At 37.3% G+C, this 576716-nt stretch overlaps 2 protein-coding genes and 1 long non-coding RNA gene across 7 annotated transcripts; 1 reads left to right on the forward strand and 2 right to left on the reverse strand.

Moving 5' to 3' along the window:
• Window positions 1-107421: 107421 nt before the first annotated feature.
• Window positions 107422-159381, reverse strand: SIM1 (SIM bHLH transcription factor 1). The gene is made up of 11 exons (XM_005510562.3): window positions 158512-159381; window positions 147865-147947; window positions 146722-146811; window positions 146464-146572; window positions 146267-146352; window positions 144937-145136; window positions 144718-144824; window positions 143688-143835; window positions 123500-123665; window positions 116040-116445; window positions 107422-114379 (listed from the first exon to the last, which is right to left on the reverse strand). Exons 1-11 carry the CDS (start codon window positions 158684-158686, stop codon window positions 113649-113651), a joined length of 2301 nt encoding a protein of 766 aa, XP_005510619.1. The 5' UTR covers window positions 158687-159381; the 3' UTR covers window positions 107422-113648.
• Window positions 159382-184433: 25052 nt separating this feature from the next.
• Window positions 184434-450728, reverse strand: ASCC3 (activating signal cointegrator 1 complex subunit 3). Of its 4 annotated transcripts, none has more exons than XM_065056591.1 (42): window positions 450400-450728; window positions 436020-436163; window positions 435056-435206; window positions 431625-432208; window positions 407822-407942; window positions 404981-405188; window positions 404085-404226; window positions 403391-403516; window positions 381008-381208; window positions 380408-380548; window positions 349372-349536; window positions 337320-337496; window positions 334179-334250; window positions 319813-319947; window positions 287367-287558; window positions 286823-287047; window positions 278086-278205; window positions 273773-273937; window positions 272817-272903; window positions 270425-270601; window positions 267926-268151; window positions 263988-264142; window positions 259880-259978; window positions 259226-259394; window positions 257088-257308; window positions 255611-255696; window positions 254047-254213; window positions 253763-253908; window positions 253534-253654; window positions 251369-251511; window positions 241508-241645; window positions 241286-241406; window positions 237710-237842; window positions 235009-235134; window positions 225628-225739; window positions 225205-225339; window positions 206646-206870; window positions 193940-194091; window positions 193278-193428; window positions 187286-187492; window positions 185142-185317; window positions 184434-185043 (listed from the first exon to the last, which is right to left on the reverse strand). In XM_065056591.1, exons 2-42 carry the CDS (start codon window positions 436107-436109, stop codon window positions 184896-184898), a joined length of 6636 nt encoding a protein of 2211 aa, XP_064912663.1. In that variant the 5' UTR covers window positions 436110-436163; window positions 450400-450728; the 3' UTR covers window positions 184434-184895. The 4 variants fall into 4 exon arrangements, with proteins under 4 accessions (XP_064912663.1, XP_064912661.1, XP_064912662.1 ...); XM_065056589.1 differs by lacking the exon at window positions 450400-450728 and adding an exon at window positions 450032-450247; XM_065056590.1 differs by lacking the exon at window positions 450400-450728 and adding an exon at window positions 450036-450236.
• Window positions 450729-476291: 25563 nt separating this feature from the next.
• LOC110356012 (uncharacterized) lies at window positions 476292-486415 on the forward strand. 2 transcript variants are annotated; one of them, XR_010471266.1, is made up of 4 exons: window positions 476292-478209; window positions 482984-483050; window positions 484555-484752; window positions 485117-486415. It is a non-coding gene; the product is annotated as an uncharacterized LOC110356012 (long non-coding RNA). The 2 variants fall into 2 exon arrangements; XR_010471267.1 differs by lacking the exon at window positions 482984-483050 and having other exon boundaries at window positions 476303-478209.
• Window positions 486416-576716: the final 90301 nt, after the last annotated feature.

Raw genomic sequence — 576716 nt, forward strand, 5'->3', positions numbered from 1 at the left:
CTGTTTTAACTTCTCCATTTAGTGCTGCTGTTGAAATGGCCTAGCAGAGTACTATTATTCTTCCCAGCCTGTTATACAGCACTCCCAGTATGGCCTGCGGTTAAGAAACTATCAAATTCTGGTTTTTTGCTCTCTCTCCCTCTCTTTCTTATAGTCAGCTGCCCACTCTTCTCTATCCCATCTCAGACTCACCAACCAGCCATCACAAGGAACAGCAGAGGAGAGGCACTTTTTCACTAAAGATTTCATCAGATGGCCCTCACTGGAGAAGGAGGGGTTCATTCACCCTGTGCATCTTGTTCTTCTTGGAAGGAACATCTGTAGCAGTTATTCCTAGAAGCACAAATAACTACATAATGTGTGCAATGGAGAGCAGTATTAACTTACAGCTTCACAAGAGCTAATAGCTTTATGGAACTTTGCTAAGACGTAGGATTTTCTCTAACTGCTCATTTTAAGCATTTGATAAACCTGTGGATGAGTTACGGAAGCTTAAGAATTAAATAGGATTTTACTGTTTAGTAAAGAAGTATTATTCTCCACTGAAGACATAACAATTAACTCCACTTTGTGGGCTTGTTTTACGTTGCAGATTGTGACATAACAGTATTGGTCTACTGTTGGCAATGATTTATAAATTGTCTTTAAAAATACTCTCAATCCAATCTTGGCAAACCTTTTTTTAGTCAGGAGATACAATTTTCCTTATCACTGTTATTACTGGAGGGGAATTGGTTGCCTGGGAAGATCAGGAGAGGAGATTTGCTAGAGGGAAAAAAGTTAATATTTATTTTAAGCTGCTAGGATGTGTTCAAGCTACATGAAGTCAACAGCATTCCCAACTATCAGACTTTGTAATCTATAATAACCTGACAAAACTCTCGGTGGAAAACTCAAAACTGGAGAAATAATAGATTTTATCAAGTGTAGTTATCAGAATGCCTGTGAGAAAATACGCACACAAAACAAAACAAAACAAAGGCGTATATCTGTTCTTTAACAAGAAAAAATCTGCCAAGGACTTTTAGACCCTAAGTTTGGAATGGGCAGGTACTAGCTAAACTACAAGGTATATGTGAAAACTTGCTTTCACTCACACTGCAGGTGATAAGAAGTGTGAATGTGTTTTTGACATGGAGTGATAACCAACTGGAGTAAAATGATAGCTGACAGTGGCTCAAATAATGCCCTTTCTTTAACTTTTTTGCTACCCACAGCCACAAACTGAAACCTAAAATTGGAAAGCAAGATTTTGGATGTGTTTGCTGAGGGGGATGGATGTCAAAATGTCCTTTGAGTAATTTCCTTATGGAGGTATGAATTATAATGTATATGCTGAAATTATGCCAAGAGACCTCATGACTTAAAGACCCATTGACTCTTTTGTCACAGGCAACTAGTTTTATTGTATTGTCTGGGGCCTATACATTTTTCAGGTAAATAAGACCTGTAGCTGAAATAAGACGACACATATATAATTTTTAATTTTTCTAAACCTGCTTCAAAATAATGACTGCAGATATGTTTTCAAGTCCTAACATGTGGCTTTGGAAAGGAAATGGATTACTTTGAAGTCGTTTGTAAAGGTGTTGGTTGCTGTGAAAACATTCACTTTCAGACAGTCACTTTGGAATTCTTAAACAGGAAAGAAAAAAATGAGAGGTCAAATGAATCGCACATGGTTTGAAGCCATCATTGTCAGAGATCCCCGTTTTATCATCTGACAGCTGTAGGAAGCTCCTTCTGTAAAATAAATAAATTTTTTAAAAAGACACTGAGTGAAATGAAATGGCAAACAAGCTCCTTTTATCTGCACACAGAGAAACAGCCCATGCTGATGCTGCAGGTAACCTGCCTGGCCACATCCACGCCAGACAAAACACGTTTACTGGTCTGAGAAATCAGAAACCACTGACAAGCACCCATCAAAATCTGAAGAGGCTCCATCAGCGATCATGTTCCCCCCTGTACACGTGTGTGCATTGATTGACAGAGTTTCCTGTTCTGCTGAGTGGAACCCCAAGGGTAGCAGCCTGGCAGCTTGTTTTGTCAGCTGCAGACGGCCACTGTCTGCCTGGGCAGGGACCCCAGGCACCACAGGGAGCCTGGCCCAGGCCTTGCCCCTCTCTGGCCGCTGCAGCCAGTGCACCCCTTGGCCTCCGTGCTGCGGCAGAGCGCCTGCCTGCCCCCCAATAACATCTTGCTGCCATTGTCTCAGCTTCCCCTAGGAAGGGAGGAAAGGCAAAGGAGAAGGGGGAGGGCAATGGCAGAGACTTGAAAAGTTGAAATTGCAGCTAAAACATATATCCAGCTACTTATGAAGTCTAGGACTTCACGACTGCTTATTTTTTTGAACACTTGTGTGCTTACCTGCCTTGAAGTTTTTTTTCAATAATTTTTCCTAATTACATTTAACCATGAGGACAAAATTCAGAAGACAAGATTGTCCCCTTGTCTCATGAACCACATTGATCTTGCTTTAAAACACGCTTATCTGTTCTTTACAGAAATATGAAAGATAGAGTTCATGTGCTGAGAACCCAGGCAATATAACTCCAAGCATCAGATACCTTATTCTGGGCTCGTGGTAGACAAATTAAATCAACACAGACTCTACAGAAAATGTGAGATTTCTGTTTTTACAATGCCTTACATCTTATTTCTAAATTTCATACAGAATTTTAAGATTTAATTTTAAGTACTTGCACAGCCATATCTGCAGGCTTAGGTGCCTTCAAGCAGTTCCTTCAGCTGCATGGCAGCCTTCCCACTCAGTCTCTGGTGCTGCTTCCTAATGTTCTTCTGTCCTCCCAGGAGCCACTTTCTTTCCCACTCTCACCTCCAGTTACTCCCCAGTTCTTGTGGAATTGTTGCCACCTTTAGTTTCCCACTGAAATATTGTCACTCACTCTCCCCTTTCTATCCCACCAGCATGGCTGAAACTGGTCTGAAACTTTTGGAAGGACACAAAATACACATACCTATTTTAACCACTATTGAATGCTAGCCAATTGAGGGAAATGTTTTGTTTCTGAAATAATGCAACATCACTCAAAGTACTTTTAGGCCTTCTGACTGTATAAATAACCTTTTGCACTTCAAGGGTCATTAGATCACGATAGTTTGTAATACAATTATAGTCAGCACTCTGCTCTTATGGGCTGCCTGGTAATTTGCTTGTTAATATATTAGCACAAAGCATTGATCAAGTAGCTAATCCAATCACACGCTTGTTATTGATCTCTTATTGAGCATCCTGCCAGTGATCACTTTTTGCTCAGGCCTGATCAATAGCAAATGCCAAATAGGTTCTCCCACACCTAATGAGCTTACAAAATAAACCAAACATTTGCCTTTGCCCTCAAGGCTAAGATCAATTGAGAGCTTTTAGAGTAGAATTCAGATGATTTTTTCATCAGCTTTTCCCCTTTCTTTCTGCAAGCATGCAGGTTTGCATTAAGACCTCTATCTAAGACTTTCATTCTAATTCGAGGACATCTGAAAAGCAGCTGCCATGTCTGAAATACTCTAACAGCTGTAAACAATAAATCATGCGGGTGAGGAATTCTGGGCTGCACGTTGGCATGTGGTCTGTCAAACCAAAAAAATAGAGACATACAAAAGATCAAGAGGTCGGGGGTACCTGAAGTCTACAAAAAAATGAACTTGTCCTATATTTCATCTCAAAGAGATGCACTCTGGAGGAAGACCTATGCAGCATTCTTTTACAGAAGGATCATGCCTTCCTACATTGGGGTGGGGGGAGGCTTAGGGGTACTGCGATGAATTAGACGTGAGCCTTTTCATATTGCTGCTATTGCATTATGGAGATTCCAGTATCAGCTAATGGAATTTCACACTACAGACGCAGATTCTTGCTGATGAAAAGCACACCCAAATTATGCAGGAAGAAACAGTATTTTAGTTACATGCATAAGTGCCAAATACTAGTTCTTTAACTTATAACAGTTTCCAGTTGCTTACCATGCAGTACATGAATGTGACCATCATGGATTTACAGCTACTCAGGACAGAAAAGAGTGAGAGAGAAAGGAGTAGAGATTTTTAGAAGAGGTAACTTTTACTTATCGCAAGAATTTGGTAACTTTTATCAGATGTCTTTTCAGTTAAAACAGCTTATTAAGTGTCTGAGGAAAGTTCTTTGGAAAGAACATTTTTCCATTTAGTCAGAGGCCTTATAGCAAAACAATAGTGCTGTAATAGTAGCTTCTATTAGATCATAAAAAAAGAATGTAAGATCCTTAGATCTTAAGTATCCTTGCTTCAGCTATTACTATTAGCACTATTTTATATAGCTAGGTTGCATTTTCACTTTAATCACTTTTATTCCATGATCTTGTTTTGATTATTGTGCTTACTATTTTCCTCATTACTGTACCAGATTTAAATTACAGAGAGACACAATCTGAATATAAACCAGGTACGGATTTAAAATCTTTAAAGGCATTTGTGACATGTAGGCATGCAATTTAAAACCATTACCAAAATCTGATTACTTGCCTGAGGGAAAAAACAGTTCAGCTAGAAACACTGGCATATCTATTCAGAATTTTTCTTTTGCATTTCTCACAACTATGCATTGCAAAAATATTTGTTTGGCAGACTTTTTTGATGTCAAATGAAAATGAGTACCCCTTGTGACTGTATTTTGCAAGTTTTCACCATCTATTTCTGCAATCCTCTTGATACCCAGCTGTACAAATCCATACTGATGAGAGTGGACCTCATGTAAGAGGACTTGCCATTTGCATTATAATCTTGCTCTTGCCATTAGTAAGTCTTATGGGGTCAGCCTCCACTTACAAATACTTTATCTCTGTGGTTTGCCTCTATGTTTCACTGTCTGATTGTCTCACTGTCTATATTTTTTCTCAGGCTGTCTTTTGGAGTGATCCAGACAACTCCCACAGGATGAAGCTGCACATGCTTCCTGGGATGGTTTAATCCTGACAACATTCCTGAAAAGACGGTGAGAAGACTGAACTGAGTATGGGCAGCATCCACCTTCAACCTGGACAGAGCTCATCTTCTCAAGCACTTACCTACAACTTCATGTGGCACAAACACTGGTCTGGCGGCTGTGGCACTCCTCATATTGTGTATGACTTTTATAATGGAAAAGAAACGCACTCCAATAATAGCATCTGAAACCAGAGGACCATCGCAGCATCCTGGAGAACAGTGTAGTTCATGTGCTCAGTGTGTTATTCACTCTCCTCAAGAAAAGACTAAGTGTGCACAATTAAGAGCCACCTTACACCACTTGGTTTAGAGGCAAGGGATTGCTCCCTGGATAGGATGCCCTTGGCTGCACAGGCAGAGCCATCTGGCTGATTTGCATCTTTCTTGTGCCACCATAAACCAGGAGGAACTCCACTAAGTCAATGGGCTTAGAGCAGTATACATGCTATTTGAACTCAGCTCAAGTGTGTAAGAACTCCTCAAATGAGTCAGGAGTCAAGCCAGTAGCCTGCAAAATTGAGGATTTAACTCTTTATGACAAAGTTCCTAAAAGTATCCTATTTTCTAATGCAAAAAGTAATCTAGTATTGCAACTCTACCTTCAGCTAAATCACTTACTGATCATCTGCCTTGCATAACCAATTCAATTTATACAAACACCGTGATTTTGCAAGTAACTAAAAGTAGCTGGCAAAGTCAGACAGATATGAAACTAAATATGAGCACACATCCTATTGAACTTAAAATGTAATTGAAAAACTGGCCTCTAACATACAATTGGACTACTCAGCTTGGTTTGTTGTTTAAATGGTTATTTAAACTTTTCTGGAAATGTAAAATTTTTCTTCTTTTTAAAAATGTTTTCTAATAGACACTTCTCATAGAAAGGAGGCAATGCCCAGTTATGTATAACATTATGTCCTTGCATGATTGCACCTCTCAAGTCAGTAACTATTTAGGTTTTCAGAACTATATATTTATTCTTTAGATAAGCCTGGAGGTGTAATCAGGCCATTCTGACTAACTGCAAAAAAAAAAAAAAAAAAAAAAGACTTCACATTCTTTGTATTTATAAGATTTATTGTGAAAAATGCAGAACACGATCTACATGGTGGGGGTAAAAAGTGGGAGAGATTTAGTATTCTAGAGAGTAGAGCTTCTAAGACCTGATTCCACATTTTTCTTAAAATCTAAAAAGAAAGACTTTAAGTCTTTTTCTCAATGTAATTCTTTCATCGATCACCAGAATATCTTGATCAAAACCTAACCCAGTTGTTACACTTTTTGTTAACCACATTTTCCTGCTGTACAGCTTTCTGAAACAAGGATCAAAAAGTGGGAAGTGACCGTTAATATTTTTCACTTTGAGATGAAACTATTGTAGGCATCTGGCAAAAATACTGTGAATTAACCATAGGAGTGTGCTTATGGCAGTAGTAGCTCTCCATCTTTTTCTCCTCAGCCGGTCATATCCCAAAGAGTTATTGGAATTAGCCATATGAAATTGTTACTAAGGCATCGCGAAAGAAAGGTTTCATTCTTCTTGTTTTGTTTTGTTTCTCTTCTCTTTGTTTTTCCAAATTATGCTTCATACCCCCATGCTTAGCAGCTTAATTTGGACAGCATTTTATGCTCTTATGAGCCCTTCTGTGCCTCTTGGGGAAAGAATTTTTTAGAAGCGTATATTTCATATTGGATCTCTTTACAGAAATTATACAGGCATGAATAACAAATAATAGCCAGTTTCCTGTAGCTGAGGTAAGAGACATAAATCAGTTTGGTTTTGTCTTCTTATGACCTATGGTGAACAGCTGCTTTGCTCTCTATCTAGGTCTGCACTTTTAGGTGCACCCCACTAGGCTATATACTATATATAATTAGACTTTTTAAGTTAGAGAAGATGAAACTAAAATATTAGAAATATGGCCTTCTACCAGAATAATTTCCAAGAAAGAGACTGAATTGATATAAGCAAAGATCCAACCTTTAAAGATGGTGCTTTTCATATATATTGATCCAACACACTCCTTTAACAAAGCCTGACCGGGAAAGGGTTTTCTTGGCTTCCTGGCAATTACCTGGCACTACTTTCTCTGAATACTGAAAGCTTTATGATGAAAAAGAAATCCATTTTAAGATAGCTGGAATAAGCTTTTAAGATAATATATTTAGCCATATTTTTTTTTTCATGACTTGAATTTCCATTGTTCCTGGTTATTTCTTCAGCATTGATGCAAGCCATTCAGAAGTTCTATAGTGGTAATAAAGTAGCTTATCTCTATAAATACAAAGACTAATTAGCTACATATTGCAAGGTGAAGCATTGTGAAACAATGCAGAAAAAAAAATCAATATGTTAACATTTTTGTGGTGGAATGACACTGATAATGAGACTGGAATGACAAATTTAATTAAATAATATAAATATTATCTTAGAAGCATAAGCGTAAGTGGAAATATTTATTTTTCTCATTCACCTATGAAAACTGACAACAATGTTAAGCTTGGTCAAATACAACAAGGCATGCACATACAGCAAGAAGCTATGAAAATGCCTTTTTTCCCCAAGACATTTAGATGAGTGTTTTTCTAAAGTGGTGGATAAGAAAGCAATTCTCTTATTTGACCTGTGTAGCCACCAATGTTCGGTATAGAACACTGCATGTGATCATTACCTATTTCTTTATACTATTTCAAGAACAAAAAAATCACAAAGCCATGCTCAGCTCAGTTCCCTTGTGAAACAAAGGCATTAGATGGACTATTAGAGACGTACTCCAGGGAAGGCTGATGCCTCTAGAATGTCAAGGAGGTTCAGAGAAATGATGATTCCAAACACAAAGCCTTCCTTTTGTGTGATCTGATAGAGGTAAAAATTAAAGATGTGGAAATGTTAGTATGAAATTTTGTTTTACATGTTCTGCTTTTGAAATGCATACTTGAAAACACTTTCAGTAAGAAAGAACTTCCTAAAAAGAATTCTGTGCTTTACCAGCTAAAAATTGCAATTTAAATAGCTACAAAAACCTCTATCTTTTCAATAACATTATGAAAGAAATCAGTAAAATGTGCAGAAATAGCCCCTTCTTATTCACAGTATTTTAAAAGCATTAATGTCCTTGAAAAAAAAATTTAAAACATTATTTTGTAATTATAAATAGTAGTCAGTTTACAAAATAACACCCTGTTTTAAATCTATCATCCAAAGAAATTAAATCAACTACCAGAACTCTCTAATTAACAGCATCAGCAGACTGAAGGAAATGAACAGGACATCTTCAGAAAACAGATTAACTAAATGTCACAGAAAAGTAAAAAATGTCCACATTAGACACACAACTTAGATTTTAAGACATTTGCATAGACCGGCTTCAGACTTTCTGGACTGAGTTAGGTGCTACTGTGGTGCCTAATCCAAGAAAAACAGCTCAAGAAACCTGAAGGTATATAAAGTGATTTCACCACCTTCTTAAGAGCTATGACAAAGAAGACATTTTAAAAACCTTCTGATGTGCGTTCCTTCACCTTTGCTTCTGGACCTGTGCAGAAGTGCTCTTCCCTCAAAATCTAGAGCTGTACTCACTATACAGAACTAATTCAAACTTAAGTGGAATTTATATTTTAATCAATTGCTTCCTACAGAAACAGCGCTCAGACCACAAGGCAGCACTAAGACATCTTCTGGCCAGTCTGAATATCCCAGCCATCATACCGCCAACAGTTACAAGTCTTGTCCCTCCTGACTTATTCTTCTTCTAACTCCATGACTGGTGCACTACACGGTGGCCAGTGTCAATCAGACAAGAGAAAAATGTCTCTGAACCACTGACTGGATTGAGTGCAGCACATACTTGTCAAGTGGAGGATGTAAGAAATTTTTATGTTCTCAGGCTATAAAGGGAACTGACTCCCAGTTTCTGACTTCCTAGGCAGGTGCCCAAACCACTAGGTCATTATATAAAAACAGATGCATACTTTAATCTTCTCCTTTTGTCCTCCAGCAGTGTTCTCTTTCTTAGTCTTTTGTAACTGAAATGGGGTTACTGTACTAGACCCAGTGTTACCAGTGTAGAGTCTAGAGTCTCTGAGGGATAAAGTACTAATGTGATTTTCTGCTTTCCAGCTGGATCATGATTAAATTAAAGGGGAATTTGGTCACCTAGTTGCTCAAATCAAAGCATTCATGCATATGTACAAGACGTGAACTTAGGACACCTAACAATATTTCAAGACCACCAGCAAGATATCTAGAAAGCTGTAGGTGCGTCTAGAGGTATATAAAGTTGGTGATCATCTCTCTAAATAATTTTAGTGGTTTACATGTCAACATTATACAAAAGCCTAAGTTGATTTTTAAAATTGTATCTCACTTTTAAGTATGTTTAAAGCCTAATCTGCAGGGCTTTATTTTTGGGTCGGAAGATACAGACTTTTTTCATGTTGAAAAATTAATTACCCTATAACTAATTGTATTCTCATCAGTGAAGTAAGTCTTGAAGAAAGCTGACTCTGACATTCAATAAAAGGATAAATGGCTGTGTCTATCCAAAATGTTTTGTTCACTTCTAATGATGCAAACTCCCACAAAAGTCAACGGGAGCAAGCAAGCCAAAACTTTAGAATTCATTCTGTACTTAAATTTAAGGTCGGGGGGGGTGGGGGGAAGAAAATTAAAAACAAACAAACAGGCAAACAAAAAACGAACGGACAAAGAAAAAGCCATCACACAAGCATAGCTCTTTCATTAGGTCTTTAATGTGGTCTCAAACTTCCCTGTAAACTCTTAATAAACATTCTCTTATTTCTATTCATACATTTATTTTATGTAAGAACCATTAGATTATTGCAATGACAAGGGCTAAGTAAATTTCAAGTTGTTGCTTCTCTTTAGATGAAATCTATAAACATATACATCTTCTTGAAGACTTTGAGCTCAAACTTGAAAGCATTAAAAAGCTATCTGAAAAATTAATTTCAGTATTATAAGTTTGCATGTTCTGTGTCCATAATAGCGATCTACTGCATAGTAGTTTTAAAGTGTGCATTTTCTAAATTAAAACCATTTGTGATTACATACACAAAGGAGCTTGTAATCACACACTGATGCACAAATTTATGCCCTTATATGATTGAGATTAATAACAATTTAAGAATTAGAAGAAACATCAAAAAGCTCTGTCAGTCATTAGCACAGGAGAGCTATTATCCTTCTTTGGATATCTTCTTATTACTCTAAAATCAGCATACAGATACAGAAGCTAGACTACTGAGCAGTTTCACCACAGGGCCATACAGCTCTCTGTGGATCTAATATCACCACATTTCCCACATCTCAACTTCATGGTCATCTTATGCAGTGCAGTCCCATGGATTTTCTTTGTCTTAAATATGTCCACACTTTTTCTGTCTTGGGAGCATATGCGGTATATCACATAAATCACAGTTACAGTAAAAAATACATCTCCTCTGAACATAGCAACAAAATAATAACTCCTGCCAAAATAAAAAGTGGGGGGGGAATCCCCAAACAGTCCTTTGGTCCTTAGCCCTACTTAAGAATGACTAATCAGAAAACCCAGAGGCTTTGAATCATGTCCATTTTACGCACTGAACCAAGCAGGAATGGAAATTCCAGAGTCAAACATTTCACTGAAACTGCCTTGTGCTAAAATTCCCTGTTGAACTCTACCAACATGGCATCATCTGAAGAAAAATGTCAGGACCTAGAAACACAGTTAGCAAAATGCATATTTTCCAAAATAAATTCATGGCTGATAAAGGCTACAAATCACAGCTCTAATGTGCTCACTGAAAGAAGTTCTGTTTTGTGAATTCTCACCACAGTCTGCACCACTCAAATGTCTAGTCATCCATGAAGCAGAAACCCCAGAAACTCACATTAGTGTAGGCTTGTCTCATAGGGTCCTCTGTAGGAAGATTAATATCTAATATTTTCAAATATATCTTGGCAAGAACAGATACATATTAAGACTCCAGCAACATTTTCCAAATGTGGCTCCAGACAGCAGAAAAGCAGAACTTCTGCACACCTCTATGTTAGCAGCTCCACAGATAACATCCACAGTATTGATTACCTTTGACACAGTCACAACGAATCTTTTATTTAAGAAGGAGATATTCTTCAGTGAATCCCTGCAATAAGCAATAACAAATACTGCATGTTCTTGGTTTCCTGCTGGAGTGGTAATGGGCAGAAACTCAGAACATTATTGTTGCCATATGTCTCGACATTCATATTGATTTAATTGGTTGTCATAAAAAATCTGACAAGTCAGTTCATAGCTGGGTATGGGCCAGAGAGTACTGGTGAATGGACTACATAGATCTCTCAAGAGCCTCTTTGTCTTCTACCAGTGTCATTGAACCGGTTGTCTTGTCCGTAATGTAGAAACAATCCATTTTATGGATGGAAATGCAGGCCATTTACTTTTAGATCCAATTTGTCTTACAGAATTGCAGAAAATCTTATCCTGTATGGAAACTATCTGTATTAAAATATAAATTCCCTGAAACAGAAAATGTTTTCACTGCAGGCACAGATGGACTGCGTCACCATTTGTCTCCATATCACCCATCCATAAATCTGTGCTGTATTTAAACTACTTCAGTCTTTCCTTAACATCAAAAGACAACCACATGCAAGAACATCCATATTACATAACAGAATATATAGCACTTGCATGAGAACTGTCATACAAGAAGCTTAATGCACTCTTACATATCTGTGGTTTACTGTAGGCTGGTGTTGCTATCCACATTTTATGGAAAGGAAAGAAAAACAGAGATGCTGGAGAAATGATGTGACTTGGCTATGGTGTGAGGTAAAACCAGGCGTGGAGCACAGGGTCTCTGCTTTTGGGCTATGTGCTTTACTAACAGAACAGTCCTCTTACTTTTTTCCTGCCACCCTGGCTTTGGAGTGGTGTGAAAACATACACCCTGTTTGGAAGAAGAAAATAAAACTACGGTTACCTTCCCTCTGTATTGAAAAAAAAACAACCAACAGATACTCTTGTGTGTGTGTGTTTGTGTGTGTGTGTGTGTGTGTGTGTGCATTTTATGGCATGTAGCTCATATCACTTTGGTTCACCCAGGAGGAAGTTAGGTGCCTAGTCTGTGTGAACCACCTAGGCTGCCTCTGTGTTCAGCATCTTCTTTAGCACGTCTTTCCTCTGTAAGATAAACATGTCTAATAGGCAGAAAGAATCATCATTATGCATTCAGAACATATAGTCATCACCTAAGAAAGGATTTTGAACAATTTTGAAGCAGTCCAATGTATTGACCTAGTATCCTACAGCATCACAAACACTTTCGGATGTATCAGAACTACTGTAGATTCAAGGCAGACTTTTTTTAGTGCAAATGCAACTTTAAAGTTTCGGTAGGTGATATTATATTAAATACATTAGTCTATGAAAAGGAGACACACTAAAGGCAAAGTTCAACTTAGTTTTTTATTATCAAAGCTTCCTAATGATTGCTACTTTTTCTGAAACTGAACTAAAAATGAACATAACAGTGATGTGACAGCGCTACACTAAACTATGCTAGGTTTTTGTTGTTGTTGTTCTTGGGTTTTTTTCTCCAGTAAAATATTCACCAGACTATATCCAACAAGGCTGACTATCCAAAATATTTACTGGTTAGGTTTTTTTTTTTGCTCAAAGATCTATCAGTGTAGGTAATTTGTAAATTTAGATATTTGTGCCCATAAAATTGTACTATGCAACAAACAGATTTGACAAGCTCATCTGAAAAAACTTCAAATTAAAGTCTTCATTTTCATGCCCTAGTAAAGGGTCAGCTAGTTATGAATGAATTTAAATATATAAATTAGCATCAACCTACTCCTGAGAGATTATTATTGAAAACAGCTTACCACCATGTCGAGAACTGTATAGCAGAGGAACATTTCCATGCAGCGATTAAGCTGATAGCCAATAGCTAAGAACAATGTATCCAAGCCATGAAATTGATTGAATAGATCCTGCACAATAACTGACTCCTATTTCAAAATGCTTAAGTTAACAATCCGCTGTCCAAATACAACATCATCAAATTGAAGAGACCATAGCTGATTTTGGCTACTGTGACATAAACCTTGAGACAAATCCATGCTACTAATAAATTTAGTCAGTTTTCAACACTAAACAAGACATTAAGCGATTTGCCCTGAGGAGTGTATTTGATGTGATAGGAAAAGCAAACCAGTCAGACCACACTCTTTGGTGAGTTACACCTATGCAGTCCTACTTAGTTATGTTGGTTTATTTCAGATGAAAACTGGTAGAAAGCTGAGTGTTGAACATTTGTATGTTAAAAGCCTGATGCATTTTACATTCTTAAGAGCTTACCACGCTCTATCACAAAAATCAATTGCATTAAAGCAATCCTAAGCAGTTTATTGAAAACCCTGTTTTTTCCTTGTGAAAGGCTTATCTGAAGTTCTTTCAGATGGTGTCAACAAATTATTTGGAAAAAAAATAAAGCTTTTCCATGAATCCAGATGAACTTCAGATCACAGCTATTTTATCCAATAACCAAGGTAGTGCATACATCTTTTGCTGTCCTATGTAGAAACAGAAATTTATTTATATTTGCTAAATAGAAAATAAAAGTTTGAGATATTCAAGCAGAAAAAAACTAAGATGCTTTTTCACCTTGAAGATATGGAATGAAATGCTGGTTTTGGATGCATCAATTTCTAGCACCTCCAAAGAAGCAGATAAAGTTATTTACTTCAACCAAACACGACAGCAAATTTTGGCCTTTCCTCTTCCAACCTTACACTTCTCTAGGTGTTAACCTGATCTCATATGCACTCAAGCATACTTTTCTGCTTTATCAGCTATTAAACTAAACACATGGAGTTGAGAACATACATGAAACTTTACGGATTCAAGTTCATTGCTAAATAACAATGAAGCATTCAAAAGCAGCAAATAACTGCTTCCTAGTACACCATATGCCTGTGTTTTCCCTTTAAAGTTAGAGCTGGTGAGAATTTTCCTTTTGCAACCCATAAGCTCTTCAACATCTCCAAAGATCTTCGGGGATTTAGGCTCATTTAGCCCACTGGTATCACAAGAAGCTGATTCAAACCTGTCTGCACCTGGTGTTTAGTGCTCAGGGATAGTAAAATAACATGGTCGAAATATTAGCAGGAGCTAGGAGACCTTGCTGGAGAGCATTGGCTACAACATGTGCAAGGCAGTAGTAGATGCCAGTGCCTGCTAACCTCAGGAATAAAGATTAAAGTCAGCTGTTCCCAGCTTCACAAGCTCCCTCAGCTCCTGGTGAGTTCCTCTAGCCCCTGTGATGTCCCTCTCTACAACTACTGGAAAGGAGATTGTAGCATGGAGTGTGTTGGTCTCTTCTCCCAAGTAACAAGTGATAGGATGAGAGGAAATGGCCTCAAGTTGTGACGGGGAGGTTTAAACTGGATATGAGGAAAAATTTCTCATATCACCACATTTGTTTTCCTGTTTGTATTTTATGCTTTCTACAAACAGAAGCAAGACATGTGAACAGAAAAAGAAAAAAAAATATCAATCATTGTCAATCAGAGTAGCCTTAGAGAGAATAGCAATTAAACTTCTGCAGAACTTCATCTCCTCTCTCTGTTACATTCTTTCTACTTGTCCTTCTCAGCTGCTTTATGCTGACCATGCTAACAGCATTGCTCATCTGCACTGCTAATTGCATTACTGCTCTGCAAAATTAAATCAGGAACCATGAAACTGTGTTTGGTCAAAACATTGTATGAATACTTAAATTCTTAATGTATTTTGACTTTTGTAGGTTTTACTCCTCTTCCTATATTCTCCTTTACTTTTCTACTTTAAAAAGGCATAAATCATGCCAGCAATCAAATAAAAACCCCCAAAAGTCATATTTTGCATTTTTGAGGCAAATCTAAAAGGACACAATAAATAATTTTGTGGTGTCTGGATTGGTTTCAAGCCAATCATTTTAAAAGGGAAAAAAGTCACTGAAAAATGTCAAGTGCCTTTCCAATTTACCAGGATTCATAATTTGATCGCGACTAATGCTCAACTTAACAATTCCACCAACGTTTGAATTCAGGTCATCAGCATTAAATCTTACAAAAGGACATGCTACATCCAGCTCCAAAGTGCATATAGTAATTAATAGCTCATAGCAAGAAACTGTATCACTCTAAAAGAAGAAGATAAGCAGGGTATCATCACTCTATGTCAGAAATAGCCATCCTCATCACTCTTAGTCTTGTACCAAAGCACTCATATTGCTAGCAGCCACATAGGTCGGAGAGCTAGGGAAAAGGAAAGTTTTGAAAAGTGTCCCATAGGCAAAAAAACCCAGTTACTTCCGAAGATTTCACATTTTTTTTCTGCCTAGAGGGGGCTGCGGTGAGCCAAAGCAGGGCAAGGCAGAAGCCTCCATGGGTTTGCTTGCTCACGTAACCAGGAGTCCATAGTATGTGGCCCCTGTCCTCCATTTTACAGGTAGCATGAAGTCTGGAAGCCTCACCTCAATAAAGAAAGAGCTACATCTGACTAAAAGTCATGAGCAGGTCACTCCTGCTTTATATAGTATAACTGTTTGGAGAATTTAATTTGGAACAATACAGTTACTTGGATGGCACAATGGCCAGTATCTTTAGACTAACACAGAAAGTGCTACAGGCTCTTTAGTTTGCATCAGTGGTTAGTTCTTTATTTCAGCTGGAAGATGGCACTTCCAACAGTAAAGAGCCCTCTAACTTCACAATGAACCATTGATTCAGTGAGATACAAAGCTTAAGTGCCACCTATCAAATGACCAGAACCACTTCCAGGTCCTTCTACATCCTTCCCTCAGGTCCAGCATCCAGGCATTGATCCTGTTTGCTGCTAATTTGGAATCAAATTCAAGAGCCATAAAATACAGCAGTCCAGAGAGGTAGACTTGAAAAAAAAACACTTTAGAATTAAGTTAAAGAAAATAAAATTTGCTTGATTGGTTTTGTTTTTCAAAATTCAAGTAGTTCTTTCTTTTAAATATCACAAATATGTATTTTAAATCCCTCCACGGTTAATAAACTATATTTCTGGCACACAAAAATTATTTCTATGTTAACTCTTTGTTACAATGTTGGTCTTTGGGACATCTAACTAAAGGTCTTGTCTACATCACTCAAATTCAGAAGCAATTAGCAAATGTCTCAAGTATGTTGACAAGTGAGTCGGTCATGTGAGTAATGGGCAACACTGGACAAAGAAAACAGGAGTTGTGCTTGTCAGCATGAGGGATTTCACTGCAGGAGAGTTGCTGTGGCTTTCATTATTTCAGTGGTCAATGGATGTTGCTATAGAAACTACATAGTTAGCAAGCCATGTAAGAAAAGAAGTATGATAAAAACAAAACTAGAACAATGAAAGGATAAAAATCTGAGGATCTCATATCTGTCCAACAACTTTAATTCATTTGTTGGCTTTATCTTTCAATAATATGAGCAATTGATGAGATTCCTAGAAACAATATCATCCATACACATAGCACTTTTAGGTAAGTCACATCATGTATTTTAACACTTAATAATCTAAATCAGCATCAAACCAAAACCCTTCAATATCAATTAAAAAATGAAATAACACCAATTTATTTTAATATATAAAAATATTATTTGGCTTCATGACAATGTATTAGTCCCCCATAAACAGTAATGAGTAGTTATATCTCTTGTATGATGTACTTGCTTTGTTCAGAGGAAAAATAACGTTTTAATATTTAAACTATCTTTTATATGTGCCAGAAAATACTTGCAAATAAATCTACCTGCCTGAATTTTGCAGGCACGGATGATCACCTGCATAACAGGTTGTCTTCTATTCAGTGCATGTCACACAGCTTATGCTTATTTGAATATTTGCACTTAACGAATGAAGTCTGAGTCTCTTCTTATTTCCATCAAGTAAACAGCCCATCTGAGATTTTTAAAACAAGAAGATTAAAGAGTTTTCAAGATCTTATAATAAAAAGAACAATGTGTATGACAGGTGATCATATATCACTTTGAGTTTATACTGAATCCATGGGCTGTGATCTGCGAATACTTTTTTTGATGATTTTTTCATAACCACATTTCCCTCTAAGTTAATTTCTGTTGTGTACCCTTTCAGTAACATTTTTTTTTTTTTTCTTTTAGATGTGAATACAGTAAATATATACAGAAAAAGAACCTGAAATTCCTATTATTTCCCTTCCCAGTCCTGTGATCATGGTTGAGTGGCAGGGCCCTGAAATTTTCATTTCAACTGTTGCCTGGCTGGAGGATTTTTTTATAGAGGAGTTCCACAGCATTAATCAACAAAAGAGATGTATTATATAGGCAAAAAACAAGAGAATGTGAAAATCGGGTGTATCAAGATGTGCCAAGTAATGAAAACCAACACAAACGTTAGTGCCTTCAGACAGAGAAAAGCAATTTGAGGAACATAGCTAAACGACAAAACATTTGCCCTCTATTCAACTGCAGCTTGTTCATCTAGCTATCAGAAATAAACCTTTCATTATCACATTGCTTTCCAGGTCTATAGAGGAAAAAAATGCCAACATATAGAAATGATTGCTTGCATTTCCACTGAAAACCTTTGCAGTTTTAACTCCAAAGTCTCTTGAGAAATGTTGATAAGCTCTCACCACTAGGTCACATTAGAAAAGAGAAAATCAAGTGTTTAATAAACATTTGCATGGGAGCTGTAGAAAAACATGCAAGGATGATTAAACTGGAAGAGAACATTCAAAAACATTTTTTTTCTTTTTAAGGGAAAAAGCAAAACCCAAGAAATAACAATTTAAATAGGACACTTCTGTTTTGCACTGGTCTATGATTTGGTCAGTTTGGCCATTTTAGCTGGAATATTAAAAGTAATTCCTAGAAAAGACACTGAGTCTTCAAGGGTCTCATTCCCTTGTCATCCCAGAGGGCTGAGATTAATGTCTACTATGGGACTGTGCCAGGGACATGGTCTTTCCTTGTTAACGTTGCACCTGGAAAAAAAGATAACTGCTGTAAACCTCTTAGCACACTTTCCTCTTGCCGTGTCTCTCAACCCCGTCACACAATTTGAAAGGATATTAGAACAGACAGAGAGTGCAGAGTTGAAATAAAGCATAAGTCCTTATTCCACAAAAGCTTTGCATATCACAGGGTCTGTATTATGAAATGGTCAACCATTTGCCCCTGAGTCCTCATCCATTACATCCACATAAAAAAGACCATCTCACAGTCGGAGCCGTGCAAACTGCTGGATGCTGCCTCAATCTGGCATGAGGGAGGAAGTTCTTTGCCCAGACCCGGCAGCTCAACATACCCCAGGGGACCCAAGCTGAGCCAAGGCAGGCGAAGGACAGACATAAACTCAATCTGTTTCTTCGCAAAAGAAAATATCTGAGGCTGCTATTGGTATGCCTAACCTTTGTATTATGAGTCTCTCTGGTAGAGAGAGCTTAGAGCTATACCAGTGATTGGGGCAGGGCACACTACTGCGGCTGGCAATAAAGCTCACTTGCCAAGACAGAAATTCCTTAGAAAGAGAGTGGATTTGACAGAATTTCTGTAAAAGAAAACTATCTTTACGTGCTTTAAGCACATTTGCTTGGTGTTAAAACTGTCTACACTCTATTAAGTATATTAATTTAGTCAGAAAATAATTTCAATAATTGACTGAAATCTATTGATACAAAATTGTTCTGCTGCAAAACCACAAAGCACACTACCACCATCTAGAAAATAACAAACAATCAGCAACTGTACATTTGTTCATAGAAGATTCTCAGTAACTAATTTTTCTCATCACCTCAGGAAGTTAACTCAATGTCTTTTTTATGGATAAGCAACCTAAGGCACAAAGGTCTGGATCCATCCCACTCAGTTCATATCCTTCAGTGAAGAACCTCACCCAGGTTTGCTGTGCAGCCGCTAGAGGAACAGGATCATCCTGAGGAGAGTCAGCATACCCCACATCTCAATCAGGTAGGGAGAATCTGGTGAAACAGCATAATCCAGTAGCCCAAAGCCACACACCAGGTTAATGACAAACCTCGGAGCAGAACACCATCCTTAACCATTTTGTTGGTGGTGTCAGAGAGCCATGAGGACAAGTGGGTTCTAAGTACTGGGCAATTGATAGTGAACAGGGAAAAAAATAAACGGAAGTTAATTTTATGTGACAACACTGACTACTTCTGTCCCAGTAAACTTAACCAGCTCTGGAGTCTTCCATATTGTTCAGTTGTTATTGTGGTCCTCGGCACAGCCTCAGTCAGTGCCCCATAGATCCAAGCACCGTCCTGGCATATTCAGGAGGGGACACAAAGGGTGGTCTGCTCCCAATAGGCTTAACAGAGACTTGTGGAGATTAGTCCTGGCCACGTCCGACCTCCAGATAAAGTTGTAGTTGTTATGTTTGCCCCTACATCAAAGACAACATTTCAAGTCATGTTAAAGTATTTTCAATTTGCTGTTTTTGAGGGAATGTGTGACATCAGAAAAAAGTGCTAGATTAACCAGCTATCCAATCTCAGAATGTCTTCCTGTAGAAGCTGAATATGTTTTATCTATCCAAGGAAAGCTTAAGAAATGGCTTAACCATATTGGTAATGTTTCAGACCTCCAATAATTCTGGTGTCATTTCTAAAATCTCTGTAGTTTTACAGTTTGCTTTTTGTACAGTGTATCATAGGACTTTAAACAATGCTGCCTGTTGTTCTCTCTTCTAACCTCAAGCTGATATTACTTATGCATACCTAGCTGATTTGTTACTGTGCCTCTGGATTCTTTTTCATATCATCAAATTCCAGATCAATGCTGCCTATCTGGTAGGCACAACCTGCTTTGTAGTCCTGCATTAGCAGGACTAACTGGATAAACAATTATAGACTCATATTCCATCCAAATATACACTTCTATCAGAATCATAAAGGTTTCCCTGCAGCTATATTCTAGAAGAAAAGTGTTAGAGGCAATGCTGAGATTTACAATTTGAGAGCAGGATACTTGCTTTTCTGATTTTTTTGAGTTAAAAGAAGAAGCTAATGTTAAAATGAGATATTAAATCAAAGTAAACAGTCAAATAGAGATGAAGTTCATGAAGGCAAACTCTGAGATCTTAGCTTGTTGCACACCCATGAGAAGGAAGTTTATTGCCAGGCAGTCTTTTCCTCATAGTTTTATTGTCATTTTTTTTTTCTTTTTGTATCATCTTCATTATTTTCTAAGCAAGGATTTTACACTTTTTTCTAGATCACAATAGAAAATGGGTATAGATTATTCACTAATATGACCTGTCAGGACCTAACTAGACTTTTTGCCCCTGTTTCAATATAGATTTTCCTTTTGAAAGTAGTGATTGCAGACTATTTTAATTTCTTTCACATGGGCTCCATGATATTTTTTATTAAACTATTTTTAACCAGAATGTAATGTGGTACAGAGCTCTTACACTGTATATGATGTCAATACAGTTAACTTCATCAGCTGGCATTGATTATGTAGACATGTTTTAATTCATTATTTGACCATGCATGATATGAGTTTTTCCATGGCTTTGATCAGAAGTGTAGCCAGCTTGAATACCTAAAATATACTGTTTATCTTTTTGCACATTGGGACAGTATACCTATGTTTCTTACAAATCAAGAATAGTGACTGAGAAACTCATGAGATAACTTTTAGGTATGGTGGATGTGAGTTTTCCAGTCATGTTGATTCAAATAGTCTTATTATACTAGACTGGGTTTAATGTTCTTGTGAGTTGATGGTACCTTTTGCACTGTATTTGACAGCCGTTCAACCGCCATCTTTTACTGAAACTATATGAACAACGTATTTTGTAAGCATTAGTTCTTAATTACCTGATAGCTTCCCTTGTCTATTATCTGTTGCTGATGACATTTATTGTTAATGAAGCACTCATACATCTATATATGCATGAATACATGTTTCTATGCTTGTCTACATATACATTATACACAACATTCCTGTGTCTTTTTCTAACTAGGATGACTTTCTAAAACCAGAAAATATTTTGTTTTCTTTTGGAATTGCTACTAATTCCTCCAGAAAACACTTTTCAACAATTCTTAGCTAACAAGTTTAATCCAGTCCTACTGCAATGGATATGTAAAGCAAAATACTGAAAATACTTAAGAGAGAGTCAGGAGTCTGCAGACCACCAATTTTCAGTGTTTAGCTTGCAACACCTGGGGCTTGAATTTCATCTGGTGATTTACAGTGACTTTAGGAGGAGTAGTAGTTCTGCATTTTTTTCTTATTAAATATTAACACACTCACACATGAGAAACCACAAGGGTAGTCTAATATGTTGTATATTTGTCAAATATTAAACATTCATTGTTTGGATGTGTAAGAAATGGAACCACAGAAGTATGTTTAGCTTCTTTCCACTTCTGTTATAGCAAGCGAGGTTCAAAATAGTTCAGAGTAATATTTACATTACTGATGGTTTAGTAACACCATGCCATGTTCCCTAGTTGAAAAATAGGATGTTAACAGAATGAACAAATCTTAAAGGGCAAAAATCTCTTCAGCTATCACGCACTCAAAGAGTTGCCGTTAGAGGAAGCTGCATTAAGAGTAGATGTTAAGTGTCCGTAGGAGCCGCTGCATGAAACCATCAGGCTATTCAGCTCTTTCCAGGGCTCGCTGCCTGAAACCTACATGCCAGTCAGACTGAATATCCCCTGTGAAAGGGACATTTGCATGGAGTTCTGACTCCATCAATACCTTACACACTCAGATCTTATTATTTTAACAAGGCTCCTTACTGTTCCAGTCCCAAATGGGCATTAAGGCTGAACACCAGAGTAAACAGTGTGGGCAATGAACTTCATCACCACAAACACCTGATGACTACTTCCACCAGCCCTTTCTTTTCTCTTGCTCTTCCAGGCTGCCCATTATTTTGCCCCTCCTGGAAGCAATTAGCTGTCATCAGGCTCTCTCTCTCTCAGGCACCCTTTCTGCTAGACACTAATCCCCGTCAACACAGTCCATTCTTCTGTCTGTTGCCACTCTTTGGTGCTTACACCGTGTGCACAAATTAATTAGGGCTCAATTTAAGGGCTGACTCAGCTGGTTCATAGCACAATGAGTGCACGTAAGTGCAGCTGGTTTTCCACACAAGGTTTTTGGCTTCTTTTTTTTTTTTTTTTTTTCCCCTTTTTTCTCTTGGTTTGGAAATATACTCTGTGTGTGTGTGTGCAAATTAAACATGAGATTTTTGGCAGATGCAATTGGCTAAGGAAGTTGACAACATGGATCTGTTTAGCCCATCTCCCCCTGAGGATCCAACTCAATTTCTCGCAGAGCTATAGGGTTAGGACTACTGAGTTTCCAGTGTCAAAGGGTGGCTTCTCTACTTCAGACATGCTGGCATTCTGTTCCTGGGAGGTCGCCTGCCCCCAAAAACCAGAAACATCTGGAATCACATGGGCAGCTTGTCTGCTGGGTTCAGCAACAGGGATCCCTGTAGCTACAGCTCCACCCTGCTGTTAGGGGACCTAGAAGGCACTTAACAATTACTGTCTTTACTATAGGATTACAAGAGCATTTGATATCATATGTATAATACGATCCTTCAGATTTTACACAAAAATATTCTTGGGGTATAGTTCACGCTGAAATATATCCTCAGAGAGATAAGCATCATGATGTTTTAATTTAATTTAGTGAATATTCCTGAAATAGAAGGATATTTTACTTAAGTAACCATGTTATGTTTATCTCTTGTTACATATGCTGGAATTTTAAAATTCTGAGTCATGATTCGACACCAGGGCAATAAAGTACCTCAAGTGATTGGGAAAAATACATTCTGAACATGCAGATATTATTCCTCACTGTTCTTTTCAACTTGAAGAATTTAGTCTCTGAGCATGAAACTAGAGTGTTTGCTTCTGTTCTCACTGAAGTCAAATGAGAGTGTTGCTGTTAACTTCTGTGGCTGCCTGTAAACTGTTGAGATATATATGTTTTTGAGATTTCAACCAAAATATTAAGACTTTGGGCTCAGTTTCACTAAACTTTAAAGATGACAACAATACATAAATGCTGCTGTAATTACCTGGTTGTTGGACAAAAGATACTCTCATTGACTTAATGGAGTTTTGCATTCCTAGAGGTCAGCCGAGATTTTATTTTGTTGGTATATATAATTAATTTACAGTTTAATTGTGTAAATATTGCTGAAAAACAACCAAGTACAGGCATAAACCTCAGAGTCTCCAAAATTTTCCACAAGCTGGAATAATTAGTTTCTATTTTATATCTATATACACCTGCCTGTATATATACATGTATATAAACACACTTTCTTTTTCTTTCCACAAGATTTGTAAACTCCTTGGGGTAAGCATTGCACCTGAAATTGTACACACTGTTCAACAAGGACATAAGATAAGTTCAGTCTCTTCATACCACCGCAGTCCAAATAGTGGTAAAGGTAATTTGATGTTTGGAATCAGAGGACTATTTGCATGCTTACAATTAAACAACTGGTGAAGTGCTTTATTAGACTGGGTTAGTAAGCTCCTCTCCAGAACACATCTTTATTTCAATAAATTATGTTCTGTACTCAGATCTACTGAAGCGAAAGCCTTCGAGTTTTTTCCTGTTTTAGACAGGAAGAGAATAAATACATATTATTTAGACTCTTCTATCTTCCTTCTTGTAAAAAAGTAGCTACTGAGTTGTCATCAGTTCAGATGTGAACTACCACCTTGAATGTCGAATACAAATATTGCATAAATTATATGTTTGAATCACTCATGGAATAGATATGGAATTATTAGACATACAGTATGTAAACACTAGGGCAAAAGTCTCTGAATTGACCTTTGAAGGAGAGTTATTTAAATCAGTAGAGTGAAAACAAGAGGTAAAAAAGATACAATGCAGAAGAGAAACCAGATTTATAATTTCCTAGAACAAACATGCAAATATAAATTCAGTTGTGCTAAAATATATATATATATGTGAGCAGAATCTTCCCCAGCCCAGTCCCAACAGTTGTACCTCAAATGTATAGTTGTGCTTCAAATGACATTCCTCGACCAAGAAATGTCCTGTATTTGCAGAGCTTGTCCACTACCACATAATTGTTATGTGCCATAAGAAAACCTTGCCAGTCTGAAGAAAATACTTTGATGATCCTAAATAAACATTTTTTTGATAGAAAATAATTACATTTACTGTAGACTTTGCTACTAATAGCCACTGATTTTTAGGCCATACCTCATTAAGAGCTTCTGTACCAATGAAACTGCTTTCTAGATTGACAGGTGGCTGATTTAAAAGCAAAAAAAAAATCTTATTTTGAAGGTTTTTATCGTGAAAAACCCTCTCAAACGGCCCAGTGCATTGTGATTTCCGTGGTTCTTTTTCTTCTGAGCTGTTCAATTAGTTGGAAATCTCTCTCTGATGGACTGAAGCAGCTTGAGTGAACGCCTGAGCGCACAACCAATTAGGCTCATTTGAAGTTGCAGAATTGCCTTCTTTGGTGTTAAAACCCCATGTCAAACACTGGGTCTAAGATCATTTGTACTACAAAATGAGATTGACAGAGCAGCTGCAACAGGGGGCATGCCTGCTGGACGACTTAATTGTGGAGACTGAAGGGCCATCATGAACTGGCCGTGTGGAGATTGTATCACCACTGCTGCATTACAAATGCTCTTTATTAACAGTGATCTGTAATCAATGAGCTCAGGCTTTTTGCCAGGGCTCCAAATTCAGGTAGGCAGCTCTCCTCCCAAGGAATAGGAGGAGCTACCAGAGCAGAGTGTTGTGCTGAGAAAGGGACCAGGGATGCGCCTTGGCTCCCTGGCAGCTCGTTGAGGTTGGGGAGCTGCAGAGACAGAAATAACCATCCAATGACACACAGCTTTCCTCATTTAGTAGAATATGCATTAGCTGGGTTGAGCATACAGCAATGTACAGGCAATTGCACTTACATTGGCATGAATGAAATATGGTTACTGCAACAAAGAGATATTTTATTAGCCAAAGAGGCTCCACCAACTCGCACTGGTCTGAATAAATAGTTTTGATGATGGCATAATGCCTGTAGCTTCATGGTCATCTCATGATACAAATGACCTGAAGTAAATCCAATAGGCTGAGTTTCAGCAAGTTAATGAAAAAAACCCAGTATATTTTAATCTATTGAATATAATACCTTTAGCTTTCGTTAATAAGAACTATTGCTTTTGGAAAGAGTAATTGCTTTTCACTGACACTTATAAGCCAACAATTCTGTTTATTTCTTTGCTATTGAAAACAATGTCCTCTTACTGTAACTGTCTGGGTCAGTTTCCTGGAAAGAAATCAATATTTCTGCACAAGTATTCAAAGATTATTTTCTGATGAAACAGATGTAAAACCAATGTAAAACTCAACATTAAAGTTAGCCAAAATCATCAATAGCAGACTGTAATTACCTACCCAATGCCTTTGCTACAAGAATAACTTTAGCGCTTTTATTTTCAAAGGCATTTTACTCTTGCCAACTTCACTCTCTGAAAGAATCCCAGAGAAATAAATAAGAAACTTGAGTGAACAATACAGAAACAGCTCAACTGGTGTGGCAAATCACATGCAGATGAGCTCTAATACAACATAGTTCCTCAAGTTTGTGCTACTCAATTATATGAGCAATTCACGTTTGGTTGCACAGTCTAAAATTCTTGCTCCTCCTATGAGACAGAGTGGTAGGATTTACTTTTAATTACAGTTGTGTGTTTTTTTTTTTTTTTAATTTATACCACAAAGTATTATTATCTGTTCAGGTGTCAGGGTTTTTTTTGTTTGTTTTTTTTTGCTATTACCAGTAATTCCCATGTGTTTATAAAGTCTGTTCAAATTAAACAGATCCGAATTGTCTCATTCTGCATCAATTGCAACATAAGCAGCTGAAATCAAATTATTTTAGGAAAAAACTTCTGAAGTAAATACCCGCACATGTAATTATGTTTTAAATTATCTTTAGGAACTCTCTTTTACCACAGTACATACAGGAAACTTAACAACAAACTTGACATTGTTTAGGCTGCAGATTGTCTCACTGCTGTCTTGTGGTGCCTGTATGACTCGATCTATCTGCTCTGTTTCCTTACAACTAGAGAATGAGTTCTGAATTGGGAATTGTATTTTTGTTCTTTGTACAGTGTCTAGCTCAACACCACCATTGTCTGTACCTAGTGCCCCAGGAAGCTACAGTGGAATTGCCGCTACTGTTATAATGATAAGAAAAATCCAAGTATCTCGCTAGCTTAATCCCAGAAACAAAATGTCATAGTATTCTATTGTTTATGCTGTGTTTATTTACCTGTTACCAGATCTGTGAAATGTTCATCCTGTGTCAGCAATTCCTGATAGTAGAATGATGAAAAGTGCAGAAGGTGGATATGCAGGTAAGAAACAATTTTAGTATAATCAAGATACTAAAAAAAAATAACAAAAAGCAGAATCCTTTGTTAAGTAAATGAGGTCATATTCAGTGAATCCATCAGCTACACTTGACCATCCCATTGCATATTTACTGTTATTTTTGCAGTGGTGTGTCTAAACACCACTAGGCCCATTCGTTCCAACAAAAACAAGTGTCTAAACTGATGTGCTACCTTAGTGTAAGATAATCAATAAATATGTGACTGAAATTAAGTGGCTGGGTGTTTGCTCATATTAATGGTATTGCAACTAAACTAATAGCTCATCCAGAAAATAAAAATATAAAATGTCAGTTCCTTTTTCCCCTCTCACAGTTTCTGCATATCCACTTACCATCTTTCCCACATGTCTCAGAGCACACCCTTACATAAACTGATTGTTGGGCCACTGAAAACAGAACGAATCGACTCACTGTTACTTTTTCTCTTCCACAATTTCCGACTCTTGTCTTATTCCCTATTTCTTACACAACTTTACTGCCAGCAAAGAACTGAAATTTAACACACTTTGGCTGTGGGAAGGACTGTATGATTCAACCCAGGTACAATTATTCTGCAAATTTGCAAGCTACCAGCAGCCTGTGAAAATCTCTAGCTATGCTGGTGAATAGGTCCAGATCACGCTGTCAGCATTGAGAAGAACTCTGTGGTTCCAAATATTAATGTTTGGAGATTTTACAATGCTGGAAGAAGACCACAGCCTCCCTAAAGGTAGGCTGTCCTACCTCTTGAAAGACGATCTAATAATAAAGATTGTTTCCCTTCTGTTTCCCAGTTATTGTGGGAAACCAGAGAGAGAGTATGGTAGAAAGCTATGTGTGAGAATATATATATATATATATATATATATATATATATATATATATTCTAAAACCCATCACTACATTTTTATATTAGGAGCTAGAATTTCACTTAAAACATACATGGAAACTGTTGTGTGTTTTTTTTTTTTGTCCTGCTTTGCAGAAGTCACAGCACTTTCCCCTTTTCCCACTCACTGCTGTGAGAAATGGAGCCATGAACTTATCGTCATCTCGTTGCTTTGTTTAACACAGAGATGTTCCATGAATACATGGCAAAGCAACAAATTCAGCATGCACATAATTAAAACAGCTTTGAATTCTAAAATAAATGGAATATGACAAAATGAGAGGAACAAACCCAAAAATGTTCACTATCGAATCTGGAAAGTTATTGTGAGTTTTAATATAATCCATTTTTATTTAAATGATCTATATGAAGATCCACAAAAGCAAAAATACAGAATACAGAATTAAAAAAAAATCACCATACAGTTCTTAAAGAAAAAATAAAAATAGGTAACTGATAGATTTATTTATAAAAACTTTAAACAACTCACATTGAGTTGTACAGGACTGAATAATCACAATATGTCAATATCCAAAAAGTATAGCAGGGTATCTTCTGCACCCAAAGACTCCATAGCATAATTTCTGACTATCTTCCATGGAAGTGTCAAGACCCAGCTCCTCAACGTTTTTCTTTTAATTGAACTAGATTCATCTGAAAACAGTATTCGATTATATTTTCTTCAAAAATCTATCCTGTAAAGTCAGAAGTTATCATTAAAAAGTTATTCAAGCATTACAGTCAACAAATAACAGGTTCTAAAATAAATCATGCCATTAGAATACGCTTTGAAAATATACCACTTACATTCCACCTTCTGAAGACAACTGCATCCACTGTAGTCTAGAGTATATGGGGAAAAACCTGTCACTCTAAAACACTTTTTAAAAGTACATCTTGCTTCTTTAAATCTATGCAAATTCTTCAGTGATTATTGTCTTTAAACAATGTCACAGATATAAAAGGAATTAGTGTTGATGCTTCCAAACTTTCATGCTCATTTGCACGCTAGAGATTTTTGTACAGAGAGCTCACATTGCTCACATCTGTGGAAATGCCACATATTATACTTATTTGGACTTCCATTTAGGGAAGTCAAAGTGTTTTCTGCAAGCCATGATTAAAAACAAACAAACAAACAAAAAAACACACAGAAAAACCCCACAAACAAACGAACAAAACACAACAGAAAGAAAATTAAAAACAGTCTATGAAATGTATTTGCATTGCTAACGAATAATCTGTGACTTCATACATGGTTATCAAAAGGAAGTTTCATGAAACCAGGAACTAAAGGACAGAATGCTGTCACTGGTGTTCCCAAGAAAAATCTTTTAAAGAGGAGTCAAGTATTACAAGATAACAAGAGTATAGAGCACCACACTACCGACAAGCTGGGACTTACAAACATATCATTGAGATTTTAAAACATTTCTAATCAGTAAGTGAATACAAGACTTCTTAGAAGAGGACTTATTTATCTGGTGGCCATGGGTATTTTGTACCTTTCTCTATAGTGGCACTGTTAAGCAAGCTTTAACTAAACAGATTGTGTTTAATTCTGTCATGTGCAGAACAGCAATAATTTCTATTATTCAAAGACTAAGAACAAGCTTCAATGTAGTTTTGAAATATTTATTACATTTCTTATCTCTGTCATCGTTTGTTAGCTATCAGTATGTAAGGAAAGTCTTAAAAATATTCTGCTTCTGAAGTCATGTATGAAAATTCTAAACATGCAATATAAAAATAATACGATCCTATTTTTAAATTCTGTTCAAGGATCATTTTTCCCTCCCACCAAACAAAACAGGGAAATAAAGCTGACAGATTCAAATATCAATTGTAGCAATATACCCAGATATTGATCTGTCTTCTGTAAGCTACGATTCCTCATTTTAATAGCCCAAGTAACCCCGGTCTCCTTTGTAGTCAACAGAAGAAATCACCTAACTTCAGAAAATAATTCATGTTGCCTATCTTAATACAACCAGTTCAAGATGAAATGACTTGCTTGTTTCTCTCACTGGCAACACATGGTGCCTGGGGAGACTAACCTGAATTTAAACAACTAATTTTTAACACTCAAATTAGGAAAGATGAATTTTCTCTCAATCTGTAAAACTGCTTAATTTACAAGCCAGGAAATCAGCTACTATAGCAGCACGGGACAATACCCAGGCTGCCATGGTGACTCCAAAAGTTTTTACCATTTTAGTTTTGCTCCATGCATTCTAAGTCATTAACTTCTCCTTGATTCTCAGTTGTTAATTTCTTCTCTGATTTATTACACTTTTCCACATGTAAGGAAATGCTGAACTGCTTTTCTGAATCACATTTAACATTACCAACAACTATTGTCTCTTTTTGTGACCAAGCAGGCTTTAAAACTTTAAAAAAAATCCTTTCTCATTTATGGTTTAGCAACCCTTTTTTCAATAGCCAACCTGCTCTTCATATAAAAAAAAAATATAAAATGAAGAATGTAAACTAGGAATAAACATCATGAAAGCAGTAGAATCTCAACAGAGAAAATATGCAGAATCTGAACAGACTACAGATAACCTTCAAAGTAGCATTGTCCGAGCCTGTTTTGTTCATTTTACAGTTCTATTATCAAACCTATTTATATATATTTGCAATGATAAAAGAGCCAAAAATAATACAAAGTCATACTGTGTCTTTGTGAGAGAGCATGAAAGAACAGTAAGAGTACATGTATTTTATGGCTGGTCTCTAAATTAGGCTGTTTTCAGCTTTGGTCTGGTTACTTGCAAATGACTATCCGTTCTACCTAAACATGAAAATGATTTGGTATTGTTCTTAAGTGAAAACTAATCAGCTGCCAAAGATTTTGTTGCTTACATTTAGATAAAAATAGAGCATTTCCTCCAAAAGGAAAAATATCTAACTCAAGAATAATTCAGTTTATTGCTCCTATCAGGTTCTATACTTGCTTTTTGGTCATTTAATCTGTAAAAAAATCAGATTTATTTTTTTTACCCAAGTGGAAGCCTGATCTGTGCATATTATGTATCACTCACCTATGTTTTGTCACATATGAGAATAAAAGCCTCTATGATATTACAAATATATGTGCTGGTCTTCTGTTTCTTACCCAAACTTCTAGTCATGCATAAATACTCTGTGTCAAATTCCAAATGCTTCTGAAGAGATTCTTCAACATCATTACACAAATTATCATAGTATATAATGGGCTAATATAGTAGCAGATAAACTTCTGCTACAGTTTGGGAGCATTCAAACAATTATGACTCTACAGTGTCAATGAGTCTTATCTCATTTCAGTCATCAATGCATATTTCCAGAGATTGTTCTTCACCACAGACTTAGGTGATAATGCATTTAATGACTCAAACAATGACCTGCATACTTACAGACACTTCTCCAGAGGCCTTTTCCTGATAAATATATTGGAAAAATTAGCTGCCAGGGAATGCATCTGGGTCTTTGCAGATGCTGAATCTGTAGGCTTCTGAACGTACCCTGCAGAAATATCAGCTAGGTTTTGTTTGTTTGATTGCTTGTTTGTTTTAATGTGACTAACAATTCTATTTTTCATATGTTCTTTATAAATTTTTAATCTCTTATACTTCTTCCTCCTGCTTTGTTCTTTTTTTTTTCCCCATCAACTTAATTCACACTACATTATTTTCATTTCTGCTGCTTTTTTTCCCTATATTTTCAATACCCCTTTTCCTTTCGAATTTTGCTCACCGTACTGAGTGTATTCGTCCCAGCTAACTACAGCCATAGAAATGCTAGGTATTTCATCCAAGACAGATATCTCAACTCCCTTTATAGTCAACAGAATAGGTATATTGACCAAAGTTATTTATACTGTGTACTTTACACATGAAACTCAGATAGAGTCATGCAACGCCTCTTAGCAACCTCCACAGATAGAGACTGGATAACTAGTTTAGACTGGAAGCTGAACTTCAGGATTGTTCTAGTCTGGCAGCATAAGTTCCAACTCTTATAACTATCTCATCATCTTCTTCTGCCCTAAACTTTAAAATTATTATTTTCATTTCACTAACCCTAGCTATTGGTACAGGCCCACTCAAACATCCCTTTGTCTTCTGCTCCTTCTGCAACTTTAAAAGAAAAAACAGTGACTAACCTTATTACCGTTGCCTTCCATTATCCTTTTTTGCTTTTCCCCTTCCACAAGCGTGTTCTTAGTGTGTGAGTTTAGACTGTAAATTCAGCAAGTATAATATATAGGGATTGTACGTTTCTTCTTCTATAGGTCAGGTAGTACATTTTAGATACTCTCTCTTTTTAAGAGGCATCCTCCCAGGTGTTGATGGGATGGAGTATAGATTTGTGACACAGATTTTCACCTGAAGCAGAAGACGGCCAGCTTTTCCTACGATGGCTGAGGAACGATCCATGGGTACCTTGCCAGGTTCTGTAAATGTTCATTCTGATGGTGGAAATATGGGATAACCTTCTAAGGGAATGCTGAGGACATTTCTTCTACCTGTGATTCTTTCACAGTTTAGGGTTTTTGTTTGTTTGTTTCTTTTTCTCAAAAGAAAAAAGAATTAATTTGATCAAACATGCATTGTTTAATTGGGAAAAAGCAAGGAAAAAAATCTTCATTATAGCTTTATCTTACACCTTTTTAATAGATTTCCTACACAGATGATTTGTAAGTTAAATTCATTTTAGTCAACTACAAAGTGATCAGTAATTATAAACAATGCTTTATTTTAGAAGCAACATAAATATTTTTGACAAATCATACAGCTTTTCTAACCAATTTTAATCTGACACACAAACCTGCTTATTTTTTACATCACTTAAAATATAACCTAAATACTTCCAAGAACCTTGTAACTGCTTTTTCCAGGATGAAAGAGAAAAATAGTCATTCATATTAAGCACCCTTAATTCAGTATTTCTCAGACACTTCAAAACATTGAGGTTCCAAGAGCACAGTGAGATAAGTGTATTACTTCACTCACTATTAAACACTGCAGAAAGGGCTGTTAAACATCACAGAATCACACGTTAAACAATCCGTTTTCAAGTAGGTCTTCTTCCCTCACCTGAATCAGAAAAAGAATCCAAAACTAGGTTGAGAAGTTCAAGAATCGTTTCCCATGCAGAGGTTAAAGAAAGGAGAAGCAGAACATGCTGCCTGGGAGAGGTGAGGGAGGACAGCAGATAAGCAGAAAACCCTCATTCAAAGTAGCTGGGACACCCTAACTTAAAGCCTTGCAGCTGTGAAAAGTCTTGTGAGGTTTTACTGACATTAAGAGCTTTAGTCTCAGTTTTGAAGGAGACATTTCCTATGTTTTCTGTCCTTAATTATACTGTCACAGCTGCTTTGACAATTCGTGAATATATTTTTTTCTAAAAATAAAATCATGACAAAAGACATCTTGTTCATTATGTTTGAAGTACTTTCTATGAGTGTTCCTCCAACCAGGCAAAAGTTATTTCAGAATTTTACACCATCTTGCAATGCAAGTTTTAAAAAGTATGAAAGCACCCCTCCTGACTTTTCTATATCACTCCACTTCCTCAAAAAAAAAAAATGAAACCAGATGGCATTTTGGTTTATTTATTATTAGGAGGAGCGGGAAGAATCTAATGTTGTATACATCCCTAGTCCATTATTTCTGTGCCAGCTTGAGTTTTATAATTTAATTCAATTCCAGTAGGGCAGAGCACAGCAATACATTTCATAAAACAGTAAACTATGCAAACATGGCATCAAAGTTATAATGCAGTATTCATGTGCATGCTGAGTTGTCACTTTTATAACACAGCATTTTCACCAGAGGGACACTTAATCAAAAACAGATCCTTTGTATCTGGTATCAAACTAGTACCAATAATTAATTCATTCTAATGCCATTTTTCTATCAGGAGCTAGTCTTTAATTGTGTTGAAAAATGCAGCGTGCACATTTGATTTGAATTAAAGAAACCATACTAAGGCTCAGCAAGAAGCAAAAAGTGGATAACCATTTTTTAACAGGGAAGAAAAAAAACCAAACTTGTACAAACTACAGGAGACCATTGTTTTTTTGAAAAGAATGGTGTTGTCAACATTGTATGGTACAGAAGATGGACAAGTGTAAAAGTGATCTCTTAACATTATTGTCTGTAAGTTACTTATTATAATACTAACAGAATCCTTACCTAATACAATACACTGCCCCTACTCTGACTCTCATACACAGGAGATTAGACCCAGTAGAAAACACAAAGGCTAGCAATGTCGGCTTTGAGTGTTTTCTCTTAAATTCCCTTCTGTGTGTTTAAAGAGAAACAGTGCTTTTAGAAAGCATTTGAATGAGTATAAGGTGATGGGTTTGTAAATAAAGCTGGTAAAAATTATCCATGCACTGCAGGAAATGTGGGAAAATACACACAGAATATATATGGCTGCTACTGGTGACAAGACTGGGATGAGTTAAGGTAGGGACTGGATGTTTTTAGACAAGAAGACAAGTTTCAGTGGCCTCAGTAAGGTTTTTGACAAGAGATTTCTATGAACATCTGCCAACACATATAATTCAGGATTCCATGAGCATTTTCCCAAACATGAGCCAGAGCTTTTTACCTGAGAAAGACTCTCTCCTACTGTGGATGCCTCTTGCCTCAGTGCCCTACATCACATCCCTGGAGCAAGGCACAGAGAAACAAATGTTGCTCCCAGACTCGGGGAACTGTTCTTCCAGAACCTGAACATGGGCAGACATATTCCATCTCACCTGCCTTTTATTTCATTATGAAAGTTCTTAGGACATTTTAAAATGGCTTGATTGTGCCTCCTTTGCCTGTACATAGCTCTTGTTTGAGTCAAAGGAAGACTAACAATGAAGCCGGCCCCATCAGCTTTTCCCACAATCAATGACATGGTCATTCTTTACCAGTCTGTGGCATGGTGTGTCTTCTCTCTCTTAATCTCTTCTGTGAACTGCTATTTTCTTCTACAGTATCCTGTTTAAGATTTACTTGCTTTATGACTTGTTATTGTTACAGTTTCTCAAATATGTTGTCATTGTGTTCCTACTTTGAACTAATTGGAAAATGACAAGTTATCTTTTTCTGCCAAGAAGCAGAATAGGTTCATGGGTCAAATGTTTTTGCTACATCTTACCTCTGAAATAATTTTCTCAGCTGAGAAACCTGTACTTTTGACAAACACCACGAAGAATGTCAGGCTGAGAGTCAGGCTACACAGTCTGTGTATGGCTGTTTGTATTATATGGCCCTCATTTTGTAAGTTACTTGTTCTTTATCTCAAAGGTGGAAGTACTGCAATCAGGGTAAAAACCGCAATGCTAATTTAGCGAGAGGAACAAAGACAGATAAATGAAGGCAGAATTTAAGTACCTGTGTTAAAGAGTATGGTCTGAATCTGCCTGCCCTTTTCTGTCATCTCATCTAGGCCCCAAGTTGCCTGGCATCTGGGTTTTTGGCAAGAAAGTTACATTGCTAAATAACAAACTTTCCAGTTTTGCTGACCTTGGTGTAAGCCTGCTTACATGCCAATAAACCCAACCTTGGATTTTTCTTTCCAAGGTCTGTTCTGAGCATGCCCAAAATAAAAAGAATCGAGTTCAGTGGGAAGTGTAGGAGCTACGGTGCTACCACACTCTTTATTTTAGTCAGAAGTGCTTTAAATACTACAAATCTGAGTGAAGCCTGTTAACAGTAACTATCAGACTGCCCTTACATGGGACCAAACTAACAGTTCCTTTTGGCCATTATGAGTGTCCAGTTGGCGAAGGCTATAAAGAAAATATATCCACCTCAAGGGTGTAAATTTTACTCCAGTGTTTGAAGTGGGATCTGTTTATAAATATGAACATTACCAAATGTATACATTTACATCGGTGGAAATAAAATATTATTTTCTTTAAGCCAGAAAATAAACTAGTCATTTTCTAATACTGACCTCAAGACTTCTAAGTGGACATCTCAGTTTTATTATTATCTATTTTATTCAAGAAGACATTAAACAGTGGCAGTCAAACTCCTTTCACTGATTATAAAGGGACCCTGGGGTGCATGTGTCCAATCTCTTGTGAAGACAGACAAGATGAACCTCTTAATTTCTGAGACTCAGGAATAGCACTACTAATAGCTGTTGTGTGCAATTTCTGGTTATTAATCAGAACCCATTAGAAAAAGAATATTTTTCTGCCCTAAAGAAGAAAATAAGAGATACATCATTTTTTTTTTATCACAAACCTTTTTGACAACCCAGCTTCAAATGAATTTTGTAGGTTACATATGAAGAAGATACATGAGGCCAATAGTTTGGGGGCTGTTTTTGTTGTTTGTTTCTTTCTTTGTTTCTTTGTTTTTAATAGACATGGTTTACTTCAGCAGTTCTTTTGATTTAGTTTTTTTTCATTTTCATATAGTTTCATTTTCAGTTTGCCCATAGCAGTTTATTTGTGCCCATGGTAAGTTCTGATCAATGCATTTGGACAGAAAGACATCTCAGGATAACATTTCCAAATCTGCTATAGGTTGAATAGTCAATTAAAACATTTAATTGTAAACACTAGTGGCTAACCATCTTGGAAAGAGCTCTGCAGAGGACCTGGAGATCTAATTCTGAGCTCCTTGGTGCAAGACAGTCATGAACTTACTGGAGGGCAAAAAAGATGATGAAAGGATGGAGCATCTGTCATATGAGAAAAGGCTGAGAGAGATGGGGTTGTTCAGCCTGGAGTATAGAAAGCTCATGGGGATCTGACCAATGTGTGCAAATACCTGATTGGGATCAGAGGATGAGAAACACAGAGACAGACTCTTTCCCAGAGAAAGAAGAGTCAATGGGCATGAACAAAAATTCCATCTAAGCATGTGAAAAAGCTTTTCTACAGTGAAGGTGACCAAGCACTGGCACAGGTTAACCACAGAGGTTAATATCTCCATCCTTGGAGATATTCAAATGCCATTTGGACATAACTTTGGGCAACCTGGTATAATTGTCCCTACTTTGAGCAGGGTCTCGGAGTAGAGATCTCCAGAGATCTCCAGAGACTCCTCCCAACCTCAGCCCTTCTGTGATTCTATGATTCTGAAATTTATTTCTTCCATGAAAAAGAAACATTTTTATAAGAGCCAAAATTTTCAGTAAAAATTATACGAAAAATAGGCAACTTCGCATTAAAGTTCAGACAGAAATTTCCAGTGCCTGGTTTTCAAGAAGACATCTAAAACTAATCTATTTTTGTTATCCAGAGAACTTAATAAAACAAGGTTGAATTTATTATAAGGGAAGGCAGAGTAGATTTACTGTCTGTGTAGGCAAACATGCACAAAAGAGCATAAGCAAGTAATTATGTAATGCTCTGATTTGACATGCAAGTAAGTATAAACTAGTACTGACTTGAGCCTCCTAATCATGTTCACACCAATTCAAATGAAAACGTGTGTTTTCTATTACAACAATTTTACCACTGATTTAATGGAATTTCTCTCCAGCTAAGAGTGATTATTAGTCACAGAAGTGTGGTAATGCTGTGACCCTTTCAAACTTTTGCTATGGGACGGTTGTTATTGCATTTCCAATGTCCAAACAGTTTCAGTTGGATTCACATAATTTGACAATTTTCTTGCAGCAGAATGTCCATATGCAACTTAGAGCTTCCTTACGATGTTCATTTTCAGAAATAAAACAGATAGCACCTAGGCTATTGACTAGAGTAAGCATTACTATTTTAGAAATATTCATGTTCACAGATATGACAGAATCATTTGCAATAATACTCAACAATACAACAATACAAAACAAAGTTCATTTAAAGGCTGACATTTTCTATCATTCATCCAACTGTAACACTGAGGTTATATTTTTGAACAGATGATACTGTATAAATGTTTCTTGACTTCCTATTCTCTTATATATAACTAGTCTTGTTGTTTCAGGTTGTTTTGTACCTTATGCTTTTTACCTAGGTAAAGCTCTAGGGAAAACTCATGTTAGGATGCCCTTATATGATCTCTACTGTTATGTATCTTTATCAATATCAATGACAAAGGTCAGGTGCAAACACATAATACGTATTCTACTATTATATCTGAAATGAAGTGGGAGAGTTTATTGAGAAGTAAGCTAATAAATTTGCCTGAATTATCTTCCTTATATTCACAAAGAAATATTGCTTGTAGAAGGAACAATATATGTTCTGAAGGATGGCAATATATAGTCCTAACTGACCTTCCTATTCCTACTGCTTGAAAACATACTATTGCACATATTTAGATGTGTGTGTCCAAAAAAATTCTGCAGATACTATTTCATTCACAAGACTTTGCTTTACTGTAATTTTCTTCATCTTCCTCCTTTTTCAGACTCATCCTAACTGTAATATTTTAATTAAAATAGTATTAATAATATAATAACATTATGTAATATAAGATAATACTAATAAATAATATTTATGAATTCTAAGGAGAGGTGAACAGAGAGAAATGTGCATTAAATACACATTTTCGGTCAGGTGAGCATTCACTGATGACTGAAACTAGTGGCAACGAGTTGTATAGGGTTGGATACAGTGGTCTACGAGTTATTTTGTTGCTTTGGACATGCTGGAGACCAAATACCAGTAGTGAAGAAATGGAAGTCAAAAATGTGCCACCACGTATCCCTGTGTTCCCAGTGACAAAAGGTTTCTCCACATTTCTGTGGACTTATGTTGTTAACAGAGTTTGCATGGGTAGCTTTGCCACATTCAGTACAATGATGATGAAATGTGGAGGTAGACTTGGACTCTGAAGTGAGATAAGCGTATTAATATTGTATGTCCAGCAATAGCTGCTCTGGCACTTCAGCTTTTTTATTACTTAGCAAATAATAATATTTTAATTCCTTGGACATGATGAAGATAAGTCTTCTTTTTTTTTTTTTTTTTTTTTGGGGGGGTGGTGGGGAGGGGTGGGAGTGGGGTGCTGGTACAAAGACGTGTTTATGGAGGTTGGTCAACTGCCAGTTCAAGAGAAATACTGAATGTGAGAAGCACTTCAGACATGCATTAGCTAGATAGATAGCTTGAAATCTCCTTTCCTCACTGTAGGATAATCAAGGAACTTGGTCAACCTCCAATTCAAGATATTTATTTGACTTGCTGCAAGCTGCAAAGGGATGTAAAATACCCGATAGCATTTGGGAATACAACCAAGCCTGAAGGAAAAATACAGTCATAAATAGCAGCAGTCAGGAGCCATCCATCACTGATGCAGAACCCCAGAATTCTGACAGCCTGAATGGATTTGGTTTGATATTTGTAGTCAGACCTTGCTCCTGAAGTCAGTGAAGCAGTTCTCTGTGATGCTACAGTTGTGATAACAGACCAAATGACTTCATCTTCCAGAGATGAGATTCTAACAGACTTGCCAAGTCCTGTAAATACCCCTAAAATGTGTTTATTTAAACCACGAAGAGGGTCTAAAATTCACTTAGACAAATATATGCAGGACTATGCTTCCAGAATTTTGCATACTTTATCATAAGGGTTCCCATAATCATCGTTTCAGTTCTACACTGAGGCATTTGAGAGCAGACTGCCGAAGGACTGCAAATGTCCTGCCTATTACCCACACACAGGGCTGTAAAAAACATGACCTTGGAAGAACAGTTGGTGCTAGTCTTCAGTTTTCCCATTCATTTTTTGTGTCCATTGTCTTCACCAAACTTTATTTTCTGAGTCACAACACATATAATGCCTAGAAAGCCTTTTAAGCCTTAAGACATGTTGGTTTGCAGATTTTATTAACTTGGTTCTAGATTAAATTTTATATGTTATAATAAAAGACACATGTCTAGTTGTAGGTTCACCAAACTATATTTTCCCTCTTTCAGTATCCTGACATGGTCTAAGAGAATCAGGAGAACGTCCTGGCCTTTGCTCCCAGTGCTTTTCCTCTTGCTGAGAGGGAGACCCAAAGATGCAGCATCTCTCCCTCAGTTTCCCTGGGAAGGGGCCACAAGGTGAACCACCACTTTCTTCTTCTAGCAGAACATCCAAGGAACCGGGAGGGCACTCTACACCACTGAATGCACCTGCTACACTGTCTGGACATCCAGCCACTCTTCTACTGAAAATGTCTTTGGCTTAAGGGGAAGCACTCAGTATGAGATTGAACTCAGTCCAAGTGTTATAGGACTTGCTCTATGTAATGTTTAATTTTCTCTCTGTGGTCAGAAACAGTCAAGATATTTCATGGTATCTGCATAATAACTTTCCATGGTTTCTCTATAGATATTTTCTGCTTTAAAATCTTAGCTGAATTATGTAGTTGTAGGTTTTGTAACTCAAAAGGGTCTGACATGTAGGTGAATAAGGAGGCTAATCATTTTGCTGTAAAGAAGAAAAATATGTCTGTTTTATCATGCTTAGTAGAGTGCAATAGATATCCTAGATGGTAATGACTCACAATCATAGAGTAGTTAAACAAGGGCTGGTCAGTTTAAATGAATTAAAACCCTTTTAATTCCTCTGAGGCCTCTCAATTTCTGTTCAGATTTAAACTGTAGTCACAACCTCCTGTTAAGTAATACTCATGCTGTGGATTTTCCATCCTGTTCATCACAAATTCCTGCAGTAGTGGGAATGGGGGGTGGGGGGAGAAAGGACTTCAACTCAGTTATAAATTGCTGAGAAATGACTGACAAATACCAATGCGGACCTTTGCACAGTGCTGTGCTGGAGATGGCACATTGCCAAGCAGGCTGCAGATATACATGGTGTTATATCTGAGCAATTTTAGGGAAATTATATCTTTGCTCTAAAGTAAGGGAGGCAATTAAAATGGAGCTTTTGCGGTTTCAGTTTCAAGACCATCAAAAACTGTTTGAATTGCCTTTTCCTGATTTATTTCATATGCAAATAAGGGAAAGGAAAAAAAAATAAAAAAGAAAACTAAGTATCATACACTGTGAAAAATAAAAAAGGTAATGAAATTTATTTACTTTTTTCTAAATGTGTTGTGCATTTAGTGTTTCTTCTCCAGTCTTTGGTCATATTTTGAAATTTTTGTCTGTAATATATTCGAATTCCAGAGTGCTTTGTACTTCTCAAGGAAGCATTCTTGCTTGAAGAAAAAAAAGTGATTACCAAACCACTTACATCTAAGTCATGATATATGTTGTATTTTTATTTAATAAGGTCTCCGTAAATTCACTCATTTATCTGATTTATGTACACAGCTGTCTGATCACAGTTTGGTACTTACCATCTAGCTACAACTATGCAACATGAAACTTAAATTCTAATTCTTCAAGCCTGTGTCATTTTTTTTTTTGATAGTTACAAGAGGACAGGATGATAATACTTTAACATAGACACTAATTTACGCAGTCAATGTGTGTACTTTGTGTTGATTTGCTTAGTTGGCTACAGTAATATATAAAATCTCAATTCAGAAGGGAAGAATTAAAAAAAAAAAAAATTCAAGAAGAATTTAGCTCTTCACATTGCTCTCCTAAGACACATATGTAACGTTATGGCTCGTAGGATATGCATCCCACATTTATACACTGTCAAAAGTGACATTCCTATTACACTTCCATCAAAATTTAAATAATACTTTCTCCTGTGAATCAGTGTCAATTTTTTCAAAATCACTAAAACAGTGATCAGTTTTTTGGAAGACAAATGCCATTTATTCCAATCAGTTTTATTTATGCTGATAGTAGAAAAATGAATGAATGAGTGAGTGAATGAATGAATGAATGAATGAATGAAAAAGAATACAGAACTATTTTCAGGGTTCCAAAAAAATACAGAAAGGAAGCATTCAAGTCACAATCCCTTTCATCTCTTGCAGTGTACTGATCACAGACAGAAGGGAAAAATGTGGAACATATTCCAGATTTCCTCCTTGACTCTGTTGTTTCAGTGCCAAGAGGAAAATAAGTAATATATTATGTAAAATATTAAACATTATGAGCCAAATATTCTTTAGGGGGGCTGAAGGAAAGACAGCCAAAATAAAATGCTTTTCAATAGCAGTAATGATATTAACTTCCTTTCCAAAACACTTTGGAACACATAGCTAGAAAGTTAAAATTATCTTTAACAATAATATATATATATATATATATTAAAAAAAAAAGCACCACTCAGCATTCTTACAAAACTGACTATTCAGCATAAATTATAAACATAGAGGAAGCCAATTTCAGTCAAATTTCAAAAGGATTAAACACACTGAGTTTCAGAGATGATGAATGTGAAGTGTTAATTACTAACCAGATTGCTTAGTGTTCCTCCTCTTCATATCACAAATATGGCTATTGGAGTTATACAAGCACATGCTGTCACTGGAGTTCAGAATAAGCCAAGCATAGGGACCCTGGTGGTACCTTTAGTTAAGCCAATGTCACCTCATTAGTTTTCCTTGTCCCTGTGAACAGACATTGGACAAGGATAGAAAACTATCACTGGGACGAAAATGTCTTGGATTTTAAGAGTGAACAACAAATATAAGAACTGAAATATAAGAAGTCAACAGGCAAAGCAAACCACAACTTAATATCAGTTTTATTTATACAGTTGGTTAAGGTGATTCTTTTTTTTTTATCTCTTAAAAATCAAATTCAAAATAGACATTATAAGTCCATTTTACTTAATGCCAGGAAAACTACAGGTTCAAGAAAAGAGATAAAAAGAAGTATGAGTAATTATTTTCCTTTTAATTTAATATTTTCTTTTTGGAAGTGAACAATCCAGAACTGCAGTTCTGCCTGCCTGTAATTCCTGGTTGACTACTTATGACATCCAGCAGAGATCATCAGAAAGGAATTTGGATTAATGGAGGTTAGCAGATTTGCAGATTTATTTGTGGAAAAAAAACCTGTATGGCCAACATCATGATATCAGCCACAGAGATGATCAAAAGCAGAAGCGGATAAACTGTTCTTCAATATTAGGAAGACTGGTGAACAGATACATTAAAACCCAACATTGGGTAAGTGGTTTTGAAGACGGATGCGTAAAGGTTGGACTGCATACAATGGAAACCGCTAGAGAGTTTCTAAGACAAGTATGGTCTCCTCAGTGAAAGGGACAAGAAAAATCACTTTACATATTAAGGTGTACATGGATTATTTGGGTATGAGAGGAAGAGTGGCAGAAGAAAAGATCGGCATCTCTGCAGGACAGGTCAGAATAAGACAGTGCTCATGACATTAAAATCCAACCTCCAACAACCATCAAGAGAAACTGACTTTGTCATCTCCTTGAATATCCAGACAGATCCTTTTTTGTTTATTCCTTTTAGTCATGAACAGATGTGCAGATGCATCAGGCTGTAAAACTGAGGTGTGGTTGAAACCATACATACTGTTCAACACATTCATATCACACAGATCTGCTAAAGAGTTTAATATAATGTGGAAGGAGTCAAATTTTTAATACACATTATCATGAATCATGCTTGATCTTGGCAAGAAAAGTCCACTCTTTCTAAGGACTATTGAATTCTTTGGATATTTTGACTGTGTATATTTTATTGAAATCGACAAGTTCAAAAAGTGAGAGCAGTGTAGCTGCAGTCATTACACAGCAGAGCCAGGCGTGATGCACGTTGGCAACATGAGAGCTCCCCATGTGTCCCTGCCAATGTCTCCTAGGCTGAGCAGAGACAACAAGCTGTAAGGAGATTCTGTAAAGTGGAAAAGTCCTTGGCCTTCAAGATCAAGTGAGCAAATGTATTGTTGCTTGTTGATGAACAACGAGCTTAGTTTTTGAGTCAGATCTCTTGAAACTGAAGCCTATGCAACACAACATATTTATTCACCCAAGCTAACCCAGAAAGCACAGCCTTAAAGATTTATTTCACTTTATGTTTAATTTACATTCAAAAAATATATCACAGTCAGTTGCTACTTGTCTTTTCATCAGTGGAGGGACCTAAACCAGCAGAATTTTATTCATAAGTTACTTTTATTTATACTCGTTTGGGAAAAGAGGCTGATATATCTTAACAATTTGTCAACTGGACAATTTCTACTCAGGCTAATAAATATTTCTGAAGAAGCAACCTGATCATCCCTGTGGTCTATTGACTACTTCTAAGAGATGTGAGAAAAGAAACTAAAAAAAAGACTGACTAGCCACAGTCAGCTTCATTATTCACATTGAAAAAAAAAAAAAAAAGTGAATCCAGACATATCATTTTGTCAAGGTGTCTCCAGATGAAAAATGTTTGAAAACCACTGTTCTGTAGTAATTTACAGTCACATTTCTGGCTGCATTCTTTCCAGAAAAAATTATAAAATCTTGCACATTTAACAGTGGGGAACTGAAAAGGCAATCATTCCATGGAAGTCTCATTCTCTGTTTTTTTAGTTTCTAAAAATGGCATTTTAATTCAGCATATTAAAAATGTATACATTTGAAAACAAATATTTGGACAATAAAATAGGAGACAGTACTTTTTAATTTATTTCTTTTTTTTTCTGAAAAAATGTAGCTTTTTAAGTGTTTATTTTTAAAAAATAAAGCAGATTATTTCATGAATACAATATTTTTGTACAAGCTATTAAATATGACTGGGTTTAAGTAGGTTTAAATGCACTCACAGAAAGACTCCTTTCTTCTCAGTTTTATAGTAGCTGGGCAGATAAGTAGTTGATAGATAGATAGATAGATAGATAGATAGTAAGACAGATGCATTCTGCTTGTCAGTGAGTAGAGCTTTTTCAAAAGAACTGCAAAAAAAATCTTGAGGTGTAAGACATTGTGTTTTAACAAAGGAAGGACAATCAGGAGGTATAAACATTATCAACTAGCAAAGCAGGATATCATTACTCATTTCCTCCAGAGTGCATACAGCATACATATGTAACCCTAACTTGTTCATCTTTAGGGTTTGAGGTTCTAACCTCTGCTTTTAACTTCACGAATGTTGTCTGGTTGCATCACAGCATGTTTGCTAATATGCCAGTTCATCTTAGTTTCATAAGATAAGCAGTATAATTTCATATACAATGTCTTGGGATCCTTCACAACCCAACCAAATTTTGATGGGCTGGGAAGAAATTATTTTCTCTCTGTTGTGCCACTTGTTCATTTGAACCATAATTACATTCTCAAAAATCTAAAATGCCCATACAAATTAAAAAATAAAAAGTGTCTACAATACTTTTTGATCCAACTACATTAAACCAAACACAGCACCAGAAATGTAGCAGCAAGATTTATTGAAGAGACTGTTAACACACCTGGAGACTCATAAAGAAAATGAGTAAATAGTGAACAGCAACAAAATCATAGAATCATAGAATGTCCTGAGCTGGAAGGGACCCACAAGGATCATCAAGTCCAACTCCTGTCCCTGCATATGACAACCCCACAGTTCACACCATGTGTCTGAGGGCATTTTTCAGTCTACTTGAACACTGTCAGGCTTGGGACCATGACACCTCCCTGGGGAGCCTGTTCCAAATGAGCCGTCATGACACCACATCCTAACTACACTTGAGGTAATGCTCAGAATGCACAACACGGTTGTGCATTTGCTACTGGCTCAACCAAGAATTTGGTCTTGTTCAGGTAAGTGACAGATAAAGTCTCCATAATATGGAAAGCATTCTAATAGCACAGCCTTGGTGATACAACAAAAATGACCATGCCAGCCAGTAGCCTCCCCATGAACTTCTCACCACAGCAGCACAAAGCAGCTAAAGAGGAACAAAGTGGAAAAGGTGTATTTCCGAAATATATATGATGATTTATTTGCCACCAATAGCAAGCATCCCTCCAAAAGTGTTGACGATCTCTGGATCTTTTTACTAATTTTGGAGTGATGCCATAGACAGTTTATATGAAGTCCTATTACAGAACTTCGCAATGTAAACATATGCAAAATCTGTAGATATGCCCAATGTCTTTACTTCCTTTATTTTAATGTTGCCTTGGTGAATCATGGAATATTCTCTTAGAAAAATGTCATCAATATGAAGAGAGAAAAATGATAACATACAGGTAACTATACTGATTTACTGGTTGCTTTTCTTGCCTCCTAGTTCATGTTTTGGAAGCTAAATATGTAACTAATATTTCTGTCCTGCATTTGCACTAAAATTACAGCACTGGGACAATTAAGGTTTTGTTTGGTTTGGTTTGGTTTGGTTTGTTTTTTTGTTGGTTTTTTTTTCCCCTTTAGCAAATCAAAACCTTTTGTTTTAATCACAAGAAATAGCAGTGTCATACAGCAGGTAATAATTTAACATGGGGGAAAATCAGATATTTAAAATTATGCAGGCAGCATTAAGTATTTTCTCTAAATTAAGAGTGGAACATTTAAAAAAAAAAAAAGTCCCTGTTTTTCATTAGTTTTGTTCTCATCTTCTGTTGAACTTCTAGTCAAAAAAGCCAAAAGAGACTGAGGCACTGAAGAAGGGCCAATAGCTCACTCTGGCTTCTTGCTTCTGGACTTCATGTAGAAATTTGAGAGAACTTTGGAGCCAGCTTTGCTCAGATGATGGAAAGACTGACAGCAGCTCCTTTCCCCTGTAAAAACCCTCAGCCAGCATGAAGCCTACTTAGTACAATAAACAACACAGTATGAACTATTTTTGCAGGTGAGATATCCTGCTGGTGGCCCACCCATAAATCAAGGACACTGCCTAACAGCAAGGGAAACAGTCAGAGCTAAAAGAAGGGGAAATGAAGTGTTGCACATAACCCCCTACTGATAGAAGGTCACAGACCCGTTGAGACTGACAATTTATTATAATTTATTAGTGTTGCATTTCTTCTTTAAACCAGCAGGAGCATCATAATCCAAGCATAAGAATTCTGAAAACCTGAGCAAGAATAAAAGGTGTTTAGACGATGTGTAGTGCGTGTATTAAGTAAAGGGAAATAAGGTAAAGGTAGCTGATTCAGCCAATTTGCTTTTGAGAAAAGTCTGAATGATGGGTGAAAAGCAGTTTTGAGATGGAAACAAAATATGCCAGAAATTATTAATCATGTGGTCATTGGTAGAGGTGTGCCAAAATTTGACTTTCCCCAACACCTGGTACTTAATATTTAGACCTGACATGAAAGACCTCCTGGAATTGTTACTTTGAATAGTAATTAGATGAACCCAATTTTTGGTTGTTTTTTTGAAGTATCTCCATATTTGTGGGTTCGTAAATTTAGATCTTTACCAATACACTAGTGAATATTTTTAATTTAATCATAACTGTTGTAATTTTTGAGAGACTGTTTCGACTCAATTTTGAAGTCCTTCATCTAGAAAGGACTTCAAGTCCAGAAATTATTGAACTTATCTGACCACATCTTAACAGATTTCAGCTAATGCAGACTTGCATAGCTTCACAGAAACTATTCATCTGTCAGGTAAAGAGACAACTCATGAATGACAGAACATCAGCATTGTCTCTTTAACAAATGAGTGGGGAAATTGCACTAGATCTTATACACTTCAAAATAAATTTTTTTAAAAGCTCCTAACAACGGGGAAACTATTTTTCTACCTTTCTTAGATTTTTCCCAAATTTGGATATTACATTAGCTAGTAAGTACTGGTGCTCATAAAGTATTTAAGAATGGGAATCTCCACGTTTCTTACCCCAAAACTGAGATTTTTGGAGTTAAGGCAGACTCTGTGTAGCCACAGAATCATTCAAAATAAAATAACAAAGCTAACCAAGTGAAAATTCACTAGCTTCACACGGCTGGACTGATAAATCCTGAAGATTTCCTGGGAATGAAACATGAATATCAAAGTCATGTGTTGGGGAACATTTTTTCAATCAGTCATACCATTTAAAAAACTCCTAAACCAGAACAATACAATGCCCCTCAGGAAAAGGAATGATCAAAAGAACAAACCCCTCTGGCAGATATAAATCACCCCACTTAATGCATTACTGCAGGGTTCTTATATTCAGGCGATGAGGGCAGCTTAAAAATACAGTTTGAACATATGGTACAACGTCTCATAATTTGGATAGTAAGATGCCAGCTTCGTCTCTTTGGCTCCAGATCCTGAATTCAGCTTGTTCCCACTTCCACCAAGGTTCAAATGACCTTTTGTTTTAACTTAAATGCTTTGATAGTGAATTACCACTTTCTCTGTCTTACTGAAATTTGAATCTGTAACAGCTATTTCCCTGCTACATGCTTACTCATCAAGTGCTCTCTTACCCTACTTTTTTCCCACTTAAAGTGATCAGTCCTGAACTTGAAAATGCCACTTCTTTCGGCACACAGGTGAAAGCATGCTCCTTTAAGAAGCAGGTACAGATGGCAAGTCCATCAGCTAAGTTCAAACTGGAGGTCAAGAGAGGAAAAGGAAATTACCCCTAGCACTCATTTCAAACTCTGCCCTCTTCCACTGTCTTCTCTGACTGCTGGTAAATTTAGCTCATCATTTCCCCAACCAGCACCTAGCTTAGCCAGTGACAGTGGGAAATCAATATATCTGCCACATTTGACCTTATCACCTTTAAACCAGTATCTTACAAATCACTCAGGATAAACAGTCATGATCACAGAGTTAGTAGGGAGGTCAACTAGTCTGAAGGCAGAATCAACTATACCCAAACCATTCCTGGCAGATGTTTGTCTAATGTTTTCTTAAAAATTACAGCAATTGAGACTCCTTAGCTCCCCTCAGGAATCTCTTCCACTGTGTAATTATCCTTACTGATAGAAAATCTTTCCTCATGTCTAACCTAAATCTTCCTAGCTGCATTTTAGCTTGCTATTTCTCACCTAAAGATCAATGGATCAATGTCCTAAATAATGCCTGGAGAACACTTTGTAAATCTCACCTTTGCAGCAGCCTTTTACATGTTTGAAGGCTTACATCTACCCCTCAGTTTTCTGTTCCTCATACTCCACCATCCCAGTTCTTTCTTTAAAGCTACGTTTTCTAGGTTTCTGATCAATCTTTTTGCTTTGCTTTGCCCTCCTCTTCTTTTGGTCCACAAACTTCTGGAAATATGGTGCCTCTAATTGAATGCAGTAATGCTCCAGCTGAGGCCAGTATTCAGCAGAGCAGCTGGTTTACATATAATACTCATGTTTATACATCCCGATACAGTGTTTGCTTTTTTAAAAATATTTTTGTCAGAAGTTTAACATTGAGAATACGTGCTCGGTTTGGGGTGCCTTCTAGTTCCTCGGCTCATTTCTGCAGAACTGCCAGACAGGTGGAGATCCATCTTTGTGAAGAAACACAAAACCAAAGGAGCACTCCCTTCTATGTCGATTCTCTGGTGTGAGGTAATACTGAGCTGGTTTGACAAATTATGTCTGTTGTTACTTAACAGTTTATTGTCTTCATTGTGCTTACAGGTAATATGTTTGATTATTTCTTCCCTTTTTTCTCTGGGACTGCAGTTATGCCAGCTCTTCAGTAACTCCTTCCTCTAGGACAGGAGTGTCAATCCCATTTTTACCAGGGGCCACATCAGCCTCGCAGTTGCCTTCAAAAGGCCGAATGTAATTTTAGGGTTCGGTCTGTGGGCCTTGTGTTTGCTACTGGGTTATGTGCATTGTACTCCTTTATCACCGATACCATCTCATAACACAAAAGACTTACTGTTTTTTCTCCTTGAAACACAAACGTGTTCGCTTTCCCATCTATCATTAAATTGCCTTCCTTCTGCATCAATCTTTCTCTTACTGGACATTTCTGAATTCTTGAGTGGGACCCTGGTTGCTGGTTACAAAATATCTTTTTACAGGTATTTTTAAAAAATAACATGTAATTGCTAAAGTTCATGTATCTAGCTAATTTATTTAAAAATTAAATGAAATATTTGCCCAGTTGAGAGTACCCCTTTAAGCACCTCCCCCTTTCCCACTACCCCCCTCCCCACAAAATTCTTGTCTGTCTTGTCTTTCAGTGTCCCAAGGCAGTGTCCACACATCAGTTTCACCTATTACTCTTCTTACACAGGCTCACTGCTCTCCTGTAACTATGACTAGCGCTGGCAGGAGTCTAGGGGCAAAGAGCTTGGCACTGCCACCAGGTAGAAACAAAGTTCTGGGCCCAATAAAACAAGGTGGAAGACCCAATTTAGCTCACAGGCTGTGTGTTTGACATGTGTGCTCTAGGAAAAAAAAAAGACAGAATTAGCTTCCTCACCAGTCTTAGGCCATGACTGATGTTTGCCTTATACAGCATGTGTCTTCAGAAAAAAAAAAAATGTCTTATGGATAGAAGATGATTACCTCTCTCTTGTAACTAAAGACAAAGCAAGGTCTTTTCTAAAAGCAGTCTAGGTGGCCTAGGAATTCAGGTCCTATTCATTATGCCTCAAGGCTCAGTAGTAAGTTCAAGTAACCCCAATGATTTAAAACATTTGTGGTATAGAATTGAAGGAAGAGTCCCAGAAACTCCTTATGTGCAAATAATACAGTCTGCAGTGGTAGTCCAAAACCAAAACCAAAAGAATTTACTCAAGAGATGTTTCCGAGTATTAAAAGAATGCTATTTGATTGCTTTTATTTTCTAGGCTATTGCTTTTATTTTTAAGGTTATGCTACCTTCTAGCAGTAGTCAGATCACCGGGAGCAATAACAAACCCTCCACAGCATGCACAGTACAGCAAACAAAGGAAAAATGTTTCACAGTTCAGCCAAGATGCACCTGCAATTGCAGAGCACTCTGCTTTCAAACACTTTTCTACTTCACATTCTGAATCCTGCCCAGGGGTCAACTAGTCTGGGGTCAGTTAAGAAAGAGCAAAAGAATTATTCAAAGTCTCTGAGATCTAAATAATGACCCAGAGATATTACTCTCTATTAATTATGCATCTATATTACAAATTAGTAGTCTTTATGCTCAAAATCCCCCTGATCTGTTGATATTGGTTTTCTTACTTCTTAGGGACCTCAGCTGTAGATAGCTGGTAAATGTCAAAATGACATAAAACATGGGGGGAAAATCTTACTGTGAATGAAAAAACAAAGAACTTTTTTTTCCCCCAAATTTGACCCCATCAGCTAAATCTATATCCCCACCAGAGCTGTGCTTTATAGCAGAAAAGGATATCATCTAGCTACCTGATTTTAACAGGCACTGCATTCTCCAGGTGACACACAACTACTAACCTGTGACACGGAGCTGTGTCAATAGAGCTGGTTGCTTATAGATCTCATGCTAGAATGACTAATAAAGGTAAGGAGCTCTGTCCCAGCACATCCTGCTTCTGTGTCACCTGGTCAGGAATGTTATGACAACATAACATTTTGGGGGAAGAAGGGGCAATTCTTTTGAACACACTAGCTTGCAAAATAAAGAAGGATTCAGAGTTGCCTAGAAGTTTCTTTTTACAAAACGTAAAAATAAAATATTAGCTTTTCACATTAATATACCTCTCACGTTGAAGTACCAAAATACTTTTAAATTATTAAAATTATTACATTGATTGTATTTGATTTCCCTTTTTCTAATTGGTTCACAGAGGTTCAAAGGCTGATATTTCATCAAGAGTCAAAGGCAGAAAAGTTTCACTGTTGCTGTAAGGATCAGAAAAATCCCCAGTTGACCCAGACCTGCTTTTTAGCACTTCTGATTACTTTATTTGGTTGTCTTTTGTCCATATTTTTTCCTGATGCCAACCTATTTTTACAGGACTTATTTCTGTTACTTCAACATGTGCTTTCATCATTCAATCAGCTATAAATATCCTCACTCCCCTCAATCCCAAACTACTGCTTTGAAAGAACCATTAATTCATGCAAGTGGCTTAATTTGCAACTGGGGACATAATTCTTAGTGCAGCCTGGACCACTAATCAGTGTTTAACACCTAGTGAACTCTTAGAATAAACTTTTGAAGTATTATGTATTGGTCTGCTTTCCTACCACTAATTCAAAGATAGCCAGCACAACACAGAGCGATTTTCAGAATTACTCTCACCAAAGGTTTTTCCAGTAAAATACGTCAAACTCTGAAGTCTCACAGAGCCACTGGAAATGGAAACGTTTGCATTTTTGCCTGGCTTTTTCTCAGGGAAGGGCAGTTATGATTAAATTCCCCATATCCCCTAGTGTATTGGTGAAGATCTAAACTTATGAACCCACAAATATGGAGATACTTCCAAACAAATTCAACCTTCCTGAAAATGCTATTCAGAAATATGAACAAGCCTATTCAACTCCATGTTTGAAAATCCAACCACCAAACATTCTGCACTGTAAACTTAGTTTTCATTCGTATAACAGCAAACAAAGCATGTATTGTAATGACTTTGGGTCCTACAATCCACAGCAGAGCTCAGAGGTGAGCTAGCAATTTGCAGAGCTTTCTCTTCGAGCCTTGCTGCCACTTTTCCACTATTCAAGTACACACTGTCCTGGTGGCTGAACCAAATTGTAGATATGGTAGAAAGCAAAGGATGTAACAGAGCATATTCTGAAAACTTCAATTGCCAACACTTTTTACAAATTTTATTAACTTTTTTTTTTTTTTTCTCCTAAGGAACATTTCTCATCTTACTTTTAAAATTGTCATGTAATTCAACATAACATTATGCCTGGCAATATTTCAGCATGAAAGTGGAACAGCAATGAAAAAACACCTTCTTCATATGCATTTTTACTTTATTTCACACACACACAAAAAATAGTTTATTGTTAGAATTTTGAATTCCCTAAATCTCAGAATGTCAGAAAACAAAATAAACTCTTAAATTGCAGTGGATTTCAACTTGTGAGCTACTGTGCAAACTTATTTGCAGGCATTTCACTGCAATATTCGTTAAAAACTTGTGTAAAGTCTGATTTTCATAATTTACAGAGATTAAGTTGAGTACAATGAGAATACATGTCTTATGGGAGCTTTGATATCAAAGAGGGCATTTTGATCTGGTTGACTTCCTGGCTGTATTACCAACTAAATCCCTAAAAAGTTAATTCAGATTTGGAAGAATGTTCTGTCAAAAATGTGCTGATGCCAAAAGGGAAGCATCGTCAATTAGAGAGGATTAGAAAAACTTCTTATTTGGATTATCCAGAGCTACTGAAAAGAAAAACAAAAAGCACTGGGAACTGGGAGGGTGGGGCGGGGTGGGGAGGGGTGTTCAAATAATCCAGATTAGTTAGCAAACAATTCTGTTGCATTTAAAGGCCAAACCAGAGCTACCTGCAGACCAGGCTAAACCTACCCAAGATAGAGTAGCAGAGGAGAAAGCAGATTTCTGCTCAGTCACAGAGTTCCCAGATAAAACAAGTAACTTGCTTTTAATCCCAGCCCCTCATTAGTGGGAGAGAACAGCCACTGCTCTCTGTGCCATTTATGCTTGTGCATTTTTTCCGTGCTGTGTGTCTTTTATTCTCCACAGTTCAGACATGTATGGAGACTCCTCAAAATGTATCAAGGTTAATAATGTATCAAGGTTAATAATGGGAGATAAGACCTCTTAACATTTTAGGACGTAATTGACTTTCATTCTGATACAGAATCTTCACACTTGATCTTATCCTCTTTTGTTTAATTCTATTTCTTATAGTCCAAATAAATACAAATCTTTTAAAATTATGGTGAGATTTTGCAAGCAACAGTACTTTGTAGCCATTAATTCCAGAAAAAAATTACACGTTGTATAATGTTTTTATTTTCTTTTGAAATTTTTCATCTTCTAAATGATTTAAACAACCCTTTCTTTCATACTCAGAAGTGTGTTAACTTGTACTGTCTTTTATTTCTCATTCTTCTTTTCACCAGCCTCTTTAAAGTCTCACTATTCCTATAGTATATTTTATATGTATCAGAAGCATTTTTAATAGGATGTCATATCCAAAATAGAACACAAATGAGGACATACTGCCAGCTGTTATTATTGTCACTGCAATAACACTGAGATGTTTTCCTCTATTTTTTGCAACATTTTCTTCACTTGTTTCACTGTAGCAGCAGACTGAATGCAGTGTCATTGAGGTAAACTCAGTGATACCAAGGTTTACTTTCCTTAATGCCAGCACTGAACTTAAATTTGGCAGAATGATTCATTCAGACTGTTCCATCTCAGCACTTAGGAGCACTTAAACTGATACTATGCTTACTTTTCCCTATAGTTCTAATGACTCATAAAATCTTGATTAGTCCCAGTACTACTAAACTAATTCAGCTTTTGGTATTTGCCACTTCTCTAGTTGTGCCTTTTTTATAGATTGTTAATAAATAAAAAGCAATGTCTTTGGATATTCTACTCATAAAAGTGGTTACACAAAGCCAGCAACATAGTCTCACAAGTGCAATGATTGTGAGCACAACAGTATAGCTGCTTATCTGGTATCTTCTGTCACATGGGTCCTAATATTACATGCATGAAGGAACAACTTCAATGCTATACATATCTAAACAGTTTACCTGAACTAGCATCTTGCTCTGGAATCTTTGCCAGTGTCAGAGATAGAGACCAGTGGTAACCCAGTTTGATATATGTGTGAACACTTTGCCCCTCACTGAGCGAGTGAATTAATTATATTAATAAGCCTACTGCAGAACTTTGAAAGTCAATTAAGAGTGTCTTCGGGTATTTATTAGAGCAAAGACTCCTCCAGAAAGCTGTCCTAACAACTACCACAAGACAGGAGGGATTTGTCAACCAAAGCCTATATTTACTACCACTGATCAGAAGACCAGGTATGATGACATCCTTTATCTTTGATTAGCATATTATCATTGTCCTAGATAAAACACCCTGCTATTCTCACTCACACTGGAAAAGAACAGGAAAAATTCCTGTGATGTAAATGTACTACAATCCTCTAGCAGCTACAGAAGGTGTTGGAAAAGAGGGATACTCTCTCCTGATGTGCTTGAAAATACGCACTAAAACAGCTCCACACTGTTAGGGCTCAGAGATGTGAAAAAGAGATTGCACTGAGATGAGTGGCTTTGAATGGTGGATCCCCAGTTCAATATATCCCCCCACCAACAGTTTTGGCCTGAACCCACAATGAATCTCCAAGAGATACACAATCCACTTTGTCCTTTCACCCTAACTGAAGGAGTCTCTGCTCAGACACCTCAGTTCAATGCTACCCCAACAGCCTCATCCTTCCTCAGTCTGGACCCCAGTGGACTGTGCTACATGCAAAAGCCACAAGTGGGAGAAAATAATGAATGAAGGCAACAAATACTTCAGCATGGTGGGGCCCACCAACATGAGTAAACCGTCAAGGAAAGGGAGAATTATTAGTTTCCTGTGGGCTTACTATTCCTAAGAAACAGCAATGGCTTGCTAGAATAACCCCACTGACCCAAAGTCGTTCACGGTGTGCATTTCCAGACTAAACTACATGAACCCTGTACATCTCTGATATCAAGTTAGCTTTCCTCTCTGCCTCATTGCCTGCATTACAACTTCAGAGCATGGGATGGGGAAATGAGCAAGCTGAAAGAGATTCTTTAGAGCAAACACTTCTTTTTCTTGTTTGTTTGTTTTTAAAAAGGGGGACAAATAATGTTTATATCTCTTTTCCTGCCTGACTGCACACACTGGAGATAGGATATGCTTGGACGTGCTGAAAACGGCTTTGCTGGGAGCAGGCAACAAAGCAGTGACCAGGACTGTTTACAGGAAGTGGTCAAGGCCTATAGTTGTCATTAAGTTGTGATTAGCTCATGTCATACAGTTGTGATTAGCTCACATCATCCAAATATATGATGCAGTAGACAGATTTGGAAGGTATAAGCAATACAGACCAACTCTTCAGGTAGCAGTGGAGGCTTTCAGAAGATCTGACAGTGTGAGCATTCTTGTGTGTCCTCAGCAGTGAGCCCAGATTTCTCATTCCTCAAATGGGAAATCTGGGGACGAAGGGGATTTCCTCATGCAGCATAAAGCTGCATGTAGGAGGGTGCTGCATGGCCAGATCCGAGGTCTCCACCTCCCCAGGATTCCCACCATCCCACTAGTAATACACATGGGTCAAGGCCACAACAGAAGGCCAGGGAACCTACCCCTGAGGGGACCATGTGGGGCTTGTTAATTAGACAGTGTAGATGCTATCTAGAAGAAAAGAGCAAGAGGCAGTCCTATTGCAGTACTTTTGAGTGTTGGCAGGGAGCACGCAAAACATATTGATCCCTTATGGATGGTTTAGGAACACTTAGCTGACAAGCCACTCAGGAATTAATCTTCTGAGTCACAGTGGGGTTTGGCTAGGAATTAGGCTCCAAGCTGCTCAGTGCTACTGACACTAAGATGCTCACAGATCCACAGAGAAACAAAATGTGAGGGCCTGTAAAACTCCAAAAGCACAGTCTCCTCTCAGTTTAATGCTGCCTCCCACCTTAGGCAGCAGCTGAATAGGAATTTTTCAGCTTTCCACAGTTGCAAGGAAGCAGTTAAACCTTACCTCCTTTTGTAGGATTTTTTAGTGTCATTTGCATAACATAATGTGGTTCTGGTAGTTTGCTGGTTCACGAAGCATCAGAATGTTCTAGCACCTTTTTCATGTTTTCAGCTGATAAAAGTCTCTGCTTTCCTTTTATTATTATTAAAAAGGTCATCTGATGTTCTTTGCACTGTGAGTGCCCTCTTGGTACTTGTAAGTCTACTCCTGTCTTCAGTGAGAGTAACCAGTAATCAGAAGAACCTGGAAGATAAAAAAAGGCCTTAAAACAAGTTTCTGAACAATGACATAAGAAGCCAGTAACTCCCTGGAGCCAATTTTAATTCTGAGCACTAAACATTTTGTTTTGCTACTCACACATCCTTTAAACTAGAGCAAGCAGTTTGCAGACTCTACAAGCATATTCCATAAAGCCAAACTTCTTAACCCATCTTATGTGGGTGAAATACTGCTCTGTTAGCTAGAAACTCTGATTCTGCTCATCAGACCTACTGCTGCGTCATCAATAATTGCGCTACTTATTTTGCTAGAGATGGTATCTTCAGAAAGATATATGAGGATTCTTTAAAAAACAATAAAGTATTTGATCTGAATTTCTGAACTTTGAATGTTGTATCTTACAGTTATATTTTGTATTTCTGGCTTGTGTTGTTAACTTGCTGATTTCATTCCTAATACTAATTACTTATTATTTTATTTAAAATATAATTTGTAGCATCCTTTTTAACTTTTGAATCAAATTTTCCTGGTAGTTTCATTGACTGGGATTTAGTTGAAATTCCTCAAATCTTTAATTTAGTCTACTACCTTAGCAATTCACAGTATCACAGTATCACAGTATGTTTGGGATTGGAAGGGACCTCAAAAGATCATCTAGTCCAATCCCCCTGCTGGAGCAGGAACACCTAGGTGAGGTCGCACAGGAACATGTCCAGGCAGGTTTTGAATGTCTCCAGAGAAGGAGACTCCACAACCTCCCTGGGCAGCCTGTTCCAGTGCTCTGTCACCCTCACTGAGAAGAAGTTTTTTCTCAAATTTAAGCGGAACCTCTTGTGTTCCAGCTTGATCCCATTGCCCCTTGTCCTATCATTGTTTGCCACTGAGAAGAGCCTGGTTCCATCCTCATGCCACTCACCCTTCATATATTTATAAACATTAAAGAGGTCCCCCCTTAGTCTCCTCTTCTCCAAACTAAAGAGACCCAGCTCCCTCAGCCTTTCTTCATAAGGGAGGTGCTCCACTCCCTTAATCATCTTCGTTGCCTTCATTCATAAAGTCCCGTTTTTTTCTTTTATTGAGGGCACAGGATAAGTAGTGGTTTTAGTCACTAGTGGATTTATATGTTGCGTATGCATCATACTTCCTATCTTAACAATTCCAGATGAAGTATTATAAAACTGATTCTGGTAACTGACATTTTCCTAATCTTCTGTTGCTTTTTAAATGAAAAAGAAAAAAAAAAAAAAGAAGGTGTGAATAAATTAATATTGAAAATATTCAGTAATTGATGAATAAAGTATAAATATATGTAACTTATTTTTCACACTAGATTTGCACTATTGCAAATGGCAGCAGCATGCTCCAATAAATTGTTATTCCAGTCAGGTCTTTCATAATATTAATTGGTTACTTTTGTATAGCTTTGAATCAATAAACTGATTAAAGTCAGCTGCTTTAGCTTTCAAACTTTTATTCAGCCATTAAGTTCCACTCAACAGTATCGCAGCTGACAGTATCAGTAAAGCTTTTAACAGAGACAAAACCCAACTACAGAATGCTGAAGAAATTTAGATTGGAATGCCACAACTGGACTCCCTTAAACCAAAGCTGCCTTAGAATAATTATCATCATTTTTAACCTAAATTTCAGACAACTTTGGTTCTTCAGACCTTGAAGCAAATAAAATTCTCACTTAATGCTGGAGCGGTATAAAATTTTTGAGCAGGACTGAGAGTCAGGTCCTTAGCTACTTCTGTGTTTGCTCTCTTATAGCTATAATTTCTTTAAAGTAAGGTAAACTACAAAATCAACTTGCTAGTTTGGACTGTGAGGTTTTTTTCCCATACCAAAGTGTTTATACTCATCCTGTAAAAATCATAAACTCAAAGCATTAGCCCAGATAGCTCTAGTTAAACTCTGAAAAGAAATAAATATTTTCGTATTTTCTCAGGAAAAAAAAAAAAAGCATTTTCTGTTAACATACCACTGCTATAATAAATCATACATTTTTTTTGTATTAAAAGTATCTTGGTACTTGCGTATTAAGAGTATTTAATGTATTAAAAGTATCTCTATTGAAAAAACTCGGTGCTTTGTGTAATATTAAACCAGTGAGAATCATATTAGTTTTCATATTTTTCTGCCACTCCCATTGTTCCTTGCAGTATTCTTACAGCAGAAAATATCCAAGAAGTGTTGCATAGCTGTGCTGAATCCATTTGTCTTAAGTACACCAGCAACTACTGATATTGCTCTTGTGTTTCTTTACTAAAGCTGCCGTATCTATCACTACTTATATCAGAGACAACATTCACTTAAGACAGCAGGAGAGGAAGCGGAAATCCTCTACCACAAACTAGATCTGTGCTCTACAAGTTTAAAAAGATAAGTGATGTCACTCTGAAATGGGCATTACATATAGGTTAGAGCCTTTTTTCTGTTTAAATACTTTGCAAACTTTACCAATTAACCTGAGAGCGACAGTTATTCTAATGAAGATAGGGTTTGCGTCTGACCCCTGCTAACACACATTAGAAGACTTCTTGATGTGCCAGAATATATGGAGGTCAAACAATGGTTGCACAATGTTCAATTTATTGTCCACTCTTGCATACTTACTCTCATCCTAAAGGAGCTCACAAGTGAAATAAGCTTTGCTGCTTGCAGTTCTACAGCCATTGAATTATTAATGCTTGGGCCACTGCTCAGAAAGGTTCGTTTCCACAGTTCACAAGATCACCACCTGGTGAAATTGCTCTTTGCTGTGCTACACCAATAGCTCACACACTGGCCCTAATGGGACAAAGTTTAAAAGTTGTACAAGGCTTCCCCTTGTAAACACTTGTGTGTGGGGATGTGAAGATGTGCAGGAGAGAGCAGTAGGGAGGGAGGGAGGGAGAGTCATTCTGATTCTGACATACCAACATCTGTCTGCAAGGTGTGCAATTCCTCAGGGCGGAAAACCTGAGCCTGGCAATTGGTAAAAGCTAAAGAAGCCACCCTAACTGCTAGGAAAAAATAGCTAGCAACAAAACAGATGGTTATACATGTGGGATTTCTCCCAGAAGTTCTACTTAAGGCTCTTTTGTTTTGTTTTCACAGCAAAATGGAAAAATGCAAATGTATACAGAAAAAGACACAGATTTATTTTCTCATTTTGGTCACGGTATTCTTATAAAAATGAAAAACTTACAGATCCAGAAATAATCTTGCTGTGACACAACTAATTTCAAAAAAAGATTGTGGACTGTAAAATGAGCATGCATTTTCCCACAAATGCTTTCATGTGCACAAACAGAAAGACTTTATGAGAACTGTACATGTGCAAAATTATGTGTTTGCCTAATTATGCAAATTTGTAGGCAAAAAAACAAAATCACAACTTCTGCACATAGGCAGAAGACACAGAAAACCCCATGTAGACTGAAGCTACTGCATGACATGCAGCTTCTAAACCAGCTCAAGAATAAAAATAATTATTATCTTATTATATTTTTTAATCAAGTTAGTGGTAAAGATGACTCAGTCCTTATTCACTGATATGTAACAGTTTGTCTTACTGACCATGAGCCATACAGAGTGTGTAGTTCAGCTGAATTGCTTAATATATTAATTCTGTATTGGTCTGTCTGTCTTCATTCCAACATCCTTGTGCTGACATAAGGCAAACATGACATGTGACAACTTGACCGAACAGTGGGAAGGGAGCAAGAAGGGAGCATAAAACTGCCATGATTAATAGAGCTGCCACAATTTGTTTACCAGGATGACTTTGATGAACATGTACTTTTTTCAAGACTCTTAGTTCACTGCCATTTGTCTGTTGATTCACATTAAGGGTAAAGTCAGCCCATCAAACTGTCTGGAAAAAAATATCCCACCCTAGCAAACCAGCTGATGCAGCTGAAGGTATTACAGGAATGTTCAAATGCTCAGTGATCAACATACAATGCATTTGAATCATCTTCATATGCATTAATATAGACTAAGGACAATGTGGGACACTTGACCTTCTATAAAATTCCCTGTACATTCACAAATAATATTATTCATTCATAAAAATTGAGTGAAATTAGTTGTTTGAATAAAGCAGAAACTGCCATGTTCCAGTAATTAAAAACATTAACAGTAAAGTAAGTTTAACCAAGCATTTCAGTTTTAGTACTCTAATCTTATGTACAGGTTAGAAAAAAAAAAAAAAATCAAAATTAAGATTATTTCCCAGTTATAGCTATATTGTTACCTTTCTTTGATGTGAACAATTAACCAAATTTAACAGATTGGCACCTTGCTGTGGTGGGAGACACTGATTCCATCAAGGTGTTTCTTAGATAAAATCCTGTTTGCTTGCAGAACATGTCTGAAGTCACAGAAGAATTCAGATATGAGACTGTTGATTTGCCCACAGATACAAGCTTTTTTTTCAGGCAACACTTGACCCAAAAATCACATCTCAAGTTTTCTCAAGGTCACACTGCCAGAGCATCTCTGTTCTTTCCTTATGTATAGCCACCCTGCTCCATCCGTAACCTCTTTAGTCAGTCAATTTATCTTACTGAGGAGTTTTACACACAAGCCAGGTTTCAGATGAAGCTACAGACCAACCAACTAGCACCACAGAGAGATTAGTTTCTTCCACCTGAATAAAAAAAAAACCCTGAATATTATTCCAAGGACATTTCTCCCACAACAATGCATTACATGGGCTTTTTACTCATTTAAAGCCTCCCATGTAACTAAAGTTATAGTAAGGAGGAGGGAGGGACTGTTAGAGTTAATGGCTCAGTAAGGTGAATTTGTAAATCCCACTGTCTTCCAGGTAGCAGATGCTTGGGTTTTTCATGAAATCATGGAGCAAGGGAAAAACAGCTAAGTGACCAAGCTTTTTCAGTTTTCTCTTGTGGGCTTTTCTTCAACACCTCTCAAAAAATCTGTGAACTTCATGGTAATCAAAATGGTCCTTGTGTGGCCCACAGGTTTTGTCTTTCAAACTGCGAATTTTAGTGCCCACGATAAGGCATCTCAATTGGGGAAGTTCTGGTCACACGTTTGAAATATGAGATTTCTGGTTCTCTTTATAACATTGTTGACCAGGTTCTCAACACCTGTAAATGTGCAAGTAAAGAAAAAATTAAGCACAGCCCCATAAACTGTCAAATAGAAAAGAGACAGAAAATCTGAATCAGTTATGTTAAAGATCAAAGTGGTCAGTGTCTCTTAAAATGTTTAGAGATTTAAATTCTCAGTTTATGGATTCAGTCTTACAGCTCTCTCAGGTGTTATATCCACCTAAGCTCATGGAGCATTAGTGAATCTTGCAGTCACTAAGTGCTGTCACCCAGGCAAGGCAAAACATGTAAGCATTTCAATAGATTAATTCTTCATAAGCAATACTCTGAGAGTGAATCTTCATACTAACTACTAAAATATGGCCCATGGAATATTTTTAATTTATTGTAGCCATTTTGTTATTATAATTAGATTCCAAATTCACATTGTATTAAAACATTTTTTTAATCAATCTAGTATTCTGCTTTTTAGAAGGCAATTTATTCAGAGAGGGACATGCTACACTCTTAAATAAAATAAAACTTTAAGAAAAGTAAGCGTAAGAACTCAAGCCACAGTATAAATAGTAGAAGTAGTAAAATAATCAGACAAACTGGGCTTGTTCATTAAAAGTTATTTTGACAAGTTTAATTAAATTAATAACATATTAAGGGACAGAGATTATAATTCGTATCATGCTCCTCCTCCTCCTTATTGTATAAGTCAACAATCTCAAGGTATTGTATCTCTCTAACAAAATGACAGTGTTCATTTTCTAATGTTTAATGTTTCATTTCAGGTAGCAAATAGGAAAATTGTTTCTAACTTTATAGAGAATTATTTTTAAAAGTACTTTTTTGGTAGTGGAGTTCAACAAGTTAAAATCTTTCTCCTCTCACAAGCCGTGAAATGTAATCAACATTGAAAGGTTTCCTTTACAATACGGTTGAACTGAAGTGATATCTAACCTTCTTTTACATGACCAAAGTTAACATGGATGAATATGGAACTAAGTACTCCAGTTAGAAATTGGCATGAGGCAGACTTGTAGAGTACTTGAAAGTGAGTTGGGGAGAGTGGACATTCGTTTTTCTCCTTCAAGAAAAAGGAATTCTGATGTGATGTTGATTTGCCCTTTTTTTAACTGAGTGTTGTTTGTCACAGGAATATACAGGTACGTCTGAAAACAGAAAAAGTATAAGCCTTTTCTCAAACTGTAGCATCATAGTGCCAGATCACCATATCACAGTGATTTCAACAGTTAGCTAGCTTTTTTTTCTGCTGTGCAATAATAGGCAGTGGTATATAAACCATTCTTCTACAGAATCTTCACAAAAAGTCTATGGCATCAAAAAGTCTAGACATAATGGCAGTAAATATTTGAGATAAAGGAACAATCTGATAGCCACAGAAGAAATCTCACACTACAAATACGTATTTTGTAGTGAGAAACTTATGCCCAAAATATTATTTTGGGAAAAATTGAAAGTCCTCAAGGAGAATCACACTTTCAGGAACAACTACAGACCTAAAAGAAACAAACTGGTGTTTTTCAGTATAAATTTATTAAGTATATTGTACATTTAATAAGGTATATTAAATATAAATGTATTAAATACAATCCTTACAAACAATCAGAGTATTTATATGCACAGAAACATATCAAACTGTGTATTAAATACCACAAGGTGAAAATCCAGTAGAGCAATATGTGAAATCCAAGATTTTAAAATCCAATCCAACTCAATCCATATTTTAAAATAGGATAGCTAAAGTAAGCCATCAAAATGTAATTTAGTTGAAAGTAAATAGTATGTTAAAACTCAAAATAATTGTACATGAAGACTTCACAAAATACTGTCTAAAGCAAAGGGGGTCTGCTTTAATTCTTTGTCTGCTTTTTAAATTAAATCATAATGACCCTCTAAAAATAAGGTTAAAAGCCACATATAACATATAATGAACTTACAGACATACCACAGGAAGGCCACTTGCATTTGGACTTTATTCTTTTCAACCCCTGTATAAAATGCAGAACCTTCCATCACTGAACCAGATGAAGACACATTTTCTTATTGTAAATGCTAATACGTATTGTATCATCTTCAATTCAGATCTGAAAGATAATTTTGTACTTATGAATTTTAATAAGATTTAATATGATAATTAGGTTAAGATCAGATATCTTGTCAGAGATGATACGAGCATAGTCACAGGTGGTATCTCATTTGGGATCATCACACTGAGACTTTCCTATGTTATTTAGTCAGGGCAGCAGGGGTTAATATACATTTTGTGGCAGTGTATGTTGATCCCACACGGAGTAAAGATCTGCTACTAGAGAGGTATGAATAAATAGAGCAGCCTGTTCAAGTCTGTTGTTTGTTTTGTTTTATTTTGTTCTGTTTTTTTAATATTCCTACTTTTCAATCTGAAAAAGATAAACAACTAGATGATATAAAACTAAAAACAAAGAAAAACAACAAAAAGAAAGCTGCTTATTGTAGCTAATGATCTAATTGTTCTAATATTCCACGTCTCTCAAAAATTCTTGTAGCCAATGGAAGAGAAGCCCAAATGAAGCACATCTGCAGAACAGAGACACTGTTACCCACATCCTTCTTTTCCATGCGGCAGAACTGTAGTAGTTTTATTGCTTACAAAGTCTTCCAGAAACAGTAAGTCTGAGTAACTTCTCCATTTTAACATTTTGTTTCAGAGCAGAGGGCTGAAGGTCAAGTCAGGAGCCATTTTCAAGCCATAATACTTGAAAATCTTAGAGGCAGGTGAGAAACACAAAATCCTCTTACAAAATATTTATTCAAACTAGTTGTGCTGGTTTTGTTTTAATTTTCATGTCTTCATCAATGCATGTCTCAAGAAAATAATCTGTTTTAAAGAATGTTCACAAGAGTAATTTCAGACAAGAGGAATAAAATTGTTCAATAGTGTTTTGGACCATTTTTCTGACAACAAGAGGAAGAGAAATGGTATTATGCCACTGAGAAGATCAGGCATACAGATCGACTAGTGTGACTAGTTTAACCCTGTGTATCAAGTAACTAAAGTAATGCTCATATTTTGCATTGACAATACAAAAAAACTAATACAAATAAAGTAGCATTCTACCAAATTATGATTAAACTATTTGCATTCTGTCCTACATTGGAAAGCACTTCACCCAGAAATGGCCAAAGTTAATCAAGGAAAACTGTTCGCACCGAGGAGATAAATTGCTCCATACTGTATTAATTAGCAGAGTATTGTCTTTGAACTTATTTCCTTACACCTGAATAAAAGCATTAAGAACCCAGACTTTTGTCTCAAAAACTCTAGTTTAAAACACACTTAAGTGCCAAGTTTTAGATTTCTGTTAGGATCTTACACATGCAATTTTTTGCATGCAATCCTATGTGTACAACGATATCGCAGAAAGTGTACGGGAGATATTAAAAAGATTTCATGCTAAACTTTCATGAACAGCACCCTTAATTCAGAGCATTTGAGACCAACACCACAAGAAGATCATTTTTTCCCTTCCTGGACCTTCTACGGCAAGTTTCTGTTATTGCAAGATGAGTTATCAAAGACCGTTTATGTTAAATGTAATTGATTAATAAATTGAAAGAAAGGACAATACTCTCTTTTCAAAAATACCTTTAGGTGAGTTCAGCTAGAACTTCACATGCTCAAGAAAGGTCATAATTTTGTTCCAAAAGAAAGAATTAAAAACACAACACTTCTATCTGCCTCATGATTAGACCTAAGTATACTTGAAGCAAATTCCTTGTTAAGCTTCTCCTCACCAGCTTTTCATAAATCTACTTTTCTCTCTCTGGTCAACCACCAGTATTATATTCAGTTTAATTATGCTCAGAGTTGCTTCTGACTTTGTATCCAATTTAAGAAGTTCATTGATTAGTGAAAGACCCCGTTTTTTTTCAGCAATATACCCAACAAAAATATTCACATTTTTATTCATCAGGAGATATCAAAATGCCAAAAATTTCTTCTGCAATGCCACATCCTAAAAATTTCAAGTTTTGTTTGCTAGTATGACTGCTTTCCCAGAATTTGCACCTATCCAATTTTACCCTGGATAAATCAAAGCCTTTTAATACATAGCACAAAGAGCAGCTTGTGAATCTGTGGAAAAAGAGAAATTTCTTTTCCTTAATGATCAAGATTTGTGTATCATATTTTTAGTTTTTTAAAGGTACAAAACCTGTTAAACAAGATAGCATGTAGCATACAGATTGCTTCTGTTTCTTCCCCATCTATTTTCTATTTCAGTTTTTAAAGTTTCAGATGCGATATTCAAGCTACCAAAGGATTTTGTGTTCATCTTCACAATAACTCTATGCTGTATCAAAATTGTAAGTCATGTTGCTTTTAAGAATTCTAATAGCATGATGCATACTTCATACATTACCTCTATTTTCCTCTTGCCCTTTCAACCTTGTTTATAGTTTTGCATAATTTGTGATCTGCTCAGGAGGATAAGATAATTGCCTGGTTAAAGTGGGGAATATTAAGGCAGGGCTTGAGCCTGAAAATCCTTTCTTGGATAAGCAGTCCTTACTCAAATAGGTATTAAGCAACAAATTCAAGAGAGTTTACATAAATGCAGTTCGTAAGTGTCTAGTCTAGGAGGATATTGAATACTGTGTCTGTAGTTTCCCTCCAGAAATGAATATCAGCTATGCTTTCATTTTCAGTACAACTGGAAAAGAATTAGTTCATCAGACCATGATGCATCACCCTCTACTTAGCTTTCTAAGTTACTATAAATTTTTAAGGCTCGATAAAACCAGTGCATCTCCAGAGACTTAGGCAGAATTCTACTGTTACTCATGAACAAACTCCCACTCCCATTTTACAATAAATCTTGTTGTAATTTCCAATTAATATTGTACTCCACAGAGAAGACGGAAACAGAAAGAAACATAATACAGTTTTATAAAACCCTGCAAAGACCCAAGAGTTCAAAAAGAAGGTATAGAATAATAAACCATAATAATACTTATTAAACTTTATTTATTGGATGAATCAGGAAAATATAAATATATAGACAATAAATACATGTTAAATTCTGATTAGTGTCATCCAGTCTTAAAAATGGAAACAGGCAAGGAAAAGAGGGTGTCTAGCACATTATCATGTGAATAAGATAAATCAGCTCCATGCCACTTATTTTTCTTTGAGTCAATGGAAAAGGTTTCCATTTCATTTCCAAAGAGAAAGCGGTAAAGAGGCTTTAATTAGTATTCCATAAACAACTCCAATACTTCCATTAAAGGACAATAAACAAATGACAAAGAATGAAGATCGCGAAAAGTGGCAAAGTGTTTGGAGAAAATCTGTGAAAACAGTGGAAACAAAAATAAAGAGCCTAATAGATAAGGTATAATCTCTGTAAAAACGACAAGATGCACAGAGGACAGGCAAGAACATAGGTTAGTTGGAGTTGTTGGAACTGACACATCTAATCTAAAAAATAAACTAAACACAGAACCTTTGTATTTCGAAACCATCTTAGGTAGCAGACTTTTGTGTGCCTTCTACCTTTTTAGTTTAGAAAAGAAAGTTAAAAAAACCCACAAACCTTTTGATGGAGTGTAAATGGCATACTTTAGAATCTCACTAAATCACAATTCCTTTTCTGTTTGATTAGGAATGCATTTGAGAGTCTGGACACTTTCTTTCAAACTTGTTTGCTTTTCTTCCTTCCCGCTTCTCTTCACTCAACATTGTCTGTCTGTGGTGCCGAGATTTTAGAACTCTCTTTACCCTTTAAACTGTTGCTGTCAAAGACTACAATAAAATGGAGATTCATAATAAGAAGTGCATTCTGCCAAGATGCTTCTCCAATATATATTGCCATTACGTATCTTGACAGACTCTTGTGATTAATATTGTCATTCTAAGTTAATGAAACTGATCCTGTCATCACCTCTAGAAGAGAAGACAACAAAAAGAAAAAGTTCGTTTACACAGGAGATTAAAAAAAAAATAAAAGAACACACACACCAAAAAAAAAACTAAAAAACTTTTAAATGGTTAATGTGCAAGGGCAAATTCATTCCTTGTATGTGTTTGCCACCAACTGCTGCCGACCATGCTGTACACAACAAAACACCTTGGACTTTATCACTATCTAAATCTACTGTCCCTGATACACTTTCATTAGTTGCATTCTCTGGCAGCACAGAGAGTATTTTCACACAACTTGAATGAACCATATGTTGCTAGCAATTTATCACTCTTGTCTTAAATTCTTCTGCTCCTATAGACACACAGTAAAACTCTCAGGCCAAGTAAAAACTGTCAGAGAACAACAGAAATTAATCTTACAAACAGGTAATGGAACAATTTCATTGTTCAAAAAGCATTTACAATAAAAGGAATAAAGACATAAACCCTGCACCTTTATCAAATTCCTATTCTCTTTCACTCACCTTTTTATTTTCCTTCCTCCTGCTGACAGTACATAAATGTCCAGAGAAACTATATCTTCTTTGGATATGGGCAATTTTTTTGATAATAACTTGCTGCTTCCTTCCTTTTCTTTTTTTACTGCTTGAATGACAAATTCCTCCGCAAAACTGCATTTTTGGCTGAATTGATTGCCTGAACCTTTAATTCTAATGTTTCAATACATTGACTCCTGGAGATTATATATGTGTCTTGTATTTCATAGACCTTTAGTTGCAACAATTTAGGCTTAGATTGCTGATAATGTTAGACCATTAGAGAATATATAGTCTGACAGCAGTCATAAAACAGGCATTTGTTACTGCATTGTGTTTTATGTTGGTTAATGGTGTGTCCACAAATGTTTGCAAAACATAAACGATACCAATACTTTAATGATGCAATAAGACTGAATCAAATAAAAAGCCATATCTTTGTGACAAGAAAATTTATTCCAAAACAATGACACCAGAATTTAAATGAAAAGTTTTATAGAAAAAAATAGTATGCTTGTCAGAGTTTATATATGTATGTATTTATTGGTGTGCTAAATTGATTATATACAGTAAATGGCATTGCTGCTATTACACCATATTCTGATCATTTCCATATGCTCTAGGCTTTTATTTTGACTTTGCAATTATGAATGTATAATCACAGTTATCTGAGTAGGTTACATTCTTCAGGGAAATAAAGTGATTGATTGAATAACAAAATAACACATGAACATAGGAAAGCTTAGGCACCATACTGGTCAGACAGAAAACAAAAGTGCTGACTGCTTGCAGGCTTCAGAATATATGCTGCAAGTTTGTTGACTTGAATTTTACCAGGAGTCAAGGCTGGATAAATAGCCTACAGTATCAAATGTGAAGCTGCTCAGATTTGAAAGTAGCATACCTATACTGTCTGCAATCTTTTTTTGCTTTTCTTTTTGCGATATCAATGTTTTACAGGTAAGAAGCTGAGACAGGCGAGGGATTAAGCCACTTGGCCAGATCAGAATTTCATACTTAAATTCTGCATACCTCAAATGGTCTTTGCAGTGACAGAAATACTGCTCTTTTCTGTCCTAAACTGACGTAGAGAAGCAGACAGATGTAGAGGAGCTGAGGTCTGCCGTAGAACCATTTGCCAGTCTGTGCTGCATAAAGTTATATCCTTTTCTCCTTGTGTGAGCCCTGGGGCTGTAGCTCTGTAGCAGAAAGCTCACCAACCTCACCACAGGGTGCCACCAAGCAGCAGAATGGCTCACAGGGGAGATCAGGGGCCCCAAACCAAGTGTGGAGGTGGAGATATGGACCATGCAAGCAAGGGAAATTACTCTGAGTTATATAATATAACAGGGGGGTATCATGCTGGTGAAAATGCAGCTGCGCTGCCACAGAGGGTAATGGAATCCCCCACAAAGGCAGAAAGGCCTGAAGTGAAGCACCACCCTCACCATTTTTTATGTCTCTTTCAAGTTCGGATATAAAACAAGAAGCAACAGCACAGAGAGGCGAAGCGATGATGAGAGAGACAGAAAAATGGCTCCCATTTCACAGAAAGGTATTGTCCTAAATAACCCCCATTCTGTTCCAAAGGTACACAAAGCAGAGAAGCCAATCCAGCATGGGTAACAAACACCAGTGAAGCCCCTTGTCTTCTCACTCAACCCAGAGCAGGAGAAGTATCAGCATCCCGTCCTCACTTTCAAGAATGACTGCTGCAATGAAGCTAGATAATTTGGCCCAGTGACGTCTCATGCACAGCATACAAAGGAAGTCAGCAGGAATCTTCTGCAAGCAGAGGAGGACCTGAAGGACTATTCCTGATCCCTCTACTGTGAGGCAGTAACCTCTGGCTGAAGAAGTCAGTGAGGTGAGACACAGGTGGTATCAGAGCTGTAACGCAAGATCAAAGAAGGAAGATTGATGGAGATGCACAAGGCATACCAATGAGCAAGGCAGCATAAGATAAAATTACATAAGAGATAGGGCTGCTTATTTTCTACCAAAATCATATTCTCCAGATGCTTTTTTCCTACATCAGCCTACACTTTTGCCTCCTTTGGGGCAAGTGCCTCCATAGAATACCAGCATTTACCATTTATGCCAGTACTTTAGTCACTAATAAATTTGGCTTAGCATTTTATAAAATAATTGCATGACTTTTAGAACAATAATTCTCCCAGCATTTTACTATCCTTTGAAATAATTTTTTTGCAATATCAGCTCTACAATTCCTCAGAGTATCTTAATTTGTAATTAAAAATTTCTTGAGGATTTTGGCTGAGATGTACAACCCACATTTTCATTTTCACATCAAAGTGCGAGTAACAAATAAATGCGTACTGCCTTCAAAGAGTGGAGCCATTTCTCATAGGCTCTTAAAAAAAAAAGAAAAGAAAACTTCATGGACAGTTGTCACTTGTTATTTACTGATCGTTTTCAGTGGCAAATTCCAAGCAAGATTTCTTTGATTTGCAGACTATTTTCCCAAAATTACAACTGGTTTCAGTGCACATTGTATATTGGTTCTAGCAGGTAAGCAAGGTCACAAGGAGGAGTTTGGTTCACGAAATCTTTCAAGCAGAAAGGGGGAGTCCAGTCCCAGTAAGTTCATGACAGCAGAGAGAGAAGAAGCTCTGAGACTCTATTTTACACCTATATGTGCCTCATAACTAATGGATGTCAAACAGAGCAATTCAAGCAATTCACAGGTTTTATTTTGTATTATGAGTCCAGCCTTATGATTTTAAAACATAAGGAAATTTTGGTGTGACTGTAGGGTGAGTTCAGAAATGGGTATGGTTTACATCATATCTTAGAGAAAACTTTTGAAGGGAACAAAGACCTGCTTTGCCTACTTCAGAGATCTAGGAATCTGACAGAAAATTACTCTTTGGTTTAGTAACTATACAACATAACAATGGGCATGGAACAAACATTTCAAGATCAAAATGTTGTAGATTAGAAATGCCTTATATAGAAGAAACATCTCAGAAATATACTTATATATAACTGTTAATAAAGCATACCCGATCTGCCTACAGCCAAACTAAAACATAAAAAACCCCATATGTTTTTAGCCAAGAATCCATGGTCTTTATTTTGTTACAGCTATCTGCAACTTGTTTTCCAGTCTGTGATTGTCAGGAGTGAAATGTTGGTAAATACCAGTTTAATGAATATTATCAAATAAAGGAGGTATAATTTTTTTCCTGTGAATTTGCATTACATTTATCTCTATGTAGGGAAATAGTGCAGTATAGAACAGGGACCTCAGGTTCAGCAAAGCAGCTGCGTAGGTCTAATAAAGCAGCATCCATCAGACACCCCACTCGTGCTTGTAACACTGCTACACACGTAGCCAGCTTGGCTGTAGACAACAACACCTCTGAGGACAACAACCCCCGCAAAAGCATAGCTACAGTTCCACAGCTACTTGCAAAAACGTACAGTTCAATTTTAACATCATCTTCTCTATTCGACAGCAGTTCTCCCCTCCCCAGTTTGAAAAAGCAGCTGTGGTGTCAACAGGCACATTATGTTAAAATAAACCATTTGATAAGTGGATGGAGAAGAAAGCTCTTTGATCAGCAGAATATACAGACGTCCACGAGTGCAAGGGGCACTGTAGGAATTCCTAAGAAGTAAGTTCCAGCAAGGGTGAATTTGCTGGAAGGGTAATTGTGTGAGAATCTGTCAGGCAGCAAGAAAGAGCTGTAAGCTTCCAAACCATATGATACAAACCAAGAAAGGGGAAAAAAAAAAAAAAGAAAAAGAAAAAAAGAAGCAGCACTTTTGCTTTCAAAAGTCTCCCAAAAGTCTAAAAATAGATCATGGAGAGATGAGAGATGAACCATATAATAATTTATTCAGAAAACTAACTTGAAGACAGAATATACAACCCTTTGATGTTTGAAAACTATTGAAGAAGGTCAGTGTATATCAAAATGGCACTGTTTAAAAGTTTTCTTTTTTCCCTCTTACTCCAATGAAGTTTGCAATGTGAGTAAACTTTGGTATTGCTACTATATTTTCAGGCAACAAAAAAAGTAGAGGTCTATAGTTCTGAGTAGATAATAAATTTCTGTCTGCTACAAAACCAACAGTAAGTTCCACTCCAGCAGAATACACACAAGGTAAAACACCCTTGTCTAGGATTCTCCAAGATTACGTTTTATTCAATGTCTAGGTAAAGGTCATCTCTCATAAGTAACTAATTTTTTTTCCTTGGGTCATCAACTTACAAGTTCCCATGTGCACTCCAGAAAAACAAATATGTGACATTTCATTCTGCATGATGTCCTACTTGTAATGAAAAGTGAAGGCTTTAAAATGCCTTCCCTTACCTAAACTATTCATATTGAGGAGCCAGACTATTTTTAGAGTGATGAAACCTGATGATCTATATTTTCTATAGTAATTTGAAGACAGAACCTTGGGCGTTTGAATTGTACTGGCTGGCAAAAACCTGGCAACTGACAGCATATTTAATACTCAAGTTGCCATATGGATTATTTCCTTTTGTATTTTGGGATTTCAAATGTGTGGTTGATTTAATCAATCAACCAGCAAAAAATTTAGTGAGCTATTTTTCCCCTCTTATTGTTTGCATATATTTTCATTGTTTAGCAAGAAAACAAACAGTTTATCAGGAGGTAAACTTTCTGGGAAAAACCCAGATTGCTGGTTTTAAAGTCTATCAGCAATTACTGAGGATACCAAACTTCACTGAGACTGGCAAATCCAACACCTGCAGAAAGATAACAGAGAACCCCAGTGCCGTTTCAGAAACACCAGCAGTATCACAGTCACAGCTAGATAAATATCACATGACAAGAAGCGATAACAAACATACTGCCATAACCTCAGGAAGATCTAAGTTTACAAAGATTAAGGGGGAAAACACTAGGAAATACAGTTAAACAAAGAGCCTAAAAGATACTTCTATTTCACATCAGCTGTGGAAAAATCAATAGAAAAATACAAAGAATTAACTCAGTGTGTTGAGATACTTATAAAAATAACTCAGAGCAAATGCAAGCAAGCTGGAAAATCAGACCCACACTGGTGGTTGTTAAAGTGCTACCAGGAGGATTTAAGCCCTGCACTGCATTGGCTTTCAGATGGACACAATTTGCTTTACAAAGAGGGTGTGTGTTTCAACTGAACATGTTATCTTCTATTAACTGGTGACAAAATGTGAGGCACACAAGGAGCTGCTCAGGTCAGCATGACGGACTCTGTTTCATATGACAGAAAATTACATCACCCATCCCCTGCCCCTCATTTCACAACCAGTGCAGAGGTAAATGAGGTTTCCTGTGCTGAAACGTGTTGCCTTGGCTGTTTTGGTGCCTTATGAAACCCTGCGTTAATATTGACACCGTCACTTCCACCCAAACTGTATACAACACATATTCAGAAAGAGAATTGATGGGGAAAAGCGTCGTATATTTTTCAGTGACTTGCTCCATATTTTGTATTCTCAGTATATTAACTTCATACTATTCTGCTGGTGCTTGTGTGAAAGAAATTAGAGACTAAAACATATTTCTTAATTTGTTGGGTATATGATTAGAAAAACTTAAAAATAATAAAACTTTTGAAGTCTTTGAATTAATTAGTATAATTTACTTCACTATTTATGCAGACCTTCTATCTGAGTTGGGGTTTTATATTATGTTTTAAGGCTTAGATATACTTTGTTCCGCCAAAAAATAATTCCATCTTAGATGTCATAATCCTTGCTGTCACTACTGGATGAAAAAGTTATGATTTATTTGTTACATACAATTGAAAAGTTCTACAGACAGATTATTTTCCTTCTCAAAATAATGGAATTTTAATTTAGACTGCATGCTACAAAGATGGGGGAAAAAACATAGTAATAGCCACTGGTTTATTTTGCTTAACAAAGCCTGTAAAGCACTGTCCATATACATTCATTTGTCTGAAACAACAGGATGCTTTGCAGATCCTGACAGGTGTCAACATGTAAGCAGCCTCAAAGTTCATTAAGGTCTTTCTTCATTTCTTCCGAAACAAATTAAATAAAATCAGACTTTTGAATGAAGTTTCTTTCACAGCTACCTTCAATCACAGGCAAATTGCACAGCAGAAACAAATGTTTCCTTCTCATCTATGGTTGACAGATTAGATGTGGGATTTCCTGCCTGACTTTATCCCAAAAGGAAAGTCCTTTAGTGCTACTGACTGGACCTCAGCCTTAACATAAAGCTGAATGCATGTCCTCAGCATTTCTTGTTCTCCCTCTTCAGACCAGGGATGCCCTTTACAGGCCGAAGAAAGATCGTTATGGACCTGTTCAGGCAGATGAGACTTCAAAGGGCTACTAAATATGGTCACATATCTTGTACATGGCATTTCCCTTTCTCTTGTGTTTCAAAGGTCAGCCGAGAAGTAAAAAGAATTTTTATTATACTAACACTTTTCAAGTTAGTTATAGCTTCTAGGTAGAAACCATAACCTCTGGGACCACTTACTGCCAAACAGGGTTAGTGAAAGAGTTGTAAAGGTTTCTTTTAACAATGTTTTCAGTTGGGTGAATTAACTGATAAGTGATAAACACCTGCCCACAACCCCAGTCAAGACAGAGAAGACATTGTATACCATTCTACTAGAGTGATGTTTGGTTTATAAGGTATCTGCTTCTGATGATTACTGTCAACAGACTCAGATGTCACTGAGACTGCAACCTGGTTGACAAAAGCGCCAAGAACTGCTGGAGTAAACAGCATATTCAAGTACTTTTATTGTTTTACTGACAAAGCTGTTTTGAATGTTTTTCTTATGTCTTCACAAAGAATGTACCTCCTAACGCTCAGTGGTCCATTGCCCCCAAAGTCATTGAAGTACTCAGAAGTTTTATGACCAGTCTTCCGGCAGGAAGCTACACACTAAGTGAGCTTCAGGCATGTGAACCATCCCATTGAAGTTAGCTGCAGACTTCAAGCTTATACCCATGTGTCTGTAGGATAACAGTACCTCAGCATCTTCATGCCTCTTGATTAAAGGCTGGTAATTGGACCCAGCTTCTGGCAGTATGGGCAACATTTCCTTCTGCAGCTCTGAGGACTCAGGATAGGGCTGCTTCTGTAATAAAAAGGCTTTTTTTAAAAAAAGGAAAAAAAAATGTCCTGGGGAGGCAGACTTGCTGTTTCTGGAAGGGGTTATCTCCTTCACTTGAAATGACAGTGGCTTCTCCAGGACTTCAGCTCAGGCAAAGTGATGGCTGCAATCACAGTCATTTTCAACATTGTCATAGGGATGTTACGAGCCCAGAGATACAAACAGGGAGACAAAAGATAACTTGACACCCTGAACAATAAAAGGAGCCCAGATGTACCCAGCCTCCCACTGAAGAAATAGACATTTCTCTCTTTTCTCCTGGAGCCAAAGGTTGTTTAACATCTTCAAGGCTTCTTGAGAGTCCACTTTTAGGGGCTTCTTCCACACATCTGTTTATGAGCCATAACTTCTAGGATATTTTCATCTCAGTTCAAACACTGAAAAACCAGCAGAAGAGAACACCAAAAGAGGAAAAAAAAAAAAAAAAAGAAACTCCTGACTGCTTGGAAGACAAAATTAGAGAAGTTCCAGGTATTTGTCATAAATGAGCTTTGGGACTGCCAGCTACCTCTATGAAGAGAAATGTTGTCTCTGCTCTGTCCTCAGTAATGAAGACATTTGGACGGCATTAAACTGCAGAGTGGGAGGGGATTTAAAACGAAATTTCACCTGCCAAAGATTGCATGTAAGGCTGCTCTAAGAAAAAGAGAGCTTTATGTTACAGTGTTTTCAATTAGTTTAAAATATTTTTTAAAAAAATTTTGTATTATTCAGTTATTTTGTAACTTTTATTTGGAATAAGTCTCAGTTTACTTGAAACATTTCTAAAAACTACTTTTTTTTCAAGCATTATCAAGTGTGAGTACTTTGCAAGGCCAGGTTAGTGTACCTACTTTTCATCTGTTAGTGACTATTTTTGATTTAATCTTTCAAAAAGTTCATATTGTGTTTGGTTTTCATCTACTGATTTGATTTTGCAAAGCTTTGTGTGAGGCTTACCTTTGATTCATTTGAGGTGCTAAGCTCCTTGCAGAATTTTAGCTATTGTGTTCTAACTGAAATTCAACAAATTCAGGTACTGATGATTTGTATACAAGTCAAATGTGATATGGAGATTTCTTTCATGAATAGGTTAGTTCACATTACTATATTGTAATTATATTACTATATTGTGACTTTTCTAACTTATACAGTGCATTCTTTTTTCTTTCTAATTAACTATTTCAGTTTTGGTTAGATGTTTTTTGTTCTGTCTTGAATCTAGGTTCTGGTCGTTTTGTAAATTCCAAATTAAAGGTTTTAAAATTCTGAAAATCAACTTATATGTCAATAAGCTCAGCAACACTCGGATAATATCCATGCCACATACACGTTTAATACACAAGAACAACAGATAAGTTCCAGTGCAAGATCTATGTTGAAGATTTGCTGTTACTGAAGATTTAGTGTTAATTGAATTCAAACTGCTATAACAGAATTACCCTGAGTAAGTACTTTCAGCTATTAAATATAAGTAACTTGATCTATTTCTAAACCAATTATAAGCTGCAGGGAGTTTGGGGGAGAGGGAGGAGATGGTGAAGGATAACTGCAGAAGGAGAAGGAAATGGAGAAAACGATTAATTGGACATGAGCAGATGGTTTGTGTGAAGGGAAACATATCTATAATGTTACCTATCAGGCCTAAAGAACACATGACAGCCTACCTGCTATTTTTGCTTGTAATTTACAGACTTAAGACTACTTGTAAAGCTTGCCACACCATACACGTAAGAAAAATGTAAGCAACGGAAGAAGTTCCTTCAGTGATTCTGAATGTCTGTGCTTCACAAAAGAGATGGGAAGAGATAACAACTAGATCAATGGGATAGTTCATTCCTAAAGCTGATAGCATGGTTATTTTTTTCCCTTCTGCCACAGCACTTGTCCACCTGCATAACCATCCCTGAACAGCAAGTGACATACCTGACAGCTATAAACAAGGACCACACCATAGTAGAAATATAGAACAGGATCACAGGGCAACTTCATCACACAGTGGGTTTTATTAGGTTGTCCTTAGTCAATCTAGCAGAGAGGAGACACCATGAAGCTGAGATCAGTTTATGCAGGTGTTCAATAATTTGGCAAAATTCCATGACTTTTCCCCTATAAAGGCTTTTTTCTTTTTCTTTTTTTTTATTTTTTTTTCCCCCATCTTCCTTATTCCCCAACCCTGTCTGATTTTGGCTTCTTAATGCTATTCTTGCTCAGAATGTTTTGACAGATGGCAAGCCTAGGGCGTATTCCCCTTTCCACACAAAATTCAGGGGAAATAAAGAAATGAAAAAACTTGTCAATGTTTCGGATAGCCTTTCTGAACAAATAGACTCATCTCAAATCACTACAAAAGCAGAAGAAGAGAAACAGGACTGTGACAGGAAATGAGAGTCAGCTATTTTAAGCTTGTTTTAAACTACAAAAGTGGCAGTTTTACTCTGAAGTTGTTGCAGAATCCAACATAGAAGCAGGAGTGGAAGGAGGCTGAAATGACAAAAGGTGAACCGCCTGTGCCCATTTTTTGGCACCATTTGTTAATGTGGAAAATTTCTCACTAAGCAAAATGTTTGAAGACCTACACATGCAAGAGACTTACTTGAAACTTTTTCAAAATGCTTCCCACAACTCAGTGATTCTTTGTATGCAGGATAAAAAAGTGGAAATGCAATTCCATATGCGTAGGCTTGGCTTAAAGATACAAGTTTGCCACAACTGAAAGATGAAGATTTCAGCAGCACTCAATGTGAAGCAAGAAAACTAAGCCTTTAACTTCAGACAGTTCCCCATTTCTGATTCAATTCTTTAGCACTCTGATTTCCTTTCCCATAATAAGAAATCAGATCACAGAAAGGGAAAAAAAGATCCCAGAGAGGAGACCATTACTGACGGAAGCCATGTGTCATTAATTCAGTTATAAATTATTAGCTGAAAGCAGCCTCTCAGCATTTGTATTTGATGAACAAAAATTGATTGCTTCAAGGGCATTTCAATCCTTTTGATGTTACCATCTTTTAGTCCACCACAAATCTGAATCCTTAACGGAATGATTATAGCATTATAGTAATCCTAAGAGCCAATACTAAAGGATTTGGAAGAGCAACAGAGATCAATAGTTTGAAAAAAGCATGTCTTTTTGAGTTGACAGAGCTGTCTAGCCTGATGGTGAACCTGAAAAAAATAAGTGGGGACTAAGTAAACAAGCAATCGTGCAGACTGAGCTAAACTGAGATGATGAGCCATTTTTCTGAATTGTTGAATACACCAGGAAGGCCTGAATATTTCCACAGGATTTAAGCAAAACTAATGGCAACCAAGGGATATTTTGCCCACAATAAAAAGAAAAAGAAGTTTCATAAATATGTTTGCAAGTGTTTTCAGAGCTTTGTGAACTATTCTGGAGGTTGGGAAGTTCTCTGAGGTCAACATTTGTGTTATGCATAGACTTTGAGATTATTCGAACTGGGATTTGACAGAACGTTGTCTTAATGATTGTCTTCCTTTTAGTTGCTTTGAAATCAAGAATCTGGGCCATATTCCAACATAGAGATGAAAGTCTGCTCCTCTCAACAATTGGATTTTGAGATCTACAGTAGACAGGAGGACCATGCATCCTTATCATATAATCTCTACCAAATTAAAAAAAAAAAAAAAAAAAAAAAAAAAAAGAAGAAAAGTTTAAACTAAAGAAGCAATAGGTAATGTTTATGGAAAGTTCAGGTTTTCAGGTTGTGCCAGGTTGTAAGTAACAAAGTTTCCCCAGCACAACAAATCAGAAAATGAGCTGAAAGCTAATGCCCTCTTCAACAGCTCAAGGATTAGCATAAAATTATACTTTGAAGGAGGAAAAGAACAGCATTGCAACAGTGGGGTATTGTTAAAGATCACTGGAATGGAGAGAGGGAAAGAAAGAAAAGAAAAAAAAAAAGAAAAGAAAAATATCCTTACACCAGAACACTGCAAACTGGTATAATGTTTAGCAGACATTTAATGATTCTTTTGGTGTGCTAAACAACAGATTAACTTCGTAGTACTCAAGTGAAAATTCAGAGAAATTCAGATGTGACACATCTGGAGAGCATCCCGTGGCAAATGGTTAATGGCTGAGTAATCTAGTTCAATAGCAAGACATATAGTGAAAATTTATTGTTTATAACAAGGGCTGTGAGCTTACCATTAATTCTAATGCAAAAACTTCCAAAATTATTTGAAGGATAAATAGGTCTTCCAACAATTACATTTCTTTAGTGAGATGTATGTCACTGATACATATTATTATTTAAGGTCATAAAAGTAAAAGGGGGTGTGTTTTTCAATTCTGTATGACTTTGCATATGAAGATCAGCAAGAAAAAAAATGCATATGTACCTTTTATGCTATGGCAGATGAATTTCCTTATGGTCCGTAGCTTTTTAGTTTGGTTCATGTTTACGCATTTCTTACATCTGAAAGAGTGACACAAATTAAATGCACATTAAATACATTGTTTTGGAACATTGTTTTGAAGCAGGTTTATCCCATTATTTTGAAGCTTTGCGTTATAGCACGTGATCTTTAAGCTTAACCTTTATCTCAAGCTGTTTAAAATGTTTTGTAGCTGTTCTTGTCTAAATGAATAAAGAGGATGATAAGCAGGGACTGGCATAAATAATAGCTGCTTGAAAATGGGCAAAGAAATTGATAGCTCTACAAATGGCAGCCACCTGTATCAGGAAACCAAAGAGAGAGGGAGTATTCAGTGGAGAAGAATGAATGCAAACCTGACAAGCAAAGGACAGAAATGGCAAGTGGAAAGAGGTCTTTTTAAAGTGCTCTGTTCTCTAATCACGCAGTGCCATCTTCAAGCAATTAATATAGGTTATAAGATCTCTGGTGGTCTGCTGACTTTAAACATCCACTCCTAACCTCAGTGGGTTACAAGATTTCACCAGTGTCAGAAGCTCGCTTGTCTGATGAACACACCAATCTTCATTTTTCCTTTTTTATGAGACTGTAGTTTGGACCATGGTCTGTACTCCTTCCACCACATCACACACTCCCTTGGGCAGAACTGGAGATTACAAGCATTAAACAAGACAAGACTCTGCCTGTGCCCTGGTAAGATCTCATGGAAAACTCGCAAATATTGATGACTTTCTATAGAGGTTCACAGAAGTAGAGGTGATTAGTAAGGTACAGCTGGTTGACAAATGACAAGGACACAGCTCATGAATGACAGCAGATGAGCAGACCAAAGGAGACAACAGCATATCTGCTGCAAATCACGGGGTGTTGTGACATTCAGGCAGTCTCACACCAGAAAAAAAAAAAAAAAAAAAAAAAAAAAAGTGAATTTTTGAGGCCTGAGACAAAATCTGAACCAGTGCTTCCAATAGTGAGAGGCAAAAAGACAAAGATATATTTTGTGCCATTTTACAGTTTCTGGAAGACCATAACATCCTACATGCAAGGCTAAGTCCTTGAAAATGGTTACATCTTTTTCCTTCTGTGACCCACATTCAAACAGACACAAGAGCAGGGCTGCAACAGGACAGGGGATTCAGTTGTCCTGAAAAGCCAGAACATCTCTGTCTCTGGCTGCATGGCACAAACCCCATACTTAGCTCGCAGGTGGGAAAAAATCTTCCTCAATAAAGCTTTTCTTTGTCTTGACCCATAAAATTTTCTGCTTTTCTACAATTTAGAAAGAGTAGTAGTTCTTTGAGCATTAAACTACTGTGGAACTGCTTACTCCTAACCAGTTGGTTTTGCATTTCCACCCTGCATCAATCTGGACAGGCAGAAAATGAGAGTTACTAACTTTACCCTAATCTTTAGGAAAAAAAGAGGCACAGGTCTGTACATCTCCTTGTTAAGGTCTGATACATTTATCTCACCCTACACTTCCATATGAAATGTGTGGAGATATTTCTATAGATTATTGCTGGGGTGGATTTGAAATTTGCATGCATGCTCCTCAAGTTACTAATATAATTCTTGGCAGCTGGTTTGTTAAACTGGTGTTCCAGCCAAAGTACCTTTATTCCTAAAAAAACATAATTAACAAAAATCTGTATATACTTTCTATCTATCTACACAATATTCCCCACAAATGTAAATCTCTGTACAGACTGAAGTTTCTGAAGGTCCTATTGACGTTAGTGTCAGTTTACACATGTACAGTTTGTTCTACATCTCAGCAAAAATTAACTAGAAATAAGACTTTTTTTTTTCAAATATCAAAAGTTTTGGCAAAGTTTGAAAAAAATTGAAAATAATTGAGAAAATATTTAGACCTTGCACAGGTCTATATCATATCATGTAAACAGAAAGTGTCTTATTATACAATCACAGACTTTAAAATATTTCAGCTGGAAAAGACCTCAGGAGGTGATCTGGTCCAAACCTATCTATGCTTATCCAAGACAATGTTACCTTTCATCGAAACCAACTTGATTCTATAATACCATGCTAACCAATGAATAACTCATCCAAGCTAATGTTCTTCACCTGTGATAAGAGAACGCTCAGAAACACAGTATGTGAACCATAAAAGGTGTTACTCCTTGAAGTGTCTGAAGGATTAACCTCCTCAGGATTACTCTCCTTCTTGAAGTTGCCACATCACCTTCTCAGTCCTTCAGAACTCACTACAACTCTCTTCTGAAGTTACAAGCTTTTACTAGTTGCCTACTTAACACAAAGTCTTATTCAGAGTACATAACTTATTCCTTGTGGTCATACAACCAGATAACCACTCTCCTACAGATTAGGTTTGCTCTGTAATACTTGCATGTACTTCTTACAGGTATTTTAGAGGTGTCATGTGCACATTAATCTATTTATTAATGAGGAGTGCAAGACAAAGAGATCAGAATTCATGTTGAAAAGTGTTAAAAATTATTATAAGATTTTCATTCCACAGCAACTGAAGTTGTATAACATGGACACTAAAAAGAGTGTCTTATTTTAAGAACTATGCCTCAGGTCTCCTGAGGGCTTTCCATATGCCTTTGGTGAACTGAAAGATAATCACAAGTATATATTTAGGATTAGAAGGATGTTTAGCTATTAAATTTGTGATTAACAGGGGTGAAAAATATCCAGTGAAGTTCACTTAAAATATAGGGACTGATGCACCAACAAGCAAACCAAAAATTTTCAGTAAGATGGTAAAAATTTTGAAGTCTGAAAGGGAAACAAATAATCACTACGAAAAATAAAATGTTTCATCTGTGTGATACTGAGAAAACATAGGGAGATGACTGGGGTGTATTAGAAGGGGGGTGGTTAGTAGATCGAGAGAGGTCCTCCTTCCCCTCTACTCCGCCCTGGTCAGACCACATCTGGAATATTGTGTCCAGTTCTGGGCCCCTCAGTTCAAGAAGGACAGGGAACTGCTGGAGAGGGTCCAGCGCAGGGCAACAAAGATGATTAAGGGAGTGGAGCACCTCCCTTATGAAGAAAGGCTGAGGGAGCTGGGTCTCTTTAGTTTGGAGAAGAGGAGACTAAGGGGGGACCTTATTAATACTTATAAATATATAAAGGGTGAGTGCCATGAGGATGGAGCCAGGCTCTTCTCAGTGGCAAACAATGATAGGACAAGGGGCAATGGGATCAAGCTGGAACACAAGAGGTTCCGCTTAAATTTGAGAAAAAACTTCTTCTCAGTGAGGGTGACAGAGCACTGGAACAGGCTGCCCAGGGAGGTTGTGGGTCTCCTTCTCTGGAGACATTCAAAACCCACCTGGACATGTTCCTGTGCGACCTCACCTAGGTGTTCCTGCTCCAGCAGGGGGATTGGACTAGATGATCTTTTGAGGTCCCTTCCAATCCCAAACATACTGTGATACTGTGATACTGTGACTCGAGGTTTAAAAACAAAATAGAATACTTCTGTGTCACTTTCCTTTTTAGTAATTTTTGACATGTTTCTAATGTGAGGTCAACTGAAGGATTTTAGAGAATCTCTTCTGGCATTGTTTTATTGTTTCAAATAAAGGCAAACTTCTGATCATAAGAGGCTGAACAATTGCAGCATATGTCTATCACTATTTTTATTTTAGCAATGCTGCAGCGCTTGTATCTGTTATTCAAGGAAAACTGAATCAATACCATAAGCATTTCATGACTACATGTTGCATATACAAACTACATTAAGAGGAGTATAGGACTGGAAAATATCTCAATCACTCCGTTATGATTGCAGGCAATCATAACTACTCACAAGTTGCCACATCTTTTTTTTTTTTTTTTTTTTTTTGGTCTTAATTTTCTTTGTTCTAAAACATTGCTGGGTTCTACACTCAAAATTGTCCTTAGTTTTCACCCTATATTTTTTTCAAGAGCATCACCTACACATTTATTCTTGGATCAAGATTGTTCTTTAGCTTAAATAATGCTTTTCTCTCTTTAGGGCTTGTTTCCATCTTACAATTTGAGACAGCAGTAAAATTTCTTCCAGCTTATGTTTTACTGTGCTACATAAAGCCAGCTCTTCTAGTTTGTTCTCAAATGTTAGTTCTGCATCTTTTGATCATTCTATTCTCCTTTGAATTTTCAGTTGAATTGTAGGTTTCTAGAACATGGATAACCAGATCCATGCACAATATTCTGGAAGAGTACCCTGGGTAAGGGTAAAATTAATGCCTCATCTCTATTGAAAAAGCTTTGCATAATAATTCTAGTCACTGAATTTGCCTCTCCTGCAGTTGGATCCCACCTCTGGATTACAGCCATTTTATGATTAACTAATGCAAAATCTTTTTCTTCCTCTAACAATGACCTTTTAATTTTATTATTAACCCCCAAAGACATGAATTTTTAAATCTTTCTGTTTAGTATCATTTCAGTGCATTTATACTCCAGGCTGATTATTTAAGATATTTATATTTTAATGTATTTAATTCATATCTTCAGGACTAGCACTAGCAGCTTCCTTACACCTCAACACCTCTCTTTCAGTACTCCCTCAACATAGTCTCCAGTCAAAGCAGTTCTTCTGCCTACACTAATTTCTCGTAGAGCACAATATTAGTTTGCTCAGGTTGAGATATCTTACATCTACTACATGTAACTTGTAAACAAAAAAAGGTAAGGCTACTGCATAAATTCCTCAAACATTTTAAAAAACACTGCATAGCTTTTATCGTTTATAAAAATGCAACTTATATTTCTTATTCTATGGTCATATGGTGACAGTGGCTAAATTCATTTTTAAATATCTTGCCACCAATCTTGCAATTTCATATACTAATCATCTCGAAACTCTGGAAAGGACATGAAATTCAGAGTTTATTCCCCCATAAACACAGTAACTTCAATCTTTTTATTCCCTGTAGCTAGCTGTCTTCACATGCATTTCATATCGCTTATTAGCAAAGTATTATTTTAGTGGTGGGACAACCTTCCATCCATTCCTACTCCTTCCAAATGCAAAGTAGCCTCCCTTCTTCCCTCACCCTCATTTTATTTGTAAGACTAAATAAACTTTTGTTCTTCATTTTGAATTTCTTTCTGATGCCTAACTTGGCTTGGCTTCTACTATTTTACAAGTTTTAACTGCACTCTCTGTATCTCATGAACTCTAGGATGTCATTTCTTTTGCTTAACAATCTTTCTTTCCACCCATATTCTCTTATGTGAACCTTGAATCCAATACTTTTTCCTACATTTTGCCCTTATTTTGACAATGGTTATTTTTCAGCCAGGATGAGAATGTAAGTCACAACTTTGGACAGAGTTCCAATGATTTTTTGCTCCTTTAACTTATAGTAAATGCAAGTCTTGACTATATTATGCTGTCCTAGTTCCTCAGTCCGAACAACAGCACTACCTGAATTCACTTAGTTTAGCAAGCACATTAATGTTTCTAAGTTAAGCAATTAGAATTCAGGAGATATCAGTTGTGTGTGCAATTTTAGTTCAAAATCTTCATGCGCACACAGTATCAGAGAGTCTTTATGAACTACATTGTTATTTTGTTCAGCCTCATGCAACATACAGCATGGACAACATTTATTTGGTACATATTTATTCACAGCCTTCTTTTAACCAATTGTACATTGGATTGCTCCCATCATTACTTGGTGTTCATCATTCAAATCCATCACAGAATACGCACATATTTACTTGCATCTTTGTTTTTCTGCTGTGCTTATCACCTCATTTAGTGGAGATATCCACTGCCTCAATTTTCAGTAATAAGTGACACATCCTTTAGTAACTCAAATTCCAAGTTCTTAAGTGAGGACTGCAAAAGTTGGGGTTTTTTTTAAGGTCGTTTGTAATCAAACATGCTAAATGGGTTTAAGTGATTGTTTAAGAAATTGGTCATGGGAGTTCTCTAATGAGAGCATGGATAGGAAAGAGTTTTCTAAGATAGCATTTAGCTCATATAATTGCATAACACTACATGTCCTTCTACATCTTTTTCCCTGTTCTGTGCACAAGAAATTTGGCTTCTGTGGCCAGCTCCAGGAAGAAGATGGCTGCATTGGGGAAGGAATCCCAGATTAAAAAATAAAATAATAAAATAAAATAAAATAAAATAAAATAAAATAAAATAAAATAAAATAAAATAAAATAAAATAAAATAAAATAAAATAAAATAAAATAAAATAAAATAAAAAGGTTAGTTGCTAGAAACACTTGATTTTAAAGTAATGATTTGGCCTTTCCATTTTGGAATGAGAAGATTCCTTATTGGTTCACTTGGTCCTGTCCCCAGGCACCTGATTTCAGATTGCCCCTGGATGACAGAGTACCCAGGAGTTAGACTAAGCTGTGCTGAAGGGGAAGGCCCCATACTGCTCTATTTCCCACCTTTGTAAGCAAAGAACATCAGTTCATTCCAATGTGAGAGAAACAGAAATGTGGATTTACTTGTCCAAAATTTACTCTAATTTAAGCAGAGCTGTGAGTTACACAGGAATTCACGGCCAGCCTGAACTTGCTTACTTTTAAGTGGTAAAATCTGCAAGTTTGCAATTGCAACATTTGCAACAAATCATGCTATTGTGAGGACTAACAGGACCCAACAGCAGTACAGGACAAAACAGTATGATTAAGTATTCCCAGAGGGAACACAAGAAAGCTATGGAATATATAGAAGCATAATATAGCCCTGCAGCTCCTCAGGCAGCTGGAAACTGACACCTATGCAATTAATGTCTGGCTTTGCGGACGGTATGACAACAGTTACCATCACAGAGAAAATCTATGGAGAAACAGAAACATGGAAGACACAGGAAACTGCAAAAGGTTAAACATTTTAAGTATTAATCTGAAAAAAAAACTTAAGCTGACATTTTTTAATGCTTCATGCTAAAAAACAACAAGCACAACTGCACAGAAGGAAGACAGCATGTCCCATTTGCTCTCTGCTCCCATTCAGCTACCCCTTAACTAACTTTGATGTGGGAGGGACTGTAATACACAGGTTCCTTGCTCTGAACATGGCATATTTTTATACCTTGAATCAAAAACAAGAGAGCATAATTTATTTATAAGACATATAAAACATTAGTAGACATCTCAATGAAACATTACAAAACTGAGATCAAAACTATATGTACACTGAGCTTCTGTGTTAACTGATGGGCCTGTATTATCTTCAAAAGATGAAAAAACAGATAATCTTTCTTGAATTTTCTTGTTGGTGTTTCCCTTTCCCTTAGGGAGAGTGGGACTAGTTTCAGTAAATCCATCTAGTTACCACCGGAAAAGAGGATCCACTTGGGGCAGCTTTTTGGTGTGTTTGAGATTACTCCTTGCTGACTTCTGTAACAAAGTCATCAGCTGGTTTGTTTGTTTGTTTGTTTTACTTTAGTTGATCCAACTTTATTTCCATTTTGAAGGATTATTATCTCACTAGAAAAGTATGAAGATCTGACAAGAATTGAGCCCATTACAGCCAGCCAGTTCCATGTAATTCTAGGGCAGTATGCCATACTTTTTTTCATTGGAAACTGGCTCAGTTCCACAATTGGGAGGCAGGTCAGGCGGAAAGATGCCAATGCAGAAATGTAAGATCTTAGAAATACTGCCCATGGACTATGACTAAAATTGCTGTATGAAACATCATAGTGTTTTAGGGGACACTTTTAAAAAACAGCTTAAATGCAGAAGAGCACCTCCAGTAGGAACAAGAGAGGACCACCTTAGACTATCAATACTTGCTCTATTACTTGCTATACCCCACGGGGTGTTGGCCTTTTGCCACACTATTCAGGAGGATAAAATCCACTTTCTGCTTACCACTCAGTGGAAGCATCCTGACAAGTTTCCTATAGGGAACATATATGTGAACCTCCCCACTTTCTCACTTTACATGGAGTAAAGAGTTCTCAAGATAGAACAATTTGCTCTCCAGGCTGGTGGTTAAGAAAATTCTTTCAGAACCCTACAGCCTGCTGATTTCAGTATTCCCTTTGTTCGTTGCAGTTCTCAGAGAGATGGGGGATCAAGAACATGAAGTCTGAACCTGGGTTTTCTGCCCTTTTTTGAGTACTCTCTTAATCCACATATATGTGCTGAGAACTAATAGAACTCAAAGAACTAGGTCCTGTTAAAGAAAGGAGGTTTTTAAAACACTTTACTGAAATACTTACAAAATTCATCAAATTAAATAATAATACAAAAATTCTGCTAAAATATGTTTACTAATTAAAATTAAAAATAAAATAAAAAATGTAGGTTTTAAGATGTTAGAAAACACTAACAGGTGGCCAGTCTGTTAGGGATAAATCTTGCCTAAGCCTTAGATGTAATAGAGGTCTCATTGCATTTGCAGATGGGAACTTTGGCATGAATACGAGTTCAATGCCAGATGAAGGTTGCCTCATGGAAGAGTCCTTTTTTATGACATAATCACCAACATTAAGCTGCACTAGTACAAATATGGCAAATGAATGCACTTAATGTCTCTGGGTGGACTAGATCTGACTTTCGTCCTAATGCATATACTTCATTGTTACCTAAATGAGTCTGATATTATTCTGTGGTCACTTTTGGCTCTGTGAATGAGAAGAATTAATTCAGTGACCATGCCTTTTGATTCTTGTTCCCTGAAATCTCTTTGTGACCCAAAGGTCAGTCACAGTTTGACTAGAGGTCTTAACTTATAAATCTTAGACCTTTGGTATTCTAGGTGTACCCTTCCTGCTTATTCCTGGTAACAGCCTTTTCACTCTATTTGCACCACTCATACCCTTGGTCCTACAGCTGTTAAAAGGTTTAGAGCAGAAAAAAAAAATTCCCAGGAGGATTTCTGAATCTAGTTCCCTGTTTTCTTACTCTAAGCACCTGAACTTATATTGTTTTTGTTTTACACCAAATGACAGCAGTATCAAACAATTCACTTTAGCAAGAAAAGATTTTGTGTCCCCACAGTATTTTTTTTTATCTCCACTACTGAAAAGAGAAGAAATATTAACATCTAACGGTGAGGATTCATAACATATACACACAGAAACCTTATATTCGACGTGTTTTAAAGTAGGGAATATTGGTAAAGGTCCTATATTTTCTGATTTCAGGTGGGTAATCTGAGGAAGTGGACAGAATTTGGGGACTGTTTTCTCCATCAAAGAATGTGAAGAAACAATTAACCAAACCTGTGGGCTCACAGGAAGTGTTTGCCAAAAATTATCTGAGATTCCAGATGCTGATGACATATTCCCATAGATGATATTACTGTTCCCACATGAGAAGCAATATCTACATTACATTAAAAAAAAAATTGTAATATGTACTTTCAAAGCTTACAGCCTTTGGGACTGCTCAAGCTCAGAATTCATAGTGGATCAAATACTGACTTTCTTTTTTTCATATTTCTGATGATACTAAGGCCAAAGACACTGCGTTAGGTATAGTAACATCTGTAATACCCACCACTAATTTAAGCCACTAGGAAATCACAAATTACTGCAGAATCATCCCACCACATTATACATACTACTAGTAGATGTGGAAGAAAAAAAAAGAGGGCAATTTTCACGGATATCATTATTTTATAACCATATTTCAATAAAATTTTTTGTTACGAATTCTCAGAATTTATCCTTGAAAGAACTGGAGTGCTCAGAAAGTGACTGTTCAAAAATTGATACTTAACAAACTGTTCCTTATACAAGTCCAGTCTGAAATTCATTCTTCATTCTACTAAAAAACTCAGAGGCTAGCTGAGCAGAACTAAGAGGTGAAAGAAAGGGTAATCTGTCCTTACTCAAATGTACTAAAAAAAACGTTTAGGTTATAGATGTAAAATCATTACTGCTTAACATAACCATGGTGATTTTATGATTTAATTAAAAGCTATTCCTTTCTACCAGCATACTTTTAAGAGGATTACCATGGAAAAGAACTTAACTTTTCATCAGTTCTTTGTGGCTGGAAACAATTTGACTTCTTCAAACCATCTTTATGTTTCCTTCAAAGGAATTATCTGGAGAACAACTTCATTGAAATTGAAGGCTCTGCCAGCTGAGTCAGTTCACTCCAAACTCATTGTTCTCACAAATAATTCTTTGTCTCATATAAAATCTAGAAGCACCTGCAGTTATCACAGTGTTGCTACAAGGGTGGCCATTGTTTGTGAGTGTATGAAGAGGTTTCATCCTGAAGCTGTGATTCATAAAGTGATTCATACAGAAATGCACACCTCTTCAACAGCATTATGGGTCTAATAACACCGTGCACGGGGGCAACCTCTGTCCAAGGTGCTCACTTCTTCACCACCGGCCTCCCTCCCCTCTGGCAGCTGCTCAGTGAACCCGATCGAGGAACTGACCCAGCAGAAATACAATTTTCTCAGGTAGTTTTCCAGCCATAGCACACCTCTGACTCAGTTCACTTCATGGTTATGCCACAGAGGGTTATCTATCAAAGGATGGGAACCTCTGAAGCTGGTCTAAGCATTGCTGTTGCCAAATGCTAGACTGATTTTTTTAATTAAGTCTTTATCAGGGAAGCTAAAGCCTTTTCTTTCAGTATAGGTTAATGCTTCACTAAAAGCTTGGCCAAAACTCAGTGGTGTAGTGAGCTGTTTATCCTCTGGAGACGTGACAACTGCATGGGGTTACTCCTAGGGACATCAGCAATATGACTGGTTGAGAAGGAAAATGGTCAGGAAAAAAAGGGGAAAGCCCCTTCCTTGTTAACTCAACTACTGAATTTTGGGGTTGGAGAAAGAGGAAAGGGAAAAATGAGGACTTTGTTTAAATGGCCTTCCAAGGGAAGCTTGGACTATAAAAGCAGGACTCCAGACTATATCCTTCTTCATAAGTGCAATAGAAGCATATGAAGTAGAAATAAAAGGAGGGGCTCTCATTAAAGAGGCTGTAGCTGCCTAACATTTTGTTAGCAAGAGTGTGAAGGGTGAAAGGAACCTTTGGTGATATGCTGCTAAATAAAACTACCAATGGCCTTCTTTGCACATTTATTCACCTGTTTCCATATTCACTACAGTAATAAAGAGGATTAAAATAATCTCTGTATTTGTTTTATGAAAACATTATGCTATCCACTACCAATATCTTCAGTGAGCTCAGTATTGAGTTCCTGAAGCAAAGCAAAGCACATTTTAAGGAAAATGTGTAATTTAAATTTAGATATTCCAGCTCCTTTTGTGTGAGGAGCTTTTAGAACTGAAGTTAAATATCTCCTATATAAGAAGTGCTGAAGACATACACAAATCATGGTATGAACAAATTGTTAACATTTTTAACAGCAAGTATAGGCAGAATATATAAAGCACTATATTGAGATGTAAAAGAATAATTGATCTCCATAAGGACACTATGGAAAGAAACATATGTTCAGTCAATGAAACAGTATTGAGTCATTCTGCACGAAAAGTATACTGTCAAAACAAAACACACAGTTAAATATTTGTTTTGCTTGAAGATCTAAAGGCTCTGAAATAGTCGTGTCATGCAGACCAAGTTACTTTGGCTTTTAAAAAAAGTTTACATGCAGCTATGAAAGGCATCTGATAATTACAGACCCACCAAAAGGCCCAGTTTTTAGACTTTTTAGAGCTTTTCTCACCGTGATTTTTCAGAAGCACTTTATCAGATTATCTGTTGCTTAGTATTAGCACTGTACTTAGAGAGTACACAGTGACAAGAAGCTGTGGAACCATGGTGAGGTTTATGGCCTTACAGAGAAAGCTGGACTAGATCATTACATGGTCTTGGCCTTACAAGGGGGAAAAAAAAAAAAGTGTTAGAATCTCATCCAAGCTGTTGGAATTTGCTTTTACACAGATGAGTTTAATACCCATGCACTGGTTCTCAAAACTATTATCTCTTACTTCAAGGAGACAGAGAAATTTGAAACAAATGTAGAAACAACAATTACAAAAAATATATACTAGCCAGCTGGAAAGGAAATGTGAAGCACTCTTATACGCAGAACATGCTACTACTACTTCTTTCCAGGAATTAAACACAAAACAAAAAGAAAGAAGCATATTAGCAAAGTCAAATCTGTATTATCAAGCCCATCAGTGAGAAAGGAAAAGAGATTCTGGCAAGCAGGGTCAAAAAAAAAAAAAAAGAAAATCTGAAGAAGAAACAGAAGAAAAACATGGTTTATTACAAACTCCTGTTTATTTATTTAGCCATCTTTTCCTGTCTACCCACATCAATATGTTTTCTGGAAATAAATTTAAACAGACTAAAAACCATTTCTTTGGAAATGTGAAGTATCATTAACATTATTAGTATGCATAATAAAGATTCAGTAGAATTTTTAAAACACATATACACTATCCTGAAACAACTAGATGGGAACTATTTGACTTTTCTGTTTAGCTAAATGGAACTTCCTCTTGTACATGTCAGATGTTGACACCACGCATTTCAGAAGACACATTACAGCATTCACAATCTCTCATCAGCATCCTTACCTGCAGTTAGAGAACTTCATAGTTCAACAACATGAGAGATATTTAACTTTCCTTTCAGTAGACTTAAGTTTAACCTGAATGTAATTGCTAACCCTATGAGAACAGTCACTCTTTCCACCTTGCCTAATGGTTGTTCTCTACCGCTTTTTGAGCACAAGTCTCTGTACTTCTACCTCAGCTCTAGGTTCTCTGACAGTTACTCAACTATGTTTCCCACAGAGGGACACAAGTTTCCTGAAACAGGAGCTAGACCACCTCATTGTCAAAGAAATACAGAAGTCTGCACAGCTATTTGGAAGTATGTGATACTTATCTCACGTATCCACTAATGTATTTCATCCTGGTTTGATAAGAAAGCAATGGAGGAAGTTCTTCACTGGACATAAACTAAAGTTATTTTATTTAGGAACATGAACAAAGTACCCTAAGATAAGGCAGTTTGCAAACTTACAGTGCCCTCAGCCTACAAAAAATGCTCATCAAGAGGTCATTCAAAATGGCCCATCCATTGCTGAACTCAAGACCCTATTCACAGACAGTAAGCCCTATGTAACTGGCTCTTAACACAGTTTAGCTAACCCAGGCAGCTGGTTCAAGGATCCAGCCTCATGAGGCCCCCTGCACAACTGCAATGGTTTATCACAGCTGAAGAATCAGTTCTCAAGGTGTAGGTTTTTTGTTTTTCCTTTGTAACAAAGGAGAAAAAAATCTTTGGACTCTGCAAGTGGAAAGAATACATTGCACAGAGTTTCGAGAAAAAAACTTGTGGTTTAAAACATGAAGAAAGGATGCCAGCTCAAAAACAGGAAACATACACTTTGTTCTGGCCTTTAGCCTGAGCTCCACAGAGTTTACAGTTGCTAAGAACATTTTACACTAAGAGCTGTCAAGAGAGGATACTCTAATTGCTAGCCACCTTTGGGGAAAAATCAAACCAGTGCTGTCCTAAATTTTCCTTACATAGTAAGCTTTAAAAAGGGGGTTTTCTCCTGCCTTTAGACAGTGAGAGTTCTCGTTTTCATAAGGGACATCAGGCCTGTTGGTGTGGAGAATCAGTCTGGGGAGTCTGAATGCTGCTGTTGCCAGCAGTCCATGGTGCTGATGGAGAGATTTATATTTGAATATGGTCAGTGTCCTCAGTCTGCAGCTGGAAGGGATTATTTCCAACATTTTTCGAAAGGTCAGTTGGTGCGTTTCTGTGTCAGCATTGTCAAGGATTTATGGACAGCAAGAAAAGGTCAATAATGCACACGAAATGGCCTGCCAAAGTGAGTTGTGATCTACTAGTGGGTTGTTGCCCTACAAAGTTCCACTAGACTGGAGATAACATAGAGAAAACCCACTTGTTAGTTTGCCATGCCATTTGGCAATTGCTCAGCATAGCTCAGATCTCCTGCTGAGCTATGAAAAAAAGTGGTACTAAAAGTCACAATAGGAAAAATTTTAGTATATATCATCTTCATGGTCCATTTTTCTTTCATGTGCTTCCTCATAACAATGTAGTGTTCACTGGATTTTCATGGGTGTCTAGGGTATGCATGTTAAAAAGAGCTGATCGTACCCAGAGATATATTTGCCATTTTACATTGTTGTGTTACAGGATCCTTAACTGTACAATTTTTTCATTTAAAAGATGATGCTACCTATATTTTATTAAATTAAAAAAAAATAAAAAAGGAAGAAATGTGGCAGGTTGATATTATGAGGGGTTTTTTTTTTAATGACTATCAAAAAAGTCTGGACTGTGTTGTCACATTTTACAACAGTAACCGACAATGGCTGCACATGAGAAACAGAGCACATAGATAACCTTCCCTCCCATCCTCACCATCCAGATTGTGTCCAGACCATCACATGTACTAGCAACAGACTGACCTATCCTTCATCAGTTTGGAACCGTTTAGCTTTTGGCTCATAGTCAAAATCTATAGCTCTAGCAAATACAGAAGAGGAGGACTGTCTAAGTTGCCTGTCAACACCCACAGTAAGACACTGAGCTCAGACCCAGCCCCGCAGCCTTCGTCACACACTGCTCATTCTGCCATGCTAGTGGTAGCACCATTCTCACAAGTACTGCTAAAAACATCAGCCCCCAAAGAAAAGATATGTGATGAGCACTGAGCTACTCCCAGGACAGGGACTCACCAAGTCTCAGTGCAATTACCTCCTCCCGAGTTGTCACTTCCCCTTGTGCAGAGAGACAAAACCCAGACTTCTCTTCTGTAACCCAGCCAAAAGATCCTGCAGAAAACAGCAAAATATTATTCCTCCTAAAATCCTTCATTATTTCCATAGGTATTTGACTGTCTTCCCCTTCAGATTTTTCCTGCTTCTCTCTGAGCTACAAGAAAGGGTACCCTGCTCTGACACCTCCTTTTGGCCTTGGCTGAGATGGCTGGGTGTCTGTTTCTGCTTGGTGACTTGATCACAGCTGCAAAAAGACACAGGTCCCCAACTAGAAAACACTTCTGGAACACACCGAGTTGGGTGTCTGTGCCCTCTCCCCCAAACAAATATGCACAAGTGAGCATAGCTATGTTGTTTTGCATCAGATGAAGGTAAAGCTATTTCTATTTTATTGCTGTTTCTAGATAAATGACAGAATTACATCAAAGAAGAAATGAAAACAGAAATCGCTATTTTTCTTCTCTATCAATCATTTACTGTTACACACTTCTATGTCCTATAGCCTTTCCAAGGAAATCAGATAAGCAATCAGAAATCTCCTCTTATGCTTTCATACTTCAGCTATTGTTTGTACTGTCCTTCTAGTGTGCCCTAGCATGACAAACTGCTGTCCAATAACTAATTTTTCTTACCTCATGGCAGAACTGTTGCAAGCAGGCTCGCTGTGGTGTCCTCGCCATGGGCTTACATCAAGCAACAGAAAAATTGAGAGAATAAACATGGAGAGAAATCTCAAAATAGTACTTAGTTTTTAGTTTTGTTCATTGCTGGGATTCATTCCAATTTTAATGAAACAGAATTTCTCGGTCATATTTCCACATTACGTTTCCATCTTTCATTAAAGTAGAGCCAGAAAAGCACTTAAGCACATGCTTAAAACTTCAAAATGCATTCTGAACATATTGCCTAATTCCTGTGATATTTTTGTTCACTGGGGGTCTTCACAAGTTCAGACTAATACTAGAAATTGGCTTTGATTTAGATAAAAGCATTCTTGTCCTAAATGAGGTCAAACACAACAGGGCCAAAACCTGAAACCTTCACATATGCTGGAGGAGACAGACACTATCATTCTTCCCTATGCTCATGCAGTTAAAATATTGGCCAGTTAGATGCAATATGAAGAGAAACAACTAACTCCCCTAGCTCCCTTGCTGCAGGCAGCTGTCCCACTTGCTTGTCCATGGGCTAAATTGGCTCAGCTGCTAACACCAAGAGCAACGACTACTTGCTAAGTACAGTGCTGTCCAAAATGGGCTTTAAAAGACTGTAAAAGTGGCAGCATAGCAGTTCTCCTATTCAGTTTTTTAAGACAGCCCTGAGTCTTTGTTGTTATTACAGTCTTCCCTTTGTCAAAGAGAGAGCATTTTGTGCTGGAGGATGTTCTCTCAGTCATTTCCCCCTTGAGGGACTCCATGTCTTCACATAAAAGTGCAGGATTTCCTAAGCGGTTCATGAACAACAGGCCAGATTCTCAATCCAGTTTTAAAATAGTATTTTCTTCAGTAGGCTTCATGAGGAAGGTTCAGCTCCCAGAGAGCAGAAGCAGGCTATTTTAATACAAAGGAACTCAGACCTTTAAAGGGATTCAAGCTGCTGTTTATATCTTCCAGAAAGCCTTGCTCTGAATCACATGCTCCCAGCGTCTGCTCCCTATTCTCACCTATTCTCCTTCTTTCACCTGGGGAGTTAGGTAATGTCTGGCCCAAGTACAATAAGGCCCCCACCCCCTTTAAAGGCCATCTTATTCTAGAACAACATTGTTTATGGATTCCATATGGTCTATCATTAGTGTTATCCTTGATTCCCTGTCTCTCACTTTCCTCTTGTGCAATAAAAGAGATGAAGTAACACATTGTAAAAGAATGTGTTTGCAAGACAGAATAGACATCTGCCTCTCTCTTTTGGAGGCTGCTGTGAGAATACAGTTGCTACCTATTTTGCCAATTTGACCCCAGCATGCCTAGGGCCTCTAAGAGCAATTGTGCGTGAACACATCAATCTGTTCATGAGCAACAACTCTGGGTCTGAGATGGCCATTGATTTTATTTTTTTGCCCTGTTACTGGCACATTTTGTCCAAAAATTACAAACAAGTTATTCTTGGTACTGTTTCAGAATATGTTAAAGATCTTTCAGGGAAGATGTGACCTGATCTTTCAGGAACATTTTAAAAAAAGTTGTCTTCCTTTTTTTACAGCAAATATCATTCTTCCTGTGAGGCAGCAAGAACGGTATGCCCAGGCAAGGCCAGGAAGAAGTCATGTTTCCACTTTCAGAATTGAAGACAGAAGGCTTTGTACATCTCTAAGAAAAAAAGCCACTCCAACTTGACCACATAACTTGGTTTAGATCTGTCTGTGACAGCTTGAAAATTAGTAAGAATAATTTCATCAATGAAAACCGCCTGCTGTTTGATTTATGACAACTGTACAACATCTAAGAATCTATGAGCACAGTGGATATTGTTGTGAAAAAGGCTCATATTAGCCTCTCTCTTTTACACCATCTTAAGTCAGGAATACCTCTGGTCCATTTACTGCAATTAGTCTGCTGTAAAGCTGGACAAAAGTGGATGGATTCTGACAGCTGGAGGTGGCCTCACCCCACCTTACACTGGTGCAGCTGAGATGGGAATCAGGCACAAAGGCTTCAAAACTGGTCTTTAACCACACATGTGGTGCCCTGTCAAGCTTAACAGCATTTGGAAGTCTGTTCATGTGGCTCATTTCATTTTCTGCAAGCCATAAGGCCATTGTTGTTTTGTTTTGTTTTGTTTTGTTTTGTTTTGTTCTTAAAAAAAGACAGTATGTCTTCTCTTATAATAACATGGAACATGGAAAAGGATAAAAAAATATAAATAACCTGAAGGCATCTGTCTTTCTGGATTATTTGAGAATAACCTCATCTTAATGAAGCTATAAACAATATGCTTTAACAGAACCAGCAGCATAGACTTTGATTGAAAGGGAAATTATTATTTTTTTTCTCTTTCCTAAGTAATCTTGAAGACAGATCTCCTCATATTACTTCCCAGACATAAGACAAAGACTATTTTAAAAGCATTGAACCTATACTTTCTTCTTCACTGAAGATTAGTGTTTCACTGGTTACTCTGGGAAAACTATTGCTGGAGTTGGTGAAATATTTTTGTAGTGAGGTATGTAGAGTTGGGCATACTTGTTATGGTGCTAAAACTATTTTTCTCTTGCAAAAGATAATGAATCAACCAACACAAATTAACAAAGGCATACTAGTTGCCAGCAAGTCCACTGAACCTTTCTTTTTAAGTTACAGGGAGCTTAAGGATCTGCCTTCCTGCCAACTTCATTTCATGGTCTTGTGTCTGTCCTCCTACATACATCCCTCAGTTTTGAGACAGAATTATAATTATTATAATTATTCTGTTTACCACTTTTTTGCTTTTTTGAATGACTCTTGCCTTAGTAATTTTTTTTTCTCTGCCTTCTGAAATATCTGTAGTCTAAATTTATCTACAAGGTCAGAAATCTATGGGGGAACCAAGAAAAGTTCCCTCAGATTGTCTTGCAATTTTAGGAGTAAGGCTAGCCAAGACAGTGACTAGATCCTTCACACTTGCAGCAGCCAAGCAACAGATACCCACTTCCCAGGGGGTGGTGGTGCACAACCAGCAGAGCGTTCTCCATTCACCAGAAGAGGAAGACCTTAAGAAGGACAATAGACTCCATGTGGAATATAGTACAGTGGGAGAGACACTAAAGATCTTAACCTGGATGCAATCATAGAAACATGGCAAAACCTGAGGTCACCTCAGGTGCTTATTATTTTAATATTGTTGCCTCAGACTGATGGTAGAAGAGAGAGGAGAGAGTGCATTTGAAAACCCATATATACTGGCACAAAAATGTAGTTGAACCTCTGCACTTGTAAGGGTCTTCTCATAATTAGCCTGGGACTGATTTTTGGACACAGCTTTTTAACTAGATACTGGTAAAGTCTTTTTTTCTGTAGCATACTCATTTCATTTGAACTAGATACTGGTAAAGTCTTTTTTTCTGTAGCATACTCAGTGCAGTGTAATTTATAGTGTTATGCAGATGCTGGATCATTTGAATCTCCATTCTATTGCACATAATTTACATTGTCTGTGGCAAATAAAAAGATAAGTGCAATCCATATTGCAAATGCATCGTACCATTGTGAATTTGCATGCTTTGTCCTTGTTCTTCTTCACCTCAAGGAATTTATGTGATCATTGTAGCAGTGTCTAATATCACAGCAAATAACCACTTAACAGTTATGTTTGGATTTTTAAACTAGCTGGTTTTACACATTTCCATAGCAATCTTCACTATCACCCAAAATTATTCCCAAGTTATGACTAAAAAATCTGCTGAACTGAAATATTACAATAAAAGTAAGGACACTGCTTGAAAATACACATATATTTTCCCTTATTTAAGTAATAATTGAGCAAGCAGCCCTAAATCAGGATTTTTTTTTTTCTTTTTAAATTAAATCATTTTACAGATTTAAATCCACTTGTGTTGGGACATTTTTCCTCTCAGTGAAAGTTTTATGTGGACTATATAGTTCTTTTGAAATAATTTTCACCTGAGCATCAGTGTTTTACCATATCAACAAATATTTCCCTGATGCAAGAGAACATCTAGCCTTTTCAAGGCTCAGATACATAAAGTGATCTTCCAGCTGAAGGGATACTATGAAAGTAATTTCAAACAGAATAAAACACACAGTTCTGTGAGAGGACAACCCACTGAACCTCACTCCCTAAGGTCTGCTGTCTTGTGTCTGAGTTTCCATGTTCAGATGTTGCGTAAGAGGAAAGTTTGTGTTTCACTTTACTTAAGCTGCAGCACTGAAGGTCTCTTGCCTCTCAGTAGCATCCTACATTTACAAAAGTTGCAAGAGTTTAGACTGTCGCTTCTTTTAAAAACATAGTTCAATTAGGCTAAGGAGTTGCAGAGATATTAGGGATGAAGGGACTTAACAGATGGCCAAACAGACAATATGGTCACATGAGCTTCATTCTCATAGGAAACCATGACAACTAGAAAGCGAGATTTGGAAATCTTTAACTGGAACAAGTCAGTACAGCTTCATTTACCTTCGTGAGCTGGAGTGACCTGCTGAAAATCTGAGTGCTAAAATTAGATAGTAATTAAAATGGAAACACTCGACTGGGCAAACTCTACCAGAATGCTCCCTCCTCTCTGCACCTCCTTGTAATATAAATACAGTGCAATTGAATTTGAATGAATTCTACATGTATTCATAAATTAGTATGTTTTTAAGTGAGCATTAAAACTAGCACTTTAAAATAGCCATTGTAAAAGTACCCTGTAATTAAAATACAGTACATTCTTTCTGGCATACATGAAAAGTTCAATACTTACTCTTGACTTTTTTATTTTATTTTTATAACACTGCAATTCCAGTGCAGGAAAAGCAATGTCATGTAAAAAATGAAAATGAAGTTTCCCTGTTTGCTTATTTTTTATTTATTTATGAGGAAATATTTACAGTAACTTCTAGTGTTATAACAGATCCCTGTGAAGCCATTACCTAATCAAGTGCTGCATAATAAAACAAATACCAAAATATTATTCATCTCTATGGTGTGAAAAATAAAAATAATAACCAAGGTCTTTTTTTAAGAGTTCTATGTGATAAATCACAACTTCTTAAAAAAGTCAAACGAATAGATGTTTCTTAAAGAGTAGAAGTAGAAAACAGAGAACTTCAATCCCTTTTAATTTCTCTCAGGAAAAAATAACCTCTTTGATAAATTTGATGTAGTACATTAATCAAACATTACTGATTAATACACAGAATTTTTGGTGTGCTAATGTGGAAGTTAAGGGAGCTTTTTAAACTACAGAAGTCTTTAAAAACGTCCCTTCCCCCAGCTGGATGATCTCAGGTGGGAGGTTAAATGTATGCTCAGCCACCAGCTGCAAGAAGTCACTAAAGCAAACACTGGAGTACCTTGGTGAAGGCCATACTATCAACCAACACTTCTGCTCAGTGACCCTCTCATGTCTTGGAAATGGTCTTTTTGGATTCTGGGTCTTGCTGTATTGATTTCAATCAGCAGCTTTTCCTAAGAGCGCCACTTTGAAATAGCCCTGTCAGAATTTCTACTCTCTAGCCCAAGGTTTATTGGAGGGTTTTTATTCACATTTGACATCATTCAGCTAAATGACAAGAAAGGATTTTGTGTGTGCACTTGTTTCCCTACGCACATTTTTTTTTAATTATGTTTGTTTCAAACACAAGTAAATCTCTCTGTTTACTTACACTTTCACTCACTGCATTGAGGGAGGCACACTGAGCTTGCCTCAAATGTTGTTTACAAAATGTTTTTACATTTTTGGCCATGCTTCAGTGGGGCCAAAGTATTTCTGTCAATGACTTAATTGATGCCAGGATTTAGGATTTCACCCCTGGCTTTTGAATACTGGAGGCACCCCTCAGCAGGCTCTCTCACTGCTCAGATCCTTGTGCTTTCCTCTTACCCTTGCCTGAGGAGCAGAAGCTTTGACAGCCCACGTACCCCCGTGGCACAAGCTGGTGAGGGACTGGGCAGCTGCTGCTCCACACAGGGGCACAGGAGCGAGGGCAGAAAGGTGAAGAGTGAACAGCTGCCACAACCCACATCACTCCTCTTCAAGAGGCTGCACCCGCTGTGCTGCATCACTGAAGGCACAAAGCAAACTGGGGGGAGGCAATCACTTAAGTCATGTTTGCACCTCCTAACTTCTATAGCTCTTGGCATATATTAGAGCCACCTAAATGGCTTTTTCATGGTCAGGATTTGGGAGAGGGGAAAAGGGTATTTCAGACAGTAAAAAAGTTTCAAAGTTTTTATCTTTTTCTGTTGTTTTATTTTTGTTGTTGTTGTTTCTTTTTTTAAATGAAGAAAGCTATCAGGAAATCCTTAGTAGAAACTGAGAATGGGTTCCTGATGGCTGGATGGATTTTGCCAAAATCCATTTAAAGGTTTACTTTGAGTAAGCCCAAATCAGGTTGCCATATGGAATTACTCCATGCAGCAGCCTGACCTAGAGCAAAACCGAACAAAGCTGAGATTATTTACTAAACTCCTAAAACACTGACTGTTTTGCATCTCTCCCACACTGGAACTAATTCCCTAAGTAAATAAGCACATACTAAGTTAAAACCCCATGTTAATGAATAGGCCAAAGAGTTGTACACAAGGTAGGCTATTTGATGACACACAAAACAAAACCATGGGTCAGCATTCATGCCTCAGACTGTCTCAAAGCTTACTGGCACCTGCAGTCTAGCGTAATTTCTGTTATAGCCAGGAAGATTGATCACAGGAAGCCAAGGCTGTTCAGTTAAAAGAAAAAAAGCAAATCAGGTGTTTTCTATGAACAGTCTGTCAGATAACCAGCCTAATGAAACTGTGGGCATTTCTCCTGAGCTCAAGAAACATTCATGCTGGAAAGGATACTGGAGTCATTCTAATACTTTGCAGTTGTTTTGGAGGTTAAATAGAAAGTGACACAGAAGGAAGGTTCTGCCTCTGTGATTAAAGAAACACAACATCAAAATGCACAGTTGTGCCCTCAACTAAAATAGACATAACACCAATGCTGTATTTTTCACCTCACTGATGCACTCCAAATTGAAAACACAAAGGATGTCTTTCATTGTTATTCTTAAAAAAAAAAAAAAAAAAAAAGATACAACTGTGCCACAGAGAAACCAGACAGACAAGATACCATCCTGATTTTGTAAATATAATTCATAACCTGATGAAATGTCTTGTGTCAGAATCAAAACCAAAAAGCTTCAGATGAAAAATAGATCTGACTCCTGTTAGAACTCGCTAAGCTGCTCTGCAGTCTCGGCTCTACACATCCTGGGCTCCAAATGGTTGCAAAGGTAAAAGGAAAGCAGCAAAAGGCTCAGCACAGAGCAAGTCTAGTGTTCTTTGACAGGACACATGACCAACATGGAAAACACTGACACTCATGCATGGGCTTTTGGCTGCCTTGTGCATACAAACATGGTTTTGCCAGCCACCCCACTTACTACCTGTCAAGCTAACAGCACAAGAGAAAGGGGCAGCCTAACTGCTTTACCTCACAAAGCAGATAATACTAATGTGAAAAAGTGTTTTTAAATAGTGGTGAGACAATCACACCTGTTTCAGCCTTCTTCATTTGTAAACTCTCTGCAAGCCAGAGGAACATTGTTTTTCATATGTGACAGGCATGTAGGCAATCATGGTAGGTGGCACAAATCAGTGTAGCCTCAAGGCTGCTTCAGCTGATCCAGAGTCTGATCAGTTCAGAACTACCTCAAGCTTCAAGGAAGACAGAAGGAACCATAGAAAGATTCTAGTCTGCTCTTTGAAACTAAATCAAGAGATCTCTGGTACAACATCTTAAGGTGAAATTTAAAGTGTCCAGCTTAAAAAAGAACCTTAAGCTTTCTTCACCCTTCTGTCAGGTTTCTCCTTAAAAAAATTAAAGTTAATGTAGCACATTTCATAACGTACAAGTTTATCTCTTTGCAACACAGATTTAGTATAATTTCAAAATATGTCAAACAAACAATTCCTATGAATACTGCTGGAGGTGAAAGATGGCTCCCATATGACATTTACCACCTGATACATTGGATACTACGTAGCAGAGCTTGTAGTCAGTAGAAAGCTTGGAATATCATGATGCTTAGTGGGTTTTATTTCCCAGGCCTCTGCTTATGCTCTGCATTTTATATTAATATTATTTTTATTATAGAGTATTTTTATTTATAGATGAAAAAAAGAGTATAGATAACAGGTGACAAATATAGATAAAAAGATAAAAAGGACAAAGCTAATGACACCTCATGGTAATAATAAACAAATGGATAATAATGATGAGATGAACAGTAACAACAAACATTTAATTATTTTCATGTAATTTAATGCATTCTTAGACAAAAGCCCAGTTTTCAAGTTTTCCTCTCAGGTGCATCTAGTAGCAGCTTTTGTTGTTATTTTCCAATACAGGCATATGTCCTCTGGTTTCAGTTTTCATTTTTATGTTCTATTTGCAGACCAAGAGAGTGACAGCATTTTGCAATGCACCTAAAGTAGTATGTGTATTTAGTATGCTGAAGGCATCTATCATCTTTTGTCTGTAGATTTTCTGAAAAGTTCATCACCTCCATTCCCCCAACCAATAGCTTTCTTGTAGCAGAACAGATGCCAGCGATAAAAAGATTGCAGGGTTCTCAGTACAACATCTACACCAGCTGAACAAAAAAAAGGAAAGGGGAGTGCAAGTGATGGAAACTGTTGCCAGATAGCCATTTTTCCTCATGAAAAGGAAAACACAATTTTCAGGATCAACAGAGGACACTTGCTAGATCGCAGGATTTGTGAAATCACAAGCCAGGGCTTGGTGCAGAAGGGAGGAAAGGGAAAAGGAAGGAATAATGCCTGAGGGAGCTGAAAATGAGAGGACTGTGGGAGAAAGGCAGTGACAGACTGAGGGCAGAGAAAGATGTCTGAGAGGCTGAGCAGACTTGATGATGTTGAGGCCCAGTTTTTTCTGTGTATACCTAGCCTTGCACCTGGCGTCTGCACCACAGTCCAGGGGTGTTGTGTCCTTGCCTAGTGAGGCTCCTGTTAGCATCCATGAAGAAACCATGTAACCTGTCAGGCTTTGCGCTGTGTTGTATAGCCCTTTGTATTCACACAGACATTCTGGGCTGCATAGCGGCAGGCTACTTGTGACTTTCTGACAGTCAGAGAAGCTGTATCAAATGAAATTGCTCATGCTGAAGCCTCTGATGGCCACCATATGGGGATAGAGGAAGTTGCCGGTAGTATTGCACACGTTCGCTACAGTGGCCATGACAGCAGACTTCCTCAGTGCAGAACAATTCCCAATGAGCATAGGAGCCAAGAGTGAACAGAGACCAATGGGCAATGCATACTCATTATGCACTAGAAGAGAAACTGGAGAGCAGGCATGGATGTGGCAAGACTTTCAGCACACAGCATCCAGGATGACAGTCAGATTTTTTGCAGAGCTAAACATGGAGAAATTAGAACTACAACTGTCCTATGGAGGACGATACAGTCCCATGAGTGCCTGTTAGTCTCAGTGTCTCTTTTTCGGAATAGGTTTCAAAGGCAAAGAGGTGTGTCAGTAACGGACATTTCTGAAACCCCTCACGCATGCATTGAAAATAAAAAAAAAAAAGACACCAAACACTTGTTTTACACAGCTAAACAGCATCACTTGGGGAAAAGATTACATCATTTCCTGCCTGCATGGAGAACAAGGTACAAATTCAAGCCAAGGAGAGGGGAACTGCCTAAACTACCCCATAGGAAATGTTAAAAGCATGAACATGGTTTAAACATCTAACTCAATGATGCAGAATATTCTTTAATCCCAGGAGCATCTCTGAGAACTGAGTGCCTATGTTCATGCAAGAGCAAAGGGCCATGACACAATTGTATCTCCATACTATGGAATTAATTTACCAGAGACTCAAAAGTGACTCTTCCATGCTTCTTGCTCCCATCCCGACTGCTTCTGTATTTTTCTCTGAATCTTGCGAATGGAAAATATGTCAGCAACCACTTTCTCTCCTGAGAAAGCTGCTTTCTCACCCAACCGCACCATCAGTCTTGCATTTGTTCACCTGCAGGGAAGAGCCTCAGTGAGAATGACTGAGGATGGTTTTTGGTGGCTCAGAGACTAGTCTACAAAGTGAGAGCTCTGACCCTGAATGCCTGAGCTCAGAAGGACCCCAGAGCAGAGAAGAGTTGTGGTGGTTAAGCTGTTGCACAGTGGCTCATGGTGTTATGGTTCAATTTAAGTTAGAGAAGTGGTCCCATGTGAACCTCATGAAGTTCAACAAGGACAAGTGCAAGGACCTGCACCTGGGTCGGTATCAATACAGGCTGAGGGATGAAGTGACTGACAGCAGCCCTGCTGAGAAGGACTTGGGAGTCCTGGTAGATGAAAGATTGGACATGAGGTGGCAATGTGCACTTGCAGCCCAGAAGGCAAATTGTATCTTGGGCTGTATCAAAAGGAGTGTGGACAGTAAGTCGAGGGAGGTGACTCTGCCCCTCTGCTCTGCCCTGGTGAGACCCCACCTGGAGTTCTGCATCCAGCTCTGGAGACCTCAGTACAGGAAAGACATGGACCTGTTGGAGAGGAGCCAGAGGAAGCCACAAAAATTATTGGAGAAATGGAACACCCATCCTATGAGGACAGACTGACACAGTTGGGGTTGTTCAGCCTGGAGAAGAATAGGCTCTGAGGAGACCTTACCCTACTAACTAAAAGGGGCCTATGAGAAAGATGGGGACAGACTTTCCAGCAGGGCCTGTTGCAACAGGACACGGGGTAATGGTTTTAAACTATGGGAGGGGAGAGTCAAGCTAGACGTGAGGAAGAAATTTTTTACAATGAGGGTGGTAAAATACTGAAACAGGTTTCCCAGAGAGGTGGTAGATGCCCCATCCCTGGAGATGTTTTAGGCCAGGCTGGATGGGGCTCTGAGCAACCTGATTGAGTTGAAGATGTCCCTGCTCATTGCAGGGGAACAGGACTAGATGGCCTTTGAAGGCCCCTTCCAACCCAAATTGTTCTATGATTCTGTGGCTGAACTGTACAAGAACACAAGCCCAAGTAATAGCCATCTCTGACATTTGAATGCAGTTTAGCATAACTTATCACTATATTCCTTTGTCATAACATTGCTCTTTGAATATGGTATTTTAAGCACCTAAGGGGAATCGTGTGCCATCCAAGTCAGCAAGCTGGTTTAGCTGAGGCACAGGGGTGCTGTATGCCTTCAGAAAACATGGCAGAGTATTTACAAAGTGGACAACTACTCTTAATTTAAGCCCCTGTGAGTCAGCTCTTCCTGACAGAATAGCGTTTGAGCAGATTCAGGTGTCTTTCTTAGACGCGGTAGCAGTATGTTATCAGTGTCCCTTCATATTTCACAGTATCACAGTATCACAGTATGTTTGGGATTGGAAGGGACCTCAAAAGATCATCTAGTCCAATCCCCCTGCTGGAGCAGGAACGCCTAGGTGAGGTCGCACAGGAACATGTCCAGGTGGGTTTTGAATGTCTCCAGAGAAGGAGACTTCACAACCTCCCTAGGCAGCCTGTTCCAGTGTTCTGTCACCCTCACTGAGAAGAAGTTTTTTCTCAAATTTAAGCGGAACCTCTTGTGTTCCAGCTTGATCCCATTGCCCCTTGTCCTATCATTGTTTGCCACTGAGAAGAGCCTGGCTCCATCCTCATGGCACTCACCCTTTATATATTTATAAGCATTAATAAGGTCCCCCCTTAGTCTCCTCTTCTCCAAACTAAAGAGACCCAGCTCCCTCAGCCTTTCTTCATAAGGGAGGTGCTCCACTCCCTTAGTCATCTTCGTTGCCCTATGCTGGACCCTCTCCAGCAGTTCCCTGTCCTTCTTGAACTGAGGGGCCCAGAACTGGACACAATATTCCAGATGTGGTCTGACCAGGGCGGAGTAGAGGGGAAGGAGGACCTCTCTCGGTCTACTAGCCACCCCCCTTCTAATACACCCCAGGATGCCATTGGCCTTCCTGGCCACAAGGGCACGGTGCTGGCTCATGGTCATCCTGTTGTCCACCAGGACCCCCAGGTCCCTTTCCTCTACACTGCTCTCTAATATGTAATTTCCCAACCTATACTGGAACCCGGGGTTGTTCCTGCCCAGATGCAGGACTCTACACTTTCCCTTGTTAAATTTCATCAGGTTATTCCCTGCCCAACTCTCCAGCCTGTCCAGGTCCCGCTGGATGGCAGCACAGCCTTCTGGTGTGTCAGCCACACCTCCCAGCTTAGTGTCATCAGCAAACTTGCTGATAGTACACTCTATTCCCTCATCTAAATCGTTAATGAATATATTTAATAATATTGGCCCCAGTACTGACCCCTGAGGCACTCCACTAGATACTGGCCTTCAACTAGACTCTGCACCATTGACTACCACTCTCTGGCTTCTCTCCTTAAGCCAGTTTGCAACCCACCACACTAGTCTATTGTCTAGACCACACCTCCTCAACTTAGCTGTGAGGATGCTGTGGGAGACTGTGTCAAAGGCTTTACTGAAGTCAAGGTAGACCACATCCACCGCTCTGCCATCATCCATCCACCTTGTTACATTCTCATAAAAGGCTATGAGGTTGGTCAAGCATGACTTACCCTTGGTAAAGCCATGCTGACTGCCCCTAATAACCCTCTTATCCTTGATATGCCTTGAGATGGCACCAAGGATAAGCTGTTCCATTACTTTCCCAGGGACAGAGGTGAGGCTGACCGGTCTATAATTACCCGGGTCCTCCTTCTTGCCCTTTTTGAAGACTGGAGTGACATTTGCTTTCCTCCAATCCTCGGGGACCTCCCCCGTTTCCCAAGACTTGGCAAAGATGATGGAGAGCGGTCCAGCAATGACTTCAGCCAGCTCCCTCAGCACCCGCGGATGCATCCCATCTGAACCCTTGGATTTATGGATGTCCAGACTATTTAATTGCTCCCTAACCCAGTCCTCATCGACTAAAGCAAACTCTTCCATTGACCTGGCTTCATCCGGGGTCTCAGGGGTACAGGGCTCCCCAGGACAGCCTCTGACAGAGTAGACAGAGACAAAGAAGGCATTCAGTAATTCTGCCTTCTCTGTATCTTCTGCCACCAGGGCACCCACCCCGTTCATCAGTGGGCCTACATTGCCTCTGGTATTAGTTTTATCTGCTATGTATTTGAAAAAGTTCTTTTTGCTGGCATTTGCTGGCATTTTGCTGGCATTTCATAAACTTGACTCAGGATTCAGAGAGAACTTAGGATTCACAGGAATCAAAATAAATGAATTTTACCATGTTTCCTCTCAGTTCTGAGAAATACGCTCATTAGTGAATTCCTGAAAATGTATGCTGTAGAAAACAATCCTTTGTTTTTAAAATGCAGAAAGCCAGACAAAAATTGCATATTGGTAGCTATATTTTAAACAAAAAATCTTCACATAATAAATACATCTTATGCACATTAACTTCAAATTATTTCAGAAAGCTATTTACAATATAAATAATTATAAATGGGAACACTCTGCAAGATATTGTTGACATAGCTAAATTGTGTTTCCTACATTACATTCCAAAGGAAAACTTTTAATTACAGATGTTATGCTACAATGTCACTAGACCCTATACATTGCAAGGCATGGTATTTGAGATGCTGGCAATTTGTGCCTTTTTTTTCCATAAATATAACCCATTGGTTTAAAGCAAACACAAAATGCTTCATTATGTCTCAAGTGCTTTTTTTTTTTTTTTCCTAGATTAGTATGTTTTTAATGCATTGAAATATTTACCTTGAGAAAAAGTTGCAGTGCCTTAAAAGTACTTTTCCTAATAGATGTTATTTCCTTAGAAATGTAAAGGTGCCAATGTCTTATAATGTGTGAGCAAGATTATCTCTTGCATTTCTAAACTTCCCCCTGTATTGGTAGCTGAAAAGAAAAAAAAATAGACGCAGTCCAAATTGCAATAAATAAAAATGTTCAAAAACTGCATTTTAAATCCTAGAACAACAGCAAATCTTGAGAATTCTGGGTGAGAGAGGAATTCAGTTGTGAATACAACCAAACAAAAAGCTTTGTTTCTTCCTGTATTTGATCTTTCCTTTCAAATACAGCTTCATAGATAGTCATAAATTACCTCTTTTCAAAAAGGGATGTATTCCTAGCAACTTAGAGCCAGATTTATCCACAGAATTCTCATATACATAAGCTGAATGCCACAGTGAGGTTTAACCTCCCATAATTTCTTTTCAATTAATAAACATTTTAAGGAAATGTGAAATGGAGTCACTGTTCTGAACAGAAGACTTTTTTTTTTTTGCCTTCACAATAACAGCTAAACCCTCAGCTACACCTCTAGCAGGCTTTACTAATATGAAACCGAAGGTTTAGAGAAAACAAAACAAAACAGCAACAACAACAACAAAAAACCTGTGGGTTTTGTTTTGTTTATTCTGTTGTTGGCTTTTAGGGTGTTTTTTTTCTTCTCAGTGAATACAGCTGGAATATTTAACCATCAATACAAATTGCAAATAAAATAGGCTCTCCTCCACACTGTGGAGGTATCTGGAGCTAATCCAGTATACCTACAGGAAAGCATGTTCATCCACCATTGTTCCTGATAACAAAGCCTGTATTGCCTTTAGACCCTTAGGTGTTTTAAGTAAACTTGCAACTCATGCAGAGCCTGAATCCATTTGCTGCCAGACATTAACTACAGCCACCTTAAAATAGACATAGCTAGGTCTAATCCTGGAACTGTGTGCTATAATCCCCATTATATACAGCTTTGTATGCAGAAGGTCTGAAACCAATGCGTATGCCTCAGCTTTGTTCCTTGACTGAAAGGTTAACTGACCTTTGCGACAGCCAGTCTGATCTGCTGGGGTGGCTGCGCCTTTTCCAGAAATAATATGCAACCTTTTATTTTTTTCCAGCTCACTCAGGATGTTCACATAAATGAACATATGGTGGTTAACATACTTAGGGACATTAATGAATAAATGCTGCATGTCCAGAGATATAAATAAGATCCAGATAAGAATGATTAAAAAGCGTTTAAAATAGCAGAATTTCACTGTATAACCTGTGTCAGTGTTGCAGACACATCAACAAAAGCCGTTTAAATCTTAACAAATACTTCTGGGGCTCTTTAGTGCAGAGAGATGCACTCATTTTAGCAAAGTGTATATAAATAATCTCCATTATAGAGACACGGCCGTTAGAGCTATTACCTTCCATAGTTTCCATACTCACATCCTGAGATTAAAAAAAAAAAAAAAATTGCAAACAAACCCCAAACTTATTGCCATTTCACAACAAATCATCTTTCTTTCCCCTTACATTTATTAAGTAGTACCTTACTCCACAACTATTCCCATTTGAGTCAATGGGACAAATTGCTGAGTAAGGTTCTTCTAATTTAAAAATTGCTTTTCAAATTTGTTCAAAATTATAAACTCCATGCCCCTGGGATGTAATTTTGTCTAAAGAAGAGGGTTCTCTTTTGCTTCTTTAGACAAAAGAGATATATAAAAATCATTATGCACCAAAATCGTAATGCAGCGTTCACTAATATCAGTAAGAAATGCTTTGAAAGAGCTGTGGCCACTCTCTGTATTTGGAGTAGCTACAAAATACTGATTTGGTATCAATAGCAAAACACTATTTTGTTAGAGAAATAATGCAACACAACAATTTATATTGTTTCTGTTCCAAAACACAAACTACATATCTTCTTTAAAGTTATAACCTTTAGCTAATGTGGTACATTTGAAATGTATTTGGTACAAATGCCTTGCATTTTTCAATTTTGCAAAATATCTCATCTCATCTGATTTAGAAAAAGAAGAAACAAAAAAAAAGAATATATCCTTGAAGGATATTAAATGAAAAATTTAATTAAATAAATATGTAATTGAAAGAATAAGCTTTATACCATATTGAAAAGTACGTTATATGAGCTGCAGTGATATTATATGCTATAATTAAGGTTGAAAACTTGCTTGCATGTAGCATGTAGCATGCAGAGAAGTATGTTTACAACTTTCAATGCTTTCTGTCAATTAAGAAGAAATTCCTGGCTGTCTAAAGAAGCAGGATGGCGAATTAGCTGACAAAAGGCATCTGTCTCTAGCAGACTGTGCTGAAGTGCTAAGGAGTGCAGGTTGCTGGAATCCCACGAGTGGAGTGAGCATCAGCCTTTGCTTGTAGCAGAAGATGGCTACACGTGCAGACCTCTCTACTAAGATATTAGTTATTCCATTAATTACAGTGCATTTTGCTGCATTTGTCATTGTGACTAGGACTATTGAAAAGAGGATAAATAACTACAGTTTGGGAAGTTTTATTTTGGGATCACAGTAAATAAGAATGAGGAATTTTTATTGTCTAGCACACCGGCTTTTTTCCTAGGTGAAACCATATAGAGTACAAGCACCTTATATTGTACCTGTTTGTTTTATAGGTCTTCTATTTTTCAAAAGTGCCTGTCAGAATGCAAATACAACAGTGCCCAAACTGTGGTTTTCTGACTGCTTGTGGCCATTACACCATAGACAGTGAACTGCAGCTGGTCTATAGCACTCTATTGCCTTCCAATTAAAAGCTTGATAACAAGAGTGCTTGGTGACCCCAAGAAACTTGGATGCTAAAAAAATCCCATTCATCCAAACGGTTTAGGAAACTCTTCTGTAGTACAAAATAATATTGACACTTAGACTTATTTTTATATGTACTAGTAGGGATAGTATGATACCAGGTGCCTCTACTCTAATTCGCTTGGCAAATTGTATTTTAATACTGTACAATGAGACTCCAAATACAAGTTTATTCATATTATTCATAGGAATAAGTGAAATAAATATGTGTCCAGAACTAGATTTATCAAAAATACTTTTTTATCCCTATGCTTTAGGAATATATACAATTGTTGGGCTGAAATAAGTCCATTTTGGTCCATTCCGTCCTCTGAGTTAACAGTTATTGAAGGTTTTCTTTCCATCAATTATTTGCCTTGTTTTTATCTCAAAAGAAACAAACAAACAAAAATCTCTAACTGCTTCTCTTTATGACCTTTGTTATTTATTTGGCAGTTAGTCAAATAATCTTCTAGCCAAATCATTTTGTTCTCATTTTGCCTTGGCTAACATTCAATGCCCTGTCTCTCATTTCTGCCGCTAGTTCAAATAGTTTTAGACCATTATTTATCTCTCGTCTCTGAAGAGCTTGGTGCATACACCAGTGGCATTCCCCCTTAGTCTTTTCCTTTACAAAGATGACGGACCCAGTTTATTTAAAGTTTTTATTAGATCTTTCAGTCTCTTTATCTTTTGCTGAGCTCTGCTCCACCTTTTCTATTATGAGCTTTAGATAATAAAGACCAGACTGTGTTGCTCTTCCTTTTGTTCAACGTACATTTCAGCAGGAGTGATCGCACTGCAGTCAACAGAGATTGCTTATGGAGTAAGGTACTACTCAATTCAAGATTCACAATCTGCCTTGGAGTGATCAGGACTATACACAATATTCCAAGTTCAGAGAGGTAATTTCCTCTGCTTTCAAGTAGATCTCTACCTACGTACGTGGCTTATAATGTTATTATTTAGCTTTTGCTTCTGATTAGTTTTATTTGAAAATAGATATTTTTAACCCACCCATAGCATGCTGGTTTATATTTATTTCCATTGATGACTCAGTCCCATATGTCAAACTTCTTAATGTTACAAATGAAGCAAGGCTTAGTGCTAATCTCATTTTAGTAACCACCTCAAGTTCTCTCACCTTCACATTGGTATAATAGGGAGGGGCAGTCCTGCTCCCATTTCAGTCAACTTTGAGACTTTGTATAAATGCCATACAAAGAAGGACAGGCTTAGTAATTGTGCCTACAAATGCCCTATTTTACCTTTTTTTTTTTAGCATATGCTTTTTATTTACTGTTTTCCAGTCAATTAGTATCTCTTTGTTCATGAGATTATTAAAAATTGCAAAAAGTTTCCCTGTCTCTTTTGATGTCTTCTATAACTCTAGGACAGGCCTTGATAATATCAACATTCTTAATACAATTGAAGTTCTTGGAATCCTGATTTCCCTCTATATTTTTTATGTACATGACTGATTTTGATATCCCTAATATGTTCTGGCATTCATTAAATTTTCTGCTGCAAGCTAGAAAAGAATGCATATCCCTTTTTCAAAGTCATACCTATTATTTTACTATATCTCAGAGAGGGCAGTTACAATTTTCTATACTTTCTTAATTTACTCCAAAACTGCATGCAGAAGTAGCACAAATCACCATACATTTTTTTGTATATTCTCACCTCTCATGTTTTTACACTTACATAATTGCCTTTTTTTTTAACCGCAAAATTTCTATGAATCTATTGAGTTCCTTTTGTGTTTCAAATTAATTCTTAATTATTCAGCCACGTAGAACCACTTTTCCTTATTTTATAATTATTAATAAATGGCATACATAGCCATAGGGCTAAATGCATTTATCTTGCACCACTCTTCATTCCAGCCCGTTCTCCCTGTTTCTGCTGACAATTTTCTTCCATTTCGCTCCACTACCCACCTTGTGTGACCTTTCCAAAATGTGAGCACAGTCTCTCATCTCTACATCAAGACAACCAAACCCTATGTATTTCTCAAAACTACACTGAGAAAGGCCCTTTTTCTTTTAAATACAGTAGAAGTAAATATTGATTGTACTAATCATAAGGATACTGCTAATTTGACTCCTTTCAGATCAAGCGTATGTAAATAGCTATGCATGTGAGTACACAAGGAAATTACAATTCTGAGGTGTTCTTTTTTCTTTCTCCCCTTTTTGATTTTGTATTTGTTAGCCATGGATGCCTTATTCCATGAAGCAGAGTAACACACGTGGCCATTAGGGAATAAACAGATCACCAGAAGCACACATTTTGATGTGTATTTTGAAGGAACACATTCCAACTTTCTGCATAAAAAGAGTGCATAGCAGTTTTGTTGGCTGGAACATGTGGGGCACACAGAGTTCAGAAGACCTGCCCTTGGCAGCATTTCCAAAAACCACCTCTTACACAATGAGCATAAATTGCTCTGCTGGCCTGCCCCAAGCACTCCCTGCCTAGACCTCTTCCATTCTTCTGACCTTGCATGGCACTAGCTTTGAGTTTAGTTCCATTCACTCTAACCCTGCATGCCAGTGCATTTTTATTTTTCAAAAGTAATGTGTGTCAACTAACTCTTCCCCCCAAACCTTAGATTATTCTTTCTAGTGCACTGTGGTATATCAAATGCTGGTAACGACAAGGGCATGAAAACATATAATATCTTCCAATTCGATCTCAAAGGTTATTTTTTAAAGCACAAAAGTTTTTAGAAAAAAAATGTCAGCTTCCATTGGTTATTATAACAGATGTCCCCTTGTGTCCTTGTGCTGGATCTTGCTGCATCCTTAAGTGAGAAGTCACATCAAAGTGTGATCCATTACAGCCTAGTGAATAGTTTCTAATGGTTTCAGTGTCATATAAATGCTCCAGGGCATACCCAGTTAATGTGTAAGCGTGTTTATCAAAGTACTGCCTGTGGGAGCTGTAATAACTTGGAGAGGCTGCTGGGTGGTCCCCTGGGGTTTGATGAGGGGACATGTCTGAATGCAGGTAGTCTTTAGCTAGCACCAAGCTAGATTTTGATATCCTGTCAGAATTGGGGCTGCTTATCCTAGACAGTGCTGTGGGGCTGTTGTCATAGTCATTTTCATGTGGGCTCATAATCTTTCCGTCCCGTTGCTGGATGTGTTCACAGGGAGGAGTGTTGGCAACCATTGGGACACGGCAGACATCCCCTGCCAACTGCTGCTGAGGGTAGTTGGCAAAACAGATAGCATGCTTCTTCCCCGTGCCATTAATGGACACCAGTGGATCAGGGGTTGTTTTCCGCAGCTGTAGTCTGTTTTCTTCCTCTTTAATCATTTGCTGGGTGGCTCTTATTAGAGTTTCAATTTTACTGGGCTCATGTGGGCTGCTCTGATATTGCTCAGCACGGTATCGGTCACCTGATTCACTGGCAGAGCCAGGATCAGGAGAGCTAACAACACTGTCCTCATCCCAGTGTCCTCTCCCTAGGAAAGAGAGAAAGGGGAGAAGCATTGAGGTTGAAGGAGGCAAGCAATCTTGAAGAACAAGTACTCCAAATGTTATTTTACAAACAGAAAACAAAGACAGAGGCAAGTGACTCTTAACAAAGTAATGAAAAATGACCATGGTAGACCCCTTGTTTTTCAGTGACAAAGTCGAGTTTCCAGTGTCTACGTGTGGAAGAAATAATGCAGCTGAAAATATACAAAGAAGAGATCTAAGCACCTCAACGCAGACATTCAGTGCCATCTAAGATGGTCTAGGCTAACCAAGCATATGCATGAGCCCAGCAGATACAGCACCAACTCTACAGGAATTCTGTGTCTCATGGAGCAGCTAGAGGCCAAGGCAGGGTACCCTAGGACACATCAAAGTGCCCTTAATACAGATGCTCAGGCCCCTGATCCCGCACTATCTCTTTGCACCAGCAAAGTTTGAGTGAATTTGGACTGTGGTGAAAACAAAAATCTCAAGAAATTAAAAGTGTACGTGACTCTGCTGTGTCTTCTTAGCCCTTTTCAAGAGCTAAAACACAGACAAATACAGTATTGTGGAATAGTTTGTGGCCCCATTGTGACTTGATGCAGGTTATACCACAATAAATAGAAGTAATGATGCAGTTATTCTTCTTTAGAAGCGTAAGAACCCATAGCTGGTAGACAGGATTACTGGGAAAACATTATATCACACACAAATATTTACTGTAAAAATTTTAAGAATGGGAAACCTATATTTTGATGGATTATTTTAGTAGAAAATATTTTGTGAGGTTTTTTTGTGTTTTGTTTTGTTTTGTTTGTTTTTTGGTTTTTGGTTTTTGGTTTTGTTTTTTTTTTTAATGCTGGAATCTATCCTTAAAACCTTATACTCTGATTTTTGGGTCAGTTGCAATCTTTCAACTCTCAGCCTACCCTTTAGACTCAAGGACCTTTGAATCTATCCAAATCCAAGATCAGCCTTTTTCTGTGAATTTTTGCTCAGCTTCAGCCTCTGAAGACATGCTAATGCACTGAGGTTGCAACCTGCCAGACACCAAGCAAGGCTTCAGGTTTTGTGCTGAAAGGATGGAGAGACTCAAATTGACTAAAAGTTATAGCTGGGGAGAAATGTCTGAAACCAAAAGTAATGTTTATTTGAATTACCAATTTTAAATAAAAGTAAACAGCAAAACTTACAGAATCTGATGATAACCAGGACAGAGCAAAGAAGTCATTTGGAGAAAAATTTCTCCAAATACTTTAAAGGTTTTTTTAATATCTAGCTTGGGTTTAGTTCTAACTAATTTTGTGCTAGATATATTCTATCCAAAGTACTTTGATATTAAGTCAAATAAATAACAGATTTCTATCGAGTGTATAAAATTGTTCCTATTTTTAAGATTATCCTTAAGATCCACCAATCAGATGTTCCCACCTTAATTTTACAGGCTAAAAAATATACAACAAAATTATATTTTGCTGCATATAAGCCAGACTGTCAAACTCAAATTGAACTGCAAGTATTTCTCATCTCCATAGGTGCAATGTCTGAGACAAGGACATGCATCGAGAGTCTCATTTGCTGCCTCTCACATAAACAGCTGCATGCTTATGTCATGTTGCTTTATCTGACATGGTGCCACTTCTGAAAAACCTTGTCTCTTACCATGAATCCTGTGCACTGACGTTATGTGGGGCATGCTGTTTTCATATGCTTCTCTGCTCTCAGGGGACGACTTAGTCAGGGGCAATGCTGAACGAGAACCCCACCAGCTCTCCCTTCCCGGCTGTGGGGTGCCAAGGAAATACCGACCAGCTTCACATCTGCCTCCTTCACAGGCCTGAGTATGGAAGTGTCTGTCATCAGCCAGCCTGGAGTGATCAAGTGCAAAACCATAGCAGAGAGCACTGCGGTCTGAGTACTGTCTGTAGGCGCAGGAAACATCGTGGTGCTGGGAGCTCGGTCTGTCCGCAGGCTCCAGTAGCTGAGGAGAAGCTGTGTCTGTCAGGGGGCTCCCGCCCCACTGGCTCTCGTGGTCAGACTCAGATCTCTCAGTGTGAAATCCAGAATACTGCAAAACAGGAGAAGCAGCATGGAAATTACTGCGCCTGAGTGAAATCTGTGAGTAACTGCACTGAAAAGGCAGAGTATGTGTGTTATGGGGTGTTTTCTGTGAGCAAGCTCACACATCTGCACCTTCTGATTGGACTTCTAGTCCTTTCCTGTACAACACTGTAATGAGCCCGCAGATGACAGGACAGACCTCATGAAAGTCTAAAACATCCCATGTCAACCCTTAATAACCATCTCCTTTATGATGTGTAATATTAGGCTCTGCAACATCAATGTTGCGATTCAATATTTTTTTAATATGTCCAGGTTTTTCTTATTGCTTTGAAAGCCGGTGCTTTTGCTCAGCAATAGTGCTCCAGTGCTCCCTGGCAAAACGCTTCCAAAAGGGACTGAAATAACACCACTCCTGGAGCACCTTAACATATTAAACTGAAACTGAAGGTATTCAAAGTTCTTTTTCTAAGGGTTCCCTCTCTTTTCCTCATATTTTGTTGCTGATGTGTTTTTTTTTTCTTACAAAGAGTTGTATCTTGGAACTCTACCCTCCTAATATTAGGGAAAAGAAAGCTTCCTGTAGATTCTAGGACTACCAACACTACCACAGAGTAAAGCTCCAAAGTGATGGTAGATGAGTAAGAAGCCAAAAATGACAGCTCTGTTACAATGTGGGAACAAGGAAAATCCAGAAACTGTTTGCCAGAAAAGGCAATCTCTAGCCAAAGCAGGCAGAGTGGGCATTTTGGCAGCCCTGTTTAAGCAGGGCCTTCCCTACACAGAAGATGAAGTCAGCAGGTGGTTGGAAAAGCAGACAGAGTAGGAGCATGAGCGTTTGGTTAGAGAGAAGTAAGGGTTAAGTTAAATGTCACAAATTGCTAGATATTCATAACGAATGTTTCAAACTTGCAGATACTTTCTGGGGAAAAAGAAAAAAATGAAAAAAAAAAAAAAGGAAAGAAAGAAAGAAAGAAAGAAAGAAAGAAGGTTATTAAACCTCCTAGGATTTAGCTATCTCATTTTAAAATCTTTTTATTTATTGGAACTGTCCAACTCCATGGAATATCTTTAAATCAATTTCACCCACGATTATAGATTGGGATGAGACCAAAGCTGTACATGCTCACCTCTTCAGTACTGAACACTTGTGTCACAAATCAATGTATTACAATATGAAACCCTGGAATTCTCCCCTTCCATCACTCACCTTCCAGATGCCCACTCTGTCTTTTCTTTTAATAGGCATTAGGCCTCTGTCTCCTGAAAACATAAGTTTACCTTCCTTTTCATTAGATTGAGTTGCTATGAAACTCCTCATTATCAGCCTAGATCAAGGTTTTGTGCACTTACCAATTGAAAGTACTGACCAGATGTTTGACTTACAGAAACTTAAACCATCTGTGCAACATCAGTAGTGGAACTACTTCAGTTTTGGCATTTAATTGGGTATTTTTTCAGTATCCCAGTTCATATTTATGAACACTGTTTGTTAACGCAAGGGGTTATTTAAAGGTAAAAAGAAAGGGTCATGGCTTTGAGGAGCTCGATTATATTTTGTTATATAGTTGTCAGAAGAATACCCACAGGCAAAAAGCCTACCAAGTAGATATGGAGGAGGCCAGAAAGTTAGTACCACCATATTCAGCACAAAGTCTCAGAGATGAAAGGATAAATATGATTTTGCTTGGAGGTAAGATAGCTACAGAGCAACAAAAGAATTATATTAAATGTCAGTAACCCACTGTAAGTTAACTAGGAACTTTGTTCAGCCATCATAGTGTTATGTGACCAACTGTAAAGTCTGATTCTTCTATTATAATTTCAAATCTAATGCTTAGATCTGCTTAATCACGAAGATATCTTCGTAAGTATAAAGTGAATTATTGTAAACTTTTGACAAATATATTTAGATGAAATTAAGATTTCAATTAAAACTTTAAAATTATTAATAAAATTCTGACTCTTAAATTTTAGTTAAAAAGGAAATTCACAAAAAGAAAACTACTTCTGTACCTATTCTTAATTTCAGAATTATTTTAAGTGCTCTTTTTGAGTTTGATTTTTATAAACTAGATTTCCTCTTTTTTTTTTCAATCTTGAACCTGACCACAAGGATTCAATTGCACAGGCCTTCATGCACTTTTCTTAAAGAAAGGGAAAACATTTCAAAGGATACACGTTCAGTATATCAGAAATGCACCATGTAATGTCATATAACCGTTTAGCTAAGACCAACAATACTTCATGCATATTTGTACTTGATGTAAATGATGATTATTTGAGATTTGACCCGTAGCAGCTACGAGGCTATAGACAGAACTAAATTAACACAGTGAATTGCTTGTGGACCACTTTGTCTACTGTGGTTTGATATGGCTGCTTATTCTTAAGGTACAACATAAGCAAACATAGGCCAAGAATATGTCTAATTCCCTTTAAAGCTAATCACATCTCTATTTGGCATCACCAGGCCGCCTCTACCACTGCAGTCCTACCGCTGCCTCTTCTGGGAGTCTGATGTTGACAGGTGGAGACTCCAAATACGGGCATGCGTGACATGTTGACGGGGAGAAATGAAAGGATGATCAAAGATACTGCTTTGCTGAAACAGGAGTTGGAAACACTATCTCTCAAGTCAGAATTAGGCTCCCACATGTCAAGTGATGAAAGACCATAGAAAATGGAATCAGATTTAATGAAAATTATGATCAATTAAAATTAATGAAAATACATACATCTTTTTAATCCAAATCCTTCCTCACCAGAAGTGTTTTCCTTGCTGCTAATTTTTGCCTTCTGACTCCTATCAGGCAGAAATTATTATTTTTGCATTTTTTTGACAAAGTTCAACCAGCAGACAGAAGTTAAACATGATAAAGAACTTCAGACAGGCAACATCTGAAATCACTTCAGGTGATTTCTGAATTGTCTTCTGGCATAAACAACAACAATAAATGAGTTAAATTGTCCTCCAGCTGGTTTATGGAAACAGAATTGCCACCTCCAGATGCAGAAATGTCTTCCAGGCTGCTAATCCAGTGTACCATCGCAGTGAGAGTACAAGAGCAGGATTAGCACTGACAGAGAAAAGGGTTATAGGCCATCATTGATGCTCTTTTCACTCGAAACAAAACAAAACAAAACAAAATCCACAAAACAAACAAAAACTTCAGGAGAGCTGAATTGGCAGGGAAATAGGAAAATATCAATTCCACACCTAAGAAAAGCTTATTTTATGAAAGCCCATGGACAGCTGACAGTGGTAGTATTTTGGGGGTGATTTTCTTTTTCCTGACCTTTCATTCCTGCAGGTGTCCCGCTGGCTTGAGCTCTCATCCTGTCGTATGCAGCAACATCAGTCTGCTCTACACACCATGCCAGATGCTCAAACAATAGATGTTATAGAGATCTGATTTTTCTGGCAGCCTACTCAGGTTTTTATCATTATAAACATTAAATATATGGTGAAACCCTCTCAGAGCCCTCTTTTCCATGAAAAACTTTCACTACATCAGCATCAGCAGCTTTCCTCTTGATTTGTGTCTTAGCCATGAGAAAAAACATCACAGATGCAGGCTGCATTGTACTAAGAACATATGCATGCTTTTAAATCACTTTTATCTTACTTTTTACTAATGTAATCCTGAAATGTAAAATATGTTCTTTTTGCATTCACTGTTATAGGCAGAACAGATGGTGAAAGGCTTAGATTAAAGTAATACAGCATGTCCATTAAAATAACCCCCACTGCTGGTGACTCTTCACTAGATCAGGAGTTATGTTTACTATAAAAAGAGGGGTTTGCTTTGCTTTTGAATACACTGGAAGTTGCCAAAGCTTTAGCCTACGGGAAGAAATAAATGAAAACAGTAATAATAATAATACTAAAAAGTTGACTAGAATTCAGCCTGATTCTGTGATCTTTACCCCATTGTGTGATATTGCAGAATTAATCCAGATTATCTGTTTAGAGGAGCTGTAAAATCTATTTACCTCCAAAACCAGGTGGATTAATATATACCTACTAGAGAAGGGTCTTAATTCCAAAAATTCATGCATGCTGTAACACACACCAAAGCTCTTGTGTACATCCTTACTTGTATGCATGTGTTCATTTTATATACACATAACCTTTATTCAAGAACAAGGTGAGATATGAAGCAATAAACATTTACCCAGATCTGACCATAAAATGTTTCCATTAGAGGCAGACTATAGACAATTTAAAATATTTTTTTAAACAATTGTAATTAATGAGAGATTAAACTCCAAAGTAGTTCAGATGATCACAATTAAAACGTTTTTCCAGTCTTGTTATTATTTCCTGTGTATAGAATAAATGAGGTCCAGGGCTAGCTTTTGGGAACACAAAATAAATTAGGTCCAGGGATAGATGCTGAGAGCCCCTCACAGTGATTATTATTACGGAGGAAGACTACAGGCATCTTTTAAACCAACTCAGAACTTTCGTTTTATGCAAATCTCTCTTAAGTCTTCATTTTTCTCATTTTTTCACCTCCTCTTTCAGCTCTCCACCTCTCTGGTGTCTCTTCAGAACTAGAAGATCACTGTTCAATGTGTTTGGGCAGGTCCTATAGCTTCCTCATGAATTTTGGGTTGCCCTCCTCTCTGTTTGACCTTCCCTTGGCCTGGGACTGGCTTCACAAAACTCACCAGCACTTTAGTACAGCCCACTGTACTAAAGTCATTCTGTTAATCAGATGTGGACCAACACCGCCAATTTAACAAACTCAGTTTTTCCTTGAACAATCTACAAGTGCTGTACTACATTATGTCTGCTTTTTCATAAGATTTGAGAAAAAAAAAAAAAGCATTAACACTGTCTTTGACCAAAACATCCATTTTTTTTTGCCCTAGTATTAAACAAACAGCTGAAACTTATTATCATGGTTTTCTTACAATTCACATCTCATGTATCTATCCTAGGGGCACAGAGCTGGCAAGGGAGAGGGTTCTCAGTCAACACCCAATAAAGCACATGATTCCCTTTTCTCTTCAAGAGTGAAACAAAGTAAATACTAAGGAGAAAGAAATTCAAAAGAAAGTAGATATATTTTAAATCTCCTACGTGCCCTTAACTTTAAGAAATACTTTGCCCACTGCCATTATTTTACTGACAAACTTCCTGCTTCCTTCCTCCACCAAAACCCAGGCTCACTTGTAAGCCAAAATCCATGCCTCCACTTTTCTACTGTGGCTTTTGAGTCACACTCTAATTCTCAGGAACTGACTAGCAAATTACATGGACTGGAGACTGAGGGACACAGGCCATACCACCTGCTGCATGTTCTTCAAAACAGCTTTTCTCAGTCTTTCAACAGTTTATTCAGTGGTGGAGAAGGATGAGAGGGATGCAAAGCCAAGCTGCCAGCGTTGCTTGTGGTGATGTGCTACAATGAATGGAATGACCATTTTTCAAGATACTGGCAACTAGCACGGCTGCTTCTTTTTGAATGATGAAATCTTTGACTTTACTACCAGGCAGCTGGTAATGACGATGCAAAATGAAACTGGAGACTAAACATCCCGAGCCTTCAGACAACAATCCCTGATAAACCAACAGTCTCAACACTGCACTAGGTCAGGTTTTTTTCCTGGTTGTGAAGAGATTAAGGAGGTACTGATGAAGGTCATACTTTCAGAAAGTGAATTGATGTGGGAGAATAACAGGTCTTCATTTGGGATTGTCCTGCTAGCAAATGAGGACTTCTGAAAGGACTGTATAAGGTGAGATTAAGAGAAATTTCAGTAAATCAAAGATGGCCACCTCAAAAGTCTGATTTAGAATTAATTAGAGATGTCTTTCCCAATGCTTTGAAGCAGTTTCATTACAATTGCTTGGTGTACTGTGTTCAAAAGAAAAACTCTTCTTTAACAACCCACAGAAAAGTATGTGAACAAATTATTAAACAGCAAGAGGCATAACAACCTCTGGCAAAGTTAGATTCTTAAAATGAAGAATCCAAGTTCATATCTATGCACTTGGTTATTATTCCCTGTGTCAATAGCAGATGTCATTTAACTGAAAGTCTTAGCCTTGGTACTTTTGAGGGGAAAAAGAAAGAAAACAAGGGAGTGATGTAGACGGTTGGGATCATATTATACACTCTTAGTGGTCACTTTAGAAAACATTGTGCCTGCAGAGAAACTGTAGTCATCAAGGTCATTATTAGTTAAATATTGACCTGGACTCTTTAAAAATACATAGCTCTCCAATATTACATCATGAATGCACACATTTATATCCACTGTGTGGTGGCATAAGGTCAGTAAGACTTGCATCATTATTCACTAAACATAATGGTTATTTTGACAAAGAGAATTTATTTGAGCCAAAGGGCTGACAAAGTAAGCATGCACATTGTTTGCAGAAATCAGTTGCATAAACATATTAGGTAAGCTCCAGTTCAGAGAACAAATCAAGTCTGGTCCATTTGCCAAGCAGGGACATATTCCTTTCACATTAGGCCTGAAAATGAAATCTGGGAAATTAAAGTCTGCAGATGCCAATGGCCACCTTTTAATGCTTTCTCCCTTTCAAAGCTTTGTACATAGAAAAGCTTTCTTGTTCCAGTCCAGCAAGTTAGCTTATTGCTTTCCCTTCTCAAAACTCACTCTTCCTGACTAAGATTTCAGTACTAAACTGCTGTCAAACATCTGGCAGCTTTCTAGATATGTTGGAAATATTAAGGAGTAAGTAAGAAAAACCAAGCTTTCTCAAATGGCAAAACTCACAGTCCTCTCAAACCAAAGTATTTCAAAACCAACATTTTTGCTTGTCCTTTTGTCCACTCCTCATTAGCTCTGAGCCATGTGCTGTTGTTGATAAGTATTTATTATACATGCTGAAACATAAATGTTTCTAGCTTTTTAGAAACAGTTTAAAGAAACATATTCCTCTCTCAAGATCTTTAACCTTTCATCCTTTATTCCATTTGAGTAACGTGTTCTTTAGCCCATTTTAATTATTTGGGTAAAATAGCAGTCAAAATCAAGATATTAAAAAAGATTTAATTTTGTTTTTCAAAGACAACTACCTGTGGGTATGGTGATGTCCTTGATTTTGACTTTGTGCTCGAGAGGCGAGATTTGCTTCCCTTTCTATTATCCGTTATGGTCGGAGTTGAATTTGCGTATGAGAATGCCGGCTTGGTAGCAGTGACCTGATCCAGGGAGAGCTGTAGTCCTTTATATTCAGTATCCCTATATAAAAGGCAAAAGTGAAAAACAAACTCACTTTGTATCTTAATGGGAAACATTCCTTCCTTCTTAGTGGGGGGTGGAAACAAAAGATATTTTTAAGGAAAAATAATAAAACCATCCAGGGCAAGCCAGAATATCCCCCTATTACCTTTAAGTAGTATAGCTTACTAAAGAATAGCACTATTTTTATACTGAAAACATGATTGCTTTTTGCATCCAACTGTTATCATCCTGATCTACTTTCTTCAGTAATAAAAAACAATGGGATGGAAATTTCTGAGATTTATATTACAGTTCTGCTTTGGTCACATAGCTAAGCAGTATATAGGATACATTTTCCTCAAAACTCTTCTAACTGTACAACTACAAGCTTACCACATGTGTATATGTATGTGTGTGTGTTCATGCATATATGGGCATGCACATAACAGGCTACATAGATGACTAAATAAACTGAACAAATAATTTTTTAATGGAAAACACTTCATATTTAAAGTTGTATTTTTCTTTATTTACAAGGCTTGAGGCAAAATTTTTCAGGTGCAAATTTTTGAATTTTTCTTCTTCTATGCATTTTGTGTTTATTCCTCTATTTGGAGTTTCTTATAAGGAAAAAATTTTCCAGTCAGAGAAAACAAATAAATACAAATCTTGCAATTTAAATGGTCTGTCCCCCACTTGCAAAATACTAGAGGTTTTCTATGGGAAGCTAGATATAACAGCAGTTTGTGAAGTTGAGTGTTAGTTTCTTCAAATTGTCTAATAAATACATAAAAGTGAGGAAAAGTGGCATCATTCACAAAGCCTTGCTAAGCATAACAAGAGTCTGTGCATGAGACTGCACCCCTCTGCACACATCTGCATGTCTGCTGGTACTCAGGGGAGTAAGGAATGAGCTCTCCAGCTTTCATGTAGGCATACGGAACCTATTCTGACAATGATTTATTGAAAGAGAGCGAAGCAAGAGTTTCTTCCTGACCTGCCTACCTGGAGCAAAAGAGGAAGGATTCATGGCTTTTCTCTTCCTTTGTGTTAATCACCAAAGTAGGAAAGCATGGGAAGAATGTTTCTCTTATGCAGTCAAGGAGGCAAACATATTCATTCACACATTACCCCATACTCCATTCAAAATCTAAAGACTCATCCTTAATGAATTATATTAATAATAAATTGTTCACTCAACTTTAGCAACAATATCTTGCTGTATATTCACACATATATTGATGTAAGCCATGACAGTCTAACATTTTTTTAGAATGTGACTGCACCATAACCTGAGCATATCACAGCTTAGTACACTGAAATAATTTCAGATAAAAGTCAGAGGCAGAGGATAAACTTGATAAATCACTGAAACAAATTAAATATGATTAATCTTTGAACAGACACAGACAAACCTGCAGAACAGACAAATTAATTTATGCCAGTTCTACACATTTTTTTTCACCTGACAAACAATTAAGTTGTTGATTGAAGAGGCTGAAGATTTTTTTGCAATGCAGACAATGTGTATGTATCCATGTATACATAACACATGAAAACAAATCACTGACTTCACAAATGCTGACTACACTGCTTCCAGTCCATAGCAGAGAGAGATTGGCCAAGTATCATCAATGTTTTGTAATACAAAATTACTTCTTAGTGAAGTCATTTCTTCAAATTTTGGCTTTAATAGAGACAGGCCTCTGCTATAATATTTGCATTTCAAATATTCTGCCTGCAGTGAAAGCATCTGAGTATTGGGATTTGCTTTGACCTATTTGACAGGTAAGGCCCATCCACATATTTTGCAAACATCAATCTTTCCTGTGGTTATCCTCAGAATTTCCATCCAGACACCTTGATTTGACATGTGAAGTATCTGTCTCCATAATTGAGTCTTACAAAATTACCTTGATGTTATGCAAAACATCAGAAACAAAGGATGTCAAGAAATCTTCATATTTAATTACTACAGTAGCATGAGATATTATCAATAGTCCTGAAAAAAAACTATCAGTCTCATCCTGATATATACATTTCTCCTTATCATTTGATTGTAAGAAAAGGAAAGGTCCTCTGGCTCCAGTGTCAGATGCAGAAAGTGTTGCCTCCAGAAAATAAAATTAATCAAAACTAAGTAGATAAGTTGTTCACAGCCGTAGAAAAATGAGGAGGTTCTGTTTTGGTTTGGAATGTCCCAATTATTTTGACTCCCTGTTTGCTAGAGAACCCAAAGCTCAGTGCTCCTGCCATTACCTCACCATCTCTGGTGTATGCCACCCTATAACACTCTTCTGCTTTCTCATGGCACTGGAAGCATTTTAAAAAATTGGATGAAACAGCATCCCAGTATTCAGACCATCACTCCAACACTACTTAACTGTGTAAGCCAGGCATTCAAACCCTACAGACTACACTGTACAATGCCTGTAGGTCATGGGAATCTGGAAAAACTCAGGCAAACCAGGCTATCCAAAAGCTTACCTGCCATTATGTGCCACTTTTCTGAGTACTTGCTGAGGAGTCATCCTTCCAGGACACCACACATTAAAATAAATACCACAAGCTGGTATTTGCAGCCAATTGCTTATACAATAACATCATTAAGGAAAGGGTAAGAAAAACATTATCTGAAGTTCCTGTTGCTGAATGCAAAGTTCTCATTTAGAAAAAGAGCATATCTGCACTCTCCTTGAAGATGAAACACCTGGACTTTTCTGCATCACTAAGGCATGATTCAACACCATCTCAACCCTACCCTAGCACATCTACACTTCAGAAGAGCCAATAGTAACAGACCAAAATAAATACCAGAAGTTAAAAAAAAAAGGGGGGAGGAGAGAAGGAGGGTGGGGGCAAAGAAAACATGGAGGAAGGGTCTTGTGGTCTCAATGTCAGATGCAGAAGATGTTCCACCAAGAAATGAAGATGTTTGAGTATAACCATACGCACTGTGAGGCAAAGAAGGAAGCAGGGCTCCTAGTGGTACACAAACTACAGATGGAAATTCTCACAACTTCTTGGAGTAATTTATAAAACTTCCATCAACCATGGAAGTGCAATCTCCAGATTCCTGTCTCAGACAACTGAATCTTCTATTACACAGTCCCAGCAACATGGTAGTACTTCATTTTTTGTTCCACATGTAATTCAAAAAAAGGTGGTGGATATGAACCTCTTCCTCTAAGGTCCTCATCTTCAGGATCCCACAGGGATCCCTGCAGTCTACATCCATCTACATGAGACTGCTGAGAGAGAGAGAGTGATATGGCATGTCTTCAATTGCTAACAGTATGTTACTGACAATCTACTATTTATCTCATTTTCTGATGCAACTATCATCACTATAAAACATCAGAATAACTACAGGAAATTAGCTCTTAAATGAAGAACAGATGGATCAAACTGAATCCAGACAAGACCAAAGTGATGCTTCTTTCCAAAGGGAAACACATTGAAGACCTCCACCTTTTCATGATGGGAAACAGCCATTCTTTCCACAGTTGGATGAAAATTCTGGGTCCTCTTTGACTCCTCAAAAACCTTGAATGCATATGCTTTTGGTAGCATATGCTTCCAAAAATGTATTCTTTCTCCTCTATCTTGTCCCTCTCCCTCATATGAGAATCTGGCCTGTATGGTTAATGTATCAGGCACCTACAGACTGGGTTACCATGCTTTACTCTAAGTGAAATCAGAAGACAAAGCATAAAATCCTCTTGCTACAACATGCTGCTTCCCATTTTCTTCTCAGATCTAACTCCCAGAAGCATTTCCACTCTGTCCCATGTCTCTGGTTCTTCCAGTGACCACTATAAAGCCTGAGTCTAATTTTGGAAGCACTTATGGATGTACTAGAGCTAGCATCACGAAAAAAAACAAGGATTGATAGCTGTACCAACTGCACTTGTCTGCAATAAAGCAATTGAAAGTTGAGTACAAAGCATTCTTTACTAAAGGGATCTAGCTATAGAAAGCTGCATAGACTAAGGATAAACTTTGAAGCAGAAGAACACTTGGAAGAGGAAGCCAATCTGTTTATACATGACTCAGATGCCAGCTGGATCTGCAACACTTGTGTGAAGAGTTCTCACAATTCAGCCTTAGGAGACATTTTCTGCCTACTACTATTGCCAAAATTTACAACATGAAACATGGTGGCAACAGCCTGTCTAACGAAATGACTCATTAGCAGATAGACCCAAAAAAGAACAGTTAGGGTAGTATCAAAGCACCACAAAGCCTAAATTCTCAGCAAACAGCAGAGCCAAATATGGCACTGAGCCTGTGGATAGAGCTCACCATGAAACAGAAAAAAAAAAAAAAAAAAGATTTTATACAGCCTTTTTGAAGGAAAAAACATGAGGAAAGGGTGAGTCAGCATTACTACAAATAATGTTGGGAAGACTGGAATTAGTGACAGACACCCAGTGGGCACAGGGTGGCCCAAGACAAACTAAAACTGTACACACAAGCTGGTCTTTTTTGTAGTTGCGTTTTTTCAAGTAATAGGCTGAAGTTAATGAAAATCAGAAAACTAGAGTGAGGCTAGACATTAATATTAGACAGCTAAAAGCACAAATACTACTGAAGATATTAAGATTCCCTACTTAAAGACAGTTTTGGCTATGGAACGGAAGAGAACTTAAGCCCTGAAAAATGCTTTCAAACAGAAAGAGCAGCTCAACAGGATGTATTCAGAGGAAGCAGTAAAGTAATGACATCCATTAGTGAAGAATAAATATCCAGATTCAACCAACAGAACTTAAGAAGGACAATCAGGCTCATGAATAGAGATTTACAGCCATACAGCCATCTACAGCCATAAGCAGGATAACGTTCAAAACAAGAAAACCTTTAGAAAAGAAGAAGAAGTTCTCAGTCCATAGAAACCTCTGAAAAAGCCATAAGAAAGAGCATCTTTTTACACTAATGCCACAACATACCAGAAGGGAAGAAAAAGCTATACATGCAGTGACTGAGAATACATGGATGACCAACAGAGAGGCAAATGTTTACAGTGTATTTATTTCCATCAAAAGACACTAAATTTAGACACCTTAAAGAAGTTTCACAGAAATTAAATTTTTGTATGTGGAGTTACAGCATTGGATTAGAAATGCATTTCAGTTCATTCTCTCCAGCAGCAACCAAAATATCAGTATACAACTGGAAACAGATCTTACACTTTTTCTTAGGTATTTTTCAACTGATAGTCTGATCAATATGCAATGATCACACTGTCACTGGAAATTGCAGTAAATAAAGAATAAAGAGGCATCATGTGACCACCTAAACCTGACAAACACTTGATAACCTACAGCCACGTCATTCCTTACACAAAGTAATTAACAAGCTGAAAGTAAAAGCATTAGGTGACCTTAATGCAGCAGGTTCTTACATAATAGGTAAAACCATTCACACAACTGAAGCAAAATGAGAAGCATTGTTCATGCAAAAGAAAACATAGTGTAATTTTAATCAGTTGCACTATTATTTCTATTGAACCAAACTGACGGGAGTATATGGTCATCATTTCCTCTAGTTTTACATGCAAAATATATGAAAAGGGTAATATGCACTCTGCATTTCTTTTAGCTAAAAATCAGAAAAATTATATTTGTCAGATTTTCTGCTGGTCTAACAGAACATAGAATAGAAATTATGAGATTAAACTAAAGGTGTTAATGTCATTAATGTTGAGTCTATTTTGCTGAGCTGTTGCAATTCAGTTAAAATCATCCATGAAGGTGGTAGAAGTCTGGCACATGCTCATGCATGTCTAACCACAATACTGTAATATATAATTCTTCTACTTTTAAACAATGCCTGCAAGTTTTAACATTTCCACACTCCAGCTCATGCAATGCTAACAGAGCGCCATTTAGCAAATTAGTGAAAAGAGAACAGATTCTGGTTGTTTGTCATCTTCATGGCTTTCTAAATCAGCAGATGGTACAACAAAACAGACAATTTCCTCATCTGCTCTGTCCTCTGTTCATGTACAATGTGTCTCAGAAATGTTTACAAAGGCCTCAGTCTGCTCACGAGACTTGTCAGGAGGAGCGTATGCAATCCCTTTCACATCTTCCAGAACCAGTCAAAATAAGGAAGTTTCACTCAGCTCATACAGGAAACCAAGTTTCAGGACAAAGTGAGAAAAAAGTTGTCGAACCTTGCTGCTTGTTATGAAACTACACTGATGTTCAGTTGTGTGACCTCAGAGATACTCCCCGTTTTCCCATTAGTTCTTGGAATGATGTTGGTAATCCTCCTTTCTAAAACTTCTGGAGTCCCATATAGGCCTGACCTACTGCTCACCGAAGTAATTGGAAAGACCCTCCAGAAACCTTTCAAGTGGTTGTTTATCATTAGTACACTTGATGGGTAAGCAATGCATCTACTTGGAGAAGTATGAGATCTGTATATTGGATCCCTTCACTAAGTTCCAGGCACTCATTTATCTCCACAAATAGCATCAGCAACAGTAGCTGTTTACATCTTGTTGAGTCAAATTTTACAGCCATGAGATCCGCATACATGCTATCAGGTTTCTGTAGTTTCTTTTTAAGACAGAGCAATCCAAATGAGAAAGTTTAGTTAAATGATTTGATACATTCAGGAAAATTTAAGCACAAAGTTTTCTAGATGAACTATTTAACACAAACATCTGGTGATATCCTCTAGACAACTACGGTAAGAGAAATTTTATCATCTGTTCACTGATAGGTTTCTCATCTCAGAATGCAGTCATGTAACTATCAGTTGGAGCTAAATAAAACATCCTGGCCTCTAGATAATCACAGTGTGGCAGAGTTTTCAGCAATCTGAAAGTACAGTTTGTCATTCCCAATGACATGTCTAGCCATTTCTGGCTCCAAAATGAGCCCTTTGTACACTGTATTTGTCTTTATTTACTAGATCTGCTAGATGAAAATATGTACTGGGGATTTATTGTTGTTCATGAATAAAATGCCTAAGATATTCTAGGTTGACTATACATAAATATAATTACCACATTTAGTTACAGATAGCAATGAAAAAAAATCTTTAAATAAAGCAAATATTATTACCTGAGTTCAATTATGTAACATTTATTTATACTGGGAGTGCTTTCCTTCAAATGCAAGGTGCCTAGGAGCACAATTCTCTAGAACTCATGTTCGATGTATATTCAGTGCTTGCCAAGTTAAATGGAGAAATATATTTGAAAGGAGTTCATAAATGTTTGTTTTTGTTAGATTCTGCCTGGTAATGAGAAATGTGGGTTATAGAAACATGGCTGCAATGCTTTTTTTCTTTTTTTTCAATTGTCACCAAATAGTTAAGAATACTTTATCTGAAGGCATCCTAAATCATATAGAACTTCATGACTCACATCCATTCCATCAGCCTTTATTAAATCATTATGTGACTTCTTTTTACGCATTTGGGGTTTTCCATTACTTTAAATTCACCTGCACATTCAAAATAATATTTCTGAATAAACCACAGGTCTGTTAAATGAGACTTTAAAAGTCTAATTTTTTTCTTCCACCTACTCCTTTTCAACCACTCCATAAAAACCCATGTCACCTCAGTGCATCAGCAATTACATGTACACAGCAACCCTTTAGGAATTAATGTCATATAAACATGAGTTCTCACATGTCCATGTAAGATAGTTTCTGTTTCCCAAAAAGCCTGACTGACAGCAGTGCAACAGATTGCTGTTATACAGGGCATATTTTCCCATCTCAGACTACTTAATATTTTTACATGTTAAAAATATACCTTGAATATCACTGACATCTTTGAGACATCGATCTAGTAACCAAGTGGTCTGGATTCAATTCTCAGCCCTCCCACAGACTACTGGTGCCACACTGGACAAATCATGTATCACAGGATTTCAGCAAGCACTTGGCACTCGCTTGAGCTTAACCTCAATGCAGCCAGTGTGACTTCTAGTTTTGGTAGGGTCAAATTTACCCCAGCATGGATCACCCCTAACTTAGCTTTGCTGAATATTAGCTCTGAAAGGGAGGAGAACAATATATCCTTGCAAGAAACACTTCTTTTGTGAAATATCTTTGTCTATCTCGCCTATTAAATCTTTTTGTTGGAAGGAACAATCTCCCGCTATCCACGCATATGATAGCTGATGTTACTAAGCTAACAGTCCCTGGCTGCACATCTGCCACAGATAAAAAAATACATTTCCCAGGACCAGTGCTCATGTCACTATTGGTGCGAAGCATGTTTTTATTATTTCAGGATCTTAATGTATTCAACGCAAATGTTTTTAACTATGTCCCATACAATTTATCCTTGATTAAACCTCTTCTGGATAGTTAATCATTAATGAGTTCTTTACAGTTGCTGTGCAAACAGTTCATTCATGCCTATGAGATATCAAATTTCACAGACGTGTTCTTTAATTGGATTCATTTATTTCTAATCTGCTTAAGCCCTCACTACTGTAATGCTTGACTAAATATACATTAAACTCACTTATTTAAACTGCTAAAATAAATTTGAGATGTATTCTATGAATAAAAATACTTGATTGAATACATGTAATATCGTTGTTATTGTGTACCTAACCAAGCTGAAATTATTAGAAATAGCACACTAGATAGCTATATGATATGCTTGAATAAAAGCATTTGAGACATTGCTGCTGAATTTTTAGCAGCTATTAAAAAATAACAGGTTTCTAAAGGATTCCTATAGCACATTAAGGTAGGTAATAAGGAGAACCAAAAGGAGGTCTTCATGGTTTACATGAAGGATGTTGGGTATTTTCATTTTAAAATCTGTGCACTTTTTTAGACATTAGATTCTCATACCAGTTCTGTCCCCTCGTGGCAAGGAAAAGGGCTAAAACAGCTGCCAAGATACTTCAAAGATTTTACTGTTCTATGTTTTGTAAGTAACAGTAACTGAAGAGTTGGCACAAAATTGGATATAAGTCCTGTTTCTGGGTATTTAAAAGCCACAAAAGACAGTTACGTAGCTACGGACACCAAGTTATTAGGCGCATTTACAACACTCACCTCTACGGGGTTTAAGTATGACCTTTAAAACCTAGTTCCAGGTTATTCTCTCTGAAATTTGTAGCCTTAAACACCATCTTGGTGAAGAACCCTTTAATTTCTATGTCTCACTGCTTACACTAAGTTTCACAAAAGAATAACGCATTACATTGCTGTGTTATAACTGATAACACAGACTACTCTGAGTGTAAGAAAATGCACATCATTGCATACTTATGCAGCAAATTAGGATTATACCTTATGCTGCATACAAACCCCTCATGCACTGACACCTCAAATATCATGTATTCTGACAACTCATTCTGAAAATGTGAATAAGCTCAGAGTGGGACAGCAAGGATGGTGGATTTGGAATGTCTTCTCTATGAGGAATAATTAAGGAGACTCCTCAGGATAAAAAATAGGTGACTGGGAGAATAAAATAAGATCTGCAACTTATGAGCAACACAGAGAAAATGAGTAGGAAGGAGTTGTTCACTTTTTCTTCTAACACAGAAAGTATGGTCTGTGAAAGGAATGAAAAGGTGATACTTTCACAACAAAAAGAGGCCTTTCTTACCGCATTTACTTAGGCTTGGCAAAAGCTCACATAGTTTCAAAAAGTAAACAGATGAATTTGTGGAGAAAAATAAACCACAAAATATTGACATGAATACATTCAAAGATCTCCTCTCTTCTTAGGGAGTCATTTGAACTTCTTGAAGACTGAGAGAAAGTGCTGGGGAAGCATTACTGCATGCTTGTCCTATTTTTAAACTCTTTCCAAAGTATTCGCTATGGTCACTACTAGTATGCGTCTGATCCTGTATAGCTGTTCTAATATTACACTCTACACCAGAGTAGTTAAGCAATTTCATACTTCAGTTCCTTTGAAACTGTGCAGTGAAGAGTGATCCTGACAATTTGCTGTTATTTCTTTTAATAATTTACTGTAAAAGTTAATTTATTGATATTTCAGATTTTATCAACTCATCCATGTTCCGCATAATTAAAGCTTTTCTAGTGACAATCTTCCTAAGATCATAAGGTGAACACTTCAAAAAATTAGTTAGCTTTTCTGTGATGACTTTCTGGATAAGCTTCTGTGATCTGGTAATAGTTCATTTGAGAAAAACAATTATGTGCTTCAAAAATGGTTTATTGTTTGTTCTGTTTGTTCCTCTATGGGAAATTTCCTATGTGCATGCCTCATAACATACTTGTCCATCATTCCAGCTTGTTTTTTCTGATCAGCTGTGCCCCATGGTGAAGAGACACATTGAGTCCAAAAGGATTCATGGCCTTTCTCTGGTGAGGATGTCTCACTACAATAGATCACTTTCTCTTTCATTAGATTAGTCCTTTCTACTTGTAAGACTTTCACCTTCTTCAGAAGAAGCAATTTTTTTCTACACAATTCCATTGTCTAAAGTTCCTCAACTTTGGCCAAGGGGCAGCATTTTGTCTCAAAGAGCCATCATGTGCCATTATCTGCCACAAAGCAAACAACCACTGTGATACTTAATAAATGCTTTTTGACTGACACTTGTCTTACTTGATTTTTAGAGGAAGTAAGAGAAGGAAGAAGGACAAAGACTTGTATGTGGTTTTGGTATTGGGAAGAATGTCTTTTGGGTTTTTTTTACAAATCAATATATCTACCTTCTCATTTCTTTGTTTGTACTTGAGTTATACTGCCTTTTAGCTCCTTCCCACCTACAGCCAAACATCCACTGCAGCCATGTCCCACTCACATTACTTGCCAGCTGGATCTAAGGCTCTGTTCTTATCACACTCAGGCTTGGCCATCCAGCTTTGATAGACGTACAATGTATAAAGTGCTTATGTTGATAAACCAAGAGACAAATAGCAAGAAAAAACAATGTCATAAGGCTATTAGATAACACATAATACTCCATTTTATTTGATATTTTCCTGCTAAACACTGATTCTGTCTCCTCAAAGTATACATTATATGCTGTTATATTTCTTAAGTGGGTCCATTAAATGTTAAAATTGATATAAGACAACCTGCTTGGCTGCCTGGACCCTGTGGGCCACAGAGTGAGTTAAACTACTACACAATGCACAACTACTGTTGACCCCACACCTTCTAGCAAATTCAGAAGAGAGAATTTTTTAATGGTAGTTAATGCTTTTTGATAATACTCCTAACAACATTTCTTGATTAATGTAGAGTTCCAGAAACACATGCCCATGTCAAAATACAGCTTATGAAACTGAAGAATAAACATCCAGTGGGTTGAATGGTTATAAGTAGCTAAATCCTTACTAGGCATATCTAAAATTTCTCCACAAATAAATAAAAATAATCAAATATAACACAATAACACCTACTAAAATCTTATTTAGAAATGTCTGGCTAGTACCTTTGCCCTCTTGGACCTTGCTTGGATCAGGGCAGGAAGGGGCCTTCGCTGGCTTTAGCCAGTCTGTTGTCACTGCTTCATGTGCACATTTACCAAGGGTTTCCAGATGCCTGGAAGTGTCTCTGATCAGACTGCACTATGTTCCCATAAAAATGTCCATGGTACTCATGCAGATCAATTCCACCGCAAACCTTGGACTATCTAAGGACCAGCTGTCCTTGGATTGACACTACAGCTAATCTGCAGCTGAGCATTTGATTCGGTTTGTGCAATGTCTAGTATATCATAATGCATGAGATTTACTGTGCTTGTGGTGAATTCTGTAGCATGTACACAGCAACTCCAGGGTATCACACCTGTGCAAATGCTACTGTACACCTTCTCTCATACTGATTTCTTGAACTCACTAGATGTGATCATGGAAGACCTAATTGCATAGTCTCAAGTTAAGTTACACAGTCACACAGATAAGCAGTTTTCTTTGGACCGAAGCCATGTTCCCACCCCCATTGCTCCTTTCACGGACTAGAAAGCACTAAGGAGGCTGATCATCTTTCAGAAGATTACACTTTAACTCTCCTACTAGCAGTTTAGGACCAACAGAACTATTTGGGGGAAGCACTGTTTAGCAGTTTGGTTGCAAATGGGAGGATGCTATCAAGCTATTTGTCCCCAAATCCAGCCTTAATTTGAGCAAATACTCTACCGGGATATACCTCATGAAGCAGTCATTAAAGGTTATTATGTTGTTCTGTGTACAAAACAGTCTTCAGAAACAGCAAGAGAAAAAATAGTATGCAATTGCTTTGGGCGGATTTCAGTTAACTGAGGCCTAAGTCAGAGGGAGAGAGTTTCCTATAGCACCAGCCCAGTCTACCAGCTGCCAAACAGAGTACAGAAATTATAGAAAGCCACAGGCTACTTGGGAACCAGCTGCCTTCAGGACAGACTGTGCATGCTTGCTTCCTACCGACAGCCCAGATATAAGAATGCCGAACACTGGATGGGTTTAAAGATCTTCACTCTAGGTTATGTCAAAATATCCACACAATGCTAGGGATATAGCCAAACTTTAGTTAGCCAGGCATTTGAGTTTCCATAGTTGCACTGAAATAGCTGTGGATATAGTGGATAATAGCTGTTATTTTCAACATTGCTGCCCCAAGATTTATACACAGTGGTTTGTAGCTGAAAAACTACGGCTGTTCTTTATTAGGTCCCAATTCAACACAGTAACAAATGCATCCTTCAAGCCATCTCTGCTTGGCAAAGTGAAGGAATAGTCTTATTTATAAGTGTATGCCTAAGGGTAGGTTTTGTTTTGTTTTGTTTTTTCAAAACTGAATTCACTAGGATATAATCATGTACTGAAAGTTATGTCTGAGTACTTTTAGAGCCTGCCATGTGCTCAAGTGCTTTAGTAAATCAGGACTTCTGCGATTTAATTGCACTAAGTGGATGATAACAAAAGACAACAACAGGAATAAATCGTCTAACTGTGCTAAAGATCCTGTGATTGACTCCAGACTTCAGCCATCCCAAGCCTTCAGAAGGGTCAGACGTTCTACCCTTGTTCACACAGAGCCATGCCTGCCTCCATAAATAGTGTCATCAAAGTGGAAGGGGCTGCCTCTGAAGTAACCTACTGAGTACGAACATGTGTGCTGGAGCCTGGCCCACGCTGTAAAGTACAAAAGAGAGGTGAGGGAAGGAGGATTAGATTTTAAACAGATACTTGCCACTGTCGAATGGACAAAGGAGATGTATTTGTTAACACTTAATTTAGGTCATGTCTAAATGCCACGTTTGTGTGTGTATGAATATAAACTGGCAAGAACACCATAAAGTAGAGGGAAGAGATTACTTCAGAAGCAGTTTAGTAACTTATCACACCTGTTGTATCTCATGATAATTGCAGTGAAACAGCATGGGAATCCCAGCAGTCCTCAGACAAATCACAGAGCAATGAGAGCAAACATGAAACAGATTAAGGAAACAGAAGCAGAGCTAGTAAAATTGTAAACCTGCTTAAGGAACACACTGTTGCTGTTATGAGAGCAGGAGCCAGTTCAGCATCCAGTTTTGTATGGAGCATTGAGAGGGTGACAGCATAGAGGGTAGTCCTTTGGTAGCAGTTCAACTACTTGGCCTGCTTCTTCTGCACAGGATGGACAAGTTAAAAATGTCATGTGGTAAAACCAGCAGACACTCTCCCAACTGCCTTGCTTGTCTTCAGCATTCTGAACTACCACAGAGCAGTGAACATAACCCTGAACTCCATGACCTATGGTCTCACCACCTCTGTCATGTAGGAGGACCACTGAGGCTGGTCCCCAAAGGGATTGAAGCACCAAGCTGCTCTAGTGGTGTTCACAAGCCTCATTTGCGCCATTCCAAATGCTGAAAGGCAGAGTAAGGATAAAGTGTGAACAACCTCTCCAGGAGGAACAGCTGTGCTACAGTGCACAGCCCAGTGCTTCCACGGAAAGTGCAACCTGTGGCAGTTTACTTTAAAGTGTAAACTGTGTTATTCTAGGAGTAAGAGTCCCTGCAGTAGGCCATGTACCTTCCTTCCATGGAGTGAAGCAGACAGCTGGAGATAGCCATTGCTGCTACTGAGTGTGCCTCAACCCCAGACAATAATTTTACAAGATTCTAACTTGGTGTTGAGGAGAAGGGAGTTTCCAAAGACCTTGAACAACCAGCACACTGAATGGGAAAAGGAAGAAGTGGAAAGCATTTGAAGTCACTGTTCTTTCTTGGCGTAGAGACACTTATTTGCAATCCTGATTTTCACGCCATGCGAAACTATCAATATGCATGCATTTAAACTCATGACTTTTTTTTTTTTCTGTGGATCTGAGCTGCAGTCCTTTAACCCTTACTCTAGCAAATAAAACTTTCTTCATGTGCACAGTGACCACAGATTCTGGCTCTCAGTTTTAGTGCCTTGGCCATTACAGTCACCTGGTTTAAATACAAGCATAGAAATTTGCAGTGAATTAAACAAATGGTAGCTAAGAAATACCCTACATGAACAAAGAAGAACTGCAGAAACGTATTGTCGACACCTGGAAAGTCCTGTCTTGTATTTGCAAGAAATATATAAACAATGTTCCAGGGACACAAGTCTGTAATAAAAACTTATGACTAACAAACAGAATACCACACTAAATAGTTCAAGAGGAATCCTTTTATAATTTTTTTCTTTAAGGAATATGCTTCCCAAGCATTTTTATTGATTAAAACTATTCCTTCGTATATTTACATTGCAGATTACAATAGGCTTTCCAGTCTTAGATCAAACATATTAAGTAGGACCCAGTTCTGTGCACACTTATGCAAGTGCCAAAATTCCCATTCATACAGAAAAATAAATGAAAAGCAGCAGGTCAATTCTGATTCTACTGCTTACAACTATTCAAGGAAAAGTATATTATCCAGTTAAAGTCACTAAGCCTTGTCCTGAGTATTAAAGTTAGATGGCTAAGCTTACTCATACAACTAGTTCCAGTAAATATGTGAGTAATGGTGTTCAGGATTTCTTCTGCAAACAATAAGTCTCCCAGCATATTCACTATTCTACATGCTCAGTCACACACTTGAGAGATACAAAAGAACATGTATCTACTTCTGACTGAGAAGAGGATTCTGTGGCAGTTCAAAATAAGTTGATTTGAAAGAAATGCTTAGGAAAGGTGGGGCTGTAGATAAGGAAATACAGTTTGTGAATTCTTCCATTGACTAGGAAGAAAAAGAGATGAGACCTGATGGCCCTGAGACAGGCCAAAAAGAGGATGCTTATGAAAAGCTATGAACAGTAACAATGAAATTTTTTCAAATATATGGACAGAGCTTTGTTTCCACATGAAACACAAATTCTCCTAAAGCCCACTTAATATGCCAGGGAGGAATGTTTTTAAAGTCTGAGACATCACACAGAATGATATCACATTGCTTTGTACAATCCCTTTAAATCTGCTTGTACACAAAACTCTAAGTACTAACAATAATCTAATGATGAAGTGTGTAGATACAATTAACAGTTAATTTATTCTAAAGTGCATTTACCACATCATTAAGTAAAACATTCATCAATATGGCAGTTATTTTTAAAATAATCTTTCAAACAAATTGCATTCAATTTGTGCTTCTAATCAGCCAGTTACAAAGTGCAATGTGAAGAGATCAACTGGAACTATATCATACATGTATTATATCATCAGAACAGAGATTAGTCACAATTAGGTACCTAATCCAGGTTATCTGTATAAATTACCACTATTGCTGTTCTTTTAAATGGTAAAGGACAATGAAATGTATGTAGGAAAGCTTCCTTAGCTTTCTCTGGGGACAAATTATTATAATATTTGCTCGTGTTCAAAAAGTCAAAGGATTTGCACTTTGCATTATCCATTTGTTCAAAGGGAGGTTGTTTGCAATCTAAATATAAACTTCGGCAGTTGCATTCTCTATTAATTGACTCATACTTGAGTCCCTTTATGTGATAGACATGCACAGCTAATAATCAATGATGTGGCAAAACTGTGTGTACAGAACAAATAAGAAAAGAAACAAATATTCTGTGTCTGTACTCACATATGCCAGGCAAAATAAAAAGAAGAGCAAATATGTGTGCTTTAAAGCTGAAGACCTTAAAGGTCATTTATATTAATTTTGACAAGCTGCTATTTCACCAAAAAAAAAAAAACAAAACAAAACAAAAACAAAACAACAACAACAAAAAAACCCAACCTTTCATCTTGTCATCTTGTTCCTGAAATGCCCTTGCCACCATGCCTATTTACTTCAGTATATATACTTATTAAAATCATTTGTTCTCCATCCTAGAATTCACTTTGTCAAAGCCTGGGATTTACGGAAGATTAACATGACGTGTTTTTATTTTCCTAACTGGAAGGTGGGGGTCCTTTCTGCATAAAACCCCTTGTCATTCTTTCCATTTTCATCATCCATATCATCCCAGGGGAGATGGGAAGCTACAAGGTAAGAGAGTCTCACTCTTCCTGTTCAGCCTGCACTGAAAATGGTCATCCAGACCAGTTGGGCACTTGTGCCACTCGATACCTGTTCATTTCCAAAACATCAGAGCACTCAGGATTCTCTCAACAGTGAGAAAAATCTCCTTATCCCACAAACAAACAAAAAAAGCTCCCGGGAATTTTCCTGAATGAAGTGCTGTGAGAGGGGGCCAAGGACACAGCAGGTAAAAATCCTGCACCATATCTTCCAAAGCTTGTGCTATTTTCACTCCAACTCAGTGAAAAAGATGAACATTCCCTATACTCAAAGGAAAAGTGACAGGTATCCCACCTTTCAAGCTCCACCCTGCAATCCCAAACGTGACTCTTCATTATTTCAAAACACAAAACCACTAGTTTGCATCTTCTTTGCTTTCTCCTTGGTTTCCATGCACAAAAGTTGATGTGCCAAGGTTTGGCTTTGTCTCCCCTAAGCGTATTTTTCATAGCTGTGTTTATATCATGAGGAGGCTGCAGCAGGCAAATCAGTCCCTCTACCAGGAACAGCATCTGCCCGAGTGGCTCTGCCACGCACCCGATGTCAGGTGGGTGAAGCGTGGGAGGAACCTACAGCACACAGACATATCTCATCTGTTCCTGGTTTACTGGAGTAATCCAATGTCACCCTTAAGGAATTGCAGTAGCTATAGGATGTATACCGGAATAATATATCAAACACTTGCAATTTTTGACTGCTACAGGACCTTTATTCATCCCTCCTGGAGGAGAACCTACCTTGCATCAGCAGAAAACAGCAAGTCCTCATAACCTCTCATTTTCCCCTGTATTTTTACCACCTACCTTCCTCATTTGAGCAATAACGTGTTGACTTTGATTAGCTCATTAAGACAATTAAGCAGATTCTAGGTACGAGGAGTTCAACATCCTCTGCCGCAACTCGCCCACCACGCACTTTTCCCTAACAGCTCCCCTCCACCCCAGGTTACCCATTTCAGAGGCTGACCACAGCCAGCCGTTTAAAAGCCAGCCGTTTCTCTGCTTGCAAGCCCCTGGCACACAGCAAGGCCTATTCTTCCCATTTCTATTTCGGAACGCCAGGCTAGCCATAGGATGATAAAAATAAAAATTAAAATAAAAACGCAGTGGAAGCCACGCCCGTCCCCTGAACCCAGGGCAACAATTGTAGCAGTGGCAGCCCTGCAGCAGAAGCAAGCGGAACACGATCTCTTCTGCAACGCCCTAATGAAGAGCCAGGCAGGCTTAACGAGACCTCGAGGACTTGAGCATACCAAAACTAGGTTTTAATGCCGTGGCGGTGTCTGCATTGCAGCCGCCGGCAGCACATGACAGTTGCCGCAGCCAATGACGGACCTCCCAGCATTTAGCATCCGCATTTTAGCTGACCCGCCTCCCCGCCTCCCGGCCCGCTCGCCGCACTCGGGACATTATCGCAAAGAGCGCAAGGGGAGCCTTATACTGAGGCGTAACGAAGTCGCGCCGTGGTGTAACCTCATTCTCCAAGGGAAACCTTGAAAGAACTATAGTCCTACAGGCCAGCCTAGATGAAAACAGGTCCAAATATAACCTTGTTCTTAAAATCTATATAGGTGCACGAAAACATAAAGGCAAGTGCCTCCAGCGAAAAATCAGCTGACGCGGAGGAGCCGCGCTGTTTCGGCGGGGGGTGACAGGCGCCGGGGCTCCCCGAACCCTAATCCAGGTGGTGGGGAAACCCTGCCAGGGCGCAGAGCCTCGCTCGGTGGTGCGCGTAGGAGCTGGCCGCCCCCGCGGGAGGGCGCGAAAGGCGGATCTGGGCGCAGCTGGCTGTGGCCGTGCAAACGGACTGCGAACAAGCTGAGGCTGGTGTTCCCGGCCCCTCCGAGCCGCTGGTGGCCACCCCGGGCTGGGTTACACCCCGGCAAGTAGGGGACAGATCGAGCTGGGTCCCCAGCTGTCTTTAAGCACATCCGCTAGGAAGTTTCATTTCCAGTCAGGTCATTTGAGGTAGAGTTCCGGGACTGAAGTTCATTCTCTAAAGGAGAGGGAAAAAGCCGCTAATGTCAGGTGCTCGTAGAAAAACGGGTTCCTGGAGCAAAACCACTCTAGAATGCTAGTTGCCTTTGAGTTCCCTGTTAAGACACACTGACTTCTGTCTTTGCAGTTCCCTGTTCACCTAAGGCAAGTGCCTAGACTTCACTGAGAAGTACAAAAAGCGAAAAATAACAGAGAGGGAAAATGGACATACATATGTATGGAACGCATAAAATAGAGATGATGATGACTCTGCTAATCCGCATTCTGGCTGGGGAGAGCCAGATTATTTTCCCGCCGCGCCCCTTTTTAAAGGGATTTTCTTTAAAGAGGAATGACAGTGTAATCCCTACACCAAAGTGATGACACAAATACATGCTTTTTCCTGAAGGCTAAGAGCACGGTGCCCATTATCACCTTACAGTGCAGGCGCTATGATCTGCCATCCCTTTCCCATCCCACGAGCCGCGCCTGCACACCCGACCGGAGCCTTTGCCTCCGTAACGAGCCATTTGATTTTGGGAGGCACGTCTTAAACTCGGCTACAAAACCACTCACCACCTGTACATGCATGAAACCGGCAACGGCAAGACTGTGGTGCTGCCGTCGCCGCAGCTTTGGGAGAGGGCTGGGTTGTGTCCCTCAGATGCCTCAAACACCTACATTTGCCTCCAGAACAAAAAATGAGCAGCTGAACAGGGAGTATCCAGCCCCTAGCACCAACGAGGTACCGTCCATCTGACCAGCCAAACCATCCTAACGAAGCATCAGTACTGCCGCCAGCAGCTACTGCCAGGTCCAGCGGAAATGCTAACAATCACGATGATAAACACTTCAAGATAGTCCGGCCGAGCTTTCCCTCCTTCATTGGGCCTCTGTGTTTCAGTTCAAGCAGTGTAACCAGAGCACAACCTAGCAACCCCCAATTACAAGAAGGTGACTTGAGATAGACGGTATGTCAGCAGTCATTGCGATTAAAAAAAAAGAAATCTATTTTGTTTTATTTTTTCTAAAGTTTAACTGACCCCTCTGGTCACCAACTTTCTTTGTGGTTCACTGTAAGGATCGTTCTCCAAGAACAAAAAAGAAATCTCCGAGCTTTGATAGAGACTCTGGATGAAATTAAGAACTTCAAACCCCAGATTTTTGAAAAGAAAAACAGATGTCCTGTTTGTTGAGTATAAATAACTCCGTACGTGGTAACCTTTTTTTTTTTTTTTTTTTACGCTGCATTAAATTTTATTTAATGCTGTGTGCATTTAAACTGGAAAAAAATTGGGAGGCGGGGGAGCAGCTAAATGTGTGGGTGACAAACCTCTAAATCTTTTCCCCTCTCGAGAGAGAAAAAAACAGGCAGACGGGAAACCCTTCATCTAGATGAAAGTGTTCAGTGTGTTTCCTGGCAGACCTGGCGAGCCTTGCCCTGGTCAGTGGGGCAACGAGGGGCCTTAGCAGCCGTGCCTGGGGGAGAGGAGGGTGGAGGGAGCGGCCGCTAGGCCCGGCCCGCAGTGCGGGGCGCACAGGCAGGTGCTCACCGGGCTCCACTCGGCTCCGCTCGGCCCCGCGCAACTTGGAGCGGTCCCAGGACTGACTTACGTGAGGACATAGTTGACGCTGACGATGCAGTGCGGGCGGGAGGAGCGGCTGTTGTGCACGATGGTGGCGTAGCTCTGCACCCACACCCAGCCGCCGTGCTTGGCCAGGAAGCGGTAGTACTTGGTGGTCACTTGCCCTTTCACCAGCACTGCGGGGAGAAAGCGGGGAGAGGCCTCAGCGCAGCTGCTGCGTGCGGTGTGATGGGCCCTGGGAAGTGGGCGCACACCCTCCAGACCCCCCTGGGCGAGGAGAGGGACTGGGAACCCCTTAGCTTGACATCGGGAAGCAGCATGGGCCTGAACCCCCGTGGGCAAGGGTGGTGGGCACCCCAGGCACGGCCGATCTCATTCCGTGAGAGTCGCACCACTGGTTATCCCAGCCTGTTCGGGGAGGCAGGCTGAGTACACCAGAGGGTTGAATTCCCCCTCCCCCTCCCCAGCATATCGTCACGATATTTAATTCTACGAATCTGGCTTTGAGTTTTAGCTCTTCTCGCTACATTCTCTGTAAGGAAACTTACCGGAAATTAATATTCTTTTTATTCATCTATCCATGTATTAATGTCATCATGATATCAAAATAGAATAAAGAACAGCTCTCAAAATCGGGCTCACTAGATACACAGATAAGGTTTGTGAGACTTGGTGGAAATGTAACAAAAGTATTTGAATTTCGCTGGCATGTGTTTTTGGAGCAAGAAAAAAGGGTTTTTCCTAACCGGAATTTGAAGTGAACTGAGTGCCTGAGGTTTGTGCAGGGGAGTTCTTGTCCTACAACCAGAAGCTGAGGAGGGAAAAATAGCCTTTCACTGCTGCTCCCCTCCACCTCCCTCCTGCCTCCAGCTCGTAGTTCAGTCTCTAACGAACTGTTTCATTAAAATCTGATGTAGATTTTGTCTATTCTCCCCTCCAACGAGCTGGCTTTTCCCGTTCCGAGCTAACAAACCCAAAGTCCATCTGCAGAGGGAGAAGGCGGAGGGGGACTGGGGGGAAGGAGGGCCAGGGTCTCTACAAGAACAGCATTTCCTTACACAAGTGATGTGCGCATCGCAGGTGGAAAGTGTCGCAGCCGTGGACGTGGTGATAAAGAGTCTTCTCTATCAAGTCCTGGGGCTCGTAACCTGTTAGCTCAGCTACCCTGCAAGAGACACAAGTAGTAACTATCAACGGGTGAGAGGACAGGAGAAGAGGCCTGGGGGAGAAGAAGAGAGAGGCTAGGGGAATAGATTTGAAAACAACACCGGTTCTACCTGGAATCTAAGAATATGAGCTTCATGTCTAGGCTGGCCCGAAACATGAACATATTGCTGTGCAGCTTGATCTCCGTCACAGCGCTGGGTGGCAGCGAGTGGCCCACGGCGACCAAGCCAACGTTTTGGTAGCAGCCGTCGAAGGGGGACATGTCCAGGCTGTACTGGCGGATCTTCAGGTACCCGCTGCAGTGAATGACCTGCCGGAGACACGGGAAAGTCGGGGGCTGCCTAGTGGGGGGACGAGTGAGCAGTGACAGGCGTCCTTCCCGACCGAGGGGCCGCCGGGTGCCCTGAAACCGCTGCCCTGCACCACCGCTCCGGCAAAGCGGCGGCGACTGCAGGTTTTCTGCTTTTCTCTTTGGGTTGGGGTTGGTTTTGTTTTTTCCATGCAAGAGTTCAGCCCTCATCTAAGGCCCATTAAAGTCAATGAGACTTTTTTTTTTCCCACTGACTTAAGTGGTTTTTGGACCACCTCCTAACTACGCTGTTATTATTATTCTAAAAAGGAAAGAGGCGGAAGTGCCAACCCAGTTACAACTTTGTAATGAAGAGTGTATGCGTGTGAAAGAGTTTACATGTGTGCATGTCACATGTGTAAGATAGTCTATTATACAGATAGAGCAGGCACGATCCGCAGCCAGAAAGACGGAAATTTAGGTGTGTCTACTAAACGTATCTTTGCAGATGACTGATGTGTACTTCCACTCTTACTTCTCTATTATTAGCGTATTTCTTCCTGGAATAGTTTCAACAGATGTCCTTGTTCTACGGTACATCGTGGCACAACGCCTCCTTGGGTTATAGGTACCCACCACTCTCCGGCGCTGTGCAGCTGACACAAAAGCAAGGAGAAGGTAGGAGAGCAGGGGCTGTCTCCACCGAGAAGCTCTGAACAGTACCATGTGAAACAGGCGGACAAAGCCTTTAACTTGGAAAGCTGCCCCTGAAGCTGACGAGTTCCCCAATAAAGGAATAAATTAACCCAGGACTCCCATTGTGTCACCTAACAGCTTCCCAGACAGCCGGGGAACGTCAGTGGTTGTGCGACGTTCAGTTTAAAAAGCAAAATAACACAAAAGAAAACCCCACGGGGAGCTCGATTGCTTGGGTTTGTGGTTTGAGCTCTTTAACCTGAAACTCCGAGAGAAATTCTGGCTCTGGACCACATGAAAGACCACCGGACTGGGACAGCCCACGCGGGAAAAGGGCTTATCCCCACTCTTGTCCTCGTTTTCACCGCCCGCCGTTTTCACTGCTCCGCGTTGCCGGAGCAGGGGCGCAGGAAGGTGTAGCGGGGGGCGAGTGGGTCCTGTCTGTGGCCACGAACCTTGTAGCCCCCGCAGGTCAGGCCCGCGTTCCTCTTGGCCAGGACGCACTTCATCCTCAGGAAGAAGGACCTCTCGATCTCGTACTCTGGGAAGGGGAGAAAAGCAGAGGCGGGGTGAGCCGCGGGCTCCACCGCGCCTGCGCAGTCCATTCCGCGTCCGCACAGGTCACGCGTGGACGGAGGGCTCTATACTTTACCCTGCACGAAGTGCGAGTGATAAGGCTGGTGGGCTGTGAGCACGGCCGTCATCTCATCGTGGTCGGCGGGGTGGATGTACTCGTAAATGCTATTGCCGGTCAGCTCTACCTGCGAGAGATGAGGAGGAGGAGGAGGGGAAGGAAAGGGTTCAGCGCCGGCATTGCTCACTCTCCCCACACGCACCTCCACTGCCAGCCTGGGGGGGGAGGTGGGGCGGGGGAGCAGGCACAGTAGCTAGCGAGCCCCCCGCAGCGTACCTGTGACAAGCCCAGGTGCACCGAGGCGGTCTCCGAGATGTACATAATCTTGCCATCTGGAGCCACGACGAATATGAAACCGTCCAACGTCTGCAGGAAAGGTTTGGGGAGTGGGAAGTGTATATATATAAATAGACAGACAGATAGATCCACCCATGAAGACAGATCAATGAAATATCTGTCTCTTGGGTTTCTGTTAGCAAACAGTCATCCCTGTTCAGGCTGTGATCATTTAAAAAGTTGGGAAGAAAGGGACAAGTCCTGAACAAGAATCCCTCTAAAGGTTCTAGACACCTGGGATACAACCCGATTCTCAGATGGGCCGAGCTCAAAAGTAGTGCGAAGTGCCTGGGAAGTATTTAAGAAGAGCTACTGGGTACCCAATGATGAGTAGGGCCGTCCCAGAATTCCTGAATATTTCTGTCCCATTTCAAACGTCACTGGGGCTTTAGCACTTGGATACTTGCTAAGGAGACTTCAAGCTAGCAAGTATGATTTAAAACTCTCCCTAATGTAAACAAGGGACAAGATCAGGTATATTTCAGCAGATATAGATGGGACTTCTGGGTGTGCCGAGAGCAGAATAGACTCTCCAGAGGCCACACAAGCCCTCCAAATAATGCGTGGTGACGGTAACAGCTAATAATTCCTTAATATTTCAGCCAGGAGTGAGTTTTCAAATGTGTCCTACCTGGTTTGTGTCTATGCTCATTTCTGTGCCTGCTGAGCCCAGGACAGCCTCCTCCAACTTGTCCTTAAAGCCTCTCCCTGTCTCTACACCACCCTGAACTTCAGCATTTTGTCGAGACTTGTCACCTTGTTAAAAAGCCACGCTCCTGTTCTCTGGTCCCAGAAGACACACCGAGATATGGCGTGAACCCCTCGGTGCGGACCCTGTGTTGGCCAGCACTGGGGCTAAGGACCCGGAGGGACCAAACCACAGGCCCGTTAAAAGTCACAGCCCACAGCCTCATGACATTCTATCGCGACAGTTCGAATATCTGAAGTTTCCCCCTCTTTTTCTTTTTTTTCCTGAAACACTTGTACAGTTAAAAATTAGTCAAGGTGGCAATTAAAAGCTCAGAAGTGGGAATTATTTCTTTAATCATTAATACCATATGGCTGTCGTTTCCAGACCAGTACCTGCAAAAGATGGGATCCCAGTTCCCGTCCAACATTATCCAGCGGGCTAGTTCGGCTAGAGTGGCCCCAGGCTTCTCCAAGTCCTGTTTATTTAAGACACAGAAGAAAAGTAAGGTGAGATGAAAAAATGGCTAGTGTTATACTGGAGAGGAACTATTTTTTTCTTTTTTTTTTTTTTTTTGCTTGTGTTCTCTCTAAAACATGCATACTTATAACCTTTGGAAAACTAGATATTATTTCGTTGCACAGAGAAGCCTCTTTTGTGGATTTTTTTTTCAAAGACCTAACTCCCGTGAGAGAAAAATACCTATTTTGAGTTAACGGTGAAGTTAATCCCTAAGATCTAAGTGAAATAGCGTTCCAGATAAAAGGGATTTTTAATGCTGCCTTCGGCTACTGGGAACTGGCTCCTTGAACTTCAGGGAAAGCGTCTTTCTCCTTAACGTCACCAAAGGGATCCCGGACAACACTGGGAGCTATTTAAAATAAAAGAAAGGGGTGTGCTGGGGGAAGCCTTTGATGTCGAGAGAAGGATGCGGTGGCACGACAGTGTCTGGGAAGAGAAACCTTTTGGCAGCGGCCAGGTCAGCCCTGCGGGCCGATCCTGCCGGCACCTGGGCTCTGCCTGCGGGTGGTTCCTCCCTCTGCAGAACGCAGAGCTCAGCCACAACCTGACGGGCAATTAGCCAGCAGGCTTGTGATAAGGACTGGCTTAGACCCCCCTGCTCGCCAGAGGTAACTTCCCAGTTTGGTTTGTGACCTCCCGTCTCTCTCTTCGGGGCCACCGCCCTCTCACCTGGAAGTTTTGTAATTGCATGTTTGGGGAAGGAGAGAGGAGCGAGCAGATGCGACTCATCCAGCTCTCCCCGAGCCTCGTGTTAAAACACTTTCCCTTTTAGTGATCCTCACTCAGGCCCACGAAAAGCAAACTACCTGTCTCTAAGCCGAGCTCAGTTTCACGGCTGCAGTATGGCCCTTTGGGGCGGCCTAGACAAGGCGCTGTCTGACGGCAGGGACTGTCCTCTCTCCTGCCCCACGAAGCCGGGTCTCCGGGATTCACCTTCCTCCCCACTATCCCTCACCTCCGCTGCTCTGGCAGGCGGGGTGGGTGTCTCTGCAGAAGGGCCTTCAAACAGCCCTCTCCAGAAATCAATCTCTCCGGACCTGTTTAATGTTTCAGAAGTGAGGAGAATAAAAGCTACATTGAAATTACTCTGCCAGAGTAAAACTAGTTGTGAGCCATGCCTTTTCACAGTGCTGTTGCTAAAATAATTTAAACGGGGCAATGAAAATCTTTTACGCTTGTGCCATGAAGTAAGATTCAGCCTTACACGCACAGACACTAAGATACAGTAAAGGGGAGGAAAAAAAATACAAATCCTGATTGATGGCCGGAGTGCGGGTCCCCCGGGGAAGGCGAGAGCCGAGCCGGCGAGATCTCCCTCCCGCAGGGCGGGCTCGGGGAAGGCAAGACCCCCTTTTCCGGCTATTTCGAACCAAACAGGCGAGGTGGCGACAGCAGGCAGCCGCGGGCATCCCTCGCTATTGACCGACTTCGTCTAGGTGTTTGCCGGTCTAAACAAAGCTAACGATTTCCTCAACGCTATTTGAAGAGGGCATCCCACGGCGGCCCTTGCCCTCCCTCCCTATCGCCGAAGGGGCACAGCAATGCGCCTCTCCCGCCCCTGCCTTTCCCTCTGTCCTCCCCGCTTGCTCGTCCCACTTCTTAAGCGCCAGCTTGTCTCTCCAGCGCTCCTACACTTCTCCCTCCTTAACTTCACAGCGAGGGCATCTCACTGGCAGCCCCAAAGTGTAGCCAGCGCCAGGCGCCTGCCAAAACCAGGGCTCCTTCCCATTATTTCCTCCACGCCAATTAACGAGGATTCAGTGACTTTTCCCTGAGTCCCTGGGCTTCAGTCCGCCCTGGGCTCTCCGGAGCGGGTAGACCCGAGGGGGATGCACTGGAGGCTTCGGGGTCACCTTTGCTCACTCCACCTTCCACCCCGCCCCCAGGAGCCAGGCGCCAGGATGGAGGGTCACCTCCAGCCTCTAAAAACAGCAAGGAACTGAAAAATCTTGCGCAGCTTCCAGGGAGAGAGAGGAAAACTCTCTTTATGCTTGTTTTTCCCAAGCTCCTGGCTGGATTCTCTTCTGAGGGGTCAGGACGGCCCACTAAAGCAGAGGCGGCCAAAGCGGCTCCTTGCGACATCACCCCACCTGCAGGGAAATCTGAGTGACAGGGTTTTGTATTCAGGACTACATATGCGCTCCCCGCCTACGATTTCAGTTGTTTATTAATTAATGTAAGTTTACGGCTGTAATTATTCTTCTTCTCAAAGGGAAAATTACCCGACCGGGCGGGTTAATCAACAGCCCATGGGCAGTGCAGGTTACCCCCCCAGCCCGGGAAGGCGGTTCTTCACGGGGCGCTGAACTCCTCGCTGTGTTTCAGGTGGAAACCCCGTGCTGCTGGGCTGTGTCTGTTAATGGTTTATAATTAAACGTCTTCACTCGTCTACCTGAACCAGCTTTTTGAAATCCTATCGCAAGAGATGGTTCTTTGTGTACTTCCCAGATGTTTCAGCACTTTCAATTCGAAGACTATTTCTGTTCACTGCCAAGCTCAGCCTTTCGCAAATCGACTGGCTCTCCTGATGCCCCTTAAATACTGTTTTTAAAGATTATGCGATAAATCCTCTCCATTAATATTCTCTTTTATTCCCTCCCCCCGTCTATTCGCTTTAACATCCAATTTCCTTTTATCAAGGGGCAAACTTGCGCACTTGACCTACCGCAGAATATTCTGCAAATCCTTTGATTGTCTATTTAAAACAAAACAAGGAAAACAGCTCTCCCTTTTGCTTCAGGATTACGCTTGGAAACAAGATCTAAAGATTCTCTTGTAATTTGGAGAGGCAACAGCATAATAGGTTTGGAATAGAAACAAGCAGCTTTGTGAAGGGAAGGATAACTAAATCGTTTTTAGGCAACGGATTTTCCCAGCTAAAGTGGCCGAAGACAAAGCAAAACATAATCTATTTTGGAAGATTTCCAAGATATGCCACATTAACCTTAGCAGTTAAAATCTGCTTTCTTCCTTGCATCCCCTCCCCCACAAAGGTCTGGTTTATCATATTTACATAAGTAGCCTTAGAAAGGATGTATCTATTATGGATCTAAGGAGCTAGGGAGCTCACATTTCATTTGAAAATAGAGGAGAAGTTTTACTGTTGGTTAATACTTGATGCATTGTAGAACCATTTCCATTTAAATGCCCCGACCCACGGATTACCTCAATGGACTGGCTGCATGGGTTTTATAATTTCCTGAAAATGAGATTTCGATTTATAAAACAAGAAACCAATTAGTAACCAAATGAGGCGAAGTATATCCACTAAAATTGACCTAATCCCACAGGCACCATTTAGGCCAGTTCTTGGCGAATGAATGATGAGCCACCATCTAGTGTAAGCTCAAGGCATCATGCAGCTGTGTTATTCAAGCAGCAAAAATAAATGGATCGAGCTTTTGTTTCGGAATGAATTTGATACTCTTGACAAAACAGAGATTATAGGGTCCTACCTAACAATCTCCTCCACTCAAGGATTTTTTTTTTTCCTAAGACAATAAACAATTTGGGCCACAAGAAATTGTCCATCGTCAGGGAAAAAAAAAAAAAAAAAAAAAAAAAAGCAATGCATTTTGGCCAGGGTCTTGCTTAATTTGCGAACAGTCTTGTTGCCTAACCGTGTGCGCCAATACTGCGCCGAGACTGCGGGAATCCTGCACAGAGCCGGGGTGCTGACTCATCATTTTTCTCAGCACTTGCCGACAGAACCGCCCGGTCCTTTCCACATCAAAAAGCTATTTAATCGGGACAACTACACTGGCGAGTCCGTGTGAAATGCCTTCTCCCCAGCCGTGCCCACCCCTGGCACTAGGCAAGCCGGTCCCCACCGATAGCCTGTCCCCCAAGCCGGGCTCAAGGCCAGCGTCGTAGGGCTCAGCTGCTTTTGCCCTGTCCTTCCCCTCGTCGTTTGATTGATGCAAGCCTTGATGCCAGCAGCCAATGGAGGGATTGTGTGAATATCGTCCCTACCCAGTGGCGATATTGTCGCAAGAAGCGATTCTGGCCCACGGAAGGGAGAAGAGATTCCTCAATCATTTCTCATTTGATCGAAGCAAAGACAGAGCGAGGCAGGCGCAGGGAAATGAGACTCTAGGAGGCCCGGGCAGGTCCTTGGCACCGGCTGATCTCCTGGTTACTTGTCCCTCTGTGAGCATCTGCAGCGCAGAACTCACCTCGACTCCCTCCTTTGTCTGATAATAGCAAAGGGAGAGGGGGCGGACGGTGGGAGAGGGGTGGCCAGAAGATGCAAGCCCTTATCTACTTTGTGTTACTACGATTTCCTCAACGGACTATCCATCATGAAATCTTAGAGCACTTCGGATTCACGGTAGTGAAATAACGGCAGAGCGGGCGCTTTGGGGTACCCGCTTGAAAGTCACTCAGTGGAGAGCCCAGCCTGAGCTCCAGACCCTCTTATTTGGGAAGGCGGGCTTAAACGGCCAGCTATCTCCAGCCCCTGGGGTCGACCCCGGGGACTTGGCCTTGCTCCCTGCCTGCTCGCAGGGCCGTCGAGGCCCACGGGCACAAGTAAGGGTGCGAGACCCACAGAAGCCGTGTATGCCGGGTAGGTGAAGATAGGGGCCTATCGGCAGAGAGTTTTCTCATGTTGCTGAGGATGGAAAGAAGGAGAAGCGCAGGGGGCTCGCCCGGAGGCAGACGACTGCTGGGGGGCAGCGCCGGCGGGAAGGAAAAGCGGCGGGGACTCTCTCCTAAGCCAGGTCCAAGGAGCTCCACCGCGCGTGTCGCTTCCAGGCGCTTCTTAAAACTCCCTTTCCGGGCGGCGGCCCCCGCCTCGCTGTCTCCCTCCCGGGGGCCGCGGCCCGGCGACGCCTTCGCTCGCTTTTGTTTCGGTGCGTTTGTTTTGGCCTTTTAACAGCCGCTATCTGCTTACGAGAGATGGAAGGGTGGCAGCTCGACCGCCGCCAGCTCGCCGGGGATGCTCACCCCGAGGAGAGAGAGGGATGCGGGACCCCCGGCCACCTCTGCCCTGGGGCTTGCACCGAGGCAGGCTGGGCCCCGCTAGCCTCCCCCCCGCCGCTGGGGAGGCCGAGGAGGGACGGCCAGAGCCACTTTCCCCTCCCGTCCCTGCACGGCGGCTTCGTGCAACCTGCTCGGCGAAGCCGCTCATAAAGCTTTACAGCGGGCACGGGCATTTCACCTCCGCGGGCAGCTCGTAAAGCAGCACCTTCGTTACCTCACATCGACCCTCGCTGGCACTGCTGCTGCATTATATACCACTCCCTGCAGCTACTATGTGGAGAACAGGGGCACCAATGGTCTTTTGGGGAGAGGGAGGCAGGACAGCTCGGTCCCCATCTTAAAGGCGCTCATTTTCCCTCGCTACCCAGGGAAAAAAAAAAAAAAAAAAGAAAAAAATCGCAACACCGGGAGCCGCAAGGACAGAAGCTGTACGTCCTAGCCACCGGGAAGGGAAAAGCCAACTGGATGTTGTATCGAGGAATTAGCTTGATTCGATTAACCATTTAATTAAATAGTCTCGGTTTTGCCATCGCCCAGCGCCCGACAGGGTTGATTTCTCAGTTAATTTAACAAGCAGCGGTTAATGATAACTCAAAATTTCGGCCAAATGAGGCTTCTGTGAAGGATTGGTTGGCAGTCAGAGTTTTCAGATGAAATGGAATAAGCTGTGTTTTAAAAAAAACGCTGCTCATTTCCAACTGCCTGCGGATGCCATTAGCAAGGTTTTGTAAAGATTTATTATCTCGGTAAATCACATGTGTTCGTTTGAAGCAGAGATAAGTTAGCATCCCGCTTTCTTTATAAAAATAATATTAGAGGGAGAAAAAGTCCTGTTACCTAAACAAACAACCCTATTTAGAAAACGGTGGTGGAAATAACGCTGAGACTGATCCACTCTAGAAAGAAATACCAGCATTTTGGCACACAAGGGGTAACGGGATTGCGCTCTGAAATGCAAACAAACGGAACCATGCCCAAATTGGAGAGAGGGAAAAATAAGTCAGGGAAATTTTAGAGCACAAACTATTTATTCATTTCTACAGGAGATGTAAATTCAAATATCCGAAGAGATTGGGAAGGGAAGGTATTGCACTAAGGCACTTGCGAATCCACGTTACTCATATGCAAGTTGAAAAATATCCTCAAATATTAAAACGGTGCTATGTTATTAAGAAGGGACAGCATTTTTCTAAAGAAAATAGGGTTTTATGCACTCGCGTCAGTTGGTATTTTTTCAAACACATAAATCTGCTTTTTCAACGATCAAGCTGGTAGTTTAGTTCTGCACTTCACATTCTAAGTTCACATCAAAACTGGAATTAAACAGGGAGGTAGCGTGGAGAGTAAACTGCAGCTTAAATGAGAAAAACTTCTGTAAGAAAATAAACACTGAAACCTAATGCTCAATCATTTCCCTTAGCAGTAAGAAAAACAGCATTAAATCACCTATCCACGTGGGAAAGGGATTTTTTTTTTTTTTCTGCTGATCTCTTCCTCTTTTAAAATAAAACAAGATTAAGGGTTTCAATATTGAAATGTTAACCATCCTGATTCGGCGAAAGTTTATGTAAACGGAGCCTCTGCTTTTGTCTCGAAAATGAAAAACCCCTCTGCGCCGAAACGACCCGTCTGCGCTAGGACTGAGATTTCGAACCCTCCTTTTCCCTCTCTGTTCGCGTAAGGAAAATAGGACCTTTGAATTATTCCCAACTAGGGAAAAAAAAAAAAAAAAAAAAAAAGAAAGAAAAAAAGAAAAACAACAAAAACCTATTTATTGTGCTTTTTTTTTTTTTTTTTTAGCTTTTTTCCCCTGCCTTTTCTTTGGATATTTGTGAAGGTCCGTGAAGAATTACCCCGCTAGTTTTAGTGACGGGATCTTTTTTAAAGGAAAACTCTTGTAGTCCTTTGACACCCTGGAGATTTCTTTCCAGATATTTTGCGAAATTACTTTATTTGCCATTAGCTGTTTAATGTTATTTTGCTATTCTAGGATTTTCTTTTTAATAAAAATTTTAAAAATTAACGCTAACTCACGAGTGAATATATCAGGAAGTTCTGCTTAAAATAAAATAAAAAATCTTACTTGCTGTCCTCAGCGATCTAGCAGATCTTCATGCTTTCCAAAAGCTATATCTGGCCACCGAAAACTATTAAAACCCTTATAGGCTTTCTCCTCCTGAAAGTTTTAACATTGAAATGATGCAAGCTACCTAAGCTGCTGAACGCTTTTCGCCCTTTAGAGTTTTAATCTGCTGGAGAACTAGTAAAGTGAAATCAGGGGTAGTGAGAACAAGCCAGTCATTTTAACAGCTTGTGAGAATTGCACAGCCATTATGAGACGGAGCTCGTTGGAAGATTTCTGTTTGGTTTATCAACTTTGTTCGGGATGCCACCGATATGTGTTTAGATTTCTGGCAGTGAGAGGGAAACCGCACCGTGACCGTTCTGTATGACTCCCTTGGTATTTTCCTCCAAGAAAACTCTCTTGTTCCCGAAATGAACCCGAAATCTACACACCTTCTTTCCCTCTAGCAACCTTTGAGACGTAAAAATATGCAGACAAATGCACACCGATTCTTTCCGCCTGTTCCAGCCCTGCGTGTGCGCGGCGGTGAGGAGTATATATCTTTCTGTACGTGATTATTTACAACCAGACCCTATGCACACACTCTCCAGGCAGATGGAAATTCGCTCTTGTACCGGGGAGAGGGTGCGTGAGTTACACTGGAAAGTGCAGCTCGCTCTTACGGACACAACACTTCTCTATCCTGACTCCTACAAGACCACTTTAAACGTAGGACATGACACTTCGCCCTTTGGCCAACTCATCGGGTCTGTCCCGGTGCTTGTATCGCTTTCCTTTCCAGGGAAAAACAAGCAAACGGACCCCCCATTGAATCCATCCAACATTCCTACCCTGCCTCTTTCTTTCCGAAAGTCTTCTCCTTTGGATGCCTAATTTCCCTGGCTACCACTACCTGTCCTCCTTTCCCAGTGAAACAATGACTTCTTTTCCTGGCTGGGGGTACAGGGAGACCAGCATCCCCCTCCTTTTTCCTTGCCTACACCTCACTGCTGCCGGAGGAGCCGGGGCACAAGTACAGCCGAGCCGGTAGCCCCACGCCCGCTCCTGCTGCCCCCGTCGCACTCCGAGGTCTCGGGGAACATGACCCGGCGCGGGGCTCGGTCCCCGCTCCGTCACACACGGGCGCAGCGCCGGGAGGCCACTCGTGGGCGAGTCGCTCGTGATTAATCCCAGCACCGGCGAGTGCAGGGAAACACGGCGGCTCCGGTGCCGGGTCAGGCTGCGCTCCCCGCTCACCCGCCTCCTCGGAAGTGCGTGGGAGGGAGAGATAACCCGCGTGGGGCCGCGGCCCCCGCTTTCGGGCCTTTGTACCCAGCCCGTAGTGCCCCCCCGCCCCGTCCCTGCGGCCCTGCCAGGGATGCGCGGCTCTGTGGGTGGGTGAGGAGGCGAGGCGGTTCCGCGTGGATCTGCCGCCCGCTCGGCGCCGGGCCTGCCGCGGCAGCGCGCCTCGGAGGAGCCAGCCCTTTCGTGCCTACTCTCTGCCTTTCTTTTTAATTCGCAGCTCGCCTTTAATTAGGCTGCGAAGGCTCTGCTCCCTCCAGAGCCCCACTTCGCCGCCCCCTCTGTCTCCGCGCTCAAATTAGCATCTGCCGCGGCCGGCAGCGGCCCCGGGCCCGGCGCACTTCGCCACACGGTTCCCCAGGGCATTCAAACATCCTGCGCTGCCACCGAGGGACGGGGATCAGCTATTCTTCTCTTCCCATGATTACTCACAGCCTACAAGCAACACCATATGCTTCTGCTGATCAAACAACCCGCTACATAGGCACCATTAATTGACGAGACCTGCTCGAAATCACGCAGAAAGGTAGCCTACTGAGACCGCAGGAGTTGACAAATCATTGCTAATAATCCTTTTAGGAACATCATGGGCATCAGAGTTTGCAATAGCTTTATATTTATAAAGTATGCACTGACTCGGTCTCTTTTGAAACAGAGGACTGCCCGGCATAATGATCTTCAAGGTGGCAGATCACAGAGAAGAGGAAAGTGGCTTGATGAAGGCTTTAATTGTCATTATTTTTAAAAGGTTTCATTTATCCGCTTCTTTGGTTCTAAGTGACTCAGAGCTACAGTGGAGTGTATAAAGAAACTATTGCAAGATGCACTGAATTGGAAATTACTGCTGTGGACTCCAGGTATAAGCGTTCATACGTAGCTGCGGGGGACCTCCTCCAGTCCAAAAGACTACCCCATTGCATGTCTACTTTTAAATAGTAGAATTAAGTCAAATAGTTCACAGATAAAGAAAAAGACAAAACAAACAAACCAACGAAACAGGCCGTATACACCCACTCTTGATTTGTAAAACATGATAGACAGCCAGACCGATCGACCGACTCTATGTATAGCTCTAGAAAACACAAAGGGACATGCCTATATCAGGCTGTTTCTTACGTATACGCACTTCTCAACGAAAGATGTAGTAATTTTTGCTATTAGGTAGGAAGAAAAGCTCTCAGTTCCTTTTATTTCAGGTAGACAATATCTCAACTGATTTATCTGAATAAAAGATTACTGAAATATTTTTGATTTTTGCTTCCTACTTCCTATAAAAACAAAAGAGTGAGAACAGAGTAGAACTTTATTTCGACCTTCTAAACTTTCTGTGTTGTTTGTTTTTCTTGGCAGCCCATCTAGAAGCCCCAAAAAGGTCGTTTTAAATGCTAATTCTACTCAAAAGCAAGACATGCTTTAGGATGCGTGTCTGCTTTTGCTAGTCAGGCGGGACGTGTTGCTGCTGCCGTCAACGTGAAGTTTGGTGTTGCCTGACGGTGGGGGAGAATCAGGCCCAGGCTCGGATACTGGGCTTGCAGCACCGAGTGGGCGGGCGGATGGAATATATCTGAGTACAAAACTGCTGTTAAAAATTTCCGAGGTCTATTAACGCCTTCAGATGGCCCTAATGATCCTCAGAGCGAGACACATCACATTCCTGATGCGATTCGGTGTAGCTGGCTTATTTATTTAGGCTGTGTGTGTGTGAGCACGCAAGTACGTGTGTGCTGTACCTGTAAACCGCACCTTTGCTCGATACTTGAACTAAGGCTTTAGGACTTTGCATAGACTTATGTAAATATTTACCCATATATTAACTCCCCCCATAGTATGGCTATAAATAGGGGTGAATCGTCCCCTATTTCGCCACGCACGTGCTTGGCGGGGGATGCACAACTTACTGGGAGACCGGGCGAAAAGAAAACCCGTGTTTGCTTTAGCAAAACACGCAGAACTCAGCGCCTTCAAGTGTTGACAAAAGCCCTGTAAGTCCCCAACTAAACCTGTCATAGGAACTGAAGGGAAAGTATTTACGACAGAGAAAAGTGACAGCGGATAGCACCCTGCCTCCGATCATACGACTATGCGCTATTTACTTTTTTTTTTTTTTTTTGAAGTAAAAATGACACCTGGATCAGAATAGAAATAAAGGAGAATAGGCATTTCCACCTACCTTCTGGAAAAACCACCCTCATTTTTAAATAGCTGGTGGTGAGCCTGATTATGGATGCTTTGTCCAGCTGAGAGGTGATAGCGGAGGGCAGGGGTAGTAATTTAGCCAGTTCATAAAATTCACTGTTTTCTTTCTCCCGTCTAGTCCGGGCAGCATTTTTGGACTTCTCTTTCATCGTGTTTTTTTCCCCCTTCCTTCCTACAATTTAAACTCCAGAGATTCATCCAAAGATGGAAGGGAAACTTTCAGTTGCAATTCATCTCTTCGGGACATCAGGCAGTTATTCTGAGCGCGGCCATTACTCTGAGAAATCGTTCAGTTGCATAAAATGCAAACAAATATTGAAGACCAGAGAGGTGTTCTTTAAAAAAAAAAAAAATATATATATATATATATATACATATAATCTGAAAAAGAGAGTTAATCGGATGGGAAAGGCATTTATCCAATGCAGGTCTGAGACTCCAAAAAACTGTAGGGAAAAAAAAAAGGCTAGAAACTTGCGGCACCACACAACAACCAAACGAGGTATTTCTGGCCTTTTTTCCTACTCATGGCGGGCAGCATAGCTCCTCGGAAGAAGGTATAATAATCCCGTTTCTTCCCGTGATCCGTTGTCAATCCGAGGCCCGAACTGCTCGGCCGTGGGCCGCCTCCCAGGGCGCTGAGTGCCTTCCCGGGAACCTCTGTGAAGAGAACAGCAGCCCTGGGGTGAGAGATCCGCTGCACAACGCGGCAGCGGAACCGCGAGAAATAATAATCAACAAGCAGCCTCCGGCGGGTGTCGTGTTTTCTCCCACCAGAGGGGGGGGAAAAAAAGTATATATTCCCATCTAGCACGCCCGTAGGGGAGCCTGCCCCACACTCTCCTCCCACAGCCCTCGCACTCCCAGCCCAGGTGTGCACGGCATGACCAGAACGAAATCAAGGCAGAAAACAGCTCCCGGCGAAGTCGGAGGAGTTACCGGCTGGTGTCGGTGCTGACGGGGCTGCGCCGGCACCTCTGCGCTTCCCCGGGCTGGCACTGCGGATGCGGCCAGACCACCCCGCGCACCGTGCTGCCAGCCCCACAGCGGGGCAAGAGTTTCCGGTCCCGGAGTATTCATGCCTTTTTATTTTTCAAATTTTCCCCCTCGTCTCTGGCGTTCCCCTTGCTCCCCGGCTGGGGTCGGGGTGTGTGTGTGGGTTGTCTCCCCCAGCTGCACCCCAGCCAGGGGAGGCACGCGTTTCCCAGCCCTGTCCCGAGTCAGAATTTTCCCAAACATCACATTTATCCAACAAATTTGGGTTTTTTTCCTTCTTTTTCCACCGGGGGAAAGAGACCGCCAGCCTAACCCTGCACACATCGCTGCGGCTCCTTGCTGAGGCTGGCAGCTTGTGGTGGGTTGTGATCTTCTTTTTACCTACCTTGAGTCCCTGAGCCCGGCAGCCTGCAGAGAGCTCTCCCGGGGTGAGGAGCCCAACTCTTTAATTGGCTCATTAATGGCACGGGAAAAGTTTGCGCCTGTCACTGCTCCTCACACCGATGGGCAGACAGACATTGCCACCTCCCCATCCCCTTTATCGGCTCCCAGGCTCTCCCTCTCACACAACGGGGGGGGGAAGAGGGGTAGGGTGGGGAGGGGGGGCGAGGTTAGTATTAATGAAGAATCTCTAATTTGCGGCTGAGAAATGCCTAATAACTTCTTGATGGCTAAAAGCCTTTTAGCACAACTTCATTTCTCTCCCAGCCCCCCCTTCCCCTGGCCGAGCCCTCCCTTAATGCCACTCACGGACCCACCTCGCTTCCCATTGGTCGCCTCTGCCCCGCGCCCGACCTCCCATTGGCGGAGAGGACGGTGACGTCACCGCGACCCGGGCACACCCCCCTCCCCTTTCTGCTTGCGTCCGCCCTCTGACCCGGCGGCGCCGCGGGGGGGGACTCACGGGGACGCTCACAGGGGGTGTGTGTGTATCCTGCGCGCGTCCCCGCGCAGCACCCCCTCCCCTCCCCTCCCATGCCCTCCCCTCCGCCCCCCCCCCCCCGCGTATCTGCCCGCTCCGCTCTTCTTTTTTTTTTTTTTTGGAGGGGGGTGTTAAATGTTTGATTATTTTTTGACATGGCGATCCAGGCGACGCTCCGTTTTCCCCGCTGGGAACTGGAGAGAAGCGTCCGAGATCCCTCGGGACTGTGGGCTCTGAGGATCGGCAGTTTTACCCCCCGCCCAGTTCCCCACGCCACCCCCCCACCCCCGGCAAGTAGTCGTGCCTGGGAGAAATAAGCTGTAGCCACGTCCCCTATACCCCCGCTTTTAACGGGATACGGTTCAGCCCCGGGTTGATGCGCTGTGGGACAGCGTGAACGGAGTGGGAGGGATGGAGAAAGCTGATACACGCTGAAGAAAGCAAACAATCCCACAAACGCGGGGGGGGGGGGGGGCGGACGGGAAAGAAAGAGCGAAAAAACTCCCCAATCCTCCAGCATCAGAAGACCGAGGCACTTTATAACTGCACGTAAAGTGGATGTGAAACGAAGGGGTTTCTTTTTTTCCCAGGGAGCAGGATCGTTCCTAATCTCTCTAGTCTCCTGAAAAAAAAATAATTAAAAAATAAATTGGAAAAAACAAACAAACAAAAACAAAACCAAACAGACGCGGCTCCTAAAACTACTGGCTCCTAAAAAGAGTAGATAGAGCAGAAAGAGAGAGCCTGGGGCGGGGGAGAAGGGTTGCAGAGTCTTTCCTAAAACCATAAGGGACGCTCAAAACCCTGAAATAATTGCCAAACCAGTGGGTGCGAGAGTTCAGTTAAAATAGTTGTTTAAATGCAATCGCACTGGCAAGGCAACCGTCGGAATATTTCGAGGAAGAAGAAACGACCTCGGTTTGGGAAAGAAGAAAAAAAAATCCTTTGAAGCAACCCATCCCTTTTGCTCTACAGAGGGCTGCAGCTCGAAGCGCAGGATTGCAGTGGCGACCGTCTGTTCGCTGCTTATCACCTTAAATCTCCCTTCGGTTAAAAGCTTTCCCTGTGTTCATTTGGGTAAATAGAAGAAAGATGGAAGGAGAGGCATTCAACAACTCCTCTGGGTGTCCAGGCGTCTACGAGCAGCAGAGAAATGTATCCACGTAGTCTCAAATGTTCTTTTGATTGTCTTGTTTGCCGAAGCGACCCGTTGTTAAACAAACATGAACGCAAGTCATTTAGTGAAGGTATGGATTAGAAAAAAAAAAAAAAAAAAGGAAAAAATAAGAAAGGGGGAAAAAACCCCCCACCCTTCCCTCCCCCGTCATGTTGTAAAGCGATCGCTGCTATGGGGGAAGGTGGCACTAAATTTTCAAAAATCTTCCCTGTATGTTACTGCCATCAGGTGTAAAGGGGTTTTGGGGAAGAAAAAAAAAACAGAACCAAAACCAAACACATCTTCCTTCTGTTTTTCATTTGAGTTTATACTCTTGCTGAACGGCACTGACGTCTCTTGGACGGTATATAGACATATGGACAACAACTGGACTAACAATGTCAGGTAGCTCACGAGTTATTTGTCAACATGAGCCGCAGAGAATGTCTTTTATAACACCCTTGGTTTGGGAAAAATAAATAAATCAGTAGGATACACTTCGGCTAATTTGTACCAGGGAACACGAGCATCCACCTTACCAACCCCACACAGCCCCAGCGAGGACAGCGGCTCACCGAGGATCCGCTTTCCCGCTGTACCGGCACTCGGTTTCTTCCCCGCAGCGGCAGCCCGGGTCGGTGTCACCCACCACTCCGGTTCACATCGTGGCGGGAGACCCGTGGGCTAGGACCCGATTAGCCCATATGTCGATTTTTAATGTATTAATGTTACAGTAGATAAAAGTACAAGATGTGAAAGGACCAGCGTACGAAAGGTGATTATTGCGCTTTCCAAGTTACACCAACCGCGGACAAAGTCACCACGACACCGAATTGCTAGCGCGGGGATCAGTGCGCTGGGGACATTTCCCAGCAGATTTCCAGAGGCAGTTCCCGACTGATGGCAAAATTTGGCCGTTTCAGAGACATCAGCCTTGTTTTTCTTCGTGAAAATGCGAGGCTTCTGACAACGGAGATGAGAGCTAGCACTGCCCTTTTCCAGCTATACAGAGAAAACCAGCTCATGGCAGCTAAATTCGTGGTCTTCGGACCAGCCGTGAGCCCGATGTCACTCGCGGTGGGCTCAGAGATTCTATCCCCGAGCCCCGATGCAGCTCCTCAGTCCCAGAGGGAAGTACACGGTGGTGTTAGATAAGTAAAATGAACGCACCACCACGGGATGACCCTACCTCGGCGTACCAGCCGTCGGAGCGGAGTTTAGAGCAACGAGCTCCCTGACGGCGCGGAGGGGACACCTGCGAGTGGAGGGGCTGAGCCCCGGGGGGTGAGGTGGTCGCACGACGGCTCCGGCCCCCGCCGTCCTGGCCCCCTCCCCGCCGCGTCCCGCTGCCCGGAGCGGCTCGGCGGCGGGGTCCTGCTGCCGGTACCGCGGGTCGGGGCACCGAGGGAAGGGGCCGATAAAGACCTCCGGCTGCCTGAAGCACGTAGATAGATGTGCTCAGTTCAGATGCATTTATTCTCGGGCGAGAATATTCTGGAAAACAGATAATAGTGGAAAATTGAATAAATAGGTACTGCAGCGCAATCTGATTTTAAAAGAAGCATAATAAATTGGGATATACGAAGAAACGCTGGGTGAAAACAAAGCGTTTCACAGACAGGTTGCCAAGTGAAAAACTTGTGAAGCCAGGTATATATTGCAGCACGTGTATGTGCGTGCGGGGAAAGAGGGAGAGAGGGGTGAGAGAACAGTACAAATCAAAGCACGGGGGGGAAGAAAGAAAAATCCTACTGGGTCACTTTCCTATAGGACACGTCTGATCCCGTTCCTTCTCCAGCACATTCTGGCGTATTCTGATATATTTGCTGGTTTATGAATTTGGATGTGTTTACTACCCCTCCCTCTCCCCCCTGAAGTATAAGGTGACCATTTCTCATGCAGACAGAAAAATCTTTCCAAGCGTATGACATCGTTTATATACTGCTTTCCTGATAGCGTTTTAAAAAGTATTAGCGAATTAACCATGCGGCTCACTCTCACGACTGCGTAAAAAAACCCAACCCAACAAAAAACCCCATCGGCCTGGTATGAGTAATGACCAGATTCTGACACACCAAATCTCCCTCCGCCTTATACCGGCGAGAAGGCAGGATCAGACCTGCCCCGGCCCCGCGGGGCTGAGTGACACCCACCACCACCCATCGCGGAGCCTGCGTGTCCCCCGCCCCAGGTGCGCGGCCCCGGGGCCGCCTGCGCGATTTTTTTGAAGAGATCGGTGACTTCAGACACACGCACTTGGGTACCCTGGTGAATTGGAGTGTGATGTGAATTTCCATCCGTGCCCTAATCAAGGCTTTATTGACATAAATATACACGGCAAATGCTCTTTGAGACCATTCAGAAGCAATTAATAGGTTTTAACTGATCTAGATCTTAACCTCCAAGATTCAAGCCATGCTCTAGGTACTTTATTCCTGCTCTTTTGCTAATGTTATTAGGATGTTCAGGGGAGCAGGACAACGAGAAAGCCGATTCTCTGAGAAAACACACGCAATAGTTAACAGATCCTTGGATACCAGCTCTCAGATACAAGCAGTTCCGAAAGCATCTCGTAAGAATAATGATAGAAACACTACAAAAATTAGAGAACCCGACCACCGGCAAGACTGTTAGTTATTTTCGGTGACTCTTTTAAACAATTTTTGGAGATACGGCCGTAGTTTCTTTTAAGCGATGCTTTGCGGGCCACTTCTATTGATCAGGCGTTACTTTCAATTTTATTGTTTTTGGCATAAATGTAAAGAGATTATTTATATTCATTTTTCCAGTGGAGTCAAAGGATGCTCCTTTTAACTCTTATCGTACTCAATACACTCTTGCTAACGATCGGAAGCCAAGCTATCTTATTGTTACGTGGAGCAACAAAAGAAAACATAAACTGAATAAAAAGAAACAGGGGAAGAAAAGAAGTCTACTTTATGGTCAGTAACAGCCCTGGGCACATGTTTCTTGCCTTCTGCATTTCCAAAGCAGCCTGGTATACTGAACGTCTGAACCGAGCTGAACTACCCTTTTAAGGGATGAGAAGTTCGGGAAGGACACGGGACTGGAAACGAACTTTGAAGAAATTACAAACTTTTAAAAGTGTTTCCCTCCCTCCCTATGTCTTCACAGGCATCTTGCTGTGCTCCGATTCTCCCTTCTGCGCAATTATTTCTCCCTCCTGCCTCCGGACGGTACCAGCGGCGCGGTCCCCGTGAGTGCTCCGCTCCCAGCTCCCCCCTCACCTGCGCCGGTCTCCCCCAGCCACAGGCCTGCCCGGCGGCGGGGAGACGGCTCCGAGATCCACGCCCGGCGCCCTCGCTGCCTCCCCCGGGAGCTGCCGCACCCAACCCCGCCGTGCGGCGCCCACCCCCGCGCGGGGCGCGCTCCCCTGATGTTGGTCGCGGAGGCGCTATTTCCCTCTCCCTCCTCCTGGCGAAGGACCCTAGCGCCGATGGCGGCAGCGGCTCCCGGGGTCGCAGCCAGCCGGGAGCCCCGGGGCTCTGCCGCCTCACCCTCACTGCTCTACTCCGTGGGAGGCCAGAGCTGGGCTGCCGCTGCGGCCCCGCCCGCCCCGCCGAGACCCCGGAGCGTTTCGGGGAAGGCTTCCTAGAGGCCGCGGACTTTGCTCGGCTGCGGGGTTTCTGCCGGGCGCTGCGGTGCCCCGGCAGCAGCGAGCCGCGCACCGCCTCCCGCAGCCGACGCCAACGGCCGCTGGAACCGCAGCGCCCCACGCGCCGCGCCGGTCCCTGGCATGAGCGCGCCTCTGCGCGCCAGCGCGGGAAACGGCGCCTGACAGCGCGCCCCGCCCCCACCCCCGCCCCGCAGCACCGCCCCCCCGGACAGGCGGACACGGGCGGACACACGTCGCGCGGTCCCACTGTCCCGATTAGCCGCCCTTCACCTGCAGCGCGGCCCCGTGCGGGGTAACGAAGCGGCGAGAGTGATCCCCACGACGCCGGCCGCTGGTGCTCGGCCCCTGCGCCCCATGCACTTTCGTGCCGGGGATCGGACCTGCACTCGTCGCCCCTAAGCATGAGGTGGGGGCTGAGGTTTGCGAGAGGTGATGGGGAGGAAATGTCCCCTTTTTGTTACTTTATTTGCTTCGGCTCGCGAGGTTGGGTTTTGCTGTCCCTGTGCCAAACCGAGGGGAGCACGAGTGTCCATGTGGGGCCTTTGCCCCGGGACAGGCTGGCTGCAGGGAAACGAGGCAAGGCACCTCATGGTGGGGGGAACCTTTTCGGGAAGGTGGTGTCCTCCGGACCTCAGGTACAGCGTGCGATCTGCACTGCATCAGGCTTCCTCCAGCCCCTCGGTATCACTTAAAATCTCCTTTCCCAAGGCCTGGCTTTCATTAGCAAAGAAGTTATTTCATTAGTTGGGGGAAAATCTGTCAGCAGAAGCCTGTTTAAATTTCAGCACCCCAAAGAATAATGCTTAAAATAGTGGGATCCGTTCCACACTCTGTTCTTACTATCAACCTGATAATTAAGAGGTCACAAATAAATGTATCACTGCTTTGTTTCAGTGTAGGAAAGCAGCTTAACCCATCTCGAGGATACACCTTGCTTTGAAATCACACATGCCATTTCAACTGAAATGCATAGCAAGAGCAACCACCCCTCTCTGCTGCACTGAAACTCAGCCTTCAGCCTCCCATCACCTCAGAATCGGCTTGATCAGACCAAGAAGGAGGGACACAGGGTGTGAGGCTGCCTGACAGCTCTGGAGCTGGTGCCTGTTGCACTTAGTGTGTATCATAATCATCACGATGCCCCTAGTTTTGTTGTAAGACAAGGTGGGAAGCATTCCCTGTGTGGACTTTACTTGTTTTAGTCTCATACCTGTTTGTGGTTACAAGTCTAATTAAGTTTATGAGCATTGCTCCCCAAACATTGCACATTAAGCTGAGATCAACCCTGCTGTCACTTAAGAGTTTCTGAATTATGTGGGTGCTCTGCAAGCCTGTTGCTACTCTCCTCTGCACTCCCTACGAGGCCTTACTGTGTTCTTATAGAGGTCGTATTGCAACTGCAGTACGAACCGAGTTTGTAACTGTTTTCTTCAGAAATGATGCAGAGGAGATGATGTCTCCTAGGGAAACACCATGGGATCAATTGCTTACATTGGAAGGGGGCACAGGAAAACAGCATCAGACTTGTAAGCCTGAATCCAGCTTTAACCTGTTTCAGACTATGCTAAATCTGTTGCTGAGGGGTGAGGGTGTTTCCCAAGGCTTGGCATATGCCAGCGATTAGGTTTTTTTTATTTAGGTTTTGCCTCACTTTTGAAATGTTTTGTCTAAACCCTGGATTCTATTATTCACTGATGGTGGGACTCCCTTTACATAATGCAATGGCTGGATGTAACCAGCTGAAGCCAGAGCCTATTAAAAGGACAGTTTCCCTGCAGTGCCTCTCCTGAGGAGTGTCCACTACTTGCAGCTGGAGGGAGGAAGCTCCAGGGCTTGCTTGCTCTGTGTAATTCCTCTCAGATTTAGCTGGTAGACGATCAAGGAATTGTAATTTCTTTGGTCTGGCAATAGCCTGGTGATGTTAATGCCACATTTTTGAAATGTGCTAAAAACTTAGGATGTAGTAGAGTCTGGTTTTAATTTTGGCTTTAGCACAAAATGCTCCTGGTGCATGGCTCATCCCAATCACTTGTCAGAGCCACCATACTGGGGAGAGAGGAGAAGACTGTGGGTGTCAGGTTCTTGTGTGCACTAATAAGCCTTAATTGCCCTGACCAGCCTCACCTGTCAGCTCCTCCACACCATTTGCCCTCAGTGCTTACCTGCACCAGGCTGGAGGGGCTCCTGGCTGCAGCAGTTATGTCTGTATCTGGCAAGAGACCCTGGTGATCTGGACCCTGACCTACAGACTGACTTCTCAGCTTAACCTCAGGCTTGCCTAGCCACTATGAGCATGCCTGATGACCTGGGCTCTGGTCTGAGCCTGGCTGCCATCCTCACACCAGCACTGCTCTCTTTGCTCAGGTAATTTGGGGTGGGCCCTGGCTAGTGAGGCCCCTGCCCTGCCGGCCTTGCTGTTACGCTTGGCTTGTGGCTCCCTGTCCTATCCCAACAGCCCAGCCGTTGTCGTTTGTTGATGCTGGGCTGCTTCTGTTCGTTGTAGGGCTCCAATGACCCTTCTGCTTTCACTCCAAGGCAAAAGGACTTTCTCTCTCTGGCCTGCTTGTCTATGTGCTTTTGCTTTTTGCTTTGTCCCAGAAGCTGTTGTGCTCTGGGGGGCTTTCTGAGAGGTACCATGAACCTCTGCTTGGGTGCAGGGGTCTACCTGCAGTTACGGGACCTTAGAAAACACAGGACTGGAGAGGGAAGGGTGTTGTGTGGCATAGAACTTCCTCTGATTTCCTGGCAGGAGGAAAACCTTTGAGTTCAAGAGACATATATCGGTCAGAAGTTTGATAAGCTTAGGTGAGCCCACCATCTTGTGTGTACTACAACTGCTAAAGGGTGGGAGAGGAATGAATTAGAAAGCCTCAGATTCCCTGCACCCAAATCTTGCTTGCTGCTTCTCCACATAGGAGGCTTGGGCAGGAAGCTCTGGCTGCCTTGGAGGGCTGGGGGACTCTGCAGGGGCGCAAGAATCTATCTACCCAGATCAGTTTACAAGGCAGGACCATACAATACAAGCTCTTGGAGGCAAGGGCTGTGTTTATCTCCATACAGTGTTGATCACAATAGGGTCCTATTTCTGTTTAGGGCTTCCAGATGCAATGCTAGTCAATGTCTATAATAAACAATAATATTAATAATAAGTATTAACATGCCAAGCTGCAAATCACTGACATAGTTTTCTAATATTGCTGGTTACTTTCCAGTATTGTCCTCCAGTCTTACTGCAGTACATTGTATACAAAAGAATTGAAACCCAATAATTGGTGTGTCAAGAGTTTGAAGGCATGATCGCATTTTTTCTTCTGAAATCCTTCTATTGAAACTGACATCACAACAAGTGAGTTCATTTGCGTAATAAACCCAGTGTCCGGCATGTACACACTGTTCTATATACCAGGACATTAGTAATTAGGCTGGTAACCAGGCTGCTATTGCATAGAATAACTTGGGTGAAAATATTAAAAGTTAAGCATAATAGGAGAATAATGTAGCCAAAATGTAAATAGGAGACATCACGTATGACATTTATTTTTACTCACGGGAAGACAGAGGAAAAGAAAACTTTATCTATAATTTGCTTTTCCTGCTTTACTGAATCTGTAAAAAGTATTCTATAAATTCATTTTTCTGACCACAGTAATGTAGCTTTACATTTGAAAAGAAATACAGCTTTAAATTTAGATTTTAATTTCATGTGTGATTGTAGACATAGTACAAACTTTATCCTAAAATAATATTTCTTTTATAGCCAGCTCCTTTTGTGCTACTGAAAGAAATAATAATGAGAAAGTATTCCAGCAGGAGGAGCTGGTTTAGAAGCAAATGGATTCCATGGCAACTCCTGACTCTACATGACACCTGATAACTAGCATTTATGTTGGAAATTGTCTGTGTTATCTTGTACCCCAGACCTGGTCTTTTTATAGGGTTTCCCCTCATTTTAAGCTTTTTTTTTTTTTTTTTTTTTTAATAAATGTAGATCCAAGAATTAGCATAAAGTGAAATGAGTTTGTCTTAAATTCAGGAATGAAATATTTGTTGAGAAATGTATTGATCTGTCAAGGAAAGAGTTCCATAGGATCAGAACATTGAAACAGCGTAACTTTTAACGTCATGAGATATCCATATTCAACAGTTGGAAACATAACACAAGAATATCCAACTGAATCAGACCGGTATCTTGGTTCTCACAGTGCTGAATGCACCAGGGAATCTTGTAATGGGCAGCTGGAGAATAACCCCGTGCTATGGGTGTCCTGTCTGCAGTCAGTCAGTTTGACTGATTTATGATCTGAAGAATGTGGATTTATACCCTTCTGCACCATGATCCAATCTAGTGCATGTGTGGGGCCTGACAACTGTTGCTGTTTGAGTGTGGAATATTTAAACTTGCTGTTTTATACCTAAATAGAAAGGAATCTGTTCTTAAACTGTCATGTGGCACGCAACCTTTGCCCAAGACACAGAATCACAGACTGTTAGGGATTGGAAGGGACCTCAAAAGATCATCTAGTCCAATCCCCTTGCTGGAGCAGGAACACCAAGATGAGGCTACACAGGAATGTGTCCAGGCGGGTTTTGAATGTCTCCAGTGTAGGAGACTCCACAGCCCCCACTGGGCAGCCTGTTCCAGTGCTCTGTCACCCTCACTGAGAAGAAATTTTTTCTCAAATTTAAGTGGAACCTCTTGTTTTCCAGTTTGAACCCATTACCCCTTGTCCTATCATTGGTTGTCACCAAGAAGAGTCTGGCTCCATCCTCATGACACTCACCCTTTATATATTTGTAAACATTCATAAGGTCACCCCTCAGTCTCCTCTTCTCCAGGCTAAAGAGACCCAGCTCCTTCAGCCTTTCGTCATAAGGGAGATGTTCCACTCCGTTCATCATATTTGTTGCCCTATGCTGGACTCTCTCCAGCAGTTCCCTGTCCTTCTTGAACTGAGGGGCCCAGAACTGGACACAATATTCCAGGTGTGGTCTCACCAGGGCAGAGTAGAGGGGAAGGAGAACATCTCTGGACCTACTAACCACCCCCCTTCTAGTACACCCAGGATGCCATTGGCCTTCTTGGCCACAGGGGCATGGTGCTGTCTCATGGTCATGCTGCTGTCCACCAGGACTCCCAGGTCCCTTTCCCCTACACTGCTCTCTAATAGGTCGTTCCCCAATTTATTCTGGAATTTATTACTGGAAACTGGGGTTGTTCCTACCCAGATGCAAGACTCTACACTTGCCCTTGTTATATTTAATTAAATTTTTCCGTGCCCAAATCTCCAGCCTGTCCAGGTCTTGCTGGATGGCAGCACAGCCTTCTGGTGGCAGCACAGCCGCTCCTCCCAGCTTGGTGTCATCAGCAAACTTGCTGATAGTACACTCTATTCCCTCATCCAAATCACTGATGAATATATTGAATAATACCGGCCCCAGTACTGCCCCTTGAGGCACTAGATACAGGCCTCCAACTGGACTCCACGCCATTGACCACAACTCTCTGGCTTCTCTCTTTCAGCCAGTTCACAGTCCACCTCACTACCCAATCGTCCAGACCACTCTTCCTCAGTTTAGCTGTAAGGATGCTATGGGAGACTGTGTCAAATGCTTTACTGAGGTCAAGGTAGACCACATCCACTGCTCTGCCATCATCTATCCGCCTTGTTATGTCCTCATAAAAGGTTATGAGGTTGGTCAAGCATGATTTCCCCTTGGTGAAGCCATGTTGACTGCCCCTAATGACCCTCTTATCCTTGATATACCTTGAGATGGCGCCAAGGATAAGTTGTTCCACCACCTTTCCAGGGATGGAGGTGAGGCTGACCGCTCTGTCGTTACCCAGGTCCTCCTTCTTGCCCTTTTTGAAGACTGGAGTGACATTTGCTTTCCTCCAGTCCTCAGGCACCTCTCCCATTTCCCAAGACTTGGAAAAGATGATGGAGAGTGGTCTAGCAATGACCTCAGCCAGCTCCCTCAGCACCCACCGGTGCATTCCATCCAGACCCATGGATTTATAGGTGTTCAGATTGATTAATGGCTCCCTAACCCAGTCCTCATCAACTGAGGCAAACTCCGCCATTGTCCTGACTTTCTCTGGGGCCTCAGCAGTACGGGGCTCCCCAGGACAGCCTCCGGCAGAGTAGACAGAGACAAAGAAGGCATTCAGTAATTTTGCCTTCTCTGTATCTTCTGTCACCAGGGCACCCACCTTGTTCATCAGTGGGCCTACATTGCCTCTGGTGTTAGTGTTATCTGCCATGTATTTGAAAAAGCTCTTTCTGTTGTCTTTGACCCCTCTTGCCAGGTTTAATTCTAAGGAGGCCTTAGCTTTCCTAGTTGCCTCCTTACATCCTCAGACAACAGCCTTATATTCTTCCCAAGGGTCCAGCCCGTCCTTCCACAATCTATAAACTCTCCTCTTCCACTTGAGACAGTTTCAGTAGTACTTCGTGAACAGGAGAGCATTAGCTGAAATCAACCTTAGAGATGAAGGTTTCTGTAGACACTTTGTGATCTGTCTGGTTTCTCAGTCAGGTGGTGTTTACTTGGTTGCTTGAGGGACTCAGACTGTAGAAGAGCATACCCTGGACTAGGAAAAAAACCCAAACAAATGTGTTTCCTGTGGTCAAATGAAAGCTGATTTAGGTTTGTGTTGCTCATCTCTCTTCAGTATGAGTGGAACAATGAAGAAGGTGTGGCTGAAGAAAGCTCCTGCTTTTGTGATTGTTTGGCTGGGAGAAGTGCAATCGCAGACAGTGTTATAAGGTGCAAGTGAATGGCGGCCAAAATGAGAAGATGGAAGAATCTAGAGCAGTGTAATCTTAGCGCTAGGTGTTACCAATAGCAAAATACATATTGCTACCTCTTGAAGATGCCTCCATTTAACTTTTTGCTCAAGGGAAGAAGTGTTTTTTTTCCTTTTCCTGTCCATGCTGACAAGATAGGCCTTGTTTATTATCTGCCATTCAAAACCTGGAGTAATCCTGAGCAAAGACACAAAATGGGTGGGTAGAAAATGTGAAAATGAAGTTTAGTTTAGCTGACCTCTTGCTGTAGCTCACAATTAGATGCTGATGTGGAGTTCCTGCAGTGGAGTGCCTGATCTGCCACGTAGGTGTTTGTGACTACTGCTTGGGATCAAAACCAAACTTCTGTAAGAAAGATTATAACAAATCACATAACAATGGTGATGGGGGAAATCAGACTTCGGAACAGTTTGAAGATAATGGCATAGAAATGGAAAAGGCAATAGAAAATACAGAAAGCCCAGAGAAAGGTGCTCTGGGTAGTAGCAGTAGTAAGAAAATACTTTTTAAACTCTTTTAGGTGTATGTGTTTGTTTTTATCTATAAGAGAAAAGAAGGTACAAAACAGAAAAGAGAAAGAAGGGCATAAATAAAATAGAAGCAGTGCTAGACAGACTGGGAAATTGAAATGGAGATGAGTTGAGGGCTAAAATGGAAGAGCAAACGTTATTACGGGAAAGGAAGAAGAACTGAGGAAAACAGAAGGTTCAGACAGGGAATTACTTGATTTATCCTTATTCCTGTATCTTATTATAGTGCTATTTCTCATAGCCTGAAATTTTGTTATTTGGAGAAGAGATGGCAGAATAGTGTTGCTTTTGTGATCTGAGCTGGACAGGGAATCTTGCATGAAAAGTGGCAGATAAAAGAATGAAATAGTGGTTGTGGACAAAGTGGTGGTGGTGTCTGTGGTTTTGTTGTTGTTTTTCTTCTTCCTTTTTAATTGCAGGAAAATGAAGAGGTGTAAGTAAAGGAATGGAGCAGTGAAAGTTAATTTTAAAGGAGATTGTCTTCTTCAGTTACACATAAACCTAACACACAGGCAGGGTTCTGATTCCAATCAGTAATCTCTTTGCTTTTCCAAAAGATTAAAGAGACATTTTTCCTCTGAATGTTAGTTTTGGTGAGCTCTTGCCTTCCTTCAGTAATGGTGGCAACAGTAACTGCTAACTTCAATGGCTTGTTATGTTCATGTTAATAAGTAACATGTTTATGTTACTATAATATTTATATATATATAATTATATATATGCACATAACATTCTACCATGAATGTACTTATTCTTCCTTCCCTGAGAAATGTTGGCATAACTGACTGTATTTTATTAATATCACATGCTATACTTCCAAATGTAAGGATACAGGCCAGTTTTTAAGGTAGGCTGCTTGTTCTTAACATCAAATTGGTATGATGTAACAGGAGAGCTGCATAGGTGTGTAAAATGCAAAGAAGAGCATATATAGCTTATAACATGAAGAGTATGCACTATAGGGATAGAGTATGCTATAGGGATATAGCTAAGAAAGGATTTTTAAATAGCAAGAATCTCACCCCCAAATGCACCCAGAGTAGAATTCAAGATGTGAGGTGCTGGAATTCCCCTATCTGTTGAATAAAGAAAATCAGGTATCTCAAATGAGACTGGATAACTGCACAGGAAGAGGGAAGCTTAGCACAAAGATGGAACACAGAAATGTAACTTATATTTGGTACCTTGCCTGAGGCTACAGGAGAGGTGCTTGTTTGTTCAGGACGCATTACTTGGAACCTTCCCCTGAAAACAGAGGCTTGCTGTGTTTCAGAATGAGATATAACACTCATGCTCTCTCATTTAAAAATTATCAATCCCGTCTATTCCCATACAAAATTCCCTCCTTCAGTTCTTTCTTCCATTTTCTGACCACATTTTCCCTTAATGTGCCCTAATCACCAGGTAACTGGAAGAGGTATGCTTTTGTGGAAGCTGTGCCATCATACCCAAATAATTTGGTGTAATGGAAGTAGATGACATTGTATAGTAAAAAATAAACAGGACTGTTGCCTCACAGCAGCCCTGTCTGTGTGTTTCAAAGCTCTGTCCCTCCTTGGAGATGGGATTCTTATCCTGTTTTTCTCGTTGGGGATATTTTTTCATCTAATTTAATCCGATTAGCAATTTTTCATGGTCACAAGTTCTTAGTCTGTTCCTGTAAAGTCAGCGGTTCCTAAGAGTTAAATAACTTTAGGACATTACCCACCCATTCAGCTCAAGAAAAGAAAATTTATCCCTGAAATAGAAATGTTATAAAATCTGCAGCTCTTAATCTTTGAGTCCTAGGTCTGAATGATGGATTAGATAAGACTAATGCTACTGTCTATTCACCATATCCTTTGAAAGTAATAGCAGAAACTAAATTTGATCTGCTAATAATATATGTTGAGAATGTGTTTCATCCTCCAATCTCTGAAGCAAAGAGCAATGCATCAACAGAAAAGAAACTTTAGCATATTTTTTTAGTCACTTAATGTTGAGTTTTCTTTCCAGGTTCTGTTTCTTTCCCTAGCAGCACCCATATTTCCCAAAAGATTTTCGCTGATTTCATTAAATTAGTCCAGCTGTTCACAAAGACTTCCAAACAAATAGGTAGGTACTGCATGATTTTAAAACAAAGAAACAAAGTCTTTGGCATTCTTGTCAGTATAATTTTGGTGAGATTTTCCCTTTTTTATTTAATGTTTACAAATAATAGCATATTCTAGCAATTTGTCTGGACCGCTTCTAAAAAAAAGTTCCTATTTCTTAAAGGTTTTAGTCATTTAAGGTCAGTATCCCTTGACCACCTTGGTGCTGGGATAATTTTGGACAAGGTTCAGTTTATTTGAGGTGCATTTAAGTTTGGAATAGAAATTTAGGCTTCTGTTCCCAAAGCAGTGCATGAGAGCATCTCTCTGGTCACACTCTTTTGCCAGTGAAAGAAGCTGAAGTATAACCTGGAAGGCTGACATACTCACCCCCTACTACAGGACGTGTAGGGCAGAGGAGCGAGTGTAAACTTTCATATCCTCTAGTGGAGCTTGGATGCCTTGGGCAACTTAGGAGTCACAGTGCAGTACCCTACAGCTGGCACCTGACTGAGCAGCTCCTACAAACCAGACAGAAAATGAACTAAATGCCTGGTGTCAGTCTTTCTTGGGCTGTTCCTGGTCTTAGAGTATGGAGTAACATTGATGCTGGTATTTTGATTTCAGCAGCAAATGGGAAGAGCTGTTGTCACATGATCTGTGACAAATTTTCAGGGAGCTCCAGGTTATATTTGTATGCCAAAGATGATGCACAACAACCTGCTTTTCTGTCCCCAAAAAGCTAGATCGCAAAAATCCCACCCAAAACTTTTTCCACATATCCACAACATAAAAATATTTATCTTATGACTTTTATATTGCAACAGTATGATTACGCTTCATTCATCTTGCATAACCTAAATGTTTCTCCTATTCCTAACATGTAAGGAATTTGAATGTCATTGCTTTATGTCTCATGGCTTTATGAAGGGACATAATTTTAGGAGATTGGTAGCATTTCTTGGCTCTATAGGGCTGGACTAAATGAATTAATTGGTTAAGTCAATTCCTTTTACCATTACAACTACTTTAAAGCATAATTTAGTTATGTATTTAAAAAAAATGAGTTACCAGTCTTTTACCCAGCTATAACTTAAAAAAAAAAAAAAAGACAACACATTTGTATATTCATTTAGAGTAACATGATCTGGATAGTTTAGAGCTTAGATTGATTAATTCTATGTATGCTTAGAACAGGTAAGATCAATGAATTTCATCCAGACAGGTGGATGGTTTTACTCTGAGCTGCTTTCTCCCAAAGGATGCACAGTCCTCATCTAAGAAAGTCTTAGTTTCAACTTAAACTCTTATCTTGCAGTACAAGCCAGAGTATTTCATTCTCATTTTTCCATTTTTTTTGCCCCCAATTTAGTAGCCGTTTTCTAGTGAAACTCACTGAAAAATTAAGTGTTCTGCAAACTGGATGTCTAAGTCAAGTCTTTAGGGTTACAGTGGTGTTTCCTCATGTTTCCAACCTAAAGTGTCAAACAGCTTTAGGACCAAAAATGTATTCCTGAGTCAGCTGTTATGAGGTCTTGTGGAAGGAGAATACACTAAGCAGGTGATGGTTATAGCTGCAAGAAAAAAAATCCACCTATCGATAAAGTTTGTTCTGTTTTCTCCAAGTTTTAGGTTCATGGCCTGACTATTGATAAAACTGAAGAGGATGAGAAAACTGTTGCAAGTGCTCCTTGGGTATGTCGCATGCTGTGAAGCCAAAACCTGGGGATCATCTGCAGTCTGAGGGCAGAAGTCTTCTACTCTTGCAGTCCAGCCGCAAGTTATTGATATGGAATTCAGACAAAATGGAAAAAAAAAAAAAAAAAAAAAAAAAAGAAAATTTGTAGCTGACCATGCCCGTTTACAGTTTACCAACAGAAAGCAAAAATTATCAGCAGAAGTTTCAGAAACTTTAGCCGGTTGTGATTTCTTCTGAGTTACTGGGTAGCATTGCAGAAGATGGCACCACAACTATGTCTTACTGGGTAAAAGCAAAGTGTTAATCATTTATGAATGCATCTGAAAGTTTCTAAACCTTTTTCTAAGGGTCTTTTGTGAAGATTCAGGAAGCATTTGCCTTCTGATGCCTGTGTTATTGTATGTAACTTATGGAGGTGTTGCTTTCCTTAAAAGTGTAGAATATGTATTTTCCTAATATCTGCAAGGATGAGGTTGAAAGGTGTTGTCAGTGTTTGCATATGGGAATCAAGTAATAATGTGTGAAATGCACAAAGGCAGAACTTGGCTTGATGAGTATCACACACCTGGATACAGCCTATAACTATTTCACTTTGATCAATTCTGAGCATTTCACTGCCAAGGAGAACTGAGAAATCTACATATTCCTCTCTTCCTGGATTAGGTCATTCCCTCTTTGAATCAAGTAACTTAGACTTAAAATCTTAAAGTAAACTGGCAGTTTCCTTAATCATACCGCTGTGCTGTGTATTTCACACCTGTCTTATTTGCTTAATATATTCTTGGAATAACATTGCATCATATTTTGAGTTTAGCACAGTAGGGCCTTATGTAGTTATTTGTAGACGTCAGCTTGGAGGAACCTAGTCATGGACCAGGACTTCCTCTGTGCTATGTGTCATAAACAGAGAATGAGTTTCCCCTAAAAATCCCATCCCAGAAAGCTTAGTCCAAGGATAATGTGAGAGACTGTGTCACTCTGCCAGCAGGTGTGGGGAGGGGTTGGGATGGGACAGGGCAGAGCTGTGCCAGAGACACCGCAAGCTGCTGTGACTGGGGTAAACTGCTAGACATTCATGTAGTCTCTCTTGGTAAAGAGTTGAACTCTCTTATGTTGTGTTTTAGGTACGACAAAATAGCAAAAAAAAACCTTTAGGGATAAATCTGGTGTTGGTGTGGGTAAACAAAGGAGGCTTTTTTTTTTATGGAGATGGTAAAATCTTCTTGGTGTTTTTTCCAGCTCTCCCTTTAGTCATTGCAATAGTTTGAGAAAATAAAGGCTTGATTGCAGAATCTTCACAGCTACAAAGATGATAGTTTATCAGAACCTGATATTACTGTGCTACTACATTGAGTAATTAGTCCCTAATTAGTTGGATTTGCTGACAAAGACATGATGGGAACTCACCATATGTTATTGGCATCTGAAACAATTTTATCCTGTTAGCCAGAAGAAAGTACTGCTGTAAAGTACGTAAGCCTAGTTTTCCCACATTAGCACTACATGATAGCAACTGAGTTATTTACATTCCAAGGTGCAAATTTTCTAGTGTGTGAAGAATGCTGTTTATCACATTTATGTAGAGATTTAGATTGCAGTTAGAAAAAGACACTGATATTTCTAGACTCCCTTTTCTACTGTTCTTCTTGCCAGTATTTAATAGCATGGCCCTATAACTATTTGTACATAAGCATGTTAGCAAGACCAAGATTTTTCAAAAATGCCCGATTCACTTCTGCTGTCATTACAGTTAGTGGGAATGTCATTCTTGGGAATGATAATATTCAGCACAGAACACTTCTTGGTTTTTATTCCATTGGTTTTCTAGCCTGTGAACAATACTTCTATCCAATGTCTTTATTTACTTTCCTTTGCCCTAACATGTTCTTATTTCTGTTCTAAAATCTAAAACCACCTGCAGTGGTCACTGATGATATTTTTAATGAGGCCTCCATCTTGTCCTCTCAGCTGTGTGACCTTCGTCATTGTGCAGTGGGATGTCGCCAATTCTGCCGTGTATTGATCTTTCGCAAGGAGAGATACAAACCTTCTATTTTGGGTGCACGTTTTTATTGAGAGTTTTGGTAGGACGAGGTTAAGTGGGAGGAAAAAAGTAGCAGTGCCTGATGCATAGGCTTGGTGACGATTTTATGTTCTTTATTTCTGGGGAGAGGAGCAGAGAAGGTGGTTGTGATTTTCTAGGAAGAGAGATGCAGGAGAAAGGCTTGCTGACTTGGAGAGTCCCAAACTCAAATAACATTGATGCAGTATGGAGCTCATTAGAAGATCTGAGTGCAAGACATATTGTAAACATATTTAATTGCAGGATGGCGTAATCACTGTGGAGAATCCTTTTCTATAGAGCTTGTTTCTTCTGTCTAGATTGAATCCTCTGTAAGAATTATTTATACAGAGACTTAGTACAAGTGGTACAATGGTTTTCCAGAGAAGTTCCTTTGATGTAGAAGTTCCCTTCACACGCTGCGTGCAAGCAGTTTAACCTCTCACTTCTACCACTCTGTTATATTAATAACAAACTTGTTTAGCTCACTCCCGAGCTTTTGCAAACCACTTCAGAAAAATGTACATCAAAATTTCTGCAGATGCAAGTCTTGGCACCGCTGGAGTGTGGTGTGCTCTGAAAAGACATCATCTTTAAGAAGATATGTTTTTGAAAAGACATGCAGGAATCAAAGGTAGCCGATAGAATAGGCACAGAGTGTAAGCAGAAATGGTGTCACGGTTGAGACAGACAAACGACAAAATGGGGTGACTGTTTGCAGCAGCAGCTCTACTCACTTTTTTGTAGCTCACATGTCTTTCTGGGCATTCTAAAGGCATCCAAACCTCTTTTCAGAAAATATTTCTTCTCATAAAGCAGGAGAATTCTCCCTTCTTGTAAAAGAGCTTGCACTACTATGGAAGAGAGAATTTTAAACACTTATGGTTCTTCTGACTTATGAAATAGCATGGGTTTGATTAGCTAATTGAGCTTGAGTATGTAGGTATCCACCCCACGATATTGGCATATCTGCACAGGTTAGCAGGGGTGACACAGGACCTATGGGACACATACTGTCTTCTGGCGTGGTAACTGAAATATCCTTGGTGATTTTGAAGTGCATTAGATGCAGTTAAGCCACTGAATTGCTTATCTATGACTAAAAAAGTAATAAGGGCTCAATTTTGTTACCTGAATGTAGACACGTAGTGCTAGTTCAGCTGCCTTAGATTCCTTGAGGCATCCACAGAGTGACAGTTACAACAGCACCATGTGTCACATCTGACAGCCCTCTGCAGATGGTGCACCTTCTTCTGGAGCTAAATGTAGGAGCAGGGTGGGATATTGCGTATTAAATGGCACTAGATATCTGCATGTAAGCAACTAAATCAAGGCCAAAGGTGTGCAGTTTAGCTGGGAAAACTGAAATTAAGTGATGCTGTTTGGAGATCTACAAAGTTTGGTGCACGTAAGGCCTCGAAGCTCCCACTGTAAGTAATGCACTTAGAACTCTAGCAGAATCAGTGGATTTGAGCGAGTAATTCAGTGCACTCTAAGTAGGTGAGATCTTGAGTCAATTTCCTGAGCACAATCGTCTGGTGCCATTTAGGGTATTGTAGGGTGCCCAATACATCCTCCTTGGGCTACTAGAATGTGTTTACTTTAGCATTTTGGGCCAAACTAGAAATGTGTTTCCGAGCTGAGTCTCTTAGAAGCTCTGTTCCTCCTGTGTTGATGCAGATTTCAAAGATTTCAGCTACAGATAACCCAGCAGATGCGATCCAGGAGCATACCTGAAGTGTTGAGTAACTGGCATGCGTTCAGTGCGTTGGACTATACTGAAGCTGTATATACTGTATATTCCCAAACAGGTACAGTGGGAAAATTGTCTTCAGTGCTGTTTTCTTCTGCAGATCTCCTTGTACTGGACTGCACTACTTGCTGATGTATACTTTCCAGAGATATGTAAGATATAAAAGATAGTCTGGTAATGTCAAGTGGGTTTAGATGGTGCAGGCAGGTGAGTTAATCCCATGTCCTCTAACAGGAGCTTAGATGCCTCCATTACCTGCAGAGACAATTACATTTAGGTGTCCTTTCCTAGACGTGAATCCCACTGACATTTTCAAACTGTTATGAAACAAGAACTTGAATAATCCTTTGCAACTTGTGGTAAGTGTGAATATCTGCATCTAGTTCCTTCAGACCCATGCACCACCTGCAGCTCCCACATGCTTACTCCTTCAACCAGAACTAGAATAAGCAGAGGTCTTTCTGTTATATTAATAGTGTAGAGGGCCATGCCTCTGTCTAAACACACAGTGCATGTACAACCTTCTGTGAAAGCATTCCATATTTTAAGCTTCTATCATCAATAGAATGCTAAAGGGAGGTGCCTCCTCCAAAATTGATTATATCTAGAAGAGGAATGCCAGCTGCATGTAAATGGACCAGTCCTTGTTAATGTTCATGCTCCGGTGGGGGGATTGGACTAGATGATCTTTCAAGGTCCCTTCCAATCCCTAACATACTGTGATTCTGTGAATACCAAGTCTGTGGCTTTAGGTAAGGCTTTCTATATGCTCCATCCTTTCAATGAGTTTCCCTAGAAATAACAAAAATTGCATTGCCTTCTTTGTACAGTGCATTAACATTATAGTACTTCTGATATTTTCAGGATGCCATAACTTCTTTGGTTAAACAGAAGTGGGGGTGCTGTAGTTCTTTTCCTTTTTATATCTATATTCATTTTGATATTTCATCTGGACTTGACAGTATGTCAATCTGAAGAATGGCTAACATAGCAAGAGCACAAGAAAAAGATTCTTACTGCAAAGCTTGGAGGGATTTTAAGTTTCCCCTTTCCTGTATCAATAATAATAAAAAAGTTTATATAAAAATCACTTAACCAAATTTACAATTTCATGTGAGGTGTAAAGCACACTTGGATGCATGGGTGGCTTCTTTTTACACCAGTGTCTTGGCTTTCTGGTTACAGAATTATCATACAGATTTTTTTTCTGTTCTCAGCATTAGTTCAGACTTTTTCACGGAGACCTTTAGGATTTGGAAAAAATATGTATGGTTTGCTTGTATTGCCTTGCTTTGGTACTTCCTACATAGGCTAGAATAGTGTCCATAACACTTCATAGAGAGATGAGCTTAAATATTTCCTTCAGTGATAATTTACTGCCACTGATATGGATAACCTTCTGAACAGGTGTGACTGTGGAGTTTACAAGTAATGGAAAATATCTGTGGAAGAGGTAAAGGGGAGTCTACTTTAAATGGAGGGGTGGAGGCAAGAGAAGAAGGTGATGATTTGAGAAGGGGCTGCAGTAAACAAGCCTCTTCATAGAGACGTGATGCCTGTTGGGCCAGTTCTTCAAACTGTTTTACAAATATCACAGCCTCTTTTTCTTGAGCAAGGGAGGAATGTAGGAATTTGGATTCAGGCTGTGGTGTGTTAGAGAAGGTGAATCTGGGATACCTTCTTCTCATTTTAAGTGCCTCCCAGAACTAGAAAATTGAAATTACAAAACTTTCTTTAAATGCAGCCTGTTCAGTGAGTGTCCAAGTTTTACATTAGGCTCCAGGATGGAGGGTGATGACTGAGACTTCTTGAAGTTTCCTCCGGGATGGTTCAGAGATGGTCTCTAGAAGCAAACTAATAAAGAAGAAGAGTCAGCAACATAAACCCCTGAATCAGTCTGGGTGGAATTAGGGCCTCCAAAGATTCAGTTTCCAACAGAAGAGAAAGACCTGCAGTGCTGATGATGGCTTCATGGTGCCACTGTGATACATTCAGGACCTGGACCAGAAGCAAAGCATTAAGTAAGGTTCTAAATAACAGATTGCTTTGTAAGAGCTCCTTAAGAAGAGATGGAGGATGGTTGTACATACCCAAATCTCCTCTAGCTCCTGCTAAGTGCTGCTGTGATGCAATTATCAAATTAGTACAGGGTAAGATGGAAAGGGTGATGTCACACAGGCAGACTTAAATACATCTTGATACACAAGATGAGCATGTTATTTTGTTGCTATTTCCAAGTTTTGGAAGAAAAATTGTACCTGAGCAGGCAGGTACTAACTGCAGCTCCTCCCAGAAGGGACAAAAAAAGAACAAAAACCCCAAAAACTGCTTGCAAACTGGAATGAGAAACTCAACGTTAAAAATATGTGTGTGTGCTGTCATTTTTCTCATTTATCAATAATAGTGCTAATGACGTTATTGAAGTATTTATATATATATTTATTCTGTGATTTTCATACTTCTGTTAGCTGTTCTTACTTTGCACCATTAGCTATCACTGTATTGATTGTTCCTTCTAAGCAGCTGTTTCAAACAGAACAGGATTCCTTCTCTCAGATTTTTCAGATAAATACTGATTCTAATCAATTTGCTTAATCCATTCTATATTACTTAAGACTTTGCCTTTATGAATCCAATGCATTTGAAAAAAAAGGTTTCAAATATGTTATTTAGAAATTTCACCAAACTATTTCTAAAAACAATTAACATGCTAGGAAATAATACAAAATTTCCAAACCAAAGTACAAATGGTACAAATGACATTATAGAAACTCTTTAATTGATTAATACAGAATACTGAAGCTATTGTCTGCTACGCTGCAGTTAAACTGTTTTGTGATGTGCATTTACAAAGCAACAAGAGCTAACGTCATTATGTTGGTATGTTGTTTGACTGTGGCGTAGCTCTTTTTCCTAATTAATTAAAATTGTTGAGGGACAATATACTGCTTCAGCTAAGACTTTTCCCAAGGAAAGGACTTAATTTCTGTGAAAATTTATTTGCAGACTAGGGAAAACAATTCTCTTAAAAATGGGTGTAGGACTAAGTAAATGTGTGTATAACCAAACTTTTGCTCACCAATTTGAAAAAAAAAAAATCTGTTTGCTGTGAGACACACACCATATTATACTGGATATAGTCTAAACTGCAAAGGTGGCAGTTGTATCATCCAGCAGGCTCTAAATAGAGTGACAAATTTTCTGTTATTTTCCCAGTTTCTTAGGCAATAAAGTCAACTTATGAACTTTTTAACAATCTGGTGATGTGAAGATCTCGGAAAAAACTCAACTGTAGGTGACCTCCAGCAGTCCTTCCAACCTCAGCCATTCTGTACTTCTATGTGCGTGCAGCACCACCAGTGTAATATTTTTTTTGCGGGGGGGGGGGGGGGTGGGGCGAAACTTGCAGGCAACAACTCAGTTTCACATGGTGAAACACAGTGGAAATGACAGCAAAATGATCCCTCAGAATGGTACGGCTCATCAGCTAAATTCAAAGCTGAACAAGTGCAAATAAATATTAATATTCCTTTTAAGGGCTACTCTATCTGAATGAAGATGTGTGATGTTTTTGCAGTGTTTTGCCTCCAACTCCTTGCCCAGCATTTTCAATCTCCTTAAGGCTGAGCAGAGGCCTGGTCTCAGGATCATAGATCTTGGTAAGCAGTCTCATCCCTGTCTTGTGCAGAAGACAGAAGCTGCTACTTTCTCCTTTCAGATTTACATCTGGCAGACAGAAGTGTCTCCATGGTGCTACCACTGAGCTGGGCATCCCTTAGAGAACACCCGTTGTCAGGCAGAACTTGTCCTTGCTCACCAAGCTGCCTGTTGTAAACTCCATTTTTGGAGCTTCACTCTCCCATTTACAAAAGGTAGTAGCCTGTTTTAGCACTGAGCCCTAGAACAGGACACTCGATTTTATACACCTTAGTCCTTCAAAATTCAGAAAAAAACCCACTAAAGAAATTGTAAAGATGTAATACGTGTGTATGGTGTGCATATATATATATATATATGTGTGTGTGCATCCATGTAAAGGGTAAACTTGAATTATGATCCATGTAAATCACATAATTGCTATGCTGGAAATATTTTATACTATTTATCATGCTTTTATAACCATATTTACTGCATATATAATGAATGTAAATTTGTGAAATTTTTCCTTTAGATTATCACCTTTAAAATGTAGTATGTGTAACAGGATGATTTTGTTACTATATATTTAATGTTTTACACTGAAATGACTAATGCAAAACATTCTTATGGACTTATTTTTATTGAAATAGAACACATCCATCAACCTTTTCAGCAGTTCTTAGAACAAATTTTGTATTTTTCCCTATAAATTAAAAAAGTTGACTATTTAAACTACATTAACACATAGGCTACAGAACACTTTTCAAAATTAAGACTATAGCCTTAAATTTGCGCAAATTACAGTATCTTTTAGTCTTTTATTTTGATGTGTCAAAATTCAGTTAACAATACAACTTCTGAAAGAAGAAAGATGAAACAGGAAAAGACAAATCTTCATAGAGGAATAAGGCCACTGTGGCTAACTCTGTGTTCCCAGAGTCAATACAGTAGTCACTTTATATTTCCCAGTTGACTTGAGGTTTGAAGTTGATTCCACTAAGGCAAATGCATTTTTGGATGTCCAGAATGACCAGGTGGCTTTGCTGCAAGACCAGTTCTTTTGAGTGGACTTTTCAGATCACCTTAGTTCAGAGCCAAGTGACTGACAGCATCAGACGCCTCTGTTGTGACTTGTGCTGATGTACCAGTGGGTATAATGTTCAGGTAAATATCATACTGTTGGTCCATGCCAAGGTAACTGTCACTCATGAGATACAATGTGTAGATACACCTAAAAGGTAGAAAGCAGAATTGTTAGTTTGGAAATTAGGTGTTGACTACTTGGAGAAGATGAGCATTAAGAGAACTTAATTAGTAAATTTGTCATACTTTCCAGGAGTTTCTGGAGTAAAAAAAGCAACAGAAATAGTATTTCGATTTCTGACATATCCAGTTCTCTTCAGGGCGATGAGTTCTTTTTTATCAACTTCTCCCAATATCAAAAACCATCCTTCATCTTTAACTTTGGGGAATCGAGGAGCCACTGCCTTACTGTCTTGCTTTCCCTGTTGGGGAAAAGAAACAGTTTAACAAAACTAGAAATCACCTTTCCAAAATGCCTTGATTGAAAAACAGGTCAAAACCACATTGTTGTGAATTTTTAGATAAGATGATAATTTAGCCAGACTAAAGTATTTTTGCTATTTCTTTCCAGATGAAGGTTCTTTTTGTTGTTGTGGTTTTTTTTTTTGTTGTTTTTGTTTTTTGTTTTTAATAAAATCGTGGCTCACAAAGAACAATCCAGAGTACAAGATATTCTACTTATTTTGTGTTTGTGTTATAAGTATTCTACTTATTTTGTGAGCTATTACAACTTGAATGGAAATACCCTTTTTGTAATTTCATCTAATATATTCCAAATGCTATTCTCTGCAGAAGGGTTAATTGTAAACCTCGCATCTTTAAAAAAAGCTAAACAATATTGTTCAAGATTAATATAAAGACAAAACCAGCACTTGAAGTCTTTATTTGAGGTTGATATAGCAAAAAGAAAGATTATTTCAGTGATTCTTTAAGACAGTGACTTTGCTCCTGAAAGCTGAAGATACAGTGATGAGCACTCCATCAGCATTCATCTTGTGTTCTGTAGACAGAAGAGCTTTACTGAAGATTTACACAGAAGAAAAAGCACCATCGTAGCAATGAAGCTTCAGAAAGAGTTTGATCCAGCTGTTTCTTACAAAAGAGGGATCAAATTCTAGGAGAGCTTTATAAAACGGTGATCACTGCATGAAATGCTCCTGCTCCCTTCTTTTCAGTTGTATCTTGTTAGGAAAAGTCTCTGTCAGTAACTGGCACAGCAAACAGAACATTTTATGGAGGAGCTTTGACCCTTTTTCCTTCCTACAAATGAGAGAGTGTCCCCTTGAAGCTATGGTGAACCTGCTGTAGTCAGGACAAGAAGTCTTTTGAGGAAAAATAATACTTTTCAAATATAATTATTTTACTAATGTAAGTTAACTTCAGGATTTACAACATTATTATTATTCTTTTTATCAAAATGAAGTTGTCTTAAGAGTGTCAGAACCAACATCTAAAACTCTTCTCTGCTTTTATCTTGAACTCTTCTTTGTATCTTAACAAAAATGCTGATAATTATTCTTAGTTGTTTGAAATGTTAGAGAAATTCATTAGCAGAATGACAATGATGGTGGTCCGTATGCCACCCATGGCATGCAAATGACCAAAAGAAGTGCATGTATAGGTGACAGCTACAGTGTCAGCAGTGCCTGATTTGAGTGCAGAAGGAATGGTTAGAACTCTACCAAGAGCCGACAACCAGGAACAGAGAGTTACTGCTGCTGCTTCCAGCAGCTGGAAACCTGTTTCTGGCTTGGCCTATGAATATGACCCAGAGGAAATGGGATGTGCTTTAACTGGACAAAGGGGTGGGACTGAAATTTGGGTGTGGAAAAGAATTGAGTGCAGAAGTTGCTCTAGGAGCTGTTCAAAAAAGCTTCACGTGCAAAATACGAGGAAAACATCCTCAGTAAAGGTCTGGGGACGTGTTATGAGTAGAAACAACAGGTATAGGTATGGCTCTGGTGTGCAGTTTGGAGGCACATGGGAGGGTAATAGGGAAGCTTAGAAATGGGTTTGGGGAAGCAGGATGTGCAACAGGATGAGTGGTAGGACTTTGGGGCTGGCAAGTACTTAAGTACTGCCTCAGAAGTTACAATCTCCGCTGTCACTGCTTATGGTACCCATGCATATGAACTTTATGAATTTCTGGTTTGTAAAAAGTGAGAGATTTTTTTCATTGGCTGGAACTGGTCTAGGATTTTACATTACATGCTTATTTTCTATCCTGTTGCAACCTGCAAAAACATTTGGTTCATTACTAACACAGAAAAGGTGTTTATAATTTACATAAACTGTAAGAAGACTTGTTATGCTGCATAAAGCAGTTTTGATAATATAAATGGATTATTGGAAACTTGTGCACTTAGGAAGGAAATGATAAATTAATCTACCTGATACCCCATCTGGGTTCTCTGCAGATTTATTTGGAGCACATACTCTTGATCAGCGTGTAATTTGATCCATCTTTTGTCGTCTCGTGTGTCTGTTGCCAAAGTGGGAACTGGCACTTCGTTCTGTGGTCGAGCTGGGTCATCCCAACAGCCCTTAATGCTCAGGCTGACGTTCAGAATTGGCAAACGGCACAAGAAATTCCAAGCCTGTAGAAAAAACAGATCCCTGTGGATTACAAGACAATCTATACAACACAGACCATTGTCACTGTAACAATAACAATTCAATGTGCAGCCTACATACTTACTCTGTATTCAAAATATTTTATTATGTTTTAGAATATCATATATAATTGTAAGACTTTCTGTCATAAGCATAAAATACTTTTCATTAACCTCTTACTCTACCTTCTTCTAAGCAAATAAAAGAAATGTGAAACTCCTCAACCACTCACTAAGATTACTGATGTCTGAACAGAGGAAAAATTCCTTACCACTCCCGATTAAAATATTTTTTTCCCTATAAGCCACTTAAAAACTAGTATAATTAAGTTTTAAATGAAACTTCCTTAGCATAATCCATACAGAACAAGTCACTGCAGTACTAATTAGCAATGCGCAAGCCTCGGAGAGTTCGGAGGATCAGTTCAGATAATTAACCAAAAGTTCAACTGCATATCCAGAGTTATCCTGAGCTTTTTTTTTTTTTTAAGTTTTCTTGTATCGGTATTCACAAATCCTCCTTCTTACAATCCTCCTGAGGAATCTTAACTCTCTGTGGTTTCTCATGAGCTGCAACAGGCCCTCAGCTTTCTGTCAGCCTTGTACAGAGAACTGGTGTTAGAGGGATACGATTTCTGTCAGTGAACATGACACTCTCTTCAACCTTAAAGATGGATCCTGAAAATGCAGCCCTATGTACCTCTCAGTTTGGTCTCCATCAGACAAGGAAAAGCAGCACTGAGAAGCTGTGACAAAAATGGAGGGGAGTAATGCAGGCTTCCATTTAGTAAAAAGAAAATCAGCATGTTCACTTGATGAAATTTGTTAGGAAGACAAAATGGAAAAATGGGCTGTGGAATGGAAGCAGGGATTTGTGGCCTCACAATGGCTAAAAAAGATAGACAAGGCTGGCACTGGGAGAAAAATAAACAAAAAAACAAGAGCCACCCTCTGCCCTTCCCTTCTTCCCCTCCACCCCCAAACCAAAACAGGAGTCAGTGCTTCACCCATGTTTTCAAACAACACATATAAAAAACTGGAGGGTGGGAGGAGAAAAAAGATGAATATTGGTCTTGGTAAAGAGTCTGCAGATGTCAAAATGGGAACGTGTGAAGGAAGATGGTAGGCAGAGTTGTGTGGGCAATACTGACATGGAACAGAATGTTTTATCTGGAGAAATACTAAAGTATATTTTATTTTTCATGTATTGGTTTGACCATTTTGTGTTGCAACAAAACCTATTTTCATTTAGATTGTGCCTGATGAGTGTCTGCTTACTTTTTTCTGTGCTGGAAGGCACAGAGTCCTCATAAAAACTCAGTTAACTTTTTAGAGTCACCATTGCCATGGTTCATACTGACAGTAATGGTAGATGTTAATACACAATTAGGGATACGGCAGCGAGGGTAAGCAGAGCTAAGATCGCAGTCACAAGGAAAAGGTGGTGCCGTCCCTCTCACCAACACCCTCCCCGCCAGGTAGCTGTCCCCCTCTGTCCCCAGGCTGTTGGCACTCCCATGCTGTGATTCATTGTGCAGCTAGATGGATCAGCTTGCTAATCATTTTGGTGACAGCATGAACTTAGATCAGCTTAAAGCTGATTGTGGAAGCATATTCTCTAATCCTGTGAGCACTCTGAATAAGCATGAACCTTCGGGGCTTCTGAAAGAAGTGCTCCAGCCTCCTCCCCTGCTGGCACAAGTATTCGTGTAGCCGCTTGGCTACAGGCCATTTTGACCGTCAGTGAGAAGGTTGATATGATCCCTCCTCCCTTCATCCCCAGATGCTTGTTCCCACCTCCTGGCCAGAACTAGCAGCAGCATTTGTGCAGCTGTGTAGTCCGCGGGGTCAGGAGAGGTGACAATGGCACGAGGAGGGCAGGGCTGCCCGTTTCGGCTGCAGCACACTTAGGTGGGATTAAAATGGCTGCATTACCGTAGCCTGGCTGAGCTAAATGAGAAAACTGATTTAAGCTAAAAACTAATCTCTCTTCTCTCTTCTGTGTGCTGCATGAACAGCTGTGTCTGTTCAATGGAGAAGGTGGGGAGGGCCAGCTGTGAGTACTCAGCAGAACAGCAGCAGAAAAGCAGGGGACACCGATGAATTGCACTGATTTTCTTAATAGTGCCTTAGCTAGGAAAGGACAGGAAAATTTTAACAGAAAGTGAACAGTTAGAATGTTAAGGGAAAAGAAAACCCTCTTTGTCCCAACTCTGAAAGGGAAAAAAAGGCAGAACCTTGAAGACGAAGAAAAACCACCACAGACATTCCTAATTAATTAGTTGTTGCCAGGATGTTGCTACTTCTAACACACAAGACACCACTAAAATCACCTCCAGCAGACCACGCTGGATAAGACAGCTCGTGTAGTAACACCTTAACTGGCAAATGATTTTCTGCTTCATGTAAAGGTTTTTAAGATGCAGTTTGTGGTGGGAACTGTACAGACAGTGTGGGACTCTGCGTGCCCCGAAGCCACGCACTTCTGCTGTGTTCAGCAGAGGCACCATAATATATACCAACCCAGTGATCACCCCCTTGGTTATTCTTTAGATATCATCACGTGGAAAACTTTTACATGTAGTATCTCAGAGGACAGGGCCTGTTACAGTTATGCTAGAACAAAGTTTAATTTCAGCAGAGATCATAATGTATTAAGTCCTTCAGTGGTGTTACCTGTAGCTCTGTTGAAGATTCTGATTTGGTCTGTTTTATACCATACAAACCCAAGACTTTCTATTTGTCAAAGGCTGTCATGTCCTCATGTAGCTTTTACAGTGCAAACAAAACAAAGTAACCCTGAGTAACTTTCTGATTAGATAAGAAAGTAGTTGTAATATGTCATTCTCCAGGCCCTGCGTATTTGAAGATTAGAAGGCAAACTTAGTACTGCCTGATCAGTGATACAGCAAGGAGAGCAGACAGCCTTTTCATCATCCATGCAACGTGGAGAAAATGAAAAAATGGTTTTCTTACTGAGGAAAATTTCAAGTAGTAGCAGCTGAAAACGAAAAAGAAGATTATAGGAACACAGATGCTTCTGGAGTAAAGGCAGCTAATACCACAGCAGGGACAATATTTTTTTCAATCTTGAGGTTTCTTTTTTCTTCTTCAATAATAAAAATATCAGTTTAGTATTTTAAGAGGTGCCTAATGCTTAAGTGACTTAGAAACTGAAAAAGATTTAAAATATTTTTCAGTTTCTAAGAAGTATAATCCAGAATATGAAAGAAATATGATTCAGAACGAAACACTGAAACAAACATGGAGCTTAGGCCAACGATCAGAGTGACAGTCTAAACAGTTTTTTAATTTAGGCTGTCAGCATTTAAAGCCACACTGACTTTCAATGAGGTTTAGGATTATAACTAACTTTTGGAAAATTAAACTCAAGCTTCCATGTCATTTAGATATTTCTTGACAATTTTACTGGTTTATTTTTTTTTGTCTGTATAGGATGACATAAGCACATATTCTCTCCTTTTAAATATATCAACATGCCCAATGTGTGCATGCATGTATATACTATACATACATATACCTACCAAACCCATGGATTCAAACCATAATCACCTAAGAAATTCTTCCTGAACCTTTGATAACATCATTAACATTTTTGCCAATAATCTGTCTCTCCAGGACTTAGCCTAATATTCCAAATCCATGAGCAGCTTCAAGAGCTGCTATTTAAAAATTAATTACCAATCTGCTTAAAAAAACATTTTCTTCTTTCCAAATGTGCAATTTCTTCCTTTTCCTGTCTCCCTCAGATTTATGTAAAGCTCAAGCTTTACCAGTTTCATGCTAGTAACAGGTTTAAGACACAGGTTCAATATACTGTGAGTGAGATGTAAAAGGTTTGTTAGGAAAAGAGTGGTTTTGGCAGTTTAGTGGTGTATGTACTTTATTTGTCTTTGTTTAGGTCTGGTTCCAGAATGTTAGGCTTAAACTCTATAATCTTATATTATTTCTTTATATAAAATGTATTATAAAGGTGCATTATCTATTTGAGAATTTTTCTTTTGGTTGGCCCCAGAGCGTGCATTGAAAGACACTCAACAGGCAGTCTCAATATGAATTTTAGTTCTGTGCAAGGTATCACAATAGTCTGTTTTTTTTTTTCCTGAAAAAAAATGCCTTAAAGGATATAAAATGTTAGTATAAAGATTTCACATTTGCAATGACCTGCATAATACAGTCATAACTTTGCTGTACCAAACATGGCCATTCCCAACTCACAGAAATGAAACTTTCTCTTTACAGGATGCTAAGGCATTATGTTTTTCCCTCTTATATGCATCTGTATTTACAAACATAGACATATAGAGGCATAGAGTCATTCACAGTGTGAACGTACACACCACATACACACAAGCTATTTCTGAAGAAACTGCTAAGACATTTCAATACCAGCCAAACATATTTATCTGAGGATTAATCTTCATCTATTGAATCAGACGAGAACACTGCCATGCATACAATTATTTAATTAGCAGCCAAATCCTCTGCCAGTCAGCAGCCGTTCCAGGCATACTGATGGGGCAGTAGATGCAAATCTCACAGTGGTACTGCTTTTTCTCATTACTACTGCAATTAGCACTTAAATTGATGCTTTAAACATACTAATTTCTGGAATAATTCAGGATTTGTATGTTACCTGGGATCGCCTCACTGCAGAGACGACACCAGATTGCTACGCAAATTGAAGCACTTTTGAGCCAAATAACCATCATCATATCAGACAGAGCCAATTTGCATTTGCTTTTAAAGATAACAGAATGGCAATTTATGCAAATAAATTAAGTAAGTTTACTTCTGAGTTCTCCCTGAACTAATTATAACAATGTTCTAATTTTTTATCACATCTAAAAGTTGGACTGAAATCAATGTGTATTATGTTAGAAATCTGTTGTTAAAGGAAGCCTTGTTTTGATGTCAATTCTTTTTCTTAATTCAAAATTTTGATGTTAATTTAGTTACAAATGCAGATGTCTGTTATAGACGTTTAAGTACGTTTCTTCTTGTTTGCATACCAGTAAACGGTTTAACTGAAGCTGAACAATCAAATACAGGACATATTGCTTTCCTTTTAAATATTCAAATAAAAAGCATTTGAAGTATAGCTTTTGAAATTTTCATGTTTCATACATTTATTTGAAATCAATAGGGTTAGCATTTGATGAATACTATGGAATATAGCTGCCCTTTGCTGGAAATGGCTTGAAAACCAAGCTGAAAATAATGCTCTCTCAGCCTCAACATTTTGAGATAGTATTTTTTTCTTCCTCCTGTGAAGTGTGAAAATTTAATCTTCTTTTTCCATTTCAAATAGAAAATGAGTGCTGGGTCTTTTACTAAGGGTACTGTCAGAAGAAAATAGTGTTTGACAGACCACTTCGGAAACCAGATACGATGACATTTGCAATGCATGTATTCCTAGTGCATAGCTGGCTATGAAAAGGTGGATAACACTCAGCAGATTGAGTGACCTAGAGAAGCATCTTCAGAGCAAGGAGATGTGGTAATATCAGCCATAAACCAGGCTCTGTTACTGGTTAGCAGGGAATAAGTGAAAATAATATTAAGGAAGCAGGCAGAGAGGAAACCCTGTAAAGCTTAGCAGCACCTTGAGATGAGAGCGATGAATGTGTGGCACTTTGTACAGAACATCACATGATGTCTGCTGAAGGGAAGTGAGCAGAGAATTTCTTTTCCCAGCTACTCCTCCTTTCCAGTAGCACCAATAATGATGACTGATCAAAAGTATTACCTGTGAAATCTGTGCTGTTTGCAGCTCACTGTCCACAATGGAAGCAAAAACATGCTCTTTTCCTTCGCAGGCAGCTATTAGTTCGGGAAGACACTCGATCGGTCCTTGGTAACCTCCACGCACACCCTTCCTTTTGTGCTGGCTCCACTTTCTGATATACACAACAAAACATATGTCCAGGGAGGGAAAGCAAACATTTATTTTCAGTTTCTTTGGTGGTAAAACTTGATACCAGTTCCTGTTATTAAATGCTGGTCATTTATTTTTGGGCAGCATTAATTACTGCATCATCTAGGCATCCACAGAGCTTAGCATTATCTGTGACATTAAGGTGGATACTAATGTATTTTTATAATGGATTACAATGCAGAGATAATTAATATACAGAGTTAGATTTGTTAGGACTTGGAACCCTTCCAGTAATCTCTCGTTAATTTGTCTGGAATCATGGTTCTCAAAATAATCTGTGGGGGTTAATTAATCAATGAATATTGAAAAGAGAAACAGAAACTCCATTTGGGAAAGCACCACTGTGAAAGAATGACTTCTGCTTCTGGTGTATTAATGAACGTTCTCAGGCACAACAATGACATTCAAACACAATCAGCAGTCAGAGGTGGAATGAAATTACAGACCTGCAAATGCTTAGAAGAATTACATACCGAAAAAGGTAAAGGTGGTGTAGCTCTATATTGGGCACAGTAAGCAGGGAAGAGTCATGTATCCATCTGCCCTGAACCACCATCTGCACCAGGTTGGTTATATTCAGAGCAGTCACCAGCCAGCCATGATGTGCTGCAACATCCAGCATTGCCTAATCAAAGGAGACATATACATATAAAAAAGAGAATTCAATTATAATTGAGTACCTGGTTCATACAAGTAAAAGCATTCTTTTAATGTTTAACATACAGGAATTTCTAGGCCTTCAACATGGGAATTTACTTCAACCTCTACTGATGGCAGCAGGCATCTTTTGAATTAACCTTGGAAAAAGATGGATTAAATCCTGCAGCAGCATCATCAATTCTTACCCTTGAAAAGGTTATTTATACCCCGTTTTTAGGGGTGAGAGCAGAAGGTGGGATCTTTTCCTTAGAAATAACCTCTCTTTGACATAATCCAACTCCGAATGAAAGGGATAAATCTCAAAGTTTACTGTAAAGGAAGATGTTACAATTAACTGCAGTATTGGTTTATATTTTGACATCAGAGCTTTGCCAGAATTGCATAATTATTCAAAAATCCCTGAACTATTTAAGAACAACAACAACATATTTACATTTGTTCCAAAATTAATATTGATGTCACTTAACCAGTAGCAGTTATTATTCACATTTTAACCTAAGGACTTAAAAAAATTCTTGAATTCGACTAGACAAAACCCCTAAAGTTTAGCTTAATGAACATTTTTTAGGTTTTGTTCAACACGGACACCTAATTTGAAATCTTGAAGAAAGATTACAAAATAGCTAATAGTTTAGCTAGCGTGGGTAAGAGCAGTCAGAAATAACATGGATTTTACCCTTTGCACTGTAAACTGTTTATTGTCTCGAGAATGTGAGATGCTTGGCTGTCTCTCTTTTGGCATCTCTATCCCAAATTTTTAAAGCTTTCCCAAAGTACATTAAAAAATCCAAGCAAACATAAAAACCCTATCCAGCTACACACCACACCACAGCATTAAGGATCATCCTGCCTTCCACATCTCATGAGGTTCTGTTCCATTTCTACTTCCTATGTTGCAGACAATACAAGTAAAAGGCATCTTATAAGTATCACTAGCATAAAGATCTGTATCTGTAGAATTCATTATGGACTGGGCACTGCAAGTGGCCCTATTGACATGAAAAAAATGGTCATCTGGCTTTTTTCCTGACTGGACTTAAATTCTGTTTGGTTAGTCTGAAAGAGAATTTAAGAGTTCTTCCAAAAGAGAAAGGACCAAACATGAGGTTTTGGTTTCAACATACTATTTTATAGTAAATGTAGTTATTTGAATATATAGTGTCCTTTTCACCCTGTCTACAGTACATTAAAATGGTTATTATGATTTATAGAATCAACTCAGTTGGTGAAGAAAGTTATGCTATAATGTTAGTTGTCCTGCTTATTTTGTTGTTTAATACCATTACGATCACAATAAAGTGTGGGTCTTCATCACAAGACTCTAATTCAGTAGAAAGCAACGTATTTAAAAGTGGTTTGCGATACAGGAAATTTGAGGCTTGATTAAAATACTAGAAAATGTTTTTTAAGAAAGCAAGAAAAGAATCTGGTATATTGAACAGTATCAACACTTCTTTAAATACCATCTTCTTGATATTTCGAGAATTGTAGTTTGATTTAAGGACTAGGCTTAAGATGTTTCCCTGGGTTTTTCTTTTAAAGACAAATGATATTGTTTGATACTTCCTTAGACAGCAGATACCTGCATCATTTTAACTTATTTTCCAGCCACTAGTGTAATGAGGAGGAGCTGTCTATGTAGGTCTTTACATTTAATCAAATGTTTTACAGACAAACAAAAGGCAGCATTTACTTAAGGCAAACTAAACAGTGAAATCTTCTTTAAACAAAGGAGTTGTTTACACACGCGGAGCTATTTCAATTAAATTACACCGATTCTGGAGAAATACTGCGTTTAAAGACACAAGTTAGTTTCAGTCCTGGCCAGTCACACAGTTTATTTTAGCAGTTTACAATGCAATTTCAACAGGTTTTGTTCCAGATTAGGATGATAAGATCAGTGTCACAGAAAAATATTTAGCGTTACCCTGTATTACACAAATGTTGTCTCATTTCTTATGAACTGTGGATAAAGCGCCTTTCAGCTAATAAAGACCTACATTTAACATTTAACTTGTCTTTTTTGAAGAAAGAGCCACAGCACCCTCAAACACTCTAATAACATTCCTAGTAACCCTAGAAATAGTACCTCCCAGCACAACATTAATGGTTTTCTTTTTTCTGTCTTTTCACTTGTCTAGTCAAGGTGATTTCCAGGTATGATTATTTTTACCAAACAAGAAATAAAATCATGTTAGAAATCACATGTGAAAGAAGCAGTTTCACAACCTGTAGATTTATGTGCTGGCTCACATGATTTTTAGTCTGATAAAGAGGGAAATGTTCTCAGCATGTATCAGGGTGAAGTCCATCTTGTAAACTTCCAGAGCAAATCTCTCTTTACCTACTTCCACATTTTAAAATATATTGAAGCCTACACACAGGGTACAGTCGGTGCCTCTGAGCATGTTGCTGAGACAGTATGGTATCTCTCTCCTGCTCTTCACTACCTGATTCTTGTTCTTTCCCTTTCTGCTCTTCTGACATAGTTTAAAACCTCATGTTCCTCAATGACGAGAACACTGTATATATGTGAAGAACAATGGGCACATAGAAATCCTGTTTTTTCTATGAGCAGCAAAAAGAACACAGTTAGTTGTATTTTTAGTCAGCATGAAGCAGTGGTATTTTTATAAAATGCTTCTGAGGACACATGCATAACACTGTTTTCATTGTGTTCTTTTTTTTTTTTTTTAAATCTATTCCCCTACCCCCACCTCTTTAACAGAGGTTTGAAAAGGGGAAAGGAAAAGACAAGATGTAAGAGAAAGATAAATCTAAAACAAGCTATACACTGAAATTAACTGGAGGATCCTTTCACATAGAAAATCTCCTAGAAATTGATAGAGGCCTACAGACAGATATCCCGTAGGGAGCAAGGAAAGCCTGTGTGTGTGAGACTCTGTGTTCCACATTGTTATAATGAATCCACATGGCAAATCCTCTTTTCCTCCTTATTTTCTGCTTCTTCACCCATAGAATTTATTCACATCATCTCTATCTGGACGTGAAATCCAAGACAGTGACATTGTGAAAAAGTCAGAACAATGGTAAAGTTGCCTTGTTTCATCCGCTGCCTTGGAAACCCGCACATGTCTCATTTTCCGCTAAGTGTAAAACACACAGATTCTTGATACTTAAATGGTTATTGAAATTCCTATAAATACTCAAAGTAACAAATTGAGTCATTCCTCTGTCTCCAAATTAGCTATACAAAATGTAGCAACTAAATAAAGAAAATAATATAAAAGACAAAAGAAAAAATGGCAAGTAATTAATATTTATGTTATCCGATGAATAACATTTAGTCTAGTTTCTCCAGTTGTTACTTGTTTGGTTTGTGGTTGATGTTAAGTACAAACCAGTATAATTTTCTAAAAAACTGTGGCTTGTTCACTTTTATTTGGTGAAGAAGTAAGTAATTTCTAAATACCTTGTAGCTGATAAGACTGGAACAGATTAAGAATATTACTCTAAACTGAGAAAGGGCACAAATTGTTTATCTGCCTCAGAATTTCATGCCAACACAGGATAATTTCATCACAGAGAAAAAAATCAAGAGAAGAGGACAGTGAATGCAAGAAGTGATGCAACAAAACTATAAAGATGCTTTTACTTATATCAAAATGCTTTTTGGTAAACCAACAAGTTAAAAAAAAAAAACAAACACAAAGCCCTAAGCCCACCACTTTTTAATCTGAAGTAGAAAATATGGGGTAAATAGATGGAGTCAAGGAAAATATTGCTTGTTATAATGAAAAATATGTTTACTACTGTATCATTTGGGCCCCTTCCTGCACTTGGGAGAATAAAAGCAGAGGCCTACACTGAGATGGATGAGCATTAGCTTTTAAGCCTTTCAAGTGTCATATTTGGACAACCATAAAGTAATAATAGCAATCAGTGACACATCCTTTAACATTTTGTCTGTCATTATCAAAAATAGCTTGGCTTTTACCAACATGGGAAGCAACTAGCTATAAATAATGGCAGGGACAGCACAAAAATGCTGATGCTCAATAACTGATGTAGATACACCTGTTAGGTATTAGCAAAAATTTTCATTTTGATGATATTCAGGATTGAATGTCAAAATGTTTCGATCGAAATCTTGTTATTTTCTTCTTCATTCCAGGAGTGCGTTACTACGAAACCCTCAGCATCCTTTCTCGTGTTTCCATCATCTTATTTTCAGGAGCAGTAGCTGGTTATCCTTAAGTACTGAATTATTTAAACTGATCAACCTGTACCTTGCTGGTCTAACATGAAGCTGAGATTTAACAGTAGGTCTCTTTTCAGCCAAAGTTACTACTGATGCTTTAAATCATCGTTTATAATTCCCTAGCCTGAGGGGAAGTAAAGATGGGGCAGGATGTGAGAGAGGTGAGTGTGTGGCACACACACTGATAGCAAAGCATCATTGCTTTTATCTGGTGTTTTAAAGCACTCTGAACATGTGCTCAGAATAACATACTAAATTGTTCCATAGTGAACATATCTACCCCACACACTCCCTACCCATTTAGGAGATTTGTCTAGCAACTGAAATATCCTGATTGCAAAATCTTTCATTTGAGAAACTTTTCTTGCAAAGTATTAACACTGGTTTTGGTATTACTTTCACATCCTTCATTTGAAAGCCAGATATTCTGGATCACTCTTGTATGACTGGGTAGGTGGCAAGGGAGCAGAGGCTGTACAACTAGCAGAATTTCTCATCTACTCAAATGACTTAAATAGCTTTTTCCTTTAAGATAAGTTATTGAAGTGTTCAAATGAAACAGCTTGCATTTTATTAACAGAGACTGCATACTGCTTGGAATAATTTATTTTGTTTGAAGTCACCTGTCATATAATTCTGAATATAGTAAGCATCTCTACTTAAATATTGTCAATATACATGTAATTGTAAACATTGTAAATATAAAAGTCAATATTTTGTGGCTAAATTATATGTAAGTAAGTGAAAATGGAGCTAAATGAAAAATAACTGCTCTGGATACAAAGGCTAGCTAGGGAGACTAAGGTAACGTAAGAAGTGTTGCTGCAGCTGAGATTTATATCTGTGATTACTCAGCTAAAAGTTGACTGCCTACAGTGATGCCATTGGTGGTAATGATTTGTTGGATGAGGCTGAAACTTCAAAAGTAATCAGGGTGAGCTACATGGCTCAAATTTATCCACTTTTAAAAGATTAATTTTATTTTTTTTGTATCGATGCTTCACAGACTACAACACTTTCTTGAGCTCCTTCATTTGGGAAATTGAAGGTGGGTACACTAATGTATACAGCCCTCTACACAAAAAAACATTCACCTTAGACTTGAAAGCTCATATAATCTAAATCCAACACATTCTTAGCCAAACAAACAACAGGTCTTATTCTGCAGTGATGCTTTGAGGAAGGAAACTGGTATTTAAAAGATATAAACTGTGTAAGACCAAAATACTTCAAACTGTTGCACAGTTGCATCAAAAACCATAGTTAAGGCTGGTTAGGATTTGTACCTATTTTTGTACCTGCATTTATTGTGTATTGTATTCCAATATCAAATCATCAAAATATCCCCAACTCTTGTCTTCACTGCATACTAATATAAGTTCTGTTGTCTAGGACTAGACTTCAGTTAGAAATAGACGTTTAAATCCATAGAACTATTAAAATAATTAAAATGGTGCCTAATTACAGCTGTTTAGGACTACGGAGTTTATAAGACAAATATTTATAGATAATAATATGCAAAAGTATGCATTTTACCCATTTTCCTGAAAACTAAGAATTCAGAATAATAATAAATCTTTTTTGCACATGCTTCAAATGTAGGAAGCCTTCCAATATGTAATATTATATTATGATCCACATGTGACTTGAGATCATACTAATACAAGTAAAATATTTTTCCAGATGTTAAAGCATGCCATGTACTATAAGATTCATGTTTTCATATAAATTATGATTACGATGCTTCAATTATATACCCCACTAAGGACAACTGGCTTGAAAAGTTGGAATTTATTTGAAGAAGTCTTACAGAGGGTTTTAAGGTCACTAACTTTTGTATCTTATACACTGGTAAAACAGGTATCTACAGAACCTTTGCACTTCAGAGATCTAGTCCAAGATTACTTTTTAGAAATGCATGAACTTGGGGAAGGGGAGGAGTTCTTTCAGGTCAATTAAATCACATACACACAGCTGTATAGTTACAGCTTACAGACCACCCCTCCCCCTTGTACTTTATCAGAGAAATACTGAATAAGATGTAATTAATCCCATTCAGGGATTATTATCCTTTTATACTGCACTCCGCATCCCCCTTCCCTTCACTTTTTTACCAGCTCTCTCTTCCATATGCTCTGCTACCCCCTAGGAGAGACTAATTCTTCATTCTCCCATCATCATAAAGGTCTCACTGATGTATGCAAATTGCGACCTTCCTAGCTGCTTTGTAAGATTCCTATCCCTGTATTCATCCTTTAGCCTCCATAGTAACTTTATTAGTATGATCAGAACCAGTGGAAGGACAAATCACTTACTGCCTATGGTTAGTGGAGTGCAGCTCTTGGGTTCTTAGTGACTAATTTTTTTGACAGTATTAGTGAGAGCAAAGCAGCTATGGAATGTGATACTAGCAATGTAAACTTGGTAGGGCATAACCCACCACGTTCAGAACTTGTTGATTTATTTTGAGATTATTAATTAATAAATTGATATTCTCTCCTATGCTAGTGAACTGTAAATACAATAAAATGTTTTTGATAAGAATCTCTCAGCAAGAAATTCCGGTTTCCTAACATAAACAATGTCTTAAGAACAGCATTTGTTCCAAATCTTACACAATCTAACAAACCCATGAAAAATATACAGCATCTTTCTCATAATAAATCTGCCCTCTTTAGAGTTGAAAGTCAGTTTCAAAGTAGTAATGTAATATTTTGTCAATAATTAAAATTTTGAGTGCATTCACAAGAATCCTTTTCAACAGCAACAGTTATTCCCAGTAACTTTCTCCTGAACTTTTAGCCCCATAAGGTTAGCATTCAGGAAGCTCAGCTGCTGTCTAACAAACTTAATTAATCAAAAAGTCATTTCCGAGCTGTAACTATGAGTAAAAGTGCTTCAAGTGTGCTAGCAAGCCTACAAGTTAATCAAAATGCTAATGCAGTACAAATTAAAGTTGTGATTAACATTTCACAGTAGCTGCTTAAGTGAATTGATCACACAAATGGGTTAAGCATTACTCATTTCCTCCAGCCCCAACTGGGAAAAGGTTTGTCATGGGTGGGGGAGGGATTATATATAAGCAGCACCAAACCATCATTAAACTGTCACCAAGATGCTTCCATACACCAGTTCACCTATTAGCCACAGCGAGCAAAAACCCCAACACTACTGCCACAAAGGTAACCTGCTCTTCTCTCATGTACAGACCGGCAAAAGAGCAGCAGGCAGCACATGATTCCACCCCAATGTGTCCGGGTACGTTCACTACAAAGTTATCCATCGCTGTTTAGTATCTATAAATGAGCATTACTGTCCAGCATATGCATTACACATTTTTTTATTATCCTGTTCTTTCCACTCTCCTAATGTAGAATGGGTAGCCATCCAACCATGAAATCAACCAGTATTTAAGTAAAATTGCAAACATGGTGCTATCACTGGAATGTTACCACATACACAAAGAATATGTGTAGTAGTTAAAGAGATACGGCCCCTGCTCTTCACTTGTTTCTGAATAATCCTCTGCATTCTCGAGTTAATTTGATTCTCTTCCCTTCCTTCAGTAGAGCTGCCAACTTATTTATAGTTGCCAATGCACCCATTAAACAAAAAAATTATTTCCTTCCCTGGGCACTTCTGGGCAAATCTGACATACACACTGCAGAACAGGCCATTGCAGCAGGTCATGGGCATGCCTGCACTAACCAGACAACATATGAGCTCAAAACACACTTCAGATCTATAAGACTTCTCCATTTCCTCACAGGCAGAAAAACAAATGATCCAAGGGATATGGCTCCCCAGGTCAATAATTTTAGTGGCTGTTACGAACCTCGGAGGTTTGGGGAGAATGGAAAGTCCAGAGCTGAGGGACATTCCCATTCTTACCATCTGGGAACTGCAGCTCAGGCACCTCTGCTGTTGACAGCTGTGCTGAGATGGCTGGGAAGGACTTTGGCGTGAGGAGCGGTAGATGCAGCTCCACCATCAGCCAGAGCAGCTGCAGTTTAGCAGAGCGAGCATTTTGTATGTAAGCTAGTTCTTTAAAGACTGCTGAACTGGGCAGCGTATTTGTGCAATATTTGATGACTCTGAACATGTCCCACAAAGATGATTCTCTGAAGAAGAATTGTAGTAAAAGCTGCAATTTAAATGACCAGAAACAACTAACTAGAACTATTTTAGAAAGGCTAAAGCAGTGTTAGGAACATCATCGTCCAGCTAAGGAAATGCAGTGTTTAACCCGAATAGTTTTTTTTATTTCCTGTCAAAATTAGAATCTCCAGAGGAGTAATGTGACGGGGAAAGGCAGGCCATCAGTGACGGTGTTACAAGGTCCTCCTTTCAGGGACGTGCACATTTCCCGTGCAAACTAGTCTTTATTCTGACTTCATGTCCATCTTCTCTCATTGCACAGGTACCCTACTGAGATGCGTTTAACACATCCATAGGTAAACACTTCTCAGAGGTTAAAGCTGAGCTCCATGGCAGTTCTGCTCCTGGCAATATTAAAATATTTTATCAACGATTATACTACAAGTGGAGGCTTGTGCCAATCCCAATGCAAAGCCAGCAGTCTCTTTCCTAGAAGAGACTGCCCTGCTGAATCCGAGACTGACGGTATTACTGCCTCAATTATCCATTTCAATTAATGCAAATATAGGCAATAGTCTTAGAACAGCAGAGTAAGAACTGATCGCTGAATACACAGTCACAAAATATAAGGCTTGACAAAAGAAGTAAAAAAGAGATTAGATTTAGTCTGTTTCACATATTCATATATCAGAGATAGGAAAAAAGGTGGGGTATTGTCTTTACGGTAATAATTCTACAAAAATATTAGACAAATAATTTCATTAGAATTTTTATCCTTTGATGTTCTTCTGCAGGAAGCAGGAAAGTGTTTGATTTTGAGCAGCTACAGGAGTGCTCAGCACCATCTTACTGACACCTCTATCTTTCCTCAATAAAAATATAGCAGAGAGAGGGCTACGCTTGAAGAGAATATGCAGTCTACTGTAATTTTATTAAAGGTGACAGAAGCAAATAAAAATCAAATGACTTGGCCAAGGTCACATAGGAAGTCATGGCAGAGTTTTTGAGCCATGGGAACCTTCTGTGCTTTATCTATGAGGGCCTGTCACTGATAACAAACCTGTTAGTCTTTGACTTGAGCTTTTCAGTGTAGAACAGGGACATTCCTTCAGTCTAGTCAATGCCTCAGTGGCCATTCATTATGGAGAAGGGTGTGGGAGCAGACAGGCATTCACTTCCCAAAAGGTTACATATTGCTATTCCCCATATTTCTCCAGTAAAAGGGAAAGAATTCTGTATTTAATCCTGGGGAAATAGCTAATACATTTTGTCTTGCTATAACAAACTCCATCTATAGCTAACAAATGCTAACTATAGAAAGTCTGTATCAGACTATATTTCTTCCATTTTCTATGTTAACAATTACATTTAACAATTACAATTACTGAGCCAGCACCACAACTCCTCAAATTCTTTTAAATGCTTATGACTCCTATCTTTCATCGTGAGTATAGATCAACAGAATTCTAATATAAAAACAAAACTTCTGAGACATCTCAGGAAAATTAATTTAAGAATGGTTGAATTTTTTTTTTAATTAGAAGAAAATAGAATCTTACTTGAAATCCATCAGTCACATTTATCTATCTGATGCTGTTAATGTAGTTTTCTGACCATTAACACTACTTAGCCTAAAGCCACTGGTGATGAAAGAGGCTCAAGGAGGCTGGAGGAATGGTGGGGAGGACACAATAGGGGAGCTGCAAAAGGAACGACAGCACAGAAGGCTGATTCAGGTGAAAGCGAGCACTGAAGAGTGGAGAAGTGTAATAACCTGCGTTGGACAGAGGCTTGCTTATGTATTGCAGCTAGAGATGGCAAATCTGCTCTGCAGTGGACCTGGGATGGAGCCCTGCTGTATCTAGCAAGGTACAACCACTTGTAAAAGCTCTTTGAAAGATCTTGGGCTGATATGGAAACTCTGTCATTCACATACCCAGCAGCAAAAATAACAGTTTATGTTCAGGTCACAATTCACAGGTTAGCTATACAACCTTAACGGATAAAGTACTTTGTAAGTAAATAAACAAAAGTTCGACACAAACCCAATTCCCACCTCACTGCTGAATTTTACATTTGGTGGTGTGAGCACGTGTTCACACGGACAGAGAACGTCACCCACTGAATATGTTAATCAATGGATCCTTCTATGGTTCAGTTCCTTTTCTCACAGCTAACATCTTTTTTTTTTTTTTCCACCTCTGTTGACCCAGAGTTCATCAGCAGGTCAGTGCTAAGGAAAAAGGTAACAACCAGTACTGAAAGTGTAACCCTGTCTATTGCTTATATTCTGGGAACTTTAACCTTTGTTTGGGAAGCGTGACTAATAAGATGGAACTAATATTCTCCCAAGAGATGTAAACCATGCGACAACTTCAAAATACAAAAATGCTCGCTTTTTTTTTTTTTTTAAGACTACTGTATATGTAACACTAGGTAGTATTTAACTGAGGGCCAGAGCGCTAAGGCACAGTATGGAATGATACTCCTCTGAACTCCATTTCTACTTCAAGGAACTGTCTAATATTTTAGGTTTTTTTCTTCTGAATGATTATTGTTTCTGAAATACATATTATGCAGTAACAGGATTAAAAAAATATATTTCCTGGCAAAGCAGAATAAATATTAAGCAAAATAATTATTGTAAAGAATCTTCAATTTACTTCTTTTCCCAAATATGTAGTTACGCCCCAAACACTAATTCCACAATCATCTAAATGAACTCTAAGTATGTGATTTCTTTAAAACAAAGGTGAATTTTCTCATCTGAGCAAGTGATGTTGTTTTCTGTTAATAACTGAGTATTATGAATAACAACTGTTCATACATTGAAGCTATCAGCACCATGATTTTATTGATTTGAATATTTGGAGTAGACTTGCATTCAAGCACTGCTGGTTGCCAAGTTTAAGACTGTGTAGCAATAACATTTGTGGTGTTATTTGCCCCTTACTTTTGTTTTCTTTATTAATTTTGCTTTATTTGATATTAGAATTACAAGCTTGTAGTTTTTGCTAGTGTAAGGTTGAGACTCACCCAAATCATTGGACACTGAATTGTCCACAGTATTTTGTTTGTCTAGAGCATTGATTAATAATTTCTCATAGCGTGGCTTTACAAACTGGTAGGCTTGACACAATGATGTTTGCAGTTGCCAAATTGCCATCAGGCTTCAAACAAGATCAAAGCTCCATTCTGACAGCTGACATATAGATCACTGAGAATATTAAAATTTTAGTGAACAGAAACTGTAGGAAGAAAGAATTACTGTCCCTATTTTACAGATAGTGAATGGAGGCAGATAAAAAGAATGGTTTGTTGAAGGCTACCTGATCTTCAAGAACCTGTGAATGAGTCTTTGTCCAGTTCTGCTGAAGAGAATATTATTCCTTTCTGGCAGAATCAGAGGGGCAGCTGTTCTCTGCGTCAACCAGAGCTCACCCTTCCTGCTGTAACTCTAAATGTGCTTTTCAGGTATGGCAGCACTCTGTTCCAAACTCAAATTGCTGCTTTAAAATCCTTCTGAGGCATGCAGCTGTGCATGTGATTACTTGTTACCAGTGTTCTCTATGGTCAGTTTAGTTTCTGTGGGTTGTGACTGCAGTACAACTGTAAAAGTCACAAGCCTCCAGACTGAGTTTAAAATCTGTGTCTAAAAGTGTGCTCTTTGGCTCTGGGATAATTAGGAAACAGAAGACATATCTTTTCACAAGCTAGAGAAAAACCCTTTCTCTCGTCCCAATTCACATTCCAAAGGATGTTTTATTTACGCTTGGCAGTGACTACAGTGCTTATGGGTGCTATAAGAATAAAATTACGCACAGGAGACAGGTTCTTAGTGATCAACACAACAACCTGCAGGGAGCACACCCATGCAAGGAATAACTTATATACAACATAACACGATACAGAGATAGAAAGCTGTTGCATATGAAAGAGGTGAGTCCTATGGCAACAGCTGCCGCCAACCAGAGTCCCACAGACTTTTAGCATAAGATTGTTTACCTCCAGTTCTGCAGAGCTGGCACCTTTATGGGCATCTAATTCCTCCCTAAACAAAGTGGTATCATCCTGTGTGGTACCAGTTCTCCAGAAGACTGCAAGAAATCTTCAGATTTTTCTATATTCAATATATTACAACACACTAACAATAAACAGTAAAACCAACAAGAGTTAAACATTAAAATGCATTACTATACCTGACATATTCTGATTGCCTGGTCCAGCACTGTCTTTGTATCAGTTGCATAATCCGGACAAGGCAGCATGGCATGGCTGAAGTGGGCTTGCAGCAGGAGGTGTGTTTTTGTGTGTGAACTGTCAAATGAATGGGGATTGACTTCAACTGGAAGATGTTTTGCCAGTTCACTGTTCATCTGATCTTCATTGTGTCTCACAGGTAGATCTGTGTACTCATCAGCATTCTTAAAAAAAAAAAATGAACCATTGTAATTAACTTCAGAATAATCATTATTCCTTACTGAGACATTAAAAGTATATGCAGTGAATTTACTATAGTTAGAATGCTTAGAAAGGGTACTTATTTATCAAAATCACGTGTGTGGGAAAACAATAGGTAGTAAAATATTCACAAATATTCACACAACTATAGGTTTTAAATTTTTTTTTCACAGACCTGATTTTAATATTAAAGAAAAAAATAAAAGCAGTGAAATAAATACATTCATGGGTGGAATCAGTATTTGAGATGACCTTCTACAGGTATTGCACCCTGGCTGGCTCACAAAAACATTGTAAGGTTGGCTATGAAGAAGTCAATAATTCACATTTTCAGTTTTCAGGGTTTCTACTTTTCTGTTTGTATTCAAAACACAGTGGGTTTGAAATACCTCTGGTAAGGTTCTTTTAAAATATATTTTCAATATTTTTTCAATATTTCGAGCAGTCGGTGTCTAAGCAACAGATGATCAGCAATCAAAGCAAAAAGCAAAATTTTAAGTAGGTGCTGAAAACTGTCCTCTGTGCTCCAGAGTGGGACTAATACCATTCATGCCAAAATGAAAGCTGTCTAAGAACTTTCTCACTGTTGCAAAAAGGAGCTGCACACCAACAAGTACTCTAAATGTAGTTAGGAGTAGCAACATCCTTGGGGCTGAGAGGAACAAATACGTCTAGCAGCAAGAGCAGAGATGTTCATTCTCCTGCTAGGGAAACCCACTGTCTCTGAAAGAAAGTTCAACAGAAGCACCCTAAGAACTATAAGAAGAGACTGAAGAGGCTGAAGAGTCAGTTCTGTGACTTAATTGGTAATTTTTTTCCTCCACAAAATCCTCTTGTGCATGCATGCGTACATTTTCTTGTCTGGAATGAGGTTGATCTTTCTGAAGTATAAAATTTGCAAGTAAAGATAGGAGTTTTATAATAAGTGATATCTTTTCCATCTGTAATTTAAAAGACTGTACTTCTTTTGTCATGAAATAAAAACTTATTTGGGTAGCCCTGAGGGCAATATCTTCCAAACTATGGACTTAGCAGAGACCATTAAATTAAAGTGTTCAGGATTTTATATTCGTCTTAGACTATAGATTTGATATTATGAGTTTTAGTCTTCAATCTCCAGTCAGTCTTCCTGCAAATCCATATTAATGAAGTAGTCACAACGGTAACCAATGCAGAGTGAGATAAAGAAAAATGGCAATTTTAGAACACCTAATAGAACTACCTAATTGACTTGCAAAGTACCGTATCCACTCATTAATATCCTAACACATAAAATTCTTTTTTGACAATTCCTAAAATCAGTTATATAGCTGTTTTTCACTCCCTTGAAAACTGACAGCACATTTTTTTTTTCTTTAATGATACAATGAAACTACACCTAAACTGTGATAGAAATGTAAAAGGAAAAATAAGTATTAGGCAATTTAAGATTTGGAAAGAAAATCAGAACGTCATTATTTCATATCTAGACTGCAGATTAGAAGTGAAGACTGACTAAAGACAACTGCTGCTTAATCCTGGATGTCTCTGCTAGATCTCTTGTGAAAACTGTGGTCATTTATTCTCTGAACCCGAGGTCACAATCTTTTTAAGTCCTATAGAAGGCTGCATGTTTGCTTCACTCTTTTTATTTAACTGGCTTCTCCTTCAAAGATATTTTAAAGAATATTTACCAAGGAGATTTTTTACTTAAGTTTTGCTTTGCAGTTTAAAGTAGCAGAAAGAAGAAGGATCAGCCAAGTCACTCCAGACCAGTTGGTACTCCTGAAAATGCATTTTCCCTAATTCTTCCCCAGCACATGTTTTATTTACCTCCAAAACACTCCTCTTATTTTAAACAACTTGCCTACTTAATTTCCTGTTTGTGATCATTGACTGTAAGTAAGTGAGGTTCATTTTCTTATCTGCATCATGTAGGTAATTAAAGGAAATTGAGAATGGGTAGTGAAGCTTTTATACGACTGAGAATGAAGCTGAATGGAGGGCACTGAGGTCAGCAGAGTCCATTATATTTTTATGTGAGAGGCCAGTATGTCTGCCCTGTCCTTGTTTGCTTAGTGTAGCCTGGACAGACTACTAACTGCAAATCTGTTTCTCTGATTTGCCCAGCTGTCCTTGAATAAAGACATCTTCCATTGCAAAATGGTAAATGACAGTGATTGACAACTCTGTGATGAACTCTGCTTGTAACCCCCTGCTACTGTTTTCAGGTTGCACAAGAAAAGACAGAATAAAGAAACATCCATTGTAATCACCTCAAATAGGCCCTGCTGTTCACTCAATATTTTTTCATTTTAGTTTTCCTTTTCATTGTGAATCTCAATCTGTTCTGCAAAGGCTACAGCTTCAATTATTGCACACAATATATATGTATTATATATTTTAGTACATTGTATCTGGATACCGTTCTAATTTCCATGGCTGAGGAAACAGATCAAATTACGCATCAATCATTAATCTTCTTTCTAAAGACAAGAAACTTAACACAAACTTTACAGTTAAACCACAAAGCACTGCTGTGCATTTTTCACATTCCCTTTTTCTTCCGTTAAATCAGGACTATTTTGGCTCATTTGCAAATAATATGTCTACAAGCACCTACACACTTAAGCATAACTTGGACTATACCAGGAGTTAACTAGGAATTTTAGCTATGTGTTCTGCAATCATGTGTTTGGTAGTCATTGCACATCTCTCCTTTCTACAGGTTTGTGATGGACTTTCCCAATACCTTCTTTTGGGCATTAGAGAATGCTTGCATCATCTTGAGGGTGAAACAGTCCCCTCAAACCTACATTTCAACCTGTATGTGATGCAGGGTTATACAGGAGACAGTAACTTGCTTTGCCAGTGAGAAAAATCACACGCAGACCTGCATAAACTCGGTAGGTACATTTTACAAGGTCAAAGGGCTATTCTGATAATTGAATTCTGTTTCCTGCATAACACCATCCATAGAATCATCTTGGTGTCCTGTCTGCAAGAGTGTTCCAGATATGCAGCTTACCATCACCTTTTACTTGAACTGTTAGAATTGTTCTAAAAGTAAACAACTCATCCCATTTTAAAATATATCTTTTGCAGTTTTCTGGTACTATGAGGCATTTGAGGAGTCAGACTGAACTAAAATTTAAATATGGTATCCAGCATGGCGAGTACTGTGCTATGCAGTGTCCATAGGGTTAGAAAAAAAATCAGATTTTCTTTCTACCTGCAAAATCTGTAAGTTTGGCTGAAATTACTGATTTATAGTGAACTATAAACTACATCACATGTAAATCTGCTGAAATATTTTAAATCTCAACTAGCTACACCTTGCCATCTGTCTACAAGAGGGAAGAGGATACTTGTGGAACGTAGACAGAAATGGGATCAAGGTGAGCAACTAAAGTAAACTTGAATATTTTAAGCTAAGTTCAGTCATGGGAACAGTAAAACTTATAAAGTTAATGAGTTCTAGACTTTAAAGAGCAGTTGATTAATTTGTAACAATGAGGGTCTAAACCAAACCAAAAATAGTTTCTCACATTCCAGAGTTGAGCCAGCAGCCTTTTCTTTAGTGATGCTTTTATTGAAACTACCTTAGAATTGACTGACCATCTGTACATTCTTTTTCTTTATATAGGTACAGTGAACCTAAACACCATATTTTCAACTTTAACACACCTGCAATTTGTTTTGCTGTCTTTTGAGTTTCTGGTGTAGAAACAAACAAGGGAAAAGCATTCTTAGAAAATATTATATCAAAATTAGCAGTCATTAAGCTACAGTATTAAAAAAGCTTGCAGTAAACTAGTACTAAAAGTAACTACCAGAAGAATAAAAATGGAGAAAAGATAAGGATAATTTTTAGCTAATACAGTAATTGCATCCTCTTTACCTGAATCTTGGTTTAAAACACAAACTAATGGTAGTCTGAGTACATGCTGAAGGACTGCAAAAATAATAATCTGTGCACAGAACGAAAAATAAAAAATAGGCTGCTTTTTTTTTTTCCAGTTGTTCTGCAATTAACACTACTAATACATTATGAAGTAAATTTTAGTTCTCTACTATCAGAAGTTCAAAGTTATGTCAATATGCAATTTATTTTTCTAAGCGAAAACAGCATACTTCCATCTTTAAGTAACTGGATAGGCAAATATAAGCTCAATGATAATATTATTATATAATTGTCTTTTGTCTTTTGTTCCATTGCACAAACTGCTACAGATTATTTTAGTGCAACATCCTGACCTGTAACTTCCACATAGTGCTACAGTGTATTACAAGTAGCTGGACTCTAATACTACTTAAAGCAGTCTGTAAGTGTCCTCGTTTGGCAATACCTATGTTAACCTTAGGATAGGACAGGGAAAATTAGCATGGCAGAAACAGAGAAAGAACAAGCCCTGATAATTTGTGAGTAGCCAGCTAACTGCATAATAGTGTCTTATAACATTCACAAATTCTGTATTTTTTTCTTTGAGTATACTTGAACTTCTGCACTTAAAAATATTTGAAATTATTTCTGGCTTTATATACATATCTGTATCTCATTTCATGTGCTGACAAAAGTTTCATTTGACCCTGTTAACTATATTACAAGGAAAATTAAAAAAAATCCCTTAACTGAAGCTCCCAAGCTGATCTCCCTTTGCTCTTGCTCTTCTAAATAGCACAAGACCATATTATGTGACATAATAATGACAAAAGTATATATTATGAAAATTATCTAAACTAATAATCATATTTATACTATATTTTATCTTCACATTTTCAAGTGTGAGTTTGATTTATACGGAAAGACATTAAATTTGCACAGATGTATCCTGGCAGGCAGCTGGTGCACAACCCAGCTTGGATTTATATCCAGAAAAAAAAATAAACGCGCTAAAAAAAAGGGGGGGCAAAAAAGCCCAAACTGACCACATACTTAAAATCTGTTTTTCAGCTCACACTAAAAAGTAAAGTAGATTGAAAAATGGAATTGGAAAAGTACTTACTAGAATTACTGCTCTGAAAATCATATCTGTGTTACTGATTCCATTATAAACTCCTATTTTAAGGAGTTTATTGGTAGCCCATAAATGTATATGCTTCGGTCTCAGCTTTATGGGACATAATTCAAACTTCCAAAGTTTAAAATGTTTGGGTGGTTTTTTTACTCTTAGATATAAAAGGTCTAGGACAACATCCCAGTTATAGACAGTTATAAACATATATTACTAGTTATAAGTTTTAAGGACAAACATGATATATGTTTTCAAGGTCCACATTATGGAAAAAAAAGTCATTTCTACCAGCTTATTGAAGCTGCTGCATAACACAGGGATATTCAGATTGGAAGCTCTTTTTTAGACAGCAGACACTTGTACAAAGAGCTTCCTCACTCTGCTTTACAAATGTAAAAATATACTTTTGAGACAAACTTTACAAAAGTGACATTCCAGATTTTTGGGGCAGCCTGGCAGGCTCCACTAAGAAACAGAACAGGCTGAAGTTTTGCAGAGATCTTGAGTTGAGCCAGGGGATGTTTAGATGGCTATTAGGAAAAATGTCTTCACCGAAAGGGTTGTCAGGTGTTGGAACAGGCTGCTCAGGGAAGTGGTGGAGTCACCCTGGAGGCGTTTAAAATATGTGTAGATGTGGTACATAGGGACATGGTTTAGCGACTGTGTTAGGTTAACGGCTGGTCTCGATGATCTTGAGGGTCTTTTCCAATCAGAATGATTATATGATTCTAAGAGTGGCTAATATGATGCAAAAGAAAACAACAAAAATTGTCAAGCAAGTTTAGAGTATATTTAGTACACGATACTGTAATCCATCATAGAGACCATTTCTAAACAAGCTCCATATAACATTTCTCCCTGTCAAATGCACATGTATGTGGCAGTGCAATCCAATGGTATCCACCATGAAGGTCCCTTCCATCCCATACTGATCTATGATTCTATAACAAAGCCAACCCTGCAGTGAAGTTCCTTGGGTTCCCATCCCTTCCTTCCCAGGTGGGTGGCTCACAGGGACAAAGGGCTGAAAGCCGAGCCCCGTGTCCACCCCTGCGCCGTGGGTACGGGGGAGCCAGAGCCACAGCCCTGGGGCAGCATCTGTCTCTGCTGGGGAAAAGGGGGGATCCCTCTCTGGCACTGCTGCCTCCCACTGTGGACTCTGCCTGCTCCAACTCTCCACTCCAGCTTGGATAATGGGAAAATGACCTGGCCACTTCTCTAGTATTCCATCAGAGTACTCCCTACTTTCAGAAAAATGACAGAGGGAAAACAGATACGTGTAGGATGGAGAGCAACATCCAAGGGATAAGGGCTGCTCAGTATCTTTTTGAAACAAATACTAACTTTTTGTTTATTAATCAGCAGTTAATGCGTTTTCACAGATAAAAGCTATGTGTAAAAAAAAAAAAAAAAAGGTAGAGAATTCAAATTGTAAAGTTAACCCATTAACTAGGTAGGAACAAAATAGTGAGGCTGGGGTACCCTGGGCTCTAGATTTAAGACTTACCAAAATGGGCACTGATGGGCACTGGAAATTTCCAGTTAAGCATGAGAAGTTGAAGAGATAAAGATGTAAACCCCATCATTACGCAATTATGTAAATCTATTAGTTTAAAAAAATTAATTTGTAACTATCTTTCAGGATTTGAAAGGGGCACATTTCAGTAATGGGATCTACAAACACAACTTATTAGAACGTACAAGGTAAAAGTTCTTACAGTGCTTATCAAGTCCTCATGTTACTGATCAGAGAAATCATACATCAGTGTATTCTCTGACTTCTCACTTTAAACTGACAAGTGTTTGATTTTTGCTTTTAAATAGCTGCATATGATAAACAACACAAATTTAGAATTACAGACATCATAAAAAGTACAAGCTAGGGCAATGAAACAGTTGAGTGATCACTTAAAAACACCCTGAAGGGTTTAGATTTCACAAGTTCACCTCTTACTTAAAACATCCAAACTACAAACTACTGATGACATTCCTGATGACCAGGGGTCAGGAGTCTGAAAGACCTTTGCCACTGCGCACAGAGCAAGAGGGGGTCAGCAATATTAGCTACCAGTAGCAGAGAGTGACCTGGCAGATCTGGGAACTCCTAACGTACAAAGTTAAATTACAGACCTCTGCTTCAGCACAGAGTTGCTAAAAGAAAACGCAAGCAGTATAGGACATGAAAGAGGGAGAATTATATAAAATAACAATAATTTGACAAGAGAAAAAAGTTCTTAGGACTTCTATACTAACTTGAAAGTAGATTTCCCTTTTTTTTTTTTTTTGTCTTCTCTCACGTTTCCTGAGCATTTCAGAGAAGCTAGGTTTTCGTGTAGAGGAAGATACAGTGGTAGATAATACATTCATTGTAATTTGTTTACCAAATGGTAAAAAATACACTTAGAAAACCATTCTATTTCAGAATTATTTCCTTTTTTTAAATGGTGTACCTTAATAAAACATATTAAAACAAGGAATTAATGATTTTAAGTCTTAACACTCACAATCCATATTTCATAAAGTTTATAATCACAGTCCTAATTCAGTGCTATGTTTTTGGCCAGTTCTAATAAAACCTGTTCTTACAATATATTCATTTTCCCCCCAAAATGTGTAGGTACTTTCATAGTATTAAGCCTGTACAACTTCCATAGAGGTGGCCTCAGTTCACTCTCAGGTTTTTATGTTAAATTATTGATTATAAGTAAGCCTGTAACACTTGCACAGTTTAAGGCAAAATAAATGCAAAAGAAGGCTGAAGTAGGACAAAAATAAGGGCAAATATCTGAAACTGGTATGGCATACACACTGTTCACCTAAAATAAGTTACTTTGACCATAGCAAATAAATATAAATGGAATGGTATAAATTCCATTTATAAAATGAATTATAATGATGTGAGAGAATGATTACATTTTATCACTGGAAATGGTATATTTGAGATTTTCGCCTCTCCAAGATGCCCGACTTTTCCTATTACTTTTCATAAGAATGCTTTGAACCTGCACATTCTGAATGCATTATCATCACCCCACCTTTTTTAATATTAATATCTAGATGGGGCAGTGACCCACAACGTTCTTCTCCTGCAATCTCAAGTCATATTATAGGAAAGATTTAAACCCAACTGCTTTTGGCTGTATTGAAACTAATTGTATTGCATTAATACAGAAAAGCTTTTCAGTGCATGAACTCAGTAATATGTGCTAACACAAAACGGGGAAAATCTGTCTGAGTATGCATTCAAAAGTCTGATTGTCATGAGTAATCTACTTCAGTTCCATTTGGACATTTGTCCATGTTTTGAAGCGGAGCTTGGCTGAATCAGCTGGCTCAACTGCTGATTGAGATGATGATAGCAATAAAAATTGTAACAGCAAATCTTGGCACAAAGCCGTCCTTGGGAAAGTGATCAGTCATTTCCCATCTTTGGCTTTGATCCTCCACTGGGATCTTCCAGAGCAGAGCCCAGACCCAGGGAAGAAGTTAACAGATCTCTGCATTAAGTTAATGCTACTCTGCATGGAGACAGGAGTAAGTGCTACAAATTCTTTATGTGCGATGGGGCCTATACATACTGTAAATGTTTATGGCAAGCTGTAAAAGCTCTGTTCATTGAAAACTGGATTTCAGATCTGCTGACCTGTGGCACCGTCTGTAGTGGGGAGACACAAATGCACACTGCTGCATTTTTGTACTGGATTAAATTCTGAATCTAGATTGCTATGTGACCAAAGACAAAAAGGAATAAAAAGTTCACAGGCATGAATACCTGTCATCATGTGGTGAAATGACTTGCAGCCTCTGTTGAAGAGAGGCTCGAGCCCAGAATAATATAAGAACAATACGAACTGGCAGAAATATATGGGAAACTTGGAAGGTGCCTACATGCACAATGTCTTTTCAGCAAGCCAGTGCTACTGGTCTCACTCTGAACACTTTTAAACGAAAATAGTTTAATACAATAATAAAAAAACAGAACTGTAAGAGGAAGTGACAGCTGCTGCAAGTAAATTTCAATAAGAGCAATTCCCTGCTGATAAAAACTGGCACATCTCCACTCATTTCAGTGTAACTATGTGGATTAACTTTGCCTGAAAATCTGACCCAATGTTTTGAATAACTCAAGAGCTACAAGGTAATGCAGAGACTGAAGACACTAATAATTACAAGGCTGAGTAACAGGTGTACTCACGACAGCAACAACAACGAAAAACAGTAAAAGGAAAAGTAACTGAAGTCCATTAAACAAATGGACAACCTATCAGTGTTTCAGTGTACCTGATTTGAGGAAATTCTACCAACACTTCTGTCATGAATGGCCAGAGGTTTGATACAGTGAGTAACGTGACAAAAACGCCCTTGTACCATATATGACCTTAACAGAACATCCCGTTACCTGAATGGGATGTACCACGCATTGCCAGGGCAGATCCAACTCTTTTTGGATGGCAAGTGATAATTTTTCTTGGTGATGTTCACCGCAGTATTGTAGGAAAACTGTTGACTCAGTATTCCTACACAGACATGCTGTGTCTTTTCTACCTGTAAACATACGCAGTTATCTAAAGTACATTTTAAGAACTGTATTAAAAAAATGAAATGGAAAGATAACTGACAATTAAGAGAGCTGCACATATTTTGCCTCTGGTATAAAGTTTTAAGAACTTATTTTAAAAGACAAAGGAAGCAGAGATTTTCAGTACCAGATGTCTGGGAAGATCCCATTTGGATTTGAGCTACTTAAATTTGCAATCATGTATTTATACATCTAACAGAGCTTCTGTTTCCCCTAGAATCTGAAAATTAACTAGCTTTGTAGCATCTTCCTTGATCTGCCACCCGTACCCTGAGGATTAGAGACTCCACCTGAGCTTGTTTTACAAGCATAACAGAAAAAATTAATCTCTGCTGGCAGCGATCCCACTGGGATACTGATGAATAATGATATCCCTCTCTTGCTGCCCTCTCAGTCCACTAGAAAAGCCACTCTAACCCAGCAACGTGGAAACTGCTGAAACCATTCCAGCTGTGGATTAGCAGGCAGTCAAGCATCCATCTGTTCTGTGTGAATCAAGAGAAAGCAAACACACATTCTTATAGCTAAAGAAGTATTCAAAATTAGCATCTTATATGACTGCGTATAGTAAATATTAAGACAATCACATGCAAAAGAAATAAATAATCTAATGTCTATACCTCATGTTGTTTACATTTGCTTGCTGCCTTAAGCAAGTGATAAAACAACGGGAATTCATCTCATTAACCTAAAGAATATTGCGCATTCAATGATCTAGTACGTTTAAGAGAAAATTTCTTAGTATTGTATACATCAGTTGTACCTAAAAGTATTTTGTAAGTAGACATGCATGTACACACTAAGTAAACACAAGCAAACAGAGTAGCATGCCTTCACCTTGACAGGAGGAGGATTTAAGAGACCCTTTATGAGAGGGATTTTAGCCATTTTCTCACCCTCTAAGGTGAGAGAAATAGACTTGATATATTTTATCTTTTTAAAAACTAGCACTTTGAATCATCTCTGCTGTCTTGCTAGTCCTTTCCACTGGAAGACAGAAAGGAAAGGCAGTGGGAAGTTGGCATGTGGGCAACCTCATCAAATGGGTGACGTCTGATTTGACGCTTCCAGGAGAAAAGGGACAACAATCTACTATAAATTTTCAATCAAACCATCACAATCCCAGATAAAATTAAAATGATTCTATGACTGTGTAACTTGACAGTTTTCACATACAGCAATTCCAATATTTCGCCACTTGCCTGGCCCACATTCATTAAGTTGCAGAGGTGAAGAAAATCTGCAACTGCGTGTTCTCTAAAAGCAAGCTTTCTATGCCATACCAGATTTACAAATATATATATATATAAACTTTTTCTAACATTATGGGTTGCTTGAGCTACCTAAGTAATTGTCAAATAAAGCATCCTGATAATACATAACATCCACATTTAAAATAAAATTCAACCTTCTGAAGCTAGACAGGTTCCACCAGGAAACTAAAAAAAAAAAAAAAGAACAAGATGAAGAAAGAATCTATATGTAAATAGGAAAATGCCAGTGTCAGATACTTCATTAAGGACCGATCAGTAATCCTCTTATGCCCTTTTTATTTAACTGCTACACTAAAGGAACAATATAGGCTGGATACCAATCTTCTATGATGTAATTGTTTCAGTCAAACCAATCCTTATTCTGATATTTCAGTTCCAATCAGAGAACAAGGTACAAAATGCCATCTTCTTTCTTAATGGCTTTACAAGTCTGAGCATTAACTTCTCTGCTGACAGGGAAAAACATTTGTGTGCCTTTAAACAGCAGTCAGTAGGGACAAGCTGGTGTCACAAAGTGAACTGAATTCCGTGAAAACAAATTCATCAGCAATATAACTGCTATAATTTATAGTATAATGATACAACTCCATCAAAAGCAAAGGCACTAACTAGAGTCCAGAGAAAAAAGAACTGTGGGCTGCTGAAGGCCCAAGTTTGCCCATCAGGCTTTAATTACAAATTGTGAGGCACAAGGTATGTAGAATTTGTACTGACTTTCTAAAGGCACACCACGCTTGTAAAACTCTCATGGAGTACTTGGGGCATGAGAACCCATGGTCATTTATCAAAGTAGCATTATATATTATAAAATGTTCAGCTTTATCTCAATAAAGATGCCCTTTACAACTTTAGTTTTGTCTCAACAAACGCAAACATTATTTCAACAAATATATTGTATATTTGAAAAGAGAGCCATATGACATGATGGCTGAAAAAAAGCCATTTCATTTTCAGTTTGATTACTTTGCAAAGTACTGGCTGCATGTACACAACTATGCATAGTTTGAAATCTTGCATAATGACTAACTGGCAAGTGATAGGTAAAAGACTTTTGTGCTAAAATAAATAAATAGTGCATGGTTGAATTGCCTGCAGCTTTAAGCAGTCAGCTAAACCAAGCTTGATATAATATCACTTAACTTGCTTCTACAAGGTACCCCAAGGACAAGCACTGATTTGCCACAGAGGGCAGCCAGTGTTCACATTTGTAAGTCACAGATCAGGACAGTACTCCTATTGACCTCAGCAGATATAAGTGCAATAATCTCCTGGCTCATCAAAATAGTTTTCATGGGTAAACATGAGCGTTTTGCTGTTACAACTGCAGCTATAGGTCCTGTTAAAGGAAATTATTTCCTCATTTTTCTGACAGAAACGGTTAATAAAGCAGCTGTTGAAATGCGGATATACCCTGAGGCTACTGGCTTCTACTACTACAGCTATACACACTTTCACAAGTTTTTCCCCTGCACACTGCATGGCAATCAAAACAACTTAAAAAAAAACACGCCCCCCGGCCCAAAACCCCAAGCAAAACAAAACAAACCCCCAAAAAACCAACCCAAATCAAACAAAAAACCCCAAAACAACAAAAAACTTGAAGGTACCGTATTATTTCCAAGACAACAGTTCTTGTCTTATGGCCTACCTGGTGGGAAATGTACATCAGGAACCTTTAACTTCATCTTTAAAATAGGTTTTGTTTTAACTTTCCTGACTATTGATTCAGATTTTTTTGAACTGGCAAGTAAAGACAGGAGTAAGTAGATTAGGGGGAAAAAGGAGGAGATTAGAGATTAGAAATCAGAGATTAGAAAGCCATGTATATTCAGGATGGTAAAGTCTTCTATTTTCTGGTTTTGAAAATTTTTTTTTCTTATTGACGCCATAACAGTGAAAGACTTATGCCATGTTTCATTAGCTGTCAGTGGTGGGTATCGTTATCTTGATTCCAACTGGTTGTGTTTTTCTAGAAAGATGGGCAGCATATGATGCTTTCAAAGTAAAAATCCAACAATTATTTGGGAAAAGAAAAATAAGACTCATCATGTCATAATGTTAGAAAAAAAAATTACTATATTCGAGTACTACAGCAACATTCAAAACAGCTCCATCTACTGGGACTAGAGGAAAATCAAGACAAATTTCATGTTTGAGTATTCATGTGTGTAAGTACTCTTTCTGCTAAGTACAAGGTATTCTGAATACACTAGATATAGATGATGAAATTTGGATGCTATTAAAATCAACGATAGCATTTTGTTCTATTTTCATGAAACCAAGTAAAATTTTAAAATTTAAACCATTTTATTAAATACACTATGATACTATCTAGATGTTCCAAGTGGGAAATGAATCACAAATGCTTTAAAATATTAAAATGCAGAAAATATAGGCTGTATAGAAAATAAGTAAATGATTCTGGAAATGCCCCTGTTTAGCATGAAATTTATGCATTGAACAGTTCTAGGTATGGATTTATTGTGAAGAAAAGATTTCACAGGAAGAGGTAACAGTTTTATCCTATTGTAAGGAGTCACTAAAGAGAGGTATAATGGCTGAGGCCTGTTCCTACTTGGAGAGTGGCCACAGCAGCCATGTTTATATTGTTGAGAATGCATGACATATGTGAAATCAAATACGTAACTTCTTTAAAAGTTAGCATGTAACATAATTGTTTTTCATTTGACAGTTTATGCAATAAAGTATTTCTATTCTTGACACTGAAATGCCATATTTTAAAAGAATAAACTAACGAATATAGCCTTGCTGTATTTTTTTGCCTTGATGAAAATCATGATAGCACCTTTATTTCCTTCTAAATTAAATGTAAATGTAAATTTAAACGAGAAGACGACTGACTTAGGAAGAGTGATATAATTTATTTCTGAAATTGCTCACAGAACAGAAAGGCAGTTTTATATAATATATTAAAAAACTCCCAAACCCAATGTTGCTGACATGGCTTGCAGCAAAAATAATACACAAACCAGCTCATATTAGCTTGCTCTTGGACAATATTTTTGTAACTTATTAATTCCTCCTTCCCTAGCATCTAACTGGAGACCAGTGGAAAAGATGGTTTATCACTGAGTCATAAACCTTTGTGAACCCTTCATGGGAGACTGAACCAACAGCTTTAAGACAGAATCCTGCTACAGAAATAAAATTACTTTAGGCTGAGAATGTAAATATTCACAAAGACTTGCGTATTTCCCTGGTTAGACTACGATGTGACAAAGATGATGAACAGAAAATAAAACTATAGGTTAACAGAGTTGCCTAGAATCTCATAATACAAATATGTAAAAGATAATGAAAGACAGATAACGCGTTAATAATTTTACTCTTTTGTTATCTATGTATCTGGGACAGAGGGCATCTGTTTCATGAACCTCCTACTTTCCAAATCTGCTGCTCCAGCTACGCCAGATTTTCTGCCAAGTTCTGAAACACTTGGTCTAATACAAGCCAATGTAACAAAACCATGTCAGCTATCAGATAGAAATACAGGGAAGAGTGGATACCAAAGTCAGAAGTCCATGTTGATATCAAAGAAAGATGGATAACTATGCCCCAGGAAAACACAAACCCCAAGCTCTTCTGTTGCTAGGCCCCCCAGTTAGAAAGAAACCCATTTACATGAGTTTTACATGAAAAGAAGCAGTAGGTACAAGGAAACCAACCATTTCTCTCTTATAAGTAGAATTCAGAAACAGAAATAAGGGACAACAAGCAGACAAAACAAGGGCTGAAAGATGGTAATGTACTCCCCTTCGCTGACCAGTATGAGGAGATCTAACAAAGTATTTGAACTGTAAATGAGAATATTATCCAGACAACTGGATAAAAAGACCTCTGTTCCTCAAGGAACAACAAACCTACATTTGATTTTAAAAAGATTTGTGGTGACTGCTGATTTAGTACAGAAAATGACAAAAATCACCCCAAAGTATCTCACACTGTTTTTTTACCCAGACCTCTGTCTAATCTCTGCACCTAACTTTCAGAACAAAAGGAAACAGTCTTTAGATACCTCAGGGAAATCCAGCCTGTCAGTAATAATCCATGGACACTTTCTCATCAATAATACTTAATGCAAGAAGTGCCATAACTCAACAGTGAATAAGCTCATTTGGATTATTACCATCTGAAGCACGGTTAGGAAAGTTTTAAAGAAAGCTCTATGGAAAACCATCAAACATTTTCTCTCAGAAAAATTACAGGTCCACCAGCACAAGCCAGTTACAAAAGTAAATGAATCTGAGCTTTGCCTGCTTACTGCAAACCCGAGACAGATTAAACATCTCGAGTACAGATTTACTGAGAGGAGAGGGAAAGCGTGAGGGGATTGTAGCCCGTCTATTTGTATCACTTATGACTGTATACGGCCAACATGACTGCGGAGCTGTTCCCATGTGCCATGTTCCTGTTCATGTTATGGACACTTCAACCCCTAAACCATATCGAAAAAAATTCATTTGATCTTGCAAAACGCTGGCAGAAGATCAAATGAAAAGATAAAATAAAAACAGAGAAAGGAACAGATACTGGAAAAGGCTATGAATGGTCTTGACTACTAAGTGGAAACAAATCTCGCTATCAAGTGACTTTTCTGAGAGACCCATCAGCAGTATAAACAGAATGACTCAAAACTTCTCTTTCAATGAGTTGCAAAGATTCCCTGACAATTCATTGGTGAATGATCCTGAATTCTGAACCCATCGGCATGGCAAAATATCAATCTGAAACTCAAAATCCCTTAATCAAACTCAGATTTAAAACCCTTAGTATGATCACAAATTTCTGAGTTCTTTTTACTGATTTTGTTTTAAACAAACTCTTGCTCCTTTTAAATATACACATTTACAATTTAGTATATATCCCATTTCAAACAACAGTATTTTCTTTGTTACAATTGTACACTTCTGCTTTCTTTATATACATCAAACAACTTGTAAATGTCTAAAGGTTTGCAAGATTATGGACAATGCTAACAAAAAAAGACCCACATGTCACATCTACAAAATCCTGCAAGTGCATTTGAGAAATGTTTTGGATGGTTATTCTTAAATAACACAGTCCAAAATTCAAAATTTTAAAACTGAGTGATCAGCAGAGTAATCACAATTAGAATTATGTTTTGCAATGATAACAGGCCTTTTGGTACTATAGCTACAGCTTTCAGTTCCAGCATCATTAAGAGATTCTTCAAATTACTTTTAAAATATTCTTTTCTCTCAGGATTTTCACTTATACCTAATTAGACTATTTACCCCATGCCATGTAATTCCCTATTGCCAAAACTGCTAAATGCTTCAATAAGAAGGAGGAGGGCACCAGTGGAGCGAGGCAGATGTAATGTCATTGGTTAACAATAGAGGTGTGAAGCAACTGCTGTAATTATAAAACTCATTAATTCACAGTGTTTAGGGGAAAAAAAAACATTGGCAATAACTCTGTTGAAATGCAATTTTTTTCAACACTACATCGGATTGAAAAAAACCCCTTTCAATTTACACCTTAAACAAGACACAATAGTAATTCCACTAGTAATTATGAAAATCAACTTCTGTATAAAAAGGAAAAATTGTCAGCTATAATGGCATGCAGCATTCATATAGCCTTCTCATCTCTCAAATTGACAAGTGGCACATTTTGACCCAAACTGATTTTATTTTTAGTCTCATTCCACTTAAGACTGTAAATGGACAAATTACAAGTCTATATTTCCAGACAAAAAATTAGAAAGAATTAAAGCAAGATTAACTAATTTTAAAGTTTAAAATCTCTGCCCAACAGTAGGGTCCTAGGTTTTGTCTACAACAGAAATATTTGCCATTTACCTTCACACCTCACGGATACAAGCTGTTGCAGTAGATGAGGAGCTCTCAGATAAAACAGACAGCACTAGATTCTGCTTCCATCATTCATCTTCCATGTGCTGCTCACCAGCTTAGGCAGTATCATTAAATGCCCCCCATTTCTGCTAATGCTACTCTCAAAGTTTCTCTGTCCAAATTTATCAGAAAAAAAATTCTGCAGTTTCTAGGTGGAGAAAATTTTCTCTAGAGGAAAGCGATTTTAAAGAGACAGCAGCTGGAGTAAAGCTCTCACCTTGAATATTCAGCATTATATTATTTAACTTCTGGTCACTAGTGGATATTCATTTTTAAAATTTCACATATTTTACATACAGCATATACAGGAATTGTGGTCGATTACCGTTTTGAATTCAGCCAAATACAGTGAATTTCATTTCACATAATTGGCAATGTTTTCTGACAACAGAACAACAGATATTGTAGGATCAGTGATAGCAATTCCCCTATTTAGGCTCTATAACACTTGCCATAATAAAATATTACTGTAGCCTGTATTTCTGAGCTGTAACGCTCCGAATGTTTGCAGCAGGTGATTTAAATTAATCAGAAAGAAAGTCTCTGTACTAGAAAAGCGGCTTTCCTAGTGTCATAAAATGCTGATCAGGTTTTGTTGAGATGCAAACTGTTGAATAGCACTATTTAAATTTTTCTTCTTGTATTTCTCCTTAGGGAAATTTTGGCAGCATGTCAAAATGATAATGAATATAAAAGTAACATACATAAATACTATAAGATGAGACGCTAGATTTTGAAGTTAACACTTGGAAATCAGACTATTAAAGAATTTGGGCCACTTGTATAATGTATATAATGCAAAGAGACTACAATCATAAGTGGGCAGAAATAAGTTATCCTGGATAATACTCAAGCACTTCTTGTTTTCAAATATGTGTGTAGGAGTGGGGTTATACCATTTTGAAAAAGATGATTTTTGTAGATAGAACTACTTAAGTACTTAAAAAGGAAAAAGAAGTAAAACCCGATTGAGAATATGATGAGAATATCATGCTGCATTGTAGACCGTGTCTCCAGATTTGTAGCCTAAATCTTTTGCCTTGCATTGCACTTCTCTATGAAACAGTCACTTGACTGTGAGCTGGAATTATGGCAGGTTATGACCTCAGGGATGGTGAAGGGGCTGGAAGAAGGAAAAGCAGGCGTTTTAGGAAACAGGTCTTCCCTGTATGACTCCTGCTGTGTCTTCCGGATTGTCACAGTGCAACGTGATGGCCCTGGTACAGATTTAGGATGTTGATATGTAGTTATTATTCTGGCATTTTCGTATTACACCTAATTTAGAAAAAACAAGTTTCAGATTTGTTTGAACATCATGAAGAGGCACATGAAGAGAAACACGTGTATGTGGTAATTTTGATGTACTGATTAGATGAAACATTTGAAACATCAAAAATGATTCAGCTATATTGCTCAAAACAAGAAAAAAAGAAATTATAGATCAGGGAACAAATGCCTTTTTTAAAATTCTGGGGTTGTTTTTTCATGTACTTCTAAGTGTCTTTAAAAGCCATGAGTTAAATGTTAGTTAAGAAAATATTAGCACTCACTGTCAGAATTAAAAGCAACTCTTCAATGTTGCTTTCAGGTTTCAGCTGATCTTTGAACATCCCAATAGTTGGATGCTTCAAATAGTAATAGGAAGCAATGCGGCCATATGTCAGAGGTTCAATGCTGCGATTATCCTGTTAGAAAAGGAATCAAAAATACATAGAGTTCCTACATGGTTCAATATAAATGGTTCCTACAAAACCGCAAAATATTTTAAGACTACTTTATAAAAGAGAACGGCAAAAAATATTTAGCATCATAATTCAGCTGCAACCCCAATTAAGCATAGTTTTCAACGTCTTACAAATAGCTCCATAGACAAACTCTAACATCTCAAATCAGGAGGATGTATTTATTTTGCTTTTCTCAACTTTCAGGAGCATGTATCTTACCAAATCTTGTAAGGCACAGATGAGTCTTACCTCCCCAATTTCAATACAATAGGAGCCTTCCAAATCAAAAAGAGATTTCTCAACAAGGCTTGAGAGGTATTTATTCATAGTGTCGTGGCTCACATCCTCCAAGTTATAGTAACTAGATAAATTGAAAACAGATGCATCACATGAATACTTTTTACACTCTGAAGATTTTTAACAATAACGCCTTGTAGGAATACTTACAGGCTGCTATAATACACACACGTATTTCGAACAGCAAATATGCACATTAAACAATTAAACACAGAACTATTCCCTTATATAGTCTAACAAGAAAATAAATTCTTAAATGGTTTGTGGGAGTAACCAACATAATACAAACATGTCCATATGGAAAGATGGTAATTTATCAGTCTATTAGTAGAAAGGTTGGTATAAATGAACTGGACTGGCTTCATTTTGTTAGTGGGAAAATTTTTCTGATTGCATAACTATGTTTTCCTGATTATGACAGTGAACAAGCAATACTAACACAAATAACAGTATCTTAACTTCAAGGGAAAGGAAGAAAATCCCACCAAGCATAACAACTGTTCTTACATCCTGGAACTCTGAAAATAAAAACTAGGCAATACAGTAACACCTCTTGAAAAAGTAACTCTACGCTAATCCAAATGTTGATGTTTGTTGTTACATTTGCATGTCATATTATCCTCAAAGTTAAAATCAATTTTAAAAAAAATTGTAATTGTCAATGTGCTTACTTCACACGTTCATTTTCAGGTAAAATTGTTTAGGTAAACTATATATAGTAACAATGGTTCTTAGTTATCTATATGAAGGAAAAATATTTATAAAGTATGCCAAAATGTATTATGCCAGCATATAAAAAATACCCAGTGGCTTAAGTCTGCACTCCTTAACTACAGAACTTAAACTGTATTGTAAGATTTTTACTCAGACAAAGTACTGTAAGTTCAGGGAGAGCCTTTACCTAGAAAACTCCAGATGAAAACGTAGTAAGAATTGCGTTCTAGATTCAACCAAGGCAGCAGTTCAGAAGGTAACAGGTTCAATGAGCAGTACAGAAAAACTGAGAATGCTCAGAAAGTTTAAAAATTCTAAATTTAAGCAGAGCAATTAAATAATGCAATTTCAAAGTGGAATTAAACAAAAAATATGATGATTTACTGAAATGTTAGAAAGCACAGTAAAAAAGGTTGTCACCACTCATTTAATTCTGAAAAATACTCTCACACAAAAAGACTACTGAGATTGCTGCAATAATGAAAGATTCTCCTTTGTTCATACTACCTGCTTTACTAAAATCTCCTCCTGTTACAATGTACTCAGCATCCCCACTGGAAACAAACCCACATGCTGTAGTGAAGAGTAGGTTCTTTCAGTGTTATTTTGTGCAGGTGAACAACAGGCTGCAAAAACAGTGTGCTGAGGTGCATTTTAACTGATTTTACATAGTCACAGCTACACCTGAGTTAGTCTTTTAAACTCCCTTTACTGCCAAAGGAGAGAAACGTGTGCTTGCAGAATGCTGCTCATCTGACGTATTTTACAAATCTGCTTTAGGATGAGGTGAAATGTAATCACTGACTAAAAAAAAATAACTTCAGACAATCAGTTCAGCTGTTGATGCTATATTTGGGCAGATGAATCCCATTCTCTGATTTAAGCTCTATTTCGTTTACTGCAACGCTGCTGTTAGCAAACTTCAAAAGATGGAATTGCATTTTCATATACTGCAAGTATCCTTCCACGACTGTTTTATTAATATAATCTGATTTGCTTTATTATTTTCTTAAACAGAGTTTTTAACATTCATCTTTTTGAATAGCAACAGCACAACTGAAAAAAGGCTGTATAGACATTTCCAGATTTTTTTTCCCCCTTGTTATTAATCCCAAATTATGCAGTTAATCCTCTGATTCTTTGAATGTTCACTTATAATTGGGTAAAGTTGGAGTAAAACACTACTAACATAAGAAAAAGATTTAAAAAATCTGGTCTGATAGCAGGAAATAATCAGCTACATTAGACAGCAACAAAGTGTACAAATATGGCCACAGAGTACTGAATTCTGGTATTTTATAGGGATTCATGTTGAGATGATCTCAAATATTTAAAACATAGCTATTGCCTAAAAGAAAACGAAACAAAGAAATATTTATATTGACTAAAAAGTTTTATATGGAAGACAGCCACACATTATCAGCCTTATGCAAAGAGAACTTATTTGTAGCAAAAGCACTCTAACATTATTTTCAATGCAACTTACTTTTCATGAAAGTCCTGTTTTAAATTTACTGAGGTAATACAGTAATGATAAAAAAAGGTCAATGTTTCCATCTTCACCTTTTATCTGCCTGACACCTTTTCACTGAACACATTTAGAATCTGTTTATTAGCAGAAATTACTTTATAACATTTTGTTTACCTTCTGAAAATAAATGAGCAAATTAACTACATAAGTTGTTTAAGGATATGAAAAGATTTTCTATTTTATACATCTAAACCACTAATGATTCATTAGTATTTTTCTCTAAACTGAATATAACACTACTGAAGTGATTATAATTAAGACACTTTGTTGTCCCATTATTCAGAATTTCACCAAATCATTTCAGCACCATTATTTGCAGTACCACAACACTGATGACGAATACTGATAAAACAAAGAAAGAGATACGGGCAATGCACTGAAATTCTTTTTTAAGACTGTAATTTAAGACACTAAATCAAACAGATTTTATCTTGTGCTCTGCCTAATTTGCAGTATTTCACACTGCAGTCGTAATCATTAAAGGCATTATAATACCTTTTAAAAATTACGTGAATTTTAAATTTTCTGATTTTTGGTATTGTTTTGTCAGAGGAGTAAATATCTAGCTGTCTAGTGCAAAGAAAACAATGTACAAAAAATCTTAAATGGTTTGTAATCTTGAGTAAAGTGGTACCAGTGTGTTTTAACTACTATCTATAATGGGGTAAATATAATTTTGAGCACACCCACAGGAGCTTCTTGGTCACTCAGCACATTTTCCCCTAATAAAAAGTAAAGCCATTCACGTAGAAAGACTATGTTAAAAATCATTAGCAAAAACAGAGGTATCATGACATTAGACGGTATTTTGAATGCACAGGCATAAATGCAAGTTGTATTTTGCATGTTGGTATGCTCCAAGTATAAAAACCGCATCGTATGTGAGTTCCTCTATGAAGCTACATTACCTAACTATTTAATTACAGATAAAGAATAAAAACAATGCAGTTTCATGCTCACTGCATTGAATCATCTAGTCATTATTTTCCCTTTGCTATAAACAGACAGCCTACCTTTCTATCAGCACACCATTTCATTTATTTCACAGTGAAGCCCAGTTTCACAATAATTGACTTGTCAGAAGCTCTAATTTATGAGGCTGGGCTCTGTAAGCCTTCTCCTATATTGGACTCAACCTGCACACAAGCAGGGTTGAATATTTACAATGCTGTTAACAGGTGCTGAGTTGTTTAATGATTCTAATAGCCAGAAGCGTACTGAGAAAGCCAGCGGGATCACAATTACAGGCTGTTTGAACACAACAATTACTCGTCCCCTGAGAGGTGTGAAAGTCAAAGGCAGTTTTATCCTAACAGCATCTAGCACATGGGCTAGACAGGCTAACTTCCATTAGTAGTCCTTTGGGAAAAAGCAATAACAAACCCCTAGGTATCATAAAAATTTACAAAGTATATAAAATTTAAACAATCAAAAACTGAAGGAACTTTTTATTGTCTTATAAATAATATATTTTAAATCCCAAACCTTGTAGAGCTTAGCAAGAACAACAAACCCTGAAACATGAACTTATTTCTCTAATCTAAGGAAGTGTGGAATTTCATCAGCTAAGACAGAGAGACGTGCAGGAACATAAAATGTAGATGAAGTTACACAAAACATTTAGTATTTAATGTGAATGGTAGCAATAATTTCCTGTTTAGCTTATGTAAACCTGACCTGAGATCTCTCTGGGAAATTTTTCATCAGCCATGAAACGGTCTTGCTATAACTGTCAATGCTGTGAAGTCATTTGTTACAGCACCATGTTTTTTATGTTCAGATTATACGGTAGTAATAGTGACACACACAATGAAAATTGGCAGCAGAGTCAGCCAAAAATACTAAAAGAAAAAACTTGCTAGCCAAAGGCCTTATGAAACAAATGCACAAAAAAGACGCATACACAACATTCTCTTGATAGCAAGAACATGTGCTTTCTGAGATTTTGCAGTCCTGAATGCAGAATTTCATTATGAACAAGTATGGGGGAAGCACAAATAGCCCTTTTTGTAAATCTCTTCACTGCAGTCATCGTGTTCACTTTCACCATCCTGTGGCCTTCAGCAGCTGCCATCTGCAAATAGTACCACAGAAATGGTACCGAGTCTGCAGCACAACTGATGGACCTTCACAGCCAGAGAGCTATGAACCAACGTATCAACTCACTCCTGTTGTTAAGGCATCACGGACTGACTCCGGAGTCCGTGACTGGGTTGTTAAAATGCATTACTGCACGCACAATGCTGCAGGCAGTAACCTCTATTTGCATTTTACTTGCATTTTCTTGCATTCATATATCTGCTTCTGCCAGGTATGGGAAATAGATACACTACTATCTTTTATCAGTTTTTAGTATATTGTCCACTGTGGTTATTTAAGAAGATCAAAAAAGGGTCCAGTTTCTCTGACATCAGTGAGGTATTTGCCTCCACATCAGTGCTTCTAATTAAAATATTTACAAGAAAGTTTGCTTCCTAAGATGCATTCATAAAATGAGAGATCAGCGGTAACAGGCACATGTAAATTTGCTTACATATTGATTGGGCGCTTCTTTTTCCTATGATATATCCCAACAGATAATTTGTGCAGGTAAGTCATAACCAAGACTAGGAAGACAAATATGTGGATTTGCTTTGGGCATGCTGAGATGTGGAGTCTTCAGCTTTGCGTTGTCACTTAAGACTGCAGCAGACTGAGGAAGAGGAGGTGGCTCAAATACTCATTAGCTTGGGGCTTCCCAGATTGAGAGAATCAGAAAAAAACTGTGAAAAGTTTGGTAAAAGCATACCAAGAACTGCATTTCTGCACTTTCCACATCACTAAGACCCTAATAATTTAAAAGAGCAAGCTCTTGTTATGAAATTCATAATAATGCCTGTAGATGTTATTTACGAAGTATATATACAAGCACATAGATATAAACATGACCCTAAAAGAATCCACCCTGAGAAAACTCAAAATGGGGATATCAGAAATTACTGCAGTCTAACAAACCTGCACCTTTTTAGCTTCTGTTCTTAGTAGGTACAGCCAAACTTTTTCATTTTGTCTCTTAGTCTTAGTTAATTTAACTATATTTAGTAGTCTCCTTTTCTAACATAATTCCAAACTAGCCCTAAAATTCTGAGTAACTGTGATTTTGCCATTGCAATACATATATTCTATCCTGACTGGTTGATAGTAGCTGTCATACCAGAAAAAATATTGGAACAGTACATAATCTTGATTTGGATGTTTTTATTCACATATGGTTAGACATGTTCAGCTAATCATACTGAAAAAATGAAATTTAAAATAAAATACAAGTGTATGATGATAAGAGCATCGGAGATAATTTAATTATCATTTATGCTACATTATTCTTTCACTCCATTAAACTTTGTGAAAATGTGAAAAAAAGAACCCTTAAAAATACTTATCAGAATGAATTACTAGAACAATTTTTTCCCGTCTTCACAAGGAAATTACGCAGATAGCCGATTTTATAAGTGTGTATGTACACACACGCTCTCATATATATTTATAAATACATAAAAAATGATACACATTTTAAGTGATGTGATGTGTGTGCCCTCAGAATATCTAAAACTTAACTTTCCAAATGAAAGCTGATTCTGCTTAACTTTACATATGTTGTAAATTTCTACTTCTCTTTTATTGCAGATGTATCTGGAAAAGATCATAACCTGATTTACAGAAAATGTTTCCCGTAGCCATTTCTCTTCTATAGAAAGGTGCCGATTATAATCTTTTATAAGGGTGAAAGAATGAAATAGTCAAGGAATTTCAGCCAAGGAAAGGAGCATCCCAAAATAGCCCCTTTCAAAGAACAGGGCACTTTGCTGATCTGTCTTGTATGATCTTGACTAAGTAAAGAACATATTGACTAAAGTTGTATGTGGAAAGAGGAGCATGTTGTAGCACTTGACTGAAGTAGCACAGAAACTGCAAATTCAAACCCCTCTACGTTTAGGAATAATTGCTTTGAGAAAGGGAAAGAACAAGGAAGAAACTGGATATTGAGGCTGCTACATTATGAGAAACAGTTTTATTTGGGCCATTCCTCTCATTTGCCCATCATCTCTTGAACAACATGCACCTGGCTAGTCAGGGTGCCTCTGAACAAAACTGGCACTCAGGTACTCCACTCCCCCAAATTAACAGCTCAATTATAATACTCCTCTTAACTAGAACAGTTAAAATTCATTTCAGAGATTTCAAGATAGAGGTGTTCATAAAAAAAAAAATGAAAATAAGTATTGTAACATGCAAAGATTTTCAGCACCACCATTAAAAAAGTAATTGTTACAAGTCTAACAAATTATCTCAAGTGTGCCAGAAAAAGTTCCGTAATGCCTGCATGATTAGAAGAAACCTGGATACTTAGAGCAAAGGGATACTTCGGTATTTATCTCACAACAGAAGTAGATTAACATTACTTAAATAGTACAAATTGTAGGCATTCAGTAAGGCGTTTTATGATACTGGATTGGAATAGAATGATCCTACATTTGTTTATGCAGCTTTAATATACAAGTAGCTAAAACTGGCAATAAATGAGAATATAAATCTTCTGCATGTTACCTAAGCCCATTATTTTGGGGATTTACAGCATCACATGCAATGACTTTTATGCCAATGAATCCCAAGGCAATTTACCAATCATGCATATGGGAATTACTTATTCACCACTAAGGTACAATCACCTGCTGGCTGGTAAACAGTTCTTGTTTCACAGTGGAGAGAAAGTCAACAAAATTGCTTCAGGGCAGGACATGATAAAGAACACTGTATCAAGTGACACCGAGTAGGTACTGTGCAACCAACCAAACCAAATTCATCCATTGTGCTCCTACTCTTGTGAAGCAAACAAACAAACCCCAAAGCTAACTTAAAACCTTTGGATTATTAAGGGCCACAAATATAATAGTTCTTGTTTGGTAATATCAATCATTTCATATGCTCATCTATGACAAAGTAAACTCCATTACTATTTTGCAATTCAAAGTTATCTCAACTATCACTGACTTATCTTCATAAAACTTTCAAATTTTCCTTTCATGTATCTCATTGAAACACTGACCACACTGGGAATACTTGGCTTGTAGGAGGTTTGAAGATACCACAGATAGTAGGTCCAGTAACACTACTAACTGTCTAGTTAGTAAGTTTGGATGAAACTGAATGGGATTTTTTATCATGTCAAAGAATGGAAAGCAGGCTTATCCATTATTTTGCACTTGACATTTGGAAGTGACCTCTCTGGCACAGTCAGTAACGTTCTTCATTTTTCTCCCTGCATGGCTGAGTACAGAAGGAATGCCAAGCACCTCAGAGTGGATGAGACACGGGCTAAAGTAGCACAACGTGTGAACTGTTCCAACCTACATCGTGTGGCATTCCAATGAAAGACGCCAATTTCATTAGAAACTTCAACATGCATTCCTATCCTGCCATTATGGACATGGGTAGTCAAGATCTCTTCACCTTGTTTCTAACTATAAAAGGTCTGCATCTCATTATGAAACATAGCGGTGTTTTTTTTTTTTCTTCCACCCCCGCCCCTTAACTTTTTTTTCTCATAATCCTCTCAGGATATCGGGACTTTCACTTAAAAACTGAGATTTTGATAACATTAGATTTAGCTTTCTGTGACACTGTACATTAAAGAAACTGATGAGAAAAAAATGGACAAACCATCAGTAAACACTCCAACCTCACACTCCAGTGGGAACCTTCTTTTATATTGGGAAGAGCTTGCCTATTAAATCAAATGACTACATTTCTATATTCTACACTTACATTTGGGCTATATGTTTTGTCTTAAAAATCTGCCTGCCACAGATACCGCATTATTAAAGCTTGCAAAGAAAAATCAACAAAATTATTTAGCACAGCAGTTCAAGAGCAAGACATCTAAAATAACATTACTTATTCTTGATACTAAAAAAGAAGAGTGCCTGCAGTGGCATAATTTTTAACATTTATTGTAGTATGGATCATGTGTGAATTCCAAAGTCATACAACTAATCACAGTTTTACCCATGTCTAACCTAGGCAAAACCAGATTTTATTTTTTTGTCAGTCTCAGAGGAGAAATACCTTCCACATAAATGTGTTCATTTTGTTAGTTATGAATTGAGAGAACTGAATGTTTTCTTTAGTTTACAGTTCTAACACTCTGCATTTTTTATTTTCAAGAAGATTAGATGGAAATTATGTTTCATGAAAGATTCTCAGCACAGGACTAGATGCAGAATTCAGAACTAACGAAGACTGAAAAAGAATTAAAGGAAATTATTTTATCACCTGCAGGCTCCCACCAGCAGTAGCCCATAAAGAACTCAGCTGAAAATTTCAGCCAAATGTTACAGACATTAACATGATTTCAGAAATACAACACTCTGGAGTACATTAAGAGATATTTAGTGCTACATATGCCTAATTCTTTATTTGCCACATTATTTTGGTGGGTGAATGATCACATGTTAGGTAACATACCATTAACCCAAAACAATGTTGTGGCAAAGGCAGGCTACACTGCTGGAACAGCTCAGAAGGATCTGCATACCAGCTGGAGCTAGGCAGGATGATAACAATCATTGAAAATATTGCACACATGGTTTCACCAGGATACCCTAATGAAAGTAAACTTTATCACAGAGAAACAGCTGATAGCTATTCTCTCATTTATTAGGAAAATCCAGGTCTGAATAGATTTTTCTATAGAAAACTGGGTAGAACATATCAATGTGGTACCTAAAAAAAAGTAACACATTATAAATACAATATCTAAAAGAATGTGATAATCTGGAGTTTTATTTTAGGGATGCTGATGTAGCCCTCTCAATAACGCTACTTTATAGTTGTCACTAAATTGTAAAGTTATCTGCCAAGAAAGGCATTTATATTTAGAGAAAAAAAATATTAAAATGTGCATACAAGTTTTATTCCATGTGTGGGCCAGGAACGCTCCTACATTGGAGACTTCTAAGTATTCTAGGCTCCAACAGCAGTGGGATCACCTTTGGATCAACTCTACCCTCAGGTTATCTTTAGATTAAATTGCATGTGTATTTTATACTTACGTTGGGTTCATTATAAGTCGACGGAAGAAATAAGTCCAGGTGATATAATCCATTGCATCCTGCTTAGAAGTAATAGTTCCAGCAGCAATTTCAGCATTCAAGTGGTCAGCCAGCACTTCTAACAAGCTGAAGAACAGGAAACAAGAGGACTTAGTTGACTTTACAATCACAAAGACAGGTAATATATTTTGTAGAGTTGTTCATTAAAAGGTTTATTACTTTTAATATGAAAATATTATATATTTATCTTCTGGTAAAAGAGAGGAGGGGAAGAAGGTGGAATGTAAATGCAACATCAGTCATCTTCTTTACATGATAGTGGAATGAAGCTCAAATTATTTTTTGATTGGACCAAGAATGCACAAGTTTAAGTCATTCATGGAACACATTGAGATGGAGCTACTCAGTGGTAACTTCTGAATACTGTATGTTGACCATATGATCATGCTGATTTAATCCAATACAGAATCATATGGAAAGACAAACAGGAAATGAAACAGTGGCAATAGCTTAGCTAATACTTGACAAATACTTGAGGGCTATTAAAATTACATCAAAACTACTTCCACCAGATTTTGCCTCATCTTCATCCAATGTAAAAAAAAAAAAAAAAAGCCAGTTACTTTTGCCCAGAAAGATCTAAACTCAGAAACACAGAAGAACAAAAGCACTTTAAAATGATTCTTACAAAGTAAAATACTGTTTAGCGTCATTAAATGGAACAAAGACCTCCATTAGGGTATCTAATGAGGTCATGCCTGGCCAGAGTTCAATCAGGGAATGGAAAATATTCTTAAGGATCAATCTAACTTTTCTTGCATTATAATAGATTTTTTTCCCTACTGTTCTTTCCTTATTGCAAAAAGTAAGGAATAATTTAGTATGAGTAGCTGTGTTACTGCTCTACACCACCGAGCGCATGATTCTGAAGGTAAGAACTGCAGATGTTCTACTCAGATTGTCCCTCAGAAACTGAACAGATGATTCAATAGCTATGCCATAATAAAGAATGCTTTCTCTTTCGCTTCAAACGTGCTGCACTTCAGACCCGTGATCAGCGAGAGCACAAGGCCTGTCATATGAGTTGTGTGCTCAAGTCTTATAACTAATACATAGACAATGGTTTTTAGAAAAAAAAAATTAATTAAAAAAATATGAAGTTTACTTTTACAAATTGGAAATACTACACAAAGCCGATAAATCTGCTCTTTGGTAGAACAGACGGGAAAGCATTCTAAAACTAAAAACCCCGAACAGCTATGAAGCCTCTTAACTTCAAATACTTGGTCATAAAAGAGACTAAGACAACTGAAAGTCAAAAAGAACATGAGCTACATGGAACAAAAAAAGATTGCTATTAATATGTGAATCTTCATCTGAAAATTTATCAAACATTCTTTGTCTATAGTAAAAGATAGAATATATCAAACTACAAAGTAAATACATACATACAAAATGAGCTACTAGAAACGTAGAATATTTATAGTATTCAAAATGAGAACAAGGTATGATTACTACTGTTATACTGAAGATACGATTTCTTTATTTAGAAACACCACTTAAAAATTAATAGATTTCCTAGTTTATGTTAGTTCCATATCATCAACATTTTAATGACACTGCTCTTTTGACTTATTAGCTATCATTTTGTAGAAGTTCAACTCCTAGCCTTTTGTGCTAAATGCAATTATATGTTAAAAAAAGAAAAGTGTGGTTTCCTAAGGAAATGAAGAGCATGTCTCCACATTCTTTTTTTTTTTCTTTTTGCAAAAATTGTATGTCTGTCTGTGCACCACAGAAATCAACCTTCAAATACACCAGCCCATTTCAACTACATTTCACAGGTGGACAGCACTCTTGAGCTCCTACAAATTTCCTGACCAGTTAGAGTTCACATTAGTGCTTATGTTGAGGTATCCAGTTTCCATAGGAGAACAATACTGTGAATTCTTCATCCCTGAGAAAAGCTTTCAGTAATGCTCATGCTTCATTAGATGTCTGAGAATTCCTCCATAAAACATGCATCTATAGGAGACGGATGTAACTAGTGGTGCTTCTCATTGAACAACTAAGTACATTATAAGTATCAAAACCATGGCATGCGTTACATTATGCTGGACTTTCTAACATCTAAGTTTGGAGAGGCTGCAAAAAGGTGGTGTTTCTACATTTCCGACAAAAATATTGCAATTTTGAAGTGAAAGATGCATTGAAAGTGTATTAATAATAGTTTATACCATGCATATTTCTTTTTGAACTTGTGAGATTTTGAAGAATGTGCTATTTATATGGGTATCAGTATTCTAAGAAAAAGTCCTAAAAACTCACGTATTTTTTTCCTATTAAGAATCTGCGACAGAATTTCAGAGGGTTCTGAGGATCATGCTGTACACACTGGCCTTGCAGAACAGTTTGTGCTCTCACACAAATGTCTGAGACAACACTCAGAAGCACAGAAGCATTTGTAATATTTATCTGGGAATGGACTATGTAGCTCAACAGTGCTTCAAAACTCATGGAAGAAAGGGCTTTTCTGCATAACGATGGATAATATTTTTTTTTAAATAATTTTCCTCTAGGACCCCAATATTTATGAGATATTTGGCACAGGAATTTTTTTTCCCTTTTCTGTATCCCTCATTTCTAGTATTTGTAGTATTACTAATAGTTTGATCACCTTTTCTGATAGCTATATCTTTACCTTGATTCCACTGGGAAAGGTTCATAAAGGAATTTTTTGTAGAAGTCTTTCTTAATATCATGAACTAGAATTACAGCTTTTCCTTGGTCATCAAACTGTGGTCTGCCAGCACGTCCCATCATCTGAAGTACATCTGCCAAAGAGACAATACTGTATAAAACAAATGTATTCATTTCAATGTATAAATAAATGTATTTACATCTGTACAATGTTCAATACAGGAGTTTTGGATTTCTTTGGCCTCGTATGCCCTATTGGTTTTGACACATCTGATTTTTTTTTTCCATCTCAGATAAGTTTATGATGAATTTCTTTCTGGCAAACATTATCGTCCTGTATACTTGAAGACCACCCACAGAAATAGAATCCAAGCTTCATCTAGAATAAAATTTCTCTTCTCTCCTTCCAGTTCACATCCACCCGTTGTTTGATCATAGGCAATTAAAGATGATGAGTAAGAGAACTCATGAAGCCTACAATGGCAACAGTCTGTTATTTCCTAATTTTCAAGCATTTGACTTCACAATAGTAAAAGTTCCTTTTTTAAACTTTCCTGCTATATGTGATTTCCTAGGTTTTGAATATTTTAGAGGAAATAAGGTAAAGGCAGAGTCTAACTACTGACCGCTATGACCTTTCCCACTCAGACTTCAGGACAAGTTACATTAGTTATTAGCACTGGAGTAGAGATGGTTTTGTATCATATCTTGTCCCTGTATCAGATCACCATATACCAATTTAAAAGCAGGTACAGTTAAAGCTTGCCTCTCCTACTCTGCCATTACTTGCAAATACTAGTTAATGATTTCTATAAATACTGAAAACACTAATTTATACAACACATATTCAACTTGCTACCTGCCCACCAAGATAAGTACATTTATCATCTATTTGATGTGTCTTCTCATAATCTGAGAAATACATAGGCTGTTTTGTGTCTTGTTCAACAGAGCTCTGATTCCTTTTTTGTGCCTCCAACTGCTATTTAACTTTGAAGAAACAATAGGAAAGAGTTCATAAGGAAGTTTTACATCTTTATTTTCAAACTTCTAATGTTTTGTATATTCTCTATGAGCTCTATCAGACTTGCACAACATGTGGCTTGCAGCACCTGGCATTTTGAAAAGCAATTTATTTGGCTTCAGAATCAATAAGCTTTTGGCCCAAGGCTCAGTTGGGGAAGGAAAAGCCAGAAGGTGTAAAATGGGATACAGCAATGGGAAATGATAGGAGAAATAGCCTGATGACGATAAACAGTTTTTAGTAACACATTTTCACTTGCCTACCCACGAGCTACATAGACAGCAAAGTTTTTTCTCAGTTTATTACTTCTGTTAATTTAAGAGTGATGTGAAAATGTACAATGAAACTAGTTTGAAAATGATGTTTTTGAATAGGTATGTGCACAAGAGGGTGATGAAATGACTTCTTGCTATTCTCATGTGGTGAATTAAATTATGCATAATACCGTATAGGAAATGGATTTACCAAAAAGCATCAGGAAAGTAATTTTGCCAATGTCCACTACATAATTATCCAAAACTAATATTTTCTTTACTGACTATACATTGCTTGGTTGCTTTTAATCGCTGGAATAAACTTCTGAAATGTTAAATATGGTCTAACTGGCTAAATGTCTGGTAACTGAGAAAAAGCCATCCCCAAAACCTCTGACTTCGCTCCAAGAAGCATTTGTACTTATTTTTAAATTACTGAAAACTCCAGAAACTCAGCTGCTTCCTTGGAGCCATATGCATTGCTGATACAGAAAGGTAAATTCAGCAGGGAGGAAACAAGTTATACCATGATGCAGCAGTGAAGACATTACTTGAAGGCAGTATTAAAGACAGCATTGTGAAATTCTGGAAGTGTTTCAAAATTAAACTCATTACATTTTCATTTTATTGCTGCTGCAAAACTGTATTACCTATCCACGGAACTTCCAGATGCATAAATATTCTCTAGAAAGTTAAAAATAAAAATGCTCGAAGCAAACCACACCACATGTTTCTTCATAAAGTAAGGAATCTGCATTTTCTGTTTCAATACAGACAACAAAATATAAATGCTTCCATCGCAGATGGTGGTATTCCCATCCACCCCTTCCCCAACATCTTGTTAAAAATTCAAGACCAGAACAAACCCCAATGTCCAAGTCACCTGAATTCAAAAAACAAAAAAGAGTGAAAGTATAAGCATTTCCTAAAGCCTCTGTGAGTACTCGTACAACAGATTTCTAAAATGGCATAGTAATTCTTCAATGCTTATGGAGTTTCTGATTTCTTTGGAATATACTATTTTCTCCATTACTTCCCTCTGGCAGTCCCACAGATTCAACACACACAACTTAAAACTTTGGTTGATTTCTTTCCTCATAACAATTTCCCATTCGGTTACAAAGTCAGTTGTCACTCTTCTTCCACTCGGGACGAGTGAGATACGACTTCTCTGCAGAGACGGCTCAAACTGAGTTTACATCAGCCGAAGTCTGTCACAACATGCACGTGTGCATGGCTGAGCTCCCAGGTCATACCAGAATCTTTGAATAAAAGAGTTGGTCTGGAAATGGATTCCAAGTTTCCTGCAGAGCACTAATCACTAAATTAAGCTTCATGATGGGTTACTTGGAGCAGTAACTCCTGCAGTGTTTTCAGTCTGAGCTTTTTTCATTAGTAAGCTTCTCTTGCTAAAAAGACGTTGTGTGGTTAAAAAGACACAAGCTCTATATTTGCATTACAAATAACATTTAGGTTGTCTTTAGGTGCACATCGTCTTTAGCATCGTCTATGATTATTTAACAGTAAAATTTCTCTTGCAAAAAGAGAAAGGGAAAACAGAACAGGAAACCTGGAATAAATTTAGCTTGTCCTCATTCTTCAAGCTTAGTACCATGCAGACAAATATTCTCCCTGTCTGAACTCTGAAAGATCTTCCATGGTTCACTTTCTTAAGCTTATTGAAAATGCTGCAGAACGGTTTATGAAAAGTAGAGTTTACTGGAGCCAGAAAGCAATAAAAGTCTATCTCAAACCAGAAATTCAAATATTTAATTCAGCTGCTTGTTTTTGAATCACTTACTTGAAGTATTAGTTACGTCACTGAAGATCCTAGGCTAGTTAAGGTTTTTCATTTACTGTCAAGTGACTATGTTTAAAATTTATGTTCTCATAAACGTGTAATTCAACTGTTGCATTTTAAAACATGGCTACATTTACTGTTAATAATCTGGTTTTATTTAAATAATGTTTCAAAAATGAAAAAAATTATTTGCATGCATGAAAACTTCCTTTTATATAATTAACTAGCTAGCTAAATATGAGTTTATATTGCCCCTTTAAATTGTTTAATGTCTGTTTTGGATGATACAAATTAATGGAATTTAGCATGAAAAAAGATTTGCAAAACAGAAACATTTTCATTATTATATAAAATCTTACAACTTGCATTAAACAAAGAAACGTTTTTCTCAGCACTACTAGTCTCTGCCCGAATTAGGTATTTTCAGCGATCAGTTAGTAAATAATTCAAATCATTTGCATATGCTTGAAATACATTTGCCATAACTTATACGAGTACCTGTAATGGGATAATCCACGTAACGTCTTGTTTTTCCATCATAGTATTCTGTTCCTTTAACAATTACTAAATGAGCTGGAAAATTTACACCCCAAGCTAATGTGCTTGTGGCAATAAGAACCTAAAACAGAAAGAAAGATTAATGAGGTATATATAATAAAAAGCCAACTTTTAAAATTCCATGCAAAACTCATTACAGCAGGATTCAAAGAACAAATGTACCTGGATTTTGCAGTTCACAAACAATTCTTCCACAGTTTTTCTGTCTCTTTCATGCAGACCTGCATGGTGCATGCCTATTCCAAAAGCAAGCGTCAGCTTCAGATTTGAATCTCTAACTGTCAATATAATGTCATTCATCTGTAATAGAAAGAATAGTTGCATATATAAAACAGATTACTCAGAAGTTTTAAACTTTTTTTCTTTAATAGCAAGGATAATTTGCTCAATGCTGTTTACACAAACAGGAAAACACAGGATTCAGTCTCTGAACAGTCTGGGTTTAGTCTCAAAAAAATCAAATACTATACTAATGATGTGGGGGAATACAAAATGCACATGACTTTATTGACACACTAAGTAGTGCAGATAAGGAAATGAAAATGCTGAAAATATCTCGGCAGGTCTGGCAAATGCTGTGCGTTCTGCTCTGTGTTTGTTTAATGCAATCCCTAGTATCAAAGGGGTTAGAACTGGTATAAAAACACAGCAAATCTGTGCAACCAGTAACATAATAGCAGTCATGAAAACTAAATTTGGCTCTCTCTAATGCCTGTGAAAAGACATACACAGTTCTTCAGTTTGATAAATCTGTAAGTATTATGCACCAAAAGAGTTTCATATTCACATGCAGAAATGCAAATAAATTATCTTTTTTTTTTTTGAGTTTGTAATTTATAGACTCAAATCCTGTAGTGAAACCCAACATGTAATAAGTGTCTTCATTTAAAACTTTCAGAAGTTCAGACAAAAAGCTATTCTTCATTACTAATTTTTTTCAAATCTTATGTCAATGATTACTTGGAATCATTTTAACTACTATAATTTTAACTATTTTTCTTGCATATATTTTCAAGTAGTGAATTCCATAATAAGCTCATTTATTTCTGTAGACGACCTCTGTGAAAAGCCCCTCGCTAGTAACAAGCAAGAGCTTTATAACTTCTGTTGTCTTCAGTGATTTTACCCCCCAATATTCCTTCTGTTGTTTTATTTCTAAGGCCATTTATTATTTTATGTGATTTTAATATAATTATAGCCAGGAACTTTCAAACCTCATCTCTTATTAGTGGTTTCCTGATGCCACCAGCAGTGGCATGATGATATTGCATACTTATGGGCAGCATCATTCACAGTTAACCTAGGAGGTATAGCCAAGCTTAGAGAAAAAAGTAATAGTGCAGAACAGATTACTCAAGGTAACTGAAGAATATGGACTGAGTATTCAGTCTCATGTTGGATTGAGTATCTTGAAGTACTGAGATGTGATACCTACACAACTGCAGTGATATCTTCATTTCCACTTAAGACTCTAAGGTGTTGCACTTCTATGTTCAGAATTGTAATCTTCACTAAATGTTTCCTGGGTTTTAGAATTCTCAGATTGTAATGCTAAGACATTTATTCACATATCTAAAACCAAGTAACAGATGTCACTACTGTTATAAAAAAGAACTCCTTAAGAAGGTACAAACAAGCCAAAGGATATGATAGTCCATATTCAGGATTTAAACAAACTAACAAAAAAACAAACCAAACAATATAGATTTTGCTCATCAATCAATTTTGTCAGGAAGAGCAAATTAGAAAGCATTTTTAAAAAGTCTGCTTGTGGAAGTAGTATTGACTAACAGAACCAGAGCTGATGGAAGTAACAGAGAACACAATTAAAAATATATTGTTGAAGTTTTAGCTTGGTCCAATCAATTTGATCTTTCAGTGGAAGCTCCTAAACTTTATTTTCTCCCACAACACAGTTGTCTGGATGTTCCTGAGAGTTTCCTATATTATGAGACATGGCAGGTTTGTTGTATAAACTGAGCTGGCATGTGTAAAAGGATGCTTGCAGACGAAAAGACTGAAAAGGACTATACAGCACTGAAAGGAAACGAAGCAGAAACACAAAAGCAATGAATTGAGAAGTGAAGAGGGGACAAATCTATTTAGGAAAGGGAAACAAGAAGAGGGGTAGATAAGTAGAAGAGAGTAAAGAACTGAATGAAAGGAGGATATGTTAAAGGATAAAGTTTATCTATCTAGATGCAATCAGCAAACCTTTGATTTCTCTAGTCAACATGTAGACATGTGACTGCAGTGTAGACAACGTGAATTATGACCCATCTTAAAGATTTTTTTCTTCTAAGACAAAAAAAAAGCTCGATAAAACGAGAACCTGTATACTGTTTTCTCTACAATTATGACTATCAATATACACTACTAAATAGATTTTCAAACTTATTAATGCCTTTTGTCCTATGAATTTATGAAGGGGTACGAGCACTGCACAGGCTCCTTATGCTTAGATAGACACTTTCAGAAGTAATAATAGTTAAATGTACACATTTTACAGAGAATTAAGATGAAAAAGTAGAAAATGGCACTGGTAACTATGAGAAAAATAAATGAAACCATTACCACATTTACATTTTTCTCAATTGCTGCATTAAAAATTGACAAAAGATATTCTATTGCTGAATTAGTTTTTCTCCTCCCCACCAAAAGTCATTGTGTTATGATAGTTATGACTTTAATGTAAAGGAACAAACCAGTTCCCATGAAATTTATTTCATTATTCACATAAACAGATTTTGGTATTGGGAAAATAATGAATCTAAACTCTCTGTTCCTCTGGAAGAGAACAGGGATCAAATTAGATGATTTGGATTAGTCTATAGCAATTAGACTGCTCCTTTAGCACATGCAGCTTTACAGTGTAAGTTATTTTCAGTGCAGAACCTGCACTAAACCTTTTCGCTATATAGCTGCCAGCATAAAACATCCTAAATTCACACTGCTGGGAATTTATTAAAAGATGTTCTTCTTGCTTTTACAATCAGTGGTGGTTATTTTTTCTTCCCTCTGACTTGTATTACAGCGGTGGCCTGTGGTGCTGTTAGTCGTACCTGCAAAGCCATGTAATTTACCACAGGAACACAGAAGAACCCTTAGCAGGAGAGCTGGCGCATGTACCACTATCCTGTCATTTTAGCAGCAGGGAATCCTAGTCATTTTTAGCTGACCCCTTACTTTCACATAAATCAATGTAATAAACACGACTACGTTACCCACAGGCACAGTCCAAGGCTTAAAATTCTCATGACAATTTATATAAAAATATTATTCTCATATGTCAGTGTAGTATAAGAATATTATCACCTTCTATTAAGAAATAATGGCACAATTAATAGGTTCATTATCCAGAAAGGAACATACCATCATGACTATAAAACAAATTTAATGTTTCTGCATTGTTTTAACTTCACTACTATTTATCTTTTTGAAAACAACTGTAATGTTAGCTCATAAAAGGGCAAAGAAAATATGTTTTATCTTAAGAACAGAAAAAGTACATTAAAAATAACATAAGGAAATATGCATGGTACTGACAAAAATGTACAACACCGACACAGGGAACTTAATGCAAGGGGGGAATTTTCCCTGGACTCAAAGACAGGAAGGATTGGGCCCACATGGAAATGGTTTTGCCATCCTTCACAGATTTCCTGATGAACAAACAAAAACACCTCTTGTGCTTTCCTAACATTAGGTTGATTAGGTATCCACCTTTTAATAAAAAAAAACAAACCTGAAAGCCAATTTGGGACTCTAGTAGCACTGCAAAATACTTCTTGTAAAACATAAAGTTTATTTCTATTATTTATATCGTAATCTCTGAACAAGCTAGTTTTTTCTCAAACTAGTAAGTAGTCATTTTCTTTGTTCCTGCACATATTGAAACTGTTGAACCATTTACTTTAAGCTAATAGAACTTTTTTTATATTTTAAATTTATTATACTTAAAAAGCTTTTGTAGAAAGATAGGATTCCATTTAAGTAGATACATTACCCTGTGCCTGAAATACATTCCAGTCAGAGTATAATTCAGCAAGTTGATGACAATGCTGGCTCCAAAAGAAAGGAGGAGACCAGATTGGACAAGAATGAGCTAACAGATTGTGCAGCCCAATTCTGTCCCTTTGAGTGTGATATATTGTTTCAAGATGCTAAAAACCCATACTTTCTCAAAGCATATCTGTTGTGCTGGTTTTCCCATTTTCACAGAATCCTCATTATTAGTAGTCTGTACTCTTTTCAAAGCACGTCAGACTCAGACCATATGCCACTGAATAATGCTTATCAATTGTCTAAAATGCCCAATAGAAGAAAGATGTGCCAAACAAAAGAATCGTGAAAGTTATGAAGTCTTTTACAAAAATAATTACATATTTCACATCTGCTGCAGATGTTAAGTGAAATAAAACCATCTCCTTGTTATAACTAAATGTTAATTTTTTATGACACACTTTTGTGTCATAAAAACAACATCTTGTAGAAGGAAGTTGAACTTCTATGAGTGAAAGACTTAGAAGTCATTGTTGAGTACCCTCCTGATCTTTAAAGGCAGAAATAAAGGCTCATCTTTTAAAATTATTTTTGATGAATAGTTGACATGCTCATAGTCCAGAATTCTCCCATACAAACAAGATGCCTAGAACACCTTAAATATGATTATTTAAGAAACATTTTAAAATGTGGCTTAAACAATTGAGATATATTATTAAAACATATAAATTTAACTGTAAAAATCTCATCTAAAAGACAGCAATATACCAATTAATGACGCAGACCAGACTCTCCAATTCCTGCTTTATAGCACAGCATTACCTCAGAACAATAACACAGAGATAACAGGTTATTTGGTTTAAAGGTTAGAGAAGGAAAAGTCATCTTTTATCTTCCCAACAATTCTTGTGTTCTTGAGATTTTTTTTTTTTAGCATTGCAAAACAGAACTATATGGTAAAATTTAATTCACTTTCATGCATATTTCTATGCATATTTCCACATAGTGTATGAACACATATACAAATACATAATTAGCTCACATATTCAAGTGTCCTGGAATTCAGTGGAAGCTGGCTATTGCCTGGTATGGATGCTACTGAATATTACAGTAGGTATGTTTGTGCTAAAGGATTTTAGTTATTTCTAGAGGTTTCAAAAAGAACAGTCTTAACAAGATGCAGATGGTAAAATGATGCACAAAGCAGAATGCAAAAATAATTTTGGTTAAAGTTAAAGCTGTGCACATGGGTACATTTCTTCTCAGTCCTTGCACTGTAAGTATATATATACTAAAAACATAAAAAAATAAAAACCATATATATAATCCAAGTATCTGGCCAGGGAATAAATTTCTTTAAAAAAACAAAACAAAAACAAATGAGAAAACACCCTGCTTGTTTGCTGGTGAGAACCGCATTCTAACTTCAAACACTAAACAATAAATACTACTTTGTAGTTTTGTTTTAGGTTAGAAACAAAAAGCAGTAAAAACATTAGAGAAAAATAAACTGAAAACTTGATTCCAATAAATTATATTGTAAAAAGATTGCAACATCTACTGCCACCACAGATGTAAATACAATTTCTGAAAAAGAAGGACTTGTTCCTCTTTAGTCAGTTCTTAATGTAGAACAATATAACCAATCTCACCCAAGCTTACCACCACAAACTGGTGGCACTGTCTGTTTCCAAAAGGATGATCTGAGCTGTTGTCCCTTTTAACGAGAGAAGTAGTGGGTCACAAGCTTGAATAGGACAGACCTGGCTGACAGCTCCAAATTCCAATTTGAGCTAGAAAATTTCTATTTAAAAATCATCTCATGATTACACAAAAAAGCAGAGTAAGCATAATGTTTTCTTTTTTTTTCCCATTGGTATGTTGGGATCAGTGAACAACGAAAAGAAATAAAGAATTACTCAATTTATAGAGGCAGTCTTCTCTTTGAGATGTGCTGGCTATTCACATTTCTGTTATGATGCACCTGTGCCTCATAAGAGTAACTAGGATGATCTTTACAGAGTGATGTCTACTGAAGAGTCCCTGCAAGTACCACAAATAGCAAAGAAGGTGGCTTCAGGTGCTTCTTCACTCTTTGGTGTAAAATAAACTTTGTGTTGGGACTGCAAATCCTAAGATGGATAGAGAGCTCATTTTGGAATGTGTATGGACAATACACCTTACAGAAAAAGAAAAAACCTCACCTCTAAGGCTCTAAAATAGGTAACCTTTCTCCTTCAAGAGACTGTCAACTTATACTCTACTTTGGGCAAACTGTGGCAGTTGTGCTAACATCCTGAAGGACTTCTGCATGTGCTACACATAGGAGTTAGCAAATGCAGGGACAAGCTTTGAAGTATCAGCTACAAATCTCAATAAGTAGAGTATTTCAACATCATTGGCGGCCTCCTTGCTCAAACCAAACTAGATATGAGACATTTGAATGGATATTTCTTCCTAAAAAGCATGCATATAGCCTGAAACTTAGTTGGGTAGAAGCTATTAAACAGATCTAACTATTGTGCAACAACAGGACCAGTAGAACTAGAAAACTTATCAGTACTATAACCAGCAACTTCCATCAAGTATGGTTTGGTGTTCTGAAGACTGATGGCTATCTCAACTTTCTGAATACTGTAGGAACATGGATAAGAACAGGAAACCATCAGACATGATTTCATCAGATATGAAATTCAAGGAAAGCATCCAGGAAGAATCATCTCCAAAATCAAATGGAGCTGCCTGTAATATAAATTTTCAGTAGATTGATGTAGAACAAAATTCCTTCTCAACTATAATTCATTTGCACCTGTTAAAACTACTGACTCCTTTGAGGGAAAGAACATCTTGTATGATTCTGCCATGATCTAGGAATGCTGTTGTCTGCTTTGGTGGCAATGGTTGAAAGGTCATTTCTATATACAATTTGTACATACAAATATGTATTTCAGAAGCTTCATACAAGTTCATGTTCTTTGAAATAAAAGTGATTGAAATACTGCCTGAATTTGATACTTGGAGCGGAGCGGCAGAGATGGGGGTGAATCTGCCTGTTCCCTGGTGAAAAGCAGTAGTCTGGAGTTTTATAAACAGAACCCTCCACATGCTGCAAATGAGAGCCTGGTTTGGCGCTACCACTACGGGCAGAATCTCTACAGAGAAGATGAAGGATGCTAAGATGATGGCATAGCTGATAATCAGGTACTGAAGATCCAGTATTGGTCTCTCTTCCCAGCTCCAGTCCCTCCCCCACAAGACCCAAATCTCTCTATTACCATTGCAGAAAAGCTGTCATGCAGTATAACAGAGAAAAATCACTTTAAATGGTTGTAAGAATATGTCTCTACCTCAATATCGGTCTTCCAGATGTTACTATGGATGGCACTGTTTACAGCATTTTAAAAAGCCTTATGAAGTCTACCCACTAGGAAGCTAACATAAATATAGACTAACATTTGGCCATCATGGAGCAAAACCAATTACACCATTAAACAAAACTAACCAATGAGTTCTCAAAGGAACGTTATGTCAATCAAAATTGATGTCATACAAATAAGGCTGAATTAAGAAAAGTGCCAAGGCATATTGTAAAGCTTGTAAACTTTGTATGCCACCCATTTATGAAAGACCTCTTGTATCTCAACATACTTCACAATTAACAATTGTGAATATTTTGAAAGTAGTCATTTGTCTGTAAGTTCCCCTAAAGGAACACTGGTTGGCAAAAAAACCCCAACAATGTGAAAAACTGACAGGCAACAAAAAATGTTATTTAAAGACAGCAACAATTTATTTATTCTAACTGGTCCATTTTTCTCTCATGTGGAATTAGGAAACACTTGAAATACTTGGGCAAGTGTTTAAGATAAGGAATCCCTACTTTAAAGTAGGGAGTACCTACTGTGAAGTAAGTATTCACTATTTCTACATATAAAACTTAAAAATGCTATAGTATATACAAAGAGAATTTAGTTTATTGACCTAGTCCAAGCTTGACTTTAATATAACTTGAAGTTAGAATTTTTCAATTAAAAAGTATTATGGATCAAGAATTAACCAGTACATACACTACGTATTTAGCACTATTATAGCTTTGTCCTTTGCTTCAATGTCAAATGAAACTCAGACAAATCATTCTCACTTAAAACACAAAACCACAAAGTAGTCACAAAATTACCTCAAGAAATGTCCACTTGAAATTGTGTGTACTTCAAACACAATTGTGTTCTACATTATAGTGGTAAAACATGACAACAGAAGGGTTAATCCTTGGTCTTCTGTATTTATGTAACCGGAACTGAATAACTTAGTAGGTATCTTAGGCTCCAAACATTCAGCTTATTAATTAAAATATGCAAATGTTATTAAACAAATAAATGAAAAGTCTGCTTGTCCTTTTTGGCTCCTCTTTCAAAACCTTCAGAGGTATATTCTGAAATACGGGAAATTTAAAGGTACCTAGTAGCAAACCCTTTTGCAGCAAGTGAAGAAGCTTCAGTTACAGTTCTTTTCAGGACAGCAATGGGTCACAGGACACAAGGAATCTCTCCATAATTAATGCAAGTCATTTAGGGCAACCTGCATGCTGCATATTGTTATTGTGGGTGAGGTTAATACAGCAAACTAGCACAAGGTACTAGGGTACTAGCACTAATAATTTTGATATGAAAAGTTTCTGTTACGATCAAGAAAACATTAAACAGAGGTCATATGGTTAGGAAAAGTAGCATTGAATCGAGATATGTTTTAGTAGTAGTAGTTTATCGGCCAAGAATTGTCTCTTTTATAATCCATCCAAAAGAGGAAGGATACAGATGTTATGCTTTATCTCAGAAAAATCACACTTCATTTTTTTTTCGGAAAGAGCAAACAAAATCAATCTCATCTAGAAATCAAAACTTTTTGACATATAAATTTTGGTATACAATTGTATAATTATTCCTACAACTGTTGATATATAAATATTCACACAATACTCAATTTGGACCTTGTATTTATGGGTCATGTATTTTGCTGTTTTGGCCCTGTATTATCCCAGAAATTCCTGTGTAGAAGGTCTGAAAAAATGAGATAAAGCTAACTTCCAGAATTGATGAAATTTGAACTCTGACTAAGAAAATAGTTTTGAAGCAAGGATATGCTATAACCAGAACCATTAGTCCAGAAGGAAATAAATAATTCCGTATTCAGAGTAGGTGCAGAACTGAGTGCAGTAACTAAAATCTAGTACACATTTTGAAGAATGCAGATAAAACAGAATACTGAATGGCTGTTTATTATTTGACCTTCATTCATGTTTTGCAATAAATGAAATAAGTATTTTTTTAGAAACAATACAAGAAAATGTAATTAAAGATTGTATTGCTTGAAAAATAAAAAATTAAACCTCCACTCCAACATTGCTTAACGTCTGAGTATTTGACTTCGTAATCTTTATGTTCTTATAACAGAGATATTGGCAGAAGTTATCTTATTTTTTTATAAAATTGTTTTATTTCATTGATGTGCAAGACTGAAGCATTCCTAAACCATTGTTTCTGCAGTGTATCTATCTATATACATGTATGAATACACACAGTGAGACACATGTATATACGTATGTACATATACACACCCATATGTATATATATGCATATACATAACCCTCTACACAGAATTATTGTATGAGAAGAATGATTATGCTCCTAAAACAATTAAAAAGATTTGGTTTAAATTCCAGCTCAACATCTATATGTCACAGGTTTCCAGCTGTAAACTTTGGAGAATGCTAGTCCTCTTTCTTTTATTCCTTGTCTTATCTTTGTATCAAAGACTTATATCATGTGATATATGTTGCCTGAGACAATGGAACTAGCAGTAATAATAGATATGCAGGAAAAGCAAAGGTAAAAGTTTGTGTTCAGCATAGCTGTTTCAAGATCTATCCTCAGATGACTCTTCTGTTTCCAATGTATTTTCTTTTCAAACAAGCATAAATAAAATAGAAGCAAAGCACAAATAATGCAGGTAAAATGATTTTACCTCTCTTTCATCCATCTTCAGCCATTGTTTGGGATCATCCTCAGTGGCTAGGAAAGCTATCAGATCTAAGGCAGTAAGCCTTGTCTGACGTCTGGATGACACAAAAATAAGAACAGGCTTGGCTGGAGAATGACTCCGAATTGCTGTGGAGGAAAACAGAACTTGAGAATTAGGCCTTTTAATGACAAAAATTTGAATTTCTCTTTGCAATATCTAGTCAGCTGATAGACCTCTCTACAGATGATACACAGGTATGTATATTTATTTGATTTTCGGCCAGATAGATACAACTGAGATGAATATGTAATAAATCAAAGATCATATAACTGCGCTTAGCTGAGCCTGAGTTAATTTGCCCTGCTACTCAGTGATCACCGTAAGCTAAAAATTTAAGAGAAGCAGGTAGGAAAAATAAATGCACCAAACCACCACAAGACCCAGACAAGCTTTCTAGACTTCAAAGCTTATGAATTTCTCTCTCGGAGCTTAACAACTATGTTACATTTTTTCTACCCTATTGGGCTATGTTGTCTCAGGCTAAGTGCCATCAAGGTCCAAAACTTGGTTTCTGCCCGACCCAGAGCTCAGGCTGCATAAACTCTTGTTTGCTTGCAAAGTTTCACTACAATCTACCAAAACCAGAAAAGATAAAAAAGGTAAAAAGTAGCTTTTCAATAGCTGCTGAGAAAGGTGGGCATTATGGTACCAAAGAACTTTGTTTCTGTTATTTGGCAATTACTCTGATATATTTAAACCAACTATGTTTTAGGACTTTTTTAAAAAGCGTTTTCTTGGTCAGCAAATGTTTGAAAAGTTTTGGGTTGCAGCAGACTTTTTATGGCCTCAGGAATAAATATGGCCGTGGAAATGCTAAAATAACCTTGACTATATCATGTCAAACAAGTGGTGAAAAAAGCCCTCAATAAATCATATGTCTACAGATTTCCTAACATCAACAAGCACTAGAAGTATAAACAGGTGTACGCAGAATTTCAAATACTCTCTCTAAATCCCTTATAAATCCATTTGTGTGTTTTCTCATGTAATTCTCATTCTAGCAATTAAATATATGCATTGTTAATTTCTGAAAACTATTTCATACTATCCACTGTCACATATTGTTCCCCAGTTCATGAATACTACCCAGCAAGTGCTCCTATATACACACACTATGCAGTTGTGAAATTATTGAAATAGGGTAATTCATGTGTATTTATACCTTACAACTCTATATGCCAATATATCTATATATTTTAAAAGCCCAGCATCTAATGGATTTTTGTTGCTTCAGGAACAGGTGTGGCAGAACAGCCCAAGACAGATTTATTGTTCATTAGTGTTTTTGTACAATGCTCTTGTGGAGGTGTAAATAATCTGAGCTGTCAAGATTGGTCTCTAGTCCACAATCAATACTTTGCTTCTGTCATAAGGCTAATTAAAGCAGCTAAAAAGTCACCTCACAAATGTCACCTCACAATCAACAGCAGTTCACATGAGAAAATTTATTTTGGAGGTTATTTTTAATTGATATAATAAATATTCCTTATGTAACCAAACCAAAACACGTTTAAATAAAATACGAGAGTTTTTCGTATATCTATTCTGCTTGCCAGCTTTGTTAAGAATAAAAAATTGAAAACAGAGGCATATCTGGATGCACTACAAATTTTGAATTTTATGGTTATAGCTTTGAAACTAGAATTATAGGAGGTTAGCCTGACTTGCAACTTCTGTTCACAATTTTTTTAATGCTTACATACAGTGGTCCATATGAAAATACCTCAGCAGATTAATAATATGAATGGTTTTATTACCTTCTAAATTTCAAATATTTTTACACAAATGTTTCTTTATGGTGTCAAACACTAAGAGAAAACACATTTTATTTCCCCTTCATTAGCAATAATTTTGTTCTTCTGTTCTAAATGCATTACATTCCTCTGTTATATGTTGCATTTGCAGCACACTTTATGTTTCAGACAAATAGCTCTGGGCCATTAGCAGAGCAGATTCCCCCTATACATGCCAAGAGTACATATAGTAACACATGTTGTAAATGTGCTGCAAATGAACTGTGTAAAGTGCCCCAAGTATTTTTTTTCCCCTCTCTTTTATTTTTTTTCTTTTACTGAAAGCAGGAAAAGGTTTAGGAGCTCCTTGCTTACCCTGAAATGCAGGTTTGTTCATGCTAGCCATGCGAGGACAGTAATGCTGGCCAGGGAAGCCCTGAATGTGCACCTCCAGCGGAACAGGGCGTACTGATGGTCGGAAGTTGAACAGACCCATCTACAAGTAAACATTTTTTCCAAGATTAACCTTGAATTATCTTACAAATTGCTAGTTTGTTTTTATGCAGCAAAAATGCACAATCATCCTCTGAAACATTTTTTGTACCTGATTAATATTTAGCCAGTCAGCAAGGTCTCTGGCATTTGCCAAAGCAGTGGATAAACCAACTACTCTTACAGGCTTCTCTGTGTGAGATGAGATGAAGTTTGTTCGAGACACAATGACTTCCAATACTGGGCCTCTCTCATCCCCTAGTAAACAAAAAGTCCATTGAAAAACAGAGAAAAAGAAGAGGTTCAGACGTCAACAAGTATATTCTTGTCGTAAGTACCAGCACACTTCTTCACATTTAGCAACGACTCTAATTAAAAATAACAAAACATGCTCACCTAGAAGATGGATCTCATCTATGATCAGAATGGAAACTTTCTGAACGTAGCTTCTGTTCTGCCAGCTCCTACTGACACCATCCCACTTCTCTGGGGTAGTAACAATCAGGTCAGCTTGTGCAATAGCTCTCATATCAGGAGTCACATCTCCTGTCAACTCTACCACCCTGTAATCAAGAAAGACAGTGGCTTGGTTTTACAAAGCTTTAGAGCATCTTAATGTTCAAGTATTAACTCCTAAATGTTAACTCTCAACAGAGGGAAGAAACAAAATTAAACAAAGCCTTTTTGTTTCTGGCCAAATGCTTTTAACAGGATTAAAAAAAAAAAAAAAATTAAGTAAAGAAACTTGTCTCTTGGTTTTCCTAGCAAATACCACATAAACACCAAATACCCTTCCTTAGCAAAATCATATAAAGAGGGTGAATATGAGTCTCAAATCATCTATGGTTAATTTTTCAAAATGAAGATGGTATAAGAATATTAGTATGACATAATGTGAATTATAACATCCTGTCAAAGCCAGGATGAAAGCTGTCTAGAAAGCTACCAAGTTGCTGCCTGCTGTTCTGCATAGATCTCTGGTTTGAATAGGGAGGTTAGACCGCAGTCTATCTGCATCTGTTGGTGAAGTTCCATTAAGACTGGAGCAGAAATTATCCGGAGGTCATTCTTTTGGGAAGATTACCAGAGTTTTCCAGTTGATTGCCTATTATCCTTTCAAGTTCTACAAACAGCATTTGAGATGATCCATCATTTTAGAGTGAACATAATGGATTTTTGACTTTTCTATAACACATTCCACATCCAGTTGAACATCTAAGAAAAATTCTTCAAAGTAATGGGTATCTTCTGTTCAAAATTTTGGTCACAAGTAATAGAGTAAATTTCAAAAAGGAAATATTACCTGAAAATATTTTAAAATTATGAGGCAATAAATTCCCCTCACAGGCCATTAAAATAGCAAAAAAAAAAAAAAAGCCAACTAATATATCACTGCTACAGAAATAGCAGGAATCTCACTGGTAATTTAATGTATGCAGAGTAGCACCTATTGAAGCCTGTTGTGTGCTTTGAGCTTTAACTTACAAAAAAAAAGCTACATATAGTAAAGGAAAGATCAGCGAGATACTAATGTCACCAAGGAATAAAATTATATCTGATTTATATATGAAGGACAACATATGCATATTACTACACTGTTCACACAACTCCTATGAGTTCCTTATAGCTGAGGTTTCTAAAGAAAGCTTATTTTGGATTGCAATTTCAATTTCCAAGGATACTACAGAGAGAAGTCTGAGCTTCATATTTGCTATCCTGGCAAGCAATGAGAGTGAAAATCGCTGGGTATCAAAGTGTATCCCTATTCTAGTTTTGATTTTGCCATCACTACAATGACTAATGGTAGTACTTTTTATTTTTTAAGTACTAGAAATTTGAAGGATAGTATACAAATCAAATCCTATTTTGAAATACTCAAAAGTATTCTGTAGATTTTATTCATACTTGATGGGCTGTTCTTTTGCTTCTCATTTCTCTGACTAGGTAAGGAGAAACATACTTTTTACCAAGTTTTTCTTCAATCCTAACTTTCCAGTCCTCAATTCTTTCACGAACAAGTGCTTTTAAGGGCGCGATATACACTGCCTGCAAAAGAAAAGTCACAAAACCAGAAGTTAAATAAGAAACCTTTATTAAAGTGAACCTATAAGGAAACAATTATTTAATAATTGTGGGATTTGAACATATTACCTAGAAAATTATTAAATCCGGAGTTCCTTAAATGACTTACAAGTGGATTATATTTAAAACAGACTTAACACTTGAAGATACTGCTTTGTTTCCTGAGCCATTAACAAGCAAATAAATTAAGAGAAAGAATAATTTCTTGAAATGGAAGTATTTATCATACCATTTAATAACAAAACCCACTTCCACAAATAATACCATTTTTTACCAGGACTATAAAATCTGTGAGCTAACATTCTTGAACAGAAATAATCAGGATTTCCAGCAAGTAGTATCTTACCTGATTTGTAGTTATGTCATTAAATTATTAAAACATTACCAATTAAATTAAAAAGCTGATTATTTTAAGCAAAATGTCACAATATTTTCCTCAAACAAGTCTGCTGTGCAGGGGTAAATACTCCGACATGTGGAAACAACATTTATTTACAGATTTATGGTTAAATATTCTGAAGTTTTTGAACATGAAGAAACTGCTAGATGAAGAATTCACATATATTCTTTAAAATGTATAGACAGGTTTCCAGCTATATTAAAACCTAAAAGATATATTCCTTTGAGAATCAGCTGTTTTGTAAGTCTAATAGATAAGCTGAAAATGTATGAGTGTCTTATTTACTTCACTCAACAAATTACATGAAGATACTGAAATTTCAAAGATGAATAAGGGATTTATGTACATGACTTCTGTTAATTTAAAAGGTTTCTCTTTGGTTAAATCTCACAGACACAAATATCTTTTCCGAAGACTTTAAAGCTAAAATGTGTCTAAGACAAAATGGCTAAGTCAAGATACAGATACATATTCACTTTGAAAAGCAAACCCCAAAAGCGGAGTTGTTCAGCTTTCAGCCAACTTAAAAGACATAACACAGGCAAGTTAGAACAGAAAATTGGCTTGTAGTAACTAATTGCAACTTATTTGTTTAAAAAGAGAGAGACTGGGCTAGTTGTATTCACATGGAGGAGAACTATTAATAATAGCTACAAAACAGTACTACTGCTTGTAGATAGAGATTAAAGCAGGAAATGCAGGTAAGTACAGAAAGGCAAATCCAGCAAGCCTGTATGTCATATTCTTACATTTAACTGTCCTTGTACACTAATTAATATAGAAAGTATATAAAAAAAATACATATATAAAGCATAATGAATATAATACAGTCCCATTTTGTACCCAGGCAGGTACAAATTGGAGAAAATTCAGTTTGCCATAGTCTTTTTCTAGGCTTTTGTATTGCTGAAAACATGCCTACAGAAAGTGATCCTAGTAAACCTATTTTACAAACCTTTGACGTAGGGTATTTGTTAAAAACTCTAAATATGGCTAATTCTGCTGCAACAGTTTTTCCAGAACCTGTAGGAGCTCCAAGGAGAACATTACAGTCTGTGTGATACAGTGTGTGAAATATCTGCGTCTGGATAGGATTAAAGTGCGTGAATTTGTACAGGGCTTCATATTCCCAATGTCCCAAAGCTGTGACAGGCAAAGGCTGAAGATCTAGAAGTTCTGAAAAAAAACAAAATAATCATAAGTGCATGACAAGGGATGCAATAACACAGTTTATTATAACATGAAGATAAAAATATTAACCAATACTTTAGTGAAAAACAATTTATCTTGGAAATTGTTTTACTTAATATCTCATATGACACAGAGTCCACATTTGAGTAATTTTTAACTGTGATGAAGAATAATGAAAAGTTGATTTTATAGCTCTGAAGTGTTTCTATGCAAGTACTGTTGCTAGTATTCTGATAGCTGTGAACCAGCCATTTGTATAAATTAACCTTTTTTTAAAGCTGTTTGCTTTTTACCCAGTTGTAGTAAGATCTAAATTCACTGTACTAGATTATATATACGTCCAGCTTCTTGTGATAAAAGACTGTGGAGTTGGAGGACAGCACAGTCTGCGTATTTCAGGTTCAAGGAGAAGATCTATGTAAGAAGGAAGGATTCTTGGAGATTCTAAGTTGGTGGAGTAATAAAAATCAGATGAGTACAACTACATTTTGCATCTAATCCTTTAAACATGTAATTAAAGACATAATCTTAATAAATAAACAAACAGCCTTTCAATATATGATTCTCAATATATCTTGAGGGCATCTGCTATCCAAACAATTAGAGATTGTGGAATTTGGAAGATGATATATATAACCAGATTGGATTTGGAATCCTACCAAATTAAGGAGACTGCAGTGATTCTGCTATGCAGATGCTTGCTTTGAAGTTTGGATTTTTTTTTTTTAATTTTTTTTTATTTTTTTTTGTGGCTGGAGGTCTCATTGACTTTTCAGGGTGCTTCACATTAAGGTATGATATGGGAGTCATAAAATCTACTGAGGCAGTGGTGCCTAATATTCTTCACATGCTTTTCACTGATACCTTATGGCTGTTCTATCATTCCTACTCTAACTGTGATTTCTTGGGCTCTGTTGAGGAGAAAGAAGGTTTTTTTGCCTAGCAGGGCCTCTACGTACTTCACTGTTGAGTGGGAACCAGATGGGAATTGAAATCAATTACCATAAATCCTAGAGGCTCCATAACTGGTGATGTGTAAATATCTTTCTGTTTCTTCTGAATAGTAGTCAGTGATCAGTCAATTAGATAAAAAGGTTACACATGCTTTTCCAGACAGGGTAGGTACAGTATAACAATAGCTAAACACTTCACAAACACATGTGAATTTATGCATGCCAAAGGACAACACCGTATGAGAACTGAGTATTTCTGAAGGCACTCACTTCACAGACTGCTAGATGAGCCAAATGTAATTACAGTGGAAAGGTTTTACAATGACATCAGGCACAATGAATGTATAAAGCAATTTATGTATCCAGAAAAAAAGAAGCAAAACACAAACATATGCTTCTGTGCCAAGTGTTAAAAAGGAGGGGGAGGGGTAGGCCATGCCTTGATCAGCAGTGCTGAGTTGAAATGTGATGTTCGGTACTCTAACAGTGCTTGCTAAGATGAATTTATTTTAGCAAAAATATTAAAATGTTTCATATTTTCACAATTTTAACTGTTTGTTTTTTTTCTTTGCTGAATGCCATTTATAATACAACCATCCACTCTAAGATTATTTTTAACTAGTCCAGAAGAAATGTAATGCTAAGATAAGGCATACTGTAACCCAGAGATTTGCTTAGTTTTATATGACAGTTTCAATCTTCCTACGGTTTATAGTAACTAATATGGTGGTATTGGGTTGAGATGAAATGCTTTTTGTTCGGGAGTTTAAAATTTTAGAGAGCTTTAAAGTTAGGGAAGAAATGTTCTCAATAAAACAAATATATCACAAGGTGAAATTCCATGTACTTTTCTACAATGAAGCAGAAGTTAAGAGAATTATTCCACTATCATAAGGAAAATCAACTTGACCAAGATGAATTAAAACGAAATGATTGAATTTGAAGTTACCTGTGTGGGGTGGATGTCTCTCTGGAAGAATCAAATGTTGAAAATTTATGATACATACAGCCTCTGCTCCTAACCATCTATCGGATACAGCTCGAATATAATATTGAGAAGGAAGAGGTTCAAAAATCGGGATTGTGAACACCAGCAGTTGAGGTTCTTTAGTAATGACCTAATGCAAACATGTAAAAAATAATTACTGCACAGACAAATCAGTAACTTGAAAAATCATAGTTTGCCTCACTTCCATAAGCATTATCAACACGAAGCAATAAAGTATGTGTGCAACTCCATGTGCAAAATGTTCACATCTTTATAAAAGTATTTCACCACTGGGAGTGGATTTCGTTTCCATGGACTTCAAAAGACAAAAATAAGGCTGGCTCCTCATCTTTTACTTTAACTGACAAAACCATTCCAATCGTTCTTCTTTTTTCAGATGGAAATAACTGTCCCACCAAAGGAGGAGGAGAAAAAGAGACATCTGAGATTAGAAAACATCTTTGTGAAAGTTCAAGCTTATCACGTACATCTGAAACTGAAAGTTGTGCTACTGATTTGAAAATCTGATTAAGTCAAAATACTGTTTGACCATACAAATCTACATCTCACAAACTATTTTTGTCTTGCTATGAGATTCTGAATAAAACACATTACCTGTTTTTTTTGAATGATGAAGTACTCCGAATGATAAATGTGGTCATTAGTTGGGTCTTCTACCCAAATCCACCAGGGCTCTCCAACGGTGCCGTGTACCTTTAAGAGTAGAAAAGATATTTTTGTTATAGTTGTAGAGAGGTTCTCTAGATTTGCTGGGTATATTGGATATATTTCTAAATGCTGTAGGCTTACAAAGGAATACAGAAATATAGAAATAAGAGGTAAGAGCAATATAACATTTTTAATTACATCCGTTTGCTTAAAGATTATGTTTCAATAAGATTTTGCTTAAGGTACGTATAATATAAATGGACATGATATAAATGCAACTGAAGCAAGTGCCTCAGCTGTCTATAAATAGACTGAACTCCCAGGGTTTCCTCTCAGCTCCTAAAAAAGGCCTCCTTCTCCTTTTTCCTCCTTGTACTTCTGTCTTTCCATTCTGTACAGAGGATTGTCTTTTGCTACCCACTGCTCATTCTTCAGTCAAAAACATTCTCCCAGGAAAAACTGGACACCGAATTGTGACATCCCTCTCTCCTGCTCTCTCTCTTCCCCTCTCCTCTGGACAGACACATAAGTGGATTCAGAAGGCTGTAGATCTAGCCCTTGCTACAGGTGAAGTGCGGAGAACAGAAACAAAGCTGTCTCTTGATGATTCCCGTGCCATCTGGCAACACTTTATTCCATCCTGGATTTTTGTTTGCTTTGTTGTGTACTTTATTTTGCAGTGCCAGCCACAAATCATAGCTAGGTGGGATGAACAGCTAAAATTTTTTGTTTCTTTGTCTACACAAATGACTTGTGCAAATGTGCAAACATTTTACTTAAATTTCTAGGAAAAGAAGAAAAATGCATAGTAAAGGAGTATGGGAGACATACTATGAAATGCACATAGATGTCTAGTGTTTCTGATGGGGACTGTGGTAAGATACAAAACCAGTATGAAGATGAAAACAAAGCTGGAATTTTTCCTAAACTTCAGTTAACAGGAAAAAATACAGAGTGCACAGTTGCTTTTAATGGTGATTTTAACACTACAGGAATCTGGTATTGATTCACACAGCACATATTATTTTCAGCCTAATTTATTATTGTGTATGTGTTGGAAAACAGCCTGTACTAGCTTTTGAAACAAAAATACCTACCAAAACCAGAACTAAGGTGCTTTTGTTTCTTTTTTAACACAGTTGCACGATAGATAAGTAGATAGTAAAGACACTGTCATTCATTTTTATTACATTTGAATTTCATCAGCAGCTTCACTGGGAACTGAAGCAGTGAAACTGAAAGGACACAGGTGACTGCAGATGGTATTTTGAAAACTTACAGTGAGACTATTACTTCCTCAGGGTTTAGGAGAATTTAAGAGAGGAAACAAGAATTAAGAAAGGTGATGAAGTTCAAAGCTCAGAAATTTTATCTTCATCTGTAAGAGCATCTTAGTTTTGGAGAGTCCTGTGACAAAGCTGCATGGAGAAAGAATGGCAATGTGGGAGCAGGCAACGCAACACGCTCTCCAGTAGTGATTCTCAAGAACTCTGGGGAACTCTTAAGAACCGATACATACCTGTATTTTGGGCAACCATTACCCTAAAGCTGCATGTTTGATATATGACTCAGATACTCACAATAGAACAAGGGGTGATGGTTTTAAACTAAAGGTGGGTGGGACATTTGGGTTAGACATGGGGAGGACATTTTTTATGATGAGGGCAGTGAATCACTGGCCCAGGTTGCCCAGAGAGGTGGTAGATGCCCCATTCCTGGAACCATTCAAGGCCAGGCTGGACGGGGCTCTGAGCAACCTGATCTAGTTGAAGATGTCCCTGCTCATGGCAGTGGGTTGGACTAGGTGACTTTGAAGGTCCCTTCCAACCCAAACTATTCTATGATTTTTGATAATTAATACTTGTTGCATTATTATGTATTTCTGCTGGACTCCTCCTGGCTGCAGTTAGGGTTTACTTGCACTGTCTGGATATGTTTATAGTCCTTTGCTTCTAGCAATTTAGTAAGACTTTTCCACCGGGATATGGCTCACGTGCTTTTACTGAACTTCAGGGCTACAGCCATTAAAGATCAAGATAATGTCACATCTTGCGGCTAACAAAATATATCTTCTTTATTTTTGAAAAGCAAGTGCAAAACTTGTGATAAGATCATTTTAGAAGTAAGTATCCTGGTAAAGGAACAGTCTTAAAACCATGAAATGTTAGCCAAGCACAGTATTTCAGTTAAGTATAGGATATGAATTTTTAATATTCTGATTTTATTTGACTACCCCCATTCTTTGAATGGAATTTTTTGTCAAATAGTTTTTGTACCAATTACAGCTATACCTATAAGTTTCTATAGTCTTCTTCTGAATAGCTTGTTAAAATACTGTATGATAATGGAGAAGCAGTTTCATACTGTCAACAATTGAATTTAAAAGACAGTTATTTGTTTTTAGAGACTATTACAAATTTAACAGCTTTTTTGTTTAGTTACTGTGATAGAAGTTTCACTTACTGACAAAACAAGAGAATCGTCAGCTACCTTACAAAAAATTTTTAAAAAAGAAAAAACTGTTTTATAAGTTTTCATGAATACGTATATACAAATTCACACAAAAAAAGCTCCATAAGTTGAATTGGTAAAGCAATTACAATGTTTCTATAGTGACCATTAAAAAAACTGTGTCAAGGGTTCATAGTGGAAAATAGATTTTTTGCTGAACTTTTGCTATTAATATAACTTTAGAAGTAAAGAATAAAAACAAGAGAGTATAATTATAATTCTGTATGGACCCCTTTTCAATTTGTAAAAATACAGAAGAACCTAGCTTTTGTAGAAAAATCTAAAAATGAATTGAGAAATGACTTTGTACTAAAATACAGATTAAAATGAAGAACAGCTGTGAGTTTTTTGCCTTTAATAGCTTACAGGTAAGTGGAAGAAAGACAGAATAATAAAAACTTGTTTCAATCCTAAAAAGTAATGTTTATTTGCCTTCTGAAGTATTGCCCATAAATAGGGCGGCAACAAATAATTTATGTTATAATTCATGGTAAGAATCCATTCAAATATTTCTGTAATAAATACAGGTAACAAGAAAAATCCAATTTTCTATATTTTGATCATTAATCTCCCATTTATAAGCTAACTTGGTGAAACTTCCAAAAGAAAAGAAAAAACCTTTAGGCAGGGAAAATAAATTCTAAAATGATCTAGACATTTGTGGAATAAAACTAATTTACTTGTGATTAAAGTAAAATTGTAAACTAAGGGATTTTAAAATTATTTTTTAAAATAAAATAATAGATACATAATATCCAAGTTTCAGAATAATTTATCTTAAGCATAAATCTCCTAAGAGTAAAAAATAAAAATATGCTTGCCCATTGAGGTATCTTTACCTTGTTTCTGTACAAAGTTTCAGAAGTACCAGCAACAACACAATGCCCCCATGTGGACATTTGTATTTCATTTAGATTTATCTTAAATCTATTTTTAATGAACAGATTCTGAATCAAAGGGTATGAGTATATCTAAATGTGCAACTAGTAAAACTCCTTTCATATAAATTTGCACCATAAAATATAGATTGATATAATTCCAAACATATCTCAGTTTTTCTGTTTAGACAAATCCCAACAGGAAAAAAGGCACTGATGTCTTGAGTGTACATTTCTAAAGCCATAAAGAGCAGCAGAACCTGACATACATAAACTGTATTTCAAGGCTTTATTTTCTGCATTTGACATTCATCCATCATTCAGAGAACAATCCATGTCTCCCTCTTCCTTGCTTCTCCTTTTTGGGCATATAAATCAAGTCTGTGTGTGACTACTATTAATATTCAGTATAAGCACTTGCTTCAACATGTTATAAACGGTGCCATTCTGTAACAACTAATGGAAATAAAAGGATGATCTTCGGGTGCCACTTTCTACAAAAGTCTTCAAGGTCATTCCATTCCTATTATCAAATTTGCTTTTTAGCTAAAATAAATATTTATTCTCCTGTCCAAACAGCTAAGGACTCCCTGTGATCACCTCCTTTACTGAAGCTAAATTAATGCTCCCTGTTCTTCCTCCACCTGCTTTATGTTTTTTTTTACCTGATCGTTCCATGTGAAGTCAGGAGCGATGTTCAGCCGAACTCGGAGCACCGTGCGGGTAATTGGCTGGATTGTTGCTTCCATTATGATGGAGGGGATTTGATGGACACACTGTTTTACCTTTAACCCAATCTTCACATGATGCAGCATATGACCTGCCAAGAAAACATTAGGTGCAACAAATTTGCATTTCCAGGAAAAATAATACGACTCCGACTTTGAAATGGGCTTTCAGGGAGAAGTATTATTGCTTCCTTGTTTTGCTCTTAGGTGCATAAATGTCTGACTCTCTTGACCTGGCATGTCTGAATATTTTGTAATACTTAACTTGAATTAGCAATTTAGAACTTAGAAAAATCAGTATTAACTCCTCCTCCTGTTGGCTATAACTAAGGGGTTAAAATAACTATTAAGAATTCACACTGAAAACACATTATGTCAAGCTAGTTCCCTTTACTGACTTTTTGACCAGGCTCTTACTGAGCCGTGAAGTTCTTTTTTAAAGCATGAATACTAATCTTTTAGTCAATGAAGGGCATACATTTGAACTTCTACAATTCCTGTGCAGTGATTCAAAGCAGACAGAATGCTTTTCATTAAACTGAATAAAGGTAGTTAATAGCGTAAATATCCATGCAACTAGTAAACATCTCACAGCAGCTCTAATCTTTTTTTTCACAGTCATGGTAACTAGGGCAATAAAGTGATTACATTAATACAAAAAAATTTCTACTTGTATTTTACAGGTGAAATATCTGTTCTTTTACTCTTAATTTTATATATAAAACAAAGTATGTAGCAGTGGTTTCTTTTTTTTTTTTTTTACTGAAAGATATTGCATCATCTAGGTTATTTAGGGAAAGAAGGTCGATTATCCCATTTTCAACTAAATTGCTTATATAATTACATGGAGCACATTATAAATTTTAATTGTAATGATGATACGTATTCACTTAAATTAAAAGCTACCTCACGAATGGCTATTGATATTTTCTGATATCTGGTTCATATGTACACTTTCCCAGAAGAAGAGGAGAAGAAATCCTGTTATTTAAATTACATGCAAAGTGAAAAGGTGATAAAACTTTTTCTTGCTATTGCACATAAGTCAAGAGCAAAACAGCTTGCAATTGCTTAATTTTTCATCTTTTTCATCCTGACTTCCTTCTTCGTTTTTTCTTATTTAACAAACTGGCAGATTTTGCCTCAGACAGGTGTTTATCTATATTCTGAACTACTGAACGGTGATCTCGCTCAAGAAGCAAACCCCTAATGCAAAAGTTTCAACACATATTTAATCGGTTTAATTTGCAGTTGGTAAAATAAGTGCATCTCCAGCAAGTGGATTATGAAAAACCAAACCAACTATATTGGTACAAGTTGGTGATATATGCAGTATGACAGCATACTTGCACAGTGACTAGCTTTTGTAATTAGAAGTAAAACTTCAGAATGCATGTTAAATAAAATTAGGTGCCAAATATTCAAAATATGACTCGATAACTTATGTACAAGTTCAGTTTTTCATGCTAAAAATCACCTTCTGTATCATGATGCGTGAAGTGAACTTCTGTATTTGTACAGAACACAGCACTGAAGTTTTATGTGCTTATCTGCTGGGGAAAATAAGGCTCTTCTCCCAACTTCTGTAAAATGATATAAAACTCTCCCACCTCCTCCCCCTGCTTTTTTTAAATAGTCACATTATAAAAAACTATCAATCACATTTAAGAAATATTAAAATCTTCTGCAGAAAAGCTGAGTATTCTAGAAAATAGGTATGTTTAACAAAAGAAGAAGAAATTTTGCTTATTCCACAATAATCGTCATCTGTAGACTGAAAAAACACAACTCTTTATCTCGGATAACAGTGATTTCTTGGCTTTCTGGAAACTCCACAGTTACATTGCAATACAAGTAGCTTGGTGTTGACCAGTCCGTGGTGTGCTGGGGTCCAGGATCTGTGCACACAACACACTCTTTGCTCACTGGCAGAACTGGCACCCCCCTGATGCTTGTCACTCCCCAGGCCAGGGACTGAGTGAGCCACATCACTCCTGCCTTTTTTATTCTATCTCCAAGGTGACAAAAACATTTAATGCTAAGACTGAAAGTAGTCCTATGGAGTCAGAGAACAAGGCAGCACCTGGAAGCGGTGTGTTTTCTCATTTCAACATGCTTTTGAATTTAAATAAAAATAAGGTGGGTGCCAGGCAGGTGCTTCTTTCACACCCCTGGTGCCTGAAAGAGAGGCCAGTGAGGGAGAAATGTGCCAGGTACCAGCACTTCTCAGAGATGCACAGATCCACTTTCATGTTTATAAGGCTGATGAACACGAAATATCATTTCATATAGTCAGTCAGCAATGATCTATCTTCACAAAGTCTCATCTACTTTCAAACTAACTTAATATAAACGAAAATGAGACATTTTATAGGGATATATTGATATATTGCCATCTTGTCAATACTGGTTCCACTACGTTAAAGGAAGTAAAACTGGTTTTATATTTTAATACAAATTTTTTGCTTCTCCTAAGGGCAAGTATGGGGAGAAAGTATTAAAAAGACTTCACAAATACACAGCAAATAAAGAAATTTGAATAAAAAAGTACTATAACACTTCTGAAAAGCACGATAATGCTAGCAAACAAAATGTTACAAATGTTATATTTTTAATAAATTTAAAATTACTATACATTATAATGCACATTTAAAGTAAACTTTTAAAATTTGCTCACAGTCCATATTAAATAAAAATATAGCCTCTAATTCTGCAAGCTTTTACATATTTGTTCAATTTTATCCAACATAAATTAGGCATGTAACAATGCTTCCTAAGTTAGGAATGTAGCTCTCTTGTCAAATGGGAGAAATATCAAGTCAGAAGTCATAACTTCTAAAAAGCAGTGACTGCGCATTTCATTTTTATTGTAAAATTAGATTAAAAAAATAATAGCAGTTTGTTTCTCAACAACTTGGAAATAACAGGTGCAAAGAAAGCCCAAATAAGAAATAATACACTAAGACTGGAAAAAGAAATACATTACAAGTCCATTTTTTTTCAACTTCAACCAGCTGGTGAACAGTTTATGCACAACAATTTGTACACACATATTAGAAATTGTCATTATGTCTATCGGCAGGCTTGTGGATTTTCTCATTATCGAAGTGTCAAATCCTTTAAAAAATTCCATTAAGGTTTTGCTGCAATGACACCAGCGACAATGAATTCTCCATGTTCAATGAAAATTAATGCAATGTTTCAGAAGGAGGCCATTTGCTGATAGTATACCAGGACGCAATAATCCGCTTTTATTCTTTTTCTCATGTTAATAGAAGTTGAAGAAAAAATAGAAAAAAAGGACCATATTTTGCCAACTGGCAAAAATAAACACATGCCTTTTATAGTAGTGTATTATGTAACATGAGCAAACACGGAAGCACAGGTCAATGTAATTACATATATATACATATATATGTAAATACATACCAACATACATCTCTGTTGCACATGTGTTCTGGGGTTGGCAGGACATGGGCTAGCCTTACCCTCAAAGCTGTGCCACATTACAGACTGTGGAGACTGAATCATAGAATAGTTTGGGCTGGAAGGGACCTCACAAGGTTACCTCATGCAACCCCCCTGCAATGAGCAGGAACATCTTCAACTGGATCACATTGCTCAGAGCCCCGTCCAGCCTGGCCTTGAATGGTTCCAGGAATGGGGCACCTACCACGTCTCTGGACAACTTGGGCCAGTGTTTCACCACTATCATTGTATAAATTAAAACCTCCTTTGTTGGACAGACCATAGTACCATATTTAATGTGACTACATGGCTTCCAGAACAGAGTGGGTACACTAACGAATGGCTCAGACTTATTTCTAACTTGCCCATTGATTAGTTTAAGCAGATTAGCATTGCTGATTTCTCACCTATTTCATCTTTTCTCATGTCCTTCATCTTGTCTATAGTGAGATTCTTCTCTTCCAGCTTCGAGAGGACTGATGGTGGTAACACTGAGAACTGTCTCAAAGGGCTCACCCAGCCCCACAGCCGCTTGTCAATGACTTTGCTGAGATTCAGTAGTCGATATGTCATTGCAGGCCAACGTTTCCTAAGGGCAATCTCAAAAAGAGCTCGAACAATACGAGCTGCATTCTGGAGAGTAAAAAAAAAAAAAAGCAAAAATGTTGTAATTCTCTCAAGTATTCTTTGTAAAATGAAAAGGATCCCATAGACTCATCTTTGACAAACCATAACAATAGATTTTTATTTTCAAACTTATTTCAAACATTCTCGAAAACTATTTTTTCCATCACTGTCTAGTGGCAGAACTATTATCTCATGATTGCCTACAGGAATTACCAAAAGAAACATGTGCAATGAATTAAAGTTGTAGTGGCAGGTCTACCATAGAATTTTGATCACGGTTATGTTAACATTAGGGAGTTCTAAACTCATTGTGTCTCTGTGTCACTTCTGAAACAAATTCACTTACCGTACTTAATATCTTCCTCCTTCTCCGCCTAATATACAACTACAAACTAATTTTATGTGGAAATCCAAGTTTTAATTTTTCATTTCAGTTGTGCTTCTATAATAGCATCCCATTTCACACTGAAACTGTACAAATCTGCTTTGGACTCAGAAAATTAATTATTAATGTGAGCTTGAATAAGATCAGTCTTATCCTGAAAACCTAAGTTATGATATTCCTTCATAAACTTATCAAGCTGTATTATGAATTTGGTTAGGGTTTTTTGTTTGCTTTTGTTTACTTATTGGTTTTTGTTTGTTTGTTTTGTGTGTGTGGTTTTGTTTGTTTGTTTGTTTGTTTTTATTTGACCTACTGGTACTACGCCTGCATTAGCAATTCTGTTCTTGATTCACTGAACAGAATACAATCATTCTCTTCTGGTTCTGCAGTGCCAACAGGGAACAAAAAATAGAAAATTATTTGGTTGTGATATGAAGCATATGTTACTAAAGAAGCACATCTCTTTTACTCAGAAAGGATGAATGATTTTCTTAATAGCCACTATCCAATTAAGAAAATTCACGATTTGTAGCACTGGTTCCACATGTACAATTTATGAAGATATGAGAAGAAGACCATGTTGTTGTACTAAAAATACTATAATTGAGACAGACAAATAAAAGCAATTGTCTTGAAAGCAAAGATTAAAAGAATCATACTAAAAATTATCTTGCTGTGCAACTACCACAACTTTTATGATGTGCATAATGATTTCAGAATTTTCTAATTTATACCCATACGTACTAGGAAATGTAAACACTTCTGAATAATGTAATGTTAATATGAAAATCCCACTCAAGAATATGTATAGTTTTGAATACTTAACTCTCATCTTTAGCACCAACTAAATGCAATTTTACAATCCCTTCCAAAAAGGTTTTGTAAGGTTGAGATAAAAATGATTCAATGCAACATGTTGCTGACTGTGGAAAGGAAAGGAAAGGAAAGGAAAAGGAAAAGGAAAAGGAAAAGGAAAAGGAAAAGGAAAAGGAAAAGGAAAAGGAAAAGGAAAAGGAAAAGGAAAAGGAAAAGGAAAAGGAAAAGGAAAAGGAAAAGGAAAGGAAAGGAAAGGAAAGGAAAGGAAAGGAAAGGAAAGGAAAGGAAAGGAAAGGAACCCCACAACAACATAGGACAGGCTAAAAGGTAAAAATTTATCATCTATTTTATACATTCATTACTGTCGCACATCTGGGATTGTCTGTGAATATTTTGCCATTTTGAGTTCTTCAGGATCCAAAATTTTAAGCTTAAGCAAGACTCCTTCCTTTCTAAGATGGGCTCTAGTTGTGAAAGAAAGCAGTTTTGTGTCACAGACTTGCAATCTTATTATTCTCTGTAATAACTGAACATGCTGTATAACTAACAACCATTCAGGTGTCAAATCAAGCCAACAAATATAGAGACTGATAAGTAAATATGCATGATTATGTCTAGTAAAAAAATTGTAATAGCACATTTTTCTTGTGTAATCGAAGGTATATGAATAAAACACAAATTATGTTTTGCAGAACGCTGTATAAATTTACTCAAAACATAAAAATAGATTGCAATGGTTCTCCATCTTTAGAAGAAAACCCACTAATTCAAGAATAAAATTTCTGTGCAATCATAGTTAGAACTACTAAATATAATAAGACTACACAAGAAACACAAGCAAGAAGGACAGTCATAATTAACAAACTATGCAACAGTCTCCCAAGGTAGGCTTTGCAAATATTTTCTACTTAAATACTATACCATACATGTGCACACTCACAAGGCTCTGGTTTTCAATTCAATTTGCATAAAAATGTACAAAAAAGTTGCAGATCAAGCCCTATTTACATAATTGTAAACATTTGGGAGAATGAAACAGCAGAAGGCAGCAACACATATGCAAAAAATAGTATTTTACCTGTGCAACATACGCAGAATCTGAAATAAGGGAGAAGCTGTCTATCTCCCCTCTGCTAATGTATGTTTGAAGGAGGATATTAATTTTTCCATAATTGTTTTCCACACCTCCTGGAGCAGGAAGTTCACAGAAATCACTCAGTAAGGTATCCAGCTCTTCTATTTCTTCTTCTCTTACCTAAAACACAATTATACAGTATGAAGAGGCTGCAGCAATTTGATAAAAATTTTTACACTGAAATCAAATTTTCCTTATAACATAGTTACATTACTTTTAAATGAAGTCTCTAGTTTTAAGGAAAAAAAAAGAATTAAAAAAGTAGCAAAGCCACATCTTCTACAAGGTAGCTAATAGACCATAATTGAAACTATCTTAATAGTGACACAATTACATTTTATTATTCATCACCATCTATTACGGTTGCCATTGACATACAAAAATTTGATATGCCACAAAAATTGAATCTTCTGACCCTACCATCCTTCATGTGATGAGATTTCATTTTTTATTTGACCAGAGTAAAACCTCTGCCCATCTGGATTAAGGCAATCTTGAATTAACATTAAATGTACTCATTATAGTTACATAGTTTGCATGTGGCATAATACATTTTTAACTCAAAACCGTGAAGTACTATGATTCGTGATATTAAAATTTTCACTGTTAATAAGATTAAGTCTTAATATGAGTAAAGAAATTTTCGTATCTATGGCTTGAATAATGCATAACATTTCACATTCTAACTGATGACCCTTACATGGCAAAACCAGCATAAATCTACATATTCTTTGATTTACTGATAGTCTGTTAGTGTAAAACTTATTTAAAGAGGGTAAATGTTTGGTCCCTGCAGGGAACCAGCTGAAAGTAATTTTCATTTGGACCTGACTACCTGACATACCGAAAACCCTAGGACAACTGGGTTAAAAACCCAAACTATCCAGCCACTGGTCCTACAGGAAAGAAAAAGATGAAGCGAAAAACTGCCACAGATGACTTCAGTGTCAGGGGAGCATTATGTTCTGCTTTTTTTTTCTGCTCTTGCCTAGCACAGTACAGGTCAAATCCAGATCTGTATTCCAGCTACTGGTGACTTATCTATTTCAAAATACAGAATTTTGAAAGACATTACAGAGACATGATTCACATTAACAGAAGTCACAGATTGTATCACACCGAGGGGTAAATCCTGAGTTATTCTTGTGAAAATCAATTACCAGCTTTAACATTCAGAGCTGCACAGCAAACAAATCACAAAAACCCAGAAATGATGGTGCACTGATGCCACACCATATAAATCTGAGAAAGCAAACTAGAAAAACTGTTTTAGCCAAGAAGCATCACTAACTTTATTACAAATATAGAAATACAATACACCATATTTTCCATATGCTTTCATTTTAAATATTCAATTACACTAAATTTGGACCTAGCAAAGCAACATCATTATCCTAAAAGATCCCTTCTAGCTTGGAAAATGTTGCATGTATCACTGTGAAACCTCACTGCTTCTTATCTTCTATAATAGGAGAGATTACAGCAAAATAGAATTTCTTCATTAGATAGAGAGATGGTAATACTCAGACAATGTGTGCAAGTACGTAAATATGTAGATGGTGAGGGATTCACATTGCCAGTTTGCAGAGCCAGGTGAATGAGAGCCAACTCTGATCTGAAAGTTGTATAACTGTGGTAAAATGGCAATGAGCCCAAGCTAATAAACCCTGAGGTGCCTGGCTTGCATCTCTGTGAGGTGGACACAACAGCAAACAAGGTCACACCAGCTTGAGATGCAATTGTCTTGTGTCCTACCCACACAGGAGGAAAAAAGAGAGGCTGGAATTGAACTGAGTACTACAGCACAGTAATCTTCCAGCCTGCACAACGAAAGCTGTTACGACAACTTTAGATTTCAAATTTGAAAATAATTCATCAGAATTTATTTTTCTGCTAATCTAATCTTGTTCCCTGCACGAGGTATATCACAGAGTTAACTTCAGGGAGTTTCTGCCTCATTTCTGATAAAGCAAATTGTTCAGGGAGACATCTAATAATGGTTTAAACTTCAAACAGAAAAACTGGGTGCACCATGCCATTGGACACTTATCTTCACCTGTTCATAACTGAGAAACTGAAAAGCTCTTAAAAGCATTAAAAGTTATTCTCAAGGATCCATAACTAGTTATTAAATGTGCGCTATAGTTCGAGCTGAACTACATACAAATTTGAGTGAGAGCATATACAGTTCTTGACAATTATACCTACTTAGAAAATATTTCATAATGGTGCTTAATATTTAACAAAACTGTCTGTAGACACTATTTATAGGGCGAGTACTACAGAAGTGTCTAGTTCTAAGGCATATTCTTTGTATGAAAGGAAACAACTTTACCTTTATCTGTTCAAATTCTTCAGCTTTTGATACTATGGCAAGAATATCGCCTTCTGTTTTATGAGCATCAAACAATTCATTGAAAGTCTATTAAAATAAAATTAATTGATTTAACACTGAAAAGAAAAATATACATTTATCACAAAAGAAAGAAACATTAACCAAGATTTTATAAGGCATATAAGGTCAAAATGTAAGTAAGTTATTGCAAGACCAGAGTGATGCAATTTAAACAGGAGCAATTTCAAGAATGACTTCTCAGCACTTTCAGGAAAAACTGTCCCTTGAAACCTGGACACACACAAAAATCAAGAGACATGCAAACTATGGCCATTTCAAAATATGGCCATTTCAAAATAAGTCTCGGATATATCTGAGTGAATATCAGACTAATTACACATAATGACAATAAACAATTAAAAATTATTAATGCCAAGGTCTCCAGCTTTCATTCAAGAAGAAGACTTATTTCCTACAGAAAAAAGGTTTTAAGATGAATGTACATCAAATCAAGATTCCAATACTAAAAAGTTTTGTACAATGCATCTTCCTTAGATGTTTACAATTACAGTGCCAAAAGTTGTTTAAGGTTGACGACCTGCCAGGATTTTCATGCAGAAAAGCTTTTACGTTATCAGACTCTATACTTGAATGTGCTAACATGTACCAACGTTTGCACACACTATTGATATCAAAATGTTTCCTATAGTTCACCTAAAAGAAGGCAGAGACTACAGAAATTTCAAATCTCACTTCATACCAAGTCTAATTTTTCAGTATTGCTTTATACTTTGTTTCTTTCTTCTTTCACTCAATTTCCTCTCTCCTCTTTTCAGTATATATGATTTGAAAATATATTGAACAAATCAGCTACATATTCTGTAATATCTTACAATTATTTTAGGTCTAGGTTCAAAAGAAGGAAAAACCCCCAGAAATAGAAAATCATATTTTACCTCGATAGTATTGTATTTGATATAGTAGTGGCTGGCAGTTCTGCCTAAATCTGTTGAAGAAAAAAAGCCAGTTCGTTCTTCAAAGCGAATCATGCGGGCTTTGTCCAGTTTTCTGCCGACTTCAATTACCAATTGTTCTCTGTGCTTTTCTAGCCCTGGATCCATCTAGACATAATACACATACATTTATTTGTACAAAAGAAAAAAAAAAGTGTTAAATATTTTTTTTTTTTTTGAGATAACCCAGTCACACCAAGCCAGAAATCAAATAAAAAGAAGGTACAGTTATTAAGTCAAGATTTTCCTGAGATCTCCTTAATAACAGTTACATTGACATTATTGACCAAAAAAATGTCTGTACAGGACAAAATAATCAGAATAATATTTCTTTTGCAATGCTTTGAGACCATCAATACGAAGTAGACTAGTGTTACTTATGAAACAGTAGCATGATTATGAAATAAATTTATTAAAATAAGTTTTTGAAAGAAGTTTTAATGATATTATATTCTTTATGAAATTACCATTACTGTATCACTTCACAAAAACATGCCATTATATGGTACCTCCTATATATGAAAATGTCTGAAGATATACTTTGTCTGGGTATCTGACGTGAGGAGGGCTTAAACAGTATCCCAAATAGAATAAGCTTCAAATTGGATGGCTGAAATGTTTACTAGCAAAAAAACTCTTAGATCCCCAAAATCTTTGGGTATGTCAGCTGGGATATTCTAATTATTGAGTTACAGATGTACTGTACAAACATTCCCATTAAAAGCACACAAAGAGCTTGCTGTGCCCAACACCACTGTTATTTATATTGAAATTCAGGAACTTGGATATTTTGTCCAAGTAACAATGTATAATACATTATTATCTTGTTAGTACCTACAAGACTTAGCAAAACTCCCATCTAAGTGGGCCTGCTGTATAATCATGTGTTTCCACATCATGTACCTGGGATATCCAGCCTGCCAGGGGTGGGTGGAAAAGGGATTCAGAGTCATCTTAACCCTCTGGTATATGCAAGCCTGATATATGGCTCTAATTACACAAGCAATTATTAGCCACCAAATTTGAAAAGACCGAAGCTCTGTTCTAGTCCAGAGGCAGCATTCTTATTTGGGGGCTTGTATAGTTCAGATTTCCTATGGAGTAGGTCATACCAGCCCTCTTGGTAAACCTGCACCAGGGATATATGACCAAGACTGCAAAGAGGAGCAGGCTTGAAGAATTGGTTTGCTCTGGTTTTCCCTGGACCAGGATGAAGCTTCATCTTTGTGTTGAAGTGCTTCACCTCATGTTTTCAGTGAAGCTGCAGACGAATGTGGCCATCTCCACAAAGCAGCTGCAGGACCAGTTCCTAATATTCCCTGTCTTTGCCAGTTACTCTGAAGCTGTTTCTCCTTAGTTATGGCTTGCCTTAGTTTCAAGTCAAAAGCTAAGATGGCAAAGGTCTAGAGTACTTTTCTCAATAGTACATCATGCATTGAGGTCACATTTCAGAGCAGAAGGGGTCAAAAAAAAAAGTTACCAGGATACCAGATGTTTAACATTTCTTAAAACTAAAGAAGGGGGAAAAAATTAAAAAATATCACAACACTTCCCTACTCCTTTGGCAGTCCAAATTACCTGCCAATCTTTTGCCTTACATATAAAAAAGCTAAAGCTATAGCAGTAGACTAACATTTTTTACAAATACAAAGGTTTTAACTTCAAAGGAAAGGTCACCAACTTGAAAAGGCTGTGAAACAATACTCCAGTCTAGAGAATCCACGGCTATCGCCCTTCTTGTTGAACTTGCATAATCAGAAATACCACAGAGGAAAAGATCCAGCCTAGAACATCTTTAAGCCATACTCTTAAAAAACAAGCCTTGGCAATTCCACAGAAAGAAACTGAGCAGGTCTGGAGCATACATATGGAAATTTCAGAATGCATGATAAAGTACATTATTATTCACATTGCTTTTTCTAGCTAACTGAGAGAAGTGTTGGGGACAAGCTCCTCTAACTTTTACAGATGTTCTAAACACAAACATACGGCTTATGTGGGTAAAAAAAACTTTGCTTAATTGTGGAAACACCAAAGAGTGGGACCAAAAAAGAGAAGAAAACAGACAAAGGAGATACCGGAAAAAAAAAAGCAAACCAACAAACAGCCACTTTTCCTTTGGAACCCTAAAAGGATGAGAAAATGCCTGTCATCCTAACCCAGGCTTCACTCATACAACACTCACAATTTGCTCCACTTTTTTTCTTTCACTCTTTGTTTCTGCTTGCTGCTCATCATACATTTTGGCCATTTTCCCAAGTCATTAAAAGGCATTATTGGCACCTCTGCCAAATAATAACTTGAAAAGTCACAAATCAAAGCAGTGGGCCTGGAATAGCCTGCTCCCCAGAACAGCCCAGAAATGGGCTAGGTAGGGACAGTAACATCCTGGAGGCAACATGTGGGGTGCAGAATGTGTGGGTGCATGGCAGGTACCTGCTTGCCCTGGTCTCCCTGTGCAGTATTTGTGCCCTAAAGTAATTACTGGATGTGGTGAGAGCCTGTGGGAAGTGCAAGGAGAAGGAGTTTGTATCTTCTCAGCTCCACTGAACAGCAGGGAAGTCTGACCCATGATGGTTATTCAGATATAAGGATTCTGAATGGGTAACAGTGTCTGTCAGCCACGACAGATAGAAATTGGCACACTGCAACATTACTAAGAAACAATTTGATACCTATAACCAAAACAGAAAGAATAGAATGGCCTAAAGTGAGCAAATCTGTGGTTATGCCCACATCTGGCACTATACCATCTGTATATTGTCTATAACACAGTAGCTTTGAAGTTTAAAACTGGTTTATCTAGAAAATAAGGAGATTGGCATTGGTTTTGCTCCTGCATGAATGGACATTTCAAATTGATGTAATTTGTTACTGCCTTAACACAAAAATAGGAAATTCTATTATTAGCACGTCAAATCAGAAGGGGCAGAAAGGAGGTTAGGGGCAGGAAAAGACAAGTGATGGCAATCTCTACCTTCTCAGCACCTGAATAAAAACACAAAAGCAAGAGAAGGGGGAGCAACTGTTGCTCTTTTTTAAAGAAAATTATAAAAATATATTTCTGTTAGTGTTTTCTTACTTTTCTTTTACCAGTTGTTACCACCACAGTTTCATTTCTTTAAATCTAAAATTTGTTAATAACACTGGTTGAAAATTAAAATTAAAATTAAAATTAAAAAAAAGGAATTTATAGGAACCAGACAACAATATTCCTCTCACTAGCAAAGCAATTTTTGCTTTTCATTTATCTATTACTCTGTGATTTGTGCTATATTAACATATGGTAATATGTTTTTTTTTAATAGAAAACAGATTTGAGACAGCCAGGGGTTCAAAGGTGTCTGCAAAAACTTGCTTCAACAATTGCCTATCTAATTCCACTGCAGCTTCCAATATCAGACATAAAAGCCATAAAAAAATATATATCCTGACTTATATCTCTACGTTACAACAACCAAAACAACTGCTGCTCATGATAACATGACAAATTGCAAAGTCACAAAACAGATTCAGGACATGTGAAATAAACTGCAGTTACCACACACTTGTGAGAGTTTCACCTGCATGAGGTTCAATTGCCCGTGTCCAAACTATGTTAACACTAAATGCTTCTAAACAGCTGTACTGAAAAAAGTAACAATATTCAGATAATTGTAAACTATTAAACTTCCTCAAAAATTACAGATAATGAAAAAAACTTGAAAAGGACTTTCTGTGACTGTGCTCTGATTTTATCACTGCACAGAACACTTCTAAATAAACAACAACAAAAAAATCAAAATACGCAAATAAAAAAGTCTTGTAACTGCTAAATAACAAGAAAGAAGAAAAATAACTGAATTTAAAATGTCATTTTATAATCTATAAGATGTCATGGGATGAAACATTCTAAAGTAAAAGCTGATGGCAGCAGGAGGGCAAGCAAGCAACTCAAGAATGCTTTATCATTTATTTCTAGCCTACAAAACTGAAACACTGACAACAGGCTAAGTTGCAGTAACTATATGATAAGAATGAATGTTGCCCTTTGGAACATCACTTGGCTAGTTAAAATGTATTTTTATGTGAACAGAAGGGGCCTCTTAATTTAATGTTAAAAATACTATGCTACAGAAAATATCTTCCCTTTTCCAAGCACTTTAGAAGAATTGCTGATGTCAGGTTAAGTAGAAATAGCAAATATTTATCTTCACATCAGGGAAGGATTAGAGACCCAGAACAGGTTACAGATTTTTTTAAAATGCATTTTATACCTGATAAGCTTTGTGACTGATGCCATATACTAATGGATTTGCTCTCATCCGTACATAAAGATAAGTGTAACTTATCCACTTTACTGCTTCTTCCACATTAGTTACTGTTCCAAGAGCAATCTGGAAAAAGGAAAAAAGACAAAATTAAATGTGTATACTATAGCTGAAATTTTTGGCTGAAAACATATGGAATTCAGAGCACTAGCACTAGATTAAAGAAAGTGTCAGTATGTTTCAAACTTAAGTTCTTTTAAAACAATCATAGGACAATAACTTGAGCCATTTACATGTCTTCATCTTACAAACACCCAATAACATGCTATGTTCTGTGACATATTATTACATATACAGTGATCCATGTGATCTTTCCTACACTATTTATGATTTTTAGAGTTAAAAGATGATACTGAGCAAGCTTGTTACGAAAAAAGAAGACAAACAAAACAACATAATTCTTTAGTAATTATGCTCAGGGTAATTCAAAGAAGAGTGCATTAAACAAAATTAATCTACATTTAAAAGATTAATTTTTCACACCAATGTAAAAGCACTTTCTGGTTCAAGTCCTAAACCAAATTGTACCAACAATCTTTAGGATTTTCTTCATCACGCTCTCATACTTGGCAATCTGCTTATCCAGTTTTTACAAATAGTTTTCTCCTTCTGTAACTTCAAGTCAAACATACAGGTACCTGCTACATTTTTGTTATATCAAAACGTAACAAAATTGAACAGGTAATATGTACAGATATATATATTTATATTTATTTTTTTAAGGCTAAATCAGGTATCCCACATCAGTTTTTTTTTTCTTAAGTGACTTTATTTTTTTTTTGCTAACTCAATACTGTTATCAACAAATTACTTACCACACACACATTTTTCCTCTATAACTTCCTTCTGCTCTATTTTGTATTGGTTACATTCATGAGAAGCATTTTACTGCTTAATTCCAGCTAACCTGATTTTACCAGGAGAATTTCATATTTCCTGCATGTTCCATGAACAAACATTTTTTGGTTGTTGTCGGTTGTTTAAAAGAAGCCAAAATCCATCCTACTGAATTTTTCTGATCCATTACTAATTTTTTTAAGTTATTTTTGTTTTATTGGTGTTTGGATTCCATACAAACATTCCACATGACCTGGCAAAGCCTAAAAAAAACCTTGTACAACTGTAAGTGATTTCATATGCATGTTCAGATCTAAACATGTAGACCTTAATAATAATACAGATATTATTTTTGAAATAACATAAATATCTAGTAAAAAACAATAATGCAAGCCAAATTTGTCTTGAGTTAAAATAACTTAAGTCCAGCAAAACCTTTTTGATATCAATGAGTAATAGCATGGAGCACCCCCATTTTTCAAGAGATATTTCGGTTTTTAATAGCATAAGGAGGTCAGGGGAAGCCCCACTGTGCTGAGTTTTCAAAGTATATAGCTACATAATGCACTGAAGTAGCTACAAAAGCATTCAGTTCTTCATAGACTACAACAGAGAAAACATCTAACACAGCCCACAGATAATAATCACTTTGTTAGCTACCTAAGCTAATTTCAGCATTTGGTTTCTTTCCATGACTCAAAATCTTTCAGTACAAACCTGAGACAGCATAACAACACAGTCCAATAGTAATATTTCCCCCCAAACAACCACTTTCACAATCATGAAAATGTAAAATTCCCATTACTGAGGACAGAGAAGTCAGACAATTAGAAGGAAAAAAACCCACAAGCAACATCTTTTTCTTCTTTCCTTATATGTTCAAATATCTGATTCTACTACTTACAAATAAATTATTTTCATAAGTTAAAAGTAAAACTGAGGGGAAAAAAGTCACTATGAAATACAGTTGGGTTTCAGATATGGTGCTGAAACCCAATACTGTGCTTTCCTTACTCCCTCAACTTTAATGGATATTCACTGAATAATATGCAGAGACAAAAAATAAAAAGGCAACTTCTAAATATTTGCTGCCATCTAGTGTTCTAGTCAAGTTCTTACAGATTATTTGAAAATGTATCTTTGTTAAAACAGTACGAATGGCAGAAGTTATCTTAATACAAACACTTAGGAGTAATTATGAAATAAATTATTTATAAAGTTTGGAAAGGACCTCTCTTAAGAACTAAGATATATAGTATTTAAAAAAATCAATAAATAGACAAGGTGACACTTTATTAAAATGAAAGAAAAAAAATTCTATATTTTCCAGCGTTTCCTCAACCATGTATTCGGTATTTAGATATAGACAGAATAATCAGTTAGTAGAAATATTTACAATACTGACATTGTATTTTCTGATCGCATCAATTGGCACAACACTTTTTAAAAAAACCCACCAAACTGTTCAAATACAAATAATTATGTTGTATTTACAAAATGAAAACCTGAGTACTATATTAATTCACTATCCCACAGACTTTATCAAGTTGAGGTGGATTTCAGAGGAGGTGTTTAGTTTTTCAAAACAGTGTAAAGAGATACAGGTAGCATAGCTTTTGGGGGGTAATTTTTGAAGAATGAAGTTTTTCTCTCTGGTACTTCTATACAGATTAGAAAAGTGCACTAAAATATTACTGATAATATATACTGTATGTATTACATAACATACCATATTTTTTAGATAAGAATGTTTAATTGCTATTATGTTTGTCTCATTGAGCCAGATTACATACAGTAAATATTTTTATATATGAATTAAATACTTGTTATTAAGGTAAGAGAGCAAGAAGTCTTTCTAATAACCTAATAAGCAATTTTCTGTTTGCTTTTGAATTAGCATTTCAACGTCTGAAGTGATTATAGTCTTATTCTTGTATGGCTTTTGAAATAATTTCTTAATGCCACTAGAACTGTCCCAAGTGGGACAGAACCTCCTCCAGCCACACGTGACCAAAGGACTATTTATAAGAATAACTGAACTACAGAGTTGTCATTATGTGTTAACTCCAAATAATTTGTCTACCACATGGACACCACAGTGGAAGGTGAGGGGAGAATGGATGAGGTTGCTGGTCTCATGCAGGTCAGGTCAGGCCTCAAGGCCCTGGGCAGCCAAGGAGGAAAACCCCAGTTTCCCCAGCCTGTGCTTTGCCCCATACCCAGCTCAGCCATTCAGTCACCCAGCTCCTAAGTGACATTTTCTTTTCTTTTTTGGAATGGTTTATCTTCTGAGAACCACAATAGTTGCCCATTCATTCTTTCAAGGCAAAAAAGAGGTTTGTCCTAACTAAACAAGTCACCACCTTTTCCATTGCTGGCTTCACAACAAAATCATAAGTAAACAGAAGGAAAGGCACTGCCCCTGGGGAAATTGTATCTCCTGTCCAGCACTCCAAATCCTTGCAGTTTCTAAACTCTTTGGGGAAGGGAGTCATCCCAGCAACAAGCTGGGGTCCAGCTGTGGACATCAGGGAGGGCTCTATCAGGTGGAAACAATTAGGGAAGGAACGGTGACCTGCATCGTATGAGCTATTGATGATAGTTCCCAGATAAGTTAAAGTTTATAGTCTAATTAAACCACATCCCCTGCATCTTATAGTACTTCCTGTATTTCCAGAAAATATAGCTGTAGGTATTTTCTGTTTGCCAGCTGGTCAACCGACCCAGGACTCGCTCCTCTCGACTAAGCACCCTAACTGACTATTTATTTTATTACTTTTACATTTCATTATGTCCCATGGCACAACTTCAGCAGAAAAGGAAAAGGACATCTCCATGCCTGTGTTAATCAACACTGACCACTTACTTTTCTTCTGCTCATTTTAGAAGAGAAAACCCCCAAACAACCCCAAACTTGAAACAAGTCTCCAAGAGAAAGTTCTCAGTGGATTGAGGTGCTGAAATACAAGTTAAATGTCTTAATTTTGGTGTCAACTCAGTGAAGTTGGATGTATTTCAGCTTTCCCTACTCTGTAGCTTACTTAAGAACAAATGTGCTGGGGCATCAAAGCCAGTGTGCTGTCTCTGAGATTAGATGAATGCAAATGCTGAGGGGCTGAAGGTGGCAATGAAAATAAAGCACCTTATCAGTTTCTCTCAAATTCTTAAACTATTGCGTCTCATGGTCTTTAGTGAAACGTATTACCTTTGCATTTGATATCTTTCAATGGATTTTTATTCAATTTTTGTACAGTTTTGAACAACCCTATATTTTAGATACAACTCCCTGCAGCAAAGAGTTCCACAGTCTAACCATCCAGCTGGCATTCTTTCATGTTTTCTGAACCTGCCACTGACTCATCTCAGCCAATATTTCCTGTTTTTTTTTTTTCCCAGCAGAGATGTAATCTTTCACCATGTCACTTCTTGCCTGAAGTGTGGAGGTAAACTAGCATTTTCCTTTCACAGAAGCTGATCTATTCCTTTGTCCACCTCCTCTGATATTTTTCTGCTTCTAGAAAATAAATTTTGAAATGAGAATTAGAAATACCTTATCGTTTTTGCATCATTACCCAAAATTTCTCTCCTGTGCCACATAAACCTAGGTACAAAATTCAAAGCTCTGTCTTCCACTTAGTGACTGTGTGGCTAGGGGTACATATTGTATTACCACAAATATCAGAGTCATTGTCTCATTCTTAACACCTACCTACTTCTGCTAAGAGACCTGGTCTTCATATTCTTGTGGAAACATGGAGTCTTCTCATATTTACAACTGCTGCCTTCATTCTACTAGTTCTTTCAGCTTCTGATCTGTCTAGGAACAATTCAGCAGTGCTTCTGGCCTTTAACTGATTTCTCTTTACATAATGCTTATAAGCATTTGGATTTCCTGAGTAATTGTAATAAAAGCAGATTCTGCCCCTAACATACATCATTTTGTTATGTACCAGTGCAGATTTCCTGATGCTCACAACAGGCTCTGCTATGACAAAGATTGCAGTGGTCGTCAGCCTACTGTCTAGATTTCTGTAACAAATCAGTCAATAAACACATATTCCATCACCACCTAGTGCTATTGTTACTGCCAAAGGGACAGTGTCTATAAAAGATGAACAAAACTGAATGTGCTTCTTAAGCCTATCTACTGATCAATACAATGACACATTTTTAAAATGTATTTTTTCCACAATGCTGCAGCCTATGGAATACTCATGTCCAGATAATCCATTTCTAAAATGCCTGTATCCTTCTCAGAGGATTCCAATAACTTAGATCAAATCAGCCCAGAAGTGTAGATTGACTTCAATTATAAAGAAATTATGAAGTTGCTTTCCAAAAAAACCCAAAAACCAACACAATAGCTCCTTGTAACTGCTTATAGTATTATTTTCTGTTATCTGGCAGGCGCTAATTTTTCCTGCATGTCATGACAGAAGAATAAGTAACATCATGCCTATCAGATAACAAAAAAATGGTGGTTTCATGCTTTTGTTACTCTACTGCTTTTCAGCATTTTCCATTGCTATTCCTACTACCAACTATTTATCACAGCGATCAACAAAATTCCGACTGCATCTTCAGCTGCTGCAGCTGTACTGCAGCCACAGAACATTCAGTCATTTAAAGCCATGAGTACACTGTTCTTTTCAGATAAGACTACCATCACATAAAATCCGAAAAGGAATAACTATCTAACCTAGTTCATCTGTTTTCTGCACTTTTCCCCAAACCCCAAATCCTGAGGATTGAAAAGAAACTACTTAGCAGAAATACATAATTCCCTGGACACAAAAATCCTTCTCTTTTTATGTAAAAAACTAAATAAAGCTTCATGACGAAGACCGCTTTTATTTGCTGCAACTTGTTTTTCTTTTGCACAATTTTTAGTGTTTCATACTTAATGCAGACATAACTATCCTAAGCTCACATAGGCCTTTCTCCCTTGAATGTCTTGCTTTTTGATATTTTTTATTCCTCTTCATTAACTATCCATTTGGACTCACTCAGCTGGTGCTAAAGAATGCTTTTTACCTTTCCATGTCTTCAGTGATTTTTTTTTTAACAGCTTTTAAGCTAGTTGGAGGGCTTACTATTAAGTGCAGGAAAAAGGAAATAAAAAAAAAATACTACGACATTTAAAAATTTCTGTTTGTATTTGATTTGCATGGCAAGGTTTTGGCAGTGGGTGGACTAAAGGGCTGACTTCTGTAAGAAGCTGCTAGAAGCTTCCCCCATGTTCAACAGAGTCAGATGCAGTCAGCTCCAAGTCAGACCTGCAGCTGCCCAAGGCTGAGCCCATCAGTGGTGGTGGCAGCACCTCTGGGATAACTTAGTTAAGAAGGGGGGGAAAAAAAACCTGTGTGACTGCAGCCAAAGAGAGGGATGAGAATAGGTGAGGGAAACAACTCCACAGACACCAAGGTCAATGGAGGAGGAGGGCAGGAGGTGCTCCAGGTGCTGGAGCAGATTCCCTTGCAGGCCATGGTGCAGGCTGTCCCCTTGCAATCCATGGAGGTCCATGGTGGAACAGAGATCCACCTGCAGCCTGTAGCAGACCCCATGCTATAATTGGCAGGTGGACACCCAAAGTAAGCTGTGACCCCATGGAAAGCCTGTGCTGAAGCAGGCTCCTGGCAGGACCTGTGACCCTGTGGAGAGGTGAGACAACACTGGAGCAGGTTTGCTGGCAGAACTTGTGACCCCATGGGGGACCCATGCTGGAGCAGTCTGTTCCTGAAGGACTGCACCCTGTGGGAGGGACCCATGCTGGAGCAGTTTGTGAAGAACCACAACCCGTGGGAACGACCCACATTGGAAAAGTTTGTGCAGAACTGTCTCCTCTGGGAGGTTCCCCAAGCTGGAGGAGGAGAAGAATATGAGGAGTCATCCCCCAAGGAGGAAGGAGCAGCAGAGACAATGTTTGATGAACCAACCACAACACCCATTCCCCGTCCCCCTGAGCTGCTGAGGGGGAGGAAGTAGAGAAAACTGAGAGTAAAGTTAAGCCTGGGAAGAAGGGAAGGGCGGGAGGAAGATGTTTTAAGATTTAGTTTTCATTTCTCCATATCCTACTCTGATTTGACTGGTAACAAATTAATTTTTGCCAATTCAAGTCTGTTTTTGAAAGTAACTGCTGAGTGATCTCCTTGTTCTTACATTGATCCACAACCCAGGGTCAACCCACCACACTGCTAAAAACACAAGCCTGGGAGAAATTAAAATGGTTTTGTATTCTAACAATCAACCAGGTCTGTTCCATCTTCAATGTCTTTTTGGTGCTAACTACACCAAAGTCAATGCTAGCAGCAGTTTGGTACCTTAATTTACTATCTAGTACAGTAACATACAGAAACAGAGGAGCAGACACTTGCTACATTATAAATATTTTGTTAGGCCATTCTAAATACTTCCTGTGAGGTAAATACCTGGGACTTAAAACTAAGAATTTGAAATCTGTGCAGTGGAAAAGGAGGAAGGGTAGAAGAATCCTGAACTGTAACTATAACCAAATACCTCTTCTCTTTGGTACTGAAAACAGAATTACTCTTAGATTTTTATTTGCCTCTGCACATGAAATGTGACTAATGTAAATTCACTTTCTCCCCCAGAAAATAAAACAAAATAATAATTAAAAAAAACAACTAACAAAAACAAAAAACCCAAAACAACTAACAAAACAAACAAAAAACACCAGCAAAACCAAAAAGCCCCTTCCTTTTGGCTTATATATGAGTAATTTCTGCTTTTGTGATTCTGGCTTTGCTAGAGAATTTGTACATTTTGGAACTACAACTCAGATCAAAGGAACAACACACTGCCTATTAAAACTTCTCTCTTTCTGCAGAATATTGCACATTGAAAATTAATACCTTACATCTCATACTTTCTTAACGGAGAGGAAAGGAATAGGACTGGAACTCTTGGTTCATCAAGTCAAATCTTTTCCTCATATGCAATCACATCTTCCATACAAAGACCACCACTTATTACAAAATCTTCACCATAGAAAAAATCAGACTCTCCACTACTGCTAAAAGACAGCCTGTTCCAGATCTTGTATTTCAGGCAACTTTACTTATGAACGGTGTGAGTAATTCTTATACTGCCTTTTGTGAAAATGATATTTTTTTTTCTTTTTCTTAATCACTTCTAGTTCTCACTAGTTATAGAGAGCTGCTGTACCTCCTTTTAAACTTTCTTTTGCTAAACTAACCAGCAAGATATTTTTAAGGTATGTCAGTGAAGCACTTTCTGCTGGAGATTCCTGCTATAATTCAGGTGGGCGCATCCAACACACCCACACACCTTCTACACAATTTGCAGCAACACAGACCAAGCCTGAAAAAACAGTAGCATATAGCCATGCCATTTGTTTTTCACACTACTTCAATCAGAGATCTTCTCTGACCCAGCTCCCAACAGCTGCTTATTATTCGATTGTTTTTGTAATTCTTCACTGACCTGAACAACTTCTGTGAGATAGATTTTCTAATATTAAATTAAAACACATAGAAAAATAAATCCTTTGCTGTGAAGGAAAGAATATCCAACTCTTCTTTCCTCATTTACTTCATGTATCTCAAGAAAAATAAAAAAAGATTCTACAGTTTTATCTTAATGGTATCTTGACCCTCCATGCTACTTCTAATACCTGCTAGCTTTTGTGAAAGGCCCCAAATAGCTTCACATGTGTAACAGTTTACTCCTCTTAAACATACAAACCTACAGACTACCAGCAATAATAGAACTTCTGTTTTCGTTAAGTGTGACAATATTGCATTTTTGTTTCAAATAATATTGGTTGACAAAGTTTGCTAGTTTCTCTAAATCAGTCAAAGGTTACCTCTGCATTTAGGTTGTCTGCAAGGCTTTCAAGAAACTGGCTTTCAATTGGATTCTGCTGAGTAAGAAGAGTCAGGTAATGACTGAGTTTATCATGGGTTGTAATAATGACGCCTTCTCCGAATTTGTCAAACTGAGGCCGTCCAGCTCGACCAAATATCTGCATGACATCTAAAATTCCAAGGTCAACAAAGGAGCCTCTTTTTGCAGCATATATTTGTGTTCCCTGGTTGAGGAAAAGTTAATAAAAATTAACATAAATACACATGAATATAATCCTGACGAGCTGAATACTGAAATTAGGCAAATATAGCATGATTTCAGAAGTGTACTTTAACTAATCCTTTCATAATCTTTGATATATTTAAATCTTTACTATACAAACTAGACTCCCACGAGAGAGAGTCAGTTTAATGAGATATAAATAACATTTCAAGTCAATCAGACATCTCCCCTCCAGGCCCAAAACAGACCTTGCTATCTATACTTCTTCACAGGTTTCTCTTAAGACAGATACCTTTCTGCAGAGTAATGGAAGCTCTTACCTTAATAACAACAGCATGAGCAGGAAGATTGACACCCCAGGCGAGTGTAGCTGTACAAACTAGGACTTTGATATGTCCATTAGCAAACAAGTTCTCAACCAAACTTCTGTCTTGCCGCAGCATTCCTGCATGATGAATACCAAACCCATCTGGAAACAGCTCACGTAACTGTTTATTTCTGGATCTCTGTACCTAGAATGGACGAGCATAAAAATTAAAATCACTTCTAATTACACTACAACAAGCACTGTTAAAAAATATGCAGAAAAAAAGACAACTGAATATTATTAGGAGTCATATGAACGAAAATATTACTATTAATGTCAAACTTCTCATCAGTGCCAGTATTTCATGATTTTCTATAAATGAATTTGACTTCTGTTCTTACTTTCCAAAGAATCCACCTCATTGTTTAAAACAATAATTTTTTATAAAAATATAGCTTAACTTAAACAGAGATCTGAATTTACTGGTAACTAGTATGAACACTGAAATGGAGAACTCACACTTTGCTTTTCTGTAAACCAACTAATTCAGGCTATGCAGGCAGCTAGGACAGGCTTAAGGCAGCAGACCACATGCTATACTTTACATTAAGGAGGGGATACTCTTCCCCACCACCAGCCATTGCATCAGCTAGGCAAGCGTGGGTTAATAAATTAATAGTACAGAATTAAACTGTTCATCTGCCCCTCATTTTTACCTTCCCCATGCATAGGAGGCTGGGATCTCAAATCTGCAAAACCTCTGGTCCTCCAGTCTCCCACTCTGTGCGAGGTCCGTAAGCACAACTCCCTTATTTCTGGGTGCTAGTTTTATCATGCTTCACCTGAACTGACTATTGAGTCAAAATTAAGAAAATCTAATACACCTGCCTTCCAAACACTAAACTGTGAAACTCCAGTCATTTTGGAGTGTGTCTTCCAAAGCAACAGGGAAAGAAAAAAGAAACCCAGCCACTTCAAGAGGAAACCCAAACCACCAGAGGCCATGTCATTTTAGCCCAAGGGGAACAGTTGTCCTTCTGTTCACAAACAAGGTTTTGGGCTAAAGCTCAAGTATACACCAAAAGTACAGTTAAGATGACAGGAAGAAATGCCCAGTAACCCTGCCATAAACTGGAATAAAGGACCATCAACCAAGCTTATATGAGCTTAAACGTAAGGTCAGAAAACATGCTACATACAGTCTCTCTACTCTCACACCTGGCTACTGGTTTCTCAGATTTTCGTGTTTCTATGTCCCTGATTTGCCACAAACACCTCTGATCTTCCTCCCATCTCTTCCACATTCCTAACTACCGCACTCACTACCTTCCAAAACTGATTGCAGATGAATATGACAGCAGGAGGGTTGTGGTAACTATGACTCTAATCTTTCCCTAAAACAGATTTCTTTATCTTTGTCAGCAGAGAATCTCTACTTTTCTAGAAAGTTAAGTATTTTTTTACTATCATTCTATTTTCAGCCCTGCATATGACAGTTAATTAATTCTAGATCAAATTATTATTATTATTATTATTTTTAATCTTCACATTTACTAGTACCTGACACACAAGCACTGAAAGTTAGATAGGGAGTGGATAAAACAAAGCAAAATATGGTTCACAGTACTGGCATACTGCCAAACATGAACAATAAGTCTCTGCAAACACAGAAATAAATAGGAGGATGGGAATGCAATTATAAAGGAGGATATGAAAAGAAAAATATTGTAGGAAAAACACATTTCTCAACTTCATGATTATCCAGCTTCTTAATATCTGATCTTTCTTGCTTTAGCAGTAAGTATTTACTATTAATTTAAAAGACATCAAACTCCGCTTTTAACTACACATGATTTTTTGGCAAATTTAATTAACCGCTGTAGTGCTTAAAAATGAACAAATAAGAAACCGAGAAAGTGGCAGTGCAGTTCACGAAGCTTATTATTTATGAGCTAGTGCATGGAAACAAGTATTTCATAAAGAACACAAATGCACCCGGGTTTGCATTTATGGTCTATCAACAACAAAGCTCACAGAAAACAGGCACCTGTAAAACTCACTTCAGCTGCAAATCTGAGAACAATTGTGACAAACAATTTTGGATTGATCTTGATTACATTCAGAACGTGCTGTAAGCATTTAGCAGCGTAATCAGCTTTTGTCTTAAATCAAGTAAATCTTCCTATGTGATAAGTCAACCATCAGAAATTTCACTTTTTTAGTAGAGTACTGGTGTCACATGAGAATTTTACAGATATTAAAATAACTACTTTTCAAAAAGGACAAGTATTCAATATAAAAAATAACACTTTAAATATTATAACCTGTAGCTGAAAAAGCCAAATCTTCTTGTCAAATCTCTACAATTTAAAAATTACATACATTTGTTTGTAACCTGATTGCTTATGTTGACTGTTGTGACTGAAAAACAGGGCAATTTACAAATGGGAAACTAAGAAGATTAAAACCTTGTACTATATATGGAAGGAAACCGTATTGGTTTACAGTTTTAGGAAGTACAATTTCACCAATTTAGAGAAAGGAACTTGTGACTATAGGAAAAAGGAGCAGGAAGCAGAAAAGTTTGTGACAGAAAACACATTAAGATACGGCAATGCTAGTCTGACTATAACTCAAGTACATACAAGCTTAAGATCAACCATTTAAAAATACACAGGTACACCTAAATGGATTCATATAGTTGCATTTAGAAAGAATGTTCACATGCTTCTAAAATCTACTACACATTCTAACACAATATCTTTGAAATATTTAAAACTCACAGGTTTTGTCTTTAATTTATTGAATCTATAAAGTGTCAGACTTCCAGGTTAAAGAGTAACCCGTTTGGAGACACATTAAATAATTTTTTTTCCAACACAAAAGATGTCGGACTTTTTAAAGCGAAAAACTCACAGCCCACTTTTCACATAGGAAAAAAACAAACGCCAAGCTAATCAAATCACTATCTTCAATGATTCCATTAACTCCAAAGAAACTGAATTAATTTTCCTTCCATAAATTTGGGGGCATTTTAAATTACAAAGGTACAAGGCAAGTTAGTTCAAGAACAATGAAGTAACTCAATTTTATGAAGTTACACTTGAGAAAATTAATTTTTTAAAAAAATTACATCTCAGTGATGGCTTGGAATACTGCTCACACAGCATATCATTTAATGGCAAGACAGTTGCAAACAAACCTTCTAAGCTCTTGTGCCAATGAATTGCATGGTAATTCTATTAAATCTGAATTTTAATGGTTGCAGAGACAACAAAACCAGCAACTACTAAATAAGAGAAGTGAAACTAAAAGAACTTACACACCTCCCATCCTATTCTATTACAGACTAAAAGGTTTTGCTTAAAACTTATACAAAACGTTACTAAGTGCCTCAGGTGTATGGAGAAGTTGTTATTATGAGGTCTGGCTCTGGTCTCCTGATTAGAATTGATTTTCTTTCCCCTCCCTTATTGCTCAAGAGGGCTGTAGATTTATGAGCTTTGCTTACATGTGTGTGTGCATCTATACCAGTACATATTAAATAAATTCCTAGCTGAGCTTGCTGCCACCTATATTTCTCCTTTAAATACCTTGACTTTCATGCAGTTCTTGATTAAAACACATTAAAAATGTCACAATTTGACACAGAAAAATGTCTTGCTTAATTTTAATGTGAGGCTTACGTAGCAGAAAAAATATTTAATCAAGTTTTAGGGTATTTCAGCTAAAGACTTAAAAAAGGTAACGCACTTCCTTACCCTTTTCTTGCATCTAGTGTCATCAAGACTATAAGCTGCATGCTTTTTGACTGAACTACCAATAACATGTGAATCAAAGAATTAAATTTTTAATAGGCCTCTAGCTAGATTTTTTTCTTATTTTCTCTAAAAAAAAACAAGTGAAAAAGAGTAACAAAGCTTGATTATGACAATTAGCTGCCGACAAATTACATCTTGATAAGTGAAACATCAATTTATGTATTTTCTTTGATCTCCAATTTCTACACTCATCTACAACAGACTAAGTAGATCACCACCACTTGGTAAGATAATCTATTTTTTCTTTCTGTAAATTACTTATTTTTCTTTCATATTTCCTCATTTTGAAGACACTGTTTGCAACTTTGAATTTTGGTGTTTTTTTTCCCCACTAATAACACAGTTTTTGACGATCATGTATTTTCCTCCAGTAACAGAAAAAGAACAGGCTATTCAAGTATATTTCTCATGATCATCTTACTACAGCAAAACTTCATGCTTGTGAGTGTAAGACGCAATCATTGCAATTTCCTTTCTGCGGATTTCACAATAAGACAGCACTTGCTGTTTGTTCAGAATGCATCATCATATTTATTCACTGTTTTGAGCAATTTATTCCCATCCTTCATTCTCTGCACTGTCCTAACACCCTGTATGGTACTAGCTCCTAACTTTGAGGCCTCATTAGCTTCGCTTGATGAGTATCGGTGCTCAGACACCACAGATATCACAGACACCTAAATCAAAGTAAGGTATCTTTTGCTGCAGCCTTCAATGAAGGACACTTTAATTAGTACTACTATAGTGTGATTAATACAATCCAATTATTTCCAAAACAACTGTTCTTTAACTTTCCTGAAAACATCCAAAAGTGTAATTCTTAGGCTGACCTTCTAAATTACTTTAAGTTCCAGCTAGGCAAAAATCCTCCTCTGCCTCATTCATATTAATCATACTGCGGAATCTGTTCTCCTGGCTCATTTAAAGAACACTGATTGTCTTTCAAAATTTATGAGAACAAGGTAAGGTGGGAGAAGCCTCCATTCAGGCAGCTGAGAAAAGCAGCACAAAAAAAGGGAGGTTGAAGAGCCCATCAGTGAACTTACTCCTATTCCTTAATAAAAAAAATCTAACATGACTTCAGTATGTATGAGGACTGAGAGAAATGGAGAGAAACGATCAAAGGATTGCATGATCATTCACCACTTCTCTTTTTCAGAATGCACTACATACATGTTGCATATTAATGAATCTACAGAAGTTAAATCTTTAACGTAAGTTTTATTCCTTAATTCACAACTGCTGTTTAAAAGGGGAGAAATCAAAATTTAGGTAGTGCTAATAAAACCCTGAGAACAGGTTTTTAAATATGAAGTCAAAATACAATAATTTCTTGTTACAGAAAAAAACTATGAAACTCCTTAATATGCACAGTTAGAGCAAATACATGAATCCTAGAGAAAATACTAAACCATGAAGACAAGCAGTAACACTATCTGACAGTTTATGAAATAAACTGAACATGAAGAAATACAGACTGGAGTCTAAAGGGAGAAGAAACGAATGCACTTGAGCTACAGCTATTCCACCTGACGACTCCCCTTTTATGAATCAGAACTTCTATTTGCATTATTCAACTTGTACTGTCTGAATAATAACTAAGCTATAAGCAGCTGTTTCTAGGACAAGGATGAAGTGGCATGTTATGTGGCAACAGTAAGACTTAATTATTATTTGATTACAGCAAATAATTAACTTTGAAAGAAGCTTTCCCTGTAAGATTTAAAAGTTGATGACATTCTTCACCATGAGGGTGGTGAGGCTCTGGAACAGGCTGCCCAAAGAAGCTGTAGATGCCCCACACCTGGAAGTGTCCAAGGTCAGGTTGGATGGGGCTTTGAGCAACCTGGTCTAGTAGGTGTCCCTGCCCATGGCAGGGCGGTGGGAACTAGATGATCTTTAAGGTCCCCTCCAACCCAAACCACTCTTTGATCCTACGATGACTTCTGTGATTTATATTTATTAAACAATTGATCCTTATCTTGTGTTACCTTTCATATTCCTTGAGAAACAGCATGAAATGGAAAATTGTTAGTATTTACTAAATACACATTAACACACTAAATCATACATAAACAACTTTTCATGAAGCTCTTCTGTAAAGTTATAAAACACTGACAAAAAGATACCCAGCATTTCAATACATCGGATTCAGTTAGTGCTTCTGTGCTGATACGCCCTCACATTAGTTCCCTCACTCTTTCCTGGGAACAGCAGCATCAGCTTCATTGACTATTCACCCTGCAGCTGGTTCCCGTGAAGAACCCAAAGACTACCAAGAGCTCTCCTCAACCAAGATGACTTGCATGACCTAGCAGATCATTTCTGCATGGATGCAGGCTGGCTAATATGCTATTCTACTTAATGAGCATACATGCTCATTATCTATATCTTCACTTTTAAAATGTGTGTTGCTATTAACTTTGTATAGTTATCCTGAAGTACTATCTCTGTCCAACACTTATTCTTTTTACTGGGTTATAATTAGTGGGCACCTGGCAGGACAGTATTTGAAGAAGGTAATTCTAGCAAACAAATGTGAATCAGTTTGAATTTCTCCTGGAAGAGTCAATAATCTAATTGTCTCCCTCTGGAGATTTAAGTTCACTGTATTAAAGTTAGAATTGTTTAAACCTATGAGTTACTGATCAGATCAATTTACTGAAAGTACGTTAGTAAGTTCTGCAAAGTGCTCTAAAAATACCTCTGAAGGAGAAAGAAAGGAGAGTAGTGTGACTGCTTTGCTTAAACATCTTCCTGTGTCATTGTAAAGATAACAGTTCTTTGAGTGCAATCATCAGGAGCACATAATTCAGGACTAATTTTCGGTATGATAGTATTATAAATGCTTTTCTTCTGAATCTTCCCTTTGTGTGTATGCAGGTTTCTATTGACTGTGGGCTCTCTCATGACGATACGTAGTTTAGAAATATTTGTTCAGAATAGGAAGCTATTTGTCCATAGTCCTCAGTAGGCCACAGACTATTTTTTCAATCGTTGCACTAAAAGCAACTCTCTTTACATGTCTTTACATGCACACATTTTCTGCAGAACAAAGCTACCTTCAGTGAAAGTTTTTAAATATTTTAGGTCTGTATAACAGTTTGTAAAACATAGTTTTCTGCATGAAGAAGAGAAAGGAGGAGAAGTTCAGACAATTAGGAACAACTGCCAAGCAGCCTATCCAAGTCAGGACTGTCTTCTGCCAGTCATATTTTTTAATTCAAGTGAAATAATGGCCTCTTCAAAGCCACACAAATTTCATTGTGTATGATTACCAGTTTTGAGATACGGTTAGATTAGACTAGATTTTAGTACACTCTTTTGCTTTATTTTTTAGACTTAGATGTTTACTTTTCAGCCCATGCTGCCAACTCCTGTACTTTTTACAGGGTTGGTGTTTGTAGATATTCAATGAAGAAACAACTTTGTAAGCTGTTGTTCCCTTTAAAGGAAAATGAATTCTGTAAATATGGTCTGAAAAGTCTTGTCTGCTTTCACAACTGAAGAGTGAAAGCTTATAATTTTCCTGCTTATACCACAGTAGTGGTAACTTGGGAATTTGAAACCTGGAAATCTGGCAATTCAATGATTCCCTGATGTACTTTGTGTATGATAACATCGTGATTTTTCAAAATAATTCAGGTTTAAAACATACTTTGCAGTTGTACAAATAGGAACATTATTTCTCAGGTCATTGTGCTCCAATTAGAGAAAAGTTAAAAAGAAAAATCCTATGATTTTTTTCTTTCCTTCCCATAAGGATTCACAAGGAAAGGAGGTATAAGGCAGAATTTCTGGCACATTTTTCTGTTGCCCTGGCCTTACCACAGATCATAACATATTTATTGCACAAGTTTGTGTTTCATCCAGTTCTCACATTAGGGAGTGATGGCTACCGGTGAAAGAATGGATTTGTATGGTGTCCAGAAATGTCTTGCCTTATTCAGTGTGCTCTTTTTACAGTACACTAAGTAACATCATAGCAGCTCCATCACTTTTTTCATTGAAAAAGTTACGACTGGAAATACAATTCTATGGAAGGAGCAAGACTAGCAATCAGATTGAAAACCCTGCAGAGGTTTAATTTAATCTTTGATTTATCAGATCTATAATCTATAGCGTGGAAAATAAAAGTGTTTACAGACCTCACTGAGGATAGAAGCTGAGAAAATTTAGTATTGCTAAAGTGTTACATTTTTGAGCCAGCCAGACAAGCCAAGAATGAATGTATCACGAATGCAAGTTTGACCATACGCAAATGATAGAATCACAAATCACCAAGGATGTAGACATAGTTCCAAATTACCTCATTTAATGCCCAGCTGTTATAAAGCAAAATAAAAGAACTATTTGTATAGACAGTACACTACCTCAACTTGAGCCAGAATTTTATAACACGGACCAAATTAACCCAACAGTTACTTCAAGCCAGACTGTGGTGTCTATCTTACAACTGAATGATTTACTGATTCTTGGATTAAAAGGGTTTAAGAAGTTAGAACGAAAAATAAATTATTCTGTGAAAACACACATGGAAAAGAGCACCACATTTAGACAGAAAGGAAATATTTGTTATAATGACCCAGTTCAAGCTCCACCGAGTGAAAATGCAGTAAAAATAACAATAATTTTCATATATTGTACAATGATAAGCATCTTTCTATTGTTTATAGCAAGTGAAATAAAAATTATATAGATATTTTTGTACTGGTTCAGTGTGATGAAAATCTGGATTTCACAGTGCCTAAATAATCTCAAATCTTGTTGAAAGAAGTGTCAAAACATTTCATTTTAGTAATAACATGAAAATGCACATTAAGATTGAATTAGTTGTATAACATTACAATTTTAAAATGTATGCAAAATCATGTAAAGCTCTGGTTTTCTTTCTTGTCAATTTAGAATTAAACAGTTGTCTCTCTGGGAATAGTCATGAAATATGTAAAACACAGCAACGTATCCATTCTTCTCCAGCCCTTGAGACAGGAGGTCCTGTCATCAGATTTGTTAACCACTTGGTGTACGCAGAGGAAAAAGTCATAAATCTTGGTCTATGTTGCTGACAGCAGAAGTTTTCAGTATGCTGTTCGAAAACTAGCCAATAGTGAAGACATACAGCATGAAAAGAAACTGACAGAGGAAGAGACAGTTGGATGACATGCAAGGGTAGCATTGCAGCACCAAGGATGAATCTGTACTGGTTTCAGTTTGAATAGTGACATCCTCTTCAGACCTAGTTAAACCTTGTGTTGCCATGCCTAACTGTGCAAAGATTTCAATATTTCTGCTTCAACAGGCAAGTGATACTGCATGGTTGCTATAAAAATATTTGTAATATCTGAAAACACCTTCTTTGCTTTGTAATACTCAAAACTGCCAATCTGATGAGCCACGGCAATACTGGATGCGTTTATACTCAGACAATGAAAGCAGAAGGAATTTTCAAGATCTTTCCAATACGGCTGCGGCTTACTTATTACATATTATCACGATTTTTAGTGCAACTCCTCCTCAAAGGCTACGCTGACTGAGACCTCATTAACCCTGCAAGAAAAAAATCCATTTGTGAACATTAAGCACATTTATCACTTCATAATTAACCATAACAGTCCACTACAACTTCACAACTATGCAAGGTGATAGATGGAGGATTCTTTAAAAGTACTGAATTTCTCTTAGAAGTTTTCTAGGTAATCAGAAATGTGCTGTATGAATGACTAGTCTATAGGCTTTGCAAGCAGTTTTAGACTGGCATTAGTATGTAGGGCCACGAAAGCTGAAATTTAACAGGAATGTAATTTTTTTGAGAGATGAACCCTGGGTATTAAATGTCTTTTGATTTGCTCTTGTGGCTTGGTTTCTTTACTTTTCTAGCTTCTGCCCTACAGCATGGAAGAAATAAACATAACAATACTAGGCAGACACGATTAACAAAATGTAAGTCAATAATAGTGGTATGAATTCCTAAACTAAAAAAGGTCAAAATCATACGCACCGCTCATTAAGTAATTGAGCTATGTTACCTGAACTTTAACAAGAAAAAAAGATAAACAAACTAGAACATCAGACCATCTGCAGCACTGTAAAAATAATACTTTTCACTGACACCTGTGTAATATGAACACCCATAAGAAAATTCATGATGGAATTAGCATCACAAAGTTTTTTTGTGTGCTAATATTAAACAAGTCTCACGACTAAAGACATTTTATTCCTCCTTTGTCTTTGCTATTTTAAGAGAATTTCAAGGATTACTTAATAACACTTTGTAGTTCAGTGTAGCTAAATATTAAGTCTTCCAAGAGAAGAACTTCAAAAAAATCTCCAAAGGTTACGAAAAATTAGATGTTTATGTATTTTCATATTGCAGAGTTCACAGAGGATCATCTGATTAATTATACTAAGTTATAATAATTGATTTTTCTGATACAGCACTAACATAAAAAAATCTCTTCAGAAATTAACAGACCTTTAGGTGGTGGGAACAGTGAAACTTGGTTTCCTATGAATTTTATATTCCTTGTACCCCTGCCCCAACTCAAATGCATGCCCATCACATTTCCATAACCTCATCTCTCCCAGAATTCTCTCTTTGCCTTATTGTTTCAGAAGTATTTACACTGTAGCCTCAGGACAAAAAGTTCATCTTCAAAATGACATCTGTAAGACTTACGCTGATTATCAACACCACCATTTGATATTAGCAACACCTTTGACAACTGTGCTGTCTTTTGTTAGTTTTATTCCAAATTACTCGCAGGTTACTCTCTGAAGTTCTGCAACCACAGTGCAGAACCGTGAAGCCTGTGGACTATTAAACATCATTCAAAGTCGGTTTCAAAGGTAACATGATGTTTTTACACAACTAAAAGGTCAGAGAAGTAGCGCCTAATAAGTGGTGAAACAAGAAGGTTTATATTATTGTGCTCTTTTGGCTGGCAGACTTGGAAATTTAGAGACAAACTGTCAGCTAAACTGAGGCAGGTATGAGGCTTCCAGAGGAAACGAGCTGAGGCAAGAAAGGAGCACTGTGCAGTCACCTGTGATTTTACAGCCAGATCCTGTTTAAATGCAGGGTATTTTCCCACAGACCTCTCCTAAATTATGAGATTCCTTGGAGTTTTAAACTCCACCTACCAAAAAAAAAAGTTTTATTACTGTGGAAAAAAAACAACCTCCTCAAATCCAGCCTTTATAGTCCTTATATTTCATGCCACTTACTAACATTATGTTTCATACTCCATGAAGGCTGCAAGATAATTGCTTTATAAAGTTTGAAGATCACAGAGATGAAGATAATTATGTATAATCAAATTTGGCTTTGAAAGGCTGTTTTCTACATCCACAGTTCTTCAAGCATGCACCTAGCACATATAACTCCTCTCCAAGGCTGATATTTTGAGCAAAGGATGAGTTATTCTCTTGAATAAGTAATTTTTATAATATATTTACAGAGGTTTGAGAAAAAATATATTGCATGGATGTTAACTCACCAATCTGCTTTGTCTGGGGTTTGTATACTAGATTAGAAATCCTCTGCCAAAACTGAGGAGCTTGCTATTGTTAAGATATTGTAATTCATATAACATTATTTTAAAACAGCCTAAACAGATTCTTCAGCAAGCTAACTTTAAATGTCTTACTCACATATCAGATAGATCTCAGAGGAAATTTAAGAGAATAACTCACATATCAAACATGCCATGGTACTGGAAAAAGTAAGGAGATTGTTACTTTCCCACTTAGTTCAACGCACAGCAGCACACAGCAGGTGAGTGGGGAGCCACTGTGCTGCTTCCACAGGCCCTCTCCAGTCTCAATTAATTGCCATTTTTCATACTCTGTTTACTTATCTTGCATACATTAGTGCTAATGACTGTTCAAAAGTGTTAGATGCCATACTGTGAGCTTCACTTTCTTTCATCTTTTAATTATAGAATCATAAAATCATTTTGGTTGGAAGAGACCCTTAAGATCATTGAGTCCAACCATAACCTAACTCTGGCGCTAAACTATGTCCCTAAGAGCCTCAATCTTTACACCTTTTAAACCACTCCAGGGATGGTGACTGCACCACTTCCCTGGGCAGCCTGTTCCAGCGCTTCACAACCCCTTCCACAAAGAAATGTTTCCTAATATCCAATATGAACCTTCCCTGTGTTTCTTCTGTACAATAGTCATATCTTTTCAAAGCATTACATCCGTCATGCATTTCCTCTCCTTAAAAATGTTTTTCATCTGACAACTCTGCCTTCTTTTTAAGGGCAGCCTCATCTCAGAAGGCTTTGCAAAATCCTTCATCTAAAATTTGAACCTTTATCTGTAATACTGCACCTGTTGTGGTGTTAGGAGCCTAAGAAGAAATCAATCAGTAAACAATACCAACACTTGCCTTAAAATTAGTATGTCTATATAATGTATCACTTGAAGTAATAAGATTTTTAAAACTGAGTATCTTATGTTGTTTTAAATGACAAAAATAACTGAAGTAAAAACATACATAAAAACATCTTTTCCCTATTTAAGATTGAAAGCTACTGCTTTCTGTATAAAATAGTTCTATAGCTAACACTGTAATCACTTTCAAGGCATATTAACAGTTTTGCTATATAAAGAGAAACTTTATCTGACTGTACAGTGCTAAGGCGAATATGTTCACAGAATTTCGTAAAACCCCACCCTCCCCCCCACCAGGGTTATCACCAGGATATCAGTTTTCAGTGTTTTTAAGATGGTAATGCTTCATTATGAATTAAAATCAGAATAAAAGGAGTGGAGAATCTCTGACTCTTGCAATCTGTACAAACTTTTAATTAGATGCAGTGTGATAGATATTTAAAAACTTCTACGGTTTTCCTTGAATTTCTCATCGTGCACTTCAAAAGCTAACAGAAAATAAGATACATTGTATATAAGATAAATGTAAACAACATAATGAATAAATAATTTAGAATATATTGCAAAGCAAACTCGGTGATCATATCATCACTCATCTTCAGAAATTGTTCTATGCATTTGAGAATATTTTACTCTGCAAATTCCAATCTAAACATCTGAAACTATTCAACAAAAGTACTTCCTTCTACTAATCTTGTATTTGGATTTCAGCTAATTTTTAAGTTGATTATTTGGGCTTCAAATATGCAATTGCCAATTATCTTGTCATAGGAATTTTACACAGAACAGAAACACAGAAGCTACACTTTTCTATAACACTGGTGTTATCCCTACTATCCCCAGTGACCACTCACTAGAGGAAAACCTACTGAGCCTGTTTTCTGTGATAATATCAGACAGCCTTTCGAATCAGACTTATAGAAACAGACTGATGACTTAAAATTCTTGGTGTAGCCTTTGCAATCTTGAGATCAACCTAGAGAAGATTTCCTACTCTATTTATTTTTTTGAGGAGGCATCACTTGAGATAATGAGATAGTTCCATCACACTTGTTTAATCTGCACACCGCTAAAACCAAAGATAAGAGGGCCAACTATTGCTGTCTGGTATGGAGAAATACCCCTATAAAGTAAAATAACTGCCTGATGGTTTGAGACAGGCCACTTTGACAGCAGCTTGATATGGCAGGGTTCACTTTGAGATAAATCCTTACATCCTTCCTGTGTGATCTGCTATAGGTGAACCTGCTTTAGCAGGTGGGTTGGATTAGATGATCTCCAGAGGTCCCTTCCAGCCCCAGCCATTCTGTGATTAAACCACTGTCTATGTCTACATGCAGATCTGTGCAGCCGCAGCAGGAGCCTGAGCACCCTTCGCAGTTAATGGGTGCCAGGCAGCTGGGCTCGTCCAGCATTTCTGGTCCCTGACCACCCTGTGTCTGCTCGGACACCCACTTGGCTCCGCTGCCTGAAACACACTGAGCTTCACCAGCTACAACCAGGGCTCAGACACATCACACATTGGTAGTTACCATATGCAGAACCCTAAAATCTATGTCCTATAACCTTAGCCTGAAAACCACTCCACTGGCATGCTTCGGATTTGAACTAATCAACAAGAATTATCTTGGAAAGAATTAAAGACAAAAAAGACCCTTAAATAACTTACTGTTGCAACAAATTTCTATTGTAACTGACCCAGGTGGCATTGTCTCAACATTCCCAGGTGGCACATAACAATAACAGCTCTTAATTATCACTCACTATTCCAAGTAAATTAGAATGTGCATTAAGCGTCTTCATACTAATCCCTGCATATTCTGATACTGAATACTTTCTATCACAGAAAAAAACAAATGAACAATTGAAAAGTTAATGGCCCTATATATGAAAATTAATCAGATCATGCTATGGTTTTAAATACATAAACATGATGAAACTAAAAGTTGATAAGAACATACTACAACTGAAATGTTCCTAATCTGTTGTTGTAGGACAAAAAATGGAATTAAATGCCCAGATGCCCAGTTAAGATCAATTTTCCCCTTACAAGAGAAAGGATGTCATATGTTAAGTGATTTTTTTCTTCTTATCTGTGCAAATTTCTACAGTTATTGGTTTAATATTATTTTGTTTGAGAGCAAAATTCAAGAGTTTTTTATGTTTGATGGAATGAGTTGCCTGTTTGAGAGTCCTCAGTACAAATTCAGTCACAGGGGAAAAAAAGTTTCCACTAAAATCAGAAGTATAAACCTTATGAGGAATCCCACCCTTACTCCCCCTAAATCACGAAAGAAAATGCGGGTACTGGTACTGCTTCAACCTCCACCTTTACACACAGAATATACTTTATATTATAGGACAGAAAACTGAATTCAGGTAAATCAAGATTGCTACTTTATCTGGTGACTTCCTACATTTATGTTAGCCCCTTTCTTGTCCTAATAAATCCTGACATCTTTCCTTCAGAAAAAGAGAGAAACTCATAAAGCTATTTTGTGAAGCTGTATTCAAGAGCAATCAATCAGCCCCATGCATTTTCTTCAACTAATCCCAGTTCTGATGCCTTACACTATTAATAATTCCAAACATATGATTAATAAGAGTAAATACAAACTTGAAAGATATAAAAATTGGATTTTTCTATTTATTATTAACTGTTATTCCAGTAATCAAAACAATTACTAACAGACACAGAAAAATAAATGCTTAAAACTGTCAAATTTTGTTAGCTTCCTAAAACATGCACTGTTCTAGAATTTATATATATATATTTTTTTTTTACCAACAGTTAATGTAGTCCATATTATATTACTATACAGGTACTTTATACATACATATTATGTAAGTATATTATACATTATACTTACTACACATGTGATTTATCTACCTTGTGTTTTATACTATCATCCATTAACATATGCAGAAAGACGGAAAGGAAGAACGAAGGAATAAGAAAAAAATACCTCAGAAATTTAATATGAATGTAAAGAACCCATCTTTCAGGTCATGCAGAGAGCTGCACTTCAGGCTAGAGGCCTGGAAGGAGAATGTATTTCTTTTTCATTCTGAATCTTCAAAATGCCATGAAGTGAAACAATGAACAAGGGCCTTCCACCTACCATAGAATCACCATACATGTGCATTAAAAATTATGGCCACAAGGTGGCTCTCAATACTCAGCATTGAAAGTATAAATCTGAAAATGAAATTAGAAACATCTCGATTAGCTTTGTTTTCTTAAAATTATAGGTGATATGTTTCACCTCACTTATTCTTAGAAACATTTATTTCCACCCTAGACAAATACTTTGAAGATATTTTAAATTTACTTAGCTCCTCAACATCATGAACCCTTACATAAAGAATTCCAATGAGAGATTTCCAGACTCATTCTGTAACAGCATAATTTTCCTGTAGTCACATATTTCCCCCAATATCTGAGCCCTTTTGATAAGTGGAATTCATATATATGTAACTGAAATAATTAATTTACTGCTTTTGATTAATTTAGTTTTCAACTATTTACCAGTAACGGTTCTGTTTCATGATGAAAAACGTCTGAAACTTCTACACAGAGCATGAATTTCCATGTGGATAGACTCTTCTACATCTTGCTTTTTTCCAATATGCTCTAGCTATATTCTTTATGTTCTTAATTACCATTTTATTTTTCCTTTTACAGGTTTATTAATAGTTGTGAGTTTTGTTGGCAACCTTCCACTCATTTCCGTAGTTATTTTAGTTTCAAAAATATTTCTGCTTTCATTTATTTTTCCCACAAGTATGGAAATCTGAAATTTAAAGAAACTGGACCATGTAGGAAAAATAATAAATAGGGCTATAATTGTCAAACCAGTGAAGAATTATTGCTTGATTCTGAACCAATGCATTGTAGACCTGCACAGTACTGTGAAAGGACAGAAGTCTGAAAATCATCATCTTGGATATATTTCTTTGACAAGAGATCTTGGTGGTTACTTCAAGGAATATGCTCCCTCGCAGGAACAAAATCTAACAGAATACCTGAAAATAAATATTACAGCTGTTTTGAAAATACAGGTCCACGGAGCAAGAAACCAGGTATGTTTTCAATGCTATGCCACAGTATATGCACTTTTTTACTACACTGTAACTATTGAATCAAGAGCCCAGAAAATGATTTCTGAGTGTAAGGGACCATAAAAAAATTCTCAGTAATACTGGTGAACCTATATGAGAGTTTTTAACCCATGAATCACTGGGACAAATTCACATTTTCTTATTGCTTTCAGTTCCAGAAGCTCGCAGAAAAGCCACATCTGCAAAAAGTTAAACAGTGTGCTGTATTTTCTCTAGGAAATACTATTTTGTGCTGTATTAAGTTGTGTCCTTAGGGCTTACTCCAAAGCCAACAGTCTATTTCCCATTAGCTTCAATATGTTTTTCAATGAGATCCTTCAACTGCAAACCAACTAGGATGCTGTTCAATTATTCAGCAATACTACAGTTTAAATGAAAACACAGCAATAAGATGCTAAAGGTTTCAGACTCTTTCCAGATTTGTGATTGTTGTCCTTGATAAACATACATAGCAAAATTCTTGGAAAAAAGTGATCTCTAGAATCAAAGACTTTGTACTGGAGTTCTACAATTGATGACAGAATTCATGTATATCAAAGCCAGAGGTACCCTCACAGACAGAAAATATGCATTGTTTCTTATCCTTGATGCAACAGCCTTTGATTGCTGAGCTAAATGCTTTTGTTATTATTACAGAGTCTAGAGAGGTTTCTGCAAAGCTTCTGATACTCTAAATTCTAGAACCTAAGGGTTTGCCATTCAGTACTAAGTTTTTAGCATTTTGTCAGCAGTTCTCAATATTTTAGAACTTCTATGTTTATAGGCAAATGTTGACTTAACTTCACACAGTTTTTATCTATCTTCAAAAAAATAAGAGAAGATAGAGAAGAATGCCCATTACATCAATTACTAAACTAGAGGTCATAACTTTAAAAGCAGAAATAATTACAGTTTTGCACATGGTAAATTCAAATTTTATCTCATAATGTTCGTACTCATCATCAAAATGAATCATATCGTGTCACCTATAGAAAACGACAGATCCTCATAGTAGTCAGCAGAAATCAACGTGGCTGCTTTAAAAACACCGCTCAAGGTCATAATTCAAACAGATAACATGTTTTTAGAGAAGGTCTTGCAAGTCCTTATTTGGAAAAAAACACTTTAATTCAGAAGAAAAAACATATCAGAAACCTTGACCATGTTGATGCATAAGATTTCTGAAGTGGAGGTTGAATTTGCCAGCAAAAACTGAGCAGCAGTCAGTAAACGTTGCCTCTCAAAGAACCAAGGTGCTGCAAACTCTTGCTCACAAGTACTTGGTTGGAGTTAGACTACACCAGGCCTCACTGAGTTCAGGCAATCGGCAGCTGTACACATAACTCTTTTACCCAGGTAACAACTATTTTGATAGACAGTTATACAACATTCCTAATCATTTTTCTTATCTGAAGATATTTCTTGATTGTTAGGAAAATGTAACTTAATATAAATGCTTTTACTTATCTTTACCTACAAAAACTTCATTTTGGTCTTAGTCTGCTTGTATCTACTGGGAAACATGTAAGATTGGCTAATTTTTTGTTAGAACCTTTGCTAAGCTTTATCAAAATCTTCCAGTATTTGAGGAAGTTGCTGGCCTATGTTCACACCTGTCCCAGCAATTCAGATTTTCGCAGTTTCTGACTTCTGTCACTGAAAAGATTCAGCAGAGAAGCTGTGCAGAAACTTTCGAAGTTACGTATGTGGTTTTCTTACAGAGGTGATAAACCATCACAATATAGCAAAGCTTATATACAGATAAATATTTTCAGTAAAGATTTGCATGTGTTTCATTAGACTTTTTAAATGGCTGGGTAGAACAGATATCTGAAGGTGGGATACACAAAAGATATATTAGCATTTTGATTTCTATTGCAAAGGGGCACAAAACAGAAATGTGAGAAACTTCATTGTGAGGTACAAGGCAGGATAAAGTTATGAGGTGCCCTGGCTGCACAAGCACTGGCAGAAAGATGACAACTCCAATATATGCTGGCACCTGTCTTTATTAAAGAGGTAACAAAGAACTATATATTTTATTAAAATTGAAATGGACCCATGGCTGATCAACTAATTGTTCATGTCAATATTGATAAAGCAAGATACCATAGTGCTTATAATCACATACTGGTTTTATATATACTCTATAACAGTAATCACAGTTTAACTTCCACTACTTTTCACTTAAGAAAATATCCAAAATATTTGCTATGATCTCCTATCATTGATTATTGAAAGAACAAAATATTCTTCTGCAAAGACAGGATGACGCTGAGATGTTTTACTTGTCTAATTAGAACCCTTTTAAATGTGAACTATACAAGAAACATAAAATCTCAGCCAAAAAACTTTCAAATCTGAAAGTCTTGTGTACATTTTTTGGAAAAGTTTTCAGGCCATATGCATTTCATCTGCAAATATGTCAAAACAGGATTTGTCTGGTTGTCTATTGTTTTTCTAGTTTTCCTTACAGGTTAGGAATGATTTTACCTAACAAAAGTCCGAAGCTGAATAAAACCACTGCGTGAAATGCATTCCAACTCATCCCACACATTTGGTGTCCAAATATTCTAGATATACCACCCTAGTTTTTAATATTTTCTTAATATCCCATTCTAGAGAATGCATTAGAAGTGCCTAAAGTATTATCTCAAATGGCTTTTCCATTTGGAGGCATTGCATATATGGGTTCTTAGAATTTCTTACAATAGTTAGTGCATATATTATATATGACTGTTTCCTGAAGAAGAAACAGATTCTGCTGGTTCCAGAGCAGCTGGCAACATAATAGACATACATGTGATCATAAACAAAATCTTGCTTCTTAGTCAAGCTGGCTGACATAGTAAGGAAGGAAATGTCCTAGGAAAAAAACTTACTTCAGTATCAGTGTTTTTCAGTATGTCTTAGCCAGGTACTAAAAATGAATTAGTTTAAGACCTTGTTTCATCAAAACCCTAAGAATTTTCCTGTAATAACATGTAAATAAAAGTTCTAGAAGTTTACACATTTTCCATTTCTTTTAGCTTTATCGACTAAAATTAATTCTTCATCTACTTGTACTGATACTGTCCAAAGATGAAGGTATGTTTGGTGGGACGGGGATGTTGAACATTTAGTTTTTCTAAGAATTCATACTTAAGCGTTGTAATTCACAAGTCTCTTCATACTGCTGTCTTCCTATCTTCACTCTTCCAGCAGCTTCCCACAAGCGCTATGCTTCCAAATCTGCCTGTCATTTTTTTAGCAATTTTATTTTCCTTCTATAATACAGAGTAAGCTCCATTTTTGTTACCTACCAGTTTTCATTATAGGTCATGCACAGTTTGTCTATACTCCAGCCTTGTCAAAAACATGATGCTGCTAGTCCAGTTCCCACTTTCACCATCCATAACTTTTAATTCTAATTCAGTCTCTTGGCCTAATGAACCAAAAATTATTAACATGGTACATGTACCAAAGTGTATCCAAATACATATTTATGTGATGCTCATTCGAAATCTCAGTAGTGGGAGGAAAAGAATACTGGTTTTTAGCTTTTTATGTTTTTTTGGAAATCTTCTCTAATCAATGTCTGGTGTTTTTGATGTAACAATCTGCTAGTAAAAAAAAAAAAAAAAAAAAAGGTTTCTGAAATAATTACGTTGTTCAAAAGATTTGGCAAATTTAGGCAAAATTATCATTTTATTTTGTAATATGCAATAGTATCTTCCCAACTTAAAGCACAACTGTTTGTGGTTTTATACAATACAATGCTTTTCTCCAGGACAAGGATTTCCAATAAGCAGGGATTCTTCTGAATGTTGTTTGACTTTCGAAATCCCAGTTCAAAGGAGCTTAAGGTGAGTTCAAAATAACCTGAAGACTAAATGTTGTAGATTTCAAAATTTCCATAACTCCTGGCCTCCTGCTATTAAGATATGTTGGTAATATAAAACATATAGAGGATAGGCTAAAACCCAGATACTATGATACATGTAATGCAACTTAAACCAGAAAAATAAATATATGGCAATAAATATTTAGCAGTTCTCTGGAGAATACCTGCACAACTTTCCAAAAGTATGCTTAATTACATTTTAACCTATTTTGTTTTCTCCAAAGCACCTCTAGCTCCCAGGATGTGGTATTAACAGACTGTAGGCCAAATTCAATTATCTCACTCTTAATATTGGCTTCTAATTGCTCTTTAAAATTCTGAAAAGTGTGCACTCATTTTATTCATTATTTCACAATTCATTTTAACTAGATGAAATTGCAAGCTTCAGCACAAAAATTCTTCTGTCCAGTTCTGATCTACTTTACATATTATGCAAATAAACTAAAGGAATAGTTAAAAGCCCAACTAAAATTGCCAGAATGGAAGTAGAAAGTGGATGACAACTGAAACAGTGAGCATACATAGCTGAACGATTTTATCAAACCAAAATGTATTTGGAAAGCTTTCTTATTTTCAAAATAAATGAAATTACGAATATGAGCTGAAGTGAAATTCAATATTTTTCTCCATCTGTTAAGAAAATAATGTTTTCTAAATGAAAAACTGAATCAAACATCTCAATGTACCTTGGGAAACAAAAATCTAATGGTTGCCACAGTCTGTGTTCAACAGGAGGATATGTATCAATAGGTAAGTGAACTGAATATTTCATGCAACAAGTGAATTTCTTTAATTGCCTTTTTTATTATCAAGTTTTTGAAGAGGCAGTGTGAGATAGTTTCCCATATTGCAGTGACCTTTTCCATCCAATTTGGTGCCTATGAATATGTATTTTTTTATTACGACAGGTCATATGCTCCAATTTAAAAAAAAAATAACTGTCTAAAGACAACCTATACATTTTTGTTTTATGATATAAATAAATGAATTCACATGAATCCTCAGGAAGCAAAAGAAACATGGTCAATTACTAATGATATTCTGAAGGGAAAACATCAAGCAATCCTAGAAGAAAGTACATCTATTTATTCTACAGGATAGCTGTGAACTACATGTTTTGTTCTGAATTTTATTTTAGGAAAGAAAACTACAAAGAATATTCTGTGATGGCCGCACATTTAAAGCAATGACCAACCACTTAAAAAAAACCTATTATCTCCTTCATTTACAACCTCAAAGAATAGCATTTTTAGACTTTTGCAACGGTCCTTTAAAAGTCATCTGTGATGTTAGAGAAAAAACAAGATCAAATACAATTCATTGGACCTTGGAAAATTTAGTCTGTTCTGCTCCTGTAGAAGAAAACAAATATAGTTCCTACCAGAATGTAACCACTGAACAGTATCAAGTCTGTTTGAGAATCATGTAATTACCATGAAATACAAAGTACAACTGATCAACAGGCAGCATTTCCTGTCAGTGCACAAAGCAGAAAACCCACAAATTATTAATTTTTCAATCATTACTCTTCATTACTAATGACTACTGTAGCTACACTATTTCCTGATCAATGAATTCCTAAGTAGATATGACTTTTTAAATACTATTTTCTAGTCAGCATATGGTTTCCATACCAAGCTGCTTAAATTGCATGTGACCAGAACCATTTGCCAGTATGGTTTAGTTTAAAGAAAAGGTGCCTGAAAAATATGATTATTGTCTAGAGTCTCACTGTGAACATATTGCACAAGATTGTGCATTGCAGCCAAGAACTAACTGGCACATCTTGTAAAAGGAATGCAAGACCTAGGGGTCATTATTAAATTAAGCATTTATTTTTAATTTCTTGCCTGGAACAATCCCTAGGGATTGAAAGTAGCTGAAAACAGCTGAGCCAACCAAGTTTTTTTAGGGAGGGCAGAAGAGGAGCTAGGGCAGAGAGCACCTATGCCGACTTTATCTTATAACTTGTTCTTGTTGGAGTGTTTACAAGTGACCAGATATTTCCAGTCTTTGCAACTGTTAAATGACAGAATAAAACATGACGAAAAGTGAGCTTTATCCTCTCAAGAAATCTTACGTATTTTTAATATAATTTTAATATATACCTGAACTTCATTACACATGGTGAAAGCAGACACTGGCAAAAATAAAAAGTGGGCTGTGTTACTGAAGTGGAAAGAGTGTGGTCCTGTGAATATGAAAACAATCATACTGTTCTTCTTGTCTGTGCGTGTGTGTGGTTTTTTGTGTGTATTTTTTGGGGGGTGTGTGGCTTTTGTTTTTCCTCTTCTGAACGGCACTGAACTTTTCTTTTGAAATGTGTTCCTTTACTATGAGCGTAGCTATTCGATATCCATATATACTTTATCTAAAAATGAGATTTCAAGTTGCAATCATCTTACCCAGGGAAGCTACCAACTAGTCAATCCTGTGAAAATACATGGCAAACTTTTCTTTTTGACCTGGATAACATGTTAAAACATTCTAGCATCTAATTGAAGGAGATTTTGACAGGTAAAGGCAAAAAAGAATGATGAGTGGCTTTTCTTTCGTCAGTGCCCCAGAATGAATTTAAAATGAGGAAATAAAAGGAGATCACAAATTCTTACATAAGAAATAGCTAAGAATGCATAGGAAAATGGTTAGATATATTATACTTTTAATAGGTTCACTTATATTGAAACAAGTTAGTTTTACAGTATTATCAACTTCTACACCAATTTTACAGGAAAAAAAAAATAGACAATGTGCTGGTACTGACTGTGCAAGCTCGTGCAGAATGAACCAAATAACTTGTTAGAGCTACTCATTACAGGAAGGAATGTCATAGCCTGACATCACGGAATATAAGGCCAACAGGGCCTAATATTGTTCCAATATCCCAGAAAGAAAGAAGTTTCATGTATTTTAATTAAAGACATAAAAAAAAGACAACCTGAGAGTGAAATAAAAATTACAATTAAAAACATTATTTTAAAAAATGCAACTTTGAATTTCAGCTTCTGTTTCTATAAGTACAAATAAAAAAGATATTTTTCAAAAATGTATTTACTTCAAGATATGAATTGACTGAATAGAAATCCTGCACTACCCTGCAGGAGGCTGCAACAGACTTCATTTAAGGAAAGAAGCTTAATCATATTATAAATATGACAACAGTTTCAAATTATATTACTAAGTGCATTTAGTATTTAATCAGAATTTTTGTCAAAATGAAAGGGGACATTATAAGCAACACATTATCCTACAGTTTATCAGAGAATTTCCATGGAAGAAAAGACATTAAATGCTACATTTACAGTAATGGAATCCATTACCCATTTTAACCTGAATGACTCTGAAATGGCTGAAACAAACATCAGCACCCCTGTTGGCTGTATTTGTGACCTCAGAGATCGTTCTAGAAAAAGATCTGCTAAACCATTTTGCTTCTGGGAGTCCCATTACTAACATAGCTCAGCTTCTCGAAGTAGAACAAATATTCATGAGGCAGATTTCCAACAATAAACAGGACAAAACTAAGCATCGTTGCTTCTCAAGTTGCCATTCATGATAGATGAAAACAGAATATATGATCAAGTCCATAGGTCAGGGGAAAAAAAAGTCCATAAAAGTCCATCTTATTTTTCACAGGACAGCAAAAGACTGTTACTTGTTACCTCAGTGCTTTAGCTATCAGAGCTCAAGAGACAAGCCAACAAATCTGAAATCCTTGGAACTGAGACTGATTTTCAGAAGGATAGCTGATAACAGAATTCAGTCTATACCATATATTTTATACTTTCTGATTCATAATAAAAACACTAGAAAATTCCAGTGGGCTGTATAGAATGTACAAGAGTACACAGAACTACAAATAGAAAATAGAACTACAAATCTAAAGCTGTGCAAATATCATTTCTAGAGTGACACATAAAAAAGTAACTACCATAATAATAGAAATATACATCAAAACTCAAGTGTTTTTCCTTTTTAAAGGTCAGGAAAAGTAAAAGTAAAAATAAATTGTTTACTGTTTCTGTCAACTTTTTATTACAGTTTCCAATGTTTAACACTTAAAATAAGTCTAATATATAGGAATTCTGCTAGAAAAAACTGAAGGCAATATTTTTCTATATTTCACAAGATATTTTTCTGTAAATTAGCCTCTCCAATATCTATTGTCCATCTAAATAACTCTTAATAGTAAATTCCATAGCACTATTCATTAAAACAGCAGGATCACTCTATACAGAACACATTTTTCTTTAACAAGTCAATTGTTAGGACCACATCATCTCATGAAATTTGTCCCCAGCATTTAAGCAGGACTACTGAATAAAATATCCTATGAAAGAAATAGGAAGAGCTTCATTCCATTCTCTGAGAAATAATTTGCAAATATTTTTCAAAAGTAAAAAAAAATAGTGATTATTAAAAACAGGGTACTTCAATATATGTTTGACATTTAATATAGTCTAATGTATTTGAATACATATCCTCATTTTATTTTTATAGTTTTTTTAATGGCATGTCAAATATTAGATATGTTATTAGTAAAACAAAAATAAAATGAGGATTTGCTCTGAAATAATTAAATGTCAAACAAATGATTACATGTCAAATATTTGATGAATGTTCTCTAAAAATTAATTTCTAATCATTTAAAAACATTTGACAGATAATTAAGAGGATTAGTAAAATTGCTTTCAAATTTTAAAGGCCAGCAAAGAATACAATGCTTTTAACTATTCTATTTTTCACTTTCTCCTGTGTGTTCAAGTAGCCTTCACTTAACACTTGCTGTGTCTAGACTAGAACATGCAAGATTTGAGCATTACTTATTCTTGTAAGTTATGCGCTGGATTTCAGATATTTCTAAACACCATTTTCATCCATTACAGGGAACAGTGTATACAGAATACAAAATAAGTATTGTATTACATTATCAAGATTATTCTCTTGCCAGGTATTACTAAATTTCACGTTAACTGAAATGGCAAGATCGAATGGCCTGCAGTCTGATAATTTTGGGAACTGTGCCAATAGATATCCCTTTATACAAGATAGCTCTTGTCAGACAAACATGATATTATCATTATGGAGCTTAAATTAATCACTCTGCATCACATAGCATTGATATAATACAGTTAGACCTCTGTCAGAAATTCCATTTGTATGGTATGGCTCTGGGAATTTAGTACTATATAAAATGAACTTCACTTATTAAGGAGATTAAAATTAGGCAAAGATGATCAAATAAATTAATTGTATATAGAAACTTTGACCTGACAGGATGTCTAATGAGGTTTTTCAGAGTTCAAATTTGACCCATGGATATTTCATATTTGTATTGGTAATCAAAAATTTAAAATGTGATCATGCTGATTAAAAGTACAGTTTGGAAATCCAAAGCGCTCTGAAGAAACGCAAGGACAGATCAGTTCCACAGTGCCATTTGGCTCACCTACAGGTTGAGTTTTGAGATAACTGGGAACAAAGAACATTGGTTGTGTTTTGAGAATGCATTTTAAAAAGAACCCTAAAAAGCTTTTACAAGTCATGTGTTTTATCATGTTAACACTCATTTTATTGCAGAAGATGTATCTGATTTACAGTACAAGGTGTAAGAATTGCTGTGCCAGGTCAGACTGAGTCTGTCTAGAGTAGTCTCTCCGAACAGCAAATGCCTAAGGAAAAGTATGTATCAATGCTCTTCCCAGTACATTCTCCTGGCTACCAGAAATCTGTCATTAAGAGACGTACTGAGTAGCTTTATGTACCCCAATAACAATTCACTATTATTTAAATGAATAGAAACTTTCACAGTGAAAAAATCTAGATTAGTGAAGAGAACCAGCTCTAGTGCAGCAGGTGGGCCAATTCAGATATAAAGAAATACACATATCAGTGCTATACGCATGTTAAAAATTGCTGCTGAAGCACAAAAAGAAATTCAGGCCTTGCTCAATTCTCTACATCACATTAAAAACATTTCACAACAGCTGGTCCTTCTTGTCCACAAAAACTATGAATCTGTTACTGTGTCTGCAGTGTTTCCAACAACTCTGACTCAGTCTGTTCCAAACCATACTTGCTGCAGTAACAAGGTGGGGTTTTTTGTTGTTTCCCGGTGACATTCACTTATGCCTATACATGTAGGCTCTGTCTCTACATCTATAAAGTACTGAAGTTCCTTATCCAGTAAATCTTTCTAATATTAGAAGTACCAGAGGAGGAGCAAATTTCTACACTTTCAGTTTACTTGAATGCAGATGTGTATTTCACTTGTTTTAGGTAGTGCTACTCCAGCCTCAGGTGTTTAATAATGGGATGGGTTTATTTTGGAGAGCAGGAAGAGAAAGTTAATGGAAAAAAAAAAATCTCCTTGTATCCAGCTTGACTTTGCTGTGCCTTTTGTCTGTACCTGTGACACTTTGAAATCTTTAGAAATTTTAGTGCAGAAAGTTCCTATGACAAAACATGTGGTCATAAAACCCTTTGGAAAGATGCACATATGTTACTGCTGCAGCTACAGTCACATCTGTTAGAAATATTTACTGTTAAGCAAGAAAAAAAATCTAGACTGAGCAGTAGCAGTTTTAATAACAATGCCCCACATGCTCTAATCACTGAAATCTTTGGTGTACTCATAAGTCTTAATATGTTAGATGTAATTGCTCAGCGAAATGTTGCCAGTATATTACTCACTTTATGATTAATGATGATTGTTTATGCCTTGGCAGAATATATATATATATATATATATATATATATATATAGTAATATATATATATTTTGAGTAGTATTCTTATTGTGATAACTATATATAAATAAAAATAGCCCTCAGGGATATATGATATGACATAAAATCTAATCGTATATATTATTATTATCATATATAATTATTTCAATACATGATATGCATTTTTATTTTAAACAGCAACAAGTTTCCTATGAACAGAGAATACATATTAGATTGCCTTTATATCTTAAAAACTTTCAGGTAACAGAGACAGAATCACGGAAATAACTAGTTTTTATGGTAAGAAAAATTAAAATAATTTGACTTTGTTGAATGAATCCTGAAAGAGGACAAATGGAAGTATGTAGGGAAAAGTTATTGGTGATGTTTTGCCACACACTTCAGTATGACTAGGCCTTCACTCTATTTTTATTATTCCCATTACTAATTTATTTATGTGCATCAATGAAGAAGCCCTTAAGCACACTGGAGTATGTAATTTGCATAATTATAATAACAACAGTAATAACAATATTTTTGTCCAAGATCTACATCCTATTTACATGCATAAGAAGGAAAATACGAATTTGCATTAATGTAAAATGTGCACCACATGTACTGGTCACTGTAAGAATTTAATGAATTATTCTTTCTCTTGACAGTCATTGTAAGATTCAAAGCAGCAACAAGAACATTATGTGACCTCTGCTGGAGAACACAATTCTCTCTCATTCATTGCTATGGTCTTCACACCTCTTCCTTCTTATCAGTCCCCAGTTATAAAATTGTTATAAATTTGTCATACTTCTTGGTCTTGCTTTCCAAGAAAATAATCACCAGCTGTGTTTGTAAGTGCATTTCCCCCCATCTTTCATGCTCTTCCTAGGTACTAATTCTTCAGAACTTTTCAAATTCTATTGGGAAACATTCCATAATTACTCACATTACACTTCAATGCTTCAAGTTACCCAGTAAGATCTAAGAACATGTGGAAGTGTGCATACCATTCAAGTCACACTGAGCTTGTTTCCACAGCTTTTCCTGAAAAAGCATGATGCTTACAGTTTTATGTTAAAAGCAAAGAGTAGTTTCCCCACGTAAGAGTTCAAATTCCCTTGGGAATTTGCTTAGAATAAGAAGTACATTTCACAAGAACAGATCTAGTGACAATATTTTATTCACATTTTGTATTACTAGCATTTAAAGCTAATCTTACAACTTAAATATTCATTCTCATTACCTCTCCCTTCCCCAATTTCTTTCCCACTAATTACATCATGATGCTAAGCCATCACTGCTTTCAGCAAAGGTGAACTCCTCCCTGTCTAAGCCATTTCTTCAGTGTAAAATCAGAGAGATTTATCTACTTCATGGAAGCTTCCCAGGGGATTCTACCAGGTAATTCTCTGAATGAGCAAAAAACTGCTCTCCTAAAGACCACAGTCCTAACTCGTTATTTACCGTCACGACTTCCCGCTGAATACTGAGCTTAATCACTGCAACCAAACTTGCCATTCATGGTAAAATCACCTCCCATTCTCCCCTCTTTGAGCAGGAAGCCAAGTAGCGGCCTGTTTGGATTCAAAAACTGTGTCTGAATGTAGCCTATGAACCTCGCGGATTACCCGAATAATTCTACCAACCCAGAAGATGGTTGAAATTTCCTCTCAAAATGAAGGCCTGCCAGCAGGAGACTTCTGCCAGTAGCTACTAGTAAGTCACATCCACCACCTCCCCATGGACAGCTGGTCCAAAACAGACCTCAACCACAACCTCTCTGTCTGTTCCTTCCTGCTCTGATCCTCATCCAGATGGGAGCTGCCTGTGGCCAGTTTCACTGTGGAGCTCTACACAGCCAAAGATCTACCAGGGACCACAACTCCATCTCCTCCTCCTCCCTGTCTGTCCTTTCCAATATGGTACATAGGATGCGTTGCCTCAGAGATGCCATCTGCCTGCTACATCCACAAGTACTATATTGCATCAAAACACATTCATGTTACACATTACATTCTGAAGCAGTCACAAATGCTATAAACACAGTTGATTCTTCTTTTTTGCTGTAGTTTAGACTGATCATAGAATCATAGAATGTCCTGAGTTGGAAGGGACCCACAACGATCATCGAGTCCAACTCCTGTCCCTGCACATGACAACCCCACAATTCACACCATGTGTCCGAGGGCTTATCCAGTCTCTTCTCGAACACTGCCAGGCTTGGGGCCGTGACACCTCCCTGGGGAGCCTGTTCCAGTGCTCCACCACCTTCTGGGTGAAGAACCTTTTCTCAGTGTCCAACCTAAACCTCCCCTGGCACATCTTCCTGACATTCCCTTGGGTTTTGCCACTGGTCGCTAAAGAGAAGAGTTCAGCACCTGCCCCTCCTCCTCCCCTTGTGAGGAAGCTGTAGATCATGATGAGGTCTCCTCTTAGGTGTCCTCCAGGCTGAATAATATACTAATATACCTTTTAAAATGCCTTTTACAGTACTATGACTCTAGGATTCCCAGCTCAAGCTGAAGAGCTGTCAGGAAAGAAGTAAGCCAAAACCAGGTTACCCTGGCAAGCCAAATTCACCCCCTCATGGAAACACAACTAACTGAATGCATTCTTTGGCAGGTAGCATATGATCTAAAGATGATAAGACAACTACTTTAAGGAACAGACAATGAGTGTATTAAAAAAATACTGATTTCAAATGCACTTTTCATAATTAAAAACTAAATCTCCTTACTAGCATCACAAGTCTTATACTACTTAATGTAAAAGACACTGACATCTTAAGGAAAAGAAGCAGCCAACACCGCTACACGCTTCATATTATTCTGTGTTTAAAGACTTCTTGTCATAATGTCTACTCATTACTTAAAAAAAAAAAAAAAAGAAATAAAAGGTTCAGGCATTTCCAATGGAGAATAATAATATCTCTCATATGATGACTACACATCCTGTGGTGACAGTTTTTAAATGTTTCAGGGAATTCCCAGTGAAATTTATCAAGCATCAAAATAACCACTTAATATAGTAACATTTTGCTGGGAAACTCTCAGTTATTTTAATTGTTATCTATTACTTTACCTTTCTAAGATTCTGAGGTAGCGCAATCAGAACTATAGTCTCTGGTTGTACTATAGTATGTGAAATGGTTCTTCACAGTACCACTCATGCTTCTTCAATTACATTTTATAACATACAGGTCCATCAATCTTCTGGGCAAAATAAGTATTTTTGCTATTGTAATAATGCAGAAAGTAGTCAAAAGGATCAAAGATTCCCATGAAATATAAGAGAAGAAATCATTTGCTTTTAATTACAATGAAGATCGATTTGCTTTATTACAAATGTTAGAAAACTTTTGTTCTCCTAAAGCAAAGTCAGCTTTTCTACAATCTTTCACACAGATCAACATTTGGGACTACAATCCTCAAACAATTCAAAATTTTATTCAGAACATATGCTGGGACTCTTTAACAATTGTATGTGGGCTGGGGAAGCAGGGGACAGAAGAAAGCACATGGAAAGTTGCTATTTTGCTCAGTATGCCCCAGATTTCAGTGTGATGCTTAAATACTCTTAGAAAAATAAGTTATTTCAGATACATAGTCAACCAACCTATAGGGCAACTTATCTACCACTGTCTTAATTTGCACTATAAATGCTGCCTTAATGACTATCCAAGCACAGGTAGCAACAACCTGTATTCCCAATAGGTTGTAGAACTTTTCTCTGTTACGTTCCTGTGGTTCCCATCAACATAAGAATATGCTTTCTAATTCATTTAATCACAGTATAAAGAGAAGACAAAATATGCAGCAGTATTTTTCACCAAAATACAGACTGAGTTGGACAAATAGTTCTTTGACAGATGCCTCACATAATATGCACTGCTGAAATAAGCATATAATTTTTCCTAACTTCTTTAGCAATTATTTTTGAGTGTCTAAATAAGCACTAGTACTTTCGGTAGCTTAAAGTATTTTTTGCGTGTGTTAGTATTAATAAACTAATATTATTTTTAATAAACTAAGAGTTTCAGATTTTGTTCTAATTTTGTTAATTACCAGTGCTACAGTAGAAACATGAGATCTCCAGGTTCAGGTTTTATGCTATTTTTCTAATGCAGCAAATATTAACATCCACCAGAAAAAAAATGGGCTTTCTAATACACTATTTTATGAAATATGAGGACATCAATTTATAAATTAGTATAGTTTTTTTTTTTTTAAGTTATTATAGCTCTGAGAAGCATCCCAACAGAAAGAACATACTTGATCCTGATTTTTAAAACATTTTCTCTAAAATAGAATTTTCTCTAAATTTCAGAAACTTGAATTTACCAACTGTAACATCTATGCTCCATTCACAAATGCTAAGTCTGAATGAATCCTTTCACATTTTCTTCAGAGGTATAAAATAAAGTAACATATTTATTAAATCTAAAGACAGACACAGAATTTAAAACCATCACACAATTTCTAATTTGCAGAGGCCCAAAATATTTCAGAGTTTATCAACACATTTGCAAGTGGGAGAGGGTTTCTTATGCATACAGTAAATTTTCTACAAAGAATAAGTATCTCCTCTATGTTCTGCTATTTAGTTGAGGAGAGAAAAGAACATTATTTTTCAAGGAATATTAATTAACAAGACACTATAAACTCTAATCTTTAGACCTCAATTAATATCACCAAATGTAAATGTCAGATGTGACACTGAATTAAGAACTGTTTAAAAAACATTCTCTCAGCAGAAATACTTGCATAGTGCTTGAATAGATGAAAAGAACTTGTTGCAGACCAAGGTACTTCTGCATGTTATGTATTGGAAAAAAATTGGGAAGGTCAACCAACAATTCATACAAAGACAGAACTGTTAGAAAGCACAAAAATGTACACAGTTTCAGCTGGTAAGTACTTGGCCACTGCTCAACATACTAGTAACTTATGATCCATATACATATTTTTAAACAAGATCAGGATAAGGGGGCTGAACCCCTGTGAGATTCAAATGGCTTTCCCACTTCTGACTCCGAAACAGATTACTTTTTGATTGCCCACTGTTAGTTCGTTCATGAGGAGAGTCGGATGGTTTTGGGAAGGTGGTAAGTGTAGAGGCTAGCTTAGATTAATACTTTAGGACAGTTTTCTGAGTCAAAGAGTGGACAGTAGCAGATGCTTAGGGAAAAAGTGCAAAAAGCAGGAAATGTGCACTCTCCCAGCTTGCAGCAGCTGGTGGTTTAAGGACTTCCTGAGCTGCAGATTACATGAAGACTACTGTCAAGCAATGCGAGCTGCAGAAAGCACAACATATTGTCAGCTTTTGTTTGAAAAACTAAAAGTAACAGCACTGTATTTTCCTTCACCATTACTCTTTCCTCTACTCAGTTCAGCAATTCCACACAGCCCTTCAGAGCAAAATATATCTTCCCAGAAGCTCAAAAATGCTTCATCTAGTCTCATCTTGGACTGTCATGTAAAATCATAAATTCAAGGATTGTAAAGACTACCAACTTAAATTATTCACTTACCTGTTTTTCAGCTTGTCCATAATCCGATCCTTGGGGTGACAAAAAGTGACAAATATGACCATTGTTTTTTGCTTTTTCTCGAAGTCCCATAGCAGTTCGTACTGTGGCATTTCTAGCATGAACAAACACCATCACCTTAAGGTAAAAAGAAAAAGGGCTGATGAGAAATAAAAAAAAGTCTTAATCAAGTCATGAAAACACTAATTACAAAATATTCCCTGTAGGAATGAAAAAAAAAAGTTCATACATAACATACTGATGAAAACTAATGTTGCTTTAGGGAAATTAAAGGGTGATGCTGCCTATATTGTATTTAATATTTTTCAAATGCTCTGGAAAGCAAACAGTGAGGTGATAACTTTCCTGGTGGTGTGACTTGACTGTGTGAGACAGCTGAAACATGGGAAAGTTTGAGGGCCTGGCTCTTGAGTAAATGGCAAATACTGTTTTGCAAGTCCATCTAATTTTAGTTGAAAATGTAACCATGGAGTTACAGTTCTTTTTTAAAGTAGTTTCAGTTGAATTTTTAGAGCGGTATTTCAAATTCCAGAGAATCATGGGTTTAATTTTGTTTTTTTTTGGTACCATCATGCTTGTATCACCTTTAAGTGTATTACTGAATTACTTTAAATGAAACACTGTTAAGAAAGTTATCTGTATTTAGGGTATAATTAAACAAGTTATCGCCTCTGTTCTTAATTTGGAAATTCGTAATTTAATTACAAATGTATAATGTACATATAATTATATATAAAATTAGACACAATAATTGTGAATTTATATAAGTTTATAATTAAAACCACACAAATTAATTCAGGTGACAATGCAGAGATAAAAAGAGAAACAATATGTGCATAACTATTTGCTTACTGGGAGCAATTACTCCTTACCTGTTTTAACTCATTTGGTACATCTTTCCATCCTCAATTTAGTAACGACTGCTACAATTATTAGCTTTCATCTGAGTAAAAATATTCTCAGATAAATGTCACAGTTAGCAACATATCAATTTTCTCTAACTTAAAAGCAACATACTGGCAAAGTCCTTTTTAAATTTCTTCAAAGAGTAAGAAAACCACAACATAACAAAAGTACAGTGTATGTCCCAACTGTCTTCATTAATTATTTAAGGATTACTTAGATTTTTTCTATACAAAGCCTGTATAAAAATGTATAACTACTCTAAACAGTAATTTCCTAGATGTGACTTCATATACTCAAAGTAGAGCACCTCTTAACTCCATTGAAGCCATCTCTGTACATCACCAAATATGTTTGTAAAGAGCCAGCCCTACCTTTAAAATAGACATACAAAACCTTGTTAAATGTTTTCCCCCAATGAAGTTAGTAAGCATTTACCCAACACATTGTGAGACAGCAATGAAGTCTTAAGAGGGTTAATTTAGCCTGTCCTAAGTGTGTCAGGGAATATTATATTTCAGTGTCAAAATCTCTGTGCATTAAATTATGCAAATAACCTACGAAAAGTAATTTAGAATAGAGAGGAGCGGTTCCACAGCTACAAGCTGTGTAATTAGATCTGTACTCTGCAGTTCAAAGCCAGCTCTGGTGTATATAGCCCTAGTGCTGAAAGCGTCTGCTGCTGCTCTCCTGCAACCAAAGCCTTTAAATAATAAAACATATACAAGAAAGAAGAAAGCAAATGTCTCTAGCTAGGTTACCTACCCAGAATTTTCTTAAAGTATGAAACAAATCAAACATTTTCACCAAAGACTTTGTCGAAAATTCACAAGAGGAAGTGCTTGCATTCCCCAGGTGATGTGTATTCCAGGTTGTCATCTTTCTGAAATGTCTTAGTGCATCACTAAAGCACTGAAAAACTTGCTATTATTCAAAATATCTATGAGAATGAGCACTTTTCTGTTATCAGAGGCATATAACTAGAGGCTAGCAGGACTTATATTTTTACTTAAAAGAGAAAGAAAAAAGACACCAAGCATATAGGTAACATAAGTGTCTAAAATAACTCATGAAAAATTATCATCAAGTACTTGAAATCCCTTGAAACACCTTTCTTCAACCTGGGACCGTAAAGATGCTTGAGCTAACTTTTGCTATTGGAAAATGTGTCTTTCAAACTAACCTTCTCCATGGTAACTCCAAAATGATGCATTAATCTTCGTGGAGAAGCACACTGACTCTTTGGATATCTTTTCCATTTTGGTTTTAGAGTGCTGGTCACTCAAATGCTTGAGTTTAGCATCGCTGTTTTATTTAACACCTCGAGGACAGAAGTCCTGGGTTTTGCGACCCACTTTGCATCCCATCTTTCAAATAAAGATGAAATAATTAATGTATTTAATACAATGCCCACATTAATAATGTAGTTTAGAGACAAGTATCTATACTTCATTTTAGTTTCAATACACTGTTTGTCTTCACCCAACTAAATTATAGAATCACAGAATGGTTTGGGTTTGAAGAGACCCTAAAGATCATCTAGATCCAACCCCCCTGGCCATGGGCAGGGACACCTGCAACTGGACCAGGTTGCTCAAAGCCCCATCCAACCTGAGCTTGGACACTTCCAGAGATGGGGCATCCACAGCTTCTCTGGACAACCTGTTCCAGAGCCTCACCAGCCTTATAACATGTTATTTTTTGTGGCAGCCAGTTCTTGACCTGGGTGTTATTTCTATTGAAAATGAACAGTTGGGGATATGGATCAACAGATCAATAATAACAATAACAAAGACATCTAGAATGCTGATTCGGCTAATCCGTACTGTAATGTGATATAATATATTTTGAACTCTTGATAATTACCATTAATTGCTGTCTCTGCTAAGTTTTGATTTAATTATGCACTCAAGTAAATTACTTCTGATCATTTCAATTTAAACAAAAACTAGGATGTTTGAAAAAACCTCTACAGAATCTAATTTAAAAAAATATATTTAACATAGCTATTTATCTAATTATATTTCTATGTAGATATACCATCTTTAAAGGGTGATAACTCCTATTTAGTTTATAGATACTTTTACTATTGTAATGTGCACTTGCTCATTTATTTATCTGGAACAATACTACTTTTTAAAGACATCTGCCCCATAATTCCAATTTTTGTATTGCTTTTAATGTGGAAACTTATTTTTTCCTTAAGATGTGCCTGCCCTAATGAATATTATATCACACATTCCCTTCTCCTTCTTATTATTGCTCATGAAATTCTATGTAAAAAAGCTATAGTAAAGGTATTGTATTGGAACTACTTTCTTAGTTTTCTTCCTATTTGCTTTTCCTTCATTTAGCCTTTCTTGTTTTAAATCTACCCGTTTCTTATTCTTCATTTTAATTTCTCTTACATTTCTTGATGCACCTTCTGCTGTGTCTTCTCTGACTTGATACAATCTTTGTTTTATTTTCTTCCATTTTCCTTGTATTTCCTATATGTTTTTTATATCATCTCTAGCAAAAGATCTTCACACTTAACCACAGACTTTTAAACACAGAACTTGTGGGAACTACTACTTTTTTTTTTTTTTTTTTTTTTTAGGTCTCATAAATACATAACATCTTCATCTTTGGTACAAAAGAAATACGTCTGGAATAGTCCCAAATAGTATCAACAATACATCGATATAGATATTTTAACATATTAATTTCCTGTTTTGGTACAATTTATAGGCATTCTGAAAACTTACTGCCTCACTGATTTTCAAGTGGCAGAATATTATTTCAAAGGTGTGCAGAAGCCCCCATGAAAGGTAGATTCCACCACATAAAATGGCTTTACTACAATCAGTTATTGAATTGACTTGTTATAATTATATCTAACAGGACATCTTAGCCTGGGGTGACCAAGGAATTTTTCTTTAACTAGAAGTGGATGATTTTCTTCCTAATTTTCTGACTTATTTTTCCTTTCGTTTTAACTTTAAAACCTCAACTGAGTCCTGCTAGTTGGGTTACAGACATGGTTTTCTTGTCCTTTTTGAAGACAGGGATGACACCTGCTATCTCTCAGTTCTCAGGAACCTCCCCTGATCCCAGGGTCTTTCAAGGATTATCATAAGCGGCTCTGCAATGCCATCGGCCGCAGCTCCTTCAGCATGTATGGGTCTCTCCAATCAAGTTCCATAGATTTATGTCAGGGTAAGTGTAAAGATAAATCTTTGCTCCCACCTTTCACATTTGTCTCAGGAACTTTGGGATTCCTGTAGGCAAATCTTACCAGAAAAAACTAAAGCAAAGAAGACAATGAGTAGCTCAATGTTCTAAGCTCTCAGCTGGCCCATCATCCCTGCCTAGACAGAGCTCCAGGTATTCCAGCTGTGCTCTCACATGCAAACAAGTTTCTTGCCATCCTGGCCTGACCTTGCTCAAGAGCTTGTTTCCACCCATTGCAGCACTCAGTCATGTCAGCTATTGCATCACATCTCTGATTTCAATATCACCATAGCTCAGCAACTGCGTGCAGACCCCCAATTTCTCCTTTTTGTTCTATATACTGCATGTAGTAGTGCACTGGCACTTCAGAGAAGCACTCTGTTATGCCCATGTAAAATGTGACATTGTGTCTTCTGCCACTACGTAAAGGTGAAAACTATCAGGGTTCAGCATAATTTCCAATCAAAGATACGGATAAAGCAGTTCTGGCCCCCTAAATAAAAACTACTTGCCCATATAAAACTTTGTGACTCATCCTTTATACCTATACAGTTATACGCATTTTCCACTAATGCATGCTGATTGGTTTGTCTGATTTAATTTATATTAGGAAGTTCTAAATTAGTAATTACTTTAAAAATGGCAAGCACTTGTGTTTATGATCTTGTCTTTTTATACTTTGAATTATATTAGATGGTCTTTATTATAAAATAAATGCTCATTTGCAGAATCAATGGTTAAATATGGATTCTGGACACTAAAGGAAACCAGTTTCAGAACAGTATAAAGGGATCTATGCTATCTTCAATTTGTAGCATTAGCCAAATACATGACAAAATGCAGAGGAAAAATGAATAGCATGAAAATTAAAGTAGAGGGTAAATACTCAGTAAGACAAACAAACAATACTTTACAGACTCACAGAGGTAGTAGAAATTATTCTGAATTTTAATTGACAGGACAGAAATAGAAATACCAATCTCTATTCTTGTATAGAAAATTATTCAAGAATAGCTAGCCTATTACTATGCAAATATATGTCATTAGGCAGTTAACAATTGCATTTTTGCAGACGCCAATGGACTTGAATGACAATTATTATTCAAAATTATAAGCAGCTTTTCACTGCATCTTTTTTTAGAAAAGCTAGATCACGCAATAATTTGTTTCAAGCATTTCCCTTTCTCCTGTTCTGACATTAACTATTTTGACTTTGTACAACAAAGTATGTTCCTACATTATCATAAATTATATTTTTTTACAAATATCACTCCAGAATAAGAGTTGTCATGTCTACCATATCTCTTATGTTTCCAAAACTATTTATGTTCGTATGCATACCATCCGGAATATGAAAAAATAACCCAACAGACAGTAGTGATAAGCAGATTTTATTCAGCTTTACTGAAGGAAAGGAACGTAGAAGATACTGGAGAAATCTTCATATCTATTCCAATTCCTTTTACTTAAGTAAAAAACATGAAGAAAATTGCCACGTCAGCTTCTATATCTTCTGGATTTGTAAGATACATTTACGTAAATAAACCTACTAAACAATTCAAGAATGTAGCAGTCAGGTTTTCTAGCTTATTTCTTATCGGTATTGATTTAAAAACCCAGACTTTTATCCCAGACTTTTTTTTTTTTTTTTTTTTTCTTCTAATCATTAGGTTTTCTATATCATCTGAGAAGCAAAGAAATGTCTTCAAGTATAAGCAATGGTTTTATATAATATGAAACTTAATAAAGTTATGAAGAATTTAAATTTTGCAATAGTTTGCAAATGAGTAAACTGTGCCAGAACAATTAGAATGTCCCTTGTAAACCCATAAACTATACACCTAGGCCTTCCCAAGTTATCCTTTCCTAAATAAGAATATTATAAATACCTCATGATTAAATACATGAGAATATACAAATGGAACATATTCTGGAGTCATCTCTTCAACTACCAACATCACAGCGCTACATATGTGAGAAATCTCATATTCTGGAAAAAGAATAGAAGTAGAAAGTCAAAAGGATTTTTTTTTCTGATGCATCATAGTGTCTTAATAAAGAATATTTCCCATCCTCATGGATTCCTCAAAATAACTTGTTTTCTATAGCATTCTATAGTACTGTGTATTTCAAATTAAAACCCACTAATGACATCTATTAAAAAAATCTGTGATAGGTAGAAGGTCTTGATGGATAGTAGTTATCTTGTTACATATTGAATACTTTACAGAAGTTTTGACAATAATCATGAAGTTTATTAGTTGATAGTATCTATTATGTTAAACTAAGCACACAGCTCCATCTCTTTCAAGGCTACAGAGTAAGAGTTTTCAAAAGCTTTGGTCCACTGACAATCCTCAATATGTCTTCTGGAATATCATTTATCCTTGCCATTAAATTCTTACTGAAGAATAAAATGAAGCTGACAGGGATCCACAGACTTCCCACAATCTTCTAGACCACTAACGCTCTCCAGTCCCTTATTTGAAAAACAGCTTTTAACACAGAGCTAGTAAAACTTATCATGTTGCAAGACTGGTCAAGCTGCCCTCATCACACTTGCAAGCTGTACATCTGTAACTTAACAGGCAGGTCATCCACAAAAGGCCAACTGGCTCAAGATCATAGAATCATTAACTATTATAGCCTTAAAATTTCAAAAGGCAGTTATTGTGGAAATGAAGGGCACAAATAAATCATGAAGATGCAGAACACAAAACAGGGTTTTGTGAGTTAGTTTGTCTGTGATTTTGTTAAGGAAAACATACATACAAATGGTCCCTAAATGTGCAAAAACTGCAAAGGAAAGCTATTCAAAGTGTTCAAGTCTTCACTTGATCAGCTGTCACAGAAATAAAATGATCAGCCATAATTCAGCTATCCTGCTGGACCACTTTATAATCAGTGTGTGTGTATTTTTATATACCTACATACATGTGTGCATATATAAATATAGAAGCAATATATACACATATATGTGCAAATAAGCAACACCAGGTGATGAAGTAGAGCAATATTTATAGATACAGAGTTACAAAACCTTGGACTGAAATAAACTCTTTAGGCTATGAAATGGAAGTCTTGGAAAAAAACCCCAAACAATCTAGATAAAGAATACAGTTTAACAAATTCAGTAACTTTGAGTTATTTGTCAAAAATGAGCTATAAACACTATTTTATCCAAGAAAAATACTAGGACAAGCTTAATTCTCAAGGTACTAACTTCCAGAGAGACCTCTGAAGAAAATACTATTTTATTAAATCTTATCTCATGACACAGCTATAAAAGCGTTGTCAACAGTTGCAGTAACTAAGCTTATTAAACTTTTATCTTCGCACAGCTTCTGCAACCAAATAACAGCTGGAAAACTGATAATAAAGAAACTTAATCCATCATTTTTACAGATGAAATTAATACCTGTCAAATTTACTTCCGACAATTTAATATAATAGATTTAAAATAACTACTCAATGTTTCTTTTTTGGTTGAAGATAGCATTGTAACAAAAACAAGATGACTCTTAGTGCTGCAAAGTTCAAGTAAATTATTATAAATAGAGAACAGTTTCAGACAAAGTGAATGCTTTATGTGCAATAATATAGCACAGAACCAGTTTTGACTATATAAATTAAAGTGTAATGTTTCTGATGAACATGAGCCAACAGTGTGCCCTGGCAGCCAAGAAGGCCAACCGTGTCCTGGGTGCATCAAGCACAGCATTGCCAGCCGGGCAAGGGAGGTGATTGTCCCACTCTGCTCTGCACTGGTGCGACCTCACCTGGAGCACTGTGTGCAGTTCTGGGTACCACGAGATAAAAAAGATATTAAGCTACCGGAAAGTGTCCAGAAGAGGGCCACAAAGTTGGTGAAAGGTTTAGAGCAGAAGCCATATGAAGAGAAGCTAAAGTCATTTGGTTTGATCAACCTGGAGAAGAGGAGACTGAGTGGAGACCTCACGGTAGCTACAGCTTCCTCACAAGGGGAGGAGGAGGGGCAGGTACCAAAGCCTTCTCTCTGGTGTCCAACGATAAGAACCCAAGAGAATGGCAGGAAGATGTGCCAGGGGAGGTTTAGGTTGGACATTAGGAAAAGGTTCTTCACCCAGAGGGTGGTGGAGCACTGGAACAGGTTCCCAGGGAGGTGTCATGGCCCCTGGCCTGACCGTGTTCAAGAAGAGACTGCACGATGTTCTCAGACACATGGTGTGAACTGTGGGGTTGTCCTGTGCAGGGACAGGAGTTGGACTCGATGATCCTTCTGGGTCCCTTCCAACTCAGGACATTCTATGATTCTATGATCTAACATAAAAAATCCTGATTTGAAAGAGTGAAGTATTAAAAATCCGTGCAAGGTGATACTCAGAAATTATTTTAAGATTTTTTTAAAAGTATATAGTGTCTCAATATTCCTTCTAGTGAACTAAATGCAGAACAGTGGTGTAGAACAATATTTTAATTAAGTACATACATTCTTATTAATTAAGCAAGCTTCATCTCCAGAAAACTGCATCCTAACCACTGAAAGCACACACTGACTAAAAATATAACAAGTGCATGTGTCTGTATTCTGCACATTAAAAAAAAAGTCCAAATTTCATTATAAAAGATGAAAGGTAAAGCTTGTCATAGGTGTATCAGACGCAGTTGAGACAACACTGCAAAAGCAAAATGGTAAGGCAGAAGAAACTATCTAAACCTAAGAAAAAAATCAGAAAAGCAAAAAGCACAGAAACTAAAAAAGTACTTGATAAAACACTTTCCTTCAAAAGGTTCTTAAGAAAACTGAACTGACATAAGCTTAAAGTGGGTAGTAGTAAATCATCATAATGCATCATTAAGAATGGATGGTTTGTATAAGGCTGTTCATTGTGTTATGTAGTTTTCATCTACATTTATAGTTCCAGTAGTAAGATTTCCAGCATGTTAATTGAAGAGAAATTGCCATATCTCCACTAATTTATAGCTACTAAAGCCTTCTCAACTCAAGTTAGGTGGAGTTGTTGCTAAATATGTAGGAATGCTACTACTGCATTCACTTTTGGATGTTGTGGTGAGGCTTTCAATAGCTATTTACTATTTGAAAAATTCAGGTTCTTTGCAACAGACAACTTTGACCACCAGAAAAGCTCCTCCCTACATACTGGAACCACGTCCTGTAAAACCCTGATGTCTCCTCATTATTTAAGTACTGACACCTTGAACCTCAACACCTGCACAGACAGGAAAGAGAATTAGAACTACAGAAATATTTTAGAACTTTCACTGAACAGTCAGGTTTTACTATGAACTGAAAATAACAATCTCAGTGAGAAAATGAACTTTCAAGGAGTTGCAGTGAGTTCCAGAGCTAGTGGAAGTTAAACCAGACAACATGTCATCTCAGAGTTACACAGAAAACCCTCAGAAGCAGCAGGAAAACAGAGACATTCATTGTTTTAAAAAGGAAGAGAGGTTTCAGAAGACAGGAGAATGCCAAAGGCATTTCAAGTTGAAAATTGTAATAAACTGCCAAAATGGCAAATCAGCAAAGGTCATTATTGGGTAAGGAACAAGGATGGCAACTCAGATACCTGTGGCTGAAGATGAGTAGCAGAGTATTGAAGGATACAAAAAAACCCAAGCCATACAGAAAAGGTGCGGAGAGTAAATATAGGAGAGCTGCTGAAATAACACCAAGGACAAAGAACACAGGACTTCTTTTGAAGGTTTAAGTAATATCAAAGAGAATCAGCTATGAGAAAAAAAAACATAAGAAAAGGTTGCAGAAACAGAAGAGATGTGTAGTCTGGGGAATGCAGGAAACACAAGAGAGTTTTCTGAGTGCAGTCTGAGGAAGTCTTCCTCTGAAAGCTTTCGAAGAACTTCAGTACCTCCCATTCTAATTCATAATGCAGGAAATTAACAAGACCCCCCCAAAAATTATGCAGTTTCAGGTTTTACTTTTTTTTTTTTCCCTTAAATGAAGACATAATGTTCAGAGCACAAAAAGAAAAAAAAAAAAAGGAAACAGAAAAGAGTAAGGTTCTGACAAATTCATAACAGTAAAAGTATTTAAGAGGTGATGGGGACAGTGAGAGAAACATGTGATCATCTATCGGTAACCAAGGTAATGGGATAAAACAGTGAAAGGTCAGCAACAGCAGGCGATATAATGGATGTGATCCTATACAACAGTGAGGGTCAGTTAAAAAGAGCTGATTCCCTAGGATATGAAGTTAAGCAAGTGAACCTTGGCAAAGAGAAACAGCTCTATATTTTTTACACAAAGGAATTTAACATAAAGTTAAAATTTGCATGTGATACGTTTCATAGGAAAAAAAAAAAAAAGCCTTAAAATACTAAGTTATTTCCCCAAACTCCTAAAAATACTATGTTATTTCTCAAAACATAACATGAAGTGGATGTTTTCCCCCTCATACTTTCTGAAGATAAAGACAGTATGTCATGCATTGTCCTAAACTAGCTAGTAATGCAATGTTTCAATTTATTACAGAAATGATGTTGATATGTATGGTCTTCAGCCAGTGTCTTCGCTGGTTTTACATGGTTCTCTAGAGTCTACTTCATAAAGGTACTGCCCTCTCCCCAGAACTCATCTTCATTAGATGCCCTTCTCACAGGGCTGTAAAATGTGAAGAAGGTTTTCCAGTTCTGTGGCTGAATTAATACTGTTAATTCACACGGCCCAATACTGGTGACTGCCTGACAAGAGACAGCTGTAATCACTTTGAAGGAATGATAATTTTCTATGACTGAGCCTTCACCCACTCTTCAAGGGAACAGTATCTCAGAAAATAAATGCTGGCAAAAATACTCTGCCTGCAACTGAGCAGGGATTCACATTCTTGGACAAACAGTGTGTAATTTCAGGTGTGAAAACAAATATTCACCAGCTAATATTGAGCACAGAAGGACAGTCCCAGGAAGGTGGACATAACAGAACTAGAGGTTCTCACTTAAAGCAGACTTAAGAGGATCTGACAGAGAAACCTCCTAATGAAGATCTACATTGTTAGTGATCCTACAAAAGGAGCACGCTGACTTCAAAAGCACCTGAACACCTTTGGGATATTTTCTGATCTTATTTCTTGATTGATGATAAGAAGTTTCTATAACAAAAACCCTGGAAAACTCAGTAGGGCAAGTCATCTATCATTATATCTTTCCTCAAGTTAAACAAGAGCAGAATTGTGCTACAAGACAAATGTTATAGCTTCAGTTGCATTTGGTAATTCAAAGTGAAGCCTACAAATGAGATATCTCATTACTTTGAGCAGATGGATCAAAATTAAAGGCTGAATCACCAACTCTTAATTTCCCAGTAGCCAGAAAGAGCTTGAAGTCTTGCAGAGGACAACTGTTGAAAAATCAACATAAAAAGCTTCTCTCCATCTGTCAAAACACATGCCTGTAGAATACAACTACCTCCTACAAGCCCTAGTCTTAAAAAATGAAAACACACGTACATCTATTAAAACACATTAACATATACCTTCTGTCAAACATTACACTGTAACCTATAATATGACAGGGACACATCAGCAGGACTTCTGTAAGGGTAAATGGTAGAATTCTTAGAAATGAAGTGGTAGAATTATTTGAAAATGAGTTAACAGAGCAGTAGATAAACAATGTTGAATTTAAGTTATTAAAATATTCCAAAGTCTCTGGTAAATAACCTTAAAAGAGACAACTCTGTGAATGTTTGATGGCCACAGGAATGTGTCTGTCACATGTGCTGAATAGTTACAGAATTCCAAACATTTCTTGAATTCCACAGAGATACACAACTGCTCTGGAAATGTTGTCCTAAGTATTAAGGGGAAGGTGTGCACCCAGCTCTCTAAGAAGTATATTTAGCAATAACCACAGCTTCGCTAAAAAGCAAACAAACTTTACACACAGAAAATGTATTATAAATAAACACAAGTTTTGAGGATAACACAAGCTAAGAAAGGTAACAGAGCACTATGGTAAAACACTACAGTGAATATGGGCACAAGGTAATGGTCTTCTAAAAACTAAGAACGCTGGAAGGAGGTGATAACTTTAGAAGATCAAAAGCTATTCTCAAAATTGTGTAAAGACACTAAAGAATTCCCTCCTAGTGTAATATTAATCATCTAAATGACCTTTTTTCCCCCCCACTTATTAACATCTGCAATTGGTGTAATGATTAGATCATTTATCATGGCATATTAAAAATCCCTGATTTTTCATATGTGGTACAATACTACATACTATACTTAACTGTGTTATACAATGAACTGACAGGCTTGATTCAGCTTTGTCAAAGACTGTATACCAGTGTTTTTGTATCATTCATTTCAAGATATGAATGGTTGTTTCATAAGTATCAACAGCAGTAAGTTTTAAATACTCTGAGGAAAAGTCCAGTGTAACTAGTTGGTATTATCGATGCGTATGTAAGAGAGTTCTGCAACATAGCAGAACAAACATTTTCAAGCAAAGAAAATTATTAATATTTGCAATCAATCATATAAAATCAAGTAAAGCCTTCTGAAAGCAAATCAACGCTTATATAGCAAGGGAAACCACACTTCTGCCTTGTCTGGAAATGCAATCCTTATTTGGTTTTTAGTTTGAAATATAATTTTCAGAAATTGAGATCAGCAATAGTGTCAGCTGCTGAAACTGTAACCTTAAGCAGACTACAGTTCTTCACTTGGCCTCTTTCAGCTCTAGCTGATGCCTTAAAACAAAACACTCATGCACTCATCTGCCAGTACAGGAACTAAAACTGTTCTCAAGGAAAGCTACAAAAACATCTCCTGCCAGAATTAAACAACTTACTGTACTTGAATTTTTCAAATAATATCATATATGTTTGTAGACAGTTTTTTCCTCAGAGCAAAGAAAAGAGAGGGGAAGAAAGTTGCAATAAATATGCTTGAACTGCTGAACTTCCTGCCGGGAATCCAAGATATGTTACTCATTTAGACACCCTAATTTAAAGAATCTGCTACTTGTAGATTTATCTACAGCAAATGAAAATACACAAAATCATTACAAGAAATAAAAGATAAGCAACTACATGCACCCCAGTGTTAGGAATTTGTTAAGGCATGTGCATAATGGACAATGAGGAGAAATGAAACTAAAGGTCTCTTGGTACTGTCAACAAATTATGTTAACAGTCTTCACTCAGGAAAATATCTGCATTTCCATATGTAACTTAATGAAGGTCTTCTGAATGTAACAACAGTAACTGATATCAACAAGAGAAGACAAGTGGAAAGATGGTGTTAAATCAAGAGGACTAAGAAGCTGTTGCCGAAGTATTCCCCCCCAGTCATAAACCAACTGTTCATCTTTCAAAAAATATCACTATCTGAATTTTACATGAAAAGGGGAAAATGTGCAATTTTTAGTGTGACTGTGGGGGAAACAGTTGCTCTCTTTTATATATAGGCTATTTAGTGAAAAGCCTCTTCAAGAATCATAGTGCACTAGCACTTGTTCATGCTCCAAACAGGTGCTGTATCTGCCACAACTGCCGTTACTCACACTGCTGTATGTGCAAAGTTCTAACAAAAATGAGACATTGTGTGGGGGTGATTCAGGAGCACAACAACAACAGAATGAGAAACTAGTCAAGCAAATGAGTTAAGCCCACAATCTTAGCGGCGGGGAATATCAGCCTTGAAAATTCACTGCAGAAACCTCTACTGTGAAGCAAAATGACGGATCATGCCTTTAAAAAGAAAACAAAACGCAAACCCCAGGGTATTTCAAATGACAGATGCTGAGCCCTTGCGCACCATGTCTTGAACACTACATAATTCTCATCCCTCATCTCTTACAGGAGATGCTAAAATTTGAAAGTTATGGGAAAGGCTAAGAATAATAACTAAGCACCATATTTTTCTTTTTTTTTAATCATTAAATGTACCTAAGTGTAGGGTCTCCAAAGCACTAACCTACTTTGCTTCATCACTTTAAAGTGACATTAATATATATTAATTACTATAAGGGATCTACAAAGTAACACGAATTTTCACCTTAGCTAGAAGGTAACATAATTTAGCCTGCTCAGATTTTCTTGCATGCTGTTTCTAATAAAGTGTTTTCAAGATTAGAGATGACCTTCTAAGTGACATATCTCAAAATAACAATAACTAAAAAAAAAAAATTCTTAATACATCATTATGATGATCATAACTGATTTCTTTATATGTGCTCTGAATGCAAACCAAAGCAAAAATAAATACCTGGTGTCCAGCCATTATTTGCTTCAGCACATTTTCATAACATACTTCATCCATATGATTGAGCTGCTGCACCTGAAAAACACACACCATACTTCATATTCAAAGCATTTTTATCTTTATATATTTTTTAATACATATCAAGAAATTGACAGTAATCCATGAAAGAAAAAGGTGATAATGCAATTAAATTTACAATATACTGATTCCCATTCCTAACAATATTGATTTGGTATTTGGTGTACACAAATAGAACATGAAAATAAGTAGACTAAATATCAGTAAGTGCAGTGAATATAAAATGTATTACGTGACTGTTGTTTTTTTCATAAAGAGACCTAACCCAGTTCTTTTCTAAAATGTATCTCATGTATTTCATATTAAGGAATCTTACTTCTGCAGGATATTGTTGAAATATCCATTTAATACATCATCTTACCTAGCATTAAATCTTTCCAGTTGGTAATATAAAAATAGTTTTTACACTGCAGATATACACATCCAGAAAAACAGTGATTGTCAGCTTTTTTGCTCTAAAGAACAGAAGTGTCTTCATAGTTGGGTCATGCACAGGTAAGACTGGAAGCACTATGTACAGAGTTTCCAATTAGGGATTAAAAAGTTTCAGGAAGGTTCCAAAATAAAGAGCTCATTTGAAATGAAAAGTATTTTTCAAAGTACTCTAAAGATTTTTTTTATTTCTCTAATGCATCACAATATAAATAGCATGTATCTACTTGAATGAACTTCAGTATTAAGCTTGTGACAAATCCACATAAATAAATGAAGTTCAAAGTTGGAGCAATCACTCCATTTGTGCATTCATGTTCTAGAACCATTTTTTTTTTTTTGACACAAGGAAAAGTTTTACAAGAGCAAAGTATGTAAAAACTTGAAAATGGAAATTTAGTACTTGGAGTTATCTAGAATAGCTGAAAGTTGAAAAAAACTAGCTTTAAAACAGCTTTAGAGGGAAGAAGAGAACATTCATATCTGTAACCGTACAAGTATAGCAATACAAAGATGAGAAAATATGGACGCGTGTACAATAGAAAAGCAGCCAGTCAAATTATTCTGAAAAGGAGAGATTAGCATTTTAATTAATTATTTTTTCAAATAAGAACAAGTGAAAAATTATTATGGAGAACAGTACAGGGACAGTGCACAAATACACATGTGGACATATATATTATTTTATATATACTGTATATATAATATATATACACACATACAAATATAACTATGTATTCTTTGCATCTATACCTAAAAAGGAAAACATAGAGAAAAATAACTGACATTAAAGAAAAATATCTGACATTGACAGATCTTTGACTGAAGAAGCCACACTTTAGTCTTGGTCCCACTTGCTCTAAGAGTTCCAATGTACAGTGCTTTGCTGGCTAACTTCTGTGCATAATAAACACACCATGCTGTCCTTGCCTTGGAAAGCTTGCCTACGGTGTGCACGTGCTAATCACTAACTGGCTTTTTTGGGAGGGGTTTTGGATGAAGCATGTCAGAAAGCTGTTGCAAAGCATCAATCTAAAGTAAGTACAAGCCTTCTATCTCCTTGCAACTCATCAGGGTGGATATGGACACAGCACTGATTGCACCTGCTGATGTTCTGCAAGAACTGCTGTTGACTCTGTGGGTTCTTACATCACTTTTCTCCTCTCATGTAGACCAGAAGGATGCTGATATTGGCAATAATTTGGCAGCTTTACTATTAGTATCATGTTGAATAAAATCCTTTTTCAAATCCTTTTTGTTTGTGAAAAGAAAATCTCCAGGCTGTGGTATTACCGAAACAAGTTAGCCAGGTACTCACACTCCAGAATAGCTGCTACCTCCTAATATCTCCTCATCTACTCATGTTTTTTTTAGAAAACTTAGTGGGGTTTTTTAATAATTTCAGATTTTATAGGATCATTTGTACATTTCTTTGATTTTGAAATCACAAATACATTCCAAAGTGAGTATGAAGAAATGGAGTCTTTCCTTTTTTCTTATCATACAGTGGAAATAAACTAAATATTCAGATCAAGTATCAGGAAAAGATTAAAGAAAACCAACAGCAAATAATAGTGAAGATACTTGAAACAATTAATGAAGGTTAAAATATGCAAATCACCATAAGTACCATATGGTAAACTATTCTTGTGTGTACAGACTTAAAATGACTCCCTACAGTTATAAAAAAAGTTTCTTTCCTGCACTGCAGATGGAATTAACTACTTAAATAACCTAATAAGAAAGACAATGCCCATTTTTACAAAAAAGAAAATAAATGGTCTTATTGATTAAGCTACAAAGTTAGCTTCTGATTGAACATATTTTGATTTCTATTAAATTAAATCACAGCAGATTAACATCTTCTAAAAGTTAAGCTATATAATATAAACTTTAATTATCAGCTAGTGAGATTCATAGGAAGTCTTACGGAGAAGTGTTTGTATTAATTCCTGTATTTAAAGAATAAATTACATGTCAAGTGGCACCGCACTTATGACATTTAGTAAGAACATTATACCTGACCATGGCCTTAATGCTTCCCAAAATGAGCAAGAGCACAAAGAGTAAAGAAACTTATTTAGAAACTACCTTAATGTGTTTTCAATCAAATATACACATATAGTTAATGACTTAGCATGCTAAGGTTTTAATTGATAACATATCCAAGTAATGTTAACGTAAGTCATGTTAATATATATATCTCTACTGATGTTCACTTTTATATGTATATATATATAAATTAATATTTTTCTTATAGCTTTCCACATGCATTCTTACAGCCCAACAAGCAACACCATAGTTCCTAGCAAAATTCAAAACTGAAATGAGAAAGGCAGAATAATCAGCTGCTGCAGTTGAGGGTGATGATTTCTCCTTCATCAAGCAAAACTTAGTACCAAGGGGAGGCAATGCAAAGCTAGATACCATTGTATTCAATTACAACAAGGTCTACTTACAAGTATTGTGAACTGAGAAAATACGATTCTTAAAGCACCTTGCAATTATGTATATCTTTATAAAGAAGAAAATACACTTAATGAACCATAATAACCCAGTACCCTCTACACATACATAAGTGAAGCATGATCAGAACAAACAGCAACCCTCCTTTTGGCATTCATGATTCTTTACCTTATTGGTTGTCTTAATTCCTATAAAGGTTTGCCCAAGTGGTACAGGTCGGAAACGGCCATCAAAGTAGAATAGTCCAATGAAGGGATTGACGTGCAGAAATGTAGCAACATCAAGATAATTGGGCAATGTAGCTGAAAGGCCCAAAATCCTAATCATACTTTGTGTAGATTCAACCTATTAAAAAACAGAAAACCTGTAAATGATCCAAGTGTTATAAGCCAAGAAATCAAGCAGAGTTTTAAAACATCCCTTATAAAACAGTAATGTGAAAGGAGCAGTTAATACTTTCTACAGAAGGTGAACAATAGATGTGAGTTAGTGATTATCCTGTATTGAAGAAACCAGAGCACTCCGCAATTCCATCAAGTTTTGCTTATTCAGACTTTCTATTTTATTGTACTTTTGCCTTGCAAAAGGTGAGCAGTCATTAACTGACATGGAGGAACAGTGGCATTAAAACTGGCTTTGTTAAGAAGGGATAGTCCAATTTATGGGTAAAGCTAAGACAGAGAATTTGGTATCATTTCTTCCTTAGTCCAAATAACACCACAATTCTGAACAGAAAGAATGTAATTCATGTCATCCCTCAGTCTTGGCTTTTGCTTAGGCCTTCCTGTAACTCTCTTAGACAATCTATTCTAGTTCTTTGTAACAGACTTTCTTCCTTTCTTCTTTTCTTTCTTCCCTAAATGTTTGCATTACATGCCTTCCCATTTGGTAAGGAATAAAAAGTGCTTTACAGTGAAATACTCTGTTCCATATAAAAGCCTACATATTATATATATTTCCAGTTAATTTTCAAAAAATGAAACCAGTCAAAAGACCTGAATGAGGAAAGTATGCAAGAATTTCCCTATTTTCTTCTGGAATATTGAGAGCCGTGTAGGTTGACTCACATCTCTTGTACTAGCATAATTAGTGAGAAACAAAGTTCACAGTAAACTTCCTCAAAAGGCTTTTTGGGCACTATAACTGAAGGCATATACAAGGTTCTCAACTTGTCTCCAATGTGTGAATGTCTCATGATGAGTAAGGCTGGTAACTTCTACTGGGCTATGTCCTGTTAAAAACAATACTTAGAATACAGATTTTGAATCAGCCAGGTGTTTGAGTTAAAGTGAAAGGAAGCGTCACGTAATTAAAAGAGATGAATTAAAAGTTTTCAAAAAAGATTATTAAAACGTATATAGAGAGTATTTTCAAGGAAGAGAGAATACACCATAATGTAAAACACACACCTGGCAAGCAACAGGCCCACCAAAATACAAAACTGAATCCCAAAAGGAATGCCCCCCCCCCCGCCCAAGTCCACAGACATACTAAACCACCACATTGTTTGGTAACGGACAGGGCCTATGGCAAAAATTTGGACATTTAAACTGTGGATGAAACCATCTAAATGATAGAGAAAACCTGTTGATTGACTCTTCTGCACTTATAGAAAGAGAAGCTTTGCAAAGAAAAGCCAATATACTATAAAATCTTATATGTAAATGCAAACTTCGATATAACTGGGACAAATCATGAGAGATTTCATTTTCAAAAGTCTTCCATCTGCAGGTTACAAAAGCAGCATTTGCCTGTGAGAGTATAAAGAAATAGTATCATTTCTTACACAACTTTTCATAGCTGGATTATTTGATGAACTAAGGGCTATAGTTAAACTCAATCACACAGTTTTGAGGTGTTTGACGTTTGATTTGATTTTGGCTTGGTCTCCTGGAGCACCACCTCCTTCTGCTCCGACCTTGCTGTCTGCGGGGTTGTTTCTCACACGTTTTTCCTCACTCCTGTTTCTCTCTCAACTGCTGCACAGTGTTTAACCCTTTCTTAAATATGGTTTTACAGAGGCACCACCATATTTGGGTGCTGGGCTGAGCTGTGCCCTGTGGTAGGTGGGTTGGAAGCAGCTCAAACCAGCTGTGTCCAGCACAGGGCAGCCCCAGCCCCTACTCATAGAGGGCTGGGCGCTTGCACTCACTACAAATGTTTAATTTACGTAAAGCTTATATGCCTTTTTTTTAAAAAAAAAAACCAAACCAATTTGAATCTGTAAAAACACTAGCTGCTTGCCAATATATTTATCCCATACTTTGTTCACAATCATCTGATAATAGGTACAACAATCTGAAAGTGTACTGAGCTCCAATCTGGAAAACGTTCTTTGAGTTTACTAAATTCAATAACAATTTATTTCAAATCACCTAAGAGCATGAAAGCAATAGTTTGAAAATGTCCTCAGTTACATCTGAAGGTAGAAAAGCATTTCAAGTATTTAAACAATGAACAAGAGCTCTGCTTAATAACTATGGAAGTATCAATTTACTTAGCAATTAACTGTAAGCTGTTTGTTAAGAGTTTTCTTTCAAAATATAAACAAGGCCTAGAGAACAGTTCTGGTTTATTGAGTCTTGTACCCTTCAAAACCTTTGTTAAAAAAAGTCATTTAACTTCACTGATCTGGCAGTTGGCCCTGGAGTTAAGGAGCTGATTGAGAACTCAGAATTACAACGCCACATGAAAACTGCAGCAGAGAGTTAGCACAAACAAGTAATTAAAATGACTAATATGTATAGCACATTTTGAAACACAATATACTTTTGCACATTCTACATTATACTTTGCATATATCAGTGCATATGTATATAGTGCCCACATAATTTTTTCAATTTATACATCTAAAATTTACAAGTTATTTGGATAATTAGTTTTCTATTTATGTCAAGCCACAAAAATCAAGTCAGAGTGCTATAAGAAATCACACAATTTCTTTAGCTCTATAGTAACATCTTGTTAGTCTTCATGATTAAATAAAGGCTGTTAAGACTCTAAACAATTCCATCAATTTATTTAACTTCTTCCAAAGCCATCCAAACAAATAAAACTTTTTTTTTTACCATCTACTTTTTTATCCACTAAACGCCACAAAATATCCATAATTAATACACATAAAAATAATCAAGAAGGAAAGAGAGATACATTTACCCTAAAAGACAAAATGTATAATAACAATTCTCCCGATTATTTTATGTTCGCATCAAATTCATATAAGGGTGGTCACAAAGAAAATTGAGAACCCCTTTTTTACAAAGAGTTAAATGGAAAAGATGAGGGGTAATGGGTACAAATTACTCCTGGGGAGATTCCGACTGCACACAAGAAGGAAATTTTTCACAATGAGAACAATCAGCCATTGGACTATTGTCCCCAGGGAAGTGGTGGATTCCCCAACACTGGACAGTTTTAAGATTCAGCTGGACAGGGTGCTGGGGCCATCTTGTCTAGGCTACGGTTTTGCCAAGAAAAGTTTGATCCTTGTGGTCCCTTCCAGCCTGGTATTCTATGATTCTATGATTCAAACTGTTAATCTGCAAATCTTGAAAATGTGCAGATGCCCTTTTTAAATATAGTCCATTAAAACATTAATAGTTTCCATGTGCTGCATCACTTCTCATTTGGTTCTTGAAGTCCCAATCAGAGATTATGCCTTCATCTACCAGCCACTATGAATACATAGTCTTTCCTGAAATTACAGTGAAAATTACTGAAAAGACATTTTGGATGACAAAATATTCTGTTTACATTGCCTATCATTGGCTGGTGGTATGAAGCTAAGTGTGTTTTCTTCACTACTGGCATACAATCTCTAACATTTTAATCTTCATATGTGTTTAATTATCTCAGTAAAAATATAAGCACCATTTGGCACTTACAAGACTGAACTGTCACAGTATTTTCACATCATGTTCTTTGAAAGCTTTACTATATTTTATTGATTTGATGTTACACTGGAAGTAAGAAATAAAGTTGCCATAACTATACTTAATTGACATATCTAATTAGTGTATCTAATTCAGAAGCATTCATGATGGCATGTGGAGAATTGACAGCATGTTCACCATACACATTCGCAGAACATGATTATCACACCATGAAATTCCATGTATAAAAAACAAAATAAACAGAAGATAGTTATCTGGTACCAATTTCCACACTCAAGCATCATCTGCGTTTACACTGTAAAGCATAAAGGATCAGGTATGGGAAGTGCCTCTCTGGATTGTAAATTGATCACAGCAGGATCATTTTCTTCCTAATAGGTTTTAAGATTTGCATATCATCTCATTACATTATAGCTGCCACTTGAGAGCATACAGAGTATGCATAGAGATAGTCTTTTATCTGACTTCTGAAGTTCTTCCTGAACTTTGTGATCCTGGCAGTCTTCCCATTTCCATGTATTAAAATATTACATTCACAGAATGAATTATAATCAAGTGGGAAAGCCATTGTTCAACTCAAGCACAGAATTAAGTGAAGCAGACAAGTTTACATATTCAAATCTTTGAAGAGTTGTCCATTGGTTAGAAATTACTCTGCTATTCAGGTGACCCAGAATCACTTCAACGCACCCTCTACAGTCAAGTCTGTACGCCCTTCAGATGTACTCTAAAGATACACAGAAAATTAGGCACAAGCATTTCTTAGTTTTTAAATCTAGACGTGCAAGAAGATGAATTCTTAACTTAGGTTTCCAAGTTCCCTGCTCAACAGTGCTAAGAATGAAGTACTGCATACAGGCATTCACATTAGTTACTACTTGGATACTGCCCTGCCCACAGAACAGCTCTAAGTCTCAGCCTCTCACAAAAATCCATGTTTTTCCCATTATCCAAAAAAAGGACAAAAAGAAAGGAAAATTCTTAGAACGTTAAAAAAAAGAATTGCAGGTGTTTCAAAGTGACTGAAAAGGAAGTTTGTACAAATGTTTGGCCAGTCTTTATTTATTGATATCTTCTTTATAGTCTAATAAAAGAATTAAGAAGTTGTCCACATAGAATTAAGAATCAGTCCACATAGATGGTAATTTACTAGGTTTAGGAACAAACATGGAAAAACAGTAAAATTGCAAAATCAAAAGTACATAGTAAAAATGCAATTACTAATACTGTTTTGAAGATTCTACATAGGACATTATCTACAACTCAAACACTCTGCACAGAATGCATTTGTTACTAGGCAACCATCCAGTTAAGTAATTTCATAAATGAGTTTTACTCTGCTTCCAATGAACCCTGAAAATACTGTGATCTCCAGTCCTCCATTTAGAACATATTTAAAAATCTGGAGGTACTGAAAAAATGTAACCATGCAAAAAGCACTATTAGAAGCCATATTATTTTCCCTCAGCTAAATATTAAGTATGTAATCCTTTGCCTTAAGAAATGACATTTTGAATACAGTTATTAAGAGATTTCTATGCCCTGCACAGTGCTGTGTCAGTTTTTCTTGAATGACAGAATGCCTTTTCATGCTATGTTTACCATTTTGTTCCCAAACTAAGAAACAAAAAGAAATAGAAGCCCCTCTACAAATCAGTTTAACTGCTTTACCATATTGTGAAAGAATATAAAACCTATGACAGTCACTATTACCTTTTAAACTCCAGGGATATATCACAAAAATGGAAAAATGTTCACATATCATTAATAGAAAATGACATGCAGAATGATTTCCTGACATCACTTCCATGCAAAGTAATAGAAAACCTTCAGAAGATTATTACAAATATCTGATAGATAACATTTTCCAAACAAATGGGAGATTTGGTTTTGTTTCAAAGAAGTATGTTGTTTTAAAAAAGTCACTCTTACACAACTACAAGCTTGCCAGAAAAGATAACAAGATAGATCTAGACTCATGTAAGGCATTAGACATATGGCTACATACCATACTGTTTAAAAATAACATTGCAGAATAGCAAGAAAACATGTATCACAAGCTGATAAACTGACAGATCTTAAAGAGAATGTATAACTGAAAAACAGCAATTAAAAAGGGATGCCTCTAATTGCTTTCTAAGCCCAACTCTATTAAATAATTTTGTCCATGATATGCAGTAAATAAAAAATAATTGGTGACATGAAGAGCAGGTGATTGGCAGAATTAATATAAGTGATATATGTGTCAGCCATACAGATAAATCTAGGTTGACAGTCCCATTCAAACTAAATTTCTTTTAATTTAGCTCATTCTAAAACAGGTCACAGCTGCAAAATGAGACACCATTCTCAAGAAACATTCTTATAGCAACAAGGAAATCCTGCAGCAACTCTAAAGAGATCTGTCTGAGGACTTAATGAACAAGCATCTGAATGCAAGCTCTGAAGATGATGTGTTAGCAAATTAAGTACATGCAATTCTTAAAAGTATAAAAAGGACAGAACTGAGTAAAAGCAGGAAAATGCTATACCTCTGTATAAGCCACAACCAAAAGTAACACAGAAGTTCTATACCAAGTTTTGTTGACATGTTTTAAAAATACAATCATGAATATAAGAAAGTTAATCGAAGAGTCCCACAACACAGTAGTTGGAAACAAAAAAATTATTGTAGAAGGTTTCAGTAAGGTTGTTTGGTTTGTCTTGTAATAGAAGATGCTGAGAAACGTGATTAGCCTAAGGAAGGAACATTAAAGAGAAGGAAGACTAACAGCAGTCACTCAAGATGAGAAATGAAGAACCGAATGAAATGCCAATGTCATTCTAGTCTCAAAAGACACATATAGGAACTGCAGTGGGCTACCATTAGACACCAGATATATAGATCTAATCAGTTTTTTAGGTCATTAGCTATCAGCCTTGCATTTTTTTTTTTGTTCTTCTTCGAACTCCTCAGATTTTCTTAACCAGGAATGCCATTCCAAGTACATAAGAATTCCTAATTTGATCACAGTTAGGCACTTGGATTTGGGTAAGAAACCTCTGAACTTGTTTGCTTCTGACTTCTAGTAAAGATGTAAAAGAGGGAAACAAAGGGACAAAAAAAATGAGGTAAAGGAGACAATGAAGAACTAGAGATATTGCTAATGCATTTAGAGCAAGGAAAACTACATGACGGCTGAGAGGGAAACTTTCTTTAACAAGGTGTAATGAGGAAAGAAAGCTCAGAAAGGAAACATGAGAACTAGGGGAAGGAGAACTCCTCCACCATCTCATGGTCTCTGCAGTCAAGTCTGCCTTTGATATTCACATCCGCAATAAGCCCCTCCTTGTTGGTGAGAGTGAGGTACATCAGAGCACCTCTTCTCCTTGGCTCCTCCATCACCTGGAGGAGAAAGTTCTCATCAATGCTCTCTAGGAACCTCCTGGATTGTTTTCCCTGCTGTGTTGTCCCACCTATTATTTAGGGAGCAACTTTGTTGATCTAATATGAAAAACATAAAGCAATTGAAATTTCAATATTTCAGGGTCCAAGATGGAAGCTTCAGTTCTTTTACTATGTTTTTTCTTTAATTAATCATTCACATAGTTGACAGAAGGTATCAAAACTCACATATCACTCAAGTGCAATATTCAGTATGCTTTTTCTTGAAAAAATATCTATAAGCAGCAAAGAAGTCATCAAAATCTCACAATAATTATGACAAAATAATTCAATGTCCTTTAAAAGTAGTCAGTTTTTTTTCTTTCAAGCTAATACGCTTGGTAGATATTACAGAAGTGCGGAAAGTTTGATTAAAAAGTTTAAGCATTTCAGTTTTACATTTGCATTATGCTTTAGACTAAAACTTTGAACATCAAAGCTACAAATTGGATTCAAAGAAGCTGTTTGATGTTATACCTACAGTATATAACAGAGCTCAAAGCAATTTTCCCACCAAAATGTTTAGCAAAGTCAATTTAAACCACTTGCAAAAACATTCTCTAAAATTCGAAAAGTGCAAACATGCACAAATATGCTGTTCATTCTACTATGAGTAAAATCATCAGCAATTCCAATATATATGCCCCTTCCAGGTTTTAAAAAGACTGGTTCTAAAAAATGCCATAAGTCAAAATGAACATGTTAAAGTCTTAAGTAAGTGGTGTGACTCACTGTTCATCTGGGGGAAGTATAACCATAATTCAAGTATTTTGAGGTACAGGACAGGCCTACTAATGTATCAGGATATTCCTGTTTTGAGAAAATATTTGTGTAGTTGAATTTGTACAGTAGACGGATACAGATGTCAAAGCATTCTTTTCTGGCACACTTGTAGGCCCACGTAGATAGTTGAAAACTAGTTCTTAATGCTCCCCTCCCGCAAAAAAAAAAAACCAAACAACATTGTCTGGTTTTGTGTTTTCCACCATGTAAGCAAAACAGCCCTCACACGCTCTGACCTGAGAGGCAGTTTTTCTGTAAGACAGGATAACAAGCCCTGCAAAATATAAGAGGCACTACATTATACATCCTGACCGATACAGGAATAGTGACATGATCTCATATACAAGCTAGCGAGGTATGATCCAGATGAAACTATAGGTACATGTCATTATTATAGTAGCTATTAATAATTTATTGAAAAGGTTGAAGTAGTATTCAAAGGAATTTATCACAGCCCTGTCCTAGAAGTGACACAGGGAATGACTGTTCCAGGTCAGACCAAAAATCCCTCTGCTTCAATACAGACTCCCAAAGCGGACAAAAGCGACAGTACAGAAACGGGGAAAATGTCAAAGATATTTGCCAGCATAGCCCCTGGTTACTACAGCTCCCAGACTGATCTAGTGACTATTAGTCTGCATTGGATTTTTCTTTGATTTACTTGTCTAATCACTTTCTGAATCTCTCCACTACAAATTAGGAGAAACTATTAATAGTCAATATTTCTGATGTCTTAAACCAGTATACAAATCAGGTAACTGATTTCAGGAATTACTGCAGTAATATAATTGACATAAGGATATTTACACTGATGGTGTCTATATTTTTTTTTTTCTTTTTTAAGAACTGTACAATTATTCTTACCTCTTGTGTGCACAAATACTGAACAAGTATGATGTTTCTACAGGTATCAATGAAAAATATGTTCTAGAACTACTTTCAGATGCTTCATACAGAATCACCAAAGTTAGGAGTACATTCTCCAGGAATGGGCTGAATATCCTGGGTCTAGTTCCCGCTCCAGGGACATTTATGGATTTGTCTCAAAATGTATAAAATTGAACTATGAGGTGGGAAGAGAACAAAAGAAATGTAACTGAATATTTTTACTTTGCAAAATATAATTAAAATATGATTAGATATGATTTTTTTACACTTAAAACAGCTGTAATAGTATTTTCACTAAACTCCAGTGAAATACTTCTGAAATCAGAAAATGCATGTCATCCTTTTTAGTCACCAAATAAAAGTTCCAGTAATTTCATAATTAGCTACAGATGTACACTGCAAACTTCATACATCTGTTCTTGCAGTCTCATGTGCTGTAGTGTAACATTTCAGTGTAATTTCTAAAACTAACCTTCTTATTATTAGTTTCCATATTAAGAAAGTAAAACACTTGTACAGAACATCTCTCGTTTCTTTGACCCCAAGCTCTCTGGGAGGCTTGCAATTCAAAATACTTTTGTCTGGAATTGTTTTCTACTGCATAATTCTAAATATTTCTTGAAGCAGTTTTGTTTTCTGTTTAACTGTGGGGGGTTTTTAGTGCACTTTTATACTGTAAATGTTCCCTCTGTTCAACTACCTTCTTGTAAAGATTCAGTGGTCTCAAAATACTGCCTTCCTTACCAATGTAAAATAAGTGAGGTCTTCAGAAAGGTAGTGAGATAGTTAATTTAAAGATTTGTTTTTTGGTTTTCTTCCCAACTGTTTCACTTAAGGAAGGGTTACAAATGAGTAGCTTCAATTCCAGATAAATTAAACTCCGATGTGGTAGGTAAAACAAACCTTGAAATCCTAGAAGATTAAAGTACCCTAGAGAGCTATTTTTTAAATGAGTGCTGAAGCAAGCTACTGCTATATTACAATAAATGCACTAAGGGTAGGATTTAGTCCCCAAGACATAATTGCCTCAGATTTTACATTCCTGAAGCTACCTGCACAGACTTGACAGAAACAAAAGTATCTATGGGAGATTTGTATCCAAATGAAGCAGAAGTAGGATGTCAAGCTGAATAATGTAGAGCAGATAAAATGGCTCTAGACATCTATTTCAGACAGCTGAAGCCTACCTTACAAGTTGTCATGGTGTGCTTTCCATGCTTCCCCAACCTGACCTTTTCCCATAACTCTGCTCAAGCGAGGACCACCAGTGGTGGTTGTGATGGATGTGTCTGGTTGTGATGGCTGCATCCAGCTCAAAGCAGATTTGAGGGAGACAGATAAGGGTTAATTTATGGCAATGCGCCCACCTGGCCACAGTGCTGGCCAATGTCCGACTCAAGCCAAATTTGGAATAAACTAACACTGCAGTTAGTATGCAAATATGGCTGAGTCAATCATCTTATTCCATGAATAGTGGACAGGCCAGAGCCCTTTGAGCTCTCCTGAACAGCAGCAGGTTGCACACCAGAATCTCCCCTGGAGCAGGGATGCCTCTCGAGGTTACGCCTTGAGGTTGAGAGAATCCTGATCGCGTGAGATAGTCAATAAATGAATCGGGAATATACACACTGAAACTCTGGAATCCTAGCTAAGTGATATAAAGGATTGATTGGACATATATAATCCTTTAGACATAAACCACTGACCAAATCTGAGACTATGTGTGGATCCATCTGCACCAAGACTCCTCTCTGAGAAAGAGTTTAGAACGCCAAGGGGGTCCCTCTCTGAACCTCATGATTCAACAGGAGGGTCTCCCTAACAGTTTTGTCTGACCCTGACCCTGTGTAGTAAACAACCAGGTGTACCTTGACATGGAATCTTGTGAATCCACTGTCACATTTACCATTGATTGCTGTTAACTCAGTGTCATAGATCAATAAAATATATTGTTGCTTCTCTCTTGTGAGCTAAGTGTATCACTCTTTCTGTGACACAAGTCTCACAAAACATCACATTAAAAAATAAACGAGTCTTGCAATCTGACATGAAGACAACAACTGTCATGGTCACTGCTAAAAGCTGAGATTCTTTAGAGTAAAGACACCTAAGGAAAACAAGGTAATCGATTTAAGAAAGAAAACAGAATATCAAACAGGTTAAGCTTTAGTGCCCTTGAGGTGGTCTAAACTTTACAAAGCCCTACTCTCCATAAAAAAAATGTTTTTCCACGTTTAGCTTCTTCTAAGGAATTATTATATTGTTCTTTATACAGAAACTTTACACTTTCTGTACTGGATTAGAGCAGACATTCATTTTATTCAGTTCTTAAAGGAGCTGGAATCAGATGATTCGGAGTCTTAACAAGGTCAGTGTAGCTTTACCAAGAAAAAAGCTAAAAGGCTTTAAACATTTAACAAGCTACAAACAGAGCCATAACAATAACAATTGTGTTTCATTTGTTACAGATTATTTGTATTGGCGTACTTTTGCTTTGCGTGACAAAAAAAGAATGGCATTCTATCCTCTCCTAACCATTATCTATTTATCCTAATTCCACCATTTTTATTCATGCCTAAACTTTTTATTTTTCTTGTAAATGAACATCTTACTATTGAGACCAATCTTATTTATTGCCTAACTTTGAATCACTCTTTTGTAAAAGAACCCACACATTCATCCTTTTCTCCTTTTCCCATTTTAAATCTTGATATTCAGGAAATACCACTAAAGCACAGAAGGAAAAAAAAGGACCAATTACACTAAAATGACACAGTATTATTCTAGCCGTGCTGAAAGTTTTGCCTAGGTTTAAGATGCTACTATTAATTAAAAAAAAAATTCTTCTAGGAAAACTGCTAATTAAAAATCAACATTCTTGATAAGAAAATACTTTCAATTTTGGTTATGTTAAAACATTAACATACTTATATTTTGTTTAAAAATGTTCAATTTTGCTTTTACTTGTACAGTTAATAAATTAATATTAGTAAATCATAAATAAATAGCCCTGTAATAAACTAAGCAGCCTAGGAATCTGATAGTTGATACAATACTGAAGAGAAGGTAGAAGACAAACATTTTTCTTCATTCTTAGTACAGAGTAACTACAAAATAAATTATTATCTGCCTAAACATTTTGATCTCATCTTCTAAGGATTTCTCCTTTTACACTGAAGTCTATCTATTCTGGATCAAAATAAAATTATTTTGCAGATTATTTTGCTCTTACCTGCCGTAAAGTACGTGCTACTATACTTTCAAGCACTGGTCCTCTGTCTTCATGCAACAGGTGAACTTCATCGAGAATCAAGAGTTTTACCAGCTGAGAGAGGGCGACATCACCAACACTTTTTCTTGTCACTACATCCCATTTCTCTGGAGTGGTCACAAGCATCTAGTAGAGCAGAAAAAAAACAAATATTAAGCATACAAAAATTAAAATCCAGATTCAAATTTATAAAAAAAAAAGTATTTTAATATACAGCAGAACAAATGCAATGTGGAACTTAACAAAGCTATCTTATGTTTTACCTACTTTATATATGAGCAGTTTGCTGCATCTACATGTGCTGGATGGTGATTAGTAGGATTCAGTACAGAAAACCATGTGGAAATATCAGCTAATATCTTCAAACTACTGTGCATCATATGTATACATTTTCCATATTACGATAATTAAGCAGCTATCCAGAATCAGCTCCTTATATAATCTTGTGAATCATTTAACATATGTGTCCCACTAAAAATTATCTGTGATAAAGTATTTCTGTCCGTCACCATAGCACAGTAAGCACCTAAGCCCACCCCTTATATCTAAGCTTGCGCTTTCTCCCTCAGACTTAGTCTCAAGTTGTACATTTAGGTATCTTGATCCTTGCACTAGCAACACAAATTAAATAACTTCCACCAGTCCTAGAAAAGGAAACTTCTAAGCTTTACTGTTTCATGTAGGTATGTCAGTGATAAGTCTAAATTTCTTGTATGCTCTTGCAATGGTTTCTCTTTTTGCATAAATCCCTGTGTAACAGACCATTAAACAAATAAAACTGAGGTACGTTCAATCTCCAATTGCCAGACAATTGTAGTACCCTTCATTTTTCACAATGACAACCTACTCAGCAGTCATCTCATGCGACCTTAAGAAAAGGATTAAAGAAAGTAGCATTTTTGAATTTAAAATCAGACAAAGTCATTACTCTAAAAGAAAGCATCTCACTCCTCCCCCAGAAAATTCTCAGCAGCTGGTTCAAAACCAAATAGAAACACAAATTTCTCATACACCATTCAACAAAAATTATTTCTTATTTAAGTGTCAACTGCTATGTATAAAACTGCCATAGAAGTGAATCTCGTCCACTGAAATTCAGTAGTAACTTGCCTGCAAGTTATGACTCTGGTTTAAGGGCAATTATCTTTCGCCACTTCATAACAAATCTAATTAATCACTGTGTAGCAAAGCTTGAGGTTTCTGGGACAGGCACAAAACTTATCTTACAGTCTCACTTATTTAACAAAAAAGAACTTAGAACTATTAAAATAAAGGTTACTCTGTAACTTTGCAGAAATAAAAGGAAAAATTCAGATTCTGTTGTCCCAAAATAAAAGCTTAGATATTGGACAAATCTTATTCAGGTGATATCTAGAGCAAAATGAATGCTCTAATGAGTAAAAGAAGACAAGGATTGTTTATCTTGATTGAAATGAAACTTTAAAAAAAAATAAACTATCAATTATTGAAAGATATTAAGAAATAGCAAAATGAGGAGACTTCTAACAGCTCTGATAAATAGGCATTATACTAAAAGAAAACACAGCCCAGTAATTATGAACCTGAAAGTGGCTCATGAGTATAAATAAGCTTATCAACTTGAGACAGGATCTAGAGAACAGGACACTTTAAAAAAAATTCTACTGACACTCACCAAATTCCAGTCAACAATCTTAGATTACCTTATCCTATAAGAGGATATACATGACAAATGTATATCATGATTAGAAAACTAGGTTTTTGATAGAGCTTTGAAAAAAGGAATTCTAAACTGCAAGAACTTCCTACTTCTATCAGTATAAGTTTATTTGACAAAGTATCTTTAACTAAACTGCCAATTTCCTCCCCCTCCAAGCACGTGGATTAGTTTATTCTGACAGATTTCGATCTGAAGATTATTTTAATACAAATTTTAGCATCAAGACCTTTGACTCTTAGAGCAATATTACATCTATATTTTTCCTCTCAATAAATATTTTTCTGTAATTCTACTTAAAGAAAAAAGAGCGAACAATTATAAATAAATTTTAACATTTAGTATTTGATGAACCCATGCTTCACATCACAAATAAGGACTGAGTCTACAGCCAGGAAAACATGCATCTGATCCCTGTCAGTTATTTCATCATAACCACATTTTATGGTTGGGCATTCTCTTAAATTTAGATGTTCAGAAATAAAACAGTAAGACTACACACTTGTAGATGCTAAGGCTTCTATAGCAAATATAATACTGGTAAGTCCCTACAAAAGCTTAGGCACACAACACTTGGTTTTGTCTAATCAGCAGTTGCTGCATTGTAAGCAGTCATGGTAGAAAGCTACAGAACCCCACAAATTAAAAGAGCTGACCAGATACCATCAGTATCTGATTTCAAATTTGACCAGGTAACATAAACCAAACAGAATATGATTCATGACATTTTCTAAAACAAAATCTTATTATCTGTGAGACCACAATGTACAAACAAGAAAAATGAAGATTGCTCCACTAGATCTCAGACTGACAGAAAAAGAAAACATCAAGACAGTTTAGGGGGACTGCAAATGTGGTGCTGTGAGGTATACAAATGATACACATTAATGTTAGTACCAAAACCAGTTTCTTAACACAGAAATTATAAAATGGAAGGGGTAAAAACACTGAGTAATTATGAATAATGCTTCAGAAGCCTGGCTAAGAAAAACATATGCAGAGTGCTAGCACAGATTTATCATACCTTTCTAAAAATTGCTAGTCTGAATTTCAGCGGGAGCATTTCTTCCCATCAGAACATTCAATTACCTCAACTACCATCAGTATAGTATTAACAGCTTCTGGAAAGCAATTGATTTGCTGTCTCAACGTTTTTGGAACCCAGCTGTACAGACTTCATAGTTCCAGAATCAAGGAATGGTTGAGGTTGGAAGGGACCTCTGGACATCATCTTGCCCAGCTCTCCTGAAGTCTAAGGTTGTGAGCTTGCTTTTTGCCATGTTCCTTCTGCTCAGGACCCTGAACTCCACCATGTCATGGTCACTGCAGTCAAGTCTGCCTTTGATCTTCACATCCCCAACAAGACTCTCCTTGTTGATGAGTATGAGGTACAGCAGAGCACATCTCCTCCTTGGCTCCTCCATCATCTGGAGGAGAAAGTTCTCATCAATGCACCCCAGGAACCTCTTGGATTGCTTACATCCTGCTGGCTGTGTTTCTTTCAAAATATTATAGCAGAAAACACATGCATTTATGAATACTTCTTTCTTCGCTTTATGTCTACAACATATATCCTGAAAATGTTTAATTATTTTCCTCAGAGAAATATTTTTTCCGGTACTGCCTTACAATATTGCTCCAGTCCAACTGTTTTATGATCAGAATATATCAGTGTTTACTAATTACAAAGAAGTACTCTTGAAGAGACTTTCTGATATTACAAAGATGTTCCTGCCCTATAATAATAAAAATTTAACACATGACTCACTAATTCACTAAAATCACTGAGAGAGTGGTGATTTGTGTGGTGTTTCAATGTTTTGTTAAAATATAACTGGGTGTATTTTGTTAGAAAACAGAGGTTTTTCAAATGCTTGTACTCCTACAAAATAGTAGGTGTAAAAATTTATGTCCATAATTTATCAGTTGAACTGTAACACTACTACAGATGCAACTGTTATCACTTTAAAATAAGCCATGTCAACTACAAAAAATTAGCAGCTGTACTTCCACAGAACACTAATTAGCAAGCAGTGAAGAAATATATTTAGCAATGCATATTAAGACCTTAAGGTGTGAAATACTACAAATGCAAGCTACTTAGCTAATTTGCTAACTAAATTGGCAACATTCAGATTGCAAGTTTGCTTTTTTTTTCCCCCCTCATGTCAGTCATGTTATCAGGATATATACTTAAAATGGTATCAATAATTCTTCTGTTCCTGAGTGATGACTGAATATTCATTTTAGCGGTCTTTTACTTTGATTGTCTTTTAAAACAGCAGTGTTATGCAAAGTAATGACCTGAACTAAAAGCTACATGATATACTGTCTCATTCAGTAAGACCAGAGACCTCCATAGAATATCTTGCCAGAAAAAAAATGATTGGTTCCTATATTTATTTTGCAAATACAAATTACAGTTGAGAAAAAAATTCCTCCAAAAAACCTCAAACAAATCAGCTTTGTAGTCTCAAACCATAAATTGAAATCAAGTATATAAAATGCTAATTAAAAATATCAGCTAAAAGAAAATGTTGACTATCAGCAAATGTTAACAAAGCTACAGATTAATTTTTCAATTAAAATAATAAACAAAGTAGCATTATGATTCAGCTCATAATTAGTTTTAAATGCAGTAGTGGCATTTCTTTTTAGAATTAATTTTCAGAGACAATGTATTTTATCCAATTATAAACTCAAAACTCAGACTCAGCAAGAGGATTCTGCTTTCTGTTTGTGGGGCAAGGGAAGGACAGAGCAACCACGTCTTGAAACATCTTTTTAATATTTCCTTTTTTTCTTATTGTTTTTCTTTTTTTTTTTTTTTTTTTACTTCAGTTATCAGCACACTGAGAAGGGTGTTCATTTATATTGCTATTTCACCACTTCACCTCTTTCAGTATTGAAATAGCTAGAAAATAAAGTGTCACATTTGTTTAATGAACTGCAACTCATGCAAGACATTTCAATCTGTTTTTTTGTATTAGGCTATGGCTGAATAGAAGCGGGTTAACTGTCAATATTTTTACTGTCAACTTAAATTTCTCTCCACACATACGAATCTCCTTTTGCAATGCTTCTTGGATTACTATTAGTAACTATTCCACAGCGACTTTTTCTACTAGGGAAAACATGGGTTTATCACAAAGTCCTCTGTCTTAGGTGAGGACTGCTGCCCAATTTCACTTTTATACCAAAAAAAGTTAAAAAAACCCCAAAAAAACCAAAAAAAACACACACACATAAAAAAACCCCTAAACCCAACAAATCTTTCAACACTAAATTACTTAATTTAGCTTTTAGACTAACATATCCCTACATTATTTCACCTAATGTTCAGTTAAGAACTCAAACAAAATAGTCTAATTACTTCACTTTAAAAAATGAAATCAAAAGGGATGACACGAGATGATAATTTCAATGTCCATTTACAAAATTTCAACTGTGAAAATGCATTTTTCTATAATTGCATGATTTACTACTTTTTGTCAGTTTCTTTTCAGTCCACTTAGAAGCCAGATTTCATGGTAAGAGGAATTCACATCTTCACTGTACTTTCAGAAGTTGAAAAGTGCTGATTTCGCTGTTGTGGTTTTTCTTAGTCTGAGAAGGCTATTGGTATCACTGAAATCAAATGATCTTCCATTGATTTCTTAGAGTCTAACAGTAATTTTTAGCAGTTGGCACAGTCTGCACGTTTGCCTTTTCAACAGCTCACCTGCAATCCTTTGAATGTTTCTGCTGCATTAAGTTCTGACAATCATGTCTTGCACATGACTAATATCTGATTTCTGCTTGAATAATTCGTGCACACACTCCAAGGTTAGTAAAACTACAGTAATTGCCCCAAATTCATACTCCCACAGGTCCAAACCACATACAAAAATATTTCAGGAAAAAACCTACATAAAATATTTAGTTATAACGTTTCACACTACACTGCTTTTAAGTTCTTCAAGATCATTTTGGAGAACAGTTTTCCCCTCTTTAGCCACTTCAGTCTCCAAGTATGTCTGACCTTTTGTCCCTTTCAAGATATACAACAACAAATCAAAACTCAGAAAAAACAAACAAACAAACAAACAAAAAACTAAACAAAACCAACCTCACAGATAACCTTCTAGTGACTATGATTTCCAGAAAACAATTAGAAAGACCTAGGTCATTCTTCCTATCTGTCAGACATTGCTAAACTGGAACAAGTTGACCTGGATCTCAGGTTAAACATCAACTGGGACGATAGAAAGGAACTGGTGTTCCATTTTTGTTTTGGACAACAGTTGGTTGTAAACCATCAGATTAGTAAATTAAATTCTCCCTGCCCTGTTATCTCAAAAGTAGATTCTCAAAATACTCTACCTTACCTATGTTCAAACCTTTCTGGAAGGTAAGGCATCATAAATAAAGTAGTATATGGCGAATTTTAAACATGCTCTCATTTATGTTTTTGCTTTAGCAGACCTGATAATAACCTAAATCTTGAGACTGACAATGGGTTTGTATAAGTTAGCATATTGTGACTGAGTAAACACCCTACATGCCAAATCACACCTTTGGCAATTTGTCTTCAATCAGATTTTTGTAAGTTTTTATTCCTGATGCACATGATAAAAAGAATTCAACTATTATTTATACACAAGACTTTTGAATGAATTGATGAGATGATCACAAAGGAGAGAAATTGTTAAATTTCTGATAGCAGAGATTTTATGGATATTCCTGAGAATAAAAATGAAACATGTCCAAAAAACTGCAGGAACAGAAGAGTGAAAACTAGTCTGCTGTAATCAGCCCCATTCAGAAAGCAGATCTTGCCACCAGCGAGCTGTTCAATAAAATAATTTTCAGAAAATGAATACGAGTGAAGGCTTTTGTGGAACTACAAAATTGGTATCAACCATTAGATTTTAAGTCCAAATAAAGAATTGCCAAACCTATAGGCACTAGAATTAGCCAGTAAAACAAACCCAGTGGATTAACTGAATTGAATTGATGAATTAAAAGCTCTGAGTAGAGAAGTAACAAAGATGGCAAAAGGTGTAGGGAATTCTGATGGAACACTACAAAGGATGCACATAACAAAATCTTTTGAGAAAATCTCTTAAAACTGCACAAATAGAGCAGTTGCTCCACCTCCCACATACTTAACTCATCTTCAGCTTAACATTAACTTCTGTGTTTAATTTTCCTGCTGTGTTCACAAATGAGTTATGAGAAGTAATTCTTTATAGAGTGTTTCCCAGAATCATGGTACCCTAAAATGTTTGAGGGTTTTTTTGTGTGTACGGTGTTTTTTTGTTGTTGTTGTTGTTGTTGTTGCCTGTTGGTTTCGTTTGTTTCAACAGGCTCCTGCAAAGATGATTAAGGGAGTGGAGCACCTCCCTTATGAAGAAAGGCTGAGGGAGCTGGGTCTCTTTAGTTTGGAGAAGAGGAGACTAAGGGGGGACCTTATTAATGTTTATAAATATATAAAGGGTGAGTGCCATGAGGATGGAGCCAGGCTCTTCTCAGTGGCAAACAATGATAGGACAAGGGGTAATGGGATCAAGCTGGAACACAAGAGGTTCTGCTTAAATTTGAGAAAAAACTTCTTCTCAGTGAGGGTGACAGGACACTGGAACAGGCTGCCCAGGGAGGTTGTGGAGTCTCCTTCTCTGGAGACATTCAAAACCTGCCTGGACATGTTCCTGTGCGACCTCACCTAGGCGTTCCTGCTCCAGCAGGGGGATTGGACTAGATGATCTTTTGAGGTCCCTTCCAATCCCAAACATACTGTGATACTGTGATACTGTGATACTGTGAAACTTTAGGGCAAAAATTGTTAGAGATGACAAGCTGGTGTGCAATGGCATGTAGAAGTTTTCAGAGAAGGTGGGGAAGATATATTTTTGGAGAATTTTTCAGAGAAGCAGCAAATACTGGTCATCAGGAATCGCAATCACTATGAACAGTGGTCAATTTTAACACTAGGCTTTACCATTACTTAGAAGAACCAACCTCAGCAACAGACTTAATTCTCATCTATACAGGAACAGATAAGCACCCTGCTATGGTACACGAAGTTTTTCTACTACAACACAGCTATAGCTCACCATAGATTCCATAAAATCATCATCCTGTATGGCTATGAGTACCTTACTACACAGGTTCTTATACTGCACTGATAAATGCAGTATGCACGTCCTTTCTAGTAAACTATTACATTAATATTCTCTATCATTTGTTTATCCCCATGCATAAGCACATGGTATTTTAATATGTCTTTACATAGCTTTCTATGACACAAAAGGTGGAAAAGTACCTTGTACTTTGTCTGAACAGTGCTGATAATTCTAAGTATCAGCACTATTCCAGAAATAAGCCTGCACACTGCCACACTGTAAGCAGAGGAGCAGCAGTATGAACTAACATGCAGTTTCAGTGACTCTCCTTAACATAAGATGTAAACATGTATGCCTTTATTATATCAGAACTGTACATACAATGCTACATAAACATACTTTCAAACATTCGATCTGTAAGTTTGAATTCATATTATTGTATAAAGTGGGCATTAATATCTTTCATTCTTTCTAGAAAAAAACTGCAGAATAAACCTCAAGATTATGATCAACAAACCCAGAAGCCTCCACATAAGGAAAATACTGTGTATGTCAAACGATCACAATAATAAAACTTGTTTGTTATGGGAAGTTTCCAAATGGAAATTATTTTCTCAAAGCTGGATCAAGATCCACAAACAGTTCATGTCATCGGAAAGTGCTACTTTCTCTTTGCTTTGAAATCATTAGAATAGCTGCTAAATAAACAGCAATTACTCTGTTTATAGACAGTTACCTCTCTCTGTGAAGTTAACAACATTAGTTCTCCAAACATTGATTAAATCAACAGGAAATTCACGTTTCCACTGTCATTTAATTATTTATTTACCTTACCCTCTTAACAGCCATTTCTTTTTCATTTTGCATTAACACATCTTCGTACCTTTCCCACTTTCTATTAAGCAACCCTCTTAATATTTCAGTATCCTTAGGAACGGAGAAACAAAACCAAATCTTGTAAAATCTACCCAATGCCTATGGCTATGTGAGCATCTGTCCTCTCAAGGCTACCTCCTGTGCTCCTCCTGTGCAATGACCTGAGATGCTCATTTTGTTACACTTTTTGTTGTTAGCACAAAAATTTCTAATTGAAGATACTGCAGCCAAAGCTAAGGAAACACAAAAAGACTGAAACAGCTAAAATACGGCCTTGAAATAACTGAAATACATATTTCTCCATTGGAAAATGTATGTTAGGTATTTTAGAAATTTGCCTTTTAACAACATAAAACAATTATTAGATTGAACAGAAAATATTCAATCATTTGCAGATTAAAAAGAATTATTTTACTGAAATTAAATGTGATGAAATAAAGCACCATTACAAATATGGGAATTCAGTAAACTTACAAATAGGAGTATTTTCTGAAGTGCCTTGATAAGGTGTATATATAGTTAAAGAAAAGCATATTTTATGTATGAAATACAAGCTCTAAGGACCCAAAAGCATCAGAAAGCATGGAACCAGCCTCCTTCTACGTTAGTGCCTGTAGCAAGTTTGTTTCTACCACAGTGATTCATCATGGACAGAGAGCAATAAAGAATTCTGATCTAGCCACTCCTGCTTTCTTGTCAATATTCGAAGATGCTCTGTCAAAGATCTACTTCTGCAGATTTCAATTGATCTTTATTGTTCTCACTTTGTTACTGGTCTCTCTTCCTCTCCCGCTTCTTTACACACATCTATAATTTCCCCTTACCATGCTTGAAAACAGCATTTAAGAATATGTGTCTGATCCTAGAGGGAGCTTTGCCCAGTCACAGCCAGCACTTCCCCATCTGCTGACAGCTTTTTGGCAAAGGGGCATGAGTAAACTACACAGTTTACGCTAGTTGCACTAAAACTATTTATCTTGGTGCTTTGTTCCAGCAGAAAATTCACTGCAAGAGCTTTACCTGTGCAGAACTGGAGACACAGAAAACTGCACCCAACTACACACGTCCACCCCAGAGCAGCCTCTCATCGGAATGCAGAATATTCTGCAATTCTATAGGGAGAGCTGCTATGCTGGGGCTTTGTACAATTTGGAAATATTTCACTTCTAATCAGTGGTACTTTGGAGCTTCTCACAAACTTTAATATTAGATACCTGATATCACACCCCACAAGGGACACTTTACCACTTCGGCACTCTGAGGGAAACCTCCATCAAAACTTGTTACAGGAGCAGCAGCCTGCAAGTCACTTACATAATGCTGGTTTTATTCCTTTTTTATTGCACTCTTCCTCTGTATGATTTATTCAAGCATTTCACAAAACCTCATGTGAGCTGGAGCTCAGGCAGGGAGTGGAATAAACATATAGAAAGTAAAACAGAGGGCAGCAATTCAAAACAATTTGAGGTAGGAAGCTAGGAAATAATCAATAATGAATATAAATATTTTGTTTTTCATAAATCAGAGACAACCATCTGATGCTGTGTTTTATACAGTTAAAACAGAATTACGTCTCTAGTAAAGCAGATTCTTCACAGTACAACAATACGCAGTTGAGCAGTATGCCCATTTGCATGAACACATGATGTTATACCAAATCTTAACATGTATTTACAGGCTAAAGTAATGCAACACACGATCACGTATACATATATATAAAACGTATTTTAGAAGCATTCGATAATAAGACCATACTTACAAAAATATCTACATAAAAGATTGAGTTTTTCATGTTAGAAAGACTTACAGAGGTGCATTATATTGATGCATTTTAGCAGCAATCAGTAAGCCCCCAAAGCTAACACCAGTAATCAATCAACAATAGGTCCAGAAATCAACAAGGGCACAACAAAAATTTTAACAGCTGTCACTCATAACTCAATAAAATGGCAAATGATTTTTTTAACAGAAGCAATGTAACTTTGTTTACCATGTTTTATTTAATTACATATATATATGTGTACTATATATTTTATTTTATAGATATATTATATATATTTAATTATTATTTTATTATTTTATAATTTCATCCTAGGAACTCATATACTTACAGATGATTTAGTTCCTTTAGAGAACCCAGCTTAGTCCACCTAATGAAAAGGCAACTGATTTGGAGTATATTAGCACACCTCCTTAGCAAAGCAAGATACTTCAGACACATCTCATATGTATTGTTGACCTGATTTTATTCAATATTATTTTATTTGTTGTATACTCAGTTTCACAGTTATGATTAATAGATGTAAGTTAATACATTAAGATTTAAAATTTTATGCTTTCAGTACAGTCCTGAATGTCCCAGCGATTAAAAAATATATAAGCTCCAACACTACTTTTAAACCTCAACAGAATGGACTCCCAGAGAGTCTAAATAAACTGGAATTAAAGCCAGTACAACCAGTCAGGCTGATGAACTGGATAGAGGAATTCCTCTTTGTTGCTGCTGTGAAAGCACTGAAGTCTTTTATATTTTTATGAAAAGAATACAAAGCTTTACATGTGGAGTAGATACATAAATCTGAGGAGAAACTATGGAAAACAATATACTTTAAGATCACAATAAGTCTACTGAGAAGTAATATGATAAGAGCACCTGCTCTCCGTATTTTTTTCTAGGAAATAAAGAGTCTGTTTGGAGTCAGTACAGACCTTATATTAACAAAAATAGTGAGGAAGAACAGCTTGCATGCTTCGTAAAATTCAGCTCTTACATTGTAAAATATATAATTAGCCACTCAGCCTTCAAGTTTAAATAACGATCTAAACGGAGTTTGATCCAGAACATTACCCTCTTTTCCTCTTCGCTGTTAATCAGTTCACTAATTATAGTGATACTAACCTCTGATATACTACTGTCAGGTCTGATTGATGCCAATAGCTTCCTTAATCAGATCTGACAACTTTCGGCAAAAGCCTGTCTCCTGAGACACTGCATCCAGCCTGCTTCTTTTCAAGTCTTCCCAGTGTTATTTTGCATTTTCTTTTCCCCCAGCCCCTTTTTCATACCGAACAGAGATACAGTAAAATAACAAAAAAACATGACCGTAGAGTATAATTGTGTATGTTTTTAAACATAATTATAGCAATATCTGGGCTAAAGTTGATAGTTTATTTTCTGACTAAGAATTTACAAGAAAAAACTAACTACATTTTTTGGAAGCACACTGACATTTCTGAGAAACTCAATATTGTTGCTTGGTTGGTGGTTGGTTTGTTTACTTGTTTGTTCGTTTTTCTTTTTTCTCTCAAAGCTGTGAGGAAAAAGGGTTTCAGTTATTCCTCCTCTGTTCTACAGGGAAACTTTAGGCTTGGGTTGCAAAGCTTTGGGAGACAAAGATAAAAGACTACCTCAGCTACCAGTTTTTCCATTATATTTATGCTGACACACTTTTAAGGCTCAGGCCAATGGTCCTATGTTTCTCATTATTAACTGTAAAATGTTTAGAATAACTTTTCATGGCATAATTATAATATTTTATTTATTTATTTATTTATATTTTAAGATTAGCCAGAGTAGGGGAAGAGAGTCTGTGTTCCTTTTCCTGTTACTTGAAAAAAAAAATCAGTGATCAAATACCTACTCTCTGGAAAAGAGAGAGAACTTTTTTTCCTAAAAACTGAGAAGTGAGGAACTTTCTTCAAGAAGCCCTTGTTCCTGATCAGTTCTCTGCCCCTGTTCTGCTCCTGTAAAGCATTACACGGGACATGGGTTAACCCAGTATTATGTGAAAATTGACCAGGTTGCAACAGTGACATTTTGTTCCAAATGTATCCTTTTAAACACAGCTTTACTCAAGAGATTTGTTTTCTTCCAGAGATTTGTATGAAAGCAGATGAAAGTAATTTTTTTTCTTAAACCTTTTTTTTCAAGAATCAATGCAAATCACTGACTTAGAGGCATACTAAGTGTAAGCTGAAGAAAAGTTTCTTGGTTCACCTGGGACGCTGATGTTAAAAAGATACTGCATGAATAGTCAATTTTTTAACAAATGTTCACCAAATGACAACCCAAACACCACCTCATTTGCTTTCATGCAAATGCAATTTCATGAAATTTGCTTCCAACTCTACACTCCAGAGAAGATTATGTATGCTAATATTAATGATAACCAGTGGTGAAGGTGATTGCAACACACCTAGAGTATGATTGCCAGATTTATGTTGTTCAGTTAACTAAAAACTGGGACACATTTTGGAGTTCAGCAGGATGGTTTAAGCACTGGGAGGAAATACCAACAGTTCACTGTTGCAATGAAATTCTCAAACCAAATGGTGTTCCAATAGGAGTCTGTACACCTCAATACTATTGCATATAGCCATTAGTGATCCTAGTGACAGACTAAAGATTATAATCATTAAACTTTCAATGGATATTATGCTGCAAAGAGCTGTAAATGCATTGGAAGAATAAGTAAGAATTTAAAAATGCCTTAATAAGTTAAAGAACAGATGCATTAATGGATTAAAGTCAGTAATACAATCATAAGAATCTACACTGAGGATGAGATTCATCTTGCCTATTTTACCTGCTAATTTAGGAATTCACCATCTAAACTAGTTGTGCAGGTTCCGTCTAGCTGTTTAATTTCATCCGTCTTAGTATGAATAGGTCTTAGAATTTTTTTGTCTGTACTGTTCTCCCTGCAAGTCTGCACAACCAGTTTGGACTAGTTGCCTAACTTTTACATGGTTAAAGCTAAAATAGATTAACCTGATGCTCAGGAACTACTATCTCAACAAATTCAGGATACAAAACAACTGGCAAGACAGTAGTTGAACAGCAAGAAGAGAAAGAGCAGATCAGTCTGCACGGGAACCAAAAATGCTATGCTGTTGCAAAAAATGAAACCTTGGAACAGAAATGCTGTTATTTGGACATGCTAAATAAACCTTGCACTCTGCTCAGCAGCAGCATGACCTTGGGGCAATACATTATGTTTTGGGCAACTTAATTCAAGAAGAGCAAACCAACTGAGAGTCCAGAAGTGAAAAATGAGAATGACTGAACATAAATGAAGCATGACCTTTAAGAAAAGTTTAAATGAATTGATGCTTAGGCTAAACAAACATGACTGAACAGAGATAACTACAACGACAAGAGTCCTCAAAAAGCAAACAGCAGTGGTTGGGGAAGACAGTCATTCAGATAAGGAAAGTGGTAATAAATTTTGAGTAGGATTTATATTGAAAATACGTTTCTGTGAAAAATAAAAACCCCCCTTCTAACAGTGAAGACAGATAACCCCTGAAGGAGATTCACCAGGAAGTTTAGGAAAGCTCCATGTTCAGGGCATTGGAAGATCAAATTAGGCCAATATTTATCAACAGTGGAATATTTGTATTACATCTGTTTTCACAGAAGGACAAATTAGATTAATTCTCATAGTATTTTGTACAGTTTTAAGAGCAGCTTAGTGTAAATAAATGCAATTAATATTGCATTCACACCACGGCAAATGTCCTCAAAACTTCAATCAAAAAAATATTTAAAATGTCAATTCTAAGAAATATATATAACGTATATACTAAATAATATATTCTAATTATACTCTATATTAATAATTTCATATGATAGTAATACAGACTTTGCTAATACTATATGCGATAATATATACTATTACATGCTTTATGCTAATAAAATACTTTTATTATTATACGGACATATGTACTCTAATTCTATTGTAAATTAGAGAATATTTCAATATAGTTATTATATGTGAAATCACTCTTTAGTATCAAAGATTCTTTAAACAATTTTGTAATGTAGTATAGAAAAGTCTGTACTTTTGAATGCAGTCAAATTTAGCAAGATTATCTGCAATATTTTCAAGTACGACTATGAAGCATAATGTGTTTTTTTTTGTTTGACAAATAGTCATAATAAACGCTAAACAACCTAAAATGTTCTGTAACGTGCAAAACGACAACTCAGAGGACATAAATTTTAAATTGCTCTGATGCTGTTTCATAATTTACTCGTATTTTCAACTGACCAGAAGCAGTTAAACTTGAAAAAGAGCCAAAAGAGGCAAACATTCCCCAAGCAACCTGTCCTCAACTCTAGTCAAATAAAGCTATCTTTTTGCAGAGGAATATTCACTCAGCAGGCACAGATGTTATTCTGCAATTTTTACATCTAAATCAAAGATAATTGGACTTCTGAGTACCTTTAAATTGTACTCCCGGAGAAGGGTCTAACTTAATGCATCATTTGCATTAACTATAAAAGACTGCTGTTTTATCCTGTAAAATTTACTGTGCTTAAAAAAGTATTTGGAAGTGCAAAACAGTTACTCAGTAATTTTACAGACACGTAGATACCTTTTGCACACAACCTTTTTAGCTATAAAGACCATTAAAGCCAACAAAATAAATCATTCTTCCAACTTCTTAATAGATAAAATATTAATGATAATAGACAGTCTTGACATTTATATTCCTACAAGTTTTACTGAATATTACATCCTCAGTGCCAAAAAGTCTCAGAGACAAAAACTTACAATAATATGTTATTTGGTGTTTTTAATAAATTCATTAATTATTCATATGCAGATGACCATTAGTTCATACCATGAAGTATTTCAATTTCAGATTCTTTGCTATTAATTTAAGAACTCCAGTTGAGGCACTCTTTATCATTTCTTATTAAGATTCATTGTACTTCAGAATTTAACATTCAGACAATATACTTAAAGGATTTTTAGTTGCAATTTTACATATAAAAGTATAAAAACATACTGCCTATTAGTCTCCTATCACTGGAAAAGAAAATCTGAAATTTGCCAAAATGTCATCTGTAATCATTATACGGGAACACTACAACAGGCAAAGTTCCTTGCTCATATTTTATTGATACACGCAGTAAATATCACATAGGCAATTTCATCAAAATATACTAATATTGATTTTCACAGAATCACAGAATGGATAAGGTTGGAAGGGATCTTTGGAAATCTTTCATTCTAAACTCCTGCTCAAAACAGGGTCACCCAGAGGAGTCTGCTCAAGACTGTGTCCAGTCAGGCTTTGAGTATCTCTAAGGTGAAGACTCCCCAATTCTATAGCAAATCTTCCCATGTCTGACCACCCTCACAGGAAAAAAAATCTTATCTTTACAGAGAATTTCCTGTACTGCAGTTTGTGTCCATTGCTTTGTCCTCTCACTGGACACTGCTGAGATCTGGCTCAGTCTTCTTTAGACATGAATACACAGCGTACTTACACACATAGCTCAGATAGATGTGATCATTCTCATAACCAGTCTGAATGATCCCATCTTGCTTTGCCTCTCCTCATGTGTCAGATGTTTCTATGCCTTAATAACGTTCAGGGTTCTTTGCCAGACTTGCTCTAGTATGTCCCCATTCCTCTCATAATGGGGTGCCCAGAACTGGACCCAACACTCCAAACATGTCTAAACAGGGCTGAGCAGAGGGGAAGGATCACCTCTTTTAAGCTGCTGGCAACGCCCTTCTGAATGCCACCCAGACTGAATGCGACATTCTTGGCTTATGTTCCATTATGTCCACCAGAACAACCATATCTTCTCTAGGAAGCTGCTTTCCATCTGATCAGCTCCCTCGCCTGGACTGGTACGTAAGATTGTTCCCCTACTCCTGTGAAGTACATGGCATTTAACTCTGGGATTCCATGAGATCTCTGTTGGCCCATTTCTCCAGCCTGTCAAGGTCCCTCTGAATGACTATAGAAACATCTGATTTGTCACACACTCCTCCCAGTTTTGTACCATCTGCAAACTTGCTGAGGCTATGCTCTGTCTCATCACAGAGGATCACCAAGACCTTTCAAAGGTAATTGAGAACGACTTCACGATGACTTGACCAGCTCTTTCAGGACTTTTGGGTGCATTGACTTTTATTATTATCAGCTTGTTTGCATGTTCCCTAACTTGACTTTCTCCCACCAAGTGTTGTATTTTACTTCTCTGGACTTTCCCATTTCTCAGGGCCCTCAGATTGCTGAAAGCCAGTCCTAACAATAAAGGCCGAAGCAAAGAAGGCATTTAATTAGCTCGGCCTTTTATAGGTGCTTTGTCTTCAGGTCCCCTGCCCATTTAACAGTGGTTTACCCCAGTTTTTCTTTTGCTGTACACCCACAGAAGCCTTTCTTGTTGCTAACATATATTCCTGGTCTTTGGCTCCTGTAACCCTGTCCCTTCATGCTCAAACAGCAACTAAAATCCTCCCAGGCCACCTGCTCCTGCACCCACATGCTTCTTTTCTAGGTTTGCTTTTTGCCCTGAAGGCCTCCTGCCACTCTTGTTTTGACTTCCCGCTCATCAGGATAAACCACTCTTGAGCTTGGAGGTATCAACTAGGAATAAGAAGTTGATGAATTGCTGGAGACTCTTGAAGTGTGAAAGCCTTTGAGTTTTCCATCTAGATTAAAAAATATTGAGGTAGCTTACTGAACTCATTAGTATCATATTCTCATTAAGTGATTTACAATGGAGTGTGGAAAATATTGCAGTAACTTGCTATTTGATCAGTTTTCAACACCAGACCATTTAAAAAAATAATCCTACATGAAATAATACCCTTACACACAATGCACTTTCTAAAGCACATTAAGTGAAGACTGTAGCTTCTACATAAGAGATTAAAACTCAAGAATTGTGCTGCATGACATAAACACATTAAGCTAACTGAACTTATTACAGCTACAATACTGGATCTACAACATTGGCATATTAGCACACAACTGAATTAAGTCTTTGAAACTTTCCACTACAGTAGGAACTCTCCTCTCTCCCCCTCCCCCCAATACCAAGGTGTCATGGTTTAACCCCAAACAGCAACTAAGCGCCACACAGCTGCTCACTCGCTTCCCGCTGGTGGGATATGGGAGAGAATCAGAAGAATAAAAGTGAGAAAACTCATGGGCTGAGATAAAAAAAAGGTTTAGTAAGTAAAGCAAAAGTTGTGCATGCAAGCAAAGCAAAACAAGGGAATCATTCACTGCGTCCCATCAGCAAGCAGCCATCTCCAGGAAAGCCGGGCTCTGTCACATCTAATGATGACTTAGGAAGACAAATGCCACCACTCTGAACATCTTCCCTTCCTTCTTCTTCCCCCAAAATATACACTGAGCATGACATCATATGGTATGGAATATCCCTTCGGCCAAGTTGGGTCAGCTGTCCTGGCTGCGTCCCCTCTCAGCTTCTTGTGCACCCAGCACTGCATGCAAAGCTGAAAAGTCCTTGCCTGCTTAGCAACAATTAAAACATCAGTGTATTCTAAATACAAAACACAGCACTAAACCAGCTACTAGGAAGAAAATTAACTCTATCCCAGCAAAAACAGGACACAAGGTTACCATATCAATATAACATTTATCTGTTTTGAGAGACATAGAAGTGAATATGACTTGGCAAGTATACAGCTAAATAAGATGGACTGTCTGAAAAACAGTAAAGGAAAATCAAATAAATGGAAGGATTAGGAAAGAAATCTTGTGCTTAGCACTATGCCTTTGACATGAAGAGGTAACCTTTGGTTTTTGATGTCACTATCTAAAGTATTATCTTAAATGACAAAAACACTCTAAAAAAACAGCAAAAAACAAAACTGGTATCTGTGAAGACCCAAGAAACAGGTTTAATCTGTTACTGAATGAAGCCTCAAAATATGACTGAAGAACAGCAGTCAGCAGTTGTCCCTCTTTACATGCACTAAATCTGTACGCTAATGTATTTTAAGAAAAACTTTGGTATTGATAATTTCTGTTGTATTGAAGCATCAGATGCAATATCCAAAGAGTGAACTTTTACATATAAAATTGTTTATTAATTTTTTTCAATGCAAATGCAATACTTTCTACATTTTACTTCATATTCGCTTCTGCAATATTCTACCACAATGAATTGAGATGAATCATTTATAAACAATTAATTTTAACCCCCATAAAAATACATACAGAAAACAAACGTTAATGTCATAAATAATATTCAGCCTAACTTGATTTTAAATAGTAAATGGGCAGAATAGTCTCAATAAACATCTTTTATACACATTAAAGAATTATTTCAATTTTTTTCTAGCAAGCACTTCTTAAAAAGTATTATGAAGGAGATATTTGCAGCTGATTTCATAACAAGAATAAGCAACGAAATTGATTTAAGATATTCACTGGAAAGTCATTAAACCAGATCTTCCCATTTTCAATAAGAAACTTAACTTGTGTGTCTGAGTTTTCTACTTGAAAATATAAGAAACCTACTTGATTCACCTGCAGGTGACACTGTTGGTCTTAGCCACACAACCAAAGAGCAACAGCATTCCTCAATATATTCAGTTGCAGTCTGGATCAATGGGGTATCCAAAACACAATTATTTTTCTTATACTTGTACACTAGTACTTTTAAAGTTCCACTGTAATATCAAACCTCTGCAGAGACAGTGATTAATGCAAGTGTTTCAAGCACTGATATATTAAAACTGAATTTATTCTGATAAACTTTAAATGAAAATATCTGTACTGGAGGGGAGGAAAAAAAAATAAAAAAAGAGAGTATATACTTCTAGCAAGGGCTCTTCACCCAAATTTAATATTTCTATATTTTCATATAAGTGCTAAATTACAATAGCAAAGAGTTATGTAAGTTCATAAAAAAACCCCAACCAACCAACAACAGCAACAAAAAAACAACCCCCAAAAAACCCACAAAAAAAAGACAAAACACACAAAACTTTGGTTCCAAAACAGTTTAGAAAATCTTGTAGGAAATGGAGCTAAGTCAGGCATGAACATAATTGCTTCCAATAAAAGGAAGCCCACAATCAAGAATGCAATTACAAACAAAACCCAATATCTTTTAACTACAGTCCACACAAACCAATTTTTTTCCTGTTGTTCGAAATTAATGTCATTTTATTCGGCATCATTTCTACTACATTTTACTGCTAAAACAAAAATTAACTCCCACCTTCCAACCAGAGATTTTAGCCAAGTGAGTCATACCAAAGAATGCCAGTCAATTACACATTTTATCAGAGCATGTGGCATTTGATTATTAAACACAAAGTAGGTTACTCAAAGGCTGTACTAAAATTCTACAGATTATGCAATAACAGCAAACAAGTAGGTATGTAGCATAATAAACCACAATATCTGCCTATTGAAATAAATTATTTCAAATAAAATGTAAATGAATGCCTCAAAGTAGCTGTTCTAATTTCTGAAGCATGGAAAACTGATTTTAGTAAAATCAAGATGGATTCTGTCATAAATCTAGAAATTAATTTAGGTCACAGGCAGCACCTCCAGTTCCTTATAAAGGAATACTATTTTTTACTCAAACTGCTACTGTTTGATGATGTATAAGTACTTTTTCCCCTCTGGCAAAATCTTAGCTGTCATAGGCACATATATTAATGGGAGAGCAGTAAATCAGAAGGGCTTCCAACAATCCCACTAGGGTACTGGAAGACTGATGCCAAAAAAAAAGGGAAGTAAAATGCTGAAGGCACAAATCGACAAATCGATAGCATCAGCCTGAGAAACCAACGCAGGTGTCCCAGCAACAAAAACAAAAGAAAGAACACAGACAACAGTTCAACAGAGCAACAAGCTTATTAACTGAACCCACTGACATGTTATCCAGAAATATCTTATACAAGCAAACCTTCATTTCTTTCTTAATCATTTCCATTATCAGAGACAACCAGGAGTCCCACATACGAAGTCACACAATTTACTGCCTTTAATTCTGAGGGTTAAAGTATTCAGCCAAAGAATTAACATTACAGGTCCCAAATTGCCTTTCTGCTGTTTAACATGAGGTTTTTTACTTGCTTTGCTGTTTCCCCAAGTTGGTGTAAGGAAGGAAGAAATCCTGGGAAAACCACATACTTCAGAAAAATAGCACCCACGGAAACCTCCTTCCTTGTCTTTACAGGGTGAAGAAGGAGCTCTACAACGCTAACAAGTGGAAAACTTGTTCCTGGGGTGAGCTGGGTGGGCCCAGTGCCATTACAGAAATCTGCCCAACCTGAAAGGGAGAGGGCTCCAACGATTTTCTCCAGTTTCAGATTCTACTCAGTGCAGGCTCATCTAATCCAGATTATGTCTTCCTTTCCCTTACATTTTTCCCTGGTTTAGATCTCTGAAGGGGATACTCTTAGAAAAATGACTAGCTTTTTTTCCTCCTGCTCATCCATCAAAAACACTTTTGGAATTCCACTTTCTTCCTCCTCCAAAAGCCGAGGAGAATGAATTCTGCCCAGCTGTAGACCTGGATGTAACTGGTAACCAGACTACTATCAATTGGGAGTGCACACTGCTTACTGGTGAAGAGACTAACAAGATCAGAACCTTAAAAAGCAGTATTTAAAATCTTTATAGACAATACAGTATGCATTTGCATGTGTACAGAGACACATCCCTTCTGATTTTAATAGTCTTGCTTTCAGAACTAAACACTAAGAAATGCATTTAACATTTATAGAAATACAATTTAAAAAGACAGAAAAAGATATGTAACAGTCTGTGGAGTCCTATCAAGACTCACTGCCTCAAAGAGATCCTGGATAGTGGGTTTTTTAACACATAATTTGCCCTGAAGATAGCATGGGCAATGAAGCAGGGAGCAAGTTTTCATTTTTCAGACTTTAAAGTCACCTGAAATGAAGGAAATCCATATGGAGATGACAGTGTGAAATGGAGACTGGGATAAAGAAATCCTACTGTATAAAAAGATTTTGATATTTCTTGACTTAGTCATTCACTTTAGGAAGCATTTCCATTCTAAATATTTTTGTATATTTTTCCCATTTGAAAGGTAAGTTTTTTACCTCATTTAAAGAAAGAAAGACTCTCTTTTTAAATAGTGCCTAACTTTGAAAATTCAGAAGAAAGGAGATTTTCTTACAGCAAGGTTGTACTACTGAGAAATGTTCTGGAAGTTTTCTCACAGAGGCACGTTCCTTTCTCTTTTTTGTATTAGATTTTGATGTCCTCTTGATAAATTATATCTCCCAGTCCAAATGCTGATCAAAAGAGGATATTATGCTTCTGAAGCTATGGGTATGAATAGAATTCAGCACTACTTTTCATTCTAGACATACCAGAAGAGCTAATATTAACCAGGTAAAACTCTTTTAAAATGAACAACTTGAGAAGGGCTTTTCTCTACCCATGAGCTTTATAACCTCTGGATCACTCCTGATGGCTACTTCATGACAGTTTATCTCCTTATACCAAAAAAAGATTTGTAGATTTTATTGCATCTGCTGCATTCAAATTTTCCAGAGCAAAGAACCACTCTCTTCCTGGAAGGAAACAGAATGTCATCTAAAGTCAGCAGTAATACAGGTCTTTTCAACAACTGCAAGTAAAAGACCACTGGCATGCAACTGGAGGTGAAGGCCCCTTACAGAAGACTAACATCAGAGTAAGCACCTACAGAGATGGACAAAATACATCACAGAAGGAAAAAGAGATTAGACAGTGATGAAGCACCAAGAGATGGGAAAATAAAATAGCATTATCTTGCTCCAAAGGCACTTTAGATTGCACATTCTATGTAATTTTTCTCTGTAAGCACTTCACATAGTTCTCACAAAAAGCTATGGTAATATGAACGGGATAACAGTTGACAATGTCAATCTGAAAAAAAGAAGTACTCTCCTACATTTGATTTCTGTTAAAATACAGGATAGCTCCAGAATTAAATAGGTCTAGTAATAAAAAATAAAACTATCATGTCTAACAATTTAGTGATAATTCTGTCATCCCTATTTTCTTTGCCAATTGCTAAATGCAAAAAAAAACCCAACCCTTTGATTTCAAATACTCTCTCTTCCTTACCACCTCTTCCTAGTTTAAAGTGTCCTAATTTTTAGTTACTCATACACATAGAAGTGCATGCAATGGGTGGGTAATGTTTATTTAAAATACATATGTAAATGAGTAACTACTATACCGAATCACTATCTCATGTACTTACTATATGCATAAGGTTAATTCCTATATATGGATATTCAGCTGCTAACAGTGGGCTTTGTTTATGCACAAAATGGGAAGCACATACAGTAGAAGATCATAGAATACAATCCACTAAAATTAACAAAATTTATGTACTTCCATTTCCATAAGAAAAGTAGCAGGAATCAAGTTCACTATTAGCTTTTACCAAGAAGCTCCTCTACATCTTATTGAAGTGCAGGAAATGGGAAATAAGTGTATCAGAAAAATAAAGGTGTAAGTGAAGCAGAAGGCATCTCAAGTTTACAGTCCTCTTTTGCTTCAAGTAGTTTCAGACTTGATTAGTTTTATATTGCAGATAAGAACTTAAGAAAAAAGCATTATTCCATTTTATTAGTATCAGATTCCAATAGGGAATAGCGCCTTCATGACTTAAGATCAGAGTCTATTGGCTGACAGAATCTATCAGAGTGATCATCCATATTACTCAAAGGTCCTGATGCCATTTGCTATTCTCAGAACTACTTGCCCTATTCAGCTCTGATGCTTTTGTGGTCTCTGATTCACTTCTCACTTCTGCCTTGCCATCACAAGTACAATTAATCAGCTAATCTTCGAGATGTCAAAATACATTCAGTCCTCCATGCTATTTCCTCTTCTCAAGAAAAGCATTCTGTTCAGTAACCAGACAAATGTATTTGACAATGCAAATGCAGCTTACACAAATTCTCTTTTCATTTGCAATACTGGTGTTCCCAAAAACACTATCAGTACTGTTGAATTACTCATGCTATTCAATAAGAATTGCCCTTTTGTTCCAAACTATTCTTATTTCCAGTATAAATAGGTAGCTAAAAAGAAAAATAACCTCCTAATAAAATTTGCAATAAGCTAACAAAACATTTCTCTTGGATTTAAAATATCAAAAGTACAATTTCAATGAAAGCAGTAACTTTAGTAGAAAAAAAATCCAAACCTAAAACTAGATGTGGTGGGTTGACATTGGTGGCTGACAGACCGCCACCCAGCCACTCTCTTGCTTCCCCTCCTCAACTGGAGAGGAGCAGAAAATAAGATGGAAAAGCTTATGGGTCAAGACAAAGACTGGGAGGGCATTTACCAATTACTGTAACAGGCAAAACAGCCTTGGCTTGAGGAAAATGTCCATAAGCCTTTGTCTCTGCTGTCCCTTCCTCACACTTTTCCCCCGTATCACAGTGGGGTCCTTTCCACAGGACGGAGTCCTTCACAAACTGCTCCAACTTGGGTCCTTTCCATGGCCTGCAGGTCCTGCCAGGAGTGTGGGCTCTCCATGAGCCACAGTTTCCTTTAGGGCATCATACACCTGCTGCAGTGTGGGGGCCTCCAAGGGGTGCAAGGTGGTGATCGGTTCCACCATGGCCTCTTCCATAGGCTGCAAGGAAATCTCTGCTCTGCTCCTGGAGCACGTCCTCCTGTCCTTCTGCTCTGGCCTTGCTGTCTGCTGGGTTGTTTCTCACACTTTTTTCCTTACTCCTCTCTCTCTCAACTGCTGTACAGTGGTTTTGCCCTTTCTTAAATACACTTTCCCAGAGGTGCCACCAGCCCAGCTGCTGGGCTGAGCTGTGCCCTGCAGTGGGTCCATTGCAGCATCTGCAGCCCCCCGCTGCCAGCATGGACACCCCAACACCGAGCACAATGTGCTCACAAGGTGATGGAAAGACATTCTGCTTAGTTATTGGTGGGTTTTGGTTTGTTTTTTTGTGTATGTGTTTTTTAGTGGTTGTGTGTGTGTGTGTGTGTGTGTGTGTGTGTGTGTTTGTTTGTTTGTTTTGTTTTAGGTGTGGGTTTTTTTTTTTCCCCTTAATTGAGATCTTGGAAATCATTCACACTTTTAAAGCTGCTCGACATTTTCAGCACTTCTCAAATCTGAATCTTTGAAGGATGGTTTCTTCACAAATTGTTAAGGTAGTTTTTACATAAATGGTGGGCAACATTAAGAAGCAACTCTGAAAGCAATGTGATTTTACCTTACAGAGGCTAAAGAGCAGAAAACAAATATGACAGCTAGCTGCCTGCTTTCTAAATGACAATTCAAGTCAGGTTTAGCAGGACTTTCTTCACCCACTCCTCCTCTTTCTTTTTAAACTGAGCTGCATGGATAAAAATTGTAATCTTTCACTTCATGCCTCCAAGTATTTCACTGACACTGGACAATACAGCAAACAAATTTAAGCTTTCAATTCGATTTATTTGAACACCTTGCAATTTTTCAGAGTTGCAAAATAACAAAAAGTATAAGGAAGGCAGTTAAAAAAAATGGGTATATGAATGCTACTCTAGGATTCCTACTTCCTACCTGTGTTAAGGAGAAATCTTTAGAAGCACTTTATATTGAAAGCAGACTAAGGTCACATACACCATTTGCTTCTGGCACTCCTTTCTTTAATGGGACATGCAATTAATTTTTATAAAATCCATGATGGAAAAAAGATGGAGATATCTGGAGTTCTGCAGAAATCTAAAAGTTTTAGAAAAGTCTGTTTCTCTGAAGGCTGACAGGCCTGTCTTGACAGTCATGCACTTCAGTAAACGTCTTCGTCTACTTTTGTGTACTTGAGGCACTTCAGTACTATGTAAACACTACACAAAATACAATACATTCTAAATTAATAACCTTGCTTTCTGTAAAATCAGTTTCTTGCTCAACAGGAACAATAACAAAAATGGAAATATTTTCCTCTATTAAATAACAATAACAACAACAACAAAAAATCTATATTCCAAGTGTTACAAAAAAAAAGTATTCAATACTTCAGAAGTGGCAGAATTGGGACTATTCACACAATAGTTTGATTCCTTTTCCCAAAATACCTATTTAAAGGACAATAAATTTTCTTCTCCTGCTCTCTCAATCCCTTTAACTCCGAGAATATGAGAAGGAAAGGAAAGAGATATATGGAGGTTTATAGGCTGGGGAAATTAGCCTGCTTTCAAAATTTGACTAAATTTGTTTTCAACTACACTATCACTTTAGTGACACAGGAAGCACTGATAATCTTGCCTTAACACTAAGACATATCTGTAGCAAGCAAGACTCATTAGAGGCAGGCAGGCTTCAAAGCAAAGTAAGAGATGTAGGACCAATAAAATAAGTTTGGCTCATATTTGCAGGTCTGAGGCAGAAAATAAAGCAAAAATATTATAGAAAATTCATTTTTACTTTAAAATATCAGTCCCACTTATATGTCCTTATTTGAATCAGGATGCTAGCTGTTGACAAGGACTGTAGTGTAACACATCTTGTACAAAATTGCTGAGGTATTAGTATAAGGGTGAGGAATATTCACAGTAAATGAAGATGCAATAGTAAAATAACTTTCCTTACAAAGAAAATTAAATATCTTTAACAGGATTATCTTTTTAAAGTTTCTACAAGTGGAAGAAATTTTGATAAATTTTCACTGTACTGTACGAAGGACCTTAATTTGGTTTCATGTTATATATGTACAAAACATTAAAAAGAAATTATCTCCTACATGTTTTTTGGTGGCCAGTACCTTTAAAAGTTCATAACTGTTAAGGCCAGAAGACATTTATGCAAGTCCCAAGAGGCTACCACTGTTTTGCACAAGTTAAGGAATAGCGCTGGCCATCAACTTCACTGTGGCCAGAGCAGGGCGGCCCTTTCAGAATTGGTAGTTACATTATAAATCTATACTTCTCCAATCCCAGTTGTATTCTCCAAACTTTCAAAAGGTAACTATTACTACTATATCTGTTGCAAACACAAGGTCAAAGATAACTGATCTGAAAGCCCACGAGCCAATTTTGCAGTTGTGTTATATCCTTTTCTGGACCATATAAAGCAAAGACTAAGTAGCTATATATATATATATGTATATATTTATGTATATATGCATACTCAAAAAAGTCCATAAATACAGTCATCCAAATAATCCATTGCCTTCTAACAAAACACTTCATCTCAAATGCTAGCCAGCAAAATACACAATTGATTACTTATGAATATTTTCAATTTAAACACCAACATACAAAAACCAACTTACCAAACTATAGATTATGGCTAAAGTATGCTTAATATCATTAGTGGCTTAAGTGATGTCTAAGGAACAGAGTTTCCTAGATAATAGTATGTCGGTATATGAACATGCTTAGATAACAGTAGGTCAGTACACAAACATGCTTCGAATAAAGTATACAGGAAAACTATCTTCTGTCGGGAAATAAGTTTCCTTAGATTGTTTTTTTAATAAGAAAAGAAAGTGAAAAGTTAATGTATCTTTATATAGACTATGAAAAAAAGCTTTAAAAATGTACAATAAACTCTCTGCAAGAACCAGTACAATAGCTAGGGTTATTTGTTTTTGTAACAAGTTTATTTTCTTCTGTTCCCAGATTCACTGAAGCACCTATTTATGTACAAATTATTTGGTAATGAACCCTGTTTGTCTGAAATAGTGAAGCAACATGTCAGATATTTATACTTAGTCCTTTTCACAAAAACATTAAGGGAAATTGTGTCTTTCCCTTTTAACATACATCTCACATGTTACAGCTATGTAAGTAGTAGCTATAGTGTTCACTGCACAAGATGTGAGCAGCAGGTTGGAAGACTGAAGAGCCAATAAAACAATTATTTTTATTTTTAAGGCAATTTGATTGTTGGTAAAATTAGAAGTAACTTTTTTGAAAAGCTTGGCTTCTGAAAGGTGTTGGAACCACAGTACTGTTAATGAATATTCAAAGTATAGTGTGGAACAACATGGAAGTAAAATCATCTCACGTATAACACCATAAAAGTCTGGAGCCACAAGAGACATGGATGCCTTCTGGATGAATAAGAGCAAGTTATTTTTGAAAAACTGTGCTATGGACCTTTTTAATGTCTGGATCTCTCAAAAACATTAAAAATATTTTATTCCATCATAAAAAGAATGCAAATTTAAAGTACTCACTCATTACTTTTTTTTTTTTTTTTAGCTAGCATCTTCACCTTTTAAAAGTATTTGTAGAAAAAGTAATAAAGGCAGACCCCACTATACATTAAGGGTGGATTCCTGAGAGGCAAGACAGTTAGCAATTTGTCAGATACAGCAATTTGTCCTCATCAGAATAAGCATAACAGATGCATGTAATGACTGACAAAACACGTGTATTTAAATACACACAGACAAAGTATGAAGGATGAAGCATGAAGGATGGAAAAGAAGGGGAAAATTATCAGGACTGTCACTGAAGTGCTACTCCTAACTAATACCTGACAATCACCTCACTCCTTACATCTTTCACTGTGACCAATTTGATTCACCTGAAGATGAAAATGAAGATGGTGAAAATGTAACTGCTCAGAATAGAGGCAGAAGACAACTGTCACAGAAGATTTATATCAGGCCTTCAGTTTCCCAGGAGAATCAGCTGGGATCTTTTGAAACAGTGATACAGCGTGAAATGCCTACTCCTGCCTTTTATTCCCCGTACTGCATACACTATCCCTGTGTATTTAAATTATGTGCAGGTACCCACCTGCTATAATGTTAATTCTTACAGGAAAAACGGCTTCACTGTTTAACACAGGGACTTCATCTATTACATTAGTAAAGGCTAGAAAGCAGGGTATTGATTGGCAAAGCAACTCTATAAATAAAAAAGCAACATATATCAGAGTATTCCTGCCTGAGAAATGTATACATTAGAGAAGCTGACAAGTAAAATAAAGTTTTGAAGCAATAATCAATTTAATATAGGGTAAAAGGCAATGAAAGAAATCTGCTAGGATGAGGTGGTTTCAGTGCAAAGTTGATGAAAGAAATCTTATGAGTTTTCACAGGAAACAATGCAAGCAAAGAGCAATAAGCAAGATCCAGAACAAGTGTGTGCCCTTTCCCCAGTTTATAATAAGGCTATATATTTTCTGTGCACTTTGATAAGCCAGGATTAAACAAAGCCCACTGCTGGGCTCCCGAGTCTGCAAGAACAGCAGCAGCAATTGCATCGGTAACTCTTGGATTGGTGTTTTCTCTCCTCTGCACCTCCTACAGTTCTGATTAATCATAAGAAAATACTGGCTAGCCACAACAAACAAAACAAAACAATATTTCACAGTCCCAGAATTTTTGAACTTTATAAATTTTTTTAACCTTTCCAGTGTTTTGAAGAGCAAAGAAGCAAAACTACTGTTGATGCAAAAGCAAAACTGAAATTAATCAATGTTTTAATTGTAGCACCTTTGAAAATCTAGGAGCTAAGTTTCAAGTCACAAACAACATAATAGTTTCCAAATTTGTCCTCTTCTGAAGACCACTTTTCTTCCACCTCCATTACCCCAAAAAGTTTAGGAACTACAAATACACTGCACCTCAGATCAGTGTTTCCATCCTATGAAGTACGTACTAAAATGTAGAAATTCTTAAACAGTATTTGAAATTAATAAAATTCAAAGCAATAAGATGAGTGCATAGCAGGAATAAAAAAGGATTTTAACCTAGGTCCTCCCCTTGTCATTTCTTCTTGATTTTCACACATAAATCTACTTTAGCCTCTTTCCCAAAAGCAAATGAAGAATTATGCTACTAGTGGAATTTTGGACTGAAACAGGAGAGCTTGATGAAGCAGACAGCCTCTCTACACTGAAGTTACTATGTTGTTCTAAATTAACACTTTGTATATAACGAATAATTTCCCATCACTAGTGTAATACAATTTCAACTTTGTAAATAATTTTCCATACACAGTTCTTAATAATGCCTGGGTTTTTTTTTCTTACTTCTTTACTGGATGTAAGCAGTAATGATTTAGCAATTATTTTAAGAATTGCATTGCTAATTAGCAAGAGAAAATAGCACTTTACCATTCTACATTTATTCTGTTCATCAAACTCTTCAGTTACTTTCAGAGCAATCTTTTCCACTGTCACTTCAGTTTTGGCAGTGATTACACATGCTGTCTCACTGTTAAAACTCTGACCTACTTGATTAGTTGCCCTAGCTGAAAAGTATTGTGAAAACAGCAATTTTAAAAGATAATTTGGAAACATTTTCAATTATCAAAAGTCTCTATTGAAAAGTTTTCTATTTTGTAAACCCATATGTTAAGCAGATGCCGTTGTAAAGTAATTCTGATAAAGCACCAGTGATATTGCTGTTACTCATTTATATTGGTTTTGTTATTTAGTGGTTGCCACACCATTGTCACTATACGCATCAATATTTATGCATATATGTCTTCTAATACAGAAGGAAGAACTTTGTAGGTTACTGCAGTGGTTCTCTTTATTATTAATTAGATACAGACATCTTTTCTTGTCAAGTAAAGAGTTTTCTCTAGTCCTATCATAAAAATGTAAAATATATCAAAGCTAAGACTATCAAAACATAACTCATCTGAACCAATAATTACTCCAAGTTACACTTATCAATGTTCATGTCGATAATACAACTAAGTCCTATTCTATCTATTGGACTAGGTAGGAGAAGGAATGGTAATTGTAAGGAACTTTATGTAAGAACAGATACAAAAGTATCTTAATATTTTGGAAAAATATTTCACTGACACAAACAGCATTTGCCTGAAATAAATGTGACCAGAAGCATCTGCTAAAACAGAAAAGTCTACATCTAAGCAGTACTATGGGGCTAAAAAAGCCAATTTTATTAGTATCTATGAATGTTCAAATGTTTAACCTAGCAATGGTCTTATACTTTTCCTCATTTGTCCTTAAAACGGAAAAGTAAGAACAGACATTAACAGGAACCTACAGCTTTATTAACTTTTTTTTTAAATAAAAAAGAAGGTACTACTTTGACATATTTACAACAATGTTTTCACAGCATTTCAAATTTATTTAGAATTTGCCATTTGCAGACCAGACCTTCAACTTTTCAAGGATGATTATTATCAGAGAATGCCCAATCTGAAATTATGAATGTTAGGTTCTTGCAAACACATACACACAATACCTAGTTTGTAATCCTGAAAGGCTGGAGGCACAATCCACTAAGGTCACAAGTTAAAAATCAGGTAAGATTTTATACAGAAGTTATACGGAAGTGGGGTGCCATAGTAGAAAGACTAAATGGGAGAAACCCAAAAGTTAATGAGCCCATTACTGAAGATATTTCACATGTATTAGTGTTTTAATCACATTGAATTCAAAGTCACAGTTTACAATATAACCAGTGTAATTACAGGCTCAGTAATAACACATCAGCTGCTTCATCAATACTTTCACAAAAAGTTTTTAAGAAAAAAGATGAATATACCTATGAAGAGATAGGAATACACACACAGAGAAATTTTAACACATTAAGCATACCTGTGTTCGCAGAATTTCACCTTTTGACAGTTGCATATCACCGGTCAATTCTTTCACAGTAATGCCGAGTGGTTCCAGACGCTTGCTGAAGTAATTTGTCATTTCAGCTGCCAAAGCTTTCATAGGAGCAACATACACAATCTGCACCAAAAGGACACAGGCTTGATAAATGAGCAAACCCCACAGCATCATTTGTTTCATGGCAACCCTTACAAATCACAATTTATTGTGAAATATGATGCCAGGCACTTACAGTGAAAAATCTTAATAGTGATATATGAAAAGTAGTTACCTTTCTTGGATAACTGTGCAGCTGTTTAAAGGACAATGGATTTTTGTTTATACAGCCTCATCACTTTGAAAATTGGTTCTGCATCAAAACTAAACACGTTTTCATAGCTTTTTACTCACATAATAAGATTCTTAGAACACAAATAAGAACAGCTCTAACAGTAATGAAGTAAATCAACATTAGCCTTAGCTTTGACTTGGAAAAGTCTAATACCCTTGAAAACTTCCTGATTTCATATTCCACATATAACAAATAATGGGTTTTACGTTACAACTTAAAAGCTGTTACTTGGTTCATTACATTCCTACCTTAAACTCATCCTTTTTGATAACACCATGCTGGACATGCTGGCGAATTTCATGAAGGATTGTCAGCATGGCAATGTTCGTCTTCCCAGCTCCAGTGGGGGCACAGATCAGCATGTTCTCATTTGTGTTGTAGGCAGTCTCAAAAACTATAGATTGGATTCGGTTTAATCTTTTCATGCCTTTAAAAGCAAGTTGTCCAATCTGTTAAAAAAAACAAACAAACACATATGTTCTGGGTTTTTCATATGTATGTGTGTGTGTGTATACATATATGAATCATCAAAAAAACAAACAAAAACGAACACATGGTAACAAAACTTAGGATACTTGTTGAAATATATTTATTATTCCAAGGTTTTTATTCTGAGGATACCACTCCCGCCCAACCTTCAAATATTGACTACATAAGGAAAACAATATACAGCAGAATAACATCTCTTAAAATTAATTAAAATCTTTAGCTGCATACTACTTCAGCATTTGTTTTCAATCAAGACTGTGACCAAAACTAACGTACAGTAAAACAACAACCTATTGATCATTAAACATCAGTAAAACAGCAATGGTCAGATTAGAAGAATATACATCTTAAAACAGAAGATTACAAACTACAACTACTCAAATGGAAGAAGAGGCAGCAATACACAGGAACTTGCTGAAGAAACAGATGATTTAAAAATTATTTATCATTAATTTTGTGTAATAAAGTTTAATTATGCAAATAGACGCAAAATTCAGTAACAACATTCTCTTTGCTTCTGAGGAAATCCCCATCTTGCACTTGTTAACGTTCAGACCTTTGTCCAAGAATACTTACAATGAACTGCAGGCCCCAAAAGGAACATATAATTTGGATGCACAGTCTCAAATAATCTTAGAGAATGTTTTCAAAAATTAAATTATGTAGCTAATATAGGCAATTATAGTTATTATAGCTTAATGTATGTTTAAATCTTATAAAGTACAAATAATAATTTATAAAAATATATTTTTTTTATTCTCCCTAGTATCTCTGAAAAATGAGATTTTCACCAAGAAAGAATTGCTGTAGCCAGTTACTATTTCTGCATTTGAAGATTCTAAAACATTTGCAGCTGAACAGATCCTTAAGATAAAAACTTAATTTTGTAATAAACTTGCCTTTTGTTAGTTACTTTTCACAGACAGTTAAAAGAGAGTGCAGAACACAGAAATTATTTCATTTCTACATATTTAACTACCTCCACTGCTTCTACAAATAATCATGAAAAGTACCTTACTGATATTTTTTACAATTATCATTTTTACTTTAATTGTAGGACCCCACAAAAGTACAACTCTGAGAGCACATTCTGAAAATGTCCCTTTCCATTATTTTGGGCACTTTAGCTAATTTAAAGTAATTTCCTGTGGTAATAGTTTCTCCAATACTAATAATATTCTTTCCAATTCTAAGCAAATTATGTGACCAGGACTCAATTTATTACTACATCAAGTTATGCAAGCTTCAGAATGAGAGCTTTCTGAGCTATGCAAATCAACTATTTTATTTAACTTTACAATGGGTCAGTAGGTCTATCATTTTGCTGCAGCTTCTTGGTAGTGACCTCATGAGACATGCTGAGATGCAAAGTAAAAATTTAAGTTATTAAATATTAATAAATAATAATAATATTAAATTAATAATACACCATTTTCACAGTACATGACAAAGCTCTAATCTTAGATGTAGAGGCATAACGTACTTAACGACTGGCCAATTGTAGTTTTATTCTAGAGGACCTTAAATATTGAAAAACAACACTCATTGACATAAAAGTCAACGAAAATGCTATGCAATGAACACACTATTTCTTTTTGGAAAATGTTATTTTCAATTTAGCAGTACTTTTGTCTCAGCAAAGCTTTCTGTTTGAAAACTTCTTGTGCAACATTGTAAAAAAAGTTCCATTCAAATAATGGACTGCATAATGGACAGGACTGACACATCTCAAATATACTCAAATATCTGTTCCAAACTCTTTAAGTGTCTTTGGTAGAGGAAAAAAAAAGAAAAAAAAAACAAAAACAAACCTAATCCAAGTACTTCCAGTACTTTTCATCAAGTTTCTTCAATTTTTCAGTGCCTGACTTTCAGGATTACAATAATTTTCACTTTTAATATTCTTCCACAGTTTATTCTGCTTGCAAGATTGTAGGGAGAAAGCTTATTTGTTTTGCACCAGGTTTTGTACACATAATGTTTACTTGGTGTATCCTCTTCAAAACTCATTGCATCTTCAGGAATGAGACTATTACAAAGTATTAATGGGTTTCCTGGAGACCTCCTGATTACCTTAGTGCTTATCAGGGTTCAATCAGCTATTTTTATGGCCTCCTTAGTCATTTTAGGTTTCTAATTTGCCTGTTACTGCATTTTGAGATTTCTTGACAGGTCTTTGAAAATGGTTATATTTTTCCTTTTCCAACTGATAGGTTTTAGAAGCTATTATAAACACCATCAAGTTCACACTGATAAACACTGTTTACAGTTACTATAGAGAGAAAGTTGTGAACACAACTGGTGATTAAAGAGTTGAACTAACAAAACACCACATTGCACAATACGTACATAATTTAAAGAGGCAGTTTTTTAAACAAAAGCAGAAACCCAGTTGTCTAAGTAAAGTCAGGTGCAAGTACCTTCAGTGAAGAACTACAGTAGTTTTTCACTTACATAATTGAACACATGTAGCTTTACACACACAGGTCTTTTTGCAGTCATGTGATTGTTAATGTCCCTAAATAAAATGCATCTTTAAGTGTTTTCTTAAACTACTGCCTCTAGGATTGTATTGTTGCAGCTTCTCTCAATTTTTTAAGTGGGCAGTGTAAGACATATTTTTTCCTCTACCTTTGGAAGAAATGACACCTACTATAGCCCTGGGACACGTAATTGTTAGCATAAATAAATAAATAAATATTTAGATAAATAAAAATAATGTCCCTTCTCTTTTCCTGTTAGAAAGTAGCAATAGCATGGATTAAGACTGATTCGGTAACCAGCAATAAACAAACAGATGTTCCAGAAGCACCACAGAAAGCTGTGTTACGGGTTAGAAAAACAACCAACCTCAGCTTGTTTTCTGGAAAGATGCTAAGGCTACTGAAATGGGAACATTAAGAATAGAATAAAGAGTAATAAAAAAATAAAACCTATAAAAGACTGGTTAAAAAGTAAAAGTATTTTAAAAATAATGGTATCCTGACTAGACTCTAGACTTTCATTCAACACATTAATTCACTTTCAAGCAACTCAAAAAGGTGGACACTGACATATCAATAAACAGTCACAATCACAATGCACAGTCAGTATATAAAGTTCATTGAAAGGTGGCTGTGCAAGAACATATTAAGGATTTTAAAAGCTATAAGAGAAAGGACTTCCAGAGAAAACACTACCTAAGACATCTTCAAACCACCTCCCCATTTGGTTGAAAAAATTTTAGATTATCCTTCCCCAAAACTTCGTTTTATTCCAAACAGTAAGTACAGCTAAGTGAATAATCCAAATCCAGTAGCTGCACCCTTAAAAATCACTAAGAATAAAATGGAGAGTGGACAGAAATGCAACAGTATGTACAGAACTCCTTAGTTGGACAAACCTATTAGAAGACTGTTTTTTTTAATCTGTCAATTGCCCAAACTACCTAGTTAGAATGCTGAAAACACTTTTTTCCCTCTGCCATATTAATGGCAGTCAAGACTTCTACAGACCAATCCTTTTTCAGATAATCCAGTGAAATCCCCTCTTGCTTAAGGGACTGGTAGCCACTCAATGGCAGAATTTGGTTTTTCTGAAGGTGAATGAGATGCAACATTCTTCGGCTTTCTATTCTACAGCTGATTTATCCCTAGAATTCTACACAAATGAAAGGACGTTTAAGTAGAATACAATCTAAGTGCTATTCTTGAGACACAATTTCATGCCCAAGGTGGTGCCATTTTTAGATAAGCATTAATCAATGTGAAAGACCACTGAGAAGCAACTCATTCCACAAACTAGAAGATGACACTCAAGGTAGCTCTGATCCGAATGTCGAAAACCTTTACTTTTACCCCAGTGAGGTTTCCAATACTTTCCCCAGGAATTTACCATTACAACTAACACATTTATAAGTAAATGAAATTACACTTAATGAAGATACTCTAAATTAGTCATTTCATTAAAAACAGATTTACGTGTTGGTGCTCTAACAGAAATTAAAAAATAAGATGAAACTACTAAACGTCGTTTAAATCATTAAAGTAATATTCACAATGAAGACCATACGATTCAGTCTACAGGCAAGCTACAGCTCAGAAACACAATTCCTTTAATGACACCACAATAAGTCTGTTGTAAATAGTGCATGCCATCAGTACTTTAGATAGAGTTTTAGTCACATAATTCATGAGCCAGACCTTGTAGTTCTACAGAACTTTATAAATATGATATAGAAGATCCTCACTTTTTTCCCCAGGTGCACCTTCAAATCCTGCTATGGTCCATCTGCGGCCTATAGCATTCGTCCCTCACTCAGAACAAAAGGGTGCTAACTACAAATTCCATTAAAGGCTGAGATCTTCTTTTATTCTCAGTCTCACTTCATGCATTAATACTAGTTGGCACAAAGAGCTTCTCAGATAAAATTAAAATCAGTATCACAAATTTTTACTTGGTGGCTCAATGCACTCTTAAGTCAACTTCAAGGTACAATGCTAGTATTTTAGTAGCAGCTTCTAAATTCAATATTGGTGGGCACAGACACAGCATAATTTGTCTTGACTAATCTATGCAGGGCAACACTAGAAAAAATATATACATACTTAATTTTTAGCAATTTATCCAGAAAATATGTTTGGGTGTTATCTCCCTTAAAATTATCCTATTTTATTGATTTATCTGTAGGACATTCTCTTTATAGTCCTCATTCTAAAAGAGACTTTTGTATACTCCATGTTAATTTTTCCAGTTTCCATGAAATACTAGACAAATATTCTCATAGTCTGAAATAAATAAATGTTAGTCATCTGTCCTAATTTCAACAGCATAAAATCAGCTAAAATAAATGTTCTATAATGATGACTTCTTCTGTCATAGTCTAACAAAAGAATAAAATTACTACCCATTTATCATAAAGATAATCCATTGCACTCATAAACCAAGTTTAAACTTTCAGCATTTTCCCTACTCATTGGTCTAATTTTAATGTAGATGTATTTTAATCAAAGTACCTTAAATATTTCAGATGCAACAAATCCCACTCTGCAGTCATTTTTTCTATTGCACTTTCAATTAAAAATATAATTCATCTAACTGGGAATAGCATGAGTAATCCATGCTGTTTTACAGAACATCCTCAAACCTCAGGAACTAAAGTTCGTATGTCCCTCCCTGGAGGTGTTTAAAAGGCATTTAGATGAGGTTCTTAGGGATATGGTTTAGTGCTGGCATTAGGTTATGGTTGGACTCGATAATCCTGAGGGTCTCTTCCAGCCGAAATGGTTCTATGATTCTATATGAGTCTATGACATCTAAGAAATCTCTAGGTCATATTTTCCCTTTGCTGTACTTTGGAATTCCACTGTCCCTTCAAATTTCAAACATTTAGCACTTCCCCATCTTTCTAATTATGCAGGTATACATTTAAGGAATTTTTTGTTACAGTGAAAATCCAATATTATTACAGAAGATACACTCAGAAATACCATGGATGTTATAGCTGGAGACTTCGATGCCCTCCCTCCCTGATGATACTTTTCATATTCTGCTACTTTCATGGAGGTGGTAGCTCATGATATTTAGAAACAATAATAAATAAAAATGTATCTATATAGACAGCATAAAAGTCAAATTATTTTTATATTATCTTAGGTGTACTATGTGAGAATATAATTTCCTACCTCATTCAAAGACTGAAATGTTGTCTTTCACAGTAGTACATACATTTTAAGCAAAGGTTCATAGCACTTGAAAGAAAAACTGCATGATGTTTGGATCTGCTCCATTTAGCACCAATTCATATCAGTGAGATTTCATTGGACTTAGGGGGACAATCTTTGTAGGAATAAGTCACATACATAAAGACATGAAAATTATGCAAGCGTACCAAACAGAGCTTAGCATTGGCTTTGGCCATAATCAGCATTACAATTTCTTCAAGTAAGTACAAGTTATGTCTCATCCAAAGTGTAGTACCTGCAGAGTTATGTGCTATAAAGGAAGGTTGGAGTAAAACATGTCAGACAGATGGAAGGAACAAAAGGCACAAGGGAATCAGCAGCTGGTTTCAAAGCTGTACTTGCTACAAGTGACTAAACTAAAAGCAAATCTTGCATGGCATGGCTACCCATGACACTATTAGTGCTCATCACAGAATCATTTAGGTTGAAGATCATCTAGTTCAAACCCCTGCTCAAAGCAGGATAACCTACATCAGTATGCCCAGGACTATGTCCAGTTGGGTTTTAGATATTTCCAAGGATGGAGACTCCACAACCTCTCTGGGCAACCTGTGCCAGTGTTTGACCACTTCACAGTAAAAAATTATTTTCTTGTGCTTAGATGAAATTTCATGTGCTTCAGTGTGTGCCTGTTGCCTCTAGTATTGTCACAGGGTACCACTGAGAAGAGGCTGGCTCTCTCACAGAATCACAGAATGTTGGGGATTGGAACGGACCTCGAAAGATCATCTAGTCCAATCCCCCTGCCGAAGCAGGAACACTTAGATGAGGTTACACAGGAAGGTGTCCAGGCGGGTTTTGAATGTCTCCAGAGTAGGAGATTCCACAACCCCCCTGGGCAGCCTGTTCCAGTGTTCTGTTACCCTTACTGAGAAGTTTCTTCTCAAATTTAAGTGGAACCTTTTGTGTCCCAGTTTGAACCCATTACCCCTTGTCCTACCATTGGTTGTCACCGAGAAGAGCCTGGCTCCATCCTCGTGACACTCACCCTTTATATATCTGTCATATATATTAATGAGGTCACCCCTCCGTCTCCTCTTCTCCAAGCTAAAGAGACCCAGCTCCCTCAGCCTTTCCTCATAAGGCAGATGCTCCACTCCCTTAATCATCTTTGTTGCCCTGCGCTGGACTCTCTCCAGCAGTTCCCTGTCCTTCTTGAACTGAGGGGCCCAGAACTGGACACAATATTCCAGATGTGGTCTCACCAGGGCAGAGTAGAGGGGAAGGAGAACCTCTCTTCACCTACTAACCACCCCCCTTCTAATACACCCCAGGATGCCATTGGCCTCCCTGGCCACAAGGGCACAGTGCTGGCTCACGGTCATCCTGCTGTCCACCAGGACCCCCAGGTCCCTTTCCCCTACACTGCCCTCTAATAAGTCATTCCCCAGCTTATACTGGAACCCGGGGCTGTTCCTACCCAGATGCAAGACTCTGCACTTGCCCTTGTTATATTTCATTAAATTTTTCCCTGCCCAACTCTAAAGCCCGTCCAGGTCTCACTGGATGGCAGCACAGCCTTCTGGCGTGTCAGCCACTCCTCCCAGCTTGGTGTCATCAGCAAACTTGCTGACGGTATAGTCTATTCCCTCATCCAAATCGTTGATGAATATATTGAATAATATAGGCCCCAGTACTGACTCTCTCTTTGTTAATCATTCTTACATCGGGTATTTATATACATTTGTAACATTCCCCCAGAATACCCTCTTCTCCAGCTCTCAATTCCTCCTCACATGGAAGATGCTCCATTCCCTTAATCAGATTAAGAAGCCAGAAAAAGAAATTCTAGAAATTACAGACAATGAGCCATAAGGGTAAAATTATTCTCTGACATTCTATAGAACACAGACTCAGAGCTCATGAGACTTTCCTGAATATGATTTTAATTTGAATTAAACATCATCTTCTAGAAAACTATGTAGTCTTGATTTTGAAAATGATCATTACATTCATGGGTTAATGCTATAGGTATGTAAGTAGCAGTAGCCAACAGACACCAGTGAAATTTTCACACCTTCAAGTTGTATTAGTGTCATTCAACTCAAAATAAACACTGCATAATTTTCTTAGATTCTGACAGGGAGTTCACAAGAATAAAAATGTATCTGGAGGAAAAAGCAAACAAACAAACATGTTCATCATCTATGAAATGACTACCCCTGCTTAGTTGAATGTGGGATACTACTCAAGAAATTAAGTCTGACATTAGAATGGAAGGAAAGCTATCATAGCACACCAACTATAAAAATTATTACATTTTTAATTTATTTGGAATGGTGTTTTTTTTAAAACCTGGTTAAACATTTCCCCTCCAGACTTTCAGACTTCATGTTTGCCACGACACTGAAACTGTTATGTTTCTGACAGCTTTTTAGTACTAAGAGACGTGAACATTCTAGACAGCTCCTAACAGCAAGTGCTCTTCAACAAACAAACTTTCATTAAAGAAGCAGTCTCCATCCAGAGGAAGTCCAGAACAGTTCAATCAAAAAGAAAAAAAAGTAAATCCTACTAACCATGGTAACATAGGTACACCCTGGGAAAAAAGAACAAACCAACTAATTAAAAAAAATCAAATCAAATAATAAACCCCTCCCATGTTGTGTGTGTTTGTTTTGAAACCATCTGCCCTCTTGAAGAAAGAAGAGAGATTTATTAAAAAGATTTTTTAGGGAAAATATTTAATTTCATATACGACAGCTAAGAGCTAACATGCCTGAAGTAAGTTCAACAAAAATCCTTTTAAGTCTATCCATGTATTGCCACCAACATTATCTAAACTCTTTCTTCAACAAGCTACACTACACAAACAACTGCAGCAGTCATACATCTTCTATAGATTTCTGAATCATTCAGTCATTGACTTATATTAAAAATACACCAATTGAGACATTTCCTTTGGTTCAATGTGCAGATTAAAACTGAAGATTTCTGCACGTATAAACCCAAAATCAGTTTGATGGAAATGATGGGAAAGCACCATTGCTCCAAGGCTGTCACTGCTCTGAGTCAAAACGCTGAAATAGCTTGGGGAATCTCTGCCCCTCGCTGGGAGAATTTTTGTGTTCCTCAGCCTAGTTATAACATGACAAAAGACTACAGACACAATGATTATACCCTCTGGTGATTTGTTTTGAAGAAATGGATAACAAAGTGTTTCAGAAAGATTTTTCCATAAAAGCAACTATTTCTATAGCACAGCAAATGTAAAGAAATTTTGGCATCCAAATAGACACACAGACGAGATTCCGATTTCAGTGACACTATTGTAAACTCAAAAGTATCTCATGTCAAGAGAATTATTTCAGATTATAGCAATGAAATGGAGAACAGAACACAGCCTCCTTTTAGAGCTTTCTGATGCCATTTGTGAATTACACAGAAAAATTACCTTGAAGTAATGCAGCTAGTAGGAAAATAGCAAAAGGAAAATTGGTGACAGTTGTGGCATTTCCTAATAACACCAGAAGTTAAAATTTTATCAGGATAGAAGGATTTGAGTTTAACTTGCTCACATTTCATCCATATTAAAAGTATCAAATAAACAGGGTTTCTCTGAAAATTGTTTTAAAAAAGTAATGCTATACAAAGCTAAGAGCATGGAAGGGTGAAATACAAAAATCTCTACGAAGTTTAAAACATTCAAAATATTGTTACCCTTAACAGCAAGACTCCTCCTGGACTGCTATGTATTGACACCTCCTCTACCATCATCTCCCTGACTCTTTGAGATGGAGCAATGAGGAAAGTGATGTTCATATGCTACAAGTTTACGTTTTTTTTTCCATTCAGAGAACACTCACTCTCATATTTCTCACACCTATATACAGAGTCCTAGCTCCACTGATGGCATACCGGACCCTTAATTTATTTTCCTGTGAAAATGTAGTGTGTCTCTTTAAAAGGAAAGAGAAAAAAAAATCACTGTTAGAGGCACACTGTCTCAAAAGTAACTGTAATCAAAGAGTTAAAACAGAAATCCTTTTTCTAGTTGTTCAGTACAGACACTGCAAGACAAAGGGAGAAACCCAAGAAATAAGAAAGGACGATAACAAGGGCATTGTGAAAGCAATTACATAATTTACAGCTATTGGTGAGAGAAAGGTTACTCTACTAACATGGAGCATAAAAACTGAAGCCCTTTTATATAATCAATATAAAACAGTTTTACCTGACTTTTCACAAATAAACAGATTATGATATGATATGGAAGTACACACAAACTACTTCTTGAAAGTCAATTATTGCACCAATCCCCACTTCTGAACTAGTTGGCAGAATTTTGAAACAAGTGCATGATATCAAGAGAGATATGATTTATTCTTTTCCGTCCATATTCTTGTTGCAGATTTGAAAGAATGTCACAACTGAAAAGAAGCAGAAATATTTGCACAGAAGTTTCCTTCATTACATTATGGCCAATGAAATGTAATTCCTATGCATGGCTAAATAAAATCATCTTCCTCTACAGTTTCATGCAAATTAAAGGTTCCTATTTCACTTCTCCAGATTGATTTCCAATATGCTACAGAGGAAATAAATGTTTTCTACTATTATAATAATTATTTTTATTATACAATGCACACCTATTTATGCATATTAAAAAAAAAAAGAAGACTCTTATTTGATGTGTTCACTTCCAATATTAGATTAACTGGTAGGATATTTCCAATTTTCCAACTAGAGTTCAGAAAAACTGTTTTGTTAGGATAAGATACGAAACACACCAAAACAATCTTTTCCGCTTTAAGGAACTTTACATTACTTTTTTTGCTCCCTGTTGCTCTGCAGGCAAACAACTGCTACTCTTCAAAAATTTCCACTATATTAGTAGCTACCGTGTGATCTTGAGGTTAATGGAAACTGCAAGTCTGAGATGAATAGCCTATCAGATATAAAGTCAATCTTTTAGTCATGCAGCTTCTCTATATCAAAACCTTTTAAAAACACTTTAAAACTATTTTGTGATTTCTAACTGAATCCCTTGATGGACAATCTCAGTCCCATTTCTACTACCTAAAGACCTGGGACATTCTTATCCTCAATAAGAGATTCATGTCTCAAGGAGAGTACTGAAACTTGTGCTAATTACAGACAAACATTAAAATCAGGGAAACTGCAATTTGTCTAAAATATTTTCAGTGCCAGTTAATCTTCTAAGTGCTACAGCACACCAGAAATTAGGGTATACTTCCCCCATCTTTGAAAAGTCTCAATTTGAAATTACATTTCTTAAAAACGAAAAACAATTTTGGTCTCAAGTATAATTAATTAGGATTTAAAATGCTATCCTGTATTTCTCTTTAGTTTGAAGACTGATTACTCCTAAGAACCAAAGCTTGCCTTCAGGTACGCTACCAAAGTGAAACAGACTACTGCATTCTTCTACAGTTGTACTATGAATATCCACTGAGAAATGGCTGTCCCCTAAACAGGGTGCAGCAGAAGCACATTATTCACTCTCTAGTCTTAAATATCAAAATGACTACTACATTAAAAACTTTACAGATCTCTGCAAGTGCTTTATACCAAAAAGTCTCTATGCTCAGTCAACAACATAAATGTACCTCCCTGAAGAATGAAAAATGAACATTTAAAAAGTTGCATTCTCAATTTAAATATTTCACTTATTACGACAATTTAATGAGGTCAACAAACATAACAGCTGCAAAGTCACTAGGTAGATATAATTGGATTTCAAATCTTACAGTGATTAAGTGCAAGTGAAAAAAAAATTCCGTGAACCAGAAAGCTGCATTTCTTTGAGCTACATGCAGCTGCACTGTGGAAGAACGTGTCTACCTGAAATGTTCCTTGGATTTTTATTGGTGATTTGTTTTACTCTACAAAATTTAACAAATAAAAGTCACTAAATTTTACACTCAGTTGAACATCACAATTTGGAGCCTAAATATTGTTTTTGAAAGCAAATGTAAACCTATCTTTAAGAGGGAGGGGTAACAGCACTTTGTAATTTTATGTACTTCAAAAATATAGATATCTTTCATTTTTTTAATCTTTAAGCCCTATTTAATTCAATATTATCTTATGTACACAAAGACATTAGTTCTAATGGTACATGTAGAAGCCACTTCAGGATAATATTTTCAAAGTATATACTTTAGCTTGTCCTTAACATATGATATAAACTACTTCTTCCTAATAGTAAGTAAAAAACTCAGAAACACTGAGTGCTCTGAAGGGTAATTATATGTGAAACTACTAATAATTTTAAAACATCAAGTAAAAGTGAAAGAATGGCAAAACAGAAGAACATTCTTGGGAGAATAACTACTGCTGTCATAATCTTTCTACAACTCAATTTTCTTTTCTGTTTCAGTTAATTTCACACTATTGCTAACCAAGGCAGCAGCACTGTTTTACAATACAGATGTTAAAAGACTAATTCTACAAGACAAGACTGAAAGTACAACCAGTCGTCTTTTTTTTTTTTTCCTACAAGAACACAATTATTTTGTTCCCCCTAATCCTGACTAAACCAGCAGCATTCACAGAAGTTCTTCTACTTGATCTACCATAGGAAAATAAAAGGTAGGGGAGGGAAGATAAACATTTTATGGTAAGGTCACCAATGTGTGGGAACAAGCAAAGTTCAAGTATCAAAAGACAAAATGTAGAACAGTATTAAAAAACACTTGGGAAATTCATCTAATGACTTCTGATTGTAAAACATGTTTCTGTGTCTGCATTATCATCCATAACAAAAGAAATACACTGTGATGAGTAAAGAAACATACACTCTCACAAAACCCCTGCGAGATCCACCTCTCAAACTAAGCCAAACAAAAACTGGAAAGCTGCTCTCTGGTATGATAATCTCTTCCATACTGACTGCATCTTTCACTAAGACACTATGAACAGGGTAGCTGAGACTTTTGGCTGCCCTATCTGGGTTTGCTTTTACTAAAACAAAACCATAAAATAGTTGTTCAATAAGAAACTTTCACAGACTCCTATTGCTCAGAAGTGGTGATCTTTTGCACAAAAGACACCAAACCAAACATCTTTTTTTCTCAAGTATTCAGAACAAGTTTGTTTGAATCTTTACACAAATTAAAATTCTGACAGGTAAAAGCAGGTACTTTGTTAAATTACTTCTAGTTACCAGCAGATGCATCTATTCCCACAGTGGCTCAGGAGGTGCTTTTCAGCAGCTGGTGCCCTTTACTGGTTTGCCTTTATAAGTGTTCCCATCAGATTTTCAACCATTTCAGAGACAGCACTACACAATATACACACACTTGGCAGCTGTGCAGAAAATGAAACAGGCTTAACGTTTTATTCAAATCAGATGCATCCAATTTTATCTCATGTTCATATTAAAAAGTGAATTTCCCTATTCATATTTACAATCTGCATGAAAAGGAGCAAACAAAATCCCAAGTAAATGTAAGAATATGCAATTCTCACATGACAGTATCTACCAAATATTTTTCAGCAATTTCTGCTTAGTCTATCAGACACAGACATGCTAGTTTAAAGAACAGACTAAAAGAAATTAGGTTCTCTATACTCACCAGTTCAGACATTCTCAGTATTAGACTTTGAACCATATAGTCAATTAATTGTTCTTGTCTTCAAACTTGTACTGCCCAAGACATAACTCAGATTTCACAGAGTTCTTCTCATTGAAAAAAGGGGCACATTACAAGTACTTAGAATAAAGAGAGTACCTCTAAATGAGATGTGTTTAAGTTTCAGTTACAACTTCACTAATAAAAGCACATTTGAAAATACTATTTCATGTTCAAAAGGACTTTTTCTTGCTCTAACTAAATCTACCAGTGTTTACCACATTTTCATTACTATTAAGCCTTTGAAAATAAAAATGCGCTCAAAAACACAACCCAGACTGACACAATAAAGAGCATTTTTATCCATTTTTCATAGCATCCTTGCCACCCTTGACATCTTAAATGTAGCTTGTTCACGTAACACAACCGCCAAATTTCTCCCAAGATGTTAAAAGGTTCCTATATGAGTATGTAAACATGTTAAGTCAACACAAATAAATGAAGCTATAACGTATTATACAATATACTATCCTAACAGTGTTTAGAAACTGATGTTTAAAGAAAAAAGACAAAAGCCTTGGTAATCTTGGAAAGAATAAAAGCACAAGACTATAAAAAAAGTCTTAAACTGCACATGCCACTAGGACAAAGGTAACTTAAAGAACAACAACAACAACAAAAATCATATCATATTTTAAGCAGTCAATTTTAAGACACTACAAGACAGGAAAAGATTATAGCTGAATAGCAAGGAGAAGCCTAAAAGATAATTTTCCCCTTTGTGAAAAATCATTTGAAAAACGCATGTAGATGAGCTAAAACAGCATGTATTGCAAAGGAAACCTACATTCAACATGGTTCTAAAAGAATCAAACTTGCCCGGTGTCAAACCAAAGCAAATAAATCTGCTGTGAGCCTACCAAAAGACAGAATTACCGCAGAAGTAGACAGTATTTTGGAATAAGAAAAAGTTACATTGCAAGTTGTTGCACTGTTTGTTTGTTTGTTTTTTACCTCATGGAAACACTATACAATCTGAAAATGTGAATGCAAGTGGCTATTTATAGGTTCCTCCAATAATCCCCATAACCTAAAATTTTAAGAAAGTATCTGCATTATTTCCCCATTCTTACAGGGCAACAATAAAAGCCTGTTTTCCTTATACTTCTCTGGTGAATGCTTCTCTATATAAATTTCTACATAAATAATTTATATAAAAATAATCTGCTTTTAAATTATCACATCACAGTGATTCAGTCCACAACATTATATCAAAAATAAAAGCCACAACATATGATTATGCTGAGGATGTAGTTTGATGAAATACAGGCTTCCAGCTCATTCATTACATAATGCCAAGCCCTGAAATTCATGAGTGGCAGGATGTATTTACTTCCTTTACTTTTCTTCCTTCCTTCCCATCCCAAAAGAGGTGAACTACAGCATTGCTTCCACAAGGGTGGATTGACACAGATTGTTTCAGTACATATGGGCTGCTGCTCAGTGAAAGCTGCTTTTTGCTCTTCATAAAACCTGACATAAGATCACACTTCAGTTCCTGCCGCTCTCCAGTTATTCACCATCTTCCTCTCTTTTTTTGAATCCTACATAACATCTCTGTAAGGGACATGATTGCCTTGACTCTATTTTTTGCATATAGATCTTTTTTCTATTTAAAAATCAAGAAGTAAAAATCTGGCAAACTGAGGGAAACAAAGGGGAGGACATAAAAATAGTGGTGATAGGTCTGTTAAAAAGCATCTGCTACTTTTAAAATCAACCATGCATTAATAAGAAACATATATACACACACACTTCCTATATACAGGCTATGTACCTGTGTTGTGTACATATACATATTTTGTAAATATGTTTTTAAATATCTAAAATTTATATATTACTGTCTTTTTAATGTCTGTGATAATCTTGAACTGAAAATGGAAGAAGCCTCATGGGTTATGGCAAAGACTCCAGTCACGTCACACCTGCCTAACACAGAGATGTTTCAGAGAAAATAGTTTCTATTTTTCATCCTGTGTTAAGAGACATGGCCTCTCAAAGACTATAGTGGTGTCAAATACATCTTTTACTGAGTCAAAAATCAGAGTTTTCAAATGCTAAAGCTATACCACAATCCTTACTGCCAGGTACCACTGCATTTCAAAATGTTTGGGTGTTGTGGTTTTTTGTTTGTTTGTTTGCTTTAAATAACTGTACAAGTTACAAAATAAAATGCTCTGGAGGAAACCCAAGAAATGGCTGAGAGATGAACATATCCAATACTATGTTCAGCTCTTACGAGCTGGCACATACCTGGGATGTGTGTCTTGGGAAAAGAAATTGTATTAAGGGTTTTGCCAGAAAACAAAATGTCGGTCTCTGTTTTTTGCTTGCTTATTTTTAGAACAGCCTTGATACAGCCTTTCTTTTAATGTTTTACTCTCACTATGTTAAAAAAGAAAATCATTATCCTCAGTATACCTTTTCTGAGACAGTTCATTCTTTTCTCTCTCACTTCAGCACTAGCAAAAACTCCTAATCTGATGTTTTAGGAAATTTACTTTATATATTTTCATGCACACTTCAGAGATACAAAAATACTCTCATTTCAGGAGAAAGTAGATACAGGTAGAACCATGTTCAGAACGACAATCTCAGATTATCTAACAAACCATCCATCTGTAAAGTATTTCTTGATTACCTGTTTATTCTTTTATTATCTACCTACTTCATTCCTCATCTTCACTTTTGGAGTTAGTTTTCAACTTCTCAAATTCATGGCTACTGGAGGGTAGTTGTAATCCCTGATCTTCTTAAGCTTTGCTCCTAAGAACTCTGCCTTGGTGGAGCCTGGACATCCAGGTGCCACAATAAATCAAGGAATTCAGGCTTTCACATTTCATTCTGGAATTAATATTAAGTTGTACTACAACATTCATGAAGCCTTACTAACACTGCAGTGTACCTGTATTTCAATTACCATATCAAGTATTTTCTCTCTTTAATTTTTTTAGATATGTTCTGTTTTAAAGGTGTTACTCAAAATAAATCAGGCTAATAATCTGGAATGCAATAAAATCACTGATTCTGTTGAACAAAAAAAGAAAAAAAGAGAATCTAACTGGCAAAATAATCTGAGTATTTAAACTAATAGAAAGGTTTTATGAATGTAGAAAAATGCTGTGGTATTATTTGTAGTATCAAAGGTTATAACAATAAAGAAAGAATATTTTTCAAAATACTTCTCAGAATTTTATCACAATGGAAAGGATGTGTTCTATTGCCAAAAGGAAAACAACTACTCAGCATTCAAGAAAGCATACAGTGACATCTAAACATTGTAATGCCACAGTCAAGCAAAGTATATTTTTTAAAATATTACATTTAGTGTTATATATTCAAGTACAGCAAGTATCTTCCAACAGTGAATTAGTAGCCAGCAAAGCACATTTGCCTATGTCCAACTTCAGATTATAGGTGAGTTTTAAGACCGCTTTAGAGCTTGCACATCATAGCAACAGATCTTTTTTGATGAAAAGTCAATAAACTATTTCTAATAACAAAAATAATTTTCTCAAAGGAAAATATTATCATTTTATACCAGACAGACAATAAACTGCTCATTTGGCACAAAGCACATTCTTTTTCAGTCAAAGCAAGAGTAATTAACACAATGCACAAAAGCCTCAGCTGAAGCTAAGTTATATATTCAAATAATTTGATGCAGAAAATGTAAATACTGCATCTGGTGTTCTAAAGTAATGTTAAAATACTCATTAACTCATATACTGACTGAAGAAAATTAAGCCAGAACCTGAAGGCTTTAAGATGCAGAATCTTAACTCCAATATTCTTGTTAATCTGTTATTGCACATATTCCACCCTCACTGGACACCCACTCATGAAATATGAGGGTAACTCGTAATATGAACTACCAGCTATTAAAACCACAGTATCATGACCTACATGGTTTTTTTTGTTTCCTTGTTTTAAGTTGGGACTAATGATTACTGAACTTGTAAACTTTCCTCCGAGCAATGTTATAGTATGTATTTCAGTCAATAAATGAAGATTTCAATAAAATTAAAAATATTTTTAAGAACCATTCAATTCAGTCCAACTCTCAATTGCTGTTTGGAAAATAAACAACTGAAATATACACTAAGATCAACTTTGGAATAAATTGTCCAACATTCTGAATGTGAAAAATGTAATTTATGCAAAAAAATCTATACTTTTTTAGGTAGACATACTTTGTACAATTCTAAAAACAAGCAAACATTACAGGAAAAAAGGGAATATTGATTTTGTAATAATTCATTCACATAATGCTGAGGGAAAAAAAACAAAACAAAAACAAAAAACCCACAACGATATTTCTTATTGAGACCATTAATAGTGCTCATAAAAGGAAATGGAAATAACATGAAACAAAGAAATAAATCCTACCCTGAATACCCACTTTAAGTAAAAAGCTCAAGTTATTTTTCAGCACCAGCAATTTGTTAGATAAAACCTGTTTTCACAGTCTTGAAGAGGAACTTTCCCTGACCTGAGCTTATGACTTTAAAGCTACATTAATTTGGCAAAAAGGCTGGCACAAAACCACCTTTATAGTAAGTACAAAAAAAATTTATGTCAGTAACTGTCAAGCTGCATGTCAAGCAGCCAAAGCTAATAAATCCAAGCTTGCTCTTACTCCATTTTTAAAATTCTTGTTATTGAAACAACCCAGCTAGCATGCCACTATCGCAAGTAATAGTACCATAATGCTTCAGCCTAAACTGATGTGACCAACTAGCTACTTAGAAGCCACATGTGCTTGTGCCGTGGTGAAAACACAGCTCTCCAAATAATAATAAATGCCAAGAAGAATAATTTTCTACAAATCGAGATGGAAGTGGGATTTGGTGCCTTGCAAATGCAGCATCATTTTCTCCTTTGCAACTCCTCCTGTGGGATCCAGTGCACTCTTCTGGCCCTGAACACCAGAGGTGCAGCACAGCACCCTCTGGGCAAACCACGGCCTCCTGCTCCCAGTTCAGCAGGGGCAAGAAATAAAGAATATGAGATGGATGACACAGGTGGACGTAGTCTGTGACAGCAGTGAAGTAGTTCAGATTGTAGTGTAGAAAGGTCTGGGTGACAAAGCAGAAAAAGAAACACCACAGACAGCAGGAGAGCGCTAGTGCCAGAAGTTTATGAGAGATGCTACATTATGTTTTTACGGCTGCTGAACTGTGAAAGGTTGGCCACGCCTGATCTTGTATTTAGCTTGGAGAAGAGGAGACTGAGGGGTGACTTCATTAATGTTTATAAATATATAAAGGGTGAGTGTCACGAGGATGGAGCCAGGCTCTTCTCCGTGACAACCAATGATAGGACAAGGGGTAATGGGTTCAAACTGGAACACAAAAGGTTCCACTTAAATTTGAGAAGGAACTTCTTCTCAGTAAGGGTACCAGAACACTGGAACAGGCTGCCCAGGGAGGTTGTGGAGTCTCCTACTCTGGAGGCATTCAAGACCTGCCTGGACGCCTTCCTGTGTAACCTCATCTAGGTGTTCCTGCTCCAGCAGGGGGATTGGACTAAATGAACTTTCGAGGTCCCTTCCAATCCCTAACATTCTGTGATTCTGTGATTTGCCGTGGCTAATGGGACTAGGTAGGAAAGCTGGCTACATAAATTTGGATTTGTATCAGTTTGTATCATGAGTTTCATCTTCACATCTGGATTCTTCCAAAGGCTGATTCAGTGACACTGTAGAAAAATCTGTCTGTGGAATAATTTAACTAATCATGAAGTTAAACTCTTCAGAAAAGCTCTGATACTTTCAAAGGAAGTTCTAACTAAACTAAATACTTTGAAAATACTAGCCATAAGATTTGATATAATATAGTGCCAAACCTAGCTAAAATGTGTTATTTCTTTATCCTGAAGTGCAGCAGAAGGTGCACTCTGGTTTTCCTCATGTTTAGATGGAAACTCCTGTGCTTCAGCCTGTGTCTGTTGCCCCCTCATCCTACCATTGGGCATCACTGAGAAGAGTCTGGTCCCATCTTCTTGACACCCACCTTTGAGATATTTATGAGCATAATGAAGGGGATCACCATGTCTTCTTATTGTGTAGAAAAGTAGCTCCAGAGAGGTTATCAGCAGTTTATGTCTCTCCCCAGCAGGCTGGCACCCCACAGCTTTCAGAGCTCAGAGAGGACTCCCCCTACCCAACTGTGCTGAGCACCAGGGGCTCTGACCTGTCCCACCTCCTCCTCTTCACAATGGCGCTGGGGCAAATGAGAACTTAAATACTTAAGCCTGAAAGTAAGTCAGTAAAACTGTTCTTGCAAAGTAGCAAAGTAATCTATATTCTGGATGTAAAAAGAAAATTTTACAAGGTGAAACACCTTAGAAAAAGCAAAGTATTTGTTTCTTTGAATACTAGGACTAACAGATCTTAGTACCTTGGGGAGGGAAACACAGCCAGAGCTGGCTCTTGGCAAGGTAAGAAACTCGCCAAAGTGTCACAGAAATGGGGCTGGTGAAATGGAGAACAGGTGAAAACTAACCAAATAAACTCAAAGGAATAAGAATATTTATCATTTTTAAACCCATCAGGATTTCTCTATAAAACAGCAATGCTTTGAGACCTGTGTGATAAATACCCTTGTAATGGCAAAAAATAGACCATTTCATTGCTCTGAGCTTTTTTTCCTGGAGACTTTTATTATTATGGGCTGCATGTATATTGACTCATTAAGCAGCATGAGTACCTTAATCTATATGTTTAGACCAACTCAAAGTCTTACAACAAAACCCTACTACTAATAGCATCTCATAATAGTCAATAGTAACAAAATTCTCAGTTTCCTCATGATGACTTTAGATGCTGCTGTGAACTATCTACATTTACTGTCACATTTCTTTCTAAGTCCATTAATATTTTAGGTAATCTTGCAACCATATTTTTGCTGCATTTGCTTATACTAGTTCATCAAAAGAGAATAAACCAAATTGACAGGAAAACTTCTTGCCCTCTACATTGACTAGAGTTTATTGGCAAAAGTTTTAAGCATCAACAAAGATTTTATGAACTCATATATCTAGAACAGCCGTACAGAGAAAGTAAAAAGGAAATTTGCCCTAACCAAGACACTACTTGAGCAAGCCTATCTTAAACAATACACACACTGGCAATGTCATTCTCTGCTCGATAAAGGTGTTATTCAACAGGATTGAAATCTGAGAATCTGAGTCACACTCACAGAAATGGGAGTCTGATCAGTCCTGAAACTGGAAAACTATTCAAAATTTGTCATCTTTGGCTGCAAACTGATACCAAAGTTGGCGGTGGGAATTAAATGGATAAGTATTCAAACATTCAAAATTGTATTTGCTGTTGACACTCCTGTTTGATGTCCTATAATAGGAAACACGGAAATGTTCTGAAGATTGTTTCTATTTCTGAATTTCAGTGTAAAACTGAAAAGTATAACTCTTGATGATACACAACCTACAAAGGAGATTAATTATTTGTGAAATATGTATAACTGATGCATTTTGTAACATTTATTTTTAAATGTCATATGAGTAAAAATCTTCAAACCATTTATTTTCGATATTTATTTTTCTGTCTGAACTATATTTTTTCTGAAAAAAAGTTATTGTCTCTTGAAATATTGGTACTTCTTGCAAAAAGCTTACAGATTAGCAGGTAGTATTTAGCTTAGGAGAAGGATATTTCATTGCAAAAAGCTGTCATGCTGAAAATTGTCTCATAAAAAGTCACGTTTTACTATTGCAGTGGTTCAACTTTTCTATCTACTTATGCTGTTAGTCACTTCATAAACATGACACCAGGTACTGTCATCCAAGCAGAAAAAAACAAGTTCTGATTCTAAAATTAAACTGTCTTCTATTTTAAAAGAGTTAAATCTTTATGTGAGGCATAATGTTTACTCAGAATCCCAATAAAGTGGTTTGGGTAACCATATTAGATTTATATTCTTTCCTGTTTTCCCACAGGCAAAAAAGTGGGAAACATTTTTCCATGTTGTATGCTGCTGAAGAGCAAAGAAACATAAAACCTTCTTCAGATGCACATACAGCTTGCTCTTTATGTCCCTGTTGAAATCCATAGCAAAATCTTCAATTCACCAACAGATTTGTCATATAAAATGAGGAGCAGGCAGATACACGTGATGGAGAACTGCAAGTTCTAGACTGTAAATACTAACAACAAATTTAGTTCCCTTACCTCAGCTTTTTCACCATTTTAAAATGGTTAAAAGTTTTACTTGCATTTTTCCCCTCTGTCCTCTACTTTCTGTCATCAAAGTTTTGCTAATAATTTGCCTTTTTCTGCTTAAAGAAGCACTATTCTAGAAAGTTTTGCACCCCACACATTCTGTAACAGCACCACTCAGTAAGCCCACAACTCATCACACTGTAAAACTAGACTCATCAACTGCACAATAACGTTGTGCAGTTCCAAGTCAATCTGCACAAGGCAAGACACAGAAGTCTGGGCTCACGTCTCCACACAGTCTCCAGAAAGAGAACAGAATCGCCATCATCTTTTCATTTTAATGATCTGGGTCACAGCTCAAAACCATAAAGAACTACACAGGTAATGCCAAAGGAACCGAGAATTGCAACTAATTAAAATGTAATTTAGAGCAGGAATTTCTTCCATCTGAGTCATCATGAAGGGATTATATCACTGAACTACAACCCTCAACAAATATTGTCAAAACTAGCAGCGAAGAAACTAACTGGGTGCATTTACACATCACAAACCACAGCATGAATTAGTAATATTTTCACTTAAATTTTGTAATATAAAGTAATAACTAACTTAGTGTCTTTGAAATGGCTTACTCACCTCATCTAAGTCTTTAATATAAACTATTTTCTCTTCAATACCAACAGGCATTGGTTCACTATGGGGGATCTTCACCTCTTCATACATTTTATTGTTTTCTCTCTGAACTGTTTCTGGTAAGAACACCTAAAACAGTATCACAGGAAAATTAATTGAAAATATGAAAACAGAAATTGGCATTAAATATAACCCACTTTAAACAATGGTTCATCACTTTCCTTCAAAAATTGAATCCAAAAGAAAAGCAATTCTCACTGATTCATTTCATAAATACCACTGAAGCCCCAAAATGGAAAGTAATCAATTTTACTACTCAGAAAATGGTTCCAAAAAGACAAAAAATGATAAATCCATTTTATTATAATTCAAAAGCCAATAATAACAAAATGAATGCTTTACAAAATTCTAAAGTCAATTCAATGGTTTCAAAACAATACAAAGAGAAAAATAGTATCTTAAATAATTAAGTGACCCCAGAAATAAAAACAAATACATGATTTTAGATTCTTTCTTCCAGAGTAAAAATAAAACCAAAATATACAAAAGCGTTTAAACTCTTCTGCAAAGAAGCACTGCTTCATACATTGGACTCTGATAAGGAGGAGAATCTCTAAGAGAACAAAGGGAACCCTGCTGTGCATTATTCGCTGGGAAACTTGTACTGTTCAAGAAGGGTCATGCACCAAGCACATACCTTTGCACCCCCAATGAATGCTGATGTTTTCATTGCTTCAGCTCGGGAATCATAAACATGCGGATAGTGAACTTTTTCAAAGTACATCTCTCTCTGTCTACCTAGGACCGGCATACTTCGAGCATTCAAAAGTGCCAGTTCCCTGTGAGCAGAAAAATAACTGTAATAATTCTGCCCATTTTAGGCAGCCATCACAATGACTGAATGTGGTGTATTAGAGCAAGAGTGGTGGAAATGTAAGGAAAAATATTGCATAAAATCATTAACAAAGGAATTTTACACTGTTATTCTCTGGTATCAGTTAAACCAAGTCTGTACAGCACATTGTTTAGATAAAAATCAAAAGCTCAATCCAATAAGTGCAAGGGTTTCGTAAATGAAGTGTTGCCTCTTTTTAAGCAATACAGCCACATGTATTCACAGTTAAATACCAGTCCTGCTACATTTTTCTCAATACAAAACATAACAGCTTATTTGCTCCTTACGCTCTCCCGCCTCTATTCCTCCCACTACCTTTAGCTGACAACATGGAAAATAGCACCCATTAATCTCGAGAGGGAAAAAAAGAAAGACAGTTCTGATAGATTTAGTACAGACTTCACAAATCTTAAACAAGCAGTGTGTGTACACGAACTAAGAAAGATAGCCTGCCCCTCTAATCTGCATTTCCAGCCCATATAGATGAGACCAAGAAGATTCTCATTAAACAGATCGCTGCTTTCTTTCCCTGAAAATTAGGTTTCATATTAAAAAAAAAAAATCTAAACTTGTAATAAAACGTGACTTGAAGTTAGAACCACCAAATCACCAAAGCAAACTAAAAGAATATAAACTATTATGATGTGTTGAAGTAGCAATTACAACAGCAGCGTTTTTCAACTTTTGGCATTTATTACCTTTGCATCCGTAGCTCTTTGGGATCAAAGCACATTACTCCTTCTCCAGAAACTTCTCCATCTTCCCCAGCTTGTCTTTCTTTTCTAGCATTTCGCTTTTCTTCCCGACGATATTGTTTCATTAACAGCTTTTCTTGTTCAGACTGAATTGTAACTTGACAACCATAATTGGGCTTAGCATTTTCTGCCATAAACTTCTTGCACTGTTCTGCAATAAGATAACAGGTATTCATCTCCATAAGTACTGAATTTCATCTTTGTTTACCCCAGTTTTCTTCTAAACATTTGGGTTTTGAGGGTTTTTTTTGTTTTCTTGGGGGGGAACAAAGGAGGGTATGTGCTTTTAAAGACAGTTTAGCTTTATTTAGATGACTGTGCAGCAGTTGACCTCAAAAAAATCTAAAAGTACCACCAGCTCATGTCCCAAAGGTAGGATGTTTAAAGTTACCATTAAGCAAACAGAAGTTCTTCATCCCAAAGCAAGAAGATGGGCTAGCAGCCCATCTAAGAGTACTAAGTACTCTTTTCTGTATCTATGATAACTTCATCAGTGGAAATGCCATTTATCTCTCCTCTTACATGTATACACCGATGAATAGAATGGTGTGAAAACAGATTAAACAGGCTGTTTTTTTCAAACAGCCTCTTTACATAACAATTAGTGCATATTTACTAGATAATGTGATTGTATTGAAAGCACACTCAGAATGCAATTTCTCTAAACAAGTAAGAAAAGAAATCCTATTCTATACAACCACAAGGACTCCTTCCCTTTATGTGGATAAGCAGCAGGACTGAATCAAGAAGAGACAGAACCACAAAACAATTACAGTAAACAATAAATCTAGGGGAGCAGGAACCCAAAAAAATCCCAGTCACATCTGCCCTGCTGAGGCCATCACTGGCCAAAACCAGAGACACAACCAAGTGTTTTATCTGCAGTGAGGTGGAGAGATTTGTTTGGTTTCTAACTATATCAGTGGTTTTAAATTTCAATTTTCAAAATTCTGCAAATAGATTATTAGTTTGTGTAAGTTTGACTGAATATGATGCACTTAATTCAATTATATTTCATATGTACTTTTGCAAAAACTTGTCATGTTTTTTTTTCATTGAATAAACAACCCACTTGACTGATGTTTCGAACTATTTGTGCCAGTTAGTTTTCACCAGCAGTGACAGAGAAACTCCTCCATCTCACAACATGCGAACTGGATAAGGTGGCTATAACTTGTTATATAACATTGACAAAATTTTAACAAACTGTCAAAAAGTCCACATTAAAAGCATCCTATCTGTAGCTTTAGCTCGCTCTCACGTTAAAAGAGGACAACAATGGATGCAATTTCCTGACTAAATTTAATTCAGACTGAACACACTAGGGCAAAGAACTGTTAACTTGATGTCTGATAAGCAGAACAATCACCTTTACTGCTGTGGAAGTAAATTACATAAGAAACAGTCAAATAATAGAGCATGCTACAAAAACAAAGTACTCGTACAGTTCCTTGACTTGTGCTTATTTTCTCAAGACACAAATCACTCAAAGTTGACAAAATTTCTGCAGACATAAATGATTCTCTTCCCCAAATGCAGTTCTGGAAAGATAAAACTTCAATCCCTATTATAAATATGATTTTGAACAACTTAAAAGAAAAAAGCCTTATTAAAATTAATCAACTGAACCTGAGGCAGAGCATCTTCAATCTCAGAGAAGATACTCAAATAACACTCACTTCATTACCGCAGTGAAAGAAGGGTTCTCCCATCAGTGAAAAAAAACATACAATCACTAATGTCTTCCTACTCTCTCAAAAGCACAACACTGAAAATTTTCTTCCTCCACATTCTAGCAAAAATTGTTGTCATAGATTTTACTGATGGCATAATGAAGAATAAATTCATAAAAGCTTCTAAAACACTACCGCTGCTAAGTGAGAAGAAAATATTTGTGTAACAGAAATCTGCACATGGGAGAAAAACTATAATACTTCGGTTTCTCCTCAATGTATTTCACATTTTTTATTTTTTATAAGGAAAAAAACACCAAGACACAAAATCTTGTTATACTGGTAGCAAGACATTTCACTTTGAAATCATGAACAGATAAAGTCTAAACTCGTCAGAAAAAAGTTAGTTAACTATCAGCACAATAAGAGGTGAACTTTAAATATTTGCCTATATAACATTTAAGATAAACATATTAAAAATAGATTATTTGCATTTTAAAATTATTGTAAGGATACACAAGTCCCCCATTACTAGTTTTATTCACATTTTCCTAACTCCATATGCCATGAAGATGCAATGAGTTGCATGCTGCTATGTCCATGGACAATTTATCCCAAGGCACAACCCATTCACAATCAGATTTATTTTTGTCAGAGAAGAAAGTGAGAAGACTTGTTTCTAACTGCAATTTGTAAAACAGATTTTAAAATAATTAGTCTGTGCAGGCAATTTATCTTATAAAAAGCAAAATCACAGTATAAAACCTGAACCCCCTTTTTTCCCCTCTCCATATTTAAGCTCAACTTTATTTTTTTGAAAGTGGTTGTTATTGTGCTTTTGCTTCCCAAGACCTGCACTTGGTGATAGTACAGCAGTACAGAGTAAGCAGGAAAGCAGAAGATCTGCTTATTTCCAGAGTAATCCATTAAAACAGATACAGTGCAACAGTTGATATATTTAAAAATTACACATGCCCACAGGCAGTTGAAGAATAAATAAATATATGAAATACATATATGAAATATATGAAATATATGAAATACATATGTTTCCAATAGTTAGAAATCTACTTTTTATCTGTTTTGGAATAAAAATTTTGCAGTCACTTACCTTGCAGAGTCTGGAACCTGTTATCATTTGGACAAGTCAAAGACCTTTCTAGAATCAGAGATCTGTTCTGCAGGAGCTTTTCTATGAGTTCGAGCCCTTCAGGGCCTAGCAGCTCAAATAACTAAAAAGAAAACAAAGTAATAAGTCGTCGCCCAAATTAATGTAAATTTATAAATAGGACTGCAATATTGAAACCAATTAATGAACTTCATTTCCAAGAAACGTAAAAAAAGCCCATCTAAAACATTAAAAGCACTTACCTGTACATCTTATGTATAATTAATTTGTCAAAAATCAAAGCATTACAGAAGAGCAGTAAGTTACTAAGAATCCATTCTTGATTTCTAATACCGCTTAAAACAATTTTTCTCCTTTTTTTTCAACTTCTAAAAAGCTAAACAGGGCAGTTTCTCCTTAGTGCTCTTTAACTTTGCTGCTAATGCTGCTCACACAACTTCAAGTATCAGGTAAGAATAAAAAGTTATGATCTACTTCGTTGTGATGTTCTACGAAAGAGTAAGACTTTGGTACTATAGGATCCAAGCATTTCTGTTCTAACTATAAAAATGAGGGAGAGGTCTCTTTTTGTCCTCTATTAAATTTGCCAACTCCCTAACAGAGTTTTTCTGTGATTGTCTGTGACTACTGCCTTCTGGGACCACCTTGAAATAACTTTACGCTGCCTCTTCATATATTTGCAAAATTTTGAACTGTGCTAAGGGCATCAGATCAATAATCCCTTTTTTTCATGCCAATCTGTACTTCATTATATAAGCTGTCATTCAAAAATGAAAAGGAGTTTCTATGAAAAGCATAAGGTTTGTGCCAATTAGTACAGTGATGGCAGAGTTTGCAGAAACCACGAAATAACAGCTCTGAAATGTATAAAGTCCTGTATTTCTTTCATTAGAGTAACCAGTGATGGCAAATTGGAGAAGCGGTCTGAAAAAAAAATGCAATAAATATGGACAAATAGAAAACTGTATACTCAGATAGAAAGAACAAACTACAAAAATACAGAACAGGGAACTGCTGGCTAGACATCAATTCTGCTGTCAAGGACCTGAAGCTGTGATGGATTTCTTTTTATCCAGCCTTTACTAACAGTGATCATTACTTCTTGTCTTTTACATAGATATTCACTGTCACTTTACTGCCACATTTTAGCTAACATTATCTAAAGATATAAGATGACCTTGTTTTTATATTTCAAAAGAAAGTGGTAAATTAGTACCAGTAAATTTGAGAAGGTATTTTTTCCAAGGAGCAACATGAAGTGTATTTGAAATAGCTTAATTATAGAAAGAACTGAATACAAGCTTGCTTCAAGTTTGCTAAGGTCCTGTTGACTATGGAATACCAGCAAAATGAGGAAACAAAATGCTTTCAATTCAACCAGATTTGGGCTTAATGTAGATTCTCACCAAGGCAGCAAACAATGTAAGCATATTTAGTCTTAACATGTTATCCCCCAAAAAACAGCCCAAACCAAAACAAACACACGTCACCACCCCATTACCCCAGAAGGCAAACACCACTTTATCTCTAAAACATCTAACACAGACCTTCAGCTCTGCACAGGACTCCAAAGCATGTCTCTAATTGGAAGCTGTTAAGAACAAGCTAGAAAAGCATCTATCATAAAAGATGAGTTTTGATGGGGAAATAGATGACATTGCTTTTTGGAACAGGAAGAGATTTCTCCACTCCTGCTTTCCCAGTATGTTCTGGAAATAAATCCCATCCATATCAAAACTATTTAAACTAATTAGAACAGCAGAGCTGTACAAAGAAGCAGTAATGTCACATGATTGATGCATGGCCAGAGGCCATGAAGTAAAACTCTATCACTTACACCATCCCCAGTGAGCCAGAGGCCCAAAAGAAAAGTAAGAAGGTAAAACTGCAGATCCTATTCTCCAGCCAGCCAGTCAAAGAGAACCAAACCCATTACACATCACAGACTCTGCAATGCTCATGTGGTGAAGGTCACTCCATTTTGCCTTCTTGGCCACTGGACAGAGTGTGGTCTTCATTTAGCAGCAGTTTGAGAACTGTCTATATTACCTAAGTAATCTCGCTGCTGTCTGAAAAGGAAGGAGGCTTGCAGAACATTTTAAACAGCTAAGACAGACTGAGCTCTTTGTTCAATACTGAGGCGAAAAAGCTAAAGTATTCAGAAGACCAGAATCAATGACCTGTTCTTATTGACAAGATGTACCCCACAGCCACTAGAAACCTGCCAGAGATCATGGGTGGAAATCAACCACTGAGAGCTAAACAGAATTGCTGAGAGATGGAGAGTAAGATAAAAGAGCAAGAACTGCCACCCACCTACCACTGATGGTAGAAGCAGTGGCAAGGGTAGAAAAAGTTTGCAAAGGGCAGAAATAACTAAGCTTGAGGACCTGTAAGACCAATATGTTATTAATCAGATGTGTTCACTGCTTCCTAATTAAGGTATTAAGAACTACCACAGAATGCTGCTGTTTCAAAGTGCAATTCTTTACCTTCTCATTTGTTTTGGCTTTCAAAAACATGTCAGCGTGCATTTACACAGCGTTCTACCATTTCAGAAAAGCTTGGACACTCATTGAAGTTTTTAAGCCTAATTTTCAAATTAATCAATGAATTAAACAACTACCTGAACTTCTATAACAATAGACATCATTAAAGATCTAAGCAACACCTGTGCCTTATGGTGAGTCATGAAAACTGGCATGAGTTGGACAGAAAACATCACTTGTTTGGATCCGACTTCAGTAAAGTGAATGCTGAGCCTGACATCTCCAGAAATAGCACAAAATATGGTTTCTTAAAAAACAAAATAAACAAAACACCAGCACCACCACACCTCACCACCACCTTTCCAGTGTATGAATTAAAATAATTACATTTTTAATGTTAATAGTCACACTACCCAAATAATTGTGGGCCAAAGTTTGTACAAAGTAGCCACCTCACTACTGCTGTCAATCTTACACTAGAAAGCAATTACACTTTATAGTGACAGGTTGATTGCATAAATCAAAGAGAAAGAAAGAGAAAATTAGGAGCTGTGTTGAACTGCCTTATGTCTACTAGGACAAATGAAGCTTCAAGGCAAGAAAACATCTGACCGTGAAATAAAGCATCCTTCTTTCACCAAGACGTATCTTTCCTATAGCAGTTTTATTTTATTTTTTGATGGTATAAATTGAATTTACCAACACAGCCTGGAGTGGCTGAACCAGCCGTAAGAGAGCAAAATCCACAACATGCTCCAGGACCTACTAATTCTTTGCATAGTCCTGCCCACCCCAGTTCAGCCTCATGCTTGGGTGTTCCGCTGAAGGCACAACATTGATGTGTCTGCTTGCTAAAATTGCTTTACATGTTGATTTACAAAAAAAGGAAATGCATTACTTGTCATGGGAAGCTGTGTCATTTTCTGGTGCTGTTTAAGATGGCTGTCCTACTACTTCGCAGAATATGTCCATGAAGAATCAAACTCCACAAACAATAGCAAAAGAAAGGCAAAGTAACAATTCATGTAAAATGGAAAGCTCAAGAATTTATGAGGCAAGTTGTCAATCCCATCTACTCTTAAGGCTCTCCACATGATGAAGCACTAACCCCCAGTGAGCTCCATTGTTAATCTGGGCAAATATCCAGTGTAAGCTGCACAGAATTTCTTCATATTTACTACAGAAAAGCAGAACTTATTCAAAGGTTTTATGCGGTTGAGACAACATTTTGGACACAACATCATGCTTCTAAACATTTTGCTTTCTCTTCTACAGAAGAAAAGACAAATTGAAAAACTGCAATGCACTCCTAGCTATCCAGGTAGCTTAAGAAGCTAATGATTATGTTTCATTCCAAATGAAATGCCTTCCATTAATCAAACCCAGGAGTTCGCAGGGTCATATCCAGTCTAACAGTCTGTGAGATGAAATTTTTAGCATTCAAATGCCAGCTAGAAGCAATGAATCTTAGAAGGACAGTAAGGCTGGGGACCACATTGATGGCAGCTTAATGGGAACTTTTAATGAAGAAACTACCAGAGTTCACAGAAAGGTTTTCGAAATATTTTCAACGCTTTTCTAGCATCAGACTTATTTCTAACATCCTGAGCTTCTGCCGCTCATCTCAAGTGTCCAGTCCAAAAAGGGCACAATAGGGAAATTTATGCCTGAAATAAAGATGGTGTGGGTTTGAATGGCAGACCCATGATACTGGCACTGCAACTTGAACGTTGTTAATGACTTCAAAGGGTTGATGGAAGAAACATTAAATAATGTGTAAGACTGCATGGAAAAAAAAAAAAAAGGAAAGAAAGAAAAAGAAGAGGAAAAAAAGGGGTTCTCAGACCAATAGTTACTGAGATCATGGCTCTTTCAGGATAGCCTGGTAGGAAAAAACATCCGTGCAATCCTGTTTGCAAAAATCTGTGAGGCATCTGACCCAGAAAGCGGCACAGTGGCATAATTCTGTATTCATCTGTATTCAGTATAAGTGCAAGCATTTTGGATTTGATGCATTATTATACATTCTGGCCTGAAAAGTCAATGTCCAAGACCCTGACAACAGGCAGAGGAATCTAGTGAATGTTAATAGCTGCCTTTTTATTAAGTTATGATATAAACTAGACAGCAGGCAACAGCTGGGAGAGGCTGTGTGTCAATCAGCAGTATCTTGAATACCAGCCAAACTTTTATGTTCCCTGAAGTAACAGATTGTGCCCAAAAGGCAGCCCTGACTGCCTTCAATAATAAAGGTCCCACATGACTTTAGCTACTACTCAGTAACCATAAAGACACAGATGAGTGTGATATATGGTCACTCATATTTGTTTGAATTATTTTTACATTTCATTTTATGTGCATACCCCTAATACCTGGAAGGAAGGGTAATGAGTAATCAATCTAGGAACCAAAGGACAAGATGTGTCATATTGCATTAAAAAGGTGAAGCAGGGTTCCCATGCTAATGATTTCTACTGAACATATACTAGTTACATGGCAAAAGCAAGGATTCACAGACAGAAGTCTTGCAGACAGACAGCAGTCTACCTGCCAGAGCAGGTAACAAGCAAGAAGCTGAACCCCAATGAGATGCATGACATGGTAAATTTTTTCAAGTAAGGCTCAGCCATTAAAAGTACAACTTTATTGTTGAACTCACAGCTCAAGATTGAAACTAGGTTTTACTCTGAATGTTAAGCAGCTACTGTTTGATTCTCAATTCTATAAAGCACAATTCACAAGGAGTTTTGGATGTCCCTAGCGTAATCTCAAACATGGAGTACGGAACTGGGAGCATTACTTTGACATAATAAACAATCTGCCATCACAAGGGCATTTTCATTTCTGCATCTTCTATGAGGTGGGTAGGGATCCTATAAATCTCAGAGTATATTTTGTTTTTCCAATGTAAACAAAAATAGACTAGGAACAGTTCTTGTACCTTGCTTGAGTCTTAGTACTAAGTAGTGCTTTGCAGCAATAACTGAAACAGAAACCCAAATCTGTCAACCAGTGCCTGTCCTCTGTGTCTCTCTACCTGTAAAGCCTAACAGCTGGTCTAGGTTCCAGAGTACCACCTACACAACTAATTGCTATGCCTGCACTTCGTGGCTTGTTTGCAAATGATTTTTGCTTTACAAGGCACAGTTTTCAAACAGCATGGAAAAATCATCTTCATAGTACAATCAAGTTTCTTCTGTTCTAGTAGCTCTTAAGTAATTGAAATGATTTCTTCATTTCAAAAATTACAGGAAAAACATTACTTTTTCCTTGGCTTACAGGCTTATTATAAAAGCTGCCTGGATATAGTACCCAAAGAGTACAGACAGAAAAATTCATATTAGCTGTTGCTTAAAAGATTCAGTAACAAAAACAAAGACATTGCAGATAGAAGTGCATAAGAAAAATGAACACAAACTTCATGGAAGGAACTGACTGCTTATTGTTACTGTGCTACTGAAAAGTAATGGACTCTCAGCACCTCTTATATCTGAAGATTACAGAAGAACACTTGGTTTAAAAACAGATCTCAGATGTTCTGTATTTTCATGTTTTTATAGGTTGATTAAAACAAGACAAACCAGACAAAGCATCTTACCATTGTTATTAAAAACAGATGTTAAGCATGTGAGAAAGTCATTCAGCTCTCAGATCTGCTTTTCCTTTTTCAAGCCTTGCATTTTTGAATATACAGCCAAGCATATTAGGTCCACCTATCCAGAAATGATCTTCCAGTCCTAGGAACCATTTCCACCTAGGATACTTGCACAGAATCTTAGCAAGCTCAGTTTACGTGCACTGACTTCACAGTCACTGGGTACTTCAAGCACTTTGAAGATAATAGCTGTTAAAGCTGATAAACTACATGTATGCAAAATGCATTTCTGATCACTATTCCTCAGTACTAGGCCTGGAAGATTCTCACATCACCACCTCAGCAACCACTGGGGTCAGATATGACAGAAAGACGTGCCCATGGACAGGCATTTTCATGGGACAAGGAGCACCTGGCTCCCAGGCAGCCTCCAACAGAACCAAGTGGCAGCTTCATGGGGATGAATGACAAGCTACTACTTGTCATCAGAGAGATCTTAAGGGTCTGTCAGTGAAATCAGTTAGTTTTGAATTTTACTTTCAGTCGACAATCACAAGAAAATAGTGAACTAAACACAAAGTTATAAACAGGCAGATAAAAGCAGAAAAATTCTAAGAAACCCCCAAAGACAGAAGGCTGAGTAAGAAAGCTGATGGAAAAGTTTTCATATAACATTGTCCTTGAGAAAGATATTTGCATAAATATAATGCATTTATGACAAATTCTTACTTAACATTCAACTTTTGGTTGCTAATCTCATTACTACATTTGCAGTGCAACAAGCAGTGCTGGAAATCTGGTCTTCAGCCCAGAACACGTTTTTAGTCCAGGTGTAAAAGTTCAATGTGCAAATAAAGACACAGCCAATTATACTTTTTAACACCGTCTCTCCTCAGCACATTGGCATACCCTCTATTTCTGTATTTCTGTATCCACAGATTGCTATACAGTTTTACTTCAACTACACACTAGTAGAGATAAATGAATCACAGCAAAAAAAACTTCTGAAACAAGTATTAAAACATGAAAATGAATTTCTTAGAAGACTCAGCCTACAGGTACCTGTCCAGATGTCTTTTAAATCAAAATGAAACCTAACGTTAAACCCCTGATCACTTACATGAGAAAAAAAAAAATCTTATAACAAGACTCAAAAAACCAGACTATCACATTGAAAGCATATGCAAATATTGCTTAATAGGCTTAAAACTGTTGTCTTACCTGTTTAATTTCCTATCAGTTTTTATTAGAGATATCTCTTTAGTATTCTTCTTACATTAAAAAATAGTTTAATCTGTCACAGCATAATTCTAAGCTTTTTCCAGCTCCTTCTGCAAATCCATACTAAAACTGCTTACTGTACTCAACAAAGAGACAAGCACAAAACCACAAAGCACCTTACTAAACTTTCTTAATATTTTAAAGTGAAAGTAAGGAGACTGGAGAGATCACCATCGGTGTTTTAACTAATTCCAACTTATACAGATTCACTCATTTTGAAAATTTCAAACACATAGCTACGAGGCAACTTCCAACAGATTATTTTAGCCTAAAGACTTCGGTAATTAGAAATAATGTCAAACCAAGCTATAAACAGCAGACTACTGACATGCATTTTGAAAATGAAGCCCTGAAGACCAATTTAAGTATAGAAAATATTGCTGTTACACGATTTCTTAAACTAGTATTTATCTTCAGAAATATTCTGGGATCAGCTGTTTATGAATTTTGAAGAAAAAAATGCTAAGATTAGCTAATTGCTGCATTTGCCACTTTCCTAAGCACATGGAGCAGTCACATTTGGAATTACTGAATGCATATTTGTAAAGGTATTAGAAAAATGCCTACATCACTACTGCAATAACATAAACCTGAATTCTCCCTGCCCCTTCTCCCCAAAAAAAAAGTAAAAAAACCCCTCTAAGACACCATAACTTGAATAGGAGACAACAGATGCCTATTTTATTCTGTAGTGAGAGCAAGCCACAAAACAGAGACAGGGGTAAGAAATTCTGGATTTATTCAGCAGGAAACATACTTATAGAGGAAGTTTCTGTATCAGAATCAAACATCCAAAATATTTTTTTCAGGGCTGATTATTTCAGATACTTATAATACAATGGTGGTTGGCACAGAAATGTTTTCTGCAAAAGACAAAAATATGCAGATAATTATAAGGGTCAGCAATTCATAAATATGAATTAAGAACAGGGACTTGGCGAAGCACAGAGCCATTTGCCTCTAGTTCAACTCTTTTGCTACCCTAAAGTACAGTGACAACACATGAGAAAATGCCAAGCAGTTAGCTCATCTTGCTTAAAGGAGGTAAAGATGAATAGCAGCAAGGGACCCTAATACAGAAAGCAAGTTTTATCCTAATTAGGAGAGCGATTAAGATCTCCGTGGAAGGCTGACAGGCCAGCAGGCTTCCCCAGGGAAAGAGCCCGAACAGCCTCACGCCTTTGCTTGTGTCGACCAGCCCCAGACTGCACGCTCCAACACCCTGGGTGGCCAGATGCCCAAGTGGGCAAAAAGGAAACAAGTTTCCTTCCATATTACTTTAGGAGTGTGCAGAAAAGAAGAAAAAGGGTTTCATCTATCAGAAGATTAATTTTTACCCTAGCTTTCAACGAAGCAAAGCCTAGCAAGTCATTCCGTGCATTTAGCAGCATGTGAACTAACAAACAAGGTTTAAGCCTCTTCAGTAGCTTCCAAATTTGACAGAGAGAGACAGAAATTTCCAGAGATCTGAAGGGGCCAGGGGACCGCTTTTTGTGCTTCTTGCTCTCCTCCTCTGCGCAGCCACAGCACGAGCGCTGTGGCATTAGCACGCACCAGTGAGCCACCAGTAAAGCACCAGTGAGCCACCAGTAAAGCACCAGCACAAACTCCTCCTGGGCTGGTGAAGCTGCAGGGCTCATGGTGGAGCAGACACCAGGTAACAGAAACCAGTCAGCACCGAGAGCCACAGGAAACTGCCTCAAGCAGCTGTGGGTTTGGGTTTTTGTGAGGGGTTTCTCACCTTCTATAAAATAAGTTGGAGGAGAATGATTTTGTATCTAGTTAATGAGTGAGCTCTAATCTTTCAGGTGCCATTGGACGGCATTTCTTGCAGATCTTGTAGTTCTCTACATCGATTTGAAAAGAACTTCTCAGCATCAAAGAAAATATAAGGGAAAAGTTCTATCAGGTACAGACTGGCTCACTCTAGAAAAAGATCTCATTATGTTTAATTATATATTTAAGCTGATTCAAAAGTTATGAATACATCAAGCCTCATACGACCTCAAAGATACAAGAAGCTTTCAGTACAAAATTGAAGAGTTGACAGGAAAGAGGAAAAGTTACTGACAGGAAGGAAAGCAACTAGCTCTTAGTATCAGGATGAAGCCTAACGTCTCTTGGCTCTCACTGTGGCTCTTTCATAATTTCTTAAGTTCTGTCATCAAAAACCAGCACTCAAACACCATTCAATTTGCTTTCTTATGAAGGGAGACAGCATGGCTCTGTTTTCACAAAAAGACAAAGTTTCCTGTCATCCTTGGGCTTTCAACAGGCCTCGGACATCAACAGAGCTGTATACTTCTGATTTAAAAAAAGAAGGCCACAACTATAAAAAGAAGAAAACTGTATCAAAAATAACTGGATTATTTTCTCTATATGAAAAGGAAGCAGGTAAACTCTGTGGTCAAGAATAATGAGACCCAAGCTTTGTATTATCTGAATATGAAATTCTCAGTAATTTTAATAAAATTACAAAGAGAAGGATATGAGCTTGAAAAGCCAGTCTCATGCCAAGTTAGAAGCTTTGATGATAATATAAAGATAAAACACCACAGGGGTGATTCATATATGCCTGTACTTTCCCATAATGGGTACTGCTTTTATGAACTAGGTAATGGGGAATAAACTTTGTGACATGTTAATTTGTTACAGCTAGAAAGTCCTTCTACTGAACAAAAGGAAGAGTCACTTTGCCACTTGAAACCAAACATGTTTTAAGAGATAAATTGCTCTGTCATGAAAATACCTGTGAAGCAAGGGTACACACACCCACAAAAATAAAGACAATGTTATAATTTCATTATACACTAAGGAAAATGCAGATTAAAGTTATAGCAACATAGTATCACATCCAAAGCTTTTAACTGGTGTTGCATTAACATAGCAATGAACGTTTGAATTAGTTGCTTTTAAGGCAAAATGGATGTTATGCAGCAGCTTTTTGAACTATTCTCCCAAAGGAGCCTCCCTACTTCTTTATTAATTTTAACCAATAAATAATTTCTAAAGACAGCTTGAATTTTGTTTATTTTCTATTATGCAAATAAACTCCTATAGTAAACTTGTGTGATGGTTACTAAGAGACAAATCTAACAAATTAATTTTAGTCAACATTTACATGAAAGTAATACAGCAGCTACAGAAATTCAGTCTGTCCTTATGAAAGATCCCTGGCAAAAGTCTTCTACGTTGTCCAAGTACAAAAGAGGAGACACACTGAATTCCAAGAAGTTTGGAGATGAAATTTCTGGTTGACTTCAGGAGGAGTATAAGCAAACAGTAACAGAATAATGTGAACTATTACAAAATTACTCTGACCATGATCACTTCCTGTTCTTTCTTATGTCTGACACAAAGGCACTCGGAAATCCAACTACCAGATATTACTCTTTCATGTTTTCTAACAAACCTCGTAACTATAATACTAAAGCCTGGGATTCATAACCATTTCTAAACATTCAGGCAAGGATCCTAGATAGGTTTCCTAAATGAATAGCTAACTTTATGATCACTAGTAGATTAGTAACAATCACTAATAAGGCTGGTTGAAGAGCTCTCCAGAAGCAAAAGACGAGCATTTCAGGAAGTCAGGTAAGTACTTCCATTTCCTTCTGCCACAAAAAATAACCTATTTATAAATTTCTGAAGTGCCTTATACAGTTTTTAGATAACACTTTAGCCATTACTTCAGACTTTGTTTGATACTGAAAAAAAAAAAATAATTATATATATATATACCAAAGTAATGGTAGTTCAGTTAGCTATTCCCTATACAAAAATGGTTATTGAATGTTTATTGAAATAATAATGATGTAATCCTGATTCTCAGTGTCTGCTTAAAGCCCTCACAGGTATCTGAACCTTCATGTCCAAATGGAGCAATTGGGTAACTTAGAGCATCCTGAACAACATCTCACAAGAAGGAGAACACTGCTCTGTGTGTAACAGTTCTGAGAGCTGATGCTCATGCACATTTCTTATAACAGGCAAAACTGCTCGGTTACTGCAAAAGCTATGCTAGCACTGGAAACAAACTCACCTAGAATGTGAAAGTTAACTGAAACTCTTGGTGAGATTTTTCCTCACTAAGAAGAATAGCCAATATTTACAAAGCGTTTGTTTCATGCTGCCAGTCTATTTCTATCCTCTCCCTCTCTCCGAGTGCCTTTTCCTGCAAGCCACAGTCCATCAATGTATTACTCCCACACTAAATATGTTTGTACTACTGCTGCTTCTTCACATCAAGCCAGACTGCCAATATTTTCTCATATTTCATTTCCTCAGGTTTCCATGCTTTATTTCACAGGCTACTTTCTATACGATAGACCTCCTGTGAACACTTTTCCAATTTTTTAGCAACTCCTATATTTAGCAATGATGAAGTCATCTACTCAAACTGCTTTGTCTATCGATATGATGTCTATATTAACACATTCTCCTCTTAGGATCAACTGTGAAATGTAACACTGAAAGTATCTGGCAGGGCTTACAATGAAGGTCTTTAAAGTCTTTACAATGGGATGCAAACATATAGATGTTGATATTTATTTTACATTTTCTGGTTCTGGCTTTTTTGAGGGGTTTTACGTTTGTTTGTTTTATTTAAATATCTACATACCTAGATGCATATTTTATATTTTCAGCATCTGTATTTTTTAAATAATGCCAGTTTAACTAGCATGCAGGATATTTCACATTTGATTACGTTGAGTAAGGAGAGTAGTTACTCCTTATTTCAAAATTCCACCTGAAAATCCCTTCACTCAACTAAATTCCAGAGTTTTATTTCATTCTTTAATTAACATTAAGAAAGGAAGGTTTAATGACTTCTACATAACAAAAGAAAGTACCACCATTTTTTGCTGTTCTTACATGTAGCCTCTACAAACCTAATTTCCACAAACTTAGAGCTTAAATAAACATTACCAAGCAATGAATTAAAATAATATATAACTACTTATATAATATACTATATTTACACTATATATAATAAAGTGTAACACAAGATGCTGAAGCACAGACTGCCTTTGTTGCTTTCTGCAGAGCCCATGCCTGGCTCCAGCACGGCATTAACATGTTAAGTTTAAAGGTCTGGAGAACTTCTATAGCATGACAGAAATGTACACCTGAGACACTCCAGTTTGGCATTAAATATCCAAGATTTTCTCTGTACTAATGAGTTTCTGAAAGCTGATTCACAACATATTTTGTCTCTTATGATAAATAACTAAGTAATAAACATGACAGATCATAAAAAATAGTTCTTGCTCTAAAATATGCTGTTTAGTCAAAGTTTTTATGACAAATAAAAATCGTGTAGTTTAACCCTTTTTTCCATTTTGAAAAAAAAAAGTTGCAGTATGACTACCACTCTGCTCACATGAGCATTCAGTTTTTGCTAAATGTTTTATGCAGGCATTACAATATCTGCTTATATTAGTTGTTTAAGACTATTTTACTAACAGTGTAAAACTCATTAAATTACTTAAAATCAGTAAAGAGTAATTAACCAGTGAGTGTGTAACTAGATATCCAGTTCCTCTCTGGGAAAGTCTCATAAAAATGAAACTGCAACATAACATTAAAGTTTTTCTACGTATCAAAAATTTCCAAAACCACATAGAAATACATGTTAGTGCAATCATATTTTGTAATAGCTGATATTTTATGTGCACGGCCAGTAAAATAGCACCATGTGTATACACAGTTCAGAAATCACCTCTGTAAACGAAGCTAAAACCATAAGCACAAAATAAGACAAGTAGTAAAAACAGAACTCTTTTGAAATCAAGGACAAATCCACTTATTGTAATGATTCTAGTATTTTATCCTAGAGGTTTTGTCTTTATACTTCCACATGTTTAATTATTATTTCAAAATATATTCAATTTTTGCATTTCTTTCACTTTGGAGAATCTCATGAGCCATTTCACCACTGACTTCAGTTTCTGGCCAATTTAATGTTCTCATTCACTAACAAGCTGTACTCTTTACTTAAGCCTCAGTACATCATGCTATTTATTGTATTTCAAAACGTGTTTCCCACAACACTTCCTATAAAGATTATATACTAAAGCTACTTATATTAGCCTCAAGTTCTGCTAAATTGCATTTTGACACCAAAGTTGTCTTTCTCCACCTAATAATGGCTTGATGAAAACTGTGCAGGGAAAACAACAGCCTTGCACTGGGCTCTTAGAGCACCTTTGATTCTGCTTCAGACAATTCAGAAAAGCCGCAGCTGGGAGTTCTAAGCCTGAATAACAGCAGGTTATACAGAAAAGCCAAGCTTTGGCTTTGACAGGGAACAGAGAACTTTCTGAGAGTACTGAAACATGTGTAATTAGACTGATGTGCCAAGCTAGTGAGAAGTAAAACTGCGTTTCCAAGAGCAGAACATCCATATTTGATATTTGGAGGAGTTAACCATTTGCAAAGTCCAATATCATGCACTATACAGAGCATCAAAAGATGATGCTTCACGTCATATTTTGCTCAAGGAAATAAATCTCCTTTCACACCTGCACGCTGCACTTTCCTGATGGAGAAGGTCAGCTTGTAACTAGAGGAATGGCTATGCAGCATATGCAAACAAGCTCCATTTGCCTCTGAGACAAGCCAAAGTGTTAGTCAAATATTGAGCCAGAGCCAATTGCACCGTGCACAGATAATGCAGCCTCTTTCTCTAAAGCATCTCTCTTGGAGCCTGCACAGTATGTCAGAAGAATGATCTCAAAACTACACCTGAGCACCAAACAAGTCTGCAAAAATAAAGCATCTAAGCACTTTTCACAGTCAGTATTATAATGTGAACTGTGAAGAGTTCAGAGCTTTTAATATAAATTACATATTCGGACCACTCAGACTCTCCACACAGACCTGAGAATTGTTAAACTCAGTTCAGGTTTAGAAATGAGAGTTAAATGTTTCTCAGGTCAAGTTTTTGGATACTAATATCCAGAACAATGTAGTTTTTATTTGTAAAATGTAACAATAAAGTTCTGACTACTCTTGAAAAAACAAAACAAAAAAAGAAGTAGAGAGAACAGTGTCTGCAGTGTGTGCTACTGACAAACAGCACACTAAGTCACTACTAGGAAACAAAATCTACACACACTTTCTTAGTCTTATTCTGAAGTAATGAGAATTTGTGCAATGCTGACAATGCTCCTCCATTTCCTTACCTGAAGTAGTGAGCAAGTGTGTGCAACCTGCAGGAATTAAAAAATCCTTTTGTAGCTGGTTTGCATTATAAGCTCTAAAATACGCTCTTTCCTGTTGAACTGTATTTCAATGTCATTTCACAACGTCTTAGGTTACACTTGGAAAGAATTTAAATGTTCACATAAATAATGTTAGGCTTTTAAAGGATGTTAGAAATTTGGTAATGTAAATTAAGACTGTATGTATGTTCTCTTAAGAGAATAATGACCATTACAAATTCCTGTTTAATGCAGGAAACTAAATGAATGATTTCTCTGAACAACAAATGCCCGTTATTTATGGATACTTAATTTGGGAGGCCAATTTAACACATCTGAAATCAAGGTCACTTTAAAAACCTAACTGAGATTACTTGCAACACAAGGACTATTTATTTCCTGTATACCATAATTCATTAATTAAGTTACACATAAGGTTAAAATAGAAGTACTCAAAAGGCCCACTCTGCTTATTTATTATGAGATTCTACTAACAAGGAAATTGTTAGAAAACAAATTTTTTAACTTAAAAAAAAGAACATTTTAGGGTAAAGAATATTTTATGCTTGATTTTAATGCAATAAATTAACGAGAAAAAATGAAAACTCAAGTTAATACAGAATTAGGAGTAAATATAATAGGATAATTTTCTCAAATTACTTCTACTTATTCAGTTGAATTGACAGAACCACAGAATGGTTGAAGCTTGAAGGAACCTCCAGAGGTCATGTAGTCTCCAGCCTTGAAGTCTACACAAAGTGCTGCTGTGTCTGACCACCCTCACACTGACAACAACTTTTATGTTTACATGGAACATCCTGTATTTCAGTTTATACCCTTTGCCTCTCATCCTGTCACTGGATATCAGCAACAGGAGTCTGGCTCCATCTTCTTCACTCCCTCACTTCCTGAGCCTTCCCTTCTCCAGGCTGAAGAACCACAACTCCCTCAGTCTCTTTGTGTAACGTCAGACACTCCAGTCCATTAATCATCTCCGTGGCCCTTCACTGGACTCAGTCCAGTACGCCCATTCTGGACGCCACCCTAGAGCCTTCAGATTTTATTTGTTCATCTTACTGCTCAAAGTAGGGTAATCAAATGCATAAGAGTATGACGTTAATTAAGAAAGCCTAACATTTCAATAATAAAAACACATAGTTTTCATGGCTTTTGCTCTGTGCTGCTTGCCTTCCTCCCCATTTTATAAGCAAAAGGAAACAAGAATAGCTAACAATAAATTCATATTATCAATAAAGTTAAAACAAGCATAGTTGATTACATGGATTCTCCAGAATAAGCGAGGAGTACTGATCAGTCGAGACACACATCTTCTCATGATCAAGCTATCACATGAAATGGATAGTCTGGAATAGGCTGCCCAGAGGGGTTGTGGAGTCTCCTTTTCTGGAGACATTCAAGATCCACCTGGAGACATTCCTGTGAGATCTGCTCTGGGTGAACCTGCTTAAGCAGGTGGGTTGGACTAGATGATCTACAGAGGTCCCTTCCAACCCCAACCATTCTGTGAAATGCAGTATCGCCACTGTATCACTAATTTTTAATCATAACTTTTTAACTTCAGGGGTGGGGTGCAGTGAGGGACGAAGCTTTGTTCAAATAAGAGTGGACATCATCAGATAAAGTAAGTGATGGCAATCCAAGAACTGTGGGGCTTTTTGAAAGATAATCACAACAGATGAAGGTGGTATTTAGCCAGCCTCACAAAATACTCTTTCCCTGAAGCACTATAAAACACCAGGTGTTGTTTCCCCCTCAAAAAAATCCAAACACAACAGTGAACTTTATCTAGGAAAATTTAATGGGTCTTATCTCCTTCATCAACCCATCTATTTATAGAGTAACATACTACCCAATATTAATATGGATATCAGAAATTAATTCAGCAACCAGTATTAAAAAGAAGCATATAGGCTTTCTATGTTGTAAAGAAATATACATCTTTCTATAGTATCCATGAGATACACAATAAAAAGTTTCCTTGGGGGAAGAAAAAAAAAAAAAAATAGAAAAAGAAATCAACTGTATATAAAGGGCTAGGGAAAAAAAAATGTATTTTCCATTGACTACTGAGCTCTACAGTTTCCATTCTGATCAGAATTAACAACACTGACCAGTCCTGTTTTACCATGAATGACGTGCCCTGTGACTTGCAAGCTGCAGTGTGAGGCTGCTACTTCTCTTGTCAAATCTGTCCATTATGTTTTGGTTTAAAAATGAAAAAATTCTAAAAAAGTGTCATTGCTGCAGACTGAAGTATGCACAGTTTGGGGAATACTATTAGTTTTTAAGTATCAGGAAAACACACTGAAATCCAAGTTTATCTCACTCAGGAAAAGACTTGATAATCTGCGAATAACTGTTATTTTCTTTTATTAAAGGATAGTTGCAGTTAAAGAAAAGTTTTATATGTGAATTTCCTTCTTATAAGGAACGGTGTGTGCTTCTAGAAGATGGTGACGCTATACTAGATTTGACTGGGTAGATTGGAAACACTTCATAAAAGGGACTACAGAGAAAAAAGGCAAACCAAACTAATCTCCTTCTATATGTTTCTTTAATTTATTTGCTCATGTGCCTACATCAGGGAATAATTTCAGTGTCTTTTGCTTTGAAAGTATCCAGGCCTGTTTTCCATTCTGAGTTCTGCAGACCAGCTGACTTCACCATCTAGGTCCCTGACTGTAGCACTAATTTCTCTTCTAAAAGGGAAATTGACTCTTAATAATTAAGAGTGTTAATTACTGACCTGTTACTATAATTCATTTCAATTTTAAAATTTAAATTCAAATTTGTCACTGGTTAAAGAACTACATTTGATTTGGGATACAAGGATAAGGTGGTTAAAGAGAAAGGAGTATGGATATAAAAATGATCACATGAAACATAGGAACACAATTCGGAGAGCTCACAGTTCTCACAGCTTGAGTACAAGATAATAATTCATAAATCTTCAAAATGTGACACATGAAATTGTAGGTCAAGGAATACACATCTACAAGTGCAATAACACCGTGGATAAGAAAAATATAAATGTGATTGGAGAAGAGTTAAAAAAAATATATTTAAAAAATAAAGACATGCAGGTACCTGGAAAATGGCATAAATGTAGCATACGCTTACTGATGATACATTACTTGGTTTAACACTTCATTAATCTAGAAAATGAATAAATAGCAGTATTCTCACATCTGGACTTCATTTAAAACGTTGCCATTTTCCACATGAGGACTTGTTAAATTCATGGAGATAAGCATTAATAGAAGAATTAAAGTTGTCAAGTAACTGCCTGAAGGGTAAATGAATGGAAAGGCAGTGTTGAAAAGGCAGAGCATCATCTGCAAAAAAAAGTCACAAGTGCAATTCTTTGATGATCATTTTTTAAATTGGTTTTAAAAATAAAAAAAATAAAAATAAAAAAAAAAATTACTGAAGCACAGGAAAAGTGACCATAAAGCCAGCCCTGAAAGAAACTAAAAAGGAGATAACAAGGGTTCACTTTAACCACCCAGGCAACAAGACTCTGGAGCAGTCTTGAGGGGACAAGTTGAGACAAACTTTCCCACATTGTTTTATTAATCGAGTCTTCCTTAATTTAAGATACTGTATCACTGACAGAAAAGGTCCCTTCCACATTCTGTGAAAGTTTAAACAGATTTTGTTTTTCTTTACTCTTTTGTGCTTCTTTTGCAGAAGGGCTGGTGGCAGACACAGAGGAGCTTCCTGCCAGTTCGTTAAATTGACAAATTAGTTAAGTTCCTCTTGTTCTTGATCCCAAGAGCATTTACAAGTTCAGCCAACAAAGCATACTGGCAGGCATTTGTGATGGGATTAGAATCGGGCAACAGAAACAATGCAGATTAACTCAAGCGGGGAAAAAAAAAATCATTATATTGCCACCACTGACAAAGGCAGCTGAAGAAAAGTTACAGGCAGAAGCTTGAGAGACAACAGTGTTCCACATAGCAGAGCCATGGGAAAACTGTCTAAAAGCTCATTGCCACATCAAGCGTTCAGACACACAAACACCACACTGAAAAAAAATCCTACTTAATGAAACAACAAAATAATCTATTAAATTCCACTCTGAAAGAAGCATGGAAAGAACAGAGTCTCAGTAAAATAGCTGTAATCTTCTGGCTCTAATGATGAGTGTATTACTGGATGGATCTATTAAGGAATACATACAGGAAGAGGTGCTGCCCAACTCCTGACCTCCTTTTTTTTTTCCCCATTATATAAAAGCTATATTATTCCACAACTCATACTTTCCTGATTTCAGGTCTGCTTTGATTTGAAAGGAATGTTTTTGACCCTTGAAGGAAAGATTCAGCACCTTCAAACTCCACGTTACCACCCTTAGGTCTCTTGCTGGTTTTCATCACCTGAACATTCTCAGGTGCTTATCACAAGGAAGAAGCCATATCTTACTTTTTCAGTAGGAATTATAACGAATTATTCTTAGAAATGAAATAAAAAGGAATGTTTGTTTTCCACTATGACAGTTTTCAATATAGCTAGATTGTATTTAACTAAGGGAAGCCCTGGATGCTATAGTTTGTGTACATGTTACCTTTTAATTCAGAGAACTGAAGACAGCCACAGCTGTAAAGGAGACAAAATAATCCTAAGCAGTAAACTTTTTTTGCCTCATTTTATAGGCAAATAAATCTATCATGTATAGAGATAAGTAAATATATGTACTACTCACATAATAATCAAACTACTACTTATTACGTAATTTTCTTGAAACAGTTCTGTTTCACTTCATAGCCCAGTGTTGTTCTAGTCATTTATACAGTGTTTAACATGATTTTGTCTGGGAAACAGCACCTAATCTAACAGGCTGAATGATATTAAAGTTTCTTAATTTTATTTGGGCAACGTTCTTTCCTTGGCCTGAGATGAATAATAAATCACACATTTTTTCATAATCTGTACAGTATAAACTAGTTCTTAACACGATTCTCATTGCATTTCCTTTTTTCCTCTAGTTATTTTCTCTCTATAGGAAATTTTTCCTGTTTTGTTACAATAAAGGGATAACGCACCTCTCCATTAGTGTAAAAATAGACATCAGTATCTCCAAAGTACAATTCAGAAAAATTTTACAGATAAACTATGACAAAAGTTCACACAAGAAAGACAGACGCTCTCTGAGAACAGCACAGTGTAACCTAAGAGGGACTGAACTCCTCCAACCTCTTCCTCATTATCTTGGGTGAGCTTAGGTGGCAAGGTTGCTAAAAAGCTCTCAAATGCCTCAGGTGCTCATTCTGAAAGCACCATATACTAGAAACTGAGTACTTGAACTGAAGAAAGCACTGCATACTAAGTTTTAATAAAAAATAATAATAAAAACCCACTACAGTTATTGGGAAAAACTCGATAGTTTGTCATTAGCTTTTTCATGCTTCTTAAAATAATGGTCTTGTTACCACATCATTACCATTTCATACTCATCAACGAAATCTGACATACAGTAAAAAGCACGCTTCAATAGCTGTTGTTTAGTTTTACTAGACTTTACGTCCCCAATGAAAAGCACATGTCCTAAACACTTAGAAAAATCTAAGTTATAACTCCCATATCACTCCAAGCATAAGAATCAATTTTCCTCTAATTAAGAGTCACCAGTGATGTGCCAGATAAACAAACTGTCCCAAAGGAAGTGTGGAATTTACTTAAACAGTGAAAACAAAGCATTTCTTCTACCTCACCAACCTCTTTAAACATAAGCCATACAGTGCTAGAGAGAGAAGCTCATTTTAATTCCTTGTAGGGTTAATTAAGTAGATAAGAACCTAAATAGCATACATGTGTGTGCCTATACATACACTGCAAAAAAGTACAAGGCAGAATGTCACGCCTGAAATGATCTAAGAATGCTCATATTCTTAGTGTAATCTGGAATCTTAATAAGCTTTGCTTAAGGATCATTAGAGGTGTCCACTCACCAATATCCTCACCACCACCATGTTCTTTTCTTGTTTAATAATAAATAAGCAGTCATATGTTCCTAAACAGAATAGTCATAGCGTGTTTCAAAATACGAAAATGTGTTTTATAGCTCTGGATTTTAATTACAAAGAACTACCCTTTCATATCAGTAGTTCTTCTTTCATTGGTTTATAAAGAAAAAAAGAACTCTGTAGAGCAAAAAGACTTTGTCATGTATGCATCACCACAATTAATGTAAGATTTTCAGTATGCATGATAAATCACATACTTGTTATGCCATCTCATACATCAAACGTATGATCTAGTTCTAGAATTGGCTTATCTTCAGGTCTAAAAGCCCCATCTGCTCTTACTGATGCCACCAGCAAAACTGCTTTAATAAAAAAAAAAAAAAATATTCCCTAAGTAATGGTGAAGTCCAAAGCCCAGAAAAAAAATTTCAAGTCATAACTACTCTTACAGAGAGCACAATACAAATGCCAGTTAGCTTTTAACAAAAGGTGATCAGGTTCAAATTCGTCTTATCCCTCTCCCTGCCCCCCACATTATTCAAAGAACAATTAATTAATAAATAATTACAATGAATTGATAAATAATTACCAAGGGTAAGTGTCAGATTTTGCACCTGGGACACAGCAACCCTGGCTGTATACAGACTAAGGAACAAGATGCTGGAGGTGGAGCTTCACGGAGAGGGATCTGTGGGTTCTGGTTGGCGGCAAGTTGAACAGTGTGCCCTGGCAGCCAAGAAGGCCAACCGTGTCCTGGGTGCATCAAGCACAGCATTGCCAGCCGGACGAGGGAGGTGACTGTCCCGCTCTGCTCTGCACTGGTGCGGCCTCACCTGGAGCACAGTGTGCAGTTCTGGGTACCACAGGATAAAAAAGATATTAAGCTACTAGGGAGTGTCCAGAAGAGGGCCACAAAGTTGGTGAAGGGTTTGGAGAGGAAGCCGCATGAAGAGCGGCTAAAGTCACTTGGTTTGTTCACCCTGGAGGAGGCTGAGGGGAGACCTAATGGCAGCTACAGCTTCCTCACAAGGGGAGGAGGAGGGGCAGGCGCCAAACTCTTCTCTTTAGTGACCAGTGACAGAACCCAAGGGAATGTCAGGAAGATGTGCCAGGGGAGGTTTAGGTTGGCCATTAGGAAAAGATTCTTCACCCACAGGGTGGTGGAGCACTGGAACAGTGTTCAAGAAGAGAATGGACGATGTCCTCAGACACACGGTGTGAACTGTGGGGTTGTCCTGTGCAGGTACAGGAGTTGGACTCAATGGTCCTTATGGGTCCCTTCCAACTCAGCACATTCTGCGATTCTGTCAGTCTAAGATTGTTGCAAGGAAAGGCAACGTGGGGACAAAAATAAGGAGAATGGGGAGAATTTTTTTTTTTAATTACTAAGAGTTCTTAAAAATCCAAAGTAAGATACACGTGTCAGACACTCAAGGAAAAGAATCCTATCCTCTCTCCAGCAACACAAAGAAAAGGACTTACTTTTGCTAAATCTGCAGAAAGGTATGCGTACGTTGGAAAGTAAACCATTTTTTCATATGATCAAATTAAAAGTCCTGTAAATCCATCAGAACAGAAAATCTGCCAGAAAACATTTGTTCCAAAAACCAAAGGAAAGGATTTATTAGTGATCTACATAAAAACTGACAGCTTGCACTTCTGCCAATTGATTTAGCAATTCATTATGACCATAGAGTTGTAAAATAAAGTTATTTCTTCTTGCTTCAAGTGAAAGGCTTCAAGTATTTCCTTTCACATTCTACAAATTAAAGTTAGGTATTAAATAGGCATTATGCAGAAGTATGGAATTATTTCTGTATACTGTGTGACTACATCTGAAAAGTCTTTTGCTGATGTAGAAAAAAAACCCTTTATCTCTGTACAGTTAATAAACTTCAGGTCTCTACGGTAAATGAAGGTAATAATGAAGGTAATCTTTTTCATGTTTCATTCAGCATGCAAGTTTCTTTAACCAATCTCCTTCTCCAAGACTGTTCAGTCTTCTTTGCAAACATGCATGAAAGTGTTACCTTTCAAATATATTTTAATGCAGTAGAAATTAGATCAGCTTCCCCTTATATGTACATTTAGGTTCTCAAACTAGAAGTTTATTAAAACAAAACAAAACAAAACAAACAAACTAACAAAAAAAAACCAACCAAACAAACAAACAAAAAACACAACACAAAAAATAGCTCAAAGGACAGACAAAATGTAGTCTACTTACTATCAAACAAAACAAGAACGTGACTTCACCATTACGCAACAGACATCAATACATAGTTAACTAATTCTAAGATTAAATATTCAGGTCCTCTTCTCTATCACTTAATGTTTTTGTTCGGAAGAATAAAATCTGCAACTATAATGGAAAAATTCCAGCAAATTTTCAATACACTGTCACAAGATTGTCTATCATCGGTTGTATCTCTATAGCAAATTTTCAAAATTCAAAGTCTTTCTAAAAAGTTACTTTGACAATTCAAGTAGGAAAAGCAGGGCAAGTAGGAAAAATAAAGTAAATATAACAGAAAGGTGCACAGGAAGAAGCAATTAGCAAACTGCAGGAATTCTTTCCCAATTTCATTGAAAAACAGTCCTCTCTTGCCTAGATACATGCAACCATCTCTCCTGCACATGCCTGGAAAGCCTCTTCAACAGCCTTTAATCATAACCTTCCCCTTTCCACCACTACACTTATCCTTGAACTCCAGCCTCTCGGTAGCTCTTCCCTCTTGCTCAAGTTTTCTCTGCCCTTCTTGTGATAAGCCCTCCTTCTTATCAAAAGAGATAGGAGGAATATGACAAAGTTTTAAAGCAGCACCTCTTGCGCAGTCCTCCATCTTTCCTTCCAGCAACTGGAAGGCTCTGAAACTAGAGATGGAACACGTCCAAGAAGGTTAAGTTTGGTTTGGCTTTGCAAGCTCTCACACTTCTGTACGGTAGCTTAAACTGGCGACTGTTTAAAAAGAAAGTATGGAGAAGCTGAGCAAATGGAAAAAGAAATAGCCTGTCTTATGGGAGAATGTATTCACATGAAGTTCATGCTGCATCCATCTTCTGCCTGGTTAATTAAGACGCTGCCATGTAATTTTCCTGAAGACCAAAAAAAAAAAGCATAGACAACGCTTGGATAAAGTATGTTGACATAATCCAATATGAGGTAATTTGATATTTGTGGAGCAGCATTCAAATACATGCAGTACAGTTAATACACTACTGTACCTCATTTTGAAGTTCATCGCCACTTTTGCTAGAAGCGAGCATCTCATACAAAGTACAGCAGAGGTCTTCTGTTGTTGGCCCTCCAGGGGTACCTCCTTGAGATTCATTCAGATACTTTCCAACTTCACGCCATAAAAAAGAATCATCTACTTTTTCCAAAGACTTGAGACCAGATTTCTCATCACAGTAATTCTGTAAGTGATTCAGCTGGTTGTTCAGAAATTTGTTGTAATCTAAGCTTATAATTTTCTGCTCATCGGCTTCACCATTCACAGGCAGCTCCTCAGAGTGATCCAAATCATGCATGTCAAATGAAAACACTATATTTTTACCAAAGAACACTCTGTTATCACAATTTTGCTCTTCAGCCATCTGCATGAGGGCTGTAAGTTGTTCTTCAGTGAAGTGAGAAGCAATCCGACATGTGGCATTACAAGCTGCAGTAGCAGATGATGATGGAAATGGCCCAAACATCTGCTTGATCGCCTTTGTCTCATCATGGCCAACGCATTCTTTCCTGTGAAATGTCTTAAAGAGAAAAACAGCTCCGCTTTCAATTGCTTCTTGTCCATTTTCAGCTCCAACTGTTAACAAAACCAAAAACAAATGTAACTTTATACACTTCAAACTAATTCTCCTTCATTGCCTATAACATAACTGTATTCAATTTCATGCTGCAAGTCTCATCAGAGATATGAAATGAAGACCATAACAGCAAGTAGCAATTGTTACAAGGTAGTGAAGTATAAAAAGTATACGATAATAAAGCATCTGTCTTCATTATCCTTATACTTGCTAGAAATTCATATTAAGGATTACCAATGTTTTCATATCTTTCCAAATAAAAGGAAAAACTTGCCTGAGGTCTTAAACTCACAATAGCATATTTATGAGCTTTTTTAGGGTAACAAATTTCCACTTTGTACCAATTCACTGCCTAATCTGAATATTCGTAACAGACTAAGTGTACAGAACTCTGCAGGGTATTACTACATCCTTGTAGTAATTCCCAGTAGAATTACTACATTCTTGCAGTAATTCCCAATAGAATCGCTACAGAATGTGTGTGTGTGTTTGAAAAATTGCCCAAAGAAATTAAAGCAAATAAATGCATGAATTTAGATTGATATTAACAAAATACCATATTAAGCAAATAAAAAATATAGTATTAGAGAAAAACATGAATTTACCTCTTATACAAATATCCGCAAGGCACTCAAGGAAAATATAAACAAAGCCACCATATGAGAAACCTAAATGTCACTACTAACCAAGATTTTAAAAGTCATCACACAGAACAAAATAACACCCCAACCAACCAACAACAAAAACAGCCAGCACACTTGGGTTTTTGTTTGTTTTATATGAGGACAACATACAATGCTTTTTTTTAAGTTAAAAGTTGTGTTCTAAAAAGTTGGGTAGGTTACTCTGACATTTTCAGTAGAATTAGCACTTCTTACAGGATTGCACAATTTTTACAACATCTTAAAAGCTTACTGTCGAGATTTACAAGCTGCTATTGTCCAGATGTGTTTACCTGGTCAATTCTTTAGTTATATTAAGGCAACATTGTTACTTGTGAGGATTCAATTTAGGTCACGTTTAACCCCAGCAGACGTTTTGGTGGTTTGGTTGGTTGGTTGGTTTTAGTTTTGCGGTTTTGTTTTTTTGTTTGTTTTTTTCCCCACAATGTAACAGGAAAAAGCAAAAGAAATCCAGCATAAGCAGGTGAAACAATGCTGAGTAACTAGAAACATAAAATACAAATGGAGGTGCTTAAAGATTCTGTATTTCTGGTGAATTTCCCAATGATGCACTTTGAAAAGCTAAAAAATATATAGATGGCACTGGAGGTGATATTTACAGGATAATTAGCTAACTATGTGCAGAAGATACATGATAAAGATAAGTACACATACGTATACGTAAATACATCTCAAAGGAAAAAGGTGGTTTGGCCTCCCTCTCAGCATTAGCTATATAGGAATCACAGAAAGAAAACCCCAACATCTGAAAACTTACAGACCTAAGTCCAGCTGTATGAACCTCACTTAAAGGAACTTGTGTCAGAATAGAAGTACATGTTATTAAAGTGCAATTGTACTGAAGGATTTGAGAAAAGCTTCTCAGGTTTATTATGTGCTAACTCTCCTTTGTTATCAACAACTATTTGTGCAAGCATCTTTTTATAAAATCCTACACATCCCCTCTAAACATAATGAGCCAGTCAAGGTGGCAAGAGATGCACTACTTGAAGCTACTCTTTCCTTTTTGTTTTTAAGCTAATCAGATCATTACAGTAAGTGACATTTTCCCCATAAAGGAAATCAGTATTACAGTATCTGTTGCCTAAGCTGAAATCTCATTTCCTTGAAACTAAGCTAAAGCACACATATACGCAATTCCCTTTCCCTACTATACATTTCAGATGACAAGAGTTGGAACAGTACTGTCAGTCCAGTTTGTGCCTCAGTCACCCTAATCCATTCTGGTTTGTGTCTCCATAACATTACACATCTTTATTTAGAAGTGTCAAAGCTGATGGTTTCTTTCTAACTTGTTCTAACTAAATAATCATGCATTTGTTTTCATTTGTTTTGTCCTCTCCACTCAATCAAATGAAATTTTACCACTATTATTTTCAAGTCTTTCAATTTGCTCTACCTACCCACCATACTCTCAATCTTATTACTTAGAGTTCTACTCAAGATATTTGAAACACAATCAGAAAAGGAGAAAATATACCTACTAGACTGAAATGAAAAATTCTTAAATATGTGGCAGCTAGAATTGTAGCCATGTACTCCGTTTATGAGCTGATTAACTTAAATTCTGCTAACAGCACAAGCTGAATTAGTTTTAGTCTGTCAATCAAAAACTAAATTTCCAATCAAAATTTTTACATTTTCTTTGCCGTAATATATGTTCAGTTTTAAAAGCCCAGTTACAGATGAGTGAAATTTATTATTTCTTTCTCTCTGCAACAAACACTTCAAGCAGAAAACATATTTTACATTTTTGTCTGCCTATGTAGCAGTCCAATTTCTCACAATACCAATCACATGGGATTAGATAACACTAAGATTGTTCCCTTCACGGAGTACTGCCATTCCAAAAGAAGTTGCTGCTGCTTTTGCTTACTAAAGGTCAAACACAAACCATACCACACGCTACACAACAATACTATCAAAAAGCAAGAATATCCACATTTTAAAATATAATTTTGTTGCTATAAGACAGAAAGCCAAACTGTGCATATACATAACAGATTAACAGAGTTTCAAAGATATTTCAGGGCAAGACTGAAGTCAAGGTAGAACTAAAATTGTACCAGTATGCAAAGTATGTAGGCAGAAAGCAGCTTGAAAAAAACCCAAACCACTTAACAAAACAGCCTATTATTAGACTACTAGAGAATGAAAACATACCTATTTGTTTTGCAGCTTGTAATATAGTTTTTAAATCACCATTTACAGTTTGGTGTTCTTTTTTGTCCAAATTGTCATCAACAAACTTTATTATCTTCTTCCAAGTAAGATCAGAGTTCAGCAACTGTTCATGCAGTTTTGATCTTTTAGTCTGAAAATGCAAAATATTTGTGGTTTTTTATTTATTATTTCAAATTAGTATAGAGAGGTTCCATTAAAATTAAACATCAGATAAAAAAAAAAAACAAACCACACAACTCTTTCCAATTGCATTCAGTGAGTATGTAGTAACAATTGCAAGCAGTTTTCCTGTTACCTGTTCTTTACACTCTTGTGCATAAGCAAGGAGGAAGACAGACACACACACATTCACTACTTTACTCTTTCCAAGGGAGAATTCTCTGTAAAGCCAAACTCTTGCAACTTCAAGAGATTTATAGCTCCCAGGATTCCAAATTCATTTCATGTTACAGGTTCCCACAATGCATTTTTTGCTGTAATGTACTACTTCTTAGAAAAAAAAAAAAAAAGTACCTAAATTCAGTATAACTAAATTTATTTAAACCTCCCTCAGCAAGAATCCAAAGTGAACTTAATATTTGAAGGTAAATGTTTGGCTCCCCAGCTCTGCTAAGCTTGCAGCTAAAAACACACAAGGCCAGTCCAACCTAAATAAGTTTCTGAAACAAAAAGCAGCAGGGCCATAATAACATAGCCAAGTGATGCTGTTCACACAGCATGTCATAACTGTAAGGGCCTAGCAGAAATCACAAAGTTACAGCAAAATTGACTCTGAGTGAGGACAATATGAAGGATTGCACAGGAAACTACACACACTCTGCCCAGTCTTGCTTGCCTGCTCTTATGAAGTAGCAAGGTAAATTAAATAAGCAAACAATTCTTGTTATATACACACTAATACTTTACAACTATGCTTTGGAAAAGGGAAAAAAAAAATCTTTACCGTTAAGTCAGTTAATTCTTCACAGTAATCCTCATGTTTACTGACATTTGAAAAGGAGCGTAAAGCGCCCGTAAGACGAGGCAAGGCCATCTGTTACTCATTCAGTGATCCATAGGATGAGAAAGTAAATCCCAGTTCAAGCACCTAGATGAGAACAAACAAATAACATAACTTTGTTAATGCTATAAATACAAACTGGCATCACAAACTTGAAAGACCTTTTTGAGCAAGGAGAACTTGACTGGCACTTCAATTAAACAAGTTTAAAAAGATAATTCTCTCAAAACATTTGATAATCAAGACCCAACAGAAGGGAGGTGAGGGGCACACAGCATAGGCAAGACATGGTGACGTGCAGAGGTCACTCAGGAGGTTCTTCTTCTCTCTTCTCTCTAAAGGGAAGTTACCAGCAACAACGCAAAGTGGCAATTATTCCTTTAACACCACTAGCACAAGAGTATTACAGTGAAATCTATGTAGCTGAACTTTAGCTCCCAACAGCAATAAGTGATTACAACCCACGGGAAGATTTCCTCTGAACCAGCCCATGCTTGGACCCTTCAGGTCATTAACAGCCTCCGGCACTGATGCAGAGACATCCTTCTTGACAACTGCTTAGCCACTTCTAACTGGCAAAACAGACAACGAAAATTACAACAGGAAAAAAGAGGCTCATAATATATATAACACTGAAGTATTGTAAGAAATAAAAGTAAAAAAGAGCTACCAGAAAGCTGAAAAAAAAGTATGCTTTGGGATCACAGGGCTCTCTCCAGGAGTACTGCCTAATTCTGTGCAGTCTTATTTCCTCTGTGAAACAAGCTCATATCTATACAGCAAAACACAGCTGTTCTCCAGCTGAATTTGTACTCATTCCAAGCCTTTTACTGAAACTATTCTCAAAGTTGTTTAATTTCAAAAGGCGCCCACAGCTGAATTGTTTAATGAACTCTAATGCACAGCTACAGTTTCTGATGGTAGCAGATAGATAAAGATTTAGATTATTTTTTAAACAATTAATGATACTATTACAAACCTAATGATCTGCATCATTCTTAGCATGCCTGAAGATCATCGGCCATTCAGAATTAAATAACCTAAAATGGAGTTAATAAAATGTCTTTTGTTCCCCGCCAACAGGCATATACCGTACAGAACTCTGTGCTTTAATCCAATTATCCTTAACGTTTTTCTTCATTTAATGACTGCATTTGTATTTTAGCTATCAATTTTGCAATACAGCACAAAGGCAAATCCAGATGCAGCGTTCCAGTGACAGACAGAGAAATGTCACTGACTTGTCAGGTCTGCTTGTCTCCCCACCTCGCATTCAGATGCATCTTGAGAAAAGCTATCACAACAGCTGATATTTTGGGGAAAATGTTATAACAATGAAGCTACAAAATGTGGAAATAGAAAATCTTTAACTGTGAAGGGACTGAAGGACGTGTTCAAATTCAAGCCTAGGAGCAGAGCCAAGCAACACTGCTGCTTTTGAGCTGTTCAGTGGATGTATGACACATAGGTCATCGTAGCATAGCTCCTCGTGAAAACACTGTGATCACTACAGCCACCAGTATAGAAGTAACATGTCCACAATTGAGGAAATCTAACCAACATTGTTTGTTTGAACCCAACAAAAAAGGTAAATCACTCTCATACTGCTCCAATGACAGCACTGACATTGGTTATTAAAGATCACTCCATTTTGCCAATTTATTTTATACCTACACTCAAATACCTTTTTCTATAGAACTATGGTCCTTTACAATAACATATAACAATGTAACTGTAACATTATTAATTGTCCTTTCTGAAACAACACACACAGTAATTTATGAAAGTTCGAACCCACTTGTTAAAAGTTCACTTTTCACATACACTTTTAAGAGATTTTTAAAGCATCTCCAGCAGGCACAGTTGTTAAGAAATTGAGATTTAAAGGAGTGTTTCTTCATCCTTTATCCATCAAATTATTAATATTTCCTGAAACTAAAAACATGGAACCCCAGAGGACAAGTAAGGGCACAGGCCAAAAGCCAAATAGAGCCCCAAGGCCCTACAGTTAAGAACATATTAATAAATGCTGCCCCACGGGTGTCTACATGCTTTCAGAGCTTGCCAGTCCCAGAGGGGTCTGGTTTGGCAGAGCAGCTGTCCTAGGCTTCTGCACCTCATTTACTGGCAAACTCCACACACGGCCTTCATTTCTGGACCATGACACTTGTCCTCAGCAATGCACCACAAGAAAACAAAAACAGCCATCAATCAGAAGGCAGGTAACAGGTACAATTACTCTACTGTTAACATGAAAACCAAGGCAAAGAATTGTGGAGTTGTCATACGCAAGGACAGGAGTTGGGTTCATTGATGCTTGTGGGTCCCTTCCAACTCAAGTCATTCTATGATGCTACAAACACTATAATTCTGCAACATATAAAAGCTGGCTGAAAATGCTGGGTCAAAAATGCTGTGGCCCTATGAGATGAAGTGTAAATTCACATTTGTTTTAAAATAAGTTACCTGCTTTCTCATAAAGCCTGCTGATGTAGATACCTGCCTGCATCATGATGCCTTGAAAGTGGATCAGCTACTGCTTGTCTTCCTGCAGCAATCATAAGGGTAACTAATTTATTCTGGTTTAAGAGAAATATACCCATTTGCCTGGAGCTTGATCTGAAGCATCTGCACTATGAAAAAATCATGCTAATGTCTGCTGGTATTGGAACAAGGCCATAAAGGGCAGCAGCAATTAAATCCTATTTACTATGTCCCATATATAGAGATGCAAGACAAACTTACACCATCCTTCTGCCTATCCTCCCCTTGAGAAAAAGGTACCATTAGGTTACTTCATGTCTGTAGAGGGTCAAGTGGTATGGGAATTTAAGCTTGAGATCAGTACAGCTTTGCACAGTAAAAATCCTGATTTTTTTTTTTTTTTTTTTTTTAGGAAAAGAAACTGAAGTTTGAAGGCTATGAGGGTGATGAGACACTGGCACAGGTTGCCCAGAGAAGTTCTTGGTGTCCCATCACTGGGAGTGTTCAAGGTCATACTGGACAGGACTTAGAGTCATCTGATCTAGTGAAAGATTTCCCTGCTCATTGCAGGAGGGTTAGACTGGATGATCTTTCATGGTCTCTTCTGACTCAAACCATTCTATGATTCTTAACACTCTCTCAGATTTCCTGCCTCTCTTAAAAAAAAAAACAAAACCAACTTTCCACTAGACTTCTGTTTGTAAAACAGGAAGACCACCTTTCTACAGCTTTGTGAAGATGAGATCCAATATCTTTTAAAGCTTATTTTACTTGTTTTAAAAAGAAGTGTGATTTTTAATGTTGTAACTTTTTAGGAGGCAAAGTAAAACATAAAAGCAGATTATACTCAGAATTCATATAAGAAACCATTCAAACTTCATAGTTTTAAAGTAAATCTAACAGTAAACATGGATCATAATCTGAGCAGGGTTTTTAAATTGGAAAATGTGAAAAATTGCTACGAATATTATGAAGATAACAAACAGTACTGGAGAAATTTTCCCCTTTCTATTTTTACCAACTATTTAAGTTTTCCTCCCACTCTCGACCTTCCTATTTTCTCTCTATATATCTTTCTCTTCTCTACTGAAATGTTACAGAGATTATAATCAAATAGTTTTTTGTTGCTGCTGATTTATTTAAAACTTATTTTAACACCTGTACTTTTTAACAAAACAAGCCAGCTTCCTGGTAGAGCTAAAAGAAGGGGATTGATTAAGTGCAGGAATAACAGAGCATTAAGAGAATGACAGGTCAAAATCAGCAGCTGCACTATCCTAAAGTTCCAGCTTCTGTAGCCTCTAGTATTTGGTGTGTTACAGGTCCCTTAAAACCCTACGGCAATCATTTTGTTTAAACTATTAAAGGAAAATTAAGCCATGTTACCAGGTTTTGCCTATAATTCTTAAAACTATTAACTAGTTTCTTGCCGTCTATGTAAACTTCTCTTTTATAAAGCCCAAATAAGTTACTATTGATTACTAATCTAATCAAAGAACATTACAAAGAAAAAGAGGCTTTAAACATCAGCAATTAATAGCAGGTTGCTATTGACCACATAGTATTTGGATCAAATGGCATTTTTACCTGCACTTGTCAAAGTGGAATAATTTCAAATGAAACAGAAGCTAAAAAGGCAAACAATATACCAGTCATAGGGTTGTTTTGTTTTGTTTTTAAAAAAGGGTCAATGCAGTAACTTCTTTTATACTTTAAAGGCATTTAAAAACAGTAAACCAAATATTAGCACTAGATTATCTAAACCAAACACAAAGTCTGCAAGACCATGAGGACACATTGAGGCATTTTAAATATATCCACACACAGAATATTTTACTTCTTTACACATCTACGCAAGAGGAATGAAAATAAATCAGTCCTGAAGCATTACATTTTAGTGACATGAACACGTTTTCGAATTGCTACAATGAAACTCGGCAGCTTCATAACAAAAAAGTTCGTATTTTATTTATAAACAAGCCTCAATATTTTTTAAAAAAAAACATATTCTATTTGGTGTGTATTTCTCACCACTGTTCTAAACAAATAAATAAAAGCATTACATGAAAAAGTTATCCTACAACAATGGGGATGTGTATCAGATTCACTTAAATTTCTTACCCAAGCATGTTTGGTACAAACAGTGCAAATACAGCATCTAGCATCGAAGTTGACAGCCAGGGATAATAGTGGTTTAATAATGTCTGGGACATTAACCATAACCAGTAGGCTAAAGCAAGATACTACAATATTAATATTTTCCAACTTTATATTTTGCACCTTTATAAGCAGTGCTATATGATGTAGCAACAATCGTGCACTTTCAGACATCTAATTTTCTGCAAAAGGCTTAGACATCACACTAGAATTCTCTCAAGTTGTCTCGGTTGAATATTGCTGATCTCCAGTCAAGACCATGCCAGTCTTTGAAAGGGAGATGTCAAGATTATAGAATATGCACTCAGGAATAGCGGTTCCCCAATAACACAGTATTCATCTCAGTGAATACCAGAATGCTTCAGCGTAATGAGGCAGCATAACAGTGCCTGTGTGTGCCATCAGTCATATAAAAGACAATTTCAGAATCCACGCATTCAATAGAGTATTAACCCTTTCCAGATTCTCTCTCTCACAATTTTGGCCATGCATGTGGGATTAAACACCAGCTGCCTAACACTGCTCCTGCCCATGGCAGCTGGAGAGGCGTTTCCTGTGATTATGCCCAATGCTGTTCTGGTATGATGCCAAGTACATGGCTTGGCCCAATAATGTGTTCATTTTAGAGGTGCTTTAAGATCATTACCAAGGATAGCTGTCATTTCTATAAATAAATAAATAAATAAATAAATATTTTAATTAATTTGAAACAACTTTTTTTTTTTCCTAAATAATTCACCTTTCATTTCCAAGAACATAAGATGTAGTTCTGAGATGCAGATTGAGAAATGTCTGCAGTTTACACCCCATCACCTTTTTCATTCCCTGCACCAAGAGACAAACTGCATGCCATGCAAGAGACTTAAGGACTTTCCTCGCACATGGAAATGTACTATAAGCGAAACTCCAACTTCAATACACATAATACGTATGTTCATTTAAACACTAGGCATGAGCCACAAACACAAGATGGGGCATGGAAGGGTGTTTGTGTTGTGATTTAACCCCAGCCAGCAACTAAGACCCACACAGCTGCTCACTCACTCCCCCCTAGTGGGATGGGGGTGAGAATCAGAAGAATAAAAGTGAGAAAACTCTTATGTTGAGATAAAGACAGTTTAATAAGTAAAGCAAAAGCTGTGCATGCAGGCAAAGCAAAATAAGGGATTCATTCACTACTTCCCATGGGCAGGCAGGTGCTCAGCCATCTCCAGGAAAGCCGAGCTCCATCACATGGAATGGTGACTTGAAAAGACAAATGCTGTAACTCCAAACTTCCCCCTTTCCTTCTCATTCCCTCAAATTATATACTGAGCATGATGTAATACAGTATCAAATATTCCTTTGCCCAGTTTGGGTCAGCTGTCCTGGCTGTGCCTCCTTCCAGCTTATTGTGCACCTGAAGCCTCCTGGATAAAAAGTCCTTGACTTGGTATGAACACTGCTTAACAACAACAAAACCTCAGTGCATTACCAACGTTCTTCTCATACTAAATCCAAAACACAGCACTATACCAGCTACTAGGAAGAAAATTAACACTATTCCAGATGAAACAAGGACAGTTTGGTTTTGCTTTAGCTTAATAGGGAACTCTCTGTGCCTCTCTCTCTTTACACCATGCCATCAACAGAAGTTGAAAACAATCCTGGGGCCAGGGGGGAGGGGTATCTTACTCCATTCCAGGAAGGTTTGTCACTAAAGAAAAAGCAGGAGTTGTATGGAAGGTAAATATGGATGTATGTGTCCAAAGGGAGAAAAGAGAGAGGATGAATAACAATAGATAAGTGAAAGAAAAAACCTTTGAGCTAATGACAGCAGCAAAGTAAGGCATGCTGCACCTCACTGAGGCCACTCCAGCAAACTAACTGCTGTAATAATACAATCATAGAATAGTTTGGGTTGGAAGGGACCTTCAAAGGTGATCTAATCCAAATGCCTTGCAATGACCAGGGACATCCTCAACTGGATCAGGTTGCTCAGAGTCCCGTCCAGCCTGGCCTTGAATGTTTCTAGGGATGGGCCATCTACAACCTCTCTGGGCAACCTGTGCCCCTGTTTTGCCACCCTCATCGTAAAAATTTTCCTCTTCATGTCTACCCTGAAGCTCCCCTAGTACATAAATGCATAACTGCTGTGATAAGACGATGCTAGAGCACCTGTTCAGATGGCAGTAAGAAAGTCTCCATAACACATTCCTGTATTAATGACCTGCCTAAGTTTGAATCTAGAAGTACACACAAGGATACAGTGTCCAACTCTAACTACTGCCATAGAGATGGCATTGCCAGGCTCTCTGCAACGCAGCTTCAGCAGGTAAAAGAATTGCTTATAACAGTTGCTAAAGATTCACCAAAAAATTTTAATGGCATAAACCACTTGAGATTACTGCACAGGGGTACAACTGAGCGACTACTTGCAAATGAAAATTTGTACAAGTAACAATCAGCAAGCATAACAGACTTACTGTAGCAGAAAACCAATACTAAAAGTTTTTATCTTTCATCTGAGCTCTAATGGGAAGGCAAGAATAGAAAGGACCTGTATTCTCTCATGTGCCCAGTCTGCTTTAAACATTCTGCACAGATCAAGTCAAATCTTTAAACACAACATTCTGCACAGATCAAGTCAAACCTTTAAACACATTATATGACCCGTGATAACAAGTAATCTTGCCACCCCTGGGGCTTAATTGTAATTCCACAGTTGATTACCATATCAAAGACCACAAAAGATCTGAAGATGGCCACAAGCAAAATTTACCAAAGCAAGCTTTCCCATTCTAGCATCACTTCTAAACCATGCTGGGAAGTTGTTTCTTGGTCATCCACCTCCCTTGCCTTCTCCCAAGAGAAGAGTTTACATGTACATTAGCCCCTTCAGAACATCAGAAGGTGGTCACCCATAACACTTCACTTCAAAACATAAGTGAAATTTATCTGGAAGGGTGAACTGACCTTACATTACATAAAGGGAGAAAATGGATGCATCTACATGTCAAAATCCTGCAGCAACTAGAAAGAAAAGCAAGAACCAGAAAATAATAATATTGAAAACTGGTTTTGCAAACATACAGTGAACGGTATTATACTAGAAGCATTTAAGCATAACATAATTGTGCAAGAGGTAAAAATCATTGCATTAGAGCTCTTCTAGAAAGATTTGTTAAATACTATCTATACAACCCTACGCAAGCACCTTAATTCAATCAAAGTAGATTAACATGAGGAATTATCAAGAACAGCAGCAGCTTCAGTGTGCAGTCAGGTACGTCTCTCATAGATAATATACAGCTTTGTATGGACAGAGACAAGTATGACATTCTGTGAAAACCCAAACACTTTTTTTTAATTAGCTAGTAACAGAAGCGAGAATGACTCAGATTAATACCATTGACCTTCATAAACTGGACCTCTACTTTGGCAGGGCAAGAATAGTACTTATTTTTATTAACTTTTTAAAATAAAGCTGTAATAAAAAACTCACTTTTGGATAATGCAAAATGTCTTTAATTAACTGAAATACAAATGCATATAATAAAAGCTTACTGTTGTGATATTTAAAGCTGAGGAAGTAAGTAAACTTAAATGAATAATTAGCTTTCAAAAAAAAAAGATAAACTACACTTGGCTCATGAGTTTGGTGTACAATTAAGATCAGGTTCTGCTTTTTATTGTCTTCTCAGAAATAAGCTTCTTATGCTTGGTACACAGAAAGTCTAAAGGACTCTTCAATGGAAATGCAACTACCACAAGGAAAGCAATTTTAGAATTAGAACTTAAAAAAAGAGTAGTGCTGCATTCCTGTAATATTACAATGCATGCAAACTAGAACCAAAACTAACAGCAGCTGCCCACCCTTCCTGGGCTGACTGCCTATAGGCTGGCAAGACATGCAAGAGGATTTTTGAGAAAGACACCTGTGTATGGTTTCCTACAGCAAGAAGACCCCCAACCATCTTCTCACAAAGCTTGTAACCATCAGAAATGCATGCTTATTCCATGAGAAAATGGGAAGGAGAACAAAAATTGAGACAAAATGTTACTATTCTTGGCTGATATCATGAAAACACGCCTGTTATGTCTCTAGTTACATGCGGATTTTAAAGCAGGATTTTTTTTCCAGTTGTACATTTTTTAAAATGGCTTAATTTCTTGATAGGCAGTCATATTCTGTTAGAATGTATGTAAAATTTCTTAAACACTACAAAAAAATCACTGTAAGCTAAGAAATAGACACATTTTAGTCAAGATTCTCCTATTAAACAATTAAAAGCCTTTTAACAAGTACCATGAGTGTTTAGCACAGCAGATATACAAAGTTTTCAGATTACAGAATCAACTTTTAAAGACTTGCTATAAACAAAAAATGCCACACTAACAAGAAAATAATACAACCAAGCATTTTATTTATATTCATGCTTCAGAGGCCACACAGCTCCATACCACAGGATGTCATGCTCAGCAATAAAAACTCAGAGGAAGTAGAAGCAAAGGGGGGGAACTCTTCCCAAGCAACTGTTACATGTCTCTTATTTTCTCCCTGTTTCACAGCAGAAGGGAGTGAGAAGCTGGGAGGGTGTCTGGCTGCTGGTCGTGGTCAACTCACCACAAATAATAAATTTATTGAAAGAAATGGAAGAGAGGACTTTCAGAGATCCTCCTCATTCTTCCTTAATCTTCCAAGGAGTGGACAAACTCTTCTCCCTTAGAGCAGCAGCTAAGAATAATTCCTTTCCAGTTCTTGAACAAACTAATCAGAAAACAGCTTCCAAATACAGGCTCACTAAGCAACTCAGTTCAGCAGTCTTCACCGGTGTGCTGGTTTGACTGAAAATGGGTTAATTTTCTTCATGCAGTTAGAAACCTTTCTTTTCCATAGCTAGCAAGCTCATTATTTGGACTTTGTTAGAGAACAAGAGATAACACAGAGCTAATGTTTTTAATTGCTGTGGTCTGAGAGCCAAGGGCACTCTGAGTGCTCTGCCCACAGGTGTGAGGCATCGAGGAAGGAGGGCACAGATGGGGCAGAGCTTGACTGACATCCACACTGATCTGTTAGAGCATTCCGTCCCATTAGCATCACACTAATTTTTTAAGGATAGTCAAGACTTCCTGTTTTGCGGGCTCTCTGTCGCACAGCCAGGGGAGTTTGGTTCATGACATTTAGTTCGGCCTTTTGCTGTTTTGCAGAGGCCGTTGAGCCTTTCTCCTCTCTTTCCTCTCTCTGTGATTGGCTCTGGGACCAGCTGCTGTTTTCCTGGGACTGGCTGCTCAGCATGTTCATGAGGAATTGCCTTGAGTATCTTTTCTATTTTATATATATATATATATTTACCAGTAGTGTATTATTAAACTGCGTTTATCTCAATCCAAGTTTCTCCCTTCCCTTTTGATTCTCTCCCCTGTTGGGAGGCGTGTGGGAGGAGATGGGTGAGCGGCTATCACGGTTGTATTGGTACCTCAGGTTAAACCACGACGAGTTTCAAAGTAAGGTGTGATTGATATAGATATAAATGTTCCTATATATGTTTTAAGAAATATGTGGATGCATGCAAATAAGCCACTATTGTACAAACTCATCTATTTATTCTCACAACTTCCTCAGAATCCGATTTACAACTGGAAACCTGAAATTCATTCCACAAATCACCTGATAAACGCTTCAATCACTAGCCCATCATGCCATGATGACCTGTTCTTACTGTATGACCAGCTTATGATTATGACTCAAGCCTGTAGTATCAGATTCAGTTTACTTTTCGGACCAGGCAAACTTCCAATATGCCTTTGGGCAAGTGAGAGTAACAGATTGCTCAGAGTAAATACATGCCACAGAATAAATGATGGGAAAAATCTGGGGAGGTGTGTAATCTATATCCCTAAACTGTGATCCTAAACTCAACATACAACAAAAGAGGAGAGCTAGCAACTTTTCCCTCCCTAAAATATCAGTTTGATAAAACATTCTCCATCTTCCTGTTACAGATATTTTTCTCTAGCATGAACAAGATTTAACAAGCCAGAAAAAGAATATGCGTTTTAATTTGCATCTCAGAGAAATGCACTCAGAGGCTGGCCTCCAAACTCTAGTCCATAATGTTAATGTACTGAATCAAGCAAAGAAAATACCAACTGCCCTCTCAGCAAGGACAAACTGGTCCAGCAGAGCCATTCTAGCCTAATCTAGCCTAACTCTTTCTTGGTTTCTCCCTAGCCTAATGGACCTTCAATAAACTATACAAAGTTGTGTACAACTTCAAGAGGAATATTCTATACAAAGTGACTAGAACAACCTCAGGGAACAGAGGGCATGGGGATATTTAACACAACTGGTTAATTCAGTGAGCACTGTTACCACAGAACCAGAGATTATTACCTCTTCTTCTTTCAATCATGTTTTCAGGTGTCTGCAGAAAGTGTTGTGGTAGGTTGACCAAGGACAGCAGCCAAGCAACCACACAGTAAGTAAGAAGTAAGAACAGTAAGAAAACTTATGGGTTACAGAATCACAGAATAGTTGGGGTTGGAAGGGACCTCTGGAGATCATCTAGTCCAACCGACCTGCTAAATCAGGTTCACCTAGAGTAGATCACACAGGAATGGGTCCAGGCAGGTCTTGAATGTCCCCAGAAAAGGAGCCTCCAGAACCAATCTGTTCCAGTGCTCTGTCACCCTCAAAGCAAAGAAGTTTCTCCTCATATTCAGATGGAACCTCCTGTGCTTCAGTCTGTGCCTGCTGCCCCTCATCCTATCGTTGAGCACCACTGAAAGGAATCTGGTCCCATCATCTTGACATCCACCCTTGAGATATTTATAAATATTATCTCAACCTTCTCTTGAGATATTCTCGAGATACCGACAGTTTCACAGAGGAAAGAAAGAGAATTGCTGACTACTGAAAAGTAATATGAAAGTGGAGGCATCACTGGATTTGTTTTCCTTTTTGTTCAGTACATTGTCTAAGCACCTGCCACTGGCTGCTATATAAGAGAGACAGTAGACACACATTTTGTTTGAAAACAGAGCTGCAAGGTGAGATGACAACACAGATTCTGAGGATTACAGTTTTAAATTTAGGAATCCAATGTCTCCATATCTGTTTGTGAGTCCAACCCTTGTTTCCTTCTCAGTTTAGCCACAAGGTACCATATTTCTAACAAACTTCCAACTACACGTTGTAGAGCATTTGTTAAACTGCTTTTAATTAGATAAGTTTGTCCAAATTAAAGAGATATCCAACATGGACAGTAAAATGTATTATATCAAAGCAAGAGTAAGAAACTGCAAAAAAACAGAGGATGCCCAGAAACAACACGTTAGTTGCAGTTTTGCTGAAACACATCTACAGACTACAGCAAGTGACAATCATCACATCATTTGTCATGCTGGAAACACGGAAAAACATGGAACAACAGGAAACATGAATTCTTAAAAGACTAATGCCTTAAAATATACCATGTTGTACTGCTACTAGTCAGTATTAAAGACTCCATTACAGTATTGTTTTCATTGTTGGGCACCTTTTCTTTAGAAAGACACATACCAGTTCAGAAGGATGAAGTAGGGAATAACAAAAATGAACAACAATGTACAAGACATAACCTACTAGGAAAGATACAACAAACTTGGGTTAGATGTGTTACTGGGAGAAGAAATACACTGATATGTTTTAAATACATACATGAGGGCTGTAGAAAGGAGGAAGAAAATAAAGGCATGAAAAAGAACAGTGTGTGCTCTTCTTAGTTTTAAAACCAGAAAGCCTACTTAAGTATCATTTCAGGTTTAGCTTCAAAGCAAGCTCGATAAACAGAACTGCCAGAACACTGTCATTTGACAATTTCTTACCTTCTCTCTGATTCAATGGAACTAGTGATCTCACCTCTTCCAAAGGCCACTCTAGCTTTTAGAGAAAACTGAGCAGGTCTAACACTTAAACTAATTTATACAATGCACAAAGGCCCTAGTTGAGAGTTGGTCAGTGTTCCCATATAAACAGAAAGAGAGTTCCTCCAAATATCTAGACACCTAATTCCAGGATGATGCAATTTTACTCTGTCACAGGCAGAAGCAAGTCAGATCCAAAGGAAATTATTTTACTATGGTATCTGCTAAAAAGTAGTGTGTGTTTACCTAGACTCAGCACCTCACTGATATAATTAACGTGGTCTTCAGACGAAAGCCAGCTTGCATCTGAACTGACAGTTGGTTTGGTTTTCTTCCTCCTAAAGATTTGTCTCTGCAACCTACCTTGTGGACATACATAACCCTTGCTGCATCTTCTCTAGAACTTCTAGTGTTTTTTCTAGTCATTGACCAGATTCAAGTCAAGTCTACCCTCAAGAAAATAACTAAGCCTGACTATTAGGTCTCTTTGCAAAAGTGGAGACTACTGGTTCTACTTCTATGGTATCGTTCCCCAGCCAAGTCTTCAAAACACCTGAAAACTGAAAAGGGTCTACACAAATGTTAGTACATTAGAAACAACAAAATCTGAATTCAGAACTCACAGGAAGTTTTACATAAACGTATTATTTGAATTCCAACAGAATAAACGCCCCTGAAAGGTAAGCCTTAGGACACTATTCATGCATTTTACAAAGCTGTCACTTTACCATAACCAATACAAGTGAAGCAAATAGTACTTGAAACTGAAAAACACTCTACATGACCACATGCTGGTTTCTCATTCTTCATTTCTAGTTCTCTACATTTATTAATACCAATAGTAAGTACTGAAAGTATTCAGGTCCGTTCAACACCTGTGCCGTTTTCCGCTCGACAAAACTCCTGTTATCTTTGTTTGAGTACACACGCTGACGCCAGGACCGGAAACCGAACGAGAGGAGAACGTGACCCGGCCTTTTATTACTGATCTGGTACCGCCCGCTGAGCTGAGCGCTGGGGCTCGGGCACACGCCGGCCCTGGGGCCCCTGCCCGCCGGGGGGCTGCCAGGCCTGGAACCGGCCAGCCACCCCGCTGCCCCGAAACCGCCGGTCCCCGCCAACAGCCCCGTTCCCCCCTCCCTCCCACCCCCAGAAGCCGGGGCAGAGACCCGCGCAGCGGGGACACGACTCGCACCGCCACCGGGCTGGGGCGGGCCGAGCGGCCCCGCTCTCCGCCAGGGAGGCCAGAACGTGGCTCCGGAGCACTGGCCATTAATAACGTGGCGGGAAGCAACATCCGCTCCGTCTGCCGGAGCGCGGCGATGCTCCGGCCTCCGCCAAGGCCGCCGCCCGAACCCGGCGAGCTCCGGCCGCCCGCCCGCCCCGCGCAGCCGCCGGACCCCCGCCCGCTCGAGCGCGCAGCGCACCTGCCTTCCGGCCTGCCGGTTCCGCTGCCGTGAAGAGCCGGCGTGGCGCGACACTGCCGTAAAGCAAGCAAGCAGGCGGGGCGTGCGTGGCCGTGTCTCCGGAGTGCTGTGCTGGCCCGTCCGGCCCGCTGCTCCGCTTCGCGGGGCGCTGCCCTGTCCGCACCCAGGACGTGCCTCTGTCACCCGCAAACCTCCCTGCGTCTCCGGTGCCGTGCGCGGGCTTGCCCCGGCTGCAGGCCGCGCCTCCACCTTCCCCCGCCTCCTGCCCTTTCTGTGCAGAAAAGCGCGTCCCGCCGAGGGCCCGCGGCTGCTGCGCGGCACCTCCGCCCGCCCGCCCGCCCGCCCTGGTTCTCTGCGAGACGAAGTACCGTGCGGGCAGCTCCTGGCGCCGTGTCTGCCCCCGCTTCTGTGCTTCGGGCTTCCCCGGCCGTGGGTTTCCGTGGCTTTCAGTTCAGTATGCTCTTAACGGGCTCCTCCAGTAATGCACACTGCACACTTGCTGCTTCCCAGACCTCGTCTCTGTATCTGCGTGTGCCCTGTGTGGTCTTCTACACGTCTTTATTCAGCCTTGTGTGTGCCTGAGGAGTGGGGTTTCTAATCTAAAGACCAAGCTGAGGGAGAAAGAAGAATGTCAGATAATTTTAGGACAAAACCAAGTTGCAAGGAAAAAAAAGTTCTCATTCCAGAGTGCTTGGGTGTCTAGGCAAGTACATCTGGACTCTTAAGAGGCTTCCAGTGGGACAGCTGTTAGTATTCAGATGATGTATATCTGACTTCTGTCATCCGAAACGTATTTTCTGTGTTCTGTCTTGCAAAGCTCGTAACACCACTCTTTTTTGAGATCTCTGAACTGCTTTCATCTGTGCAATTCTGACAAGTATTCTGCTTATATAAAACCAGTCAAGCACTCATGCATGGATGCACTTGTGTGTGTATTTGTACAGTTGGAGATGTTCAAAAACACTCTCCCAAGAAGACAGGAATATATTCCATCCTTGCTAAAAATTGGGAAACATAGACAGTTTAGAGAAATCATAAGGCATGTGTGTCTTGGGTTTGGTAGATAGTTATGTGTAACTAGTTATGTTTCTAAAGCACTCATCTGTACAGTGTTCAACTAGCCTGAACACTGGAAATCCTGAATTTTAATCAGTTCTATTTAGTTGTAAAACATCTTCGTAGTGAAATTAAGCAAGACTAACAAGGATTATAACTAAGGTGCTGCAATTTGGTGCTAGATAGCTCAGGATTTCAGTTTTTGTAGCATAATTTTACAATCGTATTCTGAAATCAAATGTGTGTGTACTTTAAATACAGTATTTTGTATTTCTAATGCATGCATCTGTAAGCCAAAGTTAAGTATAATTTTAAAAAGACAGCATCTTAATATAATTAACAAAGAGAGCATTTCTCTTATGAATCCTAATACTCTGTTTTCACCTCTGGTTTTATATTCTTTCTGAATGCAGAGTTTTAATGGAGAGTAAGGACAAGTCATTGGCATATTGCTTTCTTTAAAGGTAGGGGGAAATTCTGTTACAGACTTATAGGTCAGAGCTGTCACTTAAATTCTAGAGATCTACCCTTCCTTCCTGACTCCCTGGAACATGTACCTTGCATAAAAGCAAGTTTCCAGCCTAACCAAATCAAGACTTTTTTTCTTATTGAGGACAGACTGAGGCAAACTCTCCCAAGTGTGTATACTCCCATTTGTAGGTGAAAAACCACTTTGAATGTTTTCTAGTAGATAAACAGCATACAGAGATAATTAATGAAGGGTACCTTTTCTTAACAGATATTTGGGATGAATTCTACAAAGCTAGTCTTTGCAAGGAGTTCTTTGGCTTTGTGAGCTCATGTCACCCGCAGATCTCATAAAATCACAGGCTGTCTCTCTTTGAGTTGTGCTCAAAATCTTGTTTATGGGCAAAAGAGAACTCACCATATATATCAGACAAATAATTGACTTTCAGCCCAGTTAATGTTTTAACAGTCTTGACAGTACAAGTTATCAACTAGAGAAAAGTCACTCCCTTTTATAATGCAGCTAAAACCTTCGTAGTATCTACCATTTCCTTTTGTGTTATGGTCACCTTTCAAGACCCTAAGGTCAACATATCTGTCCCTCTCGAGGAGAGGCTTACAAGATGTTGTCAGCATCATGAGGTCTTCCCTCACAATAATATTCCTGGTGGGGGTTTTGTTCTCTTTGCCAGGAGGTGTATGATGCTACTTTCTTCCTCCCCTGTCTTGTAACCTGATTGTGTTTGTATGTTTTCATACAATCTGTTTCCTTCTCGTTGGCTCCCAGCTCAAGTCTGAGAGTTGCCCTACAGCCTTCCCAGCCTCAGCTGGCAGAAATGGCAATCATTTTGTACAAGCTGACTGCCTCAGTTTGTCAGACCACTACCATGTGTGGTATTGACAGAGTTTAAGATAAAACACATCAGGCCATAGTCCCTTGACCACTAGAAAACTGTTAAAGCAAGCTAAAACTAACTCAGGCTGAGGCAAGCCCAGACAAATTCTGAGACCCTGCATTGTCAGGTCAATACAAAGCCTGAAGTCCTATACTAATGGAAAAAATACTCCATTTACTAGGTTACATTTGTTTCCTTATCTTGGAAAATGATGAAACTTAATGGTTTTGAGGCTCTTCCTTTTTTTCTTGATATTAATTTCCTAGCAGACATTGGGAATATACCACAACCATACTATGACTTGTCTTTCAAAGACTTTAGATGCATAAAAGCTTGTACATGCTAACCTACTACTGTTCCAATTATCATTTATGAAGCAAGTTTTTAAACTAAGGGGCCTATGTCCTTGGTTGTACTAATACTGAATGTATGTATGAGGTGATGGCTTACAATAGAGATATTATCTGCTGGATTTTTAGTGGACATGAAGTGCAAGACATTGGATGAAATTAATTTTATCAAATGCAGTCAATTTAACGTAGACTTACAAAGTACCTTGGGAAAAAAAAAAATCTTATTTTCTTCAATATATACTATTTTTTTGAACATATATGATGTATAAAAGTGATAAAAAGGTTATTCACAGAGAGGGCTTGGTCTTAAAAGTTTTACATTCTTGCTATACAGAAATCTGTTCTCTGCTTGACTTCTGCATTTGCTTAAGAATCAGTGGAAGCACACAGGTTCTGTCCATCTCACCCTAAAATCAGATTAATCATACTAAGAGTGCCAGGGCTTCTCAATTATCAGAAAGGGAGCATAAAATAACCAGCTCACATGTAGATATGTATATATTAATGTAATATCTAAAGTTAGCCAAAGGGAGATATATAAGGTGAGTACAATTTCATCCTATTTATGGACTAAGATGGACAGAAATGTAAATTATGACATCAACTTATGAGCAATTTGCTCCTCAGAAAAAAAAGTTTTTTTCTTCTTATTCCTTCTTAGATTGTTTGTTTGATGTCCACACCTTAAATAATCCTTTGTTTATTCTCTCTTTTATAGTACTAGATCTTTGGCCGCAGTTCAGTATTATTTAGTTCTAAATCTGCAGTTCACTATGTTGAGTCCTTTGTTTGACTGTTAAGCCTCTTGCAGGTCCAATAAAACTGTAAAAAGTCTCTCTGCTTTTTGCATCAAATCCTTCCAGCAGAGCCATGTGAGAAGTTCTAACTCGAATTTTAGAAAAAGGTTTCAGTGAAGTAGGTCCAAAATTGTAGAATCTGGGAAGCAAAAAATGTATCTGATTTAAAGTTTGCAAAATACCATGCGAGTTTACATGAGTGAATTCACTACTGTATTTCTCACTTTATGTGTTTCTTAACGTAATTGCACTCAGAGTTAAACAAGGAAGAACAACGGGTGCTCACCAGACTGATCCCTAGCTTGTGGTCACTGTGAGTGCTGCCAGCTGGTGACACTTGAATTATTACCTGCAAATACATTCTAATTTATGGGCTATTGAATTGACTCTTGTTTCTCTTTAACAACTAAAAACTAATACTCAGCCGTCTGTAGAAGGCCTCATCAACTTCCTCACCCTGATCTGGTGGCCTGTAATAGACACCCACAACAGTATCACCCCTGCCAGCCTGCCCCTTAATTCTCAAAGATTCAGGAAAGAAATGGGCTGGTAATTAGAATGACCTCATCTTTACTTTGACAACAGAAAACTTATTAAACCACTGTGCTCCAAAAAATTCCACAAATTCAGGTTCTGTTGAAGTTGTAAGACGAACCTGACAGACATCCTTGACTTACTGTTGTTCTCTGCTGTGTTGGGTGTATCGAGCGTTCAGAATTAAACTGCTCTCTGCAGATGCCACTGTTACCAACGCTCGGAGAAGAATTTTAAATCAATGTTATTATGCGAGGATAATGCAGCTTCCTGAGAAAACAGCCCAAATCTCTATTGCCCATGATTACAAAGTAATCATATTGTGCATGGCCACAACTGCAATGCTAGCAAAAGTCAGTGTGTCGGAGATGCTGTCATTCAAATGAGCTATAATTCTTTACAGTCATCTTGTTCCCATGGCTTTTAATACTTTATTTGAAAGTAGCACAGATAGTGTAAGTGCTCTGTGCGTTCTTGAAACTTAATACACGGTGTATCATAAGAAAATACTGCTGAAGAAAATATGCATTAGAAAATATGTAGACGCTGCTGCATAAAAATTCATAATTCAAATTTGTTCTTTGAGATCTGAGCCTTTTTTAATGTAATGCAGGCTACATAAAGGGGATATATCATCTCCATTATTACTGGTTCTACTGCTTTGCTCTCTGGCTTCAATCTATTCATATTATCTTCTACCGGATATGAATGTAGCCAGATTTAACACCCAGTTGCTCTTCTTTAACACTGTGATTTTTCAGAGCAATCTTAGGTTTTGTCCAGGGTTTTTCAGGTTAATTAAGCAGCGTGGTGTTCCTTTTGTGCTGGTGAATATCAATGTAGCTAGAATATAAAATATATTTCTTATTAGTCTTTATTTATGTTTAGCTGTAATTTATTAAATCTGTTTAGAAGTATAACAGTATTAGTTGCTTCACATATATGGATAAAGAGTATAGAAATATCATATACATTCTCATAATATAATAGGATTCTGGTGTGGTTGTGGACAAGTTGTCTTTCAGTTGTTGAGCCTAAGTTTAAACAGTTCCAAATTTCTTTTTAATGCTAACAGAGTTAATAATCTCATCATGAATGACTTTTCATATATAACAGTTGAACAAGGAATGCATTATTGTTATTATTTTTTCATTTAAAGTATTATGATCTTTTATTTGCTTTTTAAGATAAATGCAGCAGAATCTAAAGGAAAAATTATATTATTTTATCCAACAAGGAGCCTGAACTTAGAAAACACCAAAAATTCTATAAAAGATTTACCAGTATTGATTTAGAGAAAGATTTTAAGGGTCTTCTTTATCCATAGTATTTCTGTACCTCAGTCATCTGTCTAGTCTGATCCAAGCTTGCATAATTTCAAGATGACTGCACTATGTGTCATGTTTCCTGAAGTTGCATTGACATATTTGCCAGCTCAAAGGGGAATGAAAAAAGAAAGAAAAACAAATGGAACCGTCTTTTCATCCTGAACATGAAACAAACAAATAACATTTCCTTTGTGAAAATCATCATATGCAACTGTTTAAAAACATTAAGGAACAGAGTAAAATGGACAGAGTAAGCTTGTTGAAGAAAGTGTCAATATATTATCTCTAAGTACTGGATAATGCTGAAGAAAGAAAAATGTAAGTGATTGACTCACATGGGTTTTTGGAAAAAAAGTACCGGAAAAGCATCATCATTACAGCCCCCCCACCCCCCTTATATCAACGAAACTTCCTGTTTTCAAGCCAGGAATCCTGTGATCTAGTCTTCAGTATTACTTATCTCAGAATATAAACACTCTATGTTTCCAATATGATGTATTTCTCAAAAGGAATGTGGTTGTATTGTAGTTCATGTGGTCTGAAGGTGATACTTACTTAGACCGGAGGATACCCATCTAGATTCACCTCAGAATACCAGCAAAATTTTCACAAGAAAGAAAGGGTCGCTCTTCTAGCCAGAGACAGACAGAAAAATCCTTTTCTCCTTTTAACTGATAATTGATTTTTAAAGCAAGATTTGAGTGATCAAATGTCAAGAGCAACAGTATTCTCTCCAGATTGTGAAACTGGGACATAGTCAGAATTTGCTCAGTCAGCTACAGTTGCAAATGTCATCTTGACTTGGTTTTCTGCTTGCTTCTTCCAAATCCCACAGCTTTCGTTGCAGGATGCTGGATATCCCAGTGAGCTCTGCTGAAAGTGGAACATCTTTTTCCTTGCCAGGTGCTAGGCTACTGTCAGTTATGCTGCGAGATATTTGCCATTCTGGCTCATGTCACTGAGCATAGCTCTGTAAAAAAAACCCAAGAGGATAGATTTCGATCACGGGCTTTGTTTCATGAATATCTGAAAGGGATTGGTACCTGTGAGGAACTGGCAAGAGTCTGCTGTAGCTTAACAGTTCACTGCTGACACAAACTGCTGTCTTGTGTGTTTATGTATATCTAGACAAAGAGAGAAAAAGAAACTCTCAGGATTTTATGCAAGTTTTTATTTAAAAGCTGTTTTTCAGTTATATCCAGTTTATTGTCGTGTATTTTTTTTATACTAGGAGGTTTCTCAGAGGCCTATGCAGCATCTAAAGTAAACCAAAATGTTACTGAAAGCTGACACATGATGAGGTAGTGCTATAGGGATTCATGTCACATATACTGCAGGGGAGGAGGAGGAGGCTGTTCCTACCAGCAGCAAAACAGAAGCACCAGAGACAGGAATGAGTAATTTTCTAGCTAGGACTTTTTAAGTCCTGCTTAGTCACTAACTTGGAGAGTGACTTCAGGCAAATAATTTCAAAAGCTTTAAAAAAAAAAAAAAGAATATTCCAACAAATCTAATCAAACACAGATGTCAACAGTTGCCCTGTTTGGAAAGAGACTTGTGAATGAAAAGAAAAAACAGAGTGAAGCTAAGAGACACTTACAGGAGTGCTGCCTGAGGACACTACAGAGCAGAGCTGTCCAGTAAGGGGTGAGTAATATCTTGTGCTTTGTAAATTGCTGGAGTTGGTGTGCTCACTTCTGACAGGACGGTTGGCAAAAAGTAATCAATAAATAGAGTTTTGAATACTACATCTTTTGTTATGGACACCACAGTTTTTCACCTGCTTATTCAGGGGGATTGTATGAGCCAAAGACTTTTAAAAATACTTATATTGAAAAACATGTTGAGATGTTCCTGCTGAGATTATTTCTTTTTACCTCATAAAGGATTTGTAAGAATTGTCCAGGTATCCTTTAACACATATAATAAGTATGATTATCCTTTTGATGTGATCGTCATGCCCCTTCTTCCTTTTGAAGACTATTCAGAGAACCAATTACTTGTATTGGAGACAATTGTCATATGAACTGAACAGAAAAGAGCCTTTGACAGAGTGGTCTTATTTAAAATGTCAGTGCTTAGTTCAACTGGAGGAATATGGTGCTTTTTTGTTAGATGGCTCACATGTTTCTGTTAGGTTATATGGTAAAAATCTTGTTTGAACACACAGAAGGGAGCAGAGGGAGACAGTGGCCAGTAGAGGTATCTGGATTACAGACTTGGAGGACACTTTATCCAAGTGCCTGCCGGGGCATCCCAGGAGACCCTCAGCCATGAACCAGGGTGACACCCAGCAAGAAGAGTCTCCAGAACACCTTTCAGACTGAGAGGGCCACTGCATAGGGGTGTGGGACATGTTATGGGTTGCAGGGCAAGAGGATTTTGGGATTGCGCAAGTCTTAAAATGAGATGTTTAGGAAAGGAAAGGAGGCAGGGAAAGAGATGAATGTAGGTGATTTGGGGAGGAGCAATCATGGGAAAACAGAAAGATAAGGGGATTGAAGGGGCCAGTTGCAGGTAAACAAGGCTGATATGCTTATCCAGCCATGCTGCTTGATCTCCACAGTCTATTCTATCTTATCAAAATCTATTTTCTAATCCTTTTCCTGGGTAAGGGCTCAAGGTTATGCATGGTTGTGTCTGTGGTGCCAGTGAGTGTGTGGGCGCTAGCGAAGACCAAGCTGGCCTAGCGCATAAGTAGGTGAAGTGGCTGGTGAACCAGGTGTGCTTGTCAGGGTGAGACCAAGGAGGAGCTGAGTACTGGGGGTCAGAAGAGGCCCAGCCATCTGTGTGTGTGTGTGTGTGTGTATATCTGTGAGTGAGGGCCTCTGCATCAGCAGCTGGAGATAGGCTGTGGCCTCAGGGGCTCAGATGTCCAGGTCCCAGGAATTGGGAGACTAGGATCTGGGAGTAGCTACTGGGCAGATTGAGTATCTGAGAGTCCCTCCAGCTGCTGGAGGGACTCACATTGTTCATATGCATATATTATATAAATTTCACATTAAGAGAACTTCATCCTGCTCAGCAGGAACAGGATGAGGTTATTGCTGCTGTTTGTGTGAGTGCTGTGTCTGTCTGTATTGACCTGTGTGGCCGTCTGTGTGTATATGCGTGAGTGCACAGTGAGATAGATCAAGAACTGGCTGGATGGCAGAGCTCAGAGGGTTGTGGTCAGTGGTGCAGAGTCTGGTTGGAGGCCTGTAGTTGGTGGTGTTCCCCAGGGGCCAGTGCTCAGTCAAGTCTTGTTCAACTTGTTCTTCAGTGACCTGGATGAAGAAACTCAGTGTACTCTCAGCAAGTTTGCTGATGGTACAAAACTGGGAAGAGGGTTTGATACATCAGAAGGCTGTGCTGCCATCCAGCAAGACCTAGACAGGCTGGAGGACTGGGCAGAGAGGAACCTGATGAAATTCACCAATGGCAAATGTAGGGTCCTGCACCTGGGGAGGAATAACCCCAGGCACCAGTACAGGTTGAGGGTTGACTTGCTGGAAAGCAGCATTGTGGAGAGGGACCTGGGAGTCTTGGTTGACTACAGGGTGACCATGACTCATCAATGTGCCCTTGTGGCTAAGAAGGCCAGTGGTATCCTGGGGTGCATTAGAAAGTGTGACCAGCAGGTCGAGGGAGGTTCTCCTCTCTCTCTACTTTGCCCTGATGAGGCCGCATCTGGAATACTGCATCTAAATCTGGGCTCCCCAGTTTAAGAAGGACAAGGAATTACTGGAGAGGGCCCAGCAGAGGGCTACGAAGATGATTAGAGGTCTGGAGCATCTTTCTTGTGAGGAAAGACTGAGAGAGCTGGGTCTGTTCAACCTGGAGAAGAGATGGCTTGGGGGGATCTTATCAATGCTTATAAATATCTCAAGGGTCAGTGTCAAGAAGATGGGACCTTTCAGTAGTGCCCAATGATAGGATGAGGGGCAGCAGGCACAGACTGAAACATAGGAGGTTCCATCTGAATATGAGGAGAAACTTCTTTACTTTGAGGGTGCCAGAGCATTGGAACAGGCTGCCCCGAGAGGTTGTGGAGTCTTCTTCTCTGGAGACATTCAAAAGCTGCCTGGACACATTCCTGTGTGATCTGCTCTAGGTGAACCTGCATTAGCAGGTGGGTTGGACGAGAAGATCTCCAGAGGTCCCTTCCAACCCCAGCCATTCTGTTATTCTGTATATAGGCGGTAGATATATGTGCTCTGTGTGCATGTGCCACTGTACTAGGAATATGTGCTCAGCCTTGCTTCTGGTTGGGCCTGGGGCATGGGTCTGCAGCAGCCTCAACTCTGTCAGGATACTGGATTCACTCCCCCACCTAGTTTCCTATTTGTCATTTATTCTGTTGTCTGGTCAAATATTTTTTATATTTTAATCACAGAAAAATGAGCAACCACACATCACACTAGTGAGAAAGCTGCTTTCAGGGACTGTGATGCCCAGCTTACCTATCACACTTTGAGATAGGGGCACTTCATTATACATTACTTATGTGAGAATTACATGGGTGAAATGAGGAGTTGAAAATGTGCCCTATAAATTACTAGGAATTCTGTCTACCTTCTGTGCCTAACAAGCTATACTTTAAGTCTTATCACCTTCCACTGTTATCACATCAAGCTTTACAAACTACGGGTAAGGCAGGGTAGACCTAGAGGGCTGTCCCTTAGTTTATTACATTTGACTAGCCTTTCCCTTACACCATGTGGTCTGTGTTCTGGAAATCTGCAATAATAACCCGACTCTGTTAAGTTCTAGTGATTACCATGCCATAAATGTTTATCAGCCAAAGATCAGGTAGGTGCTATTTAAGATACTAGATACTAGAAGAGGAACGCTTTCTTATGCCTTCAGCAGATAAATACCTGATGCCACAATCTCCCTAATGCTACAGTGCACTTCCTTAACTATAAGCTTATATTTCTCCACAAAAAAACTACTTCACATTTTTTATAAGAATGCATATATCAGTGATGAATAACACTTCTGAAGTCGCGGTTATCCTTTGCATTATAAGAGGTATTAATGGTGTACATAGTGTGCTTCCTTTCTTTGAAGGACATTCACTTTTCTCTGCAAATGTCAAATCATCAGATGATCAGCAGCTTGTCCCTTATTTCTGGAAGAACAGAACAAAAGCCTGTTGAATATTTTGACTCATTCTTTTTACATGAAGCGAGTAGCTACAAGAGAGTTCAGATACACCAGGAGGGGAAGCAGTCATCATCACTGATGACTCTGTATTGAAAAGAGACCACAGAGAATCCGCCAGATACTTTTATTAGTAAGGGATGATGCACACTGAAATTAGCTACATGACGTTCACGTGGAACTATGGACTTTGGGAAGCTTCAGTTATCATGAAGGGAGGCAGAAGACAAAAGCCCACATAATCTTCTTAGAGTCATTTTAATAGCACTGAAAAGACAGAAGATACCAGAGGGGATGGGATCACTGTTTGTGTGGCTGTTAAGAAAGGGAAGGTTTCAGTTTGTTGAACATTTATCCTAAGAGATGGTTGGATTTATAAATACCACAGCTTACTTCTCACAGGAAAAAAAAAAGGTGATAATCTTCTCAGCTGGAGATTAGCTGGAGCAACTATGAGGCTATTAACACAAAAATTAAAAAAAAAAAAGAAACTTCATAAGAATGCAAATGTATCACAAACACAAACGTGGGATGTTGCGATCAAGGTCAACAGATGTGGGAAGAATGTATTTTTCAATTGCTATATGCAACTGCTTGAGGGCAATAAGCAAGAGGGATTGGAAATTCTCATTGATTAGAAGAAATTTGATATGACTGGTATTCCTGAAAGCTGATGAGTTCATTTGCATGATTAGAACATTAAAATCAGTGGTTATTACCCACTTTAGGAGAACAAAATAGGCAAAAGAGGTAATAGGGTATGCTGAAGAAACATCACTGTGCTAACTAGCATAGTCTAGAAGATTGAAAAAGAGCATAAATGAAAAGAAATATAGGCTATTGTCAGTAATTCCGTAATCATTAGAGACATATTAGAGGTCTCACAGACAAGCAAAAACATACTTTAGTTCACTTGAACATTGTAGATGACTGTTTTATAACATGAAAGTTTCTGCCAACAGTATGCTGTTTCTCTACTTTGGTTGTCATTATACCAGATAAAGACAAATTAATCACATGAGCTCAATCAAGACTAGCTATTATGATTACATACAATCTGGCAACCAAATGAACATTTTCCATTAATCAGAAATAACTGACAAAAATTTACTAGAGGACCAAAATTATTTGATCCCACAGTCAAGGTGAGTCCCCTCTGCCTCACTGGTAAAGTGAAAATTAGAAATGAAATACAATATACAACACATGAAATAACAGATACCAACATTCGCCTGTTAGAATTGCTGAAAATAAGAAACTGAAGGAAACTAAGAACTTTGGAAAAAAGATCTATGATGGCAGTGCTAGCAATAATAAAGTTATTTTTTAAGCGTATAAACACATATTCAAGCAGTATGAATATGCTATATTACTGTTGTCACTGAATATTTCTCTCCAGCATTTTGAAAGAATTGCAATAAAGGGCTTATTTTACAGGAGGGTGATAAAGTATTTTTCGTTAGTAACCAAGAAGGTTTAAAACATCTGCTGTGGCAGATGATTCTGAATTCATCAAGTCTGGATAGAATTCCAGAAGACATTATTGAAGGAATGTCTGACCAGCTGATGAGCATTCTTAAGCAATCTTGGAATAGTGGATAAATTCCAGAAGACTAAAAAATGGGTATCTTGTGACATAATTAAATAAGAGACTTTATCCTTGAAAGAAAAATTAATAAAGACCTGCTTTAATAGTCAAATATTTAAAAATTAAGTAAAGTAGGTCGCTAGAAATTCATAGAAAGCAGGTCATGTGAAACAAACTTGATTTCAATCCTTAAGACTAGAGATTTGATTGCTAAAAGTAACGTCTTGGATGCAAAGTACTTTCCTTCTATAAGGCATTTGACTGTGTCCCGTATCACATCTTGATTACAGGACTACACAATATTGCCAAAGTATACATTTAGTGGACTAACGAACTGGCTAATGAATAACCTATGAATAAGTAGTTACCAACAGAAAATCTCCCGCCACTGTGAGGGGTTGTGCAAGGATTGTGAGTCGGTCCCGCATTATGGGTCATTTTCATCACTCCCTGGAAACTGAAAATTTGTCAGTGTTAAATAATGACAGCTAAGAATTATACTGTGTGATAGAAATTTCTTGGTAAGATACATTCCATCAAACAAAATATATTTAAATGCAGCCAAGCATGAAAACTATAAATGCGTAAGACAGTTCAAATTACATATAGTTAATACATAGACAAACTTTCAAGTATCTGCCGCTTTCTGTGTTGTTATGCTCAACATTCTACTGACCCTCTGGGTCTTACAGCAACTCACCAGCTTCTCAAGTCCCTCACTGGGAGGAGTGTGATGATGGTGAAGTCTTCTGCCTCATTCTAGGATTCACTTGGTATCTTTTTATGTGTTTGCTGAAACAGTCTGCAGTTGGCTCTTTCTCCAGTGGTTCCCCAAGTCAATGTTACATGCAAAATTGCCATATTTGATGTAATTCACATGCTCTGTCACCCCCAAAATGGTTTTGCCCAGCTCTGAAGGCTGTATTACTTTGATGACCAGTAATTGATGACCATTGCTATTTATTGCTAAGTGGCCCTTTGTACTTTCAAGGCTTCCACTGTCATCGCATGGCCATACTCCAGTCTTCAAAAAGGGCAAGAAGGAGGACCCGGGTAATTATAGACCGGTCAGCCTTACCTCTGTCCCTGGGAAAGTAATGGAACAGCTTATCCTTGGTGCCATCTCAAGGCATATCAAGGATAAGAGGGTTATTAGGGGCAGTCAGCATGGCTTTACCAAGGGTAAGTCGTGCTTGACCAACCTCATAGCCTTTTATGAGAATGTAACAAGGTGGATGGATGATGGCAGAGCGGTGGATGTGGTCTGCCTTGACTTCAGTAAAGCCTTTGACACAGTCTCCCACAGCATCCTCACAGCTAAGTTGAGGAGGTGTGGTCTAGACAATAGAGTAGTGAGGTGGGTTGCAAACTGGCTTAAGGAGAGAAGCCAGAGAGTGGTAGTCAATGGTGCGGAGACTAGTTGGAGGCCAGTATCTAGTGGAGTGCCTCAGGGGTCAGTACTGGGGCCAATATTATTTAATATATTCATTAACGATTTAGACGAGGGAATAGAGTGTACTATCAGCAAGTTTGCTGATGACACTAAGCTGGGAGGGGTGGCTGACACGCCAGAAGGCTGTGCTGCCATCCAGCAGGACCTGGACAGGCTGGAGAGTTGGGCGGGGAATAACCTAATGAAATTTAACAAGGGAAAGTGTAGAGTCCTGCATCTGGGCAGGAACAACCCCAGGTTCCAGTATAGGTTGGGAAATTACATATTAGAGAGCAGTGTAGGGGAAAGGGACCTGGGGGTCCTGGTGGACAACAGGATGACCATGAGCCAGCACTGTGCCCTTGTGGCCAGAAAGGCCAATGGCATCCTGGGGTGTATTAGAAGGGGGGTGGCTAGTAGATCGAGAGAGGTCCTCCTTCCCCTCTACTCTGCCCTGGTGAAACCCCATCTGGAATATTGTGTCCAGTTCTGGGCCCCTCAGTTCAAGAAGGACGGGGAACTGCTGGAGAGGGTCCAGCGTAGGGCAACGAAGATGATTAAGGGAGTGGAGCACCTCCCTTATGAAGAAAGGCTGAGGGAGCTGGGTCTCTTTAGTTTGGAGAAGAGGAGACTAAGAGGGGACCTCATTAATGTTTATAAATATATAAAGGGTGAGTGCCATGAGGATGGAGCCAGGCTCTTCTCGGTGGCAAACAATGATAGGACAAGGGGTAATGGGATCAAGCTGGAACACAAGAGGTTCCGCTTAAATTTGAGAAAAAACTTCTTCTCAGTGAGGGTGACAGAGCACTGGAACAGGCTGCCCAGGGAGGTTGTGGAGCCTCCTTCTCTGGAGACATTCAAAACCCGCCTGGACATGTTCCTGTGCGACCTCACCTAGGCGTTCCTGCTCCAGCAGGGGGATTGGACTAGATGATCTTTTGAGGTCCCTTCCAATCCCAAACATACTGTGATACTGTGATACTCATTTACACAGCATTTCACACCAGGGTCATAGTGGAGCTACATGTTCTGACTATTTATTAGTTACAAAATATATGTAACAGTAGGAGCTATTTGTACTTAAGCTCAGCAAAAGCTAAGAGAAAGTAGGTAGTAGTGACATGGTCATTGTGTAATCTCTAGGCAGGCCAAGACTAGTCCAGACAGAGCTTGAGCAAACCTGGTGCCTGTGTTATTAATGCTAAACCTGCGGTCTGTTACAAGCAATGGCAAATCCATATTTGCTGATCTGCAAGGCTACAATATTGTACTGGAAATTATAAGGGAAAATTACTTACAATTCAAGATTAGGGTTTATATTCAGTATGATTTCCATATTTCATATTAGGTTCCATTTGATTGAGTCTAATAATGTTTATTCTTAAAGTAAATTACATATTTTTTTCTTCAGTAGGAAGAGCAAATTTAATAAAGAGGTTTTGCTTCTCAAGAAATAAAGATATTGTTGCCATTTGTATTGGAATGCTTTCTTCTGCAAAAAGCAAGCAAGCAAACAAGCAAAAATGGTATAAGATCTTTTTAATGCATTATCTAATATTGCCATGGCAACATTAGAAACTCCCTGTCAAGTTTAGTTCTGCGAAAACAGAAAAAAACAATATTGTTACCTAATGACTTGGCTCAAGTCGGTATATGATGATTTTAAGTCATCTGAAGAGAAAATTACTGTGAAATGTCTTAATGTCAGTTGTCTGTGATTATGTGAGTGTTACTGAGAAGATCCAAATATTAACATTTTTTGACACAGTGGCAACATATCATAATGATATGTGTTCTGGTTTATGTCTGTGTGCAGTCAGGGTGTTGAGTTTGACCATTACTTCTCTAGTTCTTCACGGTGCAGTAGCCTCAGCTGTCACAGCTTTTATTCTGCAGTATCTTGGTAGATGAGCAACAGTTAAATATTGTCAGGTTTGAGTGGTGAAAGAAGTGTCTGAAAATGTTCCTTAATTCTAGATGTTATTCTCCTGTCTGGTGTCAGTTGCCTGAACTTGACTTATCTCAAGCATTACTGTGTGAAGAGGCAGTGTGTCAATTACTGATTTTAAACTGTATAGCTGATACATTCCGCTTCTAAAAGATGATTTAGTACCAGCATCTCTTGGAAGATCAGGGACAAATACTTATCTCTGAGTAGTAACAAGCCAAGCTTTTGGCAGCAATTCTAAGAATGAGTTGACCATTAAAGACTGTAATTAAACATTACTCAACAATGTAAAACAAATAATAAAACTGGCTAACTTAAAAAAAAAAATAAAAGGGAGAAACAAGATTTTATTGATGTATGTATTGAGATAAAAGAAAATTTAAAAATCAACATAGAATTAGCATTCTTTTTCTGTTCATCCATCTGTCTTGAAATAAGAAGAACCCTTTTCATTTTATTATGCATTCAGATTCTATGTACCTAAATTTACAGCTTGCTTTATTCACCATGTACAAGGAAAAACACGCAAGAATTCCATTTTCACACAGCTTTTACTGAAGAATAAGGTCATTAAACTGAGATGCCATCCCTATCATTCTTTAAATGAATATTCTGTTAGGAGGTTTTGACTCTTTTGTTTATCCTAACTCCCCGTGATATGATAAATCAGACCATGTCATTTTGTCTTGTCATTCAGAAATATTTTATTTGGTGCATATATAAAATTCTTATCAGTCATTACTTTTAATTCTTTCTTTTTTCTTTCTTTCTTTTTTTTTTTTTTTTTTCACATTCTTTTTGTTGCTAATATTCCTCAGAGATATTGAGGGACATAGTTCTCTCTAGCTGTCACAGTAGTCATGCGATTAAATGGCTGCATACATTCTCATGTTCAATAGCAGCATTGTCATCATTAGAATCCCGGATCTTCATCATGAGACTTTTTGGTTTATCTGATAGAGATGTTCATTATTCTTGCTTTGTTTCTGCCATAGTGTGCCACCTCATTTCCCAGCAAAACAAGGGAGCTGTCAGCATAAACTTTTAAACATGACAGAACCCAGTACAGCAACATCCTTTATAATGGCTGTTGACATCTAAGTCACAAAACTCCTTACTGTAGACTGGTGCTTGTCAGTCAGAAGCACTGGAAGTATTATCATCATCTTCATTTCATGTATTCTTGCTGATGACTCCAGACAGTGATTTGTGAAATCCAGCATAACTTCAGAAATCAACAAGTTCTGACTTTTGCTATGTGGTAGATCAGTTTAACTAACATAATTGGCTTTAACCAAATGACCACTTCCTGCCACTTAGGAATAGAAGTGTGAATATAGCATTATTGATTTTTGCCAGATTGTGTCAGTGACTGCTTGGGTCAGCTTTTCCAGCTTCCCAAATACTAACTGCATTGTTTGATTTGCTTAATTATAAATATAACAAGCACTCCTGAGGTGATCACCTAATCAGTGCTGGTATATATGCTTATCAGGTCATAAAACTAATTGCCTCATTTGGCCAAAAACTGTAAAGAGAGATGTTTCTACAGAGCAGATCTAGAAATTAAAATGAATACATTGCTTCAAGTTTAAGAATAGGGCTATAGATAATTAATTTACTAAATTATGTAAAATAAATTCAAATTTCTGTAGTAAAAGAAATGTGTCCTAACTATTTAAAATAGCCTTTCTTTTTTCTTCAAGAAAATAAATGGGTTCACACTGTCATGTTTTTCGTACAGTTTCTAGTGTAAGATAGAGTTATTGTTCACTGCACTGCAGTTTGTCCTTCTGACTCTCATTTGCTGAAGTTCCTACTTATTTGCTGTGATATGAAGACCTGGTGGTATTACTGGAAAGACTGGCAAAATGAGTAAGACTTTGGTGGCAGTTAAAGGTAGCAATACCCTGAGCTGAGTATACCTGGCACTTTCTTGGAAAGGGCAAAATTCTCCTACTCCAACTCTTCCCTTGGGAGCCCAAGCAGTCCATTTTCAATTGTCCCATTTCAAATTCCTACTTATGTAAAGTCACTGCTTTCTAGCGTGAATGGATTTTTACTACCCCTTGAAAAAATGAGAGCACTGAACTCACTCCTTGTAGTAGGAATATTAAAAGCACAAGGCATTAGATAAGTATACTTCCAAGTTTTCAAACCCTCCCAGGCTGAATATTTTAAGAAATCGAGTAGTACCATGTACAAATAGGAAAGTCAGTTTTCCTTCCTGATTTAGTACATGTTTCTTGGAGCACTCAGCCTATGAATTGTGTGCAAATCTTTTCTGTCAAGCTTCCCCTCAAGTTGTGCCAGGGGAAGTTTAGATTGGATGTTAGGAAAAAATTATTCATGGAAAGGGTTGTCAGGCGTTGGAACAGGTTGCCCAGGGAAGTGGTGGAGTCATCATCCCTGGAGGTGTTTAAAAGGTGTTTAGACAAGGTTCTTAGGGACATGGTTTAGTTCTAGAGTTAGGTTAGGTTACGGTTGGACTCAATGATCCTAAGGGTCTCTTCCAACCAAAATGATTCTATAAGCCTGCTTTTCCTGCATCACTCCTGCCATCTACTTTTCCACCCTGAGCACTGCCTTAAGAGGTGGCCTCATGTTGTGGCTTTTGGGTTCTACCCCTGCAAGCTTGTACTTTATAGGATGCGCTTATAGGCAGCAACAAAGACTCTTAGTACCTGGTGTAGCTCTGGATGCTTTTGTGGCCCAGGGTTTGCATGGGGCTTACCTGCTTTTCTGCTATTGAACTGGACTAACCAAGAACACAGGTGATCAGAGACTGTTCAGCATAGAAAGCCCTTGTGTAGATTTTATAAGACTACAGGGTTTTTTTCTTCCTGCATTGGGTTTTCTTCTTTGCATAGAGACATGACACCTTCTACAGTTCTGTATTGCAGCCTACATGGGTTGGGATTTTAATGACCACACCAGCAGGTTGTAGCCTTAAAAGCAAACTGCATTACAGCATTTTATAACAGTTTTCTTTCTTGGGTCACTTGTGTGAGGCTTTATGGATCATCAGCGTTACAAATAAATTCCCAATGGATTTTTGTGTACATTCCTCACTCAAAGTGTTATTTACATGTCTTCTTCCATTTTTTTAAGCTATTATTAAGTCTTTGCTTTTAGGGAACTTAAAACATTGAAGTTTACAAAGGGTTATGGAAAACTTGGGGGCAATATGGCATTCTGTGATCTTGTATTACTCATGTCTGAGCCTGAAAACCAACAGCAGTGCAATTCTCTGATGTTGCCAGAGAAACAACTCTTTCAAATTCCCTAATGTATCTTTTGCATACAAAAAGCCATTGTAGATATGGACATAGACAAAATCCCTAGGAATCACAGCAAACTAGACATAAACTCCGCAGCAAAAATCTTGTTTGCTTTGGCTCTCTAGGCAGCATTCTGCAGATTCTGAAGCAACTGCAAGAAAATAAATTAAAATTTACATATTCATTTAGCTAATATGTAAATAATAGCTTATGCTGTTTTGCAACTTACTAATAAATTTACTTTAAATGCTTTTCAGTCTCTGTTGAACATGTAGTATTCTAATTCTTTGTGTTTAATATTATGACATTTCTGTACATGTTCTTTTGATTTTAGAGTTTTCTTTTTGAAGGAAAATGTAAAAAATAATTTCCAGCTTGTTTGTGAGAGGTTTTGGGCCAATGTGATCACAACCTTGCAGATTTAAATTAGGACTGAAGTGTAAAACCAAGGATTTGTTTACTCTTTAATAATGAAAATGATGATGATTCTATAGTAATAATAATAGTAGTAATAGCATATGGTGGTTACCATTCCTCCTTTACTCTTTCTTGGTTTTTGTCTCCCCCAGAGGTCTCCCACACAAAGTTTCTTTTTCTTCAAATTTATGGAAAGCAAAATAATATGTCTGAGCTACCTGCATTTCAACTGAGGGAGCAGAAGCCTCTCTTGGAGAAAGAAGGGAAAACAGAAGAGAAAAAAATATCTTTTTTTTTTTTTATTCAGATTGATTTTTTTCAGTTTAATTACTATTTTCACTTAAAAGGCAAATAACAATCTTAGTTTAAACTTTGATTCTTCTGGTCAGACTATTTTTATTATCGTTCTTATCATTTTGCCTTTGCTGTCATGGTCCCAACTCTCCCAGGTCTTGAAGGATTAAAAAGTTACAGCCAATACAATTTAAATAACAAAAAATATTACTTTAGAAATGATTTGAACTCATTTTCTCTCCTTAGTAATATGACAATTTCAAGCACAATAGAGGAGACTGGAGGTACATGGGTCTGTATGTCCCTAGAATGTGAAAATTTTGCTTTTACGATTGACTTAAATGGGCGATGTAAGATACCAGACATTAAAAAGAAAGTATTCAAAGATTAAAGCTTCTGGCAAATGTGAAACTGAACTGGGTCATGGGACTATTTAGTAAGGAATCAAAATTTTTATACTTGGGAAAAGTAGTTTGGTCACTGAGTGATATGGTTTGTTCCATACCTTTTTTGTGGACATCATCAACACCCTCCCCCCCCGAGATAACAGGTGCTGAAAATATTTTCCGTATTTACTTTTTTTTTTTTGAAGAGTGAACAATAAAATTGAACATGAAATGAAGGATTCATCCAGTTATTTTGAGGAATATCTATGTATTCCTGCGTCTCCCTGGAGTAGCAATGAACTTGCTCAAAAATCAGTGATATTGAATGGTGCAGAATAACTGTGAATGATTACTTCTGTCTCTGAGTTGAGGGAGACGAGCTATCAAAGCAAAGAGTGCTGCTCCTGTGCTGTCTCTGGCCTGCAGCATTCCTGATGTCTTTCCAGAATACTAGCAGGTGACAGGAGGTACTGATTGCTTGTTTCTTAATTAGCTTGCTTACAGAAGGTTAGGTGCTGGCAGTAGTTGATGAAGTTACTAGTGTCTGCTAAAGATTTATTTAATCCTAGACAGACTCCTTCATGTTTTAGGACGAGTGATCAATTTTCTGTCAAAGGAGGTGTTGGTCATCTGCCTGTTGGGAGGCCTCACTCTTTATTCTCATATTGCCCTGGAAGTTGACTGGGGTCCTAAGGGCTACTGTTGGCAATTTCTGTGACTGTCAACTTGAATGAGCTAAATATTTGGAAAGAAGGTACAGTTTGTCATCCCACAATCAGTTTGTTTTTATTGGACACTTGTAAAGCTATACTATTAATTTCAAGCTATACAATTATTTTCATCTCAGGATGAGATTTAACAATCGTATGAATGTAATTAAAGAACACTGATAGTATTTCCCTGAAATGTTCATTGTTTCAGTCTTCCTTCCTCATTTTGATGCAGAATTGATCATTATTGCAAGACAGTAATGGATTCTGAGTATAGCAATGTTAATAGCAATAGCAGTTTAATGAGAATATGCGTACAGAAGATACAGGCTATTTTCCAGTAGTATAAACTCTGTCATTTAATTGTAATCAGCCTCTTGAGCAATGCTCTGTGACAATATATTGCTTGAAAGATAATTTAGTATTAACTTCAAATTATACATATTGCTGGTAACGCATCTAGCGCTTTGTGCACAGAGTGGGCTTGTACAATCCTTAGTTTTAAAGATGCCAAGTGTACAGAAAAACCCATGTTAGCTTAGTTTAAGACTGCTCAGGTCTAAAGTAGAATGTACATGTGTTCAGGGTACTGTACTTGCTCTCTGTTTTCAGAAGTCAGCTAGGGTACTGGTGATCCCTGCATTGTGGTGTGTCATATTTACGTATTATTGCAAGCTTTGATAGAAGGAGCAGCTGAGGACCATCCTGTGACTGGTACTCAAATACATGAAGCAGTGTGTCCACATAATGCATTTGACATTACAAGCAATCAGCCTGGAGTTAAGAAATGGCTTAGGTATGTTCTTGACTGGAGAGCTGGCCAAATCAGCAGTAATGAGTCATTTCATCATTTTATCATTTCATCCTATGGACTTTCATGTTTTCCTTATTAGAAAGAACACTCAGAACACTAGCTCCGTGATTTAGCTGGAACTCACTGAATTTTTCTTTCATTGCTGTTGAATTCCACACAATTTTTGTAATCTTTTTATCTTCATGGTAATGGAAAGAAAAGCCTCTTTTTTTTTCTCAGCACATAACTTGCATGGACTTTATATGTCACTATAATTGCAGAAGTTTTAAGCTGCTGATTTAGATCCAACAGGTGATAACAGCTGCGTATCTGACAAAACACTGACCCACGAGGCTGGGTCACACTGGTTCAGTCTGGCAGTGCTTTTCTGTTTAAATAGAGGGAGACATTTTCTGGATATTTTTTGTGTGTCATTGAGACCATGTAGGATGTGTGGCAGGATCAAGAAACTTGGGCTTGCAGAGACCCAAAGAATTATTATATAAAATTGTAGAATTACTAAATTCCTAAATACCCTGATTTCCATTGCCGTAGTTCTTACGTATAAATGTATAGAAATAAACCATTGTTGTTTTCCTTTTTTCCCCCTTTAAAAAGGAGCTATCTAAAGTTGTGTCAGGAAACTGAACTTCTATCACATGGCATAAATGTCTGGCAAAAAAGCTGTCACTGGAGTGGGATTCAGTTTGTGTTTAAAATGTAAGCTGGTGGCCATATTCCAATGAGTCAATGAAGATATATCCAATATCATTAATAAAACCTGCAGAACAATTTGGCCCTGTATGTGCCAGAATCACACTCTACAATCCGTATTTTCTTAATATCTATTAATTGTAACAGGGGCTTAGACAGCTCATGTGCCTTCAGAAAATTCAGTGGAGTTGTTGAAATTATGAGCTAAATCTTAACATGTATGTTGAGGACCTTTTATCTTTGTTAGTGGTCATCAAGTCAGAAAAGCATACTTAACACATACAATTACTCCCATATAGGTGCTGTGGTCAGCTCTCACAGATTTCTCTTCCATCCTCTTCAGTCCTCTTCAATTTACGTTTCCTTCTAAGCATATTTTCTTTTCCTGGAAAGGGACCTCAAATTACCCCAGCTCCAGTTTTCAGAAGTTAGTCCTGGCTTATTGCATTCCTCATATAGGGAGTATCAGAGCCCCCAATTACACTTCCCAGCCTCTGGAAACTCTCAGCATTCATACACTTATCACTGGACTGGATGGTTGCATGTTGGGGACAAGATACAGTGCACAGCTTCATCCTGTATGATTTAAGGCAGTGCTACTTTCTTCCATGTTACTGGAAAGTATTCTGTTAGTATGTGGGTCATCAGCTATGAGTTGCAAATGTTGTTTTCCACCCTTCCATCTTGACCAACATCAACACCTCTACCTGTTTTTCATTTACAGCTTTACCAGAACACTAACTGGGAAGTGCTACAGGAACAGTTTTGGGGCATTTGAAAGTGCCTTCTAATTTTCGAAGTGTTTGAGCCACTTTTGCTGATATCCTACAGCTGAAGTTCTGATACCCACAGGTATCTCTGTTTATTTTGTTCAGTGATGGAATCAGCTATGTTGCTTTGATCTCCTTGTTTCTCTGCACCACAACACTGCGGTGAGCTGACATGAAATCCAGTGTTAAGATTTGCAGAGCTGACTTAATGGAAAGCTCTGATTTAACTGTAGACTTGTGCTTCACTAACTGTGTGGCACATGCCTGCAGCAGCTATACAGCCCAGAGGCAATTCAAATGCAAGCTAAATGTGGAGGCCAGAGATGCTCAGAACTCTGTATTTCAATCCTCAGAAACACTGCAAATGCAAAATGAAGTCTCTGAACAGATGATCACTGGAGATTTCTCTGAGTTTGTACTGCCAATGTTCAAAAGCAAGTAATTGGTGTAACAAGTGTAAAAGCCACTCCCCAAGTCACTTTTGGAATTAATCAGTGCTGTTTGAGTTCAAATAACATTTACTCATTCAAAATTTATATTGCACCTATCATTTTTTACCAGGAGCTTTATTTTAGATCAGAGAGTCTTATGTTCACAAGATTTATGACTACTTTAATTTTTCCTGTTTCAACAAAAATTATTAATGTAGAGAAACTGACATTATTTCTCTGAAAATGATAAAATTATCTGTTCAGCATGTGAGGCAAATTCTCTGCCTACCTTTTTTATTTATTTATATGCTATTTAAATTTTGCTCATTTCAATCATGTGATGGCAATCATGTATCTGTAAAAAAGTCTTAGCACTATTTCATTATAAAGATGTTCTCCATCAGGCCTTTTAATGGAACTTCTTTAATTCTCCTCTCTGTAGACTTCTATTCCCATTTAGTTTATGACTCTAATGTAGAAATCCACTGTGTTTTTTTTTCCCACTTCCTTCAGCCAGGTAATATATAATTCTAATTCACTTTGTCTGATCTTGACTTCAGTATATCTGTCCGTGCAGGGAGTAGATGTCACAGCTGCTTCAGTCAGTATTACCCTCTTGCAGGTGAAATGATGTTGTTTCTATCCCCAATGAGTCAGTGCCCCTGCAGTGTCAAGCCACTGGATTTGAGAGTCACTGACTAATTGGATAGTCATGTAAATAATTGATGTTCTTTTTTTCTGTAGCTGAGCTTTCCTTCCAAAAACTACTTCTTAATTCATAAACTAGAGTGAAATCTATCAAATTCAAATCATCACATTATTTGGCTAAATAATGTGGAGTTTACGTGAAACCCTATAACATTACGGTCAGTTTTCTGGACACCATGGTTCTGGAAGACGGCTGGCTAACAGAGGAAAGGTGTTCAAGCAAAGAGCAGTAAAACTGAGAAGACAAAGGCAACTGACACAAGTAATGACTAACAAGTTGCATATTTATAATTTGTTTGGGAATCACATATAGATTGAAAGATATCTGACGTTCTCAGTAGGGGCATCTGGCTTGTTGGCTTCTAGGTGTTGCTGCAAACAAATATTGATTATTGTTATTATAGTAGCTGTAATGGCCCAACACCTTGCAAACACATGTTGAAATTTACAGAACCTCTTTCTTAGGCGTGGCACATGGGACTGATTAGAAGTGACAGCAAGTACAATACAGAAAAGGAAAATTCTGTTTGAATAAAACAAGGTACTTTCTGACTGCATGCTTCTCTTTCAAGGTACATGAGATAAACTCCATTGTTTGGATCAGAATAAAATAATGCGGAGTCTGAACAGTATCATATTTGGTATGGAAATTATCAGAAAGAGGTGATCTTAACATTTCTGTGAGCTCTTAGTAGTGCAGGCCTAATTTTCGATGCCACTAGAGTTCAACATTTTTATCAGGATACTAATTAGGAGTGCCACTCTCAAAACTTACCTGTCAAACTCAGGTTCCTGAAAGAACCAACTCCTATAAAAATGTTCTGTACAGAATACTCTTTTGGCTTAGTCAAAGCTCTGCATATTGATGTGTTTCCAGAAGTGTGTTCCAAGTTTATCCTTTTGTTTTCAAATGTTGGCAATTTCAATTTACTTTTGTCTTTATACCACAGGGAAATAGATCTGTTCAGTTGCTGCACAGCTAAAATAAAAATGCTCTCTCATTTTGCTATTACCAGTGAATTCTGTATATGTTGTACACTGAATAGATATACTTTAGCAGTTCAATAACAAATTTTTCATATGTATATATGTATATATATTCCTTTATGCTTTAAATTAGAACTGTTTCAATAAAGAGGTTTTTTGTTTTTTTTTTTTTTTTGCATTTAGTGGAATTTGTATATTGGAAATTATGGGAAGCTCTCATTACAGTTAAAAAATAAGCCAATTTTGTATTACTTATTTTGTACTTATATATGAAATATATCCTCACATTTAGACCTCTAAAGCACTAGGACAGGAAGAAAGGTAATTGAAGCTTTGGATATATGATCTTCTAGTCAGTTTAGTTGTATACAAGGTAAAGGGCTTTGTCATTTGCTTATTGTCTATGCAGTCTTATCTCCTGATAAGAGATTTTGTTGGCCTGGTCTACATAACTAACTTTTTGTGGGAAAAGTAGCGAACAAGACAGAGGATAAAAACATTTTTTTTTTTTTAGGAACACAGCATATGTTTAGATAAAATTCTCTTGGAAAGTGGATTGCATGGATAGATCATTAGTAGCCAAGACAGATGATGTGTACTGAGTGAAATGCATCTTTACTGGCATTAACATCGTGCCATTCACTGCATACTGTCTGATCAATGTATGATTGAGGCATTAAATCTGTAGGAAGAAAACATGTTTTCACACCTGAAAGGTTACATCTGAATGCAAATGTCCTACAGGAAAAAATATAGATTAACTTTAGCCTTTCTGACTCAAGCAATTCATTTTGTAACTTGAAAACTGAATGTAACTTATGTTTAGTTTAGGCTGTTTCCCTATAATTTACTCTAAAATGTAGATGGAATAAGATGAAAAAATATTCTTGCAAGAAATTGTCACTAAATCACAGAATGTTTGAGACTGGAAGGAACCTCTGGAGGTCATCTGGGCCAACACCCTTCATCAAGTGAGGTCACCTTGAGCTGGTTTCCCAGGATCATGTCCAGATGGCTGTTGAATATCTTCAAGGTGGGAGATTCCACCACCTCTCTGGACAACCTGTGCCAGTGCTTAGTCACCTGCACAGTAAAAAGTGTTTTGTGATGTTCAGAGGGAACTCCTGTGTTTCAGATTGTGCCCCTTGCCTCTTGACCTGCCACTGGGCACCGCTGAAAAGAAACCACCTCTGTCTTCTTTGCACCTTCCCTTCAGGTTTTTATAAGATTATCGCTGAGCCTTCTCTAGGCTGAACACTCACAGCTCTCAGCCTTTTCTTGTATTAGACATACTCCACTTCCTTCATCATCTTCTTGGCTCTTTGCTGGACCCTCTCCAGTAGCTCTGCAGCTCTCAAATATCTATCCATTTCTATTTAGCACCCTATCTACCAAATTGTGTCATTTTATTCAGGGTTTGTTTCGTCCTGTGTCACAGAAGGTTGCAATGAGCCATTGTATGTATTTTTTCTGCATTCACATGTAGAAAAAAGTAAGATGTAACTAGAAACTATTTTTCTGGTGCCCCTGTTTTGATAGTTCTGCCATGGTTTTTCTGCTTCTCTGTCGTCTTGCATACCACTTCGGTCTGTGTGCTGTTATGCTTGATTACAGGGCCTGCCAGCAGATAGGAAGCTGAAACTGTCCTTGAACTTTTCTCTCAGATATATCAGTGTGAATCCTAGACTAATATGGCCTCTGTGGGACTGCAGCAGTTCCCTACTGGTCTTACTTTACATAGCAATTGGTATAAATTCACAATGGCTGCATGTCTACCTTATACAGGACTTCATAATAATTATAATCCTTGTATTAAAAAAATGCATATAATGTTTAAAGATAGATAATATTTATATATGGGGATATTTTTACAAGTGATTTTGACAAATCAAGATTGATCCAATAGCCTATTTCACTCATTTGCTCTGAAAATCCTAATAAATAGCTTTACAAGTACAGAGATTTCTGGAAATGAATGACTAAGGAAAATCTTAGAGGAAGGTAAGTTATTTTAAAGGGATTGAGGCAGTATCAGTAAATATTTTTCTAAAATAAAATATAAAAGCCGAGACTGTTATATGATCTGGCAAGCAAATATGTTTATAGTTTTGGGTAGCAGACTGTTCTCTGCTGCCACTATCATTTCCAAAAGTTTTTGCTGCTAGCAAAAAAAGAATTATGAGACTGCTGTCCATTCACAACATAAATTGTCATAATTTTGGACAAGAAATGAACATGTACCATGTGAAAATGTTTGTCCTTCCTAGATATCTTTATCAGAGCATGCACATGGCTTTCCCCTTCCCTCGCCCTGCTGAAACCAGCTACAGTTTTGACAGGAAAATGATACAGTGTGTACAATGAATGCATTCTACACCCTGGGTATGAACTGAACCAGCTCTGGCAGGACTGTAGTTTATCATTCTTACATGACATGAAGCTGGTAAAATACCAACTGCAGACTCTCTTTTCTTTCCCTTGACCTTGCACTACACTTGAGGTGTAAGACACATCCAAGGCCCACTGCACTGGAAAACAACATGTTTCTGACCATGGTTCTGGACTTCTCCTGCCCATGGACAGTCTGCTCAGCCAGCAGAGCCTGAATGTGTTCAGGTGGGAAGAAGAGCTGGCAGTACACTATGGTGCAGTTGTGTACCTGGCCACCCTTCAGAAAAACAAAACAAAACAGAACAGGACACTAACTTATTTGTGTGGCAGGCACCAGGTCAGGAAGGAGCAGGACAATTTGTGTGGTCAGGTGAATAACCTTTTACAAAAATTCCTCAGGACTTTGGACTGAGCAGTGCCTTGTAAGCCTACTACCTGCAGATCCAGGCACACAGAACTGGAGGAAGAATCCCATCCAAGGCATGCTCCTCTCCATTTCACCTTAAAGGTGGTTTTCCTACGGCATCTTCCATGGATTTATTACAGCTTTGAAGTGCAAAATGCAGAAAAACATTAAGTCCAGCACAGGATGGGGAATGTGAACAGTCTTCCAACCAATAACTTCAGAAAAAAGTGGGAACAACTCTTCGCTCACTCCTTTGCAGAGTAGTGTTTCAGAAGTATGGCCGTTTCTTGTCTCCTGATTACTGCCAGGCATCCTTTCCAACAGGACACCACTTGAATTTAGGTAAGTTTGACAGCTCTGGTTTTTACAGATAGGATGCTGGGTGGAAAAACACCCACAAGAGCTTAAAAGGACATTTGTAGTTATCGGGTCGTAATCCTAATGCCTAAATATCCTTTCTGGGGCATCTGCTAGTGATGATCAAAATATGTCATCGGATTCTTAAGTTGCTTGTTTCATGGAATTCCAGGAGAGCGTTTCAGACTTAGAATTAGGATTTTTATTTGATCAATTCGCTTAAGGGTCTTCTTATTCTATGAACGTGTTTAAAGGTCCAACACTTGTATTAACATTACTTATATACTGCGTGGAGCAGCTAATGTAACCACTAGATCTGTCATTTTTCATTCTCTGCTTGAATTGCTTTGAGACTTGTAGCCTTTACTGCACTTTTTTTTTTTAACATTTAGCTTCAGAGTTTATGTTGAATATCTGTCTGATCATTACAGTTTAATAAAAATTAGACATTAAAGAGCTATCTCAGTAAAGAAAAAACAGCTTCAGGGTTAGGTAGTTGTTTTCCACAAATGAACTTGTATGTAATACAATTACTTTTAGACAGTTTTTCCTAAGTGTTATGAAGTGATCTGAAATAATTACAAAATCAGTGATGGAAAACCAGTGGCATTTCAAAGTTATGGAATTGCTTTTTAAATGGCTGTTCAATGTAGTACCTTTGTTCCTACAGGCTATGAGCACTAAGCTGAAACTAATGACAGTGAGTTACCAATGGCTTTACCTGACAAGTGAAGATTTACTTGATAGTGTAATAGAATTGGAACCAGCAATATTTATCATTTTATCTGTTCCTTTGCAATCAGCAGTGGGTATTTTTTTCAGTGCAGAAAGCAGTATGTTCAAAGAGGGAAGACTTATTTCCAGCTTTGCCAATGACATCTGCTTGATAAGTCACTTAACCTCTGTGCCTGAGTCTCACTAGCTGTTAAACAAAGATAATGATATTTTCCTTCTTTTGTAAATGACCCTCTGGGCATATGACAGAGCAAAATAGCACTCACATAAACATGGGTATGTGTTAGAAAAATTAAAGAAAACAATGGCTGTCAAATGAAAAGCAGCGCTGGGAGTAAATCCAAGTGGATGGCAGAGGCATGAATGCACAGAAGCACATAGAAAATACAAGTAACCAATTCTAGGAGAAGAAAGAATGTGATACTGGCTCATTACAACTGTTTTGAACAAGGTGTGTAGTCACATGAAGGTAAAATTCAGAGGTTACTGGAGGCTTAAGGAAAACTGGTTGCTGACTAGTGTGGCAGTATGTAGAAAGTAGCAGGCTGACTGTCCATCTTCAGGTGGGGATTGGAAGAGTTGGTCCATCCCCATCTGTTACCTTCAGAGGCTGCAGCTCCTGCTGAGGTGGGGGATGAAAAGTATGGGAAGGGACTGCTCCTCTCTCAGCAATAACTTGGTTTTACCTCCTTCATAAAGGTAAAGTCGTGCCTTCCAGTGTATCCTGCAGCCTTAAGCCTGGCTCTGCAAGGCATCTGGGAGGCTTAGCGAGGTGATATAAGAGGTTGATGTGAATCAGTCAGGAGAAGTGGCTGCGTGAGAAAGGGAACATCCAGGGATGCGAGTCTGGCAGAGTGGGGAACGAAAGGGAATCCTGCAGGCTGGTCCAGGCTGCCCCTTTACTGCTTTCCTTCCTTTCCTCTATTTACTCCCATGTGACTTAGTCTGTTATTGTAAGATTTTGCTGGCTGGCTGGAAAGCCTTGAGACATCTCTGAAATATTTAATGAGGGGATTAAAAATTAGTATGTAGAAATTTAAAAAAAAAATAATTAGAAATGTACTAGGTGGTGGAACAGACAGATGAGGATTATATTGTCCTTCAGGAACAGAGTATATGCTCCTGTTGGCTCAGTGTAAACTACTTTACAAATACTAGTCAGATTTTGGAGTACTTTGCCTTACTGGTTGTAGTTGTCTGATGAATAATGAACAGTAATTCACAGAGTTTTATGTGTTGCATATTGGTGAGATTCAAGAGGAATTTTATTATTTAAGTTAGACCAGAGAGCATCTGTGCTCTGACTGAATGATGTATCAGCTGAGTTAGATACATTCATGAAGAAAGATGGAGCCTGTCCTCAAGGACTATTTGAATTTCACAAGATGAAGTAATACTAGCACATATGTAAGAGAAACAATACATATTAACAGCACTGCTGGATATCCCTTTTCTCCAGCCTGTCACAATTTGCCAGCTGAAATGAATTACCTTAATAGATTTTAAGGACAACGACGGTTTGTGATTACGTGATCTTCCCTCCTGAATAACATAGCCTATATAATTTCCCCCCAGTGATTTCTGCATCAAGCTCTTAACTTCTGTTTGTGCTATATACAACAGCATAAAGAAAAATAGGAAGACACCTCTCAAGCCCTCTTCCTCCCCGTTCAAACATACAGGTGGTTGATTTCCCATACTCAAGGAGCTACAGAGCATGTTGATAGTGACTCACTAGGTGGCACTCTTACGAAATTTAATCCCAGACATCTATTTTAAGGGGTTTGTGTTAAGTAAAACACTGTTTTTTGGGGAAGATATTATTCATAGTCCTCAACCTCCTTACTGCTTATGATTTGAAAGTATTATTTAGAAGAACTTGGTAAACTGGAAGTCCATTATCCTTTTACTCTTATGCTTTTTTTTTTTTTTTTTTTTTTTTTTTTTTTACCCTAACCTGTGGTGTTTTTCAAACCTTTAATAGTTACCAAGGATTTAAAAGTGTAGAACTTGGCTAGTTTAAATTTGATGCACTTGGACTGGGTAATAGCCTCAAAAGAAAGGAAACCTGATTACCAAAGGGTGAGTAACCTGTCTTTGAATGGAAGCATTTTGCATGGTGAAGTCTGGACTCCTTGCTAAGATCAATGAGGTATGACTTAATTGCTTTCAATACTCTTCAAGAAAAGGGGACCTGTGGGCTATAGCAATTGGCTTCTCTGTTACTGAGTGGGTTAAAATCTCTGCTGGGCCAAAATCTTGATCAAGGAATTCAGTTTTGACCAAGTGTACACTGTCCCTCTGGGAGAAGACTGTAGCACTTAAATTAGAGGGGTAATTCCTATCTCTAGTGAACCCTGCAAGGAAACTGAGACAGGATGGTGTTAGCATTGCAGGATAATAATGTCCTCCAGGAGCACGTGTTTCTATAAAAGAATCTTCCTCAGTTTTTCTTTGTACAGAAGGGAACTGATTTTTTCTTCTCTGTTTGCAACTTAGTCTGTAAAATACTTTAGTACGGCTAGGGTATGGAAAATATTGCACTTCAGACTTTGTAGAGAGCTGATTATATTAAATAGGTCATTCCAGTAGTATCATTAGCACTATTTGCAAAAGTGAGCACAACAGGAGGTAGACTTTCTATCCTATGATGTTATTAATGTTCTTGGTTTTTAAATTTGCAGTGTACTAGCATTCCGTACACAGCACTTTAAATGTACATGTAAGGGGCTGTGCTTGTGAGTTATTGTTATGTAATTTATTGTGAAATTGTTTTAGCACCATGCAAGGTTTTAAGAAAATAAATGGGTACGGCTGACTGAGAGTACACCCACATGAGCAAATAGTGGCATTTGAGGCAGATCAGAAAGCAAACCAGGTGACGGACCTGATATCCACATCATATTAATTGCAGTGCGTTGTGTTACTTTTGACTAGCTCTGAACGCCAGTTGTTGGTTTGAATGCCCAAGGTGTATGTTGCTCTGGGGAGCAGCTTCTGGTTTTGTTTCATCTGAAACCAATCCAATTTGTGTACTCTGGGACTGCTCCACAATATGAACATAATAGGGATGATCAGAAATTCATAGCAAAAGGCACTCATGTTCTGAACTAAAATGCTAATGGAAGAGCACCCTTAGTATCTCCAGTTTAAATCCAGTGGTTGCATCCACAGGACCATACTGTGTGCTAATGGAAGAGTGGGTCACCAGCTGCTTTAGACTGACCTGATTTTTTTTTCCAAGAGGATTGACCTGGGCATCTTCTGAAATTTAGAGGATTTGTCTTCCATTTCTCAATAATTTACTCTTACCTTCTGATGATGAAACCATACCTTGTGATTCCACTGTTTAAAAATATTGTTTCCTACTAGAGGGGAATGTTTCATCATTTTCCTTAAGCTGTAGTAAGATCCTAGATCACACTGTGTTTTCTATTTGGACATATATGTCAAAATATATAGTATAAATATATATTATATAAGTAGTTGCATATTCCCAATGACTGGCATCAGCTTCTTGTATTTTTGCTGCCATTTTTTTAGATTTAATAAATGTCAGTAGGTGACAACCATGTTTTGTAGATACTCTTGTGTATTATGGTGATTTATTTGTTCAGATATGTCTGAATCCACAGTGTGGTAGGACAGGAGCTTTGTCTTAACATGCCTGATGTTGCAGGGATTCAAGGTGACAGATACAACTCAATACCACATACCCTGGGTTTTCCTAAAAACCTCTAAAACTTGTACCTCCTGAATTATAGCCCATGAATCACTGTTAACACATCGGACATATTGTTAACACATTAGATATATAATTTTGCTTTTTGAAAAAAAAAATGGATTTGATATAATATACTTGAGGAAAATCCTAGTATATTCTAGAAAAGCTAAGAGAAGCAAAAGCACTAATATAGGAGAAATAAGATATTCTTCCCATTAGAGAAACTGAAAACATACAATACCTCATTTATAGATATGCTGTTGTTATTGTCATGTGACTTATTTTCTTCTTTCTTTAAAGGCAATTGACAGAAGCCACTGATACACTGAAGAGGAACTTACTTTTTTTTTTTTGGCCAAGTTTTGTGGTTGGTAATATAATGGCTTTAGTTTTCTGTTTTTCTTTATTTAAGAGGGCATAAGACATCATACTTGGGTGCTATATTCCCTGGCAAAACTTGTGCAGTTTTGATCTTTTTCACTTTAATGATTATGACGTTCTGTTAATAAAGTGATAGTGAAAACTTGCAGGAGACTGAACTGTTTTATGCAAATGTTGTGCCTGTTTCAGTCATTGTCATATTCAGTTCACAGATTCTTGTGGAAGATTTTGCCCCAAGGTTGGCACCTCACAGCCTGCCCTCTTCTCTTCTCTTTTCTCTTGATCAAGCTCTTTTTGTAACAAAATTCTGCTTAAAAGGAGAAAAAAAAAAAAAGTAATGAAAACAGGAACCTGCATAATCAAACAAAAACATTCAGCTGGTAACAATTAAGTCATTTCATTGGAATACTAAAACTGAATGAAACCTTTCTTATTTGCTCTATGCCTGTCTTCAAAATAATATTATATATAATATTAGATGAAATTCTCCTGGGCAGCCATTGTTTTATTCTATTGCAGAGTTCCTTGTATAACTAGGCCATAGGGACTTCTTACTAGGATACCAGGTCTTGAACTAAAGGAAACTCTAGGAATTGTAAATTAGGTTTCACACATATGAGACACCAAAATGAGAACCTGTTCAGAGCCCTGAACAAGATTTTATCTTGTGCATTTTGACTTCTTGGGCTCACCAGCAAGTTCTAAATGCAGCATGGGCTCAGACTCATTCCCTGCTTGGAATGTTGTTCCACAACTGATTCTGTGCTATTGGCTCACCCTGGGTTTCTTGAATGTTTTTTTTTTTCCTCAGTAACATATTAAGGAATAAAAATATTCATGTGCCAAAGTGAAATCCCCACAGAAAATTATTCTGACCTTATATTATCTCCCTCATCCTCTTATAGTCCTTTGATCGGTGTCCAAATAAATAATGTTGACAAGTTGATCTTTCAGTTATTATCCATGCACATCTGAGTTAACAACCCATTAAACAGTTCACACATCCCAGAGCCCTGAGTGCTAACTCACGCAGATGTTACAAATGTCCATGTCCTGACCTTGTTCTATCTGAAAGAAGTAGAAAGGTGTGCTTGTTCTAATCAAAGTTTATAATACTAAAGAACATAACGATAGTACCCAGGAAACAAAAGAAACAGATCTTACTTAATTAAAGCATTTGTTATTAGTAACTAGTTCCTTCTTTAACTGTATCTTGAACTGTCTCTTGAGCCATCCTACTGAGAAAAAAAGATTTTAATTCTTTATGAGGAGTGCTTTAAGCCATGTTTTGAACTCCGTTGGGGAAAAAGAGAAAAATTATTTGAAAGTTGTAATGAAATGTGGTAATAGAGATGTCATCTGTACTAAGATTTATTAGGAATAAAGAACTAAGCAGAGATCATTATTATATTATGTCAATGTGTAAGACTGCAATTTGCTTGTAAATGTTGTGTGCAGGTCTGCTAAAAATACTGATCGCTTTGTTTCAGACTAAAGGTCGGTCAAGCTCACCTGTCGTGTCTCCAGCAGTGGTCAACAGTGGCTTCTAACAGAAGGAGAGAAGAGGGAAAGCGTATATGATCCTTCTCAGGAGTTCTCTCCCATCTTTCAACAATTTCTGCTACAATAAATGATCTATAGATATTTAGAAGCTTCTTGTGGCTTCCTCCTGAACATGCCTAGCCCAGGTATGACTCCCATGAAACTAGCATTTACAGCATACTGGGACATAGATTCTGCATGCTATTTGTACTCTTTTTGGCTGGGATAGAGTCAATTTTCTTCATCATAGCTCATATGGTGACATGTTTTGTATTTGTGACCCAAACACTGTTAATCAGCATCAAGGCCTTTTCTGTTTCTCACCGTGCCCCACCAGCAATTGGACTGGGGGTGCACACGGAGCTGGGAGGGGACACAGTTGGGACAGCAGACCCCAAAAGACCAAAGGGATATTCCATACTATCTGATGTTGGACTCAGCAATAAAAGCTGTGGTGGGGAAATAAGGAGGAAGTGGGGATGTTCAGAGCGATGGCCTTTGTCTTCCCAGGTAACCATTGCACATGATGAAGCCTGGCTGTCCAGGAGATGGCTGAACACCTTCCTGCTGATGGGAAGCACTCAATGAATTAATTTTTCTTCACTGTCTTTACCTCAGCCCATGAGTTTTCTCACTTACACCCTTCTGATTTTCTCTCCTGTCCTGCTGTGAGGGAATGAGCAAGTAGCTGTGTGGGATTTAGCTGCCTAGGGATGTTTAACCATGACGTACACTATTAATGTATAACTTTACATGGCGTGAAGAAACACTGCTTTTTAGATTGGTTTTAGCCTCCTGTTTGATAGATCCATTTCTTTCCCCCTAGTTCTTAAATGGGAAGAAATAGTGAATAATTGATTAAAATTGGGATTTTTTTTTGAAAGCTGAGTGTTTCCATCATTAAGCCTTTAAAGGAGTCTTTTTACGCCTTAGATAATCTTTGCTCTCTTGAAACTTTTGCAGATCTACTAAATTCTTTTGACCATGAGGGACTTCTATACAATGTTCCAGACATGGGTGCCCTGTGAAGTTTGTAATGGCATAATGTTATTCTGTCTTTTCTTCTCAACCTTGTTTGCTTTATTGATTGCTACTAAACAGCAAGATTTTGTTTTTACAAAATGGATGAATGTATCTTAACACTGAGAACTCATTTCTGAGTTCTAGCGCCTAGTTTAGAATTCATCAAATCTTTTTTTTTTTTTTTCTATGGACATCTCCTGAGTTTCATCAGTCTTCACAGTTGAACTGGTAACTTCAGTAACTTCCCTGTTTTCCAAATTACATATGAATGTGTTGAATATGAGTCTCAGAACAAAACCATCCAACAATCCACTGGTGACATTCTTTCATTGTAAAAAATCAATCATTTTCTACTCTATTTCTTATATGAACACAAAATAATTGAACAATCTTCTACATTATCCCATACCGTTAAGTTTCTTTTAGAATCTTTGGTGAAATACTCTTCAAAAACCCAGCTGGACTATATGAGCAAGATGTTTCTTATCCACATGCTTGTTGTCCAGTTCAAAGGACCTCAATATGTTTGCCAGACATGATTTCCCTGTATAAAAAGCATCTTAATCCTTACCTACTGTATTGCTGTGAATTACTGAAAACAAGGATGTTCATTTTCTTATTTACCTTGTACAAGCCCATGTGATCCCAACAGGATTATATCCCTGCAACTGCACATTGATCTCTAACTGCTTGTTTTTATTCCCCATGCTGCATGTATTAGTGTACAGGCACTTCATAGAGGCACCCCACAATGCTGAATTCCATAAAAGAGTCTGTTTTGTTTGGGTTTGTTGTTGTTGTTTGGTTGGTATGGTTGGTCTGGTTTTTTTGTTTCCCTCCCCCACCAATAGTGCCTTGTAGGCACCTCCCTGCTGAAATGTAATAGATGGAGGTGACACCCGAAGCCCTGTTTTGCTGATTTTGTGTTGACTTTTTTTCATATTGCCCTAGGCCTTTTGCTTGTTAACCTTGACCACCTCTCCCTGAAACGGCTGCTGGTAGCTTTCAGCCTCCTCTGTTGTTCCTAGTTTAAAGGCCTCCAGCTCTCCTTACCAGGTCATCCATCCTGCTGGCAAAGATACCTTTTACCCACTTACTGAGGTGGATGTCATCTCTCCCAAGTGGACATGCTGACATGCAGTATCAGTCCTCGCCTCCTCACACCTTTTCCCCTCACTAGGAAGACTGAGGAGAACACACCTCAGCCCATATGCCCCTCATTATCACCCCTGGAGCTCTGTAGCCACTTTGGATACTCTCCAGATTGCCCCTGGCAGTGTTGTTGGTGCCTATATGGAAGAAGAGCTGGAGATAATAGTCACAGTGTCAGACAAGCTTTGGCAGTCTCTCCACAACATCCCAGAAGCAGCAAAATTTCTTCGGATGACATGTGAAATCAGCAAATGTTGCCCTGACTGCATCAGAGAGTTGCCCACTACTGTTACTCACTGATTCAAATATAACACCACAAATACAACAACTCTTTCCCCACCTCTTCTCTCTCCAACAACTCTCCCCCAACAACAGGCAAAGTGTCTGAAGTCTTGATGCAGGCCATGCTGAGAACAGTGGGATAGAAGACTGGAAGGGATGTCTGCTTGGGTGGTTGAGTCTAGGATGCTGTCAGAATAATCAATTATGCAGTTTTACAAAATTCTACAGATCATCTACTCCACATGGTGCCACCCTGTCAAGGCCATGTAATCCCTCCTCAGTGGTATTTAGCAAACACAGGACTGATAATAAAAACAAAAATCCATAACCAGTGTTGTGCCACTGAAAGTAAAATAAAGAGGACAAAATTGTTACATCTTATTACTACAAGTTTTGATAAATGTTATGGGTGACCCTAATCAAGCTGAACCAATGCATAAACATAATCACTTAACTAATTAGCTTAATTTTCTGTTTCTTGTAATTCCAGTTTTGTCATGCAATCCTTTCTGTATGCTACTCAAGCATAATTCTAAAACATTTTAACTCCTCTTCTTATGCTATCTAGCTTGGAAACTGCCCTAGAAATTAATTTCTCAGTGGCCAGGAGCTTTATTCCAGCTTCCTGTCTTAGACATATTTTCTGTTAACTATTATTCTTCCTTAAACTTAATTTAATCTGGGAGAAATTTCGTTTTTTTTTTTTTTTTTCAATTTACTAGGCTAGACCTATGGTGAAAATTTACCTACAGACAACTTGAAATGTTAAAAATGCTCTATATGTTTTCTCCATCTCACATTGTTTTCTGGTTGGGCAAGTATTTCAACATTTTGATTAGCTCTGAAGTTTGTGGTTTAAGCACTTTAACAGGAACATACTAAGGAAAAATAGTATCTATAACTTTGTTTGGTATATAGGCACCATGGAAAATGTGTTTTATAGAAAAATTCTCAAACTCAAATAAATTTGACCAAAAAGTAAGACCAAGTGCGTGGAAAATTCCACTCTTAAAAGTTTGTCAGAAAACTGAGAAAATTGAGGCTTTAGACCTCTTAAATGAATTATTAGCTACTGCCAAACCTTATAATACGGATAATATTACAATTTTTCTATGCCAATCTTTTTGTGCTTGCTATAGCTATGATTTCATAAGAAAAAAAGTGTTAGTTTGGAATGAACAGGATGCTTTAAAAAAGTCTAAAATTCAAACACTGCTAGCAGACTATTTCATGAATGCACTGCAGAAACAAAAAGATTGGTTTGAATATTTTACAGGCTTAGGTTGTGAAATTCTTTGATCAAAGACTGTCAACTGTGTCATAGCGTTAAGTCAAACTTTCTGAAGTGCTATGTGAATCTAAGGAATTTCCATTGTTTTCAAAGGATATTTTTTGCAGGCTGGCTTTGAAGTGAGGGAAACACAATGAGGCCTATAAGTAGGTAATCTGTAGAAAACGCAGCAGTTATAAAATCACATAAAGGCACTTTTGTTCACTGATAAGCATGTGAATACAGTGTTTTACACTGAAAAAGAATATTTGTATATTAAAAAAAATGCACAACTTTGCAGTTCCACAACCATAATCAGAAAGCAAATTATTGAAAATACAGTGCTTAAAAACAGTATTGCCTTTTCCTTGTACAGACAACTGCTGGGAATGGCTGGTTCAGTGTCAATATGACCTGACAGAGCATCAGATTGGACTGACATAAGTTCTGTTATTTCAGTAAATAATCAAATTTAAAAATCCATTATTAGATTTTCAGGTTTGGTCCAAATATGTTCCAAAATACTTCTAGCTGACCAAAATATTCTACACTCCAGAACTAACTTTTAAATATATAATACTGAAGTCACTGCACAAAGAATTCTTCTGATTTCCAGTTTATACTAGGTAATGCAGCTAGACATGAACACAAATTAGTTAGTAAAGGCTAATACAGAATTATTCTAGGATAAATATAATGAATTGTTTAATTATTGTACTCTACTGTACTATTACTGTATTATAATTTTTTCTGACACTTATGGGAATTTAGATATTGCATGGACCTCACCTAAATTTCAAACAGTTTATTCTATGATAATGTCTGACTAAGGCAGAAAAAAGTGTGCCTGCTGGAAGTAAATTTAACTGTATGTGCAGTGAAACACAGAATTTAGTGTTTTACCTGTTAATCTGTTAAAGTAATCCCATTGCACTGGTTAGCAAGAAAGAAAAAAGAGAGTACTTAAGACAAAGTGGTCTGCTTTTCGAAATAGTTCCTTTTTCTTCTTTGAGTAAGAAAAAAATTCCATAGAACTAGATATTCCTAAATTACTAAGAAATGTGATAAAAAATAAGGTGTGATAGATCCATTTCAGGAATTGGATTCTAGCTTCTGAAAAGAGGCGTTTGCAATATGTGTCCCATTTGACCCGTTAATATTGATGGTAAACTGATGCTTTGATATAAAATAGTTTTTAGTCTTGCAGTAAAAGAGTGTTAACTGTGCTCGCTTATTTCTGCTGAAATAAATTCCTCATTGTTGAATAGCTTTAGCGTGAAAAAACAAAATGTTCATGTTTTTGGCTTTCCTGCATTTTTATCTCTGTGATACTTGGAGCCCACCGTCCTCTTCTTCCTAAACCATACCCCACTCCTATTCTTAAGGTATCTCACCCAGCTCTACCTTATTTTTGGTCAAAGAACTGAGAAACAGGAATTAACTGTTCTGTTAACTGATCTAAGTAGCATATGGACAGTCTTCACCTAAGAGAAGAAGCCAGAGGTGCCCCCAACCCCAAAAGATCCCATGGAAGCCATGCCACTATTGGATATCACATGACCACCTTTCACAAGAAGTCTCTCCCCTCTTCCAGTGGTTTCTTTACTCCATCTCTTTCTGCCCCTGTGCGGTCTCCATTTTGTAAAATGTCATACTCTGCATGTTGACAGAGTGCCCTGTGACAGGCTGCCAGGATCAGCTGCACCTTCCAGTTTACCCGGCAGTCCCTCAGAACAGGAAGCCCCTTCCCACTACATACACAGAGGCCACCATTTTGTTCTTCCACCATGCTATGGCAGAGAGCTGCCATTTTTTAAGATGTTGTGAGCCACGTGTTTCCGTGCTGCTTTGTGAATGGCTGATGCCTTTTTGCGACACTGTCATACCCTACATGTTCTCAGGTAACCCAGTGACTGTCTGTCAGGACAAGCCTGATACCGGAAGGGTGTCATGGCAGCAAGTCTCCTTTCACCAAACAAAGTGTTTGGCTGCAATGTTGTTTCAGCTCCTGTTTTATGGGGGGGAGCTGCCATTTCTGACAAGGTCATCACTGTGTGATTGGCTGCTCATTGGGACCACAAAATGCTAATATAGAGAAAAATATGCATTTATAATTTTTTTCTGTATATAAATTACCTATACAAGAGTGTTGAAATATGCATAAATATAGATGTTATTGATACATGCACTTCATATGTATATATTTGTGTATATATAGCATATAATGATATATATATATGAAGGTACATACATTAAAATGCATATATACCTGAATCTGTAGGTATATAATGTACAAAATTTTAATAATAGCTAATGAAATTAATAAGTAAAGTTTTAATGTGAATAGAAAGAAAACAGATAAAAGGTATAAGGCAAGTCTGAGGCCCCTCATTTTACATGGCTGCTGAACAAGTCCTCGCATGTTGGGGTGGGAGGAAGTTCGTGAGGGGGAACCAGAAAGAAGGGTGGAAGGCCACAAACACTTTGGAACATACCCAAAGGCTATGGAGCCATCCAAGGAGGCCACCAAGGAGCCCATACACAACCCCTGCCACCTGCAAAGAGGAGACCTCTTCAGTGAACTGCTCCAAGAGGCCCTGCATCCACACCCAGACTGCTGGGATGACCATGCACTAGGGTGGGCTTTGGGGCCTCGCACCATCCTGGAAGACACAGACAACACTGCCTGCCAAAATGCGAAATCCCAGCTTCAGAAGAGCATGTATGTTGGGACAATAAGTAAAAACTCAAGAGTGATTCCTGAAATTCCCACGTGAACCAGAAGAAAACAGCCAATGGGCCGTGGTATTTTGGGGTAAGCTTCACACTGAGAGGGTAGGTGGTGGTAGGGTGAGCTCCCTCTGTCCATGGCTGTGGGGCAGCTCGTAGCTACCTGTAGAACCAGGTAGATGCAGGTTGGTGCCCTCTGTGTTTCCATATCCTTAAGTCAATTAATGTATAGACAGTTTAAAAAACTCCAGCTAAGTGACCGAGGTGTGCTATGGTCTATTCACCTTTCTGTCTGGGTCTGCAACAATCAAAGGAGAACAGGCATAGTAGAGATGGTGGTGGTTGAGGAAAAAAAGGACAAAAAGCTGGAGAAGCCTGACAGGCAACTAACTCTCCTCATACCCTGTTAGTAGAGTCTATTTGTGCATGACTTAAATTGATGGCCCAGTGTTTCCTTTTTTATGGGTGTGCAGTAGCTGTCAGTTGGTAAACATATCTGTCCCACCACTTCTGTTAAAAGTTAACTGTGCTCATGGGGGAGTGGGAAGCTTTGGGGGTATAAATCCTCTATTAGGAGTTTCTAAAAGGCAAACAGAAATGGTCTGAACAGAAGCCAAGTGGCAACCTGACTTACAAGCGAGGATGCTTACAAGTGCAGTAAGAAAGCACTTGAAAAGAAAAAAGGGCGAGTGTTGAATAAAACATTGAATTCTTGTAAATATTGATGTTTTTCATAAATTTGGAATTACAGAAACTGTTCAAGTGATATGACTACCTTTCATTTTGTTTCTTCACATTTTAATGGTCACATAAAAATGTCACTGGTTACATGGCTAGACATTATCAGCAAATATTTTTATAATTTTATAAGACTTATTTGAAGTGATTTTTGTTTGGAAGACTTATGATGAAACCTAAGCATAACTATAACGTCAATATTAGAACACATTGTTCTCAAACACATAGATTATTCTTTACTTTCATACTGTAGACTTCAGAAGAAGTGTATATGAATAAAATTCCAAACTATTCAACAGTTTAAACTTCCTATGTGAGATTTCAGTTGCTATGCAGTTTATCATTAAGGTTTTTTTCCCTCCTTAGAATTTTGTGTTCTACAGCAAGTAATGACATACTAATTTCTTTCTCAGTGAACAAGAAAATTGTGTCTGGCAGAAGAGAAAGCTGTGACCAAAGACATGATGGAAATGAGAAGCTTTACATTAATTCTGCCTCATTGGTGTGTCTGCCTTGCAACGATATTTTCCTTTACCTGGCTAGCTGATTCATAAGATTCTATTAAGATACAAGAATTCTGCAAAATGGAATTTCCTTTTGTCTAACAAATATCTCTGTTCTTAAGCTTTCTTCTAGGCTGTAAGGGTACAAGAGGTGTACTAGGGACATGCAGAAGCTTATGGAACACATTTAAACTATGTGTTTATTTTACCTTAGTGTGAACTGTGGTATCTAGAACTGGATGACATTTCAGGACTGCTATAGAAGACGAGAATCCTAATCAATACAAAGGCATGGAGAGGCTGCCCAATCTCTTTAGCGATTATCTTATCCGTCTTTCAAGGCTTACATTCTTACATTGTTATCAGTAGATTTTATGATCATACTAATGGTTCTGAAGCAAATTTCAAAATTGTCTTAATGGTCTGATGATGAAGAATTTGAAGAGTTTGTTTTTTCCTGTTATGAAATATTTTATTCTTCAGCTGAACAGTACCAACAGAATGTAAGACTGAAGATACAAACCTTGTGTGCTTTTTGAAATTATGTTTTAATGTTTACTATAGTATGAAACATGTTCTATTGTAGAATCATGTGCAGGAAGCTTCTTCTTATTAATATGAATTAATTAAAAATATCTGTTTGTTTCTTGCAAAGCTGTTTTCCCTTCAACATCCTGATTTTCTCATTGAAGGGATCTGTGAACTAAAGTTTGTATTTACTATCTGCCACTGATCACTATTCTTCTAACCTGAGGACAGAGTCAGCTGCCAGTCCTAACTGTAAATGTTGCATATAGAACTTTGGTCAAGATCTTTATCTGATGTCCAGTCACATGTTTGTTATAGCCAATAATTTTCTGATTAGCCAATAAGATAGACCTGGGCAAATATGTAGAAGGACTGTCAGCAAATATTATTTAAATACAAAAGACTTTTTTTTGTTACTCACACATTTCTTTCTGTCAGTCTCATGAATGGCAAAGGTTTTTTTCAAGTGGTCTTGAATAAAAGAGGATAATGTAATGTGGGTAACACAAGATGAGAAATTTGTTAGGCCCAATATAAAGCTTACCGGAATCAAATAAAACAGAGATAGAATATGAATAATGGATCACATGAGAATGTATAGACAAAACAACTGCATAGAAATAAGTTAATTGTTTTTTTTTCTTTTGTGATTCTGAGACGGGAAGGTGAAAAATTTGCTATAATATAATGCTGAAATACTGAGGGGCAGTACCAGAAGCCTGAGAAACTTTTCAGAGGAAAACTTATGAATCATAAAAAGTAGCTGTCATTTTACTGCCAGCAGGTACCAAAGTGCCTACAACATATTAAAAAATTGAAACCCAGGAATCTTCTAGGCCTATGGAAAATCACTAAAAACATTTATATTGATATGAAAGGAGAGTGAATGTGAAAATGGGTGAAAATGCCAGAAGGAGAAGGGCTATAAAAATCACATGTTGCTGACACCTACAGAAGCAGGTAATCAAGATTCTAGCAGACATCTACTTACAATTTCTCAGGACAAGCATATTTGAAACAGAGAACGGTGACTTACAGCAGTGGGACAGGATAGAGAGGTTAATTACTGCCAGCTTCTGAAAGGTAGGATGAAATGAATTCAGAATCAGCACACTCGTAAGAAAAAAAACAGGAAGTATGGGAAGCAACTTGAAATGTGATGCCCCTTGTCCTCCAAGTCATTGCAAGCAATCCTGGACAGACCACCTGGATACAGGGGTCTTCTGGCCAGAATCCTTAGCAGACCATTTTCATGCATCTTGGTGCTTGTGAATTTGAGGTTGTGAATGTAACTGACTGAAATCAGTTATGATTCAACATATAATAGGTTAATCTGTCCTTCCCCAGAGGTATTTCATTGAGCTACATTGTTGTTACAGTGTTGCAACATCATTTCCTCCAGAGTAATTTGGCAGTCATTATGTTTTAAGGAGTCTCTAAAAGATACCTATACTGCAATAAGCAATTCAGCATTCATTCATATAATTATAATGTGTGAGATGAAATGCCCTATGAAAGGTCATCTCCAGTGCTGAAGTACAAAAGAAAAGCTGCATTTCTAGGACTGGGTTCATCCCATCCTGGCACAGTGAATTGTAACCATCAGAGCACAGAACTGAACCTCCCCAGTGCCTTTCAGTAGCATTGTATATAACTAAATTTAGCTATCTAAATGTAAGAAAGCAACTAAAATGCCTGAAAATATATCTGTAGAGCCATGGTGAGGGGAAGGCAGGGGAGGAGGAGCCCCTGCTCTGTGGAGGGGTGCACTTGGATGGTGCTTCAGTGCTGCCAAGTTCAAGGGCTGTTGAGCCCCCTGCCCCTGGATCTGCCCCTCTCCTGACCACGAGGAATCTGAGGGGACGGGCAGTCAGTTGCATGAAAACACAATGGGATATCACAGTTTATGAAGTGGTGGCTCTCAAACCTATATTGGCACCTAAAACAAAACAGTGGTCCTGTGTGCGTGGTGGGAAGGGCCTTCCCATGCTGGGGAAATGAGAAGGGGCAGTTGTTCCTGCTGGGCAATCACAGGGGGCTCTCTGACCATGTGAGGGGTATGACATTTTACAATATGGTGACCCCCAGAGGCAGAAAGAGGGAGGGTAAAAAGGCCATGTGACTGGCAGAGGAGAGGGGCTTCTGGGACAAGGGGGTCATGTGAGAGCCAGCAGGGGTAGGGCATTCTCAGTTAGTTAGCTGTAGGGATGCCCATTGTTTCTCTTGGAGCACCCTTGTCCTTACGCTGCTCGTGTGCCATTTGGCAAGGCTCTTTGGGAAATAATTGCCAGTAGCTGGCTAACAGACAGAAGAAATATAGACTAAGTTTTCCTTCCTTTTGGTGCATGCAAGTTCTGGTCTCTCTCTTTAGCTACAGAGTTTCACAAGCCTTGCAATAATTTACTTAGCTGGCTATGCTTCAACTTTGGTCTTCAGATTTGACTGTAATTGGCAAAGGTGAGCAAACCCTTTGTTGGCAGATGGGTGGAGTAAAGACAGACAGAACCACTGTGTTTGGTTTAGGTGTTGAGACCAGCAGAGATTAAAATATGAAGAGAGGTGAACAGCTTCTGAATATCACCTAATTGTTAGTGTGAATGTAGCCTTCTTTCGTAGATGATAGATTTAGGGAGGTTATGCAGGTCTCTATAATGTAGTAAGGAAAAACTGCAGCAGTCAAACTTGTTCATCCTTGGAGTCTTTCTTCAACAAATTATAAAGAAAATGGAAAGAAGCTGAGGACTTCCTAGTTGCCAGACCTGTGCATGTTCCCCCGGTTGGAGTACAGGATTTATGTTCAGAGATGCATTTAATCATGTATTGCACTCTGTTATTACACAGCTGTTGGATTTGCAGTCTTTCATTTTGGAAGTAAACATTGTGACAGTTATTCCTGTCAATATTGCACATTTGCAAGTGGAATGAACAGACATACTATAGACGATTGACAAGATAACTGTCCTGGAGGATTCTAATAAGCATTTAGGAACAGAGTAGCAGAAAAGGCATTGAAAGTGGCTGAGATGAAAGAATGTAGCCTCTGCTTTTTGCTCTTCACATCCATGTACCTCATACCAGGTACCTGCAGTATATTTAGGGCATGTCACATGTACCTGCTCTCTAGCAGGACTGCCTTGGGTTTTTGTTTCTTATTTTCAGGTATTCACATTTGATCTCTCTAGCAGACTAGAGATGATAGCAGAATAGTGAAGACATTGTGCTAGAAAATTAATACAGTCCTCAGCTTTGGTCCAGACTTTTGAAAAGAGCTGTCTGCTCTGAAGTGACATAACTGCTGTTATCTACTGGCTTGCCAAGGCTAAGAAGTAATCACAGTTTAATGTGAAACCTGTGGTTGAGATAGATTTTCAACATGCTTCCTTTCTTGTCAAACCATTTGGAGGCAAAAGTCATCTCTGTCCTATTTGTAATTCAAGAGGGAGGCATGTATATCAGTATTTTAGAAATAATGATACATGAAGTCCTAAACTTTTAGGCTTCTTTTTCACCTTTGGTGAAGTTGTGGTGGAAAAGACTTGGCTTTGTGCTATTGACTTCCCAAGTTCTCCAGAGAGAGGAACACCAGAGTGAAGAGAAGTTCTCGGCCACTAACAGCAAGCTACAGGCAGCCAACAGCCTGCAGCTGTTCAGCTGCTGCTCCACCTGTCAGCCTCTTTGTGGATGGAGTAAAAGTTGTCAGTTCAGCATGAAAATTAAAAAAAAAAAAAAAGGCAGAGCTTGCAATATACTAAAATGATTTCTTTTGAACACTGATGAGCTGTGCTGGAATCACTTTTTTTTTTTTTTTTTGTTTCTAATGAGATACGAAGGCTCCCTGTTTGCCTTTTCTTGTTCCTCTTGACTGAAAACCAAGGCAGACGATCCACTAATTCTTTGTAGGTGTGAGAACAGATTTCTGATTAATTTTCTATGTTGCTGTACCAATTCAGTCTGTCTTTAGTTTGCCTGGATACTTAAGTGATACCAGGTTTTTCATTACAGCCTGAACAGGCCACAGGAAAATGCAATCAAAGCAAAGGCTTGAGAATAGGAGGATGAGAATGGAAAATGTATCTTTGTAATGCAGATGTTAGTATGCTGACAGTAACAGTTTTATAATTTTTTGTGAAACCATTGCCATTGGGCTTTTATTATTTTCTTTACAAACCCTGATCCTCATGACATAAAGATATCTATGCTGTGGACAGTTGTGTAGTGAAGAGATGTTCAACATAAGCCTATTAGTGTACTTGAAGAGCTGTGTCTATATAAAGCTCCCCAGATCAAATTATCTCTTACGGAGATCTGTGATGCCAGGGTTGGTCTTCTTTCAGTGAGCTGTCTCCTTATTGCAATTCACTAAACTTTATATTTCCACATTTTTTAAAGCCATTATTTCTGTGTGAAAAAGCTTAAATAGAAACACTACAGAATTTCAGCCAGTCCTTTAGGTGTTTTTTTGAGATCAAATTCATGAGTTTCCTAGCTGAAGTTGATCATTATTGAGCAAAAAACTGAGCAAGCTTGGAGCTGATCCTGTATGTGTGCATTATGTGTAAATAAGATACTCAGAACCACAGTAATGCGTGTGCTGTAGTTGAGATTACACCGTATGTTGAGTATGTACGTACATAGAGCATGTAATAGTTTGTGTGTTGTGTGGTTGTGTTAAGGCTCTGATGTACTGAGGTTTTAAGTGTGCAGATGTGCAACATGCTGCTGCCTTCTGCCAAGCAAATGTTAGTGATGTGGTAGTACACATGGTAATAAATGTAGGATTCTTTGTCACTTGATCAAAAAACAAGGGCTACAGGAAAGAATGATGAAGAGAAAGATTCCAGGAGTTAATTAATCCTGTCTTAATGTGACTGAAATGAGAAATGCTGTGTCTGCTCCTGATAGCTGTGAAATTTTGCAATACTAGGTTGTGGGAGACAGAATAAACTAAAATTATTAAACAGTTCCCAGATTTGAACTCTTTCAGGGTAGCAATCCTATCTTTTCTATCAAGGAAGGATAGCATCAAATGAGCATCACATTTGCAAGAAATTTGCCATTGCAACTCTTAATATACAGAAACAATTCAAGGGCAATAATAGTGCTAGTCACCAAGTTTTTTTCCACAATTTATGTGGAAAGTTATAAAAAACAGAGAAATGTGGTGGTAATCCACTATGATAACACCGTATGTGAACAAACAGCATGCTACCTTTAAAAAATGCTATAGGGTTTTATAGCCTCCCTAGCTTAAAAAGCCAATATACTTTTAAAAAACAGAGACAGTGCAGAGAGAAATAATGAAAATAAATAATACTGTTCATAACTGTTCAATGTGAAGGGAGTGTTGACAAAAAACTATCTCTGGATTAACACCCAGTAATGAAGCATGTGCTATTGGAGCGCCTGAAACAATTATGGACATTGATATGCATGAAATTATTCAACAGGGCTCAACATCCCATGAATAAATACGATGTGGTAGAGGATACTGGAAGTTGTGCAAGTGTTACAAACAGCTTAGTATTGCTATTCAAAACTGTAAAAAACATTTGGACAAGTTACTAGTAAGCAGATTCGTGTTTAGCCTTATTGTATATTGATTCACCTTTAAATCATAGATGTTGGAGCAAAGACAAATATTTCCTATTTTTTTATGCACAGTGTTGTGTTTATCCTGTGGAAATAAATAGGGCATGTGGAGACTGAGATAAAGCCAAAGGCAGATGTGTATATGAAAAACGTGAGTTGTTTTGTTTTTTTTTCTCCAGGGTATTCATTTGCTACACACCTCCCTGTCAGAAATTTCCCTGCCTACCCCCCCCTCATCTCTGTACCATATTTCACTGCTTGTAAAAAATTTCTTTGAAATTGCGGTCAGCTATTCCCGTAAAAACTGTACCGGGAAGAAAGCTCTTGGTACAGTTCAAAGTAAAATGCTATTATTGCTCAATGTCTCTTTCTAAAGAAATGACATTGACTGGATACATGCTCTTTTGTACCAAATGCTTTGTGTGAGTCAGAACAAAAGTCCTTTAGCTCTCCAAAATTGTGGTCATTTGAAGCACCAGCGTAAAATCAATTGCCAGTGCTTCACAGCTTCTCCCTGGTCCCCATTAGGACAGTAATATGTTTGGAGTTCTGGCTTTCAGAGCTGGGTTCCATTTCTCACTGCCTCCTTGAATTTTGTTTTGGTTTTATCCATTTCTTTTCAAGCAGTTTACTTTTTCTGCCCTTTATTTTATGGGGCTGACAGTGTCTTCTGAAACTTTCAACCAGACAACTGAACTTCTTACCAGTGCCCCTGGAAGCACAGTTCACCAGTTTGGGTTCATCACTGTAGATCACTGCTCACAGCCAATGTTCCCAGTGGTGACATTATGTCTACACAGTCATTCAGTGACCTTGATGTTTTCCCACACTTGTCAGTGGTCTTGGCACATGCCTTGAAAATGTTTTCTATGCAGATTTAAGTTCCAGATTCCTTCAAATAAAACATAGCGTGTGTTCTCCATACAGCTTGTATCACTGGACTTTTAACAAAGCCTGATTCTAGGAAAAGAAGGGATTGCTTTACTGGGGCACTTTGTTCTGATGGCTTTATTTCAGGTTACCTGTGGAAAGAAATTCACTTAACTCCTGACCTCTCTGAGCAAAGTTTTCATGACGTTGAGCTATTCTTTGTCTGGAGTGTCTGCAAGGCACCTTTTCAAAGCAGATCCTGATCTTGATATAAAATTGCAGCCTTACATCTCTACCTGGAAAAGTGACTTTGAAAAAAGAAAGATTTTAAGGCATGAATAATGACACATCTGTCCCTCAGACTAGTTGTCTATCAGCTGACATAAAAGCAGCCCATTAGCACTGCTCTTAAAATTGATTTCAGAGCAGGGCTGCAAAATCACAGTAGCAATTTAATTAACGTTATGGAAATAGTTGAAAAAATGACTGTGAATCTTTTGATTGCTTCTGAAATAGAAGCAGTGTGGCATCATAACTAGTCTGTTGTAGCTGATATACAGACCTAGTGCAACAGCTGCACAGGTGAAAATAATTTTAATAATGATGGAGGGAGGGGAAAATAGGAATGAACTTGCTGGGGGTAGGTGGTACTAAACTTCCTTAATAAAGCTGCAGGTTTGCCTTGCTGCAAGAAACATATTTTAGAGCATGAGTTATAAATGATGGTCTAATTTACAAATTACCTTTTCTCTCTATGTAAATACATACTGTAAACTATGGTGTGTAGAACTATTAGAAAACATTTTTCTGGAGCTAAAATGGATCCGTTCTCCACTTCATCTTGAGAAGTACAATTTTCTGCTGGTATCCAAGAGTAGGAATGATGTTTTGAAATAATGGAAGGAAACAATAGGAATGAGTCAGTTATCTACAATAACGCCAGGATTTTCCTCTAGGTTATGTTGTTTATGTTTGCTTTGTTGAGCAGATAGGGAAAACAAAAAAATGATCCCGATGCAATTTTTCCTGAATATCACTCTATATTAATGCTTGCTGAAGTCCTAAATCTCAAATTGTTGTTGGATATGACTTCTAATGAAGAAAGGATACTAAGCTTTTGCCTTAAATAAAGAAGGAAAGATGTACCTGTGAAAACTATACAGGGGGTTAAAAGGAAACTTTATAATTAGCTCTGGTTGTGTTCTAGATATTAAGTGATTTGGAACCATTATTAATTTATTTACCTATTCAAACTCCAGCATTTATTTGCTTTGGTAGAATTTTTTAGCTGAGATTTATGATTGGAGAGACAGACAATTCCTTAGACTAAATAAGGATTGATTACTATTGGTGGTTAATTTGATTTAGCACCAATTCAATACTGAGAGTCACTGCCCTGATGTATTTCTAGTTTAATCTTATTTATAGACAGTAGGGCTTGAAAGGCCTTCAAAAGGTCACTTAGTGCATCATGCTGTACCAAGGCAGGAATACTGTACCCATGTCATTAATATTAATAGTAACTTAGCTTTGATGTAATATTCTCTTTATTTCTCAGTGTTGTGTTAAAACTTGTACAATTTGCATTAAATCATATTACTTGCAATAAACCGTATCAATTCTGTCTCTTGTATTTCAAGCGGTAAGACTAAAACCTAAACTTGCCCTCCTGACCTTCTGCTATTCATACGGAGTCCTGGCTTCTCCTGCTAACCATAGAAGTGTATTTAGAAACAAAACAAACAAACCAACCCATAAATAACTGCTTATAATTCTGCGTATCTTCAGAAAAATAGAATCAGGAAAATAAGTCAGGTATCCTCTCACCTACTCGTCAACCTTTAAAACAGGAATGTGGATAACCTCCTTCTTAGAACAGACTGATGGGGTATCTTTACTCATATTATTCTGTTTTGTTCTCAAGACCAATTTTGCTGCATCCTTTTCTCTCGTTTTTTTCCTATTTAAATTTTGTCTGAGTGGTGTTGAGGCTGGTGCTAATGCAGTGCCTTACACAATGTTCAGTAACTGTGCAGATCCAGGGACCCGACGGATTTTTTGCAGTTACTTTAGAGACAGTATCTTGCAACTGTATGTGCTTTAATCTTACACACAATAAGGTTTATATGATATGCTACAAGTGTTTCAGAAGGACAGAATGTAGAATACAGCCTCAAATAATCTTGACCTTGGAACTCAGAATCAAATTCCTTTGAAGACCTGTGAGCTGCACTTTGTCAAGCTGAAACACAAGGTGTTTGTGGGAGGTTTTCTGTGTGTGTATCCCTTAATTTTACACCAAGTATTAAACTCGGTTTAGAGTACGAGATAAAAAGAGAGCAAGTATTTATATAACTCATGAAAATCACTGAACCAATAATCTTTGGCTACCACAAAATATTGTTACCACAAAGAATTCCAGTGTAGAGCACTTCGTCACAGCATTGGCTGTAGTTGTACTGCTGCCCATTTTGTTTCAGATACAGTTAGTACTATATTCTCTTTGTGTCAATAACATTTTTCAAGAGTGACTTTTCTGGGAAAACCTTATTTTACACATGTAAATTGGGCAACGATTAAAGTTTGGGGAACTCTGCTTCCTGCTCATTGAGGCACTGCAGTAGAAAGTACTTGGAGAGAGAACTCCATTGCCGCTTGACTTTTTTTCTGATATTGAACTGAAATACAGGGTATTCAAGAACCAAATTTTTCAGGCTCTGGCCTGTCTTATGCTAGGTGTGTTCTCCACCCAAGACTAGGAATCCAGTAAATCTGCTGTTTACAGAGAAGCAGAATTACGGGTGATGAAACATGAAAAGTAGTTTATTTCTGTTGCAGCTGTAAAGAAACTCCTCAACTCTGCTTTTGTCAATAACTCTATCACAGCACATCATAAATAAATAAAACAACGACAAAAAAGTTCCATATGAGGAAAGAAATGAGGGAACAAGTAACACCTGACAACTGTAGTCATGCTGCTTATTGAACTTCAGAAAGAAATGTTGCTATTAGAGTGGTGAGAACCTGCATGAGGTAGGATTGAACTCTTCCATTGAGCTAAATAAAGAATAGTCAAAACAAATAATGATTAAATTATATCCTTCACTGAGAGAGGCTAAGGAGCATACTGATATTATCTGAAGTTTTTTAGAGTGTTCTCAAAAACCTTTATAGTTGAGGAGGGATAAAGACCTATCATCATGGACTCATATATTTTGAGGAATTTAATTTATTCACTCAAACATAGCATTTGATCTTCATTTTTTGAAGGCTGGTGGACTTCTTTGACTGTTTCTGTATAGGAGTAGATAGAAGTAGCTACAGTTCCGCAACAATTTTTTTGGCATGCTGTATTTTAAGGACTGCAGCAGTAATGGAAAATGTGTTTATCTTGTGAAAGATGTATGTATTAATCACATGATTTACGAATGAAAAAAACCAACCCAAACTTTCTTAAATCTGATACACTCTGTATTGTATACCCAATTACTAAGTTTTATTATTTTTCAATGTAATCGCTTACATGTTGTTAACTGACTCTGTCTATTCCTGCTGATGAAAATGTAAATTCATGAGCTGTAATCAGCTCAGAGTGATTTTATCTAGATCGTTCTCAATGAATTTTTATAAAGAAAAAATCATAATTACAGTAATGAGCTTTTTAATGCTCATCCAGATTTATCTGGTGTGATAACTTGTGATAAGTTCTGTGACAGTATTGGTGTTATGCTGGGAATTAATTTATTTCTTAATGATTAACAGCCTGGTCAATCTTTTGAGAGTATTCAAGTGGAAGTAGTTAACAGTGTAGGTATTTCTACAATTAACATGGTAGCGTTTCATTGTTCTCTGCATAGATCAGGCTATAGGTGTAGCAGTGTTACTGGGGAGGTACAACCAATTCTCCAGCTGCCTTGCCTCCAGAGCTGGTAACCAGACGTGCACATTATTTGGGTAGGTAAGTTGTATACCACATAAATGGCTCTCACCTGATGGCTAGCCATTGAAGGCTGACCATCTGGCTTATATCTGTTCTGTACTGCTTGTTGCATAATACATTATTATGAATTTATGATGTATGTGTTTATTAATAGTTATATTACTTGTACCTTATGTTGCTGTCAGGTGGGGAGATTCAAGGTGCTTGTGCTGGAGTTGGAGGTGACCAGTTGCAAGAAATGGTAAAGTCTGTGTATTTATAACTCAGAGCAGCTGAGTTAATGCAGCTGATACAAGACTTCATTGCCATATGAGAAGTGTCTGCATGACGTTTCTTTGATAAAGAAAGATCAGCTCTAAAGCTCGGTGACTTTGGTATATCGTCTGGCTCTGATGCACTTTATTTGATGGTATTTCTTTTTGTTCATATCAGTGCTTCTGACAGGGAATGTAACTTACTCTACAAAATGCTGGTCAAGTCTGTTTCCGTCATCTCACAAGTGCTTGTGGAAGTTAATAATAAAGATTCAGCAAAGTCAATAATACAACAGAACATGGAACATACATAGGCACACAGACATATAGGAAGTGTATGTTTTGGCAGATGAAGTTATCATATGTGATAGTAAAAATAAAGGCTTTGTTTGCCTGTTTGTTTAACCACTGCCCGATTAGCCTTTTAATTTATTTCTGAATAACAATTGACTGTAAAAGGTACATCAGCAGAGCAGTTTCTGATTATCCTGATCATAGGTGGAAGTTTGTTATTCAGAAAGGGAAGTCCAGCAAGTTATCCAGGTTCCTAGCTTGCCAGTACACTCTTAATTTCTGTTTCCTTTGCTTGCATTCATGCTGACTGTGTACACTCCTAATTTCTGTTTCCTTTGCTTGCATTCATGCTGACTATGATCTGTGTTTGGTTAGAAGTGTTTTTTCCATTTATCCTAATTTTCCTTCTTCATCTTGTGGGAAGTGATCTTTGAAAAGGGGACTTTTTGAATAGAGAATTTCATTGCAAATCTGTAGACTTAGAAATACATAGCTTTTTTTTTTTTTTTTCTGCAGAAAACGTTATGTCAGATTTATCCAATTTTCCTTACATCGGCTTTGAACCAGTCATTGCTATTCTTGAATGTTTATATCTTTTGCCTATTCTTCCACAGAAGAAGGATCTGTGGTGTGGTATTAGCTTTGCTAGTAACAGGCCATGAGCTTTGTACTGATTTTGGAGGGCCTCAGCACTGAGGCTTGTCAGGCTTACTATGTCTGAACTTCTCTTGAGATATCTGGAGCTGTGTTTTACACGGTATCAGTCTAACAGCAATTTTTGTTTTGGTTATGCCTACTTTGTTTGACTCTTATCTTTGTACAATACAACCATAGTTTTGTATAGATAACAGTAACAAGCAGTTATTCTGTGTGGAGTGAGATGTTCACAACTCTGACAACACTGGTCTGATGTGACAGTGGGAGGCCTTGGGAAGTGGGGGCACAGGATGCAGCGTAGATGGGTACAGGCACAGGGTGTCAAGAGATGGCGCACAGGCTTGGTACTGGAGACCCCATATCTTCAGACCCATACATTCTTCAGTATGTTGCTGCCTCTATTGTACTGGGTAGCCCAGATCTGGACCCAGCCCCGATGTGTCTCACCAGGGTTGAGTGGAAGGGAAAGATCACTTGCCTTGATCTGCTGGCAACAGCCTTCCTAATGCAGCCCAGGACACTCTTGACCTTCTTAAGTGAGAAATGAGCAAAACGTAAAAACATGTTAGTAAGCATATAAAGATGATTCCAACTGGATCCAAGAGGAAGGAGAATGAAGCCATCATCAAGAACATCATACTCCTCCTGGTGAAAAACTCATATATGCTGACAGTTTGTGTAACAGCCCTTCCCGCTCTCCCAATACTGGATTGAAATCACTGACCTTCTGAATGCCCAGAGAAGCAGGGGTAGAGATACTAGGAAATGTTTTTGTTTTTAACACATTATTACTATTAAGTATTTTTCTGTATAGAAGTGGGGTTTTTTTCTGTAATAATTAGATCTGAACTAATAGTTCTTTTAATAGATTGTTAAGATTTCAACTATACTAACAATAAGTTCTTGGCTTTATATGTAAGTGGCATTCCTTCTTTTCCTGTAAATAACCTTTTGAGTGTAAAAAGGCCACAAGATGGATTAGTTGTACAGTTACAATTTGTCCACTCAAATTAGTACTCTGGAGGGATGTGTTCTTTTTTCTATGGACACTAGCTGAGCTTTTTGGGATTTGGACTGAAATTCTGTAACAGGGAGAACTAGGGCAATCCTGAAATGAGAAGTGTAATGTGGAGTGTTTTTCAGGGTTAGGCTGACTGCAGGGCTGAAGGATGTCAACTTGACTATTTTAATTCTTTTTAATGCAGTTATGAAGAACTCGCAAAACTCCTCTTTCATCAGTCGGGAAATTTTTGAGGGCAGATACAAATGGAAAAGAGTTCATTTTTCCCAAAATGTTATAAGCAAAAGATGCATCTCACTGTTTAGTTGAGAGCACCTGATTTGAACCAGGGCTACTGCATATATAGTGCAAGATTGCAAACGTCCCACTTGAAGCTGGAGTCATGGTATGATAGCTGCCATACATACACCCACTGCATAGTATACCAGGTGGTGGATCATGCACTAAGATGGTTTTGAATAGGATGCAGTCAGGTCTTGTTGAAACAGTGGTGTGCTAAGTCAATGTGGCAATAGCACTGTTCCTGATTCCTTTACATGCCGTAGTATATTTACTGTAAGTAGGGCATATTTATTACTATAGTCATTCGTCACCCTTTTGCTATTTTGAGATCAAAGCAGGAGGGGAAAAAATACACTATTTCCATATTTGCTAAAAATTTGCTTTCCTTTGTGAAACTTTTTGACACAAAGTTTTTTGGTCTTAGAGCTACTATAAATAAAGTTGAAGTACTAAATGGCTCACTCCATCACTGTCCAGATGAAGATCTTTAAGGAGGGGTAAAAGGTTTCATACTCTGCTGAGATTAGTACGGGGATGTCCCATATTCTTACTGGTACTGCAATTTTTTTTTTTTTAATTGTACCTGAAAATTTGTGTGAATAAAGAAAAATCCAAATGGCCATCTGCACATATAGGAACATATCTTTTAAGATTATGGATTATCGTACACCATGGTTTGAGAAACTGTTGATAATGGCCTGTCAAGATCTGGCCAATCATGAATTTCTGTGCTCTCAGTTGTCAAAGTATGTTAAATGTCTGCATTATTTTTATGCATTCCTCTAAGAGTATAATATAAATCTCTCTCTACTTCAGCATAAGTTATATTAGCCTGTTCCATTTAATAGTTTGCTTGTCTTAAATGAACTTTTACATGGCAAGGTACTGTCTACTATATCCCACATTTAATATTCTAGTCTTACTCGGAATGTATTGTAGGCGTTGTGTTTCTATATTGGGGTTGTTACCCCTTAATAGTGTTAGTTTGTTAGATTTGAACTGAAAAAAAGAAATTCAGGACACTTTTTGGATCTCAAAATTAGACTTATTTATTAGTCTATAATATTAATAAGTAGCATTGCCTCAAAAGTACTGTCAGGCCTGTAATAGTTACTTTTATTTTGTAATCATTAAAATATCATCCCTGCAAATAGAAAACATTTAAATAATTACTGAAACTATAAGTAGAAATAATGGTCTACTGTTAATGATATAATCTGCAACATTTATGGACGGCATGATTAAAACTTCTCAAATAAAACTCTTTAAAGCAAATAAATTACTGTTAAATGTAACATTTTAAAAGAAGGTTGAATAATGTGGATGTTCTGAAGCTCTGATCAACTGCAGACACACTACAGATGACTGAGTTTTCATGAAGAGTTTACTCTGTAGTGTTCTATGACAAAATATACTGAAGTATTTTTTCTACATGTAATGAGTAAACGATTTAGTTAAAGCTGGAAAATTGAAGCATTAAGAAAGTAAACTTGCTTTTTATACAGAATATAGTATTTTTACATTCATATTGTTACACTTAATAAGGAAACACTTTTATTTGGTGCGTCTGATTTTCAAATATTGGTAAAGGGCATAGACTGAACTTTACTAAATTCTTTTTCCTCTTTCAGAAGTTTATATTTTGTCTAGGAAAGACACCATATCAATATGCTTCTTTTGTAAACACAATGCTGTTCAAGGTCATAGTCCTGGTTTTTTCGTGTGTCTGATCAGTACCTGTTTGAAAATCAACTTTTTCCTCCCATGGAAGTTTCATTCATAGGTAAAACACATTATGAAGATAAATAAATAAATGCATCCAAGAATAGGAAACAACATGATGTTTATGATCTGTGTCAGTAAAATAGCTACTGGAATGTTACTTCCATTTTTCCTGTCCAGAAAGTAATACAATATCAACTAACCGGTACAAAGTGATTGACTGTGGAATTACAGTATAGCTAATTATGGTCGCAATAATATACATTTCTGTAAAATGTTATAGCCTGCAAATGTCGCATAAACAATTGATCAAATAATTAACTTAATTTTTTGGCCGTGTTGCTATTCTTGCTTTTAACTGAATCCTTTGAAATAGCACATGTTATTTTAAATAAATAATTTCTCCTGTTATTAAATACTCACTACAAGAGTAGTTTTGTGTTCTAATTTCATCACATTCTTTACATATAAGAAATATAAGACTAGAGGTTTTACCTTGTACAGTAGTTTTCATAGCAAGTAGTATTGCTGATTTGATACAGAGCACACCTACAATTGAAGCTTGCAACTACTTCAGCAACTGAAAATCCAAGTGCAGACTTCTGTTCATGCTTAGACCTATGTGGGTTTTACTGTTATAACTCCAGTAACCGTATATTGTAGTATGACTGTACACTGTTATATGCAGTTATCACTGTAACTGTATATAATTGTTATAGACTCTACATCTGTTCTAAGATCCCTTTACACTGCTGGTGCAGTGTAATGAGAGTTTCCAAGTAAAAGCACTACCTATAGGAACTACCAAACACTTTGTTTATCACTGATAACACAGAGTTAAGTATTTGTTTGATTTTAAGCATCAGGCTACATGTGCTTGTCATCTTTTCACTGTGTTGGTTTCATTTATTTTTTGAGTTAAGGCACATACTTTTAGAAAATAATCCAGTGTAATAAAAATGAGTGGGAGCCTTGAAATTGCAGAATCAAGCCCCGGATGTATATGATCTGCCAAGATTTACTGAAACACTCTTTGATATGATATTTCCTAAATTCATGTCAGTATCATTTTAAAACTGCTTCTGGTTTATCTGAAGTAAGATATACTTATAGAAATTAAACAGTCATGTAGGGATATTATTTTAAATTAACATATATACAATGATTATCTTTGCTTAGATGACACAGCTATGTCATTGCCTATAATATATCATAATTGTTCTTTATGATCTGGTGAAAATTTTTCCTTTCAGTGTGCCAGGATTGTGAGATGGAGGTAGGCACTGATGATATTAAATTTTCATAGTATTTGCTCAGTTTGCATTATTTTGGAATAAATCACATCTGAAGTTAACATCTAAGGTACTCGGTTAATAAACCCAGTTTAAGTATTGCAGAAGATGACTAGTGAATTGGCAAATCCTCCTTGGTTTGTTTTTTTTTTTTTTTTCAGTCCAACCATCCTGTGGGTAGAACACAATAGATATTTTACATCTAAATTCAAGTCTGGCTCCCTAGGACCTAGGTTATTAAGAGGTCTTAAAGGGCACTTTTTCAAACTCATGGGAGGTACCTACATTAGTCTTTTAGTTCCACATGGAAGTTCATTTCCATAGAGAATTTCCAGATAGATCCCACTTTGATACAGGTTGCCCCATGACCCTAGATAACATAAACTGAATTCTTCTGGAATTAAATGAAACTGGGCTCCGGCTGCAACAACCCTGCTCCACCTCTGGAGTTAACTCCGGTTACCAGCTATTCTCTGCAGATCCTCAGCTCTACACTACTTGCTAATGTAGTGGCACATCCTAACTGGACAGAGATAGGCTAGATCCTAGTTGTTATGCTGAAATACCATTGTATAATAAGAAGGTATGAAATGCTCTGTGATCTATTTTTAGATAACTTCAGTTTATTAGTAGAGAATTTAGACCTTTCACTGTTAAATTTGATATGGGGAAAATTAGGGTCTGTAATTTAATCTCATTTTATATGTTAATGTTTTCTTGTCTTGCTCTTTCTCATTTATGGAAAGTTTGAGATAATAGCAGAATGACATCTAATTTGGCTTTCTCAATTCTCACAAATGGGAAACAAAGTTCTTTGCTCTTTCCACCTAATAAATTAATTAGAATGATTACATTAAAGAAAATACTACTAAGATAAAATAACTGTTTTATATTGTTTCTCTGTATTTTCAGTGATGCACACTCAGAGAGGTGTATACAACAGTGTTATGCCATTTTTGCAACACTGTTATAGGTCTATATGCACTGGTCTGTTTCTCCAAGATAGTATAAACCACCCTTAGGCAGTATTAAGCAATTTAAGTGCAAAAGCCATTAGAATCTTTGGCTCACAATAAGTACAGCTCTTGTGATACACCAGTGAAAGCTGACTCTGTTAATATTATTTTGTCTGTGTGAGAAGGCCCAACACTAAAGAAAGTAGGTGGTAAAATAACAGTCAATGCTCCCTGTAATTGACTTTTCTTTGGGCTGTATAAAGAGGTGTTGAAGGTCAGGTGGTGTTTTGTAAACCTCACGATGTGTTTGTGTAAGTGTACTCCAGAGTATAAACACGGGGGAAAAAGAAAGAGTAATTGTTTACAATGGTATGAAAATGTACAAGTAAGTATAATTAAATATGTTAAGTAGCCTGTGGCACATAATGCCTCTAGTTACATGCTTTAATAATTATTTTAAATTGTAGGTGCTGCAGATTTGATCTACATAGTACTGGAGATTACTAACCCCTCTCTGACTGCTATGGAAACAGTAAGAAGTTTCAAGAAAATGAAACAAAATTATTCTTGGTAAGTAGACTTCTTGAAATTGCTTACCATTTTTTCATAAAAATTACTGTAATTTAGGAATATTTTATTTTTAAAAACATTTTTTTTTATATTTGTGGAGACTAAAGTATTGAAGATGAAATACTGCTTTTTGGCCATAGGGTAGATTCCAAAGAAAGCCATAATATATATTGGGTGGTTAAAACTAGAAGAGAGAAGAGCAAATGAAACTCTGGGGTGTTAAAATATCCATTAATGATACAAAAATGCATACATACAATTGAATTATGCTAGACTTTAAATCTTCTTTTCTAATTAGTATTTCCTTAGGACAGGCCTCTTTATACACAGCAAGGAGTAATGCAGAATGACAAATGTTAAGTCGGCGGTGCTATATTCTTCAGGTTCATTCCTCTCACAGCAGTTTTGCTGATCTCAGAACAGCAGGAGAATTTATTTATTTTTTTATTTATTTTGTTTGTTTTTTTTTTGTGACAAAAATAGATGTAACAGTGTCATCCTTAAATACCATAGTGAAAGCATGGTGCTGGTCTGGCTAAATGTTAATGTATAATTAGCATATTCAGTGGTATTTCAACCTTGAGGGGCTGGTTGTTTTCTATAACTAGCTTCAGAAGTGAGGTTTCATCCCTTTGTTAAAGGCAATTTGTAGTGCCAGAATAACTTATCTAAAAGAACTACTAACTTGCCTACCACATGGTGAGAAAAGTGGCCCCTCTAGAAAAGCTTCTCAGTTTTGAAGCATTGCATTCCCTTTAACCAGAACATTTGTACATACTGTTAGTAATACAGAGATTTTCAAAGTTCCAGCCAGTAAGGAGAGACTACATTTTTTCACTATTTACAACTTCAGATAATCACTATTGGGAATAAAAATAATAACCAGAACTGTGTGTGTCTTTCTGCTACATTAGTGACTTAGTCACCTACAGTGTCTCCCACACTATTTATGTCAAGTTAATTTAGGAAGGTGATAAAAGGTATTCTATTTTGTTTAGTGGGCTTTCTAAAGCTACAGACTTCAGTGCATATTCATATATCCTATTTCAAAACACTTTTGACAATGATGTGAGACCTGTAATATTTTATATTGTAATTTTGGAAGATCAGCTGCTCAATTCTTCTTTAGTTGTTGTTAATGGTAATTCTGATAGGGTGATCTAGCTAAATAATATCTATTAAGAATGTAAGATCTAAGTCCTTTGTAATGTTTATATATACACCTTCTGCTGAAGATCCCTATTAAAACCTTTTGCTATTATCAGCCATGATCTCTGTTAATACTTGGCTACAATTACACTGATAGTCTGATCTTGGGTTTACTAAATATCAAGATGCAAAGTATAACAGCAATATGTCTTTACTTAAGCAATAGCTCATGTGCTTATATGCTTAGCCCATAGTTTTTACCACTGACTTCCTTTGTATCTCATCAACTTACTGAGAACACTTGCCATACTTCTTTCATTTGAGCTATCCTAAAACTGTTACATATTTCTGCCTGTTTTGCTCTACTTTTGCTCTGTTTTACTTTGTGTAATCAGTGTCGACATTTTTACTAAGATTCTGCAAAATCACCATGGCTTTAGATTATGCTATTATATTGTTGTGTCTTACCAGTGGTATAAGATTTTATAAACATATATATTCTATAATTAAAAAAAACTCCAATGTGAAGTACATCCTCCACTATTATTACAAATATTGTAAGCATGATGTATAATTTCTGTAGTCATGTTTTAATCAAAACACTTTATGTTTATGATTTCATTTTTTTTTTACAAACTTAAGAGAACCGATTTGCAGATATGGAGAATATGGCAAGGTCATTGCTTTTTGTAAAGTTTCACACTTCATTTCCTTACACTTTATGCTATTCTGGTTAATTGAGAGGTGAAAACTGAAGCTGTGTTAAAAAGGTATTGTTCTGATCATAAGCAAATAAAATTATGTGGTATGTGGTACAGAAACTGCAATTGTCAAAACAAAGTAATGAAAATCTGCAACAAATACTAAAATATTTGCTACTTAAACCAGTAAATCATTAATTCATTTGCAACAGAGATAATGGGATGGCTCAACATAAAAATACTCTATTCACATATTACTTAGGTATAATATTAACATAAATACAGTATATTTGGGAATCTGTAAATACTTTTACACTTCTCAAGCATTCCTTTCTTCTATGAGCAACTTTTCCCAATATCTTCTGTTACTTGCATGAATATGTGTTACAGGAAAAAAAGCTCAAAGTTTTCAAAAATTCAGAGTGATCTGCTGGACGCGCAAATTTGAATGCAGTCAGTGAATTAAAAGTGTATTTAAACAGACAGTAAATGTTATGGGAAGGAAATTGTTCAGGTCTGGATATATGATAGGAAAAAGACTTCACCTTTCCAGGAAAAGAAACACATTATTGAAAATACAGTTGTGTTCAGTCGTCTACCTGTGACAGAGTTCTCAAGGGTTGACCACATTGGAAATTCAAGCTCCTTCATGCATACATGATTGATTATTTTTTCTGAATGATGCTATTGAGTCTTATGGACTATTTAATCCAAAACATACCCACAAATTTACATTCACTACAAGGACAATATTCTTACACTAGCATTTCCAGACATCCAGTGCACACAGAGTATCAAATTAAATCAGGATGTAGAACACCTCAAACTGTGTCCCATTTAAATTTGTCTGTTTACACAAAGGCTGAATTTGATCAAGTCTCTAGCAAACAACTAAATAATTCAGTCCAGTGGCAGCCTTATTTCACATGACTTGTACATCTGTCTTGATTGTGAATATAGCTGTTTTCCCAGGAATGGAGATTTGCTTTGATGAAATGTGTCTGGAAAAACAATTTTTAATACATTCAGTAAATAATACTTTGTTTGTCATTCAACTCACATGTTTTTCTATCTCTATAGAACCTCTTTGTTTTAGATTCTGATGACTAAATAATTCAGTCCAGTAGAACCAGGACTATTCCACTTTGAAATTACAGCTGCTTGAGGGAGGAGAAGAGTGTCTTGTCCTCTCCTTCTGGTGTTGTGGAGGGTCTCTCTCTGATGGATGGCACTGGAAAAAACAAACAAAAGGGATGGCTGGGTACTTTGGGAGCCTTACAACCCTACTTTTGAAAAATACTATAGAACTTCTTTGTACGGCCACACAGTGTAGAATTGTTTAGCCTCCGTTACTTCATGCTGTGTTGCATTGTAAAAGGAAGTGATTACAATGTGATTGGAGCAGCTGATATATTTTGAATCACTTGACAAAAGGGGAAGTGTAGTGGAAAATCAAATGGGTATATATGGGTGGCAGAAGTGATCAGAACAAATTGTGAACATAATTATCTTTGATTGCTATCCCTTTTTAAAATAACTGCTTTGTAATAGCAGTTTTAGGTTCATGTTGGTATAGAACTTCTCTCAATATTAATTTCTCAGAAACCATATAGCAAGTGATAGTTGGATACCATGGTGATATCAAAACATTGGTAGATTATCTTTAGTTGTGTGAATTTGAAGCCCTTTTAGCTGTTTCAATTCATTTAATTGGTTGTAACTGCTTCTGGGATAGCAAAGCTAGCATTGACAGAGGTTTCTTGTCCCCAGTTTGGTGGGAGATGAATCTTCTCTACCCTTATTCTCCAGTTCCTTTGGGCCAAATGCAACTGTTCCTAACACAAAGTCTTGGATCTCTTCCAATCTTAATGTAAGCAGCATAGACATGACAGCATTTATTTTGATGGATAGCGTCCTCAGGGATATAGACAAGGATGAAATGTCAGTGCTAGTATTTTTCAGTCTTCTAAGAATCTCTGAAACTCCCATGCAAAATAATCTGCTGATTTGTTGGTGTGACTTCGCACAAGCATCTGCAGTGAGGTAGAGTAAAATCGTTCACTGTTATCCAATAAAACTTTCTGGAGCGTGAGAATCTCTTTTTTCACAGAGTGTTTCTATCTTTAAGGCTAATTCTGTCTCCTCTCTGATTGAACGTGTACCTGAGGCCACTGGGAAAGCTTTAATGTTCAAAGTGTAAAAAAGAGTATGGTGACCAGTCAATGAGTTGACAGCTGGAGAATGTACTTTGTAAGTCAAGATTACAGATAGTCTACTTTTCTTTTTCTGGCCTTTTTAATAGTTGCTGAAGCTATGCACAAGTGTATAAATGCATAAAGCAGGGAAAAGGTAAAAAGATGAAGAAAAGGCTACAATGTTTTCTAGCAAATCCTCCATAAAATAGTGAAGACAGCTAAATAAAAATGTGAATGATGAAACTGTGTGTGTGTGTGTGTTTCTTTGTTTGTTTGGGGTTTTTTAATTTGTTTTGTTTTTTAATTCAGTAATACTAGAGCTAAGTAAGCGCCTCAAAATGTCTGTTTTGGTGATATGCCATTGAGATAGAATTTTATCGATCTTCTCCAAATCATGATAGAAAGTGGTGCCAGTGGAATTAACGGGAGACTCAAAAATTTTTGAATATTGTCTCAGAAACATTTTTTTACTCTTCTTAGCGCCTGTAACTTCAGCCCTAGAAGGAGCCCCTTTTTTCAGATCCTTTTTTTGTACTTGTAGCTAATTGATATGACTGGAGCACTGTCAAGATGAATTTCTATATCTTGTCTGTTTTGAGAGCAGTTTGTGTAACACAGACTTAATTCTATTGGTTCTGTAATATACTTTTGAGATACACATTTCTTGAATGTATTCCATTCCCCAAATCCTGGAATTTGGGTCCAGAAATAAGAAATGTCTTCTCTTAGAAAGAGTCTTATATTTGATTCAAGAGGCGTTGTATATTTATGGTGCTGTATAAGGCTAAATCTTTTAGTGAGCTAGTAGTATATTTCTACTAGGTCAATTTTATGGAGATCAGATGAGTTTCCCCTTGTAATTTAATAGCAGTTTGCAGTTATATGCGTAACTATCGAGAAATACAAATAGCATTATGTACAGGAATATCTATTTTTTATACTCATGTAGCTATTAATATCTTTAATTCCCCCACTGTCCATCCCACTGTGTTTCCCATTTTCTCTCTAATATTCCGTCTGGAGATCTCTTCTCGTGTTATTCACTATACAGTCTATTAAATGGTATAAATAATTCTGCTTTCTGATTCTTATGCAGTTCATCAGCACAGAGTTTTCAGCAGAATCTTGGAAAGCCCTAAACAAATGCAATTTGTAAAAGGCATGTTAAGTAGCAGCAAACTGAACAAAGATAGCAGAGCAAAACTCAGATGCCATTTCAGTATTTATGACTCATTGAGACAAATTTGTCAATGCTATCAGTTTCAGTCTTATCCATGACTCAAACTATGATGGATGTACCTTTCCATATTATGATTTTGTCATGCTTCAGGGTGACACCTTGGCATACTTATTCCAATGCATGTTGCTGATAGAGCAAATTTTGCAAAGCAGCAAGTAGGGAGGTTTTCCCTTGTCTGTATTATATGTCTCTCTGAAACCTCCCTTTCTAGAGCTTCAAGACAAGCTAAATGGCAGACAGAAACTTTAGGATATATTTAGTTATGAAAGACTGTAAATATATAGAAGGCAAAATCATAGATATGTGTATTTAAAAAAAGTTTTAAAACTATATGCATCTTATACAATATTTGTCAAGGTCAAAAAATAACGTGGTAGTTTCTCTGCAATATTAGTTTTCATGTCTGATTTTCAGAAAATCAATGACCTCTGCCTATTTCTGTTCTATAATTAGCCGATACTTAAGCAAGTGATGTGCAAATAGTTTAAAATCTAATTTTAAGTGCAAAACCTGAACTATGAACACTAACACCTCAGATAAAAACAGGAAATATAAGGCAACTGAACTCCGAAGCTAAATGAATTTGCTTCCTTGCTTAATAACTAGCTTCTGTCAAGGGTGACAAATTCATGTAGATCCTTTGTTGCTTTATTTCCTATTTAATACAGCGTTAACTCTTACTTTCCTACCTCACAACATTTAAAAAGCGTGAGTTCCTCAGGAAGGTGTCTTGCAAGTGCCTGAGATTAATCTTTTCTAACTTGTGTGGGTAAATGGGGGCAGCAATGTCATCAAAGAAGAGAGAAGAAAAGGATGATTGTTATAGAAGGAAAACAAAAATAGATGATACTTGATCTGCTCCTTCGTCTTAAATGAAAGAAGTAGAGTTTCAATGAAATGGGAATCTAAGGATTTCCTTGCTCTGGAAACATACAAAGTTTAGGGGTGACTCCTAGTATCACAAATTATTTCTTCCAATGACTTTTGGATTAGCTATTATGGACCTGGTCTGAGCCTCATGAGCACTTACTGGGAATGCTTGGGAGAGGGCATGGCAAGTTCCTGGCATAAAAATTCTAGGTATCAACATGTAAAAATGTCCTAGAGATACTTTTAGTGTGGGATGAAGAGTGAGAAGGCACAAGTCCAGAAACAGTTTCAGGCAATAAATGAAACAAACCAAACATTCTCCTCACCAAAAACAGGCAAAAGAGGGCACTTACTAATATATTCATCTAATCTGACCAGCAAAAGCTGTCTTTTCTCTCTGTATGTGTAACTAGCTGTTACACACAGGGAACTTGTGAAGTCTTTTCCCAACAGAGGAAATCTGGCAGGAGGAGGCTGAGGACCATTGTGGTTTAGGATGGCCACTGATGTGAAACTGAAGAGAGCAGGAGAGGAAGACATTTGAACACAAAGTTATTCCTGGAGGTGTAATGACAGTGCTTTTTCCTGTTGAGGAGACTTTTCTGATAGTTCCTTTAGGAAGAGTTGGCAGAAGAAGCATTACATATCATGATCTTATTGATCTGATTTCATTCTGAGGGAAGGAATTTTCCTGGGGGGATCCCTGATAAGTAATATGAGTAATATGGCTTTGCCCACTAAAAGGAGGAAAGGGAAAACCTTAAGCCCAAGGTTTCTTCCAGGTCAAGATACTTTTACATCTACAAATATGTGCCATGAGGAGCTGAAGATCAAGCTTTTTACACTGATACTGTAATGCCAATCAGCCTGTCTTCCAAATGCCTTCTTCTTCGTGGTTACTTCTGACACATGTTGCCCACCATGGTTAAAAATCCTTGGTTGAAACACTATCAGAAACTCTGAACCTAACTATAAACTGACACTGTTAAGGAAGCGTATTTGCCTTGTGTCATAGGTGGCTGAAAGAGGAAAGGAGTCTGGGGACTGAGAATTGCTGTCACATTAAGTAGTGTTAGGAGGATGGCAGAACTAGACTGGTTCTGGCTCTGCTGTGGCATGCTGACATGATAAGAAATGAGAAACTTTGTTTGAGCAAATAAGTGAACATATCTGTGAAAGACTGTGTGATAAACTGCTATAAGCATCTAGTAGAACCTAAAGAAAATGACCTCATTTCAAAATGAGTGGTCATCCAAGTATTCAAAATCTAAAATGTCACTGTTCTACAGGAGCTGTTTGTATGACCTCCCCTAAGCTCTATTTCTACATCCATCCAAGTCAAGAGCCAAAATCTGACTGACTTTAATGGGAGCAGAATTAGGCTCATATTGAATTTTTGGAATGATGTTAACATTGCTTTCAGCAAGATTATGAGTTCTACTCTCATGCTTTCCCCTGACATCTGCCTGTTTCAAGGTATAAATGAACTAAAACAGAAGGCACACTTGAGGAAATTTTTACATCTGCCTGTGTTGGCAGCCAGGAGAGACGTTGTAAAATACTGGAAGCTTGACAAACCCTGCAGCTTTCAAAAGTTAGATTGCAAATGTTTTCAGTATAGTCTCATAGGAATAATAGTATAGGGAAGGCCAGAATTTAGATTTCTTTTTGATCCAAGACTTCAAGAAGGCAGAACAAGTCCTTCCTCTGAAGACCTATGAATGGTTTGAAGTAGAGGTTTATCTCTATTTACACAGTGAAACTAAGGACAAAAAGAGATTAAATTATCTATTTGGTGCCTTGGTAAAACTCTCTTTCTTTTAAACCAATATGCTAAATGTGTGAAAATTTATTTATTTTCTATTTTACAATCCTTCTGCAACTGATATCTTACCCTTACTTCAGACTTTCTACTGAACCATTAATTTTTGTATCTGCTTCTAGTATTTTGTATGCAGACACAATGCTTCTGTGTCCTGCATTGTTTGAATAATATGTAGCAGATGTCTGTTCTGTTTTTGCTATTGTACAAATCAATATATTTTCTTAAATGGGAAGGAGAAAAAAAAAAAAAGGTCATCCTAGGTGTTGTGGACAAACCAAGTTTGGCTAGTCTGAAATACAAATGCAAACCCCACAAGGTCTTTCCACTGAATGATCAGAAAATAGTTTTCTTTTAAAAAAATATCCAAATATTTAAATTCCACTACTTTATGGCTCATTAGTACTCTGTTATTGACCGCAACCAAGAATAAACTATTTTTTAAATTGGATTGAGCTTTTGTTTTGTTGTTGTCAATATTAATAACTGCATATCCTTAATATACAAGCTGCTTTTACAAGAAGGAAACAAGAGCTGTTTCTTAGATGCTGCTTCGAGACCTCACAATACAAAGATACTGAATGCTTCCTGTAAAGTGACAAACTTCTTGAGTTTCTTCTGGATTTTCAGTGAGTGGGAGCTGAGAGCATTAATTATCTCACAGGATGTACTGAACAGCTCTCGGGTCATGGGCTGAAGTTCTTCCAAAGTCTCTACTGCTACAGACTGTACTTTGGCTGAGATTTTAGAAGATACAATGCAGCATTTTCTTACCAAGATGATTTTCTATTTCCATGGTAGCAGACAGTTTGGTCAGAGTTCAAGCCTGTGGTTGTGGTGTTTTTTTTAGCTTGTTGTTGTTGTTTTTTCTTCTTAACAAAAGGACTAATGAGAGTAGTCGGATTAAATTAAAGCATCTCTGTTCTGTTTGCTATACAAAGCTGTGGTTTGTGGCTGTTTCTGTCGAGAAGACTGAAAGAGAATTACATGTGCAGTAGAAAGGAAATAGAGATGAAGACATGAAGTACCTGATCTGGGATCTTTCAATGGCAGGATATCTGGGCCATAAGTAGTGCTTGTCCACTTCTTGCAGCTTTGTTCTATGTTTTCTTTCATAATTCCAGCTGTCTTAAAGTGTTATGTCTATAAACATGGTGCAATGTACATATTACATTTAGTGATGTTCTTGGTCACACTTTTGTTTATCCAGTTCTCTTCCTTCTCCACATTTCATACTGAACAGAGTTTGAAAGATGCACAAAGCAGTTGCTGCTAGTGCTGTTGCTTAATTTTCAACATGAATTTCAGTAACTGTCATGGTAAGGGTAGTGCAGAGTCTGAACTAATCTTAGATATAATACTCAAAGATCAGTTGAAGTCACTTTAAAGAGTGAAGGTGGCCATATATGCCACAGTACTCAAATATATGGTTTTATGATGCATTTCTGTTAATGTACTTCTACCTTACTCCATTTCAAAATGTGTGTAGAGCATAATGTGGAACAGAAACGAGAGTATTTTGAAAGAAGATTGTAGGTGTGTATTATAATGGACCATACCTAAATACTGAGGATATGAATCCTCAGGAAAAAAGAAGGATAATGTAAGAAAAGGTTACAGAACCAACTAATGATATAGCTAAAAAGCAGTCCCTCATTCTGGTTTTCATGGCTATCATGTAGGTGTGGATTTCTTCTCTCTGACAACCACTGACAGAACCCAAGGGAATGGCAGGAAGATGTGCCAGGGGAGGTTTAGGTTGGCCATTAGGAAAAGATTTTTTACCCAGCGGGTGGTGGAGCACTGGAAGAGGCTCCCCAGGGAGGTGTCACAGCCCCAAGCCTGACAGTGTTCAAGAAGAGACTGAGCAATGTCCTCAGACACATGGTGTGAACTGTGGGGTTGTCATGTGCAGGGACAGCAGTTGAACTTGATGATCCTTGTGGGTCCCTTCCAACTCACGACATTCTATAATTATATGGTACATTGCCTTTCTGGTCAGAATCTCAGAAATGGCTCATAATCAAGTTTAAGTGAAAGACTTAATTGCAACAAAAATAGCAATAAGTGAAATTTTACGTCTGCAGCCACATGCATTTTACTTTACAAGGAGGGAAATAAATTGAGGCATTTTAGGAGCAGCTAATAAGGAATTGTCAAAAAATCCATGGAGTACTTCAACCTTCTGTTGTCTGTCTAAGATGCTTTGGATGGCTATCATCCAAAATGATTAAATACAATACCACAAAACAATTTAGTTCTACAAGCATAACTGTTGCAGTGTGTTTTGTTTACAGAATTAATATCTTCAGAAATACTGTGGTACCTGCACAGTGGGGTTTGCGTATTGTTAGAGCTAATGGCCGCAGAGCATCTGAGATGGGGTCTCCTTAAATTAATGATTATTAAAAATATCTCTCAGCTTTTCATTGTAGTGTAAACCAACTAGGATCTGTTCCTATTTATATACATTTCAATTTCATTCTTTTAATCAAGCTACCCCAGACCAGTGTTTTTAAAACAGAAGGTATTTTTACATTCGTTTTATGTTCTTGTACAAACCAGTAAGTTTCAAGCTTCCATTCTGTTGGGAAGCTGTTCCTTCTGTACTCCGACTATAAATACATCTGCACTTTTGATATCAGAATATAATGTTTGTTCTGACATAGTTACAAAAGATGAAGATAACTTGCATTCACAGATCATATTGCTTGTAGCACAAGCATGAAATCTTCTTGCTACCTGTGCAAAGCTAAGAGGCTGAGCAGGTAGGCGATGATGTTGGACCTTCAGAGTTCTCAGTGGATTTGGATGTAGAACAGCAGTGAGCACAGAGGATAACAGTGCAATAGAGTAAAAATCAATCAGTTTAAAAGGCCTGACAGAAAACTGGGGAGAAAATAACTTTGTATCACAAAGAGCTTCATGTTAAGGTAAGAGTGTGTCAGCTTAGGTTGCTGACAAGGATGACAAGCAGCTGGCTCAGTTGCTAACAAGAACTGTAACATCCAGAAAACTCCGTGATAAACTGTCTTAAAGTTCTCAGGTGAAAAATATCTGAGCCACAATTTTTAAACTGCTAAATTAAAGAAATGCAGTGCCCTCTGAAATTATTGATGAAATTGAAAGTAATCCTTATTCTATGTGATGCATTTATCACCACATTTTCCCCAACTACTGATGAGCTATGTTTCTTACATACTTCTACAAGCTTTGTGTTGCTGTTGACAGTTTTAACATTTACCATTATTAGAATATATTTTCTTACATCTTCCAGAATTAATAGTCAGATATTTTATCTTTTGTCCTTCTGTTTCCCTAGATTCTAATTTGTAGTCACTGATATAATATTCCAGTCTTCATTTGCTACTTGCTGCTTTTTATTATTTTCAATGTAATTTTTTATAACCTTCTAAGCCAATAAAATTATTAGTGTTTCTTAATTACAAACTTTTGAAATATGTAATGTGATAATATTAGTTGGAATTCACATTTTTATGTTCATAACACGTAATTTACTTTTCAACTTGTGAAAATTCTATTTTTTAAGCACCAAAAATATATATAACCTTTTTCTGTCTTATTGCACTTGCACATAGCAAATATATTCTGAACAAGAACAGCTCACCTCTTATTATATATAAAGAATTAGCAATGCAATAAAAAGAGAAATCTTGATATGTTGCAGTTTTATGAGGCAGTCTTGATGACAAAATTGACTGTACCCCTTTCTGCAAGAGGTGTTCAGCAAGCTATCAAACAATATTACAGGTTTGCCTTATATATAATACATTAAAAATGACAAAAGCACTCAAACAGCCAATGAGAGAAATTGCAGTCATTCCATGTGGAGGTGTTCAGGGCTGGAGAGACTTGAGGCAGAATAGAGCTTGCTTATTCTGGTATATATAAAAAGGTCGATCATTCTGTCATGTCTAATCATATCAGCTATGATGAGTCCTTGCATGAACAGTACTGTCATTATATATTGTAGATGTATGCAGCACTATCATGCCATATATACCATCCAAAAGCATTGTCCAGAATTGCTTCGGGTGTGGGAAAAATCTTCCAGACTCTCATGATTCCTGCTGCTTCTGTGGTAAGTGGCCAGTAATCAAACCATCAGGTAACAGTGGTAGTCTTACTGAACTGGGGGAGGTGAGAAGAGAGACAGAAAGGATTGTTTCTTACTTTCTTTCATCCTTCTGAGATACTTACTGTTGCAGGACTCTGGTGGAACCACTCTGACTAGTATTTGAGTGACTTTACCTGGAGAAAATGAATTTTGCAGACAGACACCTTCATAGCCATATATATCTATACATATATATATATATATCTGTTTAATATTTACCACAACTTACACTTTTAAGCAGTGATCACATACTCTTGACACAGCTTGAGGGAAAAATGAGGAAGCTCACTTATTACCTCAAGATCAGCAATTCTATATCAGCTCAATAGTTTTAGTGATAAAATTATTAGCAAGAAGAACATATAAAACAATTTCCAGTTTCTTGATATATGTGCATTATCTTGAAGTCAAGGAAACTTATGGTATAAATTAACTACGTGTGGAGTTCTAACTACTAAATAAATATTTTAAGTGAAGACCACTATGTTAATATAAATACAGTGAAATTAGTAATTGCGTATTATGTAACCAACATATTATATGCTTGAAAGTGATTTGTACTGTCTTGTTTAGACTTAAAGTCTTCATATTTGAAGCAATGCACTTCTCAGATAAAAGAACATAGCTTTCTAGTTCAGAATTTTAGAAAAATGAATAAAAAGGACAGGACAATTTATTTCACTTTCAAAAGTGACAGGCATGCAACAGCTTCTCTGTAGGCATCTGAAGATATGCACTGTGTATCTGGCAGCATTGTATCTTTAGCTTATCATAAATGATCTTATAGCAGTGACCAGATGATCTGCTTTTATAAGATGTTATTTCAAGTCAGTGATCCTCCTTGTCAGCTAAAAACTTGAGTGTCTTCTTTTATCAGTCCATCAACTTTAAAAGCTTTTCTTTCCTCATCAGTTATCCTGAATTCGTATTTGGCTTGGTGTATCTATGATGGACATAAACTCCATTTCAGGACTTGGATGCTATCTAAAATACAAGTTAGTGCTATAGAAGTCTTTTCCATGGTATTTCTGCTGCTTTTGCTGTAATTTAAATATTATAAACTTATGTTTCTGTTATAAATCTATTTTCTGATTTAAATATTTCTCTATACTTGCCCCTTGCAAGCTTCTCATCCTTTCTTAGTTAGAAACAGTTCTTCAAAGTTAAGTCAGTAGCAAAAAAAAAACTATATAACATTTCCTAATTTTTTATTTTTACATTTTGGAAGTAAATCTTGTTCACTATTTAACAAATACTAGGATTAAAGTTGGTCAGGATTTTTTTACTTTTGTTAAACATGAAATACTTAACAAAAATGTCAGGCTCTCAGTAGACTTTCATCAGCATTCTGTGGTGGCTCTGAATAAAATTGACTGCATTTTCCAGCCTCAGCCCTGAGGTCTCTATCCTTTTGACAGTCTGTATAATAAAAATGCAGCACTTAGGACATACTGTCTGAGATCAACATCCCTATGTCACAGAAAACCAGAGAAACTTCAAAGAAAGTGAATGACTTACCCAAAATACTTTATGAAAAATCATTCTGAATGATTCACTTCTGCTTTCCTATGGTCCATCATACACTTCTTAAATATTAAAACCACTTTATAGCTCAAATGCTGACCAGTAGCAAATTGTTACGGGAAGATTTTTTTTATACATTTTTCATGTGAAAGTTCCCTACATTTACCATGACCTTAGATTTTCATGCTTTAAAATTCAAGATGTGTTTATCTTAGGAAGGGAATTTCAAGCATAGAAGGTTGTAAAAGATTTTCTGTCTTGTGAAAAATTTTGAAGCCTAAAAATCCTATTCTACACCAGCATGAGGCCAGGGTATTTTGGGAGAGACAAACTAGGTTAGTCAAGGCATTCACTTCTAACAGAGAATCTCATTTCCTTCTGTTTCTGACTGAGATCCTAAGAGTCCGGCATTGCTAAGTGAGTCTATTCACTAGACTATTGATGTGAGGAAAAGCCACTTTCTCTTCTTCTGTTTCATTAAAAAAAATTAATCATGCACCAGATTATCCAATGGCTTTTTTTTTTTTCTAGATGAAAATCTTGTTGAAAATGTTTCAATGTAAACTTTCAGTTACATAAACTGATTATTAATTATTTTTCTTCCCCCCCTCTGTTGGACTTTGTGTTCTCCAGAATTATTTTGATTTTACAAAAGGTAAGGCAAAAATTATCATTCAAGCATCTAGTTGCACAACACAATGTTTCCACAGCTAAAGAAGAGTTAGGAAAACAAAACTCAAGTGACCAGCAAGACTTTAAAAGATAAGAGAAATCTGGGAGATTATTTCATCCAGTTGAAATGAAGTTTAGCATGCTTCTTCCTTGGAAGGGAAATTGTCATTTAGAGTCTAAAACAATAATAAAGATGCTATTTCATTAATTTGAGATCTGTTTTCTGAAGACTAGCAACAAATAAATGTATTTGTCTATATGCATTATGCTGCAACACAAAGGAGTTGTACCTCAAGTCATATGTGTCATACAAATTTGCTTATATAAATAGCTGCTTTAACTTGAGTGATGCTTATGAATTAAGCCTGTATAAGCATGCATTTGATAGATTTCAGATGAAACACATTTTCCAGTATAATCAAGCAGATCCTATCACTTAAGGCATTGAATGAAGATTCAACATTTCCAAAACTTACGCAGAGGTTAGTAGGGTTTGACTAGAAGGCTCACAGCTGCAAAACACACACTTTAAAAATAAGGCAATAGTATTCTCTCTGAACAAATACTTTCTTGACACATGGGTCTTTATAAGCATGATGAAAGGAATTCAGTAAAGTCTTCTATAAGTTTTCAGAGACAAGATTATCTCCAATCCTTTTGTTGCTCTCAGGTTTTGTGAGGGCTGGCTGGCAAAGCTATAGTTGACTTCAAGTTTCCTATTCAATATTTTAAGCAGAATATATGCTATATTATTTTAAGGCATTTTTTTTAAAAATGGTATCATTTCTAAGCCTTAGCTCCTTGATAATAAGTCCATTGCCCAAGGAATTGCCCTGTGTATACAAGAATGTTTCCATTCTCCAGTAAATCTTACAGCTGTTTAAAGATAGGAGACGTCTCTGAAGAATAGCCTTTATCCCTAAAATACTGGTCTCTCAAATTTTGTGTTTAATTCTGATATTTCAGGAATGGATTTCCTTTTCTAATCAAATCATGTTAAAGTACGATAAATCAGATCATGGTAGAGTAAGAGCTGGTGCATGAAGCCAAAACTAAAAACTGTATATCAACTTAGCTACAGAAGAATTATTTGCAAACATAGAAATATTTAGAGATTGTTATACCTTCTGAAATACTATGTATTGATTACATTTTTTTTGCAGCATTTCAGAATTCAGATGAGATGTTTACCTAATCCAGGACACCAAACCGTGTTCCAGTACATCAGGACAAATGATAGTTATGCTATAATCACACCTAATACATAGTTAAATTGAAAAAACACTTGTGATCTAACAAATATTTTTACCCAACATATCAGTGGATTTAAGAAGTGTCTTTGTATGTTAGCCAACTGCTATATTTGATTTCTAGCCTGCTTTCCAAAAGCACATCACAGACTAAATCCTAACTGCAGCATCTGTTTTAGTGGTAAATGTGATATAAATGTCTGGAAGACTGTGATGTGGGTTTTTTTTCTCTTACCTTCATAGCGAATCAGAACTTTTTTCATCAGTTTAAAAGTGAACACAACCTAATTTATTACCTGAATAAACTGGATACAGAAAATATTGATATGAAAGAAATAAGGACCCCTACGATGTTATTTATGTCATTGTTCTTCTGAATGCCTTTTGAAATGGTTTGCTTTGGTTTAAAATGTGTGTATTGGGTTATAAAATACCTCTGTACAAATAGGGCTGAAGGCATTGGGTAGTTTATTATAAAACTTATTTCTGTATTTTGCTTTGTGAGACAACATTTGCATTCATTATAGAAGCAAAGACTGAGCAGAATAAATTTAAAGCCTATTAAGTCAACCATATGCAATATGCATCTAGTGATGATAATAAGAAAAAATAGCTAGTGAAATTTTGTTTATTTACATATTTAAAATTCCTTGCCTTATGGAACAGTAATAAGATCATACGTGCAATCTTCCTGGACCGTTGTATCCATTGTATTTATGGAAGGCAGCTGATGACACCTGACATGAATCAGGATTTTACAGCTATAGAATGAATTATGAGGCTACAAAGGAAAATATGAAGAGTTTTCATGGTGTTTCGCTTGTCTAAAATCTGATAGTGCAAAATCTTCCAAGTTTTTCTGTAACACTGAATACTCTGGAGTTAGACATTTCACTTGGAGAAATGACATTTTTTTATGCAAAGAAATCACATCTCTTAGGATTGGTGACTCTAGGGAAAGGTAGATAGACCAGGCAAAACTTCTCTAAGAGTTTATTTGGTAAGTTCCTGGTAAGTATGGGAAGGAGAATGCAGAGTAAACAAACTGGAGAGCAGAAATATGATTAGGAATGGTTTAAAATCAGCTGACCTACCCTGCTCTTTTGCACACCAATGTGGAAGGGTGAAAGGTTGTTAGAGACCTAACATGAAAGAATGGATTTTTGGCTACTTCGGCAGTCATCTAAAGGCACTTGAACCAGGTTGATGATTTGTATTGGCACAATGTCTGCTGAGTGTAGGTTTGAACTGATATAGCAATGCTGATTATTAATAATCCAATAGATGTTCCTTAAGCTTGAAACCTTTTTTTTACAATAAATTTAAAAAATAACTCACTTGTAGAGTAATAGGCTTTTATAGAACCTTTTTTTTTTTTCTTTTGGAATCCTAATTCTGCAATTGGATTGTTTCCTTGCTCTTTAATCTCTTGATGGTGTAAAGGTATACCTTCACAAAAGAATGAAATATGTTTTCAGGTTCTGTGTTTCTCCAACAGAGATAAGAACACCTCCTTGATCTTTCTTGATTGACTAAAATTTCTGTTGTTTCAATATTAAATTTTTATCCTTCTTGTGCTTTAGCACATTATATATAATAACAGCAAGAACCGTGAGCATCCATGATTATTGACTATTATCTTATATAGCAACACAATAATCTCCACACAGTTGTCCACTATTTCATTTAAAAAAAAAAGAAAAAAATCTGTTGTAAGAGTAACTTTATTTTTTTTCATGCTGTACATTCTTGCTTTCCCCATTTATATATATATATATATACACATATATATATATATATATAGTTTTTTCTGGTTAGCATTTGGTCTAATTGTCAGCACTCATATTTAAATTATTTAACTTTCTTCACTTGTTTGGGAAAATTTTCAAATTCACTTTGATTAGCTTCTTTTGATGCTTCCTATATTGTTTTTTTCATTTTTCACTTTGCATGCAATCATAAATGATGTGGATATTTGGCAATTGAGTTCACAAGGCGCTGTCACATAAATAATGTATTTCTAGACTTCTGTACATGCCTATTAACCTGCTTGACCTCAAAACCCTTTCCAATTTGTAAGAAGTTTCCTTCTATAGCAATACTTTAGACTTTGTGCCTGATCCAGTCTTTTTATCCAGTAGCCCATTTTAACCCTTATTCTTTACTTCAAGCACTAATCTCTAGTTTGTAACCTTGTCAAATCCTTTTGAAAATTTGAGTATATTACATCCACTGAATTCCCCTTATCTCTTACAGCAGCAATATCTTCAAAGAACTCCAACATGCTAGATAAGCATGAGGGTTCTGTGCCAGAGTCCTTGCTAGTTATCCTTTATCAAACTATGTTTCTCCCGGTGTTCTCTCTACTGCAAAAGCCTGTGAGAAATAGTTTTAATGATTTTCTTCATGAACTACTATCTACAATTTGCTGTTAAGCTATTTCTGATTACTTCCAATTTAAATCTACTGTTTTTCTTGGATTTAGCTAGTGCTGTTTTCCTCATAACTGGTATATATGCTGTGCCAATATTTTTTTTCTCACATTTTAAATATTATTATGAATAGATGACTACTATTTGATTTGTATCTGGTCTAACCAGACTGTTACTGTGAGCTGTGGTTGTCACTTAGAGACAGACTTTCAAAGAAATTTTGCTGTATGCTAAGCAGATGAATTTACTGCTTTAACAAATTGCAAAGATAATCTCATATTGCCCTAGAAATTTTAGTCAATATTTGTATTTATTTTTACTCAGTTTTGATCCTCAGTTTCGGACTGCTCCTAAATTCACACCAAATGATGTCATGAGTGTTCTCTTTTGAAAAACATTTACCACTAATGTGAGGGATAACTCTTCTTCTTCAACATATATTTGTAAAAAATGAAGACTCCGGTTACCATGATCATTAGCTTTTGCCACTTATTCCTGCATATACTGTTCTCACAATGCTAATAAACAGATGTAAAAATAATATAAATATTTATTTATTTTCAAATAAGCATTCTGTGGACTATGGTCATTAATGTATATGGATATTAATGTATATGACTCCAGTGGTAGATATATATGTATAAGAAATATGACAATAAATATAAACCTGGATGGGGGTGTGCTTCTCTCCTTCTCCTTCTCCTTCTCCTTCTCCTTCTCCTTCTCCTTCTCCTTCTCCTTCTCCTTCTCCTTCTCCTTCTCCTTCTCCTTCTCCTTCTCCTTCTCCTTCTCCTTCTCCTTCTCCTTCTCCTTCTCCTTCTCCTTCTCCTTCTCCTTCTCCTTCTCCTTCTCCTTCTCCTTCTCCTTCTCCTTCTCCTTCCCCTCCTTCTCTCAAACTTAGAGAAGTTGTGGTACTGCTAAATTTAAGTTCTACTGAGTCTTTCTACAGCATCAGTCTGCAAAAGTTGGTTGTGACTCTCATTGTTTTCTTTATTTTGGTCTGACATTTTTATTCTTTACCTTCCTGAGTAGTCAGTAAACCACATATCAAACTAGTGCTTCTATACAACAGATCAGAATTATGTTACACTCTCTTCTTCAGCAGTACCTGTCAAGACATCAGAATTGAATGGTTTAATAGGTTCATTCGCTCCCCACAGCAATCTGGGGCACAAGGGGCTGTGTGTGATATATAATGTGTTTTGCCTGTCCTGTTGATGCACTTTTCCTCCATTGCTGACTGTGTTGGAGCGAAGTTGACAATATAGGCCCACTGCAGACATTTTTGTTCTCACAGGACTGTGTCAGATTGGTCTTCATTTTTAACTAACTTGCCTTTCTGCAAGATAGTTAGTCACAGTTCCGTAATTGGCAAGCATTAGATAAAGCTTAGATAATTAGATAATGGAAATGGCAAGTACTTAATCCTTCCTTCCATTCATCTGTCTTTCCTTCCCTCTGTCTCTCCTTCCTTCCTTTATTCTGGGTGGTTTCCCTATAAGTTTTCTGCTTAAACAGTTACCAGAGACTGCAGTATCACTTGAGCCGTTGCAGCTGAAGGAAGTATATTGTGGGCTTTTTTCTCAAACAACCCGTATAACTTTTATCAAGCCTATAGCTCTGAAAAATTTACTATTCTGCCACTCCAAAGGGACAGAGCATCCCATACACAAAATAGCCACATAAGCTATCTGTTTGAAATGGAAGTTTTCCTCATCTTCCTGCTGCTTCCACGTTCTGAGCTGCTGGGATGGTAGGATATGACTGCAGCTGTTCAATAGTTCTTTCTGCATCCGACATGCTTTATTTTTGCCCTTCATTGAGATAACACTAAGTGCCTCCGCTATCAGGAGAAGCCTGGAAATCAACAAGTGGAGTGCAATTTCTCTTGCTTAACAGTGATGTCTAAATTGCTGTTTGCTTTCAGCAGTGCTTAGCTGGTGATTTGATAGTGGGAATATTTTTTTTATGATTCTTTCTCACCACACTTACAGCTTAAAAATTTGCAGGAGTATAATAATTACTCTGACTTTGAATACTGGCTACTGGGAATCATTTATATTTGCAGCTCTCTGATGGACCTAGAAGAAGTGGTTTCACAGAATCACAGACTGTTAGGGATTGGAAGGGACCTCGAAAGATCATCTAGTCCAATCCCCCTGCTGGAGCAGAAACACGTAGATGAGGTTACACAGGAATGTGTCCAGGCGGGTTTTGAATGTCTCCAGAGTAGGACACTCCACAACCTCCCTGGGCAGCCTGTTCCAGTGCTCTGTTACCCTCACTGAGAAGAAGTTTCTTCTCAAATTTAAGTGGAACCTCTTGTGTTGCAGTTTGACAGAAAATTGCCATGACATTTGAGACTGTACTGTCTATAACAAAGTTAGAGTAGGTAAATTTTTAAGAAAAAATAATCATATTTTGATGAAGTTGTAAGAGTATGGCTATCATTCATTTGAATATAATGACAACAGAATATTTTAAATGTAATAATTGGGAAAGAATATAGAGGGCTTGAGGAATACATCTATAAAATCATCCATTCATTTTTCTTGTAATTTTCTCTGTAACTCATGTTTATAACTGTGAGTTTTACCATGAGGAAAACATCCATGTCTTACTGGTTTGCTCCTCTCATACTTCAAGCTGGATGCATCAGACCCTTATCGTGTGCCTTAGCTCTGTGCTCTGCTGACTTGAACTGGAAAGTTTAGAGTGCCTCAGAGCTGTCAACTTGGAGCACAGGCAGAACCTAACAAAGCTGGGTAGGGTTGTCTGTGGTGTGTCCACAAGGTTTCTCAATATGTAAGTAAGGGCAGTTCAGACATTTCTAGTACTTTGTAGACATATATGTGACTGAGAAACAGGACTGAGCACTGAGGGAATCAACCTGCAATGTCATCTTAGAGCTGTGTGAGCATATTCTGTTATCAAGAAATATACTTGCTTCTCTGTGTTGTGTGTTCTCTGCCATTGTCTTTGGTGGTTATAGCTGAGATGTAGCAATGTAGCCTTAGGGAAGGTATCTGGACAATGGTATATTAAAGATGCAGTATAACATTTAGTTCTGCATGTAGGCTGTCAGACCTCGGACACTTTCTGTTACAGAGTATCTGTATCTGAAATTTGCCCAGATTTTGTACAGCAAAATCTTTTATAATAGTTACCCAGTTGATAGCTATTTTTATTTCCTGTGAAATAAAGTGAAAGTTGCTCAATTAATGTATTGACAAACATCACAAATTCAAGATATTTTCTGAAAGTAAAGGTATTGGTCTTTATGCCATAAAATTAGCCTTAGGGAAAATCATATTCAAGGTTGAGGATTATTTTGGAAGAATTCCCTCTGTAGTGTCAGCCTCCATTAACTGGACTGGGCAGAGCAGGATTCTGTGGCGAAGAACTATCTCTGTGTAAAGGCATGGCTTCACTGGCCTCAGAACATGGACACACTGTTAGATTCCTCCTATTCCTTTCAGCAGGCAAACATTTTACTCGTCAGTTTTCTCTGGAAGGAAGAATGAGGATAGGATGACCTCCAAAGAGGAAGATTCTTCAGTACATTCACTTTCATTAATAAAGTATCTGCCTTTCTTAAGCTAGCACTTAAATAGAGACAAGGTCTGCATCATGCTGAGAATGCTTATTCCATGTGATTTATAAAACAGTAAATGCCTACAGGGCTTAAAAAGCATTATCCTTAACATTGTATCAAAAAAAATAAGTTTCCACTTTGTTCAATACAACAAATCATAATTATATTCGCTCATCATACACATATACTTCATTTATGGTTTTGTTTTGTGTGTGGGTTTTGTTTGTTTGTTTGTTTGTTTGTTTTTTCAATATTAACATTCTTATTTTCCTGCCTGTAGTAGTACTCTGCACTCTTACTGTCTTTGAACTGGATCAGGGATGAAAATTCCCCCTCCATTCCTCAGCTGTGTTTTATTTTCAGTATTTATATTCAGTATATTTATTTTCACTTGTGTCCACTTGCTGATCTGGTTCACTGTGTGGCCCTGCAGATATTTGCAAAAAAAAAGGGAGCAGCACAGATGTGGAAACAAGCACAAGGCAGAGAGGGGAGAATAACTGCTTAAACATGTCCTGCTGCAGAGAGAAATGTCTGTGGATGCTCATCCTCAGTTAAACATTTGTGGATATACTGTGTATCTAGGATCAGTGCAGATTTTCCTTCTTTCATAAAGCGCTTGTCATCAATCTTCTGCAAGCAGAAAGTGAAAATGGAAGCTGTCATCTATACCATGGCATTTGCCTTACGCTCTACCGGCAGCAAATTTCATCTCAGTTCTCTAAAGCACCAGGCCTTTCTACTCTGGTTTTTGATAGCCAGGAGATTTGCTTTGTCTGTCAATACAGTCCAGCATTCAGATGTGTTTCTTAGATATTTTCCTTCCTTCATTTTAAGGAACAGAAGAATTATTAGTTTTTCTCTCAAAGAACGCCCCTTTCTCATCCCAGCTGTGTGTAGTACCTGCTAGGAACAGAAAGGCAACTGCAGCTGGATACCAGTCAGGGAAACTACTTTCAGGACATAAAGATCTGATTTAACATAGTATACAACAGAAAATACAATAGAACTACAGTAGAAAATGTCAACGAAACATATGGTTTGACTTTGCAGTCTTTCAGAGAACAAAAGTTTCGCCTCAAGAATCACAGGCTCAGGCTTTCAGTCTTCATTGCCTGAGATGAGTGCATGATATTAAGCATTGTGTTCTTCAGCATCTGGATGTAATGAAACGCATTAAGGAGAGTGTCATTCTTGATATTCTGCCACAGCTTTAAATTGCTTATTCTCTACCAGTTTGCATCACAAATGTGTTTCTTTGCCTAAAGTAACATTTAAAATATATAGATTCCTTTTTGTTAGAAAACTCTCCATTATTATGTGTGGTTTACAGGCTTATGCTCCAAATTATGAAATGAGCATGTAACAATCTCCATGGGTTATTGAGAAAATAATAAAGATTGTGTCATGTTTGCCAGATAAAGACAAAAGGAGAGATTTTACAAAAGATCTCTCATTTCTGTTCTGAATTCTAACAGCCTCAAAGGAATCAAGACCCAATAAATCATAACAGCTATTTATAGCTTCTTGTGTAACAAGCAACTTCATAGCTTTTAGAAACTTGTAGCTCATAAATTGCCTTGGTGATCTGCACTACCTTTTGTGGAGCTGTTAAAATCTGGTGGTATATACCTTTAAAAAGTATAGTAGATTTACTTGCTAATTGTTCATTTCTTTAAATATTTTTCCAGTTTTCAAAAGGCACAAACAAAAGGCCCAAACTAATAAAATGTGGATGTTAAGTGAAGACTGAGATTCAGGTTTTGGACTAATATGAATGTTATACTAAATGTAGATTACAGAAGAAACATAAGTATTGATTGGGATCAATACAGCAATCCATATTTTCCAGCATTCTGTTTCTGTAAATACATAATATAGGACTGGAGCAGAGACAGATGTAAGAAAGCTTCAGTGGAAACATTTTGAGTAGCTGTTCATACAACAAGGTAGGGTGGCTGTAGGTGAACCAAATAATCTGTGGGAATGTCCTTCTTTATTTCCAAACAAACTTTTTTTTTTTTTTTTTGGTCTGGTCTTGCACAGTACATTGGCATTTTAACTGAGCTAACTGTACCAATTCTTATGAAAAAAAATAAATGCTTCTGAAATTATTGGAAGCTCTTAAGCTTTCAGAAAAATGCTTGGATACCTAATTCTCATTGAAACTGATGAATATTATCCAATAATTTAAAATTCTGTTCCGCAATGACAATATTTATGCTGGAAAATTATAGTGGCAAATACACAGAATCATTTAATGGTACTGAGCCTAGTTGGCACGAGACAACCTACATTCATCCTATATGTTCACTTACATTCCAAACCACACTCGCCATGTCTGAACTGTCTGTAACTGCTTGTCCTTTGTTAAATTCAAGATCATCTCCAGAAGGTGTCATAGAGGCTGATACTCGACCAAGGTTAAAAGTGCATTAGTGACCATTCTAATGGCTTTACAGATTATATGAATTTGTTCCAGTGCCTAAGAATGTTCCATGGCACTGTTCATGTTACTAGCATGGGTATAGCCTAAATTATTTTAGATTACAAATCTAACCAATCCACATAGTAGTTTCATGAAGGTATCTTTTTATGAGATGACATTTTCAAAATGGATTTGCTATTTGCATTGCAATTTCAAAATGAAGTCTGACTGGAGTATGTTGAAAATATGAATATGAAAAAAAAAAAACAAACCCACAACCCAGAACCTATATTGACAAAGTTTTAAAAGCTTAAAACCATTTCTAAAAATGAGACAAAACAGCAGGTTTGAAGTCATTCCTCAAATTTGTCCTACAAAATTTTGTTTAAGCTTCTCAAAACACATAAAATCAAGCTTTGAAAGAATTGCATGAGTCCTTTTGCTGCTCTTTTCTGAGGCTATCCATATAAATGAATTATTGTATTACTTGCCTGAATTTAAAGTCCATTCATTATCCAAGGTAAATTTTACCTCTCCTTATGCCATTTGAGTCTTTCTAGTCATCCTAATTTTCTGGGAAGATTGTTTCATGTGTGCCTACAAAGTAAATTCCTTTAATTGTATCAACAACAGGCAATGTTATTTAATAAAAAATACAGGTTTATTTGTTTATCCTTCTCTTTATAACACACACTATGAAATCCTTTAGCAACTAAAACTTAAAATGATGTTTTTATAGCCTAGATTGAGGCTACAACTGTAGAATTTAATCTTGCTGAAAAATGATACTGCATAATATAGCATTGACCTCAGACTTTCTTGAGGTTCATTTGATAAGGAACCTTAGCAATTCCTTCTCAGTAATATGCTAACTCCACTAATCAGAAATGGTAACATATTGAAAACTTAAGATGTGTCACAGCTAAAAAGAAATTCAATTTATATAAAAGTACCATATGGCTACTCTAATAATAAAATCTATTTTATGTTTAAAATGTGTATTTATAGCTGTGTAGAAATTTTGCTTTAGATTCAGAATATATATTCTCAGATTTACAGTGTATAGGAAGTATAACTTTACCATTTGTGGGGGATGGGAGGGGATAAGAAGGTGGCTGTAATTATTTATGAATTCCCGAGTTAAAAAGTGGCTTTTACTAAAACTGACATTTTATCAGTAAGTTAAAAACAAGAATTTTATTTTATAAAGTTTTTTAATGCTCAGTCTCTTTTTCCCTTCCTTTCCCTTCAATTCTTTTTTTTCTCAGTCCAAAGAGGAAAAAGAAGTGGATATCTGATGAGAGGTGATGCAGAAAAATCAGTTTATGAGACAGACGTAAGAAAGCTTTTCCATCCCATCAATTCCATGGGACAAAAAATACGAAAAGGGTACTCTTTTAAAGCCTTGAATGTGTCAGTTTTCTTAGGTTGTTGATACTTCTGTGAAAAAATGTTGGAAAAATCCATATGAAAAATACCTGTCTCTTTTTAAGGTCTTCTCTTATTCCTGTTAGACTGTTAATAGTTCACAGGAAACAGCATTGAATGCCATTCCTAATTCATCTTTAGAAATAATTGAACACATCTCTGGGAAATGTAATGGAAAAAGGTTCATGCTTCCCATGGGAAGATATTTGAATAGGGAGTTGCAGGTTATATCCAGGGAGAATTCAGTTTGTTTCCAGAGATGAGCACGTATGTGGTGGATGGACCTTGGCCAGCTGTAAGGTGCCTGCCAAGCCACTCATCACTCCCCCTTCACAGCAGGACAGGAGGAGAAGATATGATAAAATCTGTGGGCCAAGATAAGGACAGGGACACCAGTTACCATCACAGGCAAACCAGACTCATTTTGGGTAAATTAATTCAATTTGTTGCCAATCAGAGTAGGATAATGAGAAATAAGAAAAAGTCTAGAAAACACCTCTTCCCACCCCTCCCTTCTTCACAGGTTCAAATTCATGCCCAGTTCTTCTACCTCCTCCTCCTGAGTGGCACAGGGGTACTGAGAATGGGTGTGACAGTCAGTTCATAACGCTTGGTCTGTGCAGCTATTTCTTCCTCATACTTTTCCCTTGCTCCAGCTTGCGGTCCAACTCATGGAAGACAGACCTTCATGAACTTTTCCAGCATAGATCCTTTCTACAGGATGCAGTCCTTCAGGAACAGACTGCTCCAGTGTGGGTTCACCCCAGGGTTGCTGGTCCTACCAGAAAACTTGCTCCAGTGCGGGTTCTCCACAGACTGCAGCTTCCTTCAGGACATGCTCACCTGCTCCAGCATGGGGTTCTCCATGGGCTGCAGAGTACATATCTGCTCCACTGTGGACCTCCATGGGCTGCAGGGGGACAATTTTCCTCAGCATGGTCTTCACCATTGGCTCCAGGAGAACCTCTGATCTGTTGCCTGGAGTACCTCCTCTCCCTTCTTCTTCACTGACCTTGGTGTCTACAGAGTTGTTTCTCTCATATGTTCTTGTACCTCTCCCGGCTACTGTTGTGCAGTGTTTTTTACCCTTTCTTAAATATGTCATCACAGATGTGCTATCAACGTCACTGATGGGCTTAGCTTTAGCCAGCAGTGGGTCTTTGGGGCTGGCTGAAACTGGCTCTGCATGACATGGGGGCAGCTTCTGGCCTTGTCTCACAGGAAGCAGCCCTGTGGCCCCCTCCCGTACCAAAACCTTGCCACATAAACCCAGTACATTGTAGCAGAGGTTGATAAAATAGTTAAAATCTTTGAGCCCCGAAAAGTTGAATTCTTTTCCTAAAGCAAACTTAAATAAACTTAAAACTAACAGGTCTTGTCCAGAATAGTTAAACATACTGGTTAGTCCCAATCCAAGCTCAATTTTAACATAAGCAAGAGTGTATTGAAAAGCTGTTGTTTGTAAGGAAAGTTTTGCAAAACTGTTAAGGTGATGGATGAGGTAAATGCAGAATCATTACTCACGAAATACTGTTGTATGAGAACTAGTTGAAGTGAGTAAGAGATCAGTTTGAAACAGATTTTTTTAAAGGTATTTTTTTAAGCAGCAAGCAGTGAAATGCTGGAATGTGTTACTACAGAAATTTATAGAGACAGACAGTATCAACAGATAAAAAAGGGATTGGACAAATTCAGGGACTACAGAAGGTCTAGAAAGTACCTTCTAAGACCCTTAACTCAGTGACTGGGGATCTGAAGGAAGTGTCCACTTTGAGGACCTCATAGTGTGGTCAGGCTTATGTGCCTTTCACAAATAACATCTCCTATGGTTGCTCAGCTTGGTAGACCAGACTACATGTGTGATGCTGTTAGGGCATCTCTAATGCTCATATGTCTGTCACTGAACATTCATTCACTTCTTTATCTAATTCAGAATTAAAACCACAAGATTACCTTCTATGCAAATTCCCTTGTCCTCCAGTCCTCCATCCACCCACACATATTTCTACCTCCTTACAAATATTTAAGTGGCATTTGGCTTGGAAATTTCAGGAATGTTTCAAACAGACAACTAGCTATGTCAAACTTCTTTTTTTTGGGGGGGTGCAATAATTCAAGCTATTACACATAATTGGGTTAGTCTGCTCTATTGTTTTATTTCTGATTCATCTCTTATGATATGATTTCAGTTCCAACAATGGCATAGAGACAAGGGGGTACACAATACACATCAGAACTGAATTGGTCTGTGACTGAAATTCCTGTGTTTTGTATATATCTATGACTGTAGCTTCTAAGGACAAGAAATGCTGTCTTTCCACAATGACAGTTAATGTTGATGAATAGTTAGAAAATGGCTTGGATGATGCATGTGATAATGTTACTTTACAATAATTTAAAATGGCACAATAGTCCCATTAACAAGTGATTCACATGAGCTGGAAGCATTTTATTATATTTACAACACAATAGAGCTCTGCTTCTCTTCAGATAATGATGTTCATTGCAAATCAATGTGCTAGAGTGTTTTTATGTTTTAAGTTTCTCCTTTATTAAGTTTCTCTTTCCATGGTGGCCCTTTCACATCTTGCCTAATGCAGTGAAATTATCTGTTGCTGACAGTGTCTGTTAACCACAGCTGCAGTCAACCTACTGCTGCAGTGATTGTAGTGCAAGTGTGGGCAAGGACCACGTTCAGTGATTTATTATTTTTTTTCTCCAGGAAGCTCTGAGAAATAGTATAATCACTGACCTTTACTCTGTTCTGCAGTTTACTGCAGTTAATGGTTTACTGCATCTGTGTCTGAAACTCACTCTTCTATAGAATAAGATACAATATATAAAGCTGAGAAGAAAGAATTTCTGTAATTTGTACACAACTCCAGTTTACTTCTTTTTTCCTTTAAAAGATTGCTGGGAGCTACAGAATGTCCTAAAAAGGAGAGACATGTAAATTAGCCAATGTTACAGTTGGAAAGTGCTGATTTTATTATAGAGTAGGGGTGTGTACACGTTCATTAATTCTATGAGGAAATCAAAGGGATCTTGAAGGATATATAAAGAAAGAAAACAGACATATACTTAAAAAAAAAATTATTTCAAAGCTGTAATATTAAAAGGAGAATAAAAAAGTGATCCTTGAATAGTGTTTTAGACTTATGTGAATTGCTTAAAATGACATAGCTCTTTAGCTGCAATAAGCAGTTTGTTTAGCAACTAATGTGCAGTTAATTGCCAAAACAAAACTGTGTTCAGTTTCTCATGATGCCATTGGGTTGTTCTTGACTTTGTATAACTGATATTGAGTCCTGTGCTCCCTGACCGCTGAATTACGTGACCCCTGGTGAGTCAAAATCAGTCATGTCTTAGTTGCTACTTGCAGTTTTTTGTCAAACTGATTTAATGCCCTATATTACTCCATAAATGTGACTGTACTAGACAAAAAGTGATGTTTTATTATTAGAAGGCTAATTTTAATTCCTCAGAAAAAGTCTTATCTGAATGTATTATATTAGTTCTCTCTCACAGAAAACATCTTTCCATAGTTTCAAAGTTATTGAGCAAGTGTTTATCTGAGATACAGGAGTTTGGAAAAAGAGGTTGAAACTGTATGATCATAAAGTGTTTGATCCAGAAATTTCAGTTCAATTTTTTTGCAATATAAAAATTAATGTGTAGGAATGTGTTTGGTTTTAGTGCATTAAAGAAAAGAAAAGAAAAAAACAAAAAAGGAAGTAGGAAAAGAAGCATTTATCTTCAAGACAGATGCTGTAGCCAATAAGAAATACTACTGTTTCCCTCTGAATGTAAAATGTTACAAACGTGTTCTCTCCACCCATAACTTAACTCATAACTTGAATTCTTACTCCTTGTGATAAATAACAAGTCCAGCTTAATGCAGAGTTTTGGGCTAGACAGTGATTCTACCTATTTTTCTCTCTACTGTAATGGCAGAAATTGACAATATTGAGGTACATCAGGGAACACATTTTAACATTTGGTATGGTCCTCTGTGAGGCTGTAACTGTGCTGTGATTTTCTGCATCACTAGGACAAGAACAAACATTTATGAAAGCTGCCATATTCATGGCAACTGAAATGCAACAAGGCAAAGAATGTTGTGGCCCTACTTCCAAATCAAGATTTAGTCAGTGGAATCTTGGTAGCATTTTTTCTCATCCTCCAACTTACTTCACATACTTTAGTGCCCACTCCTTTTCATTACCTCATTCCAGAGCATTCATCCCTTCAGTTTCTCCTCACCCATATCCCCAAATACCACAATCCTCTTGTATACATAATCCCTTTTATCTTCAGGTTGCCCAGCTCAGAGCTACAAGCACCATTTCTGTTCTCTTCACATCTTGCAATTTGCTGATGACTTTACTGTTGTCCTGCTTACCAATGCATTCAGCTACACAAGGCTCTGACTCTTTAAAAAAACCCATAAATGTAGGATGTAATCATTAGAAAAAAACCTTCCATTGCAATTTTTAAAAGAGCAATGGAGATGGAAAGCCATTACTGGTAGACCAAGTGTTTCTTAGAACAAATGTTCATGGGCTTTGCATTAGCATGTAAAATTGGGTTATTAAATTCTTGTTAACAGTTATTTTATTTATTTTGCATTAAAATCTTAAGCCTGCTGTGCTTAGATAAAAATACAGGCTGATTAAGACTTAGTGCTTCTGTTAGTTTTACTTGTTAACATCTCGGTATTTTCTTTTTTTTTCTGTATCTTTCTGAAGATGCATAGTACCTTATAAATGAGTTAAACTGGAATAATTCAGGGTTTTGGTCACCACTATGGTGGCATTCATTTAATCCTGCTATTTCAGCGATAGCTACAATTCTTCCCTGACAACTGATCACATGAAAACCTCTCATTAAGAAACCAGTATATAGATAGACTAAACATGCCAATGTGACATTCACAGAACTTTACCAAAGTTCTACAGCTTTGGTTTAAAAAAAAAAAAGATAAAAAGATACAAGACATGGAAGAATATTTATTGGTTTTATTTCCTGTAATACCAAAAATAAAAGGTTGAGAAGACCAATGTATTCCACAGAGACAAGTCTGGAAAATGTACACCTTCATTTCTTAGTATTTTTAGGCAAGAGTTATTTACTGCAAAGAGAATCCCAAACTTCCTCATTTTTTTTCCTAAACAAACAATGGACTAAAATTCCAAGTCTGAATTTCTGTTTAATTTTCCCATACCAAATACTCTGATGTGATTCTTTATGTGATTTCTTTATGTTTTTAAATAACTTTGAGATCCTTGGGCAAATAACTATATATTTATCAAGTGGATATTCCCCAGTCTATGTATCATATAACCTGTGGCTTTTAGAAACCTGAGATACACGTGCTGTACCTGGTTACAGATACATGGCTTGTAACCTTTTAAACCAAGAACATCCCCTCTTTTGGCATGAAAGTAGGGCCTTGAGTTATGAGCTCTGATCTTGCATGAGACCAGACTGATATCTGTTTCTGAAAAGCTGAGCTGAGGCCTGTGATTGACACCTGAGAGACACTTGAGACACTTGCCATAACAAGCCAAGAGATCATCCTATCACGCTTAGGTGTTTCTGAACTATCAATCTACTACTGCTTGGTGAATATGGAATAAGGATAGGTGCCACACCATCTTTTAATGTGAACTGACCGAAGCATCAGGTAGTGTAAATCCAGCTGTGACATATATTTTAAAAATGGATATAGTCTTTTTGAATTAAGGAGGTAATTTCCATGACAATTTGGCTAGATAAATAAATGTACACTGACAGATGCCTTCATAAACTTTACAGAAAATTACTGCTTATTATCAGGCTTTTAAAACTACATGTCAATATAGTATTAGCTAAAGGTAAACGAAATAGCTCTTCATCCCTTCTCACCCACCTGAGGTTACTACCCCTCTAACAGAAAATGTGTGGAAGATCATATGTCAAGCCTTTAGCTGGAGCAGTTCACAGCTGGGAGTATTAAACTCAGTTGTCATTGCTTGTAGTTTAATACACTGGACTGTGAAAGGTGCCCATTTAGGATACTCCTTACAATATATGTTGGTTTTAACTGCCACAGCTGAGGTAGTTACTGGTTCCCACTGGGGCTAGTAACATCCTTGTCTGTGACAACAGACTCACTAAGAATATAAGAACATCAAAAATAACGATGAAACTGTAGGAATACCACTGCTGGGATTTGTCAGCAAGGCTGGACCAGAAGATAAGAAGAGATACTTAACAAATTTTGGAATTAATGAAATCTAATAGGGGCATGATGCTCAGTAGAGGTTTTCATACAATACTGCACTAGGATGCTTCAGTCTTTATATTCGTTTGAGTGCTATTATAGTCTCTTCCCTCAAGATTCTGTTAATTCTGAGTTAATCATTTGGATACTGTAACATGTCAGGTGCCACAACATGGAATGCTGTATGTGAAACTATAAATCAGACAGTCCAGTCAGGTGCACAGTGGCACAAGACACCTTGTATGGGTACCTCAACATGTCAGTTCAATAGAAGCTATAATAGTTTTGTTTGTGCCAGATCTGAGCCTGGTGAGTAAGAGGTAGGGAGAATGAGCATTGCTGTGATTCTGGAAGTTCATATCAGGCACAGTTTTAGTTATTTAATTTCTGTCAACTATATGTGAAGAGTTTGTGTAGAAATTCTCTCAGAGATTTTTAAATGCAAAGGTATAAGATGTCTGTGTTTCCATGACAGTAGAAAAAACCCAACCAATCAAATTCAGTTGATCTTAGATCTATGTACTGTAAGTGTGAAGGTAATTTAGGGCTCAGTGGTAAGAGAGTGGCAGATGGAACAGAGACACAGGACTGGATTAACTGAATTGATTCATTCTCCTAAGAAATAGGAGAAACATCTCCACCTTTAAAGAAAGCCCAGTCCAGTCAAAGAAGACACATGTCTCAGGATATCTATGGTGTCGTTTTGAAGTTCTGTCACAGTGCTTATTGCACTGATATGCCACAATCTTTTGTTGATGACAGGTATCAGAAGCGTTAGCAGACACTGCAGGTGGTCCTTTACTGCTCCCCGGGAAGTGAGAATATCTCAGCAATTGCAGAAACCTTTGTGGATGCTGGATCTTCTACAGGAGTATTGTAATAGAGCTGGAGAATTATGGGGCAGTATGGGGCATCTGTGCTGTTTGATTCCAAACTTGCTAGGATCAGCTCTCCTATCAAAACTGACACTATTCCTATTCTGTAGAGAAGAAAAAAATGCTCGGTGCTCTTACTTCCCCTAAGGAACTTCACTTTTGTTTTGGCAGGATTTGTTAAACTTCATTATGTACTTTAAGTCCTTTCTGCTTGCACAAGCATTCAACTCAATCTTTTGCAATACTTCAGTATTGGTCTTTGAGGGGTACTTCAAGTACGTTTTTAGGGGATGCTTGTTTGCATCTTGTCAACTCACTGAATTTTTTTTTTTTCCCTCATGTGAACTGACATCACATCTCTATCTAAGCAAAAAAGAGGGAGTAAGAAGGCAATTTTACCTCACAACAGACTTGGGTTATGTTCTAAGTAGGCAATTTTACCTCACAACATGACTTGGGTTACGTTCTAAGTGCAGCCATTTCTCCATTGGAATTTGCTGTTAATAATGATTTAGCCTTAGTAAGTTTTTACAAGTTTAAACTTTTGTAGGGTTTCTGCAGAAATAAGACTTCTATTTCTACATAGAAATAATAGACTTTTGTTTTCTGGTTAGCAGAGTGACAGAGAGAATGTGGAATCCTGTCCTTAACTGATGTAAACTAGTGGTAGTGGGGTTTTTTGTTGTTTTAAGTGAAAATTTTTAACAGATTAGTGTATTCACAGTTTTCAGGAAGTGGGATTTTGGCCAATGGAATTCAAGGAAATCTTACTCAGAAAGTGAACTCATTTTCTTACTTATCCAAGAAAGAAAACAAAATCCCTCAGAGCAACTGTTCACCACCTTGCTTTCTTTAGAACACCTTGTTTTTCTGCCTCTAGAATGGATTTTAGACAATTGCATGTTGATTCTGAAGTTTCTGAGATCCATTTTGAAATTAAAGTGGACTATTCTGAAAGGGAGGAGGAGTATACTAGAATATGTTTGAAGAGGGATTTGCTATAGCAAAACTTACCGACTCCAGAAGCTCTTCAGTTCTCATTGTGAGTATATATATTTAGCAACTCTTCTTGTAGTCAAACCATCCTATAGCTCAGGGATAGGCATTTTAGAGTGGACAGACAGTAGCGTTAAGCAGAAGGTAACTGGGGTAAGAGTGGTGGAGATGGAGTGGTTTGGAGAGAAGGAAAAGAGCGAGGAACAGGACAGAAAGAGAGCTTGCCTTACAGTGTTCTTTTTTTCTCTTTTTGAATCCAGGCAACTCTAACTCGACAGAGAAATTTTTGTGGTATTCATGTTGTTCCTTCTTTCAAAACTAACACCATGCAGGGCTGTTGGGCTTTCTGTGTCTCCTAATAATTTTCATTTTACTGTCAGCTGTAAGTTCAACGGTATATATGTGATGTTTGTACACCAGAGTTTTTCAGATGTCTAGATCTGTAAATTCCCAAACGATGTTCTCAAAGGAAATTCACTCAATTACTAGCTGTGTTTTCTTACTCCTTTTTGGTCAAATGAATGTAGTTCTAAGATGGTTGTTCTGCACAGTCTCAAAGGACTCTATTTTAAAATAGCACAAATTAATGTGCATTTTTGTATTCATTGACACTTCTGAAAGAAAAGGGTAGCATGTGCTATGCGTTTTAGACTGTACTAGCTTGATGTAAAATAGTATAGGAACTGCCATCACAAAAATATAGGTTTTCTATTTGCATAATCCTTTAGTGAAAGAAAAATCATTCTTAGAATGATTTATGAACACATGTGTTTCAAAGTGATTACTTTAGGTGATAGATCTATGTTTTCACTTAAGTCTGCGTTAGAAATACAAAAGACAGCATGGCTGGGCAGGAATTTTTATCTCATTTCCTTCATAACAAGGAAATGCTTAATATTTAAAAAAAAAATATATATATACATATATATATAGAGGTAGTTTTGGAAAAGCCAGTTTAGAAATCTGATGGAAAATTTCATCGCTTTTCATTATAAGATTTACTTCTGCCTAGAGAAACATATTTTCCTTCAAATAAGTCTAGGCTTATTACATACTTGCTTAATTGTGGTCAGGCAATGATGAGAAAACATACAATCCTTAACTGATACAAAAGAGCTAACATAAAACAGCATATGGAAATGTATTTAACTTAAAAAAAATCACTTTACAGCATAATTAGTTCATACTTGTGGTAGTCTTGATGTCTTAGTATAGTGGCAAAGACATAGTGTTTCTCTCCTCAAAGGACCAATGGAGGTGCTCAAGTTAGGACTGAAACTACCCATAACTTTTGAGAGGTCATTGGGAAATAAATGATCCTTTTATGGGGGAGCTTAAGTTCACAGATGATTCTAATCACCATGTCCAAAGGTATCGCAGAAGTATAAACTCTCTAAATGCTTTTCAATCTGAGGTCTTTAGATAGGTGGCATAAAACTGGCCCACAGAAATTTATCATTCCAGTGTACAGGAAAAGCAGGCAATTAATGCTAAACAAATATCCAAATAGCATTGGCTGAGGGAGGGAACCCCTATAACTCTGTAAATGAGAATAGCAACCTCATCTGCAAATAGATATAACTTATTTTTAGCTTTAGTGAGAGGTACATATTTATTTGGATTTGTTGCCTGCCTAAACTGACAATGAGCAATGCAGAAAGATGAATACAGTTTTTGCATAAGCTAATCAAGTCAGTCCTTGAGTCTCTCATTTAAATTGCATGAAAAGTGGAGTGAGAAAGCACTGGAGGAAGAGGAGGCAGAAAACTTCAGCTGAAAATGAACCAAATTTATAAGCAAGATAAATTAAATACTGTGGTTGTATTCCCAAATAGAAAATAGTGGGATAGCTCAGTGATTCTGTTTGTATAATTCTGGGGTTTTTACTACATGTATCCCTACATCTAAGTGAGCGAAAAGCTGAGATTGTTATTGTGTGAATTGAAAAAGGACAAACTCTTCCTTCTCCTTATGGTACAGAGAATTATGTGGAAAACAGTTGTACTACCTGCTGCTTCTATTCAAAAACTGACTTGAATGTGTGAGCTGTGAGAAAATTTTTACCTAATCTAGAATTTTCCTGCCAAAGATTGTTTTTACTATTTAAAAAAAAAAAAAAAATGAACATCTTCACATCCAAAAAAAGTCCTTATCAGTAGGAATATGTTGTTACTGCAATAGATCAAGAGTAGGTCTGAATATATAGTCAGAGGCATTAGTTTCCTTCTCCATTTAGACTATATAATAATACAGGTGCTGTCTATAGTACCTACAAAGCCAAAAGGAGAGAGCTGCTATAACTGGCTGTATTCTTCAATTTGTTTGCAATTTTGTACAGAATATGGTGTCCAGCACTGAGGTGTGGGTTGTCAGAGCCCTGATGGTACTGTTGGTTCTTGCTGTCCCTGCCCACCTTCCAGGGGGTCCCATCACTACGCCCACGGACCCATTTCAGCCCTCCAGGGCCATCAGTCCCTGCCCCAGTAATGCCACATCAAGACTGGTCTGCAGCCCCCCACAGCCCTGCCCAGCCCATCCCCACTGCAGGTCATTCAGGATGAGTCTGATGTAAAGTGAGAGCAGTCAGTCAGCCAGGACGGGAGGAAAAACACTGCTGCATCTTGTTTGGAACAGGCTGCCTCACATACATTACAAATATGGAACATGGATAGAAAAGTGCAGTAAACTGTTAGTAATGTTAACATAGCACAGCAATTGCATTCATGCTCTACAGTCTTAGTTACTGAAAAATTAGTTACTATCAAATGAACTATTCCATGAAGAAAAAAATACATTGTTTTTCTCTCCTGTATAGATCTGTCTTTATCATTGCTTGATGCGGGTGATTATAAGAGAAATGATTCAATCAATTGTCTTAGTTATCCTCTCTCTCTTTTTCTTTCTTTTTTTTTTTTACACATTAACTTTAAGTTAATTAAACTAAAGTTTTTATCAGTGGCCGTTTGACCAATATGACAATAGGTTGAAAATGTAGAAGTCCTTTATCAAGCACTGCTGTCCTGTCTTGTACAGCTTTTACAAAGATATTACTACTTCTACTGGCACAATTCTTTCTGATGTGGATGGATAAGATCACTAAGTGGGTGGCAGCTTGCTTTGGTACCCAGTCAGAGTTTAGGGGCTTTGGATTGTTTGTTATTGCTTGTTCCAGAACTATAGAACTGGAGCAGCTCTGCCAGTGTCAGCTAGCCAGTGGAGTCCTGGAGCACCAAGCAGAACAATTCTTCTGTCTGTTGCAATCAGCTTAGGATTTTTTTATTTTTTCACACACATTTTTTTATAACTGCTTTATTAAGGCTATTTAGCACTTGTGTCACTGAATAGAAACTCTGATTGTGTAGGAGTAATCATTCAGTGATAAGAATATTTTAAAGGACAATTTCTATTGAATATAAGTATCCTAAATCTTTTGAACTGAAAATTTTTAAGCTGAATTATAACCAAAATGTGCTTTTAAAACATAAGTTGTTGTTGGAATACGTGTTACTGTGATAAACACTGACAGTCAGTTGAATGTTTCATCAAAATAATTTCTTTTTTAGTAATACTTATATCCTTTGACAGAAAACAGGTCAAAATTATGATCAATATTTTCTCTGTTGTCAAAAGGCACTGTTTAAATTCTAAACTAGACACGTTCAATTTTATTATGGCGTAGCCTGTCCTAACAAAACCAAAACAAAAAAATTAAGATTGTGTAAAAAGTTAAATAAAAATCTCTTTCTTTGTACAAGTGTCACACTGTGTTACAATTGTAGCACTGGAATTAAATTCTTATTGCACTTGCATATTTTTAGTCTTGTACTGGTTACTATTAATTATATCTTATTTTATGCACAGATTTGAATGGTTGTTTATACCTTTATGCTAGTAATCCCTTGATTTGAGTTGAAATCTGTCCTTCATTGTCATTAATGAACAATGATTCGATAATCTGTGCTTAATTGACAGAGCCAAATTTCTACTAATATGGTTCAATTTCACACAGTGCTCAGTCTGTGCTCTAGCAGAATTACGGGTAAGTGTTGCATTGAATCTAAAAGTAAATTTGTAAGAATGGTCACTCAGTGGAGGTTCACACATACTGTTAAGATTGTAAAACAGATTACATAACTAAACGTGTGTAACAGGACAGAAAATGAAACTCCCTTGTAGAATCTTCAGTCATTTATATGTTAGATGGCATAAAAGGAGGTAATACTTCCGAATAGCTAGAACAGACTTTGAGGATTGAACCTCCGAGTGGGGAGGGGAAATTAATTTTGTGCTACAGTTGCTGTGTGACTGTGCTACAGTTATGATGAGAATGAGTCACTTCAGTGGTACTAGGGCTCGATGTGAGGAGTTAAAGGACAAGAGTTATGCTCAAGGTGACTCAGCAGAGAGAGTCAGAGGGCTTCTGGAGAGAAGAAATGCCTCTGCTATTCTCCATTTCATTTTTTAGCTTTTTAAAATAGATGTCGTTTCCAACAAAATGTATCCAATTGCCCCAACCTCTTTGTTCTACTTCATGGTCCTTTGCCCTCGTTGTTAACTGAACAACAACAGCTCTGCACAATTGCATTCACTGGGATTTGTTCATGCTTTGCCAGACCTTGTTAATGAGTAGAAGTATGCAAAGGATAACTAGAAGCGTTAGCCAGAAAGTACATGGATGGCAGAACTGGAGTCAAAGGTAAATTCAATTATTTATTTCTAATTTGGGTAATATTTAGTTTACTCATTTCAGTTCAGTGATGAACAAAGAATTCAACAAAGGAAATTTTGGAGCAAATGGATTTAAGGCTGTAAAACTAATATTTAAAAATGAGGCTATAAGGACAAATCAATAGACATGCACTATAGATATTCCTTCCTCTAATTTTCTTTAAGCATGTTGTGAAATGTTTTCTAACCAGAGACTAGTTAGAAAACAAACACTGGGAGTGGTGCCTTTCCACTGAAAACCAGTCTATTTTCAAATTTAGGATTAGTTAAGCAAATTAATAGACTTCTGTCAGAATTGCAACTGCAGAAAGAATGCATGGAGAAAACTTTTGCCTCTTAATACTGTGACTAAGTCTTTCAGATCCATAGACATATATTTTTATGGGATAAGAGAAGCACCTCCTGAAAAAGCCTCATAGTTCACATATTTCAGTGTGAAGCTTGAAGACGAGCAGAATGAAGTTGGGGGGTGAGGGAGAGGAAGGCTATGTTTATAATATGGCACCAAGGGCCATGTTATTCATTGCCCTATCTGAGCTAGTTTGACCATCAGGCTATAAAATATTTGAACCTGTAAGTATTGTGTCTGTGCTATGTCTAAATTAGGATGGGTTAAGAGCAAAGGGAAGTGGTTTCTATTTTTGTTTTTCTAGAAAAGAAGTTACCAGATGGTGGCATAAATACCATTAACTATGTGAACTAGTACTATATAAGCTGGTGGCAGTACATGAACTTTTCCGAAGTGTGGGGTGAGTGTCTACACAGTCAATTACCCATCCAAGTAACTGTCTGAGTGCAGCTTGGGTGGGGTCCTTTGTCCAGGTGGTTGCAGCTGATCTGTTGGTAACTACCAGGGATGGTAAGAGAGAGGGTACTTCCTAAGGTTGCAAGGGATGGGGACTGGCATTTTACTCTGTGGGTCTGGTGACAGAAAGGTGAAGGTGTAAAATTGAGGTACTACTTTGGCAAGCAGGAGGGAATGAAAGGACAGGATGCTTGAGCCTGACATGAGACCAGACAGCAAGCTGTTGAGGTATTGCCCATAGTGGCAACTACTTGTTTTCACTGAAGGAGAGAATGTGTGTTTGTCACAGGGTATTTGTGACTTCTCTGAGGATCATGAATACCATACTTCCATTTTCACCTTTTAACATTTATGGTTGAAAAATATTTTTTGAAATTATTTTGCTTTGCTTGACTTTTTTCACTTTCAGAAACATAATAGTGAAAGTTGTTTGGAAAAAGCATAAAAAAAGTCAGTTGTCAAATACTATTTTAGTAATTCACCATTTAAATGCAAAATTTAGCTTCCAGGATACTGATTTTTTGTTATTCACTTATGATCTATGACAACCATCTCAAATATAACAATTATGAGATTGTTACATTGGCATCCTTCTTGTAATAAACACTTGTCTACCAAATTTGAATTGCTTTATGAGTGGTGCTTCAAAATATTAAAGTTGTTTACAGTGGAATGTTGCACAAGCATCATTTTAGCCTAAGCAGAATGAAGGAAAAGTAAATTTCTTATCAAATGGATATATTAGTTTTCCTAATTCCACCTTATCCTCAGAAGACAATAGATAAAATTGAGTGTTTCATGAGCAACTTCTCTTTTCCCATTCATTTACAAATAATGAGTTTCCAGTGACACTGAAACATGAGCCATAGAACTGTAAAGAGCTATTTCCAGAAGCCAACCAGAAGTGTACCTGGTTCTAAAAAAACCAAGATCCATTCTAAACAGCTTTTAGCTTATTCTCTTGATGCTTACTCAATTATCTGCATGTACTTCTGCATGAAAAACATCAGATACACTTCTGGACAGAAACTTTTCTGTCAAACATACTATTTAACTGAAGATTATTTTTTACAAAAAGAAAACTACATTAGCAATTTTCATTAAGCTTGTTGATTCTGTAGAAATTCTTAAGAAATGTATCTCTTTGCCTTGGAACAGATGTCAGAAAGTGAGCATTTTTTTATGAGAATATGCAATAAGTGGAACATATGGCAAATGGTTTGTATGTTTCAACTGTAACATATTTTCTGGGATACACACAGCCCTAGACTCCTGTAATACACTTCCTTTCTGAATGGAAGAGTGAGGAACAAGATAAATTTTTCAAAGTTGGGATGATGAAAGAAGAATAAGTGGAGGAGTGCTGAAATTCTGAAGCAATGTTTCCAAATTTAAATATTTCTGTTTGTAATTTTAATACAATCAGGGAAAAGGGGAAAAAAAAAAAAAAAGAAAGAAATTTTGCATAACTTCTATATAGTTGATCACTGCAACTACATCAATATATTCCATTCTGTCATACAAATAAGTAAGAAAATAACCCACAAGCAGAAGCAGAAGACCAAACTCTACTTTGTAAGTATTTCTCTAGGGAACAGCTAGTGATGTATAACACATGTGATGGCTTATTAGGGAAAATCTCTTCCTGAGATCTGGCAGGTGGAAAGCTGAAGAGCTATGCATTTGTTTGCAATGATAGACAATATCAAGAACAGTTAAAATCAGAGTTAAATATCACATTTAACACTGACATACAATTTTTGATTGTTTTCCAAAAAGACTAAAAATGATAGTTACTGTGCAGATGACTGATTTCACAATACAACCTCTGAAAATATAACTGTATAGAGTATCTAATATAGGTTTTACTTTAATTTTTATTAACTATAATTATCTTTTCTCAGATAAATGTAAAAAATTATTAAAGGTCTTCTTTTTCTATGATAACCTGTAAACTAAAATAATGAATAGCATTGTTACTTTTGTCACCATTACAGCCTGTATGTTTTTTAACAACGAATCATGGGAGAGAACATATTAAAAGTCATGAAGAGTTTAATCTAGAATTGGATTGACCATGTGAGTTCACCTAGGTCTTTGTACTTAAATCATAGAATGAATTCGGCCATTGTTACCTTGCCCATTACATTAAATCTACAGGAGTTTCACTTACTAATTTTAATCAGTCCTCCACCTGTCACATAGTTTGTCTTTACCTTCCTTTGGTTGTCAGTCAAAATTAATCAAACCTCTTGCACTGATAATGCTTCCATTTCCCTAAAGAATGAGGGAAAGTGCCTGAACACTACTTAAAGTTTATGACATATACAAATGATGTAGGAAGAAGACAACATGCAAATTCTGATGTTTAGGAATTAAAAATAATACATGCATTATTCTTGTAGTGAAAGGTAGCATTGCTTTGTTCATGAACATAACTGAGAAACAAAATCAGCAAATAATTGTGTTTGAGTTCGTGGTAACAACCTAGTGATTTTTGCAAGTATATAGCAAGCTTCAGAAGGAGTTTTGCCTCATTAAATATGACTGACTGAGTATTTTCTGTTTGTTTGCTTTCCTTTATTTTTTCTTTCGGATTAATGGAAAATTAATTACACCCATAACATGTAAAAAAAAAAAAAAAAAAAAAGAAAAAGTTTAAATTTTATGGTCTTGTGTTTAAATTTTGTGTTTTAGTCCCCTCTTCTTGAAATTATTTTTGTTTGTATGAGGGTAGTAGAATTGACAAAAGATCTAATGCTCTCAAGCTGTGAAATCTTCAGGAATCTTAAGGTATATTCAGTGCTTCCCTACTTTAGAACAACTTTAACAATGAAGCTATCCAAGAAAGCACACCAGAATGGTGTGATGTTTCTTTTGAGTTGATACCTATAATCTGGGCACCATGTGCACTTCATAGCCATGAGGATTCCCAGATATTCAGAGAAAAAATTTATTGTCAAGCTTATGAATGCACATACATATTTTCACTGAGTGAGAGAACAAACCAAGCAGCAGTAGGGGGCAAGGAAACAATGATTATTTTTTTAAATCTCTTGCAATGTATTTTAGAAAGTGCTAAAGTTGGTTACCGGTAATAAATAGTCTCATATTATTTACTTGCAAGAGCGTGATGCCATACATCAGCTTAATGGGAATAGAGGAAAAGTCTTGTTTGGTAAGATTATAACTCCCAAACTCTAGTTATCTTTTTTTTTCCAGATCTTCATGCCAACCATCTGTTAAAATATCTCTGAAGAACTAGCCATCTGTTAAGTACTAAATCTTCTCTGGTGCTGTGCTTGTGTATATTTTTCTCAAGAATACTTAAGTTTTCTTTTTCGACAGGTATTGTATCAACAAAGGTGAATAAATTATTCCTACCATGAAAATTCTTGCAGTATCCATACTGCAGATGGTTAACTTCTAATACCATAACCACTATTCACAAACAAATGTTCCATCAGAACATTAGTGCTTTATCCATTATCTAATTCAAAACATAAACTCTATGTCTAGTTTCTTGTGACTACAGAACTCAAGATTAATAAATGGATAATGCCCTTTTCCTGCACTCTTCTCACATTAACAGTGTTAGATCTAATTTATAAGTGTTTAGTTCTCTTGCACCTGTTGTGCATAGAAAAACTTGGAAACTATAAAATAAAATTGACTTGTACATCAGACTGGAAAAAAAAGTCCTGTGCATTAAAAAAAGACTGCCACACAATCTCGTTTGTGCCATTGGCAAATATGCTGTATTGTCTGCATTGAACTTATTAAGGAGTTTGCAGTTGGTGGTGCTATAATGAACCTAATTTATTGATGTACTAGCTGGATGACTGCAAAATTATTTGTTGTTGATTTAGAAGTCATAGATTTTTATGGTAACTTCAAATATAATTTTAATTTCTCATTACCAAGAAAAATAATCATAATTATTGTGTGCTTTATAAAATTACAAAAAAAAATTAGTGTAGTCAGATTAGTATTTTATTTCTTTTTAGCATAATAACACTATACTGTAAAATGGGTGAATTTCTAAAACTATGAATATTCAGCAAAGTAGAGTAAATGTGACAACCAGGGTTAATTTCAGCCAAGTAAGATTCTGACATGATAAAAACATGCTGTAAAAGTTAAAATCTTCAACAAATTCATTTTGGAAATAATAATGAGCATTTTAGAGCACTAGTTTCATTCAAAGGAAAAAGTAATTTCATAACTGGTAGCATATTCTCATATAACATAAAGCAAGCATAACTAAAAAAAAAAAAAATCTTGTGCTCAGATTTCAGAGAAACAAACAGTCCAAACCTTGCAAGTCTTCTGTAAAGTCCTGATACATAAAAGTGTTTAAGTACCATCTTAATGCTAAGCATGTGTTAAAGGCTTTGCTTTTCTGTACTGGACTGTATAATTCGTACTACTTGCGTCTTAATATGGCTTTTGCATAATTCCAGTGTTTATATAGATTTATTTCACAGTATCACAGTATCACAGTATGTTTGGGATTGGAAGGGACCTCAAAAGATCATCTAGTCCAATCCCCCTGCTGGAGCAGGAACGCCTAGGTGAGGTCGCACAGGAACATGTCCAGGTGGGTTTTGAATGTCTCCAGAGAAGGAGACTCCACAACCCCCCTGGGCAGCCTGTTCCAGTGCTCTGTCACCCTTACTGAGAAGAAGTTTTTTCTCAAATTTAAGCGGAACCTCTTGTGTTCCAGCTTGATCCCATTACCCCTTGTCCTATCATTGTTTGCCACCGAGAAGAGCCTGGCTCCATCCTCATGGCACTCACCCTTTATATATTTATAAACATTAATGAGGTCCCTCCTTAGTCTCCTCTTCTCCAAACTAAAGAGACCCAGATCCCTCAGCCTTTCTTCATAAGGGAGGTGCTCCACTCCCTTAATCATCTTCGTTGCCCTACGCTGGACCCTCTCCAGCAGTTCCCTGTCCTTCTTGAACTGAGAGGACCAGAACTGGACACAATATTCCAGATGTGGTCTCACCAGGGCGGAGTAGAGGAGAAGGAGGACCTCTCTCGATCTACTAGCCACCCGCCTTCTAATACACCCCAGGATGCCATTGGCCTTCCTGGCCACAAGGGCACAGTGCTGGCTCATGGTCATCCTGTTGTCCACCAGGACCCCCAGGTCCCTTTCCCCTACACTGCTCTCTAATATGTAATTTCCCAACCTATACTGGAACCTGGGGTTGTTCCTGCCCAGATGCAGGACTCTACACTTTCCCTTGTTAAATTTCATTAGGTTATTCCCCGCCCAACTCTCCAGCCTGTCCAGGTCCCGCTGGACGGCAGCACAGCCTTCTGGCGTGTCAGCCACACCTCCCAGCTTAATGTCATCAGCAAACTTGCTGATAGTACACTCTATTCCCTCGTCTAAATCGTTAATGAATATATTGAATAATATTGGCCCCACTACTGACCCCTGAGGCACTCCACTAGATACTGGCCTCCAACGAGACTCTGCACCATTGACTACCACTCTCTGGCTTCTCTCCTTAAGCCAGTTTGCAACCCACCTCACTACTCTATTGTCTAGACCACACCTCCTCAACTTAGCTGTGAGGATGCTGTGGGAGACTGTGTCAAAGGCTTTACTGAAGTCAAGGTAGACCACATTCACTGCTCTGCCATCATCCATCCACCTTGTTACATTCTCATAAAAGGCTATGAGGTTGGTCAAGCATGACTTACCCTTGGTAAAGCCATGCTGACTGCCCCTAATAACCCTCTTATCCTTGATATGCCTTGAGATGGCACCAAGGATTAGCTGTTCCATTACTTTCCCAGGGACAGAGGTGAGGCTGACTGGTCTATAATTACCTGGGTCCTCCTTCTTGCCCTTTTTGAAGACTGGAGTGACATTTGTTTTCCTCCAATCCTCGGGCTCCTCCCCCATTTCCCAAGACTTGGCAAAGATGATGGAGAGAGGTCCCGCAATGACTTCAGCCAGCTCTCTCAGCACCCGTGGATGCATCCCATCTGGACCCATGGATTTATGGATGTCCAGACTATTTAATTGCTCCCTAACCCAGTCCTCATCAACTAAAGCAAACTCCTTCATTGACCTGGCTTCATCCGGGGTCTCAGGGGTACAGGGCTCCCCAGGACAGCCTCTGACAGAGTAGACAGAGACAAAGAAGGCATTCAGTAATTCTGCCTTCTCTGTATCTTCTGCCACCAGGGCACCCACCCCGTTCATCAGTAGGCCTACATTGCCTCTGGTATTAGTTTTATCTGCTATGTATTTGAAAAAGTTCTTTTTGCTGTCCTTGACCCCTCTCGCCAGCTGTAATTCTAAGGAGGCCTTGGCTATCCTAGCTGCCTTCCTACATCCTCTAACAGCAGCCTTATATTCTTCCCAAGTGGCCAGCCCCTGCTTCCACGACCTGTAAACTCTCCTTTTCTGCTTGAGCATACCCAACAGATCCCTATTCAACCACGCAGGCCTCCTGGCTCCCTTCCTTGACTTCCTACGTGTGGGGATGCTCTGATCCTGAGCGTGGAAGAAGCAATCTCTGAATGCAATCCAGCTATCTTGGGCCCCTTTTCCTTCAAGCAGTCTTGCCCATGGGATTTCCCCCAGCAATTGCTTGAAAAGGCCAAAGTCAGCCCTGCTAAAGTCCAGGGTTGCAATTCTACTTGCTATTCTGTTCCTGCCACCCAAGATGCTGAACTCCACCATCTCGTGGTCACTGCAACCCAGGCAGCCCTCAACCTTTACTGCTTCAACCAGACCCTCCTTGTTAGTGAGGATGAGATCCAGCAGTGCACCTCTCCTAGTCGGCTCCTCCACCATCTGCATGAGGAAGTTATCATCAATGCACTGGAGGAACCTCCTGGACATAATGGTATAAAGGTGGCGTTTACCATATTAACCAGCTTCATCAACCGGTTCTTTTTCAGAATCAAGAGGCCGAACATGACCGTCTTGGAGGAATCCCTATTGGCTACACAGTGAACCAAAGCCAGACAGAGTGTCCTGATTTAGGCACATAAACTGGATGTTCAGAATTCAGTGTTGTACTGTGATTTGACATTTTTTTGTCACCAGGACATTTGTATTAAACTCCTGTTGTTGAATTATTTCAGTGAATGTTAAACTACTGTCAGGTATTTTCTTAGTTTGAGGACCAGGGCTGCTGCATGTGCATGGTGTTCAGGCTGCTCATCAGTCATATGAGATGTTATCTCCCTCACTTAGTGTCAATTCTTTAAAAAGTCCTTGCAGAGGGATAGAGAGGAGTCATCACCCTTTCTGCTTTTGGAAGAAAGTAGGTTTTATTTTATGGAATTTAAGGTGACTGTCTTCTTACCTCACACCTACCTCACTGGCTGTTCTGCTGCCTTCCCCTGTCACAAGCTTTTACAATTTTTCAAGTATTCTGGTAGCTGTTTGCACGGTTACTGAAAGTGTAGCATATGGGTATCTAATTTATGACTGTCTAGAAACTTCAGCTAATGGATATATCACTTGCCATTTAGTGACACTTCTCTCATTTATATTTGTAACTCTGCTTTGAAGCACCACCCTGTACAAACCTTTACCTTTATATACTTCTGATTATGACTGAATTAGCATCTTATTCTTTACTTACAAAAGTAATATGAATTTTGGCATTGATTTCAAACCTCTGGTAGGTCACAGGTACAATTCTGATGGTCAAGGTAATCTGAGACATAATAAGTGAGAGATTTAAATAGTGAGATTACAGGAAGGACATTCTCAGGAATCTTTAACTTGAATTTGATTGTTGTGTTCATAAAAGCCACTTACATTTCATTCAGGGAGAATTCATGTCACATTAAGTTTAGTCTTCAGGCTGGGTAACTGGAAGATGAGGTTCACTGAGGTTCAGTTCACTGAGGTTCACTACTGCCTCTATGGACAATTATTTTAGATTTTTTTTTTTTTTACAGGTAGTCTGGTGTGCCTACTGTAGGCATTCTACTCTCCTTTACATTTATATGATCTTTTATTAGATCAAATTATAGGCTATAGTTTTTATTTCTCTAAGTCATTTTTAATATTAGAAGGAGAAGCAATTAGGAGGATGTGCATTTACCTGCACATCTTTCCTCATATTGCTCACATTATCAAGAGTGTGACAACACTGTTATTATTTCTGCTTTAGATCATGTGTAAATATTCTGCATATTCTGCTTCTTGTAGAGAAACAAAAGGTCACATGGTTAATGAAATGCAACAATATAAAATGTTATAGTCTGTTCCTATAGATTTAATAGTGATCAGTGTATTTGCTGTTTTTAGTGAAATTGTTTAGCCTCTGTTCCAATGTACAGCATAAGAAAATTTGATCCCGATAAGAGTAATTGTGAATATGAAGAGGTCTAACTTTTTTAAATGTAGAAAGGCTTAGCAATCTTGAAAATGACAATGAACAAAGGTGAAGAAAGACAAAGATAAAATAAGAACAGGGCATACTTACTTATATAGTAAAACACTTAGCTTCAAGTCTCTTTTAGTAGTTACTTGTATTTTTCTAGCCAAAGTCCTTCTAGGCTTTTCCCTCAACTTGGAAATTACTTCACTTTGAAAACAGATCACTGATATTTCACTTAACTTATTGTTTCTGCTGTCTCCAATATTGGCTTTTAAGCTGAACCATTCCACTCTTGATGAGTAATATGTATATTACACACTAATATCTTGCAGAGAAATTGAAGTATAGATTTTTTTCAGAGAGACTTACGTTATGACAATGCATGCTAAAATGATTACTAAGCACATGTTGTGCAAGTTTAAGTATGGGTGGTGCCTCTGACCTTCTATATCAAATCCAGCCTGAGTGTTTAATGAACTACTATATTTGGAGTATCTTACAAGAATCAGGTAAATGACTCATTAGCTCCCCACAGTCCAGTGTTAGCTAACTACCTCTTTTGTGGTGCCATGTATTAGATCCCTACAGTGAATATGTGCGTACTGAATCTGCTTGATGAAAAGTAGAAGTCCAACCTCTCAAGTGGTCTTTGCACACTTTTGCTCTACTCATTGCCAGGGCAAGTGGATGTAGTTTACATGCCACATACACATACACAGTGTGAGTATACCCATGGGTTGTCTGGTTATTTGGGAAAGTGTTCAGTGTAACTGTTCAGACACTCTCAGAGATCGAAGTCAGTTCCTTTATTACCAAGATTGTGAGTGCAGAGATCTGCTAATGGGTAAGAGGGGGTTTCTTGGCTAAAAATCCCCACAATTTTACTGAATTATTATAAAAGAGAAAATATTTTACCACCTTTGTAAATGATAACCTTGATTAATTAACTCATTGCCTGTTACTTAATGTCCAATAGAGGAGAGAATGAAGGGACAAGAAAAACTTTCAATGCCATGAGACTAAGATGCCATCTTTTCACGTTGGCCAATCTCCTTTCATTTTAAGTGTTACCCCAAGTTTACACCAGCTGAAGAAAGAAAAAAGTAATCCTGAAGTGTGCTAGATGTCAAAGCAACTGGAAACCAAGCTGCACTGTAACTCTCTGCTGATAGAAAGGGCACATGTTAGTCCAATGTCTTTGTCAGTTTGCTTCAGGTTTGTAGTTGCTTTATTTCTGAGGAGAGCAAAGATATTAGCAAAAAGTGGTGACTACATCACCAAATCTGCAAACATTGCCTATTTCAATAGAAGAATTGGATACCACAATGATGTTGATGTAGACAAGAAAATCTGCATGGGGACTGTGGGGCATGGACTATGTCATACATTACTATTAATAGATCTTGGTAATGGGAGGAGAGGAGGATATCTTCCCTCCTTGTTACTAAATCTTTTTTGGACATGCAATCAACAACCTTGTTTATGTGTTACACTAGTGTAGACCCTTGATCCAGCCAGTGGCTTCCCCACTTCCTCCCAGTCCTCAGAATGCTCTCCAGGACCCTCTGTCCTCAACAATTATCTATGTCTTCTTCTTTGTTGAACTGTCATTCCTATTTCTGTTCAGTTTGTATCTTTAGCCTCCAAACAAGACTTTAGCCTGATTTCCACAGTATTGTTTCCCTGGCTCAGAGCTGATGCTTATCTCTTTCCATACTAGCAGGTGTTCTTAGAAAAAATTGCTACAGGCTTCCTTTCAAAATAAGTGGACAACCTCATTCCAATAAAAACCCTAACATGATAGTGCATCACAAGAAAAAATATCAATTTTTAAGTTAAGAGTACCAAGAAGGAATACAGACTTCCTAAATAATAGCATGACCGTGCAGCTTATAGACTACAGTAATGGCATGTTATATAGAAGTGGAGGGGACATTGGTGAGTAGTTCATGATTGTATTAGCTGGCTCCAATATGTTGGAAGGAGATGATTTTGTACTGTCAGTCAACCAAGTTTAAACTGTTTCTAGAGAACACACATGGTTTTGTTAGGACCAGTAATGACTCATGATTTGTTTTTCGTTATTTAGGCTGAGTGAAGTGTTCTTTGCCCTTTATTATAGTATATTTCTACTGCAGTTCTAGCATTTTTTTTCTTTTTAACTAGCCACATGATTAGAAGTTTATAAAGCATGGTGAAAGATTGAAATTATTTGATTTATTTAAAGCTGGAGAAGAGAAGATTAAGACAAGAAAGAATAGTTTTCAAAGTCATAGAAAGGTGGTTCAATAAGCAATGCAAAATCTATTCGCTATGCCCAGAACTAGAAATAATGCAGCAAGGCAGAAGTTTCTGTCAGTTTTCCAGCGAAAACAAATGCTGGAACTGGCTGTCTGGAAGACCTGAGGAGTCTCCATCACTTTTTTTAAAGTTATCAGATTTTGAAGGAAAGGTCTTTTGTTCATGAACACAATTGGCTGAACTTCTGAGACCTTTTTCAGTTTTATATTTCCTATGACTTTATGCTATCAAATGGTAAGACCCAACCCTGTATGGCATGATGCAACAGAAAAAAACAGAGATATAACTGTAGAGACTATGGGAAGCTAAGCCTCTGACATTTATGGCTGTCATTGTGTTGAAAAATTAGTTTCTTTACAAAGAAACAGCAAAAGCTGAACCCATGTGCACCAAATTGACAAGACATTGACATTTTTCTGAATGTATTGTTATTTCTGAAGCTTAATTTTGCCACAAGCCTAATCTAATTGATGGTTTGTTATTCTGCAGACTGCTAAATATGAAAATACTTGTCTCAATGCAAACTTGCATTTTGCTTTAACCTTTTGACAGATTTCCACTTCACTGGCCTCAGGAAAGGAAACCTTTATATTTAATCACTTATATTATACAACTTGGATATTTTCCTATTTACAAATTAGTTGTCAAAAAAATCCTATCCCAACCCCTCTGCTCGATTATGACTTATTATTTTATGACCAGCTAACATGAGCACTATTCCAGGTCTGAAATCACACACGGCATCTGTTACTTCCAAATTTGCTGTTTGTATCAACTGAGTCTTCAGGAACAGGCAAGGCCATCTGTGTTATTTGTCTATGTTAGTGTCAGAAAAAGCAACTCTATTCTCAATCTTCAAGCCTGCTTCTATTCAGATACACCTGAAATTTCATCCATGTCACTTCAAATTCTCATCTACTGATGAATTCCTCATCCTGGTGGCAACACTTGTTCTTCTCCAGCTATCCTTGAGTAGCCCTTTGTGATCATGATGATTGATAAGTCTCTTGGATCAATGCTGTGAGATATTTTGTACAGATATTGTAATACATATTTTAATGATGGATATGTCTGAAGACAGATGCATAGTAATGATATGTTTTGAAGCCGTATTTTGAGATCATTATCCTTCTGATCTTTGAAGGTCTGATTATAAAGGACTCTTATTTCCATGATAAATAGGTGCTAAATTATTCCTATGTTCCTTTACCTATGTTATCTATTCCGTGTAATTCAGGATGAATGAACAAAAGATTTACTAGTTATTACTGGAGATCTTGCTCATAGAATTACAGGCAAGTAGCACAAAAGTGGGGATAATTTTCTAGAGAAAAGAGCAGCAGACAGTGGGGAGGTGGTAAGAGAACACAGGTACTTCTATTTGGGGTTCTGCAGCTGAAGGTTAATCATGAGGTTAATGGTTGGAAGGGGAGCAGGATAGTTGAGATGTCAGGTGCTGTGTCTTAGAGTAATCACTCTTGAAGCATGCAACTTCTGGCTAATATAGGGGGGGAATTTAGCTGTGCCTGACCTGACCTGTCTTAAGTTTTGATGGATGGAGTTCCACACCCTGTATGCAGGGTGGCAAATAGTGCATACCTACCAAAAAAAAAAAGATAAATATATTGGTTCTGTAATAAAAATGTTGTGTTTTACTGAAATAAGTTATGGGAGCTAATGCATCTCCAAAAAAATCATGACCCACAATTTCAGGATATCAAATAAATAAGTCACATAATGTTGCACCACAATTTTTCCTTGCCTAAATACAAAAGGAACATCCCCAAGACATATGGATGTCTCCAAAACAACATAGTTGTTTTTCTCTTCTTTATTATTTATTTATTTTGTAGCTTGAAGAGTGTGTCCCTCAGGTGATAATAAATCACAGAATCACAGAATCACAGAATCACAGAATTGACTGGGTTGGAAAAGACCTCAGAGATCATCGAGTCCAACCCTTGGTCCAACTTTAGTCCATTTACTAGATCATGGCACTAAGTGCCATGTTCAATCTCAATTTAAAAACCTCCAGGGATGGCGAGTCCACCACCTCCCTGGGCAGGCCATTCCAATGCCTGACCACTCTCTCTGTAAAGAATTTCTTTCTAATATCCAGCCTAAACTTCCCCTGGCAGAGTTTAAGCCCATAAATAACTCTGTGTATACTCTGCATTACGTTACTTGAATTTTTTTTCACTGCAGGAGACCATACTAACAATAGATTGCCTCCTGTCAAACTGTTGATATGCTTAAGCTTTCCTAAGGCTGGGCTGGTATAATTACTCCCCATTTCATGATACTGTAACTGCTTAGACAGTATGTGAATTGACCATTTATTGTTATTTTTTGTATTTCTGCCTTGTATTAAATATATATGCCATAAATATACTTTGCTTTTCATCAGGCACTCACCAAACTTCCTTAATAGCTTTATGTAACGGACTTTATCAAAAGCTGTTATCAGAACCTTCTTCAATCAGTTAATGTTAATGGAGCACTTTGAAAATGAAAATTGCAGTATACTTGTTCAGTAGTATGGTTATATTAAAAAGTCTTTTTATTAACCATTTTGCTAATGGTTTAATTTTAAATGTTTATTTTATTACAAGTTTTAAGAACAATATTATCTACATACAAAATATTCAGGCCTATAACCTGTCCCAACGGAGAAATCAAAATAAGAAATTAATCTTAAAAATTGAATTAATAATAATTTTAAAGCTGAAAATTCTTCAATTTTATTCCATTAATTCCTTCGTGTGCCTAATTTTCTTCCCTTCTTTCTTAGACTCTTGAGCCTTCACTTGGCTGCACAATAGCTCTTTGCTGTCAATTGGGTTAATAGCTTTCCTCTCTCTCTCTGTTTATATATGCCAACTAAACACAACTGTCTATTTCTACTTTGTCCTTAAAATAGCACCTGATTTTTAATCTACTATTCAAACCTATTCTCTTCCTAATATTTTGGTTTCTGACTCAAAAGAAATAGTACAACCTAACCTGTTTGAATGCTTCTATCCAGGCATTTCTTTGCTTAGAGAAGAGATACTATCACTTTATGTCTTATCTAAGACTAAATTGGCTCCCTGTGAAATGTATTCCTCCTAATTAGCCTGAATCTTTGATGAGATCATGGATAGAGTATTATATGTATATGTAGAAATGCATATTGGGCCTTACAATCTGCCACAATTGCAATATAATATAATTTAGCATGACCTGCTTCTACATTTTTGGGGTTTCTTAGATGATTCCTTGGTTTATCATACAGATTAGATAAGGACATAATTTTAGAAATTATTAATTGTTTTCAATAGTGTAACAACCGTGAATGATTGTGCTTGCATAATCATCTTGTGGCTTTTCTGCACATAAGATTATTCAGATTATTGTCTTTCAAAACTAATTTCTGTTAATTTGTGGGGGGTGTCATGGGACATTTGTTTCAGCTGGGCAAAATTAAACCGCAGATAAATCAAAATTCTTGCTGAACTTAGCAATAAGTAGATAGGTAAATAAGTAAACAAGAATGAATGAGTATTTCAGACCAGACAATTTCTTCCTTAGGCCTACAGAGAGAGAGAGACAAGGTGACATCACATTTTCTCTTCCTGCTGCTGCCCTGCTAGCTGAAGTTGCACAACTCCAGAGCATTTGTGTCAGAGCCTACTGACTCCTCTGGTCTCCCAGTTCAGGTGCTTGTGGAATCACTTTAATCCAAGTAAATAAGATTAACATGGATATATTATTATTTTTTTTTAAGCAGCCCTGCTTTGTTGTGACTAAAAAGGCCTGGGCAATACTCATATGGCAGATCAGAGAGAAAAGAGTTGCCTCTGGGGCTGGGGACAGTAATTTTTCAGCCAGTGTAGCTGCAGCTGGAAGAAGATTGTGACTATGCTAATGATATGACTGTAAAGGCATAGCTCTAGGTTAACTTATTGCATAAATTCATTCATGTGTACAGATTAAAGTCCTTGTTAAACCTGTTCATAGTTAGGCCTTAGGCTGTGACTACGACTTGCAGTGTCAAAAATTTACAGTGGGGCATCCTAATTGGAACTGCAGCGGTCATAGGGAATTAATTTGATACAAGTCTCCTCACAGATTTTTTTTTGGCCAATGTCCCTCAACTCTACTGAGCAGAGATTTACTGAAGAAGGGTAGGGAGAACATAAAGCTACAAATAGGAAGGGCCCTCTAATCATGCTGGCTACCATGGCATGTCCTCCTGTGTTATGTTATGTGGCTACAACCACATAGCTGCTCAGCCCTCTTTATTCAAAGCAGGAAAATATTTGCTTTAATTTGTTATGACAATAGTGGCTTATAGATGTTGCAATAATTTAAATATTTCTGGATAAATAGAATATTATTGCTCATTTAGAGGACAAAACTCTTTCATTAACTTGTCATTTGGTATTTGTAGAGTGCTTTAGTCTTTTTGGTCATTAATTTACTCTGTAGAAAGCCATGACGCTTTCTATTATATTGTAAAGACCAGATCTAAAAGGATTAAGTGGTAACACCCACCAAGGTAAAACTGTCACTTGGAAAAATCTCACTTAGCTACCATGTAAAGATAACCCATACTTTATAGGAAGTTTTTACTGTCTTTATGCTCTTCAGATGAACAGAACTACTTCTTACGAATTTTTCAAGCTGTACTGATTTCAAGTGGCTTGTTCGCTATCTCATGATGAGGTCCAGCCAGGATGTTAAATTTCAGTGTTTCACTTCAGTCCCCTGGGAAGCCTCAGCCTAGATGATTTTCTCAGACAAACTGACACAACTAAGCTGTAAGACAGTAGAGTTTCAGTTGGTACTCTGCTGAAAAGCAGAGAGAGAAGAGGAGTCTGTGGGTGTATTTTCTAAAATATCTTGTGGCAGAATATTTTCTGAGGAAGGTAGGAGGCCCAAGTTCAGACTTCCTTTTCTGCCAGAGTCAATTCAAACTCACATCTCCAACGAATGTGCTCTAATTAATTAGTTGGATTTTAAGTGGAGAAGGTATGGATAGAAAGCCTGAATGCTTAAACTGCAGGATCAACAGTGAGGTTGCAATGCTGAGCAATAGAAAAACAGAGTCTGCTAATTTCTTCTACCACGGGAGAAAAAGTTGATAACAGGGAGTCTACCATTCTAGCAAAGAGGTGCCAAATAAAATTTATTGACTAGAAGTAAATGTTAGATTATTCAGAACAGAAATTAGGCACAATGCACACTGAGAAGAATTGACCTCTGGAATAAAATTATTTAAGGACAGACCATGAGGTCTGTAAATCAAAATCTGTGTATTCCCAAATGAGCAGTTGTTGTCCAGGCAATTCAGGGAGTTCTTTTAGGAAAAAACTCATACAGCATGCAGTATGTTATGGAGGATGGTCTTCATAGGTGTGAACTCATGAAAAACCAAACTTTCCTTAAAAGCTTGTATGAGCTCAATGCAGAGTACAGTCAGCAGAAGTGAGGACTTAAATACTTAAGAAGCTGAGTCAAAATATTCGCCTATTGAATGTCTTTGTTATAGAATTTAATGACTGTGATAAAAATGTGGTTTTCATGTATTTTGATTAGTTGACTTGGACTCAGTTACTGCTTTAATTAAATATTTGACAAGAAAAATCTTAGTGTTGCTTATGGAGTCATATAGGTTGCCATGCCCTTACTTTACAGAACATTTATATAGACTGCTTGCTATCATCCCCAATTCTGCAAGCATTGTGAAAAATTGGATTTTTGCCATCAAAGTCTCAGTAGTGGTAGATTGGATCCTATATTGTATTTACTTGAGTAGTATTGATCTTTCACTTTCTATTTCATTAGCTAGAACTCCTTATTTGTGGAGGCTCTGAATTTAATGATAAACCTAATATAGTACTCACTGACTTCTTATTATTTGTGAGCAAGAATCTTTTTTGTTATTTTTAAAATACCCCAAAGCAAGAGAGAGAGAGAAAGAGAAATAATAATCACAACAGCAGATCTTGGTGACATAAAAGCAGAGTTTTTCACTGCATAATCATCCATTTGTCATCTGCATTGCCACTGGAGATTCATGTTAATTATGCACATTCATCTGAACCAGCCACAGGGGAAGTTCTCTAAACAGCTTAAGGCAGTCTGGCTACTGAAGACATTCCTTTTATTCCTATCTGCACGTTGTGTCGCTCAGTCAACTTAGTGCTACTTGAACAATTAAGAGATTAATACCTGAACCATCAAATGTTAAACTAAATATAGTAAAAAGGCATATATACATTAAAAATGCCAAAATGTAGAGGTGCTTTAAATTTGCAGGGTCTGACATAAAAATAATCTGTAGTTTTAAATAAACATAAGCATTCATATAGAAATAAACATCAACAGAGATTTAAAGTTGTACCGTCAAATGACCAGAACCCAGCAAGTGCCAGATTTTTAATTCTCAATTTCTCTCCACTGAGACAAGCAAACTGAGATATAATTTCTGATTATGTTGTTACTTGTTGTATTTTATTTCATAAAAGTCTGTGCTTATTCAGTAATTAGTATGAGTAATATTTTCTATATGGGCAAAACTATACCTTCATTCTGGTTGAAATTAATGAACTGCTTTTCCTGAAATCTTATTTATAAACTCCAACATAATCACATGTATCCATGATATGGAAAATGTCATCCTCACACCTAGCAAAGCTGTAGCCAAATGGATGCAAAATCTTATGAAGGAAAGCACTGGGCAATATTTAGAATTAGATAAAGGTTAGATGGCCATGTGAGTACTTAGAGATTTGTGGTAAAAAATTGAATGCAATTTATGCAACCTTCAGTTATTTCTGTTCTTTTGTGTGTGTTTGTGCAACGTATGTTAGTCTGGGAGTAAGATCTACATAAATCCTAAGGGATAACATCTGAATTAGCAGTAATCATCTTACTGCAATAAATAGAACATTTTTTTCCTGCAAGAAATAGTATGAAATCCACATTTGTCTTGTTATGAAATACAATATTCAAAAGAGTCATATCAGATAAGACAAATTAATTCAAATCTGTTCATAAGATAAAATCCACCAGTGACCAACCTACTGTAGAAAATGACTTACAAAAAAAAATACTAAAGTTTCAATATTTTTGTCTTGTCATTCAGGGAAATGTCAATATAATATTGATTGTACTTAAAGAAGTAGTTAGAAATACACTGTCTAAAGAAAAATATGTCTTAAACTATTTTTTCATATGTCTGACAAGTTGTCTTTGATCTTAGTGATAAAACTGTCCTCACATTAGAGCTGATATTTCGCCTTGTACATCAAGGACATCACCCGCAAAAAAAGCGCCTTTTCTAGCTCATGAAAGAGTTGTGAAAAATAAATGTTGCTGACACCTTACTGAATCAGACAGTGCTCCAGAAGAGGAGCCCCTTCAACAGGCAAACCAGTCTCCTGGAGACAGGGCAGGTACCTGCCGGCTCCGGCCCTGCCTGCAGATGTCTGCCTGTCCCAAGCTTTGCACTGCAGAACTGAACACTCTGCTCTTTTTTGAATGCAGTATCTGTGCGAGGGTGCCAGACCACTGACTCCCATGCCAGTAAAAAGCAGATGACATCTGCACAAGATAGAGCCACAATCTTACAGCCAAGCCCAAGGATAAATGCAATCAGTTTATGGATGACTAATAGTTTGGCAAAAGGAAAACTTGGGCAGAGAGTGTGCTCTGGGCAAAGTCAAATGTCTTTTCAGATATTATAGCTTCTCTGTAGATATTTTGTCTGAAAGATAACACCTCTGTTGTTCCATTTAGTCTGTAATTCTCCTCAATTGTTTTCACTAGGTGTTATGGTTTAACCCCAGCCAGCAACTAAGCACCCCACAGCTGCTCACTCACTCCCCCATGGCATGGACAGAATCAGAAAGGTGAAAGTGAGAAAACATGTGGGCTGAGATGAAGACAATTTAATACAGAAAGCATGAGCTGCATATCTAAGCAAAATAAGGAATTTATTCACTACTTCCCATCAGCAAGCGGGTGTTCAGCCTTCCCTAGGAAAGCAGGGACTCCATCAAGCATAACAGTTACTTGGAAAGACAAATGACATAACTCTGAACATCTCTCTTTGCTCCTTCTTTCCCCAGATGTTATTACAGAGCATGACATCATATGGTATGAAATATCCCTTTTATCAGTTGAGGTCAGCTGTCCTGGCTGTGTCCACTCCCAACCTCTTGTGCACCCCTCGCCTACTCATGGTCTGAGGAGCAGAAAAAGCCTTAACACTGTGTAAACACTGCTCAGAAATAGCCAATACATCTCTGTGTTATCAACACTGTTTTAATCACAAATCCAAAACATAGCATCGTAGAAGCTACGATAAAGAAATTTAATGCTATCCAAGCCAAAAATAGTACACTGGATAATGTTTTTTGTCATGCTAGGCCACCCAGTGACATCTGCACAACTCTGTACAGCTTCATACATTTATGCAGAGAGGGCAAAAAGTTAGATGTGACTTCAGTGTTTCATAACAGCTCTATGAGATGCCACAGGTACATGATAAATGATGCCTCATACATCAACAACATTCAAACCAATTTAGGACTCTGCATCTCCTCTTTTAATGAACGTGATAAACTATCTGAAGTTTTAGATGGCACATCCAAAACATCTAAAATATTTCTGAGAGCTTTTCAGTGAAGTCCATGGCAGGGAATTTTGCTCTTCAGGTATAATACTACAATATAATACAGCATAATACAACAGCTAGAAAGATAATAATTGAGAGCAGTAAAATTTTCCCAGTGATATGGTATGAGACCATGAAATTAGGCCACAAAAATCACATGTGTTTCCAACTTCAAATAAAAATATGTTTATCCTTGATTTTTATTTAACATACAGGTGGGTGGGGGGCCACACCGCAGGAGTGGCCTTTGTGGGAGCATGCATGGGGCTGTCCTGAGTCAGATGCAGCTGCTTCCATCTGTTTTGCAGCTGCCTTCAATGGTCCCACTGCAGGACACAGCTGAGCCTGTCAGCCAAGATGGTGGCACCTCTGGGAAAATGTATTTAAGAAAGAGCAGGGGCGGGGGGAAAGCACAGAGAGAGAGAGATGACAAGAGTGAGAAACAGCAAAGGGAACACTAAGGCAGGAGGGAGAGGAGAGGAACCACAACACCTTTGAACCACCTCTTGCCTTACTGAGGGGGCTGAGTGTAACCTACAGCAACAAATAAGGGGAGGAGAGGATTTGGGGGTGAAGTTGAACTTGAGAAAGGGAGAGGAAAGGTACTTTCCCTACGTGTGCAAATGTTTGTTTCTTTTTCTATTTTTTGTTTCCCTATGTATGGAACAGTGACTAAATATATGCATATATATCTTAATTTGCAGGAAACTAAGTTTATTTTCCCCAAATCCAGTCTGCTTTGCCCACAATAGGAACGGGTAAGCAATCTCCTTGCCTTTATTTTGACCTATGAGTTTTCTCATTCCTATTCTTTCTATTCCGTACTCTGTCCCACTAAGGCAGAAGAGGGAGTGAGTGGTTGTGTGGGAGTTTATCTGCCACCTGGGGTCAACCCATCACAAGAAGTCTACATGAAGTAGTGCAAAAAAAAACAAAAGTTGCATTAAGGTGCAGAAGAAAAGTGTGGACAAAATACAGATGCCGCTGTGAAACATTAGTTGGTGAATAAACTCTGAAAAACCCCTGCTTGTTGGCAGACACAAACCTGAGTGCCAGATGTCTGTGTAGTTGTGGACTCCATCTGTAGCACATGCTTTCATGCCATATGCTAGTTTATATCAAATGGTGGGGTGATTACATAATAAATTTATGGAAAAACATCTCTGTTCCAATCTCTCACCACTCTTCTTTGTTCCTCCATCTCTCTTTCTCACTACTGAAAAATAAATTCTAGAGGCAACTATCTTTCTACAGACCGTATTTCCCCTTTCCCCTCCAAAAAGAGGGTCACTGAACTGTTGGCCTCTGAGGGATTAATGTCTGGATGTTAGACACTAATTAGTCTGATAATTCTACCAATCACTGTTCTGCAAGTGCATTGAGTTTGCTTTTAGGGGACCAGCATTAATGTTATAATTACACTTTCACACATTTTAATTTTGCAGGACTACATAATTTTGCGAAACTATATTTAACCTTACGACATAAATATGCTAAATAGAGAAGTTTTGAGCCCACACTCTTTTTAGGGAGATAAAGTAGTGACAAAAAATCAGCAGGATCAATTGCTCTGTGGGTTTTTTTTGTTTGTTTAATTGTTTTGTTTTTGTTTTTATTTGCAAGACTGTGGAAACACTGACAGTGCAAAACTTCATCATTTGTACTACTTAAATAGTATACTTCTTATTTTCTTATGACGGTCCCCACAACCTGGCCATCTTCATTATAGAGACAAATTACCTATTAAAAAAGAGTTGATAAATTGTAGTTAGTTTGAATGCAGCCTGTGGCTCCTCTCATCATCAAGTTTCACCCAGCTTTATACCTTGTTTGTGATCGCTTAATTATGAGTGGGACTCTTGGATCATAACATAACTGGATAAACCATCACTGGTTTGGCTTTGTCCCTAGGATAGCATTCTGATATGCTTTATATTTTAAAATGACCATTTAGGCCTGAGATTTAACTCTTCTTCCTTCAGCATGGTTTTGCAGGTGTCCCCATATTCATGGCTGAGGTGAGCGTGCATTGACATTCATGCATGAGGTCCTCTGTTCCTCATTCTATATCTTACTGTCCCATGTTAATGGCAATCTGGTGCTGGTTTTGACTGGGATATAGTTAATTTTTTCTGTATTAGCTTGTATGTGACTGTGTTTTGGATTTGTGCTCAAAATAGTGTTGATAATGCAGAGCTGGTTTTGTTATTGCTGCGCAGCTTTTGCAGAGATTGAAGGCCTTTTCTACTTCTCACCTTATCACACCAGCAAGCAGGTTTGGTGGTACATATGGAGTTGGGAGGGGATACAGCTGGGACAGCTGACCCCAACTGGCCAAAGGGATGTTCCAAGCCTTATGACATCATGCTCAGCAATGAAAGAAAAAAAAAAAAAAGACAAAAAGAAGGAAGGGGAGACATTCAAAGTGATACTCTTTTGTCTTTCCAAGTAATCATAACACATAATCGAGCCCTACTTTCCTGGAGAAGGCTGAACACCTGCCTGCTGATGGAAAGTAGTGAATAAATCCCTTGTTTTGCTTTGCTTGCATATGTGGCTTTTACTTTAGCTATTAAACTGTCTTTATCTCAACCCACAAGTTTTCTTACTTTTACCCTTCTGATTCTCCCCCTTGTCCTGCTGGAGGTGAGTGAGGGAGCAGCTGTGGGGTGCTTAACTGCTGGCCAGGGTGAAACAGTGACAATCTGTCATCTTAATATCTGTTGACTGAAAAAGTGGAGACTTAATAGGAAAAAAATAACAATATCCATAAGCTAGTATTTCAAATTTTATCTATTTTGTAGCACAAGATCCTCCAGAACTTTCATGTCACTATAGAGTGATAAGTGAACTGATGTGCCAACACCACTTCCAGATGTCAGTATATAATAAACCAGATAATACAATGGAGGAGATTTCAAGTTTTCTTTTCTGAACTTAGAATCAAGACAATAGAGATAATTACTCTTCAGAGACAAGGAGAATACTATTAAAATGCTCCCCCAATGCAAATGTTCTCAGAAAACAGATATAAAAAAACATGAAAAGGTAGTAGAGTTATAGCTTTTTGGCTTCAGGTACCTTCCTTGTTCACTATGGTCCTCATCCAGCATAGGTAATGCTTTGGGCAAATGTTTTAAGATATGTGTCTTGACTCTGCTGGGCAGTATCTACAGTGTTAGGTTTTGTATGGAAATTATGTTGCCATTTCACAGAGTTTTCACTTAGTTTAAATCAACTGTTTTTCTCTCTTTATTGCGAAATATCCAGCTTGATTTTTGTCTCTCATATGGCTTTTGGAAATATTTTCCCTCAGCCATGATAAACTGGTACAGCTGATGTAGAAAATGCCAATTTATCTTTGATATTAGTAGTTCTATGTCTTCAACAGACTGAAAGACACAAATATAGACATAGCTGAAAAATATATTTTTATACACCTGTGTGGAACTTTAATTTCCTCAACATAGCTCTTAAAAGTTTTAGAAGAATCTTGTCTCCTTCATTAACTTGAACTTTCTCCTTTTCCACATAACTATATCACTTTTACTGCAAATACTTAAGTGTCTGTATTTCAATTTCTATTTATGTGGGACTGGCAGCTGAAAGACTATCACTGACTTTAATGTGAATTGATTAGATCCTGCTGGCACTTATGCAAGTGAAATTCAATTGCTTGAAGGTGTGCAGAAAATTATCATAAACATGATGCAAGTATAGCAGAAAGGAGTTAATTTTTTGATCTGAATCAATGTTTGTGGAAATAAACATGCCACACTTGCTGCAGCTTGGAGACGATGAGGGAGGTAGAGGTTACTTAGTAAACGAGTTAGAAGAAAATTTTGAAGACAGTTTACTAAGAGAGAACACCACTTGAATATTTGAGTAAACTGGTTATAATTTGATAGCTATTGTAATTTGCTAGGTATTACGGACTGTGTTGAAGGGTGGTGCGTTGTCCACTTTCTTAATTTACTCTTATTTGGCTTATTGGATCAGACTCAAAACTTGTATCTATACTGGCATGGAATTGTATTGGAGTTTGTTGCCTGGCCACAGGAGAACGATAGCTTTTGGACTGCATGGGTACTTTGAGCTCAGTTATCCTAATTTGCTCTGCTGCCAAGGGAACTAATAAGAGCAGTTAATTCCTTATTTGATATATACCATGTTACATGGTGTGCTTTTCTGACTAAGATTGTCCCTTTGCAGCAGTTTCAGACAATTCTAGAATGAATGAAAGAGAATTCAACTTGTCATATTTTTAAACAAAATATATGTTCTTTTCAACAATTTAGCACTTCAGTGTAAATAACAGGGTAGCATGGCATGACTCACAATCCTCAGGATTCATTACTTAAATCCATTTGTGTATTTTTACAATGCAGTGTAATTTCTGAAATTCTTATAGCTTTTTTAGCTTTATGCTTACCAAACAAAAAGATGTTTATGTAATTCCAATTAAAGTGAGAGACCACATAAAAAGAAAGAAAGGTTAAAACTTAGCAGTCTCCAAAGACCAGATCTTGCAGTCCTTCCGATAATCCTTAGGGTCATTTTCTCCAAGTAAGATTTAAGAAAAGAGCTTCTTAACTTTCATCTGAGCCATTATCAGTATAAATAGTTAAACTCAATGGCTTGGTTTTGCATCTCTCTTTTTTCCATCCAAATATCTTGACTATATATATATTTTTTTTTTCCTATTTTTTTTTTTTATTGCAGGAAACACTGCTAGTCTACAACTGTGTTCCTTACACATACCAAGCACTTGCCAGTTGCAACAGGAATGAGAGCCACCCTTTGTTAGCAGTACTGGAAGGCCACAGTGGTGCCTGATCAGTGATTTTTCCATAGTTTTGAAGTCTGATATGCAGCACAGTAGTAGCAGAGTTTTTATACCTGGGGAAGTATGAAAAGCAAGTGGAACATGTGAGGGATACATCCCAGGAGCTAACATTTATTCCTCATTTACTGACTTTATGACCTTGGCCCTAGAAAAATCAAAGGAGCTCTGCCTCTGACTTTAATGAGGCCAAGAGTTTCTCTTCTATGGTGTGAATATTTACAACACCATGTTACCTTTCTCTTACATTTGCCAAGAGTGGGAATTATGTTATGTATTGCTGCAATGGGGGATCAAACTTGATGTTCCTTCCCATAGGTATTACTCATGTTCTTTCTTGCTGATATTTTTATTATCCAAAAATGTGCTATTTTAGGTGGAAATTATGAAATAAAAAGAACATGGAAAAAAATGAAATACTGCATGTTTAGGTTTACTATGTCTGGCATTCCTTTGACAGAAAGTGTGTGGTTCTCTATCACTAGTCCAAGAACTATATTAGTGTGATGTCTTTAAGAATACAAAAATGAATTTATTTTCTGACCTGGTGAGTGAGTCATGGCTTGAACACATGAATCCTTGACTTTTTAACACAGCCAGCTCTACAAGTAAACTCTCAGTCTACTGTTTAAACCATTATACATGACTATTTTGAATTAGTTATATAATTTGCTACAAACAATAACATGAAGTCAGTGTGCATACAAATTTCTATTGAAGGCTAGTGAATAAGCTGTTAACTAATTTAGTCTAATTGTAGCTTTGTTGTGCTAAAATATAAAACTAACAATTCAGCTTTTGCCCTGAGTCTTTTGAATTATATTTTCACCCCTACTAACTAAGAGTTTAATTAAAAGCTTTTAGCTTCTCATTGTGCATGCTGCTAAGTGATGTTGTTCAGTTTATCAAGACTCAGTTATCACTTGATTTAAAGAGAAAAAAAGGAAAACAACAGAACAATATATTGTCACTTCCTTTTTTTTGCCACTTGCCTTGAAAATGGTTCTGTTAATTTGATCGTTAAGCAAATCCCATGAAAACTAGAAATACAGAAATATTTTCTTATAACATCAATGGTGTTTTTAATTATTTAAAGAGAAATAAAAATATAAAAAATAGATTTTTAAACAATGTGACTTGTAAAATAGCACATAGGAGTTCTGTGTCTCCTATGTATCCATTGTCTGGAGAGATGAGAATGGGTAGAGTTGATTTTGGATTTTTTTTTTGTTTTGTTTTACTTTTGTGTGGTTTTGCTTGTTTGTTTTATTGAGGTTTGGTTTTTGGTTTTGTTTTTTGTTTTGGGTTTTGTTTTTTTGGGGGGGGGCAGGGTGGGGTTGTTTATAGTTGTGCCAGTTTTTTGCTTGTTCACTTGCTTCGTATATGGCTTGTGACAAAATAAAACCATATATTCACAAGACCTTGCTAAATGCTTCTAGTGTCCTTCCAGTCTGTTCTGTAGTCTTCAGTGTCGCTCTTAGGAGTGTTAACAGATGCTTCATTAGGTTTAGGAGGTCTGTGGAGGCGAACTAGGGAACCTATTAGAGAGCCTTTCTTGCTGGTCCGAAAAGTGTTTTTCCTTGTCTTTTGCCTAGCTACCAATAGGCTTTTTTTTTTTTTTACGGTTAATTTCAAGCTACCTGGTAACTTAGGAACTTATATTAAAAATCTGAAGAGACTTTAGGTTTTAGTGCTTAAGTAGTTATTAGACAACTCCTGAAGTGGCAGGTGAGTACTGGCAAAACTGAAGAGTGGGTGCTGTCCAAGGCTAAATGCACTTAGCAGGGAAAGCAAGCAAATTTGCAACTAAAACAGCTGGTCATGACGTGCTGTACTTGCATAGATAAGCCTTAGGGTGGCCCATTCTAATAGTATGAGGTGCCAAGTACAAGCCTGCTCCAAGTGTACTGCCAAGCTTTTGTCCTGGGGGCACCAGGGGAAAATGGGAAGGAGAGCAGGGCTGAGAGGAGAGAGGGACACAAGATCTCAGAAGCCGGGATTTTGAAATAACTATGGCCTGATGTTACCATTTAGCCCTGAGCAGTGCCTAAAACAGTAGGCAGACACTTTCTCTAGTCTTTCCTTCCCCAGGGGGAAGGGAAAAGAAGGAAAGATTCATGGGCTGAAATGCAAAGAGATTCAATAGAACAATAATAAAAGAAGAGTGATACAAAGCAGTACTTAGAAGCTGGAGTGCAGGCTCCTAGCAAAGAATGCCAGAGGCAGACACTGTGAGCACAGCAAGTCCAGTGAAATGCAGAAATCACAGTAGGCACAGGGAAGACATTGGGCCAGGACCCTCATCACAGCAGCCATTGAAGAAGTGCCCTCTCCAGCAACTTTCCACTTATATATAGAGAGCATGATGTTCATGATATGGAATATGTCATTGATCAACCCAGATGCCAGTCTAAGGTGCTGTCTTGTCATGTTCCCTCCCAGAGGCTATCTTGCACCTGCAGCTGGACAGCTGACAAGTCCTTTGTCCATGTGGCAACAGCCAGGATATCAGCGAGTTCTTACATTCTTCTCCTACCACATCCCAAACACTGGGAAACTACTGGAAGAAAACATTCACATCCCAGAGTACTATCTTATTGTTCTCAAACTGTATCTAAAACAAAAGTCCATGCTAGCTACTAAGAGGAAAATTGACTAACTGCATGGAAAATTACTTTGATTCAGCTAACCCAGAGCACCTGAGTTTCAGACTGTAAGAGTGCTCCTATACTAATAAGGAAAACAGTGACAGTGAACAGGAATGAACACTGGAATGTTATTGTCCATAGTGTTGTGTTTTTAGCATGGTCCTTGACTTGAATTTGGCCTGGGCCAATTAGTGTTCTTCCAAACAATTCCGAAGCCTAATCTGGAAGTCAGCGTGTGCCAAAAACTACTTGGATGGACAATTCTGTTTTGAAGCTGAGAGGGTTTAATCATATGGATATGGGCTGTCCCGTGCCAGTTGTCCTCAGGTCAGCTAGTGGGCCTAGACACTGTGCATATTATTAATGTAGGAATAGCCCAAGAGTCTAAATGGAAGCTGACTCAAGGCTTTGAACTAGAATTTTCAACCTTGGCATAACACGCAGTAAGTGAGATGTTACGTGTGCTGCTACTGTATAGATATACACATCTGGTAT

The sequence above is a fragment of the Columba livia genome, chromosome 3 (genome assembly GCF_036013475.1).
Source record: "Columba livia isolate bColLiv1 breed racing homer chromosome 3, bColLiv1.pat.W.v2, whole genome shotgun sequence".
Classification (NCBI taxonomy): domain Eukaryota; kingdom Metazoa; phylum Chordata; class Aves; order Columbiformes; family Columbidae; genus Columba; species Columba livia.

What these genes read in the sequence shown, in the direction of transcription:
- SIM1 (XM_005510562.3), bottom strand. Translation starts at nt 158,686, where the DNA reads ATGAAAGAGAAGTCCAAAAATGCTGCCCGGACTAGACGGGAGAAAGAA. An exon ending in TGCACCTGGGCTTGTCACAG is followed by an intron (nt 146,573 to 146,721) that starts GTACGCTGCGGG and finishes CATCTCTCGCAG; the next exon opens with GTAGAGCTGACCGGCAATAG. An exon ending in TGACCTGCGGGGGCTACAAG is followed by an intron (nt 145,137 to 146,266) that starts GTTCGTGGCCAC and finishes TGTCTCCGGCAG; the next exon opens with GTCATTCACTGCAGCGGGTA.
- ASCC3 (XM_065056591.1), bottom strand. Translation starts at nt 436,109, where the DNA reads ATGGCCTTGCCTCGTCTTACGGGCGCTTTACGCTCCTTTTCAAATGTC. An exon ending in AAGAATTAACTGACTTAACG is followed by an intron (nt 435,207 to 436,019) that starts GTAAAGATTTTT and finishes TTGCATTTTCAG; the next exon opens with ACTAAAAGATCAAAACTGCA. An exon ending in ATGGACAAGCTGAAAAACAG is followed by an intron (nt 287,559 to 319,812) that starts GTAAGTGAATAA and finishes CGTCCATTCTAG; the next exon opens with GTACAGAGATCCAGAAATAA.